The 476,410-nt window shown below is 53.8% G+C and overlaps 207 protein-coding genes and 1 non-coding gene across 208 annotated transcripts; 112 read left to right on the top strand and 96 right to left on the bottom strand.

The window, feature by feature from the left end:
- Positions 1-819: 819 nt before the first annotated feature.
- M409DRAFT_37314 (uncharacterized protein) lies at positions 820-3,006 on the top strand (the record flags this gene model as incomplete). The annotated part of the gene is made up of 5 exons (XM_033810711.1): positions 820-1,028; positions 1,079-1,414; positions 1,532-1,872; positions 1,939-2,847; positions 2,900-3,006. Coding segments are annotated over 5 exons (1,902 nt in total), but the record flags the coding sequence as incomplete, so codon positions are not given.
- Positions 3,007-3,544: 538 nt separating this feature from the next.
- Positions 3,545-5,164, top strand: M409DRAFT_26637 (uncharacterized protein; the record flags this gene model as incomplete). Its single annotated transcript, XM_033808198.1, has 1 exon — positions 3,545-5,164. One exon carries the CDS (start codon positions 3,545-3,547, stop codon positions 5,162-5,164), a length of 1,620 nt encoding a protein of 539 aa, XP_033664083.1.
- Positions 5,165-5,273: 109 nt separating this feature from the next.
- M409DRAFT_37315 (uncharacterized protein) lies at positions 5,274-6,993 on the bottom strand (the record flags this gene model as incomplete). Its single annotated transcript, XM_033810712.1, has 4 exons — positions 5,274-5,598; positions 5,650-6,275; positions 6,327-6,371; positions 6,427-6,993. 4 exons carry the CDS (start codon positions 6,991-6,993, stop codon positions 5,274-5,276), a joined length of 1,563 nt encoding a protein of 520 aa, XP_033664082.1.
- Positions 6,994-8,635: 1,642 nt separating this feature from the next.
- M409DRAFT_26635 (uncharacterized protein) lies at positions 8,636-10,069 on the bottom strand (the record flags this gene model as incomplete). The annotated part of the gene is made up of 2 exons (XM_033808197.1): positions 8,636-9,041; positions 9,096-10,069. 2 exons carry the CDS (start codon positions 10,067-10,069, stop codon positions 8,636-8,638), a joined length of 1,380 nt encoding a protein of 459 aa, XP_033664081.1.
- Positions 10,070-10,682: 613 nt separating this feature from the next.
- M409DRAFT_26634 (uncharacterized protein) lies at positions 10,683-11,765 on the bottom strand (the record flags this gene model as incomplete). Its single annotated transcript, XM_033808196.1, has 1 exon — positions 10,683-11,765. The coding sequence occupies one exon, from the start codon at positions 11,763-11,765 to the stop codon at positions 10,683-10,685; it is 1,083 nt and encodes a 360-aa protein (XP_033664080.1).
- A 797-nt stretch (positions 11,766-12,562) lies between these two features.
- On the top strand, positions 12,563-14,032 carry M409DRAFT_57846 (uncharacterized protein; the record flags this gene model as incomplete). Its single annotated transcript, XM_033813746.1, has 1 exon — positions 12,563-14,032. One exon carries the CDS (start codon positions 12,563-12,565, stop codon positions 14,030-14,032), a length of 1,470 nt encoding a protein of 489 aa, XP_033664079.1.
- A 1,066-nt stretch (positions 14,033-15,098) lies between these two features.
- On the top strand, positions 15,099-17,531 carry M409DRAFT_68780 (multicopper oxidase; the record flags this gene model as incomplete). The annotated part of the gene is made up of 10 exons (XM_033817989.1): positions 15,099-15,129; positions 15,422-15,614; positions 15,666-15,722; positions 15,773-16,046; positions 16,106-16,192; positions 16,246-16,275; positions 16,340-16,504; positions 16,560-17,114; positions 17,168-17,300; positions 17,353-17,531. 10 exons carry the CDS (start codon positions 15,099-15,101, stop codon positions 17,529-17,531), a joined length of 1,704 nt encoding a protein of 567 aa, XP_033664078.1.
- Positions 17,532-18,102: 571 nt separating this feature from the next.
- Positions 18,103-18,689, top strand: M409DRAFT_26631 (uncharacterized protein; the record flags this gene model as incomplete). Its single annotated transcript, XM_033808195.1, has 2 exons — positions 18,103-18,356; positions 18,416-18,689. 2 exons carry the CDS (start codon positions 18,103-18,105, stop codon positions 18,687-18,689), a joined length of 528 nt encoding a protein of 175 aa, XP_033664077.1.
- A 460-nt stretch (positions 18,690-19,149) lies between these two features.
- Positions 19,150-19,635, bottom strand: M409DRAFT_26630 (uncharacterized protein; the record flags this gene model as incomplete). The annotated part of the gene is made up of 1 exon (XM_033808194.1): positions 19,150-19,635. One exon carries the CDS (start codon positions 19,633-19,635, stop codon positions 19,150-19,152), a length of 486 nt encoding a protein of 161 aa, XP_033664076.1.
- A 629-nt stretch (positions 19,636-20,264) lies between these two features.
- On the top strand, positions 20,265-21,073 carry M409DRAFT_26629 (uncharacterized protein; the record flags this gene model as incomplete). The annotated part of the gene is made up of 6 exons (XM_033808193.1): positions 20,265-20,314; positions 20,372-20,448; positions 20,507-20,563; positions 20,617-20,727; positions 20,786-20,891; positions 20,947-21,073. The coding sequence occupies 6 exons, from the start codon at positions 20,265-20,267 to the stop codon at positions 21,071-21,073; spliced, it is 528 nt and encodes a 175-aa protein (XP_033664075.1).
- A 588-nt stretch (positions 21,074-21,661) lies between these two features.
- M409DRAFT_68779 (uncharacterized protein) lies at positions 21,662-24,037 on the top strand (the record flags this gene model as incomplete). Its single annotated transcript, XM_033817988.1, has 2 exons — positions 21,662-23,494; positions 23,774-24,037. 2 exons carry the CDS (start codon positions 21,662-21,664, stop codon positions 24,035-24,037), a joined length of 2,097 nt encoding a protein of 698 aa, XP_033664074.1.
- Positions 24,038-24,544: 507 nt separating this feature from the next.
- Positions 24,545-29,362, top strand: M409DRAFT_68778 (uncharacterized protein; the record flags this gene model as incomplete). The annotated part of the gene is made up of 4 exons (XM_033817987.1): positions 24,545-25,114; positions 25,163-27,494; positions 27,525-28,853; positions 28,950-29,362. The coding sequence occupies 4 exons, from the start codon at positions 24,545-24,547 to the stop codon at positions 29,360-29,362; spliced, it is 4,644 nt and encodes a 1,547-aa protein (XP_033664073.1).
- A 499-nt stretch (positions 29,363-29,861) lies between these two features.
- Positions 29,862-32,609, top strand: M409DRAFT_26626 (uncharacterized protein; the record flags this gene model as incomplete). The annotated part of the gene is made up of 3 exons (XM_033808192.1): positions 29,862-30,097; positions 30,193-31,640; positions 31,693-32,609. The coding sequence occupies 3 exons, from the start codon at positions 29,862-29,864 to the stop codon at positions 32,607-32,609; spliced, it is 2,601 nt and encodes an 866-aa protein (XP_033664072.1).
- A 1,064-nt stretch (positions 32,610-33,673) lies between these two features.
- On the bottom strand, positions 33,674-40,348 carry M409DRAFT_37316 (uncharacterized protein; the record flags this gene model as incomplete). Its single annotated transcript, XM_033810713.1, has 3 exons — positions 33,674-33,833; positions 35,170-35,350; positions 35,890-40,348. Coding segments are annotated over 3 exons (4,800 nt in total), but the record flags the coding sequence as incomplete, so codon positions are not given.
- Positions 40,349-42,345: 1,997 nt separating this feature from the next.
- On the top strand, positions 42,346-43,686 carry M409DRAFT_57839 (uncharacterized protein; the record flags this gene model as incomplete). Its single annotated transcript, XM_033813745.1, has 1 exon — positions 42,346-43,686. One exon carries the CDS (start codon positions 42,346-42,348, stop codon positions 43,684-43,686), a length of 1,341 nt encoding a protein of 446 aa, XP_033664070.1.
- Positions 43,687-44,778: 1,092 nt separating this feature from the next.
- Positions 44,779-46,548, top strand: M409DRAFT_26623 (uncharacterized protein; the record flags this gene model as incomplete). Its single annotated transcript, XM_033808191.1, has 3 exons — positions 44,779-45,430; positions 45,485-45,543; positions 45,598-46,548. The coding sequence occupies 3 exons, from the start codon at positions 44,779-44,781 to the stop codon at positions 46,546-46,548; spliced, it is 1,662 nt and encodes a 553-aa protein (XP_033664069.1).
- Positions 46,549-46,891: 343 nt separating this feature from the next.
- M409DRAFT_26622 (uncharacterized protein) lies at positions 46,892-47,278 on the bottom strand (the record flags this gene model as incomplete). Its single annotated transcript, XM_033808190.1, has 1 exon — positions 46,892-47,278. One exon carries the CDS (start codon positions 47,276-47,278, stop codon positions 46,892-46,894), a length of 387 nt encoding a protein of 128 aa, XP_033664068.1.
- A 374-nt stretch (positions 47,279-47,652) lies between these two features.
- Positions 47,653-48,652, top strand: M409DRAFT_26621 (uncharacterized protein; the record flags this gene model as incomplete). The annotated part of the gene is made up of 2 exons (XM_033808189.1): positions 47,653-47,896; positions 47,952-48,652. The coding sequence occupies 2 exons, from the start codon at positions 47,653-47,655 to the stop codon at positions 48,650-48,652; spliced, it is 945 nt and encodes a 314-aa protein (XP_033664067.1).
- Positions 48,653-49,528: 876 nt separating this feature from the next.
- M409DRAFT_68775 (uncharacterized protein) lies at positions 49,529-54,347 on the bottom strand (the record flags this gene model as incomplete). Its single annotated transcript, XM_033817986.1, has 3 exons — positions 49,529-53,496; positions 53,546-53,933; positions 53,994-54,347. The coding sequence occupies 3 exons, from the start codon at positions 54,345-54,347 to the stop codon at positions 49,529-49,531; spliced, it is 4,710 nt and encodes a 1,569-aa protein (XP_033664066.1).
- Positions 54,348-57,079: 2,732 nt separating this feature from the next.
- M409DRAFT_37327 (uncharacterized protein) lies at positions 57,080-58,759 on the top strand (the record flags this gene model as incomplete). The annotated part of the gene is made up of 3 exons (XM_033810714.1): positions 57,080-57,367; positions 57,422-58,314; positions 58,369-58,759. 3 exons carry the CDS (start codon positions 57,080-57,082, stop codon positions 58,757-58,759), a joined length of 1,572 nt encoding a protein of 523 aa, XP_033664065.1.
- A 949-nt stretch (positions 58,760-59,708) lies between these two features.
- On the bottom strand, positions 59,709-61,805 carry M409DRAFT_57835 (uncharacterized protein; the record flags this gene model as incomplete). Its single annotated transcript, XM_033813744.1, has 3 exons — positions 59,709-60,612; positions 60,659-61,680; positions 61,740-61,805. The coding sequence occupies 3 exons, from the start codon at positions 61,803-61,805 to the stop codon at positions 59,709-59,711; spliced, it is 1,992 nt and encodes a 663-aa protein (XP_033664064.1).
- A 297-nt stretch (positions 61,806-62,102) lies between these two features.
- Positions 62,103-63,588, top strand: M409DRAFT_26617 (uncharacterized protein; the record flags this gene model as incomplete). The annotated part of the gene is made up of 4 exons (XM_033808188.1): positions 62,103-62,276; positions 62,328-63,278; positions 63,332-63,437; positions 63,491-63,588. The coding sequence occupies 4 exons, from the start codon at positions 62,103-62,105 to the stop codon at positions 63,586-63,588; spliced, it is 1,329 nt and encodes a 442-aa protein (XP_033664063.1).
- A 606-nt stretch (positions 63,589-64,194) lies between these two features.
- Positions 64,195-66,044, top strand: M409DRAFT_68772 (uncharacterized protein; the record flags this gene model as incomplete). The annotated part of the gene is made up of 2 exons (XM_033817985.1): positions 64,195-65,314; positions 65,368-66,044. The coding sequence occupies 2 exons, from the start codon at positions 64,195-64,197 to the stop codon at positions 66,042-66,044; spliced, it is 1,797 nt and encodes a 598-aa protein (XP_033664062.1).
- An 82-nt stretch (positions 66,045-66,126) lies between these two features.
- On the bottom strand, positions 66,127-67,704 carry M409DRAFT_68771 (uncharacterized protein; the record flags this gene model as incomplete). Its single annotated transcript, XM_033817984.1, has 1 exon — positions 66,127-67,704. One exon carries the CDS (start codon positions 67,702-67,704, stop codon positions 66,127-66,129), a length of 1,578 nt encoding a protein of 525 aa, XP_033664061.1.
- A 668-nt stretch (positions 67,705-68,372) lies between these two features.
- On the top strand, positions 68,373-69,806 carry M409DRAFT_26614 (uncharacterized protein; the record flags this gene model as incomplete). The annotated part of the gene is made up of 5 exons (XM_033808187.1): positions 68,373-68,424; positions 68,484-68,586; positions 68,636-68,795; positions 68,846-68,923; positions 68,982-69,806. 5 exons carry the CDS (start codon positions 68,373-68,375, stop codon positions 69,804-69,806), a joined length of 1,218 nt encoding a protein of 405 aa, XP_033664060.1.
- A 78-nt stretch (positions 69,807-69,884) lies between these two features.
- Positions 69,885-71,475, bottom strand: M409DRAFT_57831 (uncharacterized protein; the record flags this gene model as incomplete). The annotated part of the gene is made up of 2 exons (XM_033813743.1): positions 69,885-71,121; positions 71,174-71,475. The coding sequence occupies 2 exons, from the start codon at positions 71,473-71,475 to the stop codon at positions 69,885-69,887; spliced, it is 1,539 nt and encodes a 512-aa protein (XP_033664059.1).
- Positions 71,476-71,892: 417 nt separating this feature from the next.
- Positions 71,893-73,132, top strand: M409DRAFT_26612 (uncharacterized protein; the record flags this gene model as incomplete). The annotated part of the gene is made up of 2 exons (XM_033808186.1): positions 71,893-72,760; positions 72,813-73,132. 2 exons carry the CDS (start codon positions 71,893-71,895, stop codon positions 73,130-73,132), a joined length of 1,188 nt encoding a protein of 395 aa, XP_033664058.1.
- A 791-nt stretch (positions 73,133-73,923) lies between these two features.
- Positions 73,924-75,001, top strand: M409DRAFT_68767 (uncharacterized protein; the record flags this gene model as incomplete). Its single annotated transcript, XM_033817983.1, has 2 exons — positions 73,924-74,294; positions 74,347-75,001. 2 exons carry the CDS (start codon positions 73,924-73,926, stop codon positions 74,999-75,001), a joined length of 1,026 nt encoding a protein of 341 aa, XP_033664057.1.
- Positions 75,002-75,749: 748 nt separating this feature from the next.
- M409DRAFT_26610 (uncharacterized protein) lies at positions 75,750-78,917 on the top strand (the record flags this gene model as incomplete). The annotated part of the gene is made up of 13 exons (XM_033808185.1): positions 75,750-76,324; positions 76,384-76,767; positions 76,822-76,964; positions 77,016-77,237; positions 77,429-77,510; positions 77,563-77,755; positions 77,805-77,825; positions 77,877-77,918; positions 77,981-78,178; positions 78,228-78,444; positions 78,501-78,526; positions 78,576-78,641; positions 78,690-78,917. 13 exons carry the CDS (start codon positions 75,750-75,752, stop codon positions 78,915-78,917), a joined length of 2,397 nt encoding a protein of 798 aa, XP_033664056.1.
- A 370-nt stretch (positions 78,918-79,287) lies between these two features.
- M409DRAFT_68765 (uncharacterized protein) lies at positions 79,288-80,751 on the bottom strand (the record flags this gene model as incomplete). The annotated part of the gene is made up of 1 exon (XM_033817982.1): positions 79,288-80,751. The coding sequence occupies one exon, from the start codon at positions 80,749-80,751 to the stop codon at positions 79,288-79,290; it is 1,464 nt and encodes a 487-aa protein (XP_033664055.1).
- Positions 80,752-81,358: 607 nt separating this feature from the next.
- Positions 81,359-82,630, bottom strand: M409DRAFT_68760 (uncharacterized protein; the record flags this gene model as incomplete). Its single annotated transcript, XM_033817981.1, has 1 exon — positions 81,359-82,630. One exon carries the CDS (start codon positions 82,628-82,630, stop codon positions 81,359-81,361), a length of 1,272 nt encoding a protein of 423 aa, XP_033664054.1.
- Positions 82,631-83,124: 494 nt separating this feature from the next.
- On the bottom strand, positions 83,125-85,036 carry M409DRAFT_26607 (uncharacterized protein; the record flags this gene model as incomplete). The annotated part of the gene is made up of 4 exons (XM_033808184.1): positions 83,125-84,364; positions 84,425-84,446; positions 84,594-84,777; positions 84,827-85,036. 4 exons carry the CDS (start codon positions 85,034-85,036, stop codon positions 83,125-83,127), a joined length of 1,656 nt encoding a protein of 551 aa, XP_033664053.1.
- A 1,529-nt stretch (positions 85,037-86,565) lies between these two features.
- M409DRAFT_68757 (uncharacterized protein) lies at positions 86,566-88,085 on the top strand (the record flags this gene model as incomplete). The annotated part of the gene is made up of 4 exons (XM_033817980.1): positions 86,566-86,601; positions 86,757-87,026; positions 87,080-87,447; positions 87,497-88,085. 4 exons carry the CDS (start codon positions 86,566-86,568, stop codon positions 88,083-88,085), a joined length of 1,263 nt encoding a protein of 420 aa, XP_033664052.1.
- Positions 88,086-88,558: 473 nt separating this feature from the next.
- On the top strand, positions 88,559-89,017 carry M409DRAFT_68756 (uncharacterized protein; the record flags this gene model as incomplete). Its single annotated transcript, XM_033817979.1, has 2 exons — positions 88,559-88,786; positions 88,841-89,017. The coding sequence occupies 2 exons, from the start codon at positions 88,559-88,561 to the stop codon at positions 89,015-89,017; spliced, it is 405 nt and encodes a 134-aa protein (XP_033664051.1).
- Positions 89,018-89,423: 406 nt separating this feature from the next.
- M409DRAFT_57824 (uncharacterized protein) lies at positions 89,424-90,235 on the bottom strand (the record flags this gene model as incomplete). The annotated part of the gene is made up of 2 exons (XM_033813742.1): positions 89,424-90,062; positions 90,119-90,235. 2 exons carry the CDS (start codon positions 90,233-90,235, stop codon positions 89,424-89,426), a joined length of 756 nt encoding a protein of 251 aa, XP_033664050.1.
- Positions 90,236-90,520: 285 nt separating this feature from the next.
- On the top strand, positions 90,521-92,633 carry M409DRAFT_26603 (uncharacterized protein; the record flags this gene model as incomplete). The annotated part of the gene is made up of 2 exons (XM_033808183.1): positions 90,521-92,472; positions 92,525-92,633. The coding sequence occupies 2 exons, from the start codon at positions 90,521-90,523 to the stop codon at positions 92,631-92,633; spliced, it is 2,061 nt and encodes a 686-aa protein (XP_033664049.1).
- Positions 92,634-93,094: 461 nt separating this feature from the next.
- On the top strand, positions 93,095-94,627 carry M409DRAFT_57822 (uncharacterized protein; the record flags this gene model as incomplete). Its single annotated transcript, XM_033813741.1, has 1 exon — positions 93,095-94,627. The coding sequence occupies one exon, from the start codon at positions 93,095-93,097 to the stop codon at positions 94,625-94,627; it is 1,533 nt and encodes a 510-aa protein (XP_033664048.1).
- A 487-nt stretch (positions 94,628-95,114) lies between these two features.
- M409DRAFT_57821 (uncharacterized protein) lies at positions 95,115-98,563 on the top strand (the record flags this gene model as incomplete). Its single annotated transcript, XM_033813740.1, has 6 exons — positions 95,115-96,125; positions 96,431-96,658; positions 96,832-97,154; positions 97,235-97,416; positions 97,534-97,727; positions 97,775-98,563. 6 exons carry the CDS (start codon positions 95,115-95,117, stop codon positions 98,561-98,563), a joined length of 2,727 nt encoding a protein of 908 aa, XP_033664047.1.
- Positions 98,564-98,649: 86 nt separating this feature from the next.
- On the top strand, positions 98,650-99,943 carry M409DRAFT_26600 (uncharacterized protein; the record flags this gene model as incomplete). Its single annotated transcript, XM_033808182.1, has 3 exons — positions 98,650-98,909; positions 99,305-99,497; positions 99,548-99,943. The coding sequence occupies 3 exons, from the start codon at positions 98,650-98,652 to the stop codon at positions 99,941-99,943; spliced, it is 849 nt and encodes a 282-aa protein (XP_033664046.1).
- Positions 99,944-100,531: 588 nt separating this feature from the next.
- M409DRAFT_26599 (uncharacterized protein) lies at positions 100,532-102,087 on the top strand (the record flags this gene model as incomplete). Its single annotated transcript, XM_033808181.1, has 2 exons — positions 100,532-100,883; positions 100,937-102,087. The coding sequence occupies 2 exons, from the start codon at positions 100,532-100,534 to the stop codon at positions 102,085-102,087; spliced, it is 1,503 nt and encodes a 500-aa protein (XP_033664045.1).
- Positions 102,088-102,156: 69 nt separating this feature from the next.
- M409DRAFT_26598 (glycosyltransferase family 17 protein) lies at positions 102,157-103,293 on the bottom strand (the record flags this gene model as incomplete). The annotated part of the gene is made up of 1 exon (XM_033808180.1): positions 102,157-103,293. The coding sequence occupies one exon, from the start codon at positions 103,291-103,293 to the stop codon at positions 102,157-102,159; it is 1,137 nt and encodes a 378-aa protein (XP_033664044.1).
- A 1,460-nt stretch (positions 103,294-104,753) lies between these two features.
- Positions 104,754-107,606, bottom strand: M409DRAFT_26597 (uncharacterized protein; the record flags this gene model as incomplete). The annotated part of the gene is made up of 4 exons (XM_033808179.1): positions 104,754-105,839; positions 105,892-106,161; positions 106,225-106,998; positions 107,049-107,606. 4 exons carry the CDS (start codon positions 107,604-107,606, stop codon positions 104,754-104,756), a joined length of 2,688 nt encoding a protein of 895 aa, XP_033664043.1.
- A 750-nt stretch (positions 107,607-108,356) lies between these two features.
- On the bottom strand, positions 108,357-109,965 carry M409DRAFT_57817 (uncharacterized protein; the record flags this gene model as incomplete). Its single annotated transcript, XM_033813739.1, has 3 exons — positions 108,357-109,287; positions 109,338-109,454; positions 109,508-109,965. The coding sequence occupies 3 exons, from the start codon at positions 109,963-109,965 to the stop codon at positions 108,357-108,359; spliced, it is 1,506 nt and encodes a 501-aa protein (XP_033664042.1).
- A 477-nt stretch (positions 109,966-110,442) lies between these two features.
- M409DRAFT_57816 (uncharacterized protein) lies at positions 110,443-110,947 on the bottom strand (the record flags this gene model as incomplete). The annotated part of the gene is made up of 4 exons (XM_033813738.1): positions 110,443-110,593; positions 110,644-110,764; positions 110,815-110,841; positions 110,893-110,947. 4 exons carry the CDS (start codon positions 110,945-110,947, stop codon positions 110,443-110,445), a joined length of 354 nt encoding a protein of 117 aa, XP_033664041.1.
- Positions 110,948-111,849: 902 nt separating this feature from the next.
- M409DRAFT_26595 (uncharacterized protein) lies at positions 111,850-114,033 on the top strand (the record flags this gene model as incomplete). The annotated part of the gene is made up of 1 exon (XM_033808178.1): positions 111,850-114,033. One exon carries the CDS (start codon positions 111,850-111,852, stop codon positions 114,031-114,033), a length of 2,184 nt encoding a protein of 727 aa, XP_033664040.1.
- Positions 114,034-114,349: 316 nt separating this feature from the next.
- On the top strand, positions 114,350-115,335 carry M409DRAFT_57814 (uncharacterized protein; the record flags this gene model as incomplete). The annotated part of the gene is made up of 2 exons (XM_033813737.1): positions 114,350-114,551; positions 114,839-115,335. 2 exons carry the CDS (start codon positions 114,350-114,352, stop codon positions 115,333-115,335), a joined length of 699 nt encoding a protein of 232 aa, XP_033664039.1.
- A 1,470-nt stretch (positions 115,336-116,805) lies between these two features.
- M409DRAFT_26594 (uncharacterized protein) lies at positions 116,806-117,240 on the top strand (the record flags this gene model as incomplete). Its single annotated transcript, XM_033808177.1, has 1 exon — positions 116,806-117,240. The coding sequence occupies one exon, from the start codon at positions 116,806-116,808 to the stop codon at positions 117,238-117,240; it is 435 nt and encodes a 144-aa protein (XP_033664038.1).
- Positions 117,241-118,098: 858 nt separating this feature from the next.
- Positions 118,099-119,331, top strand: M409DRAFT_33581 (uncharacterized protein; the record flags this gene model as incomplete). The annotated part of the gene is made up of 1 exon (XM_033810298.1): positions 118,099-119,331. A coding segment is annotated over one exon (1,233 nt), but the record flags the coding sequence as incomplete, so codon positions are not given.
- Positions 119,332-119,762: 431 nt separating this feature from the next.
- M409DRAFT_26592 (uncharacterized protein) lies at positions 119,763-120,808 on the bottom strand (the record flags this gene model as incomplete). The annotated part of the gene is made up of 2 exons (XM_033808176.1): positions 119,763-119,820; positions 119,904-120,808. The coding sequence occupies 2 exons, from the start codon at positions 120,806-120,808 to the stop codon at positions 119,763-119,765; spliced, it is 963 nt and encodes a 320-aa protein (XP_033664036.1).
- A 365-nt stretch (positions 120,809-121,173) lies between these two features.
- On the top strand, positions 121,174-124,044 carry M409DRAFT_57811 (uncharacterized protein; the record flags this gene model as incomplete). The annotated part of the gene is made up of 3 exons (XM_033813736.1): positions 121,174-122,261; positions 122,310-122,388; positions 122,437-124,044. The coding sequence occupies 3 exons, from the start codon at positions 121,174-121,176 to the stop codon at positions 124,042-124,044; spliced, it is 2,775 nt and encodes a 924-aa protein (XP_033664035.1).
- A 1,770-nt stretch (positions 124,045-125,814) lies between these two features.
- Positions 125,815-126,159, bottom strand: M409DRAFT_57810 (uncharacterized protein; the record flags this gene model as incomplete). The annotated part of the gene is made up of 1 exon (XM_033813735.1): positions 125,815-126,159. One exon carries the CDS (start codon positions 126,157-126,159, stop codon positions 125,815-125,817), a length of 345 nt encoding a protein of 114 aa, XP_033664034.1.
- Positions 126,160-127,269: 1,110 nt separating this feature from the next.
- Positions 127,270-127,784, top strand: M409DRAFT_26589 (uncharacterized protein; the record flags this gene model as incomplete). Its single annotated transcript, XM_033808175.1, has 2 exons — positions 127,270-127,611; positions 127,695-127,784. 2 exons carry the CDS (start codon positions 127,270-127,272, stop codon positions 127,782-127,784), a joined length of 432 nt encoding a protein of 143 aa, XP_033664033.1.
- An 838-nt stretch (positions 127,785-128,622) lies between these two features.
- M409DRAFT_68752 (uncharacterized protein) lies at positions 128,623-129,442 on the top strand (the record flags this gene model as incomplete). The annotated part of the gene is made up of 3 exons (XM_033817978.1): positions 128,623-128,837; positions 128,897-129,315; positions 129,378-129,442. The coding sequence occupies 3 exons, from the start codon at positions 128,623-128,625 to the stop codon at positions 129,440-129,442; spliced, it is 699 nt and encodes a 232-aa protein (XP_033664032.1).
- Positions 129,443-129,565: 123 nt separating this feature from the next.
- Positions 129,566-129,982, bottom strand: M409DRAFT_57807 (uncharacterized protein; the record flags this gene model as incomplete). Its single annotated transcript, XM_033813734.1, has 1 exon — positions 129,566-129,982. One exon carries the CDS (start codon positions 129,980-129,982, stop codon positions 129,566-129,568), a length of 417 nt encoding a protein of 138 aa, XP_033664031.1.
- A 1,058-nt stretch (positions 129,983-131,040) lies between these two features.
- Positions 131,041-131,718, top strand: M409DRAFT_26586 (uncharacterized protein; the record flags this gene model as incomplete). Its single annotated transcript, XM_033808174.1, has 2 exons — positions 131,041-131,385; positions 131,446-131,718. 2 exons carry the CDS (start codon positions 131,041-131,043, stop codon positions 131,716-131,718), a joined length of 618 nt encoding a protein of 205 aa, XP_033664030.1.
- Positions 131,719-131,940: 222 nt separating this feature from the next.
- Positions 131,941-133,542, bottom strand: M409DRAFT_68751 (uncharacterized protein; the record flags this gene model as incomplete). The annotated part of the gene is made up of 1 exon (XM_033817977.1): positions 131,941-133,542. One exon carries the CDS (start codon positions 133,540-133,542, stop codon positions 131,941-131,943), a length of 1,602 nt encoding a protein of 533 aa, XP_033664029.1.
- A 409-nt stretch (positions 133,543-133,951) lies between these two features.
- Positions 133,952-136,465, top strand: M409DRAFT_26584 (glycoside hydrolase family 67 protein; the record flags this gene model as incomplete). Its single annotated transcript, XM_033808173.1, has 1 exon — positions 133,952-136,465. One exon carries the CDS (start codon positions 133,952-133,954, stop codon positions 136,463-136,465), a length of 2,514 nt encoding a protein of 837 aa, XP_033664028.1.
- Positions 136,466-136,508: 43 nt separating this feature from the next.
- M409DRAFT_26583 (uncharacterized protein) lies at positions 136,509-137,952 on the bottom strand (the record flags this gene model as incomplete). Its single annotated transcript, XM_033808172.1, has 2 exons — positions 136,509-137,538; positions 137,588-137,952. The coding sequence occupies 2 exons, from the start codon at positions 137,950-137,952 to the stop codon at positions 136,509-136,511; spliced, it is 1,395 nt and encodes a 464-aa protein (XP_033664027.1).
- A 329-nt stretch (positions 137,953-138,281) lies between these two features.
- M409DRAFT_37339 (uncharacterized protein) lies at positions 138,282-138,973 on the bottom strand (the record flags this gene model as incomplete). Its single annotated transcript, XM_033810716.1, has 3 exons — positions 138,282-138,608; positions 138,709-138,824; positions 138,934-138,973. 3 exons carry the CDS (start codon positions 138,971-138,973, stop codon positions 138,282-138,284), a joined length of 483 nt encoding a protein of 160 aa, XP_033664026.1.
- A 328-nt stretch (positions 138,974-139,301) lies between these two features.
- On the top strand, positions 139,302-140,376 carry M409DRAFT_57803 (uncharacterized protein; the record flags this gene model as incomplete). Its single annotated transcript, XM_033813733.1, has 5 exons — positions 139,302-139,309; positions 139,621-139,677; positions 139,750-139,848; positions 139,906-140,139; positions 140,190-140,376. 5 exons carry the CDS (start codon positions 139,302-139,304, stop codon positions 140,374-140,376), a joined length of 585 nt encoding a protein of 194 aa, XP_033664025.1.
- Positions 140,377-140,685: 309 nt separating this feature from the next.
- On the top strand, positions 140,686-141,360 carry M409DRAFT_57802 (uncharacterized protein; the record flags this gene model as incomplete). Its single annotated transcript, XM_033813732.1, has 1 exon — positions 140,686-141,360. One exon carries the CDS (start codon positions 140,686-140,688, stop codon positions 141,358-141,360), a length of 675 nt encoding a protein of 224 aa, XP_033664024.1.
- Positions 141,361-141,909: 549 nt separating this feature from the next.
- M409DRAFT_26579 (uncharacterized protein) lies at positions 141,910-142,702 on the top strand (the record flags this gene model as incomplete). The annotated part of the gene is made up of 2 exons (XM_033808171.1): positions 141,910-141,977; positions 142,036-142,702. The coding sequence occupies 2 exons, from the start codon at positions 141,910-141,912 to the stop codon at positions 142,700-142,702; spliced, it is 735 nt and encodes a 244-aa protein (XP_033664023.1).
- Positions 142,703-147,494: 4,792 nt separating this feature from the next.
- Positions 147,495-149,225, bottom strand: M409DRAFT_68746 (uncharacterized protein; the record flags this gene model as incomplete). The annotated part of the gene is made up of 5 exons (XM_033817976.1): positions 147,495-148,569; positions 148,617-148,755; positions 148,805-148,934; positions 148,982-149,020; positions 149,070-149,225. The coding sequence occupies 5 exons, from the start codon at positions 149,223-149,225 to the stop codon at positions 147,495-147,497; spliced, it is 1,539 nt and encodes a 512-aa protein (XP_033664022.1).
- Positions 149,226-150,772: 1,547 nt separating this feature from the next.
- On the top strand, positions 150,773-151,873 carry M409DRAFT_68745 (uncharacterized protein; the record flags this gene model as incomplete). Its single annotated transcript, XM_033817975.1, has 3 exons — positions 150,773-150,821; positions 150,894-151,153; positions 151,184-151,873. 3 exons carry the CDS (start codon positions 150,773-150,775, stop codon positions 151,871-151,873), a joined length of 999 nt encoding a protein of 332 aa, XP_033664021.1.
- Positions 151,874-152,826: 953 nt separating this feature from the next.
- Positions 152,827-155,178, top strand: M409DRAFT_26575 (uncharacterized protein; the record flags this gene model as incomplete). Its single annotated transcript, XM_033808170.1, has 1 exon — positions 152,827-155,178. One exon carries the CDS (start codon positions 152,827-152,829, stop codon positions 155,176-155,178), a length of 2,352 nt encoding a protein of 783 aa, XP_033664020.1.
- A 112-nt stretch (positions 155,179-155,290) lies between these two features.
- M409DRAFT_68744 (uncharacterized protein) lies at positions 155,291-156,415 on the bottom strand (the record flags this gene model as incomplete). The annotated part of the gene is made up of 3 exons (XM_033817974.1): positions 155,291-155,493; positions 155,552-155,674; positions 155,725-156,415. 3 exons carry the CDS (start codon positions 156,413-156,415, stop codon positions 155,291-155,293), a joined length of 1,017 nt encoding a protein of 338 aa, XP_033664019.1.
- Positions 156,416-158,438: 2,023 nt separating this feature from the next.
- Positions 158,439-160,880, top strand: M409DRAFT_68743 (uncharacterized protein; the record flags this gene model as incomplete). The annotated part of the gene is made up of 4 exons (XM_033817973.1): positions 158,439-158,489; positions 158,647-159,489; positions 159,588-160,738; positions 160,796-160,880. 4 exons carry the CDS (start codon positions 158,439-158,441, stop codon positions 160,878-160,880), a joined length of 2,130 nt encoding a protein of 709 aa, XP_033664018.1.
- Positions 160,881-161,483: 603 nt separating this feature from the next.
- M409DRAFT_57795 (uncharacterized protein) lies at positions 161,484-162,944 on the bottom strand (the record flags this gene model as incomplete). The annotated part of the gene is made up of 3 exons (XM_033813731.1): positions 161,484-161,585; positions 161,626-162,718; positions 162,790-162,944. The coding sequence occupies 3 exons, from the start codon at positions 162,942-162,944 to the stop codon at positions 161,484-161,486; spliced, it is 1,350 nt and encodes a 449-aa protein (XP_033664017.1).
- A 2,134-nt stretch (positions 162,945-165,078) lies between these two features.
- M409DRAFT_57794 (uncharacterized protein) lies at positions 165,079-165,870 on the top strand (the record flags this gene model as incomplete). The annotated part of the gene is made up of 2 exons (XM_033813730.1): positions 165,079-165,451; positions 165,743-165,870. 2 exons carry the CDS (start codon positions 165,079-165,081, stop codon positions 165,868-165,870), a joined length of 501 nt encoding a protein of 166 aa, XP_033664016.1.
- Positions 165,871-167,049: 1,179 nt separating this feature from the next.
- M409DRAFT_57793 (uncharacterized protein) lies at positions 167,050-168,204 on the top strand (the record flags this gene model as incomplete). Its single annotated transcript, XM_033813729.1, has 1 exon — positions 167,050-168,204. One exon carries the CDS (start codon positions 167,050-167,052, stop codon positions 168,202-168,204), a length of 1,155 nt encoding a protein of 384 aa, XP_033664015.1.
- An 816-nt stretch (positions 168,205-169,020) lies between these two features.
- On the top strand, positions 169,021-169,521 carry M409DRAFT_26570 (uncharacterized protein; the record flags this gene model as incomplete). The annotated part of the gene is made up of 1 exon (XM_033808169.1): positions 169,021-169,521. The coding sequence occupies one exon, from the start codon at positions 169,021-169,023 to the stop codon at positions 169,519-169,521; it is 501 nt and encodes a 166-aa protein (XP_033664014.1).
- A 347-nt stretch (positions 169,522-169,868) lies between these two features.
- On the bottom strand, positions 169,869-170,378 carry M409DRAFT_26569 (uncharacterized protein; the record flags this gene model as incomplete). The annotated part of the gene is made up of 1 exon (XM_033808168.1): positions 169,869-170,378. The coding sequence occupies one exon, from the start codon at positions 170,376-170,378 to the stop codon at positions 169,869-169,871; it is 510 nt and encodes a 169-aa protein (XP_033664013.1).
- A 586-nt stretch (positions 170,379-170,964) lies between these two features.
- Positions 170,965-171,375, bottom strand: M409DRAFT_26568 (uncharacterized protein; the record flags this gene model as incomplete). The annotated part of the gene is made up of 1 exon (XM_033808167.1): positions 170,965-171,375. The coding sequence occupies one exon, from the start codon at positions 171,373-171,375 to the stop codon at positions 170,965-170,967; it is 411 nt and encodes a 136-aa protein (XP_033664012.1).
- Positions 171,376-171,679: 304 nt separating this feature from the next.
- Positions 171,680-172,912, bottom strand: M409DRAFT_68742 (uncharacterized protein; the record flags this gene model as incomplete). Its single annotated transcript, XM_033817972.1, has 2 exons — positions 171,680-172,576; positions 172,661-172,912. 2 exons carry the CDS (start codon positions 172,910-172,912, stop codon positions 171,680-171,682), a joined length of 1,149 nt encoding a protein of 382 aa, XP_033664011.1.
- Positions 172,913-173,599: 687 nt separating this feature from the next.
- M409DRAFT_26566 (glycoside hydrolase family 31 protein) lies at positions 173,600-176,724 on the bottom strand (the record flags this gene model as incomplete). Its single annotated transcript, XM_033808166.1, has 3 exons — positions 173,600-176,078; positions 176,130-176,418; positions 176,472-176,724. 3 exons carry the CDS (start codon positions 176,722-176,724, stop codon positions 173,600-173,602), a joined length of 3,021 nt encoding a protein of 1,006 aa, XP_033664010.1.
- Positions 176,725-183,698: 6,974 nt separating this feature from the next.
- Positions 183,699-185,745, bottom strand: M409DRAFT_57788 (uncharacterized protein; the record flags this gene model as incomplete). Its single annotated transcript, XM_033813728.1, has 3 exons — positions 183,699-184,706; positions 184,764-185,024; positions 185,065-185,745. The coding sequence occupies 3 exons, from the start codon at positions 185,743-185,745 to the stop codon at positions 183,699-183,701; spliced, it is 1,950 nt and encodes a 649-aa protein (XP_033664009.1).
- A 684-nt stretch (positions 185,746-186,429) lies between these two features.
- M409DRAFT_37302 (uncharacterized protein) lies at positions 186,430-187,920 on the bottom strand (the record flags this gene model as incomplete). Its single annotated transcript, XM_033810708.1, has 3 exons — positions 186,430-187,030; positions 187,095-187,344; positions 187,422-187,920. Coding segments are annotated over 3 exons (1,350 nt in total), but the record flags the coding sequence as incomplete, so codon positions are not given.
- A 2,076-nt stretch (positions 187,921-189,996) lies between these two features.
- On the bottom strand, positions 189,997-191,130 carry M409DRAFT_68738 (uncharacterized protein; the record flags this gene model as incomplete). Its single annotated transcript, XM_033817971.1, has 2 exons — positions 189,997-190,492; positions 190,535-191,130. 2 exons carry the CDS (start codon positions 191,128-191,130, stop codon positions 189,997-189,999), a joined length of 1,092 nt encoding a protein of 363 aa, XP_033664007.1.
- A 1,284-nt stretch (positions 191,131-192,414) lies between these two features.
- Positions 192,415-193,095, bottom strand: M409DRAFT_57786 (uncharacterized protein; the record flags this gene model as incomplete). The annotated part of the gene is made up of 1 exon (XM_033813727.1): positions 192,415-193,095. One exon carries the CDS (start codon positions 193,093-193,095, stop codon positions 192,415-192,417), a length of 681 nt encoding a protein of 226 aa, XP_033664006.1.
- Positions 193,096-193,354: 259 nt separating this feature from the next.
- Positions 193,355-194,599, top strand: M409DRAFT_68737 (uncharacterized protein; the record flags this gene model as incomplete). Its single annotated transcript, XM_033817970.1, has 1 exon — positions 193,355-194,599. One exon carries the CDS (start codon positions 193,355-193,357, stop codon positions 194,597-194,599), a length of 1,245 nt encoding a protein of 414 aa, XP_033664005.1.
- A 1,166-nt stretch (positions 194,600-195,765) lies between these two features.
- M409DRAFT_37306 (uncharacterized protein) lies at positions 195,766-196,548 on the bottom strand (the record flags this gene model as incomplete). The annotated part of the gene is made up of 1 exon (XM_033810709.1): positions 195,766-196,548. A coding segment is annotated over one exon (783 nt), but the record flags the coding sequence as incomplete, so codon positions are not given.
- A 251-nt stretch (positions 196,549-196,799) lies between these two features.
- M409DRAFT_26560 (uncharacterized protein) lies at positions 196,800-197,496 on the bottom strand (the record flags this gene model as incomplete). Its single annotated transcript, XM_033808165.1, has 6 exons — positions 196,800-196,886; positions 196,941-197,067; positions 197,130-197,146; positions 197,229-197,260; positions 197,320-197,370; positions 197,460-197,496. 6 exons carry the CDS (start codon positions 197,494-197,496, stop codon positions 196,800-196,802), a joined length of 351 nt encoding a protein of 116 aa, XP_033664003.1.
- A 1,007-nt stretch (positions 197,497-198,503) lies between these two features.
- Positions 198,504-203,097, top strand: M409DRAFT_68735 (uncharacterized protein; the record flags this gene model as incomplete). Its single annotated transcript, XM_033817969.1, has 2 exons — positions 198,504-198,535; positions 198,771-203,097. 2 exons carry the CDS (start codon positions 198,504-198,506, stop codon positions 203,095-203,097), a joined length of 4,359 nt encoding a protein of 1,452 aa, XP_033664002.1.
- A 1,016-nt stretch (positions 203,098-204,113) lies between these two features.
- Positions 204,114-205,301, top strand: M409DRAFT_68734 (uncharacterized protein; the record flags this gene model as incomplete). Its single annotated transcript, XM_033817968.1, has 1 exon — positions 204,114-205,301. The coding sequence occupies one exon, from the start codon at positions 204,114-204,116 to the stop codon at positions 205,299-205,301; it is 1,188 nt and encodes a 395-aa protein (XP_033664001.1).
- A 163-nt stretch (positions 205,302-205,464) lies between these two features.
- Positions 205,465-207,508, bottom strand: M409DRAFT_68733 (uncharacterized protein; the record flags this gene model as incomplete). Its single annotated transcript, XM_033817967.1, has 3 exons — positions 205,465-206,850; positions 206,911-207,056; positions 207,220-207,508. 3 exons carry the CDS (start codon positions 207,506-207,508, stop codon positions 205,465-205,467), a joined length of 1,821 nt encoding a protein of 606 aa, XP_033664000.1.
- Positions 207,509-208,726: 1,218 nt separating this feature from the next.
- M409DRAFT_26556 (uncharacterized protein) lies at positions 208,727-211,083 on the top strand (the record flags this gene model as incomplete). Its single annotated transcript, XM_033808164.1, has 2 exons — positions 208,727-210,770; positions 210,824-211,083. The coding sequence occupies 2 exons, from the start codon at positions 208,727-208,729 to the stop codon at positions 211,081-211,083; spliced, it is 2,304 nt and encodes a 767-aa protein (XP_033663999.1).
- Positions 211,084-211,603: 520 nt separating this feature from the next.
- Positions 211,604-212,425, top strand: M409DRAFT_68731 (uncharacterized protein; the record flags this gene model as incomplete). The annotated part of the gene is made up of 1 exon (XM_033817966.1): positions 211,604-212,425. One exon carries the CDS (start codon positions 211,604-211,606, stop codon positions 212,423-212,425), a length of 822 nt encoding a protein of 273 aa, XP_033663998.1.
- Positions 212,426-212,638: 213 nt separating this feature from the next.
- M409DRAFT_26554 (uncharacterized protein) lies at positions 212,639-213,001 on the top strand (the record flags this gene model as incomplete). Its single annotated transcript, XM_033808163.1, has 1 exon — positions 212,639-213,001. One exon carries the CDS (start codon positions 212,639-212,641, stop codon positions 212,999-213,001), a length of 363 nt encoding a protein of 120 aa, XP_033663997.1.
- A 587-nt stretch (positions 213,002-213,588) lies between these two features.
- M409DRAFT_26553 (uncharacterized protein) lies at positions 213,589-214,404 on the top strand (the record flags this gene model as incomplete). The annotated part of the gene is made up of 2 exons (XM_033808162.1): positions 213,589-214,141; positions 214,199-214,404. 2 exons carry the CDS (start codon positions 213,589-213,591, stop codon positions 214,402-214,404), a joined length of 759 nt encoding a protein of 252 aa, XP_033663996.1.
- A 254-nt stretch (positions 214,405-214,658) lies between these two features.
- Positions 214,659-215,494, top strand: M409DRAFT_68730 (uncharacterized protein; the record flags this gene model as incomplete). The annotated part of the gene is made up of 2 exons (XM_033817965.1): positions 214,659-215,355; positions 215,445-215,494. The coding sequence occupies 2 exons, from the start codon at positions 214,659-214,661 to the stop codon at positions 215,492-215,494; spliced, it is 747 nt and encodes a 248-aa protein (XP_033663995.1).
- Positions 215,495-217,259: 1,765 nt separating this feature from the next.
- On the top strand, positions 217,260-218,162 carry M409DRAFT_26551 (uncharacterized protein; the record flags this gene model as incomplete). The annotated part of the gene is made up of 1 exon (XM_033808161.1): positions 217,260-218,162. The coding sequence occupies one exon, from the start codon at positions 217,260-217,262 to the stop codon at positions 218,160-218,162; it is 903 nt and encodes a 300-aa protein (XP_033663994.1).
- A 167-nt stretch (positions 218,163-218,329) lies between these two features.
- M409DRAFT_37308 (uncharacterized protein) lies at positions 218,330-218,924 on the bottom strand (the record flags this gene model as incomplete). The annotated part of the gene is made up of 2 exons (XM_033810710.1): positions 218,330-218,694; positions 218,774-218,924. 2 exons carry the CDS (start codon positions 218,922-218,924, stop codon positions 218,330-218,332), a joined length of 516 nt encoding a protein of 171 aa, XP_033663993.1.
- A 787-nt stretch (positions 218,925-219,711) lies between these two features.
- On the top strand, positions 219,712-220,875 carry M409DRAFT_68727 (uncharacterized protein; the record flags this gene model as incomplete). Its single annotated transcript, XM_033817964.1, has 1 exon — positions 219,712-220,875. One exon carries the CDS (start codon positions 219,712-219,714, stop codon positions 220,873-220,875), a length of 1,164 nt encoding a protein of 387 aa, XP_033663992.1.
- Positions 220,876-221,695: 820 nt separating this feature from the next.
- Positions 221,696-224,010, top strand: M409DRAFT_68726 (uncharacterized protein; the record flags this gene model as incomplete). Its single annotated transcript, XM_033817963.1, has 2 exons — positions 221,696-222,684; positions 222,735-224,010. The coding sequence occupies 2 exons, from the start codon at positions 221,696-221,698 to the stop codon at positions 224,008-224,010; spliced, it is 2,265 nt and encodes a 754-aa protein (XP_033663991.1).
- Positions 224,011-224,718: 708 nt separating this feature from the next.
- Positions 224,719-225,263, bottom strand: M409DRAFT_26547 (uncharacterized protein; the record flags this gene model as incomplete). The annotated part of the gene is made up of 2 exons (XM_033808160.1): positions 224,719-224,983; positions 225,052-225,263. The coding sequence occupies 2 exons, from the start codon at positions 225,261-225,263 to the stop codon at positions 224,719-224,721; spliced, it is 477 nt and encodes a 158-aa protein (XP_033663990.1).
- Positions 225,264-226,211: 948 nt separating this feature from the next.
- On the bottom strand, positions 226,212-227,079 carry M409DRAFT_26546 (uncharacterized protein; the record flags this gene model as incomplete). The annotated part of the gene is made up of 6 exons (XM_033808159.1): positions 226,212-226,272; positions 226,324-226,556; positions 226,614-226,794; positions 226,850-226,908; positions 226,961-226,993; positions 227,050-227,079. The coding sequence occupies 6 exons, from the start codon at positions 227,077-227,079 to the stop codon at positions 226,212-226,214; spliced, it is 597 nt and encodes a 198-aa protein (XP_033663989.1).
- A 4,176-nt stretch (positions 227,080-231,255) lies between these two features.
- On the top strand, positions 231,256-232,005 carry M409DRAFT_26545 (uncharacterized protein; the record flags this gene model as incomplete). Its single annotated transcript, XM_033808158.1, has 1 exon — positions 231,256-232,005. One exon carries the CDS (start codon positions 231,256-231,258, stop codon positions 232,003-232,005), a length of 750 nt encoding a protein of 249 aa, XP_033663988.1.
- Positions 232,006-232,960: 955 nt separating this feature from the next.
- Positions 232,961-233,626, top strand: M409DRAFT_57771 (uncharacterized protein; the record flags this gene model as incomplete). The annotated part of the gene is made up of 1 exon (XM_033813726.1): positions 232,961-233,626. One exon carries the CDS (start codon positions 232,961-232,963, stop codon positions 233,624-233,626), a length of 666 nt encoding a protein of 221 aa, XP_033663987.1.
- A 53-nt stretch (positions 233,627-233,679) lies between these two features.
- On the bottom strand, positions 233,680-234,018 carry M409DRAFT_26544 (uncharacterized protein; the record flags this gene model as incomplete). The annotated part of the gene is made up of 1 exon (XM_033808157.1): positions 233,680-234,018. One exon carries the CDS (start codon positions 234,016-234,018, stop codon positions 233,680-233,682), a length of 339 nt encoding a protein of 112 aa, XP_033663986.1.
- Positions 234,019-234,593: 575 nt separating this feature from the next.
- Positions 234,594-236,894, top strand: M409DRAFT_26543 (uncharacterized protein; the record flags this gene model as incomplete). The annotated part of the gene is made up of 4 exons (XM_033808156.1): positions 234,594-234,816; positions 234,937-235,607; positions 235,654-236,144; positions 236,195-236,894. 4 exons carry the CDS (start codon positions 234,594-234,596, stop codon positions 236,892-236,894), a joined length of 2,085 nt encoding a protein of 694 aa, XP_033663985.1.
- A 1,374-nt stretch (positions 236,895-238,268) lies between these two features.
- Positions 238,269-240,073, bottom strand: M409DRAFT_68722 (uncharacterized protein; the record flags this gene model as incomplete). The annotated part of the gene is made up of 2 exons (XM_033817962.1): positions 238,269-238,285; positions 239,041-240,073. The coding sequence occupies 2 exons, from the start codon at positions 240,071-240,073 to the stop codon at positions 238,269-238,271; spliced, it is 1,050 nt and encodes a 349-aa protein (XP_033663984.1).
- A 568-nt stretch (positions 240,074-240,641) lies between these two features.
- M409DRAFT_26540 (uncharacterized protein) lies at positions 240,642-242,075 on the top strand (the record flags this gene model as incomplete). Its single annotated transcript, XM_033808155.1, has 2 exons — positions 240,642-241,132; positions 241,202-242,075. 2 exons carry the CDS (start codon positions 240,642-240,644, stop codon positions 242,073-242,075), a joined length of 1,365 nt encoding a protein of 454 aa, XP_033663983.1.
- A 297-nt stretch (positions 242,076-242,372) lies between these two features.
- M409DRAFT_26539 (uncharacterized protein) lies at positions 242,373-243,665 on the top strand (the record flags this gene model as incomplete). The annotated part of the gene is made up of 1 exon (XM_033808154.1): positions 242,373-243,665. One exon carries the CDS (start codon positions 242,373-242,375, stop codon positions 243,663-243,665), a length of 1,293 nt encoding a protein of 430 aa, XP_033663982.1.
- A 300-nt stretch (positions 243,666-243,965) lies between these two features.
- Positions 243,966-244,624, bottom strand: M409DRAFT_57766 (uncharacterized protein; the record flags this gene model as incomplete). Its single annotated transcript, XM_033813725.1, has 2 exons — positions 243,966-243,999; positions 244,125-244,624. The coding sequence occupies 2 exons, from the start codon at positions 244,622-244,624 to the stop codon at positions 243,966-243,968; spliced, it is 534 nt and encodes a 177-aa protein (XP_033663981.1).
- A 554-nt stretch (positions 244,625-245,178) lies between these two features.
- On the top strand, positions 245,179-246,313 carry M409DRAFT_68719 (uncharacterized protein; the record flags this gene model as incomplete). Its single annotated transcript, XM_033817961.1, has 2 exons — positions 245,179-245,502; positions 245,549-246,313. The coding sequence occupies 2 exons, from the start codon at positions 245,179-245,181 to the stop codon at positions 246,311-246,313; spliced, it is 1,089 nt and encodes a 362-aa protein (XP_033663980.1).
- A 303-nt stretch (positions 246,314-246,616) lies between these two features.
- Positions 246,617-247,711, top strand: M409DRAFT_26536 (uncharacterized protein; the record flags this gene model as incomplete). The annotated part of the gene is made up of 1 exon (XM_033808153.1): positions 246,617-247,711. The coding sequence occupies one exon, from the start codon at positions 246,617-246,619 to the stop codon at positions 247,709-247,711; it is 1,095 nt and encodes a 364-aa protein (XP_033663979.1).
- A 258-nt stretch (positions 247,712-247,969) lies between these two features.
- On the bottom strand, positions 247,970-249,954 carry M409DRAFT_26535 (uncharacterized protein; the record flags this gene model as incomplete). Its single annotated transcript, XM_033808152.1, has 4 exons — positions 247,970-248,042; positions 248,106-249,143; positions 249,195-249,646; positions 249,706-249,954. 4 exons carry the CDS (start codon positions 249,952-249,954, stop codon positions 247,970-247,972), a joined length of 1,812 nt encoding a protein of 603 aa, XP_033663978.1.
- A 506-nt stretch (positions 249,955-250,460) lies between these two features.
- M409DRAFT_57762 (uncharacterized protein) lies at positions 250,461-251,186 on the top strand (the record flags this gene model as incomplete). Its single annotated transcript, XM_033813724.1, has 1 exon — positions 250,461-251,186. The coding sequence occupies one exon, from the start codon at positions 250,461-250,463 to the stop codon at positions 251,184-251,186; it is 726 nt and encodes a 241-aa protein (XP_033663977.1).
- A 1,050-nt stretch (positions 251,187-252,236) lies between these two features.
- On the bottom strand, positions 252,237-252,739 carry M409DRAFT_68717 (uncharacterized protein; the record flags this gene model as incomplete). The annotated part of the gene is made up of 2 exons (XM_033817960.1): positions 252,237-252,552; positions 252,615-252,739. 2 exons carry the CDS (start codon positions 252,737-252,739, stop codon positions 252,237-252,239), a joined length of 441 nt encoding a protein of 146 aa, XP_033663976.1.
- Positions 252,740-253,973: 1,234 nt separating this feature from the next.
- Positions 253,974-254,867, top strand: M409DRAFT_26532 (uncharacterized protein; the record flags this gene model as incomplete). The annotated part of the gene is made up of 1 exon (XM_033808151.1): positions 253,974-254,867. The coding sequence occupies one exon, from the start codon at positions 253,974-253,976 to the stop codon at positions 254,865-254,867; it is 894 nt and encodes a 297-aa protein (XP_033663975.1).
- A 1,454-nt stretch (positions 254,868-256,321) lies between these two features.
- On the top strand, positions 256,322-258,108 carry M409DRAFT_57759 (uncharacterized protein; the record flags this gene model as incomplete). The annotated part of the gene is made up of 2 exons (XM_033813723.1): positions 256,322-256,339; positions 256,399-258,108. 2 exons carry the CDS (start codon positions 256,322-256,324, stop codon positions 258,106-258,108), a joined length of 1,728 nt encoding a protein of 575 aa, XP_033663974.1.
- Positions 258,109-259,218: 1,110 nt separating this feature from the next.
- Positions 259,219-261,504, top strand: M409DRAFT_57758 (uncharacterized protein; the record flags this gene model as incomplete). The annotated part of the gene is made up of 2 exons (XM_033813722.1): positions 259,219-260,477; positions 260,538-261,504. 2 exons carry the CDS (start codon positions 259,219-259,221, stop codon positions 261,502-261,504), a joined length of 2,226 nt encoding a protein of 741 aa, XP_033663973.1.
- A 50-nt stretch (positions 261,505-261,554) lies between these two features.
- On the bottom strand, positions 261,555-262,132 carry M409DRAFT_26529 (uncharacterized protein; the record flags this gene model as incomplete). The annotated part of the gene is made up of 2 exons (XM_033808150.1): positions 261,555-262,018; positions 262,072-262,132. 2 exons carry the CDS (start codon positions 262,130-262,132, stop codon positions 261,555-261,557), a joined length of 525 nt encoding a protein of 174 aa, XP_033663972.1.
- A 572-nt stretch (positions 262,133-262,704) lies between these two features.
- On the top strand, positions 262,705-264,621 carry M409DRAFT_68714 (uncharacterized protein; the record flags this gene model as incomplete). The annotated part of the gene is made up of 3 exons (XM_033817959.1): positions 262,705-263,227; positions 263,280-264,373; positions 264,451-264,621. 3 exons carry the CDS (start codon positions 262,705-262,707, stop codon positions 264,619-264,621), a joined length of 1,788 nt encoding a protein of 595 aa, XP_033663971.1.
- Positions 264,622-265,070: 449 nt separating this feature from the next.
- Positions 265,071-266,341, bottom strand: M409DRAFT_68713 (uncharacterized protein; the record flags this gene model as incomplete). Its single annotated transcript, XM_033817958.1, has 4 exons — positions 265,071-265,511; positions 265,569-265,705; positions 265,757-265,948; positions 266,005-266,341. The coding sequence occupies 4 exons, from the start codon at positions 266,339-266,341 to the stop codon at positions 265,071-265,073; spliced, it is 1,107 nt and encodes a 368-aa protein (XP_033663970.1).
- A 1,058-nt stretch (positions 266,342-267,399) lies between these two features.
- M409DRAFT_68712 (uncharacterized protein) lies at positions 267,400-269,271 on the bottom strand (the record flags this gene model as incomplete). Its single annotated transcript, XM_033817957.1, has 3 exons — positions 267,400-267,783; positions 267,817-268,621; positions 268,670-269,271. 3 exons carry the CDS (start codon positions 269,269-269,271, stop codon positions 267,400-267,402), a joined length of 1,791 nt encoding a protein of 596 aa, XP_033663969.1.
- Positions 269,272-270,137: 866 nt separating this feature from the next.
- M409DRAFT_68711 (uncharacterized protein) lies at positions 270,138-272,745 on the top strand (the record flags this gene model as incomplete). The annotated part of the gene is made up of 2 exons (XM_033817956.1): positions 270,138-272,419; positions 272,475-272,745. The coding sequence occupies 2 exons, from the start codon at positions 270,138-270,140 to the stop codon at positions 272,743-272,745; spliced, it is 2,553 nt and encodes an 850-aa protein (XP_033663968.1).
- A 1,301-nt stretch (positions 272,746-274,046) lies between these two features.
- On the bottom strand, positions 274,047-275,636 carry M409DRAFT_68710 (uncharacterized protein; the record flags this gene model as incomplete). The annotated part of the gene is made up of 1 exon (XM_033817955.1): positions 274,047-275,636. One exon carries the CDS (start codon positions 275,634-275,636, stop codon positions 274,047-274,049), a length of 1,590 nt encoding a protein of 529 aa, XP_033663967.1.
- Positions 275,637-276,123: 487 nt separating this feature from the next.
- Positions 276,124-276,795, top strand: M409DRAFT_26523 (uncharacterized protein; the record flags this gene model as incomplete). The annotated part of the gene is made up of 1 exon (XM_033808149.1): positions 276,124-276,795. The coding sequence occupies one exon, from the start codon at positions 276,124-276,126 to the stop codon at positions 276,793-276,795; it is 672 nt and encodes a 223-aa protein (XP_033663966.1).
- Positions 276,796-276,835: 40 nt separating this feature from the next.
- M409DRAFT_26522 (uncharacterized protein) lies at positions 276,836-277,868 on the bottom strand (the record flags this gene model as incomplete). Its single annotated transcript, XM_033808148.1, has 3 exons — positions 276,836-277,670; positions 277,723-277,796; positions 277,851-277,868. The coding sequence occupies 3 exons, from the start codon at positions 277,866-277,868 to the stop codon at positions 276,836-276,838; spliced, it is 927 nt and encodes a 308-aa protein (XP_033663965.1).
- Positions 277,869-279,463: 1,595 nt separating this feature from the next.
- On the top strand, positions 279,464-283,218 carry M409DRAFT_26521 (uncharacterized protein; the record flags this gene model as incomplete). Its single annotated transcript, XM_033808147.1, has 5 exons — positions 279,464-280,576; positions 280,623-281,147; positions 281,203-281,214; positions 281,628-282,060; positions 282,119-283,218. 5 exons carry the CDS (start codon positions 279,464-279,466, stop codon positions 283,216-283,218), a joined length of 3,183 nt encoding a protein of 1,060 aa, XP_033663964.1.
- Positions 283,219-283,341: 123 nt separating this feature from the next.
- M409DRAFT_26520 (uncharacterized protein) lies at positions 283,342-284,644 on the bottom strand (the record flags this gene model as incomplete). Its single annotated transcript, XM_033808146.1, has 3 exons — positions 283,342-283,383; positions 283,436-284,451; positions 284,515-284,644. The coding sequence occupies 3 exons, from the start codon at positions 284,642-284,644 to the stop codon at positions 283,342-283,344; spliced, it is 1,188 nt and encodes a 395-aa protein (XP_033663963.1).
- A 563-nt stretch (positions 284,645-285,207) lies between these two features.
- M409DRAFT_57749 (uncharacterized protein) lies at positions 285,208-287,183 on the bottom strand (the record flags this gene model as incomplete). The annotated part of the gene is made up of 3 exons (XM_033813721.1): positions 285,208-286,860; positions 286,930-287,087; positions 287,162-287,183. 3 exons carry the CDS (start codon positions 287,181-287,183, stop codon positions 285,208-285,210), a joined length of 1,833 nt encoding a protein of 610 aa, XP_033663962.1.
- A 772-nt stretch (positions 287,184-287,955) lies between these two features.
- M409DRAFT_57748 (uncharacterized protein) lies at positions 287,956-290,016 on the bottom strand (the record flags this gene model as incomplete). Its single annotated transcript, XM_033813720.1, has 1 exon — positions 287,956-290,016. The coding sequence occupies one exon, from the start codon at positions 290,014-290,016 to the stop codon at positions 287,956-287,958; it is 2,061 nt and encodes a 686-aa protein (XP_033663961.1).
- A 1,010-nt stretch (positions 290,017-291,026) lies between these two features.
- M409DRAFT_68706 (uncharacterized protein) lies at positions 291,027-292,445 on the bottom strand (the record flags this gene model as incomplete). The annotated part of the gene is made up of 1 exon (XM_033817954.1): positions 291,027-292,445. The coding sequence occupies one exon, from the start codon at positions 292,443-292,445 to the stop codon at positions 291,027-291,029; it is 1,419 nt and encodes a 472-aa protein (XP_033663960.1).
- A 669-nt stretch (positions 292,446-293,114) lies between these two features.
- On the top strand, positions 293,115-293,783 carry M409DRAFT_26516 (uncharacterized protein; the record flags this gene model as incomplete). Its single annotated transcript, XM_033808145.1, has 1 exon — positions 293,115-293,783. The coding sequence occupies one exon, from the start codon at positions 293,115-293,117 to the stop codon at positions 293,781-293,783; it is 669 nt and encodes a 222-aa protein (XP_033663959.1).
- A 676-nt stretch (positions 293,784-294,459) lies between these two features.
- Positions 294,460-295,350, top strand: M409DRAFT_57745 (uncharacterized protein; the record flags this gene model as incomplete). The annotated part of the gene is made up of 2 exons (XM_033813719.1): positions 294,460-294,631; positions 294,686-295,350. 2 exons carry the CDS (start codon positions 294,460-294,462, stop codon positions 295,348-295,350), a joined length of 837 nt encoding a protein of 278 aa, XP_033663958.1.
- A 205-nt stretch (positions 295,351-295,555) lies between these two features.
- On the bottom strand, positions 295,556-296,138 carry M409DRAFT_26514 (uncharacterized protein; the record flags this gene model as incomplete). Its single annotated transcript, XM_033808144.1, has 2 exons — positions 295,556-295,939; positions 295,995-296,138. The coding sequence occupies 2 exons, from the start codon at positions 296,136-296,138 to the stop codon at positions 295,556-295,558; spliced, it is 528 nt and encodes a 175-aa protein (XP_033663957.1).
- A 381-nt stretch (positions 296,139-296,519) lies between these two features.
- Positions 296,520-298,546, top strand: M409DRAFT_26513 (uncharacterized protein; the record flags this gene model as incomplete). The annotated part of the gene is made up of 5 exons (XM_033808143.1): positions 296,520-296,732; positions 296,880-297,139; positions 297,198-297,595; positions 297,665-298,065; positions 298,166-298,546. The coding sequence occupies 5 exons, from the start codon at positions 296,520-296,522 to the stop codon at positions 298,544-298,546; spliced, it is 1,653 nt and encodes a 550-aa protein (XP_033663956.1).
- Positions 298,547-301,149: 2,603 nt separating this feature from the next.
- M409DRAFT_68702 (uncharacterized protein) lies at positions 301,150-303,588 on the top strand (the record flags this gene model as incomplete). Its single annotated transcript, XM_033817953.1, has 2 exons — positions 301,150-301,649; positions 301,707-303,588. The coding sequence occupies 2 exons, from the start codon at positions 301,150-301,152 to the stop codon at positions 303,586-303,588; spliced, it is 2,382 nt and encodes a 793-aa protein (XP_033663955.1).
- A 288-nt stretch (positions 303,589-303,876) lies between these two features.
- On the bottom strand, positions 303,877-305,329 carry M409DRAFT_57741 (glycoside hydrolase family 72 protein; the record flags this gene model as incomplete). The annotated part of the gene is made up of 2 exons (XM_033813718.1): positions 303,877-304,814; positions 304,867-305,329. The coding sequence occupies 2 exons, from the start codon at positions 305,327-305,329 to the stop codon at positions 303,877-303,879; spliced, it is 1,401 nt and encodes a 466-aa protein (XP_033663954.1).
- A 1,076-nt stretch (positions 305,330-306,405) lies between these two features.
- Positions 306,406-307,601, bottom strand: M409DRAFT_26510 (glycoside hydrolase family 5 protein; the record flags this gene model as incomplete). The annotated part of the gene is made up of 4 exons (XM_033808142.1): positions 306,406-306,735; positions 306,801-307,013; positions 307,075-307,428; positions 307,482-307,601. The coding sequence occupies 4 exons, from the start codon at positions 307,599-307,601 to the stop codon at positions 306,406-306,408; spliced, it is 1,017 nt and encodes a 338-aa protein (XP_033663953.1).
- Positions 307,602-308,200: 599 nt separating this feature from the next.
- Positions 308,201-309,726, top strand: M409DRAFT_26509 (glycoside hydrolase family 5 protein; the record flags this gene model as incomplete). Its single annotated transcript, XM_033808141.1, has 5 exons — positions 308,201-308,368; positions 308,434-308,760; positions 308,830-309,298; positions 309,400-309,595; positions 309,654-309,726. The coding sequence occupies 5 exons, from the start codon at positions 308,201-308,203 to the stop codon at positions 309,724-309,726; spliced, it is 1,233 nt and encodes a 410-aa protein (XP_033663952.1).
- Positions 309,727-309,858: 132 nt separating this feature from the next.
- M409DRAFT_57738 (uncharacterized protein) lies at positions 309,859-310,908 on the bottom strand (the record flags this gene model as incomplete). The annotated part of the gene is made up of 1 exon (XM_033813717.1): positions 309,859-310,908. One exon carries the CDS (start codon positions 310,906-310,908, stop codon positions 309,859-309,861), a length of 1,050 nt encoding a protein of 349 aa, XP_033663951.1.
- Positions 310,909-311,444: 536 nt separating this feature from the next.
- Positions 311,445-312,465, bottom strand: M409DRAFT_26507 (carbohydrate esterase family 16 protein; the record flags this gene model as incomplete). Its single annotated transcript, XM_033808140.1, has 3 exons — positions 311,445-311,623; positions 311,690-312,074; positions 312,130-312,465. 3 exons carry the CDS (start codon positions 312,463-312,465, stop codon positions 311,445-311,447), a joined length of 900 nt encoding a protein of 299 aa, XP_033663950.1.
- Positions 312,466-312,957: 492 nt separating this feature from the next.
- Positions 312,958-314,042, bottom strand: M409DRAFT_26506 (uncharacterized protein; the record flags this gene model as incomplete). The annotated part of the gene is made up of 3 exons (XM_033808139.1): positions 312,958-313,417; positions 313,473-313,898; positions 314,020-314,042. 3 exons carry the CDS (start codon positions 314,040-314,042, stop codon positions 312,958-312,960), a joined length of 909 nt encoding a protein of 302 aa, XP_033663949.1.
- Positions 314,043-314,846: 804 nt separating this feature from the next.
- Positions 314,847-316,652, top strand: M409DRAFT_68697 (uncharacterized protein; the record flags this gene model as incomplete). Its single annotated transcript, XM_033817952.1, has 5 exons — positions 314,847-314,947; positions 315,008-315,431; positions 315,485-315,580; positions 315,651-315,842; positions 315,903-316,652. 5 exons carry the CDS (start codon positions 314,847-314,849, stop codon positions 316,650-316,652), a joined length of 1,563 nt encoding a protein of 520 aa, XP_033663948.1.
- Positions 316,653-316,928: 276 nt separating this feature from the next.
- On the bottom strand, positions 316,929-319,400 carry M409DRAFT_68696 (uncharacterized protein; the record flags this gene model as incomplete). Its single annotated transcript, XM_033817951.1, has 4 exons — positions 316,929-316,998; positions 317,072-318,769; positions 318,848-319,123; positions 319,177-319,400. The coding sequence occupies 4 exons, from the start codon at positions 319,398-319,400 to the stop codon at positions 316,929-316,931; spliced, it is 2,268 nt and encodes a 755-aa protein (XP_033663947.1).
- Positions 319,401-320,262: 862 nt separating this feature from the next.
- M409DRAFT_68695 (uncharacterized protein) lies at positions 320,263-321,855 on the top strand (the record flags this gene model as incomplete). Its single annotated transcript, XM_033817950.1, has 3 exons — positions 320,263-321,036; positions 321,090-321,542; positions 321,610-321,855. 3 exons carry the CDS (start codon positions 320,263-320,265, stop codon positions 321,853-321,855), a joined length of 1,473 nt encoding a protein of 490 aa, XP_033663946.1.
- A 2,723-nt stretch (positions 321,856-324,578) lies between these two features.
- M409DRAFT_68694 (uncharacterized protein) lies at positions 324,579-325,937 on the top strand (the record flags this gene model as incomplete). Its single annotated transcript, XM_033817949.1, has 3 exons — positions 324,579-324,653; positions 324,724-325,280; positions 325,343-325,937. The coding sequence occupies 3 exons, from the start codon at positions 324,579-324,581 to the stop codon at positions 325,935-325,937; spliced, it is 1,227 nt and encodes a 408-aa protein (XP_033663945.1).
- Positions 325,938-329,745: 3,808 nt separating this feature from the next.
- M409DRAFT_57732 (uncharacterized protein) lies at positions 329,746-333,005 on the bottom strand (the record flags this gene model as incomplete). The annotated part of the gene is made up of 2 exons (XM_033813716.1): positions 329,746-329,835; positions 329,907-333,005. The coding sequence occupies 2 exons, from the start codon at positions 333,003-333,005 to the stop codon at positions 329,746-329,748; spliced, it is 3,189 nt and encodes a 1,062-aa protein (XP_033663944.1).
- Positions 333,006-333,487: 482 nt separating this feature from the next.
- On the bottom strand, positions 333,488-334,472 carry M409DRAFT_57731 (uncharacterized protein; the record flags this gene model as incomplete). Its single annotated transcript, XM_033813715.1, has 4 exons — positions 333,488-333,777; positions 333,831-333,892; positions 333,976-334,260; positions 334,321-334,472. The coding sequence occupies 4 exons, from the start codon at positions 334,470-334,472 to the stop codon at positions 333,488-333,490; spliced, it is 789 nt and encodes a 262-aa protein (XP_033663943.1).
- Positions 334,473-335,479: 1,007 nt separating this feature from the next.
- M409DRAFT_68691 (carbohydrate esterase family 5 protein) lies at positions 335,480-336,210 on the top strand (the record flags this gene model as incomplete). The annotated part of the gene is made up of 2 exons (XM_033817948.1): positions 335,480-335,900; positions 335,948-336,210. The coding sequence occupies 2 exons, from the start codon at positions 335,480-335,482 to the stop codon at positions 336,208-336,210; spliced, it is 684 nt and encodes a 227-aa protein (XP_033663942.1).
- Positions 336,211-338,931: 2,721 nt separating this feature from the next.
- Positions 338,932-341,064, top strand: M409DRAFT_68690 (uncharacterized protein; the record flags this gene model as incomplete). Its single annotated transcript, XM_033817947.1, has 2 exons — positions 338,932-340,967; positions 341,025-341,064. 2 exons carry the CDS (start codon positions 338,932-338,934, stop codon positions 341,062-341,064), a joined length of 2,076 nt encoding a protein of 691 aa, XP_033663941.1.
- Positions 341,065-341,592: 528 nt separating this feature from the next.
- Positions 341,593-342,454, top strand: M409DRAFT_26497 (uncharacterized protein; the record flags this gene model as incomplete). The annotated part of the gene is made up of 2 exons (XM_033808138.1): positions 341,593-341,919; positions 341,978-342,454. The coding sequence occupies 2 exons, from the start codon at positions 341,593-341,595 to the stop codon at positions 342,452-342,454; spliced, it is 804 nt and encodes a 267-aa protein (XP_033663940.1).
- A 567-nt stretch (positions 342,455-343,021) lies between these two features.
- On the bottom strand, positions 343,022-343,813 carry M409DRAFT_68688 (uncharacterized protein; the record flags this gene model as incomplete). The annotated part of the gene is made up of 4 exons (XM_033817946.1): positions 343,022-343,140; positions 343,202-343,578; positions 343,631-343,699; positions 343,764-343,813. The coding sequence occupies 4 exons, from the start codon at positions 343,811-343,813 to the stop codon at positions 343,022-343,024; spliced, it is 615 nt and encodes a 204-aa protein (XP_033663939.1).
- Positions 343,814-344,935: 1,122 nt separating this feature from the next.
- On the bottom strand, positions 344,936-346,201 carry M409DRAFT_57726 (uncharacterized protein; the record flags this gene model as incomplete). Its single annotated transcript, XM_033813714.1, has 1 exon — positions 344,936-346,201. The coding sequence occupies one exon, from the start codon at positions 346,199-346,201 to the stop codon at positions 344,936-344,938; it is 1,266 nt and encodes a 421-aa protein (XP_033663938.1).
- Positions 346,202-346,502: 301 nt separating this feature from the next.
- On the top strand, positions 346,503-348,205 carry M409DRAFT_26494 (uncharacterized protein; the record flags this gene model as incomplete). The annotated part of the gene is made up of 5 exons (XM_033808137.1): positions 346,503-346,546; positions 346,603-346,825; positions 346,883-347,278; positions 347,334-347,433; positions 347,496-348,205. The coding sequence occupies 5 exons, from the start codon at positions 346,503-346,505 to the stop codon at positions 348,203-348,205; spliced, it is 1,473 nt and encodes a 490-aa protein (XP_033663937.1).
- Positions 348,206-351,536: 3,331 nt separating this feature from the next.
- M409DRAFT_57724 (uncharacterized protein) lies at positions 351,537-353,807 on the top strand (the record flags this gene model as incomplete). The annotated part of the gene is made up of 7 exons (XM_033813713.1): positions 351,537-352,025; positions 352,189-352,275; positions 352,327-352,390; positions 352,446-352,708; positions 352,762-353,045; positions 353,097-353,627; positions 353,678-353,807. The coding sequence occupies 7 exons, from the start codon at positions 351,537-351,539 to the stop codon at positions 353,805-353,807; spliced, it is 1,848 nt and encodes a 615-aa protein (XP_033663936.1).
- Positions 353,808-354,565: 758 nt separating this feature from the next.
- On the bottom strand, positions 354,566-355,462 carry M409DRAFT_26492 (uncharacterized protein; the record flags this gene model as incomplete). The annotated part of the gene is made up of 1 exon (XM_033808136.1): positions 354,566-355,462. One exon carries the CDS (start codon positions 355,460-355,462, stop codon positions 354,566-354,568), a length of 897 nt encoding a protein of 298 aa, XP_033663935.1.
- An 858-nt stretch (positions 355,463-356,320) lies between these two features.
- M409DRAFT_68683 (uncharacterized protein) lies at positions 356,321-356,786 on the top strand (the record flags this gene model as incomplete). Its single annotated transcript, XM_033817945.1, has 3 exons — positions 356,321-356,323; positions 356,484-356,546; positions 356,604-356,786. The coding sequence occupies 3 exons, from the start codon at positions 356,321-356,323 to the stop codon at positions 356,784-356,786; spliced, it is 249 nt and encodes an 82-aa protein (XP_033663934.1).
- Positions 356,787-357,915: 1,129 nt separating this feature from the next.
- On the top strand, positions 357,916-359,517 carry M409DRAFT_57722 (uncharacterized protein; the record flags this gene model as incomplete). Its single annotated transcript, XM_033813712.1, has 2 exons — positions 357,916-358,485; positions 358,561-359,517. 2 exons carry the CDS (start codon positions 357,916-357,918, stop codon positions 359,515-359,517), a joined length of 1,527 nt encoding a protein of 508 aa, XP_033663933.1.
- An 848-nt stretch (positions 359,518-360,365) lies between these two features.
- M409DRAFT_68682 (uncharacterized protein) lies at positions 360,366-361,290 on the top strand (the record flags this gene model as incomplete). Its single annotated transcript, XM_033817944.1, has 2 exons — positions 360,366-360,581; positions 360,637-361,290. 2 exons carry the CDS (start codon positions 360,366-360,368, stop codon positions 361,288-361,290), a joined length of 870 nt encoding a protein of 289 aa, XP_033663932.1.
- A 266-nt stretch (positions 361,291-361,556) lies between these two features.
- Positions 361,557-363,750, bottom strand: M409DRAFT_68681 (uncharacterized protein; the record flags this gene model as incomplete). Its single annotated transcript, XM_033817943.1, has 2 exons — positions 361,557-361,844; positions 361,906-363,750. 2 exons carry the CDS (start codon positions 363,748-363,750, stop codon positions 361,557-361,559), a joined length of 2,133 nt encoding a protein of 710 aa, XP_033663931.1.
- A 931-nt stretch (positions 363,751-364,681) lies between these two features.
- On the bottom strand, positions 364,682-365,240 carry M409DRAFT_57719 (uncharacterized protein; the record flags this gene model as incomplete). Its single annotated transcript, XM_033813711.1, has 2 exons — positions 364,682-365,115; positions 365,171-365,240. The coding sequence occupies 2 exons, from the start codon at positions 365,238-365,240 to the stop codon at positions 364,682-364,684; spliced, it is 504 nt and encodes a 167-aa protein (XP_033663930.1).
- Positions 365,241-365,713: 473 nt separating this feature from the next.
- M409DRAFT_26486 (uncharacterized protein) lies at positions 365,714-366,984 on the top strand (the record flags this gene model as incomplete). Its single annotated transcript, XM_033808135.1, has 8 exons — positions 365,714-365,939; positions 365,993-366,115; positions 366,168-366,271; positions 366,328-366,345; positions 366,396-366,480; positions 366,536-366,745; positions 366,802-366,898; positions 366,966-366,984. 8 exons carry the CDS (start codon positions 365,714-365,716, stop codon positions 366,982-366,984), a joined length of 882 nt encoding a protein of 293 aa, XP_033663929.1.
- An 803-nt stretch (positions 366,985-367,787) lies between these two features.
- M409DRAFT_26485 (uncharacterized protein) lies at positions 367,788-368,432 on the top strand (the record flags this gene model as incomplete). Its single annotated transcript, XM_033808134.1, has 1 exon — positions 367,788-368,432. One exon carries the CDS (start codon positions 367,788-367,790, stop codon positions 368,430-368,432), a length of 645 nt encoding a protein of 214 aa, XP_033663928.1.
- Positions 368,433-369,146: 714 nt separating this feature from the next.
- Positions 369,147-370,286, top strand: M409DRAFT_26484 (uncharacterized protein; the record flags this gene model as incomplete). Its single annotated transcript, XM_033808133.1, has 6 exons — positions 369,147-369,378; positions 369,435-369,569; positions 369,621-369,754; positions 369,818-369,917; positions 369,987-370,141; positions 370,194-370,286. The coding sequence occupies 6 exons, from the start codon at positions 369,147-369,149 to the stop codon at positions 370,284-370,286; spliced, it is 849 nt and encodes a 282-aa protein (XP_033663927.1).
- Positions 370,287-370,843: 557 nt separating this feature from the next.
- Positions 370,844-372,559, bottom strand: M409DRAFT_26483 (uncharacterized protein; the record flags this gene model as incomplete). The annotated part of the gene is made up of 1 exon (XM_033808132.1): positions 370,844-372,559. One exon carries the CDS (start codon positions 372,557-372,559, stop codon positions 370,844-370,846), a length of 1,716 nt encoding a protein of 571 aa, XP_033663926.1.
- A 364-nt stretch (positions 372,560-372,923) lies between these two features.
- M409DRAFT_68678 (uncharacterized protein) lies at positions 372,924-373,883 on the bottom strand (the record flags this gene model as incomplete). Its single annotated transcript, XM_033817942.1, has 1 exon — positions 372,924-373,883. The coding sequence occupies one exon, from the start codon at positions 373,881-373,883 to the stop codon at positions 372,924-372,926; it is 960 nt and encodes a 319-aa protein (XP_033663925.1).
- An 899-nt stretch (positions 373,884-374,782) lies between these two features.
- M409DRAFT_26481 (uncharacterized protein) lies at positions 374,783-375,707 on the top strand (the record flags this gene model as incomplete). Its single annotated transcript, XM_033808131.1, has 4 exons — positions 374,783-374,795; positions 374,852-375,341; positions 375,396-375,647; positions 375,698-375,707. 4 exons carry the CDS (start codon positions 374,783-374,785, stop codon positions 375,705-375,707), a joined length of 765 nt encoding a protein of 254 aa, XP_033663924.1.
- Positions 375,708-376,579: 872 nt separating this feature from the next.
- On the bottom strand, positions 376,580-377,669 carry M409DRAFT_68676 (uncharacterized protein; the record flags this gene model as incomplete). Its single annotated transcript, XM_033817941.1, has 2 exons — positions 376,580-376,607; positions 376,840-377,669. The coding sequence occupies 2 exons, from the start codon at positions 377,667-377,669 to the stop codon at positions 376,580-376,582; spliced, it is 858 nt and encodes a 285-aa protein (XP_033663923.1).
- A 665-nt stretch (positions 377,670-378,334) lies between these two features.
- M409DRAFT_37300 (uncharacterized protein) lies at positions 378,335-379,243 on the top strand (the record flags this gene model as incomplete). The annotated part of the gene is made up of 1 exon (XM_033810707.1): positions 378,335-379,243. The coding sequence occupies one exon, from the start codon at positions 378,335-378,337 to the stop codon at positions 379,241-379,243; it is 909 nt and encodes a 302-aa protein (XP_033663922.1).
- An 873-nt stretch (positions 379,244-380,116) lies between these two features.
- On the top strand, positions 380,117-382,001 carry M409DRAFT_26478 (uncharacterized protein; the record flags this gene model as incomplete). The annotated part of the gene is made up of 3 exons (XM_033808130.1): positions 380,117-380,509; positions 380,612-381,347; positions 381,406-382,001. The coding sequence occupies 3 exons, from the start codon at positions 380,117-380,119 to the stop codon at positions 381,999-382,001; spliced, it is 1,725 nt and encodes a 574-aa protein (XP_033663921.1).
- Positions 382,002-382,758: 757 nt separating this feature from the next.
- M409DRAFT_68673 (uncharacterized protein) lies at positions 382,759-384,723 on the bottom strand (the record flags this gene model as incomplete). The annotated part of the gene is made up of 1 exon (XM_033817940.1): positions 382,759-384,723. The coding sequence occupies one exon, from the start codon at positions 384,721-384,723 to the stop codon at positions 382,759-382,761; it is 1,965 nt and encodes a 654-aa protein (XP_033663920.1).
- A 1,775-nt stretch (positions 384,724-386,498) lies between these two features.
- On the bottom strand, positions 386,499-386,643 carry M409DRAFT_t54. The gene has a single exon. It is a non-coding gene; the product is annotated as a tRNA-Pro (tRNA).
- A 1,028-nt stretch (positions 386,644-387,671) lies between these two features.
- M409DRAFT_57709 (uncharacterized protein) lies at positions 387,672-388,064 on the bottom strand (the record flags this gene model as incomplete). Its single annotated transcript, XM_033813710.1, has 1 exon — positions 387,672-388,064. One exon carries the CDS (start codon positions 388,062-388,064, stop codon positions 387,672-387,674), a length of 393 nt encoding a protein of 130 aa, XP_033663919.1.
- Positions 388,065-390,169: 2,105 nt separating this feature from the next.
- Positions 390,170-391,399, bottom strand: M409DRAFT_26476 (uncharacterized protein; the record flags this gene model as incomplete). Its single annotated transcript, XM_033808129.1, has 2 exons — positions 390,170-390,642; positions 390,694-391,399. 2 exons carry the CDS (start codon positions 391,397-391,399, stop codon positions 390,170-390,172), a joined length of 1,179 nt encoding a protein of 392 aa, XP_033663918.1.
- Positions 391,400-392,424: 1,025 nt separating this feature from the next.
- M409DRAFT_68671 (uncharacterized protein) lies at positions 392,425-393,638 on the top strand (the record flags this gene model as incomplete). Its single annotated transcript, XM_033817939.1, has 5 exons — positions 392,425-392,573; positions 392,631-392,698; positions 392,761-393,320; positions 393,375-393,526; positions 393,584-393,638. The coding sequence occupies 5 exons, from the start codon at positions 392,425-392,427 to the stop codon at positions 393,636-393,638; spliced, it is 984 nt and encodes a 327-aa protein (XP_033663917.1).
- A 252-nt stretch (positions 393,639-393,890) lies between these two features.
- Positions 393,891-395,873, bottom strand: M409DRAFT_26474 (uncharacterized protein; the record flags this gene model as incomplete). Its single annotated transcript, XM_033808128.1, has 3 exons — positions 393,891-394,492; positions 394,545-395,463; positions 395,514-395,873. The coding sequence occupies 3 exons, from the start codon at positions 395,871-395,873 to the stop codon at positions 393,891-393,893; spliced, it is 1,881 nt and encodes a 626-aa protein (XP_033663916.1).
- A 333-nt stretch (positions 395,874-396,206) lies between these two features.
- M409DRAFT_26473 (uncharacterized protein) lies at positions 396,207-397,217 on the bottom strand (the record flags this gene model as incomplete). Its single annotated transcript, XM_033808127.1, has 1 exon — positions 396,207-397,217. The coding sequence occupies one exon, from the start codon at positions 397,215-397,217 to the stop codon at positions 396,207-396,209; it is 1,011 nt and encodes a 336-aa protein (XP_033663915.1).
- A 2,324-nt stretch (positions 397,218-399,541) lies between these two features.
- M409DRAFT_32913 (uncharacterized protein) lies at positions 399,542-400,467 on the bottom strand (the record flags this gene model as incomplete). The annotated part of the gene is made up of 3 exons (XM_033810268.1): positions 399,542-399,742; positions 399,803-400,287; positions 400,344-400,467. Coding segments are annotated over 3 exons (810 nt in total), but the record flags the coding sequence as incomplete, so codon positions are not given.
- Positions 400,468-401,213: 746 nt separating this feature from the next.
- Positions 401,214-402,274, bottom strand: M409DRAFT_26471 (uncharacterized protein; the record flags this gene model as incomplete). The annotated part of the gene is made up of 7 exons (XM_033808126.1): positions 401,214-401,227; positions 401,276-401,321; positions 401,370-401,393; positions 401,448-401,575; positions 401,629-401,802; positions 401,857-402,161; positions 402,213-402,274. 7 exons carry the CDS (start codon positions 402,272-402,274, stop codon positions 401,214-401,216), a joined length of 753 nt encoding a protein of 250 aa, XP_033663913.1.
- A 2,865-nt stretch (positions 402,275-405,139) lies between these two features.
- M409DRAFT_26470 (uncharacterized protein) lies at positions 405,140-406,940 on the top strand (the record flags this gene model as incomplete). The annotated part of the gene is made up of 4 exons (XM_033808125.1): positions 405,140-405,206; positions 405,257-406,087; positions 406,140-406,477; positions 406,530-406,940. 4 exons carry the CDS (start codon positions 405,140-405,142, stop codon positions 406,938-406,940), a joined length of 1,647 nt encoding a protein of 548 aa, XP_033663912.1.
- Positions 406,941-407,083: 143 nt separating this feature from the next.
- Positions 407,084-408,981, bottom strand: M409DRAFT_57702 (uncharacterized protein; the record flags this gene model as incomplete). The annotated part of the gene is made up of 4 exons (XM_033813709.1): positions 407,084-407,724; positions 407,771-408,305; positions 408,362-408,437; positions 408,500-408,981. The coding sequence occupies 4 exons, from the start codon at positions 408,979-408,981 to the stop codon at positions 407,084-407,086; spliced, it is 1,734 nt and encodes a 577-aa protein (XP_033663911.1).
- Positions 408,982-409,421: 440 nt separating this feature from the next.
- Positions 409,422-410,927, bottom strand: M409DRAFT_68665 (uncharacterized protein; the record flags this gene model as incomplete). Its single annotated transcript, XM_033817938.1, has 1 exon — positions 409,422-410,927. One exon carries the CDS (start codon positions 410,925-410,927, stop codon positions 409,422-409,424), a length of 1,506 nt encoding a protein of 501 aa, XP_033663910.1.
- A 407-nt stretch (positions 410,928-411,334) lies between these two features.
- Positions 411,335-412,189, top strand: M409DRAFT_26467 (uncharacterized protein; the record flags this gene model as incomplete). Its single annotated transcript, XM_033808124.1, has 1 exon — positions 411,335-412,189. The coding sequence occupies one exon, from the start codon at positions 411,335-411,337 to the stop codon at positions 412,187-412,189; it is 855 nt and encodes a 284-aa protein (XP_033663909.1).
- An 88-nt stretch (positions 412,190-412,277) lies between these two features.
- On the bottom strand, positions 412,278-413,738 carry M409DRAFT_26466 (uncharacterized protein; the record flags this gene model as incomplete). Its single annotated transcript, XM_033808123.1, has 1 exon — positions 412,278-413,738. The coding sequence occupies one exon, from the start codon at positions 413,736-413,738 to the stop codon at positions 412,278-412,280; it is 1,461 nt and encodes a 486-aa protein (XP_033663908.1).
- Positions 413,739-414,374: 636 nt separating this feature from the next.
- Positions 414,375-418,970, top strand: M409DRAFT_26465 (uncharacterized protein; the record flags this gene model as incomplete). The annotated part of the gene is made up of 1 exon (XM_033808122.1): positions 414,375-418,970. The coding sequence occupies one exon, from the start codon at positions 414,375-414,377 to the stop codon at positions 418,968-418,970; it is 4,596 nt and encodes a 1,531-aa protein (XP_033663907.1).
- A 572-nt stretch (positions 418,971-419,542) lies between these two features.
- M409DRAFT_68661 (uncharacterized protein) lies at positions 419,543-420,781 on the top strand (the record flags this gene model as incomplete). Its single annotated transcript, XM_033817937.1, has 3 exons — positions 419,543-420,182; positions 420,241-420,528; positions 420,585-420,781. 3 exons carry the CDS (start codon positions 419,543-419,545, stop codon positions 420,779-420,781), a joined length of 1,125 nt encoding a protein of 374 aa, XP_033663906.1.
- A 1,227-nt stretch (positions 420,782-422,008) lies between these two features.
- M409DRAFT_26463 (uncharacterized protein) lies at positions 422,009-422,896 on the top strand (the record flags this gene model as incomplete). Its single annotated transcript, XM_033808121.1, has 3 exons — positions 422,009-422,208; positions 422,267-422,592; positions 422,658-422,896. The coding sequence occupies 3 exons, from the start codon at positions 422,009-422,011 to the stop codon at positions 422,894-422,896; spliced, it is 765 nt and encodes a 254-aa protein (XP_033663905.1).
- A 75-nt stretch (positions 422,897-422,971) lies between these two features.
- M409DRAFT_26462 (uncharacterized protein) lies at positions 422,972-423,997 on the bottom strand (the record flags this gene model as incomplete). The annotated part of the gene is made up of 1 exon (XM_033808120.1): positions 422,972-423,997. The coding sequence occupies one exon, from the start codon at positions 423,995-423,997 to the stop codon at positions 422,972-422,974; it is 1,026 nt and encodes a 341-aa protein (XP_033663904.1).
- Positions 423,998-425,020: 1,023 nt separating this feature from the next.
- Positions 425,021-426,128, bottom strand: M409DRAFT_26461 (uncharacterized protein; the record flags this gene model as incomplete). Its single annotated transcript, XM_033808119.1, has 2 exons — positions 425,021-425,493; positions 425,546-426,128. 2 exons carry the CDS (start codon positions 426,126-426,128, stop codon positions 425,021-425,023), a joined length of 1,056 nt encoding a protein of 351 aa, XP_033663903.1.
- A 956-nt stretch (positions 426,129-427,084) lies between these two features.
- M409DRAFT_57696 (uncharacterized protein) lies at positions 427,085-428,449 on the top strand (the record flags this gene model as incomplete). The annotated part of the gene is made up of 3 exons (XM_033813708.1): positions 427,085-427,139; positions 427,196-427,868; positions 427,924-428,449. 3 exons carry the CDS (start codon positions 427,085-427,087, stop codon positions 428,447-428,449), a joined length of 1,254 nt encoding a protein of 417 aa, XP_033663902.1.
- Positions 428,450-428,963: 514 nt separating this feature from the next.
- Positions 428,964-429,385, top strand: M409DRAFT_57695 (uncharacterized protein; the record flags this gene model as incomplete). Its single annotated transcript, XM_033813707.1, has 2 exons — positions 428,964-428,966; positions 429,005-429,385. 2 exons carry the CDS (start codon positions 428,964-428,966, stop codon positions 429,383-429,385), a joined length of 384 nt encoding a protein of 127 aa, XP_033663901.1.
- A 437-nt stretch (positions 429,386-429,822) lies between these two features.
- On the bottom strand, positions 429,823-432,798 carry M409DRAFT_68659 (glycosyltransferase family 39 protein; the record flags this gene model as incomplete). The annotated part of the gene is made up of 2 exons (XM_033817936.1): positions 429,823-430,353; positions 430,447-432,798. The coding sequence occupies 2 exons, from the start codon at positions 432,796-432,798 to the stop codon at positions 429,823-429,825; spliced, it is 2,883 nt and encodes a 960-aa protein (XP_033663900.1).
- A 503-nt stretch (positions 432,799-433,301) lies between these two features.
- M409DRAFT_26457 (uncharacterized protein) lies at positions 433,302-434,849 on the top strand (the record flags this gene model as incomplete). The annotated part of the gene is made up of 1 exon (XM_033808118.1): positions 433,302-434,849. The coding sequence occupies one exon, from the start codon at positions 433,302-433,304 to the stop codon at positions 434,847-434,849; it is 1,548 nt and encodes a 515-aa protein (XP_033663899.1).
- A 1,508-nt stretch (positions 434,850-436,357) lies between these two features.
- On the top strand, positions 436,358-437,041 carry M409DRAFT_57692 (uncharacterized protein; the record flags this gene model as incomplete). The annotated part of the gene is made up of 1 exon (XM_033813706.1): positions 436,358-437,041. One exon carries the CDS (start codon positions 436,358-436,360, stop codon positions 437,039-437,041), a length of 684 nt encoding a protein of 227 aa, XP_033663898.1.
- Positions 437,042-437,658: 617 nt separating this feature from the next.
- On the top strand, positions 437,659-439,107 carry M409DRAFT_68657 (uncharacterized protein; the record flags this gene model as incomplete). Its single annotated transcript, XM_033817935.1, has 1 exon — positions 437,659-439,107. One exon carries the CDS (start codon positions 437,659-437,661, stop codon positions 439,105-439,107), a length of 1,449 nt encoding a protein of 482 aa, XP_033663897.1.
- Positions 439,108-439,628: 521 nt separating this feature from the next.
- M409DRAFT_37333 (uncharacterized protein) lies at positions 439,629-441,098 on the bottom strand (the record flags this gene model as incomplete). The annotated part of the gene is made up of 1 exon (XM_033810715.1): positions 439,629-441,098. The coding sequence occupies one exon, from the start codon at positions 441,096-441,098 to the stop codon at positions 439,629-439,631; it is 1,470 nt and encodes a 489-aa protein (XP_033663896.1).
- A 616-nt stretch (positions 441,099-441,714) lies between these two features.
- M409DRAFT_57689 (uncharacterized protein) lies at positions 441,715-442,199 on the bottom strand (the record flags this gene model as incomplete). Its single annotated transcript, XM_033813705.1, has 2 exons — positions 441,715-441,786; positions 441,912-442,199. 2 exons carry the CDS (start codon positions 442,197-442,199, stop codon positions 441,715-441,717), a joined length of 360 nt encoding a protein of 119 aa, XP_033663895.1.
- A 715-nt stretch (positions 442,200-442,914) lies between these two features.
- Positions 442,915-443,426, bottom strand: M409DRAFT_57688 (uncharacterized protein; the record flags this gene model as incomplete). The annotated part of the gene is made up of 2 exons (XM_033813704.1): positions 442,915-443,037; positions 443,091-443,426. 2 exons carry the CDS (start codon positions 443,424-443,426, stop codon positions 442,915-442,917), a joined length of 459 nt encoding a protein of 152 aa, XP_033663894.1.
- An 820-nt stretch (positions 443,427-444,246) lies between these two features.
- On the top strand, positions 444,247-445,287 carry M409DRAFT_26452 (uncharacterized protein; the record flags this gene model as incomplete). The annotated part of the gene is made up of 1 exon (XM_033808117.1): positions 444,247-445,287. One exon carries the CDS (start codon positions 444,247-444,249, stop codon positions 445,285-445,287), a length of 1,041 nt encoding a protein of 346 aa, XP_033663893.1.
- Positions 445,288-445,403: 116 nt separating this feature from the next.
- Positions 445,404-446,864, bottom strand: M409DRAFT_68655 (uncharacterized protein; the record flags this gene model as incomplete). Its single annotated transcript, XM_033817934.1, has 1 exon — positions 445,404-446,864. One exon carries the CDS (start codon positions 446,862-446,864, stop codon positions 445,404-445,406), a length of 1,461 nt encoding a protein of 486 aa, XP_033663892.1.
- A 705-nt stretch (positions 446,865-447,569) lies between these two features.
- M409DRAFT_26450 (carbohydrate esterase family 16 protein) lies at positions 447,570-448,460 on the bottom strand (the record flags this gene model as incomplete). Its single annotated transcript, XM_033808116.1, has 2 exons — positions 447,570-447,907; positions 447,962-448,460. 2 exons carry the CDS (start codon positions 448,458-448,460, stop codon positions 447,570-447,572), a joined length of 837 nt encoding a protein of 278 aa, XP_033663891.1.
- A 1,413-nt stretch (positions 448,461-449,873) lies between these two features.
- Positions 449,874-451,515, top strand: M409DRAFT_68654 (uncharacterized protein; the record flags this gene model as incomplete). Its single annotated transcript, XM_033817933.1, has 4 exons — positions 449,874-449,920; positions 450,019-450,424; positions 450,581-451,432; positions 451,483-451,515. 4 exons carry the CDS (start codon positions 449,874-449,876, stop codon positions 451,513-451,515), a joined length of 1,338 nt encoding a protein of 445 aa, XP_033663890.1.
- A 320-nt stretch (positions 451,516-451,835) lies between these two features.
- M409DRAFT_26448 (uncharacterized protein) lies at positions 451,836-454,928 on the top strand (the record flags this gene model as incomplete). The annotated part of the gene is made up of 3 exons (XM_033808115.1): positions 451,836-452,144; positions 452,213-452,422; positions 452,478-454,928. The coding sequence occupies 3 exons, from the start codon at positions 451,836-451,838 to the stop codon at positions 454,926-454,928; spliced, it is 2,970 nt and encodes a 989-aa protein (XP_033663889.1).
- Positions 454,929-455,940: 1,012 nt separating this feature from the next.
- M409DRAFT_68653 (uncharacterized protein) lies at positions 455,941-456,946 on the bottom strand (the record flags this gene model as incomplete). The annotated part of the gene is made up of 2 exons (XM_033817932.1): positions 455,941-456,617; positions 456,670-456,946. The coding sequence occupies 2 exons, from the start codon at positions 456,944-456,946 to the stop codon at positions 455,941-455,943; spliced, it is 954 nt and encodes a 317-aa protein (XP_033663888.1).
- Positions 456,947-458,153: 1,207 nt separating this feature from the next.
- M409DRAFT_26446 (uncharacterized protein) lies at positions 458,154-461,892 on the top strand (the record flags this gene model as incomplete). Its single annotated transcript, XM_033808114.1, has 4 exons — positions 458,154-458,844; positions 458,897-459,398; positions 459,453-461,111; positions 461,169-461,892. The coding sequence occupies 4 exons, from the start codon at positions 458,154-458,156 to the stop codon at positions 461,890-461,892; spliced, it is 3,576 nt and encodes a 1,191-aa protein (XP_033663887.1).
- A 754-nt stretch (positions 461,893-462,646) lies between these two features.
- Positions 462,647-464,176, top strand: M409DRAFT_26445 (uncharacterized protein; the record flags this gene model as incomplete). Its single annotated transcript, XM_033808113.1, has 2 exons — positions 462,647-463,307; positions 463,371-464,176. The coding sequence occupies 2 exons, from the start codon at positions 462,647-462,649 to the stop codon at positions 464,174-464,176; spliced, it is 1,467 nt and encodes a 488-aa protein (XP_033663886.1).
- A 205-nt stretch (positions 464,177-464,381) lies between these two features.
- M409DRAFT_68651 (uncharacterized protein) lies at positions 464,382-465,809 on the bottom strand (the record flags this gene model as incomplete). The annotated part of the gene is made up of 1 exon (XM_033817931.1): positions 464,382-465,809. One exon carries the CDS (start codon positions 465,807-465,809, stop codon positions 464,382-464,384), a length of 1,428 nt encoding a protein of 475 aa, XP_033663885.1.
- Positions 465,810-466,147: 338 nt separating this feature from the next.
- Positions 466,148-468,152, top strand: M409DRAFT_26443 (uncharacterized protein; the record flags this gene model as incomplete). The annotated part of the gene is made up of 3 exons (XM_033808112.1): positions 466,148-466,742; positions 466,803-466,868; positions 466,930-468,152. 3 exons carry the CDS (start codon positions 466,148-466,150, stop codon positions 468,150-468,152), a joined length of 1,884 nt encoding a protein of 627 aa, XP_033663884.1.
- A 357-nt stretch (positions 468,153-468,509) lies between these two features.
- On the top strand, positions 468,510-469,173 carry M409DRAFT_26442 (uncharacterized protein; the record flags this gene model as incomplete). The annotated part of the gene is made up of 2 exons (XM_033808111.1): positions 468,510-468,801; positions 468,860-469,173. 2 exons carry the CDS (start codon positions 468,510-468,512, stop codon positions 469,171-469,173), a joined length of 606 nt encoding a protein of 201 aa, XP_033663883.1.
- A 193-nt stretch (positions 469,174-469,366) lies between these two features.
- M409DRAFT_68650 (uncharacterized protein) lies at positions 469,367-470,422 on the bottom strand (the record flags this gene model as incomplete). The annotated part of the gene is made up of 1 exon (XM_033817930.1): positions 469,367-470,422. The coding sequence occupies one exon, from the start codon at positions 470,420-470,422 to the stop codon at positions 469,367-469,369; it is 1,056 nt and encodes a 351-aa protein (XP_033663882.1).
- Positions 470,423-470,882: 460 nt separating this feature from the next.
- Positions 470,883-471,832, bottom strand: M409DRAFT_26440 (uncharacterized protein; the record flags this gene model as incomplete). The annotated part of the gene is made up of 2 exons (XM_033808110.1): positions 470,883-471,457; positions 471,508-471,832. The coding sequence occupies 2 exons, from the start codon at positions 471,830-471,832 to the stop codon at positions 470,883-470,885; spliced, it is 900 nt and encodes a 299-aa protein (XP_033663881.1).
- A 1,002-nt stretch (positions 471,833-472,834) lies between these two features.
- M409DRAFT_68649 (uncharacterized protein) lies at positions 472,835-473,755 on the top strand (the record flags this gene model as incomplete). The annotated part of the gene is made up of 1 exon (XM_033817929.1): positions 472,835-473,755. The coding sequence occupies one exon, from the start codon at positions 472,835-472,837 to the stop codon at positions 473,753-473,755; it is 921 nt and encodes a 306-aa protein (XP_033663880.1).
- A 164-nt stretch (positions 473,756-473,919) lies between these two features.
- On the bottom strand, positions 473,920-474,525 carry M409DRAFT_57676 (uncharacterized protein; the record flags this gene model as incomplete). Its single annotated transcript, XM_033813703.1, has 1 exon — positions 473,920-474,525. The coding sequence occupies one exon, from the start codon at positions 474,523-474,525 to the stop codon at positions 473,920-473,922; it is 606 nt and encodes a 201-aa protein (XP_033663879.1).
- Positions 474,524-476,278, top strand: M409DRAFT_68647 (uncharacterized protein; the record flags this gene model as incomplete). The annotated part of the gene is made up of 4 exons (XM_033817928.1): positions 474,524-474,537; positions 475,159-475,692; positions 475,742-476,181; positions 476,217-476,278. The coding sequence occupies 4 exons, from the start codon at positions 474,524-474,526 to the stop codon at positions 476,276-476,278; spliced, it is 1,050 nt and encodes a 349-aa protein (XP_033663878.1).
- Positions 476,279-476,410: the final 132 nt, after the last annotated feature.

Below are 476,410 nucleotides of genomic sequence, written 5' to 3'. Positions count from 1 at the left end.
CAAGAGAGAGAGTTCAAGGAAGAAGAAGAACTCTTTTATGGGCAGAACTTAAGATCAGGTGATTGCCAGCTTAACACACTGAAGGTTCAAGAGATTGCGTGGCAATCCATGTGATGCCTGACCTGCTCATGAGCATTCTGAAGGGTCATTTGCTTTGTGATATGGTCACTGATAAGGTCACAAGGTCACATAAATGGCTCAGACACGTATGACAGCAATCAGACAGCTCAAGAAAGAACTGTCTGTATGCTGAGGGGGAGTGTTGTGCCTGGGGATCACGTGAGTGCCAAGAAGGCCACATCTTCTGAATTCACAGTCCTTGTAGATACCTGCTCCCGTAATCAATCATCTATGAAGGCCTAATAACCGCTGCACAACAACATCTCAGCTGGCTAGACCTATTACTTGCCAAGATCCACAGCAGCTTTCAGCTCAACACCCTGTGCGTCGAGACCCACAGTCAGCGTCCGCTCGAGGCTACACGTGCTTCGGACAATGATGTCTCATGGCGGCCGTCAATCGTTAGGCCCCCACCACCGCCATATTGATGGAGTGCATTAGCCTTGATCGGTGAAATGATTGAGTGGTTCGATGATGCTGAAGGATCAACTAGCATTCACAGCGCCTTCCTGCTGCGGGCAAGTCGCCCTTCCAACACGAACGCTTTGCGATCCAACTCAGGTACCACAGGCCGTGCATGGCTTTTACTTACTGAAAAAGACCGAGCAGGTTTCCACAGCATGAGGCTGAAGAACATGTCATATATAGATCAAGTCCTTCAGCTGGGACTTACCGGTGCATCTCCTCAAGGCCTCATTCACGATGCTGACCTCGTTTCTCTTGGCTCTCGTGGCAAGCACTGTTGCTGTGCCCACGAAGCCGGCCAGCGTCGTACATGAGAAGCGCGTGCTTTTCCATGCTTCTCAGCATCGCAAACTCCAGCCAGTGTCGAGAGATGCTGTGCTTCCCGTTCGCATTGGTCTGACCCAAAGCAATCTGGATCGTGGCTATGATCATTTGATGGATATGTAAGCGTAAAGAATGTACCATTCTTGGTGCCGTGCTGACTGGAATCTAGTTCGCATCCGTCATCAGCTAAATATGGACAGCATTGGACTGCTGAAGAAGTAGCTGCCGAGTTCGCACCCACTTCTGAAGCCGTTCAATCGGTCAAGGAGTGGCTCGCCTCATCTGGCGTTCAACAAGCCGAGCAAACCACAAACAAGGGCTGGATAGCGTTCGACGCCACTACAGAACAGATCGAGCGCCTCTTCGAGACCAGCCTTCATGAGTACGAGAGCCGTAGAGATGGAAGCATCCGAGTCGGCTGCGATGAGTACTCCCTCCCTCAGCACATTGCTCCGCATGTGGACTACATCACTCCAGGGGTGAAGTTGTCGCCTCCCATGCGGAAGTCGGTCATGAAGCGAGATCCTGCTCCTTGGGGTCCAGGTAACTGGGGTCCAGGTGGATGGAATGGTAATGGTCACGGCTATCCGCATCATCGCTGGGGTGGCCGTCCGCCGTCAAGGCCTCCGTACACTGGTCCTTGGAATCCACCACCAGGTGCAGGCCAACTGCCAGAGGATCTCCGCACATGCGGCTTGAACATCACTCCAGCCTGTATCAGAGCTCTTTACGACGTTCCTTTCCCCCGCGAAACCGTTAAGAGCGGTGTCATCGGCATTTACGAGGCGGATCGTCTGAGCTCTTACAGTCAGGAAGACTTGAACTTGTACTTCCAGCAGTTTGCGCCATACGTACCTCAGGGAACTGAGCCGACTGTCGTCTCGGTCAACGGCGGCGTGGCACCTGTGCCGCAAGACAGCCAACGAAACAGTGGCGAGGCAGACATCGATTTGGACATGGTGAGTCTGCAGCAAAATATGAGGTCGGTGCACGCTGACAACCTGTAGGTCTATGGCCTTCTTGGACCAGTCGATGTGACCTACTACCAAGTCGCCATACCACCAGATGCACCGTCAACCGCCATTAGCTCATCCTTCGACACGTTCCTCTTTGCTGTTGATGGATCTTACTGCGACGTGAACGCCTCCGCTGCAGGCTTCCAGTGTGGTGGTGCGCCGCTTGCCTCCATCGTTTCATTCTCTTACGGCGAGTCTGAGGTCGGCGACGGTCAAGCAGCTGCGCAACGAACTTGCAATGAGTTTATGAAGCTCTCTCTGCAGGGCTACACATTCCTCTTCTCGTCTGGAGATGCTGGCGTCGCTCAAATCCCGACGGAGTGCAATGAGAACGGGTGCATCTCTCGCGACCTTACTACAGCCAATGGTCCAATCTTCAATCCCAGCATGGGCGCCGTCTGTCCGTACGTTCTATCCGTTGGCGGAACTCAGCTTCCAGGTGATAAGACTGTCCGCGATCCCGAGTCAGTCATGTCCATCCCACAGATCCCAGAAGGCCCGCGGAATTGCACCACACCGTCCGCTTTCCTCAGCAGCTCCGGAGGCTTCTCCAACTTCTTCGAAACGCCTAAATACCAGCAGAACGCAGTCTCATCATGGCGCTCCAAGTACGATCCTGGCTATCCAACCTACGACTACGACGGCACAATGTCCAGCATCGGCGCGAACGGAGGCGTCTACAACCGCAACGGCAGAGGCGTGCCAGACGTGTCGGCGAATGGCGCCAACTTCACGACGTTCAACATGGGCTCCGAGACGAACTTCTTCGGTACGAGTCTGTCGAGTCCGTTGTGGGCGTCGCTTCTTGCTTTGATTAACCAGAAAAGAGCGGATGTTGGGAAGGGCAATATTGGTTTTGTTAATGCGGTGCTGTATGAGCATCCTGAGGTGTTTAATGATATTACTATTGGACATAGTGGTGGTGAGTCGCTCAGATCGTCTTGATGGATCTTTGTACTGACTTCAGTCTACAGGCTGTGACACAGACGGATTTGCTGCTGTGCCTGGATGGGATCCTGTGACGGGCTTGGGAACACCCAACTTTCCAGCTCTTGAGAAACTCTTCCTGAGTCTGCCTTGAGCAGCTACTAAACACGACGTCTAACTAAGATACATGTATAACGACTCATATATACAACCATGCGGAAACTTCTCCGCCTCCGCCTCCGCGTTTCAATCCATCTGCCGAACAATCTCTCGGCAAAGCCTCTACCGAGAAGCCGAATTTCCACCGCACTTCTCTTCACCCTTCCACCACCTTTCTTTGGCCAAGTTTCGAGCGCCAAAACCTCCCCCCTTTCCCACTACTCTACCTGCCGCACGCCAATGCCGACCCCGTCTCTACCTGCAGGAACGTTGCATCGACTCCGCATGGGGAACGCGTGGAGGTGTAGGGACTAGGGGAAGAACGTTGAACCAAGCACCACCAAGACGCCAAGTTCTAGTGTCTTTGACGGGCAATATGTAAGGCTCCTCTTTTCTCTCGGCGTCGTTCGAGTTGGCTTTGGACTTCTTGACGAGAGGTGGGTTCTGATCTTGCTCTCTCTTGTGTTCGGTGCAGGTTGCCTTTGCAGTTCCTTTCGAACATCACGCTGTGGACTCTTGCTCCGGAGGCGGTCATGGCTCCTCTCTCGAGTTGGTTTGCTGGAGCGGCGTCGTTGCTGGCGGTTGCGGGTGCTCAGCATGTCGTTCAGGATGCACAGTCGGCGTGTTCGAGATTTGGAGAGACGTTCCAGCATGAGAATGTTACGGTCAACTTCGTCCATCATGTCCCTGCTGGAACGAACCTCAGCCTCTCGCAAGCTGGGCCACTTGCAACTTGCGATCAGGCCTCTCAGGTCGCTCCCGTGGATCTCTGCAGAGTCGCGCTGTACGTGGCGACTTCGAATCGCTCTGGCATCACGATGGAAGCTTGGCTGCCTTCGAACTGGACGGGACGGTTTATGTCAACTGGCAACGGCGGTTTGAATGGATGCATCAAGTACGTTGATGTTGCATACGGTGCTTCGTTTGGATTCGCGGCTGTTGGAGCCAACAATGGCCACAATGGCACGAGAGGCACGGCTTTCGAGGGCAACCCGGATGTTGTGGAGGACTTTGCGTGGAGGAGCTTGTATACGGAGACGATTGTTGGGAAAGCTGTTACGAAGGCTTACTATGGGAGCAACATCAACCATGCGTACTACCTCGGCTGCTCAACTGGTGGACGGCAGGGGTTCAAGATGGTGCAGGACTTCCCTGAGCTGTTTAACGGCGTGGTGGTTGGAGCACCTGCGCTGGCTTTCAATAATCTCACATCTTGGTCTGGCCACTTCCTACCGATCACCGGATCCAACACGAGTGAGACTTGGCTTCCTCCTTCCAAGTGGGCCATCGTTCATCAGGACATTCTAAAGCAATGCGATGGCCTAGACGGCGCAGAAGACGGCATCCTCGAAGACCCAACTCTCTGCCGCTACAAGCCGGTCACCCTCCAATGCCCCTCCAACGCCACCAACACCTCTACCTGCCTCACAGCACCTCAAGTACTCACAGTCCAACGCATCTTCTCAGACTACTACGGCAAAAACGGGGCCCTCATCTACCCGCGCATGCAACCCGGCAGCGAACTCGCCTCTGCCAACATCGAATACAGCGGCAACCCCTTCCCATACACCGAAGACTGGTTCCGCCACGCAATTCTCAACGACCCGACCTGGAACGCCAGCACGCTCGACAGCGAGACCGCAGCCTACGCCGCCTCCGTCAACCCCTTCAACATCGAAACCTGGAAAGGCGACCTCAGCGCCTTCAAAAACCGCGGCGGCAAGATCATCCACTACCACGGCCTGATGGACTCCATCATCTCCTCCGACAACTCCCCGCGCTACTACGACCACGTCTCCAACACGATGTCCCTCTCACCCTCCGAACTCGACACTTTCTACCGCTTCTTCCGCATCGGCGGCATGGACCACTGTTCCGGCGGCTTGGGGGCTTGGAGTTTTGGGCAGGAGGCCGTGGAGGGCGCTGAGCAGGTGCAGCAGACTGCGCAGGATAACGTGCTGAGGAGGCTGATTGAGTGGGTGGAGGAGGGGGATGCGAAAGCGCCGACGACGGTGACGGGGACGAAGTATGTTAATGATACGGTGGCGCTGGGGGTGGACTTTGCGAGGAGGCATTGTAAGTACCCGTTGAGGAATGTTTGTCGGGATGAGGAGAATTATAAGGACCCGGAGGCTTGGGAGTGTGTTTTGTAGGGAGCGGGTCTAGAGAGGAGGCGACAATTGGACAGCATTTGAGAAAGAGCACGAACCGAGCAACATCAAACATCCTCCACCCACATAGTGCCCTCCACCAGACACATCACTACTCCTTCCCGCTCTTCACATCCTTCACCGCATACGTCGCCTCAACAACAGCATCCACCCTCTGCGCCTTGAACCTCCACGCCGGAATCCCCTTCGCAAACAAAATATCCAACTCCTCATACGTCCTGCCTTTGGTTTCTGGCAGTCGAAACACGGCCCAGATGAGCACGAGAACGGTGGTGCCGAACCACAGGAAGCCGCATTTGCCTTTCCAGTTCCCGCCGGTTGGGTTAATGAGGTAGCTGTTGATGACGCCGAGGGCCACGCTGCAGAGGTAATACACGTTGCGGCCAACGGAGAGGGTGTGGGCGCGGACGCGAGTGCTGAGAGGAATGTCAGTCATTATCTGGAAAGAAAGATGTGGAAAGACTTACGCTGATGCTTCTCCCGCGACGGTGAAGGTCTCTGGGCCAACGAAGCCGGTATACACAGCCAGCCAGGCGATCGTACAGCCGACTTGAACCCACTTGGCCGCGCTGGAGGACTTCGCTGCGAAGTCTAGACAGCCTATGAGCAGGAGGAGTACGGCCAGCACGGAGTAACCGAAGATGAGGAGAGGTCTTCGACCAGCGGCGGACATGAACCACCACGAGAGGAATGTCATGACGAGCGCGATACCCGTCGAGCCTAGATTGAGCTTATAAGCGACCTCAGGTGACAGCCCAGCCTGCACGAAGAAGAACGTCCCATTATACGCGAACGCCTGCCCGATGATAGCCTGCGAGGCGAGGACGACGCAAGCGATTTCCGTGCGCCACCTGTTGAGCGGCGTGAAGCAGTCGCGGTATCTGGCCTTGGTGTCGAGGGAGAGCTCGAGCTCGTTGGTGTGCTTCATGATGGCGAGGTGTTGTTCGAGTTGTTGCTCGGTGAGGTTGGATGTTAGACGGCGGATGGAGGTGGCGGCGTCTTCGAGGCAGCCTTTGCGGACGAGCCACCAGGGGGATTCTGGGGCGAGGAAGGCGAGGAGGGCGAGGGGGATGACCCAGACCCATTGGACGGCCTAGGTTGAGGAGGTGAGTGTTGTGTGTGATGGTGAAGGTTGGTGACTTACGAAGGGAATGCGATATGACCATTCTGTGGTATTGCTGACAAGCCCCTGTGCAACCATCAGCGACGACCAACTCGACTCTAGTGCGACGACGACGACTTACCTGCAACACTCCAGCGGCCAGCAGCTGCCCAATAACCCAGCACGCATTGATAAAAGACAAGGAGAACGCCCTCAAAACAGTCGGACAAACCTCAGAAATATAAATCGACCCAATCGAAGCAAAAGCCCCCAGCGGCAGCCCATTCAAAACCTGTCCCGCCAGCAAAACCTCCCTCGTCTCCGCAAAGCACGTACAAAAGATCGTCCCCGTCAGAACAACCATCCCACACATGATGACCCTCCGGACCCCAAACCTCTCGATAACGAACCCACCAACGAACACACCAATCGTCTGCCCCAGCAGCGTGCCCATCCCAAACGCAATCTGCCACGTGAAGCTGATGACCGTCTCGCCCAGCCGGGCGTCGTACTCGCCGTACTTGCGGTTGAAGGCGGGGTAGGCGAAGAAGCTTTGGATGAGGACCGTGTCGTAGCCTTCCATGACGATGACGAGGGCGATGGCGAAGGACCAGAGGACGGCGGGGCGGTAGGTGATGAGGGCTTGTTGGACGGTTAGGGCGTGGTCTTCTTCTGTCGCGGCGGCGGCGGCGGAGTCGACTTCGTGCATGGCTTCTTCGTGGTGGGAGACGATGGGTTTGGTGTCTTTCATGTCGGTGGGCTTTGCCTCTGAGTTGGGAGCCATGATTGAGGTGGTCTGGGGGTTACGACACAATGAGAAGAAAGGAAAATGCTAAGATGGTCAGTTGGTAGGAGACTTCAAAACTCCCTTAAGTATTGATTCTGCGTCTCCGCCTCGTCTGCAGTACCAGTACAGAGCATGCACGAAGACAATGTCGGCAGTTCGCAACGGCGCTCGCTCTCGTGCATACTGCCATGCTGCTCATGCAGTCGAGATGCATGGTCTGTCTAGAACCGGACTCCTCACAATGCCCTCCATGCAGAGCCGGATCGCTGTGCCGTGCCAGGCGTGGCGGAGACTACTCAACGGATGCTGCACATGTACATCGCCGACTTGTCATGGGACTGGCCTCGCAGAATATCACGCCCCCATCAATTTGACGTTCTGCTCCTACGGTGAACAACCATACCAGCAAGGGGCAACAGCTCTGATACGCGAAGGCGATTTTTAGCAGTCATCGAAATGCGTTGGTCCTTGAACACAGTCAAGACACTGCCTTCTTCGAGGACACGTCCTGAATTGTGCTCTATCGGAGGCAGAGTCTCCTGTTCAATCGCTCGGAGCGCAGGCGAGAGTATCGGTCCAAAAGAGGCTCAATCGGCACCAAGCTATACCGCGCGCAAGCACCGTCGCCTTGGCCCATAGGAACCATACATGTCTGCATGATGGCCACGAGACCATGTTCCACCTCGTGTCGCACTTGGGCGAGGTACTCAGGTACAAGTGCCGTCTGGTTGACACTAGCGCGGCCTCGTGCGTCGTATGGAGAGCTAATGAAGGAGGCTCTGGCCCGTGATGGTTGATGGCTTGCGGGGCCCCATGGGGATGGCGAGATATTGTGGCATTGATGGGTTGATCTTGAACCCCTCACGATATGCATGCCGATGGTGGGTGGCGGGCTCGTTGCGTCGTAAGGGACTCGGCGGTTGAGTTGGGGAGGCGGCTTTGCAAGCTGGAATCCGGGACATACAATGCGTGGTCTTTGAATCTTGCTGAAGATGCTATACCCTCGTGTGCTGCTGTCAAGACTGATTGACCTGCTGTACTGTTTTCTGAGGTGTTCGGCACTCTGCGGGCTTCGTTGGGACCTGCAAAGTGTTCAGCGTCCTTAGCAGCCACAGCGCTCGGGGTACGCAGTCTCCTACTCCCAACAAGCGGCGCTGTACGCTCGAGGCAACTCGCTACGCTGCATGCCTCTGAAGCTCTATGTGCTACCCCTCAGAGGCTGTTGTTCTCCTTTGATCCAAATGCAGCAGCTTTTGTGGCGTCGCAGCGGTTCAATTGCTATCGTGCATGCCGAGAGCTTGTCACAATGTAGCCGTACTCCTTGCCAGCATGGATTGGACTGAAGACGAAGCTGCAGAAACGTCGAAAGTACGCCGAAATTTTGTACCAAGTCCTCTGAATCACTCGTGAGCAAGCACGAAAGCTTGGTCGTAGGCGAGGAGTGGCACTGCATGGAAGCTCTCCGTGAATCTGGTTGAAAACACGTGGTAGAACTGTATCTGCACCATATCAAAGTTCAATGCCGTAACACTCTCGCACCTCAAACATACCTTCACCCCGTCGTCTACGCACCCACCCCTTCCACAGCCCTCCTCGCCTCCCCAACAGCATCATATCCGAAAACCCACATTCGTGTCCCTGGACTTCTCATATCATTACTCTCCGGATCAGCCTTCGGCTTAGGCTTCCCTCTTACCCCCTCAGGTCCTAGCTCTTCTAACTCCTTCTTCCACGCCCTTGTCATCGCGCCCCACAGCTCATCGCGTTTTTCTTGCCCGGGACCGTCTTGCATGGTGAGGAATTGTTGGTTGCCAGAGGCGTAGCGGCGGATGCCGACCATGCGGTTTTGGCGGAGGGTATTCCAGGTTGAGAGGGTGGTGGAGAGGGCATCGGCGGAGGGAAGGGAGGAGAGGACGGTTGCGAGGGAAGCGGCGTCTTCGAGGGCTTGGGCGCCGCCTTGGCCGGAGTGGCTGTTCAACATTAACATGATATGGTGAGTGTGAGGGCATGGGCGGGGAACTCACGGTAAGATAGCATGTGCAGCATCTCCAATAACACACAACCTCCCGGACTCGCTCGCAAACGTCTTCAAAGGCGGCAAATCCCCCAACGTCCACTTATTGCACTCTGTCACCAAACTCCAAACTTTCCGGCACCGCTCATTAAAGGACTTCAACAATTCCGCTCCTTCCGCAGGATCCCCCTCTTCTGACCATTTGCCCACCAGATCACCATCTGCCGGCCTGGGCACAGAAAGCACGATGTTGTATAAGTTCCCGGCGTTGACCGGGTACCCTAGCATGGCGATGCCGGGGCCACACCACACCATCAATCCTCCCGCTTTCATCAACTCCTTCGTCTCAGGGAACTGGTCCATTCGCTCCTTAGGCACCACCGTCCGGAAACAGTATTCCTGGAAAGGCCTCGCTTTGATCCCCTCATTGCCAGGAATCATCTCTCGAATCTTGCCCCTCAAGCCATCAGCAGCAATCACCAAATCCGCCTTCTCTGTCCTCCCGTCTTGAAATGTAATCGTCCCCGTCTCATGATCCACATGCTGAACCCTCTGATTAAACAAAATCTTAATGTCCTCCCCCTTTTTCTCCTTCCTCTCCACCGCCTCCGCAAGCAACCTCTGGAAATCCGGCCGATACACCTGCCAATGCGGATACTCGTACAGCCACTCAGACTCCGGATTCTGCTGCAATTCCCCAATGACCCTATCGTCCGCGTATCGCCTGACTTCCATGATGCCGGGCTTGTTCGCAACGGCAGCGAATTCCTTTTCGAGACCAAGGCCGTGGATTATGCGAGTTGCGTTGGCGTTGAGCTGGATTCCGGCGCCGAGTTCGGAGAGGGAGGGCGCGGATTCGAGGATGGTTATGGTGTAGGGAAGGGAGTGTTTGTTGGGGGCGGCGAGGAGGGAGAGTGCAGTCGACAGGCCGGCAATTCCGCCGCCGATGATCTTAATGTCAAGGGGTTGGGATGGGGTGGACATGATTTTTGGGGGCAATGTGTAGTTCGTTGGGTATAGTTTTTTGTTTGGAAGAAGAAAAAGAAAATGGGTAGCACTAGAATGTGATGTAGGAGCTTGAAGAGGAGATCGTTTTCGTTAAGTCGTTGTCGTTCAATCCTCGGTATTGCCTTGCACAGGTAGATGTTAAAGAGAAAGATGAAAGGGCACCTCACCTCTGGTATTTCTTCAGCCGGCTAGGCGTTCCGGTGCTCGATGCGAACACCGCAAGTGTAGAGGCATGGTGATCCAAGAGGCCTAAACCTGGGTTAGGGTCGCTGATGTTGATGCTGACGTCGACATCGGGAACTTTCAGCTCTCTCAGCCGTCAGGGCTGTGCCGCTTGGGAATCTTGATGAAAGCTTGCCTGCAGCGCAAAATCCCGCTGCTTGTAGTCAGTAGGGCCCGCGCTAAGTCAGTTGGCGTAGGATGTGTCCGTGATAGGCGGGCTGAACATAGGCAAGGATGATAAGGTTGATCGTGATGAACTCGTTGCCCGGAAGTTGTGAGTGAATATAGGACACGAGCCGAGCAGGCCTGTCGCTATCTATGCCGACGCCTTGTCCATGCTGCCTATCGTACATCTAACCCTCTGTGGTCATGCCTTCGATCCATTCAGGTATCTTGGGTCTCCGTGCTCAATCATGTGTGAATGCAGGCTTGCTACTTCCGGCACAATCAAGCTCTCAATCTCCATAGCCGGCTCTGTTCTGTCTTTGGTGCCAGACCTGCCATCGTCTGTTCGGCCGGTCACACTTTTGGCTCTCCTGTTGGCCGGTACGCGGATCCATTTCTCGCCGCCATCTGCAGTCACGAAGACGACTTCCCACTTGCGAGTGTTGAGTAGATTGCCGATGACCAGGTGGTGTGCGTATTTCTTGAGAGCGCCTTTGGCTTTGCTAGCCAACAGGCTTGGGTCTGTCTCCAGCTTGAAGGAGATGATCATTGCTTGGGGTGCCCAGCCGTCGACCAGCAGCTTCAAGAACTTAGGAACAGGGTCCAAGTCAATGACCAACGATTTGCCGTCCATGTGCGCCGCAGGCTTCCGACCTCGCTGTTCCTCCTCGGTTGGCACATCGCCGTTTGGTTGAGCAAACTCCTCTCCTGACTGGATCTTGTGTTCCACCATTCGTTCTGCCGGGACGAAGAAGTCTGACACCGCAGCTGCTAGGTAGAAGAGGGCATTGGCTCCAAGCGGGTGCATCAGCATTGCCAATTCGCGCAGATTCCACAAGTACTCGTTGACCGTCACGAAGGGAAGCAGTAAGAGGGTGTTCTCCTTTTTGGCTTTGCGGTAGCGGCGGAGGACGTTGGCCATCTGCTGCTGGTAGTCGTTCTGCACCACCACGGGACCGTCCTCCGTTCCAGTCATGTAGTCCAAGAAGCAGTTCGTGCTGTGGCTGTAATGTCGCGAGTATGGAAGTAGCGAGAATTGTCTGTGGAGGAAAATGACCGCGTAGCCATTCTCGAGGAAGTATTCAGCGCTCGTGGCACCACGGGTGCCGGCAGAGAAATTGTCGATGAAGCGGACAGTCTGATTCTCCAGAGGCACAGTGGTTCCTCCCGAAGTTACCAACGCCACCCTGCGCTTGTTCTCGACATGTTGCTCGATGAAGGTTCGGGCCAAGGTGCTGTGGCGGTCGAGGTCGCCGGGTTTGGGGTTTGCGGCGAAGTATTCCATTTCTATGTTGGTAGGGGTGTAATGATCATCGGGCTGGCCAGCTTTTCTGCGCATATCAGCGATGAGTAAGTCAAAGCCCGTGAAATGGCACGATAGTAGCGGCAATAGTCCGGCGAGAGACGTCTTCTTACAGCAGGTCAAGTGAGGTCAACAAGCTTTACAGCGGAGGTATTGATGGGAGCGGAGCGGTGCGGCACGGTGGTGGTTCAGCCAGAAGACATAGCAGTCACACGTGGCGGATCAAAAGCAAAGAGAATGAGGCAGCAGTGCTCCATTGGGCCGAGAAGTGGATGTCGGCGGTGGGATGGGCATGAGCGACTGGAGGTGGAATACCTGGTATCTCCTCTGCATCGTAGCCTCAGTTCTGGCCTGTCTTGTTTTATTGGAGATGAAGGCCGAACTCACCAGTGTCTTTGTGTGTTTTGTGGCTCTGAAGTTCTGCAGTTCGTAAAGACACAAACCCGATAACGTATATCAAGATTGCCAGAGCTTCCTAATGTGGATTCGTCGGGAAAACTTATCGTAAGAAGTGTAGCGGCTTGGCAGTCTAGCCTAAATTATCATCGACCTTGTGTCCTGACCCGTGACCTCACTCTTGTTTTCATTGTGTACATGTGGCCAGCCTCAAAAACACTGTGACTTCGTGAAGCTGCTGTCTTTACTCTCACCGCAGGATCTCCCGAGGCAGCTTACTCAGCAGCGGGATTAGCCTTAGTTTCCCTGCGCGGAAGTCTGGTGGCATGTGAAGGTCTCTCTCTCTACCTCATTGCTTCCTCGACAACCACCGCAAGATCAATATGCCGCCCAATCCAGCCGCCTCCAAGTCGGGCCAGAAGGCCAACGACACCCCCAAGTCCAACGAGCGCAACGAATACATCCCCTCCTTCATCGCCAAGAAGCCCTTCTATATCGACGACAATACCGCCTCAGACGCCGACTACCTCGAGCATCAACGTCTGCAATCACAGAAGAACCATGATCCGCTCGCAACCGCACAGTGGTATGAGCGTGGTAACAAGAAAGGCCCGGCGGCCACCAAGTACCGCAAGGGCGCCTGCGCAAATTGCGGCTCCATGTCGCACAAGGAAAAAGACTGCTTGCAGAGGAAGCGCAAAGCTGGCGCCAAGTGGACCGGGAAGGATATCGCGGCTGACGAAGTTGTGAAGGATATCTCATTAGGGTGGGATGCAAAACGAGATCGGTGGAATGGTTTCGAGGCGGGCGAGTACAAAACTGTGGTGGACGACTTCAACGAGATCGAGCAGCTTCGGAAGGCGGCTGAGGGCAGGCAAAATGAAGACGGTGAGGATGATGAGCAGGAAGAGGGTGCCAAGTATGAAGAGGAGACAGACATGGGCAGACAGCAGCCGACGAGCACACGAAACCTGCGGCTCAGAGAAGACACTGCAAAGTACTTGGTGAACTTGGATTTGGAAAGCGCCAAGTACGATCCAAAGACCAGGTCTATGATAAATGATGCGAACGATCCGAACTCTCTCGAGGCGGAGGATGGCTTCACGCGGGGATCTGGAGACGCGGCCGAGTTTGAGCAGGCGCAGAAGTACGCATGGGAGACGCAAGAAAGAGGCGACAGAGACAAGATACATCTCCAGGCAAACCCTACGGAAGCGCTGCTTACAAGGAAACGCAAGGCAGAAGAGGAGATCGAGCGAAAAGAGGCGCAAAAGAAGCTCTTGACGGACAAGTACGGATCACAGGAGACGGTGTCGAAGAAGAACCCCGTGGCCGCTGCCTTGACTAGCAACGAGACATATGTGGAGTATGACGAACGAGGCAGAATCAAGGGGCAGCCCGAAAAGAAGGAGAAGAGCATGTACCCTGAGGACGTTCTCATCAACAATCACACTTCAGTCTGGGGTAGCTGGTGGAAGGACTTCAAATGGGGATATTCGTGCTGCCATAGCACCGTCAAGAACAGCTTTTGCACTGGCGACGCAGGGAAAGAGGCTGCTCAAGAGTTAGAGAAGTTTAGCAGAGCATTGGCGTTGCCGAGCGCAGAGGATGCCGGAAACGGACAAGAAATCGACAAGGAAGAGGCTTGGAAAGAAGAAGAAAGACTAGAGGAGCATGTGCCAAATGGCGTGGATCGGCCCGAGAAGCAGAACATGGACGAGGCCCGACGACGTATGGAAGAATTGAAGGCTGGCGTGACCGAGGCGGAAATGGAGAAGTATCGGCGAGAGAAAACGTCCAAGAATGATCCCATGGCCCAAATGTTGGGCAAAGACGAGCTTCTCGACGGCTGACAGCTGTCTCCGCGGAAGCATCGTTCAGGCACATTGCACGAGTCGCGGACGTCGTACACGATGATGAGGCGGTCTGTACGTTTCGTTTCCCGAAGGAGCCGCGTACTAGTCGACAAAGTGCAAGCGAAAGAGAGACGTGTGCAGCATCTACAAATCGTCGAGAGCTGGATTGGCCCAAGGATCAATATTTACGGGGTGGATCTCGGGCATCCCTTGCGGCCCTCGAAACCTTGAACGTCGTCCGCTGTCTGGTGAGGATCAAGACAGTGCGACACGAGGCAGTTCTCAGCATCATTCTCCATCTACGGAACACACAACCGCCAACATTCCACCAAGTATCCCTTATGCCCTACCATCAGCGATCTCACCAGACATGCCGGTAAGATGGAGCTCTTTCCCAATCTTGCAGCGTGAACGCCTTGGATGACAGTATGACTTGCGGCATGCAGAACTAAGTTCATGTACGGCTTCGGCTTCCAGAATCTCACACACAAGAGCCAGAACTTTCATCCTGAAGCATCCGCTCCAGCCGATCAAGTCCGAAGCCGAAATGCTATTCTTGGCCAGGAGATATCATATCTGCTCGACTATTGAATGGGACGAATGCAGGTCCATCATATGGCCCACAGAAAACGAGAAAACGCTTCGTCATCCATAAGCTTAGACTTTGGCGGGTAAAGGCACGAGGCCACACCCGGATCCATCGACAGTCTGAAAAAGATGAGCATTCGACGACACTGCGCTCTATCTCCCGCTCCGAGTCGAACATTAATCCCCATCGTTCGCAAGCTGCAATAGAGCGTTCCAAGCCCGGGAAGATGCTGGTCTCCATTGTCTCATTTTCACCGGAACGACGACAGCAATCCCGTCGGATGAATGTTTTCATGGTATGACGCCTGTCAACCCTCACCAGATAAGGAGGAGGTGGTCCGAACCTTGTCATCCTCGTGGCACTGGCATGCTTATACGGGTTGCTGTGCGTCGCCGTCGCGTGATGAATTGGGAAACGCAGGATCAAGAGTGTTCCGCGACTCAACCCATGTCGGTGCGCTCGGCTGCTTGAGAAATGCCGCCGCCGCGTGTGAACTGGGTAACATGTAAGTCTTTGACTCCTATACCAATGACGATACAAGAACTCGTGGCTGCACAGTCCATGGCTCTTTTGGATCAACCATCTCTCATTTCATTTCTCCCCGGCCTCGAGCGCAGCACTTTTGGGACCTCGCAATTTTTCTTACTTCTGCCTCAAACAGCTTAAAATGCATGCCTCATCCCCCTTACCCCTGCTCCTCTCCCTCTTCTTGATCCGCGCATCTTCAGTCCCTACCACTGGCCTTGCCTTCGACCAAGTCACCGACCTGCTCACCCCCATCACCTCTCCATGCACAGACAACAACGCCACGAACCGCCAGTGCTGGAACAATGGTCATAGCATTTTTGAGGACTTCGACCTCTCAAATCCTATCACTCGAAAGACCGTCACATATAATCTCGATATCACGAATACGACATGTAATCCGGACGGGCATGGGGAGATTGAGTGTCTGCTGGTGAACGGGCAGTATCCTGGGCCGACATTGACGTACGTTGTGATGCTTATGGCGAATGAGCATGGTAATGACCAGAATCACAGAGCGAATTGGGGCGACTACATGATCGTCAACGTCCAGAACTCCATGCAAGACAATGGGTACCTGCACAACATCCCACTGCCCCAAACTCGTAACTGACATTCCCCAGCACAACAATTCACTTCCATGGCGTGCGCCAATTCCACTCCCCTGGCTCCGACGGCGTGCCCGGCCTGACAGAATGCCCCCTCGCACCGGGCCAATCCAGGACATACGCCTTCAACGTCACGCAGTTCGGCAGTAGCTGGTACCACTCCCACTACTCGTCTCAGTATGGAAGCGGAGTCGTCGGCACGATTGTGTTTGAGGGACCGGCGAGTGCCAACTATGATGTCGATTTGGGGGTTTATCCCCTGAATGAGTGGTATTATGTTGGGGCTTGGGTGAGTTGAGTGTTCCTATGCTAGAGAGCGATGGTTTGGCTGATGTGGATGGGGTTCAGGCGGAGAATGCGCTTGCAGCGCAAGAGTTGCAGAGCTTCGGGGCACCACCGAACCCGGACAACATCTTGATCAATGGGACGAATAAGGTATGTAGGCATGATTTGGGCTTGCGAAGTCGACGAGCTGACGGGTGGTGTAGGACAAAGATGGGAACGGGCAGTATAGCCAGGTGAGCTGAACCTTACAAGACCGTGCATGCTGAAAGGGGATTATGCTGACCGAGAATTTGGTAGGTGCCGATCGCAAAGGGCAAGACATATCGCCTCAGACTCATTAGTATTGCGTTGGATAACTATATCCGCGTGAGCTTGGACAACCACAAGATGCTCATCATCGCCGCGGATTTCGTTCCTATCAAGCCGACTACGGCGGAATGGATTCTGCTAGGCGCTGGTCAAGTATGTTTCTCCACCGACCTCTTCCCGCCTATACTGTGCCTAACGTAATTCCCAGCGCTACGACGTCGTCATCACCGCCAACCAAGCTGCCGGCTCGTACTGGTTCCGTGCTGAAGTTGCTACAGAGTGCCTCTCAGGCAACAACTTTTACGGCCGCGCGATTTGGACCTACTCGTCTGTCCAGCCCTCTACGCCTAGCTCTTCTCCTTGGCCAGAGCCGTCTGACTGTCTGGAGCCCTCACCCCTGACCCCTTTCTGGTACCAACCTGTCCCTTACCAACCGGCGCTCGGCAACATGAACGTGGACCTGACCAAGGCCGTTATCACGCCTGACGGCTCCAACATGGTTGTCTGGGCCCTCAATCGTAGCATCGACATTAGTTGGATGTATCCTACCATGACATACCTGCTGAACGGCAGCATCACGAATCAGAACCTCAACACGTATCCATTCCCTGAGAACCTTAACGTTGTTCCTGCCACAAGCGAAACGCATTGGAATTACTGGTTGATCCAGCAGAGCGGTAACGCGAGTCTGGAGCCTGCGGCGGCGGCGAATGTGTTGGAGCAGATTGTGCATCCGATCCATTTGCATGGGCACGATTTTTATGTATGGAATCGGGTATTGCCGTTTGAGTTGAGATTTTGCTGACACTGTGGCAGGTCCTCGGGCAGGGTACCAATTCGACGTATAGCGGCACATCGCAGCTGAACTTCAATACGCCCACCAGGAGGGATACGGCGAGTTTGTATGGAAATGGCTGGTTGGCTATCGCTTTTGAGTCGAATAACCCTGGTAGGCTGGTCCCTGCATTGATTTGAAACGGAGTCTCACTAATATCATGCAGGTCCATGGCTCATGCACTGTCACATAGCATGGCATATCAGCGAGGGACTGGGGATGCAATTCCTCGAATCACCGAGCCAGGTAACATTGCCAGACCGCACAGCTTACGACCGAGAGTGTTCGGCTTGGGACGAGTACTACGCTACAGCATATTACAAGAAGACAGATTCGGGGTTGTGATGAATGTAACATGTTGAAGATCTAGGCCGTCGGACCCTCGAAGTCCTGTTCGTCTTGTCAATCCCTTCACTTACCGACCGAAAACCATCTGCGGTCGCTGAGTCCTTCCTCAACATAACATGCCACAGGTTCATCCTACATTCAAATGGAATTCCCAAGACTGCTTACTACGTCTACGTGCCTGAGCGATCCGGCCGCGGGTGTCCTTACGCAGCGCTTCGGCCGACTGTCGCCAAGCTAGGCTGTCAGACACTGCAAAAACGGGCAAAGATCAACACAACCCACCACCGACTGTATACCATTCGCGCGACCTGACTGGCATCGGACCGGACGCTCTCGCGTCTAAGGGGAAGATCTTTGCCGGAAGGATGGTGAGCCTCTGCTGCACGTAGCGAGCTGCTCCGGAGCCATGTCGGCACGGGCATGACGTGGAGCCTTGCGCTGGAACCTCATGGCCTCAACATATAGAAGTGATCGATCGAAGTGCATCGATGCGATCGACATTCATTCATCTTGGGCTAAGACTTTGAACGATCGAGTCCAAGCATTGGCATCGACGAACACATACAGTATGGACCCACCGCCTCACCATCTGCAGTTTAACAATCTATGGGCTGCCTATCAACCAGCCCCGCTGCCCGAGTTATTGCCTGTGCCGGACTATCATCAGCAGCAGCAATACTTCAGCAATAGTCTATCGAATAGTCCGACTCCATCAGCAGCATCCTCACATCTATCCTCCCCGACCCTCTCCACCCGCGAAGAAACAATCCACTCCCTCCACGAAGCCCGCAAACAAAAACGTCGAGAACAGAACAAAGCAGCGTAAACATCACCATCTCCCCTAACTCACACCCATCCCCTCACACTAACACCTTTTCTAGACAACGCAAATTCCGCCTCAGAAAAGAACAAACCGAAGTCCAGCTCCGCACCGACCTCGTCGACGCAGAGAAGCACCTCGAAGACCTGCGGAAAGACAACAGCCGGCTTTTGCAGGAACTCTGCTCGATCCGGAGGGAGAATCTGGTTTGGCGGGCGAGGCAGGGGGAGGGGGATGGGATGGGGGAGAAAGGGGATGAGATGAGGGAGCTGGAGGCGATGGAGCGGAGGTTAGGGGAGGGGGCCGGGGCGGGGTCGGGGTCTGGGAAGAGTTGATTGTGTGGTTTGCGTGTGTGTTCGTATCGGCGATGGAGAGGGAGGTAAGGGAAAGGTCGGGCGTTCGGGTCCGTGGAGAGGGAAATATGTACTAGTTTGTTACGCGGCCTCGTCACGAACGGACGTGATTTTAGCCGCATAGTCGAAGATGTCGTCCTGCCGGGAAGATTGATCTGCAGAGGATGCTGGAGTTGACAGGACGGATGGAGATGTGTTTTGCGCCTGGGACGGCTTTCTTGCCGTGTGTGAGATACCCCAAAAGGAATACATACGAGGCTTTGTTGTTTGCGCCGCTGGAGTCCAGGACGCTAGTGGAGTTTGGGTTGCGAGGTTATCGATGTAGAAACATGGTGCGACGTGCGCAGATACTGCGGCTGTTGAGTGTCAGTCACATTATCTATGAAGAACGCCCTTGGGATCGAGGGAGGTCATGGGTATTATTCCTGTACATTGCGAACACCTAGACGCTATCCAGAAGAACACCACTCTGCCTCAAGGTAGGGATCGCTTGCCCCTCCGTCCATTCAGTACACTTAATCAACGACGGTCTCGCCTCCCCAATTCCATAGAATGTTCCATCAGGCCTCATCGGCTCCGTCCTCATCGTCCGAACATTAAAACCCTTCTGCTTCGGCGGCGGCGGCAACCTCTCACAAACATCATCCACAGCCTTTGGATACGTCTCACTCGCCACATATCCAATGAACTCCTTATCAAAGAATGCTTCATCGGTTTCCGGGCGCTCGCGATCTGTTGATTGGTATTTCATGCCCGTGACGATGTCGCCGATGACGTGGTGGACGTGGCCGGAGAGGTCTTTGTTTGTTTCGATGAAGATGATGGTGTGGTAGCGGGGACTGGGCATGTCTGGGTCGGAGAGGGTCATGTGGTAGCGGACTTTGAAGGCTTTGTAGAGGGTTGTTTGGGGGAGTGGAGTGGTTGACATTGTTGGTGGGATTTGAGCTTTGGGGTGGATGTATTTGAAGTAGCGAAATGCGTCAGACGTTGTCGTCGTTTACGGAAAACATAGCCATGTGAAGGGCAGGCTTCGACGGCTACAGCCCTGAGACTGACGTCGCCCATTTTGTTAGAGTAGCCGCCTTGCTGGCGCTTGTATGCATAACGAAAGCTGTGCCACGCACGTACATTCGCACATACTTGCAACCTACCTTCACTCGAGAAGCGTGAGAAGATTTTATGTGAGATACTTGTACTAATTCATAGCTCATAGGTAAAATATGGGGGTTCGGGATGCAATGTCATGGCTTCCGAATCTTGTCACGAAGACCGCTCAAACCTGAGCTGCTTACAGCATCGTCTGTTCCACCGGCCCTATGATCTCTGGCAATGTGTCTCCGGTGCTGAGAAATGTTGTGCAATGGCAGATTGGAACACAGCCCTGTGCGGAGTGCTCGCGCTCTCCGCGGGCAGAGGTTCAAGAGGCCTCCAGCCCTTTTAAGTTGACGAAGGCTGTAGATCGTAGTCAATGCTGTCTATCCTGATTCATTAGATACATTCGGATCATTTGTACCTTACAACTCTTATAGCCGCTTCCATACCACGCGCGCGACCAAGATGGCTTCACAGGCAAAGATTTCGTTATCGGACCTTCTTGATCGAAATAAGTAAGATCTTCCAGAATCAGCACCGCGAACTTGAGTGAGACCTGATAGCGCGACTAGGGAGTATTCCAAAAGTCATAAGCCGTTCCCATTCTATACAAAAGAGCTTTTAGCCGGTCTCAAACGAACACTCATAGGTCCACGAATCGCTCATACCCTCTGTTGATATTTAGAACCGTGCTGACAACGATCTAGTCACCTGCATGGATCCTCGAGTCATTCCAGAGAAGTTCAGCAATTTCGAAGCCAACAGTTCGGTCCTCCGACGTTCGACGTACTGAGGCAAGAGACTGACGGTTTAACAGAGGTCCCAGTCATTCGCTGTGCCGGAGGTCGGGTCAAGTATGCCATCCATGATATCCTCAGCCTCAACACTATTGTGGCGATCGACGAGATAGTGGTGATTCACCATGTCGGTATGTACCACCATTTGACGACAGTTCAAAGTCCAGACGACTAAGACCGGGCGAGCAGACTGCGGCGTGATGCAAGTCACAGATGAGGCGTTTCAAGCAGAGGCGAAGAAGCGATCCGAATCAGAAGCAGCCAAATTGGACTTCGAGGGCATGCATATTGCAGAGTAGGTTGCTGCCAGTTTTGGAATTCTGGCTTTGGGCTGATGATGATGTTGTTAGCTTGCATGAGAGCGTAAAGAGTGACGTCGCGTGGCTGAGAAACAGCCCTCTCATCAAGTCAGATACTGCGGTCAAGGGGGCTATCTTCGATATTGTCAGCGGCAAACTGGAAGTGGTTGAGTCTTGAGAAGGGGGAGGTGAAGTTTGCTCACAATTTCTGCCTCAGGCACCAGATGTTGGATTCGAGCTTCACGACCCGTCTCCACTCTTTCTTGTTCACTCTACGCAACATGGGTGTATTCGGCGACGAATCTGTTCCTTGATTCATCTTGGTCTATACCATATTCAGCGACAATGGCACGCTCATTACGAATCGTTCGGGCCGGATGGGTCATTTTGTTCGGAGACGTCATGTGGCTCGCTGATCATTCCTCCAACCAAGTTCGCTGAACCAGTTTGTTTATTCTCCGCCAAGAATGCGATAACAGAGTAGGTACCTGTATCCAACTCGCCTTCCCTCCGTCGAAGCTACCATCCATATCCTCCAAAGCGCCTGCCATGCATCTTGTTGAAGTGGTTGAGAAGCGTCCGAGCTGTCCGACCGAGTTCTCCATCGACCCGCTCAGCACCGACTGACACCACGCGTTCCATCGCGCAAAACCTGCTGGGCGGATCCGACGGCTCATACCAAAAAACACCATATCCTTCGACCTCGAGAGAATGAACCATTCGCTTGACTGAGCTCACACCCTCAGCTCGAGAAGACGCCGCCAACATGAGCACGACGGATCCCGGAATCGAAGATGGCATCAAGCAGGCCGCCAACGATGTTGAGAAAGATAAGAAGATGGAGGAGGACGAGAGGGCGGAGCAGGAGGACTTGACACAGCCAGACACATGGTGGTTCGCGTCCACGGTCAACCCGCTGCTGGCGGCTACTTTTGGCCCCATTGCCAATGGCTTCAGTATCTGCGCCCTCGTCTACTCGTGGAGGTCGTACATACCACCAGGCGCATCTCCCTCGGAAGGTGTTAGAATCGCCGACCCGCACTGGTTGATCGCTATCAATGCTGTTTCTCTGGCTTGTGCTCTCGTCGGCAATGCTTCTCTTTTGCTCAACATGGCCCAGCGACTGTCGTTTCGCATCTCCCAACCCATCACGATTACTGGCTTCTTCATGGCCGGAGTTCTCTTGATAGGAGATATGGCTGGCCTGACGTCTTCTCCTACGTACTACATCACCGACCCTAGAGCTATACCCGCCAAGAACCATGCTCTCACCAGCGCCTACTACTATGCAATCTGGGCAGCGGCCATCTACATCATCATTGGTCTGCTCATGTGCCTGACCGTGTATGGCGCCAGTGCTGGCCACTACGCAAAGGAATTCAATCTTACTCCCTCTCAGCGGACATTAATGCTGCAGACCATGTCCTTTGTCGCCTACGAACTCTTGGGTGCTTGGGTATTCAGCGCTATCGAGGGCTGGAAGTACCTAGACGGCGTATACTGGGCGCAAGTGACACTTCTCACAATCGGATTTGGAGACTTTGCACCCACGAAACGAGTCACACGCGGTCTGATATTCCCGTACGCTATTGGCGGCATCTTGATGGTCGGTCTGGTCGTTGGCTCCATCCGCACTTTAGTCTTGGAACGGGGGCAGGAGAAGATTGCAGCACGAATCACCGAGAAGAGACGGGAGACCGCCGTCCATAACGTGGACGAGCGAAGACAGACCATTAGAATCGGCTGGTTCTCAAAGGCTGATTTCAGCACCAATCCGTCTCTCACGCCTGCTCAACGGAGAGAGGAGGAGTTCAAAGTGATGCGCAAGGTGCAGAAGATGGCCGAGCGTGAGCGTCGCTACATTGCACTCAGCATGTCTCTTTCCTTCGCCCTCATTCTCTGGTTCGTGGGAGCTGTCATTTTCAAGGCGTGCGAGACAGAACAGGGATGGTCGTACTTCCAATCTTTGTACTTCACATTTATCGCTCTGTTGACCATTGGATATGGCGATTTGACACCGGTCTCCAACAGCGGCAAGGCGTTCTTCGTAATCTGGTCTATGCTCTCGGTTCCCTCACTGACCATCCTCATCTCTAACATGGGCGACACTGTCGTCAAATGGTTCGCCGAGTTTACCGACTGGATTGCGTCGATTACTGTGCTGCCCGAGCAAGGCGGCAGGAGGATGTCGTCGAAACGAGCGGCCGCCAATCTCATGGGCCGACTCACCGATAGTGCTAATGATGCGGTCGGTAGGTTCACCGCTCCAGGTATTCTTGGCGAAACGGATCATGTCGCCATGGACGGTAAGAGACATTTCGAAATGCTCATGAATCGGCTGGCGCAGAGGCTGGAACAACACGTCGAGGAAGAAGAACTCGAGGAAGCGTTGAAGGCTGAGGCTGAGGGCGATGACCTTGAGAGGGACATTCACTTCTACCACTACGTACTTTCTCGCGAATCACGCAATGTACAGAAAGATTTGGCAGTATCTCCGCCAAAGAAGTATTCGTGGGGCGACTGGGAATACTTTCTCAAGATCATCGGCAACCAGGACGAGACGCCTGACTTTCCAGGACAGGAGATCCCGAATGATCTGGTGCCGAAGCCTCTTCACGTTGGCACCATACCCCCAGGCGGTCTCGGACTAATGCGCACAGATGGCGCTGCGGACGATAAAGAGCGGCAGACTGAAACCCCCAATACACCCATTGGACTGATTTCAGCGGGTAGCCAAGACTCCGAGCAGACTATGGCGGGGAATACCGATGGTGTTGTTGATCGACGGACGGAGCGGAAGAACGAAATGTCGTGGTCAGATCCCCACAAGAATAAGCACCGCTTACATCGCCATGATACGAGCGAATGGCTTGAAGAGTGGAGTTGGCTCTCAGATCAAAGTCCGCTCATGAGCTCGAGGACAGAAGCAGAGTGGATCTTGGAGCGGCTATCGGCAGCTCTTGTGAGGGAGTTGAACCGACAGCGGAAAGGACAGAAGAAGAGACCGCCCATTAGTATGGCTCATGTGGCGCGTGTCAGAGAGCTGGCCAAGAAGGCTGAGGCAACACAAGGCGTTCAAAAAGAGGAGGCTGAAGGTGCGGTGGGAAGAACGGTGCTTGAGGGGGAGACGAAGAAGATGTGAAACAGGCGCAGTGTGGCGTTCCGGGTTGGGATAGTCTTTGGAGACATTTGATACCCCTGTGACGATTACGGCTTTGTATCATGGTATGTACATTTTATGCTTTTGACATCCTAACCCGCCAATGCGTGCTCCCGTGTTGCCATGCCAAAGAAATGTGCGTCGCTTAGGAGCAAACCAGGACATACGGGTTCTCGCATGAATGCGTGCAAACGGCAGTAGAACCTTCTACTCCAACATTCCAGGGCTTCTTCAGTCCTGAAGTCCAATCGCCAGGCAATTTGTGGACATGGGCGTGCACAAGAAAATCAGCAAAGGTAAGTGAGCCTCCTCCCCCAGAACTTTCACATGCAAAAGCACGCTTTCACGTGACACGTGGCGTTGGCGCCTACTTCGAGTGAAGATGGCAGTCGCGACTGCTTCACTTGGACACCTCGCCTCGATGTGATTTCTTGTTTCTTGAACTGCCTTTCTTCATGAACATGCACCGAAGCACTCATTTCTAACGACATGACAGACCATCGAGCTGCGCGGCGGCAGCACAAGGACATGGCGTTTCAGCAGCTGCTACAGCGGTCACCGCCTCACGCGACAGGCGGAATGCCTCGAAACGACACACCATCGCTTCCACCAGCGACGAGAGCTACAACGCCCCCTCATCAGACCGCAGACATGGATCAATCGAACACACCAACTCCACCCTCCTCTTCACCTTCGCCACGACTCGATTCTGCGTTCGCAACACCACCTCATCTAAAGACTCCGACAGAGCGTAGAGCCTACACGAGCCCATTCCAAGCTGCAAACAACAACTACCGGTTGAACTCGTCGCCAACAGCGGGAATCCGACGACAGACTGTCAATGGGTCAGCTAGGCCGCGCGCTGAGCGTAAGCTTGCGTCAGCTATACCGCCATTCAATACTTTCCAGAATGGCAAGACCAGAGGAATCGACAGCTCGTCGTCTTCAAGTGGTGAGAACAGACCATTCGGACCTCCTCGACGTCCGCGAATGCAAGGCAATGGCAACTACCATGGCCCCCGCAACAGCCGTATCAACATGCCCTTGAATCAACAGCTTGTCGAGCGCAGTGGACCCTTCAATCGCGCCATCATTCAGAGCAGCCAGGCAAAGAATGCACTCGAACTCAAGATATGGGCTGTGGGATTCCCGGCTTACTGCACCGCCTTGGACGTCTACAATGCTTTTTCGTGCCTTGGCAGCATCTCGAGGATCGAAGTCAAGAACCTGCACTCCTTCGGCAAGGGCGCTAATATTACTTTCAGACCAGCACCCCCGGATACTTCTTGGGTTGGCATGAAGTTCAAATACCCCGATGCTGCTAGCAACATCCGTTGGATTGAAACCAAGGATGAGACTCCACCTCCTTACATGCACACCAGCCAGACTACTGGTAAAAAGCTACCCGACCGCATCCAGATTCCCGTCAACGACATCGACTTTGGTGTTATGGAGAGCGAGTCCACCATGCTTGGTATGCATTCGCTACAGTCGACTGCTCGCATCCAGGCGAGCTTGATGATGGATCTTTCATGCAAAGCTCTGTTCCTGACCTTCCCCGTTCGCATGGCCTCGAAAACGCAAGAGATCCACGAATGCGAGTTCAGAATGCGCCTGATCCCGGCGCAGATTCGCGATGGCCGCATGACCACAGAAGAGGACTCGTCTATCTCATTGTACTTCACATGCGAGACTCCTCCAGTAGTCCACCGCAAGACTTTGAAGCCGCAACAGACCTTCAAGGATAAGGATGCTCAATGGGATGACAGAGCCTTGTGGTTTCGTCAGACTTTGATCGAGTTGAACCCGAGCATCGCCAAGTCGTCGGTGAAATTGCGAGAGAAGGAATGCATTGTCGATCTCGGACGATGGTTGACATACCGCCTCAACATCAGCCAAGAAACGTTCCAGTCGCCAGGTTGTAAGGACCTGTGGCAAGCGTTGGCGGACCACAACGTCAAGATCGCGATGGATGAGGATACGAACTTCAACGCCGGTCATGTCGAAGATTTCTGGGAGTGGCTCGACACACCTGCTCCTCAGGTCGTCGAAGCCGAAGACAATCCAATTCTCGCCGACATGTACCAGATGGCCGGAGACACCGTGCACCTTCCGTTCTCCGTGCGGTACCAACTCGAGGTCTGTCTGAGTTTGGGCTTTCTGCACGAGTGCAACATGACCAAAGGCTTCTTGAACAAGCTCGCCAGCCTCGACCCGGCCCGTGGTGTCAAGATTCTGGAGAAGGTTGCCGACGACAAGAAGCGTTACTTCAAGCCCGACGACATCTTTCGCCTGCAGAACCGAGTCTCCATCGTTGAGAAGAAGCGACCTGGATATTGTACCAAGATTCCATCCGCTGTCGTCACACCGACTACCATCTACTTCGCCACACCCGTGCTCGAGACTTCGAACAGAGTCGTCCGTCAATTTCAGCATTTCGAGGACCGCTTTCTACGAGTCAAGTTCACTGACGAGAGGCACAAGGGCAGGCTGTTTCCGCAAGATGACCGCAACGAAGACGAGTTGTTCACACGCGTACTCCGAACCATGAACAAGGGCATCCTGATTGGAGACCGCCACTACGAGTTTCTTGCTTTCGGTAGCTCCCAATTCCGTGAGCATGGAGCTTACTTCTTCGCATCAACAAGCTCTCTCACGGCCGAGATGATCCGCCTGTGGATGGGCAACTTCACCAACATCAAAGTCGTGGCCAAGTACTGCGCTCGACTTGGGCAGTGCTTCTCGACGACCAGAGCGATTCCACACTCAGTCACCATCGAGAAGATTGACGACATTGAGCGCAACGGTTTCTGCTTCACAGATGGTGCAGGCAAGGTCTCGCCTTTCTTGGCACGGATAATAGCCCACCAGTTCGGGCTGAAGAACTCAGAGCATGATCATCCGTCCGCGTTCCAGTTTCGTATGGGAGGATGCAAGGGCATTCTCGAAGAAGATCCTTCGCTGAAAGGAAAGACGATTCAGATTCGACCAAGTCAAGAGAAGTTTCCTGCCGAATTCCAAGGTCTGGAGATTTGTCGCATCTCACAGTACTCCACGGCCTACCTCAATCAGCAAATTATCCTCGTCCTCTCCGCTCTTGGTGTTCCTGACGACGTGTTCGTCAAGAAGCTGAGGGGCATGCTATCTGAGTTCGAAGAGGCCATGGTGAACGAGCAAAAGACCCTGGACCTTCTTCAGAAGAACATTGATTACAATCAGATGACTATCGCTTTGGCGGGAATGATTTGCGATGGTTTCATGGAGGCGCAGGAGCCGTTCATGATGTCTTGCCTTCGGCTTTGGAAGTCTTGGACCCTCAAATACTTGAAGGAAAAGGCTCGCATTTGCGTTGAGCAAGGCGCTTTTGTGCTTGCGGGACCTGATGAGACCGGGACTTTGAAGGGCGACTTCAAGGCCAAGATCGCGCTTGACGAGACTGGTACCCCCCAAGATGGCTCTACGGCAGAAGATGGCGACGAGCTATCCGGTGATGACGAGCTTCCTGAGATCTTCCTGCAAATTCCCGACCCCGAGCAGCCTGGCAAACACAAAGTCATTGAAGACGTCTGCATCATCGCTCGCAACCCATCGCTGCACCCAGGTGATATACGTAAGGTCCGAGCAGTCGATGCGCCAGCTTTACGCCACATGAAGGATGTTCTCATCATGCCAATTACCGGGAACAGAGATTTGGCAAACATGTGCTCTGGTGGCGATCTTGACGGCGACGACTTCATGGTCATCTGGGATAAGGAACTGTTCCCGAAGGAGGACAGCCATCCACCAATGGACTACACCGCTCCTGAACCAACTCTCAGCGATGGTCCTGTGACCACAACAGACATCGCCAAGTTCTTCGTACAGCATATTAGGTCTGACAACCTTGCACGGATCGCAACTGCTCACCGCTACTGGGCAGATCAGCTTGACGATGGCATCAAGGACCCGAAGTGTCTGGAACTTGCCAACCTACATTCAAGAGCCGTGGACTACGCGAAGACTGGAGTGCCTGCTGAGATACCGCCCGAGCTAAGAGTTAAGAAGTGGCCTCACTGGGCAGAGAGGAAGAACGTCGGCCGTGCCAAGATTTATCAATCGAAGAATGTACTCGGCAAGCTTTTTGACGAAGTTAAGAGTGAGCCCTTCCGTGCGGCTTGGGATCTTGCACCCGACAAACGCATTTTGAACGCATGCGAGCCGACTGACCAGATGCTTCAAGATGCTCGAGAGGTAAAGGCAGCCTACGACGAGTCCTTGCGCCGTATCATGACACAGTATGGCATTCGAACGGAACACGAGGTATTCACGACATTTGTCCTCGAGCATCACCAGGACATCAACGACTACAAGCTCGCAGAGACGATGGGCGAAGCAGCAGAGGCACTGTGCCAACAGCATCGTGACCTCTGTTACGAGAAGGCCGGTACCGATTCGAAGTCAAAGGACTGGGAGAAGCTCAAGCCCTTCATCGTCGCCATGTATAAGGTGACAGCTGAAGAGATCGCCCACGCGTATGCTCAGACGAAGGAGACTGTCACCATCGGTGGCTGCCAAGTTCCGCGTCGCCCTCTCGACTTCGCCCATATGCCTTTGATGTCGTTCCCTTGGATTTTCAGGCGTGAGCTTGGCCAAATCGCTACGAGAGGTGGTAACAAGACGAAGTTGGAACCAGCTCCTCGTCCCTCGATGCCGAAGAAGGCTGCTGCTGCCAGAAAGCAAATCTTCGACTTGTTGGGCGATGAGTTTGCTCCCGAGCCGCTGCCTGAGGTCAACACTAGCGATGACGCTGTACGACAGGGTGATCTGTTGGATCTGTTTCATGATGAGACCCCCTCCATTCCTCCCGGCTTGCCCATTCTTCAATCATCCACGAATGCCGTCACGCAACCCGCAGGCAATCGTCCAAGCACCATCGATCTAACCTCTACTATCACGCCACTGCCAACGGCACCGAAGCCTAAGCCTAAGCCCAGCCCAGAAGCCTGGCCTGACTCCATCCGCGACGAGCACCTTGAGCAAGCCACCGCTGCCAGCGTCGAAGCCGAGAACGAAGTCATGCGCAAGGCTCGTCTTTATCAAAAGGCGGGTCTGCCGTCTGACTCGTTCAGTGGGAGGTCTGCGGCAAGCCAGGTGGGACATCTGTCCATCGCAGAGCGAGGCGAGAATGTGAAGGGTAAGGGTGAGGGAGAGGGTGGAGAGGAGGATCAGGATGAGAATGAGTGGGAGGGTGAAGAGGTCAAGATTGAGTTCGATGAGGAGCCTTCGAGGTTGGATCAACTTGCTTCGTTGGTTGGAACTGGGTCTTAGTGAGGCTGCCTTGGAAGCACTTGGGTCATGGATCAGAGTTGGTACTGTTGCTCTTCTTGAGATATAATCTCATCGCTTTGCAATGCAGCTACTATCGGCGTACACCCCTTCTCACGTACAGAGTAAGAACACAAAATGATAATTGGTCAACCATAGTGAGCGATTTCATGTGAACTTCGAATCTCATCGTCACAGGCTAAGCACATGCCTTGCAAGGGTCGATCTGGGGTCGAGACCGTGCGCTACTAACCGAAACCTTATTTCTCTTGCGCTAGTCCACATGTGGCGACATCAACAACGACATCTTGTCTTCGTGAAGCTGGCAACTGCTTGCTTTCACCAAACACACGCATCACCACAACACATCAGATGCTCGCACAAACATCTGAGTATCACTCGCTTGTCTCGCCCTTTGCGGACACATCTCGTCACTTCCCCCGCCCAGACATCTAAAACACCTCCACCTGACAGGCATCCACAGTCATCCAACCGCTACAACATGTCAAAGCCAAACATCTTGGCCCAGCTGCCGGAGGAGCTGCTGCAAGATATCTTGGAGCGGCTTTATAAGTCGGACTTGACGGCTTTGAACGTCGCTTCGAGATGGTGTTATCAAGTTGCGACGCCGTTGATTTGGAGGGAGGTGGAGTTGGTGGATTGTCGGACGGTGCATGAGGAGGGGACGGATGAGCATGACGATGGGGGAATTTTGAGGAAGTTGTTGTTGCTTGCTAGGTGAGTCGTGGAATTATTCGTTGCTGTTTTGGAAGCATTGCACGATCACGCTGCTTTGCACTTCTTTCCTTATTCGTGACACTGACCTGCTATAGCAAGCCGAACCTCGCGACATCCGTTCATACCCTCACACATCGATGTCATCTTCCTCCACCGGCGATCTTCTCTGAGCTGCCGTACAATACCTTCAGCGCGCAGACTTTATCGACAGACCCGAGAACCATCAGACTTGTCCAACATGCCGTGGCTCAAATGACGCACGTGCACACGCTGCGCATCATCCTGGGTCATCCGTCTTTGACTGATGCGCTTTTGCGGTGCTTCTTCGACTCCAATCGCTCCTCGCCAGGAAGTGGCTGTAATCCAGTTCGCAAGCTCTGGTTGGAGAACTGTCGAATCAGTGCAGGTCTAAATCCATCGCTGGAGTCACATCTATATTGGCTTCCGTTGAAGCTCGACTTCAGTGGTCTGGAGTCTGTGCGCTTTCGACGGCTGCCTATGCGACCGGCCAGCCCTTTGGACTGGTCGAGAGCTGGCATCGTCTACGCGCGAGGCGGCCGGGGACGAGAATTACAAGACGGCACGGGAGGGCAGTATGTCACAACACTCAACGACTTCAGCGAAGAGTCCAGAGCCGGCAATGATCACCTCATGTGGTTGGAGAATCGAAGAGTCTACCGCCCTCCGAACGGCGAGCCGGTGTCTGATCTTGGCCCCTCTCCTTTGGAAGCACTCTACGAACATGCAAGCCGTTGGGACGACATTATCTACTCAAACCTACCCGTCACGGCAGACCTGTCTCTTCCAAACGATGTGGAGGAGCTCGTTTCTTTGTCATCATACGATCGAGCCGTCATGGCTTATCGCGGACAATCGCTAGACTGTGGTGCTCCCAACAACCCCGGAGAGCGCGCCTACCCATTTCCTCTGCACAGAGACAGGTTGTTGACGCGGAATAGGGCTTACAAGACAATGCAACGAGAAACAATTCCTTCTTCGACTGCTGCCGTGATGATGCTTTCCAGTGCAAGCGCCACGCTCACGTCACTGACGCTGGACTGGGTACTCAACATCCCGCCCATGATAGGCCCGTCTATCGACCCGAAGTCGTACATGTCTTGGACATCGATGTACCTCGACCTCTTCAGCTGTCGCTTCCCACATCTTCGAGCGTTTCAGTTCAGGAACTGCGTGGTCCCAGATACACTATTGCTGCCTGGATTCTATCTCCTAGACCGCTCTTTCCGAGCCGCAAACGATATTGCCGGAGTTCCAATCTCAATGCTGCACAACAAGAAGGACGGTCAAGCCTCGTCTCCGGATCTCGCGGGCCTGGCGTTTATGGAGGCTCATCCGAAGTTGCAATGTTTGGCTTGGCCCATGAATCATTTCTTTGCACCCGGCGAGATATCTCCAGATATCGCTCCAAGGATTCAGGCTGTGGTTGAGACCCTTGGTCGGACTCTCACGGATTTGAGGATCGACAGTCTTTACTCTGGGTCGGGAGAGCCACAGAGTGAGGCTTTCATCTGCCCAGACCACGGTATGTTTCATAAGAGAGTTTGATGATATGTGCAAGTGCTAATGTATTACAGGTGCCAGAGCGAGCCGAAGAAAGTTTGTCACGGGCTTTGCGATCAAGATGAAGAAGCTTGAAAGCATCAAAATCGAAGGCGGCATGCCGCGTGACGAGCGTCGTGAAGTTATTCGAGCATTACATGGCAGCCCGATAAAGAAGATCGTCATGATTGGTGTTTGTAGTCCGCTGGGCAACACTTGGGGTCACGAAGGTACAGACGTGGGACAGTCGCTCGTGATGGACAGCGAGCTCGACGGCCTAGAAGCAGAAGAGAAGCCTACCGTCTTCGAGATCGGACCTACCAAACCACAGCCGCCACCGCCCAATTTCAAGTACAACTTCGAATACGGATGGGAAGGCAGTGCGCCGATGCTGCACACCATAGCATCCTTCCACGCCGACACCATCCGCGAGCTCAAGTTCTGCGGCTACAAGGGCGCACCAGTGCTCCTGTCCCCAACACCCATCACGACTCCGCTGCTGGCAGCTCTCAAACACTTCCACAACCTCGAATCAGTCATCATGAGCATGTACCTCACCACACTCTTCGAAGGCGCCCCACGAGACAGCGACATCATCTCCTACTGGCTGAACAGCCGCACGCCCACCTCCACTGCCCTCGTACACATCACCGACGAAGAACCCGAAGGCTGGGAGAAGGAACTCCGCACGAAGTTCGCGCCAGATGCACTTGCTTGGCAGATCACTAATTTCGTCGCGCCGTTCTTGAGTGAGACGGCGAAGAAGAGGGTTGGAGGGGTCCACGTCAGAGCGAGTTTCTGCATCGGGGAAAATGGGGGTCTGTTCGATGTGGATCTTTGGGTTGGGAAGGGAGTGCTGGGGAGTGATGTTTGTCTGGGGTTTAAGGGCCCTCGAGAGGAGATGGAGGATGAGAGACGGAGGGGTAAGTTGGAGAAGAGGCGGTGGTTCTAACAATAGGGATGAGGAAGAAGGCGATCACCCATCATACTGATTGACGGGAGATGACTGAATGAATGAATGTAACATTGGAGCACCTTGGACCACCAAACAAGAGAAGCAACTTGGAGAAAAATCCCTCACATTTCCCCAATCCACCTCACAATCTCCCCCGCCGTCGCCTCAGCACACCCCCGCAACAACTCCACATGATTCCCCTCCACCACCACCTCCACAACCTCCCCGTGCCTGGGCCACCTAGCCTCCCACTCCACCCCCTCCACTGGCTCCCCCACCCTCAAAAACAACATCGGCGCCTCCAACCCCTCCACCACATACCCCTGCGAAATCCTCATATAATGCCCCACAATCGCCAGATCCTCATCACTGTACAGCCCTCCCGCTTCGAGGATCCGCTCCGCGGGGAGTACGGCTAGCCAATTCGGCACGTTCTCCGTCAGAGGGTATGTATCCAGCAGGATCAGTGGTGCACGCAGGAGTTTGGCGAGGGAGTGTGTGATTAGGCCGCCGGCTGAGTAGCCTAGGAGGATTGTGGGGTGGGTTTTGTGGGGTGGGGGGAGGGTTGTGCGGAGGGTTTGCGCGAGGTGGGCTGTGAGGGTTGGGAGGGTGGAGGAGAGGGGTGGGGTTTTTGGGTAGATGATGTCGTAGATTTCGACGTTTTCGGGTAGGAAGGCGGTTAGGTGGGTGAAGATGCTGGTGGGGTTTGTTGGGGGGAGGAAGTCGGGGAGGCAGATTAGGGTTGCGAGGGGGTTGGCGCTGGTTCGTAGTCGGCGGAGGATTGGCGGATGGTGTTGAGCTGAAGATGGTGGGGATGTTGGGAGGGTGAGGGATGCTATGGTCAGGAGGCCCAGGGCTTCGGTGTAGTGGCGCGAGAGGCATAGCTTTCGAAATACGGGCGTCAGGCTCAGCTTGTCATCCGAATGAAGTCCCTGGTCGACTCCTTTCTCGTCACCGTCGTGGATATCGTCGATTGCCTTTGCTTCGCTCCCTGGGATTCGTCTCTCATCCAGCTTCTCAAGAACGATCTTTGCCAGCTCCCTGACGTTGTCGACTTCGGACATCACGGAGCTGGGTAATGCGACCCCCGTGAGCTTTGTGAGTTTGTTGCGGATCAAGACGCCCGTGAGAGAGTCCAGACCGATCTCGCTGAATGGGAGATCAGGAAGTTTGTCATAGCCCAGAGCATTCGCGACCTCAATGCGGATGAGCTCTTCAAGGCTAGTGAGCCTTTCCGCGATGCTCTGGCCTTGATGAAGCTGGGTCGTACGTGCAATCTTCCTCTGAGACGATGGGGCACTCGAAGTCCGCCTTGATATCTCCGGCACTTTGTCCCTCACCAAAAGCGGCACAACAACTTCCTTCTCCGACCTCAAAGCAGCATCCAGCAACTCCATCCCCTGCTCATCACTCATCGGCAAGAGAGATCCAAAGTCAGCGATCCCTCCCACCATCCCAGCAGCATTCTTCCAAGGTCCCCAAGCCAACGAGACAGCATGCAGTCCACGATGAGCACGATGTTTCGCCAATGCGTCGAGATACGTGTTTGCTGCGGTGTAGTTTGCTTGTCCGGGATTTCCCAGGACTCCGGCTGCTGAGGAGAAGAGCACGAAGGAAGAAGCGTTGGGGAGGAGAGTGTGGAGGTTCCATGCGCCGTTGATTTTGGGGCGAAGGACTTCGGTGATTCTTGACGGGGTTAAGGAGGCGAGAAGGGAGTCGTCGAGGATGCCGGCGCAGTGGAAGACGGCTGTGACTGGAGGATGGATGCTGTCGAGGAGGGGTTTGAGCTGGTCGTAGTCGGCGACGTCGCAGGGTTTGGTGGTGATTGTCACGCCAGGTGTTGTTACTAGGTCCGTCAGGTCATTTGGTGCAAAGCCGGTTCTGCTCGTCAACAGTACATTTTTGACGCCGTACTTCAGCACCAAATGTCTGCAAAGCACGCTTCCTAAAGCACCCGTGCCGCCAGTGATTAGCACCGTACCATCGAAAGTCAGGGGTCGTTCTCGCTGAGTCTCGACATCTCTCACAAGCCTTGGGGTCGTAATACTCCCCTCTCGAATAGAAAGTACGGCCTCATCAGACTCAATGGCAGATTTAACAGCGGCTTCCGAAGCCTCTGTTCCATCTACATCGATCAGAACGATGCCATCGCCCGATTCGGATTGCGCAGAGCGAACGAATCCCCAGACTGCTGCTGAGGCCAAGTTTGGATCGACTGTCGTGGCTCGTTCAGTTATGATGACTAGTCTTTGATCGCCGTGGCTATCAGAACTGCTGTTCCAGTCCAGGATGACAGCAAGTACCTCATTCACAGCCTCGTGAACATCATCCTCCCCAGGGGCTCGAGCGTGGACACGTAAGATCCGGTCGTTGTGCCCCCTATTCTTCCCACTCAGATGCGGCTTTGGGATCGGTTTCCACTGCAAAGCGAACAGTCCTCCAGATCTCCTGACCATTGCTCGGAGGGATACCATCTCGATCTCAGCTACCAGATGACCGCGCAGATCGTAAACCCGCACGGCAAGCTGATCGGTTTTCAGAACCCGCACACGAGCACGCAGCTCTCGTTCCTTCGATGGGAATAGACGCACGCCCGTCAGACGAAAGGGCAATGAGACCGCGACATTCCATGGGGTCGCGAGTAAAGGTGAGTGTAGAGCTGCGTCCAGGAGCACAGGATGGATGAGATGATGTTGAGGGTCGCAGTCCTGTGGTAGTACCAGCTTGGCAACGAAGCCCTCTTGAGTTTGCCAGAGACGCTGAACGCAGCGGAAAGCTGGACCGTACGATATCCCAGAGGAGTTGAGTCGGCCGTAGGCTTCTGTGATGTCGATTTCGCCCTTCGTGGGCCAGCTAGGACCGGACACTCCATCGTTTCGTTGCGAAGCAGTTTGTTGCAGGACTCCAGATGCGTGCAAGATCCAGGCCTCCGAGATGCTCGCATTCGCCGGTGTGGAGAAGATGGTGAAGTCACGGCTGTCGCTTGTCCCTGCTTCCTCTACGATCATTTGCAAACGCATTTCGGCGCCTGCAGATAGATCCAGAGGCTTCGATAGCGTGAGCTGCCCTAAGACGTCCAGTTCCAACTCAGTCCCTGCTTTCAAAACCATCTCCGCAAAAGCCGTAGCAGGCAAGATGGTCTTTCCAGACATGACATGATCGCCAAGCCAGGGGTACCTTTTGAAGGACACATGTCCGCTAAAGACAATCTGTCCCGACCCTGGAACAGCAGCGCCTGGATCCAGAAACGCACTTCCCTCAACTTCGTCTCTTGCACTCATCATTGGCGGATCCAACCAATACCTCCTCCTCTGAAACGCATAAGTAGGAAGCTCCACCTTCCTCGCACCGCTACCTTCCAAGACCTTCGACCACGCTACATCACAGCCTTGAATCGTGACGAACGTCAGTGCCTCGATTAGCGATCTCGCTTTTGCTCCGGTAGGTACGGCTTCTGGTACATGGCCTGTTAAGGCGGTAGACGGACCGATCTCGAGGAAGAGGGAGCCGCCGATGTCTTGGGCGGTGTGGATGGCGTCTGCGAAGCGGACTGGGGAGATGAGTTGGCGGGTCCAGTATTTTGGGGTGTTGAGACCGAGGCCTTCGGCTAGGGTTCCTGTGACTGTGGAGATGATTGGGACCTGCGGTTTTTGGTAGGAAATTGTCTTCAGGAAGTCGAGGTAATCTGGGAGGATGCTTTCCATCGCTGGCGAGTGGCACGCATGGCTGATTCGCAGCCTTTTCGTGCGACGACCCTGAGCACGAAAGCCGTCCTCGACGAGCGACACGGCAGTATGTGTGCCTGAGATCACGACGGAGTTCTCAGAGTTGACAGCAGCAATGACCGGGACATCGTCTTGTGTGGACTCAAGGTTAGCAAGAATTCGCTGTACCTCCGCCTCCGAAGCCTCAATACTAGCCATCGCACCCGGCTCGACGATGCTCATGAGCCTCCCGCGAGTAACGACCATCTTCGCCGCATCTTGAAGTGTCAGGGCCCCACTAATATGAGCCGCTGCGATCTCTCCTATGGAGTGGCCAATGAGGTAGGTAGGCACAATACCAAAATGCTCCAAGCTGCGGTACAACGCCACCTGGAAAGCGAATATCGCCACTTGCGCGATGTCTGCGCGGTCGATGACCTCTGGGCAGGCTTCCAAGGTCTGGAGCAAAGGCTCTTGCAGATGACCATTGAGTGCATCGCAGACCGCATCTAGCTTCTCCTTGAAGATTGGGAAAGCGGTGGACAGCTCCTGGAACACCTCGACGAATTGACCTCCCTGGCCAGAGAACATGACGACCAATCGAGGAGCGGTTGCCTGGCCCATCACAATCCTTGGATGAGAAACGCCTTGTGCCAGGGCTTCGAGAGCTTCCATGTCCCCTGGAGGGACTGCAGCTCTCCACCGAAGGAGTGATCTTGTTGTTGCAAGTGAGTATGCAACATCAGATGGATCGAGATGACGAAGACCTAGTGCCATGCGGGCTTGTGCTTGCAAGGCTGCGAGATCTGCGCCAGAGAAGAACCATGGGCATAGCTTGACGACTTGGGTCTTGGTGGAATGCTCAGCGTCAGTCACATCATTCTCATCCAGTGCAACCTGCTCAAGAATGACATGTGCATTCGTGCCACCGATTCCAAACGCGGAAACTGCAGCACGTCTCAGTCTCCTACTCTGTGGCCAATCCTGAGCCTTCATCACAAGCTCAATATTAGCATTCTCCCAATCAACATGCCGTGACGGCTTCGTGATATGCAGGCTGGGTGGAACAACCCCCTTCTGCATTGCCATGACCATCTTGATGATGCCCGCAACACCCGCAGCCGCTTGTGTATGTCCCAGATTCGACTTCAACGATCCAAGAAGGGCTGGCTCAGGTCGACTTTGGCCATAGGTAGCCATGAGGGCACGAACCTCGATGGGGTCTCCAAGAGGGGTGGCAGTGCCGTGGCCTTCAATCACATCGATGTCTGCTGGTGATAGCCCAGAGTTGCGAAGTGCTGCTCGAATCACCCGTTCTTGCTGAGGTCCGCTAGGTGAAGTCAACGTGCTACTTCTACCGTCTGAGTTGGTTGCTATGCCGCGGATCAGGCCGAGAATTTGATGTCCCTTACGTTGGGCATCTGACAAACGCTCGAGAAGGAGCAACCCAACACCCTCAGACCATGCCGTGCCGTTGGCATCATCAGAGTATGATCTGCAGTGTCCGTCTGGTGAAAGTCCTCGCTGCTTGCTGAACATCACGAAGGATTGCGGTGTTGACATGACGGTGACTCCGCCTGCTATGGCCAGAGAGCACTCGCCAGTCCTCAGGGACTTGGTAGCTTGGTCAATCGCGACGAGGGAGGACGAGCAAGCTGTGTCGACCGCGAGAGACGGACCGTGCAAGTCGAAGAAGTGTGAGATACGTCCGGCTGCAACACTTGGCGCTGAGCCCAGTCCAAGCTGTCCTTCGTATTCATGCTTGACGTTGGTGAACCGGCCGGCATAGTCGTGGTACATCACACCTATATAGACACCGGTATCACTACCTCGCAGCGAAAGTGGAGGGAGTCGAGCTCGTTCAAGTAAAGTCCATGTCGATTCGAGAAGTAATCGCTGCTGTGGATCCGTCGTCTGTGCCTCTCTTGGCGACATGCCAAACAGTCCAGCATCGAAGTCGGCCATGTTGTCCAAAAAGCCTCCTCTGCGAGTGGTCGTCGCACCATATGCTTCTGGGTCAGAGTTATAGACGGCATCAAGATCCCAACCACGGTCAGTGGGAAAGTCAGACGTGACGTCGAGGCCTTCTTCCACGACTCTCCAGAGATCTTCTGGGGAGGCGATGCCCCCTGGATACCGACAGGCCATGGAGATGATAGCGATGGGTTCATTTGCATTTGATAACTGGGGGTTTGATAGCGGCGTCGATAATTGTGTTGAGAGGGGCGTCGTGCTTGGCGCCGTCGGAGGTTTCCCATATAGCTGACCATATACATGTTCAGCAAGTCTCCTTGGTGTAGGATGATCAAACAGCAACGTGATGGGCAATCCCAATCCCATCATTGACACAAGACGGTCACGAATCACAATTCCGACCAACGAATTCATGCCCATATCCCCGAATTGCGTCGTAGGATCAACAATGGCGTCTGAAGAAAGTGCACGCGCATGCAAGAATTCCGCAAGGATGATCTCCTCGATTGCAGCCACGGTATACGTCTCGACGACGAGTCTTCGGTGAGGGCACGATGCTGCGGCACGACGCCTGGGTTTCCCGCTTCTGGTGCGCGGGATGGCATCGATTTTGAAGAAATCGACTGGAACCTTGTGACTGGGCAGAGCTTTTCGGCAGGCTGTTATCAAAACTGCCATCGAGATTGGTGTAGTGTGATCGGGCACGACATACGTAATGGGAACCTCGCCAAAGACATCGTGGGCGCGAGCGACGACGACGGATTCTCTCACGCCTTGAGAATCGTCCAGAACGCGCTCGATCTCCGCCGGATGGATATTCTCACCACCTCTGACGATCGTCTCCTTCAGTCGACCTGTGATGAACAGATTACCCTGATCATCACAAAGACCCATATCGCCACTGCGGTACCATCCATCAATGAGCGGCGGCGTCGGGTCGTTGTGGTATTCGATCAAAAGCGAAGAGCTTCGAATCCAGATCTCGCCCTCGTCTCCGCCGGCAACGTCCTCGCCCGTTGATGGCTCGACGATGCGAAGCTCACGACCGGGCACGAGTTTTCCGCACGAGCCGTCGATGTAGAGTGCTCCGACCTGACAGACGGTGACGATGCCGCAAGTCTCTGTGCATCCATAATGGTTCAGTATTGACAGACCGAGTTGCTCTTGGACATGGCGATTGAGAGCAGGTGATGCCGCTGCTCCACCGCTGATGCACAGGCGTATTGACGAGAGTCTTGAGGTTGGAATGTCGAGACTGACAAGCTCGCTGTAGGTGGTCGGTACACCGATGATAATGCTGTATGCGTGGTCCGCAAACGCCTCATGCAATGACGTCTGTCCCGTCATGTGTAGACTTGCACCCGTGCATAGAACAACGCAGATACCAGAAGAGAACCCAAACGCATGCGTGACGGACAGCGGACACAGTATTTTGTCATCTGGAAATATATTGGGGCCGGCCAGTAAGCTGTATAACGTGGATTGGATCCATGACTGCTGTGACGAGACGACGCCTTTGGGCTTGCTTCCTGTACTACCAGAGGTGTAGAAGAGGAAAGCCTTGTCTGCGGGTGCCAAATCTTCAGGTGGGTGCAAGTCTTTCGTAGCGCGTAGTTCGTGGAAGGAGAATGTGTTGAGTGCCGTAGGAGTCTTGTCGATCGTCCAGACCCTCGTTTTCCGATTGCCGTCTATGCCACGAACTTGATCGGCACCGGTAGAGTTGGTGATGACCCAATGAGGTTCGACGCATACGTCGTCCAAGATTGTCGTCAACTCTGCTTGCGAACATCGTGGATCCAAGGGGACAACAATTGCTCCAGCTCGAATAGTGGCCAGTATGCTCTCGACGGCCTCAACACAGCGGTCTAGCAGCACGATAACTTTATGTCCTCGACCAACTCCTGCATTGTTCAGGCCACAGGCAATACTGGCAGTGCTTTCCAGCAACTCGTGGTGAGTGACTGCCCTGCCAGGCGACGAGAATGCGACCTTTCCGCCATGATTTTCAGCGTTTCGGTGTAACAGCTCAGGTATTGTTGGTGTTGCCTTCGAAATCATCGCTCTTCAGCTCTCGTGAACAATGGATCCGGACAATAGATGTCGAGCTTTGTACCATCATCAAAAGAAGACTGCGATTATGTTGTACAGTAGCTACGCGCAACAACTGCCACGTGCTGCGCTGCTAAATCAGCCTCACCAAGCTCTCCACGAAGGCCACAAGATTGAGCTGTAAGACGTACATAACGGTGTATCCCATTTCTGGACCTGTTCGTTCTCGCCAAGCTCTACTGTGCATTTTCAGCCTGTCCTTGGAAAATGATTCGCACCACGATCGATGCGCTTGCCTCGGCTCGGCCGTCGCTTATGCATCTTCTGAAGTTTTCACCGAATCAATGGCTACTTTGCTATACCTTGCCGATGCAAACGCCACAAGCGTCTCGATGTAGCGTACTGGGCGTTTCCGGGAGCCGGGTTTTGGTGGTCGTGGTATCAAGAACAGAGAGCGTACGATCCTCATGCAGCTCGAATTTCTGTTCGCATTGCACACAAGCTGTTTCATTAGTCTGCAATGAGGTTAAAGAGCTTTGTCGGTCCTTAGAAACGGGAGGAAATAGGTTCCATGCACTCCTATTTGAGCCGAAAGGTTGAGGGGACGATTCCAGGCATGACCTGTCTCCTCAGATGTGCGAGTAGCCATGCTGCGGTCCCAGATTTTCAGTCCTGCCAGTCTTAGTTTCTGGATCTCCTCAAAAGTTGCAATATATCCATTTTCACTTGCCCTGATGGACAGAATGACATGTTAAGCTTTCATAGTTCAAACTCAATTGTGGAGGTGAATGTGCAGTGGCACATGTCGCCATCCCACAGGCTGAATAAAGTCGCATTTACTAGTAGGCACGCTGATTTTGTGACACTCTCCGATCCTGCAGGAACACTCGAAGTTGACAACCTTGCAATATCTCTTGATGCTCACCATACGTCCACTAGCCGTAAAAAAACGTCCCGATCTTGGCGAAGCGAGGAGCGAAGAGACTTGTCAAAATGCTAACCGGGGTAGAAAGGCATCAGATGCTCTCGGCAACATCAAACGATGTAAGGAGCAGGTCAATTTGATGAAATGGACATAGAGAATACGATGTTGTCGATGAGAGAGGAGTGACGGCAGTACCTGATTGCTCATCCGGCCGGTGGATGGCGCCACCGAAAGGCAGATGAATCATATATCGCCCCATTCCAGCGCTCAGAATTTTCCAGCCTTCTCGCCCATAAGGCCAGCAGGGCCTTCATCTCTCCAACATGGTCGGAACACGCTTGATGCTTCTGGAGTGGTCGCCGCCGTCGTCGACCAGCAAGGGCAGTGCCAAGCCGCCGTGATAAAGTTGGCCACCTCGCTTCTTCCATTGCCTGAACGACTTCGCCCATCCAACCACCAACAACACCAATCCGCGTCCCTCCAATTGGGCCTTACGAGAGAACAATCACCAGATCCAGCCCAACGCTCCTCAAGCGCTGCAAAAAGCTGCACGAAAAGATCCACCCACCCCTACCGCGCGACCTAATCAATTCTCCCACCGAATCCCATCAAATCCCTCCCGGGCCGTCGGCTACCAACCTCACCTCCCCGCGTCGTCGGCTGGTCTGACACCTTGTACGCACCCTCCCGCGTTCCAATAAGGCGATCGCCCCAAACACGGTCGACGTACCTCAGCAAGGGTGGTCAACGAGTGGAGGATAAGCTCGCTGTCTTCTATCAATCGGCACACTGCGTGGTCATTGGCACTGCACATCGGACTCGGCCGTGCAGCTGCCATTGAAACCATCACATGCTTCCAGGCATGCAAGTCCCACCGCAAAGCGCGCTTCGAGCGCTAGCAACGTTCCAAAGAGGCACTACGCGGCTGGGGCACGATGCAGGTAGGACGTGCGTGGCCTGGTCAGCTCTTTCCGGGCGTGTATCTACCACGGCTCCTCGCCACGCCAGACTGCTATCAACAACCCGACCTGCCACTCCTGTCATTAACTCTTTGACAAGATCTCTTCGAACAGGTCAAGCCATGGCTCCATCAGTACAACCATCTCGAACGGCGACCACTGTATCAACTCCCAATGATGTATACGAAGCGGTCGTAGTTGGAGCAGGACCCGCAGGCATTACTGCCGTAGGCAATCTTTTGGATGCCCGAATAGATCGCATTCTCTGGGTTGATGGCGCCTTCGATGGCGGCAGAGTGAACAAGTACTATCGAGAAGTCCCTTCAAACACCAAAGTCAAGCTTTTTGTTGACTTTGCCACGGCCGTCTCTCCTTTCAGGAAGATTGTTAGCAATGTACCTTCGCGGGACCGATGGGCGGAGCCAAGTGCGAGTGATGGTGTACCAGTTGATGGCAAGGAGGACAAACTTCAGGACATGCGACTGCTGGACCAGGAGACGGGTTGCTTCCTTGCACACCCCGCCGACATGTGTGTGATGCTCACCCAGGGACTGAAGAAAACTCCCGGTGTTATCACGCAGAGAGGGAGAGTCAGCGAAGCTGTCTTGGATGAGCAATCATCACTCTGGACTATCAATGTCGCGACAGAGTCCAACACCCCACAGGACATCACGACCGCCAAGACTAAGCGAATACTTCTTTGCACAGGCTCTTCACCCACTGATCCACCTCTCCCTTACGAGCCAGACAACCTCAAACACCTGCACCTCGATACCGCGCTCTCTCCCACCAAGCTCGAATCACTTCTCAGTCCATTAGGCCCAACAACCATCGCCGTCATCGGCGCTTCCCACTCCGCCGTCCTTGTCCTGCGTAATCTCTCCGACCTGGCGCTTTCAAGCAAGTCAAACCTCCACGTCAAATGGTTCACGCGCCATCCACTGCGGTACGCCGAATACGAAGATGGTTTCATCGCCCGCGATAATACGGGTCTCAAGGGCGAAGCTGCCGTCTGGGCGAAAGAGAACCTGGAGCCGGAAAGTCTGTCTTCCAGCCCCGTCAGCAAGGTCCTGACAAAGATTTCCTATGAGAAAGGCCACGAAAAGGAGATCTACGAATCTCACCTGCCTGGTGTGGACTTTGTCGTCCAAGCGATAGGGTATAACCGCGACCCCTTGCCAACACTCATAGTCTCCACGACCAACGGCACAACCAAAGAAATTACCCCGTATTTCGATCATGACAAGGGTATCTTCAACTACGTCCGCGAGAGCGACTGTGGGACGATTGGGGATTTGGCGAGATTACCCGGCGTCTATGGAGCGGGCATTGCGTTTCCTGAGCGAGTGGTGGATCGAAAGTACGGACATGAGGAGTTCAATGTTGGGTTCTTCAAGTTCATGAAGGCGGCGAAGAAGTGGGTGGAGGAGTGGAAGAAAGTGCCGTCAGTGGGCCAGTCATAGGACGGAAGAAATGTCGATGGGATAAATACCGGCGGGATACAGGAGCTCAGGGATACAGGTAATATGTCGAATGAAGAATCTCTCAAGATGTCGTACTAGCGTATCATGTTGTCGCTGATGCCAATCCGGGACTAGCGCAGATGTAAGGTTTCGATTTTAGCCGAAAGAACTCTTGCCAATGTTCTCAAACAACAGGGGCAGCGCATGAGCCCTAAGACATCACACGACTTCATCTGTGCGAGACTTCTTGGGCTTTGCGAGCATCTACTTGTTCTGAAGCACGATCCATTATCTTGGCTCTGTCGACGATGCTGTGGACCCAGACCGTTGAGATACGCTGACCCAGGACCTTCGCAAACCGCTGAGTCTTCCCAATTGCATTTTGATATTCAAGATGCAAGGGTAAAGCCATTGTGAAGATATACTGAACGTAAGTCTCCAATACACTCTGGCCGCCAGCTCTCCTCAACACCTACCTCGACGGCCGGCTGTTACCTCGGAGATCGAGACGGTCATTCTGCTCACAACTCCAAGAGCCTAGCTTGTGAGCATGGCATACGGATCAAGGACGAGTGTAACTTGTATCAACATATACCAAGTACATGTACTCAGTGACCTGTGCGATTCTGATAGCTATCCGGTCTCATGACGCCCGAAACTGGAGTGTGGTGCCCGTTCGGCCAAGCGAGCTGCCTCGAGATCTCTTATCTTCGCCTATCCTGCTCGCCGCCCGTATCGCATTCGCATCTCGAACCAAGACAGGTCGAAGACATGGCTCGAGTGTGTTTCGAATGACAAGACGGAATGCGTTAGGTAAAGTCTTGGAGATGCCGCACTCCGCGAGAGGTCTTTGGAGGTTCTTTCCACACGGCCATAGGCCCGCCGCTCATCCACCTGAAGCTTTCTCTCGAACACAACAACTCTCTTTCCCCTCTTCTGCGAATCACGCCCCAGCGATCGCCCATCAATGTGAGCCAGGCTCCGGCGAAGGATTCGACGTATATCTTCACAGCTCTCTGCCTCTCTTATCTCCTTGATCCTCCTACATCAAAGCAGCTCCTCATACCCGATTAACCACACACCACAAACGAAATGTTGATCCAACCCGTTCCAGTGCCAAATGGTACCGAAAAGTTCGAAGAAGAAAGACAGCGACTAATCAAAGAACTTCATGATTCCATCCCATCGGAGTACCATCTCCCGGAAAGCCTGGCCGAAAATATCCCAGCGGACGTCACGGGTATTCCGCGAACTTGTGGGATCCTCACTGAAGAAGAGCTCAAGATCACAGAATACTACGATGCTACCTCACTCGCTCCGGCCATCGCGGAGAAGAAGTTCACGGCGGTTCTTGTAGCCAAAGCCTTCGCCAAACGAGCGGCCATCGCCCACCAACTGACATGCTGCCTCACGCAATTCTTCATGGACGAAGCTATCGAGCGTGCCAAGTATCTCGATGACTACCTCGAGAAGAACGGGAAGACCATCGGCCCTCTGCATGGCGTGCCTGTTAGCGTGAAGGAGCATATGATGCTGGCAGGACACTATTCCAGCCATGGCTATCTTTCTACGAGGGCCTACAATGATAGGGACTCCTTGATGATTAAGATCCTGCGAGATGCTGGTGCTGTCTTCTATGTTAAGACGAATCAGCCCCAGGGGATTATGCATTTGGAGAGTGATGGGTTTATGGGGAGAGTGAATAATCCTCATAATATTCATCTTTCGGCTGGTGGATCGACCGGTATGAACAAGAGCCTCATCTTAGCCCTATAGACATGGCTGACCATGCCTGCAGGTGGCGAAGCCGCCTTGATAGCAATGAAAGGCTCCGTCCTCGGCCTAGGAACAGATATCGTACGCCGTCCCGTCCCGTCCCCTCCCTTACCACCCTTCTAACCACCCCTACAGGGCGGCAGCATCCGCGGCCCCTCCGCCTTCTGCGGCATCCACGGCTTCAAACCGACCTCCTACACCCTCACAATGCAAGACTTCCTTCCTGCCGGCTTCCCAGCCGAACTCAACATCCTCTGCTCCACAGGCCCCATGACCCGCACCCTCCGCGACATGGACCTCTACATGCACATCATGAAATCGTCGAACCAACACCTCACCGACCCACGCGTAATCCCCCTCCCCTGGTCCGGCCTCGCCACTCCCCTGCCAAATAAACCCATCAAACTCGGCATCATGCTCCACGACGGCGACATCACCCCTCAACCCCCCATTCTCCGCGCAATGAAGTGGGCTGAAGAAAGACTCTCTAAGTCATCCAACTTCATCCTAAAACCCTTCGTCCCCTACAAAACCGCCGAAGCCATGACCCTCCTCGGCGAAATGTACTGGCCGGACAGCGGCCTCAACACAACCTCCGCCCTCGCCGCCACCGGCGAACCCATGCACCCCCTCACAAAAACCGTCCTCTCCCCCGTCCTCGGCGCCGACCGCGAGAAAACCGCCACCGAAGTCTCCGCGCAACGCGTCGCGCGCGACGCCTTCCGGCAAGCCTTCCTCGCGTCCTGGAACGAGCAGGACGTCGACGCCGTGCTCGCTCCCTGCTTCGTGGGGCCCGCGAGTAAACACGATACGGCGTATTATTGGAACTACACCGCGTTGTGGAATTTTGTGGATTATCCGGCGGCGGTGTTTCCGACGGGGCTTAAGGTTGAGGAAGGGGAGGCGTATGAGGAGGGATATGTGCCGTTGAGTGAGCGGTGTGGGCGTGTGAGGGAGTTGTGGGGGGAGGGAGGGGAGGGGTTTGAGGGGGCGCCGGTGGATTTGCAGGTTGTGGGGAGGAGATACTGTGATAGTGAACTGTTTGGGGTGTTGGGGGAGGTGCAGAAGGTGTTGGGGTTTGCGTAGTGCTTTTTCAGATGGGTCAGGGGGTAGTGGGAAGTCAAGAAAAGGATGAAGTTCTTCATCAGCTCGTTGACGAGACTCAAGCGATGCGTATGAGGCTGTTCAGGTCTTTGACTAAGGCAGTCTGCAGAACTCATGTCGTACGCAAAATCACCCTGGCATATCGACGATAACGGATGGTCCATAACGAAGTACAAGATTGTCTTCAGCTCAAGAACCCCAAGGCCACACTGATGACTGTCCATAGCCCATGCGACCAGACGAAACCCTCCCTGTACAGCCCGCCTTGTCCAGTCCGACCCCTAATCCTCCCTTTGCATCGCTCACTCCAGGACCACTCCACAACTCAAATGATAATGCCGCCCTCGGACCGGTAGACGTCGTCCGATTTCTTGATGATGCCTCCGTCTGTGGAGTGATACACATCGTCAGACTTCTTGATGATTCCGCCGTCGGTGGAGTGGTAAACGTCGTCAGACTTCTTGATGATTCCGCCGTCGGTGGAATGGTAAACGTCGTCGCTCTTCTTGATGATACCGCCCTCAGTTGAGTGATAGACATCGTCACTCTTCTTGATGATGCCGCCGTCCGTGGAGTGGTAGACATCATCGCTTTTCTTGATGATACCTCCATCGGTAGAATGGTCAACATCATCGCCCGCCACAGGCAAGGCCGCAGCGCCTACAAGGCTGACAGCCAAAGCCACAACACCGATTTTTTGAACGAACTGCATGATCCCGATTCTTGACTTGAACAAACTCGAAATGCTAATAAAAAGATACACACCCGCAAGCCCAGGCCAACTTCCAACTATATAACCACACCCTCCGGTCTTGCCTGCTCGCCCGCAAGCTCTCCCCTTAGCGGCAAGCAGCCCTGCATGCAGCGAGACTCGCACCAGACACTTGCTTTAGTGCCAACGAAGTGGCGTTTCCTTTTGATAAAGCCTGTGCCAAGATTCCTGCAGATGGGCGCTTGGATTGTCACCTTCTGCTTTGGTTTTAGAACGAGTTTTGGGGACTGTTTGCCACGCCTCAATCTGTTCTTTTGTTTGCGGGCGATGGCTTGACGGGTTCCAAATGACAGCTTCTTTGATTCACGGCGAAGATGAAGTATGAGCGGTTGTTTCAACGGGAGCCTTGGTTGGAGAATAACGCCATTGAGGAAGACAGGGAAAAGGCTGCGCAAGATGAACATGCGGCTGGCCAACCTTTGCGGAGGCCCATATCACGTCGGTCCTCCGCCATACCCTCATTCTGGACAATCCTGGGCTACGCGATCGCGCTCTGCCTGGCAACATACCTCATATACGACAAACAGCACACGAAGAACGACTGGCCTCACCTCAAAAGTACGTCAACCTCCAACAACATCACCACATCTGCATCACACTCACCACCCTCCAGCACCCTCACCCCCAATCCCAGGCCTCAACCCACCCACCAAACCCCGAACCCTCCCCATAACCGACTGGCCTACGCACCCAGCCTCCCTCTACCGCCAACCGCCCTCCCCCGCCGTCGACGCCGAATGGAAGCGCATCTCCAACGTCCACAACCTCGCCCTCACCTCAGCCCAAGTAACCTCCCTAGGAAAAGACCCCACCCAAACAGTAAAACTCCCCCCATCATGGGGTTTCGGCGCAGACGCTCATCTCGGCCTCATAACCGTCCTGCACCAAACGCACTGTCTAGACAAACTGCGGCACGCCGTCTACTACGACCATTACTTCCGGCGCGGAAAGGGTTGGGGAAGGCTGCCGCCGGACGAGGAGCGGGCGAGGTATTTCACGCATCTGGATCACTGTCTGCATTTCCTCCTGGAGACGGTCACCTGCGTCGCGGACACGAGCGTCACGACGTACCACTGGATGGAGAACCGCACGCTGCCCGTCGCGGACTTCCAGGCAAAGGGGCAGTGTCGGGATTTCGAGGCGCTGGTCTCGTGGCACGCGGAGAACCACGTCGATGCGAAGGTCTCGAAGGAGGAGGAGCGGCTGTGGCGAGATTTCCGGCCGCGGGAGGACGATGTGGTGTTGCCTCGCGTGCCGGCGACGGGGAATGAGTTTTGGGATGTGGCGATTCTTGTTGGGCCGGAGGATGCATGATTTGCTTGTGTAATAGTGTCCTAGTTTCGCTGAATGATCGATTCTGGATCTAGAGCTTGTTGTTGGTGGTTTCGAGGCGCTATGGATCTGATAGCTTGTAGCTGTACATCCACACCTTCCAGCTCGGGCAACAGCACTGCATGGCATACATACCACTTACCCGACGACCGCAACCCGCTCCACTCCACCCCAGCTGAAGGAGCAGGTCCGACAGGCTGCGCGCACGCCCAAAGCGGAAGGTGGCATTCGCTTTCCCTCGGGCGATGTGAGCAAAATCCTGTATAGATCCAAATCCAACTATACGTGTATATATTCGTCGTTGATTCGCCGGAAAGGAGCACGACTACTACGCAACGGCGTCGTGGCGATAAGGTTGTGGGTTGTTGTCTCTTGGCGCCGTGCTTTGCTGCGAGATAAGGCTTTCGGCGTTGAGGCTTGTCGTCTCTTGTGATTGCCAAGTGGCATGCGTCGAGTTCCGAGATGTCCACGGAAGATTTCTGGGTGCTTCGTTCGGCCCTGGAGATATTTGCGCATCAACAAGCACAGGGGTTGAAGAACGCAGCGCCTTGCAGACAAGGGTATATATATTTACATCCGTGGTTCTCAAAAACAGACGACGTACTAAGCCAGACAAAAACGCCCCGCATCTCTTGCTCATCCTTCCCTTCCCTTCCCACGTCCCGATAAGGACCGGCCGGTTGAATACATACAGCAGCAACAAGCGCCGAAACACTTCAAACACCATCCATCCGTCAATCCATCCAGAAACAACACATAAAAGTCCCGTTTCCTCCTTTTTGTCGCCTGACATGGGTCTCTTTCCTAACGATAATACTGACAAAAAGGAAAACGCAACAAAAGGATCGCTCCAGTTCATCACAGCATTCCACCACCAGTGCCGGTGGTGGTCGTCGCGGTCGGCGTGGGCATATCGTCGCGACTGACCCGCGCGCTGCTGCCCTCTCCGCTCCCGGCTTTGCCCTCTCGGGTACCAGGTCTCGTCTGATCATCTTCATCGTCGAGCTCGAGTCCCCGCCTCCAGTCGGCGAGACCGCCAACGCCAACGCCCGTGCCAGCCGGGGCGTGCGTGGCGGACGTGGGAGTGCGTTCGAAGTCGAAGCGGTCCGAGAGGCGATAGTTCTTGTTCGTCGTCTCCCAATGGGTGCGTAGGGCGTCGAGTTCGCTGGCGAGGGAGTCCAGAGCCATGGAGTTGCGGTGGTCTTGCGCTCCTGCGGAGTCTGGTTGACCACCTACGCCGCTGGCCGAGTAGTTGCTGTCGCCTCCGCCAGAGGTATCGCGAGTGTGGCCCTTGGTGTGGCTTGAAGCTACGCTGGCCTCGCTGACGCCGCTGGGTGCGCGCTGGTGTCCACTGCCAGTACCATTCATGATGGGAGTGTTACCAGTCGACATGCGAGACTGTCGGCGGTAGTTGTCCACACTGTGCTCGACTTGATCAAGCAAAAGCTGGACCTTGTTTTCGGCATCTCTCGCTCGCTCTTCTAGGAGAGAGTTCTCCTTTTGCAGGCGGTCAATGTCGTTACGTGATTGCGAGAAGGTGTTCTGCAACGTGGCCAGGTCATTCTGGGCGGACGTGTGCGAGGTCTTCGCCTGCTGTAGTTCGCTCTCGGTAGAAGACAGTTGTTGCTGCATCGTCGCGATCCTCTTCTCCATCTCTGACACCGAGTGTTGCAGACTCGATTGAGTTGATTCAAACTCTTTCTTCATCTTCTCGCGCTCGGCTTCCCACTCAGCTGAAGAAGGCTCAGGGGTATTACGCTTGCTCATTTCAGCGTCGTCCTTGGCCTTGTCCAACTTCTTCTTAAGTTCGCCATTATCGTTCTTCACACGTTGCAGCTCTTGCTTCATCTTCGACAACATCTTCTCCGTGCCGCGCAAGTACTTAACCGCCGCTTGGTGATCGTTGTCGAGAGCAGTCAGCTTCTCTTCGTACTCTCGCTTCATCTTCTCGCCTCGCTCGTTAATCTCCTCGTATTGCATCTTGAGCTCCTCCTGATTCTTGATGTTAGTCTCCAGTTGCTGCTCGAGTTCACGTACTCGTGCAAGATCTGGCGTGCTGAAGCGTTGTTGCATGCTTGGCGAATCAAGAGCTCTCGATCGTCGCTTTTCAGAGGCATTGATACCACGCTCGCCAAGGATATCCTTCAAGGAAGCGTGTTGTACTGAAAGCGCGTTAGTCTCCAGCATGTGCCTCTCAAGCTTCTGCTCCAGCTCAGCCTTCTCACTGCTGAGGTTTTGATTGTCTCGCATGGTAGCCTGCAGTTGCTTCCGAATCGATAGACCTTCACGGCTGGCTTGTTCCTGGTAGGCTTCCAAGCCAGCGATGCGCTCTTCAGCACGACGAAGCTTCTCAGATGCCGCATCTGCTGCGGCTTGGTTCTGTCGGACCAGCGCATTCGCAGATTCCACTTGTCGCTGAAGGATCGCAAGACGCTCATCGTTGCCAGACGGTGCACTGGCATCGCGTTCTGACACTTTGCCAAAGCCTGCCAGAACAACTTCACGGTGTGTGCGTGCTTCTTGAGCATGCTTTTGTGCGAGCTCTTCAGCGTCAAGTAGTCGGCGGTTTGCGGTTTCGAGCTCACTCAAACGGTCGTCATGTTGAGACTTCAGATCGCGAAGGTTCTTCTCGAGTTCACTCTTGGCGCTGCGTTCTTCCTCGAGCTTCTTCTCCAACAAATCAGCCTTCTCGGTGGAAGCAGTGACGGCCTCTCGTAACGACACCAGCACGGTGGTATGACTCTGCCCATCGCCAGACACAGTCTCCAGCTTCCGACTCAGCTCGTCCTTGTCCACTGTAAGCAATTGATGTTGCGCCAAGATTTCGGCGTGGCTGGCAGAAGCCTCTCGCGCCGCCTTCTGTGCCTCGTGCAGTTCGTTGCGCAAGCTCTCGACTTCTGCGCTGTGCTGTTGTCGATACGAATCGAGTTCAGCCACACGCTTCTGCGCTGCAGTTGCAGTGTCCTCGGCAAGCTCCCGTGCGTGCTTCTCAGCCTCGACTTCTTGAATCAAAGTGTCTATGCGCTTGCTCAGCTCGGTCTGAGCTTCTAGAGACGAAGCAAGTCGTCGACTGATGTCGTTGCTGCGGTCGATGCCTCTGCTCTCACCATCTGGCATCGGGCTGCCTTGTCCAGCCAGCTTGGCCTTGGCAAAGACGGCCTCGTTGATGGCACTGTCGCGCTGCTTCTCGATCTCGGCGATTCGTTCCGCAGCATGTTTGCTCTGCTCGTCAATCATCTCCTGCACTTTAGCAAGCTCAGCGCGCATCTTGAGCAGGGCTTCAATCAGAGGCCGGTCGTCATCGTTAAAGCTCTCGTTCGCCCGCTCGTCAAAGACAGGTGATTCTGCCGCTCGAGATGCATATCCAGCTTTCCGTGCCAGTGCCAGCTCTGAAGCATACCAAGCGTTCTGCTTCTTCGCTTGCTCCAGCTCTTTCGCCATCTCGTCATACTGCTGCGTAAGCGCGGGCGATGATCCAAGGCCAGAGTCTTGGGGACGGTCGTCCTCAGACGTCTTCCTCACTTTTGACATGGGCTCGTTCGTGTCGACGGATGCGCGGGGCGTTTCGTCATGTCGTTCCTGCCGTATAGGGCGGGTCTCTTGTGATCGAGAAGACGTTCGCTCGTACGGTTGAGGGGGTTGCGGGGGCTGTGTTTGCTGCGATGGCTGATAGGTTTCGGGCTTCGCGGCAGGCTGCTCTTGTTTCTCGTTATCGAAATAGTCAGGTTCCGGATCGAATGAGGGAGTAGTAGGCATGGGTTGATTTCGCGCTACAGGAGAGTTCCGTGCGCCTTCAGATGCAGCAGCAATGTTATTGCTATCGAATCGCTGCGGTCTGTCATTCTCAGGGCTGAAAGCACGATCTTGCGGCCGAGTTGGTTGCCGTGCGGCTGGTTGTGCGCCATTCGGTCTCTGAACGGGAGCCTGCGGTGGAGGACCGGTTGGCGCAGGTAGCTGTCCTTGCGCGCGAGGTAAGCGCGACCCATCAGGAGACCGTATTCGATTGTCGCCGTTTTGGCTTCGCTCACGCTCCATGAGTTCTTGCCTGGACACTGCTCGGGTTTGACTGTTGTTGCTGCCTGTCCGCTCGCCGCTTGGTCTCCTTGTCCCCTGTATGCGCTCATTTGAGGATTGCTGCGAGGCAGAATCCGGCGGATATCGTATTTTGCCCGTATCCAGCACGTATCCCATGCTGAGCTCAGCAGGATCTCTGGGAGCACTGCTAGGCTCTCCTGCAAGAACCATGATCTGCTTGCCGACAGTGGTCATGCTGTGTCCTGAACGCGGGCTGGGACTTGGACCCATGTTTTGGAAAGTGTACCATCTCCTTGAAGTGATGCGAAACGCTGCCAGATCACCCAGATCGTTGCCTTCTTCAGTGCGACCACCGAAGATGTACATGACATCGCCGACCAGAGCCGCAGCATGACCCTCACGCGGTGACGGAATGTACCCTATGCACTCCAACTGCGTCCAAGAGTTCGATGCTGGCGAATACGACCAGACGTCGTTGAACCAGTGTACACCGTCTGTTCCGCCGAAGAGGTATAGTTTGTCACCCCAAGTTATGACTGTGTGGTTCGTTCGCGCAGGAGGTATCTGTCCGTGAGGTGGGCCGCCGTCTATCGTGTTCTGGATCAATACTTCCCACCGATTCGACGATTGCTGCAGCGCATTAAGATCGAATGCAACCAAGTCGTTAAAGAAATATCCCTCGACCTGACCACCAAAGATGTATATCTTGCTTCCAAGAATGTTGAGGGTATGTCCGTAACGACCTGGAGGTCGTGGGCCGGCAGGGAGTGCTCTGGACCATTGCTTGGTGGCTTGCACGAGTCAGTGTCGCATTCTGGTCGCAAATTTCAAGGGACTCACAAGTATTCAGCAAATAAAGCGTATCGTCCAGCATGTCGCCTTCGTCCATTTTGGTGTCCCCACCAAACACGATGAAAGCGTTGCCCACGAGCAAGCTCGCATGGCCTACTCTTGGCCCTGGACCTTCGCTGGTGGTCGCGACGGGGAAGCAAGTCATGTTTCCACCGGCAGCCTCCACCATCCACAGATCTCCCTTCACAGTGCTGCCATTGATGAGACCTCCCATCAAGTATATTGAGCCGTCTTTACTCGAGACCGAATTGACTGCAGCGCCGTATCGCGGGAACGGGTTCGTATGGGTGACTGTGAAGTTGATGCGGCGTTGCGACCAAGGATACGGCGAAGCACCGTCGCCTGAAGGTCTCGACTGCGTGGGTAGTCTCTGCTGCTGTGAAACTTCTATCAGCTGACTATTCGTGATGCCCTTTTCCTCCACGACCCGACTCACGGCGTCTCGGCTGGCGTCGCGGCTGGCATCTCGCAATGATTTCTGTTCGGGGCTGGGGGGTCCGTTGCTCCTAATTGCGCCCTCGTCTCTCAACGTCGTCACTCTGTTCTCTGCGTGCCGCGGGCCTGAGACACCCATCTCTTTCTCGGCGACGGCATTTATACTGGCGCTCATGCTCTGATCGGGGGTGGGCGACCCCGGCTTGCTGGAGATGCCCCCAATGCCATTGAGGGTGGGAATCTGGCTGCCATGGCCGTCGGAGGAGCGTATCTCGCGTGTCGCAGGCGGTAATGGGGCGGCGGCGGCGCTGGAACCAGTCTTTGATTTGGAGGACTTGCCAAACAAGAAGGCCATGGTAGGATGAGATCACGGCGCTCCCAGGGGCGCAGGGTATGGCGAAGGCGATGCGACGCGGGACAGAGTCATGCGCGCTGGTGGATGCGAGCGAGGGAGGAGTGGTGTGTCGAGTCCGTCGGAGGAGGTCGGGGGGTGGGAGCGGTGGGAGAAAGTTGAGGCTGGTTCGACAGACGGGGTGGAATGCAGCAGGCCACACCAGCACCCTTCTCGCAGCGGCAGGCCGAAGCTTGTTCAGACACACAATGTCTGCCGCAGCAAACAGCGTCGACGTCGCACGGGACCTCCTGGAAATTGATGGAGGGATTGATTGAGGATTGGCGACGGTGGTGAGGGTGTTGCTGGAGAGGAGGAATAATTTGGTGGTGAGCGGCGGCGATATCTCCAGCGGCCCAGGAGTCAAGAGTCAAGCGTTAAGGTGCAGCTCCCGAACGCCCGCTGCGATCGGCTCGCGAATACCAAGGCAGAGCGTTCTTTAATCAATCCCTACCCATTCATTCTGCCTACCGATTCGATTGAACATGGCCAGTTTACCTGCTTGATCATTCCATCTATCCAGCAGCAATTCCTACATCATCCCATCGTGACCGCCGTACAATCGCCTTCGCCTCTCACCGAACAAAATCTTGAAACAGCAGCACCCGCGTCCCGAAAGCCAAAAGGAAGCCGTCGTCCAGGGGTGCGATCGACGCCTAATGCGATGCCTCTAAAAACCGTCCGCCCACTCCCTTTCGCCTTTCTATATACAGCAATTTTAGTCAACCTTCTTTCCTTCGTCGGCCCTATCTTTTCATTGGTCTCCCTGCCATATTCTTTGCAGCTGAATGGGACAGTTACTGGACGTCACGCGCTCACGCGACCTTTATGCACGCCATTCGGGGCCGGAACAGGATCTGGCTGTGTGACCCTGGTCTGCCGGAGACGTGACTTTGTTGCCGGCTGCTGTGCGCTGTACTCCCATCTGCTCTTCAATCCATCATCACGACAACGGACAGCAGAAGGCGTGGAGTGGTGGAAGAGTAGGCTGACACGCTTGGCCCGGAATCGAAACCGCTCCAGACGCGCCGAGATAGACTTCCAACGTCTTTTCGAGATGAAGATGTCCCTTCCACGTGACGACGAGGCACAGTCGGTGGTAGCGAGACTGCCGGACTTCATCGATACTGCACTACCGTAACATCAGACAAGTCCTAGAATGACAAACGCCTTGTCAAACAATGGCGCCGAGGGACCCTCGAAAATTGGCTGTCCGTCAACATCACCCGGTCATCATCTACTGTACCAAAACAGCGACCTCGATCGCTCACTCGACCTTCGTATTTCATCCCGACAAAAGCGGCCCATCACTTTTTCCATTATGCAGAGCACAAAAAGCCCCTGAATTCGTCCACATCGTTGTCTTCTTCAAGACTAGAGAAGTCGACTGTGTTGACATTTCGGAAAGGTGCATTCGGCGGCGGCGTGCTTGCCCGAGACGTGCCATGGACGTGAATCCCTTCTATGATGACTTCTAAATCTTCAGCTTGGATCTAAAGGCATGGCCGTTTCGTCGTTATATGAGTCTGCTGCAGCACGCTTCTCCGCGGCGTATCGATGGCCCTGATCCCAAAATCATGTGGAGGGACTCCGCTGACCTGAGGCATATGTAGCCGATGTCGAGGCAGCATATCTAAAGCTTTCGCATCGACTCCTTCCCAACAGGTCGCATAGCTGCTGGCTGCTTTCCTTCGCCCAGAACATGGAAGTGATGGATAAAAGCGCAACACATGGCCACCACGCGCGATGCGGTGTCCTGAGACCCTGACAGCAGCGCGATCATATAACACCATTTCCTGGTGGAGACATCGTGATGGATCTGATTACTACACCAGCGCTACTCGTCCGACAAGGCTATGACCATGGATCGCAGCGAACTCCCAAGAGGACAAGACCGACACGTGCATGTGGGCACAATAGCCTCAGCACGTCCAGACCGGCGATGGTACTTCTTCGAGCGTTCGCTTCCCTGGCGATGGTCATCATTGCATCTTCGTCTGGACGATGACTGCAGTCGGCTCTCGCCTCTGTGTCTCGCGATGTCTGTGTTGGAGATTCGCCATCGGTCATGCCGACAGGCTGACCTCGACCCCATTCGATCTCGAAGTCTTCAGTCCAACAACGACCACAACATGCCACCAGAGCCATGGATGAGGAATGCCGGGTCTAGATACCAACAGCATTTCGACAGTCGACGTCGAAGAAAACATCAAAGTCTCGTCCATTGTCATTATCCCGCAGCGCAAACCCAAGAACCACGCGGGTGCCGACTCTAACCGAAAATTTGGGTATGGCGTGCTCAGGCTTCACCTCTCACCATCACACCAATAGCGCCATGTCAAGACTTCGAATCCCACGAGCAAGGCAACCCTTCGTCCCTCCACACGGTAAGTTCGCATATGCTTGGTTCGTCTGGACCAAGAAAATCTCTCGTAATAGTCTCTTCTTTGTTGGGGTTCGCGCAAGCCTGGGCGTGGATGGCGAATGGGGCTGTCAGATACGAACGGTTCGTGTTGAATGAATAAAAGCCAGTATGTCTCCGCCTGGTGAGGAGGGATCTGCATCGAGTTCCACTGTCACCACCCCTCTGTTGCGGAAGTCCAGCACTGGCAAGATGTCGGGCAACAAGTTCTTGGGGTATTTCAAGGGGCCTACTGTCAGGGAGAACAGTGATCCAGGGTCCAAGGGTCATGCCGATGTCGAGGAGACTCGTAAGCCTTGCCATACCTCTCTACTTCTATGAGTATCGTGCTAATACCTCTACAACAGCCAGCGAAAATGGAGTCATCGCAGAATCCAAGCGCCAGATCGGCATTGTGTCTGCCTCCTTCCTCATCTTCAACCGCATGGTGGGAACTGGTATCTTCGCCACTCCATCAGGCATCCTCTCCCTCACCGGAAGTGTCGGCCTCGCCCTCTTCATGTGGGTCGCTGGTATGGCCATCGCCGCCGCGGGAATGGCCGTATATCTCGAATTTGGCACGGTAGGCCCCCCCTACAATCATACCACCTCAATACCATGCTAACAAGGATGAAAGGCGCTACCACGTAACGGTGGTGAAAAGAACTACCTAGAGTACGTCTTCCGCAAACCCAAGTTCATCGCCACGGGTTTCTACACCGGCTACGTCCTCCTGCTCGGCTGGGCAGGCAGCAACTCCGTCGTCTTTGGAGAATATATTCTCTACGCCGCAAACGTCGAGGTAGGACGCTGGAACCAACGTGGCGTTGGTCTCGCATGCATTACAGCCGCCTTCCTCATCCACGGCCTCGCGCTCAAATGGGGTCTCCGCCTGCAGAACCTCCTCGGCATCATCAAGCTGATCGTCATCCTCATCATCGTTGTTGCTGGCTGGGCGGCACTTGGTGGAGCTCTCAAAGTCCCCAAACCACATAACTTCGACAGCGCCTTTGAGGGAACGACGGGCAGTGCGTACGGGATTGTCACGGCGCTGTACAACGTCATCTGGTCATACATCGGCTACTCTAACGCCAACTACGCCCTTAGCGAGACGAAGAACCCCGTGCGGACACTCAAAATCGCCGCCCCAACCGCCCTCTTCGGCGTCGGCATCCTCTACATGCTTGTGAACATAAGCTACTTCGCCGCAGTCGATAAGGCTACTATTTTGTCCTCCGGACGCATCCTCGCCGCCTCCTTCTTCCGCAACGTCTTCGGTGGCGGTGCTGCGGAGAGAGCCCTCTCCGTCCTAGTCGCCCTCTCCGCCTTCGGAAACGTCCTCAGCGTCATCTTCTCGCAAGGCCGTCTAGTCCAAGAACTGGGACGAGAAGGCATCCTGCCGTTCTCCCGCTTCTGGGCGAGCAATCGCCCCTTCAACGCCCCACTCGCAGGTCTCTTCGAACACTGGCTCGTCTCCGTCATAATCATGTTGGCACCACCGCCTGGAGACGCATACAACTTCATAATCAAGTGAGTTCCTCCCCCCTCCCCCAAACACACAAAACTAACCCACCCTCCTCACAGCGTCATCTCCTATCCCCTCGCAATAGTAAACACCTTCGTCGCCCTCGCCCTCCTGTACCTCTACTGGCACCGCAAGACCAACGGCTGGACCCCACCCTTCCGCGCCACCTGGCCTGTCGCCCTCTTCTTCTTCCTTTCCAACATCTACCTCGTCGTGGCGCCCTTCGTACCGCCCACCGACGGAAATGAAATCTACAAAACCCTGCCGTACTGGCTGCACTGCGTCGTCGGGTGGGGCATCATCGCGGGCGGGGGCGTGTATTGGTTGATCTGGGCGGTGGTGTTGCCTAAGGTGGGCAAGTATGAGCTTGTGAGGGAGGGGTATACTGAGGGGATTGATGGGTGGGAGAGGTGGAGGTTTGTTAGGAGGCCTTTGACGGGTCAGCAGTAGATTTAGATCTGGATGGATTACAATTTACATGATGAGCATCTTGCTTGTGTTTGTCCCCCTTTGCCTTCTGTTCGCACCACAGCCTCACGCGGAAGGTTTATCCCTGACTTTCGTTCCCCGTTCTCACAGGACAGTAGCTGCGACCCCGAATCTTGTGGTTGGCAGGCCCGTCCTCCCAACGATGTTTACCATGCTCAGGACGGAGGCATGATCGAGAAGAGAGAGTGACGACGTTTACTACTCCACCGACAGGGCCATTATCAAGAAGTAATTCAAGGACGACGTGTACCGTTCGGAGGGCGGTAGTATCATTTGAGTACGGGGGCACCGTTCTGGTGAAGGTCGTGAATGGTGTTTAAGGCATCGGCCAGTCATCCCAGTTTGAAGTTTGAAGTTCGAAAACTTGTACTCGTCATGAATTCAATGTGAATAGACGTTAAGGTGTTTGTCGATGATAGTATGTGCCTTGGTGCTTTTGACTCTCGAAGTCCTTCTAAAGGGTCTACCCGACGTCTGTAGTGAGGACCTTCCTATTGGTATATAGACTCCTCGAGGCTAAACGGTGACTTCTGGTGTGAAAGCGATGTTGAACGGCGCCATGCCTCGGGAGGACGTCGCCCAGAGGGGTGTAGAGACGCTGAATAGGGCCCATGACTTTCCTCGCCTCATAGCTCATGGTGATGAACAAGACAAGCCAAGAACTCTCTCATGTGTCTCCACCACAATGGAACCAAAGGCTAGCCACAGCGAACACGCACCTCTGAGAAAGCATAAGTTCGTGGCTCAGCGGAGTGACTTTCAAGGGCGACCTATCGAAATTCCGAGAATTGCTGCTGCTCTGCGCGTGAACCAATCATATTTGCCATGAGACGGTGCTTTCGTAGTTGTAGGAGGATCGTGTAGAAACCGATACGTCATCAAATACGAGCTTCAGGCAATGACATTCAACTCAAGGAGCAGCTGCTTCGTATCCTCGCAGATAATCAGGTAGTTGGAAGTCCTCTTGGAGGAACTCATTCAGCATGTCCTCGATGTTACCCCCCACGCCCTCCCCTAGAGGAGTGCTGTCAGAGTACGAGGCCACGCCAGTCGATGTTTCAACAGAACTCGTGGTAGGAGGACGCTGACTACCACTTCCAGCGACCACCAACTGGATCGTAGAATCTGCCAAACGTTGGAAACTCTGGCCGCCTTTCTTTGCCGAGGGCCACCATTCGCCTGCCAGCGCCAGCAAGCTGGAGCAAAGGCGAAAGTCGGATGAGAGCTCTGTAATGGACAGCGAAGATCGAAGTTCGTGGGAGTTCCAAACGCAGTAGGCCATCGTCGATCCCGCCAGAGAGATGCACTGCGTCGTCAGCCAGGTGAGGAGGAGGCATGACTCCCCGTGTAGTGACCAGGACAGGCGGAGACATTGGGCGGCACTGTCATGGCAGCGTCGCAGCGCTGCAGCGTCAGGGGTAGGACAGCCTACGGAGGGCTGATAGAGAAGACCGATAGCGTAGTAGTAGTCGATCTCTAGCTCGATGTGCAGCTGACGGGTCTGGGACTGGATAGCCTGGGCGTTGCTCATGCTTTGGGCAAGCCATGTATCCAGTCGAATGAGCATGTCTTCCTGGACATTCCTGCCAACGTTTGCTAGCAGAGGCAGCGCTGAAGTCGAAGTGCGGTAGAGATTGCTCTTGATCTCGGAGACCAGCCGCGCCCATTGCACTCGATATTCGAAAACGACCAGGTAGACTTGATCGGGGTCTGAAGGACGATCGTCGATTTCGTTGCAGATTGATGATGGGAAACTGAAGTCCATGCAGTCGTCAGCGAAGGCCAGAGGTCGGCCTTGAACAGAGCTGATGAGCCTGCGAATGTATGAGCAGACCCCTTGGTTGGTTACTTTCCGCTTACCTATCCAATCTATAGACGCAGAAAAATGCGCGGCGACGAATTTGGGTAGTGATGCTTGTAAGTTGTCCTGTGCCATCGCCATCGAGGTGCAAGCCCAGGTCGACGGCATATACCATGCCAAGTTGGAGGAGTGCCCACGGACTGCCGTGATGTTGACTCATGTAGCCATGTTGGACAGCAAGCACGGCCAGCTGCACAGAGGGGAGAGTGATGTCGCCCATGGCTATGGAGGTCAGATGGAAGGCCATCCCTCCATATCGATGGGGATCAGCGGCTAGACGGTGCCGGTGCGCCTGCACGTACGAGGCTATGCCAAGAACATGGAAAAGGATAGCGGCAGCTGTAGTGAATGGAATGGATATTGATCTCGTGCTGTTGCTCTCCTTCACTTCGCCATTGTAAGCGAATGATGGCACATCTGTTGGCCAGCCGGTGTCAAGAAGCGGACAGTCTGTGGGAAGGCTAGCGCATACATACACAGCTTCGACAAGCACCGCGATGCTTGGTTCGTGGAGAACAGGGTAAGCAGCGTGATTATGGGAGAAGAACAGCTGGATCAACCCTTCACACTCCGACCGTGCGGGAAGGAGATCAAGGATCTCAGTCAAGAGCGCTTGATCTCCACCACCATCGAGTACTTGATGCTGACGATGATGTGTAATGTTGGGGAAGAGTCGTGCACCTGATTTAGTCGACAATGGCCTGAGACCGTGTAGACGGGGTACAGCAAGGTTGGATGAGATAAGAGTTCCATCGTAGTCAGTACGAAGCGATTCCTGCTGTATGCCATTGGAGAGACGTCGACGTGGAGGTTGTGGAGGGCCAGCAACGTCCTCGCAAAGATCCGAGAGGTCTACATCAGGAAGCCGTGTCCTCACAAGATCTTCGAGTGCCGCGAGACGTGCGAGTGAATCATCGAGGAAGGCTTGAGGGAGATTCTCTCGACCACCAATGGCCCTGCCTTCGATGCAGGTGACCTTCGCTTTCACACATTGTGCGCACGAAGGCGCGGCTCCGTCGCACTGTGAAGGGCTCAGCCTACTCATGCCCACGGAAAAAGGCTCATACCGCATGCACTCACCTTGATACGCCGCCGACGGCATCTTTGGCATGTATTCTTGGCCTTCCTGTCGTGGGTTCGAGGCATGTGGGGAGCCTCTCCGATATTCCCTCTCAGATACAGAGTCCGTTAGTCCGCGCATCCAGGGTACTTGCTTGGGTGACTCTCCTACGGGAATCAGCTTCGCTTCGAAACGCGGCCGAGAAGATGCGTGGACTCGAGGAAGTCAGCGAAGAGGACATCGTGCGTCAAATCCCGCTTTTCTCTGGCGAATCCTGCGGGAAGTTGCGCACATGTGCGGAGCCTTCCGCTATGGGTATATATCCAATTAATGTGACTTGGCAATGTTGTCTTTCCTTCGCAGCAGCAAGAAAAGAGGCTTCAATGGCATCCGCACCTACTTCGCATTTTTCGCATCTTCCTGTCGTTCCACTAGATTCGATATATGCCATCAAGCAAGCCTATGCAGCCGACAAGCACAATCGCAAAGTCATCCTAGGATCAGGAGTGTACAGAGATGATCACGGTGATCCTTGGGTTCTTCCTGTCGTGCGAGAGGTCGGTCGTTTCCCCGACATCAAAGAATCATGTACTGAACAAGTCCTGTAGGCTGAGCGCATGCTGGAAGCCACAAACGATGCCAGCCGCTATGAATACCTTCCCATAACAGGATCCGCACCTTTCCATGATGCAGCTCGGGATCTGGTATTTGGGTCGCTGGGAAGTGACGTTGAAAGAGTAGTGTCCATCCACACAATCGCAGGCACAGGGGCGAACAGCCTTGGTGCTCGGTTTCTGAAAGACACCTTGAATCCTAACTCAGTGTGGCTTCCAGATCCTACGTGGGTCAATCATCACAATATCTGGAGTTCGGCTGGCGTCCAAGTGAGGTATTATCCGTACTGGGACGTATCAAGCAAGTCTTTGACATTCGGAGACATGAAGCGCATGTTGGAGACGCACGCTAGGCCGAAGGACGTCGTCGTCCTGCATGCTTGCGCCCATAATCCAACTGGAGTCGACCCTACCAGGGGACAATGGAAAGCCATTGCAGACGTATGCGAACGGAAAGGCCTGTTCCATTCTTCGACTGTGCCTAGTAAATGCGTACCACCATTGGGCTGGGAAGCCATTTCACGGCTAGGGACTAATGAAAGTGACAGTCTTGGGTTCGCCACGGGTGACCTCGACGCCGATGCTTGGTCGATTCGGCACTTCCAGTCTCGAGGGACTCTTGAATTGGCTGTAGCGCAATCTTTCTCGAAGAATATGGGTCTCTACGGCGAGCGAGTCGGCGCGTTGCATTTGTGGATGGCATCGAAGGATGCAGCGGATAAAGCTCGAGGCCACTTGACTCGATTGCAGAGAGGTGTAGTCTCGACACCACCGAAAAGAGGAGCAAGGATAGCTACTCTCATCATGCTCACTCCGACTTTGCTTGAAAAGTGGAAGATCGATCTGCAAGTTATGAGCTCTCGAATCAAGATGATGCGGCAGGCGCTTCATGATGAATTGGTGCTTCGGGCTGCGCCTGGTGATTGGAAGCACATCATCTCGCAGGTAAATCGAAATGTTCTCGCCATGTCTTGGTGCAACAGCTGATAGGCGGGCAGACTGGCATGTTTTCGTACACCGGGCTGACTCCAGAGCAAGTGGAAAAGATGCAGGCCGAGAGCCATGTATACATGCATGAGTCTGGAAGGATGTCCGTGGCAGGCTGTAAGTCAGCATGCCCTGTCTCGATATGACTTGTTGCACTAACAAGTTGGCAGTGACAACTGCGAATGTGCAATATGTGGCGGCTGCTGTACACGCCGCTATTGCAGTCGACGCTCCCACAGGTGGAAACAAGAGTCCATCAGCAAAGTAGTGGGTTGACCGTGTACGCTCTCGTTGAGCAGCCTTATCCATCGATCGGCTGCGGATGAACTTTGTTCCCGCCTTCTTTACATGCCGTTCGAACGCCGTGGTATGAATTTCATTCTAAACATGGACGGTCATCGCGCCTTTTGGCTAGACCTTTGCCTGAAAACGCAGTGATGTAAGCGACGCTCTCCCTCAAGTCGCCCTTGAGGCTGCGACGATGGAACTTGGATGTGGTGATGATGGAGAAGAACAAGTTCGTTGTAGACGAGAGAGTTCAGAAACGACGCCGCGGTCAGGGGAGATCGGGATATTTGGGCATGAACCAATCACAGGCAATCGTTGCATCTTCGCCCCCAAAAGGGTTCCAAGCTATACTTACACAGTACACAGGTACAAAGCCAAATATTGAGCCGCATGACCAGGAACCATCAACACCACCAGCGTCATGATTGCCAGGGCTTTCCCAGCCGCAGCGCCTGCTGAAGCGCATCTTCCTTGCGCTTTCCAGGCTGTTCTATATACGTCAGTGCTTCTCGCTCCGGCATGATTGTACCATTACCATATCTCTAGGATCTAACAGGCACGCCTGTTGGACTTTCCCGAGGTCAAGATGAAATCACCATTCCTTGGCCTTCTGGCCTTACAAACCGCTTCAGCAGCAATCACCAAGCGAGCACCGGTTGATCACGGCTGGCAATGCATCTCGCCTGCTCCTCGCGATGGATCTATCAAGCTACACATTGCTATCCGGCAAGCAGATGGCGGGAACGCAGTGGAACAGCAGCTCTTGAAGGCCTCGGATCCGAACAGCGCAACATTCCGACAACATCTCACTGCGAAAGAGGTCGCTCAACTTTCCCAGCCGTCTGATGAGAGCGTCAATACTGTACAGGATTGGCTTCGACAGCATGGCCTTATCACGAGTACGGTGCAGCCTCATGGAATCTGTGAGATCGACACGACCATTTCGGTCGTGGAGAATATGCTAAATGCGAGCTATCATTCCTTCTCTGATGGCACTGCGACAATCATGCGGACGGAGATTTTCTATTTGCCTGACGGCATTGCGAAGCACATTGACTTCATTACCCCAACGACAATGTTTCCAAACCCGTCGAAGGGCGATGGGATCCATCGCGAATTATTGAAGAGATCGCAAACCACCCAGCAGCTGGAGAGGCGAGACTCTTGTGGGCCTAACGACTACTCTACTCCAACATGTATTCGCCAGGTCTATGGTATCAACTACACAGCCGCCCCAAATCGCACCACTTTCGCTGTTTTCGCCACAGAAGGCGCCTCTGCAACGTACGATCAGGCTAGTCTGCAAAAGTATCTCGAGCAGTACAACAAGCCAGCCGCAGCCGCTCGACCATCCTATATTATCAATGGAGCAGGAGACCCTGCGAACGAGGGTGGCATCGAGGCAGACTTTGAAGTGGCTCTCGATACGCAAGCTCTGCTAGGACTCGCCTGGCCTGCCCAAGGGATCCTGTACAATCGAGGGGGCGTCTTTGGTCCGAACGTAGGAACAGAGTACGACCGATTTGTGGCGTTTCTGACTGAGCTCATGAACTACGAGACTGTGCCCAGTGTGGTTTCGTTCTCGGAGAGCCAGCCTGAAAACTTGATGGATCGTGACTATGCCCTGCGACTGTGCAACATGATGGCTGCGATTGGTGACCGTGGCGTGACGCTGATCTTCTCCAGTGGGAATAACGGGGCCAACGGTAAGCAAATGGTTCCACTTTCACTTCGAACGCTCTGTCTAACATACTGCCAGGTGACAACGCCAGCAACGATCCACCCCACAAAGCCATCTTCGAGCCTAAATTCCCAGCCTCCTGCCTTTGGGTCACATCCGTCGGCGGCACAACCAACCTCGCAGACGAACAAGCCGCCACAAAGAGCACAATCCCTCTCCTCTCAAGCATCGGTGGCTACGTAGCAAGCGGTGGAGGCTTTTCAAACTATTTCCCAGCCCCATCGTGGCAAGCTGTCGCTACGACGAACTACATCAGCACGCACGTCCCAACCTCATACTTCACCGAATCCGGCTTCTCGCGTTATGGTCGTGGGATACCCGACGTGAGCGCCTTCAGCACGCAGTTCCCAACTTATGTGAATGGATTTAGCGTTCCTATCGGCGGTACATCCGCCGCGGCGCCTACCTGGGCTGCGATCATTACCCTACTCAACGACTACCAGGCCTCGAAAGGCCGGCCTACGCTGGGGTTCATCAATCCTTGGTTGTATAGCTTGAAGTATGGGTTGAAGGACATTGTCAAGGGAGGGAATAACAAGGGTGATTGCTCATTCTTGCAAGGGTGTCGGTTGGAGAAGACGCTAGGGTACGATGTGACTGAGGGATGGGATCCTGTTACGGGGTTGGGGAGTCCGTTGTTTTCGGAATTGATCAGGGCGTTGGATGATCCTACGAGTGCCGCGAGTCCGCCTTGACGGAGCAATGTACGGTGTCAAGAACACATTGGAATAATCCCATACTCGCTATTGAAATCGTAGCACATTACCTTGCTCAGATCTAAGACCTCGCCCTAAACTCCACCAACGGCCCCTCCTTCATACTCGTAAACGAATCCTTCAACTGAAACTCTCCCCTCCTCTGCCTCCCTACCTCCTTGCTCATTGGGCTACCCTCTCCAACAGACGACCCGGGCTTCAATCGCATGTCATACATATGCACCACCCTCGCCAACGCCATGCCCATCTCCGCATAAGCCATTCCCTTCCCAATACACCCTCTCGGACCGACCGAAAACGGACAGAAAGCGGATTGAGCAAGACCAACAGCCTCGGGAGTTGCGAGCCAGCGTTCGGGTGAGAAAGTAAAGGGATCGGGGTAGTACGCCTCGTTATGGTGAATTGCGTAGTGTGGCACGCCGACCACTGTCCCGGCGGGGATGGCGTGGCCGTCGATGCGCATTCCGCCAGCGAGGACTTCGCGGGGGAGGAGTCCGCCTACGGAGGGGGAGAGACGCATTGCTTCGTCGAGGGAGGCACGGAGGTAGGGGAGGGAGGAGAGTGTGGAGCCCATGCGGATGTCTTCTGTTTCGGTGAAGGCGGAGCGAATTTCATCGTTGAGTTTGGCGAGTTTGGAGGGGTTGTGCACGAGGTAGAAGATTGCTGCTGTTAGAGCCGTGGATGTGGTATCGGATCCTGCGATGATGAGCAGGTTGCTTTCGCCCCAGAGTTCAGGCGTCGTGAACCCATTTCCGGTTTCTGGGTCTTTGGCTTTGAGGAGGTAGTAGAAGAAATCCTTTCGGTCGACGTCCATGCCCATTTTCATTCGTTCGGCCGCTTGTGCTTTGCTATATTGCATGTAGCGGGCTCGGCCAGCGGCAATCTTGCGGAAGAAGAGCTTGTCGAGGTGGTATTCATGGATCGGGAGATATGTGCCGCAGATCAGATGGCGGTGGGCGGCGTTTCCAATCAGATCAATGGCGAAGCGATTGGTGGGCGCTGACAGCATTCCAAATGCCTTGCCGAAGCAGAGGTCGCCCATGATATCGAAGGTCAGGTAATTGGCCTGATCGGAGACGTCGACAGCCTCGCCATAGCCTTTGTTCTCTGAATTCTGCTGATTCGCAAAGTTCGTCAGACCCGCGAGATTCTCGCAGAATTGGCGGACGTGGGCCAGGATATGGTTCTCCATCGACTTGATCGCGGCGTCGGAGAAGGCATGGCTGAGGACTCTTCGCTTTCGCGCATGGATTGACTTATCAATCGAGCTATGCGTGCTAGCTGAATATTTAGTCGCCCAGAACGCTTCGTAGAACTTTGCTTTCTGAACGTTTGCTTTGAAGCCGTAGATCTCCTTCAATGCTGTGTTGCTGTTGAAGGAAAGGCTGTTTGGCCCGAATCGGAACACTGGGCCATATTGCTCGTGGCAGCGCCAGAATTGGAGATGCCGGTCTCCCTTTAGGGCATGGTATGTCTGATGGAGATCCGTGATCTTCGCGAGGAACGGTCCCGGATACTTGGCCAGAGGATGGAAGTAGACGCGATAGACAATGAGTCCAATGGCGTAGATGGCCAAGCTGGCAGGGAGGAGAGCCAGCAGACTCGATATCGAGATGCCTGATACCGTAGAGAAGGTCATGATCGTGGTGGAGGAGCACAAAGAAGAGCTTACCGCACCTTACCTAGTCGTCTGGGTTCTTTCTTCTATATGCCTTTGTGCTTAAACCGAGCTGGTAGAGATACCGGCAGCTGATGAGACGGCTATGAACGGTTAGAGAGAGACGATTACGACAGTAGCTGACCAGCATATATAAGTAGCGTCGGTTTACCTCGTTGTCCCGATGTTGATGAGAGTGAGATGGGGAGGAGGAGTAAGAGAACGTTGGGGTGACCAATCAAAAGGGGGCTGATTTTCGACGCTTGAGCCGCGGATAGCCGAGAGAGGAAGTTCTGCTTACTCCTTTCGGGCCCGTTCTTGATCTCAGACACAAACAACTATATATACTGATGTTGCCTCTTGCATCAACTAAGCTCCACTCATACTAGTCTCTGAAAGACAGCTCAAAATTTGGTCGTCATTGTATATGGCGACACGATACCGTCTGCAGTGTAGTGCGATCGATCACGCAAGCCTCCTTTCGGAGTAGCTTGCCAGCTGAACTACAGGTCAAAAGTGGCTAAGTATAGCTCTCGACATCTCCTCTTCTCTGATCGAGAGACTGCGTGACCTTGTTATCTGAGCTCTACATTCCTCGTTCTTTCTTTTGGAAGCTGCAGCGTCCAAGAGTTCAAAACGAGGCTTGTGCCATGGCCGACCAATCGAGCACCAACAGTCTTCATGTCTTGATCAACGGCGCCGGTAGCAATCGCTCCATCACACGAGGATACTTTCTTACCTGCTCTTACGTCTCAATTTAGGTACCGGCGGACTCCTTCTCGCCCAAGGTCTCAAGAAACGAGGCATCTCATTCGAGGTTTTTGAACAGGAAGAGTCGGCTTCTCAATACCGTGCTCGAGAATGGTAGACCTCTGTCATTTTCCGGACGAATTTCCGATGCTGATGACTACAGGGGAATGTCAGTCCAGTGGGCACTACCTATGCTTCCAGATCTACTTCCTCCCGAGCTCCTGGGCCGACTGCAAGAAACATCTGTGGATCCTCATTATATTTTCCCGAAGTCTGGCAACTCTATGCCGGTGTATGATGGTTCATCTGGAGAGCTGCTCAAAGTCAGAGTCAGTTCAGGTCTCTGCTCGAACTAGAGCTGATCAAAGCGTAGGACATTCCGCTTGTCGAGATGATTCGAGTATCGAGAAACAAAATGCGAGCGCTTTGTGCCGAAGGCATAAACATTCAGGTATGCTAATGCAGCGAGAGAGATGGGACAGAGGTCGCATTGGTAATCTATTATGCAGTACAGCAAGGAGTTTCGGACACTCCGAACCCTCGAAGACGACCCAGTAGTTACAGCGCACTTTACAGACAACACCACTTTCACTGGAGCTTTGATCGTCGCGGCTGACGGTGCTAACTCTGATGTTCGTCAAGCAATTTTTCCTTCCGGCCAAGGCGCTTCGCAGCAAGTCCCATACGGCGGCGTCAACATGCACGTAAAGTACAACGATGCAAGTATCGCTCGCTTCCTGCGGAAGTCACTCAGCCCCATCCAAGCAATTGGTGTCCATCCGAAGGGCTACTGGCTCTGGCTCAGTGTCCAAGAAGTGCCCGAGCCGGACAAACCGGAAGACTGGACGTTTCAACTGCAGTGGACGTGGAAGATGGGACCAGATACTACATCGTTGGCGAAACTCGATTTAGAGAAATTGAGAGCAGAGGCAGAAGCATCTTTTGCCGATCCTTTCAAGACGGCTTGGACAAAGATTCCTTCTAGTACTCGTGTATCGGCGAACAGGATCTCCACTTGGCCGCCTCAAGCTGTTCCAGCAGATCTCTTCCAGGGCAAAGTCGCTCTTCTAGGTGATGCTGCTCACCCGATGACTTTCCACCGCGGGCAAGGAATGAATCACGGCATCGCGGACGCGGTGAAGCTAGCGAACGTCCTGGACAGCGTGCACAAGGGTGAAAAGACTTTGACTGAGGCTGTGAAAGAGTACGAAGACGAGATGATCAAGCGGTCAGGTGAGGAGGTCAAGATCAGCAAGATGAACACGGAGATGATGCATGATTGGGAGAAGTTTCTGGGGAGTCCGTTCATGCAGAGAGGTGGAAACAAGAATTAAGGCGGACGGCACGAACAGTGAGCACAACTTGATCAGTTACAGCTCACCATCCTTAATTACAGCTTCGTAACCCTCGACTTAGGCTGACTTTCTGGCGCCGAGGAACCTCATCGGGCCCTGAAGCTGTCTCAACTTCTTCCCGAACAGCTGCAAGAACAATGGTATCAGCATAGCAGCAGCGGTAATACCTGTCTGTACCCCAAACACCTTCGCAGCACCCGTTCCGGCCACCCACGGAATCTCGATATATGTCGCCATGAAGCCTCCCAGCGTACGCCCAACAGTGATCCAAGCGCAAACCTCGCCACTACCTTCGGGATAGCTGTCGAGAAGGTACGCATTGACAGCGGTAGTTGCAAGATTGATCCCAGCGACTTGCATCCCGTCAAATACCGCGAGGTAGGCCCAGTGCCAGTGGTACTGCAGTGCGAAGCCGAGAATCAGGAGGCCGACTGCCATCAACACTCCGGCAAGATAGCAGATTATGAGGCGAGCTTCGGGATCGATTCGCCCGTTGTGTCGCTTGATGTAGAATCTTCCTATCATGTCGTGGATCCAGTGTCCGAAGACTTCGCCCAGAATCGAGCCAGTGATGCCGGAGAAGTAGAACAAGCCGAGACCTTTGGGCGAGAAACCGTAGAAGGTCGTGAGCCATGTCGAGATGGTGGCGTTGACACCTATGATCCAGGCAAAGTTGAGGAAGTAATAGACCACGATGAGTGCTACTGGTATCTTGCAGATGGCTACGAAAGGCTTCGACACGGAGCGCAGGAAACTTCCCCGTGGATGTCGCTCGATCCCTAGCATTCTCAAAGCCTTTGACTTCCAGATCGGCTGCTGCTCTGTCGGAATGCCTCGATCATAATGCGTTTCATCAATCAGCAAGATCAGACCAAGTCCGACTCCATTCAGAATCGAATAGATCCAATACGCCCACCGCCAGCTCAACTTCCAAATCACAAAAGCAGCCGTGAAAGGGCCGAGATAAGGCGATAGAATCACGCCTCCCGACCAGATATTGATCTTCCTGGGGCGCTCATGGAAGAAGAAAATATCATTAATCCACATGAGTCCGCCCGCTTGCGCCGCAATGGCGAAGAAACCATTCACGATCCTCGCGGCGAGGAAGGAGTTGAAGGACTTCGCTGCCGCACACCAGATTCCTGTCCCGAGGGCCATGAGTTGCCAGAAGAGCAGGACGGGTAGGCGGCCGAAGTAGGAGGATAATGCGACGGTGAAGAGGCCGCCCATACCTAGGCAGAAGAGATTGCCGACCAGGTTGTGCTGGATTGTGTTCTCAGAGAGGTGCCATTGGCTGGAGAACGACTCGTCAGGATCATCGCCGTATTGTTTGAAGGCAGAGTTACTTGGCCTGGGGTATCAGAGTCACGGCGCCCATGGAACTGCCATAATCTGGCAGGAAGGCCAGCCATGTGATGACAAAGAGAATGAGGTGCTTTTTGCGATTGCTCCAGTTCAACGGGTCGTTCGGGTCATCTATCGGTTGTGGTATGAGGACTGTGTGCCCGTCTGCAGTGGTCTTGAGATCTCTGTGGTCACCGTCGAGGTACTGCGTGTCGAGATAGTAGCCATTGCTGTTGAGTTGATCAGTACTGTGCTGTGTGGGTTCAGACTTCTCCTTGTCAACGGTCGCAGCCTTGTGGGACATCTTCGAACACTGAAGTAAAAAACAAGAAGAGACTGAAGAATGAACGCATCACCAGAGGAGTTCAAGATGAATCAAGATCTTTTCTGATTCTGGATCTTGCATCCTTCAAGCTCTCAAAATTCTCCAGTGTTGATCAGTAGGAGGATCAGATCGACTTACAGCGCTCGCAAATCTTACCTGCAATAGGCCACGAATGCTTGAAACAGACAGAAAGTCGGGGCGTCGGGGTCAGCAACTCTAAAGAGTATGGAAAGGATCGTTGTGCCGTACCACAAGACCGGGAGTTGTGCGTCATGTCGTCTCGGGACGTGGTTTGGTACATGATCCGGGCTTGGAGCTTTGACGTCTCGACAATCTGCTGCTAGCTTTTCCCTCCTTTTTATTGCAGAGTAGACCAAACACGCTCTCTAATTAGGCATGTCAACAGTCTCGGAAGCAGTCCAAAGAGTCCAAGCCGCCGTCACAGAAGACGCGTCCGGTGATCCAGTTGCTCACACCAAGCTGCTCAAAGAGATCAACCTCTTGCGAGATGCCGCCGAAACGCCAGCCGATCGTCTGATGCGAATGCGATTTCACTATCTTGAGAACCTCTGTAATCGAGTAGCTATCGAGCTCGGCGTGCTGCAAGCCATAGCCGCGAAGAAGGGTCGATCAGTCACCGCGGCTGAGCTCGCCGAACAGACTGGTGCAGATGAGGTGTTCATTGTCAGAATTATGAGGCTGGTCTCGTATACTCGTGTCGTCGACGAGACCGGACCAGCGGCTTATGCGAGCAATGCCACAACAGAGTTGATCACCAGTGCAGGCGGCATTGGCGGAGAGAAACACCATACAGACCTGGGTTTTACGACAGGCAGCAGACTGATCGAGATGATCCGCAAGGGCAAGCTATGTCAATTCCCAGACAAGCCTGGAGAAGTCAGTCCCTTCGAGTTTGCCTATGGAAGTCCACTGTTCGAATACTTCCAGCACGACAAGGAGCAGAAGGAGGCTTTCGACGATTACATGGCGATCCGCAGGTCGGTGACGGCACCACAGTGGTTCGAGACGTATCCAGCCAGAGAGGAGCTCAAGGCCAACAAACTGAAGATTGACAAGGGCGCTGCGTTGATCGTTGACGTTGGTGGCGGAATAGGACACGAGGTTGCCAAGTTCAGGGAAAAGCATTCAGACCTGCCAGGAAGGTTCGTTCTGGAAGACTTGCTGCAGACATTTGAGAAAGCTACAGCTCCAGAGGGCGTTGAGGTCATCCCTCATGACTTCTTCAAAGAGCAGCCTGTGAAAGGTGTGTACTCACAGTCGGAATTCGATCTCGAGGTTGCTGACTTGACGAACAGGTGCTCGAATCTACTACTTGAGGCAGGTCATGCACGATTGGTCCGACAAGAATTGCAACCTGATCCTGTCGAATATTGTCAAAGCAATGGATCCAGACTATTCTCATATCCTCATCGACGACTATATCCTTCCTGACACCGGTGCTGATCGTCGAGCTGCGGCTCTGGACTTCCTCATGTTCATGTATGCTTCGGGGATGGAACGCAGCTCGCAGCAATGGTATACGTTGCTCGAGAGCGCTGGACTTGAGATCGTAAAAATCTGGCCGGCGAAGGCGGGTTTGGAAGGTGTCATCGAGGCCAGAGTGAAGTCTGGGTAGAGTGTCGATAGTTGCTGGTTTCGAATGAGAGTACTGATGGAGGAAGTTTGAGAAACTTTACGTCCATAGGCGCATTTAGAGCTTCACATAAAGAACTTGTGCAACAATGTCCAGACGGCCGTCGCTTCTGCATATTCGAGCTCGTCTAAATACTCGGTTCTGAGGGCATGATGTTGTCTGAATCTCTGATTTCATGGCAAAATCGACAGCGAGGTGTTAAATCGACCGCCCGCACAGTCGGTCGAATGCCTGATGTCCGAACACTGCATGGCGTACAAGCTGACATTCACTTGCAATGCTTGGCGTCACATGGATAAATTCAGCCCTAGCGAACTATCCAGTCGATCCTCTGTGTCATCAAAGTCTTTCAAGAAGCTTATTTGCAACGTGAAATTATCTGCCATCTATTCAAAGTTAGCAAATCAAGCCGATGATGAGGACTGGTCTCAACTTTTCCTTAGCAGCCAGTTCGTCATTACGTGAATGTTTGGAAATAGCAAGCTCTCACCAGCCCATAGCAGGTCCAAGTAAGGCAAATACTACGGCGTCTTGAAGTATCATCCACATGGACCTCATGTTTCTGCGAGCCCGAAATCGGCAGCGGTTAGGCTTCAGCCTCTCTCAACCTTATTATGCAGTAGGCGAACGGAATATCGGAATTATCACCGGAGAACAGCACATAGAACCAGAGAATAACATGGCACAAAAGTGTGAACCTGCGACACCTAAGGTTACTTTTTCCTTGTCGTTCTCTCCCATCTATTGTCGAGCCTACACGAAAGAGATCTGCAATGGCACAATACCAAAACGCCTACAACAACCCAAACGGTCCTGGCGATGAACGCCCAACTGCTATGCAGATCGTCCAGGATCTGGATCTTGTGGGCAAATTAGGCGACAAGACATTCCTGGTGACGGGTGTATCGTCTGGCATCGGCGTTGAGACACTTCGGGCGCTGTATGCTACAGGCGCTCACGTTTTCGGCACTGTTCGGGACATCGCCAAAGGTCAAGCAACCGTCGATGAAATTGAAGCCACGACGAAAGGAGGCCGCATAACGTTGTTGGACATGGAATTGGATAGTTTGGAATCCATCCGCAAGGCCGCGAGCCAGTTCTTTGAACAAAGTCGAAATCTGCACCTTCTTGTTTGCAATGCTGGGTAAGTGACGACGTAAACCTCACGACGCTTGATAAATACTAATGATCGACAGTGTGATGATGACTCCAGAGGGCAAGACCGAAGATGGGTTCGAGACTCAGTTCGGCACCAACTTCATTGGCCATTTCTACCTCTTTCAACTCCTGAAGTCAGCTTTGCTTGCGTCTGCAGCTTCAGACTTTCCGTCCCGCATCATCTCCCTCTCATCCAAAGGACATCGGTATGGAAGAGTCCGCTTCAACGACTATAACTTCACTGAACCCAACTCATACCATGCCGGCGCTGCGTACGGTCAAGCCAAGGCAGCAAATATCTGGTTTGCGAACGAGCTCGAAAGACGTTACGGAGAGCATGGACTGCATGCAATTAGCTTACACCCTGGAGGTATTTGGAGTGGATTGCAGACACATTTCAACCTGGAGCAGCTGGCTAAGATGAAGGCCGACCCCGTCATTGCAAAGAACATGATGAGTGTAGAGCAAGGCGCTACGACGAGCGTTTATGCTGCGCTGGTAAAGGACTTCGAGCCTTTGGCTGGTAAATACATTGCCAAATGTGCGGTGCAAGGTCCAGCGAGTGCAGTGGAGGCCGATCAGGGAAAGCCGGAGCTGAAGGACGATGGGTACGCTCCGTGGGCGTACAATATCGAGGGAGAGAAGAGACTGTGGAAGGACGCTCTCGCAATGCTCGGACTTGAGGATACTTAAGAAACCGACTAATGGTCTATCCACTTGAAGTAAAAGTTTGAAATGCATCTATCAGCGTTCGTGGTAAGTCTCCAGCGCGCAGGCCTGCAACATAGCCTGAGTGGTTCTCGACGTAATCTAACTTGGCTCCGGCCTGACACAGCGACTTTATGCTGCATAATACTGCGATACGTGATGGCGGAACTCTCGTTGGCGTTGTAGAGGATGGATGAGCAAGAAGATCTGAGAGGTTGAGGTGAAGTCCGGGAACTCGGACGTCCGCAGAGTCGGTCTCAGATTTCATACCCCACAGTCTAGACCAGATCGAGGCAGCTGAGAGAAAAGGCACAGAGTCTGAAATCTCAAGCCGAGTCTGGTAAACCAATATTTTTGATCACCTTTCTGCTGACGACTACCTATTGTGAACATTCCGACGCAAGATAAGGCAGTCAGCCCTCTGTGCAGACCCTGATCCGCTTCATGCTCGCAGGATCACAGCTAGCGTGGCCGACTCCCATTCACTTGCCCTCTTTCGCTTGGCGATCGGGCAAGAATCACGGACGATTGGCCGTCCTGTATCTTCAACGTAACAAGCATCGCGAAGCTCTGATAAGACATGTTGTGGCGTAATACCCTGTACGAGAATGTCGCCCTACGTTGGAGAGATGGTGGCATGCCGTGAAGAGCTACAAAGGGCCCTGCATGCCCGCATGATGACGGTCGCTGGTTCTCTGGACCGAGCTAGGCTCGAGAGTGTTGCGACATCAAGATGAACCGCATTCGCCGGCCATGGACGATCCAGAGACGGGATACAGACGGAGTCCAGATGAATACCCTTGATCACTCGGGCAAGGCCGTGGAGAGCGACGCTGGCTCCGCTGAGAAAATGCCCGCAAAGGATAATGTCGAGCCCCTCGACGTTCAACAGGGCCACTTGCAGGAGATCGAAGTTGACGTCGCACACGTCCTGCAGGACGATGAGATCAAGGATGTGGACGACGATACTTCGCCGTATCCAGAGGTGCGGGCTGTCGTTCCAGAGACCGATGATCCCAGTATTCCAGTCAACACTCTTCGAATGTGGATTCTTGGAACAATATGGGTGCTCATCGGAGCTGGCGTCAACCAGTTTTTCTCGCTGCGGTATCCAGCCGTGCATATTGTTTCAATTGTGGCAGAGCTTCTGGCGTTTCCTATGGGCGTCTTCCTTGCATATGTTTTGCCAATCATGGAGGTGAACATGCCGTACTTCGGGAAATGGCGAATCAACCCAGACCGGCACTTCAACATCAAGGAGCACGCGCTGATCGTTATCATGAGTAACGTTACCATCGGCTTCGCGGGGTATCCAATGATTTATTGACACTGGTAACCAAGGAGAAACGTACTGATTTGTTCGACAGAGGCGCTGACGCTGCGGGCGTCATCCAAGCAGCCATCAAATTCTACGGGTTCAAGCTGCCAGCAGGCTTCAGCGTTCTGGTGGTGATGTGCTGTCAGGTGCTCGGATTCGGTGTTGCCGGCCTATGCCATCAATGGCTGGTCGAACCAGCGAGCATTATCTGGCCTGGTGTGTTGGGAAATTGTGCTTTGCTAAACAGCCTGCACAGTCGGGCTAATGCGGTTGCCAACGGCTGGAAGATTTCTCGTATCAAGTTCTTCTTGATCGTCATGACGTGTGCTTTCGTCTGGTACTGGTTCCCCGGATTGATGTTCGTTGCGTTGAGTTATTTCACATGGATATGCTGGATTGTCCCGAAAAATGTGGTCGTCAACCAACTCTTTGGGTGAGTGGAAGATCATAACTGTCCGAGGCTCGCCGCCAATCTGACGTATTACAGGATGGAAACCGGCTTGGGTATGTTTCCCCTGACGTTCGACTGGTCCCAGGTGGCATACAACACCAACCCGCTCTTGTCCCCCTCTTGGGCTGCAATCAATGTGTTCCTCGGCTTCGTGTTCGCATTTTGGGTGATTGTTCCAGGTGAGACATTGTTTCGAATACTGAGATTCTCGTCAGCTGACACTAGTTGAGGCATTTACTACACAAACACCTGGTACACTGCTTATCTTCCAATGATGACGGCGGATGTATACGACAATACCGGGGCCGACTATAACGTCACTAACATCCTAACATCGTCCGGGACACTCGACCCAACAGCATATGCGGAGTACTCTCCACCATATCTGAGTGCCACATTTGCTTTTGTTTACGGGCTTAGCTTTGCCTCAATCATGACAGTCCTCGTTCATAGTGAGTCTACTAGCATTTCTTCTTGACAGATACATTGCAGGCTTCTCAGGCAGCAGCTTGAGGAGGAGTGAGGTCGAAATAAGCACTCCATCCAGGTCTGAAGGAAGCCTGCTGCCCGTCGAAGTTCAAGCATCTTCGAACTCCGTACTTGCACATTTTGCGAGCTTCTACTGACTGGCCCCTGTCGGCAGCTTATCTATGGCACGGCACCGATATCTACGAGACTTTTCGAGGCCGAGGAAAACTCGACATCCATGGGCGGTTAATGAGATCGTACGTTACAGGGTACTGTCACCGCCCCGTGCTCACTAACATTGACTTCCAGCTACAAGAAAGTGCCCTGGTGGTGGAATGCCATCATACTTGTCATCTTCACTGCGCTTTCCATCGTCCTTGCGGAAGTGTACAACACAGAGCTGCCTGTGTATGGTGTCTTCCTAGCCTTGGTCATCCCAGCCATATACATGGTACCGTGCGGTCTGGTTCAAGGAATCACTAATGTCAACGCAAACCAGTTGGTGAGTCTTCTTTTCCACTGCTACGTGCATGTTGCTGACAGTACCGCAGAACGTTCTTGCCGAATTCATAGTAAGATTTTGAGTGTCACATGCTGTGATACGACCGTACTGACATCCCTAGGGCGGGTATATGTTCGCTGGGAAGCCGCTCGCCAATATGGTTGTACGTATCTCGGCAGTTCTGTCGACTATGTTCACCGCCGTACAACGCTGACCAAATCGCAGTTCAAAACCCTCTCCGAGGACGTCGTGGCTCAAGGCATCTTCTTCGCCCAAGACCAGAAGCTCGGTCACTACTTCAAGATTGCACCAAGAACAGTCTGGCTCGCACAGGGCTATGCCTGTATCCTTGGCTCCCTCACGCAGACGGGTGTGACTTTGTGGATGCTTGGCAATATCGACGATGTTTGCAGCTCTGATCAGGTACGTAACCCAAAACTCTCTCGACGGAGAAGTCAAGCTCACGAGTTAGGCCAACGCATTCACGTGTCCCAACGGCCGTACGATTTTCTCTTCGTCGGTCATCTGGGGTCTCGTAGGTCCAAAGCGTCTCTACAGCGTCGGCAGGATTTACAGCGGCTTGTTGCACTTCTTCTGGATCGGAGCGCTTGCGCCGATCGTAACATGGGCGGCGTGGAAGTACACCAAGAAAGACTGGCTTAGGAAGGTCAACTGGCCGCTGATCTTCAGTACGTCTTGGACCGATCCTGTGCTTGCTGTGTGCTCTACTGACTTTGATTCACAGCCGGAACATACAACGTACCACCAGCGGTAAGGTCAGGAGACTTATTGCGAAGTGTGCCCTGCTGACAATTCGCAGACAGGAATCAATTACTCGTCCTGGGCGATAGTCAATCTCATATTCAATCATTTGATCAAAGACAAGGTATCTTCCACACACATCTAATATCCCCATTGCTAATAAGTCGCACAGTTCTTCGCCTGGTGGGCTAAATACAACTACATTCTTGCCGCCGGGCTCGACGTCGGAACCGCCATCTCCGGCATCATCATCTTCTTCGCGGTCAGCTATCCAGGCTACTCTTTCCCCGACTGGTGGGGCAATACTGTATATGCGAACACTGCTGATGGCAACGGGAGTGCGTGGAAAGCAATACCGGAGAGTGGATTCTTTGGGCCGCCGGTGGGGTCGTGGCATTGAGAATAATGCCGTCAGGTCGTGCTGTCGGTTATGCCATGGGGTGAGTCGTAGTGCCGTCCAATACCGGGGCGACATATGGGAACACGCTGTCGCCAAAATCACATGCCATCAGCTGAATCTTGGCGCATGGTCCGAGCTTCATCAGCGGCATCCCCAGAATCCAGCGACTAATGAACGGACGATGTATCTTCTCACACGATTGAAGGGTGCTTCGAGTCTACTCTATCCTCCAGCTGAAGTCCTCCATCAGTTGGGTTGACTCAAATGTCACCTGTGTTTCCAAGAACATCATCAGTGATTCGAGCATCTCTTAAGCCTTCATTCACTCTATATTTGTATCGATACCAACAACGACCTAGTTCAAGATCACTCAACCACCAACAACAGTCGCACTGTTATCCGCGCACGAAAACGCCGTCCCGACCTTCCCCGCCTTGAACTGATCCACAATATTCGAAATATTCGCATACGTGCCTCCGATGGAAAGGAACAAGCCCATCAGAAACATGCCCACATGCAACCACACCAGCGCCCGCTGCTTCACAGAACCCTTCCAGTACTCAACGTGGAGCGAGAACCACAAGACCGGCGGCAGAACCACGCCCAAGGGTCCGAAGCCCAGCGACCCGATCAGGCTGACGAGGCTGGTGTAGAAGGGGATGGCGACGGCTAGGAGCCAGCCGATGAAACCGCAGCTCAGGGTGCAGGCTATCCATACCACCCAGTGGGTTTTGGTGTTCTCAGTGAGGTGGTGACTACCTCGTAGGGCGCGGACGAAGAGGGTCTTGGCTGGGACATGGATGCAGATCATGCCGACGGCGATGAGGCCGGGCAGCGCCACGGCGTAGGCAGCCAATTTGATGGTAGGCCCTGCAGAGCCGAGCGATGGGCTCGTCACCCATTCTCCGGCGTATGCGTACATCACCATGGCCAGGGAGAGGTATGCTGCGTTGACGAAGGCGCTGGAGACGTAAAGAGCTCGGAAGAAATCTTGCGGTCGTCGCATCTCGCTCATTACTGGGACGTAGCCCGCTGTGTTGGCTGACGAGGCGTAGATGGCGATACTAGCGGCCCATGCCTGCGCAAATGTCGTCCCAGCAGGGGCAGCTGCTTGGAAGCCTAGATCATAGGGCCCGGTCTTGGGAGCGTAGGCAGGTCGCGATCGAATGGCCACGGCGATGACGACCATGAGGACCGATGCGAGGGCAGAGACGAACCCAACCCAGAGGATGATCCCGAGTCCGTGGATCTTTCGAATACTCCCTGCCGCCGTCGATATGATGAACGCAATCACATTGAAAGCCACAGTGCACGTGCCATGACTAGTGATGGCATTCAACGCCGTCCCGATCGCAAGAACCGCCAACCCAACACAAAGCAACCAAGCAAACAAATACAACACCTCGGACACAATCTTCGCCACCTTCGCCCAGAAATTACTCCCGCTAAGATGCAAAACGGAAATCTCCGCGCCGTCGATAATCGTGTGCATCTTCGGATGCGCCAGCTTGTAGTGCCCCTGGATGTACGCCGAGTAGGTGTTCACCACGCCCCAGAAGATGATGAAGATGGGCGAGGCCACGCCGCCGAGGAAGTACATGGCCGAGGGCATGGAGAGGACACCCGTGGCGAATGTCTGCTTCATGAGGAACATGCTGGCGCGCAGCCAGCCGACGGTGCGGAAGTTGACTTTGTTGGAGCCGTCTGCTGCGCCGAAGACTTCGTCCTCGTGATGGGTGGCGTCTTGTTTCAAGGGCTCTATGGTGCCGGTGTCGATGTCGGTTTGTTCTGGTGATATGGACGAGACCATGTCGTGCTTCTTCTCGTCGGCCATTGTTGTTCGCTGCGGTCAGCTACCAAGTAGAAATTCCAGAGGTTCGCGCTTGAGGTCGTAGATGTTTGCATTTTACCATATCGAGGCGATGGCGCCCATATAGCGAGCGCATGTCGATGATGCACGGTGTCGCTGGCCTATCGATGGATGGCCGCCGGCGAGATAGTGAACATTCATCGCACTCGGCATAGATCGTCCTCCAAAGAAGACCCTTGAAGCGAAGTGAAAGATGCGGTGCATTGTGGAAATCCGGTAATGGCTGCACAATCACTGAGATAGGGAAGACTTTGGTCTGACAGGTTGTCGATCGTATCGTTAGCTTGGAAGATCCAGCCGCTATCTCGCGTGCAGCAACAGAAGATTTGGCCAAGGCTGAGCGCCGGCGGTAAGAAGCCAAATCGTCGACTCGTAAGAAAGGCAGGAAACTCATCTGTTTGACACATGTAGCGATTTGGTATTTCAGTGCCGGGCTGTATCGTACAAGTTTTTGCGAGCTTGATCAACAAGTTCTTCTCATTCCGGTCGCTGCCGTTCTCACATATCTGCCATTAAAGATCAGTCACCCTGAGTCCTGCAATACTCCAATCCACTACCCTGTCGATGTCTTTTAAGAATCCGCACCCCACCCACTCTGCGTCGACCGTCCATTAAGCGTGTTCCACGCACTGACACTCCCCGAAATAAAGCTCACAGCCGCATCAACATTCCTGTTCCCCGTCTGCGGAACCTCACCGCTCGCCCTCCTCATCCTCCCCTCAACATCCACATTCACAGGCATATCCGTGCCATCGCCGTGGAATTTCTCCAGTACAAGGCTCCGGATCAAGTTTGCGTGTTGGTTCACCCAAGATTCTTCCGAGATCGTGGCGAACTTCTTCATCCCGTCGGCGGCCCATGTTGACCAGCGGAACTCGACGTCGCAGACTGTCCACCATTTCGTCAAGAAGAAGAGAATGGGCCAGGTGAAGATCCAGAGGAAAGTGAGGTAGAAGATCCATCTGACCCAGGAGATACGGGCGGAGTTGATCCAGTGTGGGTTGTAGATGTCGACGTGTCTGTCGGCTATGGGGAAGGTGATGTCGATGTGTCCTCTGTAGTGGGTGGATCGGATCAGGGGGACAATGCGGTCGCTGATTTCGCTGGTGATCATCCCGGTGACGTTGCGAGAAAGCCGGAAGACTTTCAGGGTGCTCTTCGAGTTGCAGAAGTCTTCACACCAAGCTTTAAGATCTGGAGCTTCCTCGGTGCCGACCTCGATATCCTGCTTGTAACCCTTGGCGCGCACTTTGAAGACTGAGCCACGATGTCGCTTGTCTCCATTGGTAGCGATATTCCGTGCCCAGAATCCTTCCTCCTCGCGCTGGGAAGTCGGCAGGTATGCTTGGAGACTCATAACAATATCGAAATCGTACACGCGCTCTTGCTCTTTCTTATTGTCCTTCTTCTTCGTCTTCCAATGCCAGCCTTGAATTCTCACGACTGGTCTCGGGGGAAGCAGGCTGAGGTAGGTTCTGATGTAACCTTCTAACGTTCGTGCGTCGAGCAAGCGATCTTCCATCCGTATACTGGTCTCTGAGCCCACGGCTTTGGTAGGCGAAACTCCCTTGCTGCGTCCACGCCAGTTGTTATCCGGCGGCGCTATCACTCGGTATTCGTCCAGGGGAGGCGGGTCCGCATAGTCGTGAGCATCGTTCGGTCGGGTTGAGGAGTCGCCAGATACGCTCTCGTCATAGGACGGCAATTGAGGAACATCGTCATATTCGTAGTCGCTTCGAGTTGTGTGCATGGAGACGGCATCGGGTTCGTCGCGATAACGGCTGGTGGTCCCAGTCGTAGAAGCTGGCACTGCTGCAGCAGCATGCTTGTAATCTGCTGTCATATCGATACTGTTGACAGGCGTTCGGTATGCTGTGAATGAATGGATAGGACTGCCAGACAAAGTGCAGAACAGAGAGAGTAAATAACGCGATAGCGAGCTGAGCTCACCTTGTGAAGTTGCACCAGGCTGCGGCACAGGCACAGAAGCTTGATCGTTCTCAGGGTGCTGCGCCTGCCTATATGTAAGTCCAAAGGTTCAACAGTAATCGCCTTCTGTGGCCTCAGTGGTACGTGGCCGCCGCCTGTCTTTGGCTAGGCTTGTCGTGAAGAAGTGATAGACCAATCCTTCGCGTCGAAGCTGCGCAGAGTCACGTCCAAGCTCACGTGCCGTGCAGGCCGTGTTGAGAGGATATGATTGGCTGCAGTGGAGCAGATTGAGGTAAATTTAGCAAGATGTTCCGAAGTTCGCCTTCAAGACTGGTCTCGAATCTGGACAATTGATGAATCGAGCGGTGAAAGCCGCGAAACACTTCATGATGCTGGCGGATTTTCATTTCAATCCTGGTACATATATTCCTCCCTCTTCACCAGCGAGACTGGCGGCACGTAGTGCTTGTGTCCTCTGAAAAAGTAGTAGCCCGTCGCTATGATCATGATCCCGCCAAACATGACAATGGCCCAGTTCATTCCTTCAGCATCTGTTGGTGTTGCTGTTGGGAAGAACATGAAGACATATACAGCCAGCAGCCAGCAGATTGCAATGATGTTGACTGCCATTCCAGCTTTTCCTAGGCTCCATCGTCGGTGCGGCAAAGGTTGCCCTCGAATCCGTTTCAGCAGGACCAATGCGATGACGATAATGTACGATGTCAGAAGGCTGACGGTCGTTAATGCCAGAATTGCATTCAATGCAGCGGAAGAACCAATGTTGATAAGCGACAGCAGGCTTGTCACGAGCAAGCTGACCAGAACCGCGTTGAGTGGTATGTTCCATCCGGGAGTAATGTGAGCGAGCCAGTGATGCCCAGGCATTCCTCGGTCTCGGGCAAAAGACCACAGTTGCCTCGAAGCCGTTGCGATCTCAGCAATGGCCGAGGCGCACAGCGTGAGTATGACGATAACTGTCAAAATCGATGCTCCAGCGTATGATTCTGTGACGTTGTAGAAGACCTGGATGAAAGGGCATCCTGTAGCAGAATTGAGAATAGAGTCCACGTCGCCCAGGGTAAAGCACATCGTGACTGCCATGACGAATCCCAAACAGGCGTTGAATCCCGCTGACCAGAGCATAGCTTTCGGTACCGTTCGTCCAGCATCTTTGACCTCTTCGCTCACATGCACCGCGCAGTCGAAACCAATCATCGATACCATGGGGCTTAGCAGTCCGACCATGAAACTGGTCCCTTCGGAGTTCCAGCCGCCAGCATTGGTGAATGTTGTGAACACGTCTTTGGCATTGGCGGTCGGGGCCAGCACCCAAAGCGTGATAATGATCGCGAAGAGTCCAAGGACATGAAGTACTAGAAGAAGGCCCTCGACCAGTGGTAGACGCTTGGCCAAGACCGTATTGAAAATGATTGCGAATGTGGCCACTGCGATGACTAAAAGTGTCCCGTGCCAGTTCTGGAAGACATATCCAGGGTTGTTCAGAACGATCAAGCCTTGTATGACGGTTCCCGCGAGGTATGTGATCGATGTAATAGCACACTGCCAGCCAGTGAAGCAGAGCCAGCCTACAATGTAAGACAAGAACTTCTGCGCAGGCTTCGGCGCAAACTCTGAGACCCAGTGGTATCTGAAGAAATATTAGCACAGTTACTGGGATAGTTGTTGCATGGTGCCAGTCAATACTTACTGCCCGCCGCTCGTTGGTGCCACTGCCAAAAGTTAGTTTCTAAGTCACTAGTGCCACATTCATTGGTCGTTGCGACAAGTCAGGCTTCTCCAGAAAAGGAGACGTGGCACAGCCGTTGAGTGTCAATGCTTGGAGACAGTCTACCACGACGTCAAAGGAATCAACTTACTACTTGCCATCTCCGCAATTGACATGTAAACGAAGGCGAACCCAAAGACCACGACAATAAAGCCCCAGATGACACCAGCCGTTCCTCCGTTGGTAAGTACCGATGTGATCGTCGTCAACAGCACCTCCCATGTGGCGATGAGGGTACAACCGAGGCCGACTATGGATAGGAAGTGGAAGTTTCGCTACTCCAGGTCAGTCAGAGCCAAAATGATCTGTTGGTATCAGGCGAACCCGTAGTTGCTGCACTCGCCCCAGAGCAGACATTTCACGTCTGTCCGCTTCCGTTCCTTGCCGTTTTCTCTTGACAGCATACTCAGGCAACTCAAAGCCGTCATCGCCGTCGTCAATGGCTCCTTCGGAGCTGCATGTCGTCTCGACCTGCGGTGGGGTGCCTTTAGGCTCCGGTGTCAGGAACGTCGGAGACGACGAAGAGGATGCCATGCTTCCGCCAGCTTGGTAGCGAACGTAGAGGTTCCTCGCCACCGCAGCAAAGTAAGAACCACACGGACGTCAAACTTGCGCCTGAAACGAAAGTCGCCTGGAGAGAATGGTGTGATAAGGAATGCTTGTTAAAGAAAGAGAAGACAGCAAGGTTCGTTCGAAACTACCTTGGCATGAGGTTCAAAAAGCCTGCCTTCTGCCGCAGCTAAGCACCACTCGACGAAGTCGTGCATTTCCTGCAACAGACCAACGACATCGGGAAAGAGACGCTCGGTGCGGAGAGATGGGTTTTCGTCGAAGTTCGCCGTGCCGCACGTGCAACGAGATTCCCTGCGGCCATGTGAACACGAACGGAGATGACAATTCAAGAGGAATGGCCAAGGATATCGCGTGGTGAGCGGGTATGCATGAGCACATTAGCATGTAGATCATCGACGTGGGCCCGCGGCGGCAATGCGTTGGTGATTCGTGCAAGCACTGCGAGACATTCCCTCTTCTGGCCTCCGCGCAGCTTGAATTCTGTACATCATAGTAGCTGGTAGCCTCGATGACTTTGGCCATTGGACCATCTTGGCGGATGTTGTTGTTGAAGAAGAAGAGAACGGCCGTTGGAGAAGTGAAGTCTCTCAACGCCAAGACCATTACGGCATGCTCCGACCTCACCTGCTCTTGCAATCCTTGAACTCGTTCCACTTCGTCTCCATCTCATCCACCAAGATCGTCTGCCGAATTTCTCTATTCACCATAGATCATGCATCTACTGCAAATGCCCCGTGCGAGCGACGAAAACCCATGGCATGGCCGCGAGGAGGAGCGCACGAACCGTGCCCTTCCCCGAGCACGCACCTCCAACAAATGATTGTTGAAGACAATCTCGCCGTCGCAGCGTGGGACACAGCAGCCCTCGTATCTTCAGAGAACAAATCCTAGCACAAGGATGCGCAAAAGCTGGGCCGTTACACGAGCCAGTCGACGAACATTCGGGTGACAGTGGCTCGACTACAAGTACCATCCATTCGATTTAGCCTGTCGCTGCCACGTTTCTTGCGCATTGCCAAAACAGATCGGACAAGCGCTACTGCCAAACCCGGCTTCGACCAGGGGAGTCACAATGAGTCTATTCGATGGGTTTCAACCTGGAGCAATTTGTGACGACATCCTCGTCACAACACACCAGATTTTGACTGCGGTCGTCCACCACACCTTTCGCTACCTTTTCGGAACAGAGGAAAAGTCCTCATGAGACTTCAAAAGGTTTTGCGTAAGCGACTTTGCACGACTCGAAGTAAGTTCACAACGAGAAGGGCGACTTCACACCTCACGGCTCGGGGTTAACTCGAGACGAGGATTCTACGCAAGCTCCACCGTTCCCAATATGCATTTCTAGGTAAGGATATGATGCCTTACAACCTCCTTGCGTGTGGCCCAATAGTGTACCCTGTTGCCATTGCCGATCTCGCTCTACCCGAGAAGCATCCCCATTTCGTCGGGTATTGCTCTCAGCAGCCTCACCGAAGCACTCCATCGGCATGCTCTGGGGAACTTCGTGCTCGAGCGCTCACGATGTGCGACTTCACCAAAGACTGAACAACCTTCAATGTGGGCACTGGCTGCCCCTGTGTTGCTAACACACTCATAAACACCCTAACGCTTGACGACTGACACGACACTTTACTTAATTGCCTCATCGGCTCCCTCTGACCTTCCCGATGGTTACAAGAAGCCTATATTACCCTTCGATGGTAACCACCGTGGGGCTGGTATACACATCTGCAATGGCTTTGGCTTGACTGTGATCCTGATCACCCTTGCCATCAGAGCCTACATACGAACACGGGTGGCACCTCCATGGACATATGACGACCATGCGCTGGCTGCTGCCACCATACTTGCAACCATACAATGCTTGCTGGTATTTGTTGAAGTCAGCGGTGGATTCGGCACGTCGTTGGAGCTCTTGAACCCGGAACAACTGTTGACTGTCCAGAGGGTAAGGCCGCCGTATTGAGTCTGCTGCAAACCATCAAGCTGACCGATGATCAGCTAGGCTATGCAGCCGACATCTTCTACGTCCTCTCAATCTATGCCGGCAAGATCAGTGTCGTGCTACTGTTCAAGCGCATCATCGCGGAACGAATGCACCAGATCGTTGCATGGAGCATCTTCGGTGGCTGCTGCGTAATGGGCTTCATCTCCATCTTTCTCTCAGCTTTGCGCTGCGATGTTTCTCAACCATGGTTGCAGTTCGAGAAGAATTTCCCTTCACTCGCCGCGCAATGGTCTGCAGTCGCGGCTTTCGATATCGTCACCGAGCTATCGCTCTTCTTCATCAGCATCCTCCTCGTCCATGGTCTCCACACCAAGGCTAAGAACAAAGGGCGAGTAGTCCTAGCATTCGGCATTCGCCTGCCGTGAGTCTACAGCGAACATTGTTGCTCAACATGGCTAACACACTACCAGCATCATCGCCATCATAATCATCCGCCTCATCTACCTCAAAAGAGAACTCCAATCCCCCGACCCAACCCTCGATGGCGTCCCCGCCTCCATCCTCACCCAAGTCGAAATCTTCTACAACATCATCACCGCCACCGTACCCTGCCTCCGTCCCTTCCTCGCAGGCTTCGCAACCAACTTCGGCGCCATCGGCAGCGGCACGGTCCTCGGAGGCTCACAAATCGGCACCGGCAGCAAGAACAGCCACAGCAACTCCAAAAGCGGGAGTTTTGCCCTATCCTCCCTCACATCGAGGAATCGCATCTCCGCTTTGAAAGAGAAGATCATACCGACGAGCACGACACAGAGTTCGAGGAGCCATGATGTGACGGGGGAGGATGATAGCTGGCGTCCGGATCCGAGTAATAATGAGACGACGGTGACGAGGGGGAATTCGCGTTTGCCTGGGAATGATGCGAGTAGTATCGCGAGCGATGAGAGTACGAAGATGATTATCAAGAAGGAGGTGCAGTTCTCGGTGGGCAGTGTGAGGGAGCATGGGGCGCAGCATTTGGGTGTGCCTGATGAGGTGGGCAGAGCGAGTCAGGCGTGAGCTTTTTGCGATTTGAAGAGTTGTAGACTGGATATGACGGTCTCCTGAAAGTGTGTCTTCTTCTCTTTTCTTGCAGCCACATTTCAACTGTTGAAACGCTTTCTCGTCTTCAGCCTATCGTCACCATCCGGAAGCCCGAAGATCCAGGTTAAGAATGCTTTCTCTTTGCTGGAAATACTCATGGGTGCTGGAGAGCTCGAAATCCGGATGCCCAGCCACGTATTCGCCAGGTTTCATGCCAATGTGCCGCCTCCAACTTTCCCCGTCGGGGAAGCCAAGAGTTGGAGATGGGTTTAAAAATGTTGGAGAAACTCAAGGACCGGTGAGGTCATCTTCTTCAACTTTTTCCACTGACGCCGAAGTAGATATATATACCGCTTGTAACGCGCTACTACCACTTTCTTGTACAACCACGAAAAGAACGCCACTCCCTTTCCCACCAGCACCAAACACCTCCAGCCCCCCTCCCCATCATGTCATCCCAGCACTACATCAACGAAAAAGGCGCCGGCGAGAAGCACAGCGATCTAGGCCACTACTCCCAAGCAGTCATCCTCGGCAACATCGTCAAATGCTCCGGCCAAGGCGGCTGGGACAACGAAGGCAACCTATCGCAATACGACTCTCGCGCACAGATCGACAACGCCTTCGACAACGTGGACCGAGTCCTGCAAGCCGCCGGCTTGAGAGGCTGGGAAGATGTTCGTGCTCCCCTGAATTTTGTTCGTGCTTGGGTTGATGGGGATTTTTTTTAGGTCTACTGCCTGAGGAGCTACCAGGTTGATATTGGGGTGCATTGGGAGTATTTGGTTGAGAAGCTCAGGAAGCGGATTCCGGGGCATAGGCCTATTTGGACGGCGTTGAGTGTGCCGAGATTGGCGTTTGAGGCTATGACTGTTGAGCTTGAAGTTGAGGCTATTCGGCAGGAATGATGAGAGTAGGGATTGCGTCTACCGAAAAAGTTTTTCGATTCTGTGTTTAGTATGCAGGCGCTCTCGACTTTCGCAAGCATTGATCGATTTGCGGCACTGTGACTGGAAGGGCAAGTCAGTCGTCATAGTCGCAGTTTCGGAGCTGTAAACCCAAGTCTGTGGCGTAGAATTCTGGAGGCAAATCGTCATCTCTTCTCATGCCCTAGAAGCTCATCGTTTCGTGGACGGGATGCTCATTCCCAGGCATCCAACACCAAAGCGCTCGACTTGCACTTGGTCTTTGTCCGAAACATGCAGCCCCTCTACCCCAAGCACTGTAAACGCCATATCATGCGCCACGCTAGAACCCCAGTATCACCGATAACCCATACCCACTTCAGTTCCTTTACCAGTACCCATTCTTCACTCATACAACCCCATTAACCCTTGCATCGCCCTCACTCCCCTCACTCCCCGTGATAACCCAATCCTTAACCCCACCCTTCCAATCACTAATCCTCCCATCCCGTATCCTCACGATCACAACTCTCACCCCCTCATCATCGATATAACTCTCTCGTCCCCCATCCTCCTCCGCCTCCGGCACATTCCTGCTCACGGTCCTGCTCAGACTCAAATTCTCCTGATCTTCGTCGAAAGTGTTATTGGCGAGATGTTGCTCTTTGCACCATTTCTCTTCCGGTGTCCCAGAAGCGAGCACATGCGCGGACCCGTTGATCGTCGCGGAGATGGAAGAGACGGCGGTACTGTTCATTTGCATGAGCATTTGGGCGAGGGAGCTGCGGGGCCCGCCGGTGGGGCTGCGTTCGCGGTCGGCGCCGGAGAGGGTGTTCGGCGGGCGGGAGGAGACCCAGTCGTGGACGAGGAGGGAGACGTTAGGGTTGCTGAGGAGGTTGGAGGTCTTTTTCGAGGAGGGGTTCGAGGTCATGACGATCGCGGGGCCTGGTGGGAGGGTCGAGGTGGAGGGGAAGGGGTGCGAGGGGAGGTAGGTGAATTTCATGAGGGAGACGTGGGGTATGTTGGAGGTGCAGGTTGCGAGGTGGAGCTGTGGGTGAGAGATTAGTTTAAGCACGTGCTGTTCGTTGGGTGAGTGAATCTTACGAATCGAGCATTTTCGAGGCATGTGACGACTTCTTGTGGTAATCTGTCGGATTGAGTGGAGTGGCAGGGCGTCGCGGACTCTTCCCAGCGAAGTGGTCGTGCAGATTCAGCTGCCATTGTGGTGATTCTGTTGATCTTGTGGTTGTCTAAGTGTAGTTGTTGGTATGTTCAAGATTCAGTGCGCTTTCAATCAAAGCTCCATCAAATGACGTCGGCATCCATTGATTAGGGCTTCGGGCCGAGCTGAAACGGTTCCAAGGCAGGAGTTGCGCGTTGCAGGTGGCTTGGAGACTTCGACCATTCGCCTCTATAAAACTTGCCGCTTCCAACTGAATGCTGGCACTGACTCGAGCCGCTTTTGACCATAAGCATACCTAATCTCAATCGAACCACACCACCACCATGTCGGGAGAGTTCTCTCGCGACGAAACCAACGGCGACGTCGCGGTATCCAGCCCTGCAGCTGCCACTGGACCCAATCACAGCACCAATGGCGATACTCCTGTTAGTCCACAGGCCCCGAAGCCAGGCTCCAGCGGCGGTCTACCAAACAAGGCCGTCGACGATGTCATGTATTCGAACATTGGCGTGAACACGCTGCTGGATCGCCTCAAGCAAAGCATTGCCTCGGCTCGCGACTTTGCGCAGTTCCTCAAGAAGCGCAGCAGTTTGGAAGAAGATCAGGCGAAAGGGTTGAAGAGATTGGCGCAAAGTCAGCTGGAGAATGTCAAGAGGAGCGAGGTTAGAGGTGGGTCGTATGCTGCTCAGATGTCTGAGCTGCTGCGCGTCCACGAGCGGATGGCGGACAATGGCATGCAGTTCGCGTTGAGTCTGCATCAGATGCACGAGGATCTTGATGTGTTGAGCTCGAATATGGAGAGGGGGAGGAAGCAATGGAAACACGAAGGTCTGGCTGCGGAGAAGACTGCGAGCGATGCGGAGCAGGCGATGCAGAAAGCTAAGTCCAGATACGACAGTCTGGCTGAGGACTATGACCGCGCGAGGACGGGAGATACAAAAGGTAGCCGCAGAATCGGCTTGAAGGGTCCGAAGAGCGCTGAGCAGTACGAGACGGATATGCACAGGAAGGTCGAGGCTGCGGACCAGGATTATAAGGAGAAGGTCAGGCAGGCTCAGAACCAGCGTGAGCAGCTGATCAAGACCGATCGACCAAAGGCCGTCAAGGCCCTACAGGAGCTCATCAAGGAAAGCGACAGTGCTTTGACACTGCAATTGCAGAAGTTCTCCACCTTCAACGAGAAGCTGCTGCTGGGCAATGGTCTTGCTGTGAGCCCATTGACTGATGGTAATGGACCACGCACGCAGAGAAGTCTGAGAGATCTTGTCCTGGATATCGACAACGAGAGGGACTTCCACAGCTACGTCAGCAGCCATTCGGGCAAGGTGACCAGACCTAGCGAGATCAGATACGAGCAGCATCCGACACTTGCTCCGAAGACGCAAGTGCCAAAATCAGCTGCTCCTCCATCACAGCCAAGCGCGCCGGCAATGCAACCGACTCTGGCTGTCAATACTGGCACTTCGCAGCCAGGTTCCATGAGCAGCCGATACGACTCACAGCCTCTACCGTTCAATCAGAATCCGCCGTTGTCCAGCCATGGCTACCAACAGTCGCCACAGCAGGACACACAATCACCTGCGTATCAGACGACCCAGTCGCCCTACAACACTCAAGCTACTCCCCTCAAGGACACCTACAACTCTCCTCCCTACCCTACTGACCCATCGGAGCGTGTCGGTACTGGCTTCTCGCAACACCAACAAACGACCGGCACGATTGCTGCTGCTGGACCGCAAATCGACTCCTTTAATCAGTATTCGGCGCCCACCGGGAAAGGCAAGGTCTTTGGTATGTCTCTGGACGAGCTCTTCGCACGCGATCAGTCTGCCGTTCCCATAATTGTCTTCCAGTGTATTCAAGCTATCGACATGTTTGGTCTGGAGACCGAAGGCATCTATCGACAAAGCGGCACCCACTCCTACATCAACCGTCTCCGAGAAGCTTTCGACACTCTACCCGCCAACAGCCCACAATTGGACTTCCGCAATCCGTCCAACTTTTTCCATGATGTCAATGCCGTGGCAAGCTTGTTGAAGGCATTCTTTAAGGAGCTTCCAGATCCGTTGTTCACGAAGGCTGGGTACGCTCACTTCATCGAAGCGGCGCAGGTGGACGATGAGGTTCAACGTCGGGATGCAATTCATCAAGGGATCAATGACCTACCAGATCCAAACTATGCAACGCTAAGAGCTGTCGTACTGCACCTGAATCGTGTGATGCAGAATGAGTCGAAGACGAGGATGAACAGCGAAAACTTGGCTGTCTGCTTTGCGTGAGTATTCAAGGCCTAGTTAGTGTGAATGAAGAAGCTAATGTGATGACAGACCAACCCTCATGGGCAACCAGAACGGTGCTATCGCCGACGCAAGCTGGCAACACAAGGTAGTAGCGACGATCATGGCCAACGCCACGGCCATCTTCGACGAGGACTGAGAACTTGCGAATGAGACGAACAAAAGTGATCTACTCAATGCATGGTGGCCAGGAGCCATCGAGCGGTTTGGGTGAGCTTCTTTCATGATCGTACTACGGCAGACAGCATATCTTAATGAGTTCATTGCGAAAGCATTTGTATTAATGAAAGCATTTGTATTAATGAAAGCATTTGAAATATCAGCCGGCTTCCAGCGGTACTGTTGACCTCGTAGCGACGCGGAAAGTGTAGTTGACTTGGCAGCGATCATAAACTGGTATAAGAGCGGAACTGGACGCTCTTTGCTGACTCAACGCATGAAAGGCGTTTGACGGGGCTGAGCATCACGGCATCGGCTGCGCGACGACAGCCGAGCTGAGCTTTGAAAAACAGGCAAAAGCTCGCTCAAGCCACCCTGCAGAGGATCTCGAGCGAGCTACTGCTACTACTGTCTCCGACTCCACAACAAGCTTACTATCGAATGGCGAGCAGCACTGTCCCACACCGGCCAAAGGTTCTATTTTGGATCAACAAAGACGCCACGTCGAACAGTGTGTCCAACAGCTCGCGTGAGCAACGATCTGCCATTCAGAGCCAAATTCAACGAGGACGCCCGCGGAAGAGGAAATCAAAGAAGGACCAGCCAGATGAGGCAATAGACAGCATTTGCAGGACCCCAGCGTCGGACCGCGTACTCCAAGAGAGGCCAAAGGAACTGTACGATGCCACGACACGTGGTATAGCCGCTCCAATCGACCCCTTTGACACTGCGTCAATACAGATTGACACAACGGCGCATGGCCTATTGCGATATTACGTCCATTACTACCACCCGGCGCAATGGCCCAACGAGCCCTTCTCTCGCGACAAGGGTCCTTATTCGTACAAAGCCTCGGTACATCGCATTGTGACCACCGCTATGCAGGATCAATTGATGATGTTCTGCCTGCTCAGTGCCGCATGCGCACGTATCCAGCACATCGATCGGTTGGACTTTCCGACTGTAGCACGCAAGCAAGACGGGTACACGCAGAAGGCTATCCAACTTATGCGGGAAAAGGTTGGCGAGATGGAGCGACATCGGCAAAGAGATGAGCAGACTCTGCATATGCTCCTGCATTGCATGCTATTCCTGGGAATGCATTATGTGTACGGTGACGATTTCGAGGCTGGCAGGATACATCTTCAGGTCTCACTGGCGTTGCTAGATCAAATCGGCGGAATTAACGGACTGAAAGATCGGCATTTGCAGGAGAAGATTTTGATGTCTGATCTCTTCCTTGCGTGTGTCGATATGCAGCCTTGTCTCTGTGGCTGGGAATATGATCCTGGGCCGGCTTCTGTTCTTAAACTGCAGGATCGTGAATTGAGGCAGTTGTCTGCCGAAGATGAGTTTATGGGGTCTGCTTTACTCGGCAAAGGCGACGATGTGCTACCAGCTGACCTCCAAGAGCTCATTGAGCAGATCATCGAAATATACCACGTCAAGATCAGACTTCAAAGATCGACCATCTCGTGCACGCGCGCTCTGCAAACTGGACAATGGATCACACGGCGGAACATGGCTCTTCGAGCGCGATTACTGGATCTCAAACTCGACGACGACAGGATGCACGCTTTGAGAATTGTGTCAATCATGTGGACGCTTTTGTCCATGAACATCACCGGCCGTCTAAAGACTGTCAAAATCATGGCTGGCAAACTCCGCAATGTTCTCGCACGCATCGCCCCAGAGCAATGGATGCCAATGGAGAACGTCCGATTGTGGATTCTGCTCATTGGATATACCTGTTCGCCGCAAGACTCGGAACTTATGGAATGGTATTTCGAACAGATCCGCGAGAATGAGATGGCGCAGATGAGTGTTCTGGAAGAGTTGGCGTATAATGTGAGTCTGATCGACTGGCTGGAGGAGTTTCAGAAGGGGTTCTTGTATCATGGATTGGTGCAGCGACCAGTGACGCTGGACTTGGCTAGGAAACTGCTTGAGGTGGAGAAGAATTCTTGGACCTGAGGCAACTAATGGGACGATGTGACATGTACAGGCATCTCCGCTCGAAAATCTTGCCCGGATTCACTTGGCACTTTAAGTTTCGGGTTCGCATCTTGCCAAAGCGAAACCACTTCCGAATCGGGAAGTTACGTGCCGATATGCTTCGGCATGCCGAATGTGTGCTGCACGTCAGTCACCTTGCGTGGGAGTACAACATAGGGCGCACTCCCACATCGGCAGGGACAAGCTCAAGTGATTGCTCTTCTCCACGGTATCCAGACAATGGCTCCGACAGTCCCCGAACAGCGGCTTCGTGAAGTACCGACCTGAGCTGGATGACACAAGCATGCGTGAAACATGCCAGCGCAAGGGTGCTTTTGGAACTGGTCTGACGGATGAACCACGGACGAAAAGTGATGTTGGCTCCACATAAAAGCAGCACTCCTTCTATCGATCGCTCTGAGTGCATCAATTAACAGCCCATCGACATCAAACCACCTCAGATACAATGGCATCGCCTTCCCTACCTGCAACAATGCGAGCAATCATCCACACTCAGTCAACACAAACCCTAGCCCTTTCCAACAACGAGCCCCTCCCAGATCTGCCTGCGGGCGAATACCTCCTCAAAAATGAAGCCGCCGGCATAACGAACGGTGAACTTTTCTGGCCGCGGCCCCCTGAGCTCGACAGATCCTACCCTTGCGTCGAAGCAGCCGGTGTCATAGTCCAGGCCCCGAGCAGAGGGAAATTCAAGCCCGGAGACAAAGTCTACCACCGCGTCGTCTACCCCCGAGGCGGCGGAGCAAGGGAATACTCCACCGTAACAGAAGACGTCCTCGCTCTCAGGCCAGAGAGCATCAGCGCCGAAGAAGCCGCCAGTATCCCCGTCTCAGCTCTAACAGCCTGGCAAGGCCTCTTCGAACAAGCCAATCTAGAACCCAACTTCGACACGACCTCTCACCCACCGAAATCCCAGCGTCCGCAAATCTTCATCAACGGCGCCTCGGGCGGCGCGGGGAATTGGTACGTCCAGCTCGCCCACGCGGCGGGATACTACGTCGTCGCGACGTGCAGCACGAAGAATATCGAGCTCGTGCGCTCCCTTGGTGCGGATGAGGTGCTCGATTACACGAAGACGCCTCTGGCGGAGTACTTCACAACCCACCCGAAATACCCCCTCGTCTTCGACAACGTCGGCGGTAAATCCCTCCTCGCCGCATGGCATGCCGTCGCACCGGGCGGGAAGCTGTTTACTATCGCTCCCCCGGGCGAGATCTCGGATTTTGTGAACTGGAAGTATGAGCTGGAGCCTCCGAACGATAAGGGGGTTAGTGAGGGTGTGGAAGGGAGGTTCTTTCTTATGAGGGCTGATGGGGCGCAGTTGGGGAGGGTTACGGAGTTAGTGGAGGAGGGGAGGTGTAGGGGGGTTGTTGATGGGGTTTGGGGGATGGGGGAGTTTGAGGGGGCTTTTGGGAGGGTTGGGAGCGGGAGGGCGGTGGGGAGGGTTGTGATTAGGGTGAGTGAGGGGTGAGAGTTTGCACATGGATTAGTGAGTGAGTGTGGCTTCTGTATTGAGTTTTTGGTGCTCTTCAGCTGACTTGCGGAAGTTTCCGGATTTTAGCCGGTGCGAGTGAATGTTCGTTTGCAGCCGCTGTTTGCTCGTTGCCCCGTGCAACTTCAAGGGTCAAAAAGTTCTACCGACTTCTTCCTCTCTTTTTTACTTTCTTCGGTTCTTTGCGTCGAAACGTCATCTGTCCGCAACACCATGGCGCCCCCCCCCCCCCCCCCGGGGATCGTGCGCCCGTGCGACCGAAAAATCAGAAGCCTACCCTTGAGATGACACGCCAAGCCGATGAGGAGGGCATGGATGCAGACAGTTTTGATACGCTGATGGACATGATGAAGCAGGCTGCCGATATGTCCAAAGTCTCTGGCATCAAGTCTGAAAGGCTCGCTGAGGAGGGGAAAGACGTGGAGAAAGCACGTCTTGCGTTTGTGGCAGCGGCGAGGGGCCTGCAGAGGCGCCCAACTCCATCTGGTGATACCTTGGTAAAGAAAGCCGCTCTGAAGAAGATTGAGAGGTTTGACGGCGAGGAGGGAAAGAAATATTCGTTCTCCCTGGCATTTCCTCAACCATATCCGCCATGCTCGCGGGCGCTCGAGGATCTGACTTGAGACAAGGGCCGATGTTCACATGGGAAACTCAAGCTGATCATCTATAGATGCACTTCGAAGAGCTTTTGCTGGATACACATCATCGTGGACGATACGTGTTGGTGCGCGTCGTCGAAGAGCCCAAGTTCCAGCCGTCACGCGCCATCACCATCGTTCAAGATGCCCACAAGCAGGCTGAGTTCGTCATACTTGAGCACGGCCAACACCAACTCGACAGTCGTGTGCTTCCCAAAGGCGGCTTTCTTGCCATTAAGGAGCCGTACTATACAGTGGAAACAGACCTGCAGACCTGGTACATTCGTGTTGACCACCCGAGCGACATTGTACAGTTGTCACCGCAGTCCGCCATGTACCTGCTGCCCTTCGCCAGGTGAACTTCAACACCACCGATACCACAGCTGAGGCTTAGAAGGAGAAAGGAAACAAAGCTATCAAATATGGGACTGTCAGTGGATATCACCAAGCCGCGTACTGCTACACGGAAGGCCTCGCCTCCGTCGGCGAGAATGTCGAGCTCAAGCTGGATTTGCTACGCAATCGAGCGTACGCCAATCTTGAGCTTGGCTACTATGATTCCGCTGAGAGAGATGCCCGAGCCTCTGTCAGCAGTGGAAGAGTCGCAATCACGGATCGTATGAAGGACTTGGACTATAAGGCGTATCGTCGAGCAGCCACGGCTACTTACAAGTTACGGAATTAGAAGAAGGCGCAAGTCCTTCTGAAGCTGGCTCTTGCCTTGAGGCCTGAAGGTGACAACAGTGACGCTGAGCAGCTTCTTGCCAGAGTATCTGCCCGCCAACAGGAGCAGAGCTCCGGCACCTACGATTTCGAAGCCATGATTGAGGGCTTGGACAGTTGCCCACGGATAGATGCCGCAGACTTTGTGAAGCAGACCGAGGTCAAAGCGAGTCCCGGTCGTAGTCGAGGTCTTTTTGCAACGGAGGTGAGTCGTTTTGATGAAAGCACTGGGCTTATACTGATTCGTTGCAGGACATCGAAGAAGGCGAAATCATACTTGTCGAGAAGGCCGCCCACATCATGTTCGACAATGACAGCGACTTCTACCTCGCCTTCAACTACGACAGCACCTCAGACCAGATCTACAGGGATCAAGGAGCTCTTCTGCAAAACATTGTGCGGGAGCTAGATCGTAATCCTTCCAGGCTCGGGGAGATTCTTGATCTCTTCGACAACAACTACGCCAAGGATCCAAGTGAGGGCACAGAGTTTGATGGCAAGACCATAATTGACGTCTTCCACATCCGTCAGCTGATGATTCACAACCTGTACACATGTGCGACTCCATCGACGGCTCAAAAGCGAAGAATGCTCGGTTTCGTCTCGTATTCGGGCATACAGAACGCCGGCATATGGCCTCGCGCCAACATGATGAACCACTCATGTGTACAAAACGTTCGGCGAAGCCACATCGGTGACCTCCTCATCTTGCGAGCGGCACGTCGAATCGAGAAGGGTGCTGAGCTCTTTTCTGTCTATCGCGAGGATTTCGACTTTGAGCAGCGGCAATCCGTCCTCAGCCTCAGATGGGGCATCATATGCTCCTGCGCAGTCTGCACTGCTGAGCGCAGTCAAACGCCACAAGTCCGTCGTCGTCGTGGAGAGCTTGTTGCCAAGTACAATAGCCTTGTCAAGCCATCAGGCATGATCGTGGATGGACAACTGCTGGAAGACAACACAGAGGCAGTTCTCCGAATCTACCTCGATCTCGACAAGACGTATGAACCGGCGTTTCAAGGATTGCCCGAACTCATTGCCTGAACATGATGAATGAAATGCTAGATACGTGGTGGGTTCTCAAGCCCGCAAACCTGGTCCTCGCATTCGTCGCAGGGGTCGCCAAGAACATGGGCTGGGTCGTGGTGAACATCGAAAAAGACGAGCCGCAAATTGGATGCATGGAGCACTGCGTACTGGATCCTCGACTCGCGACTGCTCTCGTCATCGCAGCTAAGGTGAAGGAGCTGCAAGGCAAGTCAAAAGCCAGCTTGGAGCTTCGACGACTCGCCTTGGGTGCTTACAAGACCATCAATGGTGTGGAGCATGGGTTTGAGATGCTACAGAAGACGATCGATAAGAAGGGGGCGCTGAGGTCCACCAACCTAAAGTGAGGGCTTGACTTCAGACATTGATGGGCGGTCAACGTGGTACGCAGAGCAGCAAAGCAAAAGCGAGTAAAGCACAGAACGCAAATGGAGAGACTGACCAGGCTTTGTAACTTTCCAAATTCACATTGCGAACACCGCTGCGAGCCTAAGTATTCGCTCATTCGTAATACATACTTCCTGTTCAAACCAATTCAAGGCTGTTTGAACAAGGCCGCCGCAAGGCGCCGAGCTTCCATCTCTTCACCTCGTAACATTGAGAGACAGAGCGAGCAACAAGAGAGGCCGCCATGAGAAGAATGTTGCCAAGAATCGATTCCATGATTGGGCTCACTAACGATCCAGCCAACTCGGCGAAGAACATTGGTCGAGCGGAAGACTAATAACCTTAACAGAGGAAAGGTCTCAGTGATTGCATGGCCGGCAGGGGTCATCAACGACTACGAATCCGCAAGAGCAAAGATATCAAGGAGCTCACGTCGGGGAAAAGAGACAACCTAACACGGAAGCCGGCTTTGCAGACGTTCAACGAGGCGGCTCAGATCTACAAGGACATGATCAAGACCTACGAAACAACTCGATACGAGAACGTGCCCTGCCCTGCCCTGAGCTGGTCGAGATGGGGTACTTGTTCATACAGGAGTTGTCATTGATGAAGCCCACTGGAGAAGCCCTGGCAAAGATCGAAGCCATGATCCGGTACATGAATTTGCACGTGGATCTCAACGAGGACAAGCCCATGCTGCAGTGTCGAGAGAACAGCATCACGGATCACAGACTCGTCATCGCATTGCTGATCGCCGCAAAGTTGAAGAAGAAGGAGGAGGGCAAGAGCGCGGCTGTGGAAGAGCTCGAGAGTCTTGCGGCTGGGGCTTATCGCACGATCAATGGCGTGGACAACGGCTTCGAGGGCCTGCGGAAGTCTGTCAACGGCAAAGGCTTCTTGAGGCTATCCCACCTGGGTCGATGTGAGGGCGCAGTCATCCCGTGCGGCAGATCGAACGTCACTACGGAGGCATGTACGTGCTGCCCGTAACGCGGTTGTCGCGGCCGCTTAAACTGGCAGATGGCTGTCATGTTAGTTTAGTCGCTCACAGGAAAAAGAAAATGGCTTCCTCCCAGAGCCATGTCCTTGACTTTGTTTGACATGCAGTGTATACGACCAGAGGCATCAGACAACAAGGACACTGTCAAAGAGACGGCTATCTGAAGAACATTGTCAAGTAAAGGGTCCGGATGGAGGAAAAGACTTCGTTGTTCAATGGCGGAGAAGATGCTGCAGGCTCTAAATAAAACAGTACACGACTACAAATTTCTGAAAGCAAGGCCATCGAAGTCATGATCGACAACTCAACCTCAGCTCGTAGAGCTGAGACCGTGTGCATGCTCGTTTGGCCTGCAGTATTAGCTTCGATCGAGCCAATCCCTACGAAGCTTCAACAAAATTGCGAAAAAGGCAACCCTCGCATCATCCACTTGACCGGATCGAGCGACTGACGACAGTGTTTATGTCGCGAGAGAGCTCCTGTTCAGGCAGAGACTGTTAAGAGAATCTGGGATGCAAATTATATATAAATTCCTGTTGATTCCACATCCTAAAAACATCTCGACCCTCTCCCCCAAAATGAAACCCAACGTCCCCCTTTTCCTCAGCCTACACCTAGCATCCCCCACACTCTCCATCTCCCTCCCCACAAACCAAACCTCCCTCACCTGGCACAAATGTCCCACCTCGAGCGAAACCAACGCCGGACTAGACTGCGCAGAGCTCCGCGTCCCTCTCGATTGGTCCAACCCCAACGACGGCGAAACCATCACCCTCTCCATGAACCGCTGGCCGGCGAAAGATCCCGCGAAGAAGATCGGGACGCTGGTGTACAATCCCGGGGGACCGGGGATTTCGGCGACGGACTCGGTGGTGGATTTTGCGTCGGGGGATACGTATTTTGGGGAGGCGTTGAGGGGGTTTGATCTTAGTAAATCGTCAAAGTAGCAGTGGATTGTGGAAGGACATTACTGACAAACACAGTCGGCCTCGACCCCAGAGGTGCAGGACGTAGCACCCCCATCAAATGCTCTCCTGACCTCTGGAACGCCCGGCCCTCGCAGTTCGTCCACACCGAGCAAGACTTCGCAAACCTCGTCCAATACAACCGGGATTTCGCCCTCTCCTGTCTCAATCGCACTGGTAACCTCGTCAAGCACATCGACACGCCCAGCGTAGCCAGGGACATAGACGCCCTGCGGATAGCTCTCGGCGAGGAGAAGATCAACTTCTACGGCCAGTCGTACGGCACACAGATAGGAGAGTCGTACGCTGAGTTGTTTCCAAGGAATTTTCGTGCGATGGTGCTGGATGGCAATGTCGATCACTCTCTTACGGAGATCCCCACCGTCGTGTCCGAGGCGTACGGATACGAAGTTGTCTGGAACCGTTTCGTGGCCTGGTGCAACAAGACGGAGGATTGCGTGCTTCGAGGCCAGGACATCAACGCCCAGTACACCAAACTCCTCGACGCCGCCTTCCAATCTCCCCTGGAAGTCCCCGAGTGCGAAGATCCAGACTCATCCTGCCGTCCCTCCGTCCGACTAGAGGATATAACAGGCACCGTGCAATCGACTCTCGACTCCAAATTCGTGCCCGCAGGCTACGATCAAGATACGCCCACCTGGCGCTCCCTGGCGAAATACCTCTCCGCAGCCTTCAAAGGCGACTACTCGGACTTCGCGCCAGAAATCGCCGAGAATGAGACCTCGCCCTTGTGGCAAATGCAGCTCGTCAACTGCCTCGACTGGGAGCATAACGCGGCAAGTGCGGCGGACTTGATCCACCAGACGCAGTTCATGTTCACGGCCGCGCCTCACACCCGCGGGACGGCGCAGGCGTACGCTGTCAATTCCATGTGTGCTGGATGGCCCTTCGCGGTACCTGATCCACCGCATCGACTTGTTGTGGAGGGTAATGTGGCGCCTGTGTTTCTGCTGAACAGTCTTTATGATCCGGAGACGCCGTTCGATCAGGCTGTGGGGTTGCAAAGGCAGCTGCCTGGTAGCGTGTTGGTGGCGGTTCGGGAGGAGGGGCATACGAGTTATCAGTATGCTGGCGAGGCAGCGAGGTTGATGGAGGCGTATTTGGTGAACTTGACGTTGCCTGAGCCGGATACGGTGGTGGACAGCTGAGATACCGCTGAAGTAGCCTTGCCAAGGACCAAGGGTTCGTCGCTCGAGGATGCCGACAGACCCCTGAAATCAATCGACAAATCCCCCATCCCGCCCCGTCCTCTCAACCAACCATCCAAACCTCCCCTTATCCCTCCACTCGTCCTCCACAAACCCCGGCAAATCCATCCTCTCCCTCTCCAAGAATTCATACGTCTCCCCCTCCCGCCCAAACAAATCCTCTCCCTTCCTCACCCTCTCGACAATCGTGCCCGCATCCCGATTCTCCTCGGTGTTGAGACTCTTATGCGAGAAGCTGGACATCTTGGTCTGGAATTCTGCGACCGTGGCGAAGCACGAGGAGCAGTGCCAGCCTGCATCTTGGAGGGTGGCGCGGTCGTACCAGCGTCGGAGGGAGGAGAATGGGAGTGAGAAAATGGATGAAGGAGGGAGGATATCCATCCTGAGATCATTTGGTCGTAATGTTTCCTCCATCGAGCCCATGTACGTCGTAGCCTGAGGATGCGGCCATGGCGGACCGATGTGTCTCCATTGGAAGGAGTAGTAGAAGAATTGGCTCATCAGCGTCAGTCGTCGGGGGATCTCACATGTATTGAGCAACACTGCTGTTTCTGGACGAATGAGCTCGTCGACATCGCTGACGAGTAGAACGTCTCCCTTTTTCGGCTCGGCTTTCGTGCCTTCCAGCGTCGGAAATGTGGACGTCAAAAGCGCGTTGCGGAAGAAATCCTCATGGTCCCATGCTCGGGTACTGTTCACCGGATCTTCAACAATCCGATGAATGATCTGTTGATGAAAATTCCTGAAGCGATTCCAGTGAACAGGATCGTCCAGCAAAGTCGGCTTAGGCTGCCCCGTGAAAGTCGTCGGCGACTCCAGAATGACAAAGTACGAGACATACGGACCCAGAGTGTTCAGCCGAATCTCGAGCCAGTCGAGCTCAGTCGAGAGTAGGATGAGGTCGTAGAGCTTCTTCTCGGGCGATGGTGAAAGCAGGAAATCGTGAGCGTCGCAGAGAGCCTTTCGAGCAGCGAAGTCGTCTGAACCGGATGCTGCATATCTCCTCACGACATTATGGTCGAGAACATGCTCACGACTCCCATCGTGTTGAACCAGCCATAGCGCAAGCACGACGCCTGTCGCGATGACCGCTAACCAAGCAAGCCGTCGTCGAGAGCGAACCCGTGAAGAAGTGGAAAGCAACATCCCTCGTCAGCGACACGCATGCATGATGTGGATGATGAAGAAGAGCAAACGAAGGTCCAAATTCGAAGCAAACACAAATCTGGCAGGTACGACCTCGCGGTCTTTTCTCGTCGTCATCGCACCTTCCTCCCTGCGCCCGGCCGCTAAACCAGGCTGTGCGCCTTAAACGGCAGCAACGTAGCACAGCAGGTACGTGCATGCGCGCGACACTTTCCTCCTTTGTGTCGTACAAACCTTCCAGCAGCCTAAATGCAGAGTGAAGGAAGACGACTTTGAGTAGTGCGTTTCCATCGAGAATCCTTCTCGTATCGAATCGTCGTCGGGCTTTAGGTGGTGCGAGGCCCGCTGTGGTGAGCATTGTCATCCTTACGCAGAAACGACAAGCATCCTAAGCTATTTTAGACGAATTCTTGTTACTCCTTCTCTTCATCAGGACCATACAGTATCTTCGAGTCAGCCTACATGCAGAAGTCCCCGAGGGGCGATGCATCGAAGCTAATTCTAAACGACACCTAAACTTACCCTCCCGGAATGAGCCTCTACAGCATTTAGCTCTTACTTATACAAACTCAGCCGCAGCTACACACTCCCTCGCCCGTACTCGCTCACATCTCGTATCCGTTTACAACCTCAAAAACCTTCCATCTCATCAAACCATCGCTCGTCCCAAACGCATAAGCTGGTAATCCCATATCGCCAAGCCTATCCCATAGCCTCGCCCACCCCAACCCAACAAAGCTGACCAACCCCAACCGACCACAACACCCCCAAACTCAAACCCCTCAGCCTTACGTAACCCCCATATCCACTGGTAGCATATCTTCTTTCGCAAATACACCACGCCGGTGGCGGGAAACATCCGTTAGTTTCCCGGTCTATCCCACCAGTCTCGCACTCGCAGAGCGCCAAGATAAATATCTTTGGATGTCATGATTGATGTTCCCATCTGGTGGTTACGGACTGTGAGTTTCCATGAATATTGGCAGTAAGCAGCAAATATGTAAAGGTACGAACACATATCATTCGCTGCTGTCAATAAGACTATGCACATCGTCGTTCCCACGGCACACCAACCCTCCTCCATACACAGCCTCCTCCCTCTTCTTCTGTGCACGTCCGCCGTCTCTCTGCTTGCAATCAACTTCCACCGCATCTCAACTCATATCCTCCTCGACATGCCCGGCGTGAATGCAAACGCTCCATCCTTCCATTTCGTGAGCTACAAATACAGTGGTGGCATGCGCGTGAGTCGTCGTTAAAATGATCGGGCGTTGTCGTCGGTATAGGGTGCTGGGGGATTAGTTAGCGTAACGACATCGTCCGTCCATCCAGACTCCTTCGCTAAATGCAAACGTCGCACGGCCGAAGAACTTTTTGTTGCTGCTTTTGCTGGGCCATCTTCCTCCGCCTTGACGATGTCTTCCAAGCACAGTCGTCATCCAACGCGGTCCTCCAACACTTCACTCCCGGATCTGCTCATACAACAAGATGTAGGCGACCTTGTTATCGCGCACGCCTTCCTTCTTAGCGGTTGGGGTTCTCTTGCCGGTTGTGCTCGTGGGCGTGCTCGTGCCATTCGTCGTAATGGCTGCACCGCTCCACTTCTTCGCATGACCATTGGTGCTGCCATTGACCTCAGACCATGGTTTCTCTTCTTCAGGCTCCTTCTCGGCCTCGTCAAGTCCTTGGTACATGTTGCGCTGCTTTTGCAGATCGGAGTCCGCCTTGTGTTGTTCGAGAGCTTTGGCGAGGATCTTGGGGTCTTCTTCGGCACCGCCTTCGGCGACATCTTCTGCGCGTACCCGGCGAATGATGGTATCATCCATCCGGATCCATTCACGACTGTCCTGGCGAAGGACGTCGACAGTGTAGTGGCCTCCCGCTGCCGACTTGCCATGGTGGTAGACAACGCTGGTGAGACGATATTTGGGCTGGTTCTTGACGCCAAGACCGTTGCGCTTGCCTGGTGGAAATACCTCCTTAGGGATCTCCAGCTCCAGTGGGTAACCGACTTTCTTCCAGATCTTCTGCGTTCCAGTGAAGCTGCTGTCGTATTGAAAGCGCTTGAGGTGAAGGATCAGGACTGGCGGCAGTGAATCGATGAACATCTGCTTCTTAGCACTGTTGCTTCTGCCACCAAACTCGCCAGTCATCTGCTCAGTCCTAGTGAGTCCCTTCAAGGCATCGATGATGTTGTTGACCTGAGCGGAACCGATGTCCAGCTGCAGCGGCTTGTAAGGTTCCAGCGTGACCGAGTCCTTGAGGCCTGGAACTCGGAATTCGGACCTCAAGTAGCCACCAAAGATCTTCGTGATCGGGGATGGGGTGTCTTCCTGGCCGGCAGTCCTTGTCACAGCGGCTTTCTGCTTGGGTCCAACCTCTTGCCAGCCATCAGCTGACGTTGGTGACATGACGGTATCTGGCGATGCGATGCCGTTCTCCTGTGGTTTGTCGTCCGATTGGCCCTGCATGACCTTGACACATTCGTCGTGAAGACCTTCGAGCAAGAATCCCAAGAACTCTTCAGCGTCCTGCTGTTGCCCCCTCTGTACATTGTCAGCCTCATCATCCGCACATCATCACTCAGTCTGCACTCACCCTCATGCCCGCGAACCGAGGCAGCTTTCTAATCACCTCGTAAACGTACTCAGGCGTCACCTGTTCGCCATACTCCTCGAGCTGTTCTTGCTTGAGCATCGACCTCAATCCGTCCGCCGACTCCGCGCTTGCCAAAACCTTGAACTCTCTCATAAACATAATCATTGCGTCAACTAGAGGGGTATCGCTCTTCATCGAATGCACAGTTCGTTGCCGGACCTGATCTAGGAAGTTGTAGAATGGTACGCAAAAGACCAGAACTTGAAGAATCTGCACCCATGTTAGTAAGTCTGCCCATCGTTCGAGATTTGAAGATGTTGTCCAGGTACCCACCGAATTCATATAGCACATATTGCCGGTGTTTACGAGCCCTTTTGGCTCGAGAAATGGGAGCATCATATCGCCCCGGACGTTGTACTGCTTCAATGCATCTGCGAGAGACGCCGTCTTTGGCAATTGGATGCCGTTGGTGATGGCCTCGCCGTTGGTGGTAGCGGCGGCTGCACCTGGCTTGGACTTGGTGCGGACCAAGTCAGCCCACGACTTAGGTGCTGGCTTCGGTGCAGGTGTCTCTTGGACAGTCTCCGCCTCAGTTGGCGCGGTTTCCCCACTTCCATCCTGCTCTTCCGCCGCTTTGGGTGTCTTCTCTTCCTCGGTCTTTGCCGCTGCATCTGGCTTCACAGTCGCTGGCGGCGAAGCTTCTTTTGGCTTGGGTAGGCCAGGTATGTTCGGTACAGCAATTGCTGTGCGGGTATCTCTTCTCGCGTGCTGCTGTTGTGTTGGTGTAGGTTTGGGTGAGGTGGTCGGGGCTTGCGCAGGGGTGGCAGGTGTGGAGACTTGGGTGAAATCGCTTTCAGAGGGAGCTTGAGATGTGGCTGGGGTTTCGGGCTCGGAAGGCGCGGCGATGGTAGAAGTCTCGGATGGAGGCTCCGCAGCAGAAGCTGTCTGTGACTCTGTTTGTTGAGGCTCGTCTTCTGCCACCGGCTCTTCTCTTGTAGGCAGCGCAACGGCGTTGTTCGAAGCACGCAGATTCCTACGTCTGCGTCGGCGCGTGGGAGCACGAGAAGGAAAGGTCTGCTGATGCTCAGGGACGGAGTACCACGGTAGCTATATTTTGTCAGTTATAGCTTACCCAATCGTATCTGAAGATATCTTACCTTCGGCCAAAAGGGCTGCTTATGCTCTGGTGGCAGAGAGAGAGGATTCTGAGAGGTAGATGGTCTGCGTGCGGGTTGAGCAGTAGATGTCTCCCCTGGTGTCTGTGCTCGAGGCTCTTCTGCCTTTGGCGGCGCTGATGGAGTCGGGGCTGGCGAAGGAGAAGCTGCGGGCGCCTGCTGATGCATGTAAGGGGGAATTGGTCGCGGTGACTGGGTAGCCTGCGGAGGCGCGGTCATTTGTGCGGGCTGTCGTGTGACTGGGGTCATGGGCTGCGCAAGCGGCGCCGAGCTGACGACCATGGGCGATCTAGGCTGGTATTGAGCTTGGATATGCGGCGGCGGATAGGCGTGAGGCTGTGGGTACGGTGGAGGCTGCCATCGATATGCTGCGGGCGGCGGATGTGGATAGTAGTAGCCGGGCTGGATGGGCGACTGCGGCGGGTGGTGATAGTACTGCTGCGGGTGGTGCTGTGGGTAGCCATATTCACGTCGCGGCGGAGGATGCATGGGCACGGCAGCGGGAATATGGCCCGCGCCTGCCATGGGGTGCTGCTGCATGGCTGATGCCCCGGGGGTCTCTACCTCCTCACGGGAGGTAGCGACGGCTGGGCCACGACGCCTGCCGCCCTTAGAACGAGTGAGGTGTCAGCGGAGGGTTGCAAGTGGATGAGGTGATGGTGCAGCTGGGCGAACGCATCGAAGAGCGCGTGCGGCGTGCTGCTGGCGGGTGCGCAAGGATATTCGATGTTGGCCGGCGGAGGAGCGGAGAGGTCAGGACGGTGCTCGAAATTATTCAGCGCCCATCCTACAGCGGACTGCGGCGTCGACGTCGGCAGTGAGCGGTGTTTCGGGATGGCAACGAGGATAATTCAGAACGAAGGCACAGCGGGAGACTGTGCAGATGGAGGTGGTGGAAGTGTGCGTGAGTGGTTTAGCAGCACCGTCTGGAGAGTGATGTTGAACGCCGACCGCTAAGGAAACTTTGTCGTTGGGTCTGTGCGCAACCTGTCGGCGAAGGTCTACGGTCTCTACTTTGAGCAATGCAACACGTGAGTAGTGAGTGATGGAATTGGATTGTTTTCAAGTGCATCTTCAGTTCTCAGTTTGTGTGAAGAAGATTGGCGGCGTAAGCCTCCGATCTTCTTCATGATGCTGTGGGTTAAGTGACAACGCGTCCTTCTCTTGCTGCCCACCAAGAATAGCCGCCCTGAGCTCGATTGATGCTGTGCGCTTGAAAGACAAAGACCCAATCACCCCAAGTCTCAAGACTGCTTGAGCATGTCTTTGGCATCTCAGTGCATCGCTCCCTCACTTGGTGAGGTCAGGCATGTCGCGTGGATAGAGAATTTGGCCCTCATCCGGCTTCTTTGGCCTCGAGGGTCGGGAAGAGCGACGCTGGGAGTCTGCGACAGTGCCACCTAGCACTTCGATGTTTCGCTCCTCTGCTGGCCTCGCGCTCACACGCGGCATTCTAGCTGCACCAGATCCCTGAAGCCTGCCTGCACGCGAAGCCCATCCCTCGAGCGGGTTTGGGTTGGTGGGGCTGTCTTGCTCCGTGGTATCATTGAACCAAGACGGCATTTCGATGTCGCTTGAAGCGGTGGTCTGCAGCTGGGCATCACGCGCCTGAGAGGTGATCGGGGACTGCATGAGCATAGCTTCACTCGATGCATGATACGACGGATCGGCGCTGGCCTGCCTAAGGTTCGACGCCGCTCGACGACGCTTCAGAGTACCTGGCGTCGACGTTGCACTATCGGCGTCAGAACCTTGCGTGTGGACCCCTCGTCGCTTCACGGCGACCGCGATGGTCGAGGAATCTTCGTCGCCTTCATCGTCTGCTTCATCCCCCTCGTCTGCCTCATCGTCCATGTCCATGGCGTCCACTGCCGAGCTAGTGGGTTGGTGGGTGTAAGCAGTCTGGGGAGACATCTCGCCAAACGTGTTAGACGAAATCATTGAGCGCTGATGACTCTCAGATGGGTCTCCACCGGAGTGGACTTGGTGCTCAGCAGCTTCAGGGCGGGCTGAAGAAGGTCGAGTTGGCAAATCGTCCGCGTTGACATTGATCGAACCCACAGTTGGCGCTGAAGAAGCTCTAGCGACTCCGTCTTGGCTGGTGGGAGGTGCGGTCTGCAAGTGCGGCTCAGACTGAGGTCGTGGCTGATTGGTGCCATTGAGCGCGTCTCTGAGGGTGCTCAAGACCAGCTTCTGCTCGTTGTAGCCCGACTGGTATGTACTGACACATGTTAGTGAGACACATGAAAGACAGAGAGGAATGATACTCACCCAAGCTGCTCCAGAATCTCGTCATGGTTGGCGAGAATCTTGGCCATGGAGTCGCTGTGCTGGTTGCAAGCTTGCTGGATCGCGAGCACCTGATCGTGGAGTGTGACACCGCCCGTGCTGTGATGCATTTGTTAGCTAGGACTTCAAACGACGCTGATGTCGTGGCCTACCCATTCAATACATCTTGCAAGCCGTCGACGGCCTTCTGCAAGCTGGCAAACGATGTGCCCTGGTTGGCGACGAGCGACGAGGTATTGTCAAGCGTCAGGCGCAGATCCTTGACCGTCTGCTTCGCCTTCTTCAGCTCAAGTTGCACCTGGTCGAGCTCTTTTGCAAGTTTCTTCTCTTGCTCTTCGGCGCGCTGTTCGATCTGTTGCTTGAAGACGGTCAGTCTCTGATTGATACGCTCATCAATGAGCTGCTCGAATTGAGCGCCCAACAGGCCCGCCATGACGTTGGCTGGAGGCGGGAGTGGACGGCACGTAGTGGCAGGTGACGGTGTCGTGGTCGGCGTTGAAAGGAGAAGAAAGGTGAGTGCGCGCAATGAGCTTGAAAAAGGTCGGCTGCTAGCGCGAACGGAAGGTGCGAATCCTAAGGAAGGTGCGTGTTTCACTTTTCGTGTCGACATGTGTGAGGGCCGCGGATGGGAATTTGGCTCACTTGCCCATTTTGATTGAATTGTGCCTGAAAAGAGAGTTAGTCCCCAGGCGGCCTGGCATTACTTTTGCTGCGTTGTGGGCGTACCTGAAGAGATCGAACCTGTATTTGAAGGCCTGAAAGGGCCAGCCTCGACTGCTGTCAACAACGTCAACACCAACAGGAGGAGGACGCTCGAGAAGATACAATGATAAAAGATGAAGAGGGACTACACTCTACATTGGCATTTGCTTGAGAGGCAAACTGTTCACCTATCGGGCCTTGCTCCCGGCCCTGTTTATCTCCCTTCCCTAATACTTTTTCTCGACCTGCAAGCTCTTGCTGTGCGGTTCCAAAGCAGAGCTCGCCTGCCGTGCTTCTTGCCCAGTTCAAACGCCAGAGGTTGGTATCATCGACAGTCGTTTCTCTTCTTTTATACAATAGCAATACAGCCATCGAAGACTTCTCCTCATGACATTTCCGACACTCTCCTACTCTTCTGCATCCGGTCCAGAGGCATTATCATGGGCCTGCCGTTCCGCAATTGGGACTTTCGGAAGGCTTCTGTGAGGATTGGGGAGCTTTCTGTGCGAATTGTTGTGCCAATTGACATGAAGAAGCTATCAATGCATCAGCATTGACCTCCAAGAAAAGCAGGCTCTTGACATACCCAAACGTTGCAGCCGAGCCTAGCATATATTGCCCCAGTGTTCGCATCATTCCATTCGGTCCTGGCCCGTATCTGATGATGTTTGTGGCGCCAAAGATGAAGCCGATACATAGGCCAACAGCTGTCATACATCAACAAAGGCAAAGATGGCTGTAGCATCGTAGGACGTACTGCCACCCATCATGGCGCCCATCTTGGCTGCGAGCTGTCAGACGTCTATTCGCTGAAGGTAACAACGCAATGCAATACCTTTGTCGAAGGTAGAAGGACCGGCCATGCCGCCAGCGCCAGCGACGGGAGGCATCTTGAGGGTTGTGAATGCGAAAAACACGGCAAATTGGTTTCACTCGTCCGAAGCCTGAAGCTTGAAGTCGAAGTTGGAGCTGCTCGGCTAAACAGCGATCACGTGATGGTCTCCAGTGTGGAGCAACTCCTCTCGCAGGGCATCGGTCGTCGGGCGAGGACAGTTTGGGTGAACCAGACAGAGCCAGCAAACCGACGCAGCCCCCCGTTTCTCACCACCACCCTCGATCCATCCGCCCTACGACGCTCCAGGCACGGGACAGGCTTGCTGGCGACCGATGCGATAGCGCGCGAAGAGACAGGGCGTGTGGCCGCGACCGGGTTGGCGGTGCTTTGCCGCCCACGACCAGCACACCGAGCCTTCGAGCAGGAGGAGCAGCGGCAGTGAGCAGCAGCGAGCGCTGACAGAACCTCACCTCGCCGAGTTCATTCACCTCACTCTCCGCCCTCCACCGGCCCCTTCTCCGTCTGGCTGCCACGCCTCCCACCACCACCTCCAACACCGCTCGCTCCTGCCCACTCCTTCTCCCCCGCGACTTCGACTTTTCCCTCGCCGAGCACACGACTCCGTCCGTGCATCGCTCCGACCCTGGTCCTGACGGCTGAAACGAAACGACCTCACGACCGCTGCTGCGACGTCAACCACTACGCCTTGTAATACTACCATACCTCCTTCCCTTCGCGTATAATTGCTCTTGCACGGCGTCATCGGCGGGAACAGGCACGTGCGGGACACGCAGCGCTACAACACAACCTCACACCTCGACGATTGGCGGCGAGTCAGGGCACCGAGTCGCAACTCCTGCAGCCATATCTCCAATGACGGCGGTAGCACCTCCCTTGACCTCCTTTCAGCCGAGTACGCGTCTGGGATGGAGTTCTAATGGCAACGGCTTTGGCGCCATGAACTCGGATGAAGTCAACAAAATGTTCAATCCGGGCCCGCGCAAGACTGCTCAGCGCCAGAACTCCTCGTCATCAATTGCCTCGACCGCGTCGTCAACTTCCACCATCTCCGCTACCTCCCAGCCACAGACCAACGGCGCAGTACAGCCTCCTGGGACGGAAGCTGGCAGTTGGGCAGCGCGTAAGAAGCCTGCGCGTGGTCTCTGGCCGCCGGGCAAGTCAGAGCCAGCGACAGGTATTACTACTGCCAGGCCACAACCCGTGAGCTCTGCAACCTCTGGCGCGACCGCTTCTTCGGCGATATCCGCACTCCACGCGCCTTTGCTTCCGTCGCAGCAAATGGCGAACGGCAATGGTCAGACCAACGGTGTGATGAGGGACCAGCAACCGCAAGCAATGCCACCTGCCATACTACACCTGCTACCCATGAACGGCACCTTTGAGCGCAAGACCATTACTGTACCCTATGCTCCAGACGTTCTCCGAATCGGGCGACAGACCAACCAGAAGACTGTGCCCACACCTCTGAACGGTTACTTCGACTCCAAGGTCCTTTCCAGACAGCATGCCGAGATCTACGCTGATCGCCAAGGACGAATCTTCATCCGAGATGTCAAGTCCAGTAACGGTACATTTGTCAATGGCATGAGGTTGAGTCAAGAGAATAAAGAGTCAGAGCCTAGGGAGCTGCGCGAACAGGATGTCCTGGAGTTGGGAATCGATATTGTTTCGGAAGACCAAAAGACTGTTGTACATCACAAGGTGGCTGCCAAGGTCGAACACGCTGGCATCTATGGGTCAAGTAATGATGCTCTGAATTTCGGAGATCTCGATCCTAGCGCGGGACCCGGGCTTGTCGCAAGTCCACATCAACTCAAAAGGACCGGAAGCCAAGGCTCAGTCAATGGACGAGGTGGAGCAAATCCGGCCATGAATCAGCAAGCCATGAACATGGGAATGCTTAACCAGCCACAGCACATGAGGAATTGGTTGAACCCGATCACGACGGAGCACATCGTGAAGAAGCTCAATGTAAGTGAAGCCCTCGATTTCACGACAAACTCGACTGATTGGGTCAAGCACGAAATGAAACTCGCCATGCAGCAATCGCAAGAGATTGCACGCGCAAGACAGACCGTCGAGAACATGCTCGGTGGAAAGCTTGAACCGCCGCCGCCTGTCCCAGAGAAGAAGTCCAACTCGGAGAAAGCAAGACCTTCACCAACCAAGTCGAAGCTTGACCTCAAGGCTCACTTCTCAGAACCTCCCGCACCGCCGCCACAAGCACCTCTCCCGGAGAAGCCAGACGTCGCGAGAGCACTTGCCGATCCCATCATTCAACCACTACTTCGCCGCACGGATACCGCTCGAACGCCATCAGCAAGCAGCTCACCTACCAGGACTGACCACTCTGGCGACATTCTCCGTCTGTGTGAAGAATTGAAGTTGGCAAAGGGAGAGTTGAGCAGCCAAAGTGAACGTATGAAGAGCTTGGAGAATGATCTTGCTCAGGAACGCACTGCGAGAGAAAACGCAGAGGAAAGAGCGCAGCGGCTAGAGCAAGGCCCTAGGCTGGATTCACCGACCAACGAAGGTCACCCAAGCGCAGGAAACAGCCCCAGCTCGTACAGCGATACTGCGCCCGATCTCCAAGCACAGCTAGACCGGTTGCGGACGTCGATGGACGAAATGAAGCAGCAAATGGAGTCGTATCGTCAAAGGGCAGAGGAGGCAGAGACGGAACGTGACGAAGCCCGTCAGACTCTTGCGGAGCTCGTTGAGCAGAAACGCAAAGAAAATGCCGACCTATCTGGGAAAAGCACGCGGTCGTCTTCGAAATCCCCACGCACACCAGCAAAGCGCAGTTTCCAGTTCGATGGCACTACTTCTCCAGAGCCCAATGGCCACGCCCTAGCGCCGGCTAACGTGAGAAGCCCTACTTCTGTCAGCTTACTGGAACGCGCGGGTGTGGAGGACGGACAGCCCATCACCAAGGAACAGGCACAGATCATCACACAATTCCTATCACAAGAAGTTCTTGGGCCTCAGGCGAGGTCAAGAACAGGTGAAGGGGATTCGTTGCTCTACTACGGGTTGCCCTATGGTTCCTTTGCTGCGGTGGTCGTCCTTGGTTATATCGCAATGACTTGGGTCAATGGCTGGCCGAAAGTGGAACGATGATCTTACGAGAATGAAGGAAGCCACACGCATGTCGAAATGAGAGCATTGCTCGACGCCGACTTGGCGGCCAAGCACGCGATAGGAGCTGGGCGTGGCAGGAGAGCATGGCAGCATATGGCTCACACGTGCAGACCCTGACACAACTCCCGACCCGGAGGAACCGCTGCCATGCGCCACCGCGTTACCCTGCGCAAGGGCACACGACGAGCAGTGAAGAAAAGTCCGCGTACCTGCACCTCGCGAACGTATCAAGAGATACCACCAGACAGCGCAGCGGCACCGGCGGAGAGGAGTCGCATGTGGAGGAAGAAGCGAAATGCCACAATGTCGCCGAATGACAATCACGGCCAGTGGATGGCCTGGGACATCTGTCAACACAAAGAGGTGTAATGGAAAACGATGGGTGCGAAAAGGCAAGAACCTTGTACTTTTGATCTGTTTGGGTGCGCGGGTAAAAGAGCATGGAACCGGAACCGGGAAATGGGATATGGAATCGGGTTGGAGGGAAAGCATACTCGGTGCGTACATTGAGGGCTTTTGGATGGGAGGCTTTTGTCGTGGTCGTTCTTTTTTGAACACAAATTTTTCTTGCTGTCTTGATGATGTCTCTCAGGGAAACAGCATGACAGACATGACACACCTGGCGTTTTGAGAGAACATGTTTTTCCTTTTGTTGTACATACCAGCCACAGCGCTTTTCTGCTTGAGTAGAACGGGAGGGGAAGAATGAATGAAGAAGAGAATACTACTACGAAGACTTGGAACGCTATCATGTCTCGGCACATCTTTGCTGGCGTCTTGCTAGAGACTTGGGGTCTTGGAACCTTAGGGTTCGTTTCCTCGCGGCGTGGCGCTGAGGCTTGCATTGACTCGTCGTTTAGTAGGTGGTATACGACTATACGTGCCGAACAACTACTCTTTCGAGCAACGGCATGCAGTAATCGGAGCCGAAAAGAATTTCAATTCTTTCATGGACGGCACGGCACTGAATCGGAACGGCATGTACGAAGGCGGACGGACGAAGAAGTTCGTCCTAACGCCGCGGTGTCGTGGTGGTGTTCGGCAGTTGCATATTCGGCGAGTTGGGCACGATGTACACCAGAGAATGCCGCCGGGCAGACTTCAGTGAGAGAGCTTCGTGATGCTGAACGACCCCCTTCCAAGCAGGAAGCAAGAAGGAAGACGTACAGCGAATGCGGCATCTACTCCTCTAATCCCTCGAACACAGCCCGAAGAAGTATCATCATCAAACAACAACAAAAAGCAGTATACGAAAAGAAAAGGGTCTGCCATTGCCATTGAGTTTTTCCACAACCGTCGATCCAGCCCAGACCCACGGAACGCCACGTGGATCGAGTGTCCGTGGCAATCCTTCGAACAAAACTCCTTGTGGCTTTTTTTCTTGCCCGTGTTGTTGGCGTTAGGGCAGAGCTGGTGATGAGCATTGGGAGCTCTTGAGGGATGCGCGTTTGGAGAGTGGGGGTTTTCGGAGTCGCCGATGATGAGGAGGATTGGGATTGGAGTTGGAAGGTCAGATGAAGGACGTGTACCCTTGGGGTTGAACGGGGCTGGGGAGAATGTTCGCCATGCTACTACTGCTGTAGCCAGTGCTACTGACTGACCTATACTGTCAGTCTTCGGATAGCCAAGACTCACAATACGGTCTTGGGCACCCACTCTTTCGCCCCCGGACTTTCACGGACATGTTCCTCGCAGCTATTGTGCAACTGTGGCGTTCTAGGGCGAGCAACCTTCTATGCGCTTCCCGCCTTCGAACAAGACCCTATCCGGGTACCGCCCAGAAGCCACAAGGCTCTCGGCCGTACCTGGTCATCTTCCAGCTCGCTCATAGGCCAGAGCACGAAGCTCTTTGACGAGGATTGTGGCTTTCTGATCACCGCCGCTCACTTCGGCGGGCAATAGGGCTACAGTATAGTACGGCATCCCGCATACCGACCTTGCCTTTGATTATCTAACCCCGAATCTACTACACGCGGATTACGCAACGGGTGCATCTTGCGGGTGGATTTTTGGGTTTGCTTGGTAGGAGCGCGACGGCTTGGGAGCGCAAGGAGCGAAGTCGCGAGCCCTAGCTGGGGACTACCGTCCGCCGTCCTTCGGGTGACTGTGTGAGGGTTTAATAAGGGTTGGGGTCCCTATTCGGAGAAGTCACTTGTTGACAGAAGATCAAGGCCGACCATCGACATCGCCATCGACAACGACAACTCTGTCCGAGAGGAACTGGACGTGCGGAGTCTGAAGCCCTAGTTTTCAAGGGCAAGAGGGAACGTTTAACAGCGACATCGATAAACATCAAGATCCTTTCCACGAGGCCCCGCAACCTTCCAGCGATCAACACAGCTGGAAGCCCTACTCGCCTAGGCCAAGGGGGGAATACCAACACCAACACAAGAATCTGTCAGAAACGGTTGTGAGGAATCGCCCTTTTTTGACAGCGGCTCCTTGTGGGATCAAATCACCGCTATCCCTTCAGTATTACGTCGGCCGAAAGCCCTACTCGCCTAGGCCAGCACTCAGCTGCCAACAGGTGCTTGATCGGTGTTGGATCGTGTGACCCTATCACGTACGGCCAAACGAAGGAACAACAGCGCGCGATTGCGCGGATTGTTCTAAAGAGCAGCAAGGAGTGCTGTCAAGAGCATTTCAACAATTGTAACCTTACGCAACAATCCACACACCGGTACGACGACTAAGGAACAAACGACCAAACAACAACCTGCTACAACTTCTACCCCCAACCCTCCACACAACATGGTCTCATCCCTCGAAATCCTCCGCCCAACCCCCTCCCTCCGAACCCCAACCCATCGCCCAACGCACTCCCCCTCCAAAACCGCCCACGATCTCGAAACCCGCTCCATAGCCATCTCCCGCGCCCTCCTCCTCTCGGACCCCACGCACCCCGTCCTGAAAACCAACCTCACCCCAGACTTCACCTCGGAAGAACCCAACCGATCACGAACCTGCGTCGGCATCGACGTCATCACCGTCTCGGCGAATGTGGACGAGGAAAGGGGCCGGGCGAGCGTGTGGGTGTTGTTCCGGGAGAGCGATCTGACCAGTGGGGGCTTGAGCGGGGAGAATGTTAGTGTGTTGAGTTGGTGGAGGGAGAGGGGCGTTTGGAGGTGTTGGAGGCAGACTGCTGTGAGAGGGGTTAGTGGGTTTACGCAGGGGTTTTTGAATTGAGGGATCATGGCGCTGTTCTTTTGAAAGGTTGGCGATATATCAGTCGGGTCGTGAAGCTTGCGGGTTCTTCCTACATTTGATGTTGTTCTTGAGCGGGATGTTCGGTATGAAACATTGGGTTGACGTGGCATCTGGTTTCTTGTGACCGTTGAGCTTGTTGAGGGAGGATTCCACAGAGCGTCTTTTGTCACTTCCCAGGGGAATGGTGGAAACCGCCGTATAAACTTTGGGAACGGCATCATCGACTGCTGAATGAAAAAGTCACGGCTGACTCCTCGTATCAGAATTCTCTCTCGCTTAAACAAATAAAAGGACTTTTATCTACCACTTCATCACCGCAGAGTCACACGCAGTACGACATTGAAAGCCCAAACTGCTTTCATGATCGCAACATCGGCATCTTAACATTCACTCACATTGATTGGCCGTTGGCTAGCGTCGCGCTAGCGGCAGGCTGCATGGATTGCGAATTCCTTCCCGATCGCGTGTATCACACGTGTCTCGCCTATCTCTGTTGCCCGCATTTCTCTTCCCTTCCACTTCATCACAACATTCTATGATAATGTTTACGATGGTCTTACGGCGAGCGATAATGCTTGCATAGAACATCGAAATTGTGAAGAGAGCATTGGTGGGCATCGCTCCTTCCGGGACTCATCCTACAGCCAGTCGCAACCTTAACCGCCAAACAATGCTATGTCCAAAGCATACGACCACGGTCGAACCTCTATAGCAAGCTCGGATGATATCCCTCTCCACGAACTCCAACAACTTCCAGGCGGCCGCCCCTCAGCCGACTCCCTCCACTCCTCAGACTTCGGCCATCTCCTCTCCGACGATGCCTCCTCAACCTCCTCAACAGATCTCCCGCCCATCGACGGCGGCCGGGGAGCTTGGACTTTCCTCTTCGGAGCCTTGCTTCTTGAGGCGACCGTCTGGGCATTCGCGTTGAGCTTTGGCGTCTTCCAGGAATACTATTCGAAACATGAGCTCTTTCGCGACAGTAGTCTTATTCCCACGATTGGAGCCGTGGCGACAGGATTCACGTATCTCGGCATTCCGGTGACGAATCCGATCGCGATGCGCTGGCCGCAGCATCGGAGGAAGATGGTGGTTATTGGGTATGTGTTGTGTATGATTGGGTTGGTAGGGGCTTCTTTCGCCAGGGAGGCGTGGCAGCTTCTCCTGTTTCAAGGACTGCTGTTTGGGTTTGGATGGGTGGTGTGTTATACACCTTTGCTGTTGATGCTGAATGAATGGTTCGTGGAGAAGAGGGGGCTTGCGCATGGGATCTTGCTCTGTGCGAGTGGGTTTTCGGGCTTGTTCATTCCGTTGGGATTGGGTGCTTCGTTGGAGAAATTTGGGTTCAGGAACACGTTGCGTGGGTATACGGTCCTGACGATTGTGCTTTCTGGACCGGGATTGTTCCTCATGCGACCTGGGATCACCCACAACTACAGGGACGACTCATTCGGGCAGGCCAAAGGACCAGGAATCACCACTCTACTGAATTACTGCAAGACCATTCACCTGCCACTATTTGCGACCGCCGTCTTCCTCCAAGGCCTCACATTCTTCCTCCCAAACATCTTCATCACTTCCTTTGCCAAAGATCTGGGCCTGTCCTCGACAGAAAGCTCCGGGCTCCTCGCTCTCATCTCGCTTGCTCAAGTCCTCGGACAGCTCTGGCAAGGCTGGATCTCCGACCGCGTCAACGTCTATATTCTCGCTTCGATCTCCACTATCGTTCCAGGTCTCGCTGCGGCTTTCCTCTGGGGTCCAGCCAGAGGCATGGCTTATCTGGCGCCATTCGCTCTGATCTGGGGTTTCTTTAGCGCGAGCTATAGTGTGCTTTATACAAGGATGTGTACCACCGTCATCGATTCGACCAAGGATGGAGATCCTGGAGAGGGACTGTTTATGCTGCTATATGCCGTCCTGAGCTTTTTGCGTGGGGTCTCGAATATTCTGGAGGGACCTCTGAGCACTTTGTTCATTGGCGATGAGATTGATCTTGAGACTTTTGGTCTTGGGAAGTATCGAAGACTTGTGTGGTTTACGACGCTTTGCATGTTGGGGAGCTCGCTGGTTGGATTCAGAATACTGTGGCGAAAGAAACAAGTTTGACATCTACAAGCGGTCAAACACTAATCGCACCAAGGCCATCGAGGACAACTTCGATGTAGCCCATGCCAACCTGTCGCCCGTCACTGGCTTGGTCTACAGCGTCAACGAACGAACCCTCGACGCCTCCGAGGCAATCCAGAACGACGTCTCTGTAGGCGGTCCCCGTCTCGATGGGAAGGAACTCTTCTGCATAGCTCTTGAGCATACCCGGACGCTCATGAGGACTTGCATCGTGCAACTCCTTCCAACTCTTGTCCAGCATATTAGTCCAGAGGCCAATCTCCAGCAGGCATACGCCGAGAGAATATACGTCATGCAGGAAGGTATACTTTGGAAGTGGTTCGGCGCCTAATCTGGATGGGTGTCGATAGATGTCGTATTCATGCCGAGCATCTCTAATCCCCCTCGAGGTCCCGGATACTGCTCTGGAATCTCCAAAACCTGCCAGTATGACTTGCCCAAAGTCTTTAGCGGCGTCCTGAGCATCACCATGACCGATGATAATGTTGGCGGAGCGTATATTCTTGTGAACGTACTGGTACGCATGCGTGAAGAACACGGCAGTTGAGAGCGATCTTGCCAGCCCAAGGCGAGCGTTGAGACTGTACGTGTTTTCTGTGGCCAATAATTGACGCAGCGACTGGATCCCTACGATGCCGCTCGGCAGCTCAAAGATCATTTTGGCACACTTGCTCAATGGGATATATCCAAGGCACTGCGCAATGTTCGCCTTTCTGGATTGAAAGTTGCGATCATCTAGCGTGGCGGCGTGAAAGGTCGTCGCCACTTCACGGATACGGCGCAGCGTGTTTTCCTTGTCACGCGGACTCTCCCATGAGTGCGTCTCGACAATCGAATGATTCCCATTTTGCGATCTTCCCGTTTCGAAGTTATCGTCTTCAAGCTCGCGCCCATCCAATACGTGTAGCAGTACTGGAGGAAGCTCCAGCTCCACCTCAAGACTCGTATCCTGGCGTCTCGCCAGAGACTTGTCAATGAAGTCGACTATTTTTCTTGTCTCGCCATCAACAATCGGCAGGATGGAGGATACGCCATGGACGATGAGTTCCAACGCCAGGTTAGCCTGATCTCCTAAAATCGTGTCGACAATCTTCTGCAGCTTCCTCTTCTTGCCAGTCGCCCATTTCAGCGCTCCATATGGACTTGTTCTCAGCTTTTGGGCGAACCCCACGAGCTCCTCGGCCGACTTCTTCATCCTTTTCATCCTGTCTTGCAGTGCCTCGACGTCACTTTTTGGTAGCTTCTGCAGCATCCCTTCGTGCAGATCGATGACTTTGAGGCGATAGGACACATCGACTAGCATCTCGTCCTGCTCCTCGCCGGAGTATCTCACATCGTGGATGAAGGTCTTGATGATTTCGCCATATTTGACGGAGAGCTCAACCAGAGAAATGACTTCGAGGGCGCTTGCTAATGCCATTGTTGATCCTGCCTGAAGACGAGGATGAGAATTGGGAACTTGTGACTGGCTCGCGAGGCTGAAATGTAGCCCATTAACGTTGCTCAGCTACAGATTGACACTGATGTCAGAATGCAGATAGCTTTTCACGGAGCAACACAACACAGGCATCTGATCTACATCCTACTTTCAACACCCCTGCTAAAGCTGCTTTGGTCTATGCACGACTCCTGACAGGGTAACAATACCGGTGGAAGTCTCAACGCTTATAAGCGCATGCCCTAGCCGCACTTTCTCTCGACGGGAATCCTTGCGGCTAAGGCTGTACAACACTCCAATATCGCTTGGGAGTGTGTCCTCGGTGCTCAAACCCAAAGACATCGACAATGGCGCCTAAGCAGAAGCCGGCACCGCTCCGACCATTTAAGAAGAAAAGTTACGCCCCTGGTCGATTGCAACAATATGCTTATGCGACAAAGACTCCATCTGCAAAAGCAGATGAAACAGAGTCACCACGAGCAACCGAGTTACCTAGTTTTGCTATTTCGGGATTGTCGTGGGCATCGGCTTTTGTTCTGGAGCTTGTCCAGAGCAGAGTGACATGCACAGCTGAATCCAACATTCAAATACTGCCATATGCCCCTGCCATTGGCAGTAGCATGGCGGTCCGGAGAGGCATGATGGATGGCGAAATCGTTGCGGTCAAGGAGGTGAGAAATGGCGTCAAGGACTTTGGCAAGGCTCTGGCAGATGCGCTGTTCGAAGTCCGCGTCATGTCGCACAAGCCCTTGGCCAGCCACCGCAACGTTGTAAGTCTGCGAGCGGTCTCTTTCGCAGACGATGACATTCAGGACCTTCAACCAGCCCAGCCTCGTGTGCTAAGACCCCTGATTGTCGTGGATTGGTCATTGGGCGACTTGACGTCTCACTTGCTAGAGAGGAAGCTCGACTTCACCGAGAGTGCGGAACTGGTCGCAGATATCGCGGATGGCCTTCAGATCCTGCACTTGTACGGCATTACTCACGCAGATCTCAAGCCGGATAATGTGCTGCTCTTCTCTGACCCAGACTCGCATTCCGGGTTTGTTGCAAAGCTGGCCGACTTTGGCTTCCCTGGAAGCGAGGAGCACCGTCAAGAACGGAAGGGGCTGACCAGTCGTTGGGCAGCACCAGCTGCGGGCGGGCACGATGATTACCTCATGAAGAATACCGAATGCCCTGGAGATGTGTTTTCGTTCGGCCTCGTTGCAATGTTCGTGGCTGTTGCCCCGGATTGGGATTCAGACGTCCACTTGCCTGACTGCTTTCACCCAGACATACAACGAGCAAAGTTCGATTACACGCTTGACCGACTATACGGTGCAGACGAATTTGCACCGTGGCACAAAATCTTACACTCCACCGTTGTGTCAAACCCGAACGAGCGTCTGACGACCCAGGGGCTGGGGACTGTTAGGGAGCTTCTCTTAGGCCAGTGAGTGTACCAAACTCTGTCAAATACATTTGATTGACCACTCCATAGTGATCGCTATGCGCACGAACGAAGGCTCCTTATGATACACATGATTCCGTTCCGAGGGATGAAAGGAGCGCAGAATAATGTACGGCATTGAGCTGATAGATGAGTTACACTGCTGACGTCCTTACAGTACAGAGCAGAGCTCGAATTCTCCAAGATGAGCTGGGACTTTTCTGCTCACGCGAAGACAACTTGGAAAACTTTGCCTAAGTGGATGAAAACGAGCATTCGCGAAGACTACATGGCTTTCGACATTCAGCCTGCCAAATTCTACAAGCACATAGATGACGATCTCGCCATTCGTATCATTGCCGTGACATTGCTCGGTATCATTCTGCTTACCACCGAACCAACCACGCCCATACTTCGGCGGCAGTTTCCGCTCGGATATATGGCATGGCGAGTACATGAGGCTGGTACGAGGCTCGGAATAGAAGATCTCGATGATCGACCCCCAGTATGGCGACTTGCAGCGAAGAACAAGGTCGAGGAGGCTCTATCCGAGCTACGTCGAGACCCGAGCCAGCTGACATACAAGCATCGAGGCCACACAATCGTCCATTACGCTACGTTGTACGGCAAGCCGAAGCTTTTAGCTGGCATATTGGAGACGACGCTGGAAGCAGTGTCTCTTGTCACAGCCCGCGGATTCACCCCTTTGTTCTACGCTGCCGCAGCGACAGACCGGCGTTCGGAAGAGTGTCTCGACATTTTGCTCGACCATGGCGCCGACGTTAAACACATCTCACCGAACGGAGAGTCCTTGCTGCTGTTTCTGTACATGGGCTACATGCAGTCTGGAGAATGGACACCCATTACAAGAAATCTGAACCGTATCAGATGGTACAAGGAGTGGGCTGTTCGTACTGCCCTTCAAAGGCTTGAGGACAGGTTTCCGCGCACGGAGGAAGAGCGTCGGGAAGCACAACGAAAGAACGATGAGCTGCTTCCACCATTCATGAGAGGACTCGATTGGTGGGATAAAAATCGCGAGGGTATTCTCGAGCTTCGAGACATGCTTCTCAACAATTATGGACCTGGAGTCAGCGATGCCCTACTGGAAAAGATCGAAAGAATCCGACAGGAGACTGGTCCTTGTGACGATATGCTCACCCTTTCCGCTGGATTTATCCCTTTCCTCGAGTTCCGCGTATTCAGTGGTCATCTCCTAGGCTCTGTGTTCTCCGCGGCCGTCGTTCTCATTATGTGGATCACTAAGATCTTTTCAAGTTTTTGGGAAGGAGGCATCATCAAAACTGGATTCACCTGCTATACGTACTTCGTTTTCTGCTGGCTGGTATTGTGCTGGACGCTGCGAGGCAATTACACATTCATGGAGATGTACTTCAATAATCTGACAGGCAATCTTGCGAAGACCCCTCTGCTCGACACACTGACAAATGAAAAGGGCTCATTCAAGCTGGTCGAAGAAAGTGGCGGAATTTTGTTCCTCAACTTCGTGGGCATGCTTCTCCTCGACTTCCTTATCCGCGAAAACGAACTCTTCACCCTGGCGATTATCTGTCTCGTCGTCGAAGTCAAGCGCACTAACCATAGGCTGTCCAGATTTGATCGAGAGATGAGATGGATCCAGCGAGTCTCGAATATCGACGGCGAGTACGACGAGCATTTCACCCCCACCCGCGAGAATACTCGTCGAAGCACCAAATTCAAAGTCGTTATGGAGTTTCAGATGCAGATGCGGCGAGCCTGGAGAAAAGCCATGAGTGATGGTTAGATTCGTTCGGTGGGCGAGCTGGAGTGTTGCATGACTGGAACACAGCGTCTCGGCACAGCCTCGCGAGAGAACGCTGTCCGTTTCTGGCAACGATCGATTGGAAAGTCATTAGGGGTAACAAGAACCACATGATCTTCTGCGTTGCTTTTGACAGGCGCAGGGAATGAGACAATGTGAATATGCTGATTAGTGTTCCACCAGTCAGCATCAATGGGTCCTTTTGTGCGCTGCAAGATATCATGTCTAGAAATGCATGATACCACATGTGCTGAGAAGAGGACCAAACATTTGCATTCCTGTTTCTACGGCTTTTGGGGCCCTTCAATGTCCCATTGATGGTACGGATACTAATATACCGTGACTTTGCGCAAGGAATGTCTTCTGAACATAATGACAATGAAAGACACTTCTTTCCCACTGTCTGCTGGTCCAAGATCGCGGCACTTCCGCCGTATCAGCTGCATTACTCCAATTAATAGATCTTGTACTGACCACGTAGTGCCATTGTGCTCTCCCGATGTCGAGTGTCACTCTGTGCACCCTGGAATAGACCCCATGCAGTTGCATGCGAGACCTTGCTGGCACAACCCCGTGGCCTCCCAGGAGTAGGCTCCCTGACCCATCACGCCACAGCATAGCATCTGCGCGTCTCATTAGCAGAGACTCCCAAGTCCAAGAGCTTTAATGTTCACGGTATGATTCTGCCAGCAACCCGTGTCATCGATGGCGCCGCAGAATGAGCCGGCCCGCCGGCATCTTGGTCACAAAATGCCTGAGCCCATGGCAGCATGATTACAACGGCGGTCAGAGACGCCAGCAAAATAGAGAGGTAGAATCGAGTCATTGTGGATGAGTAGCGCTTTGCTTGGAGATGATTGAAGGCTGCGCAATTTCGTTTCTCGAAAGAGTTTTGGAGGAGAGAGAGATGCCGACTTTTATGTGCATCTTGAGGACGAAGCCTCCGGCGTCAGTTGCAGGGCCTATCTTGGACTGTTATCTTCCTTCGCCGTGATATGCCCTTGCAGGGCTTTGTCAAATTCCATTCTGCGCATATCTCGCCCTCCATGCTCTTTGCAAGCATGTAGCGTAGACTCAATGCACGGCCTCTTTCTACCAGCCGATGTTACAGTGGAATGTTACTCGAACTCATGCAACAGTGAAGATCATTACTCGGCATGTACAGGATCGAGCTGCAATTTATCTTGATAGCCAATGTACCGCGGCTCATCAACTTTGTAGCCTTGGCCAAGGCTGACACGGACGGTGATGTGACGCTTAATGCACTTCCGAGAGCATGGCACTTTCCCCTCAATACGTGCTTTGTAAGTCACACAATGCCTCATAATCAATGATTAGACCTAGTCTTTCAATCTACATCAAAAGACCAGCCCTTGGGGCTGACAATAGGAACCAGGGTTTCTAGTATTATAGCCTAGCTTCCGGCTCATATGGATGTCAAACTACCTTCCAGCCCAAGAAGGAGTTCCCAGCGACTGAAGAAGAAATCAAGGCTGAAAATACTTCGATGATATAGCCTCTTAGTAATGCCGACGTTTCTGGATTTGCCGTTCTGCTGGACGTGTCTACTGTATCAATTCGACTGGTGACTCTGCGTTTATATTTGAAAGCGGGTGTAACCACAGCGTGTTGCCTTCGACATTTCTTGACACGGATCCAAATCCAATAGTTTGACACCTAGAGAGTGTTTGATCTGCTACCTCCGCCCCACGAAAAATGTGGAACAACTCAATTCACCAAAACTCTCACCCACTATTCCTGCCATACAACATCAATCGACTGCCAATTACCAGTGACTTTGTTGGTGATAGCGTCACAGCCGACCACCTGTCCAGGCCCACTGCAGTCATCCGTTGCGTAGCCATAGCCAACGCAGTACTGTCCATCTCGTGCATCTTCCCCGAAAAGACAGATCCCTGCCCCAGCTGGCTGACATGGTGACTCGCCCTGGCCGTCTTGAGAAGCCTCTCCTACGTTTTGACCGGTGCACCCATTTGGACCGACACCAGTGTAAGCACCAACTTGGCAGAAAGCTGCATACGCTCCCTTGAGGAAGGCTGCCGCAAAAAGCAAGTTGGAGACGGCTTTGATCTGCATGGTCGCTGAAAGAACTTGTAAGCTGATCTGGACGAAGCATGTTGTAGAAAATGCTGTTGCATTACTTACTTAATGTAGGCTGCGGAGACTACACTAAGAGGTTGATGATGTAGATTTGAAGAGGATTGGGAGGCTGAAGTGACGAGTAAAATAACGCGAGAGGCTTTATAGAACACCTTGACCGCATTCGAGCAGCTAATGTAGCGTAGTAGATATGGAGCACAGCCTGATTCTGACAAAGCTTGCACTCCAAAACGTCAGCCCTAAAGCGCCCTCTCTTGGGATAGGGCTCTGTCTGTAGGTCCTTGTTGGATGTGCCATAGTTTATTCCTTAGCAAGTGTCTTGTCTTTGCAGATCGTCGCGGTGGTCTATGAGCGCAATGCACTTGGAGGCAGTTAGTACGCCTTAGCTTCGAGTAGCTAATGGTACGCAGTAGAGACGGAGCTGAGTCTAAGGCTGACAGAGCCATGCTTCTAAGTGTTAACCCTAAGATACTTTTGTTTGGAATAGTGCTCTGTTTGGACGTTCTTGGGGGCTATGCTATGGACTGTCGCTGAGTAGCTGTTTTCTAGATCGTGGCGAGCTCCTTACAAGCGCAACGTACTTGGAGGCGCTTAGTGCGCAAAGGCTAACTTGGCGTAGTATCTATAGATCTTGCGACTTATTTGGTAGCTTCACATTTTGCTCGTTACCACCGTTTGGTCGAAATCTTAAACCGACGATGGCACCATTGGGATATGTGAGAGTTAGTGCTACAGCTCGACCCCAGGCTGCGATTCGTGGCAAAACCAACAACAATTACCAAACCGCAGGAGCCTTGAAGACTAGTTGGGCGAACTGATGATGTCTGCCGTAGCCTCACCTTAAGTTGATCTCTGCAAGGTACAAGCCATTACAAAGCAAGATTCGCTGTGCGTCAAGCCTAGGCCATGCTACATCGTGTGATTTTGTCGATTCCTTGAGCTGAAGCCATGAGCGGGTCTAGATGAGAATTGTGCGCAGCATTATAAAGTATCATCATCCTCCACTCCATTTCGGTACGAGACCAGCAAACTCATTGCAGCTTCCTCTCGATTACAAATCCACACAAGCAAGATACAGCTGTCAAGATGCTTCGACTTGGAGCGCTTGCTATTCTTCTCGTCAATGGTGTTCTTGGGGACTCATGGACGTTGAGCTTCTACACTGCCACCCAATTCGATGCTGGGAGTTGCACTGGTGATACAAACGACAATCCTCCGGTCTGCTGCCACGGCGACTGGTCCAACGTCAAGTCTGTCCAACTGACGGGAGCGGCCGACGCCATCGCTCTGGTTTCCCAGGTAGCGGACTTGATGCTTGCGGAGACACAAACAGCTATACTCAGACGTTTACGGGTAATTCAGGAAGAGTCTTCTTTAGCCATCCGGGCCCTAATGAACGTCAACGACTTCGACAACAGCTACAACAATGTATGTCAATAGATGAAAACAGTAAGTCATCTCGAGGACATTAGACATTCGTGCAGAGTGTACGCTAATGAAGTCCAAACCAGAAATTCAAGGGGTTGAGTGCGATGACTTACAGGCGACAGTTATTGACGTCGCCCGAGGGTGTGGAACATGTATCATCTGGAGACGCATAGATTTTATCAAGCGCTGATTCTACCACTCGCCGTATCGTTCCTTCGCTCATTTAATTACCTTGAGGTGCTGCCTGCGAAGTAATTCAGTTACATTCAGCATGGGAAACTGACATTGGAATGACAAGGCTCCTCCTTCGCTATTGCAACTTCTCACAGATTTCCTTTGAGATATCTCATTTTCAAACGGCCAACCACTTCGTCACGACGAGAGGCTTCGTCTCGTTTTCTTGTACTGCAGCCTAACCAAATCAGCGTTTCGAGAAGAGCTCGACATGTTATCTATCGATGCCCATCACCAGAAATTTGAACTGTCCCGGGTGGTATAAACACAGCGCTAGTCGTACTATACTTCATAGCGGTGGGGGGACGAATGCAATCATGAAGGCAATACAAGAGCGATGGGAGCCATGTTGAGAAATATGATTTCGAAAGCGGAAGACAGGACCAACTGGCCCCTTCTCCACAAAGCAGCCAGGGGTTCGAGGCCACCTTCCCCATCCAGAATCAGCTCCGGCACTACACAAGCACAACGCAAGCGCCAAGACCACTGGATTGAATCAATCTATCCCGGAGAATTCAAGGGTGCCTGTTTCTGCGAACCACTTCCAGCACGTGCAACATTTCCGAGCGTTGGAGACGTGATGAGGCTAACGGCATGCATATGGCGAGAAGTCGTATATTAAGAGTTAGGAACGGCGAATGGAAGAGCAGCAGTTCGAGCACGAGGACTGTTTCGTCTATTGGGCACCCGGGCTTTGTGCTGGGAAGAAACCGAGTATAAAGAGTTCGTAACAGGCCCACGAAAACGATGAACTGTCAAACTTCCACCGACGAAAACATGAAGCTCACTCAAACCTTCACTCTCCTTATCGCCGCGGCTTCGGCTGCCGCTATCGACAAAAGAGCAGTGATAGCCCACGATGCAGTTGTAGGCTTCTCTCAGACAGTCCCGTCTGGCACAACCGGCGACCTCTACCTCAAATACAAGCCATACCTATCTCGCGAGAGCGGTTGCGTGCCCTACCCTGCTGTCGATGCCGAAGGCAATACCAGGTGAGTTTACGAAAAGCACTAAACAAAGCAACAATCAACGAACTCACACTATTTCTCAGCGGCGGCCTGAACCCTACCGGCGACCCAACAGGCGACTGTCTCGACTCGACCGGTCAGGTGTACAGTCGATCGACAACATACAATGGCGCCTACGCCATAATGTACGCCTGGTACTGGCCCAAAGACTCGCCCTCAACCGGGCTCGGCCATCGCCACGACTGGGAAAGCATCGTCGTCTGGCTCTCGTCCGCTTCAACCTCCGCAACCTTGAACGGCGTGGCGGTGAGCGGACACGGAGAGTACGAGACGAGCACGAGCCCGAACTTGAGTGGGACGAGGCCGTTGATTAGGTATTATAATACTTGGCCGGTGAATCATCAGTTGGGGTTTACGAGTACGGTCGGGGATGAGCAGCCCCTGATTGCGTGGGAGAGCTTGCCCAGCGCTGCGAGCGAGGCGTTGACGAGTACGGATTTCGGTGAGTTTCTCATTCTGCGTAGAAGTTCGAGGTTGCTGAGTGCTGATTCTGTGGTGCTGCAGGTGATGCCAACGTGCCGTTCATCGATTCCAACTTTGAGAACAATCTCGCCACGGCGGCGTTGTAGTCTGATACGGCCAGAGAGAGTGCCATTCCATGAAATGCATCAGCAGATACCAAGATACTCTAACGGAATCAATGCGTTCCACCCAAGCCTTTTTACCGCTAGAACACCCTTGAAATCGCCGCCTCACGCCTTCTCTTCCTCCCCTTTCGCTTTCAAAGCATCCTGTCTCGCCTGATTCCTCTTTCCCAAAATCCTCAACGTATTCCTCTTCTCCAAATCCGTCATCTGACCCCAATTCTCGATTCTCGAAAGCGTGCCGTCTTGGTTCACTACCAAAGGCCCCAGAGCATCCATCTTCACTGTTGCCTCGCCGCTCGACATGTCCAGCTTGGAGGCTTCCTCCTCACTTGGAGGTGGTGGGAGAGGTAGTGGTATGTCATTTGACTCCGTTTGTGGTTTGTCTTGTGGGTTCATGGTGTTGGTTTGCTCTGTCCCGAACATTGTTGGGTTTACTTTTGTTGTGATGGCTCGTGAGATGCTGTTCAAATCGTGTGAAGGCTTTGCGAGGTGGGTGCGTAATTGAGGCCACAGAGTGCGCATGAGGAAGTCGTCCTAATGTGTTAGAAGGTTTGCGAGAATGGCAGCGAAAGTTGTAATGACGATGATACGATAGCGTGATTTCATGATTCTGCGGAATCTTCTGGAAAGTCGGATGTCCATGTCGATTTAGTCGAATTTTAGATGTCTTGTGGTCTGCACAGGTGGACTGTGATATCAGATCGGTCTGTACATATGACGCTCATCGTCTCCAGAGGAATCCCGAAGAAGCACTTGGATTGATCATGAATGCGACTTCAATCACGTGATCTTGTTGAAGAAGTAGTTGGAACTGTGAACCGCCCTATCTTTCCGCTCAAAGTGAAAGAGAATAGGCTGCGATATTCCGGATAGAAAGTGCTCAAGCGCGTGATGGTACCTTGGCTCCATCGAATCGGTGGCTGGTCGATAAGGACAAATTCCCCTAAACGGAACGAGAAAAGAATAGCAGTAGTCGAGATCAAACAACCTGCTCTAGTTGAGTCTAAATCAAGATAGACAGGAACATTGATCAAATTTTGCCAAAGCCAAATTCAACGCGTCCGTAGGGGATTCGAACCCGGGTCTAGGGAGATGACCAAAAAGCAAAGCATCCAACCACTCTCCGCGCTACGCCACTAACCGGTCTGGTCCGTTAGGACGTGAGGACCTCTGCTAGCTTTGCCTGCGTTGAGTGATTGGATGAGAGAGCTAGATCTGAAACTCATTATAGAGTCTCAATGCGGTAAGTCCGGTTGCCCCTATGATTTGACGGTGGGTGCTGCATTTCGGAAAGAGTGAATGTGTGGTTGAGTCATCCTGGACGGTAGCATTCTCGTGAAGGTGAAGTTGTTCCACTTCACACATGATGTCGACCCTCCTGGTGAGTTGGTCGTGGCTTCTTCTGACGCTGTTTGCTCTCCGTCGCCAAAACTCGCCGCTTGATGCCGTTTGCTGCCAACACAAAGCGACCACACCTTCCGATTTTGACCTCCTCTTCTACAATCCAGAGTCGCTGGTTACCATCATTCGCCTCATGCTACTCTGACATCGCACCGCCTTCCGATCGACAACTCCACAACATGCCACCCATCACGCGCGGAGCCAAGACCCCTCGTCGTCACGACAACCTCAGCATCTTCGCACAAGACAAGCTCGGAGGACCCATCGAGTCTCCAGGCTCAGAGAACCTCCAGCTGCCAACCCCAACCCCAAGTCAACGCAAGCGCAAACGCGCGCCCCAAGAGGATGAGTTCGTGCAGTTCGCCCGCTCGCTCATCGCCGACGACACCGCTGTGGCATTAAGAGTGGCAGGTTGTGGAGGCGATTCCACGGAGACTGCGTCCGATGGTAAGTGGTGCCTGTGCGGTATGGCGGAGGAGGACATCGTCGACTTGGAGTACATGATTCGGTGTGACAACCGACAGGTAAGACCACATCATTTCCGTTCCCTATCCCTCATTTTGCGGCCACTGAACATTATCGAGTGCAATCCGGGCTGGTTTCATCTGCGTTGTGTAAAACTTCCCAGTCAACCACCATCTAGGTTCGGCTGGTTCTGCAAGGATTGTTTGAAGGCGTGCAATGTCGGAGAGGCGATCAACGGACTCATCTGTCAGCGCGGTGAGGATGGCAGCACGGAAGTCCGCGACTGGCTGGTGGAGCAGCAGAGCGAGAGGGATACGAGGCGTAAGAGACGGCAGTTGAAGAAGATGGTGCAGGATGCATCTGACGGCAGTGAGGGCGATGTCGATGAGTGAAGGAGTGAGAGATGCAAGGGTATTATGAGTTGGATGGATCCGTGGTCTCATGGTTTGCAGTGGAGAGAGTGATGGCGAGGCGCCTAGCAGGAACAGTGTTGCAAGATTGGTTGCATTCGCCAAGAGAAGCTGGATAATCGCCAACGAAGGATGTTTCCAAACTCGCGTTCCAACGTCGTGTTCCAAATTCGTATCCATAATCGCGAGTCGTGGTTGTACCAATTAGCTCAACAGATCTTCCAAAGAAGGGAATGTTCCACCTCCACTTCTCCCGTCGTTGTCCAGAGACCCTATCATCTGCATCAAAGAAGGCAGCTCGATCTGATCAGGGTATGCATTGTCAGGTAGTACGCTCGCGAGCGATGGCAGCGAGTTCGAATTGTTCTGGGACGCTGGAGGTGCTGAAGGGAGAGCGGTCAGCACGTTGTTGGACAGAGGCCTTGGCAATTTTAATGTCATGAGCGGGTCGATGCCAGTGCTCTTAGATGCCTCAGCGTTTGAGGTCTTCCCGGCATCCGCCCCTGCCCAGTCTAAGATCCTTCTATCCAAGACGATAGGCTCGCCGTTCTCCTCGTCATCATCGCCAAATGCTCCACCAAGGAATACATCGTCCAGAGAGAAGAACGGCAAGTGAGGCGGTCTCCTTGTTGGAGCAGGCTTTGCAGTCGTGGCGTCTTCCTTATTTGACGGCGTGCTTTTTGGAGCGTCTGTCACCACTTCGCTCTCCGACCCGCTAGCTTTCTCCGCACTGTCTTCTACGGCTCGCTTTGCCACTGAAGAGGCAGACGAGCTGGGCACAGATTTCGAATACTCGACGGGGTACCTCGTGCGAAAGCGATCTCTCAGGTCAGCCGCCCTGCGTCCCGAGAAGCCAAAATCGGGATCTTTCCTGATCGTTGACCAAGCGTTGCCGTGTTTCTTGAAACCTTGCAGAAGTGCCTCGTCTTCAGCAGTGGTGTACTCATGACGATTTCTTCGGCCGACGTTGACAAAAGGCTCGTTGATGCCCAACTCTTTAAGCTTGGACGGTGAAATCTCTTCTCTCGGAGGGCCTTTGGTAGTCGTCTTGGGTTTGGCTGATTGCTTGGCTTGCGCACCAGGATCTCCACTGGAAGATGCCTTCAAGGCCTTCAGACTCTTGTACGAGCTCGGACAACATACGCGGAACCTATCTTTCAGATCGAGGGCTGTCCGTTGGTTGAATGAATATTCTTCGCAGTTGAGAATCTTGGTCCAGCTACCAATTCCGAAATTGGCGACACCTTTGAGCAGGTCTTCGGTCTCCTGGTCAGACCACTTTCTCCGCTGCCGAGCTTTCGGTGGAGGCGGCGCTGGTGCATCATCAGGCTTGGTAGGTCGAGCACCACTGGAATCTTCCTTTCGCTCCGTAGGTTTCGGTAATACTGGCTCGATGACAGGCTCCGGCTGGCGAGGAGGTAGTACCTGGGGCTGTTCTACACTGATAGAGGGGAGCAGTCCAGCATTCGGGGGAGGCTGATGGAGTCCAGAAAGCGTTGGAGGGATTCTGAGTCGCTTGGTTGTATGATTCCGGACAGGAAGCTTGGGCAGATCCAACGTAGTATTTTCTGATGTTTTCTGGCGTTTGGGAGGTCTTTCGGAAGACGGCTCGAGAATTAATTTGAAAAGGTCACTATTAGAAGATTTCTCAAGCCTCGCTTTTTCGAGATGTGGCGTGCCGTTCAAGGGGTGCTTCTGAGAGCCGGCCTGCGGCTGGGAAGGCTCGATCGGGTTGGGAAGATTGATGTAGTCGATCGAAGTCGGCCTGTACGCATCGGAGCCTGCGCCATCCTGTCCAGACGGCATGGCGATATGGCCGTGAAAGGCGAGCGATGTCGTGTGTGCCATCTCCTCATGAGGAGGCGAGGTGGGCAGGAACTTACGCTAACAGCCCAAAGCGGTATAGCGTGAAAGCATAATCCACATCAGTTGTCCTCACTCCCACTCCCACAGCTCTCCTCTTTGCTCTCTTTCCCATAACTGTTCAAAAGTCGATTACGCCTACCCACCTCCATTCACCCTATATTGCCGCGAGAGCTACAGCATGGACGCAACCACTAGTGTCTATGACCCCCAACGCATCCTCCTCTTCCCCGCGTTGATCCACCCCCGGCAAATAGGCTGAATTCGCTGATGCATGCCCCGAAGTCCTGTGCTACAAGTAGCCACGCATTGCAATACCAGGTAGGTCTCAGCCACAGGTAATAGATTCACAATGCTCAAGCTCTTATTCCTGTTCGTGTTCATTGGCCTCGTGGCCGGAGAAGATGGCCTCCAAGCATGGCTTCGTTACGCACCTCTTCCTCGTGGCCATCACCGCTCTTCTCTTCCTTCGAGAATTGTCGCGCTCAATGACTCTTCTTCCAGTCCAGTCTACACCGCCGGGCAGGAGCTTCAAAAGGGTATCCTAGGCATTCTTGGAGAGGACCTTGAAATCTGTGACTCCGCTCCAGCAGGAAATTCAGCTATTCTCGTGGGCACTGTTGGGCAGTACAATAAAGTGTACCAAGATGCAACGCTTCATCCCGATCTCTCGGAAGATGGCTTCTGGCTGAGTACTCAGGGCACCACGGTGCGGATCCTTGGTCAGAACGAACGCGGAGTGCTCTATGGCGCTTTTGAATACCTCTCAATGCTTGCGCAGGGAAATTTCTCAACAGTCGAGTATCCGACCAACCCGTCTGCACCGATCAGATGGACCAACGAATGGGACAACATGGACGGCAGCATTGAGCGAGGCTTTGCTGGGAACTCGATCTTCTTCGACGATGGAGCCATCGTGGCCAACCTGACACGAGCGGCAGAGTACGCACGACTTTTGGCTTCGATCCGAGTAAATGCAGTCATCGTCAACAATGTCAACGCCAACTACACTACTTTACAACCGGACAACATCGAAGGCCTAGGGAGAATCGCGGACGTCTTCAGGCCTTACGGAGTCCAGCTTGGCATGTCGTTGTACTTTGCCTCTCCCGCCAACATCACCAATCTGACGACATACGATCCCCTAGACAGCCGTGTCATTGCTTTCTGGAATGACAAGACGGACGAGATCTATCAACGTATCCCAGACATGGCTGGCTACCTTGTAAAAGCCAACAGTGAGGGCCAGCCGGGCCCCATCCAATACAACCGCACTCTTGCTCAAGGAGCAAATCTCTTTGCGAAAGCGTTGAAACCTCACGGAGGCATCTTGATGTTTCGGGCATTCGTATACGATCAGCTTAACGAGTCTGACTGGAAAGCCGATCGAGCCAAAGCTGCCGTGGACTACTTCCAGCCACTCGATGGCGACTTCGACGACAATGTAGTCGTTCAGATCAAATACGGCCCCATCGACTTCCAAGTCCGCGAGCCAGTCTCACCTCTATTTGCGAATCTCCGGAACACAAGCACCGCCATCGAGCTTCAAGTAACGCAAGAATACCTTGGTCAGCAATGTCATGTAATCTACCTTCCACCACTGTGGAAGACAATCACAAACTTCGACCTCCGAGTCGACAACTCCACTTCTCTCGTCCGTAACATCATGACTGGCCAACACTTCGACCGTCCCCTCGGCGGCTCAGCTGGAGTTGTAAACGTCGGCCAGAACACCACCTGGCTCGGCAGCCACCTCGCCATGTCCAACCTCTACGCCTACGGCCGCCTCGCATGGGACTGGACCGCAGACCCAACCGAAATCTTACAAGACTGGATCCGCCTCACTTTCGGCCACAACCAGCAAGTCATCGACACAATCACCGAAATGTCCCTGGCCTCCTGGCCCGCGTACGAGAACTACAGCGGGAATCTCGGGATCCAGACATTAACAGATATCCTCTACACGCACTTCGGACCCAACCCGCAAAGCCAGGACAACAACGGCTGGGGCCAATGGACGCGCGCGGACAAAGCTTCCATCGGAATGGACAGGACCGTCTCAAACGGCACGGGCTACTCAGGCCAATACCCGCCCGAGATCGCCTCCCTCTACGAAGACATCTCCACAACCCCCGACGACCTCCTCCTCTGGTTCCACCACGTCAATTACACACACACGCTCACCTCCGGCAAGTCCGTCATCCAGCACTTCTACGATGCACATTACGCCGGCGCTTTGACCGCCCACTCCTTCGTGGGCATGTGGGAATCCCTCAAACCCTACATGGACACGGAAAGATACGACGATGTCCTCTTCCGCCAGAAATTCCAAGCGGGCCACGCGCTCGTCTGGCGCGACGCAATCACGAATTTCTACCATAACCTGTCCGGCATCCCCGACGAAGCCGGGAGGGTAGGCCACCACCCCTGGCGAATCGAAGCGGAGAGCATGCGCCTCTCCGGGTACGAAATCTACGCCGTGGCTCCGTTCGAAACGGCCTCGAACGCCACGGCCATCGTCACGAGGTCCAATTCTACGACCGGGACGGCATCCACGACCATCGCGTTTGATTCGGGGGTATACGATCTCGCAATCAACTACTACGACATGTACGGCGGGAACAGCACGTACGAGGTGTGCATTGGGGATCAAGTGGTAGCGAAGTGGACGGGAGACATCGTGGACACGGGAAAGCTGGGCCACACGCCGTCGATTTATCTAGATGGGCATTCGGCGACGCGGGTGACGTTTCCGGATGTGAAGATTCAGAAAGGGGATGTTTTGACGATTAAGGGCACGCCCGATGGGATTGAGCCGGCGCCGGTGGATTATGTTGCGCTGTTGCCGAGGGGGGTCGTTGATTAGGTTAGGTCGTTCAGAGCGCATGGTTTCTTGGGTTGGGATTATTTCACTGTCCCCTCCTCCCCAATGCATCCCTTAGACTACTCATCCTCCCGCCGATGCTACTCCCGTAACTCCCCTGCGTGCGCATATTGCTCATCAAAGCATCCTCCAACGCACTTTGCGTCACGCTCGCATCGTCCAAGTCGCTGAAACTGCTGCCCATACTGGGCGATCCCTCGCTACCGTCTTTGCGATACCGAGGCGACATGCTCGCAAGCTGGGCGCGATGACGGGGACTCAGAGGCCCAGGAGGTCGTTGCTGGCGGCCTTCGGTGCCGTTGTCCGTGTCGGTGGAGGGTTGTCGGTGCATGCTGGCTGAAGAGGCAGAGGACTCAGTTGCCGTGGAGTTCTCACGGATGGTTTTAGGTTTTGCTGTTGCGATTGTGGCAGTCTGTCGTTTTGGTGAGCCGCGGATGGTTGCTGCTGGGTCGGGTTTGGAGGATGTAGCGAAGGGGAGGTAGCCGCCTGAGTCGTCATCATCTTCGTCTGCTTCTGCGTCGCCGTCTGAGCCTAGTGTGCCGAGGGTTTGTTTTGCTTTTCGGTTGACGAGCGGGCGGCGGAATGCTTGGCTTCGAGATGCGGCTGAGGGCTCTTCTTCTGAGTCTGATTCTGATGGGCCTTCGTGTTCGATAGCATCCTCGTAGTACTCGTCTCGAGGCGACTGGCCAGCTGATGTAGCAATAGGTGCGGGTCTTCGTCCTGATCCACTCGATCCTCGCAATGCACGTTGTAGAGGTTGCTGTATCCTCGAACCAGTTATCTTGCTCTGCGTGACAGTTGTGGTGGATGGCGTACGAGATATCGGTACTCTCCCCTGCGGCGTACTGGTCCCGGGTGATGATTCACCACCAACTGGCGTGATGGGACTGTCCCGCTTGAAAGCAGAGACAGTAGATCCAGTCTGCAGCTTAGATTCTCGACTTCCTGTCCTCTCCATTCTGATACCTCCCACTCCACTTCCGCTGCCCGTGCCATCGCCCTGAGCTATGCGACCGACTTGTTTGCGCATTCTCTCCATGTGCCGCTCGCTCAACCTGTGTTTATGTCAGCAGATTCATCAAATTTGCTTCATCCTCAACTTACCACGCCCCTTGCATAACCAGAAACCCCAAATCCACACCAAAGTCATTGCTCAGACCCTCCCAATCCACATCTCCCTTCCCACCAGAAATCAACTTCCACAACTGCCTGTCCTTGGCTGCATTCCATTCTACCGGCGGCGGATCCTCAAAGGCACCCCGAGTGAAAGGCAGGCGAATGAAGACCGTGTAATGTGGAGGTTTCGAAGAGCTTTGAATTTGGAGATATGGCGATTGCGGTCGTGATGATGGTTTCGGTGCATTCGATGAAACCTTTGATGGTTCTTGACCGGGAACAGGAGTTGCGGTGGAGCTTTGACGGGATCGGGGCTTGTTCTGCGAAGGCAGCGCAGATGATGATGGCGACATGCTTTGAGTTTGATGAAGGTCTTGAAATGGTTGAGTTTGATGAAATGCACAAGGTATGTTGATGGAGTAAGGTCTGGGAGCTGTAGGGCTGAATCACGTGCAATCTGTGTGCCTGAGGTCAAAACAATCAGGTACCAGTCTCCCTCTCTCACGCAGCAACGAGCAAAAATGACAAAGATATTGGTTGAACCTGACTCTTTGAAGCATGCATGATCAATTCGCCTGCTATGGAGAAGCCTTTGGCTGCGGTGCAGTCCTATCGTCACGCTGCTCAAAGTGCCCGGAAAAGCCATCCCACCGACATACGCCCACCAAAGCCAGCAACACGCTTAGATCGTCGTCTCGTATGCTATCGGCGTAACGCTCTCTGGCTTGTTGTCCTTGGCGCTGACAGTCCGCGCCTCTCTTGGCTTGACTGGCTGTCTCTTGAGGTGCAGGTGCTCGCCAGTCTCCTTCGCCTTGCGCTTCTTGGCAGCGTTGTCCTTCACACGGACGATGAACTCCTCACGCGAGCGCGAGTGGCGGACGTGCTCGACGCGGACGTTGATGCGCTTCTCGATGTAGCGGTTGCCGACCTGTCGGTAGAGGATGACGCCGACTGCGGACTTGGTGACATTGTAGACAACACCGGTCTTGCCGTGGTAGACCTTGTATGGCTGTGGAGGGTGTTAGTCGTGCTTGTGAATCGAGGGAGGTGCAGGATTTCGGGAGATCGTGGATCGCGAAAGTAGCCGCTCCTCATGAGATTGTACTGACCATGCCCTTCTGCACAGCACCGTTGGCGACAACATCGACGATATCTCCGACGCGGTACTGCTTGAGGTATGTGCCCAGGGCGATCATACCCTTCTTCTTGAAGTCGCGAGAGAAGGCTGTTTCCAAAAGTCAGTCGCATGTTCCCATCTTCTCCAACCAAGACCATGTTCCCAATTTGCCTCCCTTCATCTTTCCATCTCTTTCACGATGTGTGCGAGTACTGACCATAGCGAGTGCCAGCCCTGAGACCTGCGGCGTGACCCATTGTGACGGTGGTTGAAGGCTGCGCGGGTTGTTAGCGGTGGATGCGATCGCGGAGGGATGTTCGGTGCGTACGTCTTGGGGTTATGAGTCTATCAGATGTCAGCACGGGTATGTTTGATCTGTGTTGCGGCAAAATACTCACTGTCGTGGCGCTGCGTCCGTGGTAGAGTCGACTTCGCTGCTCGGTTCAAATTTGGTCGTGGTGGATTTCTGTGCCAAGCCAAGCTGAGCTCGGGCCACCCAAATTCGCCCACGACCATTTCTGCCCGCTTCGCCTCCAGCTTTCTCTTCGACCAGCACGACTCCGACGGAGCACACGACAACCAGCCATGGCCCCGTAAGTCACCATCCACAGGCCGATACGAGGATGCAGCAATGTCAGGAGCGATGCATGGCGGGAATGCAATGCGATGGAATTGGGCATAGGGCTGAGCGCGAACATTGCGACTCGCAGGCCCAGAAGGAGGATGCATTCAAGAGGAAGAGAAAAGCGGAAGATACGCATGCAACGATGCATTGTGCTGACGAGCATTGCTCTGAAGTGCGCCTTCTACTGAAGGACATCGCATTCTCGCCTGCATCGACTCTGGACATGCTGCATTCTCAGGTCTGCTCAACACCTTGAGTCTCTCCGCTAACATCTTCCAGACGCTCCTACTCCAAGACCTACAAGGTCCCACGTCGTCCATTCGAGTCGGCTCGTCTGTCAGTAATCTCCCATGGCCACTGAGCGTGAGCTTGCTCCGTTCACGTCAATGGTATCTAACAACCGCCCAGTGACTCCGAACTGAAGATCGTCGGCGAGTACGGTCTCCGCAACAAGCGTGAGGTCTGGCGTGTCCAGCTCACCCTCTCCAAGATTCGTCGTGCTGCCCGGTATGCATCGTACTCCACCCGGGCTTGGGAAGATACTTTTGCTGACAATTTTCTCAGTGAGCTCCTCACCCGTGACGAAAAGGACCCCAAGCGTCTCTTCGAAGGCAATGCCCTCATTCGCCGTCTGGTCCGTGTCGGTGTGCTCGACGAGTCCCGCATGAAGCTCGATTACGTCTTGGCCCTGAAGGTTGAGGACTTCTTGGAGCGCCGTCTCCAGACTTGCGTCTACAAGCTCGGTCTCGCCAAGTCCATCCACCACGCTCGTGTGCTCATCCGCCAGCGTCACATCCGGTAAGACACATAACACATCTGAATCATGACAGATACTGATTTCTTGACAGCGTCGGCAAGCAGATCGTCAACGTCCCATCCTTCGTTGTCCGTCTCGACTCCCAGAAGCACATCGACTTCGCCCTTACCTCGCCATTCGGCGGCGGGCGCCCAGGCCGTGTGAGGAGAAAGAAGGCCAAGGCCGCCGAGAGCAAGGGTGACGATGGTGAGGACGGCGGCGAGGAGGAGGAAGAGTAGACTACTCGTCTCCTTGACATTCACGATTCACTGGGAACGGCATCGGCGCGGCGCATATGAGTTGGGCATGGATGCACGTTTGGCGACCATAGATAGTCGCGGCAATCAAAACAGATGAGTCTTCACGTTCAACTTTATGTTCATGATGTTTTCTGTGTGACTTCCCTTTGGGCGATCGTGCCTTCACATGTTGGCTGCCACGCTAGGCTCGCTAGTCTCTGCTCTGCAGACCCGAGCTGTGACTGCATGAGCTCCGCCGCCCAACTTCATCCTCTTGACAGGCGCTCGTAGGCTGCCAAGCTGTCAATCATGGCGCCGAAAATCAAGCAGGAGTCGCCGGGACCTCCGCCAAAGCGCAGCAAACACAACTACGCCGACACCTGCAAAGTCATCGTCGGGTCACGAAAAGACGAATTCGTCATGCACACGGCATTTGCAACGGCCAAGTCAAGCTTCTTCAAGTCAACGATTTCTCAGGATTGGAAGGAGGGCAAGGAGAAGACCGTTCGGCTGCCTCAACACGAAGCAGGAACCTTCCACGTGTTCGTGCACTGGATCTATTCCGGCAGTCTTGACTTTTCAATTGTGGATAACACTGGTGCGCACGATCCACCCAGCTACCTCAACTGTGGTAGAGTCTGGGCTCTCGCGCATTATTTGGGTGCTCCACAGCTGCAGAACCAGGTCATCGATCGCATCATCCACAAAGTCGCAAGAGGAGACACTCGAAATGTGGCACTGTCCAGCCTCAAGCACATCTGGCAAATCACTCCACCAGGCTCCACGATACGCCAATTGTTGACAAACTGTGTGGCGAGCGAAAATCGCGCCTATAACGGGGTTGGTGAAGCGGAGGAGTTGCCAGAAGAGATCCTTCTCGAGGCAACCCGCCAACACCTGTATGGTGCTAGCAAGAACGTGCCAACGATGGAGCACCGTTGCAACTACCACGAACACGATGAGGGAGAGCCGAGATGTGAGTAGGGAGTTCAGGAATACTCGAAAGGTCCTGTTGGCGAAGATTGTGCATCTGGCAGGAGAGGAAGAAGATGGAACGACCGTTTACCTCATGAAGGCAGACGGGGCTGGGGTTCAAGCAGCGTGATCATCCTTCGACTGGAGAAGAATATAACCCATGCACAAGTCCAACAAATTGTTTCATTCCGCCTCACCAGTATCTGTTAAACTCACTTTCCTGGCGCCCAGTGCCTACGGAGGGCTAATCGTGCACCTTGGAAGCAAAGGGGAGGACTAATTTGAATCCCCGCGATCAACTTCATTTCGAACAACACGTCTACGCCGACAGCATTCCCAGCAATTGATCTTCGTTTTCACTCGGTTGTGACTCACCATCTTTGCGGAGGCGGAGGAAGATTCACACGTCTGAAATATAAAGTGAATCCATCGACCACCGCGTCACGCGACGCGAAAACTGCACGTACTTCCCACCACTTACTTGTATTCTCCGTCGCCTTCATTACATGCGGAAGACAGGACTCCACATCAGCAGCACATCCACCTGTAGTAATCGACATGCCACGAAAAGGCGGAAAGCGTCCTGCCAATACGCAAATGTCCGAGCCCGCCCCAAAACGCTTCAAGTAATCCAGATCCTCTCAACATACCTCTACAGTCGCAGCCAATTGACCATCCTCAAAGATCCAGCTACAACAAAACAATCACCGTCCTCGTAGGTCCCGAAGAAGACAAGTTCATAGTCCACAAGAGCACAGCATGCGACAACTCCCCCTTCTTCAAAGCCGCCTGCTCGCAGCACTGGGTCGAAGGCCAAGACAAGGTCGTCCGTCTTCCAGACACCACCGCGAAACTCTTCGAGACATTCCTACACTGGGCGTACACCAAAGACCTCAAAATGGAGGGCGTCGACGACTCCACCACCGCCGACCAGCCGCGCACCTACGATCTCGGCAGCGTCTGGGGTCTGGCCAACTACCTCCAAACCCCCGCCCTCCGCAACAAAGTCATCGACCGCCTCCTGCAGAAATTCGACGCCATGCCGCACACCGCCGTGCCCCGGTCCGCCCTGAACCACATCTGGGACCTCTCGCCCCCGGACGCCACGATCCGCCGCTTGCTCATCGACCTGCACCTCACGCGCATGTCGCGGCAGATGTTTGAGGCGTTTGAGGATGAGTGGCCGCAGGATTTGATTCTGGCGGCGGCGAGGTTGCATTTTGCGAGTGAGGAGAAACGGAAGATGTTGAGGAGTCCGTGTTTTGAGGAGAGGGCTTGTTATCATGAGGCGGAGGATGGGGAGGGGGAGGAGGAGGGTGGGGCGGAGCTGGCTAAAGCGGAGGTGGATTAGGTCTGGAAGTTTGAAGATGGTGGTTTTGATGAAGATCTGGGAGGCGTTTGAAGAAGGTGAAAGTCGGAACGATTATGACGGTCTCTCTGAAATTCGATCGCAAAGTGTTAACGAGGAGGCACCAATTCCATCAGTGGCTGAACCGCGGATCACATCCAATTCTGGTCGGAGAGATGATTTGAGGCGGCTTATGAATGTCATTTCAAAATGAGAAGCATGAAATGAAGAGCAAAAGAGAAGAGGGAGGTAATTGGAAGAAGTAACTTCTTCATAGCTGGCCGACAGTGCTAAAGGCACTGCGACATGCACCCGAAGGTGCTTGTGCTATCTATCGGTAAGGACTGTGGTCAACATTATGCTACTGATACAACCGTATTGCGTATTGTTACATTCCCAAGCCGGATACCTCAAATGTAGAACATGCCACCCTTCACATCCCGACCGCAAGGGTTCTCATTGGCTCCTTGGTTCCAAAACCTATTCGAGCTGATCGTGGTGGGTATGTTAGTGGGATAGCGACCAGCAGCAATCTCGGTGGCCACTGTCTGCCGCTTCTGCTCGTCTGACATCCTGCCCAGCCCCTGAAGCCAGCCGTCGTGAGTGGCTTTGGTTGGACGAAGAGGATGCCGGCCGACGAGAAGTGGGCGTAGGTAGCATCTGCCACGCTCGCAGAGCTTGTCGGCGTAGTATGCTGGACCGACGACGGAGACGGGCGTGACTGACGTCGCATAGACCCAGCTGAGATCGAATGTCTGGATGAAGTGTCAGTATCGTTCTGTAAATTTGTCCCGAGGTAGACTTACCACTTGCTGAAGCTCATCGGGCGTGAAGCCGATGCCGTTCTCGATCACGAAGTAGTGGCAAGGCCGGCCAGTGCCTTGCAGAGGCTGGTGAGCCTGAAGCCAAAAGTCGAAATACTGCGGGAGTCTGATAGAGCGGTCGTCGACCACAAGACCAGGCTTGAAGTTGCCTTTGCGATCCGAGTAGTCTGTCTGGCGGTCGATGTCGGCTTGAGTTGGATAGAACCTCGTGGCCTGGCGCTTGGTGCAGACGATCAGGGTGATCGCAGGCTTGTAGTCGATGGAGTCTTGAGCTGAGATGTCATCACAAGCAGCTTTGATGGCTGCGAATTCCCTTTTCTTCACCATGGCGAATTGGTCCTCGCCAACTCCGTCGCGATAGAAAAGGATGCTGCCGGGCAGCGATCCGTTGTTCTTTGAACGCCACACACGAAGTCTCTCAGCCATCATGGCTCGCAAGTCGATGATTTCCTGTGGATGTTAGCAGTGTACCTTTGAAGATGTCAGCAAATGCTGCTTACCTCTGTTCGACCTGGCTGCAGACGCATTGAGCCTGGGAAAGTCACGCAATCCCTATCAGTGCTGGCCACTACTCCAGCGATGGAAGGGCAGAGCGGGATGCCGGCTGGACCTGGGTGAGTGACATCGGCTCCAACGACCATCGTGTCGCCAGCGTCGGGTCGATGAAGTCGTGAATACGCATCGCTTGTCAGAACGTGGTTCTTCCCGCCAAGTTTGGCATTGAACTTGAGAGCGAGGTTTGCAAGAAAGCCTGGATTGGCCAACGTGCCAGTCTTCTCGTCGGTCAAGCAGACAGTATGGACGCCTTTGAGCTGATCGCCCCACCACTTCACCAGTGCGTAGTTGTCGTTATTTTCGTCCTCGAGAATCACCAGGACGACTTTTGAATTTGCTTTTAGCCCGTTGTATGCTGCGCTGAGATCCGCAGGCATCGCAAAACCTGATTGAGCCCGAGAAAAGCCTTGCCTGCTCGTGACGCCGTATTGCCGCAAGCCATTCTGAAAGGTACGAACCAGCTGATCACTTGGTCCGTGTGCATTGCCGACCTGAATGATGATCATGTCGCCGAGGTTGGAGCCTACATAGAATATTTTGTGTTTCAGTTGCCATCTTCCCACCCCATTGTCCTCGACCAATGCTTCGACCGACTGGCGGTTGAGATACTTTAGCTTGGGCGCTGCGAGCATCCTGCCATTGACTTGAAGCATGCTCGGGTTGACATTGAGAACGAGCCGAGTGCGTAGGTTATTCACCTCGATGAGAGAAAGACCCAGTCCGGGAGTGAGAGCATTTGTGGTGTTCTGTCCCTGGCCGGTAAAGTTACCTCGACCACGAGAGGAGCCCCGTCCGCGATCCTGACCATGTCCAGGGCTTTGACCACGTCCATGAGGTTGGAAAGGTGCAAAAGGGTATCCCCGTCCTCCAGGCTGGCCGCGTCCTGGAGGGAGACCACGCCCTGTAGGCTGGCCGCGACCAAGATTCCCACGTCCACGGTTCTGACCTTGTGCAGGATTCTGACCTTGAACGCCTTCGATGTGTTGAACGTTCTCGGCAGGAGTTAGCCGAGAGATGGTTCCCATCTGGTCCATGTCGCAGCGAGGTACCGTAGTGCTGAGGGCTTGGTTGGGTACGATCCAGAGCAGCTCCATCGGTATCCATACTTGAGCGTCTTTGTCGACTGGACCGCCAGTGTTGACGACCGGAAGTCCAGGGTGCCGGAGATTTTGCAGCAAGACGTTCTGGTTGAAATGGTCCTGCACAGTCGGCGTCTGGCCGTTGATGGCGAAGGTTTGTTGACTCGCAGGCTGTCCGAGGCCTGCTATGCGCTTGACGCGGCTCTGTGGTGTAGGGGCCTGATGAATGGCAGATGCGTTTTGATTGGTGCCGTCAGGTGGTGTGTACAGGTATTGGACTTGGAGACCTCTGAGACTGGCCGTAATCTCCGGTAGAAGCTGCAGATTGGCTCCATTTGGATCAAAGTTGCCAGAAAATCGAGTCGTGAGAAAGTCAATCACTCTGCGAGAGGGGTAAAACGCCGCTGCAGAAGTGTTGAGTTGTAACTGCCATGCATTGTTGGCAGGCCTGAACGAGTTGAATACACCGAGTCTTGCAAGAAAGCCGGATGAGTTGAGCGCATGGAATGGGTTGGCGGGAAAGAGTCTGCTCCGTCCTGCGCGAACAGTGGTTTGAGTCTTGACGGCAAAATGCCTTACGAGGATGTTGAAGGCTTGGACGAACGGGCTGAAGTCGAAGGGGGTCGTCGCAGTGGGCTGGCCTCGGATGTACGCCCTGAACTCACTGATGTTCAACCTGTTCTGGAGTTCAACCTCCGCATCGTTGTTGATTGGAGGACCTTGCGACGACTGGTTGTGGAACACGTACGGGGCCAAGATGACTCCAGAAGCATTTCTGGGAATAGCTCCAGTTGACAACGTTTCGAGAGGTGCCTTGGTGACGATCATGTTGTTCCAATCTGTGAAGACCTGGTCGTTGCTAGCGCTTTGACCCCATGGCTGCTGCATGGAGAGGACTTCTTGCATCAGTGCCTTTTTGACGTTTGAGTTCCTCACGTCTCTGCCATTGATAGGTTGGAACTTGACACTGTAGATGTAGAAATGGGAGATAGATCCGTCATCGACAATGTTGAAGCGATTCACACGAATGTTGATTTTGCTGCCAGAGGTTCCTTCTCCAGCGTCAGCTGCATAGGACTCGTCAACAAACCTCAATTTTGGTGGAGGCTGCTGCTTTTGCTCTGATCCCTCATTTGTCTCGTCGGTACAAGCAGTACTGTCGCCTGAGGCTGACGCGGAGCTGGTGTCGACAGATGGCTTTGACGAAGATGCATGCTGATGAGGGCCAGATTGAGAAGCTGAACGTAGAGGGAGAGTCTGTTGTGTGACGTTCTGGTGGGCGCTGGCATTGGATGGCGTGCTGCTGGCTGAGGTGCTGTTGGTTGGCGTGCTGTTGGAAGGCGCATCCACTGGCTGGGGCTGGAACGTGGCAGCCTTGGCGGACAGTCCGGCAGCTTGAGTCGGCTGACTGGACTTCTGAGCAGTCGAGGCAGAACTTCTTGCTTTTGGGATCGCTGGGACGACGTTACCCGCGACACGACTGTAGGACATCGATGCCGTTGGAGGTCGTTGTTGTGGTTGCTGTTGTGGCGGCTTGTCTGGGTCCGGGTTGGAAGCCTTCTGTTGGTCGGCCGGAGCCTTGTCAGAAGACATGACGGAGGAATAGATGAGGAGTGGGAGTTCGGTGAGGGATGATGAGTTGAACAGTGGTGCTCCTACTCGTTAATAAAGTCCAGCTCGAGAAGTTGCGTGCAAGGGATTGCGTTTGCTGGGGCGAAGACATAGCTGCCTGCGATCTCAGTCTGACAATGCCAGCTGCACACTATGCGTGCTGTGATGCACAAATGTCTTTGAACAGACCAAGGAGATGTAAGACGAGCTTTCCAGCTTGAGACATGGAGCTTGTCGGTACAGAAAGCAATTGGTGACAGACAGAAGCAAGGAGAGACAAAAGGCCCCATACTGCATTGCAGACAAAGCTTTTCGTGCTGCAGCATAAGATAAGTAAACAGCCTAGTGTTGATCCCGAAAGAGACACATTATACTTAGCAAACAAATGAGAGACATGGGCTCTGTTGCCTGCGACAATATGGGAAACCGTCCACGCAGTGTTGAATGCATCATTACTTGCTGCAGCAGGTGGGAGAACGACTGCGCTTTGAAGATAGAGAAGATGGTGCTGATAGGCTTGCGTGATGAGAAAGGTGAAGGCGAGTGAAGGGACAACCTAGAGCTTGCAGTCGGAGGATGCCAAGGCTCGGACCTCGGGCCGGCACCGAAGGACAGGGGTACAGGGGTACTGCAACGTCACTTCGTGTAGATGAGAGTCGTGAGACTTGTCTTCGTCGCATTTCCATAATATCTACCATACGTACGATCCAACGTTGTGCTAGTAAGCTACAGCGTGTATCGAAATAGCGGAGACCTATCACCCATGGCCTCAAGTTCCTCTTCACTCCACTTCGCAATGACCTCCGAGTCGGACAAAGTAGCCCTTCTCTTGTTCGTAAGGTAATACACAAGTTCGAGGATGATACATGCCCCTACACCCAACGCAGCGAACGCAAGCGAACAGCCGTACCCGGTGGGGTACCTTGGGGCCTCGCTTTCGATGAAAATATAGCTCCCAACGATTCCTCCCAGATTCCCGAGACAGATCATATACGCGAGACCGATGGCTCGCTTTGTAGATCCAGCAAGATTGTTTACTGTCCACGCATTGCCGCCGGGGTTGATTGGGTAGAGGCCAATGCAAGCAAGAACGATAGCGAAGAAGCACGCCGGAATGTGGTCTGCGATGTTGGCGGCCAAGGCGAAAAGGATAGCGTAGGCGCAGACAACGAGAAGCTGAGGCACCACGATGAACGGCATGCGCCAGGTAAAGCGGTCTGCGAAGATAGCTGAGAGGTATGCGCTCACGGCACCGGCAAAGTAAGGCCCGATGGTGAGTAGCTGGGCGTTCGAAGAAGTAAACCCCATCTCGCGAATAATCTGGGGCATCGTGAACTTCAGCGCATTGTTGGGCACCGTGTTGGACCAGTAGATGAGAGCTTGGAGATAAATCTGCCAATCAAACACAACATCACGAAGTGTCTTCCAGTCGACAGATTTGGCCTTCTCTTCGGGGTTGCTCCTGCCGTTCTGAGCTATTAGGCGAAGTTCCAGGTACTTGATTTCATCGGGATCGAGCCATTTACCGGAGCTGGCTAGACTATCGATCAAGCAGAAAAAAGCCAAGACTCCAGCAAGGACAGTTGCGAGGTCCTCGAGGATGAAGATCCATCGCCATCCGGCATAGCCGCCTACACCGTCCATCTTGGCGATTGCAAAGGCAAGGAGAGCGGAGAATACTCCTGCGAGTGCGCTTGCCATGTAGAAGAGAGCGATCCTGGTCTGCGTTTCGTTCCTGGTGTACCATTTGGAGATGATGAGCACGGCACCTGGAAAGAAGCCAGCTTCTGCCGCACCGAGTCTGGTACTGTTAGCCTAGCCTACAAGAGATGTCAAGGGCGTTCTCACAGAAATCGCATCCCAACAAGCCCCCCGAAATTCTTCACAACGCCCATGATGGTCATCATGGCACCCCATAGCATGATGATGGAGCCAATGTATCGAGACGGTTTGCTCAGCCTGTTGAGGATATAGTTGCTAGGCACCTCTGCAGAATGGTCAGACCCTGGCTGCGTTGCTGGCTTAGGCTTACTCGCCGAAAAGTACATAAGGGATGAAAAACACTGAAACGGCGATGTTATATTGTATTCCCTTGAGACCAAGGCTCGTTGAGAGACCAGCAATGTTGGCGTTGGCAACATTTGCTCTGTCGCAAAATGACAATAGCTGCGTTTTTAGTGGTGTTCGACCCCAAGGACCTGAAGTACACTCACATAAAGCAAAGCCAACAGTGGTATGAGACGTATGTCGACCTGCAAAGAGTTATGCCCTCGTTTCGGAGCTGAACTGCGAGTGTGGTACCTTTCGTACTGCCCTTCTCTTCTTATCCTCTGGGAATGTAGCCAGCCAATTCGATTCCTCTTCTGAGAGGCCCGACAAAAGCGTGACAGCCTCGGTGTGCTGAACAAGTTCGATATCCTTATCGAGGCCCAAAGAAGCCTCGCGCTCTTGATTCATGTTGTAACAAGCTCGTACAATTGGAGTATGATGTGAAGGATAATGCAGCAAGAGAGCCGTGGCCTGTGATAGCGTGCTTCTCTCGTGGGCGGCCACGCTTTTGTATTCCCACTTGGCAAGCACCAATGATCTAGATCTTATTACCCCAGGTAACGAGGCAGATCTGGATAAAGTGAATGACATCGCCCAAGACCAGCGATGACAAGTTCGCGATCACCTTGGAGACCAAACTGAAAAGCGTGTTGTAGGACATGTTTCCCTCTCCGTGCTCGGGAAACAGCGACCAGAGTCTCCAGAGATGTCAATAGGGAATCATCCCAGTTCCGTCCTCCCAGAGCTAGGATCACGAATCCGTTGAAACAGTACGAGATGGAGGTTGCAGCGTACATGTCGGGCGTGAGGTTCGGCAGGAGTGTATGGTTGCTTTGCAATGCTGATTGGTGGTACTTCTTGGCCACACGCAGGAAGCGAGATCGTGAGCGGGAGTCTTGTGTTGCTCGATGGAGGGCCGAATAGGCTAGGAGGGAGTCGAGACAGAAAGGGTGGGCCGTTGCTTGTTTGGGAACTTCGGAGGAGAAGAAGGTGCCGGGCATTTCGGAGCCGCTGGCCAGCGACTGGTGTGCCTGCGTTATGTAGTGGTGCATGAGTTCGTGTTCCAGATCGTTGACTAGTTTCTTCATTGGGTTTGAGGACAATGGGGTGGGTGTCATTTCGCTCCAGATGCAAAGCTGGCAGCTTCTCTTGCAGTTGCTGCATTTGGGTCGGGATTCGCAGCACTGTAAGGAGTCATTGTCAGTGATGATCTTGCATTGTGATTCGTGCGCTGATGGATACCTTGATACGTTTTGCTTTGCACCTCTGACAGCCTCGCCGGGATTTCTCATGCCAACGTTTTGACAAGCTTCGTTTGGGAGACGTCTTTGCTGTGATTGTCGTCGCTCCTGGATTGTTACTCATGTTGACCGTATCTGCCAATACCCCTGGACGTGGTGAACTTCCTTGGATTCGGGTTCCTCCGACTGGTTTGATTTTGGTGAAATTTGTACTGTTCCTCGCTCTCCGTTCCTCGTTACTCGTTTTTATGCTGTCTTGCTTACTCGAGGTATTACTAGGTGGTTTCTCAATGGTGGTGTACTGACCTTGATGACATCCTGAATGTGCTTAAAATCGTTTGCACTGCTGTCTTTTGCCCATTCCCACTCAAAGATCTTATCGAAGGTACTCTGTTCCATGATCTTCTGGTCCGGCCCACTTTAGCCGCAGCATCCGGTCGCATCCGCGTGAGGACACCGCATTTCGCTCTTCGTTCATCGTTCCGCTCCCGGCAGTTCCAGCATACTTGAACGAGAGCGGCTTTTTCTCTCTAGGGTCATTCATCAGGGAACTAATGCTACGATTAGACGAAGCGACCACTTCATTAAGTTCTTCTCGGTGGAACTAATCTGCAACACACCCTAGGTTACTGGAAAGTACCTTGAATTGTTGATATTGTATGCAGTCAGTTGAATGCATAATACCCGGCGTAGATTCCATCGATAGACGACAACATGGACAACGCTAAAAGGGAAGCCGCAGAAGTCGCTTTCGATCTTCGGAGTACGTGACTTCAATCAATCCGACCCTTGGTCGAGGAATGTGGGAAACATTGACTGATCAGACGACTTGCAGGTGATGTCGTCACAGTACCAACATCTTCCATGCTCCAAGCAACTGCGAACGCAACATATGGGGACGATGTTCATCACGAGGATGAGACCACTGAGTCCCTTCAGCGTGACATGGCCGCGATGACTGGTCATGAAGCTGGCCTCTTCGTTCTTTCAGGTACAATGGGTAACAGCTTAGCATTGAGATCTCTCCTTTCTCAGGCGCCGTACGCCGTCATGGTCGACTCGAGTTCCAATATGCTGCTATGGGAAAGTGGACATGTTGCAGGACTCACTGGAGCGGTCACTTAGCCAGTTGAACCAAGCAACGGGAAGTATCTAGTCCTGGAAGATATCGTGAACAAAGTCATACTTGACGATGACAGCGTCACAGCAACCCCAACACGGGTCATATGCCTGGAGAATCCAATCCACGGCGTTGTGGTGCCGAGAAAAGAGGTTCAGAGGATCAGCCAATTCGCTCGAGCACATGGCATAAAGCTGCACATGGACGGTGCCAGGTTGTTCGATGCGGTGGTTGCAGGTGGTGGAACTCTGTCAGAGTATGCAACCGAATGCGATACGGTCACAATGTGCTTCTCAAAGGGGCTGGGAGCGCCTGTTGGGAGCATGCTAGTAGGACGCGATAGTACAATTCGACAAGCTCGAAGGCTTCGTCAAAGTATCGGAGGTGGTATTCATCAGATGGGCGTCTTGTCGTCGATGGCACGAGTCGGTCTCGACGAGATCTTCCTCGCCAAAGGACATGACGGGAAGTCGAAGATGGCGAAGAATCACGAGTACGCTCGACGTATCGCAGAACTCTGGATTCAGTCAGGTGGAAAGATCTCGAAGCCGGTTGAAACCTGTATGGTATTCCTTGACCTTGAAGCAGCCTCGTTGCCTCGAGGAGAACTTATCACACTTGCATCGGAGCACGGCCTCAAGATCATGAGCGAGCGATTGGTTGTCCATCATCGTAAGTGTTGTTTTCCATTGTAAATCGAGGAGAGCTAATGTTCTGCCACAGAAGTCACCGAGCAAAGCATTGATCGATGTCGGCTTTTGTTCCAAGCTATCGCCAAACGTCCAAGGACCATGGAAAGGGATGAGTCGAGTCGAAGCGGGCTGCATATTCGCGCACATGGGACCTGACAAGTCCAGATATTGTATGAGGTTGCGCAACAGAGAGATTAAGTTCAAAGGCGGTAAGTCACAGATGTCGTCCCGACCCGGAAGGAGGCAGTCTAAAGTTGGTGCAGAAGTGTGGAAGGGTGCAGGTGAAGTGTCTGTCAATGCCAAGGCCCGAGCCGCCGATCTCTCAGCCGCAGAGATTGTGTGATTGATCCTTGACCCCTTCCTTCCATCTCACCTCAATCTCGACCTCACCTCATCAACTTGCATCAACGCAATTATGGACATGCATCAATGTCGTGAGCATCGTCCTGCTGCCCCTCACGACCGGAAGTCTACGATCATACCACTGAAGCCTGACTACGCCAATGTGCCGTCGTAGTAATCGACGTACAGCTGAGGGTTGACCTAAATTTGCAGCACCAGCTATCCCAAACCAGCAAAGCGGAACGCCTCGAGCAGCGCGTGGCGGCAAACGATATGCATCCTCTCGGAGGCCTTAACCACGTACAAGCAATGCTCATGCAGAGGGGCCAATCGCTCGCCGGCATGGACATCTTAACTCCAGCCTTTTGCCATGGAAGCTGCGCGCCTCGTCCTCCAAACTGCCCGAGTCGTGCGTATCTTGCGAATCTCTAGAGGGTCTGGATGGCGCCGTGGCACACGGATGGCCTGACTGCACCGTTACACCTCGGAATGGTAAGGCCTGTTTTAAAGGCACACAGGTAATGCAAGCTCCCTCATTTTGTTTGCTCCTCTCATCTTGATTTTCCCACCTTCTCGACTGCTCCATTGCGTGAGCTCTGCCATCCTCGGCGAAGATGACCGCCCTTCCGTTCAAGCCGCATTTCAGCGACAATACCGCGTACGTTGGGGTGCCCAGCTATGGCGACGAACCGAGTCCAGGTCTTTCGGACGACTACTACAAGCAGGGCCATGCACCACCCCAGCAAATCGATTTACAGCACCATCCACAAATTACTGGCCATCGCTCCTGGTGGAAGACGCTGTTAACTCAAGGTTTCAGCGCGCTGTGGCTGGCGCCAGTTGGCGTTCTACTGTACCTCAATCTTCACGGACATGTCATAGGAGCGTCCGCATGGTGTCCAGGCGGAAAATGTTATCCGCAAATGTTCGACTCCGTCAGCAGTGTTCCTCAGGTTCTGGCAGCCGAGCACGATCATGACACCCATAATCTACTCGGAGCACTGCAGCTGGTTGCCAAAGCGCTCGAAGTTTGGTTCATCCTCATTGCATCATGGCTGGTCTATCTCATCACCATGTTCCTTGCTGGTAGGAAGAGCGGCTTGCCAATCGCCTACATCACTCGCCCAGTCGAGTTCTCCGAGCTTGCAGGTGTGCTGGACCCTCTTCTCTGGAGGACCCTGCCCAAGCCATTCAGAAAGGATGGACCGAAGAAGGCAAGATTGCGGGTCTGGATATTCGTTGGCTTCACTGTCGGACTTGGTCTTCTGTGTAACTTGATGGGTCCAGCGACTGCCGTGCTTGTATTGCCAACCCTCCAGTGGCGGGATACCGAGAAGGTTGAGCCGTATACCCTGGTGTCGATTGACAGCGCCTCTGCTCCTGTTGTCGGCACATATGCCTACTATTCTGCTCCCTACTGCACTGAGGAGCTATGGTCCAATGGAAACTACTCCTGCACGTACAATCCGTGGGCGACTGCAATGGACTCCTGGATCCAGAGTTACATGTCGTCTCAAGGTGCCTGGAATGGCATCGCGCAACAGGACATGGTTTCATTCGCCTTCAATTCCACATCATGGACTTACGACGATGGTAGCGTTTCCGACTACCTTTACTGGGCTCCAAGCCGTATCATGATGCGATACTTGAGCGTTGACTATCTCTCCATCCAAAATATGTCTTGGGGCATCCCGAAGAACGAATTCGCTTTCCCACAGTACTATGACAGCTTCATCCCACTCAACAATACCGTCCAGCTCAACGTGGAACGAGAAGGACCTATCTTTGGTGTTGCTGCCAATATGTGGCTTGGATACGACAACAAGACATTCTGGGACTCCCAAATCGATGACAACAGGGCTGTCCGATGCTGGAACGATTATAACGTTGGCAACACCCCCTTGGCTCGTGACATCATGACTGGCAATTATACCAAATGTGTGCAGTGGGGTTCTGGCTGGGGATACGACTATCAAACAACCGGCTTCACGATTGAGGGCATGTACAAGAGCTGGGCGGATGTCTTCGGGCCGGACCTCAAGTTCGATATCTGGAATTCGGCCAGAGCCGCGTTCTTGCCCAATGGCACGATGCCAGATGGCTTCCCTGTCGACTGCTTACCTGTTGGCGAGGTGGTCGACACTTCCCTCAACTGTGACTGGGACAAGTTCTTCGCGGTGGATGAGAAGTCAGCAATGGCGACGCGATCAAGTATGGTCAACACGATCCAGATCAGCGCAAACATGGAACCCGCCGACGGCCATCCGACCACCATTGATCTCATGTTCGACTTCGTCACTTATGTGAACTACACATCCTACTCTCTTGATCCCTCTCCGCAATCCAACCCCTTGATCCAGGTCACCACTCCTGACCTCCCAATGAGTGGCAAAGCCATCGAAGTCAGCCCAGCATGGACAATCGCCGCCTGGTCCGTAGACATCGACGGCCTCATTCGCGCCAACAGAAGCTCAACGCTGTCTATCCTCCAGGCATTCGACACTCTGTGGGAAACGGACTACTACAACTCCGTTGATCCTCTCCTGGCCTCCTACCCAACAATCGACTATATCGGCCTCCTCCCCATCATCCAAACTCTTAGCCTTCTCGAGTTCACGATGGACAACACGACCGCCACCAAAGTCGACGCCGACCATCCGCAGTTCCACCGCAGTGCTCGCATCAACGTTTGGGCATACGGCATGTCGTCACGAACTTCATGGCTTGGTGTCGCAGTGGCTCTACTCGGTGTTCTCACAGTCGTTTTTCAGACGCTCTTGGGTGTAATCGATCGCCGACGGTACAGATCTCCGACTGAGCTATTGGTTGCTGCGTTGGAACATAGCCCGAGCGAAGAATTCCATGGCAAGTCTCACGATGAGAGGGCGATAGCGAGAACACCGTTTACGGTGCGGGATCACGCGCATGGACACGCTTCCTCGTTCAAGTTTGAGAGGTCGGTATGAGGTTGTTGTTGAGATGTGTGTAGCGTTTGCGCGGATGTTGTGATACCAGTATTTCATTCTAATGCCATCATGAAGTCTTCAATCTGGATGATCTGCTAAATCTTGACATCTTCTACAATGACACCACAATCTTGCTCGCCGACACGCCTTGCTTGTGCTTCTCCATGGCTCCTTGGATGGCCTCGAGACCGGCACCAACCACATCTACCCTGGGCGTGGGCTTGATTCTGCCGTCCGCCAAAGCCTGAGGGAGGAAGTCCTGCCAGATGGCTTTAGCAACTGCTGGCTCCATCAGGAACACAGTAGGTGCAAAGACTGTTCGTGATAGATCTTAGTTTCGTGGAAGTGCTAAGGACGAGCATATCGGACTTACTCATCTGGGCTGTCACGCCACTGGGCAACTCAGGAGGAGGATCGAGAGCAGATGCAATGACGCCGCCTCCAAGTTCTTTGGCGATCTCGGAACATATTTTGCCTGTGTCTCCTTCGGCGATGGCTGGATTGCTGTCAGTAAGTAATTCTTCAATAGAAAGGTAAGATACTCACCATCATAGATCCCAACAAATTCCCCCTTGCGCAGCTCCTCCCCAATACCCTTAAAAACATCTCCCCGGCGATAATCAAATGGTGTCGCCCCCAAACTCGCCACGAAATCAAAATTCTTCTCCGAACTCGTGGCCAGAACTCTGTACCCAGCCGCCTTAGCCAGCTGAATCGCTAGACTCCCAACACTCGAACTTCCACCCCAGACCAAGACCGTCTTTCCCGAACGATCACCCGGCGCACCAGGATACTCCAGTCCGAGATGGTTTTTCTCGAACAACCCCGCCGCAGCCGTGGATACAGCCAGCGGAAGGACAGATGCCTCCTCAAACGTCAAAGAGTCCGGAATAGGGGCTACCGCACCCTCAGGGCAGAGCGTGTACTCCTGGAACGCGCCGTTGGCATTGTTCTTCGTCGCGAGTGTGATTCCGTGGCCGATGACCCTCTGGCCGACTTTGAACTTCGTTACTCCTTCGCCGACTGCTGCGACGACGCCACTGGAGTCGGTCCCGAGAATGACTGGGAAGGCATCGATGTAGAAGCCGTAGGTTTGCTGTTTCCAGTCGATGGGGTTGATGGCGAGGGCCTTGTTTCTGATGAGGATCTCGCCAGGACTGGGGGTGGGTGTTGGAATTGCGCCCGCTCGAAGGGACTGAGCGACGCCGTCGAGGAAGGCGGCGCGGTGAGTGGACATTTTGGTGGGTTGCAGAAAAGGAGTCGTTGGTTGATGCACTTGCTTGTGGTGGGATTGGTGATGTTCCGAATCCTTGAAGAGGTGGTTACACTGTTGTTGCTCCCTGCCATAGCATCAACACTGCCGATGGTCTTCATATACTCACCCATCTATCCTCGTGTTCTGACTTCAGCCCTTAGGCTGACAAACCCCATTGCCCCTGAACACCCTGCCACCAGAGACTACCAATACGAACAGCCCCTAGGACATTCTCCTCCTCAAGCACAGGAAGTGCATTACTCACACCCAGTGATGTCTCGAGCGGCTGCCACCTCTTTCCCAAAAGAGCCTGGCGAAGATAAAAGATCGACGCTTTCTCGCATTTCAGTACCTTAGTAATTCGCTGTTGAACAGAGCGCGGCTGACAATCACTCTAGGGCAGCGGAGACTTTTGGATTTTTCGACTGCATTTCTCAGCTTCATTGTTTCTCCTGATGTTGTTGAGACGTTGCTATGGTATCCGATGCAATGTTCTCCAGAGTGAGTCTTCTTCGCACGTGGAGTGCCTCTTCACACAAATTGCTCACCAACTGCTGTTCGACAACGGTCGACTGACTGGTTCCTCATGGCCACGGTTTTGAACCCCAGGTGAACTTTTGAATTGGTTCTCTCGCTTTTGAACAAGACTTACGAGATGGCAACAGTACAAAGCAGCGGCGCTTCCACAAAGCTCAATCGTCTAACAGACTGGACTATACTTTAGTCTTGCACTTGTCACAATCCCCATCGTGGATCCCATCGTCGGCGACCTCCGATTACCCGACGAGTCGACGGTTTTTACATGCGTTCTTCAGAAAGAACTCCAGACTCCCCTCGAGTGAATATGCCACTGGGACCCGTGGGTCCACCTAGGACAAGCCTTTTTATGCCGTTGCAAGCGCATCGAAGAAGACTTGATGTCGTTTATCGAAGCGCACCAAGACGGCGACTTAGCCGGCTTGGGGAGTCTCGCCCAGGATCTGGCAGGGTCGGTTCGAATCGTTGAGGCAGTTTCGTTAGTTCTTCTATGGGAAGAGCTGCAGAAGCGGGCCCTCTTTTGAGGAGATCGGACCGCATTCCTGCTTGTTTAGGGATAGGAAGGAGTCTTGAAGTGAAGCCGATGAATTCTCGGACGACAGCTATCCACTCGATGAAAGTCGATGGTTGACGAGAAGCTGCATTGTCAAACAGACCAGGGACCCCTGCCCATACAAATCCTCGAATTGCTTGTCCTATTTTCCCACACAAGCACTTGGCGCAGATTTCTCAAGCTCGAGTCGCGTTGCGATGATAAGGTCGCTGCCCTCCTCACGGGGACGCTGTTGTTGCGCAAGCAAGAGGCGAAACGCAAGCTAACTCAGCCTGTGTCACGAAATAGATCAGACAGTTCACCATGATCCCAGCACCGGAATCGCAACCAGGTAGCCGATGGTAGACACAGCCGGCTTTCCCATTCGCTCGGGGGTACTGTCTTATCTCTTTCCTTCGACGGCGAACACACCACGACGGGATATACGAACACTTGAGTGCATAAAAGAGACCACTAATAGCCATTGGCGGTATGTCCTGATATGGTATTCGCGGGCTAGACTTTTCCGTCGGCCAAAAGATAGCATCCTTCACAAGCATCCTTCACAAGCGTCCATTGCTCATAATTCTTAAGCGGCGTATCGATTAGCTCGGCGGTCCATGATCGAAGACAGGCGACCCCATACCGGAACTGGCAGGCGTCAAGACGGGCTTCTTTCCAGAGAACTTCTTTCGCAGCTAAGCGGACTTTCTGTTGCTTATGAGTGGTGGAATAGAAGATAGCTACTTGTCTGAAGCACGGTGCAAGGGTGCGGCGCGACATACCAGGGCCCTTGATAGTCTCACGTTGGTCCCGGCAAGATGGGGTGTGAGGGTCTCGTATATTACAACGTTCGGACGTCTGACCGTGCCTTTTACCACCGCATCGCACTCCGTCAGACTGATTCTCGTTCCGCAGAAGAGCGCGGTTTGAATCATGGCGAACGTGAACGATATGGTCGACCCAAGAGTCGAGGTCGAGCCAAAGGTCAGTCGTACAAGAAGATATCCAGACGGCGTGAGACCAAAGTTGACCGGCTAGCACAGGGTTTCATTCATCCAGACGTCCCGCCAACCACAGAGAAACAGATTGTCTTCCACTCGGGCATACCGACCCTGGTGATGGATATATCTCGACTGAGAAGGAATTTGCGAAGACCGCAACTTATGTGGGCGAAGGCGAGATTGATGACGCCGACCTGAAGGATAACGACGATGAAGATGATGCGCTCGATCCCTTCGTGCCGTTCAAGGATCTGCCAGAGGAGAAGCATTACATCGTGACGATTCGTGCCATGGCCGTTGGTATCGTCTGCGGAGCTCTCGTCAACGCCTCCAACATCTACCTTGGTCTCAAGACCGGTTGGACGTTCACAGCCAACCTCTTCGGTGCGATTGTTGGCTTTGCCGTGTTGAAGGGTCTCGCACGCGCCCTGCCGAAGAACCTTCCGATCCTGGGTGGCGACTTCGGTCCTCGTGAGAACAACATCGTCCAGACTGCCGCGACAGCTGCGGGTGGTCTGTCCAGTGTCTTTATCTCTGGCATTCCAGCTCTTTACCAGCTCAATTTGCTATCCGACAACCCACGAGATGACTTTGCACGTCTCATCACCCTTACCATCGTTGGTGGGTATTTTGGTTTCCTCATGTCGACACCACTGCGGAAGTTCTTCATCGTTTATGTCGCTCGAGAGTTGAGGCTCATCTTCCCAACCGCCTCTGCCACCGCCATGACGATCCGCAGTATGCACATGGCTGCAACCGGAGAGAAGATTGCCCAGCTGAAGATGAAGGCACTTGGTGCTGCCTTCTCTGGTGCACTGATCCTCCGCGTGGTTTCGCAGTACGCAGTCGGTATCCTTTGGGACTGGCATATCTTCACCTGGTTCTTCATCTGGGGTAATTACAACAATTGGGCCATCAACATCGAAACTGGGACTGGTCGCTTGAATGGACTCCGGCCTTCATCGGTGCCGGCATGCTCGTTGGTATGAATACGGCTATCTCGTTCTATGCTGGATCGATCCTGGCTTGGGCTATCATTGGTCCTACGCTCGTCCATTACAATGTCGCATTTGGCGAACAGGTCATGCCGGGCGATCCCAAATGGGATGGATATGTCAGCTTTAATGGGCTTTCGGGCGACTGGTCGACTAAGGACACTCCCAGCCCACGGTACTGGCTGGTATGGCCCGGTGTACTGCTGATGATCGTCGTCTCGTTCGTTGAGCTCTTCTTGCAGTACAAGGTCTTCATCTACGCATCCAAGGCCATCTATCGTGGCTCGTGCGCCGGCATCAATGACGCCTTGAAGAGATTTGGCAAGCACTCGGCCTATCTGCAGCGAAAGGGCCAAAGCAAGACTGAAGATTTGGTTGAAGACTTTGCCGAGGACAAGGACCTCGTCAAATGGTGGATGTGGTTCCCCCTTCTCATTGTGGTGATAATCCTCACCTGCGTCGTCATGGGCATTCAATTTGACATGCCGGTCGGCATGTCTATCTTGTCCATCTTCTTGGCCTTCTTCTTCTCACTGCTGGCTGTTCAGTGCGTTGGTGTCACGGACATCACTCCTCTGACTGCCGCATCCAAGGCTTCGCAAATCGTACTCGGCGGTGCTACGAAGGGCGAGCATTGGCCAACGGAACATGCTCAACGACTCAACCTGCTAGGCGGCTCTCTTGCTTCCATCGGCGCAAGCCAGGCCTCAGATCTGGTCAGCGATTTCCGGGTTGGCTTCCTGCTGAAAACCTCTCCCAAGCAACAGTGGATTGCTCAAGGTGTCGGCACAATAGTCGCCGTCTTCCTGGCCCCTGCTCTGTTCATCCTGTTCGCAAATGCCTACCCTTGCATTCTCGACATCGAAGCAGCCGACAATTGTCCCTTCGGCGCCCCATCAGTATCAGCCTGGCGAGCCGTCGCCGTGGCCATGACTGATCCCGATTTTCCAGTCCCAACCAGTGCAGGAATTTTCGCTATTGTCTTCTCCATCTTTGGTGCCATTATGATCGTCATCCGCCACTACGCTTATCGAGGCAAGTGGGAGAAGTACAGAGTCTATCACCCGAACATGATGTGCATTGGCCTTGCCTTCACACTTCCCCAGACGGTCTATGGGCTCGCTATGGTCATGGGTGCGGTGCCGTGTTACTTCTGGGCGAAGCGATCTGCCAAGTCATTCGACATCTATGGCTACGCTATTGCTGCTGGGCTTATTGCTGGGGAGGGTATCGGAGGGTGAGTCTTCCATTGAGTGCCAACTCGAGCTGATAATTTCCTGACTTCTCTTTCCAGTGTCGTGAACGCCATCTTCCAGATCGCCGGTATTTCCGGGAGCCAGTACGGAACCAATGTCGCTTGCCCAGCCGACTCTTGTTAGTCTGGAAATTTTGACATCAACGCTCTAGCAACCGGTGGAGAGGGGCAAATGCGCCAGGTGTTCGAACATCTCTGCGCTCCAGTTTCAGATGCTTTTCTCTCTAGTTGATAGTCGTTGTTCCCAATACCCCAGGCCTGTTGTTCAATCGGATCCGAGCACCTGTATCGAGATTAATGTCGGAGAGCCATGTCGACACAAAATATGTGACGAGGTTTGACAACCTTCAAGTCGATTGGTGCTCATACTCAGTCAGGGCCTGCCGCACTCTCAATAGTCTGAAACCAGTCTTGCATACCGGCGCCCGAAAGCCAGCCCAGCATGTCCGTGTCTGTTGCTGGATACCCAAGTCCCCAGTCGTCGCTTTGGATGCTCTGCGGTGCAGCATCAACAGCATCATCTGGACTTTGGCGTGCTAGACGTGCTGTGCTTGCGATATCCAGGGTTGACAAAGAAGATGGGCTATCTGTGTCATGCAGCACGCTCGGCTCAGCTCCGGCAACAGAGTAACCCGTGTCGTGTCCCTGCCGAGCCCATCTGAGAAAGTCCAGAAACGAGGTTCGCGATGCTGAAAGAAGACCGGGCACAACTTTAAGCTGAGTGTCGTCATAAAGATGTCTCGGTTCGTTGCTTATGAACGCGCCGCTTTCCAGATGCACCTGCTTGACGATAGAGATGTACCTCTTCTGTATCTTCGATTAGCTCAGACTAGTACCATTCATTCTGAAGGAGAGAATTGATTGTTTACCATGATGGTGGGTCCCCTCCAAAATGCTCCCAGTTCTTCCAGGAGACCAAGAGTGGCCTCGACTCGAGCATGTGCATCTGCCTGCACACCAGCGTCAGTGCAATGCAAGAAAGGCAGCTGGATGATACAGCCACAGTACAGAGCATAGGCAACCATGTTAGGTAGGCTACGAATCATCTTTTTCTTGGACGACATTATCAGCCATGCCAAGTCACATATGGAAGTGGCATGATTCAATGCCACCTGTGCGGAAACCAGGCGAGCACTAGAAGATGTGACATCGTCTGAGCCGAGTCGAATGCCGCAAAAGAGAGGCACGCGCGTAGCATGTATGGCCACAAAACTCTGATGATAGACGAAGTTGATCATGAGGACTTTCGATAGCTCGTGGTCTGGCCAGGCCGCGATGGAGTTTCTAGTCAGATTATACGGGTTGACTGTCCACCAGCGCGAGAGTTGTCCGTCGATTTCGTATAGAGTTGCGTTGGTCATGCGATCCGTGTTGGAAGGGCATGGTCTTACAGCCGACAAGCTTGTCACCCTAGCGTTCAGAGAGACAGTGGTTAGCCCGTTGATCACTATGACATCTTCAGAGCTGAAATACCACAAATTCAGAGCCTGCATTGCCGCCGCATAGATTCCGCATGGCTGAGACGGATCGTAGTGCAGCATGACGTTCGAGGAAGGCATCTTCTCCGCATTGAAGTTGCTCTCTGGCCACGGCAAAGGCACGCTTGACGGATCAGATAAAGAGTGCGTGAGGTGGAGATCCAACGATGAATGACAATCCATGCAGTAGCATGCCCAGAAGCGTCGTCGTCGCAGCTCCGCTTGCCACTGCTGCTCCTGGGAAGAGCACTTGGGGTGGAGGCCAATGACATGGATCTGTGCGAACGCGGCAAGCTTGTGAAGCACGGCACGCCGCCATTGGCCTTGTGAAGCCCAGAATATTGTCAGTATGGAATGAGTCACCATGTTGTACTCCTGTAATTCCTCCGCTGCAGCGAAGACCAGTTTGCCGGCCCGGGTTGCCCAATCGATCATGAAGCCATCTTCCTTCAGAGTGGCACGGCCATTGCTGTCATGGTAGAAGCTTCATGTGGTCAGTAGGCAATGTTCTAACAATCAGATGAGTGTTAACCATACTTTGCGGCCCACGCACACATACTTAAAACCAAATGGTCTGGAACTCTACCGGCAGCCAGTGCAGCTTCGAATCGCTTTTGATGGAGCACTAGGTGTGCATTGAACATCGTCTCAAAGTAGATATCTTTCAGTATCTGCACAAAGGAGCCTGGAATCCCCGGCACACTGGCCATCTTCAGCTGTGCTTCGGATGAGCCAGCGGAGGTCAGCTCCTGGGAGTCACTGCCATGCGGTGAGAAGTTCGGCGGCAGATTGGTGTGAGAAGCTGGAACATGAGTGCGGCGAGAATACTGCTTTGCTACAAAAGACGTGCTCTTCGTCCGATGACAAGGTCGTCAAAACTCAAGCAACGGCCACAGCCATTTCTTTCGCCAGAACACTTCACCTGCGCCAAATGGATAGTCAGCTCTCGGAGGGGCTTAGAAAACTGCATAGCTTGCCTTGAGAGCATGGCACGAATCGCAAGATTTCCGGGGGCGGCCAACGCCTTTCCGTGACTCCATAACACCGCAAACCGAGCAGTACTGTTCGCGATCTCGAGCATGAATTGGGACAGCTTTAAGGCCCTCACTGGTCTTACTAATAGATGATGAACTTTTGCCCGTCTCAGCCTTAGCGCAGGAAATGACATCACGAGCCCCTAATTTCCTAAACGTTCAGCCGTGCAACGAAAGAACACCACGTGTGCCAGTTATTTCAAAACCGAGTGAAACCCAGCAGCACTGCTTTGGGCAATGCGAAGGCCAGCGATATCGGGATGGTGACCGTGAGATTCACAAGGACAGCCTACTTCATGGCAGTCATTGAGGAACCATCCTCTCTCCTTGCGCTTGCTTTGCGATGGCTTCCATTCTAGGGGCGGGCCCTGTCTTCAAACGGTCCACCGAATTCATAAACAGCCTCGGAGATTCAAAAGCTCAGCCAAGGCTCAGCTCAGCCACCTGATAGAAGGCTGGGTCTACCCTCGGTGTTCCGCTCAAAGTGGAATACTCATCCCCATTACTCCCAGTTAGTCGAAGCAGCTTAGAGTGCAATTAACAGCGCAGTCGCTCACAAAAAGTCGGAGAGGCGGCGGTTCCATACGTTCCATATGTTCCACTTTGACCGGGACGAGGAGGGTGCCAGCGTTATGTTCTTGCTGGTGGCGTTGACCTCAGACCTTGCCTTCCCCGCCATTTGCGTCGTAACTTCTGTCTCATTGTTTGGTATTTCAGTCAATAATACTCCGCAAGTGCCCATGATCCCATGGATGTGAAAATGTTCTAAATGCACGTTCTCCACCCCTCTTTGAAATCTCACTTACTATCCGTGAATACCGAGTCAGTCGACGAGTCTGAAGAGCTGAAGCAAGAGCTCTGCCATGTCGCGGCGCTCTCAGTTCTTGAATGCCGTACTTACCTAAGCCCTGAGCTCCTTCGACGCCTTGGGCCCGAAGAAGGCGAGCTTTCGGGCGGTGAGGAACTTTCTGATCTCCACGGCGATGACATCGATTCCGAGATGAGAGCTCTACCACCGGATTCATACTCTCTCACGGGATTTGTAGTCGAACTTAGATAGAAGATCTGAGGCAAGCAGGCTACTATCACTAAGTATTGGCCTTCTGCACCCGTGGATGATCCGGCCATTCTGCCTTGCGCACCACTAGATCTGTCTAACCGTGGAGAAGCGTACTGTGGACAGCTTACTGAGGAGTTCGATCTCCCTCAAGGCTTTTCTATTTACCATGAGTGTCGGAGATGGTACAAGAAGGGTTTGAGCATCGACATTCTTCCTCGTTTCCTTCGCATGATATGCGAAATCAAGTCCGCCAACGTATCTCTCGACCATGAGCGGCTTATGGGCCCGTCTGGACGCCTCGACTCCAAGATTATGGCCAGTCTGCACTACGGTACAAGGGCTACGAAGCAGTCCTTCAAGTACGGATTGACGCTCGATAAGACGAGCCTGTGTCCTCGTCTTGTTCATGAGAAGCTCAACTTAGTTCCGTGCCTCGTCAACGATGTCGTGTGTTATCGGCCGATCAATGACCAATAGCATGATCCAGACGCCCCAGTAGGCGCACCATACACGCTCTTCCTGTCTCGTAGCCCGTTGCCTGCTATGGATCGCTTCCATCGCTGGCTTGTGCACTGGAGTCAGGCCAAGGTCAACATTATTTTTGGACGGATTCCAATGGAGAAGACGATTACAGCAGTCAAACCCACCTATTACTTCGCCATCGAGGAATCAGTTCCCCTCTTTGGCAGATTCCACCGTATCGCTGCCCGGTTTAATGATGATGGTTCTTAGGGGAGACTTCACTTCATTATGTACTTCCCTAAGGCCTTTATGCGAGGCCTTTCCCATCAACATGTCGAATTGTGCAACTATCTTGTCAACGCTGCTTGTGCTGTTGCCGGCCACACCGTCGTAAGCCCATCGCTGTTCCCCAAGTACGATAGATTCGATTATCTCGGTATCCAGCGGAAGAAGACCCTCGACAGTAAGCAGATTGTACGCGGGTCAAAAAGGACAGCAGGTAACCAAGAGGCGAGAGAGGCGAAGAGGGAGGCTGCGCGAGAAGTTTTGAAGATACTCCACGGACCTACTGCCCTGAAAGACATCCAGAACGCAGTTGCAAGAGCCAATTCTCGGACTGAAGCAGCGAGCCCTACCACAGGGGCTGCTTTTGCTAGTGTTGGTAGGGCTGGAAAGAAGGCTATTCGCCTCCTCGCAGCCCAATCGAAGCATAATCGCCAACGCCGATCCGAGGAGGGAGTTGGCGACTATGCTCTTGCCGTGCTTTCTCCCAAGCTTCTTGCAGTTTGGCAGCTCTCATATCTTCTCACTGGAAATGCAACATCAATCCCCATGGCTTTCGAGCTGTCTAACCAACTTGGAGCGCGAACAGAAGCGTGGTCGCTCTCGTAGCATCGGAGACGCAACATCCCTATTTGCAACCTCCCTGCAGATATTGCTGACCTCCCTGCAGCTCAAGCACTTTACACGGCTCTGCAAGATGCTGACGTCGCCCGTTTCCACCGCATTGAGGCAAAGGATAGCGCTAAGGACAAGGACAACAACCGCCTCGCCCCCGTATCTTCAGACAGGATGTTATAGCGGATGCGGATAATGGTATTGGAGCGCAATGCTTATGTTAGATTGTCGCTTAGGTGTATGGATCATTTAGCATCTCATGTTCCTTCTCTTTTCAAATTTCACTCACCTGAATGTGAGTCTCGTCAGCTTCCAAGCCTCGCCGAATTTTTCTCGAAAGTCGGCTTCCAAGCCTCACTGTCTTTTTTCCCTAAGTCGGCTTCCGCGCCTCACTGGCTGTCTCTCAAAAGTCAGTTTCCAAGGCCTGCCCACCCTTTCTGTGAGATTGGCTCTTGCTGCTGAAATTTTCTCCGAAAGCCAGTTTTTGGTTTCTCGTCTTCCGCTAGAACGTTAATACCCAATTGTAGGTAGTATTAGGATCCTCTTTCGCTCCAAGCTCAGCTAAGCAGTCTAGCATTTGATCGTGGATTCGAGCCAGAGTTCGAGCCAGATTTGCAAGAGTTGCAACACATGAATCGATTCAGGACAGCCGCACTGCACTGCCGGTCAGGTTGAGGAACATTCACTTCCAGCTCGGAGCGGCAAAGCTTGTCGAGTATAGCGGGGTAACATGAAGTTTTAATGCAGTGTGGATTTGCCGAGTGAATTGTCCGGGTTTTAGCGTGCGCTCGGGGAACCCCTATGCAAGGCTGTGGCAATACGACGCTAGCGGGGAAGCCTCATACTCCGCAACAGGAGGTTTGAAAGGGCATCCTCACTTAATCGAAAGACTCTTCGCTAATCGTAACTTTGATCATTGATCTACTTCTACTTCAAGAATACCTAGTACAGGTCTTTGGAATGCGGTTTGACTAACAACATGGAGTGTGGCGTCTCGTGATACGCCGTCCCTTTCGAGCAGTACTCGGTTCCGAAATCCTGTCTGGCATGTCGTATCAACTCTACGAGGGCGATCAATGTATCAGCCACCGAGTAGTGCGTTAGTGGTTGGCTGCTTCCCCATCAGAAACGCTGATCAGCTTCTCTGATGCGTAGCGGCTGCGGCACACAGGCGTAACAAAAGTCAACACTGCGATTGTGTAATTAGCGCCACGACGATCCGGGAAATGGAGATTGAGTGATTCTATCATCTGGTCACTAATCAGACAGAGCTTCAGGAGTTTTAAGCGGACAGTGCAACGAAGTGGAAAGCCTGTCTCCAATCCAAAACTTCTACCTGGCATATCGGCATGCTATGAGAATATGAGAGCTAAAATCCTTCTTCATCTTGGTTGGCTCGTCCTGGCTCACGGCAGCAGCAACGGAAACGGGCCTCGGTGCGACGAGAATGTCACCCTATCAATCTCAGCCTCCGCTATCAATCTTGACATTCCAAGCACGTTCTCGCTGTCCACGCTCAACGTCGAAGACAACATCGAAGGCTTGTTGAAGTCTTTCCCAACAACGACCGTTACCGGAACCTACACAATTGCAGGTCGATACTGCGAGCCAGCAAACTCGATTGCCTCGAGAAGCATAACACTTCAAGTTCTCGTGCATGGCATCACTTTCGACCGCAACTACTGGTCTGGAGAAGGTGCTCCAGGACAAGGCCTCAACGGAACGTCGTACTCCTGGATTGATTATGCCTCAGAACAAGGCTACCCAACCTTGTCTGTAGACAGGATCTGCAACGGCCAATCTTCGAAGCCGAACGGACTTTTGGTGTGTCAGGTCCCGTTCAACGCGGAAGTGCTGCACGGCGTGGTCGAGGCTGCTCGCAATGGCAGTGTAGGGGGCCGACCATTCGAAAAGCACTCGGAAGGGTCACTTATCGGCAACAGTCTGTCACAGCAATATCCCGACGATGTCGATACCTATATCCAGACAGGATATACCCCCTTTTTGATCCTTGGTGGGCCCGGTTTGGTCGTGGCCGGGGGTTATATTCCAGCCCTCCTTGCGGATCCCGTCAAGTTTGCCGACGTTACCGATATCACATATCTAGCGGGGACCAGCGTGAGCGGAGTGGAGGCCAACTTCTTCGCAGGCCAATATAGCCGTCAAGTCGCAGATTTCGCGTACGACCACCGGGGAACAGCTACGACCCGTGAGATCGCCTCTATACCTCTTGGTGAGCTTCCTGCTCCTGGTTTTAAAGGCGCTGCTCTTGCTATGAATGGCGAACGGGATCAAGCCTTTTGCGCCCGACTTCCGACAGATCCATTGATAGGTTATCGAGGGGATTGTGGAGAAGGGGACCTGTCTTACACAGCGCTGGCGAAGACGCTATTTCCAAACGCAGCACATTTTGAGTATGTCAACTTGAACGATACCTGTCACAACGTCGGTCTGCACTACACGGCACAGAAAAGCTTCAAGATCGCGCACGAATTCCTGGCTGCACAAGGATACTAGAGATGAAGGATACTCATGAGCAGTTAGAATACCAAAGCCACGACTCTCTAAAACTCTGAGAGAGCTTTTCATACACGTCACATTCTTTGCACAAAGTTTCTGTGAACAAGCTAGAACAGCTGGAAAGCAAGTTCTGTGAACGAGCATTTACTTCAGTAGTCTATTCTGCCCGGAAGTTATGCAAGCTTTCCGCTCGCTGTAAGGGGATAATCTTCAAGAACATGAACTAAGTGATCATGCAGCATATGCGCTGACTGAAGAGCAGCAGACAGCAAACAAAGGGAGAAAACCCCTTTGCCATTCATCTCCGTGCATGGGAATACCCTCAGGGCACATCCCGTGAGCAGCGTGCCTCGCAAATGCACTATATTCGTAATGTCTGAGATTTGCTGATACTTGACAGGCTCGTCATTGTGATTGCGAGCTTAGCTTCCGAGCGAATATGCCGTAGTTAGGGTTGACACAAGTTTCCCGACTGTGCAGCAACATGTGGGGCGGGTTGGGCGGGATGCGTGAACGAGAAGCCAAGATCGGCAAGCACCAAGAATGACTCCATACTTTTGAGAGTGGCTCATCGGGGGCGGGAATAGAGCGCTTCAGTCAACTAGATTGTCGCTGAGATAAAGCTCATTGGCTTGTTTCCTCCTGAATTATTAGCTTGGGGGTCGCTTGATCGTTTAGAGAGAAAGGCTGCAAGGCTGCTTCACAGAAAACCTAATATTTCTTCTTTCCACCACCTCACCTGAATAAAGTCACGAACAACGAAGTGGTCAGATTATCGTCTCATCTTGCGTCTCATGACGAATCCTGCCCACAATGCCACGATACGAGATCGATCATGCCATCCCACTCTCAGCTTCCCAACAAGATGATCTGGCTCAAGAGATCACCAGGCTCCACCTCGCCGCATTCCGGCTGGTTCCTAAGTTCTTCGTGAACATCATCTTCACGGACCTATCTCACAAGACTTGCTACGTCTCCGGCAGGAAAAGGAAGACGAACCACATAAAGGGGCAGCTTCGCCAAGGCAATCGCGATAGATCAGACTTCCAGAAGCTCGCCAACGATATCAAGGAAGCTTGGGGACGCATTGTGGTGGATAGGGCTGAGGGAAATCGCAAGAATTATGCTATTCAGACTGTGGTCTTGATCCCAAGCAATCAGGTTGCGGTCGAAGCTGGGTTTCCGGTGCCTTTGGTTGGGGAGGAGCATGCATGGTACAAAGATCATGCCGCCAAGTTCGAGCAGTTGGCCAATGCAGGCGACGAGGATTCCAGAGAGCTGGTTCAAGATATGCATGAGAATGGTCTAGGATAATCTGTTATTCGGCCCTTGAACATCTCTGATCTACAGCACAGTCAAGTCTCACTTTCTGTAGAACCATCAGGTCTAAAGTGGCTTACTGGGTGCCACGATGCATTGGCGGCTCCCGTCGTTGCTTTTGGTTGTCCTGATTGTTCTCCTGGTGCTCGATCCTGGCGAGCTGTTTCGCGTTTTCCTGGTTCAGCCGTGATCAGTCTCATGATCATTGACTTGTCAACCACGACCACAAAGAAGTTGAGCATTCGAGACGCGGAGCTTTCAGAAATCTTATTGCATAATCATACGCACAGAACCAACAGCCCAACCATTGCCGAAAAACCAATTCCACGCTTTCCCCCTTCTCAACCAACCTGAACAAACGGCGTAATATAATCCGCCTTCCCCAAAGGCACTCCCTCCTTGCGCAGAATTGCATATGCAGTGGTGATCTGAAAGAAAATATTGGCCTGTTGAAACCTCAAATACGCCTCGACCGACATGGGTGCAGTGAAAGGTCCAAGGTTCGTCGGCTCGACGATATCCACGTTCACGAGGACAGATTGCTTGTCGATCGCGTCTAATGCGGCGAGTGCTGATTGGATCCGGGTTTGCATTTCTTCGTACGAATAGGTGACGTCTTGGCTCAGGTCGATGGTTGGTGCTTCTGTCTTGTTCAATCTCGCCAAGGCTAGGGTTGTTTGAGATGTGGCTGCTAGGACTTGGTAGCTGAGCGATTTCATGTCGTCGTACAGGCGACTCGTTGGGAATCGAGAGGCATTGGGGTGTTGTTCAGCCTTGTGGAGGATGTTTGAGAGAGCGCTCAGGGCTGCGTGAGTCTGGCGGACGAATCCTTCGTAAATCGTGTATGGCATTTTGTTGGGCCGAGTAGATTTTTTGCATAGTAAACGACAGGGCTAGAAGGTTGTGCGATGGGATCTATTAAACCCTAGAACAACAGGATGTGCTTCTGCTCTTGCATTTTGATCTGATCTGCATCAGGTTTGTAATGTCGTCTCCATTTGTGATCATCTCTCTCTCCTCGCTGTTGTTATCGATCACGTTCTACCAGAATATGGCACGCAAACACGGAAAATTGTGTACCGGCGTCGTATGGCATGATTTGTAACAGATCCGCTGATCAGGCTTCCAGCACGGGAAACTGCCTCGAACTTTGTCGGCAAATTCATCATTGGCTACGGATGTCACAACGGCTTTTGTCTGCACAGCTCTCAACAAGCAGTTCCAGGCAAGACACTTGTTCTCGTGGAAGCACTACTTCGTCGAAATTCTCCATTCGTCAAAACCACCCAACCAGCCCAAAACCCCTTTCCACACGCCCCCCCCCCCCCCCCCCCCCCCCCCCCCCCCCCCCCCCCCCCAACAGACCACTTTCCCTCAACTCCCCTCCGGAACAACCCGATACTTATCCCCCGAAACCGTGCCAAAATCAGGATTATATCACTCATCCACCCTCCCAAGAACCCACCCCTTTCCCTCCCGCAGCCTCAGCATCTCAAAATCCACCCTCCCATGCATAACAAACTTCCTCCCCGTAGCCTTCCTTGCAGGGAGATCACCGAGATTCGTGCCGGTGGCGCGAAAGCGGATGCTATATCTCGCGGTGTCGATGTTGGTGCCTTGCTGATGCCAGCGCTCGACGATCGTCATGGCGAAGTCGGGGATGGAGGTGCGCCAGATTGTGTGATGGATTTTGAGGGAGGCGTGCCCAGTGCGGGAGAAGCCGTGGGCGTGGTCGGTGTAGACTGCTTTTGGGGAGTAGAAGGGGAGCCAGAGGGTGGGTTCGGGCTGGGACCAGGCGGAGGCCCAGGCTGATGCGAGGGCGTCAGGGGTTTGGGGGGTGGTCGTCATGTTGTGAGTGAGATTTGGCAGCCTTGAGAGGTAAGGGGGGAAGTGAGTGCTTTGAGCTTGTGGAGGCTGCTGCATGGATATATGCACACGGCGTTCACGACGCACTTGCGGAAGAAGTGATTACAAATCGCTTGGTAGCATGGGACCGTCAGCACCTTAAAGGGCTCGGTGGCAGACTACGGCAAATGCAGTTGTGTAGCAAGGTAAGTGGAAACAGCTACGAGGGTCGTGAGCTGCGCAGTCCAGGCCCTCAGCCTCTTCAACATGTGAACCCGTATGTAACAGAAGATACGCTCTGTAATATTCATTTCCTCCGCACAATCTTCGCAATCCAAGGCTCCACAAACCTCGCAATCCCGAAAGAATTCCTCTCCAAAAACATAAAATGCCCATTCCCATAAATCCCCACATTAGGCAGGTGAATCCACTCAACATCCACTCCACCTTGCTTGAAGTACTCCGCCGTGCAGTAGTCATACACAGCATGATACGACGCCTGTGTCGTCAACATGAGTGTCGGAATCTGCGACAGGTGGGTTAAGCGACGTGCTGGGTCTTTTTGGAGAGTACAAGGGGCTAGATCTGGAGATGGCGGAGGGTGGTACTGGCGTGTGAGTTGTGAGGCGTTGGTGACTGGCGGGTTGTAGTGTAGGGGTAGTATGGTGATGCCGTAAGGTCTCTTTTCAGAGCTGGACTTGGGCCATTCGGGACTAAACGGTGGACCGCCGTAATCCGCGAAAGGGGGTCCCAGGGGTTCGAGGGCGACGATAGCTTTGACGAGCTCTGGACGAGCGTCTCCTAATTGCCATGTATGCATACAGCCTTCGGAGTGCGGCACCACGATTACCGGTCCAATTTCATCGAGCAAGGCAGTAAAAGACAAGTTGTTATACATCGCCTGCATTTCAGTGTCCGTCTGGACCTGGAGCTGCGATTTCATGAACGCATCGAAGATAGGGTCTCCGATTCGTCCGGATCCGGGCCATTGCGTGTGATTGATAGCCTGCGGGTACGATGGGAAGTCTTGAGGGGCGGTAAACTGTTCTTGGATGAGAGTTGCGGAGAATTGGGACATGTTGCCCTCGTCTGGGAGCCATGGGGACCTGCCGCGCTGGGCTTGGTCGGCGAGGTAGACGATGTATCCTTGACGGAGGAAGAAGGACGCCCATCCTTCGCGGCCGTCGGGTGTGTTGAGCCAGTTCTGCCAGACGAGGAATTAGCATATACTGTCATGCACAGGCAGCACGAAACTCATGGACAGAACGCACAAGCAAGCAAGACTTACCGTCCCACTCTGTCCAAGCCCAGCAATAAACAAAAGCGGCACCTCATACCGAACCTTCAAAGGTACAAGCTGTTCAACGTAGACCTGTCCTACAAGGTACTGAGCCGTCTCGCCATTCCGCGCAGCATTGATATATTTCCCATCCGTGTAAAAGTAATTCCGTCGCGCGTAGGCTTCGACCGCAGGTTGCGAAGGAAATGTCGCAGCCGCTGCAGCCGCAGTTGCGAACAACAGGATGGATAAGTCGAGCATCGAAAAGAGGAGACCGGAGGTAGAGATGGATATGTGCCTTCGGCGAGACTCTCTTATATGGATGTAGTCTGTCCATAATGTCTTCTTCCCCTCGCTGTTACGGAGGGTTGCCGACGTTAAAGCACCGAGTCGTGGAATCTCCGATCTCTCTTGACTGCGAATCTTCGCTGTGTTGGCGCTCCAGTCCTACCCATGCAGCCTCGACCTGGACACAGCTGGTGGAGGTCCAGTAGCCCGTCGTCGAAACGTCAGACTGGAAGCTGCATATCCTTCACCGCCCGCCCCCTCGTCAGACTGGTATCGAATGGCTTCTTGGCGTTGTCTGTGTAGCAGGTCAGCGGAAATTCATACCGAGCCCACGAAGATCAAACCATTATGTATAGACAAAGCACGCTTGCTTGTTCTTCGTCAGTTCACATGCAATTCAGTACATGTACGAAACTGCTCGCTGACTGTCCCATCGGGGGATAAAAAATTGAAAGGCATGCAATTCATTCCTCATGCTATTGATGATATCGATATCGACAAGCCCGCATCGAGCTGTCCTTCTGTGTCTGTGTCATACCCCTGTTGTCTCAAAAACCGAAAAGAATATGCCACGCCTCCAGATGCTGTGGTATTCATTCATCCGTCTTGCATGCATGCAAATAAAGACATTACCGTACTCTCAAACTTCATACGCTTTTTCTATACCGAACTGTCGTACTCTTGCGTCAGAGAAATCTGCTGGTCGGCCTTGACTCTGCTGTGCGTTCCGTTCGAGCCGCTCTTGCCGAGGACGGTGATGCTGGAGATGAAGCATCCCGAGTCGTAGCCGAAGTGGCCGGTCATGCGGAAGCGGCCGTTGGACGAGTAGCTGAAGTGGATGTAGCTGTAGCTCTGCTGGACGAGGCTGTTGCCGTCATCGAGGTAGAGGTCTCCCTCGGCGGTGCCGTTCTTGCCTGGTGCGATCACGATGTTGAAGTTCTGCTTGCGCAGCTCCGTGGTCGTGTTGGCGGAGTTCTCGCGCTGGGCAAGGATCTGACCTCCCTTGTAGTACAGCGGGATCGAGGTGTAGGCAACTTCGGTGACGGTGTATGGAGCGCCGGTACCTTGGATCTTCGCGTGAGTGTAGTAGTCATAGAAGACATCGTTTGGAAGGTAGAAGTTGGCGACGGTGCTGTTCTCCTCGACGACTGGAGCCACCAAGAGGCCTGGGCCGAAGAAGTACTGGAAGCCAAGAGGAGCGGTGTTGGGGTCCTCTGGGTAGTGGAAAAATGTTGGCTGGATCGATGGGGTACCGGTCTGGTTCTGCTTGTAGAATGCGGTGTAGAAGTAGTCGAGGAGCTTGTATCGGATTTCGATGGCGTTGCGTGCAGCCTCGGCGACTTGTGGCCAGCGGTAGAACTCCTGTGGGATCGAGCCGTCCTGGTTGTGGTTGCGGTAGAATGGAGCAAACGCACCAAGAGAGGCCCATCTCGAGCAGAGGTTGACGTTGGTGTTGTCACCGAAACCGCAAACATCAGATCCGACCATGGGAACCTGGTAGAGCGAGTTGAACTCCATAATCTCGGTGATAGAGATCAAGTAGTGGAACCAGCTGGAGAGGTTGTCACCAGTCCACTTGCCGACCTGAGAGCCAGAGCCTGCAAAAGTGGAACGAGTGATGATCAGTGGGCGGACGGATGGACGACGGCTCAACATGGCAATGCGGGAGGCTTCCGACATCATCGATCCGTAAATGTTGTGGGTATCGTACTCCACGTTGCCGCTGTAGAGGACAATGTCGGTGTCGGCAGTCTTGTTGCTGAGGGACCCGGCAGCATTTTGGATGTCGTATTCTGGGTTGATAAGATCACGGCCAGAGAGACCCTTCTTGTCACCAGTGGACTGACGCTTGATGTTTGGCAGGGCAGGGTGGTCCAGGTATGAGAAGTCGATGAAACGCCTCACCTTGCTGTTCTGAGGTGGCGAAGACGTAGTGATGTTGTAGACGGGGGTCTCTTCAGTGCTGTTGCAGCCGCCAGTGGACATGGTGTGATTTTGAGCCTCATACACATACGTGCCATCCGGCTCTGCGCGAACAAACTGGAACGAAACGACGGTGTTGGCTGGGACGTCGATCTGAGCGCTCCACACAGGGTAGCTGGTGGCGTCAAGGGGAGCAGCGTTGGTGATGTCGTCGGCTCCGATGGTCGACACGTTGCCATAGACAATGATGTTCTCGCCATAGAAGGTGGAACCATTGACACGGAAGTTGACCTGAGACTTGCACACTGGCTGGAAGTCCGCAGGGAACCCAGCGATGGGTCGAGGGGCACCAAGACGAACCGCCGGTGGACGAGGAGGGTTACCCATTGTGCGTGCCTGCTCTTCTGGGTCGCTGCAGGGGTAGTTGCAGAAGTTGCTAGGATCGTTCATGTCAATCCAAAGGGCATCGATGTCAACACCAGAGTCAGCGCTGAAGAAGCTTTGGAACTCGCCGTCCCAGTAGCCTTGAGTGTTGGGGTGGAACCAGTCAGGGAAGGCAGTCACACCGGGCCAGACGACTCCCTTGTAGATCGAACCGTTCTCGCGCTTCATGAAGATGTCCTGGTCCTTTCCGTTGTTGAACGGCGCATTGTCCTGGTACGCAACGGCTGGATCCACCATGACAATGTAATGCTGCTGACGGCTGTGCAGTGTAGAAACGAGCTCTCGCATGAGGTTCAGAGGGTAGCGCGCCCCGTCCAAGGTGAAAACTTGACGAAGATGCATGTAGTCAATGTCAGTCCACATGGTCTCCAGAGGAATGTTGGCAGCCGAATAGTTCGCGACAACTTCTGCAACGTCGTAGACATCCTGGTATCCGTAACGACACTGGTGGAAACCGAAGCCCCAGTATGGCATCAACGCTGGCTTGCCCACAACCTCGGAGTACTGCTCTGCAACCTCGACCGGCGTGGGGCCAGCCAGGAAGTAGAAGTCAAGCACGCCTCCAAGAAGGTCGTATTCGAGGTACTGGCCCTCGTCATCATTGATCTTGTAGTTCATTCCGTTCGAGTTGAGCAAGAAGACGGCGTGCGTGCCATTCTTGCCACGGTTGTCGTAGTAGACTGGGTGGGTACCGTAGAGGTTGGAGCCTGCGGGGGTTCCGTAGGCGTCGCGGTTCCACACGATACGAGTGTAGTTGGTGGTATTCAGCATACTGTAGCAATGTTAGCCACGGAATCCAACCTCTTTCATCTGCACGACTCACAATGGATCGGTGTGCTCACCCGTGCCGTAGAGGCTTGGGTTTTGTGGGAGCGCAGTCCTCAAGCGCACATATTGGTCTTCGAAGATGAGCGATGCTGCAGATGTATCGAAGAGGACTTCGCCGCTGCTACGGCGTTTGACTGTGAAGCTGAAAGGCTCCTGGACGTAGTCGAAGACGAGGTTGCTTGAGCCGTTCTTGACACCGGTGAAGGTCGGGCGAGGGAAAACGGATTCGGGGACTTGGTAGACTTGTTGGTTGGCATCCTGGATCAACACGTGAAGACGGTTGTCTTGAAGTATAGTTGTTAGCGCATTCGAGTCGACACGAGGTCGAGTCACTCACCAGTCTGGTACTCGACCGTCAAAGTCAGGTCCTTGATGTCGTTGCCGTAGATGTTGCAGCCCTCGCCGGCCAAAGTCAGCTTGGCGGTCAAGCCATTGGCGTTCTTCTGAACATCGCTGGCGCTGTAGCCCGGGCACATTGAGCCGGTGCTGCTGGTGCCATTCTGGCGGCGCTCGAGCTGGTGGAAAGTAGCAGATGCGGAGGTAGCGACGGCCAAAGAGGCGCAAAGGAAGCGCGCGAGAGGAGCCATCATCTTGGCGAGGATGAGGCGAGGGAGGAAGAATGAAGAGCAAGGAGCGGAGACGCGACACCTACGAGCGTGGTCTGAGAGCGGGTGCGGAGGAGTTTATGTAGGTGCGGCGCAAATCTGGGGCTCCGGCGTGGACATGTGGTTCGTGTGCTGCCCCTTGCTCAGTCTTCACCCGTCCGTCTGTGCAGCGTGTGGGGATCGGCGGTCTATTCACGTTCAGACGTTGCGGACAAAACTCCAAGAGGAGGTTTTTTTGCAGCTGCGCGCACGTTGGACGCGGCTAGCACGGAGAGTTCGAGAGCTGCTGCTGCAGGTGTTGCCGTCATGTGGCGATCTTCCCCGCCGCCGCCAGGCACATGAACGCAGGGATCCGGCGCAGGTCGTGCAATCTTCCACCACCGATTCACGGCGACTGGCAGCAGATGCATAGATTGCTGCTCGAAATGGGTCCCTTGTCCAATTAATTGCCCATGCATTCTGCGCGGCACGATGGGGCCTCGTGATGCGCAAGACGTGGACGCGAGCCGCTACTCAGCAATTCATGGCGATCGGCCTCTTCGCAGCTGCTTCCGGACTCATTCGCAACGGCAGGCGAGCAATCGTCCAGATGAGCACGCGGAAACGTACGCCGCACCGGACACTCGGCTGTGCCTGACGATATCCGGGCAGATGCATTTGTCGAGCCAAGTCTCTGGTCTTGGAGGACATGTGCGACGTGATGGAACACAGTGATGGAGGTGTGAAAGAGGTCGCAATAAACTTTCCCCTCATGTTCCTGTCCCGGTCGGCCCGACTCTGCTCCACATTCTCAGACGCGCTAGTGGATCAACTCTCAACCGCATTTCACACCTCACTCCTCGTCTCCTCTACCTTACTATTATCAATCGAATCTCACAGCTACATTGAAGAGGTGCGCTCGTATTTGGTCCATGGCACTGTACGGCTTAATCAGGCTCGAGGATTGGACCGAGGAATGGCGCTGTCAAGAACGCAAGATCGCACGCCGAGATCACAGATATGTGCATTGGCAAGATCAAATGAGGCTTGGCGCTCTCCGGGCCAATGTGCCGTGTCGATGAAAGGGTGGCTACTCGCCTGTACCATGCAGACGTTCTGGCTCCTTCACGAATAGTGGAGACCACTACCTTGCTCGTCTCGTTCGTGTCCGTTTCCATATATCTACTGTATCAAGGCGCCGAGTCAATTCCTGCCACAGGTTACATGCAGCTTTACTGGTTCCTTTTAATGGATAGTATGATGGTTAAAGTCATTGACGGCATCTTATTACACACCTCCGTGGCAACATGTGAAAAGACGCTAAGAAGTCGCTTATACCCTTTCTCGCCTTACCTGCCGTGTTCAGCGTCAGCATGACGCCAGTGAATAAACAGCACCTTGACGCGTCTTTCACAACAGACGACAAACAATTCCCGAACGCCATCGACTTCCATCACATGCAATCGAAAGTGCGACGATGACAGTGACCCTGAGATTCCGCGACCATGGCTAGCAGGGATGTCTTTCGCGTTCGGCTGAACTGCCTGGACAACTACCAAAACGCACCTTCCACACTGGACGCGCCCATTTGGGGTCCGTCCGCATTGTCGTCCACACAGCGCAACAGTCTCCCTCAAGTTCCTGTGATTAGAGTCTTTGGTGCAACGGAGACTGGACAGAAAGTGTGCGCTCACATCCATGGTGCCTTTCCGTACCTTTATGTACCTTACCAAGAGTCCACCGAGAAGAGCCATGTGGATACATACGTCTCGACTTTTCGCCATTCCATCGACCATGCACTGGCTCTTTCGTACAGGCGGAATCCATACGAGAATCCTCGAAATGCTGCTTTCGTCGCGCACATCAGTCTGGTCAAAGGCGTGCCCTTGTTTGGGTACAATGTTGGGTACAAGTACTACCTGAAAATTTACCTCCTGAACCCGCAACACATGACTCGATTTGCGGATCTTCTTCAACAAGGCGCTATCCTCAAGCAAGTCTTCCAACCGTACGAAGCCCACATGCAGTACCTGCTGCAATGGATGTGCGACTTCAACTTGTACGGCTGCTCGTATGTTGAGACGGACAAGCCACACTTTCGAGGCCCGGTCCCGTCATGGGAAGATCTGGATGATCCTGCACATTTGTGGCATGACCGATCCATTTCTCAAGATCAAATGCTGGATGCTGAGAAGTTCCCACGCCAGAGTCATTGCCAACTGGAGCTTGACATCCGCGTAGAGGATATTCTGAACAGACACTCGATCCAGGCTAGACCCTTGCATCATTCCTTTATCGAACGATTAGCGAGTCTTGAGAACCTACCTCCTGAAGAAAAGCTTGTGCATTCGATGGCTGGTCTATGGAAAGATGAGACCCGCAGACGGAAGATACGAATGGGCCTGACAGACCCTTCTTCGTCTCCTTTCCCTCCGGAAGTCCTTGTCAGCATGTCTGCTGATCCCAGGAATGATAGCAAGGGCGGTTGGATTCATGAGGAAGAGTTTCGAGAGACTGTGCAGAAGCTACTGGAGCAGGAAAGGCGGGCTCGAGGCGACCATAGCCTCTCTTTCGAAAGCTTCAGCAGCCAAGGCAAGGAGAACGATGACGTACAGACTGTCTTTGAGAGCGTGCAGGAGCTCTTCCACGGTGTTCTCGAACAAAAGTGGATAGCAAACAGGGCGAATGACGATGAAGCCATTGACGTACAGTTTGATGAGGCTGCCTCTGGCGCCGGAGATCGACCCAAGGACACCGCCAGTGCGCCTGTTGTGGATATGAGCACAATCGCTGAAATAGCGGACGAAGACTACTATGGAAGCGATGAAGAGACTGCCCGGGATATTGCCATGACACAACGACAGAAGCTCAAGCATGCCGGCGTCGAGGAGGGCATGGGTGAGGCGAAAGTCAATGGGCAATTGGACGACGTCGAAGCCGCAGCCGAATCGATTGATGAAGTTCAGATCCCTGGCTCCACGGTGGAGCAACATCAAACCGACTCGCTAAAACGTGGTCCTCCAAACGGATCGCATGCGCCTTTCAAAAAGCTCAAGTTTGACGATGCTGGTACTTCTACAAAGCTGGGCAAGTTTCGAGTCAGGGATATCAAACCTCCGAGTCGTACCAATGCAGTGCGACCGGATACGTCAAACGCATTCGAGCCGCCACCAGCAGCACAAACGCGGAAATCTGTATCATTTGGCATCAACCCGCCGCATATGCCGCCATCTGCACAACCTCCATCGTCACAGCGTTCTTCGCAAGGGTCACAAGTCGCTAAGATCGACTTTCCATCTGTGAAGAACCCACACGATGCGGAGACGCCTCTGCGCCTCAGCCAGCGAGATGACTTGGCACATCTACCTCACCGAAGTTCGCAGACCAGCCAGAAAGATATTTCATCTGCCTCCTTCCATAGCTCAAGAGAGTCGCAATCGACATTGAAATCGCCCATCAAGGTTCAGCCAACAATCAGCTCGAAAGTTGCCGGCTCCTATGCCGACGCCTTTCAGCTGCCCTCCGATACTGATGTCTTTGTCTTTGGCGCGATGCCACCTTCATTCGAAGAAGTGGAGAGAACGGTCGAGCCTTCAGTAATCTATCAAGATGCCTACTACAGCGATGAGAAAGATGTGCCTGAGCGAGTACGAGAATATGCTGGCCAAGAGTTCAGGCTTGAGAGTACAACGCTTCCTTTCTTGCAAGTCTTCGACAAGGATGGTAGCGTCTTCAAAACCAAGCCACTGGAAAAAACTGCCGTGGAATTGGCAGAACAACGAAAGCGGCGACAATGTACTATAAAACAGTGGGAGATCATGAAGCCACCGCCTTCTTGGGATGATGTCAAACAATGGCTGAATGACGAACGGCCGCCAGAGAAGGATGACCTTGAAGACCTGGAGGTCGATGGCCCGCCAGCAGCCTCTCAGATCAAGCGGAAGAATCGACCACCTCCCGAGCTGTCCCAGATTGAGGGCCCAACACAAAAAAACAAGCATGGCTTCAAGTACTCGCAAAAGAAAGCGAGCACCAGTGTTCAGCATGAGACTGGCTACATGAGCACCATGAGTCTCGAGCTGCATGTTAATAGTCGTGGTGAACTCGCGCCCGACCCTGAGCGGGACGAAGTGGCATTTGTCGTTTGGATCATTGTCGATGACCAGATGGAAGAGACTTCCAAATTGGGTATTGTTCTCTTGAACAAGGACGACGACGAAGACTTGGTCGAAAGAATTCGTCATCTCGTGGGCAACAATGTCCAAATCGACCCAGAAGACAATGAACTTGACATTATCAATCGCATGGTTGACACGGTACGACTTTACGACCCGGACATCTTAACTGGATATGAGGTTCACAACAACAGTTGGGGATACTTGATCGAACGAGCACGACTTCAGTATGAGTTCAATCTCCCGGACGAGTTCTCCAGGATGAAATCGCAATCACATGGACGATTTGGCAAAGATGCAGATCGTTGGGGCTTTACTCATACTTCGACAGTCCGCATCACTGGCAGACACACCATCAATATCTGGCGTGCCATGCGCTCTGAACTGAACTTGCTTCAATACACTATGGAGAACGTCGTCTTCCATCTACTGCATCGACGTGTCCCGCACTACTCATTCCAGACATTGACAACCTGGTACAACAGCGGGAAGCCACGAGATCTGGCCAAGGTTTTGGATTATTTCGTTACCCGCACCAAGCTTGATCTGGAGATCCTTGATGCCAACGAACTTGTTCCTAGAACCTCCGAACAGGCTCGACTGCTTGGTGTGGACTTCTTCTCGGTCTTCAGCCGAGGCTCACAGTTCAAAGTCGAATCGCTCATGTTTCGTATCGCGAAGCCTGAATCTTTCGTTCTGGTGTCTCCAAGTAGGCGACAAGTCGGAGCTCAGAATGCACTCGAGTGTTTGCCACTGGTTATGGAGCCGCAGTCGGCATTCTACAACAGCCCATTGCTCGTCCTCGACTTTCAAAGCTTGTATCCAAGTGTCATGATTGCCTACAACTATTGCTACTCGACTTGCCTTGGACGGATCACGGAATGGCGAGGCACGAACAAGCTGGGCTTCGCGGACTTCAAGCGCTCACCGGGGCTTCTAGAACTTGTCAAGGACAAGCTGAACATCTCACCGAACGGCATGATGTATGTCAAGCCGGAGATGCGCAAGAGTCTTCTGGCGAAGATGCTGGGCGAGATCCTTGAGACTCGAGTCATGGTCAAGAGTGGCATGAAGGTGGATAAGGATGACAAGACGTTGCAGCAGCTCTTGAACAACAGGCAACTGGCACTGAAGCTAATCGCCAACGTTACTTATGGCTATACTTCAGCATCGTTTTCTGGTCGAATGCCCTGTTCGGAGATCGCAGACAGCATCGTGCAGACAGGCCGCGAGACACTGGAAAAGGCCATTGCGTTGATACATTCTGTCGAACGATGGGGTGCTGAAGTGGTATATGGCGACACGGACAGCTTGTTCGTCTACCTCAAGGGCAGGACGAGAGACGACGCCTTCAAGATCGGCGACGAGATCGCGAAGGCAGTCACGGACATGAACCCAAGACCAGTCAAGCTCAAGTTCGAAAAGGTCTACCATCCTTGTGTTCTACTGGCCAAGAAGCGCTATGTCGGGTTCAAGTACGAAAGTCCCAAGCAGACTGAGCCAGAGTTCGACGCCAAGGGTATCGAGACAGTGCGACGAGATGGCACTCCCGCCGAGCAGAAGATCGAAGAGAAGGCACTCAAACTTCTGTTCCGCGCTTCTGACCTGAGCGAAGTCAAAAAGTATTTCCAAGCACAATGCACCAAGATCATGGCTGGCAGGGTCAGCGTGCAGGACTTCTGCTTTGCCAAAGAAGTCAAGCTCGGCACTTACGCCGACAAAGGACCCCCGCCACCGGGTGCTCTCATCGCTACGAGGAGGATGCTTCGTGACCCTCGCACAGAGCCACAATATGGCGAACGCATCCCGTACGTCGTCATAGCCGGCGCGCCTGGTGCCCGCCTCTGGGAACGCTGCGTCGAACCAGAACGTCTCATCAACGACGAACACGCCGAGCTCGACGCCGAATACTACATCAGCAAGAACCTCATCCCACCGCTCGAGCGAATCTTCAATCTCGTCGGCGCGAACGTCCGACAATGGTACGACGAAATGCCCAAAGTCCAACGCATCCGCATTCTCGGCGGACCTCGCGACGGGGACGTCAACGCCAAGTCCAAGAAGACCATGGAGAGCTACATGGGCAGCTCGCTGTGCCTCGTCTGCCGCACTAAACTCGCCCCCGTCTCCTCCAACAACCCCCCTGAATCCGAACTGCCCCTGTGCCACGACTGCCGATACAAGAAAACCCCGCAGACACTGCTCGCTCTGCGCGAGAAAGTGAAGAAGGCGGAGAAGAAAGTGGTGGATATGCAGGATTTGTGTAGGAGTTGTGCGAATTTGGCTTTTGATGATGAGGTGAGGTGTGACAGTCGGGATTGTCCGGTGTTTTATAGTCGGAAGAAGGCGGTTACGTTGGCGGGGGTCGTGAGGGGTGGGGTAGGGAGTGTGTTGGAGAAGTTGGAGGGGGAGGAGGGTGGGAGTGAGAGGTTTGAGTGGTAGTCAAGACCACGGGATGGACAAACAGACGAACGCAATGCAACATGCCTCGTGACCAACAACGCCTTTCTTGCAACACCACATGAAATTGCCCGACAACATGGATCGCCTGCAGCATCCATCCACCGAAAAGCTCACCACACTGCTTCGTTTACCTAGCCTTCAACATCACAAGAAAGGTGTCTGGCCCCTGAATGAGAGAACTACTTTCGAAACGGCGTACGAATGGCTCCGTACCAACGGAGCATTTGTCACTTACGTACATCCATGAATCGGAGAGTCAGGGAGAGCCAAAAGAAAAGCCCGTCGTACGATCATCCCACGACCCAGCTAGCAAGCCGGACACATAAGAACTCGAACCCATCATCACAGAGAATGCAAGACTCTCAGCGTGGCATTCAGCAGCGTCTTCGCCACGCCCCAAACAGACATGCGACCCAAAACCTCCACCGTCTGCCGCAGGACGAGTTCCGGCCCATCATGCGCAGTCAGGTCCGGCACACCGTGCATTCGGGGCGTGCGGCGCCGGCTGCCATGCTCAAGCCATTCGCGCAGGTTCGAGGATTCCGGGTCGTCGTCTTCTCCGAACCAGTCGATATGGCAAGGGGGTTTGTTGGGCCGCGCTGGGCCATGAGCGACGGCCGTCTCCTGCTGGCGCATCAGAGTCGCCATGACCCAGACCGCCATTCCGGCGTGGAAGGTATTGTACGGCTCCTGCGGGTGGTTCGAGGGGTGCAGGCGGATGATGCTCAGCAGGCGGGCGTTGGCGACTTGGAAGGCGCGGGTGGCCTGGGGTCGGCGACGGATGAAGCTCAGGATATGGGTCCGCGCGGCTTCGGCCTGGGGGTGTTTGCGCCAGATTAGGTGCAGATAGTCCCACATGTCTTCGCCGGCGATGATGTGTGTTAGTTGGCAGATGCATAGTTGGTGGATGCAGGTGGCGAATTTGGAGGGCGCCATGGTGATGGAGACACTGAGGCGTCGGGAATGCGCGAGCCGGTCGACGAGATGGAGGAGATCGTCTTCGCCTTGTTGGACGGGAAGATACGACGCGAGGTGCTTGGCGCCAGGCTGTGTGGTCATTTCTTTGTGCGTCCACATCATCCTTGCAAGGGTGTGAAGAAGCAGGCTCGTCTGAAAGTCCTGCTCCAACGAAGCTATGGTCTCGTCAGCGTTTCCGAGCAAACCATCGAGGCAAGTCCCAAAGTCCCATTCGCGGAGGGCACCATCTTTTCCGTGTCGCAGGATAGCAGCCCAGGCTTCGGCAGTTTCGGCCTCCCATAGGGATGTACGACTCGGCAGCTCCATCTTGATCTCGTTCAAGGAGATGAACGGACGATCATCTCGCATGGTAGCACTCGCGGCGTCGTGGTCCTGCTGACTGGATCAGAGAGACGCCTTGTCTTCACGTCAACATGCTAAGAAACATACGTATACCGCCCACGCGAGGCGTTTCAGGCTCTCAGCGCGGAGCCACGTCCTCCATCGAAGATCCAGACTAGCACCCGGCGGGCATTCGCCATTTTGACGGGCGAATAAGCCTGCACATCGGGCGTTGTTGATGAGGCAACTGCGGTCCCTTTCTGCAATTTCGTAGAAACGCTTGCTGCCGCATGAGAATCCGTGGATGGCGTGGAGAAGCTGTGCGGTGATGTAGGTTCCAGTACGGACTTGACGGGGGTCACGCTCTGCCTGCGAAAGGATCAGTACATCCCCCCAATGATGTTCGGACCCTGGACAAGAACCAACGATGCACAGCAGTAGCCAGTGGTAACAGATCGATATTGGTAGCCTGCATAGAAGTTCGATCGTCAAGCATTGGATAGATGAGCACTTGCTTTGCCAGTGGTGGCGTGAGACAACGATCTCGGGCAAGGATGGAAAGAGCAGCAGCAAGGCCCCCGCCAGCACTATCCCCGTACACCTGTATGCGACTTTGATCGACTCCAAGCCGCTCTGAATTGTGATGGAGCCACAACAGCGCCGTCCAACAATCTTCCAAAGGCGTAGGGAAAGGATTTTCAGGGGCGAGGCGATAATTGACGCTGAGCATCAGGATCTGACTCCTCGCGACAAGGTCGCTGACAATTGCACGGTACGCGTAAACGTCGTATGTGATTAGGCCGCCTCCATGGATGTGTAGGACTGCCGAGCTGTGGGGATCGGACGCGCGATCCAGAGGTTCATACCATATCATTTCCAAGTCGAAGCCATCGATTGTCTTTGTTGTGCATGATTGAGCTTCAACTTGCTTGCTGGAGGGCATGGCTTGGAGTCGAAGTCGCATTGGTTCTGTGTTGACTCTCAGCGATGCAACGTCTTGTGGCTGAGATAAGGCAATCTCATCCCGTGCCTTGTGTAGCAGAGCCATACTCTGTCTGAGCTCAGGATCGTATTTTTCGAGCACGTTCATCGTTGCAGGCAGCGTACGAGCGACGTACCGACCAAAAGCGAATAGAAAACGAAGATGTAGCAGCTCTAGAACATCAGCCGCACTGTGAAATGTCGGACACTCTTCCATTCTCATTGTCATTCGGCAGAATACCTGGCACGGAGTTCCGGGCGGCTCGATTCGTGCTTCTCCGTCTCCCCCGATCGACTTCGAGATGCATGGTCATCTCCTGGGCAAGCATGTCAAGATGCCCCTGGGTTCTGAACTCTGGACCAGACCAAGATTACTTCAAGGCCCACACGGTGGTCTTGTCAAGTAAAAAAAGACGGCTGTCAAGGACAAGGTGACGGTATAATCGTGTCCATTGAGACTTCCGCGGAGCAAATGCTCTAGTGCCTCCATCCTTTTCCGCGTGTATCTATGCGTAGCAAAATTCTTGACGACGAGTTTGAAATTGTTTCCATAGGGAAGTATTTATATGACGTGAACAGGATCATAAGTACACACTCCGACTTTTAATGAGTTTTTCCTCCAATCGAACGTACAACATAATTGGTGGCGTTCCGAGACACTCTTAAGTCCTTGAATCAAGGATTTGAATATATAACATCCTGCTTGCCCGGTACTAACTCCACATCAACGTGTTGGACTTGGCCGCTGGTGACATAGGCACTGAAGGCTCGAGCAGGTACATTCTAAATCTTGTCAGGAAATCCCGGTCAAAGCAGAAGAGATGTCAAGTGTAAGAGAGGGCATAGTACTCACGTTCATGAACATCTCGTCAATTTCCTCCAAAGAACGATCCTTCAGCTCTGGCACATAGAAGAATGTCCACACAAAAATCAGGACCTCCAGACCTCCAAAGATGAAGCCAATCTTGGTGCCAAGGTTTGCATATTGGGTGTCTATCAGGTATGGAATACTGCAGACGATTAGGATATCGCTTGTCCAGGCGACGATCGTGCCGATGGCCATTGTGCGCGAGCGAAGCGTTGTTGACGGTAGTTCCCCAAGCGATATACCCGTAAGTGGGCCCCAAGAGGCTCCGTAGGCGTAGATGTAGATGCACGTGAAAGCGGCGAGAGATTGCGCTGCTGCTTTACCAGGCGCCGCGACACCAACGATGGCGATGATTAACATCGATATGCCACAGGCAATGGACCCGGCGAGAAGGATCTTGCGTCGTCCCACGTAGCCAACAAGAACCACCGATGAGATGGATCCAGCAATGCCGCAAACACCGGTAACAATGGTAATTGTGAAAGCATTCTGGATACCGGAAAGTTGAAAGAAGTATGTGCCGTAGCTGCAGATCGCCTCGCAGTCAGCCCTCGTGTACAGTGCAAGTCGGATGCGTCGATAGTCGTTACCTCGAAATGAAGGCGATCCCAGACCACGCTTGACTCAAAGTCATTCCGATGGTAAGCAGTGTCCGTCGACGATCGGTCCCGCGAAAACAATCGGCAAAGGAGGTAGACGTTCGTAACGACCGCTCGATTTCGATGAAAGCCACGACCTCCGCATGCTCAGCTTCCAACTCTTCTTCGGTATATGTTGAGCCTCGTAAGCGGCGCAGGGCAGACATTGCCTTTTCATCTCTTCCGCGTGAGGCGTGCCACCCTGCAAGAAGCTGTCAATACTGGACCATCGGCCAAGCGATCGCGCCCTGATTCGAACAGAAAGTGGGAAGTGCTTACTGGGTGTGTCCGGCATGAACACCAAGGCGATCAGGAGCGAGAGAGGGGCAATCAATTCGACCAGCAATGGGATTCGGTAAGCCCATCGGTTGTCCATGGCATGCGTTCCCTGGTTGATACACTGTGCTATGAACTGGGCCACGTTTGTCACGCCTTGGTACATTACCACGACCATGCCACGCAAGGCAGCAGGAGTCACCTCGGTCCAATATGCAACTGCGAAGTTATATGCGAAACCAATGGCCAGACCCGAAATACATCGACCTAGCACGACTTGGTACCAGTGAGTCGCTCCAGCCTGGACAGAGGGGCCAATGAGTGCCGTGATGGCAGCCAAGACGAGGCCAGCACGTCGACCGAATCGTGAGCCAAACGGTCCCGAGATCCATGCCGCAACACAGGCCAATGCAAGTGGTGTGCCAGTTAAGAGTGTTTGGCTGTCTGCAGTAATGATGTATGCGCCGGCGTCCGGGCTATATGTGCCAAAGTCACGAACAAAGCTAGCAGGATGGCCGGTCAATGGTGAAGCCTGAACAAGCTTGGTCAATGTTTTCTGTACCTTTGCATGGCGAGGAACCCAGTGGTCCCTCCATAGTCAAATCCAAATCTGTGTGGAAAGAACGACATGGTCAGCCAGTCTCATAAGTGAGTAATTCTTGGGTCCCATTACATTACCGGCGCGAGACATATCACGAAGCAGTAGAGCAAGACACGCTTATGACTGTGGGTCTGCGGGCTCATGGTCTTTCGAAAAGTTTTGAGTTGCGTTTTGCAGAGAAAGTGATGCACGTTCAAGCATCATATATTCTCTACTTGATGTAGTTGGGACTGGCCGAGTTCGGCACGCGGAATTCCGAGAGAAGCTGCCCCATAAGCCCCTGCGAAACGTACGCTAGTAGTTTGACCATGTAAATGAAGACGACTGAATTCCCGCACTGGCTACCAGTCTTTGATGAGCTTTCCAAAGACGTCAAGCTCTGCAAGACCGCAGTCCTCTTTGCAGCATGTCTCTGCCTCTCTCAAACCTCAGTCTTGTTCCCGTCACGCCAATTGAACACCTCCATAACACCCGTCAAGACAACAGCACCCCCCTGAACAAGCGGATTCAGAACTGCAGCTCTCCATCCATCCATCGCAGCGCTCTGCAGAACACGGAACGGAATTGGAGTACCGAACATGGACTGAACCGCAGCCGGCAGCCAGCCTGATGATCGAATTAGCTCACTAGAACATAATCCGCCATCCACACGCCAGCCTTGTAGACTCGATGGTCATCATTGCGAACTTTTTTACGTTGGAACCCTTCCTGAAGTCGACGAGGTGCCGTCGGAGGAGCAGCTTCCGAGTTTCGTTCCCACTCTGTTCAATGCGAGCACGCAAAGAATACAGCGGAGTTGAGCAAGACTCATGTTGTCGATTCAGATGATATTCTGCATAGGAGGATACATGAGGCGAGGTTGAATTGGAACGTATTGCGCAGAGGAAGAAAAAAAGGCGGTATGTTTCAGTGGAAGGACGTGCGTCAAAGTTTGCTTGGCAATCATGTGAAAGCTTTCCTGTTCTGCACTTTTGAACTGCATTCAGCTAAACTGACGCTAGCAGCTAGTTTCCCAGTAACACACACTCTCTTGTTGCGGACAGTCGCATGCCTTCACTCGGTCCTTCTCCACCAAACTCAGAAGCCCAAACGGGAACAAAAGTGCCAAAGGTCTTGCAACAGGCTCCGCAACAGGGCAGTGACTAAGCATGTTTGGATTAGAAAAGACCTGGAAGTATAGTACGTGGGAGTACTTACAAGCCAAGGCACCATAGAACCCGAAACCCATGCGCATAGGCACAATCATGATGAGCGCGTCCGGGACAACAGCAACGAGCAAGCAGACGGTCTGGAACGCGATGGAGCCGGGGTATGTGCTGAGGTATTCCATGGTGTTTGGAGTTGGCGAGGTACACTGGATATCCTGGAGGCTTAAGATGAGGTGTCCGAGGGTTGCTTTGGAGGCTTCGCAGATGTTGGTGGCGAAGTCGGAGGTTGCGTTCATCTTCGAAGTCGTCGTGGTTTGGTTGGTGATTTTGATGAGTAGAGAGACTGCAAGAGACTGGAGGGGATGAGGGGTTTTAAACAAGTGTTCACGCCACGAGATGGTTCCGCGTGCTTGCTTGCTTGCTTGACAATGGCAGAAACTTCCAAGCATGAAATTGCAGCCATGGACGAATTCTGTTCGATCTCCTATCTTCTAGAATTTGGGCCACGCATACTTTACTTTGCTCTATAAGGTACTTGGAGTGTGAGACATCAATTTTGAGCCTGTAAAGACCGCCCCTAGTACCTCTTGGCAGTAGTGTGAAGGGCTCCAATGTACGGTTGGGGTGCTGCGGCGATCAGAGGTAGATTTGACATTGAGGCTTGAGTTGCTGCTCAAGGCTCGATAAGATCGAAGTTTTCAAGTTTAGACGCTCAACGCTAGCGCGAAAAAATCCCACATGGCTATTCTTGGCAAGCATGTGACGCACGGAAAGAACTTCTGTTTCCGAGACACAACAATCAATCCGCCAGCAGTACTCCACATCCCCTTCAAATTCTTCTAAATAACTCCCTCCCATCCCCTCCCCCAACCCCGGACCCCTCAACCCTCAAACAAGCCTTCCCAAAACCGTCCCCCTTCAACATCCCCACAAACCCCTCTGCACCCCTTTCAATCCCAGTCACCTCACTTACCACAGCCTTAATCTTCCCCTCCCCAATCCAAAACCCCATATCCCTCTCAAAGTCCTCCTCATACTTCGGTCCGAAATCCCTCATCCCCACCTGGAAGCCCCTCATCGTCAGCCCCTGACTGAAGAGCCGGAAGAGGTTCTTGACGCCGTACGAGCTTTGACTGGTGTCCGTGGAGGACGTGGAGTCGTATTGGCTGAGCATGCCGCATACGATGATTCGGCCATGTTTCCGCATGCACGCCAGTGCGTCCTCGAGGGTCTGGCCGCCGACGTTGTCGAAGTAGATGTCTATCCCTTCTGGCGCGAGGCGTTGTAAAGCCGAGAGTGTCGATTCTTCTTTGTAGTTGAATACGCTGCTGAATGCGAGCTCATGCCGTAGGAGACTGCACTTCTACGCCGAACCTGCGGAGCCGATGACTTTGAGGCCTTGGAGGCGTGCGATTTGTCCGACAATCTGGCCTACGGCGCCTGCGGCGGAGGAAACGAAGATTGTCTCGCCAGGGCGGGGCTTGCCGATTTCGAAGAGCGAGGAGTACGCTGTCAGGCCGGGCATTCCCAGGGGACCGAGGTAGTAAGCTGGGTGGAGCGTGGTGGACGAAGGAAGTGTTTTGACCTTCGCACTCGACGATGCCATGTCGATATCCTCTCTGCTCAGGACGGAATATTCTGCAATCGGCAGACTCGTTCGAATTAGCGTTCCGATGGGATAGTCGTCGCATGACGAGTGGATCACCTCTGCCACTGCTAGGCTACGCAGTGGGCTATTGAGGGTACACGGCTTGCGATAGTGCTTCGTGTCCGGCTCGACGAGCATCAGCCGCATGTAAGGGTCGAGGGAATTGTAAATGTTGCGGACGACGAGTCCATTCTCGGGGATTTTTTCAAGGTCGATTGGACGGTCTTCGATGATCAGGTGCTCGCCAGGTATGGGCATGCCTTTGGGGACGGCTTTGAAGACCAGGCTGATATTCCTTGTCGAGGGCATGATCATGTTGTTTTCAGGAGAGTTTGCCCCAGAATCGTCCTCCTTGCAACTGCAAGTCGCATCTCTTTTGTACGTTGTATCCCTGATATCAATTCGCACCCTGTTTTCCTTCTCATGACGTCTACATTCTTTCCATCGCTGCTGAAAGCTCGACCTACGCACCCAAGCTACCCCTTTGTCGGTGCCCCTAAGCTCAGCAGGCTCTTCAGCTCAGCCCGACAGCGAAGATTGACGCCGAAGCCGGCGAAACCTGACCAGATGTCTTGAATACATAGCGACGCTTTCCCATTGGAAGCAGCAAGTCGAAACTTGGTAAGTCTATGAATTGATTCCAGATCATCTCCGAGACGGAGATTGTGGACAACAACAACCCTGGGCGCAGCCACCTTCCCAATTGCAAGATCATCAGTATTAGGTCAAGACTTCATACATCAATCCGTTCCCAGCCAAACCCACTCACGACCGCCTCTGATTCCAATTGAGCACCCCATCTAAACACATCCCCATCAGCTACAAACACGCACATGCTCCACCTCGAGATCTGAAGGCTCACGGATCGAGCTGCAATACTCAGCCTCGCCACAGCCCTGATAGCAGCCTTTTTCTTTACAGGTATCTGTATGCATGAGCACAAGACGATCCTTCGCATTCTGGGCAGAAAACCTCACGGCGGCTGCAATATGACGCTTTGGGGGACTTCTTCTTGGATGCGAGGCAGCCGGGTTGATTACATTTTGTGAAGTCGATGCTGGAAAGGAGGACGGGCTGTCGAACGACTTCTTTGCCGGTGGAGGATTCGGGCATTTTGTTTAAGATTGGTAGAAATGAGGTGGGACAAGTGTTTGGATGTATAGGAGAGTTGCATAGATGGTGATGTTTCAAGACGCTTCTCATGTGATTGATGACTCTTAGGAGGTTTTGGCTTACCACCCACTGATGGCCACTGGGGTGTCTGATTAGCTGTATCTCCTCTTCCAGATAACATGGTTTGACATGGCGTGATGAACGTGGGTCAAATGTTACTGGAGGAGACCGTTGAGCTCGTAGTCCCTGCATGAAGGCAACATGCGAACACCTTCGTCCCAAATTGAGGGGAAGAGGTCCGCAACAAGTGAATTGTGCTCGGCGGCACGGACCTGGAGCGCATGATTGCCTCAGCACAGGTCCCATTGCGCACAACGTCCTTGCGCTCGTTTGGGCAAGCTGACCACATCGCCGTCTCCTGCATTGCGTCCGTCTATACTTGGAGTGGAGATATCACGGTATCGAAAACCGTCTCGTTCAAGAGCTTCATCGCTTTTCAACATCTTGCTCCACGACCTTCTGCGCCTTCCTCTTCTCGATGTCATCCAGCTCCTTCAACTTCTCCGCAATGGTACTCTGGAAGTCCCAGGTCCCCTTCTCATCCTTTTTCGCCAGCACCCCAGCGACCCACTCCTCCATCTCCTTGTCCGCCTCAGCATCACCGCCATAGAGATCTTGCCCTGTTCCCTTCTTCACGAGTTCCCTCACATCCTCGATATCCGCAATGTCGAAGAACTTCATCACAGCTCCCGTGCCTGCCATGAAGATCGCGCCGACGTTGATGGTGGCTAGGAAGAGGGCTTCGACGGCGTCCAGACCACCTTCGGCTTTGGCTTGATTGTTGGAGGTTGTGAAATGGGGGACCTCTAGCTTAGGGACCGGGGATCCCTTGGTCGTTTTTGAAAGGTGAGGATATAACGCGGTGATGTGTTGTTTTCGAGTCAAGGATCGCCGGGTGATGAAGGCGGAGAGGAATGTAAAGGCCAGACCACCGAAGAGGAGTGCATTCTGGCGGCGAGCGCGATGGGCGGCGTCTATTCGATTTGGTATTATAGGAGCCGGCCGTTTCTCAAGGTCTTCGAGTTCCTTGTGGATCTGCTGCTCTTCCTGCCGACGAGCAGCCCGGACGTCACCGGGAGCGAAGTATCTGTCCCACCACGACGACATCCATGCGGAGGGGCTGCTGGACATTGGAGATATGAAGGAGTGTGATGTATCGTAGATGTGAAGTTCGAGATGGCCTGAGATGGGAAGTCAAGTCGGGCCGACGAATCGGATGGCTTGATTTTCGGAGCGGGTAAGTCGGCCCTCGATTCCCTTTAGCACGACTTCGATGACCGTTGCGCGGGATTGGCCTCAACACTCAACACTGCAATGCTTCGATAACACCACAACCACCACACGACCTCCCTATACACCCCCGACAATGGCCTCCCTACGAGCACCCGCGCGCCGCCTGGTCTCTTCAACTTTCCTCGAAACCAGCAAACCCCTCCTCATCCCGCAGAAACGCTCCTTCGCCACCACGATCGACAACCCACCACCCCCTTCAACCACCAAATCAGAACCCCGACCAGCAACCGCCTTCACAGACCGTCTCAACTCCGGTCCCTCATTCTCAGACTTCGTCTCCGGGAAACCCAAAGACGAACCCCTCTCCAAAGAAGACCTCTACGAACTCCGAACCGTCCAGATAGGCCCCGAGGGCAAGAAACGCACACACACCCGCCTCCCGGAATGGCTCAAGACGCCTATACCTACGAATGACAACTATAAACGCATAAAGAACGATCTCCGCGGTCTGAACCTCCACACCGTCTGCGAGGAGGCCCGATGTCCGAATATCAGCGACTGCTGGGGCGGCTCTAACAAGAGTGCCGCCACGGCGACGATCATGCTCATGGGCGACACCTGCACGCGAGGCTGTAGATTCTGCAGCGTGAAAACTTCCAACAAACCCCCGCCGCTCGATCCCCACGAGCCGGAAAACACCGCCGAAGCGCTGAAGAGATGGGGCTTGGGATACGTCGTCCTCACCAGTGTAGATCGCGATGACTTGGCCGACGGTGGCGCCCGCCACTTCGCGGAGACGATCATGAAGATCAAACAGAAAGCTCCTCAGATCCTTGTCGAGGCCCTGACGGGCGACTACGCGGGCGACATCGAAATGGTCAAACTCGTCGCACAGTCGGAGCTGGACGTCTACGCGCACAACGTCGAGACGACCGAGGAACTCACGCCCATGGTTCGTGATCGACGAGCGAAGTTCAGACAGTCCCTGGCTGTCTTGAAAGCCGCCAAAGAAGCCAAACCCACCCTCATCACAAAAACCTCCATCATGCTCGGCCTCGGCGAGACAGAGGACCAGCTCTACCGCACCTTGAAAGAACTCCGCGCCGTGGACGTCGACGTCGTGACGTTCGGGCAGTATATGCGGCCGACGAAGCGACACATGAAGGTCGAGGAGTACGTGACGCCGGACACGTTCGAGCTGTGGAGGCAGCGGGCGTTGGATATGGGATTCTTGTATGTGGCGAGTGGGCCGTTGGTGAGGAGTAGTTATAAAGCTGGTGAGGCGTTTATTGAGAATGTGTTGAAGAAGAGGGCGAGGCATAATACGCTGCTGAGTGCGGAGAGGGTGGGGGATTTTAAGGATATGAAGAACACATAGATACGAGGGGCTGAGGTGATGTAAATACCCTCCTCCCAGGCACCCCTCTGCACTCGAGGCTGGAAGAGGTCAGAGGGAAAGTGCCACAAGAAGGCCGACGATCGATATACATTTGTACAAAGAACGAGAATCAAAAAGTGCACTTCAACGTGCTTTGCAAGAGAGACACTTAAGTTTCCTCCAGCTCACCTCTACCTTGTGCGAAAGCTCTACCCTTCCCCCGATCTTTCCCCCTTTCTTGAGTTCGTCGCTGGCCGGTCGTGCAGCCGGATAGAGCAGCGATTGACCCCAGCTGGTGCTTGCCAGTCCCACCGAGAGCTCGTCAAGTAGACGCGTCCAGATCAGGGAGATTACGTATCGATGGCATTGGCATTGGCAGTAAGTTGGAGAAGGGGTACTTCATCCCACCCTACAGCGCGGACGCCCTGCTTCTCGAAAAGGAGATCAACACTTTCCAGGTCGTCTCCTCACGTGGCATACGCAAACAGACGTCTCACAGCGCCATTCCCACGACAAAGAATCCCCCAACAGCCATGTGGTCCGAATCAAACCTCGCTGGCTTGTTCTATCCCGGTACAGTGGGGTCCATTGAACTCGCCGCCCAAGCAGGCGATTTACTTACTCCTCCCTTCGGCCCTCTCCACAAACGCCTCCACATCCGCGTCCAAATACGTCGTATAAGGATGCACCAAAGGCGGCGCGCTTTTCTTCCCGATTGTCGCGGTATTTTGATAGCATCGCGCCTGCATCACCGTCGTCGTGTGCACGTATACCGTCTCCTCGTTCTGGAGCAAGTCGGGCGAGTCGTCTGCCGCATAGCGGATGGTGGTCGTGGACGCGAGTACGCGATCGTAGTGTCCGCAGGGCTGCGAGAGGAGGAGCAGAAGGTGGCATGCGGGGATGGAATGATCAGACTGGATGACGCTGTTGAGAGGGATGGCGAGGAGGTCGCTTGAGACTGCTCGCTCGACGGAATGGGACGTCTGTACTGTGGTTTTGTAAGCTGTGCCCGCTTTGAGGCGCAACTCGAGGCCTTGGTTTGTGATGGTGTAGGGGTTTCGAGAGAATCGGTTTTTTAGCATGCGGGGCAATTTTTGGTTGAGGAAGGATGATGGAGAAGTCGCGAGAATGGGCACAGTCCGGAACGGTCGTAAAGGGGTTGGTAGGCCGCTCCAGGCGAAGATGCTTTCGTCATTGCTCGTGCGGATGATCTCCTCTTGGAGACGGTTCCAGGCGCGCGAGCCTTCGCCGTATAACAAGGGCATGTTGATGCCGAAGAGGCCTAAGGCGCAGTACGCCATGTCTTCTTCGCGAGTGGTTGTTCGATTCCGCAACCAGCTCATCTTTTCGGCAGTGCGTCGCGAAGAGATCACGACGTTGTGCTCGAAGACTTCGACCGGGATTGACGTGATTTTCGAAATCACTTTGGTTATATTCCGCTCAAGTAGCCTGCCCAAGGTGGTCATGGTGTTTTCGTATCCGGTTTCGTGACCGCACCATCCCATCGCGATCCAGTTGCTGGTGTAGAAACTGACGCTTTTGGGTGCGACTAGTTCTTGCAACGTCCAGCCACGTGTAAACCACACCGAAGAGCGTAGCTGTTCAAATGTTTCATCCAGGGCGTCATCCACATCTGAGAGATATGCATAGCACTCGATGGCGTTTGCGTACCATTGGTACATCGAGTTAATCGCCTCACTGAGCTCGCTGCTGCTCCTCTTGTCAATGCAGACTGTGTCGATCCAGACATGGTGGACGCCACGCAATCGGGCAACTTTGCGAAAGAGGACGACTTTCCTCCAGCCCAGAGACTCTCTTCTACGTTCCTTGATGTAGTCTTTGAAAGTGATTTCATCGTCAGTCCAGCGGTGGGAGAGAGCGACGTAAGGTGGTATTTGAGAGCCCGTGTACTCTTTGAGCTCGCCCGTGTTCGTGTCAATCAGTCGCATGTTTGAAAAGACAGCGACGAAAGGAAATGAAAATAATCTTGGACGGCTGAAGTGAAGAACGCATTCTTCTACACCTGCAGGTGGCTGAGTCCAGATCGCATGGAGTTCGCAAACTTGACTGCCTCGGCCTGTCTGTCGAAGCCTTCAAGATGTGGACTTACCATCTGAGCAAGACGGTGATGGGAATTGTTGTTGAAAGGTATCTCGAATCCAATGCAATCGCTTGAACGCAAGTATTGTGAAGAAGTGAGCTATGAGGGAGGTGCAGCTGCGGGAGCTTCGGTGCCGCTTCCCGGCCTGGATCCAGGAGGAGGCGGCATGAACAAAGGCATGTATCCCTGCGAAGTCAATTAGAATATTACGGGAGCGGTATGTCAGGTACCTGAACCTACAACACCCAGCGAAAGCACTGACATGCCGATAGACAGATACGCCGGCGAGGCAGAGTTGGCCTTTTGCGCGGGCGTCTCGGACAGCCACTGCTGGATGGCGAAGAGAACAGCCGTCCAGCCGAGCATCCTACGATGGTGAAGTACATTAGCTCCGGGACATCTTCGATGATTGGCGTGCACAGCGCATACTTGTTCCTCGTGAATATCTGCACGTCGGTCAGCAGCCGTGCATAAGAAGGACGACACCCGATCACGTGTTGGCGAGAGGGGATGGGTGGCACAACTTACGGCAGCCATGGGCAAGGTGCTTGTCATTGTGCCTGCATGGTGATTAGAATCGAGGGTGTGTGACGATCGGTCAGACAGTCTGGCAACTGACTCTGGAAGTCTGTGTTTTCCTTGTCCTTGTCAGGATCGGAGTAGGGGACGACTGTGGGTGGGACAAAGGACCTGGTCAGCCGGTGATGCCTCATAGGGTCATGCAACACTCAACGTGATGAGGTGCGGAGCATTCCTTACTCAGGTCGTCGCGGCGCATGTCTTTCTTGGCTGCCATGGTGGTCTGGGAGCGTGGTACGGGAAGGTGGAGTGGTGTGCGGGCGATGTATGTGAGGCAGTCAGGAGATAACCGGCGAGAGATGCACGTGTGGTTTAGCGACGAGATTGGCGAAGACGGCGAGATGCGGATTGATTCCGGTGGGTGGTATGTGTGGTGCTGTGCTGTGGCAGAGTAGTGGAGGGATGCAAAGCAAGAGGACACGAGATTCCAGCCAGCCAGCCAAGAAGGGAAGGCGGAAGGGACGGGGCCGAGAGTCTGATATGGATTCACCACCACATGCAGCAGGCGAGGCGAAACGAGACGAGGAGCGTGGGAGCGAATGGTCAGCACAGGAGGCGGCCGGCTAATAATGTACCATAATATTCGTTGGCGACAGCTTATGCTGATTGCGATTGCTTTTGGACAAGATTCGCCGGAGCGACAATCTGAGGTGTGATCTTTAACCAATCTGCTGACTCGGGCACATTTGATGGGATGTGCGGGTGGGATTTGATGTGATTTGATGGAAAGCTGGAGCGGTCCAGCGCCGTGGGAGCATCGCCGAATTTGATTAAGGATGCAGGCAGTTTAACACGCGCCTTAACCCACCTCGCATCTTTCATCAGTCGCCGCCGTTGACATGCAAGATCAAATAATCCTCATCATCGCCGACGGCAAAACTGGCGGACGCTACGGAGGCGTGGACTCGTTGATGACGGATCGGGGGCAAACGGTGATCCATTACACATACGACGGCATCGCAGATTACGTGCCAGCCGAACTGATAGTAGTAATAATGGACCGCTACGCCGTGTAGTAGTAGTGATCAGTGAGAGAGGGATCCGACGGGTGGAAGGTAGAAGTGCGCAGGAAGGGGAACTGGGGCCAAGGCTTATCCTGTCCGATGGCACAATTGCATTCGTGGATTGCTGAGGGAGGTGACCTGATACACGGCGTCTCGGGCGAATCGCGTGCAGCGTCGGAGGTTGGGTGGTGTTGGCTCGTCTTGCGCCTGTATCCGTTAGATGCTGCTTCGGCTCCCGGCCCTGCTGCGAGGGTGCGCCTTTGTTCGACTCTGTCACCCACACGCCCCCGGTCCTCTCCTGTGCAGCCTTTCCCTCCCACTCCACTCTGTACACTGCATCTTCACTGACTGCTGCCACTACCGGACCACGAAATACAGTACATCTCCCCCCATGGCGACGAGATAGCAGCCCTCCCGCGCCTGAAGATGCTCCGGCACTGCGTGTGGTGTGCTCCCGTGCTATGGATATCCGATCAGGCCTGGGCAGCACACAGAGACCACCGCCTCCCCAGCGTGCCGTGAGCGGATCATACACTCTCCAGCATAGTCTTAAGAGGCCCCAATTACCCTCGCGCCTCAGCAATCTGCGCTCCGTGTCGCAGCCCGTCAACGTCGTGGATCTTACGGCAGATGGGGCCAAATCCACCGACGTCAGAAACTCGGCTGCCTTTCTGAACAATCAAGGCAGCGTCTACACCTCGCCCGATGTCATTAACTTGGACGACGATGAGAATGAGAGGCCTGCGAAAAGAGTAAAGACGAATGGGCATGCATTGGGGAAGGAACAGGCAAGGGACTCCTCTTCCGAGGTTGAGAAGGATGCCGCACATCAGACAACACCAGGCTCGCCTCTACCTCAACTGCGCAAGCCTACCGCCGCCGCGAACAAGCAGAATGTGCAACGAACGCGCAGGACAGTGGTGGACAGAACTGCTCGTCGGGCGAACGGACTTGAGCCACCACCCATGGCGACAAGGCTACCTCCGCCCAAGAATGTCGCCGACTTCTCACCCTGGAATGGACACCACCCGGAAGATATAATGAGTGAGACTGTCGTCAAGGCAGGATACTTTGACAAACCACCAGGTCCGAACTCGACCGAATGCAACTCTGCAAAGCCAACCATCTGGCCGAACCTGAGCCAAAAGAACAACATGGGTTTGCAGACACTGTCATATCTGTTTACGTCGGTCATGGAAAAGAGGCAAGCTATGGGCAAATGCACCGCGCCATCAACGTTCAAACCCCCACCACGAGTCACAGTCACCGATACGAAACGCGAGGCATGGCTGCGAGACCTTGCCAACTCGGGTGTGCCGCTACGCAAACAAAGCAGGACGATTCCTCATGGTGTCAGAGGCAAGTTGCTTATGGAACAGTGTCTGAGCAAGGACATTTCCATGCCTCGTGCGGTCTGGCTGGCCAAGTGCGTTGGAGCGAACGAGTTGCGTGCGTTTCGGCGGAAAGGTGTTAGTGGAGCTGCCGCAGCCAGTGGTGAGAGCAAGTGGGTGCGTGAATGGACGGTGCATGTTGAGCAGTTCCTCGAAGGTGTCATTGCAATGTGTGGTCAGACGGATTGGCAATCAAAGATGGACTATGCTGTCAAACTTGCGACCAGCTTCTACGCAGAAAAACTACTCGAAAGGGACCACTACCTGGATTGGATCGTTACATCATTTGCGCAGGCACCTATGGATCGACTCCCCATCTGGATTATCTTGGTGCAGCTATACTGGAGGGACATCATTGGCTTTGGAAAGCGAGGAAGGCAGCTCTCGACCGCTATCTTGGAGAATCTCCACCGAATTGGTACGGGCCAGGTCAGAACGTGCGAAACACTCAGAGATCGCTTGAAGAAGCTGCTTGTGGTCATGGCTGTCACCAACCGTGGATGTCTCGTTCTCCCACATACCTGGGAGAAGTACAAGCATCTTCTGGCCCCCAGACCTTTGGCCGATACTGATGCGAAATTGGATACACCTGCACAAAACATCACCAAACGAAACGAGAGACTCGGCGGGCCGCTCAACAAGACCCCCAAAAATACCTTCTGCGCACTTCTTGGCCTTTACGCCGTCTTGGATACTGTGGACTTCAGCGTTGAAGTCGAGAAGCTGACTGATGTTTGCCTGGCGAGAGTTGAAGACGTCGAGAAGCTGGTCCCTGCCTTGTTGAAATGGTCAGCTTCAGTCTATCGACAAGGCTCGAGTCGCGTCTACTTGTCGGCGAGGATTATCACGGAACTTCACGACCGAGGTCACAACACGGACGGCGCGGTCATGGAATACATCAAGACCGAAAGTACACAATCCATCGACATCAATAATGTGCACCGGGTCGTTGCAGATCTTGCTCGAGCAGGGTGCTTTTCCACTGGCCGCTACTTGAAGTGCCTCATTGGAAGTGGTGCTCTCACCAGAAGCGACAGTTCGAAGCTCTTGACTGGCCTCCTCACGTCGCTACCTCTTGAAGCGCTTCCCCCCCATCTTGCCAACACCCGACAGACACTCATGAGACGGCTTGGATACACGCAAGATGAAAACACCGCAATCAGTCGGTTGGTCGCAAACGTCGATCCCATCACAGGCATGATCTCCTCCTCAACTGACAAGCTCTTCGCTGGACTTGAGACTTTCAGTCAATCTGCCAAGCTTGAGTTTGCTCGACGAATATCCTCGTACGCAACGAGCTGGGCAAAGGAAGGCGCCATTAGCCTGAACTGTTTCTGCACTGTCCGAGATCTTCTTCAACGATGCGGCGACTTGCGAGCACTGGCGGATGTGACCCGAGCGGCCATGTCCACGGAAGATCTTACCTTGCTCGCTACTCTCGGCGACACTCTCAACATGCATGCAAACACGTTCGCGGCTATCGGATGCTTGCATAATCTGCTGGAACAAGTCCTCCAAAGGTATCGCATGCTGCGTTCGACCCAACCCCTCGATCGCTGCTCGGTGCTTGCCCTGTCCTCGCTGGTGAGACGCTTCTCGGATAGAGCGCTGTATGGACGACTTCTAGAGAGTGATCTGGCGATGTGCGATCAGCAGAACTCTATGGCTGTCTGCTCCCCGGCCTCGGACAACCTGGTGAACATGCACGCATCGAACTTGGACTCTGACGAAGACATTGATGCGGTCTTTGCTAGTGGCAATACCATGGACGAACAGCTCATGAAGCGAGTATTCGTGCGCATTGTGCAACGAGCGAGCAAACCCGGTCGACCAGACACTCGTTCGCCCAGCAAGGTGTGCCGCTGGCTGAATCAGTTAAGGGCTGTCGATGTTGGTGGCTTCCAACATTTGGCAATCACCCACGTCAAAGCCTGCTTGAAGGATAGCAGTCCCGACAATGCCTATGGCAAGGTCATCAGCGCGCTCATCGCCAGTGGATGCATACAGTTCGAGGCCGTCACCGAGATGGCGAAGGACATCAACCTCCCAAATGCGGCATCCGTGATCGTGCGCTTGGTGGTGTCCGAGAACATTGCGAACGACAATTTGCATGCTTGCGAAGCCTTTCGATACAAGACACAGCAAGCCCAATGTCGCATCGAATGCTCAGGTAGCATAATTCCATCTGTGGTCGGCTCTCTCGAAAACCCAAACTCCGAGTCAGACGATGAGGAGTTCAATGTGTTGGCTTTGCTCTATTCCATGAGCCACTATCAAGAGGCTCTGCAAGTTGCAACCAGTGCAACACACTTCCCAACCTACTTGGCGAATTGCGCTCGAGTGGTTAAGAGGATGCTCAACTTGACGCAAAACAAATCAAGCGGGCCCCCATCAGCACGAGACATCATCTCACTCGCGGATCCTCTGTCGGTGGTGTACTGCGCAGCAGCTCTGGCATTCTATTCCAAGGTACCAGCTTTCATAGAGGCTGAAGGCGATAGTGGAATTCGCGAGGCTCTGCTAGAAGCTCTTGCTAATGGATGCGAGGTCTGGCCGCAACTTCTTGGAAGTGCAGGACAAGCTACGGTTCAAAGCATATATCAATGGGCTCGAGAGCGGGTGATTAGCAGTGTCCTTGCCAGTGGTGGACCACCAAATACCGAAGACAACGATGCGGCTCAATGCCTGGATATCCTCGACGTTGCACATCATGCCGCTGAGGACGAGGATACAGCTGCTGTCATGGGAACGGTAACTGACAAACTCAGGGTGCTCGAAAACCAGCTCCTCGCATTGGAGAACGCCAGCGACAACGACTCATTCAAGCAGCTACTCAGCTCACTGCAGATACTGCTCCATCTCGCCGTGCTCTACTCTGCGAGCTCAGGTCCTGTCACCGATTCTCTGCAGCAGAGTCGGTGCAACTTGCTGGCTGGACTGTGCGCATTGCTTGTCCAGCCCAAGCTCCAGAGTCAACGCGAGACGCTCGAATACATTTTCGACGTAGCCTCTGCACTGGCTGACAAAGTACCAGAGGCCGGACTGCAAATGCTGGCAAAGGCGAACGCAACAATGGCCAAAGACCCTCGCCTGGCGTGCATCCTCGGCCATAGCCCGGCACCAGACGGCTGGCTAGCACTCGTCTCTCACCCTCAACCGCAAGGCTCACAACAGCAGCGAGCGTTGATGAAGCAGGCTGGTGGCAGCCAGCAACAGGCAAGTCAAGGGCGGCCATCCGTTCCGGCGTCACCACTGCAAGGATCGAATCTGTTTGGCAAAGCTCCAATCGGACGACCAACGGGCGAGACGAAGACTGTTCCTTTCCCACTCCGACGATGGGAGATTATGAGCGATGCGACACCGGCTGTGGGCGACAATGACACGAGTTTGAGCTTGACGTTGTTCGGGGCGAGGAAGGTGTGAGCCGTTATTACTATGACTTTTCTTTGTTGGATCAATGACGGCGTTACTATGGTGTTCAAAACGGACCGGGGCGGTGAATGGGAGATACACATGAGATGGGCATGGGCTTTGCATTGGGTACCCTATTGACGTGGTTTGATGCGTTCTAGCGGAGTGTCATGGGATGAATTGGATATGGGAGTGGCAAACACAATGCATGGCGTTTGAGGTGCGAAAAGGCATATGGTATTGCTACTGATGGTGGCGGGATGAGAGATGAATGTGGTGTGGTGATGTGGTGTATCGGTATTCGAATGAGATGAAGAGATGTCCGGAAGACGAGGTGATGTCCATTTTTCAGATCATTCTTTCTCTTGTCCTCTCAACGATATTGAAAACGTGGCAGATGATGCGATGGTTCGATCCCACAATCCCATGATAATCTCATCAAGCAATAACCCGCCGAACCAAGCCCGCCTCGTCGCTGTCCGCGCACGAGGACATGAGATCATGACGCCCCCAAACTTCTTGGGGGATTCCGGCACCGCGGCTCCACCTGACCGTCTGAGAGGGGAAATGCTTCCTGTCCATCATCCAAACCTCACGCTTGGCACCGTTACAGTTACATCCTGCCTCTCTCTTTTGTGGTTTTAGCCTGTTGTGAAACTGCCGCTCTTCATACCGCGTCGGTGGCCTTTTTGAGAGATGTATCCTTGATGAAATCGTCGTATTTTGGATTAGAGGGAAAGATTGAAGTGTTTGTGTTTGTGAATGGCATTCCGGCCCGACTTCGTTTGCTAAGAAGTCCCAAGACGTTTCGCGTGTCTGGCGGTCTTCACTAAGGTGGTGGTTTGAGGGTGTTTGACACATGCATGGAATAAGGGGACTCGTGACTGCCGATTCGACATAATAGCCGCCCGCTCTAGGCTCTTGTACTTCTTTCCAAGTTGCACGACAGACACCAGGCACATCATCGAACATCGACAGAGACAGAGACAGAACAACACTCACAGAACAGCATGTTTCGCACATTACTTATGGCGGCCACGGCGGTGTCGGCGACGAACCTCTTCGTGGCGGATTACAGCGGCAATATCACGACGCTGAACCTTAGCGAGCAGAATGGCTCATACACTTTGGAGAAGACTCACGAAAACGACGGCTGTGCGCCGAACCCTTCCTGGCTCACCATCGACGCCGGCCGCGGTCTGCTGTATTGCATGAACGAAGGCCTGGCGGAAAACTCCAACGGCTCACTGGCATCCTTCATCATCAGCACCGACGGCAGTCTCAAGACCGTGCAGAACACCACCACTCCCAGCGGACCGGTCAGCGGCATCATCTACGGCGAACCGGCGGGTCAGCGGGGGATTGCGCTGGCACATTATGGAGGCAGTGCGGTTAGCACGTGGAAGTTGGAGAACAATGGCAGTTTCACCGAGAATGAGGAGTTCTTCTACTATCTCGACCAGCCGGGCCCTGTTGCCGATCGACAGGATGCGCCGCATGAGCATGAGGCGATTACAGATCCCACGGGCCAGTATATCCTCGTGCCGGACTTGGGCGCGGATGTCGTGAGAGTGTTTTCTTGGGAGCAGGAGAGTTTGGCGTTGAAGACACTCGAGTCGCTCAAAGCCGCTGCTGGTTCAGGCCCTCGCCACGCGGCGTTCTATACGCCATCTGGATTGCCTGGGAGTACGACGTATTTCTACCTCGTGGCCGAACTCGCCAGCACCGTGACTTCGTATGCGGTGACATACCTCCCGGACAACAAGGGCTTGAGCTTCAAGGAACTCAGCAGCCAACCCACCACAGGCCCCTACACCCTCCACCGCACCAACGCCCCCGCCGAAATCCACATCTCCCCCGACAACCGCTTCGTCGTCATCTCCAACCGCAACGACTCCTCCTTCTCCCTCCCGCAATCCAACGGCACCATCATCGAGTCCGACTCCCTCTCCACCTTCGCCCTGAGTCCCGACAGCGGAGAACTCACCTTCCATCAACTCTGGGCCGCAGGGGGATCTTTCCCACGACATTTCTCGATTTCCGCGACGGGGAATCTTGTGGCGGTGGGGCTGCAGAATGATCAGAGTGTTGTCGTGCTGGAGAGGGATGTGGTGAGTGGGTTGATTGGCGAGCCGGTGGGGAGGGTGAATGTTGGGGGCAATGTTACGGCTGTGGTGTGGGATCAGGAGAGGGCGCTGGGTGGGCTTGGGGATTAGGGATTTCTAAGTCTTCTCGACGAGCAGATGATTTTGACACTGAAGGACGGGCTTGGGGTGTGAGTTTGACGGAAGTTTGTACACGAGCGCGCAGCATGCGAAAGTATAGATATGGCATAGCGTAGCAACACCCAATCCTTCCCATCCCCATCCTCATCCTCATCTAAACAAACCCATCCCCCCTCCCCTCCCTCACCACCTTACTACTCCTAAAAACACCCCCCTTCGCCGTCCGTCCCCCCATCCTCACAACCCCACTCAAAATCTGCACGCCCGCCACAACCCCATCCACAACCTCCACCCCTCTCCCACTTACAGCCTCCTCGAGCGCCTCCTTCATCCCGCTCATCCCCGCGCACCCCAACAATAAAACCTCCGCACCCTGCGCGATGAGTTCCTCCGCCGCGGAGCGCATTTTCGCCATCACGACCTCCCGAGGCAGGCGCTCGAGATCGAGAACGCCGAGGTCGACGCTGCTGATGCCCGCGCAGGACGTGTCGTGCGCGAGGTGCAGGGCGTGGTTTCCTTTACTCCTTTGACTCGTGGCGATGAGGCCGTACCGCGCCCCTAGCGTCGACGCGAAGAGGATAGACGCTTGCATGATGCCCATGACGGGGATTTCTAGTTCCTCCCGGAGGAGTTTTATCAGCGGGTGTTCGGAGTAGCATGCTACCAGGATGCCGTCGTAGGAGGGGAGGTTCGGGTCCGCGAGGAGGGTGCGGGCGCAGGCGGAGGCGGAGAAGATGGCGTCGAAGGAGGATTCTATTGCGCTTGGGGAGAGTTTTGCCGGGGCGGTGAAGGGGGTTAGGTGGACGTCGGGGGGGAGGGTGGGTTGGGCTGTTGTGAGGCAGGTGGTGGTCATGCTGGGGGTGGAGTTGGGGTTTAGGAGGAGGATGTTGACTTTCTTCTTTGGGGTTCCTTCGTTCGTAATCGCGGTGGGGTCTCCATTTGTCGTCGTCGTCCCGTTCGTACTCCTCGTCGTCGTTCCCCCTCCCAGCCTCGGCGGCTCCACAACCCCCGTCTGTCCCACAATCCGCCCATAATGCTCCACCCGCCTATGCCTCGCAAAATCAAACGTCCTCGTCTTCCCCTGCCGACAAGCATCCAGATCAATCTCCGCGAAAACAACCTCATCACCTTTCGTCTTCGCCTCCGCGAGAATCTTCCCCTCCGGATCGATAATACAGCTCCCCCCAATGAGGTTGTACTTATCATCATCCATCCCACACCTCGCAGCACAGACGGAAAAGGTGGCGTTCATGTAGCTGTTCGATTGCATGGTTAACTTGTGGTGGAAGAGGGCGTCGGCTTCGGCTGCTTCGGGGGTCTGGGAGACATCCGCGCCCCAGAGGTGAGGTGCGAATCCGGCTGTGTTGTATCCGCACAACACGACTTCGACGCCTTGCAGGCCGAGACACCGCCAGGCTTCGGGCCAGCGACGGTCGTTGCAGATCATCATGCCGAAGATGGGTTCGCTGTTGGAGGCGAGCTTGGGCACGCGGAAGGCGTTGAAGCCGAGGTTTCCGGGGAGGAAGTAGCGTTTTTCGAGCTGGAATGGATGTGTTAGAGAGGGTTATATGATGGTGATGGGAGAGGTGATATGGCTTACTTGATTCACGGCGTTGGGGTCTTTGAAAGGTTCAAAGTCGCCGGGTAGGTGGATCTTGCGGTATTTGGAGAGGATGGAGCCGGTTTTGGAGTGGTAGTAGATGCTGGTGTTGAAGTGTTGGCCATCTTCTGTTGCTTCGCCGAGGCCTGGTAATGATCATTAGACTTGTGGTTTCAAGAGAGATATTGGTAAAAAGATCCTGGAGTGGAAGCTGATCTTGTATGTTTGCACGACAACCAGGCAACGAAGGCACGAACGACAGTCGTCTTTCTGAAGTGAAATGAGAAACAAGATGACTTGTCCACATACCTACGGAAATGTCAACCCCCAGCTCCCTCGCCTTATCAAACAGCGGCTTGGTATTAGGAGCGGTAGCCACATCGCCATGTTCAAAGAAAGATTGCAATTCCGCCTCATCTTCGATCAAGTACCGGGGAAAGAAAGTCGTAAACGTTGTCTCAGGAAATAGTACAACTTCAGCACCTTGTGAAGCTGCATCTCCGAGCAACTGCAGCAGTCGACTCAATGTCTCTTCTCGGGGTGACGTCCGGTGTACAGTACCGACTTGGGCTGCTGCAATTTTGATCTTTCGTGGCATGATTGTGCTAATGGAGTCTCGATCGTGACAGCCTGGCTTAGGAGGTTTGAAGCTGTGCTTAGGCTAATGTTGTTCGACCCTGGATCCTGGCGAAAGGAGCTTGATAATGCTTATCGAAGGTGTTGGGTGGCGATTGGGAAGAACGAAAGAAAGTCTCGTGTTGTGGATGATCTGAAAGCAAGGAAACCTCAAGCCAAGAGGAAAGATTGCGTGGTTACCTGCTTGATTGGGACTTGTGTTTTCACATGAAGCTCAATCATGATGCAGAGGTGGGGTCTTGGTGTTCGGCCAACATACGTCTTCGCCGGGCCGGTAGAGTCGGCCGGCGGCGTATCTCATGCATGATAACGAGGTGGATTGGCGTCAGGGTGCAGCGAAGCCGGCGCAGGGCGTGCTCGCACAAGTGACAGGATCAAGTCAGGTCTTGTGTCGGTGTTTGAATGCAACGTCGAGACTGGGGTGAGGTGGTAATAAGATATACCGAGACGAGGTGTGGCGCCTGCTAGCCATTCCCATTATCAATCCCGCCAGTTTGGCTCAGGTAACCAACGCGGAGAGGCCGGCGGTGATTGGTTGTTGCTACAAGATCGTCTGCCATCTGCACCGCATGGCAGTGGACCCGCACGTGGTATCTTATCAATGCATTTCCTCAATCTTTGGGGCGGCGACGACGACGGGGTCGACGGGGTCAGGCTGCATCGAGTCAAGGCGCACGCCAAAGTGCTGACGGCCTCGGAGGAGGTATGCTTGCGAATGGAAGTGGTAGTGGTGAGGAGGAGGAGAATAAAAGTTACGGCGGCGATGGCTGACTGCATATCTTCGGTAGAGTCAGTCGGCCAGGTACTGCGCTACACTACGCTACCACATCCTCCTCCTCCTCCTCTCCTTCCTCTCGTTGCATCTGCTTGTCCGTTGGCGCGTAGGCATGCCGCAACTGGAGCTGTCATTGTGAGCTTCGCGGTAGTTCGATTGCCGGTGCGTATCAGTGCAGCGCTTGGTGCGGTGCTCGTCAATGCCGCTATCGGCACCGCGCCAGGTGGAGTCGCGTCCATTCACTCACGCTCGCAGCTGCTCGGATAGGCCAGACAGCCTCCTTCGTCCCCTCCCGACTTCCCAATTGCACGCAATCCATGCACTAGTCCTCGCGAACTGCGGGTCTTTGGGGGCGCGAGTTCCCCCGCCAAGCCGACTGCCCTCATCGCCCTCATAACCACCACCATGGCCCTCCCGTCCCACCACTCCTACCCTCCTCCGCCGCCGCTGAACAACCACCACGCGCCTATCCATATGCCGTCCTTTCAGCAGCAGCAAAGCGCCACCCCAGCTCCTGCCGGGGGTGACTCCGCAACCGACCGCGCCAGAGCATACAAGTCACGCAACAAGAGGCCATGCGACTTTTGTCGTTACAAGAAAGCCGCCTGCCACTTGGAGAGTGCGCCTCCCTGCGAGTTGTGCATTCGCTACAACAAGGAGTGTACGTTTGTGGAATCGCCCGCGAAGCGCAGAAGACCCAACGAGCAGAACGGAGACGTACACAAAGATGGGGTCTTCAAGCATTCAAGCAGCAACAGTGTGGATGCCACTCCATTCGGAAACGGCGGCATGGGAAGTATGGACATGCAGCAGGATATCATGCCCTGGGAGAGCAACATGACTCCGTTTCAGATGCCCAGCATGTCTCTCCAAGGCAGCATGGCTCCAGACTTTCCGTTCGATCCCCAGCTGTACCAAGAACCGGTCCATTTCGACACCTTCGAGCCTATGTCTGCTTCTACGACCGGCAATGCGTTCCCCGAATTTCACCACAACAATCACAATCGATCGTCCATAGACACGACATCTCCACAATCGCAAGACGCAGTCCTTCCCACGAACCTGCAGCTACCTTTCGATTCGACCAGCGGCGAGCCATCTCTGGATCGCCAAAACTCCTCCAACGCGCAAATGGTTGGGTTGAGTGGAGAGTCAGACCCATACCTACTTTCCAAGTACCGATTCGACGAATACAACGAAGCTTCTTTCCAGTCAATACGCATGCGCAAGATGAGCAGTGGTCCAGCCGACAACGACAGCAGTATTCCAACCTTTTTCATGATCCAGCACAACGCCTTGGCCTCGAAAGCGCAGCCGCTGGACAGATCTGAGACGAGCGAAAGATGGCGACGAGAACTCGAGGACATCGTGGGCGATGACATAGGGAAGCGTCTCATTCGATTGTTCTACAAGTATGTACAGCCATACTTCCCGATTCTGAGTCGCGAAGGTGGTGAAAGAGATGTAACTGGGGTCAAAGAGCCTCGAGAGGTGCCGCCGTGCGTCTTGGCTGCGATATACGGTCACGCTCTGCCCTTTTGTGCTTGGGATGAGAAGCTGTGTGTGGAAGTGTACACTCCACCGTCCGCGGATGCTCTCTTCAAGATTGCGTGGCAGTCGTGTCAATCGCTGCTTCACACACCAAATATCGCGGTGATGCAGACTTTACTGCTCCTCGTGCAGCGGCGACCAACCAACAGGCATGTGAGCGACACTCCATTCAAATGGGTCATGATGACCACGGCAGTCAGCATTGCGCAAGCGCTAGGTCTTAACCGAGATCCTACAGATTGGCCGATTCCTTCGTGGGAGATCAAGCAGCGCAAGCGACTCGCCTGGGCGACGTTCATTCAGGACAAGTGGTTGGCTCTCAACTTTGGACGAAGCAGTCACATTCAGGCAGATGACTGGGATGTACCGCCATTGACTGAAGAAGACTTCCCTGAGGCAGACCGCAAGGTTGATGACTTTGGGGAAGGCAAGGCCGATTTTACTGCACACCACTTCATCAAGCTGTGTGAGCTTACAGTAATTGTGGATGATATCTTGAAAGATCTCTTCAGCCTCAGGGCCACGCGGCAGCTGCACGCCAGTCTGGAGGCGACGCTTGAAGTTGCAAAGCCGTTGCGAATTCGGCTGACCGAGTGGTATCAGATGCTACCAACCGGACTGCTTCCAAATCAGCCCAACGGTACATCCTCCATTGGCTCGCCTGATAGCGGTCGACGAAGGTCGATGCAGCTTGAACTAGACGGAGGTGGCTCCCTGCAACTCGCATACATAACCGCCAAGATCGAACTTTTCCGCGCAATGCTGAGGCCTAGGGTCACGGATGCCAATGCTGCGGCTGTCACTGCGTTGCGGACTGGTGCACTAGCTGTCGCTAAGGAGATTTCAGAGTTCTTGGAAAGCTTGAACGCACGAGAGTTGGAGGCCTTCTGGGCCAGCTGTAAGTCGATGCTACATGTTGCATTGCAACGAAATACTTACCCCGCTTTCCAGATTCCCGCACCAACTTCACGATCGCATCGTCCTTCATGCTCCAACTCTTCGTCACCTCGCCGATGGTGACCGATGCGAAAGAGTGCCTCGCCCTGCTCAACGCCTGGCGAAGTCTACTCAGAATCAAGAGCCGAAGCTGCGACCTACTGAACCTTGCCTTGCTTCGTCTGGACGCTGTGTTCGTTTCTGGCATACAGAGTCTGATAGAGTTGAGTCCTGCGGCGCAGCAGGCTTGTGCGGAAGCTGGGCAGGTGAAGTGAAGAGGATTTGGGGATTGACGAGGTTATGAGAGCTGATGGTCTTATGAATGATGAAGTGGCAGAAGGAGTACCTTTCTTGTAGATAGAGATTGTGTACAGACGAAAAATAATATATCGAATGAAGTACCATTAAAGCCCGTGTCTTCCCACGTGCTGCTTACATAACAAGATTTCTCGGAGATCGACCTCACCTTTAAAAAAGTTGGGTGAGTGCAACATCGTTCGATCCCAAATACAACACCGCATTCGCTCGCTACATATTGAAGGCAACGCTCCCTAGAGAAGCTTGGAATTACGATTGGCTTTGCGAAATTCCACCACAATGGCCCAAGACTCAGCCGTCATCGCCATTGTGTTCTGCAAGCAGGACCGACACCGCTCTCCAGAAGCCTGGCAAGAAATCGCAGGCCACATCCAACAACAATTCGCCGGACCCAACACTTCAGAGTCAACACAAAACTCACAAATACAATTCCTGGATCAACAAGACAAAAACGCCACCACCGGCCGCGTCGCCGAAATGTCCATCCCCATCTCCAAACCCTCCACTCTACAAGACTGCAAAACCCAAATCCAATCCCTGCACTCCTTCGAACTCCGACACAACATCGAAATCATTGCCCAACCCTCAAACCTTTACCATGCCCACAAACACCCCGGCCTCGCCATCTTCGACATGGACTCCACCCTGATCCAACAAGAAGTCATCGACGAACTGGCCCGCGCCGTCGGCTGCTACGACCAGGTCTCCGCCATCACCGAAGCGGCCATGCGCGGCGAGGAGCCCTACACGGATTTCGAAGCGAGTTTGCGGGCGCGGGTGGCGTTGTTGAAGGGCGTGCCGATGACGATATGGGAGGATTTGAAGACGAAAGGGATTATTACGTTTACGCCGGGGGCGGGGGAGTTGTTGCGTGTTTTGAGGGGGTTGGGATGGAAGAGTGCGGTGCTTAGTGGTGGCTTCATCAATCTCGCGGAATGGGTGGAAGAAACTCTTGGACTGGATTATGCGTTTGCGAATCATCTCGTTGCCGATGAGATGGCGGGTGTTCTTACGGGGGAGCTTGTGCCGGGCAAGCCGATTATTCATGGGGAGAAGAAAAGGGAGTTGCTTTTGGATTTGGCGAAGAAGGAAGGTATCGAGAGGGAGAGAGTTGTGGCCGTGGGCGATGGTAGTAATGATCTGCCGATGATGGGGGTTGCGGGGTTGGGCGTGGCGTTCAATGCGAAGCCGAAGGTGCAGGTGGCGGCGCCGGTGAGGTTGAATTCGGGGAGTTTGAAGGATGTGCTGTATGTGCTTGGGTACAGTGAAGGGGAGATTCGGAGTGTGTTGGAGGGTTGAGGTGGTGGTGGTGTTGAGGTGTTGTTGACGGTTATGAGAATGTGCATGGAGCGAGAAGTTGAGGAGTAGGTCTTCAACGACGTACGTTGGCTGGTGTGGCTGTGTGTTATTGTGCGGCTGTACAACAGCGAGAAAACGTCAGGAGGACTGATGAGCAGATCAACAGATCGAGAGTGAGGATGTAATTCGCTAGCCAGGCAACAATCCCTTAACATGAAAGGCGATTCGCATCACTTCGTCGCCTTTCGCTACATCCTCTTCGCCGACATTCGCTCCTTGCTTAACAACTACACCTTCCATCTACAAACGTCGAAGATCACCACAACGCACACAATGTCTCTCATCTCCAACGCCATCGCAGCCATCAAGAACCTCATCGATCCAGAAGTACCAACTTTGTGGCAGCGAATCCTCACAGCAATCAATACCAACCCCCTCGCGACCGTCTCATACGTTCTCGGCATCACGGCGTACTTCTTCCCTGCCATAGCGTGGATCCCCGCCGGTCTCACTCTCGGGTTCGGAGCTGCTGGTAAGACCTCCCAGACTGCCATTTTGGCTATCGAACCTCGTTAATGTACGTATTGGTTAGGTCTAGTGGCCTCTACGTTCCGGCCGATATTTCCCAGAGATTGGGTGTTCCACGCCGCACAGGGCGCCAGTGCTGGTGGTTGGGCCGGACGGGCTCTGAATAGAGTCGTGAGAGGAGGGATGGCTGTTGTGCGTGGGTTGGTGGGAGTTTGGCGGTTGATGAGAAGGGGGTGGGGAGGGGCGACGAAGGACACGTGATGATGGGAGTGCGGGACTTGGAGTGGTTGTGGTTCAGTCTTGGGCTACTTCATTTGAGTACTTCGATGCCGTACGGTGAAATAGGCTGAATCTTGACTCCGAGTAGTACCATTGGGATTGGAAGTGTCCTGGAACGAAGAGGGATGACGTTCTCTGTTTCAGTGCAAGTTGAAGTAATGATTTCTTGCCATCTTGTGAAGCTAGACAGAAGTGCTGCTTGCATTGACAGAATCAATCGTCATCTTGCATGTGACCCAAAGACCAAACGCACTAGTGCTTGCGAACGCCGCCTATGTTAACACTTCCGCTCACCAAGCTTCTTCGAGCTTCAATGTCGAACGCCTCGAAGATAAATAACACCAAAAGGACTGACGATGGACGATGTGCAGGGTGCATTCGAAGGCGCAGCTAAAGCGATCGGTGATGCGACTCAGCAAGCACAACAAGACTGCGAGGCCATTGCTGGCCATACCGCGGAGGCAGCTGGCGGAGCAGCCAAAGCACTCGATGAAGCTGGTCAACAGGCAGGACAAGATTGCGGAGCTGCCGCAGAGGCAGCTGGTCAGGCTCTTGGTGATGCAGGCCAACAAGCACAACAAGACTGTGACGCAGCAATCAAGGACGCTGAGGCTAAAGCGAAAGAAGTCGCGGAGCATACTCGTCAATTCTTGGAGAAAGCTGCTGGTGGCGTGGCCGAACAGGCTTCTGGAGCTTTCGACGAGATGAAGAACGCAGTCGGTAACTTGGTCGAGGGACTTCAAGACTTTCAATGGGATCAGATTCCGGCAGCTATCATCGACTACATCAAGGAGAACCCGAAGACGACCACACTCCAGCTAGTCTGTCTGCTTGTGGCTGTCTCTCCCAGTCTCGTCGCTACGCCTACTCTCTTCGCGCTGGGATTTGGAATTGAGGGACCCATTACCGGTATGTTCATGTCTCATCTCCCCATTTTTTAGAAAAAAGACTTACCGAAAGATACAGGCTGGCTGGCTGCCTCGTTCCAATCGGCCTTTGGAACGCCACTGGCCTTCTCAACGCTGCAGCGTGCTGCAATGGGTGGCTGGGGTGTGGGTGCCGTGGACGGTATCGTTCAAGCCAGTGCAGCCAGTGTTGCAGGAGTCGCGGAAGTGTCTGAGTGGCAGGACAAAGACGGTGGGGAGGACGAAGCAGAAGGCCAATCGGCTTGACGCGCAAAGGAGCTGGATGAGAATTTCTGTCCGTAGAAGTAGATGAAATGAACAGCAAGACCGAGCCTCATTGTAGCCTCAGGCTTCACTCAGCTTTGACACCTGCCGCCGATCGCAATTCGTTGGCGTTGCTGCAGCTGCAAGCCACCAGCGGCAGTGCTAGTTCTACCGCACAGCCCATATGAACCAAGGCATTTCTCATCTTTCCAAACCAACATCATCTTCTTCTTTTCGCGATGAGCGAGTGAAGGATAATGCGTCTTGTTAACATCCACACGCTCAAACTCCACGAGTTTGTCGAAGGCTCGATCCCGCCTTACGCTATCTTGTCGCACAGATGGACCGACGAAGAGCTGACGTTCAAGGAGCTTGCGAAGGACCGCGCCGACAAGGACAAGAAAGAATATCGAAAGCTGCTCGGTGCATGTCGGGTTTCTGCCCATTATGGTGTCGACTACGTCTGGATCGACACTTGCTGCATTGACAAGAGAAGCAGTGCCGAACTTTCGGAGTCGATCAACTCTATGTTTGCATGGTACCAGAAGGCGAAAGTGTGTCTGGCATATCTCGAGGACGTCCATGTTGGCCCGAATCTGGATGAGGAGTTCAGGGGGAGTGTTTGGTTTACGAGATCGTGGACTTTGCAAGAGCTGATTGCACCAAAATCTGTGCACTTCTATGACCATGACTGGGAGCATTTCAGCTCGAAAGACGGCGTCATCCCAACTCTCTTCCATATCACTGGGGTGGATCGAGATGTGCTGTCAGGTTCTTGCTCGGTACGTGAGTGTTCCGTTGGCGAGAGAATGTCCTGGGCCGCAGATCGCCACGCCACGAGATCTGAAGACGTCGCATACAGCCTGATGGGAATCTTCAATGTCAATATGCCACTATTGTACGGGGAAGGCCAGAGGGCATTCGAAAGATTACAAGAGGAGATCCTGCGGCGCAGTAGTGACACAACGATTCTGAGCTGGGGGCACGACAACGAAGAGATGCGCCTGCTCGCCAGATCCCCAGCTGACTTCAATGTTCTCAAGGGACAGGAGGCCTACTGCTCAAGGTCGGTGTGTCGACTAGGGATTTCTAATGTTGGTCTTGAGGTCCACGCAATCGTCGTGCGATTTGACCTCGAGACGTATGGCATCTTCATTGGGCAAGACGGCGACGACCAGACGCTCCACGTACTTCTCGTTCGAAAGATACAGTGGCAATACAGTTTCTACAGAGTTGGCGTTGCAAGGATACCGATCTCTTACACAGATTGGAGAAAGGATCGAATACTCATGCTCCTCTGGGCCAATGAAGACCAAGCAAGCGCAATCCGTCAGTGCGGCTTAAGCCCACATGTTGGACACGGTTTCCGCATTCAAGCATCACCTCGACTGCCAGTTGTACCGGGCAGTCTTCGAATTCGTCTCTCACTCTCCAACCGTCGAAAGTTCAACCCCGCCCATGTCAGTCCCTGCGCCTCAGGGTTTGTTTGGGACTTCGGCGATCCGATAGAGCCAGCGTATGCCACAATGACCTGCCACCCCAAAGCGATGCGAGACTTCTCAATCTACTTGACCTTCGACTTTGACGGCCGTCCTTGCTGTCTCGTGTTCCAAGACGCTCCATCCGACCCGTGGGAATGGTTTGGTACTATAGACAGATCCCCAGAGTTGCAATCTGATGAACGAACAAAGAACGAGCCAGATGTAATTTCTGTCCCGGACCCGGTTACCGGCACGACCGCATGGCTCTTCCGAAGCCATTCTACCAGAAACTGTACACAGGCACAAATCCCTGTGGCGATCACTGGCGTCGACAAGACCATATGGCTATGGTTCTGCCCCGGCGACTTGCTCGGCATGTTGGGAACTTGGACGTTTGGGCTGAATCTGACGGAACCACCACTTGTGGAGAACAATTATTCCTCGGGGCCCCTGCCTCAGGAAAGTCCCCGTTACAGCATTGTGATGGATGGAGAAGCTTGATTGAATAGTCAACTCAGGATTCCACCACCATAGGAGGATCCGCTGTAGAATTTCCCAAGCAGCGAAGCAAGTACGAAGAACGAGTCCATCAGAGCCTAATCTATGTGAAAGCAAAGTTGAGCGAGGCAGCATCACAGCATCACTGATCTAGCACCATCGAATGGTAGGCTGCCATAGGCTGCGGCGACATGAGCGGTTCCTGAGAAGCCTATATGACATGCCTGCGGTCTGCTGCTGTACGCCACAGAGCCGCTTGCTGTAGTACCACAACGCATTGAGCGGAGATCAAGGAGACACACTGAACGAAGACATCGTAATCACCTTCAAACCCCCTCCTTCGCCGGACCAACATTAACTGAAGTACGTGCTGGCGTGAGACGATCTGGAAGAAGCCCTTGGAGTGGACTTGTATCCTGCTTAGATCACAATCCCCTGCCGTAAAGCGCTGCAATACGATGGAATACGCTCTTTCCCCACCGAGGCATGTCGCACGGAAACGATGGGCGATCCCCATCTACCTGCCCCTTTGCAACCCTGACAACAAATCGGCAAGACCCCACCATCCAGGCCGTAACATATCATCAGCATAGTCAAGGATCTTTGATGGCACCACTTCAAGCGAGAACTTCTTCGGGCGACATATGAGGCTGCCATCCGGCGCCAACCCCTTTTGAGAAGGTACAGAAATACCTGGGCTTGATCGGCGTCGCGCAGCTCGGTTCCGTCCAGGCTGTTTAGACCCGATGTCAATATATTGAAGTACTAATATATATATAGTCGACGTTGTTGCCTTGAAGCTGTATAGCAAATTGCAACCAACAGCACCTTCACCTAAACAACAAGAAACCAAACGGTTCAAGCAACATATACCTCTCAATGGCGTTCAAGTTTCCTGTCTGGTCAGGCTTCAATTTCACGTCGACGCTGCATAGTTCTGTTCCGGCATCACTGAAGCCGGAGAATCAGACTCTGCCTGAGGGACTTGTCATCTGCATCACAGGCGCCAGTCGAGGCATCGGAGCTGAGATCGCAAAGATGTTTGCCGAAACAGGCGCAGCAGGCCTTGTTCTCACTGCACGAACGAGGGAAGCATTGAAAGACACGGCTGAAACCTGTTCTCGTCTTGCACGAAACAAGGCGCTGAAGATCTCCACTGTCGCGATGGTCGTCGACTCCGAGGAGGATGTCAAACGTCTCGCCAGCCACATCCACGATGAATTCAACGGCCGTCTCGACGTCCTGATCAACAACGCGGGCCTCGTCTCCACAGACCCCACCGCCTTCTCCAAAATCGAAGACATGAACCTCAGCCAAGTCCAAGACATCATGAACGTGAACTACACCGGGCGCTTCCTCACGACGAAGTACCTCCTCCCCATACTCAAAACCTCCACAGCGAAGACCATCGTCGACGTCTCCAGTATCGGCTCGCATTTCACCGGCGGGGGACCCGTGGCGTACAATATCTCTGCTTTGGCGGGGAATCGATTGACGGAGTGGATTGCGGATACGTATGGATCTGAGGGTGTGGTGTGTTATAGCGTGCACCCGGGCATGGTGGGGAATGCGAAGCCGCCGCCGGGGATGCCGGCGGAGGTGAATGACAAGTGTGGTGATGAGGCCGATTTGTGTGGGGCGTTTTTGGTGTGGTTGTTGAGGGAGAGGCCGGAGTGGTTGAGTGGGAGGTATTTGAGCGCGACGTGGGATGTGGAGGAGTTGGTGGCGAGGAGGGAGGAGATTTTTGGGAGGGATATGTTGAAGATGAGGATGGTTGTTTGAGAGAGTGAGTATTGAGGGGGAGGCGATGGGATGATCCTACTCACGAATTTGTACGACAGGGGAGTGGTTCGTGGGCATACACCATGCTTCTAGTTTTGCAACCCCCGGTTCTCTCAACCTTCCGTGGACATCAGATGCCACCCTCCGCAGCTTTGTTGCTCGCAACATCACCCTCTGGCATCATTCGGCTGCACAACAGGAAAACCCTCTTCACCATCTCGATTACTCCTCCAAACACCCCCATCTTCAAACCATTCCTCTTTCCAAATCTCAACCTTGGCCTTGACTTTCTCCAGGCACTCTTCCCCAGCCAGCCAAGCTGCCTTCCTGTGCGGAGCAGAGACGGCGATCAGGATACTCTCGTCGCCGATATCCACTCTTCCCAGTCGATGCGTCACTGCAATGCTCACGAGGGCGTGCTCTTGATGGATCTGGCGACATATGCTCTGTAACGTCTTCAAGGCGAGCGGGGCGTAGGTGGAGTATGAGAGGTGCGTGACGGTCTTTTGGTTGAAGGAGTCGCGAGTGCAACCTATGAGAGTTTGTTTACTTAGCTGTCTGTGATGCCGGAGTCAGCGCGAATGTAGGTGAGGAATGGAGAAAGCACTCACCAGCGAATAATACTACTGCGCCTGCTTTGGCGCTCTTGACTCTTGCCATCTGCTTTTGTGCATCGAGCGGATCGTATGTGAGCGAGACATAGGCGTCTTGCTCCTCGAGGCTCTTCTCGCCTTCGAAGTTGCGGACGTCCGGTCCATTCATAGCTTGCGACGCTACATTGTCAGCCATTCTGCATACAGACTGCATCAACAATAGTTTGCGGGACCGATTGCAGTGTCATGTAAGAAGGCAATGAGGATAACATTGGAGGGGCATCTCGGAGACCAGTCGCCTAAAGCTCGGCTAAACTCGAGAGCACATGACCGTCGGCAGGGGGAGCTGAAGCCAACGTGGTTCTGGATCTCGACGTTCGCTCTCACTCATCAACCACGTCCCGTACGTTTTCGCATGGCACATTGAAGTGGCTAGTGGAGCTAACGTGATCTTCACAGACTGACCCTCGCAATCGATACCACAGCTCTCGCCATCCCTTCTCGCCAGCGCCCACACTCGGCCTGAGCAAACGACCCGAAGCCTTGAGCGTTAACGATCATTGAACTTGGGAGCTGGCGCGAGAGCTATCATTTGTAACTGGGAGCAGGCGCATTGAGGCAAAGGAATACACTGGACTATTGTACAATATCTGCTGCGCGCTTTTTGGAGTCGAGGACAACGAGAAACTGTACGTATGAGCCATGTCTGAGATGTCATGAGGGATGGTGGAAGTTACGATACCTTGTCTGATACATCACTTGCTGAGACGATGAGACTGATTGTATGCTACTCAGACTGAACCTGCTTGACCTTGCTCGAGGCGTGTACATAACCCGAGAAACGCAGGACACTTACTCCTTCAGAAAGCAGTCTGCTCCTAGCAGTCCCACATTGACAATCATTAACATACCACTCTTCGCTCGTATAGTCGCAACGCAGCCGGACTCTGGCAACCATGTCTGGAGAAGACGACACTTTCGACATCGACATCTACGGCGATGACGGCCAAGAACCATCGGGGACACAACAAGAGTACGCTCCTGAAGATAGGCTCGAGTTTGATGATGATGACTTTGGATACGATGGTGCGAATGACGCGCAAGGTTCAGCACAGCACAATGACAACAGCAATGGACAGAACGGGCCGTCAGACCAGGCGCAACAAGACCAGGAGAAGAACGATTCCGCGGCCGGAGCTTCACAAGGCACGAAGCGAAAAGCTGAAGAGCAAGACTACGGCGACGAAGAATACCGCAGCAGGCAGCCCTCAGCATCCACTCTCTCACATCAACAACCTACCGACCCCTCCGCGACAGCCGCATTGAAAATTCACGACCTACATTGGTGGACCACTGAAGAAGATCTACGTGCATTCTGCGCGACGGCATCCGTGGAAGATCAGCTTCGCGATGTGATGTTTGGAGAGCACAAAATCAACGGCAAGTCTAGAGGAGAAGCATATCTTGAATTCAGTAATCCTGCAGCGGCGGATGCAGTCAAGAAGGCGATTGAGGTGCGATCACCTCCCAATGCAGAGAAAGGCGAAACCGAAGGCAAGAGAGCGAACTCGTTCCACGTTTACTTCTCACCGATCGGAAACCCTTTCAAAGGACGAGACAGCGGAGCGCAAACTAAGAAAGAATTCACACCATCACACGGAGGACGGGGAGGCGCATATAACAACTTCAACAACCGAGGCGGAGGATTCAGAGGCGGCGATCGTGGCAATTTCAACAATCGCGGAGGCGGATACAACAACAGAGGTGGATTCCAAGGTGGAATGAACCAGCAACAGGGAGGATGGAACGCTGGTGCAATGGGAGGTATGGGCGGTGGCTTCAACAACCCGATGATGAGTATGGGCAACATGGGCATGATGAACGGAATGAACATGGGCAATTATGGGAACATGGGTCGAGGAGGCATGATGAATCGTGGTGGATTTGGCGGCATGGGCGGAATGGGTATGGGTATGGGCGGTGGACGTGGAAACATGATGGGTGGTGGACGAGGCGGCTGGGGTGGAGGCTTTCAGCAAGGGGGGATGCAGGGCGGATATGGCGGAGGATTCAATGGAGGGATGGGAATGGGCAACAAGAGGATGAAGCCCGATGGATGATTTTGAACAGCAAAAGGCGTTATATGGGTGGCGGTGTCATGTGGGAGAGGCTGTATCGGAGTTACGGATGGCACAGACAGAACCAATGTCGAGGGGATATGCGCAGATTCCTGTACTGCTAGAATATGCTGATGAGAAGCTGTCCATCAGTGATCGCCTGGATTGACGACGGTGGCTGAAATGTACGGGAAGCTCTTCTCATCCACCTGCAGTAGCATCTTCTGGCCATGAATAAGCTCGCTACTTCATGCGTGCTGCTGTCGCCGAGCTCAGGCCGGAATTGGATCGTCGGGCAGCAGGAAGGTGATTGAAGGACGAATTGTTGTGTGTGACTGTATCTCACGTACATTTCGTAAACGATATCATCACCGAGGCCATCCGATCAATGCTGGAGCCATCTGTTGGAGGCGTTGTTTTTAGTACCTGACATTGAACTCTAAACCCGCATGCGTTGCCAAGGCGCATCCTTCGAGGCGTTTCAGGATCCTGGCAGGCGCAAGTGAAACCGAACGCCTCACCCCACCTCATTACTCGTCCGGAGGTGGCACGGCCAGGAGCGCACGTCGTCGCTAAGCATACGCAGAGAGTCAGACGCACAGAGTTTCCAGCTCCGCGACGTCGCCGACAGAAGTTGTTTGCTCGCGTGTCGTTGTTCTCCTTCACTCGCACCTCCATCCGGCCGCCCCTGTGACGTCGTCGCTGTAGAGACTGGCCTGCACGAGATTCACTTGACGCGCGGCTCACCCAGTGGTTCTTGCGGACATTTCGATAGGGCGGTTGGGCAGTTTGTGGCACACTGGACTGCACGCGTGAAACGACCATGGCGACAGGGTATCGCGAGGCCGACCGGCTGCGAGATGGTGTCGACTGGAGCGTGCCCCATCGCGCGCCGCCGCCTGTGCCTGTGCCTGGTCCTGTCTCTCCCACCACCCATCACCACCACGCATACTCGACCGTCGCTGAAGGACACCGCGGTGTTGAGGGCTATCTGCCGGACCAGACATTGAACAACGGAGGGGCGACTGCCACGCGAGAGAGAGGTCCGTTCGCAGGAGCTGGCGGTGACGAGGCGGCGTCTGTCGACAGTCGATCCCACACTGGCCGCCGCAGAGGGTCGAGCTTCAGCAGTCTTTTGAAGCGCTCCACCAGCAATTCGTCGCAGCAGAACAGCGCAAACGGTGTCTATACCGCTGACGCCAGCGCCCCTCCTCTTCCCAACACTCGCATCTCCCAGGCGCATGCAGACGCTGCCGCCAGGAAAGAACAGTCGCAACATAAACCTCGACAGGGCAGCAACAGTTCGACAACCTCGCGCAAGTCGTCATTCACCATGCTGCGGAAGTCGAGCAAGCTGAAGCAGCAGCAAGCTGAACAGGCCCGCCGCGAAGCATCACTTCCTCGAGAACCACCGCACCTGCCTTCACTAAACCCACTCCCTGGCATTGCCACCTTTGGAGGAGAAGATGCCCGGCCAGACAGCGTCGCCATCTTCAACAACGCCTACACTCATTCGCAACCCGCCACCAACTTCTCCCGCCCCTCCGCCATGGCGCCCTCGAGCAACATCAACAGCTCCTCCTCACCCGCCTACGCCGTTCGCGGCGCCAATGGCATGCCCCGCGACTCGACTTCACCACCCGATTCACGAGCCCCCAAAACCAATGGAGAGTATGTTGTGAACCCGAGCTACGACCGAACTGAGAGCATGACCAATCGAGGACGTTTTTCCTATGCCAGCACCACAGTCAATGTTAACGCGGTCAACAGTCCTCGTAGGGTGCGCAGAAGGAAGGATCCGACGCCATTCAAGTAAGCACATCTTTCATTCATCTTCAACGTCTTTCACTGACTCTCGACAGCGTCCTGGTCATTGGTGCCAAAAACAGTGGGAAGTCATCCTTCATCTCCTTCCTTCGACATTCACTCGCTTTGCCTTCTCACAAGAAGGGCTCGGACCACCAGCCAGAATCGCAAGTCGGTGGCAATCGATCGTCTTTCACATCACAATACCTCGAGACCGAAATCGACAGCGAGCGTATTGGCTTGACGCTGTGGGATTCCGCCGGTCTGGAAAAGAACGTCGTCGATTTGCAGCTGAGGGAGATGACCGCTTTTGTGGAAGCCAAATTCGAGGATACGTTCGTTGAGGAGCAGAAGGTGATGCGAAGTCCTGGCGTAAAAGACACTCATATCCACTGCGTCTTTCTCATTCTGGATCCTGTTCGTTTGGACACGACTATCAGTGCTTCTGCGGCCTTTCAGAAGAATGGCTCCCACACTGGCAGTCTGGACGATGATCTTGATTTGCAGGTCATGCGTGCGCTTTGGGGCAAGACGACTGTCATTCCAGTCATCTCAAAAGCTGACACACTAACGGTTGGCCACATGGCGTTCCTGAAGCGTGCTGTCTGGGAGGCGCTGCGAGTCGCCAAGCTGGATCCGCTAGAGGCCTTGGAGTTGGAAGATGACGGCGAAGACGAAGAGGAGGAAGAAGATGGCGAGGCCAATGGTGAAGAGGAGGACAGTGACGAGGGCGACGAACTTCCAGTCCCTAAGACCCGCCGAGCCCACAAGCGCCAGTCCTCCCTCTCAGCCATCGGCGGCGCACCCTCTGACGACGGCGAACCACCCTACCTCCCGATGTCCATCATCTCCCCCGACATTTACGACCTCCCTCCATATGCGCCCAAGTCCAAATCATCGAAACACGAGAAGATTGGCCGCCGCTTCCCCTGGGGCTTCGCAGACCCCTACGACGCCGACCATTGCGACTTCGGCCGTCTCCGCGATAGCATCTTCTCCGAATGGCGCAGCGAGTTGCGAGAACTAAGTCGCACGAAGTGGTACGAGAACTGGCGTACATCCCGTCTGAAGAACCTGCCCGGCGCGAGGCAGAGGATCAAGGGAGGCGTCACCCCGGTGGCGGCTGTGCCTCGAGAAGGTCGAATGGCGAGCCAAAGCAGCAGACAGTTCTCACCACCCACGGCGCCGAGCCAGAGCACATTAGGCGCGACCGGTTCGTCTGTGCCGCGGAGCGTGAGCACGACTAGCCATACGACTGCGGCGACGAGTTTGGCTGTTCGAGGTGCTTCGGGCGAGAAGAGGGAGTTTTCCGGTGGGAGCGTGCGGTATTAAGTGAAGAGGCCTTTCGATCGAACGGGACTAAGCGGAAATCGAGCATCGAGTACGATACGAACATCCCATGAAAGCATGGCGTAGAAGAAGAAGAAGAAGAGGAGAGGTGGAGTAATCAAATGAGATGAAACGAAGCAAGGAGAGAGCCGCGATACCACAGAAGAGCTTGGAATGTGGCTTCCTCGTCGACAACCTACCGAGTACTACTACACCGCCGAGTTTCCGAGTTTTTGGGTTTCGATTGAGACGGCAGACTTCTGACGAGGGGTGTACGTCTTGGTGATTATCCCGTGGTGGAGTGTGTTTTGTTTGTTTTTGTTTCTGCTTTTGTTGCTTTGCTTGCTTTTCCAAGTTGTAGATATACCCCCTGAACCGCCGACGAGAGCGTTTTTTTGCGAGAGGATGAGAGATAGAGTTTTTGTATGTACCTTTTTCGAAAACAACGCTTTGTACATCACACTCGCTGCTGTTTGGTGTTCCTTTTCGTAAGTGAGAGCCCTCACGAAAACGGGGAGAGTTGTGTAGGTAGGTTGAGGAGAGATGTATAATTCCACTCTCTAATCTCTGCTACTTGGCCATGCCATGTTCTTTTGATGTTCCTTCCTCTTCCCATGCGAATGCTGATATATACACATGCAATCTTTCTGAGCGGACTTTTTATTCCCCCTTCACCTCCCCATCCCTCATCCAAATCCCCAGCATCATCCCCTAATACTGACTCGCCGCCCCCTGACAAGCCTTCAACTGATCCAAATACCACCCACAAATCGTCAAACTGCCACTATTCTCATCCATGCACCTTCGGAAATCCTGCACTTGGTTCGCGCAGACCGAGGGAGCGCTTTGGTTCGTCATGGTGGAGTATTGCTGTTGTTCCGCTGGGGGTGCGGCTTCCGCTGGCGCTGCAGCGGACGAGCCACCGCCGAACCAGCCGCCGACGGCGTGGCCGATTGAGGAGCCGACTGCGACGCCGCTGTTCATAGATGTAGGTTAGATGAGGGGGTTGTGTTGGAGGGGGGTGGTGGGAGGGGAGGGGCTTACGCAGCGGTGCTGGCCATCTGACCGAAGAGACCTGGGCCTTGGCTTCCTGCGGCTGGAGGGGCTTGTTGCTGCGGAGGAGCTTGTTGTTGTTGCGGGTGGGCGGCGGTGGAGGCCTGGCGGGTTTGTTGCTGCTGGGGTGCTGGACGAGGCGGTGGTGCGGCGGCGACGGGGCGCCTGGGGGCTGGGGCTGGGCCGCGGGATTGGCGGGGCATAGTCACGTTGATGGGGTGGTGGTGGTGATGGCGAGGTTGGGTTCGGGTTTTGGTGGTGTTTGTGAAGCCGAGGAGAGAGATGTGAGGTGGATGGATGGTGATGGCGAAGAAAGCTCCGGAAGTTCGGTTTAGCTTGGGAGGTTTGGCTCGTGCTTATGGAGGGCATGTGATTGGTGGAGATGTTGCTCGAGTATGGAAGTCTATTTGAGCCGCTTGTTCTATTCTACATTGCTATGGGGTAGTCGATGTGAAGAAGATCAAGCGATCTCCAGCGCCTTTGCTCACGCATATCGACACCAGAGAGCTCATACAATTCATATCCCTTCGTCATGCTTCGACACTGACTGAGATGGCCAAAGGGGTTTGCCTTGGACGAAACATTCTTGAAACACATCTTGAACTCGAGTCCGCGAGCATTTGTCAAACTATCTACACGAGGGACCCTCGTCCAGCTGACTGACCATTGCTCCGGATGTCCGCGCCTACTCTAGCTGCAGCCCCTTGGCACAAACCAAGACAAGACCATGGTAAGAGATGGTATCGAACGCGGTCCTTCCTTCGTTCCGAGCCCGTCTGCCCAAAACAACACACTTTCCGACAACTGACACAAGAAACACGCGCAAGTACTCAACAATCGCCCTTCCTTTCGTTTCGCCGCTCAATGGAGTTGGATTGAAAAAAGTAGAAGCTTGCCGCTAACGCAATCGTGGGGATTTGAAGGTGGAATCATTTGATGAGTCTTGCGATCTGTAGTGATCTATGAGTTGCGCTCTCCGCTGGGCGCTCTGGCTTGCTTTGCAACTGTGATGACATTGAGGAAATGATCCGATGATGCTGCAGTCCGAAGTCATCTCTTGCTTGGCCTGTCCTTCCACAATCCAAATGATGGTGTAAAGGAGCCAGCGGTAGGACTGTCGAAATGCAATGCTGGGTATCGTATGGATGATCTCAAAGGATCGAGCACTTCGACTTCTTGACCTTGGTGGGAGGTCGGGGGCTGATGACGGCCCTACGCGATATGTTAGCCCTGCCCTTCTTCAGGCCATAGAGTATTCTTTACTTGATAGCTTCGTCAAACACGCTCTTCAGGTTCCGCTGGGTTAGAGCAGAACACTCCAGATATTTCACCGCCTTGATCTCCTTGGCCACCTGCACTGCTTGCTCGTACTGAATGGGCGCCATCTTCCTCTGTCGCAACTGCTCGCGCACTTCGGGGTCATCTCTGAGATCGAGCTTCGTGCCTACGAGGATGATCGGTACGCCAGGCGCGTGGTGCTCGATTTCGGGGTACCACTGTACATCGCCATTGTCAGCTACAAGCTCTTTGTCTATGCTTGCAGGATGTTTTACCTTGGCTTTGACGTTGTCGAACGACGATGGGCTCACGATCGAGAAGCAGATCAGAAAGACGTCGGTCTGCGGGTATGATAAGGGTCGCAGTCGGTCGTAGTCTTCTTGTCCGGCCGTATCCCACAACCCTAAGCTAATGGGCTTGTTGTCGACCATGACGCTCGCCGAGTAGTTGTCGAAGCTTGTTGTTCATCAGTTCAAGCTCAACATGCAAGGCCCTTCCTCCAATCGCTTACACTGTAGGAATGTATTCGCCCGGGAAGGCATTGGTGGTGTAGGATATCAGAAGACATGTCTGGTCTCGCGTCAGCCATCTCATCAAGACCGAAAAATGTCGCTGCTCTTACTTTGCCGACTGCACCATCGCCCGTAACCACGCACTGTACATCGCAATCAGTATCGCGCTCGTGGAGCCGGGTGGAAGCTCGCTGCGCACCTTCAAGCTCTGCGTCGCTGGTTGTGCCATGTTCCTTGCTCCTCTGCTCTGTTCTGCTCTGCTCGCTGCTGTCGCAATGTCCGCGCCCGAAACTCGCTCCTCACCAACCGCAATGGCCAAGCTGGACCCTCAAACGCCGCCTCTTACCTCACGTGTTGATGGCAGGGTTTCGGTGCTATACCGCCTGTTCGGGGTGGGCCGCGGCTGTTGGTATTGTGTCGCCACCGGGTCGGCGCAGGTCGCAGCGAAGGGTGCGGTGGGTGAAAGGGTGGGTGGTGGTGGTGGATAGCGTCGCGGTGGAATGCTGTGGTGTGTCTCGCCCGCCAGGCTTAGATGGAGGTGGTCCCTCGCCGCTCCAGACGGTTCACTTGGTGCCGGCGCTGCGTGATTGGAGGTGTGGACGATGTTGAGGCGGGCCGGGGCGCGTGGGAGACGGCGTGCCGAGATCCTTTCTCTCCGGGGCCGGTAGTGGCAGTTCAGGGTGCGTGTCGCACGGCAATGACAAAGACAACCAACAAGAATCGGCTCAATCAATTTGTCAGTGGAGGGTCAATGAAGTGAGGTCAGGGAGAAGTGGCCGGGCTGTGCGACCGCTGCAGCATTGATGAAGGTGCGGCAGGGAGCTTGGTGCGATAACTCAAAGGCCCATCCACATCCCTCCGCTTTGGTGTGGAGAGAGCACAGAGGATTGTGCGCGCTTAACTGACTGCACCTCGCAAAACTACCCTCTGTCCAATACCTACATCACTGCCACCCTATTCGTGGTTGTCATCTTCACACTCATACAGCAATCACTAGGCTCTGCAATGCGTGTGGCTGCTTCTGGCGCCTGTGGAAACCTTGGACCAGCGCTACACTCTGTCACAATGGGCTAAATTCTACGCTCCGTCAGTGAGCACATGAAGTGAGGCTGCAGAAGACGACACCATCGGTAGCTGTGGTGCGTGCGTAGTATGTGTCGAACACTTGAGATAGATATGTAGCACCTGGGGTCTTCGAGTTGTTTGTTTGAGTGAGTGTTCATCGAAATCTAACTTCTGAAAGTGCCAAGTTGAACTTTTGCTAATTGTTTCACAATAGATACAAAGTGGCCACATATTTCCGAATGCCAAAATCGAAGCGAACGACAACAGACAATACAGCGAAGTGATACATCAAGCTGTCTCTTCCTCTGTTGATCCCGGATTTGGTAGAACTCCGGGGCAGGTTGTTGGGTGTGAAGGTACGTACGAAAGACATTATGAAATTACTCAACGATGAGATTGAGAGGTCTGTGTATATCGGCATGGCTTACCTTTATTGGGTCCCTGCCAGCAGGGTGGTCCCAAATCGCGCAATGACTGCACGAAGCATCACGCCGCCCCAGGAGAGCGTTGGGCACTCAGGGATACCGAGCATACCTGATGGCTATATCGCTTGTCGATACGTCCCGTGACAGAGGTTCAGTATGAACTGGAATCACGTACGTGTCCGGACATAGTTCTTGAAGGAACTGACGGCAGCCCCACGCGCCTGGGTACTCCTGTGAATAGATCAGTTAGCCTTAGCCCGCGGAAGCAGTCGCAGAAAGCCTGATGCGGCTACGACGAAAAACTCACCGGAGCCTCACCACACGGCGGTACAATGTGATATCCTTTTTTCGACTTGTTGCCCAGTATCGTGACGATCTTGGAGTTGCTGAGGTCTATTTGGTCGTTGCGGGCGCAATATGCCAGGGCCGCCATGGGCTCACCACAGGACGCACCGCTTAGGTGTCCTGTCCCAAGGCTCTCGGGCTTGAGCCGAACGCGTGTGAGGGCATCGTGTATCGGCCCCGTGCGTAGCCGCGCCGGATTGAGGTGCGTGAATCGACTCCCCTGAGAATTGCCGTTCCTGAGATAGAGGTAAGGGCCTCCTTTGATAGATGAGGATATGTACGCCGTATCGCCCACCACGAGCGTCGTGGTCGCGCGAGGTTTTGCGTGGCTCTTCTTGCCCTGATCTTTTGTGGCATCGATGATGTCGTCGCGTGCGACTTGTGTGAGGTGGAGAACCTCTCTGTCGCTCCATTCGCTCAGTCCTGCAATGGTGGCGATGGATCCGTACAGGCTGTAGCCGGCAGGCTGGTGATCTGGCTCAATGAATGCTATCCCTAGATATCGTCCATACGCATTAGCGCGAGCCGTGCTCGAACAAGACTTGGGGGAGCGTGGATGCTGATCGGGGAAGGAACATACTAAGCTGACCGGGCTGGATAGCAAGTGACAGGCGGACCAAATGTTTGTACAAGAAGAACAGAGGAAGGATGATCAAAAGCATTTGCAGAGAACAGATTGTGTGGCACCAGGCCTAAGGATTGAGATGAAATGAAGCGACTGAAGAAAGACAAGTACTATTCTGAACTGGACTCGAGCAACGAAGTGCATATATGGTCGAGCTCATATATACCTGTAACGAAAGAACGACCTCGCTAACTCTTCCGCTTGTTGGCTGTCTCTGATTCTGAGATTGACTCTTTCTACAAGGAAGTCACTATACTGTTGGGCTCTTGAGACATGTTCCAAAGACAGCTCGCGGCCTCACTGCATTGTTGCGCTGAGTCCTGGGAATGAGACAAGTCTGGGACAAAAGAATGTTGACTAGGATCGAGTGGATCAATGTCGAGGAATTGCCTCGGACGCGTAATCACTGCAACGTGGAAGACGTCTTTCGCCCGGTGAACGAGGCTGCCAAGCGTGACTCATGGACGACGGCTTGTGCGCAGCCTTAGATGCCTCTCCAGTATTTCCTGATGCACGCTGTACAGATCGAAATCTTGGGACGATTCCTTTCCTCTCTTAGAAAGGCTATTCAACTCTCTAGAAAAACATCTTAGAGGTTCATCGGAGGAGCGTTTCACTGTCGTTTTGTTTCATTTAGTGATGAAGCTACAAGTTCTTAGCAGTGCCTCCTTCTAACAAGACGTTATGGCGCACGAATTCAGGTGGTAATCAGTAACAACGGCGAGGTCACAACGTTAATAGATGTCAATGCCAATTCAATGTTAATGCGTAAGTAGATGACCAACAACAAGTGAGATGGGGTCGATGTTTAGCAACACGATAGGGACGTCATCGTACCATCTGCGAGTACTATTCCGTCTCCTGAACATGCCAAGGAGGATATGAGCTTCGACAAGAGAGATCTGAGGGCAGCACGTCTGGAGTTTCTCGAGTCTCCAAGTTGCTCGAGGCAAATGGTCCTTCGCCAACCTATCGCGCAATGCCCAAATGCTAGCCACTACTACCAAAGACTAGCAGACCCGTTTGTATATTAGTGTGTCGAAGGGCTATCTATGAGGTGGTGCTCACGACTCTAAAGACGCGCGGTTCTCACCTCTCTTCGCTTCTAGGTGCTGACAGTGAGCACACATAAAGAAACTCTACATACCTACGACCTTTGAGAAGCTTGGCCATAGGTGGTAGTCTCTATACTGCTCGTTAACTCGTCGCCTGACTCGTCACCTTCGGCTGCAGCGACGGCTATCGTCTTGCCGGGTCACTGCAACGACATAGCCTGAAAGCACGGCCGCAATACCCAATCCGGTAACAACGGGACAAATGGCGCATTCGCGCCAACCCGAGACCGGCCAGCACCATTTTGTCGACGTTTCTTTGTTTTCCGGGCTTCAGGGTGCCTTCGAAGCTATAAGTGGATCGTCTAGAGCGCAAGTTCTACCGATAGTGACTATGGCAAGTCTTCTCTTTCATAAATGCAAGGCTGTGGGGTCTGAATGCCGATGACGTTACTTTCTTTAACATTCCAACATGTTGGACGCGAACGGACTGCAAGCGGAACTCCGGCTTTGTTAATGTGGCCACGCTTTTCGGTATGTGCAAGGCGAGTTCGTGGGGCATTCCTTGCTATTGTAAATCTTTGTCCTCGAGTCATTACTTGAAACGCCTTCGCTTCGACCTCTGCGACCTCGACACTTGAGCGCTACCACTTGTTCTTTGGGACCGTTTAGAACATCCACGATTGCTTTTTGCCGTCGATACACGTTATCATCGCCTTCGGCCACCTCGAGCGCCTCGCATCAAACAACAGGCTATCTTGAGCGCAAAATTCCCCTCGAATCAGTAAGCATCCCCTGAGATCCTCGTCGGAACGACTCAAGTCATAAAGGCTGACTGTTGTGAAGGGTGCCTTTCACATCCACACGTAGCCTGCTTGCCAATTGACAGGATCATGCCTACGCTCACGGACTTGCCAAGTGAGCTGCTGCTTCTTGTCTTCGCTTTGAGTCACGATATCCATGACGCAGTCAGCTTCTGCAGAGTGAACCGGCGCTTGCATGCCATTTGGCTGGAGAATGCCGACCACATCAGCAAAGCAGTACTTGAAGAGAGTATTCCGGCTTACGACGACGCCGTCGACCTCGCCAAAGTCGAAGCAAGGTATACTACACCGACAAACGAGTTATCCTCGGACCCAACCACGACAGAACTCGCTCCTCACCTCTGGCTACGTCTGCTCGTGAAGTATGCAGAGCTTGTCTCCCTGGCAGATATCCTCCTTACAAGGATGGAGAGAGAGTCGCCCAGAATAATGGAATGGCCGCCTTTTGAGATCCTCTCATTCCCTCCATCATACTACATGATTCGGAAGATTGTACTTTCTTACGACCACCCCGAACTACGACCTGCCCTAAACGCGACGTTAGAGCAAAGTTCTGCAGACAGAATCATGACGCATTTCAACCTCATCAATATCCTTTGCGAGTGGGCGGAATTTGAAGAGCAGCTCCCGCATGGGATCCCCAAGCGCAGAGAAGACTGGACATATGAAGACGCGTTTGATGACTATGCGCTACTTCCGCCTTGGGATTTTGCGTTTAGTGTCCTCTGTTTTGCAAAGATACTAAGGGAGGATCCCGACAACCCTGAGCACCGGAAGAATCCGTTGATAACCCCTCAAGAGTTCGGGTATCTGAGGTGATTCGCCCAGCCAAGCCGACGTATCTCTCGTTCAAAGCTAACAAGTCCTTCCTTCCAGACAAAATCACGGCCTGGGACCAGAGCCTGAGGATAGGGAGGAGCCAGTTTATAGTTGATCCAAGCAACATGGCAACCCGCGGAACGAGCCGTCCGGGCTCGGAAACTTCAGGAACGTCGAACATCTCACGACCGCGCTTGGCGCCACTGTTCCCAAGAGACTCGTGCATCTTCGATCGTACGAAACCGACCCCAGCCCCGTTTCCAACACGGACACCTCCATCCCGCGGGGCTGACGCGGTGCAACGGGCAGTGGAAACAACGACTCGACCTTCTTTCAAGTACGGCTTACGCTGCACCTGTTTTTCTTGTTACTTGCTGCTTGCTGCAGTCTCGCGTTGATTGCAGACGGACGGCTTCGGCGCCTGGCGAGGTCCGATTTTTGCGGCCCAACTTTTTTTTCCTCAACAGCCGCATCAGCGCGCACTCCCTTTCTCTTGCAGTTCTCAGACCGGCGGTTACATTGGTTTCTCTTCGAGCGTTGCGTGTGTTTCTAAGCCCGTTGTTTCGTGATTACTGTACTTGAGTCTAGTTCTTCTGTTCTTCTTCCACCCCGAAAGAGAATTCTTGCAGAAACATTCGGTCACGTTCTGGTCTCCCCACCCACCGAGACTCCCGCGTGCTGCTGCTGCTGATGCAGAGCACTGATCACCAAACACTGCATACATAAAAATCTCATCTCCGGCCCGACTGTGCAGTGCAGCTTGCAGGTCGAGTAGTGTGGGATATTGAGGTGGCGGACCAACAATTCGATTGAGGCCAGGAGTCCTATAAGAACGCTGCTCTCTGGACAAAGGAAGCGTGCCCAGACAACTCGGACATCGAGGATTCTTGGCGAGCCTCCCTATACCAGACGACACGAGCATATTCAAATGAGGGAAGGAACGCATTCGGGAACCATGACGCCTCCGACTTCGCACGACCCCGCAAACGGCTTCCTGCAACTGCCACCGGATATTCGCGACATGGCGTGCCAAATGGCGGCGAGGTTGGAACACCAAATGGACGTGATCGTATCGAGCGGACGACTAAGAGCGACCAACATCATACCGATCGGCAAGGAAATTCTGGACCTCAGTTCGCTCTGCTGTTGCATACAAAGAATGCTAGCCGGCGAAGTCCCGTGCAGCATCCCATCACACGAGGACCTGGACGAGCACGTCATGACTTGCATAGACCAAAATTGCTGCGGGTGTTGTTCGGTGCTGGCGCTGATGGACCTTGAAGGAGATGTGTTGCGGAGCTTTTCAGACGACGATGATGACGGGGTGATGCCGGTGGAGACGCAAAACGCAGCGCTGAGGATCGTGGTCCAGGAGGTGGAAAAGGCTGTGGCGGCCTTGAATGCGTTATTTCCCGAGGAAGGGAAACCATTTCCGGACATAGAGAGGCGTGGAAGCTTGGAATCGCCGAACAACAGGCAACTCAGTCAGAGACTTGGTGGATTGTTTGGGAGGGCGAGGAGGAAAAGCGCTCGTTCGCCAAGGAAGGCAAAGTCGGGCGATGTAGCGAGAATGCAGCTGTCCGGGACGTGGCAGGATCTACCGTGTTACGAGGAGCTTTGATGTGCGTGTAGATCTCGCATGCTGAGAACGAGGCTCATGTTCGGAACGAAATGCTACGTTTCATCCGTATCGAGAAAGTAGTTGTATCCCACGATACCCGTCCCGATCACAATGGGTACTCCAAGGATTAACTTCGCAGTAGTCCTAATCAGAGACCTATGCTCTTCAGATATGGTCTGCCCAGGCTGTCTGAGAGCTTCCATGCCTGGTCTCGTGGCGCTGAGCTCGGAAATCAAATGCCCAAGAGAAGGACCAGATAACGACACTTTGTGCTGGGCTCCGGCGAGGGTCGACTCATCTGGAGGTGGGCGACGCTTGGGCACCGTAGATCCGTGGCGAATATATGTTGTGTTCCGGTAGAAGACTGTTGGTCTAAACAATCGTGACGCCATGGCGGGAGTGTAACACAGCCAAGTGGCCGAGATATGTTTTGTGCCAGTCGATTAGACCGCAGAAGCAAGCGTGTTGTAGGGAGGGGAGCTTCACTATCTGTGTTCGTGAAGATGGAGATTTCATGCGTGTGGTTGCGAGTGGAAGAGGTTCAATTGGTGGAGTCGTTCACGTCACTGCTTCTGGTCCGTGCATGAAATTGCAACTCCCCTTTTCGGCTGGTCGTCAGAAAGCCACCACCATCAACAAAACAATTTCTTCGTCGTATCGATCAACGTGGAGACTCGCATCAGGCTGCAGATCCTCGCGGGAGCTCGTCAACGACGCGACGAAGCATTACCTTATCCTTCTCAGTGCCTCCGGCGATGCTCGCACAAGCTGCGCAGAAGTACATGCGCGAGCAGCCAAACATGCAGCCGCCTGCACAAAGGGTGCAAGGCACTGATGTGCGTGATATCAGTGGCTAATGTGAGGCTCGCAAGAGCTGTCTTGCGGCTGCAACGTAGGTCAAGTATGTCTGCTGTCCCTCATTAACAACAGCGCCCGCTCGAAACAGTGACACGGGCACGACACGACCATGGAGAGCACAGAGAAGCAGAAAAGCACGTCCAAAATGGATCATGTCCTGCAAAGTCTTGAGGTGCAGAAACAGGCCTACTTCGATACGATGCAGAAAGTTCATGATTTGCTCTCTAACAACCTGGCATCCAACTCTGAATCGCCCATTCGCCGCCCTCAAGGTCAACGAGCGGGTACTGGATCGAACACCCCAAAGGATCAGACAGCTCGTGCAGTGGCAGGTGAATTCAATCTAAATAAAACTTCTACTGGCCTTTCAGCCGGCGCTCCATCGCTGTTCTCCAAGGGCACAGGGGAAGAATCCGGTGACTAGCAAACTGACGACCAACTCTATGCTCAAGAGCCTCTTCCGCCTGCAAGCTATGATCAAGAAGGGTTACATCAGCATCTGATAAGTACGGCTTGGGATGAGTACGGCTGGGAGATTCTCAAAGACATCCTTGGCAACGGTGCGATCAATAATGCGTCTCACGGCAGAGAGCATACACTATTTCCCACCCAGAATGGGCCAGTTGAGGACCGCAGCCACCTCAGTGGACATCAGGTGTGGGATATTGGCTCGGATGGCGCACCTCTTGCGGTCGAAGCCTTTGGAATTGATAATGAGAGCTCCAAGGCAATGGCGATTTGGCATTGCATCAAAGACATCAATCCGCCATCGAAGGACAGAAAAGCTGTTGGACGTATCACAATCATGCGAGAACTGAGTCCAATACTATATGGCGCATTGCACTATACTCTCAGCAACACATTCGATATGGACGAGATCTTCAAGCAACTCATCGTCGCCGATGGTTCCACTGCAGACGTACACCGAGCGTTCGACCTCGATGCACGTAGGCAAAGCAGCAAGATCTTCATCTTTCAGTACTTTACCATCATTGGCGAAGACTGCAAGCCAATGCCCTGGCAGCTTTCATCGGGGGAGATTGACAATAATCCGAAGCATATTCGCATTACCCGATGTAATTCGGTTGTTGCTCTCGCTTTGACCGGAAAGCCCATCCGCAAGGTGCGTCCATCACAATGAGAAATTACACTGTCTGACATTGGTCAAGGTTCGCAATCCATCACGCCGTGCACAAAACCAGAACGAATACGGCAATATCTACGACCCTTGGTCGTCCTGGCACTTGCTGAACCTGCAGTGCTATCCGGACCTCAAGAGCAGCACTGATGTCCATGATACTCAGAAGCATTATGTCAATGGGCCTGAAGCCTTTTTGGTGACGCTCCTGGGCGAGTTCCGTGATGCACAAAGGCGTTTCGAGGATATCAATCGTGCAATCACGAAGCTCATTACCCCCTCTTCTTCCTTCATGTTCGATGGAAACTATCGTGACGACCTCCTGTTCGAGGATGAGAAGTTCACATACGTCCGACGATATTTCTGGGCCTATCAGACACTCGGTATAATGAACGAGAGCATTCGAACGATCGTGGACGAATTCGAACATAACTTCACCGATGAGCTCTGGGAAGGAAAGGACAAGACACTCTGGCCCATTGCTGATTCAGACAGTCCGCGCAGCATGTACTACAAGAAAAGGTGTGCTGCCGCCGATCCAAATGGAGAAGATCGAGCTGACATAGATACAGAATGGCCACGCTGCGACAGAAGTTTGAAACGCAGATGAAAGCTTTCCGCAAACTCATCAACGGCAACGAAGAACGACGTACTGAAATCAGAGGCCTTCGCGAAGAGCTTTATGTCGGCACCAGCGTCAAGGAAAGCCGCAAATCCGTCGAAGCGACTGAGACTACTGTTCAGCAAGGTCACAACATCAAGCTGCTGACCCTCGTCTCGATCTTCTTCCTGCCGTCTCAGTTCGTCACGTCCGTGTTTGGCATGACGAACATGCCACAAACGCCCAGCTACTGGACTTTCGGCGTTGTGCTGGCGGCCGTTTGCGTTCCATTCTTTATCCTTATCGGCTCTCTTAATACCAACAGGGGCATGACCTTCTGGAGAAATCGTTTCAGAAAGGCTTTCGTACGCATTATGAAACTCTTCTCGTTCCTAGGTAGATGTTTCAAGAAGAAGGACAAGTCAACTCCTGAGGGGGAAGAAGATGAGGAGAAAGATGAGTCGAGTCGACAACCCTCTCAACGTGAGCCACAACCGAATTCTAGGCGCAGCATGTTTGCTCGTTCGCCTAGGAGCCAGGATAGTGGATTGTCTATGGAAGATGGACAGCTGGAGTACTCGCCTCGTGTTGGGCGGACACCAACGTCCAAATTGGCAGAACTCCTTAAAGGGAAGCGTCGGCGGGCTTCGACGACGAGCACTGAGGTGTAGCGAAGAGTGCCGTCTTGAAAAGGAAATTGGCAAGGGAGAAGGTTCTGATGCCTTTGGTACCTTTTCGACTTGCTCATGTCTGTTATGCACTCTGCGACACTTCTAGAGATACTCCGTATCTATCGTCATTGATCGCCTGGTTGCCCTGTAGTCTTCCAAGTTCGGATGAGTATGCGGCTGCAGCGTTAATCAGCGCCCTGGACAGTCATCGCGTCACGATGTAGCTGGAAGCACGCGATGCACCTCAATCACGATACCTTCGAGTGGCGTCAAGTGGACTTGCGCTTCATCATCGTTCCTATCAGCACCATCACAGAGATTGGGAGCAGCTGCAAAAGTGCCCCCTGAAGCTTCTGGTGTGAGCAAGCTCGCGGCTTGTCAATTCGAGTGCGGCCATTGCAAGGTCAAGGTGCAGCCTTCTGAGCAGCCCAGTCTCTCGGTTCGAGACAGTTATTTGACTGGCAACTTATCATGCCCACCGAACAGTCGTCTTGTCTACCAGGTCAGGCTGACCGAGACCCGTTCAAGTGGAATCCTTCGTTGGAAATTTAGAAGTACGCGGCGCAAACTTAAATTCAGCTTCGGTTTCAACGTAGGCACGTCGTAGTGTGCTGTGCCGTTTGCTCTGTGTACGAAACAGAACCCTTAATGAGCGGACAACCGGAGCTGGCAGACACATCATCCGTGACTCTATTATCGACATCATGGTCAACGTTGAGCACTTGAGATGGGCAGGCTTCCGTGCCTTCATCAACGCCAGAATATACCTCACCCGCTCGTCATGGCTTTCGCCAGCCACGCAGCCCGACCGCATCAAGACCTATCCGTGCCGGCCCAACTTGTTCGCGGCACGCATGTTCTTGCCCTCAGGATATTCTCAGGACCATCCGCTACCTCTGGTCATCCGCGCCCATGGAGGAGGCTGGATTCTGAACAACCCAGCAACCGATGACCCCATGGCTCGCACCCTGGCCGACAGCGCCCACTGCATGGTCGTGAGTATAGATTACAGCAAGGCTCCTCAGTGCAAGTTTCCTTCTGCATACGAGGACGTCGTCGCGCAATGCCTCGCTGCTCTGGACGATGCAGAGTTGCCTATTGACCAAAGCAACGTTGTTCTTTGTGGTAGCTCCGCTGGTGGCAACCTCTTGCTTGGCGCGGCTCAGGACCCCCGTCTGCGAAACCGCATCCGTGGTGTGGCAGCTTTATGCCCTGTCGTCGACCTCTTCACCCCGAGTCAGGCGAAATTAGACACACGTCCAGATCCCACTGTGCCAGACTTCATCGGCGGTAGCTTTGACAAGATCGTAGACCTGTATCTAGACAGCAGCCGGAACGACTCTCTCCAGGACATACGCCTTAGTCCGTCCTGTCTTACAACTCGAGAGAGTCTGCCGCCCCGGGTCCTACTGATTGGTGCCGAACATGACATGTTCTGCCACGAAGCAGAGCAGATGGCTGACAAGCTTGCTTCTCTGTCGGGGGAGACCAAAGCCTCCAAGGGCTCTGGGTGGAAGACTCCAGGAGTGCAGTGGCACAAGATATTAGGCCAAAGGCACGCATTTGAGGGATTCCCGGAGAAAGATCCCAAGTTGGAGGACGCAAGACCCGCTGCAATTAAAGAATTGCATGTCGTACTATCTGAGTGGCTGTTAGCGACTTGGTCATGAATCTGCGTTGTTTTTCTTGCTTTGTCTGTGGATAAGCTGCGCTCCGTCGCACGAGTTGCTGGGCTTGACAGATGCACTTGACCTCAGACTTGTCACTTCCCGCTCAGGACCAACACAAATCGGCCGAGGGCATCGCCTTCTCGTACCAGAATCGATGGCGAGATCTTGGCATAGCTCTGGCATTTGTCGTGTTCAAGTTTTCGGTGGTATTGCTTGCTACTTGGTTCGTTTTTGAAGGGATGAAGCTACCACTAAGACGGCAACGGAGGTGTAGCGTGGAGCAGACCACCGATGCTCCAGCGAACGAACCAGCAGCTTCCATTTTCTCTCCTCCAGCGGAGCTCCAGATCGCGACTGGTGAAAGTTTTACGAAGCAGGTGTCCTGGGCGCTGATGCTAGAAACGGGCGGAGGAGAGGTTGGTCGAGAATAGTGCAGTAGTCGATTGATTTTACCAGCCGCAGTGATTCTTAGACACTAGATCGTTGCAAAACGCCTCGATATCGCATGTTGCCGCTTTCCAACTTCTCAAATGCTTCCTTCAGGCCCGTTGCATCCATGTCGAAGACCTCGACCCAGGGCTTGATCTGATGTCTGTCGGCAAACTCCAGCATCTTGATGTGATTCTCTCGCGAAGCCTCCGTCGAGGCTATCAACCGATGGCCAGGGAGAACGAACTGCATATAAGGCACTACCAGAGATTCCTGCTGAATCGTCATCAATACGACTGTTGCCCGTCTTGCAAGCAGCGGTAATACTGTTTCCAGCTTGGGGACAGCATTGGACGTGACCAGCAACACATCAATGTTCATTGAGTTTGGCTCGTCCACGGCGCCAAATCTTCGGTGTACGGATCCAATTCTGTCGGCATACCGAAATTCATCGGCTCCTAGCTTCCATGCATCAGGAATCTTTGTCATTGAGTTCGATATGACTGTCACACCACAAGCCATCGCTCTCGCAAAGAGCACGCCCATATGACCCAGGCCCCCGAGTCCCACGATGCCGACTCTGTCCCCAGCTTTCGTACCAGCTGCATCGAGAGCTTCGTAAACAGAAGCTCCAGCACACATCAGCGGCGCTGCGTGTACAGAGGAGATGCCGTTGGGGAGTTTGTACGCAAATTCCGCATCAATGATCCTGAAATCGCCAAAGGCGCCTTGGTCCAGGTCTGAGAATGCAAAACCTCTTGCTTCTGAACAATACTGTCGGTAGCCAGTCACGCAAGTTTTGCAATGGCCACAAGAAGTGTGGAGCCAGCCCCAGCCGACTCTGTCTCCGATAGACAGTTGTCTTACTGCTGGACCGACTTCGACGATGTGACCGACACCTTCGTGCCCCAATCCGCATTCTTTTGACTTGGCGTGTACGTCAGTGAAGCAGATGCCGGAGTGAGTCGTTTTGATGAGAATGTCGTTGAAGCCGAGGGATTTGGTGGTGGTTTTTGGTGCGAAGGAATTCCTGGAATTTTTGAAGCAGTAGGTGTTCAAAGTGTGCGCTTGGGAAGACATCTTGGATGATTATTGCGGGTCTGGCCTCTGAGAACGAGGCTGATGAGAAGGAGGTCACGAAGGAGGGTTTTGAAGATGCCGTGTTGTGAAGCGATGACGTCTGGCTTGAGCTTCGAATTCTTTAGAAGAGCGGCTTGATCGGTAGGACACTGGTCAACCTTTATATAGCATTCGTGTGTCTGGACAATTGCCAGCAGACTCCGCTATATGCAGCAGAGCAGCGAACGCGAACATTTTGAGAAATGGACTCGTAGATCGATGCTTTCCCAAGCTTGCCCTGCCGCCAATCGGAGGACAATGCGATTGTGCTACCAAGTGCAAGCTGCTTGGTCGACGAGCCATTATTGAGGAACCCGTGTATTGATCGCTAGTAAAAGTATTTGAGGAGGGGTTCGTGGTGAAATGTATAGGTATTTCTGTGTTCATGTTCTCCCCGCCAGTCTCCTTCTCGAGGCGTGACGTCGCGTTTAAGCGCGTTGCCAAGGAACTTTAAAGTGCTTGGACCTTCGACCTTGATGAGCGTCCGACCCTCTTTCTCCGACAACATCACCTCAACCAAACTTCAAACATGTCGTTGAAGCGTCGGCGAGAGCGTGACAGGCCAAAAGGTGGCCCAGACGACTCGTACGACCCGAACAAGCGTGTCCTTCTCAGCTACGCTTCGGACGGAGATGAGGAAGATGGCGAGGGTGCCACTGAGCAGCCACTGCAGCAGCCGTCGCAAAGCAACCAAGACCTCTCGACCTATCAGATGGACGAGTATCCAGAGGAAGAGGGCGATGTAGAGGTGGGTGCTGAGCGACCTCCCGAGATGGGCAGGCAGAAGGACGTTCCCAAAGATACGACGACCCAACGAGACGCGGAGGACAAGAACGCGAGCAATCGACAGACCCAGCAAAGCAAGACATCGAACAAATGGGGCAACAATGTCAAAAGAAACGAGAGAACCAACCAGTACCCTCAACTCGGACTGGTGTCTTTTCAGTGGGACAATGAAGATGAGGACGAGGACTACGACAGCACAACAGAAGAGGCCATGGCATATCTTCGAGCCGTAAGGTGTGTTCTTCCGAATCAAGTATTCAATTTTACCCTTGTACTCTGCGTACTTGCTGACACCCGCCCTAGATCCGAGCGACAAGACTTGCCGGAGATTTTGACAGCGCCTACCCAGAAGCCGAACACCAAGGCCAGCTCGTCACAGCTCGCCGACATGCTGAAAGAAGATACAGCTCACGCAGGAGCCCGGGTCACAGCTGCATTGCGTCCTGTCCCAAAAGATGACGACCAGTCACCACAGAAAGTCTACACCCGCCACATCACAGAACGCTTCCTTGACCAACGCAGACAACTTCACTTACAGCCGACAGCCAAAGCTCTTGCTGATCTTGACGATAGCTATCCCATATCCTTTCCGCAAGGTAACAACAAGGCATGCGCAGAGTGGCATCGTCTGCTTTCGTCAAAGGTACCCCGCCTTGCTCAACTGCAATCACTCGAGCAAGAAACGGTATTCGATCTCCTGGAGCTCCTGCGGACGAGGATCCTTGCTCCTGAGCGGAAAATCGAGAAGCACGTGAGCAACTGGATTTGGTCTCTCCTTGCTCGGCTTGACGATGTTGGGAATATGACGAATGACCAAGTCTACCCATTGCGTGAGTTGGGCAAGAGAGCTGTCTTCTTGCAGTATTCCATCACCAGCCCTGAGGTGGCTGCACAACTGGAAGCTCTCGGCCAAAGCGGATCAACAAGTCTGAGCGGAGATGAGATACTCTTGGATGATGTTGAGCACGTGGACGAGGCGCCAAAGCAGCCAGGTCCGAGCTCTTCGATCAAAGATCAGGACACAGCAACAGCTGCTCCCAACGCTATGGACAATACGCTGGCAACCCTGGACATGATTCTCGTTGTCGTCGGCGAGGTCTACGGACAGCGCGACTTGCTGGAATTCAGGACTTCATGGGAGGCCCCCGATTCAATCAAGCATGATCATCAAGCATGATCACCAAGCATACAACCATCGCAAACCTAACGCAGCCTGTCTACGTGCAGACGCTATGGAATTCGACGATGTCAAGCAAACGTATTAGAGGCGGCCAAAGCGGAGCGGGCAATGCGGTCCCGGCGAGCTTCAAAGCTGCACATCAGCTCTCCACGCCCTGCCCGAACCAAGAACACACTGCTCAAGCGTAGCATTGACTGTGGACCCACTGTAGGACCTCAGCTTCTGTAGGTACAAATACTTCATTTCGCTGTTTATCGTAATCCTTTCACTACTCTCAATACAATCCTCCTCACGATGGCCGCGATTTCCCAACTCGTTAACAAGCATCGGCCGGACCTCTCGCCGTACGAAGAGCTCTACAAATACTTCCACGCGAATCCAGAGCTCTCAAATCAAGAGAAGGAAACGGCGGCGCATATTGTCAAACACTTGAAAGAGAAGGTCTCGTCCGACTTCGACGTGCGACCCAACATCGGTGGCCATGGCATTGCAGCTCTGCTATTCAATGGCGAAGGCCCCACTGTCCTACTCCGCGCCGACTTCGATGCCCTCCCGGTGCAGGAACGAACGGGTCTAGCATACGCCAGCACGAAACGTATGAGAGACGCAGATGGCATCGAGAAGCCTGTCATGCACGCCTGCGGTCACGATATGCACATCACCTCACTGCTTGCGGCGGCCGAGACGCTGGTAGCTTCTAGAGACTCATGGTCAGGGACCTTATTGCTGGCTTTCCAACCAGCGGAAGAGCGAGGAACCGGGGCACAAGCTATGGTTGATGATGGGATGTACGATTCCAAGAAACACGCTGTTCCTATCCCAGACGTCTGCCTCGGCGGACACGTCGTGCCATGGCGTGCAGGTGTCCTAGGTACAAAGCGAGGACTCATGGCCACAGCAGCAGACAGCATGAGAATCACCCTGCACGGCCGTGGCGGCCACGCAAGTATGCCAGAGCGCCTTGTGGACCCTGTCGTCATGGCCGCCAGCACCATCATGAAACTCCAAACCATTGTCTCTCGCGAAATCGACCCAGCGGACCACGCTGTGGTGACCGTGGCCTCAGTCCAAGCCGGCGACGCAGAGAACGTGGTTGTCGACGACGCCCGCATCGCCGTCGACGTGCGCTCCACGAACGACCAAACCCGCGCCAAAGCCCTCGCCGCCATCCGCCGCATCGTCGACGCCGAAAGCGTAGGCTCCAACGCCGTCAAACCACCCACCATCGTGCCCACTCGCGCCTTCCCCTTGACAATAAACGACGACACCCTCACCACCGCACTCGAGAACTCCTACTCCGCCCACATGACCTCGGACGCACACAACTACAACGCGAACTGTGATCGCATCGGCGGGTCGGAGGATTTCAGCATCTTGGGAACGGCGGTGGGGAAGCCGACGGCGTTTTTCTGTTATGGCGGGACGGATCACGAGTTGTGGGATAAGTGTGAGAGGGAGGGGAGATTGGGCGAGGGGATTCCGGTGAATCATTCGGATCGGTTTGCGCCTGTGATTCAACCGACTTTGAGGGTTGCGGTTGATGCGTATGCTGTTGGGGCTTTGACTTGGTTGGCGACGGAGAAGTAAGAGCCATGGGGCGGGATGTGCGCAGGTCAAAAGTTTTGAGTAAGAGATGGAGCGTGTACCGCTTTTTAGACAACCTGGATGTCCTGGTAAAATCTTTCGCAATTGACCAGCTCCGTGCTCTGTGTCCTGAATGCCGGTCGGGGTATCATATGCCACCGATTCTATCGTACATTGAAAGAGCTCTGTTTCCTCCCATGATGCTGTCGACGACTTCCCTCTGCTTCACCTCATCCGCACGATCATTGGGCCTTCTTCTTCTTGTTCTTGTTTTTCTTTTTGCCTCCATCCGCAGCAGAACCACTAGGCGCAGAATCCACCAGAGCCTCCTCCAACGCTGCAATCGCATCCTTGTCGTCGCCCTCAGTGCCTTTGCCTTTCATCTTCTGCTTCTTCTCAGAAGCACTCGAATCCTCCTCCTCATCCCCATCCTCCTCCAGATCCTGCGCCCTCACAACAGACACACTCTCGCCCTCCGTCGCCTTACTCTTCTTCGCCACCCCCTCCTCAAACCTCGTATGCGTCCCCATCGCCTCCAACTTCCTCTTCGCCCCCGCCCTCTCCCGCGCCTCCCTCTCCCTCCTCTCCCGATCATACCTCTCATTCCCCGCCAATCCCGCCTTCACAAACCTCCCCGCGGCCTCTCTATCCACCCTCGCCCGCACCGTCCCTCCTCCCGCACCCATCTCCTCCGCGGCGGTGATTTTGCCGAAATACCCCTTGACGCGCTGCAGTTCGGCGAAGATGGGGTGGGTTTTTGCGTCGGTGCCGCTGAGGCGCAGCGCGGTGAAGAGGAGGGATTCGAGGGCGTAGACGGTGAGGATGTAGGTTTTTGCTTTGTCGAGGAGGGGTTGTTTGGAGGTGGAGGCTGTGAGGGGTTGCGAGAGGAGCGGTTGGAGGGCGGTGGTGAGGGTGTCGATGTTGGTGGTTAGGTCGGAGAGTTGGGGTGTGAGGGATTCCATTTTGGTCGGGTTGTGTGGTTGTTGGTGATGTTGGTTGTGAGTTGGAGATATTTTTGAGAAGTGAAGCATGTGCCTCGAGACGGGGTCAAAGCTTCAGCTGCACGTTCACTTCACTCTCGACTGCGACTCTGCTTCTCTGTCTTCCACTATACCCACTACACTCATCAAGTCTGAAAACTATCTCCATGCCTGTGTGTGACACACAGTCAGAAAAGACGATTCGAATGCATCGAGTTACGCAGCGTCAGCGCAAACACGTGCATCAGCTCGAACCCGCACGGAGCCGTGTCCCATTCACTGTCACAGTATACACCGCGAGGCGCATTAGTCGCAATCCTCGCGAACTCTTTGTTCTTCATCACGGTGAAGAGAACTGACGTCTACGGTAAGAATGTAATGCTCAGCCTTGGACTCGTCCTGGACATGGACGTCATGGGTCTGGGCGACGTGGACGTCTCATATATGTCTGGTGCATCGGTCGCTCCTGTTTTTGCATCAAGAGCCACTTCATTTCAGTCAAATTTTTCGTCAGCACTTTGAGTTCTTCATTCGAGATGGCACAGGAAGACGCCTCGAAACAAGCCTCTCCCATATTATACCCCACGGGCCACCTTAATCACCTCTCTCATCAGCAGGAGCAAGCTCTGGAAGCCTTTCGAGAACTCTGCGTAGCCAACGGCTGCTACGTGCCCGTCGGCAACGGCCATCAAACCAGCCACGACGACGAGACATTGCTGCGCTTCCTCCGCGCCCGCAAGTTTATACCGCAAGATGCTTTGAAGCAGTTCAAGACGACCGAAGACTGGCGCAAAGAACAGAATCTCGATGACTCCTACGACACTATCGATGTGGATGAGTATGAGGCTACCAGCCAATTGGTGAGAATATCTCAGACCAACCGATACAGTGCTTACCTTCTTCCAGTACCCTCACTGGACCGGCCGGCGAGACAAGCAAGGCATTCCAATCTGCGTCTTCGACGTCGGCAATCTCAACTCCAAGAAACTCTCCGCCTTGGACTCGTCAATCTCAAAGCCTCGCTCTCCTTCTCGCTCGGCTCTATCTCCCACACAGCTTCACCTCTTCGCCACTTACGAACATCTCATCAACTTTATCTTCCCGCTCTGCTCCTGCGATCCTAAGCGGCAGTACCCAGAAACCCCAATCAGCCAAACCTGCGACATCGTCGACGTTTCTGGCTTTGCTCTCCGTCAATTCTGGGGCTTGAAAGCCATGATGAAAGAAGCGGTCGCACTGTCAGAAGCGCATTATCCGGAGACTTCAGGACGGACTTTCATCATCGGTGCGCCATCTTTCTTCCCATCTGTTTGGCATTGGGTGAAATACTGGCTGGATCCTGTCACTGTTGCTAAGATGTACATCCTTTCCGATGCTGAGGTCAAACCCACGTTGGAGAGGTATATTGACGAAGAGAACATTCCCAAGAAATATGGTGGAAAGCTGGATTGGGAGGCTGGAAACCCGCCGAGTCTTGACCCAGACTTGGCCAAGTTGATGAATCTGGACGGAGGCGCCACGATTCCAACAGGGCCGATGCGATGGAAGAAGAGCCAGGATGGAGACCATGTCGAGGCTCGTGCCCTCGGAACTGTTTCTGGAAAGCCACGAGATGAGGTCGTGGCGCAAGTCTCGGTGGAGGTCTTCGAGAAGAGTCTCTTCGTGCTTTGAACACCTACCAGCATACGAGCATGATCGATGGAATACAGTCATGAATCGCGAAATGAAGCCATATACATTGTCGGATGCACTCGGCATAAGGCTAGTGTCATTTGTCAGCGGTACTGAACAAGATCAATGGCTGTTGTCCGCGGGCCCGCACCGGACGACTCGCCCAGACCGTGACCGTACGTCAAGAACGATGTGCTTGAGTGGTGGCATTACCGAGACGTAAACGACTATAGAAAGCCTTCTCCATTTTGGCACGAAGACACTCCACCCTCAGAGGAATGACAAGCTCATCCTACATCGACAATGTGGCGTGCACAGCAATTCCTGAACACCTGTCTTTGCATTATCTCATCAACATGTTCAGTGAATAGCTACCATATCCCTTTTCATGGCAATTGTCCAACCCAACTCGTCTACGAATATCCATCCGACGGCACCTGGTTCGAGAACATCGCCGTCCGCTCCAATGGCGACTTACTCCTCACATCTCTCAACCACCCAGCAGGTCTCAGCACGCTCTCTCCATTTGGAAACAGCCCTCCTAAACAAATCGTCACATCGGCAGACCTAGGCTATCTAAACAGCACGCTTGGGATCACCGAGACGGAGGAAGATATTTTCTACCTCGTTGCTGCGAATTACAGTCTCGCGGAACGGACTGTCGGGACGCAATCCGGAACGAATGCTTTGTTTCGTGCGCAATTCGGAGGCTATGGAGACAATCGACCGGAAGTCCGGCTGGTGAAGCAGTTTGGGAATGAAGTACGCTCTCTGAATGGATTGACGAAGTTCAACGACACTCTCCTCCTCGCCGCCGACTCCGTCCTGGGGGCCATATGGGCGATCGACGTACCCTCCGGCGAGTACTACAAACTCGTAGAAGACGATCTACTGGCGGCTCCAGATCCTGAATCCCCCGGCTTCAAAGAAGGCATCAACGGAGTCCGCTTCTCACCACACAAATTTGGAAAAGGCGGAGTGGCATACTTCACCAATAGCCAGAAATACCTCTTCGGCAAGATCGAACTCGATGGAAACGCCCACGTCCTCGGTCCAGCCGAATGGATCGCCAACAGCATCGCTGAGAGAGGCGTCAAAGCAAAACTAGACGATTTTGCTCTGGACGCTCATGGAAACGCCTGGATCGCCACGGAAGCTGGGAACAGCGTGCAGCTTGTGACGACGAGGCAGGGCCAGGTGAAGGTCGTAGCTGGGGACGTGAATAGCACGGAGATCGGGGAGCCCACGTCGACGGCTTTTGGACGGACAGAGAGGGATCGTGGGGTTTTGTATGTGGCTACGTCGGGTGGGTTGGCGTTTCCGGTTTGGAAGGATGGGAGAGAGGAGAGGGTTGGGGCGCAGGTTGTTGCTTTGGATACTGATAGATGTGGGCGATAGGGAGAGTGTCCGTGTGTACAGTATGGTTATGTGTTCAAAGCGATTAGAGGTATTATGGTTTAGGATCTAAGTGGTGTTATTATAAGGCAGAAGTCCTATAAATGTTTTGCTCAAGAGTACTTTTAGGTATAGCTACAACAGCGGGAGCAGCTCCAAACGAGCAGGCTCCAAGACTGGACTTTTCTTTGTTGCCTCCTATAGCCTTTCGACTGGGCCACCTAATTGCAGGCCCTTGATTAAGCCGCATGCTCAGCAGTATCATTGTACGTCCGAAGACTTATACATCAGTTTCTGCGGAAATGCACCTTCGGGGAAGATCGAGCCCTGGCTTCTGTGCTGCGGTCAGGACTTGTGCGCGCTAGTGATCATAGAGGGACGCATGATTAATACTTACGGCGAGCCGAGTTCGCCCAACGTGAACTGGTAATCCTTCAACGTGAGCTCCTGATCCCCGGGTGCAGCCCACTGGCAGCCGATCAGGCGTGCGACACGGCCATGACCATCCTCGGTCGAGACGTGTGCGGCCATGAAACGTGCCGCCTCGGGGACATCGTTGCAAGTGAGCGGTCGATCTGGCGGAAACCCGTTCATCGTCCTCGCGGCGGTTTCCTCCTCGTCTACGATGCGCTCCATCACGGCGGCCAAGAAGTCGCTGTCGACCAGGCTTTCTTGAATGTGGAGTCGACTCGGGATGAGGAGCGCTCGTCTCCGAGTCCGTGTGTCCCGGCTTCGCATGGCGATGCCGAACAATGGGAGAAGAATCTCTTGACTCAACGCAAATGCGCGCAGAGGTCCGCCGGCGCGTGGTGCGTTGAGGTAGTCTGAATCCTGAAATGCTCCTTTGAGGTATTCTTCGATCCGGCTTAGCATGTAGGGGTAGTACTTGTCAAAGCGGTCGCCCACAGTCTCAGTTCGATCCAACCATGTAGATGAGGTAAGCCACAGCTCGAAGAATTGGACATCCAGCAGCAAACGGAATTGATGATCCGGATGTTCTGAGGTTGCCGGTATACAGGCAAGGGCCGAAGACCACGCAGCCACGGATCGCTCAAGGGCTCGGATGTGTTGTTCTAGCCTGGGGTTTTCGCCCAGGTTCACTAGCCGTGAGGAAGCTGAAACAAGGCATCTCAGCTGCTTGCCATCCAGAGTGCTAACGTCCCTCGAAGTCCTAAGCTCTTCTTCAGCTAAGTGAAGAAGCTCTCCACGGGCACAGTAAATTGCGCTGGTAAGAACATCCAGATGGAGCTGAGCATCGTTGAGGCTTGCAAATACTTTAGGAGTAGGGCAAGGGTCACTTGCAGAGGCTCTGCCAAGGGAAGCCAACAGGATCGGCTGGTCTTGACCGAACATGGAAGCGGCAACACCTTCAAGCTTGATGTAGACCTTCGACAGCCGGTCCAGCGTGGATCGCGGGTCGGCCTTCAGTATCAATCTGTGCCTAGATCAACCTTGTCCGCGTCGCATACTAGTAGGTAAGACGCACCTTCTCTGATTCCGATCTGTGGGCATCGGGCCGTACAAGTGTTCATAAAGAATCCTAAGCCCGGTCTGTAAATGTTGGATAGCAAGAGAATTGTTCCCGTTGAGAAGTTCTACACAGATAAACATTAAGCACGCCAATAGGACCAGCTCAACGGATTTGCGACTTCCCTGTTGCTGACTAGAACGAATCTGTTGCTGGACATGGCCTACGGCACGGGAGTAGCGTTCCATGGCGAACTGAAACTGCTCGGGGGCATAGGTCCTCATAAGCAAATTCGTCGACCTGGTGGTACGCGCCTGGTGCAAGGAGCCGACAGCAACGATGGCACACATTAAGGCTGGCTCGGCGAGGCTTAGCTGCAGGGCAATCATTTCCCACGTAGTGTCTGTGCCGCCCAATCCTGGAGGGGAATACGAAGTCTGCTCGCGGAAGAAGTGGAATGCTTGACGCTCCTGGAGGATTATGAGTGTCCCTGTTCAACAGATCACGGCATGAACGAGTCGTTGCTCACCTTTGGGGACAAGCCGCTGGGCAGGACCGCCAAAGGCCGCGGGACATGTTTCCACCTCACGATGTCACTTTCGTTGCATCGAGGCGACAGCTTTCTATACGGCTGAGCTTGGTCCCTGGAAAGAAATGGTAGACCGATCTCGTAGCCCAAGCAGTCACGCCCGGTAGATGTGCATCTCTCGCAAGCAGGTCGTTCTTCGTCGCATTTGATTCGCCGGATCCTAGTCGCGCAAGTCATTCTCGAGGCCATTGCCGCGTGGCGTCGTACTGCGATCCTCACCTGCAAGTCCTGCAGCCGGTTCTGGTCTTGCTATGGGGTGAATTAGACGACGTTGTCCGATTGTTCCGACTTGGCCGGGACTTACACGTGCTTCACTCGTTTGCGTTCACTTGGAACTGTCATGGCGGGATCAGGCGGCCTGCCTTGGCTGGAGTCATCAGACCGAGACGCGGGTGTCCGTTCGAGCCTCCCATTATATGGACATGCATTTCTTGCAGGTCATGTCGTTCCAAGGCTGTGACCTTCAGCCGCAGAAGATTGGAGGGACGTACGATTCGCTCGTTCGCTCATGGTCCAATCAGATGCGTTAAACTTTGACCTCACGTCTTTGTCAGAATCCGCGCTGAGCTGAAGTCCCTGGTCAGACTACAAGACCGGTTACTCGTGCCTGAGGCAGAAACCCAAAAGCCTATCCCCATCCAGCCACTCACTCCAACTTCACGTTCCTCTTTCTCTCCAAAACACAAACCCCAACCATGTCAACCACAACATCCAGAAAACGCAGACGCACATATACACAAGCTCAAGAACCCACCAAACACACCCTCTTCACACAATGGAGTCTCGACCGCGGCGTGCAGATCCACAACGTCCAGCCCGCCATCTTCCCCGGCCGCGGCGTAGGCCTCATAACAACGACCAAAATCAAAAAAGACTCTCGAATCCTCTTCGTGCCCGAAAAAGCCATGTTCAAACCGGACGCGACGGTCTTCGGAAAGTCCCAATCGAAGACGTGGACGCAGAAAGCCTCGCCACAGGTCCAGCTCGCGATGAGCATCATGCGGGAATGTCGAAAGCCGGAATCGCAATACCATAAATGGAAAGCGACGTGGCCGACGGCTGAGGAACTCCTCCCTACGCTCCCGCTGTTCTGGTCTAAGACGTTACAATCTCACCTCCCGCCTTCTCTGCATCAACCCCTCGAACGACAACGATCAGACTACGAGAAAGACCTCGCCACCGCACGCTCGTTCGCGAGAGAAGCGGGGTTGGAGTGGGAAGACGACGATTTCAAGTATTACTGGAGTATTGTCAATTCGCGGAGTTTCCACTTCAAACCGCCCGGGGCCAGGCCAGGGTTTATGGTGTTGTGTCCGTTTGTTGATTATATGAACCATGGGCCTAGTGGGACGGGGGTGTTGGTGAGGCAGACGCCGAGGGGGTATGAGGTTGATGCTGATAGGGATTATGGTATGTGTTGAGGAGTTCTCTTTCCGTCTCGTGTTTCTGTTGGTCTGCGGTTTCCTTGGTTTCGACCTCTCCTTTCTGTTCCTCTACATATGCCAGAAGAACAAAACCCGGCGACTGCTCTCAAGCGCCATGTAAAGCATCCCCGACTACCAGAGGTGACCCTCCTCACCACCAACCCTCACCACACCAAGCACCACGCACCACCCCTGCCAAGCCCCGTCCCTTCGCTGACCGATCCTCGACTCCCCAGACCCCGGCCAGGAAATCCTCGCCACCTACGGCGCGCACCCCAACGACAAACTCCTAATCCACTATGGCTTCACGCTCCCCACAACCCCACCTCACCCCACTGACGACGACATCCGCCTCGACGCCCTCCTCCTCCCCGCCATGTCCCCCTCCACGACCTCGGCCTTGCAAGACGTCGGTTTCCTCGGCGGATACGCCCTCCTCCCGGCCACGAACGAGTTGTGTTTCAAGACGCAGGTGGCGGTTCGGGCGGTGCTGTTGACGGCGAATGAGTGGGAGTATTTTATTGCGAATGGGGAGGATCTGAGTGGGGATCAGAGTGAGAGGGTGCGGGAGTGGGTTTTGGTGCGGTTGAGGGGGTTTAGGGAGTTGGCTGAGGAGAAGATTGCGGAGTTGGAGGGGTTGGAGGGGTTGGAGGGGTTGGAGGAGGGGAAGGAGGATGCGGAGGCGGTGAGGGTGTTGGTAGGGCGGTGGAGGCAGATTTTGGAGGCGATTGAGCGGTATGAGGAAAGTGGGAGGTGACAGTTGAAGGGGTTCGGACGACTCGAGGGATGGGGGTGTCCTTCGTCTGTCAGCGACTCTGATCGCTCTGCGTCGTGTTTTGTGGGATCTGTGCCTGGTCCACTGTGCCAGGCTCTGTACATATCGTACAACGGCACGTCGCACGCGTGCTTCCTCTTATCGCACGCTTACCCCACCGCACACTGGGTATATCAGACTCTTCCCCGGACGCATCTTCTTCTCTCAACCCTTCCCCCCTCCCTTTCCCACTCGCTTTCCCCCAACACCTCCAATCCATCCCGTCTCCCTCCTCAATCCTCCCTCAACAAATCATCCAAATCATCCTCATCCCACCCTCCCCTCCTCACAACCTTCACACCCCCCTTCCCATCCCCACCCCCACCAGCCGCCTCCTCATTCTGCTTCGCGACCGCCGCCAAAATCTCCTTCAACTGCTCCTCCGTGACCCTCGCCCGTAACTGCCCGCTCCGCGCCAGCATAATCAGGCGGTTCTCCACGTCTTCGGCGCGTTGCGCGTTGACCATCCTGATGCGGCCGAGGCGGTCCGAGGAGGAGGGTTCGAGGATTTGGGCGAGGATCGAGGTGCGGGCTTCGGATTCGCGTTGTCTGGATAGGAAAAAGAGTTAGTCTGGTGGGTTTAGGGGAGTGGAAGGGAGGGTGTGTGTTACTTTTGCTCGTCTTGTTGGCTTCCTCCACTTCCACCACCGCCCGGGGAGGCGTTCCCGCCGCCTTGAGTCTGCTGCAGCTGTTGCAGACGGGCGTGCCGGATGGCTTCGAGGTCGCTGTCCGACATTTTGCGTTTCTGTGTTTATGGTGTTTGTTGTGCTTTCGTAGACCGAAAGTTTAGATGTCACGTGTGGTTGATGTTTTGGAATTTGCCCCGCAGCGGAATGGGGTCCGGGGATGATGGGCGAGGGGCAGTTGAAGATTGAGGTGAGATGAGATTTTGCTGCGAGATGATGTTGATTGCCGCATGTCTGCGCAGGACCTACATGTGATTGTTAGACGTCTGCATGGGCTACTACCAAGGTCGTGTTCGACATCTTGTTGTCTCGCGTGCGACTTCGGCTTCAAACAAGTCAACGTCCTTCACCTCAACGAGCAAGTCTAATGAGCGTCTAGAATATGTCTCTGAAAACGAATTCGCCAAGCAATGCTCAATGCAATTGAAATCGATATCTCTAATAAGTTCCATCTCGATCAAACAACCCCGACGACCAACAACGTCGTCAATCGATCGTGTAGACGGCACGGCAATATAGCGGCTCGAGAAGAGTCACACTTGCCGTCATACTTCCCGGGCAAAGCACCTCATGCAATCGCGAAAGCAACAAAGGTCCGCGGACGGGCGAGGGGATGAAAGAGTGTGGCTTGCCTCGGAGATCGAAGCTGTACCCGTACCGAGCGTGGAATGTTTCCTGCTTTGTTTCGTTTCTCCTGCTGGGCGGTGCCTGAGGCGTCGAAAATTCCAGACCAATTCCAGCCCACTTGATTCGCCTCTCTGTAATCACAACTCGACCAGCACATTCACTCTGATTTCGCATCAGTGTCTTATATACGATCCTGATAGCAAATACCACCCGTTTCCAGACTCGATTTCCATGTGGTGAAAGGATGACGGCGTGCAAATTCGGATTCTGGCGTTTCTCACGCTGTGATTGGCTGGAGGGTCCAGAACAATGGGGCCCTAGCGAGCACGCAATTCTTCTGGATTTGTGAGCATCGGCGGCGAAGACGAAGAATGGCGTGCTCGCTCGTGGGCGCGGGCGAGCCCCTCTGGCTTTGGCAGCAGTGAGGCCAGTCCGTAAGTATGACACTCTCCGATCCTCCTACGATCCATCTCGAGTGCAAGAACACCGACTCTTGCTTGAACACCGCTGCTCTTTCTCCGTTTCATCGCCTGAGATACACCCATCGAAGCCTGCTCTTGTCGAGACGTTTTCAGAGGGAATCCCACAGGCAGCATCCGCCCGTGCGAAAAGGAAACAAGGAAACCAACTCACCTCCAACCCACCTCTTCCACAACCATGTCCTACCGCCAACGGTCCAACTCCACGGACCGCGAGTCTGGCTATGCCAGTGGTAGCAGCACTGCCTCTCTCGCCGAAGTGTACTTCACGCGCCCTCATCTCAAACACATCAACTCGCAACTCGCCAAACTCTCGCCGCAAGATGTCCTCAAATGGTGCATCACATCTCTTCCCAACCTCTTCCAGACTTCCGCATTCGGCCTGACGGGCCTCGCTGTCATGGATATGATCTCGAAACTCGACTTTCCGCTAAAGTCCGATATTGAAATGATCTTCTTGGACACCTTGTACCACTTCCCGCAGACGCTTGACTTGGTGCAGAGGGTCAAGGACAAGTACCCACACCTCAAGATCCACACGTACAAGCCTGAGGGTTGCGAGACGACGGAGCAATTCGAGGCGAAGCACGGCGAAAGGCTGTGGGAGAACAACGAGGAGTTGTACGACTATGTTGCGAAGGTCGAGCCGGCACAGCGTGCGTATCGAGAACTCGGCGTCCAGGCTGTCTTGACTGGTCGTCGTCGGACGCAGGGCGGCGCTCGGGGCTCGCTCGATATTGTTGAGATTGACGACGCCGGCTTGATCAAGGTGAACCCGCTTGCCAACTGGTCTTTCAAGGATGTGCAGGCGTATATCCAAGAGAATGAGGTCCCCACGAATGACCTGCTCGACCAAGGATACCGATCTGTTGGTGACTGGCACTCGACCCAGCCAGTGACGGACAGCGAAGACGAGCGTGCCGGACGCTGGAAAGGTCGCCAGAAGACCGAGTGCGGTATCCACAACAAGCGAAGCCGATACGCTCAGTACTTGCAGGAGCAAGAAGAGAAGCGGCAACAGGAGTTGAGCGAGGCGATCAACGCTGGGTTGAATATTGACTCGGCGGCGTAGTCGTCGAAGGGTGTCTGTTGTGTCGACTTTGAGGGCGTGGACTTGAATGAGGATGACTTTGATGATGAGTGGATGGAAAGACCTGAAGTTAGCATGGCGTTAGGTATCTTGGAGAGCGTCTCGAGACCGCTGGTGCTGCTTTTGCACCCAGCCATAACAAAAGCATTCACCTGCTGATATAGAGAGATAGACTCCAATGAGAGTTTGAACATGATCATACTTGCGTCCGATTTCAAAGACTTGCTCTTGGGTGAGGAAGATGGTGCCAGTGCTGAAGGCCTGTCGCTCGTATCTTTTCGAGACTCGTCGCTTTCATGTCACCTGAAAGCTGGCTTCAGCTTGAGATGTCGACGGACGCATCCATACACCACTCAGCTTTGTGGCCGATGCGAATATATGTCGAAAAGACAGTGTGTAGACGAGGCGATAAGCGAAATCAGGTGGAAGAGGTGGGAGAGAGGTGAGGGTAGATGCGGTATATGGTACTTTGCTGGGCGAAGGAAGGCCCGACAGAGGCGACGACCCGAAATCCGATCGCCCGGATTCAGCATCAACACACAGCAACATGCAGCCTGGCCCAATAGGAGGAATTGATTACACTGCTGTGCAGGCCATGTGGACGGCGGCGACGGTTAGTGGTCGTCATGCTGGATGTATAACGCTGCAGAGGATCGCAGGGCAGTAGTCTTTTTTCCCAACATGCGCTCTTGACGACCAACTATCATCCCACGCCTACCACTTATCTGCAATGCGTGGAGGTGTTATCACTCTGCGACGTGAGGACGACGTGGACTCTTGTTTCGAATTGCAAGGCACGGCCATTTGACTGAGGCAGTGGAAATTGGGAGTGTACGCAATGGAGACGGCTGCAACGTACAACGCCTTTCCTGCCGCGGTATACCCGTTGCTTTGCTCGACTCGAGCAGTTGAACATCAGAACGAGAAGTTCTTGGCCTGATGAGGCTGGTGTTGACCATGGCGTGGTTAGGATGGCATTCCAAGGAGTAGACTCTCAATGAGCCGTCAGACGTTGACCTCCAGGTTGAAGAGGGATTCTGGGACTTGTTTTCGATTGAAGACAGGCGTCGTAGATCAATCCCTGCCAAGCGACGTGTTTGCGTCGCAGTGTTGCGCGGTTCCCTACGAGGCCGATAAACATTGAAACTGTTCATCAGGTCCGTGTCGCTTCTCCTGACTCTGGTCGTTGTTGCCCTTTCTTCCCACAACAAATAACGCCATTCTCTGCTGGAATTGCTGAATTCCAGTCCAAGTCCTCCTCTCGAAAACTCAGTCGGTACGTCACGACGCCTTCCGGATTGGCATGCATGCATGCATTGCAGTGGGGCTGACTATACTTTTCTTACACGTGCAGACCGAAAAGTTAAACAACAAGACACCACAAACAGCACGCAAGGAACCTCTTCGTGCGGCAACACCCCATACAAATCCTCACAATGGCCAACCCACCACACGTGCGTCCTGCCCCTCTCTATACGAGCCGTTGCCCCAACTAATACCACCTTCACCACAGGGAGGTCAACTCAAGGACCTGATCGCCCGCGATGCACCCCGCCGTCAGCAACTGTCCGCCGAAGCTGAGACGCTGCCCGCCATTGTCCTGCAGGACCGCCAGCTGTGCGACCTCGAACTCATCCTCAACGGCGGCTTCTCCCCTCTCGAGGGTTTCATGAGCGAGAAGGACTACAATGGCGTCGTCGAGAACAACCGCCTCGCCGACGGCAACCTCTTCTCCATGCCCATCTGCCTCGACCTCTCCAAGGAGGACATTGAGCGCCTTGGTGTCAAGCCTGGTGCTCGCATCACCCTGCAAGATTCGCGCGATGACCGCTACTTGGGTATAATCAACGTGGAAGATGTGTACAAGCCAAACAAGGAGAAGGAGGCCAAGGAGGTGTTTGGTGGTGACCCAGAGCATCCAGCGGTGAAATACCTCTTCAACCAGACCAACGAGTACTACGTCGGAGGCAAGATTGACGCCATCGACCGCCTCATGCACTACGACTACGTTGGTCTGCGATACACGCCCGCAGAGCTGCGTCTGCACTTCGACAAGCTTGGCTGGTCCAAGGTCGTGGCTTTCCAGACCCGCAACCCAATGCACCGCGCTCATCGTGAGCTGACTGTGCGCGCTGCTCGTCAGAGACAGGCCAACGTCCTCATCCACCCTGTCGTGGGTATGACCAAGCCAGGTGACATTGACCACTTCACTCGTGTTCGTGTCTACCAGGCCCTCCTCCCCAGATACCCCAACGGCATGGCTGTCTTGGGTCTCTTGCCTTTGGCTATGCGTATGGGTGGTCCTCGCGAGGCCATCTGGCATGCTATTATCCGTAAGAACCACGGTGCTACCCACTTCATCGTTGGCCGTGACCACGCTGGTCCCGGCAAGAACAGCAAGGGTGTGGACTTCTACGGACCATACGACGCCCAGTATGCCGTGGAGAAGTACAGAGACGAGCTCGGCATTGAGGTCGTGCCATTCCAGCAGATGACCTACCTCCCCGACACCGACGAGTACCGACCAAAGGACGAGGTTCCGAAGGAGGTCAAGACTCTCGACATCTCAGGCACTGAGCTTCGTCGCCGTCTGCGAACTGGAGGTGACATTCCAGAGTGGTTCTCTTACCCCGAGGTTGTCAGAGTCCTTCGGGAATCGCATCCACCACGCAACAAGCAGGGTTTCACCATCTTCCTTACCGGTTACACCAACTCTGGCAAGGACGCCATCGCCCGCGCTCTCAACGTCACCCTTAACCAGCAAGGTGGCCGATCTGTCTCCCTCCTCCTCGGTGAGACCGTCCGCTCAGAACTCTCCTCAGAGCTTGGCTTCTCTCGCGAGGACCGCGATATCAACATCCAACGCATCGGCTTCGTCGCCAGCGAGCTCACCCGTGCTGGTGCCGCTGTCATTGCCGCACCCATCGCCCCCTTCACCAACTCCCGCAAAGCCGCCCGCGAGATCGTCGAGAAGCACGGCTCCTTCTACCTCATCCACGTCGCCACGCCCCTCGAGTACGCTGAGAAGACCGACAAGCGCGGCATCTACGCCAAGGCTCGTCGTGGCGAGATCAAGGGCTTCACGGGTGTGGATGATCCTTATGAGGCTCCCAAGGACAAGGAGGCGGATCTCGTTGTGGATCTGAGCAAGGACAATGTGCGCACCGCGGTGCACCAGATTGTGCTCTTGCTTGAGGCGGAGGGTCTGCTTGACCAGCTTTAGAGGTGGAGAGTGGAGGGTCGATGATACTGATACCAGTAGATGTAACACAAGACGCATGGCATGGCCTAGAAGGGCTATAGAACTTGTGAGATAGACGGGAAAGGAAGGCGACTTTGGTTCCTCTTGTGCAAGAACGGATTTCGTCCGTGTCGGTTTCGATTCCATTGCAACAACGAGGTTCGAGTTCTGCTTCGTGCCATGGCGAACTTGTGTCTGTGCCTGAGGCCACCAGCTTCACGACGCTTGTCGCAAGCGTCATGCAGATGGCAACCTTCTGCCGTTTCAGCACAGCACACACCTACCTGATTCGACGCCACCGGACGGCATGCGAGCAAGTGATGGCCCTTGGCCATAGCTACCTGCCTTGATTCCAGCGCATAACATGTCGAAGCCTCTTGTCCCGAGCACTTGTTACTTACCCGCTCAGCTATTGTTATTGCACGATTCTCAATGGCAATTCGGCGCTAATCAAGGGCGGTACTGACCCAGGCCGATGTCTCCTTTTTGTCCTTGAGTGAGCTGATGCACGGTGGCAGCAACGACGACCCTAACCGCCGTACTGTTTCCTTCACCTGATCTCCCACCACATCCCAGCAGGCCTTCACATACCAACGCTCACGATGGCTCAACAAGACCCATACAGCCGACGACAGTACCCGGACTTCTACGACATTCCTTCTTCTAAGCCAAAGGATGCTCTTCGCTCGGAGTCAAAGAGTCGGGCGGCAAGGTACAGCAGTCACACGTCCAGAACTACTAAATGGCTGGATGACTTGGAATCGGCACCGTACACCCCTTATTCACCGCCTCAGACGTTCCCTGAGAGTGTTGACTTGAAAGCCTCTCCTAATCTCAAAGCCTCGCCTGGTCCCAAAGGCCGGTATGACAAGACACATTTATCAAACAAGCTTTAAACAAGACCACGCTGATGCGTTTAGCGACGCGATCTATTATTGCATGTGGCCGGGCTGTACTTTCAGTTTTTCACGAAAGTCAGACCTGCAGCGACATCACCAAAATGCGCACAATCGGGAGTCCGTGCCGCTCGTGGATTGCCAGGTGCGAGGGTGCCATCGAAGGGGGGCTTATGGATTCACGAGGAATGACAAGATGGTGGACCATATGCGAGAGGTACACAAGGTTGATGTACCCAGTAGAAGGCGCAGAAGCATGGGCAGCAACCCGATCAAACGTAGCACCACATCCACAAGTCCTCTCAAGGCTAGAGATCGCAGCATCGACGTGGGCGCCGTGATTTTGGCCGCCCCAGGCGACGAGAAACGGTCGCTCTGTGGTCCCGCCGACAGTAGAGATTCTGGGCTGGAGATTGACGGCTCCAAGAAGTACATGTCAATGCCATCGCATGATTCGCGATCACGCGCAGCACGACACCAGCCAATTCTGCAACCTCGCGAGAGTGTGCTCGCCGACAAGCATGACCCCTATCCGGAAAAGCCCGCCCATCGAGGTCGAATGCCGACTCGCGCATTCGACGACCGGAAAAAGGAACTAGAGCAGGTGTCAAATGCACTGCGCCGCGAATCAAACAGTCAAAACACTCATGAAGGTGTTGCGAGCCGGACAGAAGCGAAGGTGCAAGCCAAGAGTACAGCATTGGACAGAAACGCTACCAGAGTGGGAGACGACCACCCTCCATGGGCCGCGGACGTTAAGAAAGACTTCAGGAGTCTACGCAACTTAGATCTGTCGGTTGTTTCTCCGAATGCACTACCGATACTGCCTTCCTACAGCCCCAACTGCTCAGACGCTTGGAACCATATCGTTCGCACGGGCACCGAGGATCCTAACGACGCAGCGATTGAGTCTCGAGGGCAGCCTGATGTCGAGAAACTCAAAGCACGCTCGACTCTTCGCCGTAGCCCTGTTCCCTCTAGCACGATTGATTCAAATGTAGTTCTATCTTCTGGCAGAGACAAAAACCATTTCGAAGACAATGTGCGAGATCTCGAGAATCGACTGGATCGACTTTTAACCTTGACAGAACCAACACCACCCTCTTCACCGGGGGATAGCACCGGGGAAGAGATCACAAGTCTCTCTAATTTTGGGAGCCCAGACCGAAGTCCCGGCACTCGCCAACATGCCAATGGGTATCAGCAACCTGGGGCTGGTCCCTTTCAATTTCCTGGAGCCCCTCCTGAGACAGGCAGACCGTTCAGGAAACAGGCCAACCAGCCAAGGGACGATGGCGATGAAGGAGAACATCCCTCTGGCGCACGAGACAGAGGAAACCGAAGCTCCATCTCACAGAGCTCGAAAGCAAAGCGATTCCCGTGCGTATATCGTGTCGGAGATCCTGGGAGATTCGACTCTCACACTACGCGCTGGGAATATGTGTCGCAGGTGCTGTAAGTCATGAACATCAAAGATGGGCTGATGTGTCACTCAAGCTGACCATTTGTTTGTAGCCGTCACCTGGAATCGCACAACTTCTTCATGTGTTCGAAATGCCTAACGATGTTCACCAACAAGGAGCAGAAAAGTATTCACGATAAGATGAGAGCCTGCGTCAAGATCTGCACAAACAGCGCGTGCAAGAGGCATACCATGGATTTTGAGACTCCGAGTGCGACTTGCAATTGTCTGTTGACCTCTGATGACCTCTGGGCTGCGACTTTCCGCCGGGCGTTTCCTCACCTTCCGCTACCTGCGCCTTGGCCATCCAAGGTCCAGTCATGGCTCGTCGCGCCAGTTCAAAATTTACAAGAAGAGCCTTGGATCCGCGATCCTTTTCAGTTCCATACATTTCCACTTCCTGAAGGCATATCGGCAGACACGGCGGCGCAAAATGGGTTCGATATGCAAGCGATGATAGATTACAACGTGGAGCCGGAGCTTTCTGCCCCTGACTTTCACAACACCTTTCCGACAACCCGTAATCCACCGACTCCTGATGCCAGGGACGAATTTGACATATCTGCCACCTCCTATCCCAACGGTGCCCTCGCAAGGCAGGTAGAAAGACCTTGCGAGAACCATTCAGCGCAGCCAGCATCTGGCGACGACGTCCAGAAACTCCGAGAGCAGGTCGCAATCCTCGAGCAGCGATTCGAAAAGCCAAGCCGCGCCGAGCAGAAAGAGAGTGCCATGCTGCGGCTAGCATGGAATCGCTTGGTCGAGATCGGAGATCAGTCAGTCCAGGAAGGCGGCGTCCTTCGACAGGTCGCATCAATGTTGACACCAGAACTCATTGCGGATGGTAAGAAGGACAGTGACGAGAGCAATCCTTCGCAGCCGATAGAGATGTCCAATGCCATGGACTGGGAGGCCGCAGGTCTCGATCCACATCAGCTTCCGCCTGGTGGCAAAGGCAAGCAAAGGGCAGCCTCGCGCGCGGCAGACTCAGCGTACTATTCCGGAATGCGCATGAACTGATTCTGCCGCCAAGCCAGGCCTGCCGGAGCATAGCACAAGTCCCATCGCTGTCATATCATCATCGCACCATCGAGCGACGTACACGCCACCGCCTGCCATCGACCCTCCAGAAACTCGAAAGTCGTCACAGCCATCGCGCGCTTGACGATCCCCGGAGGTATACCTTCAACTTCGAAATTGAAGCACACGTCCGCCTCACCGGCGGTGGACCAAGCCTTCACTTGCGTCGTCATATCGACAATCCGTAGGCGGAATTCCGGATATTTGGCTACCAGGTCTTGCTGCATCTCCAGGCTCTCTTCGAAGGAGAGAGGTTGTCCTTCTAGGCCATAGGGGAGATAGGGGCCGATCCAGCTGAACTTGGCACGATACTTCTTGGGTGCCATGTAGGTCCATCCCGGCGAGGAGCGTTTAAAGCCGCGGTTGTTGACAGCGTCGCTAGTCGCAGCGACGTGGGCTTCGAGCTGAGCGGCGAGGAATTCGTTGCTGAACATCTCGTCGCTCATCTGTCGATCTGGCGATCTGTTAGCCACGGTCTTTGCCTCCTTTGTCAATCGAGATGTTCACCGTCGGCTTTCATCGCACAAGTCCAGTCGCAGACTCTGCCTTTTGGAACGTCGTGCTTCATTGTCGATTTGAGGCTCTCCGACACTGAGGAAACCCCATCATGCAAAAGCGGAAAGAGCAACATTCTCAATACCACGGGCGGCTATATATATATACATAGTCTCAAGGCACATGCCATCCTGGTTCCAGTGGCCAATAATAGGGGCAAGCCAAGCTGCCTCTACCACGGCAGAATCTCACATTCGGCCTAGCAATGATCTTCGCCATGCAGGCCTGACCTGTGCTCCGAGACTGCCTCCTCCTTCGGTTCTTGTCCAAAGAACGCCCCCGAGTCCTAGGACAACACCACGATTTTACGATTTTACGATATTGCAATGTACTTGGACTTATTAGAGAATACGCTGACTACTAATAAAGAGCCCTGAACTCAGCCCTGATTTTTGCTTTAGCTGCAGCAAGATCCCTCGCGCCTTTCCCGAACGGCTGCAAAGCCCTGGTCGGGCTGAGGGTTGGCCTGAAAATAGCAGGTAGTATAATACAACCTCACTTGCACGGTAAGAAAGATGTCTCTTCAATTTCTACTTCTCGATACTGGTCAACTCTCCTCCCGTCACGATGGAGTTTCCTCACCTCATGGCCTCGTTGCCGCATCTGAGCCTGCACCCTGATACTACTAAGGAAGAGATCGATCCAACGAGAATTGTAACTCAATGGCTTTCTTCTCTTGAAACCCAACTCAAAGACGCCACGACATCAACAGCCAGCAATCTCTTCCTTCCCTCCGACCTGCCCTACTGGAGAGACATCCTTGCCCTATCCTGGGACTGGAGCACAAAGAAGTCCTCCCAAGACATCCTGTCACATCTCTCATCCTCGACTCAGGGATTCGGTGTTCTGGAAGCTGTGACTAAGGGAGCATTGCAACCAGCACTGGTGGATCTGGAGGGTGCCGTATGGATTCAATCGGGGTTCACGTTCCGTAATCGATTTGGTCAGGGTAGGGGTTTAGTTAGGTTGGTTAATGGGGATGATGGGGAGTGGAGGGCTTGGACTGTTTTCACGCAGTTGGAAGGGTTGGATGATTATCAGGGAACCGGGAAGGTCGTTCCGCCGGGAGACGAGCAGGACGAGTATCAAGTTCTGGTGATTGGAGCAGGTAGGGAAAGAACGCGAAACCGCAAATTGTCGATGCTGACCACTATCTTCAGGACAATCAGGCCTCGCGATCGGCGCCCACCTCCAACACCAAGGACTGAAATACCTCGTCGTAGACAAGAACCACAGAGTCGGCGACTCCTGGCGTGCACGCTACGAATCCATCACAACCCACACACCAACGTACTCAGATCACTATCCCTTCCTGCCCTATCCAGACGACTTCCCTCAATGGCTTGGACGAGACCGTATCGCGGACTGGCAGGAATACTATGCCAAAACGATGGAGCTCAACATCGAGCTGGCGATTAGAGCTGAGGTCTTTAAGTACGACGAAACCAGCAAGAAATACACCATCCACCTCCACGGACCAAACAACAACACGCGAGCCATCCACTGCACCCACCTCATCCTCGCAGCCGGCATGTTCAGTCCCAAACCCATCGTCCCCTCCCTCCCAAACCAAGACACCTTCACGGGCTCAGTCCACCACACCAGCCAACACACCTCCGCCTCTAAAATCCCCAACCTCTCCTCCAAAAACGTCCTCTGCATAGGAAGTGGAACCTCCTCGCACGACATCGCCCAAGACTTCGTCCACGCGGGAGCCAAGAGCGTGACCATGCTCCAGCGAACCCCCATCGTCACCGTAACCCGCACTTCCTACATCACCACCCAAATGGGGTTGTGGAACACCCCCGGCATCAGCACAGCCGAAGCAGACATCCTGGGCAACTCCTTTCCATTCCCCATAATCCGCGCTTTGAACCTCCCTGCGACGAAGAAGATGAACGAGATGGACACTCACCTCCTCGAGCCGATGCAGGAGAAAGGCTATAGAGTTTTGAAAGATGTAGGCCTCGTCGACCAGCAATTCCTCAAAGGCGGCCGCTTCTACATCGATCAAGGGGCCTGCGAAATGATCGCCGACGGTCGTATCAAAATCTTAAACTGCGAAGCAGGAATTGAAAAGTTCACGTCCAACGGCCTCCGCCTCGCAGATGGACGGGAACTCGAAGCGGATATCGTCGTTTTCGGAACGGGTTTCGAGTTGATGGAGCATGTCGTAGAACAAATCATGGGGAGTGCGATCAAGGAGAAAGTCGGCGATATTGGACATTTAGACAGTGAGGCTGAGAGGATCGGTGTAAGTCCCCAAACCCTCACACACACACACACACACACACAAACTCCCAGACTCGCAGTGAACTAACACCTCCCTAGTGGTGGCGCCCAACCGGCATGCCAGGCCTGTGGTACATGACCGGTTCCTTCCTCTGGACTCGCACATTCTCCTCCGTGCTGGCGTTGCAAATCGCCGCGGTGGAGAGGGGGTTGAATTCGGGGTATTATACTCAGGAGACGGATGGGCGGTTGAGGAGGAAGGCAGATTGAGCTGTCGCGGTGCTTTCAAGCGAATGCACTCACTGAGGTGGGTTCGGTTCTCGATGAGTAGATGGTATGGATGGCATAGATGGCCGGGAGTATTCGTCACTGCAGCGTCGACATGCACTCGCAGGTAGTCGGGCGGTACCTCCAGCAGGACGCGGTCCTCCTGTTTGATGGTCCGTTCGACTTCTAAGCCAATTCCGCCAGAAACAATATCTGCGAACTCGATGAAGGAAAGTAAAGCCAGGACAGTAGGACGAGCGGTCGAATGGCATCAGTCATCGATTAATAGGTCATACAATACGTACAAGCAGCCGTCAAAAACGCAATCCTGCCTGGTCCAGGATTCCGTGCATCTATTCGTACAGCATAAGTCGTGTATCTCAAAAGCCTCACAATGTAAAATCCACCCGAGCGCCGGGGCTAAAAACGATAGCAAACAAGCCCCGTCGAGATCAACCTTTCAGACGAGAAGCGCTCTCGATCTCCGGCCCAGCCCGGTAAGGCTCCTCTTCAATCTTCTCACTCCCGCTGGACCTATCCAGCCGGCCGCGGCTCGGGGAAACCATACCAGCACTGCCGGGCACCTGCTGGCTATCTCGACTCGGCAGGCCGGCGAGATCATTCGAGGCTATCGAGACTGGAGGCGGCCGGGCCACGTCCTTTCCTGTCGCCGCGTTGTCCTCGTCGAATTCAAAGTTTTCCGCCTCGTGCTCGTTGAAGTCTTGGCCTGGGTTGGCGGTTTCGTATTCGAGCGATTTGACCAGGCGGTAGAATCCTACCGCGATGAGGGCGCCGAGGGCGGGACCGAGCCAGTAGATCCAGTGATAGCCGGGGAAGCTGTGGAGGACGACGCAAGGGCCGAAGGATCGTGCTGGGTTGAGGGAGCCGCCGGTCTGCATTGTGGAAAGTCAGTGCTGTGGTCTTGACGTTTCGGCGTTTGGGGAACTCACGAAGAAGACGCCAGACAGCTCAGCGATGAAGAGAGAGAGACCAATGCCGATGGGCGCGATGAAAGTCCCTTTGTGCTTTTCTGCGGCCAGCATGAAGATGGTGAAGACGAGCTGAGCCGTGAGAAACATCTCGATGACTGATGATGTGTCAGTGAAGATAAAAACCGCAATGGTAACGTTATACATACAGAGACCGCGAGTGACGCTGGTGCCGCTGCTCAAGGTGGTGGAAACTGCCATTGGACCTGGGAACAGTGCTGATACAACTCCAGACGCCGCCATGCTACCGAGGATCTGGGAGACAAAGACCAAAGCCGCACGAGGCCAGGTAACGGCTCCAATGAGTGCCATGCCTAGTGTGACTGCTGGGTTGAAAAGGCCTGAATGACACAGATCAGTATCCTACTTCTCAATCTTAACTCTTCTTATCACTCACCTCCGCTGATCCGGAAGAAGACCCAGGCATTGACCGCCAAGCTGAAGCCGAATGCAAGACTGATGTACAGCAAAACGCTGGTATTGGGCACCTGAGTCAACGAGCCACCGCTTGTACCTGCTCCGGCTGCTGCTGCATTGGCGACTTGCGTAGCAGAAAAGGCGAAGAACAGGAAGAGGAACGTCCCGATGAACTCGCCGATCATAGCAACGAGATGGTTGCGAGGCTTGTTGGGGATGAAGCCGAGGAAGGGCACTCGAAGCTCATTCTTGTCGGACTTCTGTCTATGAAGTCCGGGCAGATTTACGCCTCTGATGGTGGGCTTGTTGATGTTCATGGTTAATCCTGTGGCCGTTCGCTTGCGGGGATCGTAGGTTGTAGGTTCTGACGATGCGGTGTGGTAGGAGGAGTGAGGGTTGTTCGACGGTATGGATGCTGAAGCAATGGTTACTGAGGTGGTGAGGTGATCTCTCGCCTCAGAATAGGTCGATCGTCAGGACTCGGAATGCAGGTGTAGCAGGTGCTCTGGGTGCTGGATGTTGGGGCGAGATGTAGGCTGGATGGATGGATGTTGAGGCGGATGAGGTTTGGGAGGAAAGCAGACGATTAGTACCAACGCCGACGCTTGAACGCAGGAGCGGTGGAATGAGATAGGATCAAGGTCAGGCGCAAGACGGCATGCCGACTGCAGATGGGAAAGAGGAAGAGACCAGCTCGACGTCGCGAGCGGCAGGAGGGCGGTCTATACTTGTACCGTATCTTGAGCTCGGCAACTACTGAACGAAGGGATCAACGAAGGCCGATGGGGTTCATTGTGACGCAGCTGGCACGTTTATTTTCTGTCGTGGAGTAGACGATCAGCGGCAGCCTCAAGCGTTCGTTGGCCCGAATGAGACTGGCCCCGAGTGTAAGATCGAGGCGGGGCGTGGAGATCAGTCCGCAGCATCGTATCGAAGAAATTCCTCCAAGATGGCGGCCCGCCGTCTGACGAGAACCATTACGCCAGCAATCAGTACGTGGCGCGGCTGAGAGGAGTGCGTGGTGAAGAATGGCAGCTTCGTATGGACGGACAACGAGCACATGTCGAGCTGGTGGATGCCGTTTCTGCAGAATCTCCCCGCAGATTTACTTTTCTACGGTGCCACCAGCGTCATCGGTCGTGTGAACTCTCGCAGAGCCTCATGTGAAGATGGTCTCCGAAACTTGGAAGAAATAGGTGGATGTTCTTGTCCCTGCACTGTTCGTTGTACTTGACAGCCGTTGGTTCAACTGCACTGTATGACGTATCCCGGTTGATGGATTCCTTGACCATGTGAAGTGCCAAACATGGGCCCGGTCGTTGCTCTAGTGTCAGCTCGGCGAATGCTGAACATTTTAAAGGCAGAGCTTGTGATTTCACACGAAATTGCACAGCTCCAGCAAAGTAATCATCGCCTCCATCTTGCCTTGCGATGTGCTCTTGGCCGCATCTATGTTGCCATTGGCAATCATGTCGTACACCTCGCTCTTACTGACTGTCATCGTCAGATTGGGCGGCTTGCTGCTCAGCGGACTGCCCAGAGCTCTCCTGCGGCACGTCAGTGTCCCGTTTCTCAACGTCAATACCCATGAGGTCTTTTCATCTGGGACATTGATCAAGATCGTTTGAAGACACGTCTTCCAAGCTTCCGGTCCGTCTATCTGCAGCGAGAGAGCGTCGAGCCAATCCTCGACAGTCGACTGCGGATTGATGGCGATGACATTTTGTGGTGTTATTACCTGACTCTTGCTTCGTAGCTCCTGCGCAGCAGTGAGGTAGAAATTTCACCAGACAGCATTCTCAGCACCGAAGCCAAGCCGCTCATATACTGATGCCAGTTCATGTTGCTCTTGTTCGTTGCTTGGTTCGGCCGCTACAACATGGTCGAGGAGGGTTGCGGCGAACCGAAGATCACCTGCGTCTGCGAAATCTCTGGCCTTTTTAATGACAATCGAGGGGCCACCCATGCAATCAACATAGCGGGTTCCCTCCTCTTTTGGTGGATGCTTCCACAAGTTAGCTGGATTACCATCGAACCACGTCATATAACGCTGGTAGATGCCCTTCACATTTTGTGATAAGCAGCCGTAGTATTCCCCGGCATACCATTGTTTTTGCAATGCTGGTGGGAGTTGGAGCTGCTCCGCTATTTCAGTTCCTGTCATTCCCTTGTTCATCAGTCTGACTGTCTGGTCATGCATATAGCCGTAGAGGTCTCGTTGATCGGAAATGAATTCGACGATGTTGTCGTGACCCCAAGTTGGCCAATAATGACCCGAGAAAATGACATCGACATCGTGACTGTACAAGTCGAGAGTCTCGTCCAAGTGCTTAGACCACTTCTTTGCGTCCCGAACCTGAGCCCCTCGCAAGGTGATGATATTGTGCATAGTATGAGTTGCACACTCAGCAATGTAGACGGCACGCTGGTCAGGGAGAAAGACGTTCGTCTCGCACGGTGCCTCAGTCTCAGGTACCATCTGGAACATGAGCTTTACTCCGTCGATGAGTCGTACGTCGCCGGTCGCGACGATAGTATCATTCGGCGGTAGGATGATCGTAGTGCCACTGGAAGCCGCCGTACCCAAGCCGCATCCCCTGCAAATGATTAGCTTCTGTTCATCATGCTTGACGAGGAACACATACACATGAGCTTCTGGTCCGATAGGTAGAGACCCACCAAACATATAGACAGCCCGTCTTCGCATTGCGGGACCTGCGACTATGTTCTCTTTAAGCACGGCATCCATGAAGCCAGCTGAAGCAAGTATCGGTATTTGGGGCTCGTTGTCAGTAGCCGTCGATAGGACACCTTGCGCGCCACCAAAATGATCATAGTGCGAGTGTGAGTAGATGACTGCTTCCACTGCTCGGTTGCCGCGGTGGCTGCGATAGAAGTCCAGTGCTGCAGCCGCGCACTCGGTCGATGCGAGGACGTCCAGCACAATGACACCGGTCTTGCCTTCAATAAGCGTCATGTTGGAAATATCGAAGCCGCGGACTTGATAAACGCCTGTCGTGACCTCGAACAGACCTTGCTTCGTGTTCAGCTGTCCTTGTCGCCAGAGTTTCGGATGTACCGTCGATGGGCAATCGCCTTGCAGAAAAGCATAGTCCTCGTTATTCCAAACAATCTGTCCATCTTTGTTTTTAAAGCGGCAGGTCTCCAGAGATGCAACGTGGCCTCGATCGGCGTCCTTGAAGTCGGCGTTATCCTGGAACGAAGGCTGAGCGGTTGAACGAGACATGGTTTGAACATAATGTAGCATCGATGAGAAAAGAGTCACAAAGGTGAAGATTGTAAGGAAAGTCGTACGGGGGCCATACCTCCTAGAACCACATTCAAGTAAGAGGATTAATTTTTAGCGGCATTACTAGCATAACATAGAAGCGACAACTACTCAATCAAGAAGATGATTCCACATCGAAACTGGAAGGCGCACGCGCGTTGCAAGCCTCGGTGTAGGACCATTATCGATAATGCGAGCCACCCGTGAAGGCATGATATTGGAGTGGAATAGTAGCGAATTGGTGTAGGTAGTGCGTGATATGAGCAAGTGATGTGTTCTCACAGACACTTTCACATGACAAGGAACTCCTGAGCGCGATGAGACGAAATTCACTGACTGACTCAAGTGGGGCTTTCACGTGACGCGACCTCCCGGCCCAAGGAACATCATCAACAGCGACCCCCGGTCGAAACAGGACGTGTCATACCACTCGTCGCAGCACAGCCCGCTGGACAGAGCTTGTGAAAAGGCACATCATTCATTCTCATTCACTTCACTTCATGGTCACTTCATTCTCAGCTGATTTGCTGCAAATCCCGTGCAGCTCTCAGCATCCTCGGCGGCTTGGGCTCTCTTTCCCGGCGTGATCGTCATCCAAGCAAGCACTCGCTCGCTCGCTGCCCTGAATCGACCCGCCTCCAGCGCCACTTCACCCCGTCGTCCACCCGCACCGCCTGTTGCACCTCTTCACCACCGCTGCCACCCCCACCGCCAGCGGATGCCGACATAACAACACCTGCGGCTGTGGTCGCCGCCTGCACCACCCAAACCCCTCCGTTCCTGCGACCGCCCTTTCTCCTTCCGCGCCGCACCAGGCCGCCAACATGCGACCCCTCCGATTCCTCCTGACCGTCCTCTCCTTCATTCTGGCCTTCTTTTTGCTGCTTTTCATTGGCCCCTGGAGCAGCAGCGACATTGAAAACGTGCAGGACCGCAGCAATGTGGGCACATACTTCAACTGGCGGACGCCTTCCTCGTTATTTCCGCCTTCTGCGATCATCAGCCTGACTGATGACAATTCTACCAACTTTCTCGCCCGCCCCGCCGCCTTTGGACCTCTACTCCCAGTGAAGAGCCTAAGTGGGCAACTATGGATTGGGAGTGGGTTTGGAGATGATCATCTGGGTCGAGGAGAAGGCGAGCTGGGATGCAGCGATGTACCAGGATGGGACGACGGGAGCTGGACGGTCGTGAGTGGGAATACCAAAAAGCCCTCTGCTGAAGGCAAGACCATGAATGGAGAGTCGACCAGCTCTGGGTCGAGCAAGAGCAAGAGGAATTCTGGGGATGACGAACTTGAGGACGACACAGACAACGATGAGCATCCTTCTGAGGATGATGGAACGGATGATTATCTCCACCATCCATTGCCAGCGAGCGATGGCCTCAAAACAAATGGCGAAGCCGCTGGCAAGACTAAAAAGCCGACCCATGCCGACATTCAGTCTCTACAGGAAAGTGCAGAGATTGCTGGAAAGATAGTGCTACTGAGCCGAGGAGGATGCGGTTTCCTCGAAAAAGTCAAGTGGGTGCAGCGAAGAGGCGGCATTGCGCTGGTTGTGGGAGACGACATTCGTGGTGGACCGCTGGTGACCATGTACGCTCGAGGCGACACTTCCAACGTCACCATTCCTTCTCTTTTCACTTCACACACAACGGCACAGCTCTTATCGAGCCTGATGCCGTCCGGAACCTTTATTGGACATGTAGAAGAGGCCAACCGGCTTGGCCTGACCCCTGGAAACAAGGGCAAGGGAGACAGCGAGAGCGCAGGAAGCCAGAAGAACGCTGATTCTGCTGATAAGCCCAACTTCACTACAACTACAACCGCCACGGCCAAAGCTACCTCCACCCCGCAGACTAGACCCAAGCACAAGAGCGAGAAAACTGCTTCCAAGGAAAGGGAGAAGCCAAAGCATCGTGGCTGGCTTGTCTCTCTGTTTGGTGGCGGCTCAGATGGTGCGGACAGTCGACGTCCGCCGAGCAGTGGCAATATCGGCTGGGTGCTGCAGCAAGAATTTGAAGATGATGAACCAGTCCATGGAAAGACCACCAAGCTACCTTCGAGCTCTACATCGTCGCAAATACCGACCGCAACTCCAAGGCGAGGCGATAGCGACGGGTTCCAGATTGGTGTTCAGGACTGGCGCGATCCTGACTTGGTTGCGGAGCAGAAAGAACAGAATCTCAGAGGCTCCACTACCTCAAGCTCGAGCTCAATCCCTGTGATCAAGAACAGCAAGCCCACGACATCTTCTTCTTTAAAGGGAGGCAGCATCACTCCTGGAAGCGGCGAGTATGGCAAGGCGAATCACGAAGCAGTTGATATCGCTAGCTCGAAAAAGTCACAGTCGAAAGACAGCATGACTTCTCAGCAGACCAATGACCAGCAGGACGGCTCACGCGGCTGGCTGGGTAGTCTGTTCTCATCTGACCCTCCTGCAGACGATGCCAAGACCGAGACTGCACCAAAAGCCGCCGTCAAAGCTCCTGAGCTCCAGTCGCATCATTCCAAAAGTGACAGCGCTCATCGCCGTCCACAACCTGCGAATGGTCCTCAGATGCACGAAGGACTATGGGTGACGCTGTCGCCCACGTCCATGTCCTCGTCGCCGTTCTTTGACACATTACTGGTACTGGTCGTCTCACCTCTAGTTACACTTACTGTTGTCTACGCTCTTTTGTTACTACGATCTCGAATCCGACGGAGGAGATGGCGCGCACCCAAGTCTGTGGTTGAACGGCTACCTGTTCGAACATACCAGACTATGCCGAGCAGCACTTCAAGCTCGACGTCATCCTCGATCACATCTCAAGCCAGTGCAACGACGCCGTTGCTACCAGCTTCTCGACCCATCAACACGCGCTCTCGACCGCGCGCGCGAACAGCATCGGAAGTGCCACATGGATCCTCGATGCGCTCTGACGAGATGGCCAGCCCCTCGCTTGATCAGATCGAAGAGAAGCGCGCGGCAGGCCTAGCTGAATGGAGAAGGCGATACGGTGGCAAGCAACGAGAGTGTGTTGTATGCTTGGAGGAATACGTGGATGGTGTCAGCAGGGTGATGAGCCTTCCCTGTGGCCACGAATTCCACGCCGAGTGCATGTAAGTTGGTGATATCCAGCCTCGTCAAAGTGTACAATGCTAACATGTCGCACAGAACACCCTGGTTGACCACCCGCCGCCGCACCTGTCCCATCTGCAAAGGCGACGTCGTGCGTTCGCTGGCTCGAAGCGCCGGTTCTTCTTCCGCCTCGCCACCGCAAGCACATTACCGGGACGATGAGGGTGAAGATGAGGCCGACGTGCAGGAACAGGCCTCCAACACCGTTAATGATGACCCGGCGGCACAGCAGCCTGTGAGCCGGGAAGATGAAGCTTTTGAGGATCTTGAAAGAGGCGTGACTCCCACTCCGGATAGGACGAGATGATTGAAATGGAAAGCGTTTGCGATATCTTTTTCACTGGATTGTTTCTCAGATGGGGAGGGGCGTTTCAATTGGTGTTGTAGGTAGGTTTGGTTCCTTTGTTCCCTGAACCTCGATACCCATCGTTCCTTTTTGGAGAAGGAAAGAAATTTCGCCTTGATATGCACCCTAGCACACATCTTTCTGCGCGTTTCCTTTCCTCCTGTCGACATCCTTGCGAGCGTGGCACGCCGGGTTCTTGCCTCTCTCTTCGTTTGTGTGCAGGGGTATGCGTGAGGGGAAGAGAAACAGCTTCATTGTGCGCAAGGTACACCCGCACTCCTCTCCTCTCCTTTCGACTTTTCAATAATCAGAAGCATAGAATTGGCACAGCATCGAAGCATTCTTCGAGCTTGTTTTGTCTATAATTCCACTTCTCTTATTCACATAGCAGGTCCCTCCGACTTATCACTAGCAGTGCCTGGTCAAAGATCTCGGAATCATGGCTCTTCAGAACCTTCAGAAAGCGGTAGATATGGAAACGGATATCAGGAAGTTGAAGGAGACGGTTGCGGATTTGCAGAAGGAGGTGGGGAGGCTGCAAGGTGAGTGGGCGCTCGACATCTCCTTCACCGTTTGAACAACTTCGGATGCTGAGAGTGAGTAGACATCGAAGCCATCCGAAACCTCCAGCACGCGTTCGTATACTACCTAGACGAAGGCTGTATCGAGGACGCTCATTGCCTCTTTACTCAGAGGGAGGGTTGCGAGCTGGATATCCAAGCGAAAGTGTACGTTGGACATGATGAAATATCGAAATGTCTGGTGAGCTCGTCAGAATCCCTTCTCGACAGTGTGTGGGTTTGTTGACCTGTTTCATGCAGACTCTTCATCGGAGAGGTATGAGTCAGGGTTATCCGTTTAAAGTAGGGTTTGTTATGTTTGGCAAGGAGGATGGTGAGATTGTTGCGAGGCTCGAGGGGTTGGGTGGTGAGGGGAGTGAGTTTGTGAAGGAGGAGGGCGAGTGGAAGATTTGGAAGATGAAGTAGAATGTCGGGAGAGCGCCGAAGTGAGTCTCTCCCTCTGTGTTTCGATGGATCTCTGCTGTGACGCTGAGGGTTGAAATCGTCTTAGTTTACGGACGGAGAGGACGATTCCGCTGGAGAGGAGGAGGCCAGAGGATGGTGCAGCATCGTGCGGTAATGAGGGTCACGCTCAGGAAGACGAGCCGGATCTTCAAGCCTTGCCGATTCAGACGAAAGCTCTTTCTACAAGTTTTCCTTCACTGGCGAACTAAGACTTAGCACAAGCAATCCATTGATCCCTCATCCCCTCCTCGCCATATCATTCACCCTCACAACCTCCCCCCTCGCCCCCTCCCAAGCTTTCCTCTTCCCCTCGTCAAACAACCGAAACATATGCGGACTCAACAATCCATCCATGACCAACTTACACATCCTCCTATCCCTCAACCAAAACTTCCACCCTTCAACCCCATACCCAACCCTCTTCGCCACGCCCAAACCAGCGACGTCATCGCACCACTTGAACCACTCCCAATTATTCCTCAAATTGACATTCGCGAGCTCGCCCGTCCTGGCGATTTCGAGAATAGAGGCGTGCTGCGCGTCGACGTGCGCGGACATTTCCGCGGGGGAGGGGAGGGAGGAATTCCCCGTCCAGACCTGCGCGACGGCCAGGCTGGAGATGTCGTAGTTGAGACAGGCCATGAAGCTGAAGGGGGATGTGCCGAGGAAGGCGAGGCTGGTGGGGTGGTCCAAGGAGAAAATCCCTTGGTATAAGCGAGGTAGAGGGCGGGAGTCAAAGCCTGGGAGGGAGGACCATTCTTTGGGAGGGTCCCGTGTTGGGTCCACGGAGGGGGACATGTAGCTGTAATCTGACCGGAAGCCTGTGGCGAAGATTATGGCGTCGATGTCCGTCAGGGTAGAGCCATCCGAGAAAGTGAGCGTGCTGCCATTCACTTCCTGCAGCGCGGGTCTGAGATCTATCTTCCCTTCGTGGAGGGCTGGGACGAACTTGTCATTCGCAACGGGGACTTTCCTCGTCGGTGGCAGGATCTCGCCGAGATTCCACTCGGCTTTGACGTCGAACGTGCGTTTCTGCACGGCTTTGATGCCTAGAAGGCTCATTTTCTGCGCGAGACCCGGGAGATATTTATTGAAGATCCCCGCTAGCATCGTGAGGCGCACGCTCATCATATGATCGCCAGGCTTGCCGGTTTTGGCGTTCGTGCGGGAGAAGAACGCTGCTCCTTTGCGGTGGGAGAGCCAGACGGTGCTTGTGTGGTTGGTGAGGTCGACGGCCGTGTCGCAGCCTGTGTTGCCTAGACCGACGACTACGACTCTTTTGCCGGTGAAGGTGGAGCCGAGTTTGTAGTTGTTGGAGTGGGTTGCTTGGCCGGTGAAAGTTTCGAGGCCTTTGATTGTGGGCAGTTTGGGGGTTTGAACTTGGAGGCCTACGCACATTACGACTTTGTCGACGTGGATCTGCTGTTCTTCTTTGGTGGAGAGCTGGATCATTTTTAGGAGCCAGCCATCATCATGCCTCTCTGCTTTCGACAACTTCATTCCCAGCTTTGCATGCTGCAGAAGTCCAAAGTGTTGGGCGTAGTCCCTCAGATATTGAGCCGTCTGTGCCGCCGTTGCGTAGTTGGGGACATCATCCGGGTAGGCGTAGTCCGTATAACATGACAGCTGCTTCGAAAGATTGGCCACAGTCGTCTTCAGAACGGACGTCTTGTCTGGCTCCTCAGTGTGCTCCCACAGGCCGCCGACATAGTTGTTGCTCTCGTATCCAGTCGCATCGAAGCCGGCTTCACGAAGATTCTTGAGTGTTACTAGGCCACAGGAACCAAGACCGATGACGGCGACTTTGGACGCAGGCTTCTCTGCCATCTTGTAGGATGTGCGTAATCTCGTTCCAGGGCTCAATATTGATGAGATACGTGAGATGGGTGCCGGAAACCCGGCACTTCTGATCATGCAAAATCAAGTCACTCGCCCTGAAGTGTCGGATCTCCTCTCGAGAAGACTCCAGAGAATTGGGCACTTTCGCGACGGCATGGTTTGTAAGGACATGGTGTTGGTTGATGGCAGACCTAAGTCAGCGCGAGCTGAGCTGCAGGTGGCACAGAAATCCTTCCGCGTACGGCTAAAGGGGTAATTTCGCTAACCTCGCTAAACCAAGAGACCCACCTCTGTAAGTCTGTGAGTGAATGAATCTTGGTCAAGACTTTTGTCTTGCCGGGGCCGGCGGCGCCGTCTCAATGTCTCGTCCGAATTGACTCATTATCCGATGTGATGTGGTGTATATCTTTCCTCTCACTTCTTCTCAAACCAAGATCTTCTTTTCCGCTCCAAGACAACTCTCGCTCCTGCCAAGATGGCGATCGAAGCAGTCACGAACGTCACGAAAGTCCAGGACGGCCCAATGATAGATGACAAGCCTTCCACGATAGTAACTCTGACCGCACAACAACTCCGAACGTCGAAATTCCTCCCCAGCCTTGTCAACACAATCAATCAGGCATACAAAGCCGCGGAGGGACAGCATCTTGGCGAAAGCAAAGGCGATCGACTGGGATCTATCGATGAGCTTATCCTTGTGCTACGCGATGACCCGGAATCATTCATCATCGTCTTGACCCAGCCTCACGCCCCGGAAGAGGTACTCTCGACCGCGACTTCTCGAAGATACTTTGGACCCAGTCCTGATGCGAATACAAGTCCTTGGGCGTGTGTTCACACTCCGGCCGCTGATACTGAAGAATGGGAATTGAAGCTCTTGGCCACGAGTCCTGCTGCCCAAGGGAAGGGCATTGCGAGTTATATGCTCGCACTCGCTGAGAAGGAGGCGACGGAGCGTTTTCGTGCAAAATCCGGCCAGGGTGAAGGTGCCATCACACACGCCAAGATGATCCTTTGCACACCCAAGCCTCTGTATGGAAAATTCTACGGCGGAAGAGGGTATCGAGAAGACTACATCAAGATCAGGGAAAAACCTGATATGAGCTACGAAATCACTTTCATGTCCAAGGTCCTGGCTTCACGATAATAGAACGGGATTGTGACCGAAGAGACGAGTTCGATTACGTCTACTCAGGCTTGCGACCGTACGTGACGTGCACGATCGAGTAATTGCCAACGTCCAGCACGAGAGAACGCTCAAAGTCTTCCACCAACGCATTTATTTTCTCCTCGCTGGAGCCCGTCATCGATAGGACTCGCTTGATGCTCAACGGTACCACCTCTTTGGCATCTTTCGCCCAGAATTCCCCAGCCTTTTTCAAGAATGGCGTCCGCTCACGACCTCCTCCAAAATACATTCGATATTGAACTGTCTCAATGTCGATAAACCCCGCCTCTTTCATTATACGTGCGGCATTTGAGCCCGCATACCGCTCGAATCCTAGCGCTTCCATAGCTTTGACCAACCGCTTGTTCCATTGCTCTTCGGTTAGCCACTCTTGGTCATTTGAGTCGTACCAAACAGCATCCATCTCATGGCATTCGGCCCATCCTCCTGGCTTCAGCAGTTCGAAACTTTTCTTGAAGAATCCTGGCCAGTCAGTCATGCCCATGAACAAAAGACGAGACCAACACAGGTCGAAGAGGCTGTCATTGTGCGGGAGTGTGGACTGCCCATCAGCTGCTTTCCATCCAGACGGCATCTGCGTCAGGACGTTTCCCTCGAAAAACTTCACATTCTGCTCCCATTGCCGGATATTGGGCACTGGAGACAGGTCCAGGCCGATGACTTCTGCGTCTGGATATTTGCGAGCCATCGCGTTGGTCACGTATCCAGTACCGCAGCCTATGTCGAGGCATCGAGTGACCTTAGCTGGCTCCAGCGGTGCGTGGATAACATCGCCGTACATGAGGCCTTCCATGAGCCGGGCTTGCATCTCCAGCCGGGCGTGCTCTGGTGAGCTACATTATCCTGTAAGCAAGGACCGGTGCAAATGAGACGGAAGTTACTCACTCGTTGGGCAGTACATACACAGACGAGTCGTCCTTGTGGTAAGCTCGAGCCTCCGCCGAGACGGGAGTGTTCTTCTTTAAAGCAGCTGAGTACGACCAACATCACGGACGACAAGAGGATAAACGTACCACATTGAGTACTGCCATTATCGCGAGAATTGGATTGATGGCTCACTTCCGCCTCTGGTATCTTCATCGCCTTTATACGACTATCGGTCTCGACTCTTCACCTTCTCCGTTGCCCCCGTCGTGAGCGGACACGGCCGCGACGGAATCTGCTTGACAAGGACAGATGTTCATGGGCATGTTTAACATGGATGAAGCCAGACCGACATGATCGATCACTGAACGCACTTTGCAACAAATACGAAATGTGTCGACATCCCGGTCTTTTGCAAAAGGATACCGGTTTGCTCCTCTTGCGTATACTTGCAGGGACAATGTCAACTCTGCCAATGTTGTATGGCCCCATGAGAGACCATTTACCGCACTCGATTGCCACAAGCTTCCTGTTCAACCACATACACGGGACTGGCAACTTGCTGAGGTCTTGTCATCTAAGCCTCTCGGCCTCATGGTCACCGAGACGTATTGGAGAAGTGTCCTCAGATTCAAGTACCATGGCTCGCGGCCAGCTGTTGTCAGTGATCGCAGGTTTTAGCATCCGATCACACGGGTCTCAACGTATCACCCCAGCATGAGTAGATAGCTGGTGGACTTTATTCTGAACCACATTACCCAGCGCCAAAGCCCTACTCACCGAACTATAGCGCCGTTTTATTACTGCCTACCGGAAGCGGCACCCACACAAGCCGAGCATGAACCTCATGCCAGGGATACCATACCTCTCCCCAGCGCAGCTGACTATTCGCCAAACCAGACTGGAAGCCTCTGAGGGATTCAAAAGCCCTCACCTTTCTTAGGGGTGCAGTCAATGCCTACTTTACAGACAGTGCCAGCTGGATTGAACGAGACATCGAAGCTCCTAGAAACGGCTTTCAACCAAGCTGAATAGATTCATGCTTTCAAACAACCTGGCAGAATGATTGTTTCACGATTTCGAACACCACATGTTGTCTGGCTGGCTGTATACCTTTCGAAGCTGGTGCTGAATCAGAGACGGCAAAGGAAGCAGCAACGGCGAGCAAGACAGCTGTAGCTCGGTATCTTGCATCGAATGAAAGGAGTGTGCAAAGATGATGAAATTTATCAAGAGCATCTTGCAAGGTCATCTATGTCTACAACAGAGGAAAGAATGCGTCAAAACGCCGATGGCCAGTCTGGCATGACCTGAAAGGCAGAACCCTTCTGAGCTCGAGACGCAACTTGTTACAAGCCAGCCGGTTCAGTGGCCGGAACCAATCTGACATCGCATATTCGAATGGCCATGACGCGACCACTCAATACCACACAATGGATAGGACTTTACGTCGCTCACAGCTCGAAAAAGATCGCCGACAATGCTGGACATCTACCGGATCGCCTTGCCGAAGCCCTCAGTTTCCCCGCTTTTGTTCTGAACGGCGAGTGAATAAGTCTGCTGAAGGCTTGCTCTAGGTCTGCAAAGGCAGCTGGAGATGATATACGGCAACAGCATTGAGGACGGGTACGACGAGTACCCGTTGCCCGGGAGGAGGCCGATGAGAGCAAGTAGATGCAATCACGCTTTGAAAAGAAGGCCACCATCTCTCACAAAGACACGAGCAGAGTGAGTGATCTTTCTGTCCAGTTTGAGGCCGAAAATGTCTCAACAGGCCCGTGGCAAGATGGCAGTGGATTCACTAAGCCATGTTGCTGGCGCGTTGGTGATCCTAACAATCTGCTACTTCCTAGCAGCACACATTCTACGCTCGTATCGCAGCAGAAACAAGTTACCTCTTCCACCAGGACCACGCGGGCTTCCTCTCATCGCCAAGCTTCCTGAGGTGATAGCAGCAAGCAAGACCGGTGAACAACATCTCCTCTTCCAGCGATGGGCGCGCGAATATGGCGATGTCTACAAAATCGAGTTGAGTCCGTTCACACAGTACATGGTCAGCTCAGACGTCGCAGTCAAGGCCATTTTCGACAAATTCGCAGCAACATCTTCGAACCGACCTCACTGGATCGTCAGCCGTGAGCATATCTGCAATAATTGGAACGTCCTACTTTTGAACGCGAACACACCCAGATGGAAGCAGCAACGCAAAGTCACTTGGGCGAATGTTGGCAGCGTACCAAAGGCAGACGCCGCTCTACCCTTTCTGCACTACGAGACGCTCAAGTTCATGCATGATGTGGTGAATGATCCTGCTATACACGAATCAGGACCTGCGTTGTGGAATGCGATCATGAGATACACTTATAGCAACTTCGCTACGCAGATGTTCGGGCTCGATGTCCCTGGCTCAACGGACCCAGCCATCCACTACATCCACGAGACCGGCGTAGCGCAAATCTTTGGCACATTACCTGGCTCATACATCGTCGACGTATTGCCGTTCTTAGATGCCTTGCCTTTGTTCATGAAACCTTGGGAGAAAACGGGAAGAGCAAGGTTTCGTAGAGACCTCGAGTGGTCTACTGAGAAACTGCAGAGAGTCCAGGCGATGGCAGATCGAGATGCTATTCAAGACTCGCTCTTGTGCAAGATCATTGAAGATGAGAAGTATCTCGGATTCCAGACTTTGGAAGAGGGAGCGTATTTCTGCTTGATGCTTACGGTCGGTGCTGCCGATACAAGTCAGATATCGACGTGGTCTTTCATCGAGGCCATGTTGGAATATCCAGAAGTTCAAGTGAAGGCTCGTCAGGAGATCGAGAAGATCGTGGACGATCGTATCCCCGAGTTTGCGGACTATGATCGCATTCCCTACGTATGTCAACTCTTGATTCCGTGGCTCGACAACTGATCAGCCGTAGGTCCGATGTCTCGTGAAAGAAACCTGGCGCTGGAGACCGCCCGTCGGTCTCGGCCATCCGCACGTAACGACTGCAGATATCCAGTACAACGGCATGCGAATCCCCAAAGGCTCTCACCTCCATTTGAACGGCTATGCGATCCACCAGGACCCCAATCGTCATCCCGACCCCGATCGATTCTGGCCAGAACGATACGCAGGGGACGAGACGTCGGTAATGCAAAGCATCAACGCCTCAGACGTCCGCGATCGAGATCACTTCGCCTTTGGAGCTGGCCGGAGGATCTGTCCTGGGTATAACGTCGCCGAACGATCCCTTGCCGTGGCCATTATGCGAATCTTGTGGGCGTTCGAGATCAAACCCTCTCGTGATGCGAAGCTGCCGCTCAATATCGGTGATTGGAGAGGAGGCTTCCCAGGCCTAGCAGGGCCAAAGATGCCGGTGTCGATGGTGCCTTTGAGCGAGAAAAGGGTCGATCTGATCAATCTGGCTTTCAAAGACGCTTCTTCTCACAGGACCAAAATAGTTCGTCTTCCTCATCTTCTCCTCAATGTTCGACGGGTACTGACGGCAATCATAGGAACCGCTGGATGTTAGAACTCAAAGCCAAGCTTATGAATCACATAGATGAATGCCACGACGGACCTCCGGTCACCGTACGTGAAAGAAGTGTCGTGGGATCACGCTGCTTATGTATCCACCACAGCTCACAGCTCCCTAGTCCAGCCACGCACACCATCGTGAAACCTGCTCACTAATCGACTTTCCAGCTCTCACCTAGCTCTTATCTCCTCCTACGTTCTACGCCTTTCTCTCCACAACGATGACCTAACAGACTTTCCCAAGCGCCCATAGAAATCACATGAGGCATTGTCCAAAAGCAGTAATTTCGCAACCTCCACCCCTGTAGCGACTTTACCGCAGCCTCAGCATCATTGCCGCAAAAAGGCAATAAGTAACAAACCTCCCCTCGACCCAGCAAGCACCAAACTCAACAGAAACCAGCCACAACGCATGCCATCGTCAATAGAGAACTCCCAAAACGAGGTCATGGCACAACAGCAGCAGCAGACCAACGACCTCGTCTTCGTGACCTACACCGATGCGCCTACGCGCGCGGCGCGGACACGGGCTGTCAAGGATCTTGTGCGGAAACAGGCTTTGAAGGCGTATTATTCGCCGCAGGGGAGCGATCGGGTGGAGGAGAGGCGGAGGGAGAGCGATGCGTTAGATAAGCAGAGTAGGAAGAAGCATATGAATCGGTTTCGGGTGAGGCGGGATCAGGAGCTGGGGAAGGGGAAGGAGGATGAGGAGAAGGTTAAGGGTGATGGGGATGAGGGGAAAGCGGTGGATCCAATCTTGTTGTCGAGGAGGGTGTATGCTTTTGAGCCGTATATTTCTTCGCTGGGGCCGGGGGCGTGGGAGTTGTTGGAGTATTGTAAGTCTCGCTTCCACATCCGAGACGTAACACGTCGAGCTAATATAGTTGGTGACAGTCCGCAACAGCTTCAAACTGAAATCCATGTCCATACATGGCGACAAAGAATGGTTCTCCTTCACCATGTCCGAGAACTCCATGGCACAAGCAACCCTCTGCCTCGTCTCCCTAAACCGAGACTTCGCAAAGGGCACCGCCGTATCTTCCGTGACCCTCCATCACCGGGCTGCCGCAATGGAACAGCTCAAGAACGAAATCGACGGGACGAGAATAGTCGACCGGGAGACTGTGGCTGGAACGGTAGCAATCCTAGCCATCGCAGAGGACATGGAAGGGAACTTCACCAACTCCTCCGCGCACTTCGACGGCATGGCGCAGATCGCGAAAGCATGCGGTGGGCTGAGGTGGTTCACCGGCGAGAGATCGTGCATGATCCTCAAGATCATCGCTTGGGCCGACCTGCTCCACGCCGCCGCCTGGCTTTCAGAACCCCGTCTCTTGGGCTGGTTCGACAACATTCTCGACCTCAACGCGACGGCCATCGCGCCGCAGGACACGTCCGCGAGGCTCGGTGATCCGCTCTTCCGCCTTGAGCTGGAGAGACTCACCTGTCCGCACCTTCGCGGTATGATGGATATCTTGCATCACTTCCCTCAGCCGACTGCGATGAAAGAGTCTCCGGAAGCGGAGCAGGCGCATTGGAAGAGGTTGCTTCACATGACCGAGCTGATGGTCAAGCAGTTGAAGACAAGAATCCCATTCGAGGGCTCTATACCCGCTCTATCGAGGGCCTTCACTTCGGCAGCGCAGCTGTATGTGCCTGCAGTGTTGAGGCAGACTCCCCTGCCTCGCGATGCCGCGACCTCGTTGACTGAGGAGATTGTGAGCGAACTAGCAGGACACCACATCCGTGCGGACCCAGCGGAGGGAAGATCACCGCGGAATCTGCTCATTCTCTGGACTCAAGTGAACCTTCTAGCTGCGCTGGGTGAGGTTTCTGAACGCGAAGCGCTGGCTTCTGATTTCCAAGAAACGCTGTCAGCCATGGAGATATACTCCGAAGAGGACCTCCTCGAGCAACTGTCCCGTATCGCCTGGTCGGCGCCCTCGATCGATGATGAGCTTGCCAGCCTCATCTTGCCCCTTCAGCTCACATAGATCCCAGCACTCGATGAGCATCCCTTCGATCCGAGAACTTCGCCCAACCACGCCGGGCTTTCGAGAATCCGCTCCACACAACGCTCCAGCAGCCCACGATCGAGCTGAGTCCAGTGAAGAGGATCAAAGCTCCATACTTGGTCCCGAAACCCCACCGCTCAGCGCCTGGAATAGCGCCAGCTTTGAATAACTCCACACCTGCGACTCCGCTAACTACGTACCCAACACCTCTCGCGCCGTTGAGGAGCCCGTACAGCATGCCTGTGTTGATGGCCTCATTCGCCTCTATGGCCTCGCGCTCGAGGTCCTTCACCCAGCCGCCCCACGTAGACGAGTATCCTCCAGCGAAGAAGCCACAGCCCAAGGAGAACGCGATCAACAACCCAGGAATCCGGTTCGACGCAAGACCCCAGAGGAAGAGCGCACACACACTAGTTCCGAAAGCTGATAGAAAAGTCGCGATAGGTGACCACTTCCTGCGATCACTCATAAAGCCAAACCCCACGCAGGAAAGAATCCCCGGTGCATTGAACAGCGTAATCGTAATCGACCCCGAAAACGTCGACTGGTGCAATACATCCCTCGCATACCCCGGCAGATACGTCTGCGGAATCCCATAGCCACTGCTGAAAACCGCATTCGCGATGCAATAGACATAAAACGTCTTGTGCCGGAGGAAGCTCCAGGGGACCTTCGCGGGCGACCTCCTTGCGAGAGAAGCCTTGGTGGGGATGACAGCAATTCCAAAGATCCCCGTGACGAGGAGCATGAGCGCCCATATCCTCAGCGTCCAACGACTCCCCACGTGGTCCAGCAGCGCGGTGAACATGAGCGGACAGCACGTCCCGACGATATTCTTGCTGCTCAACGTAGCGCCGTAGGCCGTCGCTTTGCCGCCGTGGAAATGCTCATCCAGATACAGCGTTGTGGGAGAATATAGCATCGTGCTCCCCAATGCCGCGAGAACGCCCTGCGTGAGGACGAGATGCCAGAGCTGGTGACTAAACGAGCTGAGCAAGAACGCTAGGCTGGAGATGAGGACCCCAGTGATGGCTACGCTGCGCCGGTATTTCGCCCAGGTGCCACGGTCGAGCGCCGTGAAGAGAATGGGCATGGAAAGGTACATGACGCCGTTGAGGGTGGTTCCGATAACACCAGAGGAGCCGCTGGAGGAGGTGATAAGCCCATCGCGGATGTACGCAGATTGGAAGATGCCAAAGGTCATTGCGATACCTGGGATGAATGAAGCACGTCAGCGATAGCGAGGCAGCAAATGAAGCAGGAGGTGAAGCATACCCCAAATAGGAAGCTGCAGAATCGAGCAACCCAGCAAGGCGAAGTAGGCATGTTTCCTCGCCAGTTTCGCTGATGCTCGTTTTTCGTCAGTCTGGCTCGTCGTGGGCGACAGCTCAATCTCCGCGTCCATGATTGTGACTTCGAAAGGATCTGTTCATGTATTGGTGGGTAACGAGGAACAGGAAAGTGCTCGTGTGCTGCTTATAGTATACAGCGACGTCAGTGAATGACTGGAAGTCGGCAAGAAGACCGAGCCTGTAGACTCACTGAACTCTATATTCGCGGTTCGTGCCGATGAGGTGCATGAGTACATGGTCTTCTTCCTGATGAGACAGTCAGCATTTGCGCAGATCGTAGTCGAGTCATCTGCATTCGAGGAACGATGCGCCGATCTCGGCCTCGCGATTAACGTTCTGTGGCGCTCAATGAGAAATTGGAAGAACAATCGCCATCGTGCAAACATCTCTCTGCTTTCGAGAGTTTTCATTATGAGTTCAGTACCAGCGGCACTGCGCTGTGGGCAGTCAAAAGCTCATCGTCGTCCTTGATCCTCGTCGCCTCAATCATTTCTGTTACTTCGCATCTCAGCTCGTTGCTTCGTCTTGTTTCATCCGTTCTCATGCCATGTCTTCATCTTGTGCCATCCACCTTCATTTTGATATCTTCATCTCACCCCTTCGCATCTCCACCTTGTCAAGTGCCATTGCCTTGCATGTCGTCAAACATCTTCTTGAATGCGTCCTTCGTCTTATCCGCATAGCCCCCTCGGTCATTTCTCGTCTGACGTCCAGCTTCCTCAATTGCATCGCCTTGCTTGCTGCTCGCGTGACCCAGCCCTACACCCGCAGCATAGGCTGTTTGCTCGATCGGTGCGGTGATGCCGTCTCCCGATCCCAGTGCCTGTCCTTCCTGCCAACCCGCCTTCTTGAGCAAGTTCCGGGCAACCATCGTGGAGTGTGCTGGTGCCGCATCGTTGGGCGTTTGTTGATCACCTCCCTTTCCTCTTCGAGCGGCGTCTTTGAGGGACACTTTCTGGAACGTCGGCTTCTCGGATGACGCGCCTTCCTTTCTGGCCTTTGCTTCTTCCTGGCGGCGCTCCTTTGCTCGGTCGCGGTAGTCCTCCTTGGGCGCGGGTGCTTGTATGGCCTGCCCAACTTGCGTGCCTCCGTTCTCACTGCTAGTCTTCATTTCCACGTTGAGCGTCTGATGTTGATCGACTTTGCGCGACTTCATTCTGTCAAGTCCCTGCTTGAAAATCTTATCATCCTTGTAGTTCTCTGCATGCTTCGCGCTGTACTGCACATGGGCAACGAGCTTGGCGGAATCCGTTCCGAATTGAGCGTTGCAGAGAAAGCAGCAGACAAGCCGCTTGCCTTCGTTCCTCTTATCGGGTCCATTAAATGCAAAGCTTTGCTCTTTTCCTGTTCCTGTTGTATAATTCTCGTGATTAGCGCCTGAAAGGGGATCGGGATTCGGATTCGCATCGTTCGTCTCGGCCTCCCCGTCCTCACCTCGAGCTTGGGCTTGAGCTCTGTTCAATTGATTGACCATCGCAATTTCGGTCTTCACTTTCTTGGTCGGTTCTGAAGGATTGTCGAGGGTGCCCATCGCTTCGGTCTTGGTGCGCTTCTTGGTCTTGGCCGTCGCCTCTTTGGCGGGTGGTTGTTGGCTCTGCGGTGGAGCAGGTGGGTCTGCGTTGACCATTTGAGGGGATGCGTAGTAGCGAGTGTCGTGGTACGCAAAGTTTGTGCCGTTCCAGTCGAAGGCGAACTGCTGGTCGTCGCGAGAAAGGCCGAGGGGGCGAAAGATGCCAAGGTGCGGGTGGCATAACTCGATCTGCTTCGACGAAATGGTGCAGCTGTTGCCCAAACTCTTGGCTCTGGCCAAGGCCGCCTTTGCATCTGCAGGTGAATGATATTCAGCAAAACCGAACCCAAGACTCCTGCCACTGATGCGGTCACGAATCACGAAAACACGCCTGAGCGTGTTTGGCGGGGCTCCACGTGGCGTTGGCTGGCGAGGCGGCATTCCTGGCGGCATTGGCATGGCGGGTGGTGGTGGCGCTGGCTCGTTCTCGTCCAGGTAAAGTTTCTCCAGGCCTTTGGCCAGGAGGCTCTCGTCCACGGCCGGCTTGAGTCCTCGGACCAGGAGGACTTTCCACGGGCTGTCTTCTGTCGCCACGTCCCCGTCGCCGTTGGGGGCTGGTGGCTCCTCCGGATCGTTGTAGATCGTGGGGTCGGAGTACCCGGCCCCGCTCGAATAGAGCGAGGCGCGGTCGTCCGAACTACGGGCGCGGGAGGTGTCGCCGGGGCCCCAGTCCCGCGATGGACGGTAGTGGCGGTCGTCCTTATAGAAATGTTAGTCGCATGGTGGCTGATGGTGTGTTGGAGAAGTGGGTTGACGGTGGAAACTCACATCACGCCGCCGGGGGTACTCCCTGCCACCGCGAGGAGCGTCTACATCGTAGTAGTCGTTCCGGCGGCGAGTGGGCGAGCGCGAGCGCTCGTAGCGCTCCTCACGGCGGTGGGAGCCCGCCCGGCTGGCCGCGCCACGGATGCTGAATTCTTCGTTCTCTTGACGCCATGATGTTAGCACAAGCGTCCCAATTCAACGCCAGGAAGTGATCAGATCTCTGTTCAAGGGTTACCGTTCGTACGCTGGGAGGACATGTTGGCGGCGCTGCCAACAGCAAAAAGGCGGGGATGATGTTGGTGAAAGAAGAAGAAAGCGAAGTTCAAGTGAGCGTTGTAAGGGCGAAGACGAGCGTGAGGTTGGACCCTGCAGCGGGACGCGGCGGGCGCTCCCTAGCGCATTTTCCACTTGACGTCCCCCTGTCCAGCGCGATCTTCTCCCAGCGAAACATTTTAAATAAGCAGTCAACCAGCTCATCGATGTCGTGGACAGCCATCAAGCAACGGAAAGGATCGTCAGGTGAAGCATTCCATCTTCCTTTAGAGTACCAGTTGATGAGGCTGTCCAACACTGGGTCAATGCGTTAGACAGCGCCTACATCAAGGAGAGAACGGGCAAGTAAAGTAACCCATCTGCCCCTAACATCGCAACGAACCATGCAATCCAACACCTCATCACTACCCTCATCAACGACCAAGAAACGGAGATAAACGAGAAACATCTCAAGTAGCATTACCATTAGAAGAATCTCCACTATCCAGTCCATCCATCCATGAACAGCGAGCCAGGCCAGCCCGATGTCCCTCCCCTCACTCTCAATAAAGACATCAACCCATCAAAGCCATGCACGCTCATTTGATCGCGGACTGTTCTGTTCGTGCCATCTTTACCACAATCCAAAAGCAACGCCATGCAAAAGCAGCTCGAAAGCGCCTCCCCATATCTTACAAATCACATTTCGCTTCGCTTCGCTTCAATGCCGTGTTATCGTACAAGTACAGTGTCCATGCTCTCGTCTTCTTGCGTACTTTATTGTTGTTGGTTCTCCATGGCTCGTACGCGTGCGAGCACCGACGAGCTCTTACGCTCGTGGTTAGGTGGTCGTTCGACCGAGAGAGAGCTCCTGGCTGATTGAGACTCTCGTTGTTCAGGAGCGGGTACCTGCAGAGACTCGTCGTTCGCGTTTTCCGGCTCCTGGGATGTTTCGGACTCATCAACGGCGAGCACTTGGGCCTCGACGTTGCGAGTATCATCTGCAGCAGGTTCGTCGTTCGATTCAGCTTTGGCTGCAGCCTTAGCCAGCGAGTCCTCCAGCTGCTGATTTGCGTCCTCAAATGGTGTTTCTGGTTGTGGTGAGAGAGCACCAGGATCCGCCTCCTCGTCTTCTTCGACGTCTAGTCCCCGGCTAACCGGTGGCGTGATAAAGCGCGGATCTTCCGTAGCACCTTCGTGTGTCGGTTGTAGCTCTGGTGTCGACACCGCTGCAGCCCCAGAGGACATGTTGACGAAGGCCTGGCTGATACTCCTTGGCTGCTCCTCAGCTGAAACGGTCGCATTGTCTCCTGACCCCTCCGAGCCCATCGAGGATTGAGCGGCGGCTGCTGCTTTCCGCTCGGGTATGCTTTCCAGACTTTGCCGCGCACTCTTGACACCAGCAGCCGAGGTCGGCGTAGCTGGCACGCCTCTCTGTGCCATTTGCAAGCAGGGAACCACTCCTCCACCGAGGCGAGCCCAGAACATTCTCTCGCGCAAACGTACAGCTTCTTCCCAAGCACCCTTCTGCTCCTCGTCTGTATCGCACTTCCAGTGACCATCTCGGATCATTCTCAAGAACCCCACAAAGTCGCACGTGGATCTGACTCTCGAAACGCAGTAGTCGCAGAGAGGCTTCGAGACGTTGTCGTCCTCAGATGTGCGGAATCGGAACTTCCGAACATATGGCTCTCCCCTCTTGCTTTCACCACACAGTGTACACGCAAAGTAGTGCTTGCTCTGCGGGTAAGGTTCTACAGCCAGCGTGCCGTTCAACAACGAGCCCACAACTGTTCGTCTACTCAAAAATGAGAGTCCAGGGGCCAGGTCCAGTCGGAGCGTAGGCTCGATGTCTTCTGCAAGGGCGCGCTTGTAGAACTTGCTTTCTTTCAGAGCTGGCATGTTTGGTGAGCTTGACGATGGACTCGAGTTGGCGAAGGAGAATGAGCCAGGTAGGTTTGGTGACGAGGCAGATGCTGCCGCCATGGTATAAGTGCTCTGTCCGGATGATTGTTGGTTTGCAGTGTTGTTGCTGCTGTTTGTTCGAGAGTGCAACCCCATGCGGCGTCCGAGTAGTAGCAAGTCCTGGAAATCGGCATATTCAGTAATGTCGTTTCTAAGCACCGGTGAAATCAATTGCGAGAAATGTAGAGGGTGTTCAGGATGTAGATCGGGTGTGGTGGTCGTGTTGGGTGATATTTGGAGCGCATCGAAGACAGCCGTACTGTTTGTGACTGGTGTCGAAGGAATGCTCAGATCTCGAGTTGGTGTCGCTTCGGCCTGCAGCTTCTCCATGGTGGCCTTGAGATCCTGAAGTTGCTCCTGCTGCGACGCAAGAAGCATCTCGGTGTCCTGAAGTTGGCTTCTGAGCTGTGCATTTCTCTTCTCAACACTCTCAGTCTCTTTCCGCGCAGCAGCGACCATGGTGTTCGCTTCTTCGAAAAGAGCACTCGTCAAGTTTTCCAGTTCTCCCTCAGTCTGCTTCTTCGCCTTTTCCGCAGCATCTCGTGCTGCACGCTCACTCGCCAGCTCGCCTCTGAGTTTAGCAATGGTCTTATCCACATCCGCCTTCTTCAGTAGCAATCCAGCCGAGAGCATGCCATCCAGTCTCGCCTTGTCCGCCTCAGCCGTCGTCCGTAATTGCCTTTCCTGTTCGAGTTCATGTCGCGTGTGCTGTAATGAATCGTCGAGGTTCGTCTGATAGTTGATGGCATTCACGAGCTTCGTGCTGAGCATGGCCACCTCGGCGCTCAGATCTGGTTTGTATGCGTCATCGTCATTATTCGTGCTCTCCGTGCTGATGCTCCGCTGCACGGGGCTGGGTGTTCGTGTATCCATGACGATGTCGTCCCGCATGGCATTCACTGGTGGCATGGGACCGGCCACTGCGGCCATTCTTTTATGGATATCCGGCGTGCTGCTGGACTTGATGAGCCGATGCGGGAAGCCAAAGCGCGATCTGGTAGGAGTGGCCGGCGTCGGGGTCTGCGATCGGGCAAGAGTCGAGGGGCGCTGGGAGGTGGGCGAGGCGTTGGGTGCGCTCGTCAGGGAAGAGCCATGCCAGCTCGGGACGAAGAGGAAGCTGGAATGCGCGTGAGTATGTGAGCGCGAGTTGCTTGTGGATGTTCAGGGAGCATACTCCGCCAGTTTGCCGGCCTAGACTGCCCGTCGGCTACAACTCGACAGCGGGCGAGATGAATATAGGTGGGTGGCTGCGATAGGGCCTATGGTTGGAGGAGGTTCGTGGAGCGGCGTCAAGGTCTAAAAGGGGCTGGATTGGTCGCGCGACGATTCGATCAGCGTAGCGGCGATTTCACTGCGGCCTCTGCGCGACATGGGCGGCTATTCCCATGGCCACCGCAGGACAGGCGAGGAGTGAGTGAATGACAGTGATACAGAAGACAGAGGCAGCTGACGCGGGCGGCTCAAATTGCAGACGGCATGTCCTCGTCGCGCCATGGAATCTCCCCATCGCCACCACGCCAAACCCAGAGCCTCAACGGCCGGAACCAACGCCTTCGTCGTCATCACGCGCTCGCCACATGCCTACAAACATCTGCTACACCTCGCAGGTCCACGGGTCTTTGGGTAAACAACTTGACATTCTGCAATCGCGGTTAGAAAAAATTCTGTCGGCATCTGCGATCACACGTCGATCCAGCAATCACCGAGCCAAACATCTGCACTCTGGTACGCCAACGCTGATGATCCCAGCAAAAGCACGAACTGTCCATGAATCTTGTACCTCTTTCATGGGTCCAAAACGGGAAATAAAAAGTCAATACAGCGCCGCACTGGCTAATTGGGTATCTTTGCTGTTATACTAGCAATTAAAGCAAAATCAAACATCACGCCTTCCTTCCAAGCTCAACACCTACTCTCTGCCATCTGGTCACCACGACCAACGCTCCGCCGACAAGCAATGTAGTACCGCAAAAGGCCTGCAGCCCAACCCAGGTGCTGTCACCCTCCAAAATTACGCCAGCTATCGGCGTACCGATCAGCAACCCCAAAGCCGCGCAGAACGTGTTCATTCCCAATCGTCCGCCCACTGAGCTGAGATCATCCGTGATGGAAACGACTGTCGATGGCTGCAGACTCACAAACGCACCGCTGAATGCGCCGTAGAGTAACGCCCACACGACCAATCCACCCACGCTCGCCTGAGTTGGTATCGCAATCCAGCAAAATCCCAGAAGACCCGCAATGAGCGTGCATACCGAAAGGACGTTCAGTGGTCCTAAGAAGTCGGCCACGAATGAAGGCAGGCTTCTTCCAGCAACACTGCCCGCCGACAGGATAGGCAGCATATAGAAGGCCAACGTATCATCCAGCCCACCCTTCGACGAGGCGAATGTCGAAATGAAAAAGAAAGGAACGTAAAGTCCAATGAACCCCACGAAGGAGGCCAAAGAGAAGAGCGAGAACGGTGCTTCCCGGAAACCGCTGAAATCGATAATCTTCTTTCGTGGTGCCGGCGTTGTCCGCGTCTTGATGCAGAAACATGGAATCAGCAGCGTCCCCAGAGCCATGAATCCCAAGACTCGTGTCGCCCAGCCGAAGCCAAGTTGCGGGACTAGACGGTGGAAGACAATCGTATAGATGACACCTCCGAGGCTGCTTCCACTTGCCGCAAGTCCAAGAGCAAAGGAACGCTTCGTGCTAAAGTATGAGGGAACGATGGCGATGCTGACGATGAAGAGACCTCCATGTCCGACTCCCATGCATAGTCCTTGAGCTAACATGAGCTGCCAGTATTGCGTGCAGAGGCTCGTCATCATGAGGCCGAAGACGACCAGAAGAGAGCCAGAGATGACTAGCGAGCGAGCATATCCTCGATCGAAAATAGGACCAGCGAAGATAGTAGTGCAACACAGCAAGAAAGCTTCGATGCTGCCAATCCAGGAGACTGCGCTTTCGGAGTGTCCAGGTATGAGCGTGGTGGTGTAGTAGGACTGAAAGACTCCGAAAGCGTTAATCAATCCCCACGAATTGAAGAAGAGGAAGAATCCTGATAGGACCTGCAGCCAGGCCGTGAGACCACCGTTGGGGATGAAAGGCGTTGGTGGCTGTGATAGATGCGAGGGCGAGATTTCCAATGGAGAGCCATCGGTGCTGTAGTTTCTGAGGATATCAGGATTGTCTTCATGGCTGCGACCTTGGTGATTTTGCTTCTCGATGTCATGTTCGGAGTGCGCTCGAGAGGTGTATGGCGTGTAGTCTTTGCACTCCTCGATGGATTCTCTGCGACTGTGTACTTGAGACATGGTGCAGGGACCTCAAATAAGAGAGTATGGTTGAGGTCGAGAGCAAATAGTAACGAAAGAGAACAAACCTCAAATACAAACCATGAATCCATGCTACTCATATCCCCAGCACATGTCACCATCCAGAGGTACCGAATCCTCATCCCGAAGGGCCTTGTCGCACAAGCCAGAAAAATCGCACAATGGCGCGACAATCCTGATAACGAAAGGCAGCGAAACCGGCACATGCTGAAAGAAAGAACGTGTTCGCCAATCTTGCATTCCTCGTGGTGGGTCTCTTTTCGGTAGAATTCCCGTGGCGCTGGTGCTGGTCTTCGGCTTTGAGAGCCGGCTTTGGGTGGCCGTGGGTTGAATGTTGTTCCTGGGGGTGGGAAGGGCGATACAAGTTGCCCTGAAAGCGTCTTGGTATGGCTTGTGTCTTCGCAGAGGTCATACGAGGATATCGAAGGCTGGAGCAGCTATTGTGAAGCTGTGCAGTGTGATGGAAAAGAAAGTCGTTGTGATGCAGTCGCGATGGACCGCAGAGCCGCCGCCGATGAAGCCGAAACTTTGGACATGGATTTTCCTGTTCCTTGCACACTTCGTCACCGACAACCACCACCATACCGCTACGACCTCCCGTGGACTTCGATCACGGCATCTCCGTCTTAACACAAGCATGGAACAGTCATGCTCCGCGACTTCCCACCCTTGGGCCCTCGAGTCTCAGCCGACGAGCAGATCTTTATGAACACTGCACCAGTCAACGAACGACCCATCGATCATGCGCCTATAGATCCTTTGGACGATGTCTTTGGGTCTGCGCCATCGTCGCCGACACTGCCTGCTCAAGCCGGTAACGGAGGAGAGGATGCTGTCCTGAGCAGCGGCGCCCAACGTGCCGAACACTCAGACATCCCCAGACTTCGAAGCATCCACGTCACGAATGGCTACCGTGAAGGTATCGCCGTGAGCAAAGAGAAGCATATACAAGCTGGCTTCGACGAAGGCTACAGTCTAGGAGGGGAAATTGGTGTGAAAGTTGGCTGGTATCTGGGCGTACTGGAGGGAACCTCTCAAGCTGTCGGACGTCTTGAGGGAGACAGCCATGGCGAGCTCAAAGACGAGGTGCAAAAGACGTATGTGGAGGCGCAAGAGGCGCTAAAGATGGAGAAGCTGCTCGGCCCGGAATTCTTTGGGCCAGATGGTATTTGGCTATATGAGGTCCCTGGGCAAGACGACGAGGGCAGTGAGTTGCAGGTGACTTTTGCAGATGTTGCTGCGAGGCATCCTGTGCTCGTTCAATGGAGGGAAACGGTTGAAGGGATCGCTAGCAAGGTCGGACTCAAGCTGGGGTGAAGTGACTTCGCCAGCTAGAGACCACGGGCTTTGTGAAAGTAAGGGTTTGTCTTCTGGCCTCGACTGCCGATATCACTCAGCCTCACGGGCTACCTCTTGGTCGACTAGAGGAAGTAGAGCGGCCACGCCCAGAGGAGCCTCCCAAGACAAGGCCACGAATGTGCCACTCAAGAGACAGCGTGACATCTCATACCAGCGATGACCTCTTGCGAGATCTCCCGAAACGCCACTTGCTCACTACAGCAGCCGTCTTCACAGATCAAGAATAACCAGCCACTGGAGCCACGCAAGTATGCTGCTCTGCCCGTCTTTTCCGCCCACAGGATCGACACGCCGCGTTCCTGGCAGCTCTCGGCGCCGGGCCGAGTCCCCTTGGCAATGCCGAAGATAGCAAGTCACGTAGCCTTCACTACCAATAGAATTGACGATCCTTGACTTCGAAGATTTCAGTTTGACGTCTACTTGCAGGTAGACAGCACCTGTACTGAGTAGGCAAGATGGCTGAGTTGCCATTGGCATGTACCTTACGTTTCAGAAGTAGTAGATGCATATTCTCCTTGGCTCTGGTGTGTTCGTAGATATAAGAGGATGCCGGAGTGGTATCAGGATGGGTAGATCCAAGTCCAGACACACTCGCTTTTGAACAATCCAACACCGCATCCAACCTATCACCAACATGGTCGGCACCAAGATCTTGACTTTCGGCGCTCTCGCCACACTCGTTTGCGCCAGAGTCGCTCCTCCATCGAATGGGCAATACAGCAACGTCGTACATGCTCGACAGAGCGACGACGATGACGATGACGATAACAACAACAATTCCAGCTCCCAAACGAGCGCAGCTTGCAGTGAGTCCTTGTACATCTTCTACCAACTCCATTCTTTGCTGACCAAAGTCACAGACGCCGTCATCGACGCCACTCGCAGCAACTCTAACTACTGCTCCGACGCCAACATCATCAACCAGCTCAACACCTGTCTCGCAACATTCTCAGGCGACGACGACGAAGACTGGGAAGAGACCTACGACGACGTGCTGGAGGGCATTGGAAGGGCTTGCGGACAGACCGCCCGGCCAGGATCCACTTTGACGGTGTCGGGTTCGACTGGGGCGTCGACGACAAATGGCGCTACCTCGACCCCTACTCCTACTGCTACTGGAGTTGGCAACAACAACAACAACGATGACGATGATGATGATGATGACAATAATAACAATAATGGCAATGCTACGAGGACGACGTTCAGTTCTACGACGACGGTTAGCACTGGGGCGCCTACTGGGACTGGCAATAACAACAACAACAATGATGACGATGACGACGACGATGGAAACAATAACAACAACAATAATACATCGCGCACGTCTGGCACTTCAACGCCGACTACGAGCGTCACTACGACTGTTGGTGGCGCCACTGTGACGCCTACATCCAATTCTCAGGCCAATAACAACGGCGACGATGATGGCAATAATAACAGTGTGGGAAGCACCAATGCCGGCAGTGTGCTCAATGCTGGTATTGGGGCTGCTTTGGTTGCCGTGGTGTTTGCGTTGGGGATGTAAGAGTGGAGGGTGTCGGCAACAGGAGACCAAGATTCGAACAGCTTAGAAGTTTCATTGCCTTGATTCGAGTTCGTCGAACAACTCACGACAGTCCTTTTATTGATAGATATGGTCTTTCTTGCTTAACGCATGTTTTGTCAATCAATCCGTACGCCATGCACTTGGGTATCACATCAGGTCATTCCTTTTCATCACAGACATCCGATCAAAATCCACTGTCATTCACAGCCATACTCTTCCTCAACTGCCTCTGCCGCTGGCTCGCCTGCAACTCCAACCTCCCCACCGCATAACTCAAACGCTCTTTCTTCTGTCGCAGTTGCTGCATCTTCAACTCTTCCAGATTGTTCGATCCGCCAGCCCCACTGGTATTCCGTGCTGGGCTTTTGCTCCCTTGACTGACTCGTGATGGCTGCGCGAGTCGACCCTCCTGCAACTCTGCTTTTGCTATGAGCGATTTCTCTCGTCGTTCGAGTTTGTCCAGGGACGTCTCGACACGGGAGAGGAGGTTGGAGACTTCGGGCTGGATTTCGGATAGGAGTGTCGATTGTGCGGTTGTGAGGTCGTGTTCGGAGACGAGTTCGAAGTGCTGCATCTCAAATATTAGATTGCGTGAGCAATTGACGAAGTAGTTGTCTTCTCACCCTCGTCGTCTGCAACACCTTCCCAAGCCGTGGGTAATCGCTCACTCCGGAGTCCAGAATGTTAATGCTCGACTCTAACAGTTGCATACTCGACTGAAGCGAAGACACGCAGCCCTGCAACGCATTCTGCGTACTGGTGTCCATCTTGAATGGCTTCAACAAGTCCAAGTCAACAAAGCCGTCGCGTGAAGTTGAAAGACGCGGTCGGCCCGCAGATCCCCGCCCGAAGCTTCAACATCCCTGCACTGCACAGCGCACGGCTCACAATTTCTTTGGGGGCGGGCACACGACACTTCCACTTCTGAGAGAATTGCGGTGACACTTGCAGCTGAGAGCAGTCTTGCGGACGGGCTGAGCAAACGAGTTACCTACTCAATAATACTGTCTCATCCTCAAAGAGATCCACTATCGTCAGGCAGTCGCGACGGGCGCTACCTGAGACATGGTGGCATTCAAAACACCTCCGAATATCTCCTTCAACTGACTGCTTCACCTCTCCGAACACGCACCTGGCCTCCATCCAAAATGCTGAGCGACAAAGAACTCTCCGACGCGGCAAACCAGCTCGCTTCATTCCGGGTCAAGGACGACGAGTACCATCGCAATCATGCCAAGATTCTGGACAAGTATGCGGCTCTCATGGAGGACTTCAAGCGTTTGAAGAGCGACTTTGAGGAGGCGAGGGATTCGAGAGAGCGGTATAAGTCTTTGGCGAAGGGTGGGGAGAGGAATCCTTTCGTAAGTTTGATGTTTTAGTTCAGCCTGGCCTTGTGGGGTGACCTTGATGAGCGGCCTTGCTGGAGTGTAAAGGGCCGATGGCTTGTAGCGCCAACCAGATGCGGGCGTCTTTGGAGGAATTGGAGATGAAAGCTAACACCATAACAGGTCCTTGTACTCGTGGATGGCGATGGATACGTGTTCGACGATGACCTGCTCGAAAGCAAGGCCGAGGGCGGCTCGAGAGCTGCTCAGCTTCTCAATGACACAGTCCAGCGCAGCTTGAGAAACCGTCCTGGTTTAGAGAACTGCAATATTATGGTTCGCATTTACGCCAATGTAGTTGGTCTTTCGAAAGCAGTATCGAAGGTCGGACTGGCTGGACCTGAGAAACGCTCCTTGGCACCATTCGTAGCCAACTTCAATCGGTGAGTGACTGGGGCAGTTACTGAGACGACATGAATACAACTTTTAACATTCTTACAGATCCAACGGCCTTTTTGACTTCGTGGATGCCGGTGAATTAAAAGAAAACGCGGACTTCAAGATTAGAGGCCTTTTCCGCCAATTCGTGGAAAATACTCAGTGTCGACACATCTACTTCGCAGCTTGCCATGATGTGGGCTATCTATCGGAGCTGACCTCATACACAAGTCAGCGCGACCGAATTACGCTGGTACGCAACTATGCGTTCCATAAGGAATATGCCAGGCTGGGACTTCGCACAGAAGAGTTTCCCGGCATCTTCAGAGCAACTGCTCTTCCATCTCCATCCTACACAAGTGGCGCCGCAGATATGCCGCCACCGCCAACTCCGTCCAAACCAGTCACCTCGCCTATTCCAACAGCACCACGCCATGCCAGTTCTGCTTCAATTGATGCAGGTGAGTAGTATGATGACGGGGTGTCGTATGCGGTATCAAAGGAACTTCTCGCTAACTCATCGCCACTAGAACCCTGCACGTTCTACCAGAAGGGGGCGTGCAAATACGGCAAAGGCTGCAAATTTGCCCACGTCAAAGTATCATCGAACGGTCATATGGATAGCTCGGACTGGAGAACCCCCAGCAAGACAGATACATTCCAGACGACACCCCTTTCCAAATCGGATAACAAATTTATGACAGGCAATAGTTCATTTGCCAGCGGTACCCCTGACTTCACAGTGCTGCCCCGAGAAGGCAGCGTACCACCGAATAAAACACCAGTCAATGCTCGCCAGGAGCGTCTCGACTGCTACCTACCACCAATTAGTGCCGATGATCGAGCCCAATACCGGGCCAGAATTGCTAGGCAAAAGCTCTGCAACTCTCACCACCTCAACGGATACTGTCCAAATGGCACGGATTGTCAGGTAAGTTATCCTTTCCATTTCCACCTGCCTGTCTGTGGGCAGGAGTGTTGAATGTGCAGGACCTTGTAAATACCGCAACATATAGCTGACCCACTGGCAGTACGATCATTCGCCCATCAGTGAGGGCGTAAAGAATTGTCTGCAAGAAGTAGCTCACCACGCACCTTGTCCACGTCGTCAGGCGTGCCGTTCTCTTACCTGTCTTGCCGGTCATGTCTGTCAGCGCCAGGATTGTCAGAAACGTGGAGGACGAACATTTTGCAAATTTCCGTTCCCCATGCACAACGTCGACTTCAACATGGCGGAGTACGTGCAAGGCACGAATGCTCCCCAGGAAGAGAATGGCAGTGCAAGCGGCAGCGCAAAAGAATCGCCAACGTCCTACTCTAGCGGTGGAGAATCTCCGCAAGCGGACACTCAGGAAGGAGCGCCACTGGGCGCAGTCGAAGCCGAGACAGTTACACTGCATACCTCTGCTTGAGTTCATGCCGGGGGTTTGCACTGACGCTCTGCAAGGTAAAATTGCAAGCAGTCCAATGGAAGGGTGGAGCAGGGAGAACTCGAACGATCACTTTTTGCTGGCGCTCCATGGAATCACTTACGACGGAGAGGTAACAGAGCATGAATAGGACTGGAACGAAATCTAGAAAGGCTAAATACGGAAGAAGACGTCAACGCTAATGCTCGAACTTCAGTGAGCATTACGTTGACGTCTCAGGAAACCATCAAAGGATTCGAAAACTGGACCAGGGTCAGGGGTGAATATGGCAAGGACTGTGGTGGCCGATGCGTGGAGCTGGAGAGGGCGGACATAGCTACTGGATATGAGGTATGAAACTGTATGGAACAACACTTCGCGGGTGGTTGTCCTAGGACCCGAGGCCAACGAAGCTGAGTTCGGATTCAATCGACAAGACGTGCAATCGCGAGATGCGTCCAATGCTTAGTGCTCGCCCCTGCTGCGAAGCCCATGTGCACCTCGCTTGCAGAGCTGCATCTGAGCCACATCTCTGAGACCCCAAGCTGAAAGAGCTGAATGGATCTTGATCATATCTGAAGCCTGCGAAAAGCGTAGGACGAGCACAAACCTCGACATTCGTTTTCACGAGCAACTGACCATGGATCGGGATCAGTGTTACGACGCACCCAGCTTCTATGCCCCGCATCCACTACTGGGCTCTCGACAGACTCGGGTGATCGACCTTCTGCCAACCGCACGAATCTACTGAGCACCCCGTCAGAGCCCAGATACGAGTAATCGATCTTCCGAAGTCCTGGGCTCGGTTCCTGCGAAATCAACATGCTCACGAATGCACTAGGATGCAGTTGGGAATCAAGGGATACCAGGCATTATCGTATGCATGGGGTTGTTTCGAGAAGGACGAGAGTCTTTCCTATGGCGATTTCCGGCTAAAGGTTACCTCGAATCTTCACGGCGCACTCGGACCCTTTCGCCGGCGGATTTCAAACGATCAGCCCCTGCGTACGTTTTAGGTCGATGCGCTTTCCATCAATCAAGAGGACGACTGTCAATGCAGAAGCCAGTCTCGATGATGATACCACAACGCTTCTGTTTTTGATACGCAGGACCATCAACTACAGGGGGGGTGGACCGACTCCATCAGGCGCCAACGAGCTGGGGTTGAACCAGAACGAACAGCTCTTGTGGGTCAAGAATTCCAAGTCTCGGTTCGTGGCAGTACCGTCGGAGACTCGCGTTGACGAAAAGGGCGTGTGTGCTTGTCGTATCACCTCCTGCTTCGCTGTCTTTGAGGATCGGCAAGACCCCATGTATCTTACTTGGAAGCTGCAGAAGTTGGACGCTTGGTCGACAATCAAGACGTTTGAGAGATCCTATTATATCTCACCGCTTGCTTTCAGCGACAAGTGGTCGATGAAACCGCCAAGAATGGGACTTCGGTTCGCAGCCGGCAAACGAAGGATCACCATTGCCTAGACAGGACGGAGGCCTCGAGGCGTATCGACTACAGCGACTCTCTCCAGGCGCAGAAAGTCACAAGCAGAGGGGCTTGTTGGTTTCACGGAAGGTTGTTGCAGTCAGCTTACGGCTGCCACGCGAACACAAACCTCCATGGATCGGCTCCGAGGACCCGCCTGACTTTGGCACTGCACATTACATGAAACGTTTGATTTATACAATCTACTGCTCGGAACTTACCCTTGGCGCACATGGCTGAAAACATCAAGTAAAGCATAGGGCTGGTGAGTGCCAACGATTTAGGCGACCTTAGTCATACCCGATTACGAATTGACACACGAAGGATTCGCGTAGTTTCCAGCTGAGTGAATGTCGGGTCCGCGGCGCCCACTGCAGTTCCAAACAACACACTAGCCCTTGTTGCTGACGCGGCTGAAAGCTGCACGACGAGGTTGCCTTGACTCGGCTCGAACAGAACACATTATCACCATCTCATCTGGGCGGCAACAAGATGGTATCGCATGACGATCCTGCGACGGATGACAAGTACTCAAAATCAATACAATGTTACTAACGAGGAAGCTGGCACGACTATCACCCGAGTCATTCATTCGCTCTCGATGCGCTGATATCGCGTAGCTGCATGTGTCTGTGCCCTTGTACCACGGAGGAGACGTCGGCACATGCGCAATCCTCCAGAAGTCGCGAGCGAGTAAGGCGGAGCCATATCAACAGGTCGAACCTTCCAAAACCCCTAGCCTCGTGGACCCTTGTGTGTAAGTCTTATAGTGCTGACTTGAGGCAGCTCGCGTAGAGGGCCTGACGCTCTATCAGCTCGTGCTTTCGACCCGACACGGTAAATCTCTCACAGAAACCCTGGCGCCCATGGCGATGCAACCAATTGAAACGAGAGACAGAGTGCTGCAGCTAGCGTTGTGATGGCGCGGAGCTCTCAGGGCTGGGTGGGATGCCTTGCCCTTGACACGTCCGTGGAGGATGGTATGTCAGTGCAAGTTCTACTCGCATTAGGATTCATGAAGGCTTGGAAGGATTTTTTATGAGGAAGGAGCGCCCACGGTCTAGCACTTTACTCTCGACACTTCACTTCACTCCCTCCTCGAGCTTGACAACACTCACGCAACACAATGAGAGTCGTCATCGTCGGCGGCGGCATCGCTGGCCTAACTCTAGCCAATGCACTGGAAAAAGCAGACATCGACTACGTCCTCCTCGAACGTCGCGGCCTCTTCGACCCCCAAGTCGGCGCCTCCATCGGCCTGAGCCCGGCGTCCATCCGCACTTTGGACCAAGTCGGAGCTGCACAGGAGATCCTCGACGCCACCAAGTCGATCAAGAGAGGCCGACATCATCGCGCGGATGGTAGCTTGATCATGCCCCCGGACGAGAACTTCCCGCTCCTCGAGCGCCGCTTTGGATATGGACTTTGCTTTCTGGATCGTCAGATTGTGTTGCGTGCGCTGTACAATGCGATTGAGGAGAAGGAGAGGTGTCTTTTGAACAAGCGGGTTCGGGAGATTGAGCATCTGGAGTTGGGGGTCAAGGTTCATTGTGAGGATGGGACGACGTATGCTGGAGACGTCGTCTTGGGGTGTGATGGCGTCAACAGCAAAGTCCGCGACGAGATGTAAGACGCAAATTTCAATGCTCGTATTGGCGATACATGCTAACGTGCTTTGTGTAGGTGGCGAATCGCAAGTCAAGTCGATCCCACATACTTCTCGCAGAAAGAGCGAGAAAGGATGACGGCCGAATACACCTGTCTCTTCGGCATCAGCCACCCGCTACCCGGAATGGAAGAAGGCGACGTCGACCACGTCTACGACAAAGGCCACGCCATGCTCGTGATCCACGGCAAGGGAGGGAGGATCTACTGGTTCTACTTCCAGCGACTGCGCAAACCTGTACACTTCCACAGCGACTCATTCCCGAAATACACGGCCAAGGACGCTGAGGACATGGCTGAGAAGGAGGGTTGGCGGCCGTATCATGATAAGTATAAGTTGAAGGATCTTTGGAGGAATCGGATTACTTATACCCTTGTGGCGATGGAGGAGGCTTTGTTTGAGAATTGGTCCTATGGCCGCATCGCCACGATGGGCGATAGCACACACAAGATGACGGCGAATCAAGGCTCCGGCGGAAACGCAGCAGTCGAGTCCGTCGCGGCGATGGCGAACGAACTCAAACGCCTGCAAGAAACCTCCTCTTCCCCTTCAGCCCCTGTTTCAGCAAAAGAAGTCCGCACAGCCTTCGCAGCATGGAAAGCCAAACGCAAGAACCGCATCAACTCGACTTGGAAGGACGCCGCGAAGTTCTGTCGAATGCAAGGCCTGGAGAGTCTCGGTGATATCATCACCGTCTTCTACATCCTGCCGAATGCAGCCAACTACATTACGGCTATATACACGAAGTCTCTGATCGGTGCGGAGGTGCTGGAGTACCTCTCTCTGCCGGAGAGGAGCTTCAGGGGCACTGCGCCGTTTAATCCTAAGCAGGGTACTGGGCAAGAAGAGAGCACAGTCGTGCGGTGGCTTTTCACGGTGCCATTGCTGGGGATGGCCTACTTCGGCTATCAGAACACGGCCACGCAAGACACATCACTGGTACAACCCTTCTCAACCCTCTTCGACCCATCCTCCTCACAAGCCTCCTGGCTCCAATCCTTCTCCCTCCAACTCACCACCGCCGTGATGTACTCCATCTGGCTCATCGAATCGAACCGCCGCGCCAACACCCTCACACCCGTGCAATTCAGCATCGCTTTCGCCTCGCTCTCCAACATCTTCGGCCCGGGATTCATCGCCCCGATCTTCTACGCCTTCCACTACCTCTCCAGCCCCATCGAGATCTTCGCCCCCTCAGATATGCGTCTCACAAACGTCGCTTATACCCGAACCGTCCTCCCCATGATGCTCCTCCATACTCTCGTCCCTCTCACCCTCCGCCTCACCAACGTCTCAATCCCCATGGACAAGACCGCATGCTGGTGGAACCTCCTCCTCGCGCCCTTCCTCGTTGGCACACTTCAACATCTCCTCGTCCGCACAAACGTCAGCACCGCAAACATCTACCAAGATGCCCTGCACGACCAGAAAAAAGACCTCCCCGCCATCACCCGCACGCTCTACACCCTCACCGCACTCTCCACGCTAGGTTGGTGGTCGACCTTCCCCACCCTCCACGCAGCGGAAGCCTCTCTCCTCCTGCCCACGGCCGTCTGGCTAGCCCTCCTCTTCACGGATCTCAAAAGCGCGGGTATGCTGCGTAGGTCGTGGTTGACTATCATCTCCGCCGGCGTTGTGGTCAGTGTGATATGTGGTCCTACGACGGCGCTGGGGTTGGGATGGCTTTGGAGGGAGAAGGTGCTCGCAAACGAGAGGCATAAGAATGCGCTTACGAGGGAGAGGTATGGGGGTGGGAAGACGGTTTGGGAGGTTGAGGGGACGGGTCCGGTGGGGTTTGGCAAGAAGGTGGGGGTGGATGGGAGTGTGGATGGGGAGGTGGAAGTGAATGGACATGCTATTGGGGGATTGAATGGGCACCTGAATGGGAGCGCGAAGTAATGAGTAATGACGATCGATGGTGAAGATGGTCCAAGTACTTTTGAGGCTTTTAGCAAGAATGTTCATTAGACAGGATATCGAAAGGAGAGTCCAACCAACGCTGTGCGAGGATGGTCATACACGCTTCCAATCATGTTTCTTTATACCCAACAAAAAAATCTCGATTCCCTTCTTTCCCCCCATCTAACCTGCGATGGAAGACAGAAAAGCGCCAAACGCAAATGCAATGCTGCCGTTCGCCACACGGAAAATCTACATCACACTCCACACACTCACTCACTCACTTCCTTACAAAGCAGCAGCAAAGCCCACCGCCAACGCCAAAACAGTCAACATAGCAACGGGCCTCGCCGTCGACGCGGCGCCCTCATCGCCACCACCACTGCTGCTCGAGTTGGATGAAGAAGAAGAGTTGCCGCCGCTGGCACTGCTATCGAAGCTCGTATCCTGCGCCTCGGTGGAGCTGACGCCGTTGCTGAGATCCGGCTCGGTGGCGGAGGGTTCGCCGGCCCACTGGGATCCGTCGCCCTCGAGACCGGGGCCGGTACCCGCGCCGTCTTCGAAGTACCGCTGTGCGCCTTCGGGCATCTCGGGGAGGAGGGTTGTGCCGACGCGCCACTCGTCGGTCTCGGGTGGGCATTCGGGGACGGTGCGGGTGGTGCGGGCGCCGCCGTCGCCAGTGGGGTTGGGGGTTGCAGCGTAGGCTTCCTTGAGGCGGTCGAAGTCCTCGTTGGGCTGGACGCTGTTGCCGGAGAGTTCGACGAGGCCGTAGCCGTTGGCTTCGAGGGTGTATTCGTAGGCGAGACCGCCGGAGTAGGCGATGGTCATGTTCTCGGAGTAGAGGGCTGCGATCTCGTTCCACTCGCGGGTGTTGGTGATGCAGCCGAACTCGGAGAGGAAGAGGGGCAGGGAGTAGTTCTTGTAGGTCTCGACTTTGGCGTCCCAGCCGGAGAGGGTGAAGGAGGAGGGGTCGCACCAGGAGTAGTCGTTGAAGGCGAAGAAGTCGGAGCGGGCGATTTCGTCGTCGCCGCAGGCGAAGTAGAGGGCTTGGGCTTCGATGTTCTCGGCGACGTCGGCGGACGAGTAGCCGACGGGGATCTCACGGGAGGATTGGGCGCGGATGTAGTTCTTCATGTCGCGGGTGACGGCCTTGACGTAGGGGGCGGCGTTGGTGTTGTTGCGGGCGTTGATGACTTCGTTGCCGGAGAAGAAGAGGAGGAGGTTGCCTGTAGAGTGTTAGTGGTGTTTGAAAAAGAATATAAGATGGAGGCATCGTACTGTAGCCAGCGAAAGCGTCGATCGTAGCAAAGACGGATTGCAGGTAGACATCGTTGTACGAAGCATGGAGCGAGGCCTCGTTCTCTCGGTTCAGAGAGTACTCTGGGGTGTTGGCGTCCAAAGCGAGGTAGATGCCCGCCTCATCCAGCAACGCCATAGCCTCGTCGTGGTTCTGGCTGTTGTCGATGGTGTAGATGCGGACAGTGTTGATGCCCAGCTCTTTGAAGTTCTCGACATCACGACGCAGGGCCTCCAAGTCGAGCAGGGGGTCCGCGGCGTCTGCGGCACCTCCTGGTTGGTATGCAACACCGCGGACGTAGAATCTCTCGCCGTTGGCCCAGAAAGCGTTGCCCTCGCTCGTCACGGCGGGTAGGCTTCCTTGTTGGCGGGGGATGACTTTGCTGGAGACTGCTGTGGCGAAGGAGGTGAGCGCCAGCGCGGCGCCGGAAATGACGCCCTTCATGTCGGTGGTGGAATGTCGATATCAAAAAGGGTAAAGAAAAACGAAGGACCAGGGTGTAAAAGGTGTGGTTTTGAACGAGTGTGGGTGTCGGATAATTGGAATTAGAAAGTAAAGGACGAGAAGACGGTAGAAGGGGAGGAATTGATCGAAAGGGCAGAAGATGTCGCTGTCTGGAGGTGCCGGCCTCTTATTCGGATGAGGTGACGGCCAAGGCTCCCAAGCCTCCAAGACTCCTGCCAATGCCAGGACTCGCAATCCGCCCAGCAGCGAATCGACATGGCGCTCGTTTTGTGTGACAGCTTCAAACACGCTGCGGAGCGCGTTGTGTCCTCTCTTACCTCATGATTCACGGCCAACATGTCAATGACCGACAGCGTTGTCCGCACCTGGCAGGAACCTGTGCAGCCAAGTGAATGAATCCCAACGTCCATCTCCAGCTCTTTTGTAGTGCATGTCCATCTCTTATCGGGCGCATCCACGCGTCGTAATCATCTCTCTCCCGCCACGTCTGGGCTGAACCACTGCAGAGGCATCGATTGGAGTCTTGGACGTCTTCAATAATGTCGACGAGACAGCGACAAACAGGAGACGTCTTGGCCTTGGGATCTCGTGTGAAACGCTCGGGCCCTCGGCAGCCCAGCCGCCGGCCGCCGACGGACTCGCGCCTCGTAATGATTTTCACCCGGGATATGAGAAAGGGCGGCTGCGTCTCATCTTATCCACTCCACAGATCTGCTGCGGTCTCTTCTATGTATCATGAAGGTACACGAACTCTTGCCACACAGATAAAGCGACACTGGAACGGGGGTTGAGTCAAGTCTGCCCCTACGGCGGCCGAATATGCAAGCATGTCGAAACTTCTACAAATACTACTCTTATATGCAGACTACGTCTCGACCAACAGGAGTAGACGTGTGAGAGCGGAGCAACAAGACCACGCTTTGGCATTGCTTTGCCGTACGACCGTACTGCAACATTCTCTCATCGTGGATTGACATCCTGTCTGCAACTGCGCATAGCCCCAAATCCGCCTAAATGCGCTCTCCCTTCGCCAGGATACAGCTCCCGCGCCTCGTCTATGCATACTTCAGGATCTCTGGATCGTACGTAGAGTACGCTGGGCCAGATGTTGGCTCAAGGCTGAACATGTACGAGCCCCACCATGGCCCAGCGGCCCACCAGAGAGCACCAGTCCATACATCAGTGTTTTGCTGAATGTACGAAAGCATACCGTCGACTGCAGATTCGCACACAGAATTCACCCCGCCCGCGAACTCGCCGATGAGACCTTTCTTCTTGTTGCTTCGGAGCCACTGCGTGGCGGCTACTAGTCGGTCTGCACCGATCGTGCTGTTGACACATGTTGCCGATGTTCCACTGCCATCAGCGTCGAGATATTGATGCATCTAGTCAGTTTTGAAGGTCAGCGATCCTCCATCATCGTACTCTACCATTCACTCGGTATCGTTACCTGATAAATCAGCTTGTTCGACGAGTCTGTCAGGGATCCCATTGTCTGAGCGTTCGTTTTCCCATCTGTACCTGCCTGGGTTGTCCATGTCCAGGCGCCGGTATACGCATTACCTTCGGCAGTGATATACTGTGACGTCGCTCCAGCGCCGCGTATACCGTTGATTGCGGCTTGATTCAGTTGTGCGACCAAGGTTCCCGCCATATCGTGGTACTGAAATGTCGACTCGTTAAGATCTCTGCTCGTCGTACTACATTGTGTGCCTCCAACTGACCTCGTTATTGGTGTCGAATATCACACGCGAGTTGCTCTTATAAGGCGTCGCGAGCGTCTTCCAGAATGTCTGGAAATCACTAGCACTGGTGATCACATTGCCATAATAGCGGCCGTAGTTGTGCGGGACGATGATCGCATATGCACCCAGCGAAGTGATATAGTTGACCGTCTGCGTCAAGTTTCCCAGGTAATTCGGATCCAAAGGTCCGGTCATTTGGTTGGGGATGATGCGTTCCATCAAAATATTGACACGAAACACGTTCATACCCTGTGACACGAAGGTCTTGATCGTTGGCAGGTTCGGCCAGGTATAGTCGACATTGTAAGTGCCAGGCAGATTCTGAGCACCGAACTGTGCATACTGTGAGCTCGGAGTCAATGCTATTCAACGATCTGGCTGCCTACCTCCGGGCCTGACTCGTTGATGCCGATGAATTGGAACTTCGCGGCACGGTTTTCATTCAGCGGCTTGGCCACGGCAAGGACTGCGAGGCAACCGACCAAGCATAGATTGTGAAGCAACATGGCTGATTAAGAAACGGTATTGGAGAAGTCAGGGGGTGTGGGCCCTTCACAAGCGTTGCAACTAATGAGGCTTTCATGGTAGCAGCAAGGCCCTGCTATATCATCATACTCAGTCCACTATACATGTCTGCACTGAATCAGCGCTCTATCTTGTAGGACTTTGCTAGGAAGAGAACCACAGCATGACTACTTTCGCTCTCCTCGTTTCCTAGAGCAAAGGGGTCAAATTGGGGAACTCCGAGCTCACTGCGGCAGGTGTACTTGCATTAACAGCCGCCATCCACTCGATTTTAGTGCTCTCCTAGCTAAAGGATGCTAAGTAGTTACGTTGTGTCTCCTCCATTGAATGGGAGGTAGTCTTCCGCTCTAAGACTGGATTAGCGTCGAAGCTTGCCTTCCAAGCTTTCCGAACCAAATGTGGCAGGTGCGTAAAGAACCTCCCTCCCAGTTGTCGAGAGAGCCTCCACTGCAAGAGTTAGATATAGTGGAGAAGATTTGGATCTGGTGGCATTCGCACGCGACGCAGTGCCGAACCTGGAACTTAGTTTCCCTCCAGCCCAGCAGAGTACCTGGCATTGCTGCCCATCTCGTCTGCAACCATGAACAGGCTCTCCTGTGCCTTGTTGGCCATTGCTGCCATCACCATCGCTGGACCGATCAGAGGCCCACGCACGGGATTCGTTGACACCCAAGGAACACATTTTGCGTTGAGCGGCAAACCCATGTTTTTCGCTGGCAGCAATGCCTACTACTTTCCGTTCGCAAATGTGAGTTGTATTTTACAAGGCCAATATGATCGTTCCGAAGTCAAGGAGTAACCGAGCCATCACAGAACCAGTCAGACGTGGAATTGGGCCTTCGAGCGGCCAAGAAAGCTGGCCTGAATGTCTTCCGAACTTGGGGCTTCAACGACAAGAATGCAACTTACAACCCTGACGGCCTTCCCCAGTACGGAGCGGAAGGAGCAGGAGCGACTGATGTCGTTTTCCAGACGTGGCAGAACGGCAAATCGACCATCAAAATTGAAGCTTTTGATAAAGTCGTGAACGCTGCGGCCGCTACTGATATCAAACTCATTGTGGCATTGACGAACAACTGGGCTGACTATGGCGGCATGGACGTCTACATTGTCAACTTAGGGGGGACTTACCATGACGATGTAGGCCGCTCCGTCACATGGGACATATCTGGTGGCCGCCGGAAATGGTTCAGCTGATACTTTGTGTAGTTTTACAAGATGACTGCAATCAAGAACGCGTACAAACGTTACGTACGGACATTTGTTGAGCGATATAGATCATCCACTGCCATCATGGCCTGGGAACTGGGCAACGAACTCCGATGCGGTGCCACAGACGGGCGCAACCTACCCCGAAGTCCCAATGGCTGCACGCCCGAGACGCTTACGGGTTGGGTGGATGAGATGAGTACCTTCATCAAATCGATCGACCCGTTCCATCTGGTGACAGTCGGGGGTGAAGGTCAATTCAATGACCCGTCGTCCCCCGACAGCTTCTACAACGGCAGCGATGGCGACGATTTTGCCGCGCAGATTGCCCTACCGAACGTCGACTTTGGCACCTTTCACACCTATCCTGACTGGTGGAGCAAAACGGTGCAGTGGGCTAATCAATGGATCATTGACCATGCCAACGCGGCCAAGAAAGCCGGGAAGCCTGTCTTGCACGAGGAATACGGTACGTGCTTGTCTTGGACGCGTCGTTCAACTTTGCATACTACGACCTTGAGAGCCTTACCGAGCGGCAGCTTTGCCTACTGAAAGGCTAATGGTTTACAGGGTGGCTCAGTCCTGCCGCACGTCTCGCCGACCTGGGCAAAGTCGCACCGCTGAACGAGACTCGAGTTGCGGTCCTGAGCCAGTGGCAAGCCACAAGTCTGTGGGAAAGAATGCCAGACATGTACTGGCAATTCGGCTTCGACGGATATTCAACGGGTCCAAACGACGACGACGGATTTACGATATATCTGAACGAGTGAGTGCAGTCGTTGCCACATCGTTTCCGAGATGCTTTATTGTTGACATCTGTACAGTCCAGAGGCCCAGCCGCTTGTATATGAACATGCCGCCAAGGTCAACGCCTTGAACAGAGGTCGGTGGTGGTAGGAGACAATATTCGGAGACTAAGAACAAGACTTTCAAACAGCATGGATTTTGTATCTAGGATCAATTCCTGGAATTTGAAACACTGACATGAAAATAACTCTCTACGCTTGGTCTGCCACAGTAACAAGCTACTTAGAAACGTCTCGTAAGCTCTAGCGGTTTGTTATCGAGTACTTCTTCGATCTCTTGCATCACAGTATCGGTCAACCTGTCGAGAAGCCTTATACTCTTGACTGACTCCCAGACTTGCTCCGGTTTGCTCGCCCCAGTGATTGCCGATGCTACGTTCTTGTTCCGCAGCACCCATGCCATTGCCAACTTTGGCAGATCTGTCCCAAGCTGCCCAGCAATTTTGCTCAAAGCAATGACAGCCTTGCTTTCTCGCTCCCATTCAGGGGTTTGGAAACGGGCCTGCATACCTTGAACGAAGCTGTCGTTACTACGCGCGAAGCGAGAATCCGCCGGGATGCCATCAATGTATTTCCCAGTCAGAATGCCCGCCTTCAAAGGACTGTACGGCGTGAGTCCCAACCCATGCACCTCGTAAAGCAGACTGTATTCCGCTTCCACCCTTTGTCTGCACAGCATATTGTACTGTGGCTGTTCGACGACAGGACCCACCAGATGCAGCGTGTCGGCGATGCGATGAGCACGTTCAATCTCGTCTGCATTCCACTCCGAAGTCCCCCAGTAGAAGCATTTGCCATGATCGATGAGAAAATTGAACGCACGCACAACCTCCGCCATTGGGGTATCACGATCGGGACGGTGGGCGTAGAGCACATCGACATATTCCAGACCCAGTCTCTCCAAGCTCGCCTCCGTGCTCTCGATAATGTGCTTTCTGCTCAGGCCCGTGTTGTTGATCGGATTGTCGCCATTGGTCTGGCCCCAATTGATCTTGGTGGACACAACGATATCATTCCTCTTCCAGCCGTAGTGCTGGATGCATTTCCCCATGACTCGTTCGCTTTCGCCACCGGCGTATCCTTCTGCACAGTCGAAGAAGTTAATTCCTGCATCGTGGGCGGCTTTCATGCATTCGAACGACTTTTCGTCGTCCACGTGGCCACCACCGGCCGTGCCGTAAGTCAGCCATCCACCGAGCGAGATGCAGGACACTTTGAGCCCTGTACGTCCTAGAAGTCGATATTGCATAGTGGGCAATTCCTCGCTGGACATGTTTCCGGCACAATTGTTTAACGAGAAAGGGGCTTGTTGAGGAACACTTCAGAATTTTGGTAACTTCCGAGGGCTGAACGCTTGACAGAGAGGTGTTCTGCTAGTAGAATATAGAATAAGCCTCTTCAGTAGCCAAGACCTACAGTCAATTGTTGGTCCATGTGTGTGAGGACGAAATGACGTTAGGCTGAAGAACAGCAATTCCGTTCCCAAAGGGGCAAAGGGTAAACCACGCAGGTATGTCTGACTGTGCAAAACTCATGATCACGCGGGAAAACATCAATATGTCTTATTTTGGTTGAGAAACGTGATGCCTTGTGTAGATTTGCACGTGTTCCGTAGCTGCACCGTCGATTTATTGAGCATACAGACTCACAAGACCCCTGGAACAAGCGAATAGTCGAGGCTGGAACACGCTACAGATGCTCATACTCAATTTCCTGCTATACAAATCATAAACTACGGCCACAGTCATGGATGAAGTAGCGCAGCACTGGCTCCGCTCCAGATTCATACATGATGCAGCTGATCCACGATCATGACCACGGAAACGGCGTCGACCAAGTCGATCCACGCGTCAGCAACTCTGAAATTTGCTCGGCAGTCATGTTGTGCAGGCGGAAGGTCGGGTGTAGACTGTTGAGCCAAAAGTACTCGTCTACTGGCACTCCACATTCGGGCAAGAATGTGTACCAACTAGGAGTGCCATTTTCGTCTGAGGAAACACATCAGCAGAGCCCCGAATTGCAAACTTACTCGTTGTCCCCAATACTTGACTTACATGAGGTACAGTACGAGGTGGTGTTTTTGTAGGGACACGTCTGCGAAAACGAACAGGGCGCGTCCAAGACTCGACCGAAAATTCTGTGGAAATCGAAAAGGAAGACGGTCGTGTCGCGGTGTCTGGCTTGTAGCGCTGCTGCCATGGAGGTGAGATTGGCATTCCATGCGACGATGGTCTTTGCTTCCAAGCCTTCAGCACTTGCACCCGCAGCCTTGGTGAGGGGTGATCGGTTGACCGGGGGGACCGTCAAGAAGAGAAAGTTGCGAGCTCCACTTTCGTATAGTCGTTCCATCAGGCCGGCGTACTCGGCCCATACATCTGCGAATATTATCGAAGCATTTGTTTCGCCATATGCATTTCCTACATCGTTGATGCCGATAAACTGTTGCTCGCTTCAGCTGTGCTCTTCACAGCGATTCGCGGGAGATAAGACTTACGCTTGCGAACAGCGTGTTGTCTGACTGCCAACTGTAATGTTTCCGTTCGTCGGCGTAGAGAGGAAGGTACTGGTTTTCAATCTGCTCCTTCACCGACAAGACAGTAGGGAGATACGGCGCCACCAAGGCTGAGTCGACAGTCGCTCCGCCGTAAGCCAAATTGACCGTTTCCATATAAGTTTTGTTATGATGCAGGGTCAGGAAATCGACCCAGTTCGGTCCATTGGAAGAAGTGTATCCCGGAAAGGACGGGTTGCCGAGGGGATTCGCGTGGCTTGGTTGCGCTCCGGTAACATTGAACGAAGTCGTTGTGTAGCTGTCTCCGAAGACAAACATGTGAGATGTCTGATCCCATCCACGCCAACTGCGCCGCTGAGGTCGTGGCCATGCTTGTGCTCCTGGCAATGCAGTTCCAATCGCAAGACACGCTACAATGGCTCCGGTGGGGAACATTCTGACGAAATGAAGGATGAGGCGTTGTGATGCATCAACTTGTTGGAATGGTCGTCGCCCTGGGTTTCAATGTCATTGCAAACGATACTCAGTATCCTGCGACTCTAGCCTTTTCAGATGATGTGCTTTGCAGGGCTCGAGCTTTCTCGGCCCGAGTCCCAGACCTTCCTGAAGGAGTTAGGATTGTGTTCATGCCTTTGGGAGATTGGGCAACGTCGCTACCTGGTCCGCGGCAAATGAGGAACGGAGCACCCAAGTGTAGCCATACAGGTTCGCCGAGAGACAACTGTCTTGATGAGGCTGCCGGATACATGGCCGAGGAGGGCTCTATTCACATGGGCTGACTAGGGCAGATGTCGAATTTGGTCTGCAGAGCTAAGGCGCACCAAGATACGTCCAGCCCAGGGGCTGCTGCCCTCTACCCAAGCCTCTGACCTTGATTACATGCTCATCGCCAGCAACAAGATCCAGAGCGCTGTCTTCTAGAACCAAACCATCTCGCTCTTCAAAAACAAAGCCTTTAGTCGGTTTGCCGACGCTAACGCGAACACGACCCTCGGCCTGCTCGAAATCCACCTCGACGTTCCGGTCCTCCATATCCAAGTACTTGAGCGGTTGATGCCAGTCGACGCTGCGGTGTATGCTTTCCCCATCGACACTGAGGCGCGCGGCTATAACGTGCGGTTCTTCACATGTACAGCCAATGGTGCCCTGCAAGACTTCGGTGGTCCCGTTGGCTAGGACGGTAATGTGCCGCGCGATCTTGTCTCTGACATCCTCCCCGCTTGCGATACTGATGAAGCGGAGTTCGACAATCGCGTTCACGTCGCAGAGTCTGGAGCTCGATACCCAACATTCGAAAGTAAGACTCGTGGCGGGCATCTCGTCACGAACCACACGCCATGAGGTTCGGGCCCCAATCCCATCCCCAGTGATATTGTGCCTTACGTACCGCAAGTCGACTCATGTCACCGTTGAATCCCACCCACCTGTGCTCTGGGTGCGCATCTTTGATCCTGCGGCCTTGTAGGAGAGCGGATTGGACCTCAATCTCCAAGACTATGGCATCTGAGGTATCGGCTACGAGTTTGGTGACGTCCACGCGATGCATAACAAACATGTTGTCACTTGTGAGGACGGCGGTGTTGTTCAGCTTGACGGTCGCAAACGTGTCGAGTCCGAAAGCAAGCACATGTTTCGTGCCTGAGGCCGCAGTCCTTACGGCGCGATGTGGCAGTGTCGTGCGATACGTCCATGTCTTCTCGGCGACCCATTGGCATTTGAGCTCGATGAGACCCAGAAATGGATCGGGGATCCTATCAGAGCGCACGTCAATATATGGTCGAGACCTTTTGGCCAATGGCTTCAGGAGAAGGTGCAACGCCACTTTTTTGCATGCATTAGATCTAGATGCACGTTGGTAGGCACTGATCTCACAGGAATCCATTCCTCAGTGCCATCTTGCCGTACAGCCCATCCCTCTGAAAGCAGAACGCTGCGTAGCCTGCAGTTGAGTGGAGACATAGCAGTCGGCTCTGATGATCGGTCAACCTGCTTCGCGGACAGAGTTGCGGTCATGGACGAGAGAGCGAGCAAGAGAACACAGTGCTCGATTCCTCTGCAGTCTCAATCAAAGCAGCCACGCTGGCGTAGGAAACTGGCTTCGTGGACCTGCATCTAGCCTGGTGGCTCGATATGGCTCCATTGAAAGACGAGAGGCTCTCCGCGGACCTGCCCTCCGAAGCCCAATTCGGAAGGGCACCACATGGAGCCGACAGAGAAAGCTGGGGTGCATCACGCGATCGGAGGAGTGCAACTGTCGACGAGTCTGGATGAGCGCTACCCGGAACACGCTACGTAGAGAGGAGTCTATCCCCGCGACCATTGAGTTTCAAACTTTGCGGTGGCGCGGAGAGACGTGGAGCATAGCAGAACGGTTTTAGCGTGCCTTTGCGTAGGCATGCTAAGTGCCCGCTTACAAGTACTGTAGAGTCCATTGTGTGCCGGCGTGGCTGGTTCATCGTGAGATCCATTCCCTGCTCATCACATCTCGCGTCCACTATTCCAACGTCAGTTTCAAGGGATCGTTCAACTGTGTGAGCGCACATCGTTACCGTTCCATCATGGATGACAACGAAAAGGCCGCCCATGTCGACGCAATTGAGCGAAGGCTTGATGTCAGTACTGTCCCGATGCTGCCTCTGCAGTTCGACAAGTTGATGATGGTGGAGCAATCGATTGACTGAATAGCATAGCCTGACAACATGCCCGCTGTCGTTGAGACCAAGCAGGTCAAGGGAAGCGCCGCATATAACGAAGCTCTGATCAAAGAGCCCATCAACTTCCGCAATCCAACAACCATTCGGTACGCTGTGCATGGGAAACTCGCAGTGCTTTCAATGCCCCGTATGCTGACGGTCTGTAGGCTGATTATGTGTCTCATCCTCGCTTGCTTCGCACAGACAATGAACGGGTTCGATGGCTCTCTCTTTGGCGGCCTGACCGCGAATACGCAGTTTCTCGACTTCTTTAACGGATCTAATGACGGAACATGGGCGGCCCTGAACTCGGCCATGTACCAGATTGGTGGCGTTTGCGCCCTGCCCTTCGTTGGGCCGTTTAGTGATAACTGGGGACGTCGTGTTGGTATGGTCATCGGCGCATCCATTATCGTTATCGGGACCATCATCAACGGAACAACCGTGGTCGATGGCAGTCTGGGTCAACTAAAGGCTGGCCGTTTCATTCTCGGGTTTGGAGTCTCCATCGTGACTTCTGCTGGCCCCATTTACGTAGTTGAGACTGCGCATCCTGCGTGGCGCGGAGTCATCACGGCCTACTGCAATACCGTAAGGATGGTCGAACCCCTGACATGCATCTTTCTCCACTAAGTGTTTCGCAGTTCTGGTTCACAGGCTCGATCCTCTCCAGCGGTGCCATTCGAGGCGCCATAAATCTGCGAGGAAATATCTCATGGCAGATCCCAGTCTGGCTACAGGTGATGCATGCCCAATCCCTAGGCGTCTGGTCACGCCCCTGCGTAGTCGTGTTAGCTGACATGGATCCAGATGGTCTTTCCCGGTCTCATCCTCCTGTTTGTGTGGCTCATTCCAGAGAGCCCGAGATGGTTGTACGTGCACAATAAACGGAACAAGGCAACTGCTACCCTGGCAAAATGGCACGGAAACGGGAATCCTGAATCGGTTTGGGTGAAGCTGCAGATCGCGGAGTATGAAGAATTTCTCAACACTGATGGCGCGGTAAGTTGAGGCCTCGTCCAATCTGTGCCTTCGCCCGTTGACGTCTGACGTGTCGGATAGGATAAGCGTTTCTGGGATTATTCGGCACTGTTTCGAACTCGCGCGAGCTGCTATCGCATAGCATGCAACGTCATTTTCTCCATCTTCGCCCAGTGGGCAGGAAATGGAGTTTTAACTTACTTCCTGCCTGCCGTCCTGGACACTGCTGGATACACCGACGGCACAACACAGGCCAACATAAACCTAGCATACTCGTGCTTCCAGTTCTTTTTCGCACTCTGCGGTGCGGCATTTGTAGAGAGATTCGGACGACGCCCTCTTATGCTCTTTAGCATGACCGGTTGTTGTATCGTGTGGATCGGCATGACTGCTGCGACTGGCACCTTTGCGGCTTCCGGAGATGCCTCATCTGCAAAAGCTACCGTTGCGATGATCTTCCTATTTGGCGCTGTGTTCTCAGTCGGGATTACTCCACTTCAAGCCTTGTACCCGGTCGAGGTTCTCTCGTTCGAGATGCGTGCTAAAGGCATGGCGTTCAGCAGTCTTGCGGTAAATGCTGGCGGCTTGCTAAACCAATTTGCCTGGCCTATATCCCTTAAGGCCATCGGCTGGAAGACATATATTATCTTCATCGTCTGGTGTGCGATCCAGGCAACAGTCTTCTACTTCGTAATGCCAGAGACACGCAGACGGACGCTCGAGGAATTGGACTCTATTTTCGAGGCGAGATATCCAGTCAAGGCCTCGCTCATCACACGAGAGGTACGTCTCGATGCAGAGAAGAGTATCGTGGCGGTGGAAGAGGTATGATGGCTCGAAGAGATTGTACGTCGCATTGAGCAAGACACTGTCTCGTGGACAGGTTTGACGGTAGTATCGGGGTCAAAACATTTTCATGCTCTGCATTCAGCAAAGAACTCACAACTCGCGCGGAGAAGCACACGTCAGATTGTTCGCTGTCCTCTGCACAAATTTTTGTATCACCATGAACCACATCTGCCAAGAAGTACTATGCAAAGGGATCGTTGAGCCACAGAGTATCGTTATCAGTCCATAACGCTGTCCAGTCGAGGAGGTCGGTGTTGTTTAGCTGCCAAGAATCTGGCAGGATGAAATCGTTTGAGGCAGCGTTGTGTAAGGCAGCGTCGACAATATCCTCATCGTAGACGGCCAACGGCGCTGAACCATCATCAAAGCGGTCGTCCAGTGAATCCGTCCCACTCGTGCACTTGCTCGACTCGTACAGGCTTTCCACGACAGATTTGCTCTTTCCAGCGGCAATGGAAAAGGCTGACATTCGGTCAAAGAAACGTATGGCCATCTCGACTTGATGACTCCACACGAGCTTGTCTTGCTCATCCTGTGAAGCCAGAACCCCTCGATCTGACAACTTATGGTCGTCTAGAAGGGACGCTGCTACAGGTCCCGTATGCGTTTCCGTGAGAGACGAGCGATCGCGGCGTCGAGAATGGAGCGACAGGAGCGGCACCATGACTGCTTGGTACATAAGCCAAACAGCGTTCCAGCCTGCAATGAGTTCCCCAGGGCAGGAGAAATTTATATTTTCGATCATCTCGCCGGCAATGGAGCAACATTTGTCCACTGCGGCGGATTCTTCGACGCTGGACACAATGCGCGGATGTCCACGAAGGCTGGCTGTGAGCAAGTAAGGCCGATAGAGGAGTAGTCGCATTGTCAAGTACCACCAATGCATGACCAAGCGTGGAGTTTGCAGGATCTCGGGACAGGTAGTTTGCGACTGGTGATGGGCTGCCGATGGGTTCGAGACGGGCTCTTTGGAAAGAATTGATCCAACATCATCGCGGCAGGTCTCAAAGATATGCGTTTGACCATGCTCCTGATTCGAACCACGGGGCAGCTGGTCAGCGTCACGAAGCACAGGTGGCATGTCATTGTGCCACTGGACCAGCTCTGCATCCACTGTGGCTACCTCTTCGAGGTCCAGGATGGGCGAAGCGGCCAGGCTGTCTTGGATACGAGTGGCCAGAATGCAGAACCTGACGCTGTGTACCAAGGGTAGCCTCTTCAACGATGCCAGATACTGGGCATTGTTCGTGCACTCTGCGATCCTGGGGATCTTGATGGTGACTCCTGTTCCCATGCGTCCCTGGGACGGTCTACCGGTGGTCATGTGTGCCCATGTATCCATGGTAAATAGACACCACCAAATCCTCCGACGGAGTTCGATTTGTGTTTGCGCTTCAAGGTCGTTCCCGCTAGTCGCAAATTCACGGTGTAGACCCATGGCAGATGCCATTCTGAATGTCGCACCCATTATGGCGCTGGCTTCGTTGGGGCGATTCAGCCAGTGCAAGTAGTAGCCAGCAATCAGGCCGTAGGCCTGCAAGACGTCAAGATGTCCGCTCCCAAAGCCTTCGGATTGGAGATGGAAGTTGGCACGGCGGTAGTAAAGTAAGTGGTCGTGGTCATAGCATGTGCCCAATGCCAACGAGCCCAATGCCAGCACAACGTTCAGCAGAGCCAACCAGGGGGCATCCCGGCGATGGAGATAGAGAAAGGTATGGCGAAATGCGTCTTCGTCAAGCAGAGGAACGAGAGTGTGAACACGATTGAAGAAAGCATCAATGAGTCGGTGGGCGACATCAGGGGATGGCAGTGTAGAGGAGGAGAGCTGGTCGGGAAGCGGCGAAGGGACTCTACTCGGGTTACTGGTGACCATGGAGGCGCTGGAGACATGGGCGCGAGCGGTGGGACTGATGGTGAAGATGACCTTGAGAGCAGCCTGGATGGAGGAGACGCCCACGTAGGAGGAGTTGCGGTCGGTGGAGAGCGACAGCCCGTTTACGTCGTCCGAGATGCCGTGATCGGCACGTCTTCGGCGGATGGTCTCGTCGACGGACGGGTGCAAGTCGGGGAGGTGCTCAAGAGCATCCAAGCTGGCGGAGCTGCCGTCAAAGTGGTGGTTGGGAGTGCTGTGGGGACCAGTGGAGGAATGCCCTGAGGGCGGGTCATGCGCATGGGACTCGGTAGCAGCAGCAGCAGGCGCCGGCGCTGGAGGGCGGACATTGCTGATGGGGTCTGGGCTGGTGGCGTATGGGTGCATGGCATCTGAGGGGCCCGGGGATGGTTGTAGCAGTGGCGATGGTTGTGATGAGGGCTGTGTTGGGAGGAGCGCGAGGGCTCGATGGACGAGCTGGGTGTGCGATAGATTCAGCAGATCGGGAATGCTCTGGCCGGGGAAGAGTCGCTCGCGGAGACAAGACAGCTGGGCGAGCTCGGATTGCAGGCGGTCAACGAGGCTGCGTCGGTCAACGCGAGTGTCTGCGTAGCAGCCTTGTGTATCCGTACTTACTCGCGCGTTACTGGCGGCTTGCGTGCAGGCTGGGCGAAAGTGCACAACTGCGGCGTGCGCGACCATCGGCACTGCTGGCATGGCTGCGAGCCGCCACAGCGCAGTTTACGGCGGCGACACTCGGTGCAGGCGTGGGTCGTCGAGATGCGTCGTGAAGGCGCCGCCGGTCTCTTGTTGGGCTCCTCATCAGCCTCCTCGTCGCGGGCGGTGAAGACGTGGTACATGGTCTTCGTCTTCGGTCGACCAGTGCCGCCCACAATGGGGATTCCCTGCAGTGCGCGACGGAGGTGAACGCATCTCCACCCAAGGATCGCAAATATTGAGGATACGGCCAGTCGTCAATAACATCACCACCACCATCATCATCAAAAACATCTGCCGTTCCCCACCTCGTCCACTACATCTTCGCCACCTTTCCCAACTCGGCCTCGGAACCTGGCCCTCATCCTCCGATCCGTAAGCGGCAGGAGAATCGACGAGACGGCGACAGACTGGAGACTTCTGAGCCTCAGGACTGCTCGTCTCCCGTAGTGATCTCCTGTCGAGACGGGCAGAAAAGGCGGCTGCGTCTCATGTTCTCCGCTCCACAGATCTGCTGCTGCTGTCTCTTTTCTCAAGACGCCCCGTGTTGTCTGAGAGATGAGGCGACGTCAGAGCGGAGGATGCGTTGAGTTTGTTAGCCGAGGATGCTGACTGTACATTGTGCACTCCACCTCACCAACATCACCACTCTCTCGTACTGCTCTTCCTGACCATCAAATGCCATGCATGACCATCCAGGAGAGCATACGTAACTCACATCACATGTCTACATATCTCGCATCCTCGACATAGCGGCCGACGAGCCAGATAGGCCGAACAACGGGCAAGAGAGCCATTGGAGTGCTACACTACTGCAGGTACAGGTACACAAGGCGTGAAAGGGCGGGGTCTTGTCACATCGACCACTGTCAGATACTTGATCGAGCAGGCCTATGCGAAGGTAGGATGGAGTAGATAAGACTGGAAAGGTATCTACTCTTCTTCTTAAGCCACACCTCTCACCATACAGCTTCCAGCACAGCAAACGAGACACCTACACTCATCATGCCCGGCGAGATTCATACCACGACCGCGAACGGTCACCATGACCCCCCAGCTTCCAAGAGTCTCCCACCGCAAACAGGAACAACAGCCCAAGCAGCAGCAGCAACTCGCCCACCTACTACTAATGGATCTACACCAACAACCTCCGTCCTCCACGCGAATCTCAACTCCCCACCCCCAAAGATCGTCTCCGCCTCAGGAAACTACCTCACCACCAGCACCGGCACGCAAATCTTCGACGCCACCGGCGGCGCCGCCGTCTCCTGTCTCGGCCACGCCCACCCGCGCGTCAAACAAGCCATCGTCGACCAGCTAGATACCGTAGAATACACATACTCGCCTTTCTTCACCACGGACGCTTCGGAGAGACTGGCGGAGCGGTTGACAAAATCGACAAATGGCGAAATGTCGAAGGTCTTCATCGTCTCCTCTGGAACCGAAGCCATCGAAGCGGCCCTGAAACTCGCTCGTCAGTACTTCGTTGAGAAAGGCGAGCCGGAGCGGACGAGGTTCATTGCGCGGGAGCAAAGTTATCATGGAAATACGTTGGGGTCGCTTAGTGTTGGGGGCCACAAGGCGAGGAGGAAAGTGTATGAGCCATTGTTGAGTGAAAATGTGAGTTTTGTGAGTCCGCCATATCCGTATCGGGGGATGAAGGAAGGTGAGAGTGAGGAAGAGTATGTGCAAAGGCTGGGGCAGGAGTTGGAAGGAGAGTTTCAAAGAGTAGGACCTCGGAATGTCTGTGCGTTTGTGGCGGAGACGATGAGCGGGCTGGCGAGTACTATCAATCCCCCTCATATATTCACGTTGTTGACGAGGTATGCCAGACCCTCGGCGCAGTCCCACCACCGAAAAACTACCTCCAAACCATCAAACACATCTGCGACAAACACGGCGCGCTCCTCATCCTGGACGAAGTCATGTCCGGCATGGGCCGCACAGGAACCCTCCACGCCTGGTCGCAAGACTCCGTGACTCCCCACTTGCAAACTGTCGCTAAAGGCCTCGGGGCCGGCTACCAGCCCATTGGTGCCTTGCTCGTTCACCGTCATGTCGTGGATGTCCTTTCACACGGCACAGGCAGCTTCGTGCACAGCCAGACGTATCAAGGCCATCCTGTGGCGTGCGCGGCGGCTTGTGCGGTGCAGAAGGTCGTGGAGGAGGAAGGGTTAATGCAGAACGTGAGGGAGCTAGGTCCGGTGCTGGGGAAAGCATTGCAGAAAAGACTCGGTGGACATGCGAACGTCGGGGAAGTGAGAGGGAGAGGGTTCATGTGGGGTGTAAGTCCACCCAATCCATCCCTTCCACCACAAGCGTTTCTCAGACCTAACATATCTCCTCCACCAGATCGAACTCGTCCAAGACAAACCCAGCAAAACGCCCTTCCCAGCCTCCAAAAAACTCGCCGCCACCATCCACGCCACAGGCCTTCGCGAGGAATTCGGCATCTCCCTACTCCCCGGAGGCGGCGTCGCCGATGGTACGAACGGAGATGTAGTCATGCTGGCGCCGGCATACAACATCACCCGTGAGGACGTCGAGCTGATCGTGGAGCGCACGGCGAAGGTGGTCGAGCGTGCACTTGGTGCTTGATGTGAGACGCTTTTGTTTTGTGTGTAGGAGATGGGGGCGGTATGTCAACATCGGAATTGAGCAATTACAAAAACGCATAGGATTCTGTAGCTTACGACATGACAATGAGATTGCTCGTCCACCTCTACTCGTGGTGCAAGCACATGATCCCCATCAATTTCTCGTGGCAACTCCTCGACGAGGAGAATTCGCTCTCCTCCCTCGTGCTCTTCCTCGTAGGGGACTCCGCCGCGGCCTGGGCAGCGCTCTCCTCCCTCGAGCGCGAATCCGCAATTCTCGACCATCTCGTCTCGCTGGTAGGCGCCGAGCACGAGGCCGTGGTCCAGAACCCCGTGGAGATCAACTGGCGGGATTGGACGCACGAGGCGTTCATCGGCGGGGCGCCGACGAGTGCGATTCGGAAGGGGGATTTGCAGTGGTATGGAGGGGCGTTGAGGGAGCCGGTTGGGAATTTGCATTTTGGTGGGGGGGAGACGGCGTTTGAGTGGAAGGGGTATATGGAGGGGGCGCTGAGGGCGGGGTCGAGGGTTGCGGAGGAGGTTGTTAGGGAGTTGGGCGGGCAGTGGGTAAGTGAGGGCTGAGTATGACGGTAGAGGAGGGTGTAATAGGTCGGGTCTAGTTATTTAATACGGCATGCGTTTGAAGTCGGCGGGCTGGCCGAGCAAAAGGGGAAAATGTGAACCTGCGAGAGGCTATTATTGAATACACAGCAGAAGGCCCATACCATACCATTCGCAAACACGCCAATAGATTCTTCGAGATATCGTATGCCATTTGCCGAACAAAGCTCATTGACGACAGGCCAGCAACACCGGAGGATACTACGGTTGTGAGGGTACGTTTGACAAGGTGTGCCAGTTGGCCCATCGAATGCGCCAAAAGAAAGCACACAGGAGGCCGTCCAATTAAGGAGAGAATGAGAAAAAAGCTCGCGGGCCATCCCATTGCCTTAGACCGTCAGAAGATGGCTGCCTCATAGGAACTTCTTACGTTCAAAGATACCTTCCCTTGTGTCTCAAGATCCGCGTAAATGGCTAAGATTCCGAGGGCCCCGAGATGAACATCGCACATCGCTGACGATGGCTTGTGCGCATCCTGTCTATCCTTACGGACGGATGTCTATGCCCAGAGCAGGGAGTCGAACAATTATTAGTAGTAATAGCAAAGCCAATCACAGACCCTATTGCAGCGCCTCACGAGGATCCTGGCGCATACACATTTGTAGGATGGCAGGACCGATGGCGAGCGTGCAGGACTTCAGCTTCGCAACATCGCATAGGTCTTTGTCTGCGAATCCGACAACTCCTATTCTTCCAGACGACGTACGGGTCGTACAAAACAAGCGTGAGTAACACGTGTTCGGACACGGCAGCACGCAGTCACCCGTCGTACCTGCTGTCAACAACTCGTACCCCGTATTTCGTGTTACGACCCTATCCGAGCAATGCGAGTCGGCCGTATTCGCACCCTTCCAGGCGCAGTGAAATCTCAACCTCCATCCTTCATCATCATCATCGGCGGCTGCAGTTGTAGTAGTCATCAAGCAATTCGGCCGATTGCGATCAAACATGTATGCGGCTTACGCCCATCCCCAAGTCCAACCGCGGACAAACCTCACTAAGCATCCTTCGTTCTGGGCTTGATGTAGGATCGTTGGTTTTGGGGTCTGTCCGCGGAAAAAGAGGCGTCCAATGGGTGAGCTGATGGACACGCGACAACATCTTTGCATCCCTTGCTTCTGCTATAGTACATCTTTTGCGAGCGTGTGACATCCATCATCCATGTGACGTTCGTCAAGCAGTAGTAAAATATGTGTAAGTTTGCAAAGTATCCACGTTTCGGAAGACCAGATCGAGAAGAATCTCGCAGCGAAAGAGAACCGGTTCCAAAGCCAACCTGGAACTCAATGCCAAGCAGGTTTTTGAGTTCGCATTAGGTCGCGTGACTAAGACTGTCAGCAAAGATCAATGATCCAGACGAGAAAGCTGTGCGCCCTCTGCGAGATTGAACGCAAACGAATGCGCGGAATGCATCTCTTTTGTTGTGGTGGTGCTCATGATGATGAAGAGGGTAGTGGCTGAGTGCAGAGCGAGATTAGTTAGGACCGGGAGCTTGCGCGTCCCAAGCCGGCCGGCAGACAAGACATTTTTATCTGCAGCGACTTGGCTGCTTCATGTTGCTGCAAGTGAGAGCGGAATGGTGAGCGGGTGGCGGAAGCGCAGTCGACCCGACCACGCAGCCATACAGGGCAGACCCAGCGTGTGCGAGAAAACCGCCGTTCTGCTTCTGTTTTAGCCTCGAGTTGGGGAAAACCGCTGTCTCGTCGGGAGAGTGGTTAGCGGTTCTTTCAGCTTGTCCGGGCTGTGCAGGTGCCTCTCATCATCGTGCCTGCAGCAAGGACACGCGACATTCTGCTCTCCTTTCTACCACGCACCCTCTTTGTCCTCCTGTCTCTTCACACATCTCTACCACCACACCTATTCCGACCGACTCCCTCACCGACTCCGACACCGCACAGTCTATCCCATTCTCTTGTACAGCTTTTTATTAATCGGTTATTACTGGCACATGTGCTCGACAGTTCCCTGACCCCAGCTCTTCCGCGGACTGCCGTCCGAATATCACCTCTCAGCACGCGACCTCCACTCTTCCTCTTGCTCGTGCATTCGTAGCGGCGCGGCTTCTGCCATTTCGAGGGTTCTTTATACGGGCGAGGGTTTACTATGGAGGGCCACAATTCGACGATGCCGGACTTGGGCAAACCTCAGTCCGCCGCGCGGTCATGGTTCGAACCTCTGGTTAGTGATTCTCAAAACATCATGTTTCACTTACCGTTGGCGGCGCGACATGCTGACATGCTGTGTATAGCTTGTGGTTTCGATCATGATCGCTTCGCTATACTTCAACCGCGACCGATCATTCAGCATATTCCCTTCACGCGACCTCCGAAGCGACGACGCAAGCGAGTCGTTGATCAAGAGCAATGAGTACGAGGGAAGCAGATCGTCGTCGAGGTCAACGAGTCCAGACCGGCCCAAGGACAGCGTCGATATCCAGCGAGATGTATCTCCAGCGCCATGGTCGAGCGAGTCCTCATCCCCCACGAGCATGAACTTCCCTAGCCGAATCCTGCAGAAGTTCCCCTTCCTGGTCGAGATGTTCTACTGGGCCCTGAACTATGTCGCATACGCCTTCACGAAGCAAATCGGCATCGCGCTGTACTCGCGGATGGGCGGCAACGAGGTGGCTGAGCTGGCTCAGAAACACGGCATCGACATCCTGACCTTCGAGCACGACACCCCTTTCCAGATATTCTTCCCCATTACCGAAGTCGGCTTCCAGCAGTTCTTCTTGAATGGCCATCTCAAGATGATGACCTTCTTCAACCAAATCTACTCCCTGGTCCATATCCCTGGCACAATAGCGTACGTGTTCGACTTGTTCTTTTGTCTTGGCGAAGGTTCAGCTGATGTGAGATGTGATCCAGATTCCTGTCCTGGTACTACTACTCTGCACCCTCTCATGACCTGTTCGCCATTGCTCGCCGGACAATGACCTTGGGTAACTTCTCTGCGTTCATCGTCTTCTCTTTCTGGCCATGCATGCCACCTCGACTTCTCCCCAAGTCGTTTGGATTTCGGGATACCGTTCGCCAGGATAATGCCGAAAGTGTTTGGGTCGGGGGCGCCAATGTGAACCAGCTGGCCGCGATGCCGAGTCTGCACTTCACCTATGCATTTATCATTGGGTGTACTTTCCTTTTCCAGAGTGGAATCCTCCAGGCCATCAGGGGTCGACGGGCGCCGAAGAGTGCCATCAAAAGCTTCATTTACATCGTGGCCGGTGTCCTCTACCCGCTCCTGGTACTAAGTGTGATCGTGGCGACAGCAAACCATTACTGGGCCGATGCGGTGGCGGCGACCTTCAGCGTCTTGGTTTGCTTCTTCGTGAACCGAGTATGGCTAGTCCTGCTACCGGTGGAGAGGTTGTTCTGCCGAATCGTGCGACTGCGGAAACCGACCCCAACGACAGCAAAGTCGAAGATGGCAGAGCGGCCGCGGATCGTGGTGGACCTGGCATAGAAAGCAAGCGATTGGATTTCGTTGTTGTGTTTGCAAAGCGTTGGCGACATGCATCTCGCGAAGGATGGGGGAGTTCATTTAGGAATTTGGGGATATTGCATCAAGACAGTAAAGGCGAGATACGGCCGGTTGTTGCTGTCAGTCATGGCAAAGGCTCGCTTGGGTATAGCAGAGCAGGAACGAGTGTCCTTGTACAGGGTGTTGGGTGGTGAGGTCGTCGAGCCGTTTGGGAGAGGCCTGGGAGCCGAAAAGGCAGTATTTGCATTCCAGCATAGTTAATCGGGGATAGAGAACGAGTATGCCAGAAAGATGTCTCAAGGGCCGGATCCTGCTTTCCTTCCAGTGGACTCGAGAACCGACCGAGAGGCGAAGTGTTGTGAAGATGTCGACAGGACTGAGGTCAGGATAAGGTATGTTGCACATTGCACTGCCTCAGCGTGCAACAGGTCACGAGGCGCTTCCTGGCTGATCCTTTTTCGAACGATGCAGACGGATGGTACGGCTGAGGATGATGATACGCAGTCGAGATGGAGCGGAATCCGAGCGACATCTATGAGCCAGGCTTGATGGTGAACTTGTTCGCATCCGACGACGAGGTTGAAATCATCAAAAACCCGTTCGGCATTGCCTTGCGACGGTATCTTTTCGCGTTCCACGGGTTGGATGTTCGTCGTTGCGTTTTCGCGACGGCGTGGGCGGTTTGCCACACGTGCGGATGTGGTTGGTCGAAAGGGATTGGCTGCGGCGGTGATGCAGTGTGCTACCGTGGCGATGAGGGCTGGTCGTCAGGTGATGGATCCGACGTCGATACGTGCTGGTGAAGAGTTGGACGGGTTTTGGGGGATGTTGTTGTCGTTGTTGTGGAGGTGGTGGTGGTCGGAGAGTTCGGCTGCTGATTGGCGGCGCCGGCGCCGATGGTCTTTGGCGATGTCGTTCTCGGAGGGCGTTTGACGTTGGAGAGGGACATTGCCATTCCATTCCATCCGCGTGGAAGAGACGTATCGCAACAACAATGACGGTGCCAGAGAAGCGTGGATGAGGAGGAGAGGAGAGGAGGCGACAAACGAACGAAAGACCGGACGAGCCTACCCATACCGTGCCAAATGCTCCTTCCTCCAACCTGCGACGCTACCACAGCTGCGCCTTTCGCACCACACCTTCCATTACTAAACGGGCCTGCGAATTCTGCCGCCTTGACCACCATTACATTACACTTTGCATTCCCCAAACGAGCTACCACCACCAGCACTGGGTGGAGTGGAATTCCCGAGCGCTGGCTATAGCTGGAAGGATCGCAAAGCTCGTATGGTCATGCCTCGATTGGGACGCCGTCGATGGACATGATAACAACTTCGACTTCACGAGGATATCCTGAGGCAGGAAATCCACAGATACAGGCTGCGACATTGTCTACTAATCCACCATTGATGATATATCAGCAAGCATCCGGACATTTTCATGGCCCTTGGGGCGCAGCAGGCTCCTTCACGGGGGGCTTAGACAACGAAAATTCAACCTCAGGCCGCAACACCGTTGGGAGAAGTTTCACCAGTGCTTCTTAGGCAGGAGAATGTCCACTTCTCCGCCGAAGGAGGCAATATATGAGAGGAACGATCATCCAGCCACATCGGAGACGCTCCGATTGATTGCACTGACATGAAGTGAGGATACTGTTGACATCCACTTCCCGATCGAAAAGCTACTTGTCTGCGAAAGAATACAGTTGCCTGGGAGGAGTCGTGCATGCTATCAGCAACATCGTATTCTCGTCCCACTAGCAAGGACAACTTGCCCTATGGACCATACGCCAAGGCCGGGATCCGGGAGCACATCCACACATCAAGTACAGAGGGTGCGTGTTCGACGGCACGAGGGCATCATGTTCCCATTTGGATCACGATTGGCACACACTTGCATTGTAGACACTAACAGAGATTATGGTTCAAATCCTCCCATGACGGCGGTTAGGTCAACGGATGTTCTTGTTAGTCACGAGGGCACCAATCTCCCTGCAAAGACGGTAATGCCGTCCGATCACATGTCACGGCGCCGTGAAGTTCCTACCACTGCCAGCAGCCAGCACGAGCGCTCGTGTCATGAATGAGGATTCTTTAGAACGCCTGGGACTGGATGACTGTTGTGGATGATTCCACATCAAGAGCTGTCGAGCAGCACATGTTGTTCTCTGAGGGTATCGGCCAAAACAGCAAACCGCCCCAACGCTGGGCCACGATGGAATCAACCACTTGTGTCTTCTTCCGTATCGATGATGCGATGGACATTGGTGACCCCTGTGCTGCACAGCCATCCATCTTTAGCCCGGGTCCAGGACGGTCCGTCTGCGATCAGAGGTCTTGGTAGACCGGCATGTAGACCACGCCGTCTTCGTGCGAGCCTCCAGGCTCGCATAATTCACAGGCAATAATTGAATCTGGTTCTTTGCGCGACACGCATGGTTTTCGTTCTGTCACGGGAAACCCCTTTTCCAGTGGTTGGACAGTCAATGCTTGCTTCGGCCGATGGAGCGCCGCCAGGAGATTGAAGAGAGGTAGTGTGGTCCATTGACATGTGTTGGCAGACGGCGTCGTCTTGATGAGGGAATGCACACTGGTCGTCATGAACCATGAAGCAGCCTTCTTCATCATGTTACCTCAATGACCGTGGTCCTTCCTCGTGGCCGAAGCATTCACCGACTTCCCACGCCAGATCAGATAACATCTCTGTCTCCCCTGTGAGTCCATCACACAACGAGTGCTCGACAGACGCCGCACACTCTCGTCGCGGGTAATCATGGAGAAGAGCCGCGAAGAGGAATAGGCCACACACAGCTTCGTCCCAACTGCACATGGAGCATCAGACATACCCCTGTACGAGTAGCCTCGAGCCGTGTACGGGTGACTTTTCCTATCCAGCATGCGCTCGAGGGCTCAATCCCTCTTCGCAACACTGTCCACCGCCAGACTCGGGCTGGACACAGTACCAGCAGGCCTAAGTAAACCACCAATCATTCATACCGCCCAACATCAACCAACCCGCTGCTCGACTTTCCTCACAAGTCATAAAAACCGAGAACGACTTGCTCCATATACAATACGCCATCTCTACCATCCCCTGACTGAGTCCGGAAGCGAGAAAGAAAAGACTACCCATGTCCAAATATCCACACGACGGACAGGAGACCTCCAGACCGACATACATCAAACAAGAGAAGATAGAGATAGCTGGAAGCGCGGAAGTGGTAAGAGCACCAGCACTCCACGAAAACATGAAAAGGGAATCATATACATGCCCTCAGTTCAATAAAATAAGAAAGCCGTCATACAAAAAGGGGCGGCCTGAGCCTTTCCATCCTCCCCATACCCTCGCATTCGCCTACATTCAATCCCACCACGGCAGAAGATAGTACCAGCGAACGCAATCGCCAACACGACGACGGTATTCTACAGACGCCATCGTCTCGGAGACGCAGTTCGACGTTTCTCCCATGGACGCAAGGCTACATGTCCTTAGTTGGCTCATAGCCAGGATTTAAAGAGCAGACAGTGAGTTCATTCACATTGGCTAAGAAGGACGACATATCGACAATCCAGATTGGGCGGATAAGGATATTCTGCAGAGGTTTTAAGGGCTTAAGAACACCGTGAGTCAGAGTGAGAGATACAGCAGAAGCGACATGCGTGTCAAATCCATAGTCTTGGAAGAGAAAACAAAAGGGGACGCAATGGATTCTCGAGACACTTTTCGCAGTACCTATACACGCACACGCAACTCCTTGCTCCCTCCTCACATGCAAGCTCCACAAAACCCCCTAATCTTCCTCCTGATAACTCAACTTCCTCATCTCACCCAACCTATGTCTCGCAGCCGACAACGAATTCTCCAACTGCAGAATCTCGACCTGTTGCCACAAACAAACGTCAGTAAATCCCACCCACAAAACAATTGGGAAATTGTGGGGATATAACGTACCTGCTGCTCCATCTGCCTCACCTTGAAATCATGTCCGCTCAATTTGCTGTAGTCAACATCCTCGTCGCCATCCTTGTTCCGGCTCTCGATAATGCTCTGCACTTGTCGCACCAGGCTTCGGCAGGCGTTCGTGACGGCTTTGCTGCACTCTTCCAACCTCTCCTGAGTCTTGGACATGAAGCTTGCCTTGACTCGTGAAGCAGCCACGAGCTGTGCTGTGGAAGCCGCTACATCGTTTGACGCGACGATGAGCTGCTCGGGAGAGTTACGTCCGCTGATCACACCATCCGCAGTCTCGATGAGCATGTTGGTGGAGCTTGCAACTGCTTTGGCGGCAGAGATGAGACCTTCCGTCCAGCGGTTGTTCTTTTTGTAGAACTGGGTCTTGCTCATGCTCGAGCCACGACCTTGGTTGACGATTTCTTGTTGGGAAGCTGTTGCGGCCTTGATCAGCTGCGCGATTGCGTTCGTAACAGCAATGGCAGCTTCAAGAATCGAGTCGTGGATCTTGAGCTCATATGTCGAGTACGAGTCTCGCTTCTTGTTCATGAGCTTCGTGAGGCGCTCAGTGGCAGCTTCGATAGCTTTGGCAGCGTTCATCATCTCACGATCAACTGTCTCAGCAAGATCTCCTGATTGCGAAGTCACCTTGGTCTTTGGTGCGAACGCATCAGCCAACTTGCTCAAGTTGTTCAGGGCGATCTGAACGTCGTTGTTCTTGTTGATAACCACATCGGTCTTCTGCAGATCCTCGAGTCCATCAAGGCGATAGGACACGATGCCACGGAAGAAGTCCACAGTGCTAGATGCAGATCGACGAGCAGCGGAGATGAGCTGATCGCCCTTCTTGTCGTCGCTGGCAAAGCGGGTGATACCTTTGGTGTTCGAAAGGACATCGGCGATGGCGTTTGAGAACTGATGCACAGTTCTGATAACTTCAGCGTGGGTGCTGTTGGGACCGTCGGCGATGAAGTTGTTGAACGCAGTGCTGAACTCCATGGCAGTGCTCTGGGCCTTCTCAATCTGCGAAAGCACGTACGGACCACTGGCGTTCTGGTTACCAGCCTGCATGGAGCTGTCCAACTCGTACAGCGCATCATCCACTCTCTGCACACCAGCCTGGAGCACCGAGTCGATGATGTCGTTGATCTTCTTGATGTTGTCGAGGAGCATCACATCGATCTGTTCGTCCATGGCCTTGTCTGAGACGCCATTCCCGTTGCGAAGCTCGTTCAACTCCAGCAGCGTTTGGTCCATGCCAGACTTGTAGATCTCCAGCTCCTCTTCCTTCTCGCGCAGTTGTCGTTCAAGGTCGGAACTGCCTTCGCCATGCTTCATCTGAATGTCATCAAGAGCCCGTGTCTTGTTGCGGAGTGCTTCTTCCAGGTCTGCAATCTCACGGTTGTGCCGTGAAAGCATGGCTGAAAGCTCGCTACCCTTTGCACGATCCGCATTGTCAGCTCTATCAAGAGCCATGCGCAACTCGCGCTTGAGTTTCTCAACCTCGTCGCGGTGGCCACCTGTCGAACGATCCTTTTCATGTAAAGCACGGTCTCGTTCCCGAATCATATCTGCCAATTCGAGGTTCTTGGTCTTCAGCTCACGCTCCAGCTTCTCGCGCTTGTCAATGGCCTCCTGCGCAGATGCAGCCTTTAGCTGCACGCCCTTGAACTTCTGAAGAAGCTCCAAGTGCTCATGGCGCAGTTGACTGTACAGTTTCGCCAAAGCCTCGTATTTCGTGCGCCAAGTGTTGACCTGTTCTTGCAGTGCTCGAATCTGATCGTCCTTGCTTTGCGTCTGCTGCTGAAAGTTCTGCCCGAGAGTCGACAGTTCATTCTCCAAAGCCTTCATTCGTGCGTCATACTGTTGCAGCATGAGCTGATCTCGCTCGTATTGGGCACGGGCATTCAAATTCTCTCGCTCCAGCTCAGCCATACGACCTTGGGTTTGCTCCTGGAACTGTTGTCTTTGAAGTGCCTCGAGTTGTAGCCTCTGCTGTTCAGCCTGCATCCGCTGTTGTTCCTCGAAATCGCGTTGTGCCTGCTGTTGCTGCAATTGTTGTTGCCTCTGAGCTTCTTCCCACTGCGCCTGAAGTCGTCTCTGCTCAGCTTCATACTCCTCTTGCTGCCTCGCCTGTTCATTCTTCCAAAATTCGTTGATCGGCTCGGGGTCGGTGGCAGCTTGCGGGGGTGGAGTGTCTCTGGGTTTGGTGACAGGCTCGTTCCTTGGGCGCTGTGGCAATGCAGGTGCGTTCTCGTCCTCGACTAGCACGTTCGGCGGGTCTTGCGGGAGTTTAGGAATGGTGATGAGAGATGTTAAGTAGCGAAGATTCGAGCACTCGTAGTAAAAGCGCACCAGTCGGTAATGCTGCGCATCATATCGGCCACGCAGCGGTGACAAAGCCTCGTCGTCTCCGAGAGTAGTGTGCATGGCACGAAGCATGCTGGTGATAAACTTGTAGATACCATAACTCTCCTGCACAAGCGGCACAAGCGCACTGATCCGGCACTCGTTGTTTGATCCAGTCCGGAAATGCGCAAAGAGGAGCTTCTGAAAGCTGTCAATCTGGTCCTGCAAGGTCATGAGCTCGGAAATGGTCTCGTAGCCTTCGTTGGGGTCGTTGATCGACTTGAGCGAGATGTACTCCTCATACTCGAAGGTGCCGTTGAACTCGGGGTGCTCGCGGTGGAACTTCAGCTTCGATACCAAGTAGAAGATGTACTCCTGGATTAAAGGCGCATATCCTCGCAGTCCCTCGCCACCCATGCCCCCCATCATGCCGCGCGACAGTCCCTCGAGCCAACCCACATGCTGCTGAGCTTCTTTCAAGGCGATCGGATGTCCCTCCTGCAACACCTTGTGCACGGTATACAGCGCCTTGAAGGTCTGAACCTCGTCTGCCTGGATGGGCTGCACCTTGATGCCATTCCAGAAGCTCTGACTGCTCTTGTGGTCCCAGGTGTAGACAATGCAGGCGCGCACATGTTTGCGCTTGGGGGCGGTCTCCTCGATCGACGTCGCCTTCTTAATGTGCGTGTTGAGGTCGGTCTCGCTCTTGGTCAGGTCCACGTTGCGCGTGGCCTGGCTGTAGAGCGCCATGCTGGGCTGCGAGGGGCTATAGACGGAGAAAGGAGCGGTCGCCAGGATGTGTCGAGTCGAATATAAGCACGGTGAAGGGGTGTGTGAGTTACAGGCAGCAACAATTTCATGAGTTTGCAGTCGTCGCACCCCAAACACAGCTGCCACTCAAGAGTTGTGTGAGAGCCGCAGATGCCGGTCGAGCTGCAGCGAGCTGCGTAAGTTCGACGCTTGGCAATGACGATCTGGAGGCTGACATAACACTGGCTTTTGACGAGTGGAAGAGAATTCACAAGACAACAATAGATGGGGTATTTGAAGCAGTCAGACTTGATCATCATTTCAGTTGCATTGACACATTGAATTTGGGTCGCTATGGAGCCTGGCAGACCTGACGCCATTCGGAACGCATTGTTTTTGCTTCCTACCCCAATCCGAGCAACCTGCAATACGTGACCGCACCTTGAACTCCGCCGCCTTTTCCCATAAGCACGCTGAAATGCTTAGTGGCCAGCCTGAGTGAAGGCACGTCGGCGATCTCTCTCCTCGGCAATGCTGAGCTTGACACCCTTGCCCTTGGGGAGCGAGATCCATGGCTTCTCGCGGCCGATGACGAAGACGTTGGACTCACGGGTAGCGAACTCGTTGTCGATGGCGTCCTTGATGTGCACGATGTTGAAACCTCCGTCGTGGCGCTCACGGTGAGTGATGACACCAACACGACCCATGTTACGACCACCAGTGGCCATGGCGATCACCCCGGTGTCAAAGCGGATGAAGTCCTGGATCTTGCCTGTGGAGGAGTTAGCCAATGATTCAAAAAACGGTATTGCAGCGTATACTGACCCGTCGCGAGGTCGACCTTGACGGTGTCGTTGACCCGAATGGCGGGGTCTGGGTATCGGATCCTATAACCACACTCAGCATTTGTTTATCGCCAAAACTTGGTCCAACGTCTGATAGACATCGCAACCACAGAGTAATTACTCACGTGCGCGCGTCATGCGTAACCAAGAATGGGATGCCACCCTTGCCCAACTGCACTCTCTTGACCTTGCCCAGCTTGTACTCCGCCTCTTCGCCAGTGATACGGTGGACGGTGAAGCGACCCTTGGTGTCGTAGACGAGGCGGAAGTTCTCGCCAGTCTTCTCGATGGAGATGACGTCCATGAAGCCGGCTGGGTAGGTAGGGTCGGTGCGGACCTTGCCATCGACCTTGATCAGGCGCTGCATGACAATGGCCTTGGTCTCACGGCCATTGAGGGCGTACTTCAGGCTGGGAAAGAACTTGTGTCAGCTTGTCTTCAATCTCCCACCAGTCTTTCGTGATGCGCACCGGTTACGGATGAAGACGATGAGCGGCATGCAGTCGCGCAGCTTGTGCGGACCAGGCGAGGCCTTGGGGGCGTAGGCACCGCTGAGCTTGTCGAGAAGCCAGTGCGATGGGGCTGACAGCCGCTTCTGATGCTTCTTTGGTCCTCTACCCATGTTGGCGGTGTTGTTGCTGTTGTCGACGAGACCTGGCGAGCTGCAGAGAACTTCGAGCGGCACACGAGAGGTCGATTCGAAATTCGCTTGCGCCGGAGCTAGGCGAAACGTTTCGCCGCGCCGCGCCAAGCCTCAGCTCCGCGCGACTCCTGTCCTCACCTCCCAACTCGCGACCTCTTCTTCAAGCCTCCAAGCACAATCAAGTCAACTCATCTTCACCACACTCACGACTCACATTCCACCGCTGACGATGAAGCCTCACTCGCGTCTTTGATATTGCGCTGAGACACAGCTTCTGCCTTGATGCCTTAGGACGAGAGTGCAACTTTTCTACTCCCATAACACTGAACAGCGAACGAGTCCGATGGCATTTGTCAGGCCGAAGACGCTTGCGAGAAGACTTCAATCGACTGAGTATCTCCTCACCTCTTCAATTTGCCGTACCTTGTGACCTGCCTTTTTAGTCGGACTTGCCCGATGCTAAAGCTGAACACATGAACATGAAATGCTGCTGGATACGACTATGCCGCGCTTACAAGCGAATGTAACATTTCGCCGACATAGCTTTCCCTACTATCCGTGTCTGTCCACGAAGACGGTTCGCTGTTGGCCAGGAACAGCGCGCAGATCAGCATCCCTTCTGCATGACAAGCGAGAGCTAAACTTTACAGCAGCTTTCGCCAGCTAGCACGTTCTCCGAACGAGTCGTCAGAAACTACCCGAGATGCAAGCACGTGAAGACTTCACATTCCAAGCTACACTGGTCGCTTCGTAGTGCCGGGCATGTGGTCTTTCTTGGCAACGATCGACTACATACTCTCGCGCTCACCAGGCTATCCAACATGGCTTCCACGGAACGGAAACACGGAGCTCATAGCCGACGAGAATGGCTGGATAATACATAAGACAGCAACTTCTCTGCTCAGACGCCTCTCATACAATCTCGCAAGCCATTCGCTTTTTCCATTCGCTTCATACACCTGGGACGTTTCTGCCGCACCTGCAACATGTTTGTCCAAGCAGTCCTCACTCTCGGCCTTGCAGCCCTGTCCACAGCTGCTCCTCTAAGCCCTCGCCAATCTTGTGCATCTGGTTTCTATATCATCGTTGCTCGTGGATCCAATGAAGCCCCCGGTGAAGGCAAGCCAGGTCAAGTCGCAGATCTGATTGAGCAGATGGTCCCAGGGTCGACCAGCGTTGCAGTGGATTACCCAGCCACTATCATCGACGACGACGGTAGCTATCCAGCATCTGTCACAGATGGCATCAACGACACCGAGAACAAGATCAAAAATTACGTTGCGGCTTGTGGATCTGACAGCCGCATTGTCCTCGTAGGCTACTCCCAGGGTGGAAATGTCATGACGGATGTTTTGGCTGGTGGAGTCGACAAGCCTGATCCTATCGGCGAGGAATACAGGCAAAACAGTAAACAGTATCGAAATTTTACATGGCATCTGCTAACGAGTAACCAGTCGCCGCCACTGTCGTCTTCGGTGACCCGTCTTTCACTGCCTCCCAGTCCTTCGATCGTGGCACTTCTACCAAGGACGGCATATTCGCGCGCAGCGAGGGCGGCGACAGCTTGGCACTGCTTAATACCTACGCGAGCGTACTCAGAAGCTACTGCGATGAGCACGATACCTTCTGTGCTAGCGGCGACAGCCTCGATGTGCACTATGCTGAGGTTAGCAACCATGCGCAGGAAGCAGCTAACTTTGTCGCGAGCCTGGCTTAGACGAGGCACAATTTTATATGAGTTAACAACCCCGCAAAATGCACATATTTTGCCTTGAACCAGCCCCGGGTCGCCCTATCCTTTCTGGTCTTTCCACAGTTCAGGCCTGTACCGGGTTCTCATTCTCTGCACACAGGCCATCAGAATCTGACTGAAGATCACATCGAGATCAAGGCCAGTCTTTTACTCTTGCCTCGATGCTTGTACTCCTCATCACCGGGTTGACTTGCGCACTGTAACGAGCGAATGTCGCAGCTGAGCAACCCTGATGTCTTCCAGACCCTATCGACTGGGGCCGTTTGACATGTGCTTAGCCGCAACGGCTCTTAAATCCTACGCTAATCGTGGAAAAAGGAAGAAACAAGGGTTGAAAGATCCAATTAAAGTACCTCGCTAATTAATCAGCCAGATTCGCTTCGTGAGCGCAACGAATATAACGACAAAGTCGCGACGTGGACGTGTCTGAGAGGCATACTGTTTCCCCATGGCAAGCTATGCCCCAGTCCCGCCGGCGCCTCCAGTCTATCCTGCTGCCGACCAACCACATGACCAACCTCACAAGCCATACAACCCTCCTTTGCAGACTTTCGATGTCGATTCTCACCATCTAGACTACCGTCAATCTCAAGGCAGCACGCTGCCTCCCAGGACCAAGGGAGGACGTTCTTTCAAAAATGCCTTGTCCAACCTCTGGCTCTACGAGTCCTTCTGCTGGCTCTTCACATTGGCATGTCTTGCAGGTATGATAGCGATTCTGGTATCTTTTGACGGTCAGCCGGTACCGAATTGGCAATGGGGGATCACACTACCGACGGTCGTGTCCTTGATCTCTTCGGTCGCGACCTTCTCGCTTGCAATCCCCATCGAGGAGGGCCTTGGGCAGCTGAAGTGGCTTTGGTTTCGAAAGACGCGGCCACTTTCTGATTTCGAAGCGATTGACGAAGCGGCTGGTGGCCCTTCCGGGAGTGCGAAGTTGATGCTGAAGCTGAAAGGAGGGTACGTGATGGCCATACTTAAGCAGGGTCAAGACTGTCTGACCTTCAAACAGGCCTCTCGCGTTCAGTGGCGCCCTTCTTACGGTCCTCCTGCTTGCGATTAGCCCATTTGTCCAGCAGGTCCTGTCGACCGAGTTCCGAGCAGTGCCTAGAAACGAGGCCCATCTGCCAATCACACGCACCTATTTGAACAACACAAACACTGTCGACGTCGACCTCTCGATGAAAGCCGCTATCATGAATGGCCTGCTCACCTTTGGCGATGCTGCGCCCTCCCTTTTTCAAGTGCCTGCTCAGTGTCCAACAGGCAACTGCACCTGGCCCGATTACGAAAGCCTTGCAGTCTGCGGCGAATGCGCAGATCTTACTAAACAACTGCAGGTCCAGGAAGCTAATTCCAGCACGAATTATACTCTGTCCAACGGCATATCCCTGATCCAAGATCGCATTTGCTATCGGCGTCAGCATGATCGTGAACAACACCCTCGCCAACGCATCGATCTCGAGTGTCGCATTCAAGGACCGCCTCAACAACACGATGTCTCTCGCAGATGTTTTCGTTGTTCTCGGCAACTACACCTGGGATGGCATCAGTGATAGTTTGGACAAGCTCAATCTAGGCCCTTACGCCGCTGAATGCATCCTCGAACTCTGCGTTCAACAGTATTCGGCCGTGGAAAAGAACGGCACATTCCACGAGACCCCCATAGGACAGCCCGCCCCTCTCGACGCAGGCGCCAACCGCGATGTAGTAGACATGGGATCGCAGTCCCTGGCGTACTACTACCTCACACAGAACGGTCAGAACTACACCATCGGCGAAGACGCCATGAAGGGATTCTGGTTCTACTTCACCACACTCTTCACAGGCTCCGTGGCACAGTACAACTCTCCCTCCCGACAACCCGAGTGGCCCAGCGACATCACGCAGTCGATCTTTCAACACCTCAACGCCACGCCACATACTCTCGACTCTATGTTCAACAACATCGCCGCTTCCGCAACACTTAATATACGCACACGTCCAGATGCGGAGATGCTCCGTGGTGATGCGCTGTATCAGCAGGCTATCGTAACGGTCAGGTGGCTGTGGATGATCCTTCCACTGGCGTTGCTTATCTTGACACTGGTTTTCCTTGTCTCTGTGGCGATTCAGACGAGGATGGCGGGCATGCAGACCTGGAAGACGAGTAGTGTGGCGGCGTTGTTTGCACTGCAGGGCTTGAGGGATAAGGAGGAGATTGAGGCTGTGGCGGAGAGGGCGTATGTTAGGATGGGAAGGGACGGGAGGGGGGACTGGGTTTTGCAGCAGAGGATGTAGTATATGGTCTGTACATTTTGTTCTCCATACCTTTTCCCATTCTCTTCTCCGGACGACTTGTTCAGTAGGGTTATTGCTGTCAAGGTTGCCTCCGTGGACTGTCCGCGAGATCGGTACAAGCAGAAGGGCCAATCTGATCCCTATCCAGGAGAAATTCAAACCGATGAAAAGATATAAGTTAGAAGAGCAGCCCAAGACTGCCAATACATGACGACCATGAATGCAAAGAGTCGTGAACAAGATGTCGTCGATTGAAGCCTTGTGATCGGCCGAAGTCTTCCCTGAGGCTGCATGCCGTCATCACTTCAGACCTGCGAACCGCACTCGCATCTTTCTTTTGAGTCGTGTGAGCCCCTTCCACTCTCTCCACCACCATCGCTGCGCCCAGCGAGACATTGACGAGGCATGCTCCGCACCGTCTCGCCAATATGCTGGCGATGCGCAAGCAGGACCCTCAAGTCTCCATCTGCTACCGCAGCAGACCTGCCGTCGGCGTGGAGAGCCTACTCGACGCGGACGATTAGATACCAGGGATCGAGCAGAAGCGTTGTACAGCACGCCAGATTTCAGACATCTTCGAGGAATGGAATACGAAACTACGCCAGCTCGGCCTTCGAACAGCTCAAACCTCCCTCCCCGTCTGCCCTCGGCGCACCCACCAGAGCAAAGACCTACCCCCGAACACGCAAATGGCTGCGTCGCTTGATTCGCCTCGCCATCGCAGCAGGTGTGATATACGCCCTCGATACCCAGTTCTATGACTCCTGTCTTACACGAAGCGTCCGAACCTTCACCATCGGCTTAATCACTGCCCTTGATTACAAGCTCAACTTTCGCCCCGACCCATGGATCGGCGACAGCATCGCGGACTTGCATGCACGCAGCGCTCAGAGAGTGTTTGATCTTCTGCGCGAAAATGGAGGCTTATATCTCAAGATCGGGCAGGCGATAGCGATGCAGAGCGCGATTCTGCCGCCGGAGTCCCAAAAGATGTTCTCGCGGATGTTCGACGATGCGCCGCAGAATGATTGGAAAGAGGTTGAGAAGGTGATTCGGGAGGATTTTGGTGGAAAGAATGTGGAAGAGGTGTTTGGTGTGAGCTTTGCCGGGGAGCAGGATAAGGGAGTTATGGAGAGGACGGCGAGGGCGAGTGCGAGTGTTGCGCAGGTACACTGGGCGAGGTTGGCGGATGGACGGGAGGTTGCGATTAAGATCCAGAAGAAGGAGATTGCCAACCAGGTGGGTTGGGACCTGTGGGCTTTCCGTGTGGTGAGCCGGATATACTCGTGGTGGTTTGATTTGCCGTTATACCACCTTGTGCCGTACGTCTGCGATAGACTCATGGCGGAGACGAACTTCGAGCTGGAGGCGGAGAATTCGAGGAATATGAGGAGGCTTATTCAAGGGGAGTCGAGGTTGAAGGATCGAGTCTATATTCCGGAGGTCTACCCTGAGCTGAGCAGCAAGAGAGTCATGACTGCCGAGTGGATTGAAGGAATCAGGCTGTGGGATAAGGAAGGGGTCGAAGGAAGCTGGCAGGGTGGATGGCGAAGAGGCTCACCAGGCGCAGGAGGAGCTCGTCTCGACCCACCACCGCCCTCCATCAGAGCCTCCATTCCCTCCAACAACCCCCTCAACGAAAACGTCAAACCCACTCGCGACGCCTGGCGCGGCACCGACAAACAAGGCGGTCTAGGCCTCTCCTTCAAACCCATCATGCAAACCATGGTCGATCTCTTCTCCGCGCAAATGTTCCTCTGGGGTCTCGTCCACTGCGACCCACACCCCGGAAACATCTTCATCCGACGCCTCCCCAACGGCAAGCCCGAGCTCGTCCTCATCGACCACGGCCTCTACATCCAAATGTCGCCCAAGTTCCGCAAAGAATACGCACTCTTCTGGCGCTCCCTCATGACGTTCGACAACGATACCATCGCGCACATCACCCGCGACGAATGGGGTATCAACGCGCCGGACATGTTCGCCTCGGCGACGTTGATGCGTCCGTACGAAGGCGGCGACCACAAAGTCATGGACGAGATTCGGAAGATGAGCAAGAAGGAGCAACGCCAACGCCAGTACGAAATGCAGCAGCATATGCGGAAATCCGTCCGCGAGATCCTCGCCAACCAGGAGAAGTTCCCCCAGGAGCTCATCTTTATCGGACGGAATCTGCGTATCGTGCAGGGGAATAATCAGTTCTTGGGCAGTCCTGTGAACCGCGTGAAGATCACGGGATACTGGGCGAGTCGAGCGTTGGCGGAAGATCGCAGCGCGAGTGTGCAGGAGAGGTGGAGGGAGTATTTCCGGCATTTGCTGTTCAGAGTTGTGCTGTTGAGTACAGACTTGGTATTCTACTGGAGTAAATTCCGGCAGGCGGTGGGGGTTGGCAAGGGGATGGACGATGATATTGAGGCGGGGATGAAGAAGATGGCGGAGAGGTGAGTCTTTTCCATATTCGAGTGATGAGTGAATGAGTACTGACGTGTTGATGGTAGCATGGGTGTGGAGTTGCAGCATGGCGTGTTTGAAGGATAGAGACCAGACGACTAGAAGACACTACTCAACTCTCGACATAGATCTGAGAGATGGAGATACATGTACAGATATACATATTCCTAAACTCGAACCACGACTCTTGGCTCCAAATCCCGGCATTAAGGAGGAGGAGGAGCAGGAGGATGATGTGGGTGAAGAGCGGGGAGAGCTTGCTTGCCTATGCTGTGCTTTCGACTTCAGCTCCTGTCTGGGGAGCGGCAACATCACCTCGTGAGGAGTAGGAGGTTATTTGGACCAAGGTAAAGGTTGGACGACACTTTTCTCTACAGTACTACTATTCATCTCCTTGTAATCTTTCTCTGGCATCGTCGGGGTATTCACTCTTGCGTGTCATAACCTTGTTACGACTGTACTGATTCCTTTTTCAATTCCGAGCTACCTCTTCTGCCAAAAAACCGATCTCGTCGACATACCACAAACTCATCACCTGTAAAAACCATCCCGCTCTCTATCCCCTATTTCAAACCCCAATCAAGAACAACACCCCTGGCCCCTCGCCTCCCAAAAATGTCCACCACCACCCCACCCAATCCCTACCCCTCCCCCCACGGCAAACTCCTGCACAAAACCGCCATCATCACCGGCGGCTCCATGGGCATCGGCGCAGGCATCGTGCAAAAATTCATCGCCGAAGGCGCCCACGTGCTCATCTTCGACATCAACGGCCCCACCGCCTTGTCCCTCGCCGCGACGCTGCCGGAAGGGAGCGTGAAGGTGTTCGAGGGGGATGTGACCAAGGAGGGGGACTGGAGGGAGGCGTTGAGGGTGTGTTTGGAGGCGTTTGGGCGGTGTGATGTGGTGGTGAATAATGCGGGGGTGGTGCATCGGGCTGTTGTGTGTCCATCCCTTTTCCCTTGAGCTTCAATATCGAACACGACTAACTGTATCTCAGCCGAGCACACAAGTCCCCCAAGAAGAATACGACCGCATCATGACCACCAACATCACCCCCCTCTACCACTCCGCCCGAACCCTCCAACCTCACTTCGCCTCCCTCAGGCCCCCAGGTGGCGTCTTCGTCAACATCTCCTCCATCTCCGCCCCGCGGCCCCGCCCCAACCTCGTCTGGTACGCCGGCTCCAAAGGCGCCGTCTCGTCCATCACGCGCGGGTTAGCGGCGGAATTCGCGCCCTTCAACATCCGGTGCAACGCCATCCTGCCCGTCGTCGCGGAGACGGGGATGGTGGCGAGTGTTTTGGGCGGGGAGGATTCGGCGGAGGGGAGGGAGCGGTTGAGGGCTCAGATTCCGCTGGGCAGGATTTGTACGCCGGGGGATGTGGCGGGGGCGGCGTGTTTTTTGGCCGGGGAGGAGAGTAGTTTTATTACGGGGGTGGAGTTGCCGGTGGATGGGGGGAGGAGTTTGATGTAGATTATGATGGGGAGAGGAGGGGGAGGTCTTCCACGTGAAAAGCCCTTGTCTCCGTGTGCATAGTAAGAATGAGTTCGTGGGAATGGGAAGAATGTGCTGATGGTTGTTGGGTTGTCGTGAAACATACTTTTCCGACCTCGTCTCTCGATTCCATCTACACGGCAGGCAGCTCGCCGTCAGACTCCCGCAGCAAACCTCTCTCCATCCCACCAAGCTCAGAACGCTTCCAAATAACCCCAGCAAAAGACCCTCACATCTTCAAAATGCCACCGTCCGATTCCCCTCCTCCATGGCGTTCGTCTCGCATGCTCAGCGATCTTGCCCCTCCCTTCCCAAGTATCGCTTCCTCCTCGTCATTATTAAACGCCTCGAAACGCCTTCGCCAATATGTAGGAATAAGCCATTTTGTATAAATAGTTGTTGTCGCGGTCTTCAGAGGAAGAGTGGGTATATGCAGAAAGAGGCGTTGTGGGTGTGGATATAAGTGGCGTATGGTGCTTTTCGCCGTGCAGCACGCATTGCATTGCATGACCGTGGTATTGTGTCCGGGCACAGCTTTCGTGTCCTTTACATGACGGTGCAGCTCTTGCTCGATTTGTCGCCCTTGGGGTTCTTGACTTGCAGGGCAACGCGTGCGGCTTCGGTGAAGGCTTCGTTGACGCCGCGGTTCTTCATGGCGGAGCATTCTGTGTTGGGATTGATCAGACTGTGCATCACAGCTTTGTAGGGGCATGTGGCTGTACTCACCGAGATATCTCAATGCCTTGATCTTCTCAGCCACGGCAAGTCCCTGCTTGTAATCGACCTTGGCCCGCTTGGGTTCATGCGATCCATCTTCCTCGTCTTGGTTGTCCTCTCCTCGCAGATCGCACTTCAACGCTACGAGCACTAACCGCACGCCTGGGCAGTTCTCGGCGATCTCGCCTACCCACTTGCTCTCCACGTTCTCAAGCGAGTCTGGCGAGTCGACGCTAAAGCAGAGCATAATGGCGTGGGTGTCATCGTAGCTGAGGGATCGTAATCGGTCGAATTCCTCCTGGCCGGCGGTATCCCAGAGTGATAGCTCCACGTGAGTGTTGTCGATGAAGATGTCGTGTACGTAGTTCTCGAAGACTGTCGGCTCGCTGTATCCTGCATGTTAGCGCCGGCGTTTTGGATGGAAAGCTGATTGCTTACTATACGGTTGGGAAGTATCCTCGCGTGAAGACATTGAGCAACGAAGTCTTGCCGCATGCACCGTCGCCTCTGCATCAAACATGCCATGTCAGTGTCTGCCTCATTACAGTTATGCGCGCATGTGTCCACGTACAGCAGTACCAGCTTGCGCTGCACCGTCTTGGTCCCACCACAGAGCGGCATGTTTGCGAGATGTTCTTAAATATAAACTTCCTTCTCTTTTCCGAGCGATTTCGACCACGACAGGTGTGCGCTGACAGGTGGACGTCTCAAAGTGTGCGTTGCGTGGCCGGCGGTACGAGTGAATCCTGCGCGAAAGAGGCCGGGCAAAGACGTTAGCGGAGGAGCTGGAGTTTATGTACAACCGTTGGCGCAGTCGCGCGAGGCGATGATGTCGATGGGCTGAGCGACCGAGTTGGATCACAGAACCGTCGCAGTGTTGGTGGTGGAGTGGCAGCGAACAGGCAATGAGGTAATACACAACCTGAGGTGCTCCGCGCCAACCTCTCAATCTCAATTTCTTTCCTGGCCTGGCCTCGAGGGTTGCGCGGGCGGGATGTGGCGGGTAGATGCGTGGCACAGAGCCGCCGTCAAAGCCGCCGAATGTCTCGGAGGGGGAAAGATGGTGAAGGAGAAGAAAAGGCCGAGAGGCGACGGACAGCGATGGATGAGAAAGAGAGCGGATGATGAGATGAGGAACAGGTGGAGGGCCTGGCGCAGGCTGGACCGCAGCTCATCAAATGCACGCGCAATCGGCTAAATAACTAACCAACTCTACAACTCTCCTCCAACTCGGGCCCCCGTCCAACACCACCACCTGCAGACACCAGGTTGCCGGCACCTTCACACGACCTGGCCTTCCCGAACTTCGAACCTTCGTGCGCCTCTGCTCACCAAAGTGCTAAACTTAGCCGATTCAATCCTCTCCAATGCCAGCGCTATCCAATCGCACGCCCTGCCCAGCTGACGGCCGACGGCTGATCTGGATGCTGCTCCCAGGGACCCCATATCTGCCGAAGCGAAGGTATACGAGTATATGTGTTTGTAGTATTGTATTCTTGACGTCTATATTGTGTTGGGTATGCGGTTGATCGAAACCTCCAACGCACAAACGACTTGGAACGAGTGCACGTGGAGCTGGTGGCTTCTGCAACGCCCAAGTGAAGGTTATTGACACGCGCCATGCCTGTCATTTCAACGGCGGTCACCAAGTTGCCATGAGTAATGATGCATTCAACCTTGAGACTGTTGATAAACAGTCGCAAAAAGACTCTGCTCGCCGCACATCCCCTTGATCTCCTCACTTCAGTCATCATCCGCCCTGCCTCGAGGTCGATCTGCCAATCTCCTACCAAGATCCACTCCTTCGGCGTCTCTTCTCACACCGCCAATGAACTTCCCCTTGTCAGAACGTTTTCGGTCATCTTCCTCGCGCTGTCTCGCCTCGCGCTCTTCCAGGGCTGTGAGTCGAGCCTTGCGATCAGTCTCCAAGTCCGAAGCGTTCGACTGCATGGCCGCAAGCTTTCTCGCTCGCTCAGCCTCCTCATCCGCCTCGTTTTTGCCATCTTCTGGAGGAGACACGTAAGGCTTCTCGTTGCGACCACGTGAGTATGAAGGCGACCGTCTCCGCCGCTCATCACGCCGAGAAGACCGATCGTCTCTCCTGGATTGATAGGGTGACCGCGAGCGTGAGTCTGAGCGCCGTGGGCTCGGATAGGACCTACGGCGATCTTTGCGGTCATCCTCGTCACGCCGTCTAGGAGGAGTACGAGACCGAGACACGCTGTAGTCACGCCTTCTGTCACGTCGGTCGTCCCGCTCACGCTCATCCCGTCGTGGTGAGTGCGGAGATCTTGATCTCGACCGCGACGTGGAATCGGAAGGTGATCGCCTTCGGTGCCTGTGCGAGCGATGTCTGTGGGATCGCCGCTCGTCATCGTACTCGTCACTGTGTCTTCGACGTTTGCTTCGATGGCCATCCTCATCCCGATGTCGATGCCTGTGACGATGCTTGTGCTTCCTGTCCTTGTCCTTGTCACGATCATCTTCAACATCCTTCCCAGCAGCCGCCATCAATTGTCTTCTCTTCGTGGGATCATTCATCATGGCCTCGTATGCGGCTTGCTCCTGCTTCTTGATGGCCAGCATGGGGTCGTTCGAGACCTTGGCCATAGTATCCCTCGCAGAGTTCGCATTCGAGTTCAGCGCCATGAATCCCTCCTCGCCGGCATCTTTCTTCAGTGCCTCTCCTTCATTCCTCTTCACGAGCCCGTCCAACTTTCTCTTCCCCAGCAAGTAGCCCTCCATCTCCTCGGTGACGCCACCCGCACCTGGACCTCCCGACCCCGGGCCATTGTACATCCAGTCCACACGGTCAACTCTCTTCCTGCCACCAGCTGCTTCCTGAAGCCGTTCAAGTTCTTGAATCGCTCGCTCTTCCGCACGTTCCTTCAGCACCTGGTCGGTTTTCTTGCGCTCTTCCAGTGCCTTGAGTTCCTCGTTGTACACCCGGCGCTGGTTGGTCATAAGCGCCGGATGCCATGACTTCTTCAAGTTGAGGTCACCACCCATTTTGGCGGTGTTTTCGGTGCGGGCGAGAGTCGGTGGGAGATGTAGAAGTTTGGAGAGAGAAGTGGCGAGAGGAGGCAGATTGTCGCGCGAGTCATTTTAGGTCTTGGCAAAACGTGGGGGCGGCCCGAGCTTTAGAGCCAGCGTCACTTCAAGCTCCAGGCCGCCAAACAGACGACCAACATCTCCCTCTTCAACTCCATCTTCACCGAAGCCTCGCAACACCTACTCTCCACGTGGAAGGAATCCAAGGCGACGAAGCCACTCGAATCAAACCTCCCATTCAATCGACGAAACCGCGATCATGTCAGACGACGACGACTTCATGCAGGCCTCTGATGAGGAGAAGTAAGTGGAGGGTATTGGATATCACATGCATGCAGGAAGCTGATTGATGTTGACAGCTACGACTTCGAGTACGAGGATGACGATGATGTCGATCAGGGCGGCGACGTCGACGTCGAGAACAAATACTACAATGCGAAACAGATGAAGGTGGACAACCCGGAAGAGGCGATCGATGAATTCTTAGGCGTACCTGCGTTGGAAGACGAGAAGGGAGACTGGGGTTTCAAAGGTTTGAAGCAGGCCATAAAGCTTGAGTTCAAACTGGGACGATACAAGCAGGTCAGTCCAATAACACGCGGTGTATAACGGCGACAGCCCAACTGACTGCTCATCCAGGCGGTGGAACACTATACGGAGCTCTTGACGTACGTCAAGTCTGCGGTGACTCGTAACTATTCAGAAAAGTCCATCAACAACATGCTGGACTTCATCGAGAAGAACGCCGAAGACGAAGCTGCCAACCAATGCATGGAGCACTTCTACTCCAAGACTCTCGAATCCTTCCAGGCCACTAACAACGAGCGGTTATGGCTTTCGACCAACACCAAGCTTGCACGTCTCTGGCTTGCTCAAAAGAACTATGACCGTCTAACTGACAAAGTCCGCGAGCTACACAAGGCGTGCCAGTTCCCTGACGGCACCGATGACCCAAGCAAAGGCACATACTCCATGGAGGCATACGCGCTCGAGATTCAGATGTATGCAGAGACACGCAACAACAAGCGGCTGAAGGTATGACAAATCCGATGACACGCAAATCAGCAATGAGACTCACTTTCAATCATAGGGATTGTACACGCGTGCGCTCAGAGTGCGTTCAGCGGTACCACATCCCAAGATCATGGGAATCATCCGCGAGTGCGGCGGCAAGATGCACATGAGTGAAGGTAGGGCGACAAGCAAGGGATACCGTATGCAGCTGTTCATGTATGCTGATCATTGTTTCCAGAGAATTGGAAGAGCGCCCAGAGTGACTTCTTCGAATCATTCCGCAACTACGACGAGGCGGGATCGTTGCAGCGCATTCAGGTGCTCAAGTATCTCGTGCTGACGACCATGCTCATGGGCTCGGACATCAATCCATTCGATTCGCAGGAAACCAAGCCATACAAGAACGATCCTCGCATCGCGGCTATGACGGAGCTGGTGGATGCATACCAACGAGATGACATTCATCAATATGAGACGGTTCTCCAGAAGAACAAGGACCTCCTTGCAGATCCATTCATCGCGGAGAATATTGACGAAGTCACCCGCAATATGCGTACCAAGGCGGTGGTCAAACTGGTGGCACCATACACCCGCTTCCGTCTCGACTTCATTGCGAAGCGGCTGAACATCTCGATACCCGAGGTTCAGGACATCGTGGGCTTCCTGATGATGGACAAGAAGCTGCGTGGCAAGATCAACCAGGATGCCGGGACGGTCGAGATCGAGAGCCGCGCAGATCTAGATCGGATGCACGCTGTGGCGGATTGGACGGCGGCAATTCGTTCGCTGGCGTCGGTTGTGCTCAACGACGGCGACTTCAAGCAAGACGATGCCGGAATGGGACCAGGTGGCAGCTCCTCCCTTACCGGCACGCCTGAAGCCTTCGACATTATGGCCCCGTCATCACGCGGTGGAAAGCGCAAGCCGAACCGAGCAGCAGGGAAATGACTTGCATGACGATTGGCTTCGTCGTTCCAGCCATGACTTGCACCAGAAACCATCACCTCACAGCGCCACACTGCAGGCGCAGCCGTCTGTGGTAGGCGAAGGCACCGGGAGCTAGAAAACATTTGGAAGCAGCCCAGCTGTATCGCCTAGGCGCCCATCACGAGAGGGAGGGCATCGGCTGCACGCATCACACGGATACCAGACCACGGAAACACGAGAAAAGATAGACCAAGCAGCCGGGGCGCACAAAACACGCACAACCCCATCTGCATCACACCAAGGAGATTTCATGGCTGGTATGGTGGAGTGGGGAAAGAATGATTGCAGAGACGCAACAGGCGTCCGCCCGACAATGCTCATCATCTATTACCGTCGCACTGGCTTCTCTCTCTCCACCTGTTGCGCGGAACCAGCGCACCGGACTTCTTCGGCTTGATTCGTGACATGGCCCCATGCATCGTTACACACGCCGCGAGCGAGGATGGAGTGCAGCGAGCGAGGATTGGATTCCTGCAGCGTTTCTTTTCTCTCTTTCCCTCCCGTTCCCCATATTCCCATGAACCATTCCGCCCTCGCTCGCTCCCGTCGATCGGACCACGCTTCTGGCTGGAGACTCACGTTGGAGTCGAGCGGTGTGTTCAACGTAGATTGAGGCGCAAAGAATGAAAGATGGAGCACATCATCCATCACTTCTCTTATCTACACAATCCACAGCGAAAATCCATCCTCTTCCCTTGTGGTCTTTCCAATGTCCCATCCCCTCCTTGCATCGGACCCTCCTCTCCGGCATCCCTGTTCACCTCAATATCCAAATTCTTAGATAATGCATGCATGCATGCATGTCGTGTGCCACACCCACTAGACTTTCTTAAGCGAAGCGAGAAAGTGAGCAGGATCTGGATCCTGGTTCTTCCTCTGTGGTGTGCCAGTGTGTCGGGTCGAGTGGATTTTCAGGTTCAGGAGTGGTTTTTGTGTTTCCGGTTGCTTGGGATATGTGATGGGTCGGTTTCTTGAGGGATGGATATTATTATTCTGGTTCTGGAGCGTGGTGACCTTTGAAACTGAGGAGAGCTATCAATGTGTACATGTACGATTTGTTCGCTCCAAGCAACGAGGACGCATGGTATACGTGCAGGTGATGAGTAATGGTCGTTCATGTCTTGCAGTGTTGCAGATAGAGAGAGGGCCATATTTACACCGCGGCAATCACATCAATCAATCAATCCATAGGTGAGACTTTTCCTGCCGCCGGGGGAACATGGCAGATGGAGCTAGGTCCTAGTTTGGAAGATGCACTTTTTGACTTTCAGTCTCTCGATATATGATGAGGCGGTAGATTCTTCATCATCGAGTAGACTTGTGCAATGTTTGGTGGCACAAGAGCAGAGTCAATGGAAGAATCGTCTCCTTTCTGCCTGGAGCTTGCTTCGATTGATTGAGGGACGACTCGCCTGACTGCGTAGTAGTGGAATCGTGCCAATTGATGGGTGAGGCTACGCAAAGCACTATCGAAAAGTCATTCGTCAGCTGAGGAGGGGCGAGGCTTGGGTGCGGTTGCACGGTGGCTTCAGTCATGCTTGGGACACAACGACTGGCGCCTGCAGAACACTTTTACCAGTGTGCCTGATGTGGGTGGGGTTGTGGATGTGTTGTGGAGGAGAGTGGGAAGGAGGAACTTGCAGGTGCCTCTTTCGGGTGTTTGCTTGGAGAAAACGATTTGCTCATGGCTTGTCCCGTCTGCGCGGATAGAGTTACTACTATATCTGATCCACGAGTTTCGTTAGGCGGACGAGATCTTGAGGAGGCTTGGAGGATGATGGATTTAGATCTCATGCTTTCTGTCCGCTTACCCTTTGCGCTGGTTGATGATGATGATTCTCTTGCGACACCCGCTTGGACCCGGTCTGTTGCCAGGCGGTTACCCGTACGGTGTCTCCACGCTGACGGCGAACGAAAGGATCCGTTGGTCTGGTGTCGTAGAGTACCCTGTCTCGCGGGAGGCTTGCATGTGGGAGATGCGCGCTAGAGGGCGCCTCGAGAAGTTCCCTTGGGGAGGGACGAGAAGGGTGCGAGGGTGGGACCTGGGCATTGGATCTATTGGTGATGCTTGAACTGCTGGGGTTTCCTCAATCCAATTCTCCCGTTGCTCGCTGCTTGGACGCTCTGCTGCTTTGGACAGGGCGTGATCTGATCGTGCCCGGGTTGGGGGTTCGCAGCACGCGGGCACTCACTTACTGGAGGAAAATGTTGGGCTGGGGGCGGCTCTGATCATGGTCCACGGATGGATTGCTGCAGCTCCCTGGTCGGGGAATGGGATTGCGCATTTGGTACCTGGCATGAGGAGAGCACCTGTGCACGGTGGCGGCGTCGGTTTGGCGAATGGACCTAGCTGGACGAGATGTGGGAAGGGATGTGGGCCTGCCTGGAAGGGGGATCTGGGAATCGGTGGGCGTGCGATCTGGCGTCGGTGCGTGGCCTGGCGGTAGTATGTATATCTGTCCTGGCTGGCCTCCAGTCTGCTGGGAGCTGGGCTTTGCTTTGCTTGTCCGTTCGGAGCTGCGTCGCTTGGTCTGTCCTTTTCTCGTGTGTGGTTCACATCATCTGCAGCGACCCCGGTCGGATTGTGAGGTTACTCTACAGCAAGGAACCAGTCTCTGGCGCGGCAGACGCTTTGTTTCGTGCCCACTGCAGCGCAGCGCAGTCCGAGCCTCCGAGCAAGGCGAGCCAGGGCGCTGGGTTGGGCTACCTATCTGGAGCGGAAGAGGCACTATCGTCGTTGTCGTCGTCGACTCTTTCGTCTGGCCCTGATCGTTCCCTTCGTTCGTTACTCGACAGATCCTCACCTCACCTCACTCACTCCATCGCTCTCTCTCGACCGGCCGGCCATCGACTCTCCTTCCCTGCCGACGAGTGTCTGACCTAAATCACCTCTCCCTCGGGCGGGCGTGTGCATGCATGCTGCGTGCGTCCCGGGCGTGTGTCGACCATCCATTCATCGACTGCGAAGACGAGGGCGGGCGGCGAGCATTTACCTTGGCTGGGCCGCGTGAGTGCATAACGGGGAGAGCTGCTGCTGCTGCTGCTGCTTCCATTCCATTGCGAACCGTTGCGACGACAACGACGACCGCGACCGCGACGACAATTGACGCTTGCCAGCACACGGCCGCACAGCGCAGACGACCATCATCGCACAGGAGGCCGCGACGTCCTTTCGACTTGTCGCATTCCTGGATTCGTGGTCGGAGCCCCGCTTTGCTGCTGCTCTAGCTCGGACGGCGACGAAAAGCCAAAGCTTGCCGCTGGCGTGAGGATCGGGGACGGGAGAGCAGCGATGAGCAGTCAGCGGCAGCCCGTCGCCACGGCCGGCTACTATCAGCATCAGCATCACCTTCACCAGCAACACCACCTCCCGCACCACCCTCACCACCCGCAACAACACCGCCACCCCTCCCTCCCGGCCGCCTTCTCCCCCGCGCCGCCGCCGCACTATCATGACCCAGCCCTTGCGTCGCTGGCGTATCGACCGCTGCAGTTGCCGCTGCAGCACGCGACGCACCAGCAACAAACAGCTTCGTCCGAGCAAACACAGCTGCCATTAGCGGCCCAAGCTGCCGGCCCTTACCAGCACCCCAGCTTCCGCCAGCATCGCCATCCCTCCGATCACCACCACCACCACGCCGCCGCCCTCTCGCACCGCACGCGTGCCCAAGCCCGCCAGCGCCACCACTCCGCCATGGCCTACCAGCAGTCCGCCCCGTCCGCCGACGACGATCTCGCCGAGCTGCAAAAGCTCAGCGAGGCCTACGAGCCGGAGGCCACCGTAAGTTCCACCCCATGCCCTTGTCCTTGCCCGCTCGCTGGCCGGTGTGCTCGCGCAACCCACGAGATGAAGTCCATGGCCGTTGACAAATAGACTTCCGGCGCGGGTCGTGAGGACTTTGGAGACGAGCATCCGAGCGCTGACCGTTGGTGATCTCCAACAGGGGCCGCTTGTTGGCCAGCGCCAACCGAGTACGGCTATCACGACCGAGTACGCTTCGGCTGATCCTGTCTATCAAGCGAAGACTGCTGTAAGTGAACTCCGATGAAGAAGTGAGGTGGATGTGAGCTGACCCCGGTAGGCATTGCCTCAGAAATACTCGCACTACCGGACTGTGCGTGGTGATGGAAAGTGCGGTTGGAGAGGTAATTCCATCTACTACGGTTTTCACTTCTATAGTAGAACTAACACACTGCACAGCCGTCGCCTTCGGCTACTTCGAAGCACTCATCCACCATGGCGACACCGACCGATTTGCCATGGAAGAAGCTCGCTTGCGATCAATGACCAATGTCATGGTCGAAGCCGGTTTCCAAGCCATGCTCATGGAGGAGTTCGCAGAGGAGACTATTAGTCTGCTACGCAAGGTTGCCGAAGCAATACCTCTGGGCAATGCTGAAGATGTGCTGTTGGAGACATTCAACGAGCAGATGACGCAGGACTACATTATCACTCACATTCGGGTGCGTGTTCCAATCCCTGCACACTTCGAATATCGTACTCACTCTCCTCACAGACCATCACCGCGGCGTGGATGAAGACGCACGATGAGAACTACGCACCATGGCTACTGGGTCAAACCGTCGACCAATACTGCGAGCAATCCGTCTTGCCTGTCGCTGCTGAGATCGACCACGTTGGCCTTGTCGCGCTCAAAGACGCCCTACTCTCGCCCGCAGGCATGTCCCTCGAAGTCCTGTACCTCGATCGCAGCGAGGGCAGCGAAGTGACCATGCATCGCTTCGACCCCGTCAACGCAGGTGGTTACACTATTGGAAGTGTGAGACTGCTGTATCGACCGTAAGTACCGTCGCCTTGTGTCTTCGATGGTTGAAGCTGACACCTGTCAAGTGGTCACTACGACCTGCTTTACAAGCCAGAAGACCTCCCTGCTCCACCGCCTCCTCCAGCTGCCACTGCTGTACCAACATACCTCCAATACGGAAGCAGCCATGACCCGGTGTACGACCTGGGTGTCTCGGACTTTATGACATCCATTCCCGGCATGTCCTACGCCAACCTGTCTCAGCCAGGCTGGATGTCATCAAGCTATGCATCAGGAGTGGACTTTCTCAACACGCCAGCTCCTGTCCAGGCGTGTACGCAAGCACTGCCAACACCATCGGCGCCGGCTCCTCAGCCGCAGATTTCATCTCAGCCAGTCTATGTTCCTGCCTCCACACCATCGCAGCTGGTACCACCACCGACGCAAATGCCGCATGAACTAGCAATACGAACGTCTGTTGTGCAGACATCGCTAGCTCACACAGACTTCCAGCACCAACTCAGCGTCGGTCCGTTCAGACCATCGGCGTGGCAATATGAGCCGGACTTTGTGTCAGCCACTTCGCAAATGCCGTTTCAGACATCGATCTTCAGGAAGTGAGTCGCACTTACCCTAGTCACGATAGGCTCGCACTGACGCACTACAGTTCGCACTTCAACACCGCCCACTTCCTCAACCCGGAGTTCCAGCCGGAACAGTGGGATCCCGACGATGAATACGCCACGGCAACCAGCAGCAGCAGTAGCAAGAGTTCGCGGCACAAAACCAATGGATGACCTCCGACGCTGCGTTCTTGCAACGGTGCACAGAAGATTCAGCTGACCAGTCAATCTTCTCACCACCTCAACATGCCGTATCCACTCGTGGGTCGTACCCAGGATCGGGGCTGCGTTCCACGAACAGTCACACGAACGACACGGCACTGTGCATTAGTCTCCTCACATCATCTCCTCTTGTCTCTCGCCAACCGACCTGCGCCGCTCCTTACCATCAATCGGCATCCCACGACCGGTTGAAACACCACTTTTAACGACGGCTTACGACCAAAGACTTATCACCTCAGGGTACCCTACAGTGCAGCGTCTTATCACCCCAACGAAGCATATCATCCTTTCCGCATCGGATACTCTTTGAAACTAATACCGGCGGAGGAGGGAGAGGAGAAGACTGAAACCCCAAAAGGAGACTTCCCAAACCAAAACTGTTTCGAGTCAGCTTTGACTTGCTTTTTGTTTCCACGAGCATTTAGCGACGGCGATTTGGGAGTGGGAACGGGAAGGAAAGAAAGAACGGTGGCATATGGGGATGGAGCTTGGGCGAGGATTCAGGCGTTCTTTGATCAGCCCTCGCGTGAAGGGGGCTGTTATTTCGGTTTTGTGTCATCTGAGTTGACTTTTACGTGGCCTTTTGAAGGCCCGGTTTACCCCCCCAAAAATGGATTGAGTGGTATAGTTAGATTGGTTCTTTTTTGAGAAGACGAGGCTTAATCTGACGCTCCTTTCGATAAGTCGATGTGTATCGTCCCAAAAGATGCCTACGCTGATACAGTCCACTCAAACTGCACCAACACCGGGTCGTGATCACTCAACACACTCCCATTACTCTGCAGGAACTTGTCGCCGGCATACTCGAAGCTCACGGCTGTCAAACCAACGTCATGACCCGAACGGTACAGCACTTTATCCACGATCTCGCACGTCTCGATCGGAGAAGGGTTCTCGCAGACTAATGCGTCGCTTCCTTCCGTCGGCTCCACGCCGCCCATTTCGAGCTCGACCCAGGCGTCTGCGAGACTGTTCTGCGTGCTGAAGATGCGGATCCCATCCCCCGTGCGCGTGTAGCGACTATTCGTGTCGCCGAAGACGAGGACGGGCTGGCCCTCCGAATTCGCGGAGATGTAGTCGGCGACCTGCTGGAGGTTCGAGGCGCGCGCGGTGATGTCGCCGCTATCGTCGCCGGCGTCCGTGTGCAGGTTGTAGACGTCGACGGTGAACGTCTCGGCGATGGTCATGCGCATGTATGTGAATCCTTTGGGGGTGAGGCAGTCTCCCGAGTTGAGGTTGCAGGTGTTCCATTTGGTTCGCGAGAAGGTGGATTCATCCCAGGGGTAGTTGGCTAGGGTGTTGAGGCCGGAGCCGAAGGGGACGCCGCCGGAGGTGGCCGTGCGGTAGGTGTGATTGTCGGTTTCGTAGATGTAGGCGTGGTAGTTGAAGTCTTCTTGCACGTTGATGATGTCGTAGCCGTAGGTGGCGAAGTAGGTGCCGATTTGGTTGGCGTTGTCGGCTTTGTCTCCCGGGACGTCGTTGTTGTTGAGGATTGCTGGGAGGCCGGCGACGTTCATGGTGAGGATGGAGAGGGTGCCGGTGGGTTGGGCGAGGGTTGTGAGGGGAAGGAGAGCGAAGGTGGTCGTTAGGAAGAGGGAGTGCATCATTTTGACCTGGAATTGTCTTCGATAGACAACGAGGAAGCTGGATGTGGTAGGGAGAAAAGCGAATGAGTTGAAATGAGAGCAGCTCGACGTCCATACCTTTAATATCACTTCGAAGACCACATTTGCCGAGCCAGACTGATAATCTTCCGCGAAGACATGCAAAGCATCGCCCAGTCCACATCCAGTAACAAGTCCTGCTGCATCGTCGAAATATGCGCTGAAGTGGTATCGCGAGTGGGGTTTGCCAATCTAGTGTTGATCGCTTCGATGCGTGGGGGATCCAACGTGCGAAGTCGAGTGGCAGCTGGTGCTTCACAGTAGCCGTAGGGGCATATTGAACACTTCGCTTGTTCGACAGCTCGTATGTGATATATTCCAAGCGCTAGCCTTTACACGCACGTGTTTAGGAGTCCAGGTGAAGGGTTATCTTGTCTGCGGCTCCAATGATGGGCATGTTGGCGATTGCCAAAGTTTTGTGGGCGCTGGAAGTATGACTCTTCGCTTGCAGAGTCGGCTTTGTAGCGATGCATTATTATTGCCTTCGACAGCAGGTTTCTGCATCCTAATTCGATGAAAGGTCCAATCATGGAGGAGTTAGATTTGTGAATCATCGAAGGAAGACGACTGAAGTCGAAAGTCAGCGGCAGGCAAAAGAGACTTTCAAGCACGTGCCACCAAAACTCTTGGCGGCGGGTGCTCCCACCAAACGCTGAAAATCGAGCGCTCTCCTCACTCTCGAATCATCACCGACGTACTGCACCGCAACCACCACGTACGGCATCGCCAAAGGTCACCAAACACACCCGATTTCATCGAGACACACCACACACCACCGATTAGCATCAAAACACCGCCAACATGGTACGCAGGCACCGTCGGGATGCGCTGTGGCGAGCGACCCTGGTCTCGAGGCACACGACTGCACCGGGTGCACGAACATGCCCTCGAGGCCGGCGAATCGCACAGCAAATGCATCTGCGAAATTGTTGAGATGGATTCCGGGCTAACAGATTGTCTTCAGGTTCTCGCAGTCGACCTTTTGAACCCGACGCCTCAGGCTGAGGCCCGCAAGCACAAGCTCAAGGTAAATCACACCCGAAATCATCAATCCTCATCACCAGCTCACTGACTTTGCCATCAGACCCTCGTCCCAGGCCCACGCTCTTTCTTCATGGACGTCAAGTGCCCCGGCTGCTTCACCATCACCACCGTCTTCTCGCACGCACAAACCGTCGTCGTCTGCGCCGGCTGCTCGCAGGTCCTCTGCCAGCCCACCGGTGGCAAGGCCCGTCTCACCGAGGGCTGCTCTTTCCGGAGAAAGTAGACGACTCGCTTCCACGATGACATGAGATGGGAGGGGGCGGACACGGCGATCGGCAAGATGAAGGGGCAACACGATGAAACCTCGGCTGGATGTAGATACTTGATTGGAGTATTTACGTCTAGCGGGTTTCTGCGCTTGAAGGACAACCTCGATGAACATGGTCTCTCACAGTTTCCTCCTACGACTTCTTGAAAGATGGGACAACGGCGTTTCCGGTGTAGCGAAAAATGCATTGGAGGTGAGATGGCATGGTGCTGTGAGCTCTGGCATTCTTTATGGCTTCAGGGCGAGGACCCAGATACCCCCCATCGAGGAGTCCTACCCTTGCGTGGTCTGCAAATCATGCAATTGACAATCAAAAACATGTGCAAATCATCCCTCATCTCCTCACCGAATCACGTGATGGTTGTGCTCCTACGCTAATGAAACTGCTCCGACTTCACGTCCACCTTTAGAACTTGCTTCGTTCCATACCGCCGTCGATGAAAAGTTGTCCTACCAATTGTGGCCTACGGGGAACACCGTATTCGTATACTAAGAAATGAGTAGTATACCTCACAGCTTCAGCCCTGCAGACACTCGCCGCCTTCATTGGTCAATGTACGAACACTCCACTTACATCAGCAACTCTTTCTTGACTTTCTGTCGGCGGGATTGGCTGCATGCAACATCAACTTCGTCTTCAGCCTCACACTGTAGCCTGTAAGTCTTGACGGGCCAACGTCACGCATTGAAAATAAATGTCGCAGAGTAGTATCGAGCTCCTCTCCCACTCAGGCAGAATGGCGACCGCACTTGTCAAACGAGCCCTTCTCAGTCCACTGCCATGACCGTTCCTATCGTTCGGAAGCGAGCCAGACATCCCAAAACGAAGACAGGCTGCTTGACCTGCAGGTAACTGTTCTCAAGCCAAGATCAAAACGCATCCTCTGCAGCGGGTCTAACATCTGACAGGGACCGGCGAATCAAATGCGATGAGGGCCGTCCCATCTGTCAACGGTGCATTGTTTCCGACAGAGTCTGTCGAGGCTACCAGCTGCTGGGACTATCTCAACCACACAAGCCCAAACCCACACTATTACCAGCATCATGTTGCTTAGTCCGCCCTCCCCCGACATTACGATCTTACATGTCCACGGCCGAATGCTTGGCGTTCGACTTCTTTCGGCTTTACACGACTCATCAGCTTCCTGGCTGTAGTAAATGGTCTCATTCGTGGGATAAGCTCGTTCTGGAAAATGCTTTGCGGGAACCGGCCATTCGGCACGCGGTCGTCGCTCTTGCATCTCTCCACCGAGCTATCACGATACGGCAGACGGGCTCATCACGCGTGGATCTCGACCAACACGAATTAGCGCTCGCCCAATACAACAAAAGCATCACTTACATCAAGACTTACATCGGTGCGCTGGACTCCTGCTCGACTTACTCGCAAGACAACATAGAGGTGATACTAATCGTTTCACTGCTCTTCTTCTGTTTTGAGCTTCTCTATTGCAACGATGCCAAGGCGGGAAATCATCTCTACACAGGCCTACGCATTCTTCACGAGCGCATGCAAGACAGCTCGAAAGGAGATTCGTTATCTCACGATATTGTCGTTCCTGTAACGCCGCGCGATAACATAGGCATTCTTGTCCGAGCTTTCATTGAGCTTGATTACGACGGCACTGTTGAAAGCCCTGATATGGACCAGCCGGTGAGTAGCTCTGGTGATCGAGCTCATGCAATGTGAGAACTTGAGAAACTGCGACTCTAACGCTTTCCAATGCAGTATCTCACCCCATTGTGCCTTGAAGAAATGCCCTCTGCCTTTGCGTCCATAGATGAGGCGATGGTGCACTTGTACGCTCTCATTGCACGGGTCTGGGACTCAGCCAGGGAAACAATGCGAATCTCCAAAATCGACATCGGCCAACGCTACGACTTGGAAGCCATGGATCCGCTCATACGCTCATGTCTCACCGCGGCCAACTTACGTCGCTTGGATACGACAGGTCACGAAGCTCATAAGGCGAAATTCATGTCCACGAAGCAAGACCTCCGCAAGTGGATGAGCGCATTCGCGACCCTCCAACCTCCCGAACACGAAGATCCAACCCATGCCATGGCACGAATCCACTTCTTCAACGTCTGGTTATCCGTGGAATCGCACTTCGACGCCAGCGAAAGTGCCATCGACCGCTTCCACACTCAATTCGAGCACCTCACCAAGACCTGCGAGACGTACACCCAGAGGTTCTGGTCCGCGGAGCCGCACATCCCGTTCGATCCCAAACTGCCCAGCTCACACACGCGGCCGGCGTTCGCTCTTGGGAGTGGGATTTTGGAGTGCCTATACCTCATCGCTTTGAAATGCCGCGAAAGCTCCATCCGCCGACGATGCATCCAGCTCATCCGCTTCTCCAACTTCCAGGGCGCTTTTGACGCTTTCTATCTGGCCGCTATGGTCGAAGCGGTGGTGGATCTCGAAGAAGAGCGCGCACGTAGGCTCCTCGGCGTCTCAGAATGGGACGAGTTCAAAGACTATGAAGTCCCAGAGGAAGCACGGATCTTGAACGTTGAGCTTGATATGGGCGGTGATTCTGATAAGCATACGTTTTATAAGAGGGATGTTGGATCTTTTGTTTATCATATTTGGGCTGATGGGTTGGGGAGTGAGCTTGAGAGGGGTGAGGGGGTCTTTGTGGTGGAGCGGCCGTTACCTTCTGGGCTGGACCTTGTGAGATGAGTGTTGATGCAAGACATGGAGCAACGAAAGCCATTTGGCGAGGCGTCATTTCAGTACAGTGGTCTCGCTAGCTATTGACGCACGCACCCAAGCTTTACTGGGGGTTATTCGTGCAAAACCTCCTTCCGATCACTCTGTTTGACATGAACATATATGTGCAGCTCACGCCGACATGACACTCAGAACAACAACTTCCAACGTATGCCAGCTAACGCAATGATCATGTCATTCGGGTCGACTGCCTCATGCCTAACGCAGGCTAGAAGAATGGGATGGCATGAAGTGAAGTAAAGTAAATTGCTGTTCTGTACCTTCCCAGCCAGCGGCAGAACGTCGGTTCCTCCTCAACCTGCTTCCACGCATATGGCGGACCTTCTCCATTGGGAATCGCTGTTCTCCAGACAATAGACTTTCGAACAGTGGTTACTCTGAAGTAATCCTGGCGTCTGCATGACGCAGACCAAGAGCAACGATGAACGTTGATGAAACGAAGTCGTCCTCTTCTTCCCCGCGACTTGGACTTCAGGCAGAATGTCGGTCCAGCTTCACACCTCCAATTCACCGGCATACCGACGACGGTACTGACCTCATCCCGCCCGCAGCTAGCTAGCCCAGCGGTGAGGTAGCTCAGTATGTACAGCACGTCTCCCTTGAAGAAGAACGTGCCCTTCGAGGGTTTCGACCGCACGCTCCACAGCGCCCACTCCGACCCCAATCCGCCCGCAATACACCATGAGACGAAACCTGAACCCGGATCCAAAGCTTCAGACGAGGAAGTAGCTAAGAGCAACGCGTCACATCTACCGCCTGCGTTTCTGGAACGCGGGGAGGTGTTTAGTGCGGAAGAGATGACGACGAGGTATACGGATGAGGAGTGGGAGGGCATTATCCAGGAGACGGAGAAGGGAGTGCTTGTGGATGAGGGGAGAGGGTATCCTCTGCCCCACGGTGGGGTGGGAGGGGAGGGGTTTACGAAGACGATTGATCATACGTTGTTAAAATTGGATGCGAAAGGGAATCAGTTCGACGATCTTTGTGCTGAGGCAAGGGTTAATAAGTTTGCGGTATGGACAAGACGACATCCAAGTGGCGGTGATAATATACTGACGTCTGTGACAGACCGTCTGCGTCCGACCGCAATGGGTTTCGAAATGCGTAAACGACCTCAAAGGCAGCGACATCCGCGTCGCCAGCGTGATAGGTTTCCACGAGGGCACGCACGACCTGTCGACCAAAGTCCAAGAACTCCGCGACTCGCTCGAGAGCGGCGCTCTAGAGCTCGACGTCGTAATCAACTGGCCGGAACTAAAGGCCAAGAAGTACTCCTCAATCTACAACGAGCTGGCAACTCTGCGAACACAAGCCCCACATCCAGTCCTGCTGAAACTCATCCTCGAGACCTCGCAATTGGATAGACATCAAATCATAGCCGGCTGCGTCCTCGCCGGCGCCGCACACTTCGACTTTGTCAAGACCTCGACTGGCTTCAACGGTCCTGGCGCAAGCGTGGAGAACGTGCGTCTCATGGCAGCATGCTGCGAGAGACTGGCTGTGAAGGCCCAGGACGGCAACCCACGGCAGATGAGCGTCAAGGCTAGCGGAGGTATCAGAACGCTAGACGATGCTTTGAAGATGTTCGAGGCGGGAGCGAGCCGGCTGGGCACGAGTGGAGGGGTGTGGATTGCGAAGGAGGCGAAGCAGCAGGCTGGTGGTGGAGGGGAGAGTAATGGAGAGAGGCCTGGGATGACTACGAGGCTTTTCACTGACTATTGAGACATTGAGAGCGTGTGAAGCGTTTCGTTGCATAGATAGTATACCCCTGAGGCTGAACGACAGAACGACAGACAGCAAATGAGACACATGAAAGCGAAGGTCCAACGGCGAATTTCAAAGGTTCTGCTATCTTGCTTGGTACTGTTAGATGCCAAAATCGTATGCAGATTGACCTCGCCCTCGTCACCGGAAGTTTTCTTCGAACCATACCAAAATGCCCTCAGCGCCAGCGCTCGCCCAATTTCCGTGCCAAATCGCTCGATCATTCACTTCGTCTCACATAACTCACACATAAACTCCCTGAAATCGCCCTTGGTCGCCTCCTCAATCGCATCCTCCAACGTCGTCCGGTACTTCTCCCAGTACTCCTTCTTGACCCTCGCCAGATGCAGCTTGTCCCAGTGGATGCGGACGAGGCGCGAGATGAGGAGCTCGTAGCGGAGCTCTTCCTCTTTGTTCTTTTCGGCGATGTTGCGGATGGCGTGTTGCAGGAGGAGGGCGTCGCGGGCGGGTTTGTTGATGACGCCGTTGAGGATGTGGGCGATTACTTCGCCCTGGGAAAAGTGTCAGCGTCAAGGTCTTGAGGCGAGATGTTGAGGATAAGGTGGTACTCACAACCAGATTGTTGCTCTTCTTCAATGCCGCTCGCGCAAAGTTCTCGCCGTACATCCTCTCATACGTCCTCAAGACTTCTCTCAAATGGGCATCACTTCGTCTAACGATGATCTCCAGCATGGCGCTCTCGCCCCCCTTTTCGGCCTTGACGGAGCGATAAAGCAGATCAGTGTCCCGATGCACGTATTCAGGAGGATAGACGTCCTGTTCTTCCTGCCTCCTCTCTTCCAGCACCATGATCACGGCCGTTCTGAACTTATCCATCTTCAATTCTTTCTCCATGCATTTCGTCAAACTATCAGAATATCGCTTGTCCTTGAAATCGTCCTTGATATTACGGATCTCGGCGTTGGTGCGTCCCATAAGGCACTCGATCAGCAGCTCTCGACGGCTACCGTGAGATTGGTAGAAGAAGTTTGCCCAATAGCCTTCACTTTCCCATCTACCCAGTGCGGTCACGTAGACTGCTTTGCCGAAGTTGCCCGAGAGCTTCATGTTGATGTGTTTGCTGAGGTTCACGCCTTTGCCCTGGACTTTGACCTGCTTCTTGTACTCCTTCCGCATCTCCATGATTTGGTCGTGGGTCAGACGTGGAAGCACTTCGAAGATTGGCTCAGGGTCCACCTTGTGATGAGAAAGAGCTGATGCGATGGCCTTGGCATCTTCTTCAGGATCATAGAGCTTCACTCGCTTCTTTTCTTTTTCGCGCATGTCTTTGGCCAGACGATCTTCGCCTTTGAGGATTCCACTTTGCCTGGAGATTGCTGGGGAAAGAGGCTCGAGTTCATCAAGATCTAGATCATCATCTGGTCTGAGAGCTAGCGGCATCGGAGAAAGCGATTGGTACGTTCCATGATATGCTTCAAGCATCGGACTTGGTGGTGGAAGCCCGCCTGAAATGGCGTGCATATCAGGTCTGTTGCCACTTACCGACAGTCGGTCCATGCGAGGTCCTAATCCAGGTGAGCGAGGAGCCGCCAAGCCAGTCTGGCGGGTATCAACTGTGGACAGGCGATGCGCTCTCGACGCCGAATCGTGACGGTCCAATTTCTCTCGTCGAGGCGTGATATCCACAACATGGGCTTCCCGGTCGTAGGCATTGTGTGAGTACGTCCTCGGCAGCTGCTCGTGGAATTGGCCTTGTGGTGTATTCGAGTAGTTCAGCGACTGGGAAGGCGGCTGCCCGTAAGGTAGAGAATTATGAGAGACCGCAGACTGTGGAGCCACTGAAGGTCTGGACGTATAGGATACTTTCTCTGGAGCTTTAGCATACTCATACTGTGCTGTTGGAGCTCTTTGGTCATTCGGGTTGTAGCGATATCCGGAAGTGTAAGAAGAATGTCTTGACGGCTGCTGTCTCGCCGTTCTCGAGGTGTCAGATCCGTACGCTAGATCGTCGTCCTCTCTATCTCGCGGTGGAGGACCAGGAGGGGGCGGAGGTACATATCCTAATCTGGGGTCGTATCCTGGCCGCTCATGCGGCGGGAGGTCGGTGTAATCCCCCATGGTAAACCCGCCGTCATCCGTCGGATACGGCATGGCCGCAGTAGCTGCACTGGGCACATAGTGGTTCGAAGGCGGGAGCGTCGATGATGGGAAGTAATTGCTCTGCGACTGTGACTGGGTTGGGGACCTCACTTCATACGACAGCGAAGTGACTGAATTTCCATACTGGGCTCCGGAAGTCTGTGGATAGGCATACGCTGATCTGGGTACTGCACTGGGAGGTTCTGGTGCCTCAGGTGCTCTGACGTTGCTTCGGGATCGTGACCGGTCTCGATCTCTTCCACCTGGTGATTTCGACCTTCCTCGGCTGTGGCGATCGTCTGGTCTCAAGGTCGACATGGTGATGGGCGAAAACGACAGAACATGCGTCGAGCACGAGAAGAGAGTCGAAAATCAAGAGCAAACAATGTCCTCGGGGACACCGGTATGGCCAGACGGCGGTACTTGAAACAAATCACCATCGACTGGCCAAGAAGCGAGGTCGTTCAGCCGCAGCACAAGTGGGATCTCATTGGCGCCAGTGTGGCACTAGGACAAATAGGCGGTTGTACTAGCCGAATCAGGGGCTGGAGGCTGGGGCGCCTCGTTCACAATTTGGGGGCCGTCTAGCAAAGCTGAACAAAATATATCAGGCCATACAACGTGGGCATACAAATACATACGTATATGCGTACGATGGTGAGCGGCCAGCTGCAATACAAAATACAGTATCAGCACATGCATCTCGTACTCGGCAGTGTTCGGGCATGATAATGCAACAGAAAGATGCGAATCCTTCGAGCGATCTATCTCGTTTCAGGATTTGCTGCATAGATGCTTATAGGGCAAAAAGTAGGCTCGCCAAGCAGACCTTCCTTCACCGTTGACAACTTCAGCAGATGCTTGGCGAAATCGATAGACAGACTCGTCCGGGACTTTGTAGCTTTGTCGATGAGCTCGTCCACGAACGCTCGCCAGGACCCAGCCTTAGATATCAGCTCAGAGTCGGGTACATGCGTTATGTGAATGAAGTCGACAGTTTCTGGGAAACTACATCTAGTGTGTAAGTGAGTTGCTCAGGTCATTGACGACCAGAACATTGATATACCAGCAGTCCAGTCACTTACTGTTGAGTTGCTCAGGAGAAAACAAAATACGTTAGCGACAAGAGGTATGTACGTTGAGCTTCTATTGTCTGGCCCGCTTTCGTAACTCAATAACTCGTTGTATCTAATGTACTCGATGCAGAGCCTTGTCGCCGTCTCCTCGGGTAATGAGCCCGATTGAGGCCTTAGGTGCGCTTAAAACCCAAGTCAACATTGGCTTCGTCAGCCTCGCCACGCTTCAGGTACAGATATGTGTCATCGTCGCGCTTGAAGCCAAGCTTAACATCAGCATCGTCACGCTTAAGGTATAGGTATGTATCGTCTTCACGCTTCTTGAACCCCAAGTCGACGTTGGCCTCTTCGGCATCAGCGCGTTTCAAATAGAGGTATGTGTCGTCTTCACGCTTCTTGAATCCCAAGTCGACGTCAGCCTCGTCCCGCTTCAAGTACAGGTATGTATCGTCGTCGCGTTTGAAACCCAAGGCGACCTTGGCCTCTTCAACATCAGCCCGCTTTAGGTACAAGTAGGTGTCGTCGTCGCGCTTGAGGTACAAGTATGTGTCGTCATCACGTTTGAAGCCCAGGTTGACATCAGCCTCGTCGCGCTTGAGTACCTCGACTGCCTCTCGGCAAGCATTAACAACAGACAAACCCCATGGACCAGATATACTCACCTTGGATAGGAGCGGCATTGACGAGTGCCAGGAAGAACGGCAAGAGCTGGAGGAGGGTACGTGTCTGCATCTTGGATGAGTTGAGCGAGACAGCTGAAGGACCTTCGACCAGTACGTACACATTCAGTACGGCTTGGCCATTTTATATGACCCCAGGTGCAAATGGGCAAGTCTCGTGATCTTCTCAGAGGGTAACTATCTTCCCGAAAGCCCGTGGCCAACCTGTTGAGCACGCATACGTGTTGGCGGATGCGCTTGAATGCAATGCAACATTGGCCTTCACGGCAATCAAGACCTACCACCGAGGACCCTCCCGGTGGTATCTACCTTCCCTTTACATCCAAGAGAGCATTAGCAGGGCGGGAGGCTTGGGCGATCGGTCAAGTACCGCCCTTATCAGGCTAGTATATGTCAGGCTGTGCGAGTCGTGTTACTCAGCGATACACCCACAACCAGTGCAGCACTAGATTCTAGCTTCTCGACGTCGGCACAGAATGTTGAACGACTTTCACCTCGATTTTAATCCATCCCAATCATACCACAATGGCTCGACCAGCCTTCGATGACGAGGAGAGCGACGCAGAGTCTACGGAGACTCTGATCAAACATTCTGAAGACTGTGTGCCACACTTACGACGACGACGACGACAGACGAGAAGAACATGGAGAACGGTTGCAGTTCATGCTGCGGCCATCGTCTTCTACGGAGTGATTGCGACCTTGTTCACAATTCATGTGAATTCCAGAAACAGACGGAGCCTCATCTACTGTAAGGATAGATATCCCGGCCGACTTGGTGACCTGGCGCTGAGAACATGACAGCACCCGCGAATCCAGTGGTCGAGTATGAAAACCGAGTTTACAGCCCTCATCTCAAAGGTGACTCGGAATACTTTGGCCGCCCCAGTGCTGAGATCGATTCCAACTGGGAGGATCTAATGCTCGGTAAGCAACAACACTAAAACACAACAGGAACCGGCAAGCTGATTTATCGTAGCATCTACGATTCATTTGACCGAGGCCGATAGGCAGCATCACAGTAGTGATCTTCCGACGGTGCAGCTCCCCGATGGAACGTATGCTGGACAGTTGATGGTATATGTAAGTTCAAGGACAATTCTGCTAATGCTGCACCCATGATCTGATGTTTCACACAGCATGAACTACATTGTCTTGTGAGTGCATCCATGGGACGAAGATGAACCGATACTGAGCCCGCGTATAGAAGCGACTGCATCAGTACATCAACGCGGACCACTACTTCCCGAACCTCACCGATTACGATCGGCGAATGAACAAAATGCACACAGGTATGCTCGGATCCGCTGTACTGCCGCCAGTGGCAACCAGCTAAGACTAGTCCAGAACACTGCCTAGGCACTCTTCGGCAAGGTGTCATGTGCCACGGCGACGTGAGCGTCATGCCCATGGTTTGGGGAAAGCACTCTCGTATACCGCTCGGGGACTTCTCTAGTCCGCATCAGTGTGTCAACTTTGGCAAGCTGCATGCATGGGCGGTACAGCGTGCCGTGACCGACGGGACAGAGCCAGGCGTGTTGGTGCATCCGGTCCTAGGTAATGTTCCAGGGGTTGCATCCGCGGAATTTCAAGCTGATAAGAATGCCAACCAGGCCCGTCGTTTCCCGATGGCAAAGGGACTAAGATCGGATTCGGCGATGAGGACATCGATGCTGAAGGTAACATCATTACTTTGAACAGTCCTGATAGGTAGGTGTCGGGATGAACGCCAGGCTGTCTTGCTTCGCCACTTCTCCAACCAGCCTAATGAGGCTAGACATGAGGATACGTTCTAGGGAGGTGTGGGAAGCTATATACATATGCATATGCAGGGCGACTTCATGTATATTTGGCCGCGTGGCCAGTGGCTCTCAATTAGCTTCTACTGCAACTGAAGATCTTTCACAAAGGATCCTTCCTTCGTGTCCCTCTATCCTGTGATCAGGGCACTCGCCAAAGATGTACGTACTGGCCTCATTATGGTGTCTCTCAGAGGAGACAAGTCTTTTCTCTGCGAAAATGCATACGCAAGTTCTGAGAACGCATAGATTTCCTTCCGAATCCGGACGTGTCTGTTTCAGGCTGCTGGCTGTGATGACCATGTTCCCTATCGCTGAAAGCCTGATATTCGAGACTGCACTCCTACCACATAGTCGTAAATGATGATGTTATCAGTCATGCAGGTGCAGAGAGTGTTGAGATAGATCTGCATCCGTTTGTTCCACTTCCATTCTTTTTTTTTTCGAGCTCAGTGGCTTCCGTTTGCAAGCTTCCAAATCATTGCCCCATTCATACCGCACACTTAACCCCGGCGATACCGATCAGTTCAGCTCGCGTGACGTGCCATGTGGTGTGCCGATGAAAACCGTGGTGGTGCATTAGTCTGCACTAGACAGAGCTCTTTAGCTTTCCTTCGACCTGTTCAGCTGGAATCCTTCTGCAACTCCACAATCAACGTCGACATGCAGAACAAGCATTAGTCTGGCTTGATAAGCATTGTTGACGGGTTCTCCACCGATCAGCTAGCACACCACAGCTCGTCGTTGGGTTCTCGAGTTCTTGCACCCGTCGCCAACCAACGCCCGCCAGCTGATCAAATATGTTCTCCGAAAAGTTTCGTTTCACGCGGATACCTTCGACAGACGAAGACGGGGAAGATGGCTTCGGATCGGAGAGCAAATGTCCACAGCCCAGAAACAGCGTGCTCACGTCGAGCTCGTTCACTCGAGCCGCAGCCTTGTTGACGCTCTTTCTCTCTGTCATCCTGGGCCTCACCATCGTCGCCATATCAACAACGTCTTCCCGTCCAACATGGACATCCTGCGGCAACGACCCAGCAACAGCAAAGTCCCGCGGCTGCTCATTTGACCTCCTCTCCTTCGCCTGGCAAACACCCGAATGCTACGACACCTCGCTGATGGACGAATTCGCCTCCTGGAATCACGACAGCGACTGGAACTTCTACAACGACCCGAACTACACCGAGCCCGTCAGCCAACAAATCGCTTCGCAAGGCGAGCGGGGGCCGTTGTTTGTCAAGTGGGACTACCACGTGGTGCATTGCACCTTTATGTGGCGGCAGATGCATCGAGCGTACGAAAAGGGGTGGATCGATTCGCATTTGGCGAATTACAACCACACGCTGCATTGCCAGAAGATGATTTTGATGAGTCCAGAGGATGCAGTCAAGAAGCCCGTTATGGCGAGGTTGATTTATCCGGAGTGCTTGCGGGTGAAACATTGACGTCGGGAAGTGTCTGTGGCAATGGTTTGTTGTAGATGTGTAGATTCGTCCATTCGAAAGAGTCATCGACCAAATGACGGGCACTTCGCCATGATTCTCTGAGAGCAAGCAGCCGGTCACATTCCGTGGAATCGAACAATCCGCGGGTCCGAAAAGTCCGCGTACTCGTTGTCAGGCTGTCCCAAATGTTTATCCGCAAGCCACTCCACCAGACGATGAGCTTGATTTTGCTTCTTGTCGATCAAGCTTCAGCTGAGACTCACCATGCCCTATCAATCCTTCGACTGAATGCGTGGCGAAGCGAGCGGCACAACTCTCTGTAACCTTCCTATCCAAGTAACGTGTTCACTACGCAGCTTTGAGGGGACAGCTTCATCGATGGCACTAAGGGAGACCTTGTGCCACCGGAGTCGCAACTCGCAATGCAAAGGGGCTATTGCATGCCGAGTCGTACTGATAGCGCCAAGGAAGACCATGTGCAGCCCACGCTAGGAGGTACCCTAGTGCTGTCTCTCGATACCACCTCACCGTGCAGACGGACTATACCTTGTAAAGTCGGGACCGGGTGTGACGGGTCTAAATCTAGTAGGGCCGTGGATGGTGAACACGATTCAGCTTTCGAGAGAGGTTGTCGCAATTTGTCGGACCTGTGTCTCGATCACACGACTTCTGTGAAGGCCTGCCCTCGTCTCTTCCGCCAACAGAGAGGCAGTCATGGACAGCAGATCCGAGTCTGAAGACGGGGTGGAGGAAGAGAAGACTCCCATGATAGGTTCTGCTGGAAAGCCGTCGAGACTCAAAAGGGCCCAGAGATCATCTTGGACAATCCCGCTCGTGTTGGGAATAATCACCGTGCTCCTCGCAGCCAACGCTGTACTCCTCTCTCTCTGGCTCTGGTTCCCACGAGATTTCGACGCAGCATGCGTCAAGCACACATCCGCAGTCTGTGAGTCCGACAATCACCTGAACCTAGTGCTCCGCGTCTTGCTCACGCCCTCGCAGGGTCCCCCGTCATGGACGACATCCACCTCAGCTACCAACCCACACGCTTCGAAGGCAACCCCTTCATCCAATCGAAATACGTGCAAGACCCCGGGCCAGAGGTGGACCAAGCGTGGGCAGATCTAGGTGTACACCGTAAGAAGCTGCCATACCAACTGTATTGAGCCGTATTGACAGTCGTGGCAGTCAAGTTCACGTCCATCGTCCCCGAGGAACGCGGACCAGAGGCCGGAATCGACCCATCGTCGATCAAAGTCAACGCCTCGCTAGGCGGAGGGTACATCACGACCGTGCGAGTGATCCATCAGCTCCACTGTCTGGTTCGTTTCCCGTGCCGTGAATTGTTCTACTCGCGCGGATCTTCTGACTTTTGAACTCGATAGAACATGGTCCGTCAGGCGCTGTCGTGGAATGTCGACTATTATCGCAGCCGCAAGGTGGAACCTTGGAACAAAGTCGATTGGGTCGCTCGCGCTCATGTCGGTCAGTTGATCCTCCTCTTTTTCGCTGTCAATGCGACTCTCGGCGTCGCTAATAGATGTTTCCTTCCAGATCACTGCTTGGACATGGTTCGACAACAGATCCAGTGCGACAGCGATGTCGGCATGTTGGCCACACGGTGGGTTCAGGAAGAAGGCGAGGCGATCAATTTTATCCCGGAGTTTAGTACGACGAAAGTGTGCAAAAACTATGATGACGTTCTCGAGGTATGTCCGCCCAAAAAGCTACAAAAGTGAGGTGTATGCTCAGCGTCTGCAGTGGGTGGTCAGTCATGAGAGGGATCTGAGTTTGACGCCGGCAATCCGTGACGGCGACGTGGTCCTCAGCGACCCGAGACACATCGAGAGGTGAATGCCGTGCCGACAGCTTCCTCCTTGGAAGAATGGGGACGATCGAAACCTCATGAGACGAACGACGCTGTAAGGCTGTCCCAAGGAAGCCTGAGTCTCGTCAGCGTATCGATACGGATTTCCTTTAAATCCAGATCCTCGCAGCGGGATAGAAACCATCGTTTCATTCGGAATAATGTGTCCCGTCAACAGCGTCGCGCAAGTAGTCGGACGAATCGCGAACGGGATGGGCGTCACACAGCGCATCTCTCGCGGATCGTGTGGTCAAGATAGGGGACGCCAACAGGTGATTTAGAAGTGAGGATTAGTGGAGAGGTAGCGACTCTGGAGAGACTGATGGAAGACGAGATGATGAAGGAGGTTTGTCCGAATGTGTTTTTGCTAAGGCCTTTTTCAGAGATTCCGGGGCTGGTGGCGAAGACTTCTCAGAATGGAGGCGGCCAACGACTTCCACAGGCGAAATGTAAGGTCGAAGCGGCGCCGCATAGCCTAGTGAGAATTCTACCATCGAACAAAGGTCTGTCTCTATCATAGCACTGCCCTGACTTCATCCCTCCGTCATATCGTAACGGGTGCACCGAGCGTCTTCTCGTCCTCCAGCCCGGGCGTGGCAACAAGTGCCTCTCGTAACCCATCAAGCCCCTTTCCGCCCTCACCGAGTGCATCGAGCGCATCGAGTCCCTGAAACCCATCTTCTACGACCCACTTCTGAGGAGACTTTTGCAGTACTTCACACGAGGCTCCAACGACAAGCAAGCCAGGCGGCCGACTGCCTTCTTCCTCCACAGCTGCGTTGACGTGCTCGAGCGTTGTGCGTATGACTCGCTGATCTGGGCAAGATGCCCGTTCGATGACCGCGCAGGGCGTCGAGACTGGATACGGTGATGCTTTGTGGCTCACCAGACTGGCTATGAGATCTTGGAGTCTATGCAAAGCCATGAGGAATACCACCGTCTGATTCGGTAGGAAATCGGGCGGGTTTGGCGAGGCTCCCTTGCGTCCTGTACCTGTGCATATCAAGATCTGATCACTGACTGATCGATGTGTGGCAGGTATTTGAGCGAAAAGGGGTGCGCTGAGCGAAGATGTGATGCCTGGGAGTACAATAGCTTCGTGGCCATGCTCGCGGAAGAATGCAACTTCTTCAGCGCCTCGACCGTAAAGATACGGATCGCCCTGCTTCAGACGAAGTACAGTCTTGCCTTCCTTCAATGCATCCAGACCCATTCTATGCAGCTCGTCTTGAGCTTGATCGGCGTTGCCTGGGAACTTTCGAGCGATCTGGATGGGAGTTCTACGCGGGACGAGCTCCAGCACAGGGGCAGGGACGAGCTTATCGGCAAGAATAAGGTCGGCACTCCGAATAGCTTTCAGGGTAGCAGTGGTCAGCAGATCAGGATGTCCGGGTCCAGACCCAGCCAGGATTATGCGGCCGCGATTTCGCCGTGCATCAAGTACCGCCGTGCTCAGTAGAGGCTTCTCGTCTGTATGCTGTGAAGATGATGTCTCGTCCTTGTAATCTTGCAAGATGTGATCGACGTCGTCGTCTGTGATTGCTGCCAGTCGTCGTAGAGGCCAATACTCGCAGATTTGAGCAAGCCATCTCATGCGTCTCGCCTTTGCAGCTTCTGCATCAGACGGAAGCACGAGCTTGTTGAAGGTTGAGGTCTGTCCAACATCTTCCTCTTCAGCTTCGAGATCAGTGTTTGCTTCATTGGCGTGATCCTGTTCCCAAATCCGTCTTCTTACAGTACCCAAGCGTTCTACAGCCTGACCAAGATCTTGGGGTAAAGCGGCTGCAATCTCTCTCCGTATCCGCGATGCCAGCTTGCAGCCCTTGCCTGAGGTTGTCACGCCAATCTGTAATGGTCCAGACGAATGTGTTGACAGCAATGTGAAGGTGCAAAGATTCGGTGCATCCGCCACATTGACAGGTATCCGCAGCCTTCTGCACAATGTAGATATCCTCGTGCCGAACGGACCTTTGCCACCAGTTGTGACAAACACTGCATCAACCACATGGTCTACTTCTTCTCTTCCAAGAGTCGTCAAGTCCGTCTCTTCAAAGTCTCGTTTTACCCATTGCACGGCGTTCTCTTCGATCCTCTTGGCGAGACCGTAGTGGATGTTGGCGGTTGGTGGCGCGATAAGGATAGGCTTCGCCCCGACTTCGAGTGCCTTGCTACACCTCGCGCCGGCCAGTGGGTTCGAACCTATAATCAAATGGGCGTGTGCAGAGGAGTCCACTGCAGTCAGTAGAGCTGGTGGCGCCATGTCGTGATGTTTGCTAAGAAGACAATAAAACCCGCGCTTTGACAATGGCAAAGGCAGGTAGAGAGTCCGGCAAGATAGTGATATCTATATTGCTTTGCCACGAGAGGGACCAAGACATGTGAAGTGGTGCTCTTGTTGGAACGGACCAGTCATGTCGTGGCTTTGCTAATCATTGACTTTTCCTTGTCTTATCGGAATTTTCGCTTAATTAGCGTGTCAGCTTCGGCCGCGGAGAAAGCCTCTTTCGTGAACCTTAATCCAGATACACCATATCAAACAACTGATTGTTCGAATGCTTGAGAGCATCAGCGGAGATGCAACATTGTGGGTTGTGTCGTGTAAAGGTTTGTCGCCTTGCAATTGTTCAGCCTTCGTCCTGCTCTTCGCCCATGACCACATCCAGTGCACGTCTAGACAAAGCCACATTCCTCTCCAGAGCACCTAGCTTGGCCATGGCAGCCATCAGACTCGGGTCTTGACTCTCGACTCTGACCTTGTCGCGCACTCGAACGTCTTGTCCTTTGTATGCGAACACCTCGTGTGCCTCGTCGTGGAAAGCCTGCCTGCTTCCACCCAATGCTGTTGCCAACCTTTCTCGCAAGGAGAAGCCGCTGTATGATTGTCCACCAGCACCAGCATTGAGGGAGAGAGGTGTGTTGGTGCCAGTATTCGGGTATGCGGTCTCGAGGGTCCGAACGTTCAGCAGGACTGCGGCTTCGGAGATAGAGAGGTGAAAGGAGACGTTGGGTGGCAGAGGTGGGTTGAAGGCATTCTCATCGACCGAGTCTTCGTACCAGGGCTTCTGGTGCTCAGTCCAGCCCTTCAGAGCAGACTTGGCTTCCTGAATGTTGTCGTGCAGCAGCTTGAGCTGACCAGAGATGAAGTTGGCGTTGGTGCTGTCACCAGTCCATCTCGTAGCATCCACGACGTCCAAACAGGCGTTGATGAGCGTTCGTATTGTGGTCAGCTGGTCCAGCACTATCGTGGGTGCAGTGGGCAGGTTCGATATGGTGAGTTTGTAGCTGTTCTGGCCGCGCGGCGGTGGCAGCGAAGGGAGTCGTAGCTGGACATCGCCCTTGACAATGCGCATGCCTACGCGGGTGATGAATCCCTTGAGATTCTCAGATCTGAGAGAAGACAGAACCAGCGTCGAGCCAGGCTCTTTGGGTGCCAGCAATTCGGCACACTCTTCCAGACCCTCTTTCAAGGAGCGAAGAGTGTCCTGCAACGAGGAGAGCAGCCACTCGAGCTCGCGTGCCTGGGTTTCTTCCTCCTCCCTGATCAGGTCCTCGGGAGGAATAGCAGGCCAAACGAGAGTAGACATGGCCGCGCGCGATGCCTTTCGCAGGATGGCGTTTGTCACGCAGCTCTCCGACGTGTTAAGCCGCTGATGATGAGGTAACCGTGGGTGGGATAGGTGGAAGATCGGGAGGAGTGCCGAGGGAATACCCACAAGCCACAGTCCGAGCACCAACAAGCTGCAGCCATCCGTGATCGACGGCAGGAAAACAGGCGCCAAGGCGCTGTTGGGGGTGGCTTGTGACCTCTTTGGCATCATCATCGTGCATAGCAACGAGCAGCTCTCTCCACGCTGCTGGGTGTAGGTATGTTCTCCACGTTTTGCATTGTTCGTGAAGCATTCCAGCGCCACGTCCTCCCCTCGCAGCCAATGCCCAATGCCGTTTCATACCATGCAGTGAGCTTTGTCAATCAACAACAAGAGGAGCGGTGCAGCAGTAATATCCGCGGCGGTCCGGTGCTTCGTTCGCTCGAGATCCAACCACACGCCGCGACCAACAGCTCCCAGCGATTGGGTTTGGCTTTGGGTGACGTAGCGCTGGATTTGATCAAGATTGAGCGCCCAACGCGCACGGCCGCACGCCCGGTTTTGCTGCTAAACAGCTCTGCTCTAAGACAGCGTCGCCCAGATCCTCACCTCCTCTGACGACTCGCCCATCACTCCACCGCCCGGCACCACGTCACACGCCCACGCTCCATCTTCTACCACTCTTCCCTGCTCTTCGACACCCATCCGTCCTCCTCCCCTCTGCTACTATCTCCGCCGTCTGGTCAAGGTGCTGCGCGTTGAGCGTTTCAGGAGTCGACCACGTTTGGTTGATATACATACTGCCTCGACGCCCCCGTGTGGCTTCTGTCGCACCTCCAGCCCTCGCCAGCATCTTCCCTGCCAATATCGACAGCTGCGCATAGCTTCCATCCGCAATGGCCATCGCACGTGAGTATAGCATTGAATACATGACACTCACCACCGCACTCTCTCACACCCTTTAGGTCCGCTCCTCGGCCTCGCCGCCATCCTCCTCCTGGCCGGTGGCATTGTCATGGAGTTCTTCATCGTCCTCTCCGGCCTCGACACCACCCCGGTCAACCAGGTCTACTTCCTCGAAGCCAGCACCAACGGCATCACCAATGCCAACACCCGCTACCGTAACCCAGCACGATGGACGTACCTCGACATCTGCGGCGTGGGCGCCAATGGCCGCAACACCGACTGCACCCCCACCACCGCCGCTCTGCCATTCGATGTCCCGCGCAACTTCGGCACCACCAGCGGCGTCCCAGACCGCTTTGTCAATGACAGCAGCTACTACTTCTACATGAGCCGATTCGCCTGGGTCTTCTACCTTATCGCCCTCTTCTTCGCCGTCGTCGCCATCTTCATCAGCCTGTTCGCCCTCTTCGCGCGTCTTGGTGCCTACCTGACCGGCTTCGTCACCTTCCTCGCCCTGTTCTTCCAGACGCTGGCTGCTGCTTTGATGACGTGAGTATACTCTTCCCGCACGGATCCGGCCAATATGCTAATGACTGTAAATAGCGCCTGGGTCGTTCGGGGACGCGCCGGATTCCGCGACAACGGCAACGACGCTAAGATTGGTGTCAAGGCCATGGCATTCACCTGGTCGACGTGGGCATGCTTCTTCCTCGCGACCATCTTCTTCTGCGTTGGAGGTACCGTCAGCCGCAACAACAGCACCCAAAAGTCATCGTACTTTGGCCGCAAGCGAAGCACGCGCAGCCGTGGCAGCTTTGTCGACAGCAGCAGCGAAAGGAGGGGAGTCAAGGATGAGTGAGTTAATCCACACAACACATACAAAATGTATACTGACGAAACACTAGCTACGAATAAGTCATCCTTCCACCCCGACCGATCGCACGACCCCCACGTTTATCAGAACGAAAATGACAATACCAAAAGAGGAAGAAGAATGATTTAAAGATCTCGTATAACGTCCCGAAACGCCTGAATTTATCATTCCCAAAGATATAGTTACGGTTGGAATAACGAGGGAAAGAGGGAAAGACTCGAGTTTCACGCCCCAGATACCAGGAAGGTAAACATGTAATGTCTCAGAATTGTAATTGCTTTAATGACAGGAAATCCATAAACCATACTTTGAAATTCATCGTCTGCTTACAGCTAGGTAAGTCTCGAGAACGTTGCAGGGGTGTACATGGGAACGAGCATCGCCATGCACCTCCTCGTCTTTCCCCATCGACATCTGCATTCACAACAATTTGACGCCCGCTCTCAATAGAGCATGCTCCAAATGAACTTCTGGACGTCACGCGCGATGGATCGCCCGAGGCTAGATGCATCTCTGGTATATATGCACGCTGCCCTCACTAGCGACCCGAGCTGCATACGAACTGCATACATGCGAGAACTCCACACTCTGGTCTGAGCGAGGGCGGCCTTTATGCGCGTTACTTTACTTCAGGCTAGGATCCATCAAACCACGAAACGAGCGAATGATTCGACCGACACCATGGACGAGATGAGGCCCAACAGCTCTTGACGGGGACTGGGACTGGCGACACTTGCATAAGGCGTTTTTGGGGTGAGAGCGGCGGTTTTTGTGGGTGGGAGTGTCTGTTGACTTGCAAGACAGTGGCACGAAAGAAGAACGAGGATCTGCTACAGATACCATTGTCAAGTTCCGCGAGCCTCGCATTCAAACCATATCTTCCAGCGACGAACACACAAGAGCAAGCATCGCTTCATCCAGCAGAAGATTCATCATTGCCTCTCCTCCCGAAGTCGAATACGACAACAACCGCAACGGCGATCCTACCATCACAGGAATCGTCGACTCCAGACCTCTTCAAATCAGCAATCCCATCGACCGTCTCATGACTATCACATCCAACCTCGATCTCCGAATCTCTCCCATCGACCCACCTCGACCGTGGCAGCGAGCATCAACCCAAACCCCTTCAAATACTACACCGACCCCAACCCTGCCTTCCCCTCCAAATACCCCCTCACCCTCCCCGCATCCACCTCCACCCCCAACAACCACCCAACCCCCCTAACCATATCCCCCACCGCCTCCCCCGAACTCCTCAACCCCGGCATGAACAACCACCACCCATGCGGGAACTTTTCATACACATCCAACCGGGTCGCCACACCGCCTTCCTCCCGCAACAGCTTCTCATAGATAATCCCGTCGTCGCGCAGGGGATCCAGGCCGCAGACTTGGATGTACGTCTTTGGGAGTTTGGCCGGGTCGAAGGAGAGGCTATTCACAGGGCTGAAGAGCGGCGAGCGCGGATTCGGCGCGTAGCGCCGCAGGATGGCGTGCAGGGAGGGGAGAGATTGGATCGGATCTTTGTCGTTGAGGGAAATGGAGGTGTACATCTCTCTATAACTCTCCGGTACGCTCTCCTCCGAGGGGAAGATGAGCGGCAGGCTGAGAAACTGGCCCGTCAGTGGTGGTGAGAGGTTGTGGGTCTGAGCGAGCTGCGCCACGACGGCCGCGAGGTTTGCGCCGGAGGATGCGCCGCCGATGATGAAGCCGCGCGCGAGGTCGACGCCGGGGGGCGGGTGTGAGGCGAGGTGGGAGAGGGTATCCCAGGCGTCTTGGGCGGGGGTGGGGAAGGGGGTTTCGGGGGCGAGGCGGTAGGCCGCACTTATTACCGTGCAGGGGAGGAGGGAGACGAGGCTTCGTGCCAGGAGGGTGAATTGGATGGGGGAGCCGACTGCGAAGCCGCCGCCGTGGAAGAGGACGATGAGGGGGCCGGGGGATGAGGTGGTGCTGGGTTTGCGTTGGAAGAGTTGGGCGGTGTTGAGGTGGGTGTCGCGCATGGGGATGGGGAGGGGGGATTCTTTGATTGAAGGGGGAGGGGGCCCGAGGTGGGCGATGGCGGTGGTTTCGAGGGCGTGGGAGATGCTGCGGAAGGTGTGGATGTCGGTTGGGAGGGGGCTGTTGGTTTGGGGGTGGGTGGTGAGGTACTGGATTGGGTCGTGGATGCTTAGTGAAGGCAGGCTTGGTTTTGAAGGAAAAGAAGTGATATGAATGCATGCATACCTCTTCGACTTCTGGATCCATGGCGGTGGATGTCACTGTAGAATGGGGATGGCAAGATGATGTTGCAATTGCATTGATATCACGTCGCAGGAAAAACTGACTTACTTATACGGAGATCTGGCCATTTGTCTCCTTTCTCCATTCAGTCTCCCTGTGATCTCTATTCGCACTCATGAGACGACCGTGCTATGTTCAATCAAAAGCCCGGAGACAAGCGGGCTTTATAGCAGTGCGGCTTTCACAATGGCTTTTGGGCTGGAGTTGTGCGCGACACCGATGGAGATGGCCCGTGTTAGGGTTGATCCCTCTCGAAAGTAGATGGACAATATAGGTATATCCGTCGACTGCTCAAAATCAAATGTATAGGTAAGTGATCTGAAGCAGGTTGCCGCAGACTTACAGAAACTCGAAAACGACTTTCACCTGTACCTCCCCGCCAGCCATGAAAGTTTTCATCACCGGCGCCGCAGGCTTCGTCGGTCGAGCCGTGACGACCGAACTTATCTCTCATGGCCATACCGTCGTCGGCCTCTGTCGCAGCGAGACGTCCGCCTCGACAGTCAAAGCTCTCGGCGCAGAAATCCATTGGGGCGACATCGAAGACCTTCCCAGCCTCACGCGGGCCCTCGCACCAGAGCACAAAGTAGATGGAGTCGTCCACCTCGCCTTCACAATGGACTTCTCCGACTTCCCGCGCGCCTGCTCTATCGACCGCACCGCGATCCAAACGATGGCTGAGGCGTTGAAGGGGAGCGGGAAACCGCTCGTGATGACGAGCGGGACGCTGCTACTTCCTGATCGTGCCGACGGCGTAGACGAGGCGACGGAGGTAGACAGAGAGGGATTCCTAGCTGTGCGCGCGCAGTCCGAGGATCTGATTAAGAATCTCAGTAGCGAGCTGGGCGTGAGAGGGTGTGTAGTCCGCTTGGCGCCTGTAGTGCATGGAGAGGAGGATAAGGGGTTCGTGCCCATGCTAGGGGATCTTGCAAGGAAGAATGGGTTCGTGGCGTATCTGAATTCGGGAGGGCCATATCGATGGCCTGCTGTTCATCGTCGGGATGCTGCGGCGCTTTTCCGTCTCGTCCTGGAGAAAGGGAAACCTGGGAAGGTGTATCATGGTGTTGCGGAGGAGGGGGTGGATTTGAAGGGTTTGATGGAGGGAATTGGGAAGAGGATGGGGTTGCCGCTGGAGGGGAAGTCGCAGGAGGAGATTGGGCGGTTGTTGGGGTTCTTTGCGGGTCTTGTTGGGAGGGATAATTTTGTGAGGAGTACGAAGACGAGGGAGGAATTGGGGTGGATGGCGGGAAGGGAAGGGCTCTTGGAGGACATTGAGAGGAATTATTTCCAGTGAGCGGTAGAAGCCTGGGCTTTATGTAAGAGATATGGCTGATAGGGTATACCTTTCGTTTCGATTGTGGTTGATGTTTTGGTCAGAGGAAAGGATGCTCCAGGAGTCGAGATGGTCGGGTCGGCAATTCCTATACCGATGACTGTACTTCCGATGACCCTAGCGCAAACTCTCGGATTGCCGAGCCGAAGTTGGATCGAGACCTTCACCTCACCTGGATGTTGCTTCCCTTGAATACATAATCGCAACAGCAAAACAAGCAACGGGTAAATGATCGTGATGCCCATTCGAGAGTAACAGAAGATCTTGACGGTTGGCTAGGATGAAGAGCAGATATTGTTAATGTTGGTGGTATTCCATCTTGTACAGCTCTTTTCTTTTGTCCTCCTTTAGGCTCACCACCAGCTGCATTAGCTTCGAGTATCTCTTCACCTCGTAATGACGCCCATTTGCCTCGGGTCTGATTAAGACGGCATTGATTCAGAAAGGAAGGTCGTTGTCCAAGGTCGTGGTTGGGTACGTACTCGAGTTCATTGTGCAACCATTGGGATATGACTGACGAAGATTGATCTCCAGCGCATCTAATTTCATTGCATGTCCCCAGGTAGTGAGTCCGACATTGCGCTACTGATTTGACAGGATGACAATAGGCTCGATCCTTCTGGACCACCATGCCCATCGATCCATCACTGTCCGTCGGCGAACTGCTCCATTGCCATGTACGAATGCCGTTGTCGATCATCTACACATGGCTAAGCTATAGGATCGCACTCCATGCGGAGGCGGAACGTGTCCTAGTATCTCCAAGTGGATCAGTCTGGTCTCTCTCTTTCTTTCTGTTTTCTTTAGTCTTCTTGCGAGCGCTGCGTCTTCAAGATGTTCATTCTCTCCATCCTCACATTGTGCTTAGCAGCACTCATTTCTGCTCTTCCGCAACTGGGCGGTCTACTTCCGGGTTCAGACCCTGAGGTGACCCTCGACTATGGCACATTCAGAGGCAACCGTGCCTTCTCTGGCGTTTCGAGCTTTCTAGGAATGCCCTTTGCCAAAGCAGGCCGCTTGGAGAATCCGACTTTGATCTCTGCGGCCGACAAACTTTCTGGTATCCAGGATGCCGCCAATTATGGCAAAGCGTGCCCGCAGCAAGAGCTCATTGCTCTCAACCAAGAACTGGGAGGTCTATTGGGGGCAGTGGAGCAGGTTGCGTTTGCGCCTGTGAGCCAGCAAGGCGAGGACTGCTTGACCATCAACGTGCAAATTCCAGAGGGTGTGAACAGTACCAGTGATTGCCTGTCATGATGTGGATCTTTGGAGTGAGCTACCGTATTTCGTTCCCAGGAGCCAGATCACGAAGGGCTAATGCTGTTACAGGGCGGCTTCGAACTCGGCTCAAGCGCTTCTCTTGGCTCTGAAGCCACCGCCGTTCAAGGACTGATCTATCAAGGTGCCAGACTTGTCCAACGATCTGTCGAAATGGGCCAGCCGATCGTTTTTGTATCAGCAAACTACCGTGTCAACGCTTTCGGTGGACTAGCTTCGCAAGAGATCACAGACGCTGGCGTATCCAACCTCCATCTCAAAGACCAACGTACTGCTATGGAATGGATTCAGAACTATATCGAGATTTTCGGGGGTGATAAGTCTCGTGTTACACTCTTCGGCGAGAGCGCGGGCTCCATGTCTATCGCCACGCACATGGTCCTGAATGACGGCAATCCGGACGGCCTTTTCCACGCAGCGATCATGGCCTCAGGAGGAATCGGCAAGTTTAGAGATTATCATCACAAGCAACCCACATTCGACTTCATGGCTAGCTGTACCGGATGTGGGACAGGGGATAAGCTGGGCTGCCTTCGAAGCGTGGACTACAACAAGTTCTACAATTGTGTCCAGCAGATTCCAAACTTCTTCACGTACAGCAGTACGTCAGTTCCGTGGTATCCAAGGCCGGATGGGAAGTATCTTGTCGACTCCCCGCATCGGCTTCTACGTGAGGGCAAGGTTGCGAATATTCCATACATCATTGGAGACATGAAGGATGAAGGTACGTTATTTTCAGTGGTGCCGCAACTGAACATTACCGACGACGCCGACTTTCAATCATTCTGTAAGTCAATATCAATCGTGAACGTTAGAATGCTTGCAAGCTGACAATCTCATCATAGGGAAGCAAAACTTCTTCCAAGACCTGACACCGGAGCAAATCCAAGCCTTCACATCCCTCTACTCCCAAGACCCGGCAGACGGCTCTCCGTACGACACAGGCGACGCCAACGCCATAGGACCTCAGTGCAAGCGAGTCGCATCCTCAGTTGGCGACTACACCTTCGAAGCGGGCCGACGAGATCTCCTAAACTACACGTACGCCCTCCGTCAAGGTTCACAGAAAACCTACACCTACCAGCAACAACAATCGCTCTACCTCCTCAGCCAACTCCCCGGCGGCCTCCTCGCCAACCTCACAAACCTCCCCGTCCTAGGATCCTTCCACGTCAGCGACGTCGTGCTAAACTCCTTCGGCCTCGTACCCGCCGCGCTGTCGAAAAACACGCTGAACCTAATGAGCACGTACATTGCGTTTGTCAACTCGCAGGACCCGAATAATCATGGCTTGGAGGGATTGCCGGAGTGGCCGACGTGGGATCCCGAGGGGAAGGCTATGTTCAAGTATCAGGAGAGTGGGCCTGTCATTATCAAGGATGATTATCGGGAGGAGCAGATGGAGTTTGTTAATCGGAATGCTGATACTTATGTGTATTAGATTTTGGAGAATGGGTCAAGGTGGAGTCAGGATAGATCTTTACCACGCTGTGTCGTTCGTCAATGAACTTGTCTTGAAGTGGTACACTCCACAGGTTCGCTCGTATCCGCCTTACTCTCGAACACCAAGACCCCAAGACCACAGGCCTCCTGCCCAGCAAACATCTAATCAACCAAGAATCCAACAACTCAAACGACCCCTGACTGACACTACACAGCCCTTCATCTCGCTTCTCGTCAACCCTCGTACAAGACACACATCACCACGCATCGGACAATCAGCCGTGTCAGCAACGGAGAAATAGGCGTTGCTGTGCAGCGGCTCCCTCCCTGAGCCTGCAGGCTCTAGTGCCGAGACAGCCCAACAGCAAAGCGTTGACGGCTCCAAGTTTTGGTGCCCCCGATCGGCCACGATGTTGGCTGAGCCGTGGCACGCTTGCCCTGGGTATGAGGGGTGCAGATATGGGGATTTCTGGAACATCTCGAGCGGTGTGGATGGGGAGAAGGGTTGTAGAAGGAAAGTCATGAATTGATGCTGTCGCGTGCTATCTGTACAGTCTGGTCGCTGAGAGAACAAATTTGCCATTGATTCGATCATTAGGCATGATGCAAAAAACAAGAAAATACGAGAATTCACCCTCCCATCATCTTGCCGTGAGCGAAGTAAAGCGTCCCTGTGTACCACTTGAAACGAAAGCAAACCCCAAACTCCAGCGCTGTATGTAAGAAACAAAAACCCGTGTCACTTTTGAGATCGTCTATCCCGCAGCGAATGTGCTCTTCTTGCGCAGGCTTTCGCCGTACCACCACAAAATGAACGGCGCGGGGAATCCAACCGCGATACCGATGAATGCCAGTGTCGAATTGCCCCAGCCATAACCAAGCGCCTGGTACATGTATGGCGCAAAGAGGGGAAAGGCGAAACCTCCCAGTGATCGGAAGACGGCTGTCGCAGCGATGGCCGAGGCGGCGTAGCGAGTGTATGAGTCGACGAGGTAGGTCTGGCAGTTCTGGAAGACCAGCTGGTTGCCTGCCGCGAAGATCGCCGTCCCGATGTTGGGGACGATCCAGTGGGTTTTGTACTGGGCGCTCCAGCCGTAGATGATGAGACCGATGGGTACCATGACTGCTCCGGGGAACATGAGCGGGACGCGGAACTCGCTGCGGCCTTGGTCGTTGTTCTTCGCTTTGAGGTTCTTGTAGATGCGGTCGGCGAATTTGGCCGCGATCTGGGTGCCGATGAAGAAGCCTATGCCGAGGGAGATGTAGTTCAGACCGGCGATGCCTGTCTGTTGGTCGTAGACTGATAGCCAGACTTGTGGGAAGGAGGCCAGGACGAGGTAGAGGACGCCGTAGACGTAGCCAATGTAGAGAGCTAGGACTTGGACGATGGGTTGCGTGAAGAGGAGAATGAATGGGCGTTTGAATGCAACCCCAATGTGGTTGGCGAAGCTGCGAGATGGGTTGTCGAATTCGGTGTGGAGATCCTTGTTGCCAGTGATCTTGATGAGCATCCTCTTCTTCTTGCTGAGGATGGCAGCGGCGTACGTCTCTTGCAGGAAGAAGATGCCCATAACTTGAATGATTGCCGCGCCGATGGTAGTCGACCAGAACACCCATCGCCAGGTAGAGTATTGTGCGATGAAACCACCAGCGATAGGGCCAATCGCAGGACCCAGAAGAGGCATCAGAGAGTACAGGGCCATGGCACGTCCACGTTCTGTCGGTTGCCAGATATCTGCAAGCACACCACCACCAATACCGAGGGGTGCGCTACCTCCAAGACCAGACAAGAAACGGAAAGCAATGATCTCGCCAGCGTTCTGAGAGAATCCACCAGCAAGGTTGAAGATCAGGTAGAACATGTTGCTGAGCATGAGAATCATCCGTCGGCCGAAGAGCTCTGACAGCGGTCCAAGGAACAGCGGGCCAAGAGCGAAACCCAGAATGAAGACTGACATCGCGAGCTGACCTTCGAATTTACTGCCAATGTGCAACTCCGCAGAAACCTTCTCAAGGGCTGGAGCAATCATGGAACTGGAGACTGGCGAGATGAATGTGAACAACGAGACTGTGATCGTAGCAAGCCATCGCTTTTTCTTAGTCCAGTTCTTAGGATTCTCAGGATCGTCAGGACCATCCCAGGTGACGAGGTTGATGTCCTTTTCCTTGGTCGATTTGCTCGAATGGTTTCGTTTGAGAGTACCGTTCCTACCCATCTTCGATGCATTGCGGATGATTTGAATCTGGCCAAAGTTGCTGCCCTCCTGACCTGGCTTGCTGGGCCGGTCTCCCACTTTTTGCTCTTCATCCAACTCTTCCTCCTCACAAAGTGCCTCCTCTTCGGCTTGATAATCGTGGACGGCACCGGCATAGTAATCGAGATCGGAGACGATCAAGTGAAGATCAACGATACTCTCTCGAGGAACGCTTCGCTGGCTGCGTTGGCTTCGTTGAGACCGTTGTGAGGTCCCTCTGTTGAATTCCTGTCCTTCTCGATACCATTGTGGCGGGCTTCGAGTTCTGGTGTTGGGTACTCGAATCGGTTCAAACTCTTGTGAAAGCCAGGGGAATTCTTCGTTGGTTTGAGGTCGTATCTTAGCCTGTTCGACCTCTTCGAGTTGACCCTGATTAGATAGATTATAAGACTCGTCGGTCCAGTTGCTGTAACGACTGTTCCAAGACTTCACCGTACCGACGGTGCTCCTGGGCGTTTGCGCCATGGTGTAGAGTAACCAGAGTGTAAACGGAGAAAAACGAACGAAAGAGTCGAGGAGAAAGCCATCGCTGCGGGCCAAGCGGCCTGGACGTGTATATGTCGCAGTCCGCCTCGTTGCTGACTGGGGTGCCGACGAGCAGGACTCAAACTGCGGTACCACGACATAGCCGTGCACACGCGATACGCTCCACGCTGGTGGGAAACGTGCTGCTGTGCCCCGTATGCGTGAGAGTCGTCCGCGCACCCATGTTGTGAAGTGATATCTTGGCTCCGGGTATGCAAGTTTAGAATTAGGCACCTTGCCAGAAGCAGTGCCCTCAGGTCGGATAAGTTATTTGCGGGCGTCTCCTTACAGGCTGAGTGGTGTTTTGGAGTGCCTGATTCCTTCCGTGCTGCAGATCGCGACCAGGGGTGGGGCCGAACTGCGTCTTTCTGCGAAGCACCCGCGCATTGTTGTTCTTGCTTGCGATATTTTAAAAGAACATGATGTTGTCTTCAGGATGACATTTCTCCAAGGCTGTGTCGAGAGTTGACGCTACAACAGTATTCAGTGACCGTTTGCCCCCGTTACAGCGTTGCACCGTTTGCTACGGCCACCAAGGCACACCACCTAACGGTCCAGCGGTTGCCAATCCGACGAAGCACGGGGCTCTACCAAAGACGAACTGACCTCACGTGCCTCGCGGCAGAGTGATCATGAAGCGCCGGTGTGATGGAAGTCCCCTCGTTTGGCGGGACTGCGAAGTGGTAGCGAAAGACCTCCCTGCATAGCTCTAATCTTGAGCCGATGAATCGCGTAGCTTCTGTTACACGAGTAATCTCGTGTCTCGACGCAAACTCCTTTCCGGAGAGCCATGTTCTCAATACTGTGAGCGGTCGTCCTTGCGAAATTGTCGAGGGATTCGAAGCTGGCCAGTGATCGCAACGTTGCTGGAATAGACGCTGTGCTTGCGTGGACAGACAGGTTTTCCGGCTTTTCAATGCCACTGCGTCGTCCGAATAAGCCGTGTTCGCATATCGCTCACCTTACTGGGATGATGCTGATACATGTTAAGTCCAGTCCGATGCGGCATCGAGAGGTGGAGATTCGAAGGTTTCGATGCAAGTTTGACGGGTTTGTTGATGGTCGGCTGCTTACGTTGGGTATGCCAAGACATTCACTCACATCACGTGACAGCGTTGGCGTGCCTTCCACCTCAACGCCCACACAGTTTGTCCATCAAAATCAATGGCTGGAATAGACAGAACGGACATTCAGTGTGAAACAGGGAAGTCTGTGGACCGCATGTCGAATGCAACGTTGTTCTGCGAGTCGTTGATGGGTCGAGATGTGCGTAGGTTGAAATTTGGGGGCGAAAAGTCTATCTGGAAACCGAAGCAATCTGGCCATGCGACAGCGATGTACACCTTTTGCTTAGGGCGTCACTTCTCTTGCAAAGCACATTTGGAGAAGCAAGAGTTATCCGTTCATACTCTGTCCAGAAAGGGGCATAGTACCGCAGCCTTGCCAAGCCCAGAAAGAATTTTCCCTCCTACGATGCTACAAGTCAACACCACTCAGACCAAGACTACAAATGATATCTGGGTACTCTTTAGGTCCATGTGACGTAGCTGAAGTGGTAGGTATAGGCCCAAATCCACTCGTAGGCAAAAAATCGTCTGGGCCGCTGCTGCTCATTTTCCGAGCTGAGAACTTGACGGAGCGAGATATAAGTTTAAAAGCCAAGCCGTACGCTCACAAATAGCCGTAAAACGATCCGCAAAACGCCAAAAAGCAACGGGTCAATCCGCGGATTGAACGCGGGACCTGTAACGTCGTGAGTCCATATTCGATATTATTATCATCTCAACAGCTACACACCTCTCGCAAGCGTATACTCAGGGTATTCCCTAAGCGAGAATCATACCACTAGACCAATTGACCGATTAGAAGAGGTACAGGACCTTATAGGAGCTGCCCGGAACGTGGGTAAGCGTTAAAGCGGGGAAATCCAAAACTTTTATATTAGCTTCCGCTAACGCCACGGAGCTTCGGCCCACAGCTGCGAGGGATTTCTGCTTGGATCTAGTTGGAATGTGTTCATTGAATTGATCAGAATAAGTACCAGGTGGTCCGGGGGCTATCGTACCAGCCAAACGCTGGCAAAGTGGCCGAACGACATACCAAGCCCTCACGACGCCCGAAGTTTGTTCCCGAACGGTTCCCAACGGTTTTGTTGGCTCTCAAGAACGCTTTTAAAATGATCTTTAACCAACCCAAACTATACTCTGTGACCTAAGGAAGATTTGAGACATTAGCACTTTGGATAAACTTGCCCCAGGGGATGCCGACAAGACAAGAGCTCTTGAGCACATTACCACACTGTACACACGCTCAAAGACGTCAATGTGCATTATGTTAAGTGCTGTCTTCTTGTATCTGAAGTTTATAAATCACCAATCGACCAAAGCATGAAAAGGGGTATCGTGCTTTGAAACCCCGTGCAATGCCAGAAGCCGTGTACAGATTCAAAGTGGCACGACAACGAATATCTCACCAAGCTGACAGGGAGTCGTCCATTTAGGCGCCCACCAACACAGTCAATTGATGCAGCATCGTGAGAAGGACGTATGTCTTCTGCAGAACGTTAACGAGTTCATACAGCTCCGACGGTATGTGAGAACTAATGGCCAACCCTCAACGACCAAAGACAGAGACAGAAACACTCATCACGGCTACGGTCCAATTCTTTAAACTTGTTCAATACGTTACTGGGTATTCTATCGACATAACAACCTGGAAAAAGTTGCGACAACATTTGTCTCCTTATCGACATTCGCCGACTCTCGAAGGATATCCACACCGTTAGGCCTTCACCTCCCCAACCCGCCAAGTCCTTCGTCCTTATGGTTCTCATGACAAAAGCACAACGAATCTTCTGCCCTCCATCGACCTTCTCATTCATGATGTCCTCACCAACCCGGCCCTCCAAACCTCATATCCGTAGCCATCGACATAACCAAAAAGACAAATAGCCCAATAATCGCCACCATCAACACCAACTGAAACGCCTGCACGGCCGGCGAGACATCATATGTATACTCCTGGATTTCCACATGTCGTGCTCGATGCTGCGGTAACATCGTTCCGTAAACAGGCTGCGCGTAGTATGGAGGGGGTGGATACATGTAGTGGGAGTCGTCGTGATGGTGGTGTTTGTGGTGATGATGGCCGGAATCATGGCCGTGATGGTGCCCATGATCGTGATGTATCGGAGCATGTGCGAAATGACTTCCAGAGTCGACGTGGGCGACATGACCACCGGTGTCGACATGCACCGCTCCTCCTGCGTCGCCGCCGTGCATTGCTGGGTTCTCCGATCTGAAGTTGAGAGAGGTATTATGATCGATGGAGATGTTTCACAAAGCAGTATTGTCATCGGCTGCAGCAGCCTAAAAAGACAGAGCAAGTACCTCAGGCACAAGTGATCCTACATGGGCTGTGCAATCCTTCGAGCTTGGCTGACATATGGTCTCCTCGGGAGCTGTACGATATAGCCAATTGAAGAGTTGCAGACACGAGGTCTGGACTGCAGTCATGCCTGAGGAACATCGAGAAAGAGTTCGTGCGAACCTGATCATTGCCAAAATCGTCACTGATATAAATCACATGAACGATGACTGATTTTCGGGCGATCTTGGTCGTTCATGCTATGTGAGTGACTGATCACATCCCTTAACATTCCTAGCACTGCAAGAGATCTCTGTCAAAAGCCCTGCTTCGCCATGTTTAGATACATGACGTTTGAAGAATATCAGTACAGAATGCAGGCCCAGTACAGAGGTAGTAGCCGCTGCTTTCCTGGTCCCACCATCCCGACTTTCATATGATCAAACCATCATTCCATTCGAACGTCTAGTCGACAGGGAGAATGTATAATTCAAACTCCACGAGAATCGGCACCATAATAACTGCGGTAAAATTCACCAAGATCTCGACAGCGATACGGTACGATTTTGTTGAAGAGCGCTCATGTCGTCGTCCGCCTTTCCAGTCTATGCTACGGTGCCGTGAGTATCGTACTTGGTCGCCGATGCATATGGCTCTGCATTGGGGTTTGACTGAGTGGCTCCGTGATATTCGTGCTTCATTCGATTCATTTGCTGACTGGCGGCTGTTTCGTCATTGAGGTAGGTGATTCAGTTTCACCATAAGCCTCGTCAGGACTGAAGTCGATCTGAATGGGTAAGACAACGCTGGAGTCTCAGTCAAGGCTTCGTGCGGCACAGCAGTGTAGATGAGGCATTGCTTGGCCGTGGCGAATCGAATTTTCCAGGTCGCTTCTTGCCAACAGCTTCGGTATGGCACTCATGCTAAAATGGCACTTGTAACATCATCAATACCGGCTCCGACAAAGTTGGATCCTGGCCCCAAAATCTTTCGCGTACGGCACGGTAGAACTCAAACGGGCACTATTGCCGCGATCGCCCTTCATGAGACAGTCGGGAGTTGCTGTACATTCAAAGAGCCTCTCCCGCTGCCTCATGAACATGAACCTCCAGCGTCGTACGCAGACCATCAAAGGTGCGGCCAGTGTCCAACCATCAAGACAGCCGCAACGGCCCAAAACGCCCCAATCACCACCAGCACCCCCAGTCCGACCAGAATAATGAAGATCAAGATTTGAGTGGCGATCAGAAGCTGGCTCTGAGTTTGTGGCTGCTGTCGTCCTTGTTGTCCCCGCTGTCGCCGCTGTCTCTCGAGCGTCCCATAATTTGAAGGTCCGTCTTCTGACGTGAGGCGGAGAGGTGCGACTGGTGACCGTGGTGGGTGCGACATAGTCTTCGGCGCTGAAGAGGCTTTTCGAAATTGCTTTCTTTTTGCTGGCGGTGAGCTTGGAAGCAAGTCGGCAGCACGGAATCCTGCGGCCTTGAGGGATGCAGGTAGGTACTTATAGTTCCATGCGCCTCTTGTGACTTGCCCGCTTTAAATCTGAGGTGAGTCGTTCCCTTTTCAAAGATACATGATCCAGTAGATACATGTTGGGATAACGGCAATGGCAACGAGTAACGCATTCGCAGCGATGATGAGGTTGACGATTCGCTCCGTTCGTTGCACTTCGCGGGACAGTTGGTCGACTTCGGATCGCTCCAGGGTGGAAGAGTCCATGGTTTTGAAGATCACCGCCGACGACGATATACCGCTACAACATCGTAGCGACTGTTGAACCTGATTACAGTAAAACAAGTTCATGGAAGAGGTAACTGCAGTTGATGCCTAGAATACGAGGTCGCTCACATCTTCGAATCCTTCCGCGGGTGGTGTCTCGAAAGCAGCAAATGCGGTGTTGAAAAGTACCTCAGGTTGCATGTCTGGCGGAAACTCTGCACTCAACTCAGTAGAAAATAGAACTAGTCCTATACGTACATGACGCCTCACTACACTCCCGAAGTGTTGCGAGATGCTTCAATCATACTGTCACCGCAGTACCCTGGCCAAACACATGTCCGTTAGTGACCCTCTCAGCTTCAGCACCTGGAACCACATCTCTCTCTTTCTCGACGGCGATGACGGGCTGTGATACTTGAGCCGCAAGTCTCAACGTATCTTCAAAGTCTGGCCATTCCATTCGTCCCCCGCCACACTCGGTTGCAACTCCGAATTCAGGCACGACTTTCTGAGCAGCTTCGACGTACTTCTTCGTGAGCTCTGGCTTGTTCTCGTGGATGACTCCGAGGTACAATTCCGTGCCATGTTCCTCGAGCAGTGGTACCAGATCTTTGAGTGGTGCGAGATAGGCGTCGATGTGTCCCTCAGCACTCTTGGGGACCGGGCAGTGGAAGAAGTTGATCTTGTGAGCGCACGACTTCATGAACCACTGCGCACGCTCGACTACAACGGCGAGAGAAGCTGGTTCGTGCCAATGACGGTGGTCCATGTCACCTGAAATATCGTTAGTGATTTGGTTCTTCTCATATTGTAAAGCTGACACACCATAACAGTTATGAATACCCAACTCGACATCCTGATCAACCTGAGCAATGAAGCGCTGCAGATAATTGGTGTAGTACTGTTTCACATCGCCCTCCCACCATGGTTGAAACCATGCCAAGCCAGAGTTCTCCTTGACCGTCTCCGGGTTCGTGGCTTCCCAGAACGCCGTATCAGCAGCGGTATCGATCTGAATGGCAAGATCGTGGTGCGGAATCTCGTCTTGGATTCTCCTCAGTGCGCGGAACAACGCCTCTTCGTAAATACCCTCAACGCTCGGTAGGAACGCTCTCTGAACGAAGGGAAGAATGACGTTCGCCACGGTTGGCAAACATACTTGGAACCTCACGCCCTTTGGGATTACACCTTGATCGCGTAACTTGCGGAAGACGGCATAACTCTCAATCGCTGCATCATCGTACCCCGTTCGAATACCGGCCTTCTTCAACGTTTCAATCCCCTCCTCAAGCTGCTCCGGCGTAAACTCCCGAGTGTTGATAGGCGCATTGTGGATGAATTCAGTCAGCATAGGCGGATAGGCACCGAAGACCTGTGCCTGGAAAGTCGTGAATTGATGCCGTTGGCCAGTCTCTCCATCAGGAATCCGCTTGAACCGGCCCGGGCATGCGGCCATGCATTGCCGAAAGACTGCATCTGTGTCCGAAAGAGGAACGCTGCCGACCAAATGGCAGCCCTTGGCAATGGCCATATTGGTAGACGGGGACATTAAAGTGCTGCGTTGGCTAGGTGGATTGCCTGAACGAGGGCAGGGAAGATGAAAGAGGTTCCAGAGAGCTGGGGACGTTACAGATCACATTCTTTCCTGTGGCTCTCTCCTTCGGGAGGGCAAATTGCCGCTCCTGATAGGCCTTGCATTGGAGTGGAGGCATTGGGGAGGTTCTGGACCGAATCAATTCACTTCGAGATGGCCTGGAAAGTCGTGTGCTGCAGCTAGGAGAGGAAGGGAAGGAGTGGTGCATAAGCTTACAAACGGCGTGGTCTTGAGCATGTGGGTGGCATCTTGGGCATGCAAGGATCGAAGGACCGCAAGATGTGCCGATAATGGCAGGCCATACGCGTACACAGTGCGGGAATGGCCTTCGTCGCCCGCGGAAAAGACCCGTTATCTAACAGTCCTGCTTCGCGTCAAGGTCTTCAAATCGGCATCCCTTGTTCTGGACGCAAAGATGCAGGTAGGCGGCACGGGAGATATATTGCTGTGCTGTGGTCGTGGTGGAGAAGGCAAAACAAGCGACGACGTTCGGGCTGGACGGTCCCGTGGTGCAAGCAAGGATCATATCTCCGGCATTATTGGCAACGTGATGTTGCATCGTGGTGAGGAATTGTTGCAGCGGATTGTAATACTCTTTACTTCATTTTGACCGACCGAGGTTGAGGTACTTCGACACAAGTACTACTTCTGCGAAGCACATATACTTAATTAGTCGAGTTGGTGTGATAGGGGGAAAACAGAGCTGCCCGCGAAGGAAGAATCTAACCATATCAAGCTAGCGCGTGCTTTCACGGCAACTGCAGCTGTGGCATGGCGATTGCATGGCAGCTCCATCCACGAGCCCAGCACTTGAAATAGTGTGACAGCCTGACCACCTCGCTGGGTCTTGCGAAAAAAATGACACGCTCCTCGTGCCTGCCACACACAATGGCACAAACACACAAGCACTGCATCTTCACGCCAAGTCGGGCCGTACCACCCAGACTTCACAACCACAGGCAATGGAAGCCGACGAACATGAGCACGATTCGACGTTTGGCGGTGATCGAGCCAGCATCGCGAGCAGTAGCACCTCCGTCCTCTCCGCGGTGACCAAGTACCAGTATGAGCATGGCAGACGCTATCATGGCTACGAGGCGGGCAAATATCTGTGAGAGGTGTCGAATACAAACTCTCGTATGTGTTCGTTCTCATGCGTCTTCGATAGCTATCCGAACGACGAGAAAGAACTGGAGAGACAAGACCTTGAGCATCGGAACCAGCTCATTCAGATGGGTAGGACAAGATCAATGCAGACGACCCTGAGATATATGCTGACCTTCTGTCTCAACACACAGAAGGCAAACTATTCCTATGCCCACTAGTCGAAGACCCCAAGCAAATCCTCGATCTCGGCACCGGTACAGGAATCTGGTGCATCGACATGGCCGACCTCTACCCCAACTGCGAAGTCATCGGCACAGACCTATCACCCGTCCAACCGGCATGGGTCCCACCGAACTGCAAATTCGAGATCGACGACTGGGACAAAGAATGGACGTTTGGCTCCAATCGCTTCAATATGATCCATCTCCGCTTCGCCATTGGCAGTGTCAAAGACTATCCACTGCTGTATAAGCGTGTACTGGATGCGTTGAAGCCCGGTGGGAGTTTCCAACTCGTGGAGCTGGAGTTTGGGGCGTATAGCGATGATGGGACGTTGACGGAGGATTCGGCGTTGGTCATGTGGGGCAAGTTGATGCATGAGGCGTTTGACCGGATGGGCGTTACCATCCCCATGGCCCCAGACTATGAGAAGTGGTTGAGGGAGAGTGGGTTTGAGAACGTGGAGACCAAGATTATGAGGAGGCCGATGAATGACTGGCCGAAAGACCCGAGAATGAAGGAGATTGGGAGGGTATGATGATCTTCTCACCAGGGGTATTTGGTCTTATGCTGACATGAAACGTAGTATTGCTGTCTCAACTGGCTCGAAGGTCTCGAAGGATTCACACTGGCACCTTTCACCAGAGTACTTGGGTGGTCGCCGGACGAAGTCAACATCTTGATCGCCAAAATCCGGAAAGAGTCGTGTGCGAGGAGGATACATGCGTATCACAAAGGGTGCGTCTACGATCATGACTGACTAACAAGATCGCTCACGCTGACCGTCTTCAATAGTCTAGTATGCTGGGGCACGAAGCCTTTACACCCAGCAAATCAACCGTGGGCGTAGTAAGCTTCACGACATGCGGTCGGACAGGATCATTTCTTGTGGTTTGTTACGCTTGTATAGTGTACATAACTTAGCATACACCAGACGAAAAGCATGGCAATTCAGAAGCCCATCTCGGGACTTTACGATCCTCGCCGGCTCCGCGACAACTCACGCAAGGTAGCCTTGCTGTTGCTCAGGCGATGCTCATGACCCGTCGACCTCATTACTCCTTGCCACAACGCCAACCCATCCTGAGTACACTCTCCCCACTCAATGCTCACAGAAATTGAAACTCTCTTCCTGCATCCTCTTCTCACAATCCTCCACAAACAACTTCCTCTCCTCCATCAATTCCTCTCGAATCTTCTTCGCCTCCTCCAACTCAATAGGGAAATCTCCCGCTGAGTCGACCACCGCATCTGCCAACTCAGGCGGCAAATCCCCCACCCGATCCAGCGATTGAACCATCTCCCTCCACCACGCCTTCTGCTGCGGCGGGACGTGCGCACTGGATGGAATGCGAGTATGTGGATCGACGAGGAAGAGCGCGAGAATCTTGCGATGGCCGGGTTGAGTTGGGTCGGCGAGTTGGAAGGGAGCGACTTGGTGCTGGAGGATGTTGGGGAAGGTGAGGAGGCGGTTCTCTGGGGTGGAGATCCGGCCGAGGGTTTGAATCGCGGGACCGTGCTGTTGGATGTCATAGAGACGCTCGAAGTGCTCGTGGTCGTCTTGTTCGTAGGATTTGTCGGAGAGGTATTCGACGGAGATGGCTTCGCGGAAGGAGAGGTGCGAGGGGGTGATGTTGTGGGTGGAGTAGTAGTAGAGGGCTGAGGCGCAGATGTGGTCGTTTAGTTGGCCTTCGACGTGCCATGCTGAGAGACAAGAGTTAGTCGGTACTCAATCTTTGCGTTAGATTTGACTTACAGCCGCCGTCATACGTTGGCTTCTCTGGCGTGAGGTGGATGTTGGCGAGTTTGACAATGACTTGCAGACCTTGCTTTGCCCAATTCTTGCGCAAGTCTACGACACTAGGAGCGGGATTCCAGTCTGGATACGTGTAGTCTTTCCGGACGGCGTAATCGTCGGGCTCTGGCATGACAAGGGTACGATTCCGGTGTCGTTCATCTTCATCTTCATCATCCTCGTCCTCGTCCTCGTCTTCATCCTCGTCATCGTCATCCTTTGAGTCTTGCTCGGCGTCGTGGTCAATCCAGTACGCATTGTCGCTATCGATGCGAGACGGGTAGTTCATGCGCTCCGTGGAAGTCAACGTCTTATTCCACATCGGTATGGTCTTGGCAATGACCTTCTCGATGGCTTCATACAGGGGCTTGTGTTGCTTGGGGTGCAGGTTGTTGATGTAGCTGCTGATCTTGCAAGACTCGTCTTCGCCGAACTTGACTTCGCATGGAAGCCACTGAAACTTCTTGGAGAAGAAGTGCTGCTTTCCCCCTGCGAAACGCCCACCCCAATTGCTGAGACCGGGGAATGAAGTGACCTCAAGATGCTTATCATCGGGAACTGGCATGATCTCGCCCTTGCCGGTGAACTTCTCGCAGTCCTCGAGGGTGACGCTCCCATCTTTCAGGATCCTGCTGCGGCCATAAAGGAGAGGGAAGAGCGATGGATGCACGAGGTCCAGCACCTTATCGTCTGAGCCCGGGTGCCAGTCCTTGTCTTTTGCTGGGACGTCCTCAAGCGGTGCAGCTGCCGCTTTGAGCTCGTCTTTCACTGCGTCTGGGATGATGGTGTCGGATTTGTACACTGCAGCCTCGGCATCAATGGCGGGTACGAAGCCATTCTCGTCCAGGAACTCGGCATAATCGCGAAGCTCGAGAAGACACTGCAGCCATCAATTAGCATCTCACCAAGACAATCAACGCTTTCACCCACGTAATCGAACATCTTCTCAGTCAACGCCCTCTCCGGCTCAGTCTCTTTCTCCTTATCCTCCCTCTCCTTCCGCCACTTGCCCACAATCTCCTCATCATTCACCTTCCTCGTCCACTCCGGCTTGTCGGTGATCTCATTCATGAAAGCAATCATACTCCTCTCCCGCAAAGTCAACGGCGTACCATTCCAGTCCTGGATCGCATTGGGGAATCTCGGTCGCGAGCCGTCGACCTCGGGGAAACTGTGCTCTGGATAGCCACTGATCGGGCGGTCGAGGCCGAGCAGTTCGCCAGGCTTGATCGTTTGGGCTTCTCTCTTTGCGTTGGCGCGCGCAACGAGTGCATCCCATTGCTCCGACATGGCCAGCGAGCGTGTTGTTTGTCGGGCGAAGTGGTGTGGGGTTGAAATCAGTGAGGTGGCGGAATGTGCGGAGAGAAGGTTCAAGGCAAACTGTCGTGTGCAGGTTCGAGGCTGATTTTATAGTGCTTTCACGACTCGAGCCCATCTCGTAATGCTGAGTCTAGGCCAGGCTTCAGTGGGTGGTTAGAGTGACCTGACCCGGAGAGTGTTTGTGCGAAGGAGCATTTGAGTTTCAGGCACAGGCACCAAAGTGGAGGTTTGAACGAGCCAATCAGAACTCAGTTGCATGTGACACCAGGAAGCTTTGAACTTCTACACTAGTCTCCCAAAAGATCAAAGCTGGAGTTTGACAGACTTCTCACCCAGCAACTTCAACGCATACGCAGTCGCGTCGTCAAGATCCTTGTTTGGAAGACTCAGCTGCTCGTTTGCCAATTTGTCGCTGAAAGTCCCAGAGCCGTCCGGCCAGAAGAATCGGGTGTACATGCGAGTCACCATACCTTCCAGATTGATCATCTTGTCCTCATTGCCGACCATTTTGCTTGTACGATCGAAGCGTGCTTGGGTATCTTCTCTTTCGATCGTCCAGCCATTCACCCTTTCGCCGCGAAGTCGTAGTATCGACTCGAACATATCGTGCTGACTGATCAGAAAGGAGGCGATGTGGACTGAGCTGTTCTTGAAGTCGCTCAATGAGGGACCAGCGTGTCCCATTCCCGAATCTATAGGTAGAGAAAGCAAGGCGAGCACCCCACGAGCGACTTGATTCCAAGTCGTCGTGTGAATCTTGCTCCTTCCGTCATGGTCGAAGAACGTAACGGTCTTCGCATCAAAATCGAAACCAAACCGTGCGGAAGAGCTGCAGTCGAAGCCACACACGAGCGAGAACTCGTACCACGGTCCGCAAGTGATTGAGATCCAAGAGGTGTCTTTGCCAGTGATAGCGGATTCAATGTATTCTCGGTGGGCCACGACTCCCAGTCCCATGCCAATATCCTTGCCGAGCTTCCCATCTGCTCCAGGAAAAGCCCATTCGTTCGGCATAATGAACTTGACTCCAGCTTCGACGGCGGCGTCTACGAGCTGCTTCTGGGACTCAGGGGCTGCAAAGAAGTTCAGAGTGATGACAAGCGCATCTTGGCCTCGAAGGGCGTCGACGACGGCAGACTTGTCGCTGTAGTTGACTATCTCTACTTCAGGAATGCCAGGTGGCAGTTGGCTTTTGCTCTCTGGACGTCTGATTGCAGTGACAGTGAAGAGATCCGAGGCGATTAACTCATCGATCACAAAGCTTCCCAGGCGACCGCCGGCCCCTACAATGGCGACTCTCTGGATTCGGTTCATGTCGAGACGATGTTGTGATTCAAGGAAGGCTTGACTTGATGTGTTTTGCAGTCCTGCTGTCTAACTCCTTGTATTATCTTATACAACGCAGTCAACTTGCATAGACAAGCACAAGTTGTGCGAAGCACCTGCACCGTACTCGTATCTCGGATTTGCGGATTTTAGAGTATGACATGGTCCCAAACGCCTGGACATAACAACGATTGTCGTGAGATAAGCCAAGCCTGGATGAGAAATTAGTAAGATTATTGCCGTGGGAAGAAGAGGAATGCCAAACAGCGTGCTAGGGTTGACGAGAGCGAATGGATGGCAAGCTTGTTAGTAAAACATGGAGGAAAGACTCGCTATCCAGCCCACAGTGTCCGGCGTTACTCTCGATCCTGAAAGTCAACATGAATTAAGCTGCACAAAGCTATAATACAAGCTAAGGAATCGGAGAACATAAGTGAAGAACGCACGAATGATTAAGTCTTTGTAGTAGTCCCTGCCCAGCAGCCTTGATGACTTTCGCTTATGGCATATTGCAGATGAGAGAGTCTCCGCCCTAGGCATTCGATGTTAGCATCACACTCGGAGCAATCGACAACTTGACCCCACGTACCATTGGTAGCAGACAGCAATTGGCCGTCATTCCGATCGCATGGCACTGGTCGTAGAAGTTGTCTTTCGAGGTCGGTGTATCGTCAGCTAAGCCGTTGATGTCAGTGCCATCATCACGAAAATTGGCATTGCTGCGACAACGTACGCGAAACGCAAGTCAAAGCCGCAGGACCACCAAGAACATCGGTCTCGCAGCACTGGGCAGCGTAGACGGCAGGACAGACAGGAGCATCGCTTGCACTGGTACTTGCATCGGCGGTGCTGTCCGTCGAGGTCGACGTCCATGTAGTGGAAGTCCACGTGGATGAGCTCCAAGTAGTTGCGTTCAGAGTGGACGTAGCGAGAGTGGTGGGGGTGACTGCCTTGGCGACTTTGGCATTTGTGGTCGTTGGCTCAACGTTGCTGGAAGTCGTGGACCAGGACGTTGGCGCGGCCTCGACGGCTTTGGCCTTTGTGGTCGTCGGCTCAGCCTTGGAGCTGGAAAGATTGAGAAGAGGCAGACCGGTAGCGATTGCAGCAGCAGTAGAGGCCTCGACAACGGAAGTATTCGCCGTAGTGTCTGATTCTTTCTGGCTTCAGTGTTGGGAGAGCCAATTTGTACTTGGACGGCTCGCCTGCATCGCGATCCTGAACCAGAGGGCTGGCGGCGGCCAAAGAGGCAATAGCTAGGACTAAGAACTGCATGTTTGAATGAAACGAAATCAACGAGTCACAAGAGTTGGCGTTGCGAAAGAGGCTGCAGACGAGGACAGTGCAATAGCGTACAAGAGAGAGGTAGAAGAAACTTACAGAAGGGAGGTTGGCAACAGCAAGCGACGACCTGCCTATAATTCCCCCGAGTAGAGGACGCATCCTATTCGTGCCTGCGACTCATCAGAAGCCCATCTATTTGTCCCCAAAAGTAGCAAACGTGGCGTCGAGCAGTAATGTCGCGAAATGATTTCGTGGTCGTTTGAAGATGTATACGAACCCAGACAGGCTACTGTACGTGATAGACACCGGTCGTTGCATTTTCCTGAATCGTGAGGATGCCGGTGGAGAGCAAGTCTACGCTGGCAGAGCAACGTTCGCAGCGTTCGTCTGAAGACTTCTGGATTGGGTTTCTGGGAACATTCCATCACCTTTGGATGTACACTCGGTATTTGATGCGCTGACGCCTGGCTCGTACACTCATAAGTCAGCACTACGATCTCGTCTTGGCCATGATGAGGGTCTGTAGCGTGGTCCTCGCCCCAGGGGGACCGTTGGATGCCGTTGAATGTTGCTTGCAGATCGTTTGCATCGCGAGGCACAGCTTGTCGAAGATCCTGATACACAACGCACTGTTATCCGAGTTGGAGAGAGAGTCGAAGATATCCTGATTCATAGCTCTCAGCTTGTTGAAGGTGGGTTGGTAGTGCTAGAGAGGGAGAGGAAGATGGCGGCAAGGGAGGTAGGTGGAGGTGAAGTCAGCAACGGTCTGAGAAGTGCGCCGGTGCTGAGATATTTCCCGACTTCCTTCTTCGAATGGGGCGACAGCAATCAATCTTTCGCATCTGACAAGCAACAAAAACCACTGGACGACTGCATGCAACAAGCTCAAATGCAATGGGAACATCTACCGGATACCATCTTCTGTCTTTATGCCTCCTTATATAACACCTGACCTGGCGCCAACATCTCGCGGCAAGTGTGTACAGGCAGTTCCGACCTCTTCTTGACGCACATCTCTAGAAGGACCCAAAGCCTCCATCGGCTGCAAAGACACTTCCGGAAGTGAAGCTGTTGATGCTCTCCGCCAGAGTGACATACAGCGGCGCCATCTCCACAGGCTGAGCAGCTCTTCTCCAAGGCCTACCGGCGCCAATGTTCCTTACAGCGGAGGTATTCCAGCCTTGAGATGAATCGAAGTTCGACCAAGTTATGGCTGGAGCAACAGCGTTGATCTACCAGGAGTTTTAGCTTTTCAGTCACAAGCATGCAAAAGCAAGCAAGAAAGGACGTACCCGGATTGCCAGTGGAGCGAGCTGAATAGACAACGATCGGACGAACGATACCAACGCTGCCTTCGTGGCTGCATAGTCGATGAGGTAATTCACACCCCGGGGAGCCACGCCTGAGACGGTATAGATGATGCTGGAGCCAGGCAGCATAATTCGAGCGGCAGCCCGGGTGAGGAAAAAACCAGCGTAAACATTCGTGCGGAAGGTTCGATCAAACTGCTCCGTCGAATGGTTCCTGATATCGAACTCGTTCCTTGCGTACCCGGCATTGTGGACGAGGATGTCGAGCCCTCCGAGGCTTTCAGCAGCAGAAGAAATCAATTCAGTGCAGAAAGTCTCATTAAGGAGGTCTCCTGGGATGGCGAAGAAGTTTCTGCCTTCGGCTTCCACGAGCGATTGGACCACATCTGCGTCTGGCTGCTCTTGTGAGAGATAGTTGATGGCGACATCTGCTCCCTCGCGAGCAAAGGCAATGGCAACTGCTCGGCCTGGTTGACTTTCAGCTGGTGGATCTTCGTCTCGGATGCCATGGACCTGCTCTCACCTATCCCAGAGTCGCCACCAGTGATCAATGCCCTTCGACCACGGAGACGTCCAGTACCAACATAAGTCTCCTCACCGCTGTCAATCGGAGGACGAAAGTTCGACTGCAGCCCGGGGAACGACTGGTTGGGCAGGTTGTAGTCATTCGAGTACCGTTCGAGAGGGTTGATCAAGACAGAAATGGAAGCATTCTGAGCACGAACAATGACAACGGCCAGGAAAGCTGAGACGGTACAGTTGAGGAGCATCATGTTGCTGTACTCTGCTTGTAGGTTGATGGATGAGTTATGGCGGGCTCATTGATGGCGCCAGGCTCATCTTAAATGCTTAACTGAGCCTGGATAGACTTTGAACCTCACACTATCCAAGCCATTGAGCATTGCACAACGCGCGTTTCTTTACTAGCGGCGGACATTAGAGAGAATACATCTTGAGATAGGCTTTAGGTGATGCACAGCCTTCATTGGCAACGAATGGAGTAGATCAACTCCGACGCTGGGATCGACTGGCTTTTCGACTTCGATTCAGACTGACCACGCCGCACTCTGTTGCCCCTTTCTGCGGATACCTGCGCTTTGATGTGCAGTAATTGAACATCTTTGTCGAAGTTTCATGACTGTCTCGAACAATTCGCACTTTATACGTTCACTTTCTACTTAAACTATCTCCTTTCTCTGAGGGGTATCGGCGACTCATGTCGCTCGATGCGAGGCTTACTATTTCGCATCGGAGGACGGGTAAAGAGAAGCCTGAAGACTCTACCATGGCTACAATATCATGGTGTGAGTGTTCATATTCCTGAAAGGAGGCCTATGTAATTGAACAGCCTTGAATATGAGTCTGCATACTCCTCCACGGTTGCAACACAACTCTACAAGATGCCCCCTACTCATATTAGCATGCGATTGGTGAGTTCTATGAATATGGACGTACCTCCGTCGATAGTAATGAGCGTGCCATTGGCATAATCGGCTCGAACCTGCGCTTTTGTCAGTGATGATTTCACTTCGAGCAATGAGTGACTTACGCAGTATAAGTAAGCCTCTGCTATCTGCCGTAATGTCAGCTTCTTCTCAGGCACAATTTCACACTATGATTGTCTTACATCTTCAGGCGTAGCCACAAAGCCTACAGGCAGACTGTCTCCGACTTTCTTGAATGTCTCGACTTGCTGTTCTTTCGACTGGCCCATCTTGTCCCACAACTCTGTTTGAACTACGCCGGGAACAACACCTGTCCGCATTAGTCGAATGATCGCTCCACAGCCGTTCTGTTGCATTGCTTACAATTGACCCGAATCTTTTTCGGTATCAACTCATTCGCTAGTCCCTGTGTCATCGTGAATAGACCCGCATTGAGCGAGCCTCCTATGGAGGCTGTAGTACCCGGTTTGATAGCTCCAGTACCCGAAGTAAGCGTCAACGATCCCCCTGGTCGAATGATATCGTGCTTCGAGACGACTAGAAGATTTTGCGGTCAACGAATCGTTCGGCCAAACCTCTTTGAGCACTTACTTTTGCCCGTCAACGCCGAACCCCAAAATTTGACGCCAAAGTAATGCTTCGCTTCGTCTAGATCTGCCTCCGCGATAGCGCCACGGATGATCTTGTCGACGCTCGAGTAGACAATGTGGTCGACAGGGGCCAGGCGCTGGAGGACAGCGGTGTAAGCCGCCCCGTCGCGGACATTTCCAACCTCGCCTGTGACATTGGGGCTGTTGAGCCTCTGTAATGCAACCTTCAGGTTCTCCTCTGATGAGGAGATTATGGTGACGTGAGCGCCATGTTCGAGCAGTGCAGCAGCGGCACCCGCGCCGATTCTACTAAGTCAGTGTTATTCTATCAAGTTCTGAATTTGGGAGTGTACTGACCCAGAACTTCCACCAACAACAATAATCTTCTTGCCGGACAATTTATCTTTCGAGTTAGGCATGATGGAAACGCTGAGGTCTTTGAGTCTTGACTGAACGTTCACTAAATCGGGAACAAATGAAATGATGAAGTCTCCAATGCTTGGCTGAAGCGACTTGGGTTGTGGACAGTAAGGCTGCTGATTACGCGGTAGGTAGGAGATAGCACGTCACCAGATGTGGATATAAGTATGACGAAACCGGTTATTCCCGGCGCGCTTACTGAGGATGAGGCCCAATGGCGGACTGTTTCCAAATCGCTCTATGACCTCGCGAGAGCGTAACGATACAGGGAGAGTATCAGAAAGTTGACGCCGGAGGTAAAAATGGTCGGAGAAATCATTCTCCGGCTGGCCACGTAGGTCTGAGTTGATAGTTCTGTCAAGACCCACAGCACGACGAGGGCAAACGATTGCAATGGCCATTGAGCAAGATATCGAACTCGAGCCATCAAAGTCGTTGGGCGAAGTATAGGGTCGAAAGAATTGTAGAAGCCTTTGGGGCCAAAAGTCCAGTTTGGAAAGAAGTGTGCTCTGCTCCTTTGCCGCCCTGAAAGAGCAGTGAGGAAATTGAAGAGTGAGACCCAACTCGAATTTCAAGGCTGATCTAGTACACTGGATCTGTGAGGGGAAATGCTGATGCCATGAAGGAAAGGTCGCTTGATCTGATCAACGCCTTCAATGAGCGGTAACGTCGTCTACTTCAGGAGTCAACATACCAAGGCAGTTGTCGCGGCTAGAAGATACCATTGAGATTAGTTGGACAATCTACAATAGCCCTACAATCTTGGTTCGTAGATCAGCTCTGTCCATTGGATGAACAATAGTCTGTCGGCGATTTCAACAATGTCGTTGTACCAAACGTCTCGAGGACCAGGGGACCATTTCCATCTGTACACGAAGATCAGCAGGTCAGCTCTATCAAGACTTTGATTGTGCTTCAGCTTGTTGTAAGGAGGAAGCAGATATGGAGTCGCCAGAGCAGGGGGAAATACTCATCTTCATAAAAAGTGCCATTGATTCCAGACGCAGAACTCTCGGGGGTTGAGTTGGGATATGCCTAGAGGTGCTACTACAAGCACTTGAGCTTGAGGACTGTCAAGTCTTCGTTGACTGCAGAAAGTCTTGGTCCCCGACAAGCACTTCAAGATCGCATCAACAGATCTCTGGCGCTCAGCGAGTCGCTCTACAGTTTCACAAGAGAAGCCGTCCAAATTTCGTTTTAGTTGGCAAGAAAATTGGCCGCATGGCTGTGGATCAACCGAGGCTTGACTCTGCATGCAAAGTCGATGAGTACACGGTCGGGTATCTGACCATGGACTTCGAATGTCGGCAGAGTGAATCCGACTTGACTCGAAGCTCTGATTGGACTGTGACTGTCTTGAGACAGTACCAGTTGAGGCATCCTCGACACTTCCCGCTTCCCCAAGTTGCACCACTACTGCCGCACGGTTCCAAAGAGTCCACGTGGAGTGCACACTTGTACTGCTTGCATATTGGCGCATCTACAACCACGCGACTGTCTGTGATATCGCATTAAAGTAAGGACCATCAGTCGAGATCATTGAACGTGTAAGGACTTCTTCCAATACCTGCCTCGGAGTCATGAGCACGTCGTGCCGCATTGCCGAGTGGAGTCTTCCTCGGGGACTGTCGTGAAGTTCTGGTCCCAAGGTACGTCTTATTGAATGAAGGAGTTAGTTGCATGGCCCTGAGTAATACTTCCTGCTCCGCGCACAGCAGACGGTGTGCTGTATGTGCATTCCTCGCGTGGCTTGGGTGCTTCATTCGCTGAAGCACAAGGCTTGTCGTTTTCTAGCTCTTCAGCAACCTTGCGGCGCGTGCTCAGCTGTCGGTAGGAGCGAAGCATAATCGATGGGAGGTCCAGCTTTTGAGGCCTTGCACCATGCTCGAAACAGAAGAGATACCTGAGTACATATCGTGTGTTGGATCGAAAGAGGCAGGATCGGCGTCGACATGCCGCTGAACGATTTCGGGAGAGAGAGCTCCCAGCTGCACGAGTTGTGCAACGCTTGGAGGCACAGCAGCGCGCTGTTTTCAGCCCCCGTACGACTGTTGCGCTGGTGAAGGCATTCAGGCCAGCAGGCGATGAGGTTGGCTTTGACTTCTGACGGTGCCAAGAGAGCCGTGCCGAGACTCCATTCCCGCGGTGATGACCAATGAGAAGACAGGACCCCACTTCCCCAGAATTCCTCCTCCAACTTGTTCATGCTGACTCCTCTCGTGCACGCCATGTGCCAGACTTGTGGCCCAGCAGGGCCTGCATCGGGCTTGGTTTGCCGCCATCCTCCACCAGGCCGTCTACACGATGGTCCTGCTTCTGGCCCTGAACGGACGAATTGAGTGGAGGACGGGCAGCTTCTCCCTGCAGCAGTACAGGGATACTCGTACCTCACGCGATGCTACACTTCGCAAACCCCGCAAAGGATTCGACGCCACGAGCAACACTTCGCTACGCCCTCTCGGCGACCAGTTAGCTACTTGGCAGCGATTGGCCTTGTTGGTTGGCATCTTGGCCCTGCAATCAAAGCCCGCCCTTTGCTGAAACAAAGGCCCCAAGCGGCCACGCTGTCAGTGGCTGTCTGCAGGTGATATGGACTGGCATCCTCCCGGTGTGGAGAGGGGCCTTGTTCTGTACGAATCGTTTGAGGTTCTGTACATTGACTGGCACGATCATCAGTACCAGCTCGGAAATCGGCATGGTGGAGGGGTCACGCTGGACGACAGCACAAATGCGAGCTGCGGTGAAGCAAGGGATTCATAATTGATATGCGCCCGTCGCCCGTCCAACTTCCCCAGACCCCGTCTTCCCTTCTACTGGGTGATTGTACTTGACTCTCTTCCCAAACCTTGTCGACAACAGCCACCATGGGCTTCAAGATTGGCAACATCTACGTGATCACGGCCGTGGCCGTCATTGGCGGCGGTCTGTTCGGTGGGTGATGCAGCGTCTTGGCTTGCAAAGTCGCATACTGACCATTACAGGTTTCGACATTTCTTCTATGAGCGCCATCATTAGCACTCCAGCCTATCTCTGCTACTTCAACCAAGGTCCAAATGGTCCTGGCTACCCTGGAAGGCAAGATGAATGCTCTGGACCAACGGCTTCCGTTCAAGGTGGCATTACAGCTGCCATGCCAGCTGGGTCTTGGCTCGGTGCTCTTGTCTCTGGCTATCTGTCTGACATCTTCGGTCGCAAGAAGTCCATCATGATCGGCTGTATCATCTGGGTTATTGGCTCCACTATCATCTGTGCCTCGCAGAACATTGGCATGCTCATCGCCGGCCGTATAATCAATGGCTTCTGCGTGGGTATTGAATCTGCGCAAGTTCCAGTCTATGTCTCTGAGATCGCACCACCTTCCAAGCGAGGTCGACTGGTCGCCTTCCAGCAATGGGCTATCACATGGGGCATTCTGATTCTCTACTACATCTCGTACGGCGCTTCCTTCGTTGGTGGCGACACCCCAACCACCTATTCCACCAGCGCCTTTCGCATTCCATGGGGTCTCCAGATGCTCCCGGCCGTGCTCCTCTTCTTCGCCATGATGTTCTTGCCAGAGTCACCACGTTGGCTGGCCCGCAAGGACCGCTGGGAAGACTGCCATTCTGTGTTGACTCTCGTACACGGCAAAGGCAACCCCGATAGCCCACTGGTCCAGCAAGAGCTGAGCGACATTCGCGAGATGGCCGAGTTCGAGGCACGCAATGCCGATGTCACGTACTGGGAGCTGCTCACGCCCAAGCTCATCAACCGCACTCATATTGGTGTATTTACCCAGATCTGGTCTCAGCTTACCGGAATGAACGTGATGAGTAAGTCGGTCCTTTCCAAACAGAATCCTAGCACAAGGCTGACTTCATTCAGTGTACTACATCACCTACGTCTTCTCCATGGCTGGCTACTCCGGCAATGCAAACCTCCTGGCTTCGTCTATTCAATACATCATCAACGTCCTGATGACAGTGCCGGCATTGATCTGGCTCGATCGCTGGGGTCGCCGCCCAACCATGATCGTCGGTGCTACTCTGATGATGACATGGATGTTCGCCAACGCAGGCATCCTCGCCGCCCATGGAGAAGTCGTCGAGGGAGGCGTTGACGGAATCGCAGCTGTCAGCATGCGTCTGACCGGCGCACCAGCCAAGGGCCTCATCGCCTGCACATATCTCTTCGTCGCCAGCTTTGCGCCAACTTGGGGACCGGTAAGTACAACAACATAGCACAGCACACGAACGACACTGACATTCCCACCAGGTCTCCTGGGTCTACCCACCAGAACTCTACCCTCTCCGCGTCCGCGGCAAAGCCGTCGCCCTCTCCACATCCGCCAACTGGGCCTTCAATACCGCCCTCGGCGCCTTCGTCCCCCCCTCCTTCGTCAACATCCGCTGGAAGACCTACATCGTCTTCGGCGTCTTCTGCCTCTGCATGCTCATCCACGTTATAATCGCCTTCCCCGAGACCGCCGGCAAGACGCTGGAAGAAGTCGCGGAGATCTTCGAGGATCCCAACGGGCCCAAGTATATCGGCACCCCGGCCTGGAAGACCAAGGTCGAGTATCGTAGGGCTGTCGCATTGGAGCATGGCGAGCTGGATCTGAAGAAGCATAAGATGGAGGATCATTCGCCGGAGAGGGTGGAGCATTCTGCTGAGGAGAAGGTTTGAGAGGAGGAGTGGAGAGAAAATTGAAAATAATGCTGACTATCGAAACGTCCAAGTTGCTAAGTTAATGAGATAGTGCTGATATCTTCTCTTGATCTAATGATAGCTTCCATCTTCTCGCAAAGCATTCTATCTCCCGGCGCTGATCAGACCAGTACAACATCAACCTCGTCTATTCTCTCGGCCATCCCGGGAGCCTGCAACTCCCCTCCCATGATCCCGTTAACATGCGCAAAGCCGCAAAGCTGCCACGTCTTGCTGCCTTGGTAGTCCATGATTCGCTGCGAATGCGTAGGAGCTGCCCAAACCACGGGCGCGAGGCCTCCATTTGGTGAAAAGATCTGAGGCTCAATATACGAGGACGAATGCCCGAAACCCACAAACCCGGACTTTGTAATGAAGATGGAGAGCTGCAAGTACTGAAGCCAGCGTTCGAGATCGAGTGGCTTTTGGTCTGGTTGTGGAGGCTCGAGGTTGTGTCGGCTGCGGAGGACACTGTGCCATTCGTCGAAAAGCTGACATATGGCGTGGCGAGAGTCTGGAGCTTCGGAGAAGAACTGACGAAGACATTTGAGCACAGCCGCATGGGCAGTGGTGGGTTTGTTCGGATTCAGGAGGGCCTCGTAGGGAAAGTTGAAGGTGAGGTGTGCAATTGCATCAGTCCAGCAGGAGAACGTCAGAGGAGCTTTCGTACGTCCATCTTCCTCTGTGTCCACGATGTTGAGACCCTCTAAAGGCAACCTCGTCGTTTCCCATGGCGTGGGTTCTATCCTGTCGAGCATTCTACCTCTTACAATCAACAGTCCATTGTGACAGTCGTGACGTACACATACTTGTGTATCCAAAAGGACGGCAGTTCAGCACCTCGGAGTGCGGCTTGAATCGCGAAACGACGGGCGTTGAACACTTGCTCCAAAAGCGCACGTCTTCTGCACCAAAGTCGAAAGCCCACGAAGGTACCGGCGGCAATCTCTCCTTCCCTGTGATGGACTTGCAAGAGAACAGTAAAAGGTCCAACGTTCCGCTTGCGGCAATCGATGCGTGCGTAGCCTCTGCAAAGACTTCGGCGACGGACTTGCTGTAATCGGGCCTGATATATGACCGAATAGACGAGTCTACGAGACTGAGAACAGCGTACACTTTGTCTCGGGGATCTGTGGATGTCGTCCGTCGCACTGTGCCTAAAACTGAAAGGAAAGTTTTGTCACTTGCGGAGTGGAAGTGCCCTTCCCGAAACGAATGTGCGGATGAGGCCAATACGTCTTTGCGAGCGTACCTCCCACCACTGACCAGCCACTGCCAGTCGGAGATGTGGTAGTCGAACATTACCAAAGGATCTCTTCTGGCAAGGGCAACTTCTTGTACAATCTGCAATCAGACTCATCAACATGTCGAAGGGCAAGCGGGATGGCGGCTGTACTGACCCATGTTCGCTCCCACCAAGAATGCGAGGTCTCCTTCATGAGGACTTGGAGGTCGTCTTCTCTGCTATATGAAAGCCTTTGATCTGGTCAGAGCCAAGTGGCCACATATAGTTGAGGGGCATGTCTGGAATGACTCACTTTCCACCTCGACCGTACCCTAGCCATACAACCACTTGAGATGCCGAGCGGTAGATTGTTTCCATAAGCCTAATTTGCCGATTGCGTTCCTGCATATTTGCCTGGTTGATGCATATCTGATCGATCCATATGTCCCTGGGCCACTTCCTGAACCGAAGTGATCTCAAGGCAAAATAGGGATTCATGGTGACCAAAATATGCCCCTTGCTGCCGTTCAAGTATATAGGAACTTGTCCGACCTTCGAGCCCCAGGCGTAAGACAGTGCGTCGAAGTCGAGGACAGAACTGCTTCCACTTCCGTGCCGAGAAGACGAGGAAGTAGGGAGATCAACAATAGATAGCTCGCCATATATTGCGGGATGTCTGTCGATCGACATCGAGGGCGCCAGAGAGAGGACTCGTATCTGTCGCTCTGCATTTATTTCTATCGGAGGGTAAGTGCCTGTACCAGCAGGGAGGGCATGAGTCGCTGCCGAGGTCATTGTATATCGCGTGGTCTGTCTGTGCCTCAGTAGCAAGGGTATGGGTATAGTGTCGTTGTTGAATGTTGGCCGTATGTACAAAGAAGAATTTCATTAATGGCTAAACGAAAGAGTTGACTTGGAGAGTTCAACGTCGCGAGGTCGAAGGCGCTGCACTTCCTGGGCGCTTAAGAAGACCTCGAAAGGCTGAAACTGCCAGGAGGCAGCCCAGGGCCAAAGCCATGGCTCCTTCGCTTGCTGCCAATACGATGAAGCAGAGAGTCGCGCCATGAGCTCTTGGCAGTGAGGACTGATTTTGAACTCAAGCAGCAGTGAGCGAAATATATTCTCGCCGCGTACCCAAGAACATCCAGATTCCAGGCTCCAAGCAGCTTGTAAATCCAAGGAGAAGGGCATGATTTTGGGAATTCTCCTCTCATTGCGAACTACATGTACAACATCTACAAGTCCGGATTAATCCCCTGATGATTCCTCGACCGCTGTCCCTCCACGGGCACCGAATCCTGATACTCCCGTCTCGCCATCAGAGACTTGCCCAACACCGTCTGCATGATGGCATAATTGACCACACACTTGACGCCGAGCTCCTCGCCGCGCTTGACGATATACCCATTGATGTACTCGATCTCGGTCTGGTTCCCGTTCCGGATATCGGCCAGCATGCTGCTCACGTTGTCCCGGGTCTTGTTGCTCACGCTGACGACGAGGGTCTCGAGACGTTCGGCGCTGAAGCGGTGCGGCACGTTGGGGATGCCGCGGAGCTCGGGCAGGGAGCGCATGACGAGGGATGTTTCGGCGAGCATGAGGCGCATTGTGCGCGAGAGGGGGAAGTTGTAGAGGAGGGCGCCGTTGCGGTTGTCGATGAGTGAGGTGAGAGGGTTCATGATGGAGTTGACGGCGAGTTTTTCGAGTTGGAGTTGGAGCAGCTCGATTGGGGTAAAGCCCACCGCGCAGAGGACCGGCGTGCGGGTGAGTGTTCGCAACATGTAGCGCGCGCTTGGCGACCACTCTTCGATCTGAGACTCGCTCATATGGCCATCATTGTCGGTCCCGAAACCGGTAGGAGTTGGCGGCCGATCTGCCGTGGCGGTGGTGGGTTCCCTTGGAATGGCGCCGAGAGACAATGTCCCATGGCCAGCGTGAACTACAAAGAAAGGGTCCCGCTCAGCCATTTCGGGTGGAACGTTGGCTCCGTGAGAGATGATGCCTTGCACATAGTTTGGCCTCGTGGCGGGATCTGGGAAGAGCTGCTCGTTGACATCGTCAATAACGCCCATGCCGTTCTGTAGGAAGCAGATTGTGCTGTCTCTATTCAAGCGATGTCGAATACGTGAAAGAGCCGAGATAGTCCGTATCGTCTTAGTGGTGAGGATGAGATTGTGAATGATTTCGGGGGACTCAGCGTAGTCGCCAGGCAACGGACGCCTTTCACTCGACTCGCTGCCGTGTGCACCCATCATCGGCGTATATCCCGCCGTGCTGTCTTCCTCTTGCTTCTGTGCTGCCGCCTCCTTCTCCCGCTCTGCGAACACTTTGGCCATTTCATGGGGTGGAACGCCCGCCTGATCCGCCGCTTCATATACATTTTGCGTTCCGTGTGGGATCTCCACACCATGCTGGCGTACGTTTCCAGGCGCAAATTCGGCGTCGAACCCATCCCTCGGGACTTTGTATTCTCCATCCTGGACGGTAATGACCTTTGGACTCCGCTCCCACGCATGCAAGACTTTGTACCGATGAAAGATCAGAGTGACAGGCGGTGGATTGGGTATGCCCCGCAAAGAATGCGCAACAAGCTTGCCAATACTCCCCGTGCCCACGATATGTATGCGCCGCTCGACATTGGGTTGCGCAGCATATTGGCGATCAATCGCAGAGAGCGACTCCCTCAATGTCTCCTCCTCTGTCTTTTCCTGCGCCTGTACGTCTTCTCCATTATCGATCATCGACTCCCGCGTTCCTGCCTGGGCCTCCATTGTTCCAGGATTCCACCACGAGCTCAGCGGGGATTGTGTTGTCGAGAAGAAGGCCACCCGGCCCACTTGGATGCTACCGAGCAAGCATGATCCGTTGGACCGCGGTATCCGGCGCGGGAGGTGGTAAAGGGCTTTGAAAGGCAGATTTACTGTCGGTTGCTATGACAGGGCGATCATAGCAGGTGTGGAGGCCAATGTCGGTCGTGGCGAGGGTGTATATGCTGCGAGAGGTGGTGTGGTGAAAGTCTCAGGCGTCATGAACATTCGACAGGCGAAAGCTGCGGTCACTCCCGACGGCTGGAGCTTGGACCTGTGTTGACTGACATTCACTTCACCTCGTGCCATCGAAGTTCCACTGTGTACAACCAGCAGTCACAATGTCTTCAACTAAGACATTCCACAAACTGCTCTCCCTCCCTCCTTCCATCCGCGCACGAAGCTTCTCCGTACTCAACCGCCCACCACCAAACTACCCCGGCCACGTCCCGCTCACATGGCTCGAACGGGGAGCTCTCGCAGTCGGCTCGGCATTTGGCTCTCTGCAGAACCCATACCGCCACGACCTCATCGCCTCGCTAGGTGAAGCCACCGCAAAGCCATACTTCGTCTCCCGTCTGCGAAGAGCAATGCTCGAAAACCCTACTGGAAGGCGCATCCTGAAAGACAAGCCACGAATCACGAGTCAGAGCATGCGGTTGGAGGAGTTGAGAAAACTGCCAGAGAATACTGTCGGGAGGGCATATGCCGCGTGGCTGGACAGGGAGGGCGTAACGCCGGATACGAGGGATCAGGTGCGGTATATCGACGACCCCGAGGAGGCGTATGTCATGCAAAGGTATCGCGAGACGCACGACTTCACGCATGCTATTACTGGACTGCCCGTGATCATTGAAGGGGAGTTGGCCGTGAAGGCTTTCGAGTTTGCAAACACACTTTTGCCTATGACGGCGTTGTCACTCTTCGCGATAGTGAGGCTGAAGCCGGTGGAGAGGGAGAGGTTCTTCAGCATTTATCTGCCGTGGGCGTTGAGGAATGGATTGAAAGCAGAGGAGTTTGTGAATGTGTACTGGGAAGAGGAGCTGGAGACGGATGTGGATGTGTTGAGGGAGAGGCTGGGGATCGAGAAGCCGCCGGATTTGAGGGAGATCCGGAAGGCGTTGAGGGATAAGAAGAAGGCGGAGAAGGCTCAACGGGAATCAAGTGAGAGGTTGGGTGCTGTGAAGTCAGCGTGAGAAGAGAACACATTAAACTCTAGCCCAAGGAATTCGACCTGAAGTGGAGAGTGTATCTGTAAGATGTCTCTTGGGGTAAGTCCCACTGTCAGAGCCATTTCGGCTCATACAGACCCGGCGGCTTAGGCATAAAGTCCCATCCAGGCTGCTTGCCTTCCACCCGTGCGCTATGCCTCACGGCCTTCAGCAATCCATACCCAGACTCCTTCGTTTCCATCATGTCTTCCGTCACCAACTCCTTCGGCAGTTTCGTCCCTTCTCGAAAACCTTCCTTCCCAGGTAGCTGACCCAGACTCTTCAGATACTTCATGGTCCCAGCGAGTGTCACATCAACCTGCCAGCTTCCACCCTCGACTGCTCTTTTGTACACTGCGGCCGCAATACCAGCAGCGAGAAGGTACCCGGAGGCGTGATCGAGTGCTTGGAGCGGCAACGGTTTCGCTGGTGTGGCGCTAGACGGATCGAAATGCTGCGCCTCTGACACGTTCATTCCACTGGCTGTCTGAACCATGCTGTCGAACCCGCGGTTCTCTTTCCACGGACCTTGTGTACCCCACGCCGCTAGATTGGCACATATCAGGCCTGGACGGATCTTGATCAATCCAGAAGGGCTCAGGCCACGTCTGGAGAGACTCCCAGGTCGATATGATTGCAGGAAAACATCGGCGTCCTTGATCAACTCGTAGAGAGCTTCTTTGTCTTTGGGGTTGTTCAGATCGATCGAGATGGCCCTCTTGCCCCGATTGACATCGATGTCAGTCATTGGTCTATCCGGTAAAGTGGGACTGGTCACCCATAAGACATCCGCTCCGTGGGCAGCGAGGGTTTTGCCAGCGACTGGAGCCGCGATGATTCTGCTGAGTTCGACGATTCGCAGTCCTCTTAGGCAACGATCGGATCCAAGCGGCATGCGTGAGGGATATCCTCGCTCTCCTGCAGAAGAGATTTTGTTGATCGATATCGAGAAATCAGGCACGGCTTTTGCCTGTGGTGTGGCATTCCACTCGTCTTCTGAGCGGAGAGCGTAAATTACAGCCTTGTTGTCGATGCCTGCCTGTTCCAAGTCGGTAGCTTTCCAATTTAGGATCTTCTCTGCGACCTGTTCGCGGGTGGACTCATCTGAGAGGCCGAGGATTCTCAACAAGGCCAGGCGGTGATTGATGAGGTTGTCGTGAATCCTCACATATTCGTCTTTGGTCTTGTGCAAGCCACCGAGAGGGCCCCATTTATTCTCTGCCGGCTTTTCGTCCAGAAAGTAGAGATGTTCTGTGGCGAACTCTGCAGAGGCATGCTCTAGTGGGACGCTGACTGCAGCGACTGAAGTAGAGTTGTGATGCGAGTCGTTGAGAGCTGCAGCGAGTGCTGACAGTGCGATTGAGGACTGAGCCAGATGGGACAACTTGTAAGATGAAGCCAACTCATGGCCTGTTTCGTCCAGCCGGAGAGAGTGGAGAGCTTGGGGTGGTAGATCGAGACCAGTCCAGATGTTCCTGACGGTGTCCATGGCTCGAAAATTCGAACGATCTGAAGCATCGCCATTGCTTTCCATGTTGAAGGGTGTAGAAAGGTATGTCCGCTGTTTCTGGATGGAAGGCTTCAAGATGGATCCTAAGGTTAGTTTGCCTCGACAATGTGGGATTGCGTTCATTCACGCAGTGTCTTTAAATCCTCTAATGTCTCGTGTGTAATGCTTGCGAATGCGAGACCCGAGGCTCGAGGTTATAGAGATGTATTTAGAAGTCCTCTCAAGGCTGAAGGGCGTGGGCGAAGGGAGAGTGACTCCGGTTTCGGCAGGCAATAGATGGACTGTATGGGACATGAGCATTCTCCAAGGCTGCCCACCAGACAAGCTACTCTTCGAACTCAGTATCGAACAGACGAGGGCAAAACACTCCGCCACGGGCTGACATTTTGCCGCCTTGTAATTGGAGCATCGGGATGCGTGGCCAGAGGTGAGTGAATGTTGACGGGCGACGTTCTGGAAGGGCGCTAGAAGGACGTCCGCCTCTGGGCCGAGCTCCGATCTGCCAAAGCTTGGTGCTGACCTCTGGTACGACTCACTGCACGCCGGAGCGAGCCATCGACGACCACGACGACATCCCCCTCCACGCCGCAGCCTGGTCTCTCTTCACCTCACACCACCCGCACTCCCTGACATGCGCGAACCACCCGAGCGTCGCCAAGCATGACCAAAGGCGCGGTCAACGGCGTGTACGACGATGGCACGCATCGCATCAAGCACCCCCAGCCTGTCCTAGATGATCTCGTGCCCGAACACCGCGACCGCAGCTCGTCGCTGTCGGGCGCCAGCACCCTTTACCGCCCAACGACTTCGACATTTGCACTTTCACAACCCAACGGCCACTATGGAGAGGGCAGCGACTCCGACGACGAATCCGGTCTGCACATGCCCGCCGCCAACGGCCACCGACGAGGCAAACCGCTCATGTCACGTGCGAAGAGTGATTTCGGTCAGGGCACGTCACGACCGCGAGGGAAGAGTGCGAATGCGGAGGAGGAGGAGCTGAACATGCGCCATGGCTGGCACACACAGCTGGAGAGCGAGGAGCAGACCCGCAACCTCTCCGAGAACTTCTTCATGTACTATGAGGATAAACGGCACGAGACCGCCGGCAATCTGGCCCCCGACTTCGATCCTAAGAGCATGGTTAAGGAATGGCGGATGAAGGATCGGCTCAAGACCGTGTCGGCGTTGCTGGCGGTGTGTCTGAACGTGGGCGTGGATCCGCCGGATGTGATCAAGACCAACCCGTGTGCGAGGCTGGAGTGTTGGGTGGATCCAGTCCCGGCCGACAGCTCTAACCAGAGCTCAAATACCAACGCTCAGATCGGCAAGAATCTGCAGTCTCAGTACGAAAACCTCTCTCTCAGGACCAGATATAAGGTCATCTTGGATCCAACCATCGAGGAGCTGAAGAAGTACACCACGTCGCTTAGAAGGACGGCGCATTCGGAACGGATTCTGTTTCACTACAACGGCCACGGCGTACCGAAGCCGACGCAGAGTGGCGAGGTGTGGTGCTTCAACCGCAGCTACACCCAATACATTCCGATCAGTCTGGTAGATTTGCAAGAGTGGGTTGGTGCTCCTGGATTGTGGGTCTGGGACTGTAGTGCAGCTGCTGGCATCATCAACGGATTTCTCGAAGGCGCTCAGAAGCACAACGTTGCCCAACAAGATGCTTTGAAGCGTGATCCAAACCGGGCGCAACAGCAACCTCTGGTCAAGTGGGAAGACTGCATCCACCTCGCAGCCTGTCGCGAGAATGAAGTCTTACCGACGAATCCAGATCTACCAGCGGACCTCTTTACTTCATGTCTGACCACGCCAATCCCGATGGCGGTCGGCTTTTTCATTCTACAAAACCCTCTAACATCGACATCCGGCGTCACACTCGCACAAGCTCGAAACATTCCCGGCAAAGTCAGTGAGCGTAGAACGCCACTGGGAGAACTTAACTGGATCTTCACTGCCATTACGGATACCATAGCTTGGAATTGCCTCGACAAGCCTCTCTTCAAGAAGCTCTTCCGTCAGGATTTGATGGTTGCTGCTCTGTTCAGGAACTTTCTGTTGGCGCAGAGAGTCATGCGCATGTACCACTGCCACCCACAATCATACCCTGCCATTCCAGACACCCATGACCATCCTTTGTGGAAGAGCTGGGACCTTGCTGTTGAGATGATCCTGGCTCAGTTGCCCAGCCTCATCGAACAACAGAAGGCCAACGAAGCTGCGCTTGAGCATGTTTCGAGCAGTGGCACTCAGCCTTCGCAGCAGCAACAGTCTCCAGAACTCGAGTATCAGCATTCTGACTTCTTCGCCGACCAACTCTCCGCATTCGAAGTCTACCTCAGTTCAGCTCCCAGCAATCCAGGCGCTGCTGGGTATGCGAAACCACCAGAGCAATTGCCCATTGTGCTGCAGGTACTGCTGTCACAAGTGCACCGACTTCGAGCACTCGTCCTGTTGTCCAAGTTCCTCGACCTCGGCCCCTGGGCCGTGAACCTCGCGCTTAGTATTGGCATCTTCCCTTATGTGCTGAAGTTGCTCCAGTCCCAAGCGATCGAGCTCAAAGCACCAATGGTCTTCATCTGGGCTCGTATCCTGGCCGTCGACCAGACCTGTCAGACCGACTTGCTCAAAGACCAAGGCTTTTCATACTTCAGCAGTATCCTCGTCTCCACCCAAGGGATACCAATGGTCAATGTGGCCGAGCATCGGGCTATGTGCACGTTTGTCATCGCCATGTTTTGCAAAGACTTCAAGCAAGGCAAAGCCGCCGTGCTTGATACTCATCCCGAGATTTTCGAGCAATGCTTGAATCACCTCAACGATATGGAGTATCCACTTCTTCGACAGTTCAGTCTTCTGTGTCTCGGCAATCTTTGCCGCGACTATCCTCCAGCACGAGAGGCACTTATCGCACATTCAGGCCACGAGCGGATATGCGATCGCAGTCACGATCCAGTACCGGAAGTCAGAGTGGCGTGTTTGAACGCGCTCACGAGCTTCATCGCCACGCAGGACCTCGAGATGCGGGATGGTGTAGAGTTGGAGGAAATGCTAGTGGGTGTCATCTGCTCCATGGGCATGGACGGCTCCATCATGGTCCGCAGAGAGCTGACAATTTTCTACTCTGAATACGTCAAGAAGTACGAGAAACGGTTCCTGTGTACGGCCTGGGAGCAACTCCAGGAGGAGCAGGACAAGAAACGGGGCAAAGCGCAGGCCGCGGATGACTTCCTCACGTCAAATGGTAATGGCGTTGCCGATGCGCTGAATGGTGGCATCAACGGCATTCGCACTGGTCACCAACGTAGCGTTTCCGCATCAACGCCTAGGGGTAACGAGCCCACCTCAGCCTTTGTCAACCCCGGCAAGAGGACAGACTTCTCCAGAGCCACCATATATCGTGCTGTGTGGCGGCAGCTAATGAGTCTGTCTGCGGACCCGCACCCCGAGGTGTCAAGGAATGCTGGCGTGATTGTTGATTATGTCCTTAACGCGCTGTTGGAGTCGCCGCTGGACCCTCATGCAGAAGCTTTGCTTGATACTGCTCAAGCCCAGTGGCCTGCTATTGACACTGCTGCAACACCGGCGGGCGAACCTTTAGCACGGCAGCGATCTCGCGACTTCCGACCCGAAACACCGCCCAGTCCTGTCGCATCGACAGTGTCGTCAAAGCCAGACGGTTACTTTGCACTCTCACGAACGGCGAGCGTTGCCGCAGCGATGAAGAATCTCATTGGATGGGGAGCCAGGACTCCGGGCGAAGTATCGACACCTACATCACCTACACATGCTCGCCGTGGTTCTACTTTCAGCACTACGACCACGCCCTACAAGTCACGCCCACTCACACCTGCTGATGCTGCTCAGCTTCCACCGGATGCGATGGACAATATCCCGGGTCCGCCACATCAGCCTGCCGCCAAAATGCCGCCGACACCCTTCTACAAGGACCGAAACATGGCCGAGTTGCCTGCGATTCCATTAAAGTCGGCGTTCTTTGACTGGTCGGCGTCATATTTCCGCGAGCCTCAGATGAGACCGTCTGAGGGTGACGAGCCGGGGTCGAAAGATTACAACGAGAGGCTCTGGCGAAGAAACCGCAACGACAAGATCATCGCGTCTACTCAGCCGCTCAAGGAGGCAGCTGGTACTGAACGATGGGATAAGCCTTGCGGATGGTTCGGCATTGGGGCTGCACCGGTCAAGATGGTCTTTCATCAATTCGAGAATCACCTTGTGACGAGTGACGACAGAGACAGCATAGCTGTCTGGGACTGGGCAGAGGCAAAACAGCTAAATCGATTTAGCAACGGCAATCCCAAACACAGTCGAGTCACTGAAGTTCGGTTCATCAACGAGGATGACACGGCCATGCTTATGACTGGATCAAGCGACGGCATCATCAAGGTCTATCGCAACTACGAAGATCCGGATGAGATTCAGCATGTATCCAGCTTCCGAGCTCTGAACGACCTGATCCCCAGCGATCGCCAATCTTCTGGATTGGTCTTTGACTGGCAACAAGGGCAAGGCCGAGCGCTTGTGGCTGGAGATGATCGCGTTGTGCGCGTATGGCAAGTGGGCCACGAGCTCTGCGTGTCGGACATTCAGACACGATCATCTGCTTGCATCACCTCCCTCACCTCGGATCAAGTCGAGGGCAACGTATTTGTGGCCGGCTTCGGCAATGGTAGCGTCAAGGTCTTTGATCAACGGCTGCCGAAATCTGATCAGATGTTGATGACGTGGAACGAACACAAGTCGTGGATCGTCGGCGTGCATCTACAACGTGGCGGCATGCGTGAGTTGATCTCAGCGGAGAGCAACGGTGGCATCCGTCTGTGGGACATAAGATATCGCGGATCGGTCGACCACTACAACCCCCGTTCAGCTCGCAGTCCTAGGAGTCTGCGCACGCTGTCGGTGCATGAACACGCCCCGGTCTTTGCCACTGGCGGCAAAGATCACACGGTGCGAGTGTACTCGACGTCGAACATCTCCTCGGGCAAGTCCATCTCCTCGTTCGAACCGTACATGAGCTTCGTGAGAGGCTTGAACACGCCTCGCAATGCACCGATCACTGCGACTGCCTTCCATCCCCACAGAATGATGTTGGCTTGCGGCGCAGTGAATGACGGGCATGTCAATTTGTTCAAATGCGATGTGGAGGAGGAAGCGAAGAAGACGGGCGGTGTTGTGGACGAGTACAACCCCAACAATGAGAAGTGGGCGCCGACGCACTAATTCAGCGAGAGGATGATGGCATTACTGTGGGATTAGCATGGCGCTACCGGCGAAGGTGACGACGATGAGATTGCTTTGACATTGCGCATGGGGGAGCTTCTTAGCAAGCATGCATCGGCGGTCTTGGAACGGCATATAATATGTAGCATGGTACGACAAGCATAGCAGTAAGAAGCGTGTCTCGCTCTCGGTTGATGATGGTCCACGGAACATGATATGCCATGCTCTATCACATGTCTGGCTTGGTGAGTGAAAGATGGTGGTCAGCCGGGAATAGCCGTGATGCCAAGACTGGGGCAAACTCCGCATTGAGAGTTGGACGGAGCGGGGAAGCTAATGGGAAGCTGCGATGGAGGCAGATGTACGTTGTACACCACCACGAGGCAGCACCGGCAACAAGCGAGAGAGTGTAGCAGGAGGAAGGAAGCAGCAAGCAAGCGGCAAGCAGCATTGACAGAGCTCACCACCACCACCGTCCGACCTATCACGCCCGCCGCGGTTCTGCTTAACCGTCCAACCCACCAAAAACACCGCCCTCACCCGCCCACCCACCACCGCCAGCGTCAGCGACCATGTACTCGCGACGCATCCTCCCGCGCCTCTCCCCCACCACCACCGCTCCATCCACCCCCTCCGCCGCCGGCCGGCCCTTCACCACCGCCGCGGCACAGTGGAACAAGTACTCGTCGACGCCGGCCCTCAGCGACATCGCCCCCGAGCAAGGCCACGTCTTCGACGCCAAGCAGAAGGAATTCCGCCAGAACCTCGCCGAGCAAAACCGCAAGCGTAAAGAACAAGAGCGTCAGTCTGCGTCCGCTGCTTCTTCGACTTCCGCTAAGTCCTCTTCCTCTTCCGCTTCTGCTTCGTCGTCGGTCTCTCAGGGACTAGGCTCACTCAGTTCCGCTGCAGGGGAAGCCGCGCGCCAGAACGATGGCTCCGACAAGAAGAAGGGCTCGGGCCGGCTGTCGAGTCTGATCTACGGCACCGAGGAGGGCCGCGAGATGGATCGCGAGATTGAGCGCAGCTTCAGCCAGGTGCTGGCGAGGGGCAAGTATGTGCATAGTATTGTCTTTCACGAGGTCAAGCCGGACAAGGTCGATGAGTATGTCGAGCTCGTGGGGAGCTGGTACCCGCGGATGGCGAGCATGCCGGAGAATAAGGTGCATCTGGTGGGCAGCTGGAGGACGGAGGTCGGCGATTGTGATACGTTTGGTGGGTGCCAATCTACAGACTTCAAGGATTGTGTCGAGGCTGATTTTGATCGTTACAGTCCACATCTGGGAATACCAGCGTTACGCCGGCTACCACGCCTCGCTCAACTCGATCCAGAACCACCCCGACTTCCCGGCCTTCGACGCGAAGCTCAAGACGCTCATCACCACCAAGAAGACGTCCCTCATGCAAGAGTTCCGCTTCTGGCCAACTTCTCCACCACGTTCGCTTGGAGGTGTGTTTGAGCTGAGAACATACACGTTGCACCCTGGCAACCTCCTCGAGTGGGAGACGCACTGGCAGAAGGGCCTGGCTGCGAGGAGGGAGGTCATGGAGGGTGTTGGAGGTGCGTAACATATGATTATTACAATGGGCGAGATTGAGTTACTGATGTGAATACAGCATGGTTCGTCCAAATCGGCGCCCTCAACGAAGTCCACCACCTCTGGCAATTCGCCGATCTCGAAGAGCGTCGTGCCCGGAGAGAGCAGAGCTGGAGCGTCCCTGGTTGGGGTGAGACTGTCCACAAGACGGTGCCGCTGATCCAGACGATGAAGAGTCGGATTATGGTTCCCATGCCGTGGAGCCCGATCGGATAAGATAAAAGTCGGCCTTCATCGACCAGTCAGACACAAGACCTTTTGCATCGATCTTCTACGAGTTTGAGCGAAAAGCAAGCATCATGGCGTTATGGGGTATGGGCGGGTACGGACAATATGAAATAGCGCAGCATTCACAGAGGGGGAGAGACATGGACGAGACCGTCTTCCTGCTATGTGTGGGTGATGATGAAGTAGCACTCGATGAAGGTGAGGGCTGCGTGGTTCTTAAAGGGCAGCCTTGTGCATAAGTACGTAGGCCACCGAAATGAGAAAGAAAGACAAGAAATGAAAAGATTCCGAAACCCAGACGAGATGTCTTGAAGAACGAGCGGATGCCGGATACATACATATCTCCCCTTCCCATCCGTGCTTGGTGAAGGGCTCATTGCATTGCTAGATGAAGGCGTTGGAGGGAACTGACCACTGCACTCATCGGGTCTGCGGTATCAAGATTGTCTCGGATTTCAAAGACATGGAAGATGCGATTTCTCTCTCTTTCTGCATAATTATGCAGACTGCCCTCCATTCATTCATGCACTGCCCAGGAGACAAGGATGGGAGGCTAGGTAGCCTGACTAGGAAGTCGGGTTACTTGGCGAACAAGGACTAAGTAGGTAGACTTCACGGACACAGATAGATGTAGAGAGAGATGGGATTGTTGGACTGCAAGCGAAGGAGTCAATGATCAAGATACCGCTATCACTAGTATTCGAACGATAGGGGAAGATATTGCGAAGCATAAAGCGTGAAGAGGAATTCCCGCGAGCTCTTCGTTCATTCGTTCATTTGTTGTATCCGGCTGATCTTTCACGCGACATGCTCGGCGTGTAGTGTAACGTCACCCAAACCCTCATAGTCGGATACGAACGCTAGGGGTGTCAGAATTGTCAGAGCAACTACTCGTTTTAGTCATCCATCATAGGTTCGGGCATTTGGGCGAGGAGGTACCTACTAGCAATTACCTTGTCCAGACACACGTCGGGAAAGGGTCGTTTGTGATGTGAGACTCGGAGTCGATCCGAAGAAAGGGAACGGAAGATAGAGCGAGGGGAGAAGAGCCGGTTGTGTTGTCAGAGAGGGAGGATTTTTAAGCAGTTGTTTACGTATACGTAGGCTGGGTTTCTAGTTTGGGGGATATGGATAGAAAGTGTATGTAAGTGGACATAGACACACCAGACGATTGGGTAACCTAGTTTTATCTTTTCAAGTCTAGGATTGCACAACATGACTACCCACAAGACGTATCTCATCGCGGGTGCTACGCGAGGGATTGGACGAGGACTCGTGGCGAATCTCTTGAATAGAGAAGGGAGTACCGTCATCGCGGGCGTGAGGGATTCTAAAGCTGAGACGGCGAGGAGTCTGGACGAGCTACCCAAGGGGAAAGGCTCGAGATTGATCATCGTGGGGATCGATGCCGAGTCGTACGTTTCCTCCTCCTCCCCTTCCACTCAAATGAGATCATTCACTGATTCTGTGCAGCGACACATCCGCCTCCACGGCCATGCACACCCTCCAATCCACGCACTACATCACGCACCTCGACGTCGTCATCGCCAACGCAGGCAAAGCTAACCCGTTCGCTTCCATCGCCGCTCTGGATCTCAACACCGCCCGCGACCTCTTCAACGTCAACACCCTCGGTCCACTGCGCTTGTTCCAGGCCGTGTTTCCCCTCCTCAAACCCGGCGCGAGGTTCCTCGTCATGAGCTCCATCGCGGGTAGCATCCAGACGGCGTTGGCTCTGCCGTTTGGTGTCGCTGCGTACGGGATCAGTAAGGCGGCGGCGAATTTTATTGTTGCGAAGGGTATGTTCTTTCCATCGGTCGACAAGATCTGTGTTTTCGGTGACTAACACGTGGAAACTCTTCAGCCGCGCAGGAGAATCCCGAACTTGCCATCACGGCGCTGCACCCCGGTACGGTGGAGACGGATATGTCGGTGGCGGTGATCGAGTCTCTGGGTCGCGAGGCCTTTTCGGATGATCAGGGGACCTCGTTGGTGATTACCGTGGAGGAGAGCGTGAACGGGATGGTTGCGTTGTTGGAGAAGCCTAAGGAGGAGGTGACTGGCAAATTTTTGGACTGGCGGGGCGAGGTGATTCCTTGGTAGGGAGACGCATCTGCTTGACTGTCAATGTCGTGGGTGTCAGAGATAGGAATGCAGTTCATCGATTGTGAAGCCATTTCAAACATGTCGGAACCATTCCTGTCCATCATATCGCACATTCTTCTTACTCGCCGCTTCGACTTCCATCAAACTCTGTGCTGTATCACGCAGACAATCTTCCAAGCTGATGAAGCTCATGAACAGGCTTTCCTTCGTCTTGGTGTTGTCGAATGTATAAGGCGGTTCCTTATCGTCCACGTTCTTTGGATCTGGGATCCTCAGTCTCCATTCAGGGAATTGAGATCTTAACGTAGAGCACACTTGAGCGTAGGTCACGGAGCCGCCAGAGGCGATATATCTTTCTGCCCCTCCATCACTTCCATCTTGATCAACTTCCAGCTCGTATGCACGGAGATGTGCTTGCGCGACGTTTCTCACGTCCACGAAAGCCGGAAATCGAAAGTCGCCCTTTCCTTTGCCTTCCAGGATTCTCCAGATCTCGGTGAGATCTTCTGATGACTTCTTCACTCCATCAAGATCTGTCTTGTGCGCCAGTGGTCCCAAGATCATCGCGGGGCAGATCGTGGCCAGGCTGAAATTCGAATTGCCGTCCTTCACAAAGGCATGCAACGCCTTCTCCTCCGATGAAGAATTCCAGTCTTGCGCGGAGAAGACGTGCCCCGGCTCGGATAGATTCGTAGCATCAACCACGGCGTCAAGTGATGAAGTGACAATGACCCTTTGAACCTGCGGCGCCTCCTTCACTATCACCTCCAGTAAACCCTGCCACTCTTCCAACTTCGTGCACACAACACCATCGACACCTTTAACCAAGTCGCTCCATTCGGTCACCCTTGTCAGGACGACGATTTCCAGGTTATGCGAGTACTTGGAAAGCGTGTCCCTAACGTCCTGCCCCTCCACGTTCGATCGCACTGTAGTTCGAACTTGATACCCGTTGGAGAGGAATTGTCTGATGATCCATGTAGAGACATAGCCAGTGCCGTTGGTAATGAGGACGAAGCGACCGTTGTGTTCAGCGGCGTTGTCTTGACCGCTGAGCTTGCGTTTCATGTGATGGACTTTTACTTTGAGGTGGTCCATGAGCGGCAGTCGTCAAGGAGTAGTGAGCGTGAGAAGCGGAGTCGCAATTTGTTATGTGGATATCGTGTCGTCAGAGAGCGAGCGTGCGGTATGCTGATATATTCTTTGTCATTCGAAGCTTCAAGTCGGCCACGCAAGGTTGCTCACAGCTGCAAAAACTTGGAGTCGATTGAACTTGACGTCATGCCACGAGTCTCCGGCCAAAAGGTTGGTTCAACGGAGTGATGGCCGACGCGCATAGAGCGCCAGCCTCTAAACGAAGCTCAGATAAAGATCGAGTCGGGATATTGTACCGCTGTCACATGCAAATACACCACCTCAGGTGAAATATCAGGCAACGTCCAGTTCCGGGCCGACGTCAGCTTAGGCATAGCCGAACATGTTCCTGAGCCGAGAAAGATGGGGACAGTGGCATGCCAAGCGCAATCAAACCGAATAGCTGCAATGCATATCGGCTTCATAACCTTCCGGGAGTGTATTGAAGAAGGACACTGCCGTGAAGCCAGCAACTTGTTGACGACCATAGTCTCCGCGAACGTCTGTTAAATGCTGCCAGGCATCCTGCTTGTAAAGAAGTGCACACCGCGGCCAAAGGCCACAAAGTGTGAAGCACGATGTTGCCGGCGCACTGGATCATCGTAGATGGGATCTGTACAACCCGTGAAGTCAGCATCGCTCCAACAAAACCAAAGTGAACACTGACCGGCAAGCCATACTTATGTGTCTTCTGCCGACTGTTTGCACTTTCAAAAACAGCTCTCCCCCCAAGACACACGCCTCGTCATCAACAGTCTCTCGACGGTCCCACCGAACCACTATGTCCAACGCTCGGTGCATGCTCTGCGCCTCAGCTGCGAGAAAGCCGCTCCTCACCACTTGTGGGCACCTGTTCTGCCGAGAGTGCATTATACCGTGGCTGTCCAAATCAACATGGGAGGGTCCCTCGTGTCCAGAATGTCGAGCATCGGTTTTGGAGTGGGAGCTCATTTCTTGGATGAACAACTAACTGCAAAGCTTCCCACATCAAGAAGGCATGTTCGGAGAGATGTTGTCCTCTCTGATAATTTGCAGCGGCCACTGCACCATCTCGCTCCAGCTTGGTGGTAGTGCCATGCAGATAAGGGGAACTTGGCGCTGTGCGATGCCTCTGAACCAGGAAGATCGAGGCTCTGCCAGTTTGATAGAGGCCAAGACGTGGGCGAGGAAGGCGATAGCTCTGGGTTGATGCGCTTCGACCAGTTGTGCAAACCGATCCGGAACACGCGCAGGAAATGCGAGGACCCGGCGGTGCGTAGCTAGCGGCGATTCCGTTTGCTGAACGATGCCCTTGTACATGAGGCCGATGTAGCTGAGAGAGTGTTCGTATGCAATCCTGTCTTCTTCGGCAATCACATCACCATGAACAGGCTCCAGTAGATACTTGAAAGGTTCGTAGTGGATGGGTCGGAAGAGCTCATCGCCGTCTGACAGATCTGGCTCTCCGTAGGTTCCTCCAGCTAACAGCACTATGTCAGCATCGGAAATGTGAAGTGCGAGATGAAGACATACCTTCCAAGAACCAGCGCTCTCCAACAGCTTCCTTCCACTGGTCAATGATATAGACTGTGCCTTTGGACAGGCGAAACCATTTCATCGGATCAAGCATGAGAGAGTCTCCGCCTTCAGCACTTTCACTCAGCGTAAAAAAAGAGTAGTACGAGACCATGACGGACGAGATGTACGTGGCGCGGAAGTTCTTGACGTTGAGATTGGCAAGAGCCTTTTGGTGGCCTTCAAGAGCCATGGAGAAATACCTCCTGGAGATCTCCAGCATGTCACCGTTGGGGTCGGTGGAACGCAAGACCATAGAGTCAGCTCCTGCTTGTTCAATCATACTTCGACGAGCCCTGTCGGCTTGCTTCCAGCCCGTGTTGAGAGGTGCGTCAGATAATGGAGTGGCGAACTCTCCCTCCTCGGCAGAGACCATCCGACCATCTAAAGTAGACCAGTAGCGTGGCCTTTGACGCGAGGCAGACAACGCAGTCAAGGCCAGGAGAGCATCCAGTACATGGCGAAACTCAAAGGCGACCAAGGGGATCTCGTACTTCCAGAATTCCCAGGTGGTGGAGAGTGAGTGGCAGGTGTAGGCCATCCATTCGTGCATCAACCGAAGCTCCAGCAGCTGATCAGGGTGTTGATGATGAGGAGCGTTCAGACCGTTCTGCGAGGGGCTCTTATGGTCGGCGTAGGGTGAAATGGGATATTCACACGTCACGCCATGCCGGGTGCAGGCGCCACAAGATGGCTTCTGTTCATCGCACTAGGCCTGGTGAGCGATGGGTCGTCTTGTTATGATGGGTTTAGATACCTTGACTTTACGCGCCTTGCAACGAACGCACCCCTAGAAACGAGGTAAGCAAACTGGTCGATTCGTGATCGGGATAGTGGCTGGGGGGATATATACAGTACGGGTCTTCTTATGGCTCAGGCGAGGCGGCATAGCGACGATTAGTAGGAATAGTTACGGCAGAGCTGCAGGCAGGCGACGAGGTGGCATCGCTTTCGGGATCCTGATGCGAGCTTTGCGAGGTGTAGGTCGTGGTTGTTGTGCGTGAGACGGAGAAGCTGCGGCGAGGAAACAAGCTTTCCTTAAGGCCCTCCGTTAAGGTTTACTAGCCTCCATACATCTGCCTATTTCTCGAGTGTATGCCTGCCGATTTGATGGCTATACGCTGAATTTACTCAAATCGGCGAACCACCCTTCTAAGTACCGCGTGGCATATATTAATGAAGTGGTGGTTTGTGGCCGGAACGATGGCCATGTTGTTGCGGCCTGAGGCTTCAACCAATGACGTGGCGCCAGCGAGGATTTCCCGGGCATCGTCGCGCGTCGAAAACATTTGCCCTGTTTTCATCTGCAAATATCAACCACGGTGAACTTCGACTCAATTCTATCGCTGCTTGTGTCATGATCACGTTGTGTCCGCGATAACAAAGAGACCAACCTTCAACTGCACCCGCCCGGATTGAGATATTCGTAACGTCTCCAGCTTGACTCCCTCCAGAACTGCCAACAATCCTTCCGAACGCGTCTAAGCACATCTCACGATGGGCTACATACGGCAAGAACAGCTGCCCAAGCTCAAGGAGTACAAATATTCAGGTAGGCCACATTACTATGTAGTTCGTCTTTCAAATGCTCACATCTGCCATTATTAGGCGTCGACAGGAGTCTCATCTCCCGATATGTCTTGAAGCCGTACTGGTGGAGCCAGGTCATCGAGCTCTTCCCGCTGTCCATGGCCCCCAACGCCATCACTCTGTCCGGCTTTGCATTCGTCATCATCAACGTCTTCACCATGCTCTACTACACGCCGAATCTTGACCAAGATTGTCCTCCATGGGTGTACGCCAGCTGGGCCATCGGACTGTTCCTGTACCAGACTTTCGACAGCATCGATGGTTCCCAAGCGAGACGAACCCGTCAAAGTGGGCCTCTGGGCGAACTGTTCGATCACGGAGTCGATGCTCTCAACACCTCGCTGGAAGTCTTGCTCTTTGCTGCCGCCATGAACTTTGGCCAAGGATGGAGGACCGTGTTGGTGCTCTTTGCGTGTCTGCTCACTTTTTATGTCCAGACATGGGATGAGTATCACACCAAGACCCTCACACTCGGTCTTGTATCTGGACCAGTCGAGGGCATCTTGACCCTCTGCATCGTCTATGCTATCACTGCGTATGTTGGAGGTGGTAGCTTTTGGCAGCAGTCGATGCTCTCCGCGCTGCATGTCCCTCACTACGACTGGCTGCCTGAGCGTCTTTACCAGATGGACTTTGGCGACTTCTACATGGTGTACGGAGGCTTGGTCCTCATCTTCAACACTGTCGATAGGTGAGTCTCAACGAATGACAAGCGAGCAAAACATTGTTGCTAAACAATATTGTAGCTCACGCAATGTCATGGCCGCACGCCGCGAACGAGGCGAACCAGCACGTCATGCCCTGCTTGGCCTCTTGCCATTCTTCTCGTCCTGGGCGCTGATCGCAGCATACCTCGCCCTGCAGCCAAACATCCTCTACAATCACCTCATCCCCTTTGTGCTCTACGTTGGACTCATCAATGCCTACAGCGTCGGCCAAATGATCACAGCCCACCTCACCAAATCGCCATTTCCCTACCAGAACGTGCTGGCTTTGCCTCTCATCTACGGCGTCCTGGACTCAGTTGGACCCGTCCTGCAAGAAAACATTGGCTTCGGCTGGCCCAGCGCACTCGGTGATGGCGTCTACCAAGTCGCCTTCATGTTCACCTGTCTCGGCTTCGCATTTGGCGTCTACGGCAGCTTCGTCCTCGACGTCATCGTCACCATTTGCGACTACCTCGACATCTGGTGTCTGCGCATCAAGCACCCCTACACAGGTGAAACCGAAACGAGCGGCACCAAGACCATCAACGAGAAAAAGGCGGCTTAAAAATGCAGTATATGCAGTGAAGTTGTATATGGAAAGAGGTCACACGAGCACCTTCCAGTACCAGCAATTTCTTCCCGGCCCAGCTTCCGGCGCATGCCGCCTTGCCGATTCGGTCAGCGCGCATGCTCGCATGCCGGTCACGATGCACGTTCCTCCGACTATTAAAACGAGAAGATGCGTTTCGCCATTGTCGCGTCTCCCTCGATTCCTTCCTGACTTGCTGGTCTCGTGGACACCGACACTGACTCTGACGACTTCCATGGAACTTCGATGATTTCCCACAATTGCCTACGACACTGAACGAACGAACGAGAGCAGCACTTTCCAGTTTCGGACTTGATTTCAGCAGCGACGGAGAGCGATACCTTGATACCCAAAAGCGAGGCAGGAAGTGGAAGTGAGAGATTTGGAGGAAGGGAAGGCGTCGAGAGAGATCTCTGTACTCAACAGAGAGACACCACACGATATAATGCACCAAACATTCCAAGACCGACCCGCCGAACCGGATACCATCATGGTTAGTAGCAGCCCTAACAAAAGACCCACTTGTTTTAGATTCCAACTCCCGTCCTCTACCCATGCCTCTCAGATTTTGTTTGCCCTGCTTGTTCCATTTACATCAACCACGAAACTACACCCCAGAGCCCCTCCACCATCCATGTGACCTCCACATCCCAAACTAACCATTCCGTGTGCACATTCCAGTGGGACACCCTCCACCTCATCACCACCTCGATCCGCGACGTCGTCTTCTCCCTCAAACCCGCCCAAAGCGAAACGGGCCTGAAAATCCGTCCCGGTGTGCCTGAGGAGTTTGCGTTTCAGCAGCAACAGCAGCAAGGACAGCTGAAGGCGAATGGTGGTGTTTGTGAGAATGGAGTGAGGAGTGAGGTGAAGGCTGGTGGTGGTGGGGAGGAGAGGGGGAGGACGGCGTGAGATGAGATGAGATTCGAGGATGAGTTTGGTTGGGTGGGTGGGTTGAATGGACGGGCGTTGGTTTTATTGTGCGTGTTTTGGGAGGCGATCGCGGCGCGTGAGGTGTTTCGAGGACTGGATGGGAGCCGACTCAACGTCGAGCCATTCTTTCAAATCACAAGGGAATGGCAAGAGAGGTAATCGAAAGCACAATGGAAAGAATTCAACCAGCGGACAAACTCGTCATGAAGAAAGAAGAGATACTCGATACAGACATGTCCCTACCTTACCCCAAAACCCATCCCTCCATTCGTATCATACCTCGAATTGCCGTGTTTCGCCGCGCTCGCCATCCATGCAACGACGACAAGTAGTAGTCGTCTGCATCAAAACGTCGCTTTTTGCTGCTCCTGTGGATTTATATCATACAACGCTGTTTCTTCCTAGTAGACGACACTTCAAAGCTCGTCCTTGGTCTTCTTCTCCGCGTCACTCGCTGGCTCGGGGGTGGCTTTGACGTCTTGCACGCTCTTCTCCTTGGCGATGTCGTCGTTCACCTTGTTCTGTTTCGGTGCCTTCTCAGTATTTGGCTCGCCTTCATACGCATCGCCACCCTTGACCGTCTGGGGGTCAACACCCTCCGGCTTGGGAGGTGCTGGGAGTTCGCCGTCCTGGACGTCGACTTGGCCGTCTTGGATCACGTTGCCGACTTCATCGACAAGTCGTGTCCGCGTCTCGTACCTCGTCGAGAATGAGACCTTTCCTTGAAGAGCGGCGACTTGCTCGTCATTGAGCAGGTTTCCCTCCTCATCACGGTACTCCACTTTCTCCTCAGTCACACTATCGCCCAGAGGAACCTGAAGCTGAGGTGTGACGTGGACGTCCTTCTGCGGGTCGTCTGCGACCGGTGGTGCAGGACCGTGGGCGGCTTGACCAGTGGCTTCAGCGCCGCCCGCTGGGCTTGGCACAGCAAGGGAGTAGTCCGCGTACTGTTCATCCTTGATGTCAGCGAGAGCTTCTTCAACCCAGGCGGGTCGGTTGGGTTTGTGTGGAGGGGATTGCTCGGCTTGGGCTTGACTTACGTTGTCGTAGAAGGTGTTGCAGTCCCAGTCCCAAGTATCGAACAGCTTGACGCGGTTGCACTCTGCCTTCGTCCATTGGTTGCCGTAAGACAGAGGTGCGTAGAGAGCAAAGACGGCGATGGAAAGTGCCATGAAGATGGTGGCGGCACTCATTCCAAAGTAGGGCTTGTCTCGAAGCGTGAAGCCCGAGACACTGATGCGGTTGAAGCCGAAGTCGAAAATTTGGCTAAGTGCAATGATCGCAAAGTAGAGCGCTGGGAAGTAGTGGTGCAAGAAGAGCTGACGCTGCATCAGGTAGAAGGGGAAGTAGTGGAAGGCCCAGCCAAGAACAGCGGTACCAATCTCGTAGTCGAATCGGCGGACAATCGTATTCTTGTAGTCGCCGCAGCTGCGTTGCCATCGAAGGACTGCGAGACCCTTGAACAGGACATAAATGGCGATTGCGGCAGTGCTGGACCACCAAATGAGAGGGTTGCCCGTGAGGTAGATCTGGCGATGGTCCTTGCCCCAGAAGTTGATACCACGTCGAAGGACTGGCCATGATGGAGGGCGGGAGTCCCAAGCGTGGGATTCCACGAGACCAGCGTTGGTGGTCCACATGACCTGCTGCAATTCCCAGAACTTGCCAAAGAAGCCAGGGTTGCGGTAGTTGACCTTTTCAGCGTCGTCCTTGAGCTGCGGGTGGACGTTGCTCTCCACGTACCAGATGCTGTTTGGCAGGGTACCGCCTCGCGCGCAAGTCACTTCTTGCTGCTCGAAACCCCAGTCGGGAAGCTTGACCTTGTGGGAGAAGAGGACGCAGCCAGTCATGACGTGGACGAGCTTGAACTTGGTCTGAATAGTTCGAAGGCGTTCCTTGGATGCTTTGCCATCCGACATGTGCTTGACGATCTCGACACGGAACAAGTCATTGGCATCGCCCTCGAATCCTTCGTAACCGTAGGCGGAGACCTCGTTCTGCCAGTCGGCTTCAGTGACAGGTGGGCGGACGTCGTGCGAGTGGATGCGTCGGTCGGTGGTAACGTGGTAGAGACGGATAAGATCGCCATCCTTGACGAAAGTCGGTGGTGTTTCATTGTCCCATGCCAGAGGGCCAGGAATGCTAGTGTTGCCCGTTGGGTCGACAGCCCAGTTGATTGGCTGGGTCTGGTTCTCGACCACGAAGACATTATTTTCGTCCTTGTGAGGGTAAAGAGTGATCTGCTGCTGCTTGCTGCCGCCTGGGTACATGTGGGAGTGGGAGTGCAGGTAGCCACCTTGGGTGTTGTGGTGGCGGATGCTGATGCGAGAGCCAAAAGCAACATCGGCTGGAACATCTGCCATGCCCTTGGAGTTGAGAGTCGACTGGAATTCGCTGCTCATGAAGCCATCGCCATCGCCAGGGTTGACAAGGCAGACGAAATGAATGGCAAACATGCCCATGTAGAAGGCGACTGGGATGATGATCAAGCAAAAAATGCGCGCGAAAAGGTGCTTGAACCAGACGCGGAGGGTAACGTTTTTGTTGTCGCCGAGTAGAACCCAGAGCTGAAGTGCGGTAAGGGAGCCAACCCAGGCGATGGTGAAGAGACCAACCCACTTGACGCTGACTGTCGCACCCAGACATACACCAGTCGATGCCAGCCAGAACCACCAGCTGGGAGTGAAGGCCTTCTTGGGGCCAAGCTCGTGCTGGTTGGTGAAGGAGAACCATGACAGAGCTGTCAGTGCAGTGAAGATGACCAGGGGCGAGTCCAGGAGGATCAATCGTGACTGGGTAACGAAGCCATTCTCAAATGTCAAAAGTCCAGCGCCCAGCGTAGCGGTCACAGTCCTGCATCCCGCAGCTTTAAGGGTCAAGTACATGACCGGCACGGACAAGACCCCCAAGAGGGCGGGAAGCAGTCTCATGGCCACGTAGGGGACGCCTGGCTCCAGGTAGTCCTTGCCAATGTCCTTGAAATCGAAGTTTCCATCGAAGCCTGCCAACCAGCCGGCCAAAGTGATCAACAGCTTGGCGAGAGGCGGGTGGACGTCCATGAAGAACCTGCCCTTGATGTATTTTGTCGCGAATCCACCAAAATGCACCTCATCGAAGACGACGCTGCTCGGCTGGTAGATGCGGAACAGGCGCACAAACAGCGCGACCAGCGTGACGCCTGCCATCCATTCCCAATCATATGATTTCAACGTCGTGATGTTGTTGTCGGATACACCAGGCGAGGTGTAGTCGTAGGAGGGGTGAGGGGGTTTGTCGGGGCTGGACTGGACCATCTCACGCGCGGTGATGGTGCCATTGGCATATGCGTCGCTGTTGGATTTGGCAGTCTTGTTGCTCTGACTTGAGCGCTGCTGCGCGGGTTTGGCCGCCATGTCGGCGACGGTGTGTGGAGGAGTATCTCAATGTCGAGGGTGATGGTGTCCCATGCGCTGATCTGAAACGAGGTGAGGGAAGCTGGGGATTCCGGTGATGTTAGTCCGCGCAATGTATGCGCAACAAGAGGCAAAAGAGCGGCGAGAAGGGGGGATAACAGGCACAAGATGCAAGAAACAGCGGCTTTTCGCTGGGAAAAGAAGCAGCAGCTGAATTGGTGCAAGTGAATACGTGGTCGTGAACTATTTCGAGGAGCGGCCGCCAGCTTTTGGACTAGACCCCTTGCTCGGCATGGCCCGCCAGCCCTTGCCGTCGTCCCGTCCCGCGGCTCGCATGGATTTCATGTGCGAAGCTTCGACAGCATCAATCTTCACTCCAAGCACGTCCCTCCAACATCACCACGACATTTCAGCGTTCACACACCACATTGAATGAGATTGATTGAAAATTGATTGAAACACACGGTTAGCTCAAGAAGACAAGAGGAAGACATCCACCCGCCATGGCCGCCGCCAACGGCGAGGACACCACGGACGACATCGCCAAGCGAGTCCCGACTGGCACCGTGCTGCCCCCGCGAGGCGTGCGCGACACCATCGAGAAGGTCGCCGCCTATGTCGCTCGCAATGGAAAGCCGTTCGAAGACAAACTGCGCGAGAAGAACGCCGCCAACACATCCTATCTCGACCCTGAAGACGAGTACTATCCATACTACGAGTGGCGCCTCGCCGAGAACAAGGCTGGCCGCGGCCTGGATACCAACAAGAGTCTCACTCGGAAGACGGATGTCGGATTCGAAGGCAAGGCCGTCTACGTGCCACCTCAACCAACCGAGTTCCAGTTCAGTGCCCGCATGCCCACCATCAGCGCTCAGGATCTCGAGATCGTGAAGTTGACGGCTCTGTTTGCAGCTAAGAATGGTAGAAGCTGGATCACGGGGCTGAGCCAGAAAGAGGCGGGCAACTACCAGTTTGACTTCTTGCGACCTCAGCATTCGCTCAACATGTATTTCAACCGTCTGATGGAGCAGTACAAGGATTTGCTGGATGGCGAGACGGAGAACGATGGTGCATCACAGAAGAAGCGTATGGCAGAGCTGGAAAAGAACATCACCAACCGCTTTCACGTCCTGGACAGCGCAAAGCAGAGAGCCGAGTACCACAAGTATCTCGAGAAGCAAAAGGTGGACAAGGAAGAGAAGGCCGAGGCGGATCGCATCGCCTTTGCGCAGATTGACTGGCACGATTTCCTCGTTGTGGCGACTGTCACTTTTGACGAGAACGACGAGACAGCTGAAATGCCACCACCAAAGACACTGAATGACATGATGTCGCTCAGTCTTGAGCAAAAGGCCAACATGACCATCGATGCAAACAGACGTCTGGAGGAAGCAATGCCCTCGCTCGACGACTACAACGAATTCTACGGCCAGCAGCCCCAGTATCCTGCTGCTCAGGTCATCACCCCGTACCCTCCACCTTCCGCCTCCCCTCCACAGGCATCGCCATATTCGCTTCCTACAGAGACGCCTTCGCTGGCGGTCGAGCGAGAGCAGGCACGAGCTGCAGCGAAGCGAGCCAACCAGCAGGCCCGTGTGCGAACCGACTACGTCCCCCAAGCTCAGCGCCGGAACCAGCAACAAAACACCTCCATTTGCTCCATCTGCAAGCAAGCGATTCCGAACGAAGAGATGGAGCAACATATGCGTATCGAAATGCTGTCACCAGAGTGGCGTGAGCAGATGGCCAAGAACCAGCAGCGCAGCTCAACCACGAACTTGTCCACTGCAGATGTTGCCAACAACCTCAAGCGACTGGCGTCACAGCGTGCCGATCTCTTCGACTCCGTCACCGGCAATCCTATCACCGAGGAAGAGGCGGCTCGGCGGAAGCGTGCTGAGCAGGGAGCGTATGACGGCGTTAGTCAGATCCCCAACGCGGCTGCTCTCGGCGCAATGGGCCAGCAGCCTGGAGGTACATATCCTCCAGGCACCGAGCGACCGAATGTGGAAGACCAGATTCGGTACATCCATGACAAGTACAAGAAGTGAAGGGAAGGAGGGAAGAAGTTGCTGAGAAAGATACCCAAACCGGTCTTCCCGGTCTGCGTTTTGTCAATGCTCAACATCGCAGCATGACATTCCTTCAATGGTGATTGAAGCAGTGGCAGAGAACACTCAAGCACGGGCTTCGAGCTGTTCGTGAATCAAGCCTGCATCAACACCACTGCAGGAAGACTGCACACGATGAAATGTGAAGAAGAGTAACGACATTCAGTACGTTCGAAGGGTTGTTAACACTGACTTTTTACAGTAGCACGAGTTCGCCACAGACAGCACCGTACTACAGCGAAGCATACCACGACTTTCAATGGCAACCACAGCACTCTCAGCATGCATCTATCGGGTAAGGTCTTTTCATTTTCTTCTTTTTGCGGCATTCCCTCCTCAGTATACGTCGTCTACCCTCGACCGTTTCGACGTCGATCAATGGGAGACTCGTTTGTCAATGGAGGTAAATCAAATCCCAATCCGTCCCCACTCACGACTTTATTTTTGACCAAATGCATCGGGTGTCCTTGAATGCCCTTCGGGTGGTGTGAGGGCACTGGCTTGCGAGGGCGGATACAAACAGGATACACTTTTCATCACTCTGAGAGCAGCGGGAGGAGGTGGTGTCAGAGTGAGGCTTGAGGTAATGTACTGTGCACACCCTCAGGGTCAGCACATTTGTCTGATTGGCATGGGTGACGCGGTAAGCTAATGGCTGCTTGCATCGTGGGTGTCACGACTCGCTCTGACGATGGAGGTTGCGCGCCCTGCAGGTGAGCTACTGCACGAGTCTGTGTTGAGAGCACACCAGTCGGGAGCTTCACGCAATACTCCTCTTTCGTGTGTCAGCCATATTTCAAAATCGAAATCTTGCTTCTTTCATTCCTCTTTTGTTACGGAACTGTGCAGCGGCAGCATTGCTTCTCAATCATACTTCGACAACCTCCGTGGACATTGATATTGGGTGGGCCATGCCATGGTGCCCTACTCTTGGTATAGTGATGCCCTACTTATCGAAAGTGAGAGGTTCCATTGTGCCCTGTCATGGCCAAGCAGCGGGAGGATGAGGCATATCGCTCAGGCTGTACTTCATCTCGCAGCAGGCCACTGGTAAGTATCGAGCCAAGAAACGAAGGCATTGAAACATGTCGAAGACACTGTACTGTATTCCTCTAACCTTCGTTGGGGAGTAGGGCCAGCGCGGCGGACCGGTGGAAGAGTGTTGTGTGAGGAAAGGAACATGAGATTGCGAAGTCCTCGGGTTGTTGAATTTGAGGAGCAGGCCATATACCAAGACATGGCAGAGCATAACCTTACCTCGTAAGCTTTCGATGCTGCATGTTCAGCTCATGCGGGTACAGCTGACTGCGTTGCAGTGATAAGCATCAGGCTGCGTTACGCCGCACCTGAACGTTATTAGAAGTATCCCCTCCCCATGTAGGTCGCGAAAGTCATCTTTCGTCTTCAGCACACCTGCTTTCACATAGCCTTCATCAGCTCTGTCCACTATGGCCACGTCAAACAAGATCCACTTACGTCTAGCGACCAACGAAGACGTGGACAGCATCGTCCACGTCATGTCTCGTTCTTTCCAACACAACGCCGCATTCGTGGACATCTTCTACCCGGACCACGACACCCCCTCAGGCCACGCTCAAGCCATCCAAACCTTCCAATCCTACTGGCAAAACTACAAATCCCACGCCGATCTGGTCGTCGCCACCACCACCACCAAAGACTCGGAAGAAATCATCGGCTTCGCCCTCTGGACGTACATGTCCTCGTCCATCAACCTCTCCCCGCCAACACTGGCCTTCTCGCCCTTCGCCAAGACCGAAGACGACGCGGAGTTCGCCAAGCAAGTCTGGAAATCATTCGTCGTCCCCCGCCGCTCCGCCGTCCTAGAAGCCGAGAAATCCCACCCGGGAACCGGCCTCTGGGTCCTCGAGTATCTCGCCGTGGATCCTGGACATCAACGTAAAGGCGCGGGCAGAGAGCTGGTTCAGTGGGGTTTGGATAAGGCGCGGAAGGATGCGACGGAGGCGATTGTTGAGGGGACGCCGCCGGGGCAGCCTTGTTATAGGGCGTGTGGGTTTAAGACGGTCATTAAGGAGATGGAATATGTGGTTGAGGAGCGGTTTGAGGGGAGGAGGCTTCCGGAGATAGCGTTTATGCGGCATCCTTGCAGGTAGGCTGTGGGATGTCAATTGCTGGAGTTCAAGATATGGGTATGTGAGCCTGCTATGGCATTCGTGTCGTCACTGAGCTCAACACCGGACTCAGTAGATACAGCCTCTACTGAATTTGGAATGTTCGATGTCCATTTCCTGCCCTACCATCCGGAAATCAGCGCAAAGCTCAGCCTCAGCCTCATGCAAGGGCGTATTCGCCAAAACATCAACCACCGATCTGCGCCCCACCCCTCAAAATCGCGACTCGCCGAATACATCCAAATTCCATATTCTCACTTGATCCTTTTGCGCACTACGCGCGAATGCGAGTGTTGAACGGTGCCTTGCAACCGAACATTCAGTGGGATGTCGAAGGCACGAACGGGCCAACGTTGCGAGGATCGACATTGATGGAAGGACGGACCGGTCATGGCGATACCTCAAGCTTTAGCATGTCGTAGTGTTCCTGTCGACGATGTCTTGTTGGTTCTGCACGTCTGTGACGGAGTATATATACATTGCAGTACGTTCCCCTGCTCTTCGCGCACATCAGCCTCCTGCTCGTACATCAATAGCTTATTCGCGTTTGGTGCAAGCTCAAAACCTTGCGGTCCCCTGGGAACCATCTCACCAACACCATGCTCGCCCTTCCGCGGCTCATACCTCTGGCAGCACTGTGTGTGGCAACATTATGTGCTGCTCAAAGCACCAATCCGAGTCCCGCTGAGCTGGCGGCATACGGCGCTGCATGGGAAACATCACAGCATGCCAGCGCTGATCCAGCTTGGTATGAGACTCCCGAAAATTTTTCCGACACGCTGAAACCTGGTGTGCTGTTGAAAGTCGAGTATGCCACCAACCTGACGAACTACACCGTACCAGGCAGTCTCAGCATGTCACGCATTATCTACACAACGCTGGACGTGCACGGTTCGGTGCTGCCAACATCCGCTTACATCCTTTGGCCATACCATGCCCTGCCTGAGAACGATACTTTGGGGTACGATGTTGTTTTATGGGCACACGGCACGTCGGGACTATTTGCACCTTGCGCTCCAAGCAACTACCGCAGTCTTCAGTATCACTTCATGGTTCCTTACCTACTTGCCACGCAAGGCATGGTCGTCGTAGCGCCTGATTATGCTGGCCTTGGAGTCGGATCCTTTCCCAATGGCACCAGAATCTATCATCCCTGGGCGACCTCACCCGCGCAAGCCAACGACATGGCTTACGCCATCCAAGCCGCTCGCTCGGCCTTTCCGCAATACCTTGCACCAGGTGGACCTTTTGTTGCCATGGGACACTCCGAAGGTGGTAGGAATGCATGGGGGTTCGCCGAGCGTCAAGTTATCTCCCCAGTCGATGGATATCGTGGCACTGTCCTCCTGGCGCCGGCAGCGTCCCCTATCGACATCATTGAAGATGCAATTAAGAATCCCGATGCTCCTTGGTCGATCCCAGGCCAGTCTCTCCAGACATTGACCATCCCATCTGTCACCGCCGTTTATCCTTCATACAACTGGGCTGGCTTCACGAACGTATCTGCGGATATCTTTTTCAACGCATATGACCGTTTCCAAGGCTGCATCCCAACCCTGAACATTGTCTACGGGACGACACCACCCAGCCAACTTGCCCAGCGAGGTTGGAGCAATGCGTCGGAGGTGAGAGCCTGGCAGAACTTGACACGAGTCGGCAACAAACGTTTTGCTGGACCGATACTCCTGCTCGCGGGTAACAATAACGGTTCTGACGGGATCATACCCTATGACGGCCCACTATCCTCGTCGGTGCTGTCCACCGCGGACCAACTTTGCGACTTGATGGAACAGAGAGAATGGGACGAGTCTCTCCAAGTCGTAGGGTTCAAAGACGTGGATCATTTCCCCCTCATTCAGGCCAGTCAGAGCATGTGGTTGGATTGGATCAAGCAGCGTCTCAATGGCGTATCCTCGTCGCCTCCGAGTGGATGTAGTATTGGGTCGATGAGAGCTTTTAGGGATGGGAGGGATTCTTTCCAGGCGATTCCTCCGAATTTCTTGGTGGAGTGGGTTAATGCCACTGACCAGTGGCAGTATTCGTTGTAAATAGAGACAATTGGGCGAAGGGGATGCCCTTGCTCAGATGCGTACATACTTTAAAATCGAAGTCTGGGTAGATAGTTGATTGCATTTAATGCTCATTGATTTGACTTCGATTTCTGGCTACACTTGTTGGCGAATACTGAGTAAGATTACAGTCCTAAAATCTGCAAAGAAGCACATGCCTCATATGGAAGCTTGCAGAACTCGAAGCCTGCGGTATCATTCCAGCCTCTGACAGCGATGCCGACGACAGAACATGTCCTGAAAGGTTGCTTATCAAAAGGGTATTCGTTCACTATGGAAACACCTCCATTCGATATTTGCATGATCTCGTTTGAACAGATGTTCATGATAACGACATTTTGATCACCGTCGAAAGAAAAAGGGGGTTGAAATAAGCCGTCTCTAGCATATACTCCCATTGTCATTGTTGCTCTCGAGCTGACTACACTTGAACTACCCAAAATTACTCCAGAGATCTAAACTACTCGTTTCGTAAATGTCAAAGCAGTCGCAAAACACAATCAAAAGCCTCCTGCAACCAACTCGAAGAATTGGTTCGCCGCTCCTGCCCACTGTGGAAAGGACGTGGTGAACTTTTGGTAGTTATCGACTGGCAAGAAGCTGTTGATGGTCGATTTACTGCACGCCCGGGATCCGACCGGCTTGTTGTTGAAACGGTCCTCGATCCACTGAAGCCACTGCTGCCTTGTCGAGTCCATACTCGGGAAGTGAGCCACGCCTGGGAGAGAGACGAACTCGAAAGCTCCGCTGTAATGGTCCTTGCAAGTTGAGTCGAAAGTCGATAAAGCGTTCTTGTACGGCCTGCCACCCTGATCCTCAGTTCCCTGGAATAAGATCATGGGAGCCTTGTACCGGCGGTTGCCAGGGTTACTGAATTGCGTGTATGCAGAAGCATACCACGACTCGTTCCAAGCAGGATTCAGTACTTCGGTTGCGTTTGCCAGGAACAGAAGTTCTGAGACGTACTGACCGCCCTGGATCTGGGTCAACAGCTCTGTGCGGTCAATTCCCAGTGGCGATAGCCAGTCGGATAGGTTGAAGTCGGGGTACATTAGGTGCAGGTCTTTTCCAATCCAAGAGGCAAAGACCTCAGGGGCGGCAATCAGCGAATCGATACCAGGCGCGAAGATGATGGAGCCTAGATAGTCACGCTCCAAGTCATCGAACTTGTTGTGGGAGTTCTCAGCCAGTACCTCTGAGACACCCCAAGCAGCAGCACCACCTTGGCTGTGCCCGACATTGACATAGTCCTTCGTGATCTTGTCGGGGAAAATCTCTCGGGCGGCGCGAAGAGCGTTCAAGCTGTCGAAGGCCTGAGAAACACGATTCTGGTACTGAGCCCGAACGTGACTCCCATCCCAAGATGTTTGGACCCCGAGACCAGCGTAGTCCGCAGCGATGACGACGTAGCCTGCCTGGGCAAGCGTGAAGGGCATGATGTTGCCGTAGAAGAGGGATCTATGTGCGGAAGGGGAGCCATCTGCGTAGAAGCCGGACGTTCCGTGCGACCACAAGACTACGGGAGCCTTGCCATTTGACTTTTTACCAAATTGTTTCGCCGTCCAAGGCCATAAGACATACGCAGAGACAGGAATCAAAGTTCCATTTGCGGTGGTCGAGGTGTAGATGAACCGCGAGAGCGCTGTCGTGGCGGGAATATTCCAAGCTCCAGGATCGGTGGCGTGCTTGACTTTGAGTACCTGACCAGGAGCATTGGGAGCAACATGGTCGATTCTGTAGAAGTCGTCCTGGCTCGGCCCACCGTTCGCGAGCTGTGAGCGGTCATAGTTCAAGACGGTTTCCAAATTCTCGGCGAGGTCAGGCCAGAGTTGACCAAGCTTTATCTGTTCGTCGTTAAACTTGAACGATGAGTTGAATGACACAGACTGTGTCTCGGGTTTGGGGAGCGTGGGTAATGTCTGGGCGAAGGTGCTCGCGGAGAACAGCAGGATTTCGAAAGCGCCTTTCATGACTGGACAGGTGGTTGGATATGCGAGAACAAGACAGGAGAGACTGTACTGCGTATATATACCCAAGTCATCAATGAAGTCCTTGGACTCTGACGTATTTTCACGCGATCCGGTACCGCTCGCTTCCAGTGCGGACATACGGACTTACAAGCGACCACGGAAATCAATCTTCGGTATTTGTATTTGTGTAGCCAGTCTTGAACGACGGCTGAACATATCCCTAGCCAAGATATGTGACCGGCTGACTGATTGAGGCGTTGCACATCAGGCTGCAGACGGCGTCGAAGGAATACGCTAGCGTCGTTAGCCGAATACGCCAGATGTGAATGAATACAGCTGCGGCTGAGCAGGTCATCTTGGTGCATGAATTTGTATTATTCCAGGCTTGAGGCCTAAGCATACGTCCTGTCTTGACCGCCAATTTACTGCGATGACGAGCAACGACGTGGTATGTACAAAGCAATGAACCAAGTTACCCTCCGGTTGACTGGTCCTTTCGAAAAAGATTTCATTATGCTATGGGATCATAGAAAGCATCAAAATCTTGCACGAAATTCAGACTCTAACATGAAAACTGGACATGCGTACTTTATCAAAGCTCCTAAGGCGACGTCGCTCAACTTGAAGTAATAACCCATCCCGGCAGCAATCCTTTGTCGAACGCCGGCATCATCCCACCAAAACGCAACTATTTACACAAAGCGCAGAAACATGATTTCTTGAACACAGCAGTACTGAAAAATCGCTCGTTTGCCAAAACTCCCCGCTGCCGCAAGCCACTTCATCCTCTCTTCGCTTTTAACAGACACGTACAGCGGGATGCTTCGGCATCTCTATCGAGGTATAGGACGGTAGGCTGAGGTTGCCGTTTTCGAATTCCTGATATGCTGGTGGCACCTTTCCATCGATAGTGTGGAGACCCGCGTCGATGTCTTTGGGCCCACTGCGGTTGATTTTGCTTTGCCGGTGTCTTTGAGACATGGTCTGGCCGCTGGCTGTCGCCTCAGCTTCCAGCTCTCGTCTTTCACGCTTGCGGTCCTTGCGGTCCTTGTAGATGGCGATGCCGGCGACGGCTAGGAGGACGGGAATGAAGAAGACCATGGCGTAATTTGTAGAAGTGTGGAAGAGGATTGCGAACTGGAGGTAGTGTACTCGAGATGGATCCGAAATGTCGATGTGGAGACGGTAGTGATTTGGAGTCGTAGGCTGGTGAGGTGCGTAGATCGCTGATTATAATGTTGGTATCTTTGTGATTGAGTACAGACCGAGAGCAGAGATGAATTGTTATATACCACAGATGACGCGGGGCTGATTTGATGCTGCTCAGATTCTCAACTCCAGAACTAGCTTAGATCAAGCCACACCACTTTTCTCAAATCATTGTCGCATTCGGAGCAACTAGACGCAGAGGCGCAGCTTTCACAACCCCTGGATGGGGCACAGCCTCGCAGCTCAAGCTTAGCGCTAGCGTTGTTGCGTATTACAAATACGGCGCTGCTAGTATAGGTAGCGCCTTCAAGTTGTGAAACTCTACACTCGACATGGTTACTGGAGATTTCAAGACAGACTTTGCTGGCTTTCTCAACAGGAGAACGAACGACGACTCAATAGCTCTCAGCAGACGGTTACTTCTGTTCGGTCTATCGACATGAGACATGTAAAGTAGCAGCACTATTTAAGAAAAATATCGAGAGTGAGTGATGGGAATTCATTAAGAATCATCTAACATGTTAAGATCTAAAGTTTTGACATGAGCTGAGTGATAAGGGATGAACGAAGAGTGGAGACTACTTGGGGAAACAAACCAAGCCAGCTCTCATGCACAAGACTCCTGTGAAGCAAAAGCAGCCTCCAGCTGTCGAAACATCTCAGCATACCACCCAGCATCTGGTGGTGATCCTTTCACTGTCTTGGGATCGATGTAGTGAAAGTCGGGCAGCTGCGTAAGATATCAGCACAAGCCTCGATCGTCATACTACCCTTGCTACTCACCGAAACAAAAGCACTCTTCTTCCAACTATCATCTTCGCCTTCCCCTCGAAGCGCCCTCTGCACATAACTCTCCCAAACCTCCGACATGTCTCCCGCAATCGATGGATGAATCGCCGGTCCGATGATCAGAGCTCTCGGCCTGGGGTGGAGTGAGTTGAGGACTACCTCGAGATTGTGCTTGGTAAACTGCAGATGTGACGGCGAGTCTTGTACGTCCAGAAATGCGGTCATTGTATATGGTGTGTTTTCGAACGTGCGAGGCATGGTCTTGATGCCGTTTGAGCGTGCGTAGCCGATTACGACCACTGGGATTGTGGCTTGAGCTGCGGCTGCCATGACTCGGTAGTATTGTTCGTTGATGGTACTGTTGTATGGATGAGAATATGAGTCTCGAGACGATACTCAGCCTGTTTTGTCTTCACTGGTAACCATCACTCGGACTGATTTGAGTGTGATAAACGGGGATTCAGGGAGAGCCCAACACCCGAAAATCCGGATGCTTCTGACAAAGCTTGTACTTGTCGAGCTTCAGCGAGAAAGTATGTGATCTCAACTATTTCAGGGCGTCCAATTTGAAAGTTGTGGTCCACTGGAACCATCGAGTGGGTTCTACATGATTCAACTGCGGTGTGAAAAAGGCTTCCAGACTCCTCGATCACAGGGAAGACTCATTCGAAAGCAGAGTAAAGAGGCATGCAGTACAGAACAGAGAGAAAATCTGTCCAAAAGCTCATCAGCCTCACTGTTGACTTGGTTCACACTGTTGGATCAGGGGCATGAACCAGGCTGCCTTTGCGGCTAAACAATCATTCCGCTTCGGGATTTCGGGGCATGAAATCTTTCCGCATACTCAAATTGTCAATCAGTATCAAGTTGCCAAGTGGCCAGAGAGTACTCATATTCACATAACACTTTGTATTGTACGGCATATGCGGCGTGCGCAGATTATGAGGACAGGTAATGATATCGTGAATGAGACGAAATCACCCACGAGTCTGCCAAAGACGTCAGAAAATCCAAAGTGGTATATGCTCGAATCCGGCGGCGACCCTCATTGCCATCTGCCACTTCATCAGCGCCTACTGACTCTTCTGTGCCAACACCATCGCAATCTGAATTCAGCCTCACCGCCCATGCTCCGTCCCGAAACGACTCCATGCCTCCCCCTCACATCTTTCACCTGGTTTGCAGCATTCCCCTCCCCACAACCGCCGAAGTCTTCGAAACCACCGCTAGCCAACTAGGCCCCATCCTCCACAGCGTCCCCGACGGCGAAGTCGCCGAACGCAAGTCCTTCGTCCAATGGCAAGCGCCTCACATCCCCGCCGTTGTGCGAAAATCCCTATTCGGAGGCACCCCAACACCAGGCTGTCCGCCCGTCTCCCTGAGCCTGGAAGACATCCACCCCTTACGCTACGACGACGTCGCGGTGGAATCCTACCGGGAGTTCGTCGCAGCTCGTGCACGGGGTGGGTTCGCTCCGAAAGCAAGGCTGCAAGTCTGCCTCCCAACGCCTGCGTCGGTGGTCCGCTCGCTGGTCGAGCACGCCTACTGCGCGCAGGTCGAGGCGCTGTACGAAGTGCGGCTGCTGCAGTGTCTTCGAAAAGTCCAGGCTGAGATTCCTGCCCACGATCTAATGATCCAGGGGGACATGCCGATCGAGATGGCGATGCTCGAGCTCGATCGGGGGGAATTGACAGATCTGTTCTTTGTGGAGTTCTTCCGGCCGTATTTCGCCCCTGTGCGTGCCGGGATTCTGGAGCGGTTCGAGAGGCTCGCGAGGGAGGTGCGTCCTGGGGTTGAGATGGGAGTGCATTTGTGCTATGGAAATTTCCGGCAGAGGCACTGGCTGGAGCCCAAGAGCCTTGAACTTGTGGTTTCGTTGACGAATGACTTGCAGGGCGCTATGGCTTTGCACCGTCCTGTCGACTTTGTCCACATGCCTGTGCCGAAGGAGCGGAACGATGTGGCTTGTGTCCTGCCTTTGGCGGATCTGGGAGATTTGCGCACGACGGTCATCCTGGGGTTAATTCATGCTGGTGATTTGGAGGGCACGTGGGAGCGGGTGAGGGTCGCGCAGCGGGTTTGCAAGGTGCCGTTTGGTGTGAGTACAGAATGTGGATTGACGAACAAACCTCTTGAGTATGTTCAGAGTGTGTTTGAAATAGCTTCGACTGTATGCGGAAGAGCAGAATGAGTCTTCATTACCATAGACAAGTTGACAAATACAAAAGAAAGTACGGAATAGCATGCTATCAACGCTCCATAAATCAATCACCCATCTCATTCCATCCCCACCCACAAGAGTAACAATCAAAAGAAACAAATCGTCCGAATCTCACAACTCTCCCTAAACGGCGCATCCGCCTTACTCGTCGGATCCTCAAAAGCACTATGCCCGACAAACTGCGCCTTCGCCTTATCCGAGTCATACGTCTTGAGCAGAATCGTCTGCTCCGGCACCATATCCGGGAAATACCACCACTTGTGCCCGCTCGAATGCCGCATGACATAGTTCTCGCCGGTGCGGTCGCGGTAGCGCAGGTAGAGCTTGAAGAAGTCTTCGGGTGGGGCGGAGTGCACGTCGCACATGGCGAGGGGGTTTTCTTCGACTTTGTTGATGGGTTTCCAGACGTTGATGAAGGCCGTGCGGCGGGTGAGGAGGTTGTCGGCTTCTTCGGGGAGGAGTTGCTTGACGCGGACGGGGCCTGATTCGGCGGTGTAGTCGCAGTGGACGAGGCGGACGGGGGCGCGTTGGGAGGTGTTTGTTTCTTGGGTGAGTTTTTTGTTTTGATTGCCTTTCGTGCGGATGGTGTGGTCGAAGACGAGGACTCGCTTTGCGCCCAACTCCTTTTTCAAAAACTCCACGACTTCGGGATAGAAGTCGTTCTTGACCAACTCTTCATCCTTCCATTTCTCGGTATGATCAAATGAAGAAGGAAACTCTTTTACAGCAAACCCATTACGATCCACATCAAACTCTTTGGCTCGATCCCAGCCGTTGTACACGCTCATTGTCTGAGGATCGTCGCCAGGCTCGTGGATGTTTAGGCCGTTTGGGTCTTCGTAGAAGTAGAGTTCCGTAAGCTTGGGGGAAACGTCTTTGGTATAATTGAACTCGGCACGAACCTGTCTGTTGGGAAGCAAGGCTTTGTCAACCGCACCTTGTGTCTTCTGCCATTCAGGGATCGCTTGGATGTCCTTGTACCAGCGGGAGAGGTTGGAATGCTTGTCTAATGGGAGCCCCTGCTCTGGGGACAAATGCATGCATGATGCGATAGCAATATCGGCGATGCTCACATCGTTGCCCAGGATGAATTTGTTCTTGGCCAGTCGTTCGTCGAGAATGCCTGCAGCCTTGTTCCACTTTGGCTCTTCATTGGAGAGAATCGATTGGTCAGGCTCGGATTTGAGAAGAGGCTTGACAACGTTCTCGACGGCGTAGACGTAGCAGGTGCCGAACCAGACTGAGGCTTCCCACAGCAACCAGCGGTTGCAGTCAGCGCGAGCCTTGAGGTCTTTGGGGTACAGAGAGCTGCCAACTTGGTCTGCAGCATACATCAAGATGGCGTTGGACTCGGTAAGGATCAAGTCGCCGTCCGTCGCAGCTGGAACAGTCTGGCACGGATTGATCTTTGTGAATGCATCGCTCTTCTGCTCGCCCTTGAAATAGTCGATGTGGTGGATCTCGTACTTGGCTCCAATCAAGTCCAGTCCAGCCAACACCTTGCGGCAGTTGATCGTGCACGGATCGAGGTATACCTGAAGCACCATGGTTGCTGTCGTCGTCCAGAGGAATCTGTACTGAGAGTGTGGGGTGCGTCCCAAGGAGCGAGGCAGGTCTCTTCCAACCTTTTATAGTTGCATCGTAACCGGGCCAGAACCTCTCCAACCTTACGCCAGAACACCTACCCCGCCTCATTTCGTGCTACCCCACGATGATATTCTTCCTTTTGCGTCACATCCTCCGTCCCGCCGAACGAAGGACAACGAGAGATTGGCACCCTCATGGTCGGCAGCGCTGCAGTAGCTGGAGTCTAGAAGTCTGCGTGTACTGCGAAGCTCGGCCGGTTGGCGAGCTCTTCCAAATACCGTGTCTAGCAGCATGACATCTGTGAAGAGCTTCGCACGGTCATGCTTTCGAGAATTGCGCATGATGATGCTGTGTGCCATGGATGATAGTGAACAGGGTTTCGTACGCAAGAGATCTCCAGTATGAATTCATGTTGTGTTTCCATGTCTCGACCTTGAGCAGTGAGAAGTCTTTGAGCAGCATCGCCGGCCGCTCGATTCTCTCAAGAGACCTTCTCCAGGCATCTATTCTCAGAGCCGAGTGTGTTCGCTCACGGCATGGCGATCCATATGGAGCCCTGTTCGCCGCCAAGTAGAATCCCTGCGAGACGAGCCTGGGTAGAAGTGGTGAATGTTCGACACCTTGACTGCAAGTCTCCGAAAACGAACGAAGTGCCGCACTTGATTTCATCCATTCTGCTTGCCATTGGAAAGCACCGTCGTCATTAGCTTCCCAAACTCCCGCTGAACCAAGATACCAGGATGGATGAAGTCTGCCCAAAGGCACGGCTGGCCCCGAGGATAGCTGACACAAGTGTTGTTCGGGGCGCCATAATCTTGCGCATTGTCGAGTACGCTGTTGAATGTTGGCGTTGGATCAACGATCATGGATCTCGCTGCGGCGTATCTTGATTGGAACTTCTTGTGCTGTTGCTGCATGCGATTGTTCCACCAGGATGTCAGCTGCCGGACCTCAAGTGCGTTGATTGCACGGCCGTAGTCGTACACTGGAGCTCGGTGAATTGCTGCGTTTGGGATTAGTGGATGTGGCATCCTGGTGTACGGCGGCTTCAACTTACGAGGAACAAGCACCGAGATGAAGTTGCGAGCGCCGAGTTGGTACTGACGTCCTAGAAGAGCGAAGTACTGGTCAACATCAGGCGCAAGGATCGCCGTGCTTTGGTTGAAGTCTCGCCCTTGATGTATCTGGATGGCAATGTCGTTGATACCGAACCAGCTGATGAAGACGCTGTTTCGAGGTGACCACGGAATACCCTTGTCCTTCGCAAGGACTGCAAATTCGGCCTGCTGGTCTATGAAGTCCCTAACGGATCCACCGGCGGTAAGTGATCCTGGTCTGACTTGAGTGTGATTGACCATGTTGGCTCCCACTGCCAGGTCATAGACGATAGTATGCCCAAGGCTCTTCACGACAGTGTCAATCCAAATGTCGCCGCCTGAAGTTCTCTCTGTGCCGGCAATTAGCGGATGTCTAGCATAGGGCAGACGGTACCTGCCTCCTGGAAAGACTGGGTTGCCAAAGGGATTCCTGAGAGATGGTTGAGGCTGGTAAGACATGTTGTAGCCCGTTGACGAGTAGGAATCGCCGCTGTTCGAGCATCAGCTTGGGACATCGCAGAGAAGGGCAGCTTGCTCACAAAAGAAACACATAGCGAGTGGCCAGGCTTGTAGGCGCGCCAACCCATGCGAAGGGAGTTTTCGTTTGGAACGTATAAAATACCAGGACGCAGAAAATCAGCAACGAGCCAAAATGAGAGACGCGATGTGACCAAGGGGTTGTGGGCGTCGAGTCTGTTCCTGCCCTGGTCTCCTTCGAACATCGCCTGTATTCGCAATCTTTGGTGAACTTCTCGCAACAAGAAATGGTCGGGAACGGAGTGAAAGCTGGTTCATCGCCGATCATCGCGACAACATCATGCTGCGAAATCAGGTCGCATCCTTTGCTAGCGGATGCTGTGGAAGTGCTCAGATGTTGTCTTGAGCAGTCGAAGTCGGGGTCGTCGACTGAATCCATCAGACATAATGGACGGGCTTATCGAGCCTTTCGGGTGTCCATGTCGACAACGCTTCTCATGATCGCATTCTCAGATGAAGACGTCACTCAAACACTACCTTTGTATTCTTGTTGTAGGAGAGAGGAGGTCCAAGCTGCAACGAGATGAATCTCGGGTGGGGCCGGTGATGTTGGCTGACAAAACGGTCCTGACTGCTTCGAACTTTCTCTCTTCTCGTGTCCAACTCACCTTCTCTCCGCGACTACCTGTTAGAGGACATGAGGTGTACTTCAAAGCCTCCCCTTTGAACCTGGCCACGTATCGAACGATCATGCTCGGCTACACTAAATCGCCTCGATTGGGCAGGTTAAAGAGCGAGTAAGTGGTACGCATGAAAAGAGAAGGAAGGAGGTCTCGTGCTTGGTCTGGTATACTCTTGAAGGGGACATGAGGATGGGCGGTCTTTGCGCGTTGTTAAGTCTCGTTCGTGCAGCTACATATATCGGTCTTCAGCCGGTACAGTCTTGCTCCAAGGTAGACTTGGAGTAGTCGTGGAGAGCCAGAGCGCGTCTAAGAAGGCGCTGCTGGTCTCCCCCGGAGGCTGGGCTCTGGATATTGACCACTGCCACACGCAGGCAAAGTGTCGATCTTCGCGGCATTGTGCAGCTTCCAATGGAGCTGCATTCCATCTTGGGACACTCATTGGACGCCACCATTCCGCGCTTTTGCAGCAAAGCGAATCCCGAGCCGTGGTCGTGATGCCATGGCTTGCATATACAGCCCTTCTTGCCGCTTAGGATGTTGGCAAGACCATTTCAGGTGGCACTGCCCGGTGGACTCGACTGAGAAAAGACACGAAGGGTCTGAACCGATTCGCCATCGAGGTGCGGTCGCCCACCACTGCCTATCACCACGCTCAACCTTCGAACTACAGCCCTTCCGCTTCCACCATTAATACCAAACCCTCGTGGACATAATGGAGGTCGTAGGATCCACGATAGCGATAGTCAGTAATGTTGTCCAGTAAGCAGCATTCTGATACCGTTGCGAAGGCGCTTGGCTGACTATCCGAGGATTGGCCATGATTTGGTCAATGTTTATCAGACACTGAGAGACGCCAGAAACGAGTTGTCTGAGCGAATAGCCCACGTGGAATGCTGCTGGAACCGCACAAGATGGCAGCTGGAATTCATACAACGAATATGGCCCACTCTGAGCGAGGACCACCAAAGCATCCAGGAGGAGATACTCAAAGTCTTGAAGTCTAAGCTGGAGTCTGCGGACAAGAAACTGAGCAAATTGCTGAAGAGACCGAGCGAGTCTACCGATTCTAACCACGGGAGACCTGCCGTCAGCCGTTGGAAGTACCTCTTCGTCAAGTCGCACTTGGATGAAACAATAAAAAGCCTTAACAAATGGCAGGCTATGTACGATCCGTCTTGGTATCTAATCATACGTGTGGCCAGCCCGATCATTGACGCCGAGTTGAGAAGTCCTAAGATTGCGGTATCTCAAGATGCCACAGATGTCTGGAACACGGCGACGCGCATCCGGAATACTCTGCAGCAGGGTGCTTCTGGCTATGAGCATCTTTTTCTTGACCGCAAAGGCCTCGACAATTCCAAAGCCTACCACATACCTTACTCCTCTGCAAGGCATATGCAGAGACTGGGTTCTGATAAGTGGTTCATCGTTGACCCGGTACCCTGCTTGGCCAATGCCTATGTGGGACTCATGACCAAAGACATCCGAACTCTGGCAGCGAAACTTCATCATGCAGATCCTTTGACTTTTGGAGTGTTGAGATGCCGCGGAGCTGTCAAAGTGAACCGGAACAGCAACGGCAAATTAGTTGCATTCGACCTTGTCTTCGAGACCTCGACGAGCGAGAAACCACGCACTTTACGTAGTTGTCTCGTCCAGCGTACGCCTCACTCGCTGACAGAGCGACTCGAGTTGGGCAGGCAGCTTGCCAAGTCGGTCAACTACGTCCACACTCTTGACTTTGTCCACAAGAACGTCCGGCCGGACAATTTGGTCGGCTTTGGAGACGCAGACCTAGGACTGTTCTATCTGGTCGGATTTGAGCAAGTTCGAAGTGCTGAAGGCATGACCTACCTGCAGGGAGACACAGACTGGCAGAAGAATATTTACCGCCACCCATCTCGTCAAGGACTGTCCTTGGATCAGCCGTATTGCATGCAACACGATATCTACAGTCTTGGAGTTTGCTTGCTCGAAATCGGACTATGGGAATCATTCGTAGTATTTGGGCAAGACGATCAAATTCCGCTGCCGAACACTACAATGCTACAAGTGTCCATCGAAGAGCTCAGAACAAAAAGTCCCATTCAGGTGAAAGACCTGCTCGTGTATCTGGCGAAGCAAGATCTACCCCGTACGATGGGGGAGATATACAGTGACGTCGTTGTCAATTGCCTGACATGTCTCGACGAAGACAATGTGGATTTCGGAGACAGCACTGACTTCGAAGGTAACGATGGTGTTGCTGTTGGAGTCAGATACATTGAGAAGGTCAGTAAACTTGAAAACTATCCGTATATGACACCACTGACATGGCTCAGATTCTACTAAGTCTTGGTAGCATCAGCGTCTAGATATGGACTTGACCAAACGAGACAAACGCAAAACTGTTGTTTACTGTCAAGGGTGAGCTTGGAGCCATATTCGTTCTTTTCCTTCATCACGAATTTTGCCCCAGAATTCAGTATGCACATCGCCACATTGGCTCATGCAGTGGACACGGCATACAGCCACATGGCTTGATAGGTGCAGGACTACTGCAAGAAGCACTTAGCCTCATTTCAGAACCGTTCCATCGTGTGGGAGCCAATGCCTGCATGATCGCAGTGTGAGCAGCCTTACTTCTCTTCTTCGCTTTCCACTCTCCTCACAACCTCGAAAGCAACCACACGGTATGCCTCACATTCCAGATCTCGTGCGGCTGACGAGGCTGGATACACAGTTCTCGCCCAGAGACTCGCGCACGCGATACACCCAGCACAAATGTACCGGCTCGAAAGCTGGGAGAAGGAATACCGAAGAGGTGGAGCGATGGCAGAGGACAAAAGCATTGGGAAGAGGAAGTTATGGAGCCGTCTACCTCGAAAAGTGTATACATGGGGAGAAGGCCGGCAGAGTACGAGCTGTGAAGAAGATTCGCAAGCCTTTCGATACAAACTACTACAGGGAGTTGGAAGCACTTGCGTTCTTCTCGTATCCCAAGGTAAGATGTCAAAAGCGGCAGTGTTATCGGTTTACGATCACGACAAACTTACTCGAGATGGTCGGCAGTATGAGCATTACTTTGTCAAGTCGTTGGGCTGGTACGAAGATCGAAGCAACATCTTCATCTCTATGGAATACATCGAGCACGGCGACCTTCAGCAGTATATCGACGCGCCGCTCCCCCAAGAGGAAGCCAAACACATCACCTACCAAATCCTCGAGGGCCTGGACTTTATGCATGAGAATGGTTTTGCACATCGAGATTTGAAACCTGCGGTAAGTCCACGACTACTCTCAGCGAGGACGTGCACTAAACATGCCCGCGGTGCAGAACATCATGGTCGTGTCTACCGGTCCGGAATGGTGGATCAAGATCGCCGACTTTGGCCTTACCAAAAGAGCTCTGGAAGATTTTACACAGCTTCGTACCGTTGCTGGTACTCCGGCCTTTGCAGCCCCAGAGGTGCTAGGTTATGGCCCTGTCACCGACGCCAGTGATACGAGTTACACCACCGCCGTCGATCTCTGGTCAACCGGCGTTATTGCCTTTTTGATCGTCACAGGCGATATCCCGTTCAGAGATCAACGCCAGTTGGGGCAATATGCTCAAGGCTTGGGCGCAGCGCCATTCGATGCCCTCACGGCTGCGAATGTGGACGAGCACGGGTGCGAGTTGATCAGGACACTCATGGCACCAGACCCAAAGGTTCGGCCTGGGACAAGATCCTGTCTGAGAGACTTGTGGTTCGCTAGTGTTACAGGAAACACTGTTCATACCATGCAGTCGTTGGGATCTGAAGCAGCACCTGCATCGCTAGCATCCGGCTTCGAGAATGGCCACACCAAAGGCTCGTCGGTCACCAATGAGACGTATGCAGATTGGCCTCACTCTCAAGAACCTTCCGCTCGATGGACGACTGGTGAGGAAAACACGTCCATGGCATCGGCATGGTCCGTGAACACAACCGACAAAAAGGACAGCGTCTTGTCTGATGTCGTCGACCTTTCCTTGGCGCCAACGACTTCTTCTACCTCTCCCAGAAATCCATTTGAGAGCGGAGTCGATCGCACAGGGGACCTAGCTGGGAGGCTACAGTCAGAAGAGGAGCAGTCGATGTCCTCCGAGGAAAGCTATGATGATTCCCCTCACATTGTTGAAGCATTGCCACCCAGTGACTTCGTGGATCCAGCCGAGAAGACGCCTCCAGAACTACCGCGGCTGTCCGAACTACAAACAGATAACATATCGCATGGCTTGACCGTCGCACCGTCTGTAACGACAAATGACCAATCCAGTGAGGCTCGCGATGACCATCCTCAAACGTTGGAAGTCCAGTCCAGTCCCGTCAAAGACATTGCAGCCGGTCAAGCATATTACGAACGGAATTTCGCGTCGATAAACCGTGGCAAGGATAGAATGAGCGTTGCGAATAGTGCAACACGCAAGTCCTATCATCGAGACTCTCATAGCCCTGCAATCACACCTTTGGCACACGAGACGGATCTGAGAGACTCCCGTGGAACTTTGAGCGAGAAACAGAATCCGCGCACAGGTAGTACCAAGTACAGTTTCCTGCCGACGACGTCAACTCCTGCGCATGCCCACGAATCGAGGCTAGGTCCGAGCAGTCCGCGAGCTTGGGGCAAAGACCTGCTCGTCAACCAGAACTGTCATGTCTGGAGCATGACGTTCTCGCCGCATGGGAGACATCTTGTACTACCGATCTCAAACTGGTACGAGGGTGGATCTGCCTTTGGTGGCGAGGTGCAACTTTGGGATACGGCTAGTGGCATTCTGACGCAAAGCCTGAGGTGCGACAGCCTCCCCACGGCCGTGGCCTTCTCACCGGACGGTCAGATACTGGCATCGGCGACCTCGCGAGAGCTCCTATTGTGGGACAGTACAAGCGGGGCTCGTGCCATCAGGATACCGTTCGACGAGAACCATCTTCGTTGCCACTGTGTCGCTTTCTCGGCAGACGGGAACTTTGTGGCAGTGACGGCGTTTCGATATCTGAGCGACGACTTGCAAGCGCCACCAGAATCGTTTGTGGGCGTCTGGAGCGTCGGGAGTGGAGGTCTCGTCCGGCGCCGGTATAGCAGCGCTGACGCCAAAGTGTTTACGGTCGCTGCCTTGCCGAATGGCAGCCTCATCGCGGCGTCCTGGGCTCAGGGCAGACGCTTTGGAGAGAATAGCCATTCATTGCGACTGTGGAACGTCATCACGGGCGTCGAGGTCCAGACCATGAATGCGGCCGAGCGGCCAGGATACGTCACCATCTCTTCGGACGGCAGGTTGATCGCGACATCGGCCTACGGCGAGAGCACAATCACGGTCTGGTACGTAGGGAGTGGTACCCTTCTGAGCACCTGGAGGGTCCCAAGCCCAAGAGAGCGTTGGTTTCCAATAGCGTTCTCGTCAGATGGTACGTTATTGGCATCTGGTGCTTCCACGGTTGTGGCTGTGTGGGATGTTTCCACCGGACGCCAGGTTCACCGGCTGGAAAACAATACAGATTGGATCCGCTGCCTGGCTTTCTCCCCAGACGGGGCGTTTGTGTCGTCAGCTTCAGCGGACGGTACCATCAGGCTCTGGGATCTACAGTCGACAGCACCTGCTGATCACAGTCTGGACGACGGCGCCATATCTGCCGTTGCCACACGGGGGAATATGTTGCCTAACGTGCGCATTTCAACACCCAAGCCGGGCAAGGGCAAACTCTGGACGAAGCTGCTTGGACGCTCTGAAAGACCGCGAAGAATTTCGCAGCAACTGTTCTAATAAGAAGCTTCCGTAAACCTACCAACATCAACAAGGGGACGATGATACGATCCTCATCAGGCTATCTGCCTCGCCTTTACAGAGTTCTGCTTCAATCCCGTTTCCGTGGGAAAAAGTAGAACCGTCTCTGTAATTGACTCGAACCCCACGATCGATCGGACGATCAGGAGGGCCTCTGGAGTGACTATTCAGGATCATTAACTCGTTGTTGGTCGGCAATGCAGTATTCTGGACAACGACAAGAACGAACTGGCTCCTCGAAGCCGATTCGATCCCCTGCAATTCTTCAACGCCAATTCGATCCCCTCGTTGGCAACTTTTGAACTTTCGAAAAGCGATCATTGTTCCTGAGCCTTTAAAGCAATACGAGGCTGCGGCAATAGTCCATCTTTGGCGTTCATCTGGGCCATCGTCGGCAGGCAGGGTCTGAGTGGGGCTCTAAGTCTCCCTTCTGCGGCCACTTTTGTGCTGCATCAGTCCAAGCGCTAACATATCGCTCTTTCATTAAGTGTGGTGTTCAGCATCGTACGCATCGAAAAATCGGCGGCAGATGGCGTAGCCGTGGAATGTAGAACGACGGTCAGCCGATGGAGCCATCAACCAAGCCAGTCATCACCGTATTAGTAGTCGGTCTGCTAGCCATCCATCAATATGACATGATGGCAGCTTGCAAGTACCTTGTAATAATGTTTGTGTTGTTGTGAGACAGGTGAAGTTGAAGCTAGTAAGCTGGACACGTTCCTCACGCGCTGTCAGCTGACATTTACTCTCATGAACTGTACCATTCTCATATCCAACTCCTCAAGAGTAATGCTCTCCACTTGATGAGGCGACTTGTCCGAACGAAGCGTCGACACACAGAAGGTCATACAGCGTTGCGGGCATCTTGACAGAACAAACGACAAGAAAGAAGTTGGCGGCTATAACTTTCATGTCGTCTAGTCAGGTATGTGGGTATATGAGCTGGGTATATTGCTTGCTGTTGTCTTTCGCCTCCTTGAACTACATATCCTCAAAACTTGTGCACCTGCTTGCCCGTTACGCCCAACTCGGCCAGCACTCCCCCTTTCCCGCCGATGGCCTTCTCCATAGCAGGCGGCCCACATAAGAAGACCTTCGTTCCCTTCTCGTCGCCCCATTGTCCGCTCTCACACCTCGCAATCGCCTCCTTCAGCACCGCGGCATCGATATAACCTTTCTTCCACTTCTTCTCATCGCCGAAGCTGGGTGCTTCCGGCTTCGCTTCCGGGCCTGACACGCAGTATGTGACTTGTAGACGCTCTGGGTATTTCAGTTCTAGATCTTCCAGCTCTTTCTTAAGCACAATGTCTCGTGTGCCGTTGACACCCCAGAGAAGTTGGATGCGAGTTTGCTCGTTGCTTGCAGAGAGTATACCCTTTGCGAGGCTGTAGATTGGTGTTATACCTGCACCGCCGGCGACTAAGAGTACGCTTCGTGCCTCTTTCGGCGGCTCTTTGGATACGATCCAGGTGTAGCCGGGAATTGGGCCTCGAATTGAGAGTTTGTCGCCAGGTGTGAGCGAGTGCATGTGTGAGGATGCTCTGCCATTGGGATATTGCTTTACCACGAGTTGGAGGACGCCACGTTCGTCAGGGTCGGAGGTGGGCGTATAGGGTCTGAGTACTGGGAACCAGGCATTCTTCGGGGTATGTTGGGTCAGAACGGCAGCTGTAACCTCGATCAGCGCTTGTCTGCTGCATATGGTGTGCAGATCAGATACCTCCTGCCGGTACACCACTGACCTCTCCCTCCCCACCAGGGAGCTGGAAGGTTATCCTCCTTGTGTCGTGGTTGATTTGCTCCGTGTTGGTTACTGTGAGCTGTTTGCTGAACAGCATGGAACTTGGGAAGTTGAGTGTTTTGGAGGGCTCGTTGGCTTTCGAATCAAGTAGCAGTGGCCTTCTCGTTGCATAGAATGCTGTTCCTGCTGCACCGACAACAGCAGCTCCGGTCAGGTATGGGAGAGCTCGCGAGGCCCGCGAGAAAAGGCTGGCCATTGTGAAAGAGATGGGGAGAGGGTTGGAGAGTGCTGTAGTTCACTCGTGTCAACCTGGCCAGCACGCTGAAGGTATAGGAAAGGAAGAGAGTGGTAGTAGTGGTCAACCGGTAGGAGTATCAGCTCTTGAGGAGGGAAGCGGCACAGCTGAGAGGAAGATTGGGAACTGGAGAGGGACTTCAGAGGACACGATCGGGTATTCAAATGGTATTCCAGCGCAAACAAGGCGTTTCGGGGGAGGGTTCTATACGACCCGACAGGTGGTATGAGATGTTGCCTGTGGTTGCCGGTGATGTTGTTGTTGGACAGCTTGGTCGGGACTATCAGAGCCGACGCGCTAAAAATAGGCGAGTCGGGATCCCCGTAACCGAAACCCCGATCAAGCGAAGATTGATATACCATTCTTTGCAGCTGCTGTACTCTTCTTGTCTTGTCTTGTCTTCAGAACAGCAACCAGATCTGGTCGCCCATCTCGAGCTGGTTCCTTTGCAGGCTGCCGTCGCCCAACATAGGCCGGTAGAGGATAAGTCTTCGGCTCGTGCAATGGTCGGGGTTGGGAGAGAGTTCATTAGCTGCCCGGAGTCCGGGTCGGTCGACGATCGCATGAGTAATGAGTGACTTGGCAGATCTTTTCCCAGTGGCAGACGTCGTCTTGTTAGCTTCTTCTTTTTCTACTTCTTCTTCATGTGAAGGAGATGCAAGTGAATGTTGAATGCATGATGGCCAATCTCTGTGCGACCCGAAGATTCTCCAGCATCCCCAGATCGACGATGGCCCGACCATGCATGTGTTCAGGCACGACCAGCTGTGTGTTACAGCAGGGCAGGTTGACGGCGCTCTTCAACAGACGTCGTACCATATCTTCTTCTCATCTTCCCATCCTCTTGTCGCCGGAGAATGTCATGACGGACGCAGGTCCGCGGCGAGGTTGAGCTGAGCCGAATCGCCCTTGCAGACGGGGCGAGACTCCCATTCCTTGTCAACCAGACCCTCGCTTGCGTGGCGGGCACCAGCACTGAGTGTGGCGGCGCCTTCAATTTGGCTGCGTTTTTCCACCACCTCTTGCCTTTCCGCACGTGGCCGCCCAGCTATTTCTGCCTCATATCCTACGACATCCGCCAGCGCTGTTCGTCTCAATGCGCCCATAGCAGAAAGCGCGGATTTCTGTGACTGCCCAGCGCGGCGGGGCCATCATTGCCAACCCCACCATGTCGCTCGAGGAACGCGAGGTCCAGCGATACTACCAACCCTGGCTGGCCGCCCACGGATCCTCGCTCAACGTCGCCAACAACGTCGACAGCATCGCCGAGTACGACCTCAAAGGAAAGGGATACACGCCCCGCGCCTCCCGCGACAAGGCCCTGACCGCATTCGCCCAGCTCATAGCCCTGCGCCTCAACGTCAAGAGGTGCATGGTCTCCCTCATTGACTCCTCCAACCAGTACATCCTAGCGGAAGCCACCCAGCACAACGCTCTTTCCGGCGCTGCCAGCGATGTTGAGACTGGCGACGACCTATGGCTCGGCAGCGCTATCCTCAAGCGCCCCGATGCCATATGCGAACACTGCATGTACAACACTTGTGTAGGTTTCGAGGAAGATGGCCGCCCCTACGCCGCCAAAGGTCTGATTGTGAATGATTGCCGTCTCGATGAGCGCTTCCAGGACCGCCCATATGTTCAGCAGGAGCCTGGCGTGTGCTTCTACGCTGGAGTCCCTTTGTTCTCCCGACACAACTACATGATTGGTGCGCTGGCCATATCCGACGACGAGCCTCGAGATGGGTTGCGCGCCAGTGACATTAGACTCCTCCAGGAGACTGCTCAGTCCGTCATGGAGCACTTGGAGTGGGCTCGAGATCGTGTGGACCGCTTCAAGGGAGAGCGCATTGTTCGTGGGAGTAGGCCTAGTCATTTATTCATTTCTCGCCTCTCCCTACTGACACTTTCTAGTGGCATCGTTCATTGAAGACTGCTCATCCATACGAGACGGTTCTCTACCCGAGGATCCAGATCAAACACCTGCCGCTTCCCTCAGCGCAAACGAAGACCATAATGCAAAGGCTCCATCACGACCACGATTGACTACCAGGAGATCATCTCGGCGAGTGCCACAGCCTGGTCCACATAAGTCAGTTGACAGCATGGCTCACATGTACACGCGCGCTGCGGACATTCTTCGTGATGCTACTCTGGCCGACGGGTGTGCCATCTTCGGCGCCTCACCTGGCTCAGGTAGAGCCAATAGTATCAAGACAGCGTTTGGAGCAAGTCCAGCAGAGACCGCCCACCCATCTCCAGCCTCAGATTCCGACAAGCACGATACCAACACTTCAGATTCAGATAGTTCTCCGGCAGCCAGGCCGTGCAAGATACTGGCGTACTCTCTCGCTGACGAACAGGCTCGAGCTGACATTGAGACTGGTACTGCTTTGACACTAGGAACTCTTGATAAGTACGTCGCACAAAGATGTCCATCTTTCCATCTACTAACATTTTGGCTGCGTAGATACTTTGCTCTCTTTCCGCAAGGCCGCACGTTTTCCTTCACATCCGAAGGTGCCGGTGTATCATCCGAGGACGACAGCGCCAGTGACAAGGAAGTACGCCAGAGAGCTTCATCAATCGTGGGAGACGGCAAAGACAAACCTCGTACTCGCAAACGCAGGATGGATCACAAAGAGCTGCTGAAGAAGATCCCTGGAGCCAAGAACGTCATATTTCTTCCTCTCTTCGACCATGGTGAGGAAAGACTGATCGCTGGCTGCTTTCTTTGGACCTCAGTCACTGGTCGCATGATGTTAGACGCTGATCTTTCGTATCTACGAGCGTTCAGCAATTGCATAGTAAGCGAAGTTGTTCGCATGAACATGCAGAAGAACGAAGCGTCCAAGACGACCTTCATTGCGTCAATGTCACACGAGCTGAGATCTCCGCTCCACGGCATCCTAGGAGCAGCAGAGTTCCTGACCGACACCATGACCGACGCCTACCAGTCTGGCCTCATCACATCCATTGTTACATGTGGACGAACTCTACTCGACACTCTGAACCACGTACTGGATTACAGTAAGATCAACAAGTTGGGTAGAGCCCAAATGAGGAGACACGCTCGCCAGAACAAGCTTGTCAATCTTGCTTCGGATTCGTCTTTGGAGAGCTTGAACATGACTGCAGAGATTGATCTGGGCGTCCTCGTTGAAGAGGTCGCCGAGGCGGTTACTGCAGGACATTCCTTCAAGAGACTACCAGGGGCGGGCACTGTAGCATCATTCGATGCACTCACATCTGGTAAGAGAGACGCAATCGCCAATGCGCAAGGATCTAAAGGGCGCTTGGCCACCCATCCACTGGTCTTGCTGGATATCAGCCCGCGAAGATCCTGGCTCGTGCGAGTTCAACCTGGAGCATTGCGGAGAGTCATCATGAACCTCTTGGGCAATGCTTTGAAGTATACAGAATCGGGGTTCGTCGCAGTCTCACTTCGAGCACAGGAAAGCACGAGTAACTCGAAGATTGACGCTCTCATCCGCGTCGTCGACTCTGGCAAAGGCATGTCGGATACATTCCAAAAGGACAAGCTATTTCTCCCCTTCAGCCAAGAGGATCCTTTCCAGCCAGGCACTGGTCTCGGTCTTAGCATCGTGAAACAGATTGTCGACTCACTTGGAGGATCCATCGAAGTCACGTCTCAGCAAAACGTTGGCACCGAGATCGACGTACGCCTCAGTTTGACGCCCGTGGGATCCACCACAGATCAGACGCCCGATCCTGAGATGCTATCCATGGAGAGCAGAACTCGTGGCAAGCATCTGGTGATGCTGGATGTTCCACGCGAGGGTAGCGCAAACCGACCACCCACCGATCCGGTGGCGAGGCTTGAGCAGACGGTGCGCGAGGCATGTACGCGGTGGTTTGGGATGCGTGTCACTCGATCCAGCAACCTCGATGAATCACAAGACGCCGACTTCTATATCTTCTGCGAACCACCCCCAGTCGAAACGTTGATTGAGCGTAACAGACAGTCACCCAGTGGCGGTCAAGGAATTCATGGAGAAGTTCCTGTCATTATTGTTTGCCTCAACGACGAAGAGGCCATCTCGATAAGTCGCAAGCATCAGACCACTCTGCGAGAACTTGGAAGAGTGGTGGAAGTTGTCCCACAGCCGTGAGTTATAATCATCAACAAACATTTTACGAACCAAACTGCTAACCTCTGAAACAGATGTGGGCCACGTAAACTTGCGAAAGTGTTCAACCATTGTCTCGAAAGAGTCGAGGAAGTTCAGAACAACCCAAGGACGCCAGAACCGACAGATACCCCAATGGAACACAGTAAGAAATCACCAGATGTCATGGAAGACGTGCGGCATACAAACAGCAAGGACCTGGGAAAGACCATGAGCGCTGCCATCTCGTATCCTACCGCGCCGCCCATCGATCCGACCACTCCTGCATTGCAAAAGAGGGCCTATTCGGACAGCGCTTCGTCTCGAGCGAACACTAGCAGTGGACAAGCTACGCCAGCCGAATTGCACCTACTTTTGGTTGATGACAACAAGATCAACCGGCAGCTCCTTGTCATGTTCATGAAGAAGTGCAACTTCTCCTACCGCGAAGCTGAGAACGGCCTCGAAGCGGTGGAAGAGTACAAAGCTTCCTGTCTACCTGGCCCTCAAACCTCTCAACCAGGTAGACAATTCGATTTCGTGCTCATGGACATCAGCATGCCGGTCCTCGACGGCATGGAAGCCACGAGGAGAATCCGAGAGTTCGAGAGCGAGAACGGCCTTAAGAAGACCAATGTCATTGCGTTGACTGGTTTAGCTTCTGCACAGGCGCAAGCGGATGCGGAGACGGCGGGTATTGATGTCTTCCTGCCCAAACCGGTGAAGTTTGCAGAGCTTAGGAGGCTTGTGGATGCGGCGCCGAGGTTGGAAGGAAGCTAGATCGGGCGGTTTCGAGTAAATCGACAGTTTTTGTTATGTTTTTTTGGACGGCACGGGCGGTCGGTTTCCATGGGCCTGTTCACGAGGGATGAGTGCATGGGGAGATCTCGTAGCTCGGTTCTGTCATCACCTAGAGGTATAGAGAGGAGTTCGTTTGCAGCTCTTCGTTGGACTAAAAGCTCAAGTTCTCGCCATCTCCACTGAGAGGGATCTGACTGAGGGACTGGGAAATGCTTCGTCGTTGTGGTAGGGGGTTTGGGGACGGAGATTGAGAGGGAGGTGGATGGAGGCATGTGAGATTCACTTCCATTACTTCTAGGCTCACCCTCCTTTCGCTTTCTCGCCCACTATCCCTTTCACTCTTACTTTTACTAGGTCTCTTGAAGCAGCACCTTCCTGATCACCGTATCGTTTAGTTTTACCTTCACTGTGAAGCTCACATGCTCGCTCTACATATCGTTTTCCAGCTCACTATTAGTTTCACCTCTATATTTACTATTAACCTTACTTCTGTGCTTATCCTGCGGCTTACTTACAGCTTCACTGTAAACTTCACATGCAATTTCACATGCGCCGTTTGCCAAGGCTCACATGTGAATTCATTTCACAGTCGTGCCTTCCAGAAGCAGCAAGGTTTCCAGGGTCCGACCTTTTTAGCGCGTTTCAGATTTCCGCACTTCTACTCTCCTCCGCCAAACATCTTCCAATCCTCCTCCCCTAAACAACAACCACGACGACGACCACGACGACCACCATGTTCAAGCTCATCAAGGCACCGACCATGGAGCAATTCGGCCCGTACCTCGGCGAGCTGGGGTTCCAAGTCACGGACGACAACCAGATCCGCGGCATCCACGACAACAAGTTCTTCGACTACTTCTACAGCGAGAGCGACGATCTCAACAACCGTCGCAAGGAAACCGTCCACGAGGCCGTGCGCGAGATCATCGCGAGCACCCTCGCGAAGTACGACATCGTCCCGGTCCACGTCGTCGGCACGCAGACGTACATGAACAAGCCAGAGGCGCCGCATGTGACGCTTCTGGCGACTGCAATCGGTAAGTTGGCGGAGAAGAAGGATGTCATCGTCGTGATTGGCGAGGCGGGCGGCGGCAGCAGTGGGCAGGATGCGGGCATTTGGGCGTACCGTAGCTTGATGCGTGAGGGAGGTTTGGAAAAGGGCAGTGCGGTGGGACTGACGGAGATGTTGCGCAAGATGGGCAAAGAGTTGAAGGTGGAGGGTGATGAGGAGGGCAAGAAGGCTGAGGCGGGCGTGGTGATTCTGAACCCGGGAGCGCTGCTCTACTCGCACAAGGAGAAGAAGGCGATGACGCAGACGAGTTGGATGGGGCGCCAGAAGAAGGACTCGCTGACTGCGGGATATGAGGTGGATGAGAAGTGGAATAAGGTGGCGAGTGAGTTGCCTTCCAGAACGTACCCATTGGTTTTGAGACAGCTGACAGCATCATTAACCACAGTGCACACCACCGCGACCGAGCACATCAAGACTGTCCTCGCGCACGTCCTGCCAAAGCACCTCAACAAGAAGGCTCGTGTCCACATCTTGTGCGTCGGCGAGAGTGCCAAGGACACCATCGACTATCTCGACGACCTGTTCACCAAGAACCCAGACGACAAGGATCTCGCCGCGAAGCTGCAGTCCATCGTCCTCATCGAGCCGATCCACAAGCATGAGGAACTCCAGTCCGCCAAGTTCAAGTACTTCCTTCGCAAGCGTGGCATCGCCTTCGTTGAGTCTGAGACGGTCCCCGTCAGCGGACTCGTCGCCACGCCGGACAAGACAGAAGAGAGGAAGATGGGCGACAGCTGGGTCAAGGTCGACAACAACGCCTCCGACAGCAACAACGAAGCCGCCATCCAAGACCGCATCGACTCCATCGTCGCTAAGACCACCGACCTCGATCCGGCGGACGACAACGACGCCCCACCGGCCCCAGTCTCCACCCACACCTACAGCGCCAGTGACCTCGACCACACGACCGAGCTCATCGTCCCGGAGATCCTCAACCGCGCCCTCGGCTACATCTCCCGCCACATGTCCTCCCGCGAAGACTTCCTCAACAACGACGCAGACGGCAAGGTCGACGAGGTCATCGACAAGCTCTCTGAGGATTTCGACAAGACCCAGCGTCTGTACCCGGACATCATGAACCCGATCATTCAGGCGGCTCGCGATGAGTATGAGGAGGAGGGCAAAGAGGACTGGGCGATGAGTCTCATGCTGGATATGGAGAGTTTGCAGCGCAGCCCGGAGAAGCAGTAGATGGTTGGTTTCTGCACGAGGAGGAGCTTTACGACGATGATACCCTTGAAGCACGCGATCAGACTTTGGGATGAGAGACCTCAGGAGAGCCCACGGTTGACGTGAGAGCTTTGGCATGGTCCAGATTATACGCGCATGAATGAAATCCTCTTCCAGATGAAGAGCTCAAGTGATGCGTTTTGACCTTTTTCATTTCTTGGTGCTGTCAATCCCAATGCCTTCTAATGACCGGTCTTGCCGGATCCCACGGCCCATGAATCTCGTTCTTGTACCGTTGCAAACCAATCAACCACCAACTCGTGAGACCCATGCTCAAACAGCAGACCATCCCACCCAACACAACTCCCAGACAACCCATCGTCCATCCTCCACCGCTGATGGTCATGCTCAGTCCACCGCTTGCCAATACCACGAGAAGGACCGTCAGCCATAGATGGCCTATCCATGAGTAGTGCCTCAAATGCCGTCTAAACACCGGGAATAAGCCGAAGACCTCGATGCTGAACAGCGTCAAGCTGAAGACGTGGGTTGTGCTGGGTAGGCGACTCGCGAGCACGGTGGAAGCCATGAGAGCGGCATTGGTGGATAGAGAAGCGGGGAACTTGGCTTCAGGTCCTGCTCCGTAGTCGAAGGTGAAGACGTTGATTCCCATGAGCCAGGATGACAAGGCCCAGATGCTGTCGGAGGAGGTGGATAGTGTGAGGGATTTGAGAATGGGCGAGAGGCCGAGCAGGGAGCAGTAAATGAGGATGGCGGATTTGGCGGTCGTGAGTCGGTCTTGCATGCGGGGTGAGAAGGACGACGGTGGGCTGCCGTACGGTTGTATAAACGAAGCGCCATTTGACGGCAGAGGGCTAGGATCGCTTGGGTTGATCGGTGAGCTTGCGCCGCTTGTGCCGTTCAGGACGACTGATGAAGCGCTGTGATTGCGCGAGTGGTTCCTGGTGGTTGCTTTAGATCCGCCGGTCAAGCCATTGCTCTGCTCCTTGAACGGCACTCCAAAGTCTGCCTCCATCTCTATGCTTCGAGGGCTGTCCGCTTCGTCCTCCGCTGGCACCTCCTCGTGATGACTCTGACTCTGCCAATAGTCCCTGAACACCCACCCAGCAACCGTGCACAATGTGGCCCATCCCACCACCGTCTGCGGGCTCACCCTCTCTTGAAATATTGCCGTGAAGCAACACACAAAGATCACAACCGAACACACATGCTGCACGATAATCGTGCTATCCGCCACCAACGGCCAGAACTCATACGGCCTCAGTCGCGGATTCCTCTGCAAATGATCCAGGAACGTTTCCTCATCGGTATAGTTGTCCGGATACGACTGCTTCACCCAAAGCAGTTTCTTCCACTGCCCATTCCCCGCCTTCGGAGTCGTCCCCGCATTGCGTCGTCGTGAACTGCTCCTCCCCTTCCGCTTGTCGCGACTCGAGCGTCGCGTGCTCGTCGAGGCTGCCCGCACGGTATCGCTGCGGCCCAAGGGCGGGATTCCGCGCTGGCGCGGAGGGGAGTGGTAGATTGCATCTTCGGGGCGGAGGTGTTGGGTGGATTCGTGGCGGGAGAGCGGGCGTCGCGACTGGACGCTGCTGGCGCGGGAGGAGAAGGTGGTGGAGGGTGCGGTGGGTGGCATTAATTACTTCGAGGGGGCCATGGTTGGGGGTTTTGGTGGAGGAGGCGTGAGAGTGTTGGAGTGAGGTTCGTGGAGGATCAACAAGGTTTGGCGGCATTCCGAGCCGAATCCGAGACCCGCTTTTTCTCCTTCCTCGTTCAGCTACTACAACAACATGGAACTCTACGTTCAACAATTGCAATGATTGCTCATTAGTGATGTCTTGCGTAGCTCTTCAATAGCTCAGCCAATAATGACATGAAATTGTTCGCCTATTCGACCGAAATGCACTGGCACGAATACCGCTTTCTGTCCTCGCTGATCGAATAGCCTCGGTCCTCTTGAGAACAGGATGAGAGATGGCCTGGCCAGGACGATCGCTCGAATCTGTTCTGAAGCGCTGGGTGGAGACACATCCAGTCTCTCGAACGCCTCATCACAGCTACCAGTACAAACCTCTCCGGGGCGATGGCAAGGAAACCGTACGGCTCATGATCCTCTTCCCAGCTGCTACTCCAAGTGACCCTCTGGTATGCTGCCTCATTGAACGCGCCTTCACTGGCTTCAGTCATGAGGCTCTCTCATACGCCTGGGGTGATATGACAGAGAACAGGCCAATCTATTGCGCAGTCCCTGGCAAGGATGAGTACGGGAGACTGGACATCACTCGTAGCCTTGACGAGGCGCTGCGAGCTCTTCGCAAGAGACATGGTGTCAGAAGTATTTGGGTAGACGCAGTGTGTATTGACCAGCAGGATTCCCATGAGAAACTACAGCAAATCTCTCTCATGGCGGACATTTTCTCCAGAGCTTCGCAGACGCTCATATGGCTGGGTGACAGCGATGGGAATACTGCTCGGCTGTTTAAAACTTATCAGAGGCATCATCTTTTGAAGAAGCTTTCCCCGGAGGCTGCCAAGAACTATATAAACAAGTATGGGGACGACTCCATAGGTGAGTCTTATCACACTGCAGTATTGTTCAAAATCTTGGTCGTGGCTGACAGACTGGTAGAGAAGAACGAGCGTATTGTTCGAGCGGACCATGCCCTTCGATCTCGTCCTTGGTTTTACCGGCTCTGTACGTATGGTGTTCATTCCTTAATGTAGAAGTCAACTGATCCTCTGCCAACCTGCACTAGGGACACTGCAGGAGTTGCTTTTGAGCTCTGATCCTTTGGTTGTTTGTGGAACATACTCCATCCGATGGACATGCATCGCCGAAACCGATTCTCTGAACGAGTTTCGCGGAGAACTACCGAAACGCAGCAATTGCACGACGTCTTTTGCAACTCTCAAAGCCTTGCCTCGCGACTACGCTTCTTATGCCGGCCACTATGGCGATCTCGTTGCCAACGTGAAGCAGCTTCATACGTCGGAGCCGCGAGACAAGGTGATTGGCAACAAGTCCATTCTATCTGACGCCGGCCTATGTCTTCCACCTTTGGATTATTCGACGAGTGTGGCAAACGTATTCGTAGCTGCGACTCGAATGTGGCTACGTCACACCAAGTCACTTGGGCTGGTGTATCTCGCTGTAACTGGGCGATCAACCCGTGGTCTACCTTCTTGGGCGATCGATTGGAACCACACTTCTATCAAAGACCGCGATATCTTCATGTACTGGATCAACGTACGACGAGATGATCAGCCACAGATCATGTCAGACGGCACCACTCGCTCTGGTACCGAGCAAGATGAGCAGTCCCGAAGCGCCTTCGACTTCCATCTTGGAGTTCGCGGAATCATTGTCGACAAAGTATCTAGCTTCATTGCTGGGGCATCCGACTCAACCGATCGTACGCATATGGTTTACGCAATGATCACCTGGCTGAAGTTCATGTTTGAGGCCCAGTCTCACGCCGATATGCCTTCAGCCGTAGAACAAGCCGTCGCTCTGATACCAATCGAGTGTGAGGACTTCGACGTGCCAACTCACATCGCAGTAGGCGTCATCAACCACAAAGCAATGCTCATAGATCCCACCTTGGCCTCGATACCCTACGACGAACCTAAACACTCTACGATAAAGTATAACGACTTCTTCATCCCAGACGACGCTTTGGAAGTACCGATCCGTAAGCCACGCGATGTCATGGGGCCAATGTATCGACTGGAGCTCAAAATGAAGAATGAGACACTCTTGATGACTGAAGCTGGCCGTTTGGGATTTTGTTTCTGTGAGAACATGGAGAAGGGCGATGTTGTCGCCATCCTTGTTGGCGCCGAGTATCCTGTGATCTTGAGAGAAGCTGGGTTGCCTGGACAGTACCTATTCGTTGGTCCGGCGACAGTGTATGAAATGATGGAAGGAGAGTTGTGGCCTGAAAACCTGAACGACCTGACGGATTTTACCCTTGTATGAGTTCCAGTATATGAGCCCACCATGCACGGTTGTTGAGCAATACTGGATCTACGAAGATGCACAGTCACTTCGATCATTAGAGACTACTTCCGTCTGCCGAAGTTAACATTTTCCTGGAGGCTGTCTTGATAAGCTGGTTGGCCAACGACTTCCCAGCGCCGTGGCTCGCTTTTAGCAGTGCCCCTTTCGCAGCATCGCGATGGTAAGCAACAATTAAATTTTGCATCAGACACCAGAATATATATCACCCTACAGTCTATCCGCTTCTTCCTTTACCGAACTTCAAAACCCGTCTCGATCGATACATCTCGCACTTATCACCATTCCCAAAAACAAACACAAACAAAATCCGACATCATGGCACCTCAACGCCAGCCTCTGCCACGCCATGGCTCGTCTCAAATGTCAGATCTCGATGTCCAGTCCGACATGCAGTGCCCACCGACTCCTCTCCTCGAAGGTAGGCACATGCTACGCCGCGAAAAGCCCCTCGACCTGGAGAAGTGTCAAGACAGCACCCGTTTCAGCAAAGAGGTTGAGGGAGGGAAGCAGATATACGCACTCTTCGGAGTTGAATTCTTCCCTGACTCCATTTCTTCTACGGAAAAGGACGACCTTGTTCGTGCCTCCAACAAGTATCACGCTCTGCGTAAGCCCTTCTTCTCCGTACCTGGATGATGAGATCCCTTTGACTGACTTTTGCATAGAGGTCGCATTGTGGATTTTTATCTGGTTCGGCGGACCAGTCGTCATCTCCATCGTGGGCTGCCTTCCGAAGGAGTCACTCGCGGAACACGAAACATTGATCAAGAGCACCGTACTCGCTGTGGTCATCGCTATGATCATCGCGCTTCATCAGCTTACGGTGCTGGCGGTTAAGACGGTGGTGCAGTGGGTCGGAGATCCGACAGACCGAATTTCTCGTGTTTGGTTGTGCTGTTACAGTCTGTTGACTCCGCTTATTGCCATCGCGATGGCGGCGCGGCTGGGCGTGTCGGTGCAGGTGAGCATCAATGCGTAAGGAACTGTGATCGGCAAGGAAGCCGGGATTTCAGAGACAGGCTGCGCAGTCTCGCAGGAGTGATCGGGGGAGAAAAGGGCAATGGGATGTCTTGTTGAGAGGTTGGAGAAATGAATCGTTATAGTGCAATTCCGCAGATCGCCTGCTGTTTAGCAGTAAACGAATACTGAGCGGCCATAAGAACATAATGCGCTTATTTCGTGTCCTCCTCAAAGTAGCTCGAGTACGCATTCAGGGCCGGCTGTCCACCAAGATGCACATACAGCACATTACTGCCCGGTTTGATACTCCCCTCCTTAATCAACTGCATCATCCCCGCCATCGACTTGCCCTCATACACCGGGTCAGTGATCAAAGCATCAGTCCTCGCAGCCGTCTTCATGGCTTCAATCGTGCTGGGTCCAGGGATTCCGTAGATGCCCTCGTGGAATCTCTCGTCTAGAACGATGGCCTCGTCGGGGATCTCCAATTTGGGATCCAGGAGTTTTGCAGTGTTCCTTGCAATGCGGGCGACTTGTGCTTTGGTCGCTTCTGGTTTGCCCGATGCATCGATGCCGATGACCTTTCGTCCTTTGCCTTCTGCCGCGGCGCCGGTAATCAAGCCGGCGTGCGATGATCCAGTCACGCTGCAGACTACCAGTGTGTCGAAGTACACACCCAGCAACTTCTCCTGCTCAGCAAGTTCTACCACAAAGTTGGTGAACCCAAGGCCTCCCAGTACGTGATCCGATGCTCCGGCCGGAACGTAGTATGGCTTCCCGCCTCTGGCCTTGACGTCCTCCACGGCCTGCTTCGTTGCCTCCTTGTGGCCGATGTGGAAGCCTTCCTGATTGAGCCGCACATCACCGCCCATCAGCCTCGAGAGCAGGATGTTGCCAACCTTGTCGTAAAGCGGCGGATCGATCGGCACCCATTTTTCCTGTACAGTGACGGCTTTCAAACCGGAAGCCGTCGCAACGGCTGTCACAGCGCGGGTGTGATTGGACTGCACTCCACCGACTGAGACCAGAGTGTCGCAGCCCTGAGCCAAGGCGTCAGCGACGAGGAACTCGAGCTTGCGGACCTTGTTGCCGCCGTAGGCGAGTCCGCTGTTGCAGTCATCTCGTTTGGCGTAGACTTTGACGTCGCCGTTTGGCGAGAGTTCTTTGGAGAGCCTTGGGAGGAACTGGATGGGCGAGGGACCGAAGAGAAAGTTCGCTTTGGGGATGCCCTTGAGCTTTTGCAGGTATGTTGGGGTTTCGGTGGCCATAGTGACAGTTCGACTCCTTTCCAATACAGAGTTCGGCTTTGCGTAGGAGCTTTTCTGCTTTTCGACTTGGTGTGGAAGTCTCGTCGTTGCAATGTACACGTTTTGGAAGCCCGACGTCGGCATCCAAGGAAATGTGTTGTCTGGTCGCGGCGAGATGTCGGTAGGGCGTAAGACGCGGCCGGCAGATGTTGTGTAGGCCGGCCTATCACCTATCGCTTGAGTTTGGTGGAGCTCTTAAACAGCTATTGACTAAGATTTGCTGAACCTGATGCCCTATAAGCGTACTGGAATAGGATTTCCATTAAAATTTGCCTACCTCAGCAGCATCAAGTGCTGGCCGGTCAATAAGTATCAATAGGGCGAACCGACCCTCAATAGTAGAAGGTTTCCATACCAACTCTCTGCTAAAAGCCATGATTCATCAACAGACAATCCCAAACGCACCACATTCAATCTATGTTCATCTACTCCCGGGCAACTCGTAGCTTTGTGCTTGTGTAGATTGGAGCTCGTGCGTCTGGCCTTCTCCAGATAGTTCAGTTGGCTGCGTTGGCGGTGACAATTGCGACTTGGCCATATGATTGCTGTCGTAGTATGGTGTTCCATTCTGTTGTACAGGTGTGTAGCCTCCTCCTGGGCTGTTACCAAAGTACGGCGGAGCAGCTTGTTCCATGTTGCGGCTTTGATCTTGTTGACTTGAAGCCGCACCTTTTTTGCACTTTCTCCAGAAGAAGAACCCAATCGCAGCACCTGCCAGGAGGCAGGCTACACCGACACCGACGCCAACGCCAATACCAATCGTTGCGCTGCTGGAGAGGCCACTCGAAGGTGAGGATGAAGTACTTGCTGCAGCAGTGCTGGACGTCGTGGTCGAGGCGGTCGTGGCGCTACTAGTCGGCGTACTTGTGGTAGACGATGAGGCTGCTGAGGTAGTCGCAGGACTTGATTGATCTCCGGTGATGTTGAAATAGTGGGCAGAAAAGCGATCGCCAATGTTGCCGCCGTCGACTATCTCCCACATTTGGAAGAAGAATACTGCGAAACAACGTCAGACATGCCCGCGAGCACATCAAAAAGGAGCTCACCATTGGGAGTGGCTAAACTGGCACTTGTAATGTTAAACTCGTTATGGAAGTCGACGTCCCACCGTAGAGTCTGTGAAGCCGGTACGGAGTCGAGCAGAAGAATATAGCTGTTGTTGTCGTTTTGCCAAAGCGCCAAAGATATGGTAGTGTAGTTCGTCTTCCACTGTAGATTAATTGTCGACCCGAGTGCGTATACATTGTTGTCGTCGAACTGGCCAGTCGGGCCTGGTGTTGGAGGAGTGATGAAGTAGTTGTTCTGCGCGAATGCTCCTAGGAAGAGCAGGCTGAGAACGCCAAGCAAAGATACAAGTCTTGGACGGAACATCTTGTTGGCAACAAATGTCAATGGGGACGATGAAGAAAGAGAGGAGGAGATGCTGGATCAAGGATGGATCCCCATCGACACAGACCTGGCAGAAGCACCACCCAAGGTTCCACAAGCTCAGCCTACTCATTCATCGCGCCGCCGGCAGGTCTTCAGCCGCAGCGCATCTAGTGGCATGTAGCGCCTCTATCTGGGGGCCAAAACGATGCATCTCGACTCAACACTGTCTAAATTGGGATATGAAGGGCAGTCGTGCCGTGTGGTACCCCGTTGGGGGCCATTTTATGCCAAATCATAGGCTCAAATTGTGTGACCACAGCCACATTGTGCAGCACGATTGGTTGGACTGTGGAAGCATGGCGATAAGGATACGGCGGTATCGTTTTGATGAAGAGAGAGGAGAAGAACGTCGTGAAACGCCGAAGGAATATCAAATGAGCGAAGCTCGCAGTAAACAATAAAAGCCCGGGACATGAGATACGCAGCCGGTATGGTATATTTGGTTCTATCTCCGCCTCCCTCCGCCCCCTCTCTCTTCTCTCCGCCCTCTTTCTTCTCCCCCTCCCACTGACTTGTATCAGCGCTTCCACGCCGTCCCCGGCCAATGAAGTCATGCGAAGAGCGACCAGTCCTCGACGACTGGGAGCTCGATATCACGAGCCTGGACCATAGGTAATGAACGTGGCCCCATTGGGCCGGTCTAACTCTGTTCTTCACCCATCCTCCAGATGGGAAGCAAGGCAAGGGCTGGAACCGGACGGAGACGCAAGGTCCCCGGTCGATAATGATGATAGCCTCCCGGATGTAAGACTGTCAGCTGAACACCCCTCCTGCAAGTTGTCGTAATCGATTTCATGTTGTCGCTTAGACTACAGAGCTGCCCTGAAGCCGGACGTGGAGCCCGGAGCAAACGGTTAAAGCCTGAGGGAGTCACCTCACCTGGACTGCTCCTCGTCTTACACTGTGGACTTTCTCAACGTCACGACATCGGACTCTTTATAAATGGCTGTCGACCTCGAGAACGATCTGATCCTCGTCACCGCGGCAAGTGGCAAACAGGGCGGCGCTCTTCTACCTTTCCTCGCTCGGACATGGAAACGACTGCGTCTACAGTGTGTTTCAGACTCTTCTCGGGAAAGACTGCACCAGCAGTATCCGCATGCCGAAATCGTACAGACGGACTTTGCAGATTTGGCCAGCGCAAGAAGGTTAATGCAAGGCGTGACAGCCTGCGTTCTTGTCACCCCGGCATTTCATCCAAGAGAGTCTCATTACGGACTGAACATGATTGACGCTGCAGCAGAAAGTCTCCGCTCAGGGGGACTGTTTAAACACCTAGTGTTGTCCAGCGTGCTACACTCTTGCCTTCGTGCATTGGCGAATCATGACAACAAGAGATTTGTCGAAGAGGCATTGATCGAGTCCATTCTTCCATACACCATTGTGCAGCCGTCGCACGTTATGGAGAACGTCCCCGTCACCGCTATCGCAAAGCAAGACTCTCCTGTCTTCCACGCGAGATTTGACCCAGCGACAAAGTTCTCATTTTCGACTGTCTACGACTTGGGCGAAGCGATTTCGAACATTCTCAGAGACAGAGATCAGCATTTGTACGCCGTCTACCCGTTGGTCAGCACTCCAGAGCCGCTCAACTACTACGAAGCTATGGATATACTGTCGGCGAGAATTGGAAAACAAGTACAGATCCAACGGTTGACGATGGAGGATATCACGAAGGGCTTTGCCACGACGATTCCTAGCAACACGAATGATGACGATCGTAAAGCTATACTCCGAGCTTTTGGTCGGTTGATGGTATACTATGACACGAGGGGTCTTATTGGCAATGCGAAAGTCCTGGAGCTCGTGCTGGGAAGGAAGCCACTCGGATATCGTGAGTGGGTAGATATGCAACTCAAATAGACGAGGACGAAGAGAAGAAAATGTTGTATTGAGAATATTCGGTCTAAGGACGACTCCGAGAAACGGTTGTCATGCCTGAATCCCTGCACATTCGATGGTTTGGGCTGAAGCATCCCGAACGACTCGGATTTACTGCTCACTATGCCCCGGGAGTCACCGCTCTCCTACATCGACGTGATTCCTTCGAAGGACTCCGCACTCACGAGTCCGCGAGGTCCTATCTCCTGTCTTTTGCGAAAGGAAGACTCCGCTGCACCGGCTTGCAGACGTCGAATGTAGTCTTCAGGGTCGAAATCAGTACCAATCGGGTTCTCTGCAAATTCAGGTCCAGCCATGTACTTTTTGACTTCGTCTGCGCTTTGAAAATTATCGACTTGCGTCTCAATAAGGTTCCCATCAGGATCCTTGTAGTAGATACTGTTCGTTGGTCCATGGTTGACGTTCCATACTGGCTTGATTCCTCTTTGCAATCGTTGGCGGTAGCTCAGCAGGAGCGTCGAGAGGTCAGGGAAGGCGAAGGCGACATGTTCTAAGCCACAGCTTGTGACGTTCTTTGGTACAGTTTGATCGATTTGAACGATGGCGATGCGGTGGTGTTCTTCGTCGTAATACAGAAAACAAACGAAGTCGTTGCCGTGCGAGATTCTGGCCCCCAGAAAAGTGACATAGAAATCTCTCATCGCAGCCAAATTCTTGGTGCGAAGTACAACATGTGCCAAAGCCGTTGGGCTTATCACTTCTTGGTGCGAGGGGCAGTCGAAGTCGGTCATGGCTTTCGTCGAGTGTCGTATGTTGAGAGTCATGATACAATAGCTGACGTAGGCCGACATGCAGTGAGTTATTATACACTGACGCTGTAAACAACAATATCAGACGACGTACATGCGGTTAGCAGTATCGATGGCATCGTGGCGAGAAGTTGGCAGTCACAGCTTGCCGCAGCGAAGCGGTTGGGTCCGAACTAAAAGAGACAGAACCAGTGCGCGGTCTTCTGTAGTGTCAGCATGGACAGTTCGGAGAAACGCCTTGTGTTCCCAAAAGCGGCGGCTCCGTGTCATCGTTGGAGAGCTCAGCGCCGACTCCATCCAGGGGAACATCGGGGCAAGAAAGATTTCGGAGATTCCATCTCAAATGAGAGCAAGAATCTCATGCCGGGCAAGAATGGTTAGCTTCGCATGGCGACGATGCCAGCACCAGCGCCCACCATGTCGCCCTCTACTTGTTTTGGGGTCGATTTTCATTCACGCTGACGAAGTTACCTGAGTCTACCTTTGCTGGTCATATTTCGGTATGCGAGGCTTCCATCTTGCCTAGGAGTTCACCGCACATTTTATTGCAGCAATGAGTACTTTGACACATCGATCGAGAGTGTTCCTGACACAGAGAGGGAGAAGTAGCATCAGGCTGGCGACAAATCGGAACTTTGCCACCCAGCCTGACGCCTCCTCCTTCTCGCCCAAATTGAACGTACCTATCAATTACAAAGGGTCGCCGATACTGAATGTCGGTCCGAATTCCCCTGACGGAGCCCACAAGTACCCACGCAATGAGCCACATAGGAAGATGAACCTTTGTCAGGCGGTCAACGATGGCCTGAAGGTCGCTCTTGCGGCTTCGGAAGATGTCCTTTGTTTTGGCGAAGACGTCGCCTTCGGTGGTGTGTTTCGCTGTACTGTGGGCTTGCAGAATGAGTTTGGGCCGGACCGCGTCTTCAACACTCCAATTACTGAGCAAGGCATCGTTGGAGCAGCCATAGGCATGGCCGCGGAGGGCGCCAGACCTGTCGTGGAGATCCAGTTCGCCGACTACGTATTCCCCGCGTTCGATCAGATAGTCAACGAGGCAAGCAAATTTCGATATCGAGAGGGCAAGACGGGTGCGAACCTTGAAGGTTTGGTTATTCGAATGCCTTGTGGCGGAGTCGGTCACGGTGCACTGTAAGTAGAAACATACATGGCCAAGGATGCTTTGATCTGACTGCGCAAGATATCACACCCAGTCACCAGAATCGCTGTTTTGCCATGTGCCAGGCTTCCAAATCGTGATGCCAAGATCACCCACGCAGGCAAAAGGCCTGTTGCTCGCGTCAATTCTAGAATCCAAAGACCCAGTGATATTCATGGAACCGAAGATACTGTATCGTGCCGCTGTTGAGAACGTGCCCGAAGGTATGTTCACGGTCCCCATTGGGCCTGCAGAAGTCTTGAAAGAGGGCAATGATCTTACCATCATCTCTTATGGCAAGCCCTTGTATAGCTGTATGGAAGCTATCACTGCTTTTGAACGGGAGCACACCGATTTGACTGTCGAGCTTATCGATCTACAAACGATATATCCATGGGATCGGGAGAAGATTTTATCCAGCGTTGCAAAGACACAGCGTGCTATTGTAGTGCACGAAAGCATGGTTAACTACGGTTCGCCGCGTAGGATATTCGTAAGCGAGGTAATCGATTACTAGATCGCTTAGCTACTACTATAGTACCGAGGCTAGATAAGGTTAAATATTATAACTACTATTAGTATAGCTATTACTCTCCTAACTATCCTTAGAAAAAAGTACTTACTACTTAGGCGACTCGTAAAGTAGAAGTAGATAGGCTTTAGGTAAAAAGAAAAAGTAGGGGCCTAGCGAAGAATCGTAACTAGGCTTAA

The sequence above is a fragment of the Zasmidium cellare genome (genome assembly GCF_010093935.1).
Source record: "Zasmidium cellare ATCC 36951 unplaced genomic scaffold M409scaffold_32, whole genome shotgun sequence".
Taxonomy (NCBI): Eukaryota; Fungi; Ascomycota; class Dothideomycetes; order Mycosphaerellales; family Mycosphaerellaceae; genus Zasmidium; species Zasmidium cellare.
This window is presented reverse-complemented; position numbering and strand designations above follow the sequence as displayed.